Source organism: Neovison vison, chromosome 13 (assembly GCF_020171115.1).
Source record: "Neovison vison isolate M4711 chromosome 13, ASM_NN_V1, whole genome shotgun sequence".
NCBI classification, from domain to species: domain Eukaryota; kingdom Metazoa; phylum Chordata; class Mammalia; order Carnivora; family Mustelidae; genus Neogale; species Neogale vison.
In genome coordinates this window covers 27,993,447-28,570,162 of record NC_058103.1, presented here as the reverse complement: position 1 = coordinate 28,570,162, position 576,716 = coordinate 27,993,447, and the positions used below count along the sequence as shown (strand labels likewise).

The 576,716-nt window shown below is 45.3% G+C and overlaps 1 protein-coding gene and 1 pseudogene across 7 annotated transcripts; both read left to right on the top strand.

The window, feature by feature from the left end:
• Nucleotides 1-124,477: 124,477 nt before the first annotated feature.
• FOXN3 (forkhead box N3) lies at nt 124,478-517,516 on the top strand. Of its 7 annotated transcripts, XM_044232282.1 has the most exons (8): nt 124,478-124,587; nt 238,500-238,614; nt 299,577-300,133; nt 349,677-349,813; nt 405,972-406,036; nt 492,072-492,137; nt 501,368-501,473; nt 516,824-517,516. In XM_044232282.1, the coding sequence occupies exons 3-8, from the start codon at nt 299,591-299,593 to the stop codon at nt 517,362-517,364; spliced, it is 1,458 nt and encodes a 485-aa protein (XP_044088217.1). In that variant the 5' UTR covers nt 124,478-124,587; nt 238,500-238,614; nt 299,577-299,590; the 3' UTR covers nt 517,365-517,516. The 7 variants fall into 7 exon arrangements, with proteins under 7 accessions (XP_044088217.1, XP_044088216.1, XP_044088218.1 ...); XM_044232281.1 differs by lacking the exon at nt 124,478-124,587 and having other exon boundaries at nt 238,413-238,614; XM_044232283.1 differs by lacking the exons at nt 124,478-124,587; nt 238,500-238,614 and adding an exon at nt 280,931-281,021.
• On the top strand, nt 194,443-194,850 carry LOC122894449 (annotated as a pseudogene).
• Nucleotides 517,517-576,716: the final 59,200 nt, after the last annotated feature.

Here is a 576,716-nt window from a genome sequence, read left to right as displayed (position 1 = left end):
AAGTAATGCTGCCCTAAACACGAGAGTACAGATATTCTTTTAGGTGCTGATTTCATTTCCTTTTGTTGGATACCCGGAAGTGGGATTGCTGAACCCTCTGGTGGTTCTCTTTTTCATTTTTTTGAGGAGCCTCCATTCTGCTTTCCATGATGGCTGTAGCAGTTTGCATTCCCACCAGTGTACAAGGCTTCCCCTTTTCTTCAGCTCCTCACCGGCACTCGCCTTTGTCTTTTTGATGCTGCCCATCCTGACGGGAGTGAGGTGAACTCTCACTGTGGTTTTGATTTGTATTGCCCTGATGAGGAGTGATGTTGAGCATCTTTTCAGGTACCTGTTGACCATTTGTATGTCTTCTTTGGAAAAATGTCTATTTGGGTCCTTTGCCTTCTTTTAAATCAGGGTGTTTCTTGGCTATCAGGTTGTCTCTGTACTTAAAAAAAAAATCTGGCTACTAGTAAAACTTAAAATGTCATATATGGCTCACATTTATTTTAGGCTTTGTGAGCGACATGGTCTCCATAATGACTGTCCAACTACTATTGTAAACACCATTGTGGATGTGGTGTGCTGGCAGGGAAACTGAGTCAGAAGTCCAGTTCTCTGGCCCAGAAATGCCAGGCAGCAGCCCTGTGCAGTGACTGCAGATACAGTTCCACTGACTGCTATGTCTGGGTGTTGGTTGGTACCACTCTGGGGCTGGAGGGCAGAGAGAGCAGGAGTGATGCACATGTCAGGAATGGGGGAAGGCAGGTATGGCAGAGGCTGTGGAGGACCCCTAATGCCGTTCTTCTCTTCTGCCCAGGCACTAGAGCTCCCAAGCTTTCACTGGACACATGGTCACTAGACTCCCTTGAAAATCAATGTGGCCGTGTCCTTCCTCTCCTGCTCTCAATCCTATGGTGCAAATGCAAAGGCTGGAGCTCAAGCAGCCATCTAAGTCCATGGGGTGGACCCATTTCTTGAGATTGATGAGGAAGAATATAGATAAGAGATGATGTCCCTGATAACTGAAAAACTCTGATCTGCTCACTTCCAGACTTGGTTTATCTTAGACATTTCAACACATACATGGAATATCAATACATATATGCGCTATCTCAATACATTTCTGTCTTGGCTAATTTATTATTATTTGGGGTTTGCTATCATCCTGAATTAAGCTGAAGTTAATTTTAACTAATTTAACAAGGACTGATGTATCAATAATGCAGGCCACAGAGTGCCAGCTTCTCCTCCTATCCCCCCTCTATAGCATAGGTTCTGTATAGACCCAATTCTAGTTTAATTAATAGGTACTTAATTAAATCTATTTAAGCGAATGGCAGCAAACCCACCCCAGTGTGATCACTCTGTACCTGCTGTGATTCCTGCTCTGCCTTCAGTTCAGAGCCACGCCCCCATCCTCCCGACCCCCAACCCCTGCCAGTGTCTCTAGTATCAACACAATAGAAGGAAAAACTGGATTTAGAAATAGAGTGCTCTTGATCTGCAAGCAGATTCACAGGTGCAACCATCCCCACCACTTTCTCAGCCTCCCCAACCACATTCCAGTTCCCCCTGGGGTCATCAATTGCCCCTCACTGTTCTTTCTTCCTCTTTCTGATCAAGCTCAATTCCTGCTTCTGTCCCTTGAAGTCCTGGATCCCAGCCCCGCCTGCCCAGGAAACAACCACCTTCCACAATAATCCACTCTGCCCTGTAAAAAACTAACCTTTTCATTTGTTTGCTTGCTCATATTACAGTTCTAGGTATGAGAGAAAGGTAGGGCTGTAGGTACAGTTCCTCAGGAAACAGACTTTGAGACAGATATTTATTCGGGAGTGTGAATAATACCTGTCAGACAGTGAAGGTAACGCAGGACAGAGGACAAAGTGAAAATTCAAAGCAGTTGCAAAAGAAGCCTCACCCATCCCACAGGGCACTCTGAAGATGAGATGGCCCTTCAGAGACATTTCCAGTTGAGGCAAGGGTGAGTGCTTTGGTCCTTCCGGGGTCTTGGCAACATGTTACCGCATCCACTCCAGGTGCACTGAAGGATTCTAGCTGACCATGGTGAGACTCTTGGGATGGTTGACTGAGACCCAGACCCTGAATGTTCTTTATATGTCCACAGATAATTAGTCTCTCCATGACGATGTCACACCAACTAAATTCAGACAAGACTAATGAAAACATGAGAACTGGTTTGTTTACACTGAGACCGTCCTTTTGCTATGATTAAAGTGTTTGTATTGTTACCGCTCATACGCCTTTCTCTGGGTCCAAGTTAAAACAGGAAATGAGTGGGCTCCAAGAAATCTGTAAGAAGAAAATACGAAGGCATTTTGCATTAGTTGGAATGAATAAGAAGCTGGGCATGTTTGGTGAAGATAAAATATGTTTCTTCTCTCAACAACAAAAAAGAGACGTCTTAGGAGAAACTCAAGAAGGTGCAAGAAAATTGTGGTCCAAATAGAGGCAAACTAAAATGACCCATGATTTTGAATAATTGGTAGAGTGTAATAAAGGAAAATCAGTCTGACCATGCCACAGATTATTATACATTGTGGGGAAGCCCTGTGAAATTCCCCTCCCTAACAATGGAGAACACATCTTTGGTGTTCCCCCAGTTTCCGGGCCTATCACCACCAAAAAGAATTGGCTCCACATAGACACATCTTGATTCGTGGGACTCCATTTTTTCTACTTACCACTCTTTTGTGTTCTGATGACATGGACCAATGTGAGAGTTGTTGGACTTCTCCTAGAAGTGACACGTTTCAATCCCGTGTTGCTCAAAATAGGGAATAACGTAACTGGAACAGTGGTTTCCAACGGTGGCCACACATGATACTTTCTCATGGAGCTTTAAAAATACACCCCTGCCCAGGCTCAGGCTTTGAAATTAATGACAGCACAGCCAAAATTCCCTGGGTGTTTCTATCCTGCAGTTAAAGTTGAGAATCTCTGGCCCAGGCTCCCGTGTTTTGTTCATCAGAGTATAGAAGCTTGTTCACCTCAAGGTAGTACATGCTTCCTTCATCATCAGTGGTCCTTGCAAGCAGTCAGACAAGTCTTCCAAGCACAGCATCCGAACCTCTTGGAAGCCCCTCCTAACCTGGAGTTCTCTCCCTCACTTTCTCTCTCTGATCACTTTCTCTGATGCTCTTCCTCTGTCTGTTCATGGGGTACCCCTCCCCTGCCTTCTTGGGACTCTTCTCTCCTTCCTGGTCACATCCGCTCAGGATTTCAACTACCTTTTTGACCACCACTGTCACCACACTGAGGGTGGCTTCCAGATCTTCATCTCCACCCCTCTCTCTGGAGGTCGAATGGTCTACCGGATATTTCCACTTCGATATCTCACATGTTCCTCATCCAAAACTTGCCCCCAAATGGCACTCCTCTAGTACCCAAAATCCTTTCTCCCATCTTCCCTGCTGGGTTGAATGGCACCAGTTATCCAGTTCCTTCAGTCAATCAAACCCAGACTCCAGGAATTCCTTGGACACTTCCTTTCCCTCCTCCAACCAGCATTCAATTCATTCTGTCTCAGTTAACCCCCTTCTGCTTCATCTCTGTGGCCTAACTATGGTCAGTCTATTATCATCTCTTTCTTGGATGTCTCCAACAATCTCCTATCCTGTCTCCCTGCCTCAATCGTGTCCCCTTCAGATGCACACTTTGGCCAGAGTGATTGTTCCAAAGCACAAATATGACTGTGTCAATCTCCTGCTTAAAATCCTTCCATCACTTTTTCGTGGTCTTCCAAGTCCAAACTTAGAAAGGTCCAGAGGCACACGGTAATTCACTCCTCCCTGCCTCTCCAATTTCAGCACCTGCTATTGCTAACAGATGCCACATGCATCTTAGCACACTGAGCACCTCCAACCCACCCGCAGGCCCCCTAATCTGCCAGCCGGCTTCCTTCATGTTTTCCCCTGTGGATCCTGGGCCTGGACTGGCCTTCTTGACTTTCAGCTGTCTCCTACTTGTGCTTAAAACTTTTGCTCAGATCTCACCATCTCTCAGCCATCTCCTCCTCCCTTGGTACCTATCCCAGGGCCTGGAAAACATTCAAGAAATGTTTATAGAATGAGTGAATACATATGTTCTTAATTTTGGAGAGGGGATGGAATTACTACATGAAGAAAGTGAAAAAGATGATTATAATTTATCGTTACCTCTCAAATGCATTGACTTTTAAAAGAAAGTTATCAATGTATTCTAAAGGGTCCTTGGGGTCCCACAGAACCCCCTCAAAGGCTCCCACCTCTTCATTTTAAATAAAACTACTTTCATTTCATCTATTTTATATGTTGGTCTTCCAAGAAAGGTCTAATTTGAACAGTGTTTTGTGGCCAAGAAATATTTGAAAACCAATGGTCTAAATTATTCAAATAATTAAAATTAGAAGTGCAATTTCTGTTTGAATTACTCTTCCCCCAAAGTTCTTGTCTCTCTGTTTCTTCTTAAAGCAGCATACCACAAGGATGTTTTCTCCTGGTTTAATTTAGTGTCCTAGTGACGTACTGCCTTTTTATTAGCTTTAAAAAGAAATTGTTATTTTGAATTGATAGTATAATGCATATGTCACAAAAAAGGAATTCAGTGAAAAAAAGGAATTCAGATTCCCGCTAATACTCATCCTCCATCTTTGAGAGACAAACTGTAGCCAACTTCAGCACATCATTCCAGGGACTTCCATGCATGGATCACTGCTTTGGGGGACAGGGGCCCCATTCCCTTGCTAGGGACAATGGAAGAACAACACTTCTATACACCACTGATGGTTTAATCATTAAGAACTTGGAGTGGCCTTGGAAAGACACCTGGACCCACTATCCAATGACTGTCAGGAAGAAGGGCTTAACACCAGCTCTCCCAATATCAAAACCATTTTTTGACAGACAGCCTCTAGCATTTGCTTGGCTCATATCCAAATACCCATTTCAGTCAGCTTATTAACTTACCTAGGGGTACATCTGCCTCCTAATATATTTTGGAAGTGTTTCAGGAAATTACACTCTTAAATTGAGATGGTCTGTGGGTGCTTTACTGAGTTTTTTTTTTTTTTTAGCTGATTAGAGTATTTGACATTTCAGTAGATAGTGTTGGGACATTTGACTCTCAAATGGGAAAGAAAAGAAAAAAATTCCTACTTCATGCCCATCACAGAAATGAATTAAAGATCTGCAGATCATGGCACCTGGCTGGCTCAGCTGGCGGAGCATGCAACTCTAGACTTTGGGTTATGAGTTTGAGCCCCATGTTGGGTATAGAGATGACTGAAAAGTAAAATGTTTTAAAACGATGTACTGAAGATCTAAGCACTGAGAAAAAAAAATACTCTAAAACAATTAGAAGAAAATAGAACACCTCTCACAATTTTGGAGAAGGAAAGTTATGTGTTTGGTTTTTTTTAAGATGATGTAGAAAAAAAAAAAAGGCAAACTCTGAGTAGAGGAATATCTGATTATACCTAACTAAAAACCTTTTGTCAAAATAACACCATGAACCAAATTAAAAGACAAGTGGTAACAGCTAGCAAACAGATATGTTATTCTCTGCAATGTATATGATTCCCACCAGTAAGGCAGAACAAGACATACATTGAATGGAAAAGCAGGCAAAGGATATGAACTGAGAATGTAGAGATGAGGAAGTAAGAATGTATGATGCATGGGGATGCCTGGGTGGCTGAGTCAGTTAAGGATCCGGCTCTTGGTTTTGGCTTGTTTTGTGATCTCGGGGTTGTAAGATTGAGCCCTGTGCCAGGCTCTACACTCAGCAGGGGGATCTGCTTGAGAATTCTCCCTCTCTGTCTCCTTATGCCCCTCTTTCTGCTCACGTTCTGCCTTTCTCTCAAATAAGTAAATAAATCTTAAAAAAAAGAAAGAATGGAAGATGCACGTATGAAAAGATACCCAACTTCATATATAATGAGGGAAGTGCAATTGAAACAACAATAAGATATTTTTCTGCCAATCATATTGGCATACATTTTGAAGTTGGAGAATATGAAATATTGGCTGGGATGTGGGGACACTGGTGCTCTCATTCACTATTGTCAAGATTGTAGACAGATACAGACGCGTTAGAAGGCAATTTGGCAGCATCTTGCAAATTTGAAAATGTGCCTCCCCTGTAACACAGCAATTCCATTTCTAGGTATTGCCCTAGAGAGACTCCCACACATGTGCACGAGGGGCCACATGCTGAGTTTCCATCTAAATGGTCACCGGTAGGGGAACGGCTGAGAATACTGTGGCATTTTGTGTTCCAGGCTGCCTGTATCCATCTGCCAGGACTGCCAGGGACCAGGTGGCTTAAATAACAGAGATTTGTTATCTCACAAATCTGGAGTCTAGGAGTCCGAGATCAGGCTGTCTGCAGAGTTGGTTTCTTCTGAGGCCTCTCTCCTTGGCTTGTAGACAACCACCTTTTCTCTGTCTTCTCATGGTCTTCCCTCTGTTATCTGCCTGTGTCCTGATCTCTTCTGATAAAGACAGCAGTCATATTGGAGTCAGACCCATACTAATGACCTTACTTCACCTAATTATCTGTTCAAATAGATAGTCTCCAACTCTAGTCCTATCCTGAGGCCCTGAGGCTGAGGACATAGATGTACAGATTTTAGGGGGACAAGATTCATCCCATAATATTATCCCTAAAAGGAACTAGCAAGAGCCACGTATGACAGTGCAACTTCATCTCAGAAAACAACATTGAGGGGCACCTGGGTGGCTCAGTGGGTTAAGCCTCTGCCTTCAGCTCAGGTCACGATCTCGGGGTCCTGGGATCGAGCCCTGCATCAGACTCACTGCTCAGCAGGGAGCCTCCTTCTCCCTCTATCTCTCTGCCTGCCTCTCCGTCTACTTGTGATCTTTGTCAAATAAATAAATAAAATCTTAAAAAAAAAAAAAAAACAACATTGAGTTGAAAGAGCGTGATGCATAATGGTACCTACTGTATGATACCACTCCCCACTTACAAAACATGCACATGAACCTACACAACTATCTTATGCATGTATATCAGCATCTAATGTCCTGGAAGGATCATTCAGATGCATTGCCTCTCTGTTGGTTAGTCAAACATGACTTTAGTCATAGTATTTTATTTCCTTAAAAAATATTGCAAAGCAATACAGTGAAATGTAAATGGTTTCTAATTCTGAGTAGCAGAATATGAGAGCTTGGTTACAATATTCTTGGTAATTTTCTGTATCTCTTATATATATATTTTTAAGATCTCCTTATTTGAGAGTTGAGGGAGGGGCAGAGGGAGAGAGAGAATCCCAAGCAGACTCCCAGCTGAGCTTGGAGCCCAACGTGGGGCTCAGTCTCACAACCTTGAGATCAGAACCCGAGCCAAAACCAAGAGTCACACACTTAACCAACTGCCACCCAGGCACCCCTGTATCTCTTACATTTTTAAAGAAGTTTAAAAAATCAAAAAGGATGACCAACTCTCCATTCCTCAAGACACTTTAAATGTATTTTTTCTTGAAGTCAAAAACCATGAAGGAACTGCATGCTAGGACTTCATTTCATCTCTGCCCTACTAGAAAAACTCTTGCCACATTTCGAGGACATGCAGTGCAGAATGCTTTAGGGATCAGGGCTGGGAGCTTCCTTTTGAATTTGTTATAGGAAGATGGTTGATGATCTTGTCCACTACCTCCCACTATTTATCCCTTATGAGGACTGATTTATTCTGGAGATATTTTTATGAGCTGACTAACATCCTTTTAGATTGAAGAGGGGCATAAATAAATAAATGAGTATAACAGCAAATGCCATAAACATTTCTCTGCTGGTGAATAATAGGCTCGTGCCTTCAGGAGGATGAAAGCAACCTTTCCTGAACTCCTACCATGTGCCAAGCACTCAACCAGAGGCTTTAAATAATTGTCATTTAAATATTAATTTTTAGGACCTTAGAAAGTAGGTTATGAGGAGCAGTTAGTTTAAGTTACTTTTCCAAAATCACAGGGAGTGACTAAACCAGACTAACTTTAAACCATAATAGAGGGTGCCTGGGTGGCTCAGTGGGTTAAGCCTCTGTCTTCAGCTCAGGTCATGATCTCAGGGTCCTGGGATCAAGCCCTGCATCGGGCTCTCTGCTCAGCAGGGAGCCTGCTTCCTCCTCTCTCTCTGCCTGCCTCTCTGCCTACTTGTGATCTCTGTGTGTCAAATAAATAAATAAAATCTTTTAAAAAAAATAATAGAATATAATATTTGGGAAGTCATAGCGTTTCCTGATTATGGAAGGGATGGAAGAGGTAAAGGAGACAAATTTGTGTTAACTTGTTCAGAATCTATATCCAGTGCAACAGTCCTGTGAACCAGAGTTTTCATCCTAATTTTGAAATGAGGAGACTAAAATTTGGAGAAGTTTTATATATATATTAAGATGCTCAAGATGAGGGCGCCTGGGTGGCTTTGTCAGTTAAGCATCTGCCTTGAGCTCAGGTCATAATCCCAGGGTCCCAGGATCAAGCCCCACATTGGGCTTTTTGCTCAGCAGGGAGCCTGCTTCTCCTTTGTCCCTCTTCCCACTCTTGTGCTCTCTCTCTCTCAAATAAATGGAATCTTTAAAAAAAAAAATGCTCAAGATGACATAAATCCATCTGTGAGGTAGGTCTGTTTCTAGAATAACAGGGAAGGTTCAAGGTGAGGATCTTCCATGGAGAATGTACACGCTGGCCCTACTTCCTTTGTCCCATTGATCTAGTCAGCTGGGGCGGCCATAATGAAGTATCACGGGCTGTGGGGTGGGGAGCGGTCAAGCAGTTCATTGTCTCCCAGATGTGGAGAGTAGAAATCTGAAGTCAGAACATTGGTGGGGGGACGCCTGGGTGGCGCAGTTGGTTGAACAACTGCCTCCGGCTCAGGGCGTGATCCTGGAGTCCCGGGATCGAGTCCCACATCAGGCTCCCAGCTCCATGGGGAGTCTGCTTTGCTCTCTGACCTTCTCCTCGCTCATTCTCTCTCTCACTGTCTCTCTCTCTCAAATAAATAAAATAAAATCTTTAAAAAAAAAAAAAAAAAGAACATTGGTGGGATTGGTTTCTTCTGAGACCTTACTCCTTAGCTTGCAGATGGCCAGGCTCTTCCTGTGTCTTCACATGCTCTTCCCTCTGTGTGTGTGCCTATGTCCTAATCTCTTCTTATAAGGGCACCGATCCCATAGGAGGAGGGCCGGTATTAATGACCCCTTTCTAACTTAATTACTTCTTTAAAGACCCTGTCTCCCTTATGTGAAGGCAATGTGGCTATGACAACTGTTACCCCACTGATCGCCAGACTTTATTTGGAGGATCTGGCTGGCTATACAGTTGTCCCCTTCCTTCCTCGGTGATCCATGTGCCTCCCTCCTGAAGCTAATCACTCGGTTGAAGGGGACGACCTTCCCTGATAGAGTTGGACCATTCTTTGGTCAAGGGTATATGAGTAGCTGCACACCCATGCTAGGACTTCCAAACAAGCTCTCAAGGTCAACTTGTAGGTGAATGTAGGATAGTCAAGCTTCCAAGATTCTAGACACATCCAAACGAGTAGCTGCACGTGGCAATCTGCCTTTCTAAACAAACAAACAAAAAACCAGACCCTATCTCCAAGGTACGGTCATGGTCTTAGGCACTGGGGCTTGGGACTTCAGTATATGGATGCAAGGGGGACGCATTTCAGCTCTTGACACCCACCATTCATCATGGTTAGGCTCACTTTGTGTTACTAAAAAACACGATATTTTTAGGAAGCTTCTATGGTCTGGGGAGCTGGTAGTCAAAAAAAAAAAAAGAAAAGAAAAAGAAAAAGAAAAAAAAAGGAAAGAAAAAAAAAAGCCCTAAGTTTAGATCTCCAGAGGGATGATTAGGGCAAAAGCTGCCCTTTTCGTGATGAATAATTCCTTATGAACCAGTCTAATTTCATTTGATTCACGGTGCCTCTTGCTTTAGTTATGGTGCTGTTGAAGTGTTCAAACACAGCAACGAAGAGAGAAGCTATTTCTTCTCTGCATGAACAAAGTCCTCGGATGCCCAGATGAAAGCACCTTCTATTTCCCGCCCAAATTTACCACCAGACTTGAAAAGGACAACAAATGTCAGCTTGGATGGGTGATTCTCTTTGTTGTGATTCCTAAATGGTCCATTTGGGGGTGGGGGAGTGGTCTTCCCAGATCCCACAAACTGACTTACTTTCCTTGGAATAGAAATTTTCCAGGAAATCTCTTCTGCTTCGCCCAACCGTCAGGCGATTCAGTGATCATCTGCAGAGGGTAATGGTTTTTCTGAAGAGTGCTCTGTATCTGTTTTGAGATGATTCGGGAGGAAAAGAAATCTTGCCCCCACCATTTTATTTTTAAAAATCTCCATTTCGGAGGTGTCACGTGGCTCAGGACACTGTTGTTCCTCATTTTTATTGACTTTCTCTCTTGGTGCGTATTGAGCCTCACAGCTTTAATTATCACCTATATACAGATGATATTCAAATTTACACTTCATTTCCAGCCCTTTCAGATGATGTCACCCTTCGCCTCGCCCCAGACTTGGCTCACATCTTGTCTTGGATGAGCCACAATTTTCTCTGATTGAATATGGATGAGACAGAGGCTTTGCAGTTTAGTTGTAAATAAACTCTACATGCATTGAAGTTAATTTACCTCATTGATATCCCGGTCTTCATGTTAAGAGCAAGGGTGTTCAGTGCCTGACTCTGATTATCCACCTTCGCTGATCGGAGAACTGGCCGGCCAAGGGATAATCTCCACCAGATAGCCCAAAGACTTGTGACAATTTCCATCGCTCCTCATTTTGGCCAGATTTTTGGTTATCTCACAGCTGAAATCCTGCCATGATCTTTGGAAAGGCCTCCAATAAACCTCCTGTTTACGGTCTACTTGGAATATGGCTGCCCTTTGGCCTTGCTCTGTGTACACAATCCCAGGATACATTTTCCTTCAGGCAGCTGCTCTGGTTTCTTGTGCACTGAATAAAATGTAGTTTGTCAAGATCTTGGCCAGATTGTCTGCCTTCACATAAACTAGCTTTTGAAATGACTTAAAATTACGGGCCCGTTTTCTCCAGAGTTGCTTGCTGTTGTGTTTCATCGTGTGGTTGGAGATGTACCGTGCATCGCTCCTCAACATTCTATAGAACATGTGTCTTGAACAAAAATGTGTATTGAAAACACCAGGAGTGAACACTCGCCTGTGGGAGCTTGGCACATAATAAGCGATAAGCACTCAATTCATACTTGGTAGAATAAAGCCTGGGTAGATGAATTTGTAATCCTTTGCCCCATTTGTGATATTTGGTGCCATAGTTATTGATAATATATTTTTATCTACCTCTTAGATTATTATGTAACTGCGACTGTAATTATTATTTCAACTAGAACGTATTAGAAATCTCCATTAATGTAACTGAAGGGTATAAAATAGAATGTTTGGAGTTGTCAATTAGCTGATTTGTCTTGTGTTGCTTTTCTTCGTTATTTCAGTGCAGCTAACGGTTCGTTCAGCACATTTTAATTAAAAACAAGCATATGTGGGTCTGCTAAGAACTTGAGGGTCTAGTAGTGCAGTTAGACAGGGATGGCAAATATTTCTAGCAGTGACCGTATGATATCTTCCATTCATCTCGGCAGTAATCCTCCAAATCTAATTATTGGGAGGATGGCAGCTGTACTCGGTTAGGCTTTTCTTTATTTTTACAGAGATGCGTTTTTTTCAGCCTGTTGTGTTGTAGAAAATCAGCTGCTGCGTGAGTCCCTTCCAAGGCTGAAATCCCCGCATCCATGAGATTTTCTTCCAGTTTCTTCCATTGAGATGCTATCCATTTGTTCCTGTCCATGTGCCTCTGGCCTGAAGGTGTTCCAAGGAAGCTTACAGCCTTCTGACAAGATCAGTTTCTCCATTTGTACAAATACGTTGGGTGTGTTGTTGTGACCTGAAGGTATAACTGTGGAGCATGTGTCCCCAGGGGAGCCTCAGTAACAGATGGGGCATCACTCACGTGAAGGTGCCATGTTCCATGGTCCAGTCTTCAGCTTTGCAGACTCAAGCAGGGTTCTATCGGCTTTGTCTCTTACAGAGGATGCAGAGGAGAATGTGCTCATTTAAAAGGAGAATTAAAACAATCTAAAAAAGGGACGCCTGGGTGGCTCAGTTGGTTAAGCAGCTGCCTTCGGCTCAGGTCATGATCCCAGCGTCCTGGGATCGAGTCCCACATCGGGCTCCTTGCTCGGCAGGGAGCCTGCTTCTCCCTCTGCCTCTGCCTGCCATTCTGTCTGCCTGTGCTCGCTCTCTCCCTCTCGCTCTCTGATAAATAAAATCTTAAAAAAAAAAAAAATCTAAAAAATTTACACTCATACGGAGCGTCCCTCTGGTGTAATCGTTGAGGATGGGGACTCCAGAGTCTGACTGCGTGGGGTACAGTCCTGTCTGTGCTGCTCACTAGCTGTGTGACCTGGAGCATGTTGCTTACGTCCAGTGCATGTGGCAGACAGACTGTAGGGTGGCCCCCGTGAACTCTGCTCCTTGGAGTCACAGCCCTGTGTCACTCCCCACACCACACGTTTGGGTAGGACCTATGATAGCCTTCTAACCAGTGGAAGCTGGCAAAGGTAATGGGATGTACATGATTCTGAATGCACAATTATGTAAGAGCACAGCACCCATCCTGCTAGAGTTTCTCTCTCTCTCTCTCTCTCTCTCTCTCTCTCCTTGGTCTTGGGCTATTAGAGTGCTGAGCTGCCTTGTAAAGAGTCCATCTACACTGAAGCCATCATACTGTAATGACCATATAGAGAGACCAAACAGAAATAGAGAGATGCCCAGGAGCTCTCTGTCTTCCAGCCCTAGCTTCCAGCTGTTTGGGTGTTTCTAGGCCCTAAACGAGTATGTGAAGAGGACTTCTGTTAGTTCAGAGGAGAAGACCAAGAACTTGAGATCTCTAGTAGGATAAACTCTGAAGTCCTTGGCCTGGCCTTCAAGGCCTTCCATAATCTCACCCCAAACTTATCTCCAAACTTCTTTCTTAATATCCACCATATAAAACAGCCCTTCCAGTCAACTTGGCAGATTCATTAAGAAATACACCTGCCTCTGATTTACACCCTCCTAATTTAAAGCGTTTGAAATAAAATGAAAGAGCAGCACACACATACACATAAAATAATTTCAGAATAGTACAATTTATGTTGCTTGTCAATTTTTTTTTAAAAAACAGAAAACTCCTTAGCAATAGTGAGTGAGAAACCTCTCATGCATGACCCTGCCCCATCCCCTTCTGGCTGGCTGGCTGGAGCCAAGGCAGCCCCAAAGTCACCTTGGAAGCTACACGTTGATGATGGCAGGGCCCCTAGCAGCTGGGACCTGAACGAGTGTGTGGAGGAAGGTCCCCTAGCACCCAGCAAGGCCCCTGTCAACTCACACTAAGGAACAAGTGCGTCTGTTGTGGTTGGCCTTCAAAACGTTGGGTTTGTTTGTTACAGCAGCTAGCTTCTTGGTCAGTTTGCATCATCTTTACTAATACAGTCAGATAATATGAAGAAGTGGGAAAAAGCTATCACTACTAGCAACAAAATAGAGGTTACCCACCGTGCTGATAAAGGCTCACAGGACAGTTCCCATCAAGAGGGTGGATTCTGGCACCAGACTGCAGGACGGAAAGCTGTTTCTACCATTTACTGGGTATATAACCTTAGGCAAGTGCATCAGGTGGGGACGTGGGGTTCTCCAGAGAAACACAACCAACAGGATGTGATAGAGAGAGAGAATGAGATTTATTCTAAGCAATTGGCTTATGTGATTGTGGAGGTTTGGTAAGTCCAAAATCTGATGGGGGACGCTGGCAGACTGCAGACACAGGCAAGAATTGCAGTTCAAGTTCAAAGGGAGTGTGTTAGTGAATTAGGACGAGCTGATGCTGCAGATAGAGTCCAAAGGCAGGCCTGCTGGCAGAATTTCTTTTTGCTCATGGAGAGGTCAGCCTTTTGTTCTCTTCAGCCTTTCCACTGATTGGATAAGGCCTCCCCAACATTATGGAGGGCAATCTACTTTACTCAAAGTCCACTGATCTAAATATGAATCTCATCCAGAAGCACCCTCACAGAAACATCCAGAATAATATTTGACTGAATATCTGGGCCCTGTGGCCCAGCCAAGGTGACACACCAAGGTAACTATCATAGGAAGCTACTCTGTCTCTCAGTGCCTCAGTTAACCTCATCTGTGAAATGGATATAATGAAAGAACCTATCCTATTGAAGAATCTGAAGACTGAAAGAATAAGTGCATGTGTTTAGAATAGTGCCTGCCCATAGAACTCTTGACTATTACTACTACAAATAATGATGATGATGATTAATTACTATTTTCACGGGCTTCAGCTGAATGCTTCACTCTGATGAAAGAGCTAAAAAAAAAATGGTCCATTAGTAAGGGGCTATCTTTTTTTCTTGTTGTTATTCCATGAATAAATTTTAATATATTCAATTTTCCCCATAAACTGTTTATTTACTGTTCATATTAATGCAATCTGGTGAAAATATTTACATGACTAGAATCTTTTGCAATCTACTGGAGCATCTCTCCTGCTTTGCTTTTCCTTCCTTTCCGGTGAGAAACTTCATTTTTGCTTACATGTTTTTGAATTAACTGTCACTTCTCAGGAATGCAGCATCAGCATAAATCAAAGGCTGATACAGTGTAGAATGATTAAGAATCTGACTCGGGGTTAGCCAGAATTGGGTGTAAAGAAGCCGCAGCTTCTTCACAAAGAATTATTGGGGGGAGCAAATGGGGAGTCCCAACACTGTGCCTGGCACACGATACACTCCGTGAGTGGGAACTTGGAGGATTCCTTCCATTAGTAATTCTTTACATTGTTACTGTGTTCCTCCTTGTGCTGGGAGACCTAGCATCCCGGAGCCCTGCATGACTGTGGAAGAAGTCACCTAGCAACCAGGATTAGCTCTATCAATCTATTACGAATGCAAAGTAAACTCCTGTTTTCATGAATCTTTACATGTGGGGTTTCCTCATCATTGCACCTAGCTTATTAGGTGCTCAGCATCAACCTAACCACTAGGCTCAGTTAATATTGCAAGAAGGCTACCAACCATTCATGATGTTCTCTTCACCTCTGCTGGCTGCAGAGGCCTTGAACTTCTGTAGAAAGTGTCTGCTCTACAACACTTTATTTACTCCCCATAGCTACCACCCAGGGACGATACCTCCCTTTTCATGGAAATGTCCTGTTCCCCAGTTGGACAATATTGTAGATATTGATTTCAAGGTACAATAAATGTGACTTTTAAAATTTAATACTAGAGCGCCTGGATGGTTCAGTGGGTTAAGCGTCTGGCTCTTGATTTCAGCTCAGGTCATGGTCTCAGGTGCAGGGAATTGAGCCCCAAGTCAGGCTCCCTGCTGGGCGTGGAACCTGCTTGAGATTTCCTCTGTCTATCTCTGTCCTTCCCCCGGTTTGTGCTCTGTCTCTCTCTGTCAAGTAAATAAATACATCTTTTAAAAAAGCAAGATAAAATAAAATTTTATTTCTTTCTTGAGTTTCTGTTCTACTGGCACAGCCCAATCTAGTTAATTTGAGGTTTTCCTGATTTCTTTTGGAAATGCATCTAAGTTCTGGACTGTGGAGCTGGGCCTCTGGTCTTCAGTGTCATCATCTGGTGTAGCCATCCTCCTTTCTGCTGGATATTTCATTGTCAGTGTGTAGTTTTCTCTCATTCTTGACTGTAAGGCTGCCCACCATTGGTCCTAGTCTCAGCATTTTCATGTTGCTTATACGTATGTGAAAGTAAAGAGGCTTAAGTGAATGTCCAAGGCATTTAGAAGTCTCTCTGTGGGACAGTAGGCAGAAGAAGGGACTATGGACCAAAAGAAATCAGTTAATATTTTAAATTTTTATTTATTTATTTGAGAGACAGAGAGAGAGTGTGTGTGTGTGCACAGAGGGGGAGTGGCGGAGGGAATAGGTGAGAGAGAATCTCTAGCAGACTCCCCCTTGAGCACAGAGCCCATCAAAGGGCTCGATCTCATGACCCTGAGATCATGACCTGAGCCAAAACTAAAAATCAGATGTTTAGCTGACTCAGCCCCCAGGTGCCCCAGTTAATATTTTAATATCAAGAATATAATTCCACCACAAAAAGAAAAGACCTTGAGGTTAGGAACTGTATCTTGACCATATCCTGGTACACTATCCTGTAAATCAAATTTACCTCATTACATTTTTTGCTGCTGCCATTCAGTGATAAAGAATAGCCAATGGCCCGTTAAAACAGAGAGAGAAAAGATTCCCAACCTTTTTTGAAACAGTAACTTCAGTAGGGAAAAGCACTGTTATGAGCTGAATTCTGTGTCTCTATCCACTCCCCATGTCTAGTCATGGTGGAATAACCAACACTACTTGTTTCTTCCTGCCATAAACAACTATACAACCTCATGAAATATCTGATACAATTATTTCAGACATTGGACAGCAGGACTATAATCCCTGAGAGAAGGGGAACAAAGCAAGGTAAAAGAACTACTAGGGAACTATAAACTGAAAGCTTCTCAGCATTCACAGTTCTCTGGGAGACAACTGATTTCCACCTAGTCAATGTGGAAAAATCCCACTGACCACTGTATTTGTTTTCTATGGCTACTGTAACAAATTGTTATATGTTTAGTGACTTAAAACAAGGTGTTTATTAATCTTACAATTCTGTGAGTCAGAAGTCTGATATAGATCTCACTGGCATAAAATCAAAGTGTTGGTGTGGTGCATTCCTCTCTGGAAGCCCTAGGAAAGAACTCACAACTTTATGTCTTTCACCTTCATGAGACCACCCACTTTCCTTGATTTATGGCCCCTTTTTTCCATCTCCAAAGTCAGCAACACTTAGCTGAATCCTCATACTCTATCTCTCTTGTTTCTTCTTCTAACAGTCTTTTTAAAACTGTTGGAAATGCCAATATAATCTTCCTATGTTAAAGGCAGCTATTAGTAAATTTAATTCAACTGCTACCTTCATTTCCCTTTATCATGTATCCTAACATATTCCCAGGTTCCAGGGATTAAGATATAGGCATTTCAGGAGGCCTTTATTCTGCATACTACAACCACCGAGGCATTTATTAGAGACCTCAGAAGTTGTGTCATAGTAGTGGAGATAAACTAGCTCTATGGTAATAGATACTCTAGACCCAATTGAACAAAGCTATAAAATAAGCTCAAAAGAATCCACAAGTCCATTAATACTTGCCAAAACAAATTTCAAAACTCTTTAAAGAAAGACAACACAATTCAGACACAAAACAATGTGATGTTTATAATTGCAACCTAAAGTTACTAGACATTCAAAGAAGCAGGAAGACATGATTCACAACCAGAAGAAAAATTAATCAATAGGAGCAGACCCAGAAATGACAGCAATAATAGAATTACCAAACAAGGACTTTAAAATAGTTCTTATAAATAAATAAATAAATAAATATGCTCAAGAGGAAATGACATGAGGAAAGAAATACAAACTATAGAAAAGAAATGAATAGAATTTCAATGGAACCAAATGAAATGTAAGAGTAAATGGATAGGTGTAACAACAGATTGGACACTGCTGAAGAAAAGATCAGTGAACTTGAAGAAATTACAAAAGAAACACAGAGAAAAAGCAGTTTAAAAAAAATGAAAAGAACTTTAGTGACATGCAGGACAAGACTAAGGAGTCAAATAGATATGAAACAGGAGTCCTTTAGAAAAGGGGGAATAGAAGATCTATTAGAAGAAATAATGGCCAAATGTCCCCAAATTTAATAACTAAAAACATGGGTCCAAGACGCTCAATGAATATCAAGCAGAAAAACTACAAATAAAAGCATATCACAGGGTGCCTGGGTGGCTCAGGTTAAGCCTCTGCCTTCAGCTCAGTCATCATCTCAGTGTCCTGGGATCAAGCCCCACATAGGGCTCTCTGCACAGCAAGGAGTCTGCTTCTCTCTCCCTCTCTGCTGCTCTGCCTACTTGTGATCTCTCTCTCTCTGTCAAATAAATAAATAAAATCTTAAAAAAAAAAAGTACATCACAATACATATAATCAAAATTGCTGAAAACCAGTGATGAAAAGTCCTTAGGAGAAGCCAGAGAAAGAAAGACATATTATAAACAGGGGACACAGACAAGGATATTCACAGATTTCTTCTCAGAGACCATGCAAGCCAGTAGACAAGGAGAATGCATTGTCACAGTGCTGGAAGGGAAAAAAAAATGTCAACGTAGAATTCTATATCTAGAAAAAATATCCTTCGAAAATGAAAGCAAAGGCTTTTCATCTAGGAGACCCATACCATAAGAAATGTCTAAGTAAGCTTTTTAGGTGGAGGCAAATGATACCAATTGGAAACCTGGATCTACATAAAGGGAAGAAGAACACTGATGTGGTGAATGTGTGTGTAAAGATAAAATATATGTTTCCCTAGCTTAAAATTTTCTTTTAAAGAGAATGGAATGCTTAAGGCAAAAATAATAACAATGTATTATGGGGTTTATTATGCATGTAGAAGTAATATGTGTGGCAGCAAGTGCATTAAGGACCCAAAGGGAAAAGTGGATGCGTACTATTATAAGATTCTTAGGTTATACATTACAAGGTATACCATAATTTGAAAGTAGACTGTGATATTAGAGATGCATATTATGAACTCTATACCCAACTCAGCCCAAAAATAAAGCAGGTAGCTATGAATAATAAGCGATAATAAGCCAATAGAGAGAAAATAGAATGAAAAAAAAATACTCAATCCAAAAGAAAGCCATGGGGGGGCAGGTAACCAAGTAAAAAACAAAATAGTTAAGATAGTAGACTTAAATCCAACCATATCAGTAACTACATTAAATAAAAACACTTTAATTAAAAGTCAGAGATTGTCAGACAGGATAAGAAAGCAAGACCCAGTTAACCATTGCCTCCAAGAGATCTAATTTAAATATAAAAAAGGAAAAAATAAAGGAATGGACAAAGATATACTATGCAAATATTAATAATAATAAATCTGAAGGGCGGGGCGCCTGGGTGGCTCAGTGGGTTAAGCTGCTGCCTTCGGCTCAGGTCATGATCTCAGAGTCCTGGGATCGAGTCCCGCATCGGGCTCTCTGCTCAGCAGGGAGCCTGCTTCCCCCTCTCTCTCTGCCTGCCTCTCTGCCTACTTGTGATTTCTCTCTGTCAAATAAATAAATAAAATCTTTAAAAAAAAAAAAAAAAGACCCATTTAAAAAAAAATAAAAAATAAAAAAATAAATCTGAAGGGCTATATTAATATCAGACAAGGGGAACTTCAGGATAAAGAATATAACCAAAGAAAAAGTGGGACAGTTCACAGTGATACAAAGATCAATTTATTAAGACAACGTAACAGTTGGGTATTCAACTAAGTGCGTATTCACAGAGCTTCAAAATACACAGTGTTTGCTGAGAACTGAGAAAGATTTCGAAGTCTACAGTTATGTGTTATTTTGAAACTAAATATGGTGGGTTTTTTTTCTTTCAACAAGTGGCAATGGGAAAACTGGATAACCACATGCAAAAGAATGGAGTTGGACCTGACATGACATACAAAAATTAACTCAGAATGGATCAAAGACTTAAATATGAGTTAAAGCTATAGAGTTTTGAAGGACAGAGAAAAAACTTCATGACACTGGATTTTCATTGGTTTTATGGATATGACACCTAGAGCATCAGGTGACCAAAGAAAATGAGATTAAGTGGTCTACATCAAAATTTTAAATTTCTCTACATTAAAGGATACTCTCAACAGAGCAAGAGACAACCTACAAAATGGGAGAAAGTACTTGTAAATTATATATCTGATCAGGGACTGATACCAGAATATGTAAATAAGTCTTACAACTCAACAGTAAAAAAACAACCGGATTAAAAATGAGCCAAGAACTTAAATAAACATTCCTCCAAAGAACATATACAAATGGTCAATAATCCAGGAAAAGGTGCTCAACAGCACTAATGATCAGGGAAACCCAAGTCGAAACCACGAGGAGATACCACTTCACACGTGTTAACATGGCCACTTAAGCAACAATAACAACAACGAAACCCAGAGAATAACAGATATTGGTGAAGATGTGAAGAAACTGAAATCCCTCTGCACTGTCGGAGGGAACATAAAATAATATATCTGCTGTGGAAAACGTATGATGGTTCCTCCAGTAATTAAACACAGAATTACCCTGTGATCCAGCAATTCCACCAGAGAATGGAAACCAGGGACTTGCACAGATATTTGTACAACCGTGTTCATAGGAGCGTTATTCATGAAAGCCGAAAGGTGGAAGCAACCTCAGTGTCCATCGCTTGATATGAGTAAACAAAATGTGGTACATGTGGTACATACAGCAGAATAGTACAGACTCTTTTTTTATTTTTATTTTTTTTAAGATTTTATTTATTTATATGACAGAGAGAGATCACAGGTAGGTAGAGAGACAGGCAGAGAGAGAGAGAGAGAGAGAGAGGGAAGTAGGCTCCCTGCTGAGCAGAGAGCCCGATGTGGGACTCGATCCCAGGACCCTGAGATCATGACCTGAGCCGAAGGCAGCGGCTTAACCCACTGAGCCACCCAGGCGCCCCCAGGCTCTTTTTTTAAAAAGGGAAATTCTGACATAGGCTGCAATGTAAACAAACCTTGAAAACATGCTGAGTGACATAAGCCAGTGAGAAAGGTACATAGCCTCTGATCCCTCTAATGGGAGGTCCCTAGACTAACCATGTTCATGGAAACAGGAAGTGGAATGGTGGTTTTCAGAGACAGGGAGGAAGGGCAGGGTGTAGGGAGTTAGTGTTTCATGGGGGTGGAGTTTCAGATGCGGAAGATGAAAAGTCTGGAGACGGTGCTGTAGAGTTGCACAACTGCGTGACTCTACAGTGCCCCCTAATGGGTATGCTCTCAAATGTTTAAGATGGGAAATTCTATAGAGTGTGTGTGTGTGTGTGTGTGTGCGTGTGTGTGTGTGTGTGCGTGTTACTGCAATAAACAGAGAAGGGGGAGGAGAAGGGGAGAGCATTTGAGAAGAAAGCCTCCATATGTTTTTGACTGAGATGATTAAATTTCTTTTTTTTTTCCCCCTGTTTTTCCACATCAGGGGAATATTGCAGTCTGGCCCAGTTCCCCCGCTCTGCTCTAGGAAAACTCCTGTGTGCTAGAAAGCTCTGGCCAAGTGGGCCTGTGGGTCTATATGCTGGCATGGGAATGCGTTTTTCCTTACTTCCCAGTTTAATTTAGGGGATGGCACTTCACAAAGTGCTTAAACAGGAAGGAGAAATTACCGACACTGTTATTTTCTTTTACAACAGCTTCAAGATTCAAGCTAAAGCTCCCATTATCCTTTTCCCTCTGTTCCTCTAAAAATACTCATTTCCCTATTGGATTCCACAGAAAAGGGAACTTGGACTGGTCCTGCAGGTGCAGAGGGAGCCGGACCTCCTCGTCCTCATGGGCTCGTAAAGTGATAAGCCACCCTGACCTCCAGGGACCTCTTGTTCAGCCATGGGTGCTCCTAGTGGATTCAAGTGTTAGGCAAACCTGAGACATGAATATGGTCTTCCTTTCTGAATGATAGGATAAAGGGTTATTTTATTCAGTAGCCAATAGACCCTGTGGATAGTTAACTCAGCTTGGTAACAGTTCAAATCTGATGTCAAAGTGGTGTGTTTACATAGAGCAACAGAACATGGGCACTGGGATAGTAATTTTTAAAATGAAAATAACATGGAGCACCTGGGTGGCTCAGTCGGTTAAGTGTCTGACTTCAGCTCCGCTCATGATCTCAGAGTCCTGGGACCCAGCCCCCTGTGGGGCTCCCTGCTCAACCGGGAGTCTGCTTCTCCCTCTCCCTTTACCCCTCCCCCACATGCACATATGCTCTCTCACAAATAAATAAAATCTTTTTAAAAAATAGGAATAACATTTAAATAAAAATTTAACAATGGGAGTAATACTAATAACAATATTGGCTAGCATTTGGGGTATTTTTCATGCACTGATTTACTTAATCCTCAAAATAAGGCAGGTTTTATGACTTGTCCCCATTTCACAGATGAGGAAATTCAGCCAGCGAGCAGCGAGGTAACTTTCCCCATCCCCAAATTTGAATTCCTATCTCTTGATGTCTCACTGAAAGGCAGACTTGTTTGAACCTTGCTCTGTGTTGCTTATTATTCAAGCTATTTTTCTAGCAAGCCATGGGAAACCAGCTCAAATTTGCTGGAGTAAGTATGAGAATTTGTTGATGACATAACCAAGACCATTGGATAGTTTGTGCCAGTTTCAGGCACAGCTGTGTCCAAGTGACCGAATGGTGGTTATCTGTCTGTCTCTCACACACACACATGCACACACATACTTTTTCTATCTCTAGAGTCTGCTTACCCCTCTATTAACAAAATTAAAATGACTAGCATCAAGCCTACACCCAAAAGTTTAAATTCTAGTATAAAGACAGAGTTTTTTCCCCACTCCGGAGTCCCAGCATGAATTCTGGGATTGCATCTTAGATACCTGTCTGGAGTCATCTAATATCCCTAAACCAACCACTCTGAACAAGTGGAAGGAAACCTTGCACTGGCCTGACCTGATCCAACTGCCCATCTTCATGTCTAGGGGTTAGAGAGGGGATTGGCTCCACCACCTAAACTGTGTGAACCAAGAAAAGAAAGGCCAGTTGAGATACTATTATCCGAAGAAAGAGGGTGTGCACGCAGGCAACCAAAAGGAACCTTCATGATTGCCACCAGGAGGGCAGTCAACAGTAGACCCTGGCTCATATCTGATTTCAGGCTGGAGTGTAGGGACTCCCATTTCATTGGATTAGATGCCCGGTAGCCTTTTTTTCCCTACAAAGCTTGCTGACCCAAGTTCTTTTAAAGATGCTAACAGGGCGCCTGGGTGGCTCAGTGGGTTAAAGCCTCTGCTTTTGGCTCAGGTCATGATCCCGGGTCCTGGGATGGAGCTCCACATCAGGCTCTCTGCTCAGCCCCCCTCTATCTTTGCCTGCCTTTATGCCTACTTGTGATCGCTCTCTCTCTCTGTGTCAAGTAAATAAGTAAAATCTTAAAAAAAAAAAAAAATCCTAACAGCTTTGAATGCCTGACTCATGGATCACTTAAGAAATGGAACCACTGCCGTATTTCTGCTTCCATTTTGACATTCATTCAACAGATATTGATGCGGCCATCAAAAAAAAAAAAAATCTTGCCATTTGCAACGAAGTGGATAGAACTAGAGGGTATTATGCTAATCACCATAAGTCAATCAGAGAAAGACAATTATCATATGATCTCAATGATATGAGGAATTTGAGAAACAAGACATAGGATCGTAGGGGTAGGGAAGGAAAAATGAAACAAGACGAAACCAGAGAGGAAGATAAACTATAAAAGACTCTTAATCTCGAAACAAACTGAGGGCTGCTAGAGGAGAGGGGGTTTGGAGGAATGGGGTGGCTGGGTGATGGACATTGGGGAGGGTGTGTGCTATGGTGAGTGCTGTGAATTGTGTAAGACTGATGAATCACAGACCTGTACCCTTGAAACAAATAATACATTATATGTTAATTTTTTAAAAAAGTTATTGATGAGCTCTAGCTGTAGGTAAGGATCAGGGCCCTCCCTTCCATCCCAGCCAGAGCTTATGTCCATAGCCATTTGCTGTGGGTTTGCTTGACTTTGTAAATCACATGAAGCTTTTGCATTTACTGTTGGATTTTCCTATAACACCATGGATAGAATTTAAAGTAGTAGCGGGTAGTCAATACGTGTTTACTGATTGATTATATGACAGTGAAGATCCATCCTTCTGTATTTATTATTTTTTCTCTATTGTTTATCTGCTCCTAGACCGATCAGATCACTAGTGTTGGAAACCTCCCGCCATTTTTTCCAAGAACAGCGATGTAATGCCATTCCGTACAGGTGGTAGAAATGGAAATTATTTGCCATGGGAACCTCATGTTTATTAATCATTTGCTGGTGATCAGTGTGTTTGGGAATGGGAAGTCTTACAACTGCCTTTCTTCCCTTTCTGTATTTTTGCTAATGTTGATCTGGAATTTTAATCTTATAGGGTTAAGTTATTTCTGATGAGGTGTTCAAAGGCTTTCGGGTATCTCTGTGTTTTTGAGTATTAACTTCTTTCTGGTGTGTTTTTTCTTAATTATTCCACATATAGGACAATGACCATGAGAGCAGAAAAAAAAAATTTTCTATTCTTGAATTTGATTGAATATTCACAGCTGCCACTTAGTACCTCTCTAGTTATTAGGTTCATTTCAATGTCATTTTCAAGGTGCCTGCCAAAATTATAGTCATTTCAGTCCAAGTTAATATACATTTAGGGAACAAGTTCGTTCATTTGATTTAAACACAGGACTTCAATATCTATGTTTACACATGGTTCAAAGCTCCTAGTATAGTTATCGTAGAGCTAGGCTACTGCATATTATTTAACATATTTATTAATTCATTCATCAAATATTTGCTGAACACCTACCCTATGTGAAGGTGGTCAAAGGCACAGACCTCCAGGTATAAAAGAAACAAGTCCTGGGGATGTAATGTACTACATGATGACTATAACTAATAATATATGCCATCTATTTGAAAGTTTCTAAGAGAGTAGGTCTTCAAGGTTCTCGCCACAAGGAAAAAAAATTGTTATGATGTATGGTACGGATGTTAACTAGACTTCTCGTGGTGCTTATTTCACAATACACACACATATCAAATCATGATGTTGTACACCTGAAGCTAGCATCATGTTAGATGGCAATTATATCTCCATTTTAAAATAGATACAAATAAATAGGTTCATACTTCACATGCTAGGAAGAGATACAAAGTAAGCTGTGGGGAAAGCCAGGGAAGGGCTTTAGATGGGGAAATGTAGTAGTCAGGTTGGGCCGTCATAGCAAAATACCACCGCCTGGGGGACATCGACCTCAGAAATGTACTTTCTCATAGCTCTGGAGGCTAGAAGTCCAAGATCAAGGTGTAGGCAGGTTTGGCTCCTCTTGAAGTCTCTCTTTGGCTGATGGGTGGCCATCTTCTCACTGTGCACATGCATGCCTGGTGTCTTTCTCTGTGCTCAGTCTCCTGTTCTTATAAAGACATCAGTCACATTGGATGAGTGTTACCCTTACAAACCCACGTTAACTTAAGCACATTTTTAAAGGCCTTGTCATCAGATGAAGTCACATTCTGAGATATTGGGCTTCCACATATGAATTTGAGGAGGAGACCACTCAGCCCATAGCAGGGGAGTTCAGGAAGACTTCTCCATGAAGATGAGACATCTGAACAGAGACCTGAAGAAGGAAGAAGTCATGGCTGTAGGGGGATTCAACCAGAAGTGGGCTACCTTGGGCAAGGGGAGACAATGAGGGCACAGGTCCAAGTCTGGAACATCAAGGGGGGACAGTGACCAGAGCCAGTGAGGGAGGCCAAGTTCGTTGCAGGTTCAGGGGGAGACTGGCTCATGAGGAACCTTGGAGGCAGGGTGGGGACTTAATGTTTTTTCTTCTGAATGTCATCGGAGGTCATAGGATTGTTTTGAGCAAGTCAGAGACATAATCTCACATATGTTTTTAAAGGATTATTTTAAAATTTACAACAGATTTTCTGCAGGCTCCCAAGAATTCAGTGGGAAAGATCATACTGATCATGAAGCCCAGAAGAGTTTCTTAGAATAGTTAAGATGCAGACCCCAGGAGTTACTCTCCACAGATATTTTAGCAATGTCTTCCTTCAAGGATTAAGGTATCAGCTATGATGTATTTGGAATACTGGACTGCTGCCAAGGCTTCTCCTGCCACATTCACTGACGCTGAGTTTATAACAAGGGAGATATCTGGCTCCATGTGTATGTACCCTTTTCTTGAAGGAAACCTTGGGTTACAGTGATCTGGTCTGCGTAATTTATAAGAAGCAATGTTAAATGGGCATCACTTGGAACAACTCGAGTCAGGACAAGCTCTGAGGTGTCTTTTCCCTCCTTGACAGATGTCATCTCTAGACATACATGGAGGAACAAGAGAGTGAATAACGGTTACTTTGGAAGTTTTGAGGAACTTGTTGCCAAAAAAGGAGGGATCTCCACAAAGCCATTCCCACACATCACACCTAGACCCTATCCTGAGTTAACCAGACTGGGCACATGGAAGCCCCATATACAGGAAGCCCGACACTGGGTTACATATACCACAAACCATCAAGGTATTTCTTAAGGTGCTTTAAATGACCATAACCATTTTTACAGCACATTTATGTCATACTCCACAAGCACAACACTCAATAGAAAATATATTCATTGGAATACATTAAGAGTCATTTTCATGGGAACTTATAAACACTAACCATCAATTTTCCCTCTTATGCCTCCATTAAACTTTGTTACTGAGGGCTGCCTTCTAGGATCTGTAGAAAGTTTCTTCACATAAGAGTATAAAGATATTACACACACACACACACACACACGCACGCACAGAAACTTCCTACCAAACGATCCCGATGAGAGTTAGTAAAATTTTAGCTGAGATCAGTTTCATGTCAAAAATAACACTTTCCTTCTTCTTCTTCTTCTTCTTTTTTTTTTTTAAGGATTTTTCTTCATTTATTCGACAAACAGAGATCACAAGTAGGCAGAGAGGCAGGCAGGCTCTCTCTGCACAGCAGAGAGCCTGATGCAGGGCTCGATCCCAGGACCCTGAGACCATGACCTGAGCCGAAGGCAGAGGCTTTAACCCACTGACCCACCCAGGCGCCCCCCTTCTTCTCCTTTTTAAGATTTATTTGTTTATGTTGAGAGAAAGAGTGAGAGGCAGGGGCAGAGGGAGAAAGAATCCTAAGTGACGCTACACTAGGCTCAATGCGATGCTTGATCTCATGACCCTGAGAACATCCCCTGAACCAAAACCAAGAGTCCGACACTCAACTGACTGTGCCACCTCGTCTTTCTTCTTTTTGAAACACGGTATCTGTTTTACGAAGGAGGACATGGTGAGCAGAAACCAATTTAACATGTCTATGCCCTGAAAATCATTCAGACCTCATTGGAAACAACTTTAATATGACTATGAAAGCTTCCCTCACCCCCATGGAGAGAGAAAATGGACTAACCTATTCTGTCCAAATAATTAGAATGATACATGTGTGAATAAAGTCCTTAGTAAAACAAATCATCTGTTTTGGAGTTTGGATTTCCGAATCAAAAGCGTGTTTGAACATTCCCCTAAGGACTGTCTTTGGACACCCGAAGAAACCTAAGGCACAACTCAAACCAGAGCTCAACAGCACATTTTCCTGTCTTGGTACCTAAGGATACGATGCATAGCAGAAGCCAACACGCTCCAACCAGGTTCTCAGTGAAGTATCAGGAGGCACTCCTCGACGGCTGAATTAAAAGACCAGTGCAGCAATAAAGTAATATTGTTTCATTGGCTTTAATAAGCCAAGTTAGAGATAGTTAGAGGTTATTTATGATAACCCCACCATCAGCGGCATGTGCTCTGTGCATTCCAAAAACAGGAAGCTTTGCTTGGAGTCTTACTATTAAGTCCTGGCTGTGCAGGGTGGCAAGTGTTATTAAGTTGTTAGATTAGCAAGGTTCTACTGCATTTTCGCTTTAAGCCCAAGTGCTTTCACAGCTGAGCTGTAATGCTCTGAAAATGCCTACATAACAAGATCCAGACGTGGAGCTGAATCCCAAACGGTAAGCGGCTAACGGCATTTATACACTATTACCTTGCTGCAGCCATAAAAAGTTAGCACATCTGAAAAGACACGATGCCTAAATCCAAAAACACAGAGGAAGCCAACACAGAAAATGGGCGGCTCTTTCCATAATAACATGCCTTTACAGGGCGGGAAGGTAGTTCCGTTTTCTTAGAGAATACCAGCGTGAACTCCAATCCCTTCTTAAGAAGGCAAGTAGAAAGAATGAACCTAAATTATCCTTTTGATGACTAAACGTTATAGTTAGCTCCCGGGAGTCCATGGAACAGAATTTCAAGGAATCACATTTAGCCTCCTGGCCAAGTGGGACTTGTCGCATACTTGAGTAAACACGAGGTTTCCTAATAAACTGCCTTTCTCAGAAATCTGAAGTACCGAATCCCTAAGTTCACACAAACCTGAATTTCTCAGGCAGGAAAAGGAATCAAATTGCAGAACGGCAGAGCTAGAAAGAAAACTCAGGTGCATCTGACGGGGGATAGCTAACAGGGGTTGAGAAATCACATTTCAGAAAAGTACATTTCAGTTGCCAGTTGAGGCATTAGCTGGCTGAGGTGCCTGGATCCACAAATCGGTTGAATCTTGTACAAACTCGAATTGCCTTGGTTTGATTCAAAGTAGCCTGTGACTTTTGTTCCTCGAGGGATCAATGCGGTTGACAGGTGTGCCCCTGGCCCCACACTAGGAAACAAAGAACAAGACTTGGCTTTCTGCTTGGGAGGTTGGACGTGAACACACACACCTGCAGCAAAGCTGGGAAATGGTGGTGGGATTTTAGGGTTGTGTTTAAATAAAGTTAGGAAGAGTTCAGTGACTTGTGACCTGGGACAAAAAGGTAATTTGTTTCTTTGCTTCATTGCCTGAGGCAGCTTCTCAGAAGAGTTTAAGGCACGGCCAGCGAGGCAGAAGCATTCCTGAGTCAGGATATCAGGAAGGTAGGATCCTGGGGCGCCTGGGTGGCTCAGTGGGTTAAGCCTCTGCCTTTGGCTCAGGTCACAATCCTGGGATCGAGCCCCACATCAGGCTGTCTGCTCAGCAGGGAGCCTGCTTCCCCCTCTCTCTGCCTGCCTCTGCCTACTTGTGATTTCTGTCAAATACATAAATAAAATCTTAAAAAAAAAAAAAAGAAGAAGAAGAATGTAGGATCCAAAAAGATGCGTGGAATCTATCAGTGACTACCTTGGCGGCATCCAAAGTTATTTGGGGGGGAAGCTACTACTGTTTCCTAGGAGGATGAATGATGACATTTCACTGGCTAACTTTGCAAACTTTGGGATTTTAAAATGAAATGAAACCTTTGCACAAGACCCGGAGTCACAGTCATTGTTTTAATAATACAGACAAGCTCTGAGAATCCTTTTTGGTGCTAATGGTTCCACTCTGTCACAAACCAACATTTTAGTACATTGATGTCCTTAAATGTATTACATAGAAATTTTTTTAAATGAAGAAATTCTGGAAAAATAAGATAAATGTTATCTTCTAAAGGGAATAAATAAATATAAGTTTCTGACTGTGTATCTGTTATCCCATTACCAGGGACTGACTAGGTAGATTTTCACTATATTAGAGGACATGTGTGGAATGATCTAACTTGAAATATGGGCTCCCCTGACTTGTACAAAATTTACTTGGAGTTAGGTCCTGGAGGGCTACCTCAAAGAGCATGTCAAGCGTCACTTTAAAAAAGTGGAAACTAGAAGAGTATGTGGTCGGAGTGGGGCGGGGGAGGTGACTGCCAATGATCAATGAAGAGATGCCACGTATGTATTATCTTAGGTTCTTTCAGAAATGAACTTGGAAATGAATATTCATGGACAAAGATTTTCTAAGGAACTATTCCCCAGGGCAAATCAGTGGGAGAGGGGTGGGGAAGACAGGCAAGACAAAGAACCAACAGAAGCCAACCCAGGAGTCATTTTGAGCCAAGTCCCAGCCTTGACCTGGCCCTGGGAGAGCTGTGGTATAGAAGTTATGCCTCAGACTCTGCCCCAACTCTGAGCAAAGATCTGGGCTTTCATACTGGGCACCAGTCAGTCATCAACCAAGGCCCCCCCCTCAAGGAGCATAGAAATTTCTAGGTACTTCTGATTTGAATCTTCTCAAGAAGACTTCTGAAGAAGTCTGAAGAAGACTGCTGTTGGAAGCAAACCTACAAACCTACAAGCTGACTATCTAAGAATGGAAAAAGGATTTTGAGGGGATCAGGCAGAGCCCCAATAGTGATCACTGCATGTATTAAAACCTGTGGACAGGACAAGAAATAGATATTTCAAATATGAGCCCAAGATTTCAAAGGCCCAAGACACCAAGTTGGAGAAGCTATTTGCAGCTGAGCTGCTTTTCACACTGGCAACTCTGTGGAGCTTGTCCCTCTTCTCATGCTGCCCTTTGGGGGGCCCAGGATGTGAGAGTGCTCTGAAGGCCAAGACTCACATCTGACCCAAAGCAGCTAACAAGCCTCTTTCTTACTCCACCAGTGTCTGGCTGAACCTCTTTTCTCTTTGATGACCGGACACGCTGAGACAATGCTCATCAAGAAGACCACATCATCACGGGGGAGACTCAGATGCAAACAGAGTAAGGGTGACATGAAAATGGCAGTTAATTAGGACCAGAGGAGCCATGGAAGGCTTTAGGGGTTGAGGGTGGAGATTAACTTTCCTTTTGGCCTGGAAAGTCAGATAGGCAAACAGAGCAGGAAGGACATCCAGGAGGAGGGAGACAAATTGGGCAAAGGCACAGAGGTGAGACCCGGAGTGCACTGTGATGGCACAAGCGGAAGACAGGCTGAGCTGCAGGGAGGACTCACAGCCCAGAAGGCTGCCCGTCCACCACCGTGGGTCTGAAAATTGGGTCATGGTCTTAAGCTGTCTCCCTGACTCCCGCTCGCTTCAGCTTCTTTCTGATTCTCTGCCCAATTCCCCACTCAGACTGGCTTTCCATCAAGCTGTGTCGTGCACTAGACCATCCTCCTAATTAATACGTGCCAGGTTCCAGGAGCTGACAAGCTTTCAATACAAAGAAACAAATGATACAAGCCAGGACAAAAAGCAGAACAAAATAAAGACAGCAGGGGGTGTTTTGGGTGAGCGGCATCACAGAAGAGGCAAATTTCAGAGACTTTTTGGAACAGGGGAAACCTGATGTGTTAATTAGGAGTCTATTTCAGTAATAAGACCGTTCAGAGGAAGGGCGATGAAAGAACTAGAAGGGGCAGCAGAAGGAACCGCTCAGGCAGAATGGGGCCACGGTTTTTGAGGGGGGATGTTGATTCTTCTCTGTTGTCTTATGTATGTCTGTGGTCTGTGGGCTCCTAAGACGGAGGGCTTAGCCTTTTGTGTTTTGTAAAGCGCCAGGAATAAAGAGCTTCGGATATAAATAACAATGCGGTTCCTGCCCCCAGGACCCAACTCAACAGGAAGTATTGCAGCCCAACCCGCTCCAGCTGGTGGTAGATTTGGGCTTTTCAGAGCAGCGTCTACTCAGGGGAACTGTCTGCCGCTGGGATGGGCCAATATAAGGGTTCAGAACAACAGGAAGTGCAGCAAAGGAGGGAGGTGCCAAGACAGCCACCATGGGGAGAGGGGGCTTGCGGAGCCCAAAGTCTTCATCCAGTTTATTGAAAAGAATCCCCAGAGTTGCTCTGGGGGTCAAGGTGGGGAAAGGGGGACTGGGCTCTCTCCACCCTTCTCTCCACAGAGACTTTTGACAAACCCCTGGGTGCCTGGGACATTTATGACCAGGGAAGGAGAGAGAGAAAGAGAGGTTGATTTTAAGGCATTGGCTCACACGAATATAAAGGCTGGAGAGTCCAAAATCTGCAGAGTAGATTTGGGAGACCAGGCTGGAGACCCAGAGAACAGTTTCGGTTCAAGCCCAAAGACCAGATCTACTACTGGCCACATTCCCTCCTCCTCTGGAGCAGTCTTTTTTTCTATTAAGGCCTTCAACTGAATGGGTGAGGCCCGCTCACAATGTTGAGGGTAAATGCCTTTCTTCAAAGTCTACCCATGTGTTAATCTTATCTTTAAAATGTCTTCAAATATGTTTGACAGAATATCTGGGTACTAAGACCTAGGCAAATTGACACATAAAATTGAAGATCACACTTCCTGAAAAAATGGTTTTAGACCATCAACCAAGTGGGCCTGAGGGGGAACATGAGCAGAGCTGCTGCTGAGTGACTGTGAGACCCCACCCAGCAAAAACCACACTCTCAGGTCCTGTTGCATTGAAACTTCCTAAAATAACCAGCATGAGGACGTGGAAGTCTCAGGATAGCAGCTGGGAACTGCCATCATGGAGAGTTGGGCCTTTTTAGGAAAATGACCCCATCTGCAGGCCTGGGTAGGCCTGGGGACATTTAGATTACAGTTTCTTCTTAACTGAGTAAATCCTGAAGACCTGTCCATCCATTTCTGTTCCCAGTGGCCAGCATATGCTAGGACAGGGTGCCAGTATTCAGTAATTGTTCAATGAATAAGTCTTTACAAATGCCTATTAGTCCATAGATAAGTGGATTATTTATTCATTAGAAGTTGAACCGAAAATAGACAGAATGACTCATGTTAGTGCAATGGTCCATCCACAAGACCTTGACAGCAATTGGAGCCCAATGTGGTCTCAGCTCCACCTCTGACCATGGGACCTTGGGAGAACCTGCCACCCTCTCTGGGCTCTCTTTCATCATTTGTAAAATTAGGATGTTAGACCAGATGGTCTTTGAGGTTTTTCCAGCTCTCACATCTACAGTTCAGTAAGATCACCCACATGGGGACCAAACACCAGGATATTGTACGTGGAATTTGTAGTAATAAAAAGAGAATCGGGGAAAGATACCAATGGACTCTGTTCTACCAGCTCTACTCGATTTCAGAACAATGGTGTCTTGGAAAAACCAGGGCAGGTGGGTGATTCTTTGCCATCTTGAGATCTTATTATCTTTTAATAAACCATTAGTTCTAATGTATAAAGAGGTATTTTTAAAATTCCATAAGTTTTTAAAATGTAAATACACACGAAGAAGAAATTTAAGGTCCTATAATCTCCGAGCCCTCACATAACCTCCTCTGCTATGGTATACATCCTTCCAGAAGTTTTCTATGAATATATATGCAATTTGCTTCATCAAAAAAATAAAAAGTGGGACCATGTTATATATTGGTTGTTCTCTATTTTGATCTTTTAGGATTTTTAGGACCAGCCTTCCTTCCTGGTTTGTTTCTTGGTGATTTTTCTCTTTATCTGGGTCTAAAATCTCTTCACCACAGTCTCTCAGATTCTGGTCTTACTGTAAACAGTATGAATAAGAAGCAGAGGTTTGCCTCAGTGGCTGGAGGAGAAAGTCCAGAGGTCAAATACGGAGAGCTCTTGGGAAGGTCAAAGCAGGAAGGAGTTTTCACAGGTGAAATCTCCCTCAGTTCTGGGTTAAATCATGCCCCTCCAAAATGTCTCAAGCCCGAGTTTTGAATGGACTCGTTGGAGGTTGGACGTTGGAGGATGGAGCCTGAGGTCCATGGAATGTGACTTTATTTGGAAGTAGGGACCTTGAAGCTAGAACTGTGTTAAGGATCTTAAGGTCACCTGGATAAGACATTTGCATGTTGGCAGAAAGATGGGCCTTAACTCCAATGACTGATGTTCTTCTAAGAGAAAGGAGAGGGAGTCTGAGACCTAGACACAGGAGCACACACAGGGAAAGGCCACGTCTTCAGACGGCACAAAGATTGCAGTGATGGGTCTGTAAGTGAAAAAGCACCAAGGATTGCTGACCACCAGCAGAAGCGAGGAGACAGGTATGGAACGATTCTTCCTCAGAAACACTGAAAGGAAGCAATCCTGCTGACACCTTGATGTGGAGCTCCTGGCCTCCAGAATGGTGAGAGAATAGGTTTCTGTTGTTGGAAGCCACCAAGCCCATGATAATGTTGATGACAGCCATCGGAAGCCAATACACCCTCGGTATCTCATACCCTTCTCTTGCGTTTTGTTCTTGTTTCCCTTCTTGACTGGTAAGCCATTGAATGCCTTTCCAGCAGACCTTTGTAGTCAGTCCTGGTAAGACGGGTCAGGCTGACATCAATTTCCTGAATAAAAATATCATTGGAGTTTGCCCCACAATAAGAACTACGTGATAGGGTGCCTGGGCAGCCAGTTGGTTAAGCGACTGCTTTGGCTCAGGTCATGATCCTGGAGTCCCAGGATCGAGTCTCAAATGAGGCTCCCTGCTCAGTGGGGAGTCTGCTTCTCCCTCTGTCCTTCCCTTCTCGTGCTTTCTCTCTCTCTCTTTCTATCTCTCTCTCTCATTCCCTCCCTCTCAAATAAATAAGTAAAAATCTTAAAACAAACAAACAAAAAAACTACGTGATAGACCAATAGGGCCCTGGCTCTAAACACTGACATTGATAAAAGACATTGTAAGACTGTAAGCAAAACTCCAATAGTGATTTAAAGTTTACCAAGTATTTATATCAAAGCCCATAAAAATCCTCAAAATAAAAACAAAGCCACGACTTCATCAATTCGCAGTGCCAATTTTAAATTCACCTCCATCCAGGAGAGCACTGGGAGCCGATTAGGAACACACCCAAATGATTAAACCTCATCTTTTTGGTCAGACTGTTACTACTGCTGATAACAGATGAGGAGGGACACTATGCCATGTGCATTGCAGAGAGAGAATTCTGTGCTGAATAAAAATCATTTTAGCTCATAAATACTGTACATTAGGAGAGTTCTCTAGATCTTAGCTATTTGTCTGTCCTGTACTGACAAGAAGCCAGTCTCAATCTATTTATCCTGCCTTTTATTATGACACCAGCAGAAAAAAAATGCACATCACACTTTCCAAGCAAAGTTGCAAGAGAGAGTGAGACACAACATCATTGGGTAGGGCATTCCCATATAATGACAAGGGTCTGTAAGAACTGAAAATCGATTGACTTGGAATGATACTAACAGTCTAAAATCCGAGAAACTGGCTTTCAGATTTTTGCTTTGAATCATGAGGTTCATGTGGTATCCATTTCAAAGTTAATTTAATTTATTTTGAGGAAATTTTCTTTTGTGCCAACAGCTTTTATTTTACTTAAACTGTCATTCATCTTGAATGAAATTTACAAACTGTACTAATTGCAATTTAGATCCACCCAAAGTAGAGAAACGAAGGTTAATAGGAGAGTAATGAGCACATTCACTCAATGGATTTTTTTATTTTATGTGTTTCTCATTTGTTCTGTGAACCAGGCCCCTGTGCTGGGTGCCGAGATGCCAGATAGGACCTGGGGAGGCCCCGCCCTCTCAGAGCTGAGAGTCCAGCAGGCGTGGGCCAACGTTCCTCCAGTGGGACCACCTTGAGTTGTGCATGGGGAACAGAGCAGCCCCAAGTAGGGCACCAACCTTAGCTCAGAGAATGCTTGAGATGCAGCCAACAACTTCTTAGTGGGTCAGGCTTGAAGAGCTGGGTTGGGGCTGGGGGGGTGGGAAAGGAAGGCAAACAATACAGTTGAAACGACATGTGCAAAGGCCAATGGCTTTGGGGATCAGAGAAAATTTGAGAAAGAAAAAAGTGCAGGAGAGTAGGAATATGGAGGCTGGGGGCTGGGAGCAGGTAGGGAAAACCACTGAGTTGAAGTCGTTCAGAGGAGTAGAAACTGGATGAGAGAAGCTATTCTGGCTATCGGGGAAGAAGTGTGTCCTTTTTCTTGAGGGCCCTGAAAGAAACAGTGAAACGTTGTAAGCAGGTCTGAAGCAACCAGATTTATGTGGTGCAGCAGGGATCACAGCAAAGCAGAGGGGAAAGGCTCCGGAAATACAGCTCAGTTGTACCAGTCTTATCAGGAAATGAAACACACCACCTAAAACGGCGGAGTCCACTTTTCTGGAGTAAAGGATGGCCATGTAGTTAATGGAACTCCCCCACCCGCATTTTGTCTGTAGTATAAGAAACCAAAGGAACTTAATCATAGAAATTGTTATTAAACTATTATTCTGACTCTCGTACCCGAAAACAATGAAAAAACAAGACAAGACTTTAGCTGTTTTCCCTACTCTGAAGTCACTGTGTCACTAAGGAACTTGGCGTTGATAGAAGCCATCTTTCATTTCCTACGCTTATAGCAGGCAGGCCCAAAGACGATGTCTGAACATTTCAAACCAAATTCCCTCAGTTGAGGGTGTTATGCAACTTGTTATTTTAAGCAATTTAGCCATATTTGCATATACAAGTAAGCAGAGTCTTCAGAGCAACCCATTCTATAACCTCACTTATCCCTGCAGGTAATAAACTGCTACAGGTGTGGAATGAGATATAACCCAAGGATCTCTGTGCATGCGTGAGTAGTCAGACCAGTAAGAAACAGTCGCACTTATTAGGGACAATAGCTGCCTCCCTCTCCACTTACATCTTGGGAATTATTTCTTCTCTCAATTCCAAGGCAAGAAAAACACATATTTCCTAACTCGTGCTAGCAAATAAGCACCAGAAGAGCTAATATTGACAGCAACTGTACAGAAATGTGTTGGTGGGACACACGTAAGTCTGCCGGTATGATATCTAGAAATAGAGCATTCTATATATTTCCTTTTTTTTTTTTTTGTCTCCACATGCTTTTCAAAGGCAGCTCATCCATTCATTCATTCACTTACTCCTTGAAGCAAAATTTTTAAGACCCCTATTGTAGTTATGTTTTAAGTATGCAGGGTGGGATTTCATGTCAAATGAGATACATGCCTGCCCTCCACCAGTTGATAAGTGGCTGAGGAGGTAGACTGCTTTATGGTACTTCAGAAAAGGGCCATGTTTGCGGGGCACTGAGCTCCATCTCTTCTCGGTTCTAAGAGGCAGTGTGGGCTCTGGAGCTGGACCATCCAGGGCATAAATCCCAACTCTGCCACTCACACGTGTCACTGCCTTGGCAAATGATTTATCCTGTATGAGGACAGGACATTTTTCTCATCTGCGATGGAAATCCTATTAGAACCTAACCGATATGATTGTTGTGAGGATTAAATAAATTAAGATTTGTAAAATACCTCGAACAAGGCCTGGCACACACTAAGAACCCAGTCAGTTTTTGTTATTATCATAAATGCCTGGAGCTCCTGCCAAAGAATCATTGACTGTGAGCCTACTATGTGCAGGGCAAATCTTAGCTGCTGGAGGTAGCCCCAAAAGTGGGCCTCCTACTCCAGCAGGTCGATAAAACCTATACACAGATAACCATCCTCAGGGCAGACATGCTACAGCCTACAGGCCAGCTGCAAAGTGTTAACATCACTCACCTATTGCTGTGTAACAAATTGCCACAAACTTAGTGGCATAAACCAACATACATTTGTTTATCTCACAGCTCCCATGGGTCAAGGATCTATATGTGACTGAGCTGGGTCCTCTCTCCAGGCTCTTATCCCAGCTGCACTCAAGGTGTCAGCCAGGGCTGTGTTATCATGTGAAGGCTCAAGTGGGAAACAATCCTCTTTTAAATGCATGCTGGCAAAATTCAGTTCCTTGAGGGTTATTGGACTAAGGGCCTCAGTTCCTTGCTGGCCCTTGGCTGGAGACTCCCTCAGTTCTTTGCCGTGAAAGCATGCAATCCAAAGACATGATAGAGAGAGAGTCTGCTGGCAAGATGGAAGTCACAATCTTTTTTTTTTTTTTAAGATTTTATTTATTTATTTGACAGACAGGGATCACAAGTAGCAGAGAGGCAGGCAGAGGGAGAGAGAGGAGGAAGCAGGCCCTCTGCGGAGCAGAGTCTGATGCGGGGCTCGATCCCAGGACCCTGGGATCATGACCTGAGCCGAAGGCAGAGGCTTTAACCCACTGAACCACCCAGGTGCCCCCTGAAGTCACAATCTTAACCTGATCACAGACATACACAGACACAATCACAAACATAACCTGATCACAGGAGGTAATGGTCTGCTCAGGGCAGTGAGGGAAAAAAACTCTCCACAGCGCCCATCTCTCTGATGCTCTGAGTCATGCACTACGCCCTCCATCAACACGCAAATGGAAATCCAACCTCTCTATATCTCTCCAGTGGTTTCTTCAGAGTTCTTGTCTGGGAGGAGGCAGAAAGAAGCTTGGTTCACTTTCTCATCTTGTCAGCGACCAGAAGCCTTAAGTCAATTGTTGATATATTAATCTTTGTTTCTTTAGAAGTTTTGGGACTCTGTCTAGTTCTTCTCAAATCCTCCCTGTTGGTTCAGTGTTGCCATTCCCTAGTTTCTACAAGCCTTGCTCCAAAATTTCCTATCCGTAGCTTTCTTTGGAGAGCTAAGCTATGGTCCCTTGAAACCACTTCACTCAGATGCCCCTAGAACCAAAAGAATCTGGGAAGTTAAAATACCCATGGTGGCATGACTGACTGGTACAGAAGCATAAAAACCTGGATCCCTTACTTTTAGATAGGATAAACTCCACTGGGTAATTTACTCTCAAAAGCTCCTCAAGGGTTCATACTGAATCTAGAACTTTACTTGAAATCACAACCTTGCCTGGCTAATTTTTGTTCCCTATTCTGTTTTTCCTACTCCCTTACTATTTCTCTGGGGGTAAATTGCTTAATCACTTGCACACAAATTCTCTCCTCGGGGTCTGCATCTGGGGGACCTGCTAAAGACAACTATTACCTCAAGTAGTCCCAGGAAGCTAACTTTAAGAATAAGATTCTGGATGCAGCTCATTCACCAGCAAGATGAAAATGGGGATTCCCATCCCTCATGGGAGGAGGCATTCTGTACTTTTAAAAATTCATTAGAGGGTGCCTGGGTGGCTCAGTAGTTAAGCCTCTGCCTTCGGCTTGGGTCATGATCACAGGGTCCTGGGATCGAGCCCCGAATCAGGCTCTCTGCTCAGCGGGGAGCCTGCTTCCCACTCTCTCTCTACCTGCCTCTCTGCCTACTTGTGATCTTTCTCTCTGTCAAATAAATAAATAATATCTTTTAAAAAATTCATTAGAAACTCAATATATTTTATTTTATATTAGATTGCGTACAGTATCTCATTTTGCTGAATTAAGGACATATATACAAACAAAACTTTGATTAGTACTAGATGATAAAGCATCAAGAAAGCAAAACAAAACAAAACCTCTTTTCATACCTAATATTAACTGTGGCCTCCTGTATCTTTGTACTGTTGCAGTTACTAAGACTTTCACTCTTGGTGAATTGTAATGGGAGACAGATGGAAGAGGATACACTGGCTAGCTTTTGAGAAAGACATAGGAAATACTTAGAAGCACTATGAAATTGGGTGGGACTGGGCTTGGACAGGTCCAGAACATATGAGTAAACCACACAAAATGGAGACCTACACCTCCATGTTAGCTACTGATGAACGTGTCTCTATTGGCTCACACCCATGGGTATCCCCCACGGCCAGCTGCTAGAAGAAGGATCCCCGGATTGGTTCACAGATAATCTGACTCAGTACCTTGGGACAAACTGCAACTGGACAGTTGCTGATCTATCCCCCCAACCAGAGAGGAGGCTCTGAAGAGACCAGTGAAGACAAACTGTAACAGGCAGAGCTTAGGGCATCACACCTGGTGATCCAATGTGTATGATGGGAGAGGTGGCCCCAGATAAGGAGATAGACAGAATAAAAATGTTGGTGTGGAAACTGAGTGCCCCCCCAGGGAGCTTTCCTTGCAGAAGAGGCTTTAAGAAACCAGGTGGGCAGGATGACTCGTCCTGTAAATGTCAGCCAGCAGTTGTCTGTCGTTCCTGTGGTTCCTGTGCAACAGGCACAGGCCCATGAATGTGCTAGCTTCGTGCAGAGATGGAGGCTGTGCATGAGCCTGGAAGCACGCGTTCCTTCTCACCAAAACCGATCGAGTGCTGCTACTGTGAATGTCTGACCTATGAGCAACAGAGACTGACTTTATGTCCCCAGGACGGTGCCTTTCCTTTAGAACACCAATCAGAGACTTGGTGGCAAGTTAATTATGTAGGATGCCTCTCACCCTGGAAGTGCAGCATTTTGTTCTGACTGGCATTGATTAGTGTATGAATTCATCTTTCTAGCCTGCAGTGCCTTCCTCTACCTGAAGACTCAGAATGTCTGATACACTGATACAGGATCCCACAAAACATTTTCTGTCCGTTTTTTGGCAAAGGAGGTATGAAAACAGGCATATGACTATGAAATCTACTGATCACACTAAATGTCATTCAGAAACTTCTTGCATGATATGTTGTAACCACATTCTGAAGGCAGAGGTGGGTACTAACTTAGAAATGCTACTCTGTGAGGTTGGGCACCGGCCTTCAGAATGCAGTATGTGCCTTAAACCGATAGTCATTACTTTGCTTTGCGTCTCCAGTGAGTTGAATATGTGGGTCTGGAAACCCAGGGTGGAAGGAGTAGTCTGGTTCACTATTGCTCTCAGTGACCTTTTGGGTCATGCATCCTTCCTATCCTCATAACTCTAAGACATTGGGTCTAGAGGTTCTAGCTTCTGGAGGAAAATACCTCAGCTGATCCACTGGCGTCTCCCTGCACTTTTGTCCCCAGCTGCTCCCATGCCCAGTGTTAACTGAAAGCAGGCAATTGCAACAGCTACCTGATAAATACAGAGCAGTAAGGAGCTCAGACCCCCTCGAGGATGAAGATGTGGGTCACCCTACCAAGCAAGCCCCCCTAGTCTGGCAAAGGATTTGTTGAGAATGAGGGGAATCTAGAATGGACAGCAGAGAAATGGCATGATGGATATTGATTATAATCTTGGCACCAGCTACAGGGGCACAGGCTGTGATTTATCCTATTAGATCCATGATCAGTTAGAATCTTGAATAAGCTGTGACAAAATGAACTGGACTTAACGTGACAAGCACACGGATCTGAGTGGTGCAAAGGGTGAACTTCGGTGAATGCCTTTGATATACTGCCCAGGTCCCCTTCACTGGGTCACTGGATCTATGCCCAGTGATTCTTCTTTGGGATGTATAGGCAAAGAAGCCTTTGGGTACTTCTCTCCTGATGGCTCACACCTCCGTCCTTCAGAAAACTACCTTCCCTTAATTTACAGGAACCACTTCACCCAGAGTCATTCAGAACAGGAAGCCCTGGGTGTCAGGTCCCCCATCCCTCCAAGAAGGCCTGTAGCCAGGGACTGACTGGTGTGTGGATTTTAAAAAAAACCCAGTTCCCTTCCAGAGGAGCTTGATCAAGCTGAGGCCGGTTCTTGATTTGACTGCTCCCTTGCTTGCCGCCTTCTCTTGCCCTATTCTGCTTCCCTTTCTCCCTTACTAGTTTCTCCTGGAAACACTTCCCTAATAGCCTTGCCCACAATCCTTGGCAACCCAAAACACTTCCGTAACGGAATATAAACTCTTTGTGGACAGACACGGACTGGGGGGGGGGGGGGTCTTTTAATCTCCCCCATACCTAGCCCAGCATGGGATACCTGCTGGGAGTCAATACTCATTTTGGCAAATCTCCGTCTTCGACCTTCTCCCTTGAAGAAGGATCTGAATTCCTAAGTGGTGATCACGGTTGTAGGTTACAGACCAGGACACCTGCAAATTATCAATGATATATGAAGGCATACCGTATGTCCCAGATTTGGGGGGCAATCTTGGTTTTATTCTTTCAATCTTCTTGCCAGACCACTTCCGGACACTGGACCCGGTTGGTGTGGTGTGTGTGTGGCTAGCAAAGGTGGTGACGTGCTAGCCAAGAAGCAGCCGAGGGAGGACACTTGAGCGTTGTAACAACCCAGTGACCTTGAAGCAAGACTGGGCTTCAAATCCTGGCTGCACCCCCAACCAGCCGTATGACCTTGGCCACATTTTCTTCATTTCGTTGAAAGCAAGTTACTAGCCCTGACTTCACAGGATTGAAAATGAGTCCGTGTGGGCAACGGGCTCAGCACGGCTCCTCCACACAGCAAAGCTCCAGAATTGGTTCCTTTTGGAGCGGGGAGAAGAGCCAGTCAACAGCCCTCAGGGCGGCCTGGGGACGTTACTGTCTCGCAGAGCCAGTGCGGGGAGAGGCCATGCCCAAGTGTTTTGGCTCATTTTTCCTCCCAGGGCGCAGGACACAGTACTTGTAAGCCAACGGTAAAGGGGACGTCACGTCGGCTGGAAGAGCCTGCCGTGGGGGAGAGAGCCCTCGTCCCCCGGCCAGCACGTGGCGTCCATCCCGCCGCCCCCCGGCCCTCCCCCTCCTCCACCTCCTCCGCGCTGGCGTCGGTGAAGGATGGAAGCCCGGCGAGAGCGCCGCGGAGGCGGACTTCCACCGCCCGTTTCCTAGCAACGCCCGCCCCGCCCCATTCCGCCCGGCGTGGCGCGACGGCGCCCGGAAGCGGGGAAGGGCCGCCGTTGCCATGGCAACACGGTCGCCGCGCCTAACGCTGGCTGTGCCTGCGGGAAGCGCGGGCTCCGGGCCCCGCGTGGGCGGCGGGGAGGCGTCCCGGCTTCGCTCGCGTTCCCTCCCGGCGCGAATGTCGGGCTCGCAGGGAGCCGCGGAGTCCCCGAGCCGCCTCCGAGAGTGGCGGGGCCGCAAGGTCGGTTGGCTCTGTCTCGCGTCCGGGCCGACTGCGCGGTTCGGCGGCCCGGAGACTTTCCAGCTTGTCTCCTGCGGACTGAGTTGATCACCCCGGTGGGGTCTAGGCTGAGTGAACTCTTTTGGGTTTGGAATCTCCTACCTTATTTTTTACCTACGCAAGAGAAGAGCGCTCACACACACACACACACACACCCTAAAGTCCCCACCTTTCTCGTACCTACACACACACACACACACACACCCCTCAAGTCCCCACCTTATCCCTCTAGTCTTTCACCTGAAGGATCTTTAATCTTGGAAACAAGATGCGCAAACAAGATGCACAAAAAGGAGCGGCCTCGAAAGTCAGCCTTTGAAAACACCACTGGAAAGAAGTACCCTAATTCTCAAGGGCCATGTTAAACTCTAAACGTCCATGCCTGGAAGGGTGTTCTGGATTCTGGTCTTGAATTTGCATTCTTCTAAGTCCCTCTCTGCTATGAGCTGCGTTTGGACAGTTCAGTTGTGGGGTATTGAATTTAAACCTATATACCCCTCTAGCTAGTGTTATGATTGCTCAGCTAAAGGACCCACTCACAAAGACAAAGCTACGCTGCTCTCAGTCATTCTCTGGCTTGAGAGTATTTTTAACAGAGGCGGAGTCGGTCACGTGTCTGTGAGTTTAATCAAATTGACAAGGGCTCTGAGCGAGAAACGCTTGCTGTCTAATGGGAAGACAGCGTTAGGAACACGGAGATGCATTCATTCTCTTTGGACTTGAATCAGAGCTTTTCAAAGGGAATCTTCACTTGCATATATTTTTCTGGATCTGCTGCAACTGGAAAATTTAAATCAAAATCCCGTTTCTTATCTTCATTTCTATGGTAAATGTGTCTAGGTTGAGATTATGCATTTTCTTGATCAACAAGGAAATGCGCAGCAATCACTATGAATTGAGCACCTTGCTGATTGAGCAACACTTGAACCTGGAGGCAAGAACGACCATAATCTTAAAATGAGAATCCTCCACAGTATATTTCACAAGCATTTTCACAGCTAACCTTTTTCCACTCCAAAGGATCATTCACTTGGAACTTATTCTTTGTCAGAGTACTAAATCTCTTAGAAAATCACTTTCACATACTTTTTAGTTTGAAAATGTGATTGTGGTTGAGCAAAGTGCTCCTATAATTTATCTCTCTCTCTAGTCTCTTATCCGTAGATCATTTTTTTCCCAGTATCAAAACAGAACCTTTAATTTGCATGTTGGAGAGTAAAGGATAAATTCTGAAAGATAAATGAAGGATCTGTAAAATAATAGTTTCATGGTTAGCACTCTTGGGGGAAAAGAAAGAACCCATAAAGCCGTGTGTATCTAATGACTTTCTTGTGCATCAGGCAAATCACTAAGATTATCTGCCTCCGATTTGATAGTTTCGATGTTACAATAGCAGAAACAGTAACCATGAATTTTATAAGGAAACCGTAGCATTTGCAAAACTTCGTGGTTTTCATAGCATCTGATTATTCATTCATTATCCTAAAGTTTTTTTACACAGAGGCTATTCATCTCTATGAGCCCAAACCAGCTTGATTACAAGATGCTGGTAAGGGTCCACATCAGTGTGGCAAATGGAACTGACCAGATTAGCCATTTAACTGGCTGGTTGTTCTCTAGATCGAGATTTAGTTACACACGAGTTAGCCCAGCCTTCGGTCTTTAGACTTCATGAACACTTTGGAGGGTTAAATAGATAGCAGTGGAACCCATGGAATTTTTTGCTACCCTACTCTCTTTTTTTTTTTTTTCCCAATTTATTTATTTTCAGAAAAACAGTATTCATTATTTTTTCACCACACCCAGTGCTCCATGCAAGCTGTGCCCTCTATAATACCCACCACCTGGTACCCCAACCTCCCACCCCCCCGCTACCCTACTCTCTTAATAACATTGGAATGTTAAGAACCTCACTAAATTTTTCCCATTATTTGTTAATGTGGAAATGATCGCCATACAACCATTCCAGTTAGTTTCCAGTTCCCCTAGTTTCCCTTCTCTTTTATGGTTATTGTTTCCTCAGCAACCAAATACAGGTTTCCCCCAAGTAGGTGTTTGTATGAAATGTTTTGTAAGCTGAAATGGCATACCCAAAAAAGCAATTAGCGCCTATTTATATGGAGAAATTTTTGAGTGTTCCCAGACCCCAAAAATAACCTCTCATAGGCTTTTCTGATGCCTTAGGACACATCTTGCTAGCGGATGCATAAAATAAATGGAGATAAAGCACAAATGCTCAGACACAGGTCCAGACTATGAGGGCTCGATGCGTGGATGCTCAATGTGATCACCGTGGAAAGAGCTTGCTTGTCGGGGCCCCTCTCACTGCTGGGGGTGCCCACTGCCCGTGTAACAGTTTGCAGCAAAACACTGAAAGGTATTTTCATTTTTTTCCCTGCCTTTGGTAAAAGTGAAAATCCTCTTCTGATTTCTTTCAGTTAGCAAAAACAGGTACTAATGTAGATCTTTTGCAAAAGAGAAATGGCATGATGCGAACTTTTGAAAAGCGAGGGTATCCATATTTATCAAACACCAGCTCCATTCTGCATGTCCATCTTTTCCTCTTTTCCAAATAATCAGTGACCTTACGCGTTGCACATCTCATCGTTATTACCGACTACCAGCCTCTTATCTAACCCTGCATTAAACTCAATTTACTGTTTTATCTATACTACCTTAATCTTTTAGAAGCTTATCATAATATGGATTCCTTAATGAAATATTTTATCATACGAATAAACTAACCTTTCTCCATTTTCCAGATTCCTCTACTTTTGCTCATTTACCTATATACCTTTATCCTTCTTTAAATATTCATGTTTTCCAGTTTCATTTCTTATGCAACGAAATAAACCAAAATGCTTATCTTGTTACTACAGAAATGACTGTGTTACCACAAAATGTGGAATGTTCTTATTTAGTGCCTAATGTCTTATGTTTAGCTCTCCTGATCTCACTAAAATATTCATGCTTCTGTTGCTAGAAGATTCCTCCATCCGGACATTTTAAAATATTTCCTCCCATCATGCTGCAAAGGCCACCTAATATTCTCAAAGTGTTCCTTTGGATTTAAACAGACCATACAGCATAGGAGTTAGTAGACAATACCTGGATCTCAGGCCGGAACTAATGTTCAGAAGCTGTGTGACTTTAATCAAGTGGTTTTTTTTAACCTCTCTGGGCTCAGTTTCCTCATCTGTAAAATGGAGATAACAGCAGTTAGCTCCTTAGGTTTGGGAATTTTGAAGGACTAAAGGCATAATTTTCGTAACATCCTTGGCATGTAGTCAGTGCTCGTGCATGTCTGCAGTGGGTATCGCCATCATTCTTATTATCAATATTAAAATATTAAAATATCATTTTAAATATTTATTCCTATTTCATATTATTTAATATTAAAACTAAATATTGTTTTATTATTTTATATTATAAATATATAATATATGTTATTTAATATTTAATATTATAAATACAATATAAATATTGTATTTAATATTAAAATATTATTTCCACTGTGGTCAATTAACATAGCCTAAATTAGTTTATTAAACTATCCATTGATAGTATTCTGACAGGACATAAAACAGACATTTCAATGAAGGAGGGGAAAGGTACAAGGAGAAGGGAAAAGTCCAGAGCACGAGCTAGTGGCTGGTAGGGGGCACACGTCAGTAGCTGGAAAGCTAAGGCACAGCATTGGCTCACTGGGCTCCTAAGGTGATAAAGGAGAATGAAAAATAGAGCTGGGGCAGCTGGGTGGCTCAGTAGTTAAGTGTCTGCCTTTGGCTCAGGTTATGATCTCAGAGTCCTGGGATCAAGCCCCACATCAGGCTCCCTGCTCAGCCGGAAACCTGTTTCTCCCTCTCCCACTCCCTGTGCTTGTGTTCCCTCTCTTGCTGTCTCTCTCTCTCTCAGTCATATAAATAAATAAAATCTTTAAAAAAAATAATAGAGCTAACAGAATGATATTCATAAAATTAGTCATAACAAAGACACCACCATGAGAGAGGTGATTTTTAAATATCTATAAGATTGTGAGACCTGCCCTATTGAAAAAATATGAAAAAGTGGGGAATTCTAACACATGCTACAGACTTAAGACCTAGATGGGAAGGTGTTTTTTTTGTTGTTGTTGTTTGTTTGTTTTTAAATCACTCATGTTTCCCTGGCAGACATCGGAATCCACTCTAGAGAGTCTAGGCCAAAACAAATTTATTCTAAGGTGATAAGCGGCTTTCAGAGTTGGTTTTAGGGTTGAGGAAAACACTTGAGGCTGAGTTTCAGGAACAACTCTCCCCATAGAACTGGGCCACGGCAGAAGGTGCTGTCTCTTGTGCCACAGGGAACGCCTGCCCAGTTGGGAAACTGCCCCTGTGGCTGCCAGTTTGGGAGCCACCTGCCTTGGCCACCATCGGGAAGCCTGCCTTCCTGATGTCTTCCTGATGAGACTCCTAGGAAGTCTCAGTGGCCACTGCCAGCCCCAGAGCCATGGTGCCCTCATGGAACGTGCACCAGCAAGACAGGTGCCCTTCTTTGACACCTACAAGGCTAGTGACCATCCACTGACACCTGTGTATCCCTGGGGAAGAAGCTCTCAACGGCTCCTGGGCCATGCTTGCCAGTAGGAATAGCAGAACCCAGAGGCGAACCTGGAATCATGCAAGCACATCGTGAGAAGCTAAGTGAGATCCTGAGTTTTGCTTCAAGGATGTCTGAAAAATGAGTCTGTGGCATTCCCACATCTGTAGTAGAGGAAGGCATACGAAAAGGAGGATGGAATGGCTACAGAGCTCTAATCCATCTTGTCCATGATGGGCCACCCGTTTGGGGGTTACATGTCTGTATGGTCTGGTCTTCCCAAATGTAAGTTACCAAATGAGAGCAGTAACACCAGGCCTTCCCTAACATTCAGATGCACTTGCCCTCTCCGCAAAGGGAGAGCAGTACTTATCCGCATCCATCTCTGGGCAACGTTCATTTTCCCTTCAGCTCAGTCACCATCCGGTCTTGATGTCCCACTACCTATGGGCTGACTTGTAAAATTAATCATGGCCCACAAAACCCTTCATTAAACATGGAAGGCAATGGGGAGGGAATACAAAGGAAAGTGGTTAATATATAATATATAAATGATACGTAAATGGATAAATGACAAACTACTACAGTCATCACTTTGGCTATTGTCACAAGTTCATAGTTGGTTATAACGTCTTCCTCAACAACTCATTTAAGGCAGTCATTGCTCCCAGATAGTTTCCTAATTGGCCCAACTTCTTTGCCTGGTGACAGGACCTAAACCTTCGTGCTTGAGCCATCTGAGGGTCTAGATTTGCTGAAATCATCTCTAACTTTTGCCACAGGTTATGGCAGTACTAGGAGGTACCCCAGAGACTCTACGGGTCCTTATGGAGCAGCAGCAACCTGAATTTTCCCTGATTGTCAGAAATCCAGTGATCATGAGGAACCCAGGGACCAGGGGAAAGTCTTGACTTACAGTCCAGTGGAACCGTATGTTCCCCACGTGGAAGAGTCCATAAATCTCTAAACAACAGCTCAAAGACATAGAGATGCAAATAAAAATGTTTATGTTATGATCAGACTTAATAATGAGAGCTGCCTTTCCCATTTTGATCACCTGGTTTCCAGATCTATGAGATCGGCTGAGGGGAGAAGCAAGACCATACACGAGCAGCTGGCTTGGAGCATACTCCCCACCCTGAAGGAAAGTGCCTTGCAAGATATAGCTTGGCTGTCTTCAGCAGGCCATTTCTCTCTCTGTATGGCAGCCTTCTGAGAGATGGGTGCAGAGTAAGATCACTGAGTCTCCTGGAAGTCAGCCACCTGCTTTTTAAAAATCTGGCTATGAAATTAGTTTCTTGGCCAGAAATAACATTGTGCAGAACATTGTAAGAATGAAGAACACGTTTGGTGGATTCATCCATGGTATTGCTGGTCAACACATGGCAGGCAGAGAAGGTAAACCCAGACCTAAATACGACAGTGAGGACAAATGGTTGCCCTTCCCATGTTGGAAGAGTTCAGTTACACGAAGCCTGTTAATGGATGGTGTGATGTGCCGCCGGCGGCTCAGTGTTAGTGCGCCATTAGTAACATGGCGCTTGGCAACACAAAGTACCTGAGCTATCTAACCATGGCTGCTTTAGCACAGTGTGGGGTGATCGAGAAAAGCCGCCAGCTCACATCCATTGAACAAAGTGTCTTGTCCCCCTTGTTATTTCAATTCCCCAGTGCAGTGCTTCTCTTCTGTGAGCAAACCTACAGGATGCATTACACCCCGGTCCACTGCAGGAGGTCTAGACACACACCCGTTCCCATGAACCAGGTTCAATTGCTTTTTTTAGTCTCTTTACCTTAAAAAAAAAAAAAAATCCCCCTGAGGGTATACGTGTGTGTTGAAGGAGACTCACGGGACTAGGTGCTTTGGGAGTGTGAATCGCCTACTCGTGCATCCTGGGCTATCACAACCTTCTCGGGCTCAATTAGCTCTATGGTCTACCACTTCCACTTAGGCCAACTTGGTGGATGAGTGCATCCAAACAACACCCAGTTCCTGATGGGAAGACTGGTCACAGGATCACTTGGTTTTCCATTTTAAAAAAGTTTCTTGCCAAAGGATGTGACTTTATCTCAAAATATTAAATCCTCTGCTATGAATTTCCTACCACAGGCTTCGTAAGTGCCCTTACCCAAGTCACAAATGCTTTGCATGCCGTTAGATATCCTGGATCATAAGAGCCAAATTGCAAAACTGCTTGCATTGGGTCAGCTCAGGAGCTTTCTCTTGCTCTCATTTCCACTCAAACCTGATAATCCTACAGCTTACTTGGTAAATGGATCAGACACCCAAACACAGTGAAGTTTGCTTCCTTCAGAACCATCTGCTACGACCAGAGTCTGGAAAGCTAGTCAGTCAGAAGGCTAGTCAGTCAGTAAGAGAGCTACCACAGTCAAGAATCCTCCACTGGGGGATGCCTGGGTGGCTCAGTTGGTTGAGCGACTGCCTTCGGCTCAGGTCATGATCCCAGCGTCCTGGGATCGAGTCCCACATCGGGCTCCTTGCTTGGCGGGGAGCCTGCTTCTCCCTCTGCCTCTGCTTGCCACTCTGTCTGCCTGTGCTTGCTCTCGCTTCTCTCTCTATGACAAATAAATAAATAAAATCTTTAAAAAAAAAAAAAAAAAGAATCCTCCACTGGAACCACCAGCCCCAAACCATAGCAGTCCTCTGAAAATCCTCATAGAAAAATCAAATGACCATGACTAGAAAAACAGCAAAAGGGCCTCCAATTCATTTTTGCCTTCCAAATTCTGCCTGAATGCTGGACCTACATTATATCCATCATCCCAGCTTCAAGAGAGTTCAAGAAAGATAGTGTTAAGCTTTCCAGTCTCTGCTATGGGTTGAACTGGGTCTCCCACCCCCAGTTCATATGTTGAAGTCCTAACCCCTCGTACCTCAGAATATGACCTTACTTGGAAATAGGGTCATTGCCAATGCAATTAGTTAACTTTAGATGCAGTCATTAGAATGGCCACTAATCCAATATAACCATTATCCTTATAAAAAAGGGTAAATTTGGACCCAGACATGTGAGACAATTCATTTCTGGAATTTGAGTTTTCCAGCTTGTGGAATTTTGGTATGGCAGCCCTAGGAAGTAATATAGACTGTGTGGCCACCCCTTCCTGTAATTTATGGTGTCCTTCTTGTGGCTTCCAAATGGGGCTTAGCAAGTCTCATCACTGTTCTCGAGAAAAGTCCAGTCAGTGTCTGCAGTGTGATTATTGATCGTTCTGCAGCATCCATCACTGGGGAGTGAGCCCCCAGAAATATTTGGGGTGCTGTAATTTTTTCATGAATATTGTATTTTTTAAAAGATTTTTAGTTTTATTTATTTGACAGACAGAAATCACAAGTAGGCAGAGAAGCAGGCAGAGAGAGGAGGAAGCAGGCTCCCCCCTGAGCAGAGAGCCTGATGCAGGGCTCGATCCCAGGAACCTGGGATCATGACCTGAGCTGAAGGCGAAGGCTTTAACCCACTGAGCCACCCAGGCACCCTGAATATTGTATTTTTTTAAAGACTTTTCTTTTTTTTAATTTGACAGAGAGAGCACAAGTAGGTGAAGCAGCAGGCAGAGAGAGAGGGAGACGCAGGGTCTCTGCTAAGCAGAGAGCCCGAAGTGGGTCTTGATCCTGGGACCCTGGGATCATGTCCTGAGCCGAACACAGACGCTTAACCGACTGAGCCATCCAGGTGCCCCACAAGTAGCCATATTTTAACTCTGAGATGATTTAGCGTACATTTAAGAGACTCCAGCCTGCAACATTTCTATTTTATGTCAAGAAGGAATCTGTTCCAGTTTGTTCATTTTTGTTTAAGAGAATTTAGACTTGTGGTTAAAGAAGTCAGTCTTGTTACCCTAAATAAAAATTCTAATTGCTTTAAGTTTCAGATTTCTAAATTGAAATCTTTCTACATTTAACATTAGGACATTTAACAATGTTAAGACTCAACATAGTTATAAGGTTATAGTAATAGTTGCAAGTTATCGAAATATAGCTAGAGTTACAAGGTTCTACATAGTTTATTAGGTTTTTAAGAATTGTACAAACACTTGGGAAGTTTTTTGTTTGTTAAGATAAACACCTGAGTGACATTAAAAGGAAATCTAATACAAATACATACATGCAGTTAAAAATGCTTAAAGTCGTTTTAACTGAATTTATTAAAGCCTCCTGAAGAGTGTTAAATATAGAATAATAAGATTTGTAAGTTAAATCCAAGAGGGGGATTGTCAAACTTTCTGTAAAGGGTCAGGGGTGAATATCTCAGGCTTTGTGGGCCCTGTGGTCTCCGCTGCAGATCTGTGACTCTGCCAAGCATCCTAGCATGGAAACAACCGAAGACAATATGTAAATGAATAGATATGGCCGTGTTCCCATAAAACTTGACTTACCAAACCAGGCAGTCAGCCAGACTTGGCTCACAGGCTGCAGTTTGCCAACCTCTTTAAAAGATTAAGGATTTTTAAATTTATAAGTTTTTAAATTTATGACTTCAGTAAGTCAAAGATTAATTATAAAAACAATATAAACACTGAATAATCTTCACTGTGCATAAAAGCCACCTTCAAGTTATTGTAAAAAATCACATTGAAATGAGCTAGGTGGCATTGGAAACAGTGTCATGTAGCAGAAAAAAGATGAATTTTGGAGTTTGACACATAGTTTCCAATCCTAGCTGTTACTTCAGTAGCTATGCTATTTGGAGAAAATCGTTTAGCGTAGCCGGATCTTTGTAAAGAGAGTAAAATCATCATTGGACCTATACTCATTAAGTTGTGATACTCAAAAGAGACCTTACATCAAAGTATACATTGAAACTAGAAAGTGTCTTTCAAAAATAGAGTATCATCACAACCAAAGGATAAATGCATTGTACACATTGTTTGTCCGCAAAGTATATCAAGAATTTTGAGTAATTTCTTACCCACATTTACTACTTGAAAAATGTTCATCTCAATTGTAACTAATCTATGCTGTTCTGCTCATCAGAATTTGAATTAATATAATACTCCGAAATTTGTCTCTCTAACATGAAAAATATTAACATAGGCATTTTATAATTTCAACAGATTCACCAGGGCTTCTTTCTAAGGCCAACTTCTTTCCCAGGAAAAGCCCAATTTTTAAATTTAGTTCATGCTTATGTGCATAGTTTGGTGTATAATTTTAGAGCTAGCAGGAATCTTCGAAATCATTCCATTCAGTCCTACAACTGTTTACAGATGAGGATACTGCAAATTTGATGGGCTTGCCAAAAAGCACACTATTAGGAGAACATTTATAACTTAATTATGTTGTAAATGAAAGCTCTGAACCAGTCATGATGGACCCTTTGTATTTGTAGGACTTGTTTGGTGCGTATGTTCCAAACCTTACACAAATAATAGATGACTAGAAGGGATGCCTAAGTGATTTACAGCTAAGGGTGCATAGTAACAGACCTTTCGACATCTATTAAAGTGAACTATTTGGAATCAGATGCGCAGGAAAAATGATCACTCATTCCTCTGGGTTCTTTTTTTTTTTTTTTTTTTTTTTCTCGTTTATACTGTAATTCCTCAGTAGGTTTCTTCGGATATATTGATAGAAGAAACTAGTAAACAAATCAACTCTAACCTTCCTTTTCAGTGTTTGTCCACAGATTAGTTTACTCCTTTATTTTATTTAATCTAATCAGCTCTCTGTAAGAAATACCACTGAGGAAGATCGTCTAAGGTAGATGTTTTCATGCTGGCAATGAAAAGCATTAATAGAAGTTAAATGTAGAAATCCCAGCACGCTGAGATAAGTTTACAACTGTAAAATATAATTTCCTTCCAAGTCTTTTCAGATCTGGAAGGTTGAGGATGGTTCGTTAAACTCAAATATTTATGTAGTTTTGATAGTCTCAGAAAAAGGAACTTACTTTCATCTTTCTTTTATCATAATCTTGTTACAGAGTTTACTACACAATCTGCTAAACGAGGTTGTCCTCAATGCAGGGGACAGAGGTCTCACACAGACATGTGCTAGCAGGATAAGCCTGGATATATAGTGGGAGCAAATTCTTTCCCACCAAGGCGCCATCCAGTATTTTCTACTTGTATAGAATACATATATGTAACCCTGGTTTGTGGTAAAATTGGCATTATGGTTATATATTGTTGTGTAATCTGTTTTTGTCACTTAATATGGATGTTTCTCTGATGATTAAGTGTTCTTTTTCGGCATGATATTTAATGGCCACATGGTATTCCATCAACCAGATGAACCATCATTAATTTACCCACTCTATTGTTGGACATTTGTGTTTCCAATTTTTCACTGTTATAAATAACGTGGTGATGAATATCCATGTACATAAATCTTTGTGCCCCATTCTGATAATTTTTGTAAGGTAAATTCTTTGACATGAAATTGCTAGTCCAAGGAAAATGAATATTTGTAAAACTCTTTGTACATAATGATCATGATCATACCATTTATTAGACTTTCTATATGCCGGGCACTGTGCTGTAATCTCATTTAATCCTCACAGTAAATTTATGAGATAAGTAGTATTAATATCCACATTTTTCTCAGGGAAACTGAGGCTTGTGCCCAGAAAATGGTTAATGCCTGACAGCAGTGGGCAGACCCAACATCTGAGTCCAGGTCTGTCTGTCCAACTTCATAGCTCATGGTCTTAATCCCTGTGTTATATTGCCACTTCCTTATTGCCAAGACATCTTCCAAAAAAGATTATTACAATTTAGATCTCTACCAGCAATACATGAGTGTGCCTATTTCCCTGTGCTACTGAGGAGTCTTCGATTACGAGGGAGGCTGAACACATTTCTTCATGTTTGTTGGCCATTTGTGGATTGTCTGTTCACGTCCTTTGCACAGAATCTATGTCTGAAATCTTTCCTTTTGAGATTCAGATGATCTGAATTCTAATCACAGCTCTACCCCTAATTAGCTATGCCATGTCAGGAAAAAATCGCTGCAGAGTTCTGAGTCTCCATGTCCTCTTGTGGAAAATGAGGTGGTTAAATTAAATAATCTCATGGGCCATCTCTCAAGTTTTGTGATTCCATCTGTTGGTCCCCCCATCACCTGTCCTTGTCACTGGACCATGTAGGAGAAGATAGGTGATCACCTGTAACAGATGTCTTCATTTATGTATTTAAGGAAACCTCTACTCCAAGACATCTCTCCCAGCCCTTGGGATTATGTGCCTGAAATCCCACCTTTCATTCCTGGGGTTCCCGTGGTCTTCATTTGGCCGGGTCTCTCCTTCCTGGTTCAAGCTGTTATATTCTTTGGCTTCACTGGCATTCCTTTCTGATAGCTTGCTTCTGCTCAGATTCCTTCTCAGGTCCTAGAACATGCCATGACTCTCTTGCATCCAAACCTCTGAACATGTTATTCTCTCCCACCTCTCTTTCTTCCTTTCTTTACTAAACGGAGTCCAAGTGCTGGAAAGCAGCCTAGCTAAAACTTGATACATGGGCTTGGAGTCAGTCATGGCCAGGTTCTACCATGTATTGACTGCATGACCTTGGATAATTTATATATTCTTCCTAACCTTCATTTCCTCATCTGTATAATGGGGGGAATGATAGCATCTCTCACTTAGGCTGCTGTGAGAAGGACGTGACAGAACACATGCCAAACTTGGCCCATGATGCTAGATTTTTTGAGCTCTCAGGCACTTAATGTGTATGTCTATCATAGCATTTAACATACTGCATTCTGAATATTCATTGTTTTATCTCCATTCGTTAGCACCGTGTCTAGCACACTGTAGGCACTTAGCAGCTGTTTGTTGGGGGAATAAATGAAACACATTGCAAATACCTTTAGGAAACTGGTTTAGTGATGGTTGTTTCATTTCCTATTGTTTTGCTGGTTTATTTATTTGTTTGTTGTACTAACACCATGTCAAAAATTGCTTTCCAACCTGACATGTAAGGAAACAAGATTAATGCCCTGAAATAATTAGAAGGTTAGGAACTAGGATGCCCAACCCAGACAGAGAGAAGAGCTCCAAATAGGGAGGTAAGAACATGTTGAAGACAAACTTTGCATCTTTTGAGCTTTTGCTGTGTTTACTCTGTGAAGATCCCCCCTGCTTTTCTCCCTCACTCTGGCAGAACCTTCGGCCATGTGAGTTTTTTATGGGCAGGTTCTAATCCATCCATACCTAGAGATACTTCGTGTTACCTGCTTACCCCTGAATGTCTCAACCCAGCTTCACAGAGGAAATGAGCAATAAAATATCTCAAACCAGAGATTGTCATTAAAATAAAAAAAGCAATAAAAAAAAGAAAAAGAAAACATGTTTGGGAAATGTACTGGCTGGGAAGGTGGCCAGGGGCTAGAGATAGCAGAGAAACCAAGGAGAAGTATATACGAAAAGAGAGAGGTCTACAGGCTTATTGAAAATTGAGATGTCTTTGGGGGAAGAAAAATCGATACGGGCTATGAATCTTTTAGTATGGACTGGCGGTGAAAAAGCATTGCAGCAGTTTGTGTGTATGTGTGTGTTTTAAAGGATTTAAAAATAATTATCTATGCACATTAGCTGGTGTTTCTTTAAAGGGGGGTGGAAAAACCCTCACAAGTACAGCATTTCAAAAAGATTTGAAAATAGCAAAATTGCCTTCCACGTGTAAATGGGTGCCTGATCCTTCCCTAAAGTGCCCCACAGGTTTATCATCAGTTCTGAGAGCCTCAGACATGGGGTCCTCATTAATCAGTTCTGGGACTCACAGTAAATGCCTAGTCGGTTTTAGGAAAACAGCATCTACCTTCCCTCACACCCCTCCAATTCCCCAAACCCAACCAATCTTTCTAATGCCTTTGGAGAGCGGTGTGTATTTTGTTGAGTTATGCCCTAGAAACATAATGCCCTTTACTTATCTGTTGCCTCCCCATCTCCCTTGTGGTTTTCATTAGGTCTTCACTGTCCATGACCTTTCAAGACGCACATTACCAATACCTCGAGTGCAAACTCGAGGCATTCAGGCAAGATGAAGAACAAAGAGAGTATGTTGGTGGAGGCAGGTCATCTACTGAACACACCGGACTAAATTTCTGACTTGAGAAATCAAACCTCATGGCCAGTCAAAGAATTACTCACGATATAGAAAGATACAGCCCAGGCTTCTGGATGTTTCCATTCTTCCTGAGTGTACATGGAATGACTTATTCTTTTGACATTTGATACAAGCATTTTCAAAAATATTTTTCTTTTGCTAGTTTCTAGTGTTTCCCCCTCCATCTTGATCCACTTTGGATGATTACTCTTTAAAATGTTTAAGAAAATAGATGTCAGGATAAGAGTTTGAAAGGGACTAGAGGAAACGCACCCCTTTGACTCTGTCTAGAATTCTCTCTTCTTCTTGATGTCACTAGCATCTACTCATCTTGAAGACAAAGCTCAAGTACCAGTTCCTGGGAGAATTGCTCCCTGACTCTGCGGTCTCTGTTAGACATGGCTCCTCTGAGCTTCTAGAACCTTCTCCGGCCTCTCTGGTATCATCTTCCCTTGTAGACCTCACAGTTCTAGATGGCAAGTAGCGGACTTTTCCTATCTCCATCCCCAGTGCAGTACCTCACCTGATATTTATTAAATGAACAATTAAAGGAGTGAATGGATGGTCGGGTGGATGACTATTCAGAGAAGGAAAGGTTAAAAAAAAAAAAAAAAGTGGCAGGTGGTAAGCAGGTTTCAGAAAGTGAGAAATAAGAGAGCCAACACTCATTCAAACAATTTATACACGACGTCCTGAAGTGAAATCCATTTTTCAGACTCCACTGAGAGATCTGTTATACAGATTTTTGCCCAAAGTATATGTCAGTTCTGAGTAAACCACAGTCCCAGTTAAAACTGTGAAAGGAGGAAGAGCTGTGAGCTACATCCAAGCACATAGTTATAGCAGCTTGCTTTAAATACAGCGATAGCTGCGTTTTTCAGAAATTTATCCTGGAAAAAAAAGTCCAAGAAAAAAAATCTATTTCTGTTATTTTTAAGTGTAAATATTCAAATGCGTGCATTATCCTACAGCAAAGCCGAAGCATCTGAGGGATCTGTGGCCGTGAAAAAAGCTTGCGTGGCGGGAGCAAAGACTGACTTGCTTGGTGGTGGTTTGAGCACCAAATGTTTCCCCCCCTCCCCCACCCAACGGTTTCCTCTACTTTCCCTTCTCCTAGAACTTGTAAATTCCCTTTGAAAGAACGCCATTGTTATTACGTTCCTCGCAACTATTCAATTTCAGTTGAAGATCAATTAAATGAACTTTAATTAGCTACTGAGGAACAAGGCACTAAAAGACCCGCTATCACACACATCCCCTTTGTACTGGTCCAAGGGGAACAGCTAAGTGTTGACAAAAGAAGGTGCTTGAAAGGCCTCGTGCACGCCTTGCATCGCTGTTGGGATAGTCGTCCTCCAACACAGAGCTGGTTATCTCCCTCCCTACCCTTTCAAATGCTTCCCACGACTCTATCTCCTACAGAATAAATACCACATTCCATAATGTAAAATCTAGCTCACCCAAACAAGAATGCCCACTGCCCCACCCCCACCTCATCCCAACACCCCCACTCAGGGAGTAAATTCTCTCAAGCATTTTTACCAGGGCGAGAGCATAGAGACCATACTGGTCGATTAGAGATAGCTCTTCTTTAAAAATCTGTAAGAGTTTATAAAATCAGAGTGACAGTCAGAAGGGATTATTGCACAATTTCCCAAGAAACTATGGCTGATCTCTATACACAATTACTGAAGAGCATGTTAACAAGCTTCCACTGAAACAAAGCATGTAACTGACACGATCCACCGTGTTCTGTAGCGCAACCGTGGTGTTGACCGTTCTATCCTCAGTCAACATCCTCTGTTTCTGTGGTCATTGTTCTTGGCTCCCACCACTGCTCTTCACTTCCGGAAACCTAAGCATGTCCACCTGATACCTGTCACCTTCTTAGGTTGTCAAACTCTCTCACCTGTAGTGCCTCAGACCTTAAAGCTCAGTCTTCCTGCCTCATCTCCAGAGGTCCATCAACCACCATGAATACATCTTGATCATTCACTCCTATTTCTTATTGTTCTTGGTTCTGAACAAATCCTACGAGGCACTGAAACAGCAGGTCCAGCCTTACGGGATCTGGGGACAATGGATTCGGTGTTTGGCCATTTCATGCCTGCTCCTCCTGGGCCACGTTACCAGGCCTTCAGAACCTGTCAATACTGGATTCTTCCTGCCATTCCCTCCCATCTGCTGTTACCTCCCTCTCCGTGCACCTGCCCTTGGGGTCATCAGCCTGATCATTTCTGTTGTTCCACATTTATATCTGTAATGAAAGCCCCTTCCTGAGGGCTTGTTATGTGTCATGTGCTTTTAGGAAGGAAACGGGTAGATTTAGACTGGGGGTTAAATTTGGGCTCTGTCACCCAATACCCCGGTGACCTTGGGCAAGTCTTTCAAAGCTTTTAATTCCAAAAGTAGGAATTAATAGCTACTCATGGTATTGGGATATATACGTGTATATGCATATGTTTTATAAAATTGTGTATGTGTGTATGTATATATATGTGTGTGTGTGTATGTGTGTATATGTACATATGTGTGTGTGTATATATATATATGTATATATGTGTGTGTGTATGTATGTATAATTGCTCACCTCTTGCCTTCATGTTTAGTGTCTTTCCTTTTACCATTTCTTCCTTACTCTGGAATGCTATTTGCCTCTGTCCTCCACCAGTCAAAACCCTACTCATATTTCAAAGTGTAGTTAAAACGCCACATTTTCTAAGAAGCTTCCTGAAACCTTGCATATTGATTTCCCATGGTTCCCACCTATTTATAGACTTTGTAAGCTGGGTTTTCCAGGGTCCAGAGACCTGGTCCAATAACAGAGCCACAGCAGTTTTTCTCCAGCCACAACCAGGTTTTCTCCAGTCCTGTCCCCGAAGCTGCAGGAACATCTCCACCCAATTTCCTTTGCCCAACTACTTCTTGCCTCAAGGAAACATTTTATAACTTCTCAGACGACCTTGACCCTAACCTCTTTGTATTTTCCCAATTCTGTACTTTTCCTTTGCAGCACTTACCCAATGAAATAATCCCTTATACAAGTATGAGTTAACATCTGTTTGCCCCAAGCAGATCAGAAGCCATCTGGGGCAGGAACCAGTATCTGACTGGTTGGTCTAGTTCAGTGCCTGGCACGTAGGGGATGCCCAGCCAAGACTGGGTTATAAACTGAACACAGCCTCCATGGGTGCCTTAGGCTCATTCATCCCACAGTTAGCCCTGCTCTCCAGGCTCGTTCATTTCCCTCCTATCCTGTTCTGCCAGCCATGATGCTGCCAGTTGCTGTGAGGGCAAAATTGCCGACATCCGCCAAAACCTCTCAAAGGGCCCTTGGCCTTTGGCAACCTGAGGCCACCAGGATGCCACTGAGAATCACAATGGCAGATGCACATGTTCCTCTTCTTTGATCCAACTCTGGCTGGACTGTCCAGTTGCTCGAAATCGTGGGTCTGTGCCTTGTCCATAGGCGTTCCAACCACAACCCAAGTGGGAGACGAAATTGTTGCCCCAGCAAGGAAACAACGTGAACTTGAGCGCTGGACATGAGACTGATGGAAAGACTGTGTCCCCTCGGGCCTCACTCCTTAAAACTCAGGATGTGACTAAAGGCCATGTTGTGCTTAGCCTGTCTCTTCTTCTCTGACCTGGAAGCACTGAATTTGCAGCCATGTTCTACATCACCCTGCCCTCTCCTCTTAGAGCGACTCCTTCCCCAAAAGCCTCTCGGTTCACTGAGCATATAGCCTTCTGCATGTGGCCCTCGCAGGCACACTGAGATTGTCTGGTTTCCTGCCACACATTCACAGCACTTAATATGCTCCCTGTTTAATTCTAGTCTCCGTATCTATCTCCCCTAGACTTTAAATTCCTTTAAGAAAGTGAGTGGGTCTTCTTTGTCTTTGCATCTCTCTCTCTCTCTCTCTTCCTCCCCACCATCTCCTGCTCAGCATCTAGCCCAGGTTTTGCACCTACTGTTGCATGGATGACAGAATCGGCAGATGAGTAATTATCAAGGGAGGGCTGGCTGTGCAGAGATCCGTAGAGTCTGCATGAAACCTCAGGAGGTCACACAGGGAAAGGGAAGGGCTGCAAGCAAAGGTGATGCCTCTTCTGTCTGACAGCTGAGTCTGTGTCTGAACGTTCTCCTCATTCCTCTTGTTCCCGGTGATGAAAAGGAAGGAAGGAAGCAGTAGATCTCTGCCTTACGAGGCTTTTGCAAAAATCGATACCTTCTGTTTACAAATTTTTTCCTTTCCACTTATGTAGAGGTCTTTCAAAGAGAAAAAGAAGTAGAGAAGAGAGGGAGAACCTGAGACTTACGGTTAGGGAGAGGTCCACACAGACTGCCCAGATTGGTTGGCCATATGTTTTAGACTAGCTACTGTCACTCCAGTGTCCCCAAGATCAGGTCGCAAGGCTTTTTACTCCCCTGATGGAGGCACACATTTTTTTCCTGAGGCTGAAGCTTTTCGAAAATACATTTGTCTAGGAGGGTAGCTATTTTTTGAGTCCCGTGTTTGCATGCACAGTCGTTCCGTTCTACTAGACACAGTTTACCGCCATTATGCAATAAGTCTTTCACTTCTTCAGAAACATATCGTCTATTTTTACAGTTCCCACTCTCTGTGGCAAATGTTAAAGCCCCAGAAGGAGCGTGCTTAGAAAGTAAGGATTTATGTACCAGCCACGCTGGTGCTCAGGCCTCCAGAGTGTGTCTCCTTCATGGTTTTGTGGGTGATGTGGATGATGGGAACTTACTTAACTTATACTTGACCTGAGTTTCCTAATTGGAACATGATCTTTGTCTCATTATAAGTGGGCATTCTTTATAGCTGAAGGCTTGAAGGTTTGGATTTCTATACAGCAGAAAAAATAAATGTCTCCTCCCTATCATTCCTTTTTTTTTTTTTCAACATTGAAATTAAACTCTTGTTTTCCACTGGCTGCTGCACTAACCCCCAGTGAGAGGCCCTGATTCAGAAGCTAAGCCTCCTTCTGAAAAATGGACACAAAAATAACATCTTCAACATCGAGTGTATTTGAATAAATGTGTTGTGTTTCTTAAACCTTTAGAGAAATGGAAGCTCTGAAATTAAAATAGTGAAATATGAGTCCTATCTGGCCTCAGCCATCCTCCTGATTTACTGGGTGCTTACACCTTAGTCTATGCCTTATGGTTCCCCATCTGAGAAAAGAGGTGCCAGATTTCAAGGTAGGTAACAATCTGACATAAATTCTCAAGCACAATAATGTTCTTTCTCTGTTGGGGTAAAAACAGGACATATATATGGGAAGCAGGACAGAAAATGTGACCCTAATTTCTCATAGAATTCCACAGAACCTTTTCAAACAGTGTCATAATCCTATCCACTGAAGGAAGAAGGTTTAGGGGAAGTACAAATTATCCTTGACTTTCAGATTTACTGCTCATGGTTTCAAATATTTGAGTGTGTCACTTTCTCCATCAATGCCATGTGCTTGGTGATCCCCTGACATTTCTAACACTCTAACACTCAGTTTGGGAGAGGAGTTTACATTACAAAATTTGCCTCATGAGGTAAGCAAAATTTAGCTGTCTGTAAATCATTGCCCTTCCCTGTTGGTTCCCTCCATTCTTTTCCCTCTCCAGGATGGATTCAGAACTTCCTGATCCAGCCTCGATGTGCCTAATAAAAATGTGTGTGCAATGCTGGGGTGAAAGGCACAGCACAGGGGACATCGTCACTGGCATTATAATAGTGTCATATGGTGACATATGGAGGCTATAGTGAGCATAGCATCGTGTATAAACTTGTCAAATCACTGTGTCATACCCTGGAAATTCATGTGAACACTGTGTGTCAACTACACTCACATAAAAAGGTTTTTTAAAAATTTGTGTGACACAGAGGTAATTAAAAATTTCATAGTAGCCACATTAAAAAATAGTAAAACCAGACTAACTTCAAACCATAATAGAGGGTGCCTGGGTGGCTCAGTGGGTTAAGCCTCTGCCTTCAGCTCAGGTCATGATCTCAGGGTCTTGGGATCAAGCCCTGCATCTGGCTTTCCGTTCATTGGGCAGTCTGCTTCTTCCTCTCCCTCTGCCTCTCTCCCCATGCTCCTGCTCTCTCTCTTAAATAAATAAAATATTTAAAAAGAAAAAAAAACAGTAAAAAGAAAGAGGTGGAATTCATTTTAATACTACATGTAATGTTTAAAACTATATGCAAACAAGGATCATTTCAACATATAATCAATATAAACATTTTAATGTGATTTTTACGTTCTTCTTTTAATACCGCGCCTCGGAAATCCAGCGTGCATTTTTTACCCTAATGGCGCATCACAGCTCAGATGAGTCTTGATTTCAAACGCGGAACAGCAGCCTGTGGCTCGTGGCTGCCTTACTGGGCAGCACAGATGTGGCTTGTGACTGCAGGAAGTTCTGTTGGACAGCACGTACCCAGTCCATTCATGAGGATTTTTATCTGGACACGTGTCTTTCTGCAGAAGGCATCACCTGTCATCTTTACTTTCCAAAGAGCCTCAGGCGGTGTCTTTCTAGTCAGCATAACAAGAAAGCCCATTTCTGACTATTTGGACCTGTTTTTCCTCGGCTCCAATTACACCGCGGGTCCCTGAAAGTGAAGAAAACCCAGTCAGACGCTCTTCCGGAAAACACCTGTGCTGCCTGCCTCGCGAAACTTCTCAGCTGGAATGAATTAGCGTCTCATTCCTTTAAGCTCCCAAGTCTCGTTCTAAAGGGGCCTGCCTTCCACCCACCGCCAAAACTGCTCCCCCAAGGTCTCTGGAAGCGGAGGCCCTGGTTGCAGCATTTGCCAGCTGGTTGGGGGTGAAGACCCCCCCCTCCCCGACAGCCATCACAAGCCACCAGTGTGACCCATCTGATCATTGAGGTGGGGAGAGATGCTCGCTACCAGCAGGAAAGGATCACCCTCCCGGTCACCAGAGCACAGTGGAGAGTTTCTGGAATTCCCCCCATTTTCAGGAATCTCTAGCATGTATCACAGAATATGCTTTCCATGCAAAGCGAAAAATGTCCCAAGGCTTCCGTGTGTTGGGTAAAAGTGAGATCATAAGCATGGTTGAGTTTAGTAAGAAGGCTCACGGCTTAAAACAATATCTAAAAGATTATCAGTGTGTCATTCTTCTATGTCACATCTGTACTCATAATTAACAATACAGATCTCATCACGCCTAGATCTGTTGAAATGTAGCTGAAAGTGACAAGCGAGGTAAGTCAGACCGGGAAAGGCAGGACTGTTCGCCATTGTTCCCATGCATGATCTAAAACAGAGGACACGGTGGTGGTTACCAGGGGAGGGGGGTAAGGGGGTGGGGGCTGGGGGGTTGGGCAGGGGTCAGAGGGATGGCTTTTACGGGAAGACTTGAAATCAGTAGTATAGAAGCCCCAGGGCTCTCAGGCACAGAATAATAACTATAGACAATAAAGTTGTACTATAATTATGTGCTGTGATAAATATCACTGCTTGGGCAGTCATGTAACAATATATAAATGGATGGACAAAACTTGCTGTAGACCTTAAACTTCCACAATGTTACGTGTCAAATGTATCCAATAATTAAAAAAAAAAAAAAAAGTGCTGCAAGTGAAATCAGCTTTCATTAGCACCTTTTCCTTCTGGTCAGGTGACAACTGGACTATCCATTGTTCCATAGAAAGAAACAATATCAAATACATACAGAGCTTGATGATTTATCTGAATTTCTCATTGACCCATTCTTCCAGAAAAAAAAAAAAAAAGAGTGTCCTTTGCAAGGCTGAAATAAATGGTATTAAGGCAACATAGTCCATCTTAAATGGGACACATAGAGTGTGGGATGCTAAGTTACAGTCTGAAGTACCTATGAGAAGCCATAGGGTCTGGGGCAAACCCTTTGAAACTAGGAAGGGCCTCATCTTCCTCAACTGTAAAACTAGGGGCTGGACTAGCTCGGTGTTGCCCAGATCTTACTCATTCTCATATATGACCATCACTATTTTCGTCATTTCTGTATGTCACCTGCACTCTTATTTTCTCTGTATTTTTCTTAAAACAGCTCACACATTTTACCTAACTACCAAGCCTTTTCCTAAGTAGTAACATCTATAAAATCATAGCCTTGATTCACCGGTTATTTTTTCTCTAATACACATTGATAGACAAATATAAGTCTCAACTTAACCATGGCGTGTGTAGCTCCTAAAATTGTCCAATGTGCTGCATGTGGTTAGCATCCTGTGGATAACGGGATCTCTGTGGGGCCCACAGCCTTGTTGGTTTGCAAGCCAAATCATAATTTCAGTGCCTTCAGCGCTCGCTGTGGAAATTTCAGGATTGATTCATACTGCGGTGACACTTGTCAATCAAAATGAGTGAAACTAATGGTACCGTTGTCCAGGCCTCTCATTAGAGATAAAAGGTGGTTTGAGACTTCTATTCTGAAATGCGTTTGCTGCTACACCAATATAACTTTCTTGTTCCATCAAACAGCAGAAAGATCTGATCAAAAATTTAAATGAACGCATTTTGCATATAATATTTTGTCTCTCACTATTAAGCTCAGTAAATAGGTTGAAATCTGCATATAAATCACTTATATTTGCCTGCTTGTCTCTATGGGGGTTGAGGCGATGGTGTTTTAAATATCATGTGAAATCTTTAAGAGCTTGCTGGGCACGGGAGAGACTATAGAATTATTTTTATTTAAAAAATTAGGAACTAGAAAGCAGGACTTTCTTTAGAGTTGATGTGGCTTCAATAATTTCAACCAGATGAACCGTTGTCAACAATTTGCATTTAAAATATAATTAATTATGTTAGTCTGCCTGTTATTATACTAGGAAATTGAGATACCATACATGTTTATAATAGGAAATTTCTCAATTGTCTTTTTTAATCCACTATGAAGCTACACATTTATTTCCACAGGAGGAGAGAGAAACAAATCATGCGGCTAAAGTAATACCAGTCTTTTCTAGGATTATGAATCAGTGGATGCTTTGTGGGATTAGTGATTTCTCTCCTCAAATGAAAACCAGATGGGCAAAGCCAAAAACGTAAACAGTTAAGGAAAAAAATTGGCAGAAGTAGTCACATTTGATAATTACATTTGTTTTCCTACCTTCTCTTATGTAACGAGATAGTCAGGAACTCGATTTATAAGATAATGTAACTCCTGAGCTCTGATTTGACCCCATAAAAGTTCAGATTCTATTTTGTTTGGCATGATTAGGTAACAATATGATAATTGGGTAACTGTTTTTATTAGAAACAGAAAATTCTTGTCCACAAAAAACTTTCAGGACATGCTCGTCCTGTTGTTCGTTTAAATGTATAATAATAAATTTCTGTTTATGGTTCTATATAAAATATAGAATAAGCAAATTTAGCATCTGCCCTGCATGATGAAGTATTTGGAACATCTACATAATTACTGAACCATACATTTTAGTAATATTCAATGTTTTACCCCCCAATGCAAGGATCTAATTTATATCTACTTTTGAACTAGAGAGTAGAAAGTTATGTTAATCACTCGGTGTTTTAGAGAACGTGAAACTGAAGAAATAAGACACAGTTTGCTATTAATCTAGGCAATTTGTCTGGAATCCCAGATGCATTGGCTCACCTGTTCACCTACATTCTGTGACAATTTTCATGAGTCGAGGTCTGTGCTGAGCTCTTTGCAAGCATTAGCCCATCGTTCTCCCCACTTTTCGAAGGAGGGGACTGAGGCTCTGTGGGGCTAAGGCGATTGTCCGACTGCCTGGCCAGGTTGTGGACCAGTTGGGTTTGAACAGAGACACAGCCACAGGGCTGTGTTCTCGACTTCCTCCTCCTGGGTGCTGGGAACTCAGTAAGCTGTGGATGCTGGGTTTCTGGAGATAACGCAGCCCTTCACTTAGAACTGGGGAAATCTAGAATTGGAAGATGCCATGGAAATCTTCTGGCCAAACTCCATTTTATCCCAGATAAGAAAACAGTGGTTTAGAAGGGTGTGTTACTCTCCGTGTATATGGTAGATAAGTGTATAGATATACATGTAAAGATAAAAATTATGAATCAGTTACTTAAAATGCTGATACTGTCCTTTACTAAATACTGCAATATCTTTGTAACTTGAATATGTATAAGCTAGTACTTTGGTCTATTCTTTGCTCAAACATATGGTAAGAATACGGGTGTCAGTGAGTATTATAACTATGGCTAAAATAGAGATTAAAAAATGAAATAACAACTCTGGTTTATTTAGTTCAACAAATATAAAGTGAGTGTCTCTGTGCTGACTACAGACATAAGGCTGGGTATATAATGATGGACTCGACATACTGGGCGCTTGTCCTCATGGCCGTTACCATGCAGTAGGAGGAACAAGATAATTAATGTGGTTACTGTGCAGTGCTAAGGGAAGGTTCAGGGTGTCATTGGCGCATAGCAGGGACACCTATCCCGGTGAAGGGGCACTAGGGTTGGAGGGAGCGTTGGGGAGAGGGCAGGAAAGAGAAAGGCGATCCAGATGGAAGGATGTTCGTATGCCAAGATCTTTTGAGAGCTATCCAGAGCTGTTTCGGATAACCGTGGCAGATTCGTTCCATTTGCTTCTCTACTTTTCCACTTTTGCCCCTGACCCTCTAACAGGAGACTCATCCGCAGAGCCCACATTCGTTGAGTACCAGTGTGCTTTCTGGCTGTTGGCTGGATTTGGCCAACGGGGAGCCCCAGGAGATCTGGGTGGAGGAAGGTGACGGTGTTCAGGTCCTTGTAGGGTGGTTTCTGGCTCATGGGTGGTGTGCTAGAACACTTCTCCACCTAACCCCCTCTTCCAGCATCCTGGAACTGCTCCCTCCTAGAGGCGGTAACAGCTCTCCGGCACTGTGCTCTCCCCGAGCTTCCCTATACCCCCACCCATCACTTTGTACAGTCCCTTTGTTAAGTCTTCCTTGAAGTTCCCAATTCTATGTACAAGGACTCCTGAAGGGAAGAAGCAAGAGTGAGGAATGGTGTGGATCGGTGAGGTAGGTGGGGGTAGAGTCACGAGTTAGTTTATAATCCAGATTAACAAAGTTGGGAATGTAGCCCAAGGGTAGCTTCGGCCCAGATCAGGGAGAACGTCAGAGGCCCGAGGTAAGATTTTGGATTTTATTCTTAGAAGGCCGGCAAGGCATTGGAGAATCTTCCCTAGAAAAGTCACAAGATCAAACTGATCTTTTCCAAAGATCTCTTTGGCTGCTGAGCGAAGAACAGGCTGTTGTGGCAAAGGGTGGGGACCACAAGACCATGTGGGAGGGGAGTGTCCCCGCCCCAGTGAGATACTGGCTGATAGCTGGCAAGGTCATGAGAAATGGTTAGATTCTGGATCTGTTTCAAAGCTTCTGCTGACAAGGCATACTTCTAGTATGTGGTAATGGGTTCTGGGAATATAATGAACTAAAGTAAACATGATTGGGGATGCCTTGGTAGCTCAGTCAGGTAAGCATTTGACTCCCTGTCTCAGCTCAGATCTTGGATCTCCAGGTTGTGAGTTCAAGCCCTGTGTGGGCTCCACTCTGGGGATGGAGCCTACATTTAAAAAAAAAAAGAATTAGAGGCGCCTGTGTGGCTCAGTCAGTTAAGCATCAGCCTTCAGCTCACGTCATGATCCCAGAGTCCTGGAATCAGGCCCCACATTGGGCTCCTAGCTTGGCAGGGAGACTGCTTCTCCCTCTCCCCTGGCCCTTCCCCACTATTTATGCTCTCTTTCATGTGCTCTCTCAAATAAATAAATAAAATCTTTTATAAATAAATAAATAAAAATAACAAAGTTTGAAAAATAAAATTAAGTAAACATGAGTGTTGCCCTTCTGGAACTTCTATTGTAGTTGAGATGTCAGACATTCATCAAACAATGACTCATATAAATGTAAAGTTCTAACTGCTTAAGTGCTCTGGACTCCCTGTGTATATAGGGAAGCTGACTGGGTCAGGGGATGGGATGTTATCAAGGAAAACTTCCTCTTGGATCCAAAAGATCCATGTGCTCTGACAAGGTGGGCATGGGATGGGCAGAGCCTCTAGAGGCAGCATGTGCAAATGTCCTGGGGATGGGAGAGACTGTCTTCAAGGATGAAATAGAGGGTGGGGTGGGGGGGCAGTTAGAGGGAATCTGTGGAGATAAGTCTGTGGGAGAGAAATAGAGGTTAAACTTCAGATCGCATGCCTAAGAAATAATTGAAATATGGAAATCAAAAGGGAAGTTGAGATGATGTATTGACATCATCTTACTGTTAGTTTAATTCAGGGACCAAAAGTGGGAGATGCGTGTGCTTTTCCCATTGATAAGCCATTGATAGTATTTTATCAACTCTGTATTGATATTTCCTTCACTGAGCACACTTTCCTTGGGTAAAAAACATTTAAAGAAAAAAAATGATGTAAAAATGAAGATGTTTTGAAAAGGGATTTGGTTTCTTTGTTACTTTATGGAGTCATCCCAAGAAGAGGCAGACCAGAGGGAGGGGTCACACGGGGTTCACGTTTAGATCCATTTCCTGCCTTGGGTTTACACTGTGGACTGGCTTGATTTCTTGATCTGGGGCTGTCTCTGCCCTCGAGCTCTGTTTTTCTTTGATTAAAAAAAAAAAAAAAAAAAACTAAAGTTTTTTTCACATAACATAAAATTAGCCATTTAAAACTGGACAACTCAGCGGCACTGGTACATTCACAGTGTTGTGCAACCACCGCCTTGATCTTTGGTTCCAGATCATTTCCGTCACTCCAGAATAAAACCCTGGACCTGTTAAGCAGCTCCTCTCCATCCCCCACCTCCTCCCAGTCCCACTAGCCATTTATCTCTTCTGGATGCTTCTTATAAATGAAATCATACAGTTTGTAACTCTTGTATCTGACTTCTTCTTTTTTTTTTTTTTTTTTAAAGATTTTATTTATTTATTTGACAGAGATCACAAGCAGGCGGAGAGGCAGGCAGAGAGAGAGGAAGGGAAGCAGGCTCCCCAATGAGCAGAGAGCTCGATGTGGGACTCGATCCCAGGACCCTGAGATCATGACCTGAGCCGAAGGCAGCGGCTTAACCCACTGAGCCACCCAGGCACCCTGCATCTGACTTCTTTCACATAATGTTGTTGACGCCCATCCATATCATGGCCCATATCACGGCAGGATCAGTACTTCCTTCCCTGCTGTGATTGAATACCATCGTGTGAATGTTTGAACTTTGGTTTATCCACTCATCTGCTGATGGCCCCTTGGGCTGTTTCCACCTTGTGACCATTGGGAATGATGCTGCAGTGAAGTGTGAACACTGGAGTACAAGTATGTTTGAGTCCCACTTTCCAGTTCTTTTGGGGAGATACCCAGGAGTACCTTCCTGGGTCCTATGGTGATTCTACATGGAACTTTTTGAGGAACCTGTCTTTGGGCTTTTTTGATTATTTCTTTGTTTGGGTCAGGTTGAGGTTCTGTGGGCCTCACCTAGTAGACCACTGACCCTGCAACTGCATCTGATTGATTGGAACCCCAGCCATGTTCCTGAAGTTTCACACCACCTGTCCAACAGTTGGTTGAGCTGTTGCTGTCATCTTTGTTCCCACATGGTTTATATCACAAAATTACATATTGAAAATGAAACTTCGCCTTCCAAGGGTCCTACTGTACATCAGAGTATGGAAGGTGGGAAGAGGCCTTGACACTAGGGAGATGTTGAAGTCCCTCCCCATGAAGAGGTCACTGAGTACAGTGTACATTGTTGGTGTCCAGTCATGTCTTCCAGGCCCATCCCCAGCTCCAGGTGCTACACTCCCTTGTCCAAAGGCTATCTTTGGCCAACAGAGCCAATGCTTCCTCTGGAGGCAGGCTGGAAACACAGGAAGAATTCATGCTCTCCCCTCTCCTCCATGGCTCCCCTCCACGGCTCCCCTCCCTCAATGACTGGTTGGCAATCTAGAGGCCTCCAGAGTTCCGCAGCTTGGCAATGCACCTTTCATTGGCTTCCTTCCCTCCCCTGTGCCTCTTCCCCAGACCCTTGCACACACCTGCTCTGCCATGTAAACTGCTTGTCCCAGAATCTTTGTCTCAACTTCTGCTTTGGGGGGGGGTCCACACTAAGACAGTTAAGATGGTTAATTTTATGTGTCAACTTGGCTGTGTCACAATGTCCAGTTATTTGGTCAAACACTCTTCTCAGTGTTTCTGTGAAGGTGTTTTTTTTGGATGAGATTAACATTTAAATAGTGGACTTTGAATTAAGCTGATCACCTTGGTGATAATGTGGATGGGTCTCATCCATTCAGTTGAAGCTCTTAATAGAACAAAGACTCACCAGGCCCGAGAAGAAGGAATTCTGCCAATAGACTGTCTCTAAACTTGAGCGGCAACCTAAACTCCTTCCTGGGTCTTTAGCCTGCCGGCTTTATCCTGTAGATGTGGATTTACCAAGCTTCCATAATCAGGTAAGCCAAGTCCTTAAGATCTTTCTCTCCCTGTCCATCTCTCTAACTCACTCTATATATACTAGCACTATTCACAATACAGATACATATTCTGTGTCTCTGGAGAACACGGGCCAATAGAGTCAATGCATGACCTTGTTTTGCAAGCAGTGATTTGCATATGACCTTTGCTGCCCTGATTAGTGTCCAATGAGCTGCTGGCACGGGGGTGAGGGGAGTGGGGGGAGGAGAAGAGCAGAGCGGAGAAGAGCAGGGGTCCTGGAATCACTAGAGGGGCATCTCCATTCACGCATCCCAAATCAGGCAACCCCAGCAGGTCTTTGAGGTCCCTTTGGGGCTCAACTTCATGTTTAAAATAGGAAAAGTAATAGCTTCCTTGTCCAACTCACATGGCTGCTGTGCAAATCAAATAAGACAGTGTATTTAAGTACCCGGGAAATGACAAGGGGCAAACACAAAGTATTAGGTATTATTTTTGATTGGCTTGTAATTCTGCCACACACATTCTTGAAAGAGCGTATTGGCAGCAGTTTTGAAATAAACGTGGGACATCCATTCACCCATTCAGCACCTGTGCAAGCTGTCCTTTCTGTCTGGAATGGCTTTTCTCCTGCTACCTCAATTCTTTTTTTTTTTTAAGATTTAATTTATTTAGTCGACAGAGAGCGAGCTAGAGAACACAAGCAGGGGGAGTGGCAGAGGGAGAGGAAGAAGCAGGCGCCCCACTGTGCAGGGAGCCTGATCCAGGCTGGAGCCTGATCCAGGGCTGGATCCCAGGACCCTGAGATCATGACCTGAGCTGAAGGCAGTTGCTTAACCAACTGAGCCACCCAGGCATCCTATTACCTTAGTTCTTAATTTTGAGGCAGGGGAGGATGCTGGGGGCAGAGGGAGAAAGAGGGGTCAAGAATCATGCTGTGGTCTCTGACTTGAACACGTGTGAGGATAGTGTTGGCATTAAACAAAAGAATAGAGTAACTTAGCAAAATTAAGTATTGAAGATGACTTCTCCATTTCAAGGATGCTATCTGACATTAGAGTACATTACCAAAGGAAGAATATACTTAGGTGTATGTGTGTGTGGGGTGGGCAAGTGGGATGGTGAGTTTTAAATGGGGCCAGTTCCGTTTGCAGTGTTTGTGGGAAATCTAAATGATGATTCACAAGATCACCACTCCAAATTGAGAAATAGGCTGGAAATAGAGACACTAAGATGGGCGGCTGACAGTTTGTGTGCTACCCCATGTGTCAGACACTTTACTAGGCGTGTTATATGTATGATCTCAGTTAACCATGAAACAGTCAGTCCTGTGAGATCAGTCCTTTTATCGCAACCATTTCCAAGATTCCCTAGCTAGAATGTGGCTAATTCGGGGTTTAAAGCAAACCATGTGCCTACGTCCATAGGGATATGTGAGTTTCTTAGGCAGAGGGCAGACAGCGGAACTCTAGGGAATGGGGACATTTCCTGGTCGATCATGAGCAGAGGGTTTCCTAGAAAAGATGGAAGGGCAGAGCTTGGTGAGAAGAAGAAAGCTGTGTAGAAGCTGCCTTAATGATTTTGAGAGAGGAGCACGTTTCCAAAAATTGTTCACCTTTTGTAGGGAGACCAAGCGAAGCAGGAATGATACCCTAATGTTGGATTTAGCAACTGGGAAGGGTGTTGGTGTTGGTATCGGTGTTGAGGGCACAGGGATCTTCAGTGGGTGGGTAGATGTGGGAAGGGCTTCGGGCTCTGTCATGGGCTTTCAAGCCAGGCAGGGTCACCTGGACTTTCCCAGGCTGAGAGCCACATCACTGACTTCCCTGATAAAGGAGGACCACTGATATTGTCACATCATTGATCTCTCTGATAAGGTAGTGTTGCCTCAGGCATGTTCTCCCCCCAACCCCCCTCAGCAATTTGTCATTTGCTTTATTTGGTCTTACCAGGTTCCCCGCTTCTCCGTAATAGTGTGACTTAGATCTATCTTTGCTACAAGTGTGCAGCTTTGAATGATGAGTCTGTCTTTTCTTTTTCTTACCTTTAGTAAGTTTCATCTGACACTGGAGAGAAGACGAGATAAAGATAAATGGAAGCATGGAGATTGGGAAGTTAGGGCAGCTCTCAGTTTGTTTATCTTGGGAAACAGTTATGCAGAGGGGACGTTTTTCATTCAGTTCCTGGTTGCTGCATAGACCCAGATATAAATCAAGGTTTCCTCCCTCCCCAGTATACTCCCTCGGAGAGGAAGTTGTTGCCTTAAGTTAGAATCTTTACCCAGTCCCTCACGTTCCGTGGTGTCCTCCGAGTTGCTTCATCTCGAATCATAAATGCCATCGGGAGAAGATGTTGGTGGTTTCATATCCCAAGAGTGGTGAAGTTATGGCATCAGTGAAAAAGAAAAGGAACGCTTTAACCCAGATCTAGTAATTACGAATAGTAAGATGACCTCCTGACTACCTGTGTTGGAAACCTTTGAGAATAAGCCTTTTTAAAAACCACTTCAGGAAGCACAGTCAGTCAGATAAGAATAAATACTCTATGCCATCACTTACATGTGGAATTTTTAAAAGCCAGACTCATAAAAACAGAGGGGAATGGTGGTCACCAGGGGCTGAGAGGTGGGAGAATTGGGGAGATGTTGCCTAAGGATACAAACTTGCAACTAGGAGATAAGTAAGTTCTGGAGACCTAATGCACAGCAGAGTGATTATCGTCAATAGTACGTATTATAGGCTTCAAAGTTGCGAAGGGACTAGATCTTAATTGTTCTCACCGTAAAAAGCAATGATAATTATGTGACATGATAGAAGTGATAGCTAACGGCGCAGAGGTAATCATACTGGGATGTATAAATTTATCAAATCGACATGTTGTACACCTTCAACACACACAATGTTATGTGTCACTTATATCTCAGAAAAGGAAAAAAAAAAACAAACAACTTTAAGAAGCAATTAATTAAAAGATTGCATTGTGGAGGTCCCAAGTAGTAAATGGCTACTTGTGGCTTAGGATACAATTTCCAAGGTCATTATTACACAGAGATTCCGAAATGTTGTATCTTAAACAATTTAGATGGAAACAAAGGTGATGGTTTCTGGGAAACTCTAAAAAACTCCAAAAGTGACTCCCATGAGGACGGAAATGGTTAAGTATATGAAGAGAAGACAATTTTAGAGAAGATTGTTGCATGAGAGTTTGTAACACGAGATTTTAAATACACATAATGAAAGTACGTATTGTAAGTAGACAGCCATTTCATCTACATTTCCTAAAAGTTTATATTATATTTAAATTGCCAAAAGCCTTCTGTTTTATATTTTTCTCATGGAATATTGCCTTATACACACTTGCCTTATATTGGGGCATATAAATTATTCCATAAGCCATGAACTCAACTGGGCTAAGTATTTGGGGCCCAAGATTCAAAGATCAGCACCTCTAAGTACAGCAAAGAAAGATCTGGGCTACCCGAGTAAAAGACATTGCCTCTAAAGGCTGGCAAGACACAAGCCTGTGTCTCCAGATAGCATAATGGATGGTCCATAACATGCCTCCTGAATTGATATGGTGTTGGCCCTGGTTGCTGGGCCGCACTGCCCTGATTGTACAGCAGAGGCTGAAGAGAACTGTCTCATCCGAGGTCATGCTCCTTTTCCAGGGTAGTCCGCAACCAACGGCTGGGCATCCTGGTACAAAGGTCCAACCCCAGTACCCCAACTCAGAACAACTCTGGAGGGCCATGCCGGCTCCAGTGCCGCTGACTGACACTTAGTTGTGGCTACACTGTAGCTCCGCTTTGCCTCTTCCCAGCCTTCTAGGCTTCCCTTCTCCCACAGGTGTTCATCTCAAGAGCACTCCCCAAGTCAGTCTCCTGCATGCTAACTTCTACCTCAAAGAGGGGAGCCCAACTGTGGAAGGGGTGAAGAACGTAGTGAAAATTATGAATATGAGTCACTTGAGCCCACTGAATATAGACTTCTTTTTTGTCAGGCTACAGGAAAAATAGACAGGGAGTAAGCACCTTGCTTTTCCACACTAAAGTATGTTGGCCCTTGGGGGTGCGGGGGAAGTGCCCGTAATATTTTTAAATGAGGGATGAGATGAAATGATCTCTTTATGAATCTAATAGTGCCCGTGAAGACATTTTTATGTTAGCAAGTGACTTGCTTAACTGGTTTTCCTCCCTCATCATTTCAGGTCCCCATACCACAGTTGGTTTTGTTTTTGTTTTGTTTTTAATTGAAGTAGCGTTGACATAAATATTATATTACTTTCAGGTTTACAACATAGTGATTCAGCAATTACCTGCTTTATGAAATGCTTACCGTGGTAAGTGTAGGTAGCGTCTATCATCACACGAAGTTATTAATATATTATCGACTGTATTCCCTATGCTGTACTTTTCATCCTTGTGACTTCCTTATTTTATAACTAGAAATCTGTACCTCTTCATCCCCTTCACCTTCCCACCCAGCCCTCCACCTCACTTCAGCTCCCCTCTGGCAACCACCATTTTCTCTCTATCTTTATGAGTCTGTTCCTGTTTTGTTAGTCTGTTCATTTGTCTTGCTTTCTAGATTCCACATATAAGTGACTTATCTCACTTAGCGTACTACCCTCTAGTCCATCCGTGTTGTTGCAAATGGCAAGATCTCATTCTTTTTATGGCTGAATAATATTCCATTGTATATATACATACCACATCTTCTCCTTTTCTTTTTTAATATTTTATTTATTTATTTGTCAGAGAGCGAGCACAAGCAGGCAGAGAGGCAGGCAGAGGCAGAGGGAGAAGCAGGCTCCCTGCTGGACAAGGAGCCCAATGTGGGACTCGATCCCAGGACTCCGGGATCATGACCTGAGCCAAAGGCAGCGGCCCAACCAACAGAGCCACCCAGGCATCCCATGGCACGTCTTCTTTATCCATACGTCTACTGGTGGACACAGGATGCTATTGAAAATGAAGCTGCAATAAACATATAGGCGCATATATTTTTTTTTCAAATTAGTGTGTTCATTTTCTTCTGGTAAGTACCCAGAAGTGGAATTACTAGATGGTACAGTACTTTCTTTTTTCTTTTCTTTCTTTCTTTTTTTTTTTTTTTTTTTGAGGAAATAGGAAATGCCATACTCCAACACCACTGCTCTTAAAGTGAAGGACTAGATTTTCCTAGGAACCCAAACGCAACTCTAAAGGACTTCATCAAAGTGTTTGAAGATTCCTCAGTTTGGCAATTGATTTTTAAAAATTATATTGAAGAAAGAAGAAAAAGATGTAGGGTTGGATGTATTTAAAAGTCTCATCTAAACGCTGCAGCAGAACATGAACAAATATTTCCTGGAGAACAAAACAAAAAACTAATGCATGGGTTACAGATCTGTTCATGCTCTCTGCTAAGTTGGAAAATCCAACCTCTGGCTTTGGTTATGCCTGCTGATTAACCTAGATGCTGCCACTGTGAAGAGTGTCTAGTGAGAACGTCTCCCTACCTTCTTCCTGTTCTCCTTCTTTCTTTCTTTCTTTCTTTTTTTTTTTTAAGTAATTTCTAGTAAACTCAGGACCCCCAGATCAAGAGTTGCATGGTCTATCAACTGAGCCAGCCCTACCCACCCACCTTCTTCTTTTGTGTTTAACCCAAACACCCAGAACTACCCGACAAAACCATAAAATACTTGATAACTAATGAGATGAACTATAATGGTGATTCATTCCTTTCTAATTTTGTAGAAAGAAAAGAATAATAATAATAATAAGAAGAAGAATAAAGGAAACTGAATGTGAACAGTAACAGGGACACTAGCATGACTTTGATTCGGTTTTTGGGTCTCAGGTTTTCTGTATGTTTAAATTTAGTAGGGTGCTGGGTAGCTCCATTGGTTAAGTGTCTGCCTTTGGCTCAGGTCGTGATCCCAGGGTCGTGGGATGGAGCCCTGCATCAGGTTCCTTGCTGGGTGGGGAGTCTGCTTCTCCCTCTGCCCCTCCCCTTGCCCCTGCTCTTATTCTCTTTCTCTCTCTCTCTCAAATGAATAAATAAAAAATCTTAAAAAAAATAAATTTAGTAAATGATGCCAAACTGTTTTCCTAAGTAGTTATACCAATTCATACCCTCTATCTGTATTTTTTCTCAGAGGATCCATTGGGCTAAATCATTACCAAACTTGGTATAATCTTTTTTTTTTTTTAATTTAAGGCGTTTTGAGGACAATTCTACTAATAAACATAGACACAAAAATACTAGTAATCTGACTCCAGGAATGTGTAAAATGTGATACATGTAATGAATAAGTTGAATTCATTTAGAAATGCAATCTGGTTCAGCATTTGCCATTCATGTAATTTCCACATTAACAGAATAAGGATTAAAGTCACAGAATAGTTTCAATTGATAGAGCAAAAGCATTTCACAAAATTCAGTATCCATTTATTCTGATATAGTGGTACCTTATTGAGGTTTTAGTTTATTATTATTGTATAAGTATAATTAACATACAGTGTTATATTGGCTTCGGGTATACAATATAATGAGTCAACAATTCTATACATTTCTCAGTGTTCATCAGGGTTAGTGTACTCTTAATCCCCTTTATCTATCTGTGGTTTTAATTTTAATTTTTTTAATGGGTTATATAGTTGATCTCATTTTTACATGCTTATTTACAATTTGAATGTCTTCTTGTGCTCTGTTACTTCAAGTCTTTACTCATTTTTAATTGCTTTGCCTGACTTTTGCCTATTGATTTGGATACAAGTACTGTATCTGTTACATATATTGGAAATATCTTTGCTCATTTTATTACTTGATCATTTAGTCTTTTCCTGGTATTTCTCTCTCTCTCTTTCTTTTTTTGTGTCTCTAGATTGTAATTTTTTATGCGATGCAATTTATCAATGTTTTTAAATACATCTCTCCTCACTTAAGGTCATGAAGATATTTTTCTATGTTGTATTTTAGAAGCTTTGTTATTATTATAGATTATTATTATTATTATTATTATTTAGTTTTTATATTTAGGTCTATAACCCACCTCAAATTATTTTGATCATATGAGGTCAAGTTGTGTTCATACAAAGTCAGGTGCCTTTTTTTTTTTACCATCAGTTTCTAATTGCTTATTGCTGTTTTATACAAATATAAATGATTTTTAAATATTAAACTTACATCCAGAGATTTTGCTAAAATTGCATATGAATTATAATTAACAATGAAGAATTCTTTTGAAGTTTATACATATAAAATCATGTTTTCTGGGAATAATGACACATACTTATCTTCCTTTCCAATCTTTATACCATTTATCTCTTTTTCCAGTATTTTTGAACTAGCTAAGCCTTTCAGTATAATGTTGACTGGAAATGGGGATAGTATGGAATATCATCATGTTCCCAATCTCGAATGAAAATTTGGAGCATGCCATTATTGAATATGTCTGCCTTGGGGCTATTTATTTATTTGTTTTTAATAAATACATAAGACTGAAGGAAGTTTCTTTTTATTCCTAGTTTGCTAAATATTTCAAGAAGTGTAAATGGATATTGAATTTTATGAAATGCATTTGTTTTATCTATTAAAACTATCCTATCAGGGGAAGGGCACCTGGGTGGCTCCATTGGTTAAGTATCTGCCTTAGGCTCTGGTAATGAACCCAGGTCCTGGGATCAAGCCCCTTATTAGGCTCCCTGATCCTCAGTGGGGAGCTTGCTTCTCCCTCTCCCTCTGCTGTTCCCCCTGCTCGTGTTCTTTCTCTTTCTGTCAAATAAATTAATTAAACAAAAATAAAATCTTTAAAAAAAAAAAAACTATCCTATGGGGATGCCTGGGTGGCTCAGTTGGTTAAACATCTGCCTCTTGATTTCAGCTCAAGTCATGCTCTTAGGGTCATGAGATGGAGCCCCATCTCACCAAGTTTGTGCTTGGTGAAGAGGCTGCTTGAGATTGTCTCTCTCCCTCTGCACTTCCCCCCTGCTTGAACTCTGCCCCCCGCCAACTCCCAGCAAAAAAAAAGAAAAAGAAAAGAAACTATCCTATGACTTTAATCTTTTATTCTGTTGATGCGAAGAGTTATATTAATCGATTTTCCAATGCTGTAATACTCTTGATTCCTAAATAACTCAACTTGTTCATTACATGCATCACATTTTTCCATATCACTGAGTCAGTTTATTAGTATATTGCTTAGTATTTTTCTTTCAATGTTCATGAGTAAGATTTTCCTCATATTTTGTTTTCTCATAATGTACTTTTTAGGTTGTGGTATTAAGGTTATATTGCCTTTTTAAAGTATTGTTGGGAAGTATTTTTTCTGTTTTCTGGAAGCTGTTGACTAAGAGTGACATTAAAACATCCTTAATTATTTGGTAGATGTCACCATGGAAACCAGCTGCATCTGGAATTTTCTTTGTGGGAAAATATAAATAACAAATTCTATTTCTATAGCAGATATAGGACTGTTCAGATTTTCTATTTTTTCTTGTGTTAGTTTTGGTTAAGTTTTGTTTTTTGACAAATCTGTGTATTTCATTCTAAGTTTTAAATCTATTGGTATAATCTCTTTTTATTATCTCCTTAATGTTTATAAGCCTTGTAGAGATGTTACCTCTTCATAACTCGTATTTGCCATTTGTGCCTCTTCTCTTTTTGTTTCTTGCTCATTATTTCTAGGGCATTATCAAAATTTTTGGACTTTTCAAAGATCCATGTTGGTTCTTTTTTTAAACTGTGTGTTCTATTATATGCTTGTTTTCTATTTCATTGATTTCTGCTTCTGTTTATGTTTTTTTCCCCTCCTTCTCCTTTTTGGGAGTTTATTATGCTATGATTCCCTTACTACTATTACTACTACTACTTCTTTTTAGAGAGAAAGCAAGAGTGCGTACATGTAAAGTGGGGAAGGGCAAGGGGAAGAGAATCCTAACCAGTATCCGTGCCCAGTGCGAAGCCCAGCTTGGAGCCCCAAGGGGGTTAAATCTAACATTGGTCAGGCTCCATCACATCACACTAAGATCATAACCTGAACCAAAATCGAGAGCTGGATGCTTAACTAATAAGCACCCAGTTAGGTGATTCTCCCTAACTTATTGAGATAATTGCTTAGCTAATTGATTTCTAGTTTTTTTTTTATTTTTTTCAAATCTATGCATTTAAGGATGAAATTTCCCTCTAAACACTGCTTTAGACATGTCCTACAAGTTCTGATAGGTTATATTTTCATTATTATTAATTTCAAAATACTTTCTCTTTTGCACTGTGCTTTCTTTTTAATCTGTATAGTCAGAAGCTATACTGTTTAATTTCTAAATATTTTAGGTGTTTCTATTTTTTTATTATTAACTTCTATTTAATATGAATCTATTTAATGGCAGCCTAAGAATGTGGTATGATTTAATTATTTTAAATTTGTGATACAACATATAAACAATTTTGGTAAATTCTCTGTATGTGTTTGATAAGAATGTGTATTCTGCAAGTGTTAGGTAAAGTATTCTTTATATATTCTTTAGGTTTCTTAACCCATACTATTCAATTACTTTGTAGTTTTACCTTTTTTTTTTTTTTTTGTCTATTGCTCTCTCAGTTATTGAGTGGAGTACATTAAAATTTTCCATTATCTTTATGGATTTGTCTGTTTCTCATTTTAATTCTGTCATACAGAGATCTATAACTAACTATCCCTCCTCTCCGTAATGCTTTTTGCTTTAAAAAGTCTACAGAGAAGGAGGCAAACCAGAAGAGACTCTTAACTATAAAAAACAAACTGAGGATTGCTAGGGGTGCCTGGGTGGCTCAGTGAGTTAAGGCCTCTGCCTTTGGCTCAGGTCATGATCTCAGGGTCCTGGATTGAGCCCCACATCAGGCTCCCTGCTTAGCAGGAAGCCTGCTTCTCCCTCTCCCACTCCCCGTGCTTGTGTTCCCTCTCTCGCTGTCTCTCTCTCTGTCAAATAAATAAAATCTTTAAACAAACAAACAAACAAACTGAGGATTGCTGGAGGGGACGTGGGTGGGGGGATGGGGTAACTGGGTGGTGGGCATTAAGGAGGGCACTTGTAATGAGCACTGGGTGTTGTATGCAACTGATGAATCACCAAATTCTATTTAGTGAAAATACTGAAACTAGTAATATACTATATGTTAACTGAGTTGAATTTAAATAAGATGTTTTTAGGGGCACCTGGGTAACTCAGTTGGTTAAGAGTCTGCCTTTGGCTCAGGTTATGATCCTGGAGTCCCAAAATCGAGTCCTGCATTGCGCTCTGCACTCAGCAGGGAGTCTGTTCTCTCTCTGAGCCCTCCCATGCTTTCTCTCTTACTCACTCTATCAAATAAATAGGTAAAATCTTTTAAAAAAAAGTTTAATGAAAAAAAATAAAGTCCACTATGACTGATATTAATATAGACTGATATTAATATTAATTAATTAATATTAATTAATTATTATTAATATAATTAATAATAATATAGTTTCTTTTCATTGTGTTTGCAGGGTGTATATTTTTCCATCTTTTGCTTTCTTTCTTTTTTTTTTTTTTTAAGATTTTATTTATTTATTTGTCAGAGAGATGCAGAGTGACAGGCAGAGGCAGAGGGAGAAGCAGGCTCCCCGTGGAGCAAGGAGCCCGATGTGGTATTCAATCCCAGGATGCTGTGATCATGACCTGAGCGGAAGGCAGCTGCTTAACTGGCTGGGCCACCCAGGCATCCCTTCCATCTTTTTACTTTAGACCTTTCTATACCTTTATACTTCAGATGTGACTAGTGTAAGCCATGTGTTCTAATTTAGATGAAATTTTTTGTCTCTTAATTAGAAAATGTAATCAGTTTATTTTTTTTAAAGATTTTGTTTATTTATTTGACAGAGAGAGAGCACAAGTAGGCAGAGCAACAGGCAGAGAGAGAGAAGCAGGTTCCCCGCTGAGCACAGAGCCTAATGTGGGGCTGAATCTTAGGACTCTGGGATCAGAACTTAAGCTAAAGGCAGAGGCTTAGCCAACTGAGCCACCGAGGCACCTCCAATCAATTTACTTTTAATGTCATTACTGACCAATGTAGATTTAAATCTATCAACTTACCACCTATTTTCTTTTCTTTTTTTTTTTTTTTAAGATTTTATTTATTTATTTGTCAGAGACGGAGGGAGAGAAAGCGAGCACAGGCAGACAAAGAGGCAGGCAGAGGCAGAGGGAGAAGCAGGCTCCCATCGAGCAAGGAGCCCGATGTGGGACTCGATCCCAGGACCCCGGGATCATGACCTGAGCCGAAGGCAGCTGCTTAACCAACTGAGCCACCCAGGCGTCCCTTACCACCTATTTTCTATTTATCCTACATGTTCTTTGTTTTATTTTCTCTCCTCTTTTGTCATATTTTAAATTAATTCCATTTTATTATTACATTTTTACATTTTCTTTTTTTTTTTTAAGATTTTATTTATTTATTTGACAGAAATCACAGTAGGCAGAGAAGCAGGCAGAGAGGGAAGAGGAAGCAGGCTCCCTGCTGAGCAGAGAGCCCAGTGCAGGGCTTAATCCCAGGACCCTGGGATCATGACTTGAGCCAAAGTCAAAGGCTTTAACCCACGGAGCCACTCAGGTGCCCCAACATTTTTACATTTTCCAGCTCTCTTTGCTTATTATTTATGAATATTGAACATATAAATAATCACTTCTTTTTAGTGGTTGTCCTGTATTTTGCAACGTGCATTTTTAATTTATTCAAAGTATGATATAAATGACTGTTTTTACTTCTTCTCTGATAGTGCTTTAAACTTAAAACACATTAATACCATTTATTCCTCACATTTTGGACTGTTTTTCCAGGTATATGTATATATTTACATTGTGTGTGTGTATGTATATATATATATATAGTATATAATGAATTATATATAATGATTATTAAATATATAATATATATAATATATATATATATAGGGGGCTCTCAAGCACCAAAGACATTGTTATTATTACTCCATACCGTAAATATATATTTAAATTTATCCATGTGTTTATTTTTCATTCTTTCTTGCAGATACCATTTAGGGTCTTATTCCTTCTTAAAAAAATCTTCCTTTCATATTTGCATTAGAGTAGATCCACTGCTAAAAAAAATGGTATCCATTTTTGTTTGTCTGAAATGTACTTTAGGCTCATTTTTGAGGAATATTTTTGCTGGGCATAGAATTCTAGGTTGGCATTTATTTTATTTCAGCACTTGGAATGTATGATTCCAGTGCCTTCTGGATTCCATTGCTTTGATGAAAAGTCAGCTGTAAGTCTTATAGTATTGCTTCTGAAGCTATTATTTTTCCTTGGATACTTTTAAAAATATCTCTATGTCTTCAGTTTTTAGCATCTTTATTATATCTGTTTATAGTAATATATAACTATATGTATGTTATACATATATATTTCTTGGGTGTTCGTAACACTTCTTGAATTTATGAAACTACTAATATCTCTGCTACTAATATCTAATATCATTTTTTCACTTCAAATCTTTTTATCTTATCTTATCATTTCACTCACTTCAAATACCAGGTTTACCTCCCATAGGTTTTCCCTTATTCAAATTCTGATCCTAAAAATTATCTCTGCTTTGATACTTCTATGATATCTTCAGATGTTAGGGGTGTGTGTGTGTGTGTGTTTTAATATGCTATCTAGCTCTTCTAATTTTTCTCAGAAGCAGCATTGGTATAAAACATCTCCTTAGCCACTGTTAGAAGTTTTGATTAATGTTTTTAAGAACAACTTAACTACAATTGAATATCTGTCTGTGTCCTGTGTGGCCGTAAAGTTGTTTGCAGATATCAAAATTGAGAGAGACACTGAAGTAAATGGTTTTGCAGGGAGCAAAGTAAAGACAGCCAGGGACTGATTGAGAATGAACTCAAAGACTTTTTGATAAAGTTGATATCGTGCTCTAGATGATAATAAACATGACACACTCATGAATGTGGGAATAAAAGTCACTGGAGGTGAGGTGTAAATGAAAAGTGAGGGAAAGATTAAAAAAGAGAAACCACTTGGAAATTGAGGATCCCTGAAATGACTCTGCAACCTGTGACAGAGAGGGAGGCTGAACTGTCTTTGATGAATATGGGGATCAAAGAAGAATTAGGCTGATTATTACACGAATCTTTTCTCTCTGTTATGCCTCCAAACATGGTGGCCTCTGTACCAGTAGATGACAGACATGAAGAATAGTAAGAAGCTATACAATTAGATGGCATGAGGTTCAAAAAGGAAGAGAAGTCCACATGCAGATATAGGAATGGTGATTTGGCTGCCACAATGGGAAGCTAAAAAATTCAAGCATATCTCATTTTATTACAGTTCACTTTATTGCAGATATACTATTCACAGATACTACATTTTTTTACAAACAGAAGGTTTGTTGAAATCCTGCACCAATCAATTCTGTCACCACTGTTTTTCCAATAGCATGTGCTTACTTCATTTCTCTGTGTCACATTTTTGGCAGTTCTTGTAATATTTTACACTTTTAAACTATTATATTTATTATGGTAATTTACAATTAGTGATTACCACTCACTGAAAGCTCAGATGATGGTAAGTATTTTTTAACAAAAAAATATTTTTAATTAAGGTATGTACATTGCTTTTTCAGACATAATGCTATTGTGCATTTAATAGACTATAGTATAGTGTAAACATAACTTTTATATGCACTAGGAAACTAAAAAATTGATTTGACTTGCTTTATTGCAATATTCGCTTTATTGCTGTGGTCTGGAACCAAACTTGCAATGTCTTCGGGGTATGCCTGTACCAAGCCCTCTTGCCTTCATCCACTTCCAGCTTCCTTCCCTGTCACATGTCAGTCCTGTGAGAACGGACAAGTTCTCTTGAGGATCCTATGAAAATCATCTGTATCCTTAAGAAAGAGCAGGTTTCAGATATAATTAGGAAGTGGAGGGAATATTTTGTGCAGTAATGGAATACGTTAGGAAATCTGCTTGGCACTTAACAGGGCTTCCAGAGGATGAAATGGATGGTTTGGAAAAGAGAAGAGTGCCCATAAAAACACTTCCATGTCATTGGAAGAGTGTGATGATGAAGTTAGGGTTGAGATATTCTAGCAATCAATATTGAGACCACTAATGTTTATTCATGACAGTGTGAGAGTAAATTGAAAAATGGTTGCTGACAACACAGCATCCTTCAGATAACTTAGAGCCAAAGAGATCTACAGATGGCTTTAACCGAATTAGGAAATGAGTAACACAATAACAGGCATAGTTTTTATAAATTATGTACATGGATAGGAATAACTTAGAGTACAATGATTTACTTATTCAACTTAAATTGCTAAAAGAAAAACCCCTTAAAGACCAAGTTGGCATTATAGCATCTGCTGTGCACAATACTATGGTTACGTGGCATAGATATTGACAGCAAGTAACAGACCAAGTTCAAAAGAAAGGCCACAGTATTACAATCATCCTGAATTCCATTAGACAAATAGATAACATTTCCATCTCCAGGAAGTTACAAATAGGAGAAACAAGAAAAGACAAGACAACAAAGAAACAATGGTGGCATTAGTAGAGGAAAGTTCTTGAAACACTACTGTTAGAGGAAAATGTAGCCTAGAAGCAGAGGCATGTTTGGAAAGAGTAACCGCTTCTCAGAAAGTTGTTAGTGGATGGGATCCTGTTTAAGCAGACATTCTCAAACCCGAGACCGCCACTTTGCCTTTGAGATGCCAAGGGCTAAAATGGCATTTCTGGAACAAATGTGGTACATGCAGAATCAGTGCAGATACAATTCAGAAAAACATAAAGTGGAAGGTATTGTTACGTTTCCCCCCCACCATCTTTGTATTCTGTCAAATTGGTCATTTTCATGATAATACATTCATAGTTGAGAGTGGGTACAGAGAGGTCATATAAAGGTTTTTGCAATAACATTTTACAACTAGCATATTCTTTGATTTTTTTTTTTTCCTTTTAGATCATGCTTTAACTTTTCTTCCCAGGATTTTTTTCCCCCTGTGTAAGTTATCTTTAAATAATAAAATCCTCTTTCTTGCTCGTGTGCGTCTCTTGTAATGACTTCAATGAAACATATAGGTCATTTGGAGCACAGAACTGTTTTGTGATTCACATCATTACAAAATATGTCCCATTAAGTTGATGCACAAGCTGAACCAGAGTTAATGAACCTGCCTTCTTGCAAGATAATTCAAACTTTAAGAGTGATATTAACTTAAATAAAATAAGAAAGGGAAGAAAAATCAGGTTCATTGTACACCAGAGATCATGATCTTTATCCCCTCAGTTTGTGAAAGCATATGTGTTGCTCAGTAACCCTCAGACCATTATTAGCGTGGTTGTAGAGCACATATACATATATAATTAAGTACCCCTCTGTGGCCATAAAAGGATGGCATGTGTTTCCACTGGGAGTGTGCAAGGAACTTGATTCCTAAGCCTTTAAGAGAGTGTGGGTACCATTAGCCTTTCTGGAATGCTGCGTGGAAACGCATGGTAGAGCTTCACTTCCTATTCAAACCAAGGGTGAGAATGCTATAGCTCCTGGCCATGTTAGGCCCACTACTTGTTTTGTAAATAAAGTTTTATTGAAACACGCCCACACCTACTCATTTGCATATTATCTGTGGATGCTTTAGGCCTGTAAGAGCAGCATTCAGTAGTTGCAACAGAGACTGTATCGCCTAGAAAGCCAACAATATTTACTCTTTGGCTCTTTAACGAAAACTTTACCAATTCTTGATCTAAAGAAAAACCTTTGCTCCATAATTGAGGACCATATCCATAACTGCAAAATGAATAAAGCCTATATTCAATTAATGAAATATCATTTCAGAGCACAATATTTATAATATATATAGTGTCAAAGTTCTAGGATCCACTTGACCTATTTAAGAGTTGATGCCTTTTTTCTTTTTTAAGATTTTGTTTATTTTTTGACAGAGAGACAGCGAGAGAGGGAACATAAGCAGGGAGAGTGGGAGAGGGAGAAGCAGGCTTCCCGCTGAGCAGCAGCCCAATGTAGGGCTCGATCCCACGACCCTGGAACTGTGACCTGAGCTTAAAAGCAGACACTTAACGACTGAGCCACCCAGGTGCCCCAGGAATCAATGTCTTTTTAAAAAGCCAACACTCGGTATTTGAAATCCTTCCTCCATTGTCAAGGAATAAAATAAATAAATAAATAAAAACAATAGCCACTAGTTTTGTAAACCCTCCTGAAACACAATGTCTCGTGTTCCCCTTCTGGCTCTGTGGCAGCTGTTAACCATCAAATACTATTTCTAGAACTGTGCTGACATCAGTCGACGATCATACACAAAGCTGTTTGGCAAGGCATGCACTGTGCGAGTCTGTTAAAATGAAACGGCTCTGTTAAAATTAACTCTATTCACATCACAGGGAAAATCTCTACATTGGCCAAATCAAACCCTTCCTCTATCAGTGGGAAGAGCCATTTTCCAACCTCTAAAAAAGGTAATTCAGACACAGGAGAGAGAGACGGGGGGAAAAAAACCCTCCAAAATTAAAATGATAAAACAAAAATTTGCTTGACAGCAAAAGTACTTCCAAATGTATGAAATTGAATCCAAAACTGAGCCTGCAACAAATTTAACTGACAAGAAAGTCTGCATAATGGACTTGGTTTTATTATTAATGCTAATATGGGTACATTTTTGTCCTATTGTGCTGATGGCAAGAAGATAAATGCCCACCGAAGGCATTAAAATATCTCCACTCCGCTGAAACCCTGATTGTAGTTAGAATGCAAACACTTATTCTTCACTTATAAGGAAAAAAGAAAAAAAAAATTTTAAAGGAAGTGCTACTATGCAGGCCATTGTAGAATAAGGTAGAGCTCTGAAATAGAATTGCTTAAAAATAACTAAATGCAAACCTTAAAAACCAGTCCTTTGTGAAATTTAAAATTATATAGATACCACTCTGTCGAATGATAAAGATATTCCTCATAACTTTTCTTTTCTTTTTTTTTAAGATTTTGTTTATTTATTTGACAGACAGATCACATGTAGGCAGAGAGGCAGGCAGAGAGAGAGGAGGAAGCAGGCTCCCTGCTGGGCAGAGAGCCCCATGCGGGGCTCGATTCCAGGACCCCGAGATCATGACCCGAGCCGAAGGCAGAGGCCCAACCCACTGAGCCACCCAGGCGCCCCTCCTCATAACTTTTCATTAGCGCTTGAAAAATGAGGAATTAGCCTTACAGAGTCCTTATAAGTAGTGATGGAAATCTACATTCAGGGCAAACAAGTCAAAAGGGGGTGGTGTTTTTTCTGTCCCCTCCCCCTTCTCTGCTCCCTGAGAATTGATCAATCCTCACCTCCCACCACCCACCCACCACATCACCCAGGGGGACAGGCAGCTGCCAGACAGAGATTGTGAGCGGTGGGGACTGTGCCCAAGAATATCTGGCCGTTTTCAGGTCTGTGAGCCAGGGATGGAAGCTCCGTGGTTGTTGCTAGTCAGCCGGGCCAAGCGTCTGGAAGCCAGGGAGCTCAGGCCAAGCCAGGCTGTGTCAAGCCAGTAAATGAGTTCATTCGAGAAGCAGCCATCAGGTTTTGCAGACCAAGACTCGCAGAAGGTCAAAAATTCTGGGCGGTTAGTAACCGCAGGAAAATAGAATAGAGGAGTGTCAGCGGTTAAGGTGAGTGGACTCATGTTTGCTTTTAGGGGGCATGTGTATACTCCTCCCTGGATGCTTGCAGCTGAGTAGTTACAGATGCTCTGTGTGAAACTGCTCAGGCTAAACCCTGATCCCAGCTGCTGCCAGCCGCTAATTACAAGCAGACTGTTACAGACCTCCACGATGTAGAAATTATTTAAATAGCTATTACACCTGTGCTCTAAGCCTGTGCTAATGGGTCCAAATGCTCCCCCGCCCATTTGTCTTCTCTGTTCATTTATTCAACCTTGTTCTGCTTTCTAGATTGCTTCTATTGGTGGTGGATAGAAATTTAAGATGGTCCCCAAGAGACTACCCCTCGGCAGTGGGCACACCCTACAGAACCTCCTCTTCTTGAGTGTGGATGGACCAGTGGGTTTAATGGGCTATCACCCCTTTGATTAGGTTACTCATCAATTGATTTGGAGTTTCTCAAAAGGGAAAATATCCTGAGTGGGCCTGGCCCAATCAGGAAACTCTTTAGAAGAAGATGAAGGGCCAGAGAGATAAGATCTTATTGGCCTAAGGAAAAAAACAAACTGTCATGTCCTGAAAAGAGGGAAATGCGTGGTAAGCACCCGGGGGAGCCTCTAGGAGCTGCAAGCAGTAAGTGGGTGGTACAGATACAACAAGATGAATTCTGCTGACAACTGGTGAATGGGAAAGAAGACCCCCAAACCTCAGGGGAGACCCCAGCCCACACCTTGATTTCAGCCTGGTGAGACCTGAGCAGAGACCCCAGCGAAGTGCACATGGACCTCTGACCTCTGGAAACTGTGAGAGAATAAATTTGTCTTGTTTTAAGCCCCTAAGTGTGGTACTTTGTTACACAGTAATAAATGAATACACTATCTGATAGAACATCCCCCCAATGGAAATGTCTTCTGTTTGTGCTGCTAATATGGTAGCCCTTGACTATCAAGCATTTGAAAGGAGGCTAGTGAAACTGAGGAACTGCATTTTCAAATTTTCTATTATTTTAATAAAACTCAAGTAGCCTTATGTGACAGTTGGCTGCCCTATGGGGCAGTGCGGTTCTGGAGCAATAATAAGGAAGACAATGATCCTTCGATTTTAACGTTCTTGATTACAAATAGCTCTTCTCTGAATTCAGTTTTCAAGAGCTGAATCTCAAACAAACTCTCTAGGAAGACCATCTCATATGGTTTTTCATAAGCCCTGGCCAGGCATGACTGGCCTCTGTCTTCAGCCCATTCCCCTTGCCCAACCATAAGGCTTCCTCCACTCACCTGAGGGCGGCCAGCTTGTTCTCAGCTGAAGTCTTCAGGACCCTCTTTCCACCTTTGTCTATACCTACTTAATACCTGAGTCCTTCTTCCTTGGAGAATTCCCGGATGCCCTGCATTAGTTAGCTGTTACTGTGTAACAAACAATGCCAAAACCCAGTGGCTGAAAAAAATAATCATTTTTTAATTGCACCTGTGGGTCATGCACCTGTGGGTCCCCTGAGTCATCTGATAAAAGCTGGGCTCACACATGTGCCTGTGGGATGGTGAAAGGCTCTGCTTTAAACTGGAAGTGACTGGAACACATGAGCAGGGTCTGGTCCCTCTGGGTAACTCTCCTCCTCCTGGGACCAGTGGGCTAGCCTGGGCATGCTCTTCTCTGGGTAAGGGGAGAAGTACAACAGGCAAGTATAAACACTTGGGTGCTCAGGCTTAGGATCAAGACTGACCCAGCATTTGCCTCCTCTTGGTCAAATCAAGTCAGAGAGCCAAAGCCAGAGATGAAGGGTGAGAAGTGAGAGGCACAGCAACCGTCCTATGACAGAGGGCTTGAAGACAGAGAGGTATAAAGAATCGGGCCCTGATGGAATCTTCCATATTTCCTTCATTTAAATTAGACCCCTTGTTCTTAATATCCCATAGGAGAGACTTTTCTTTCAAGACAGTAGTGTTTGGTAATTCTGTATTTATTTGTGATGTGATTTGTTCATTGGCGGCCTCCCCACAACATGGGGAGCTCAGGGGGCCAAGAATCATATTTATTTTATCTACTTCTGGGTCACCAGAACCTATGACATTCTGTTATTTATTGAGTAAATGAGTCTGAGGACCCTTTTGAAAGCTGAGTGCATTCTGATGGGCAGGGTCTGATAACAGCTAGTTAAAGGTTAAGCCGAATTTGGCAGCTGTTCCCAGAGCGTGAGGAGATATTTAACAAATTAATTTATGAAAGTCAAGAGAATTAAAAAAAAATGAGAATGCGTGTGTGTATAAAATTTGTATGTGTATGCACGACTATTACAGGCAAGAGAGTTGGAAGGAAGGAAGGACAGAGGGAAGGAAGAAAAGAAAAAAGAATTGACAAGTTGTAACAATCACAGACCAGGTGTATCTGTCTGAGGAACTATAATCCAGAATCCTCTAATAACCAATGAGTAATCAACCAGACTCTACTTCCTGTAGGAGCCAATAATAGAATGATAGGCTCTGTGTATATAATACGGTTTATGTTTGAAGAAGCGCCTTTTCAGTTGGGCAGATGTCTCTAATAATACAATAATCCTAAGACCCAGCACACAGAAAGTCCACTTCTGATTTGCAGCCATATCAGATGTTTTCAGAGACTCTCTCTCTCTCTCTCTTTTTCTCATTACCTCATGGCCAGTCAGAGTCTCAAAAATTTAAAAAGCTCCTCTGTCTCCTATTGCTATGCTCCCAATTGTTCTGTCATTTGAGAACTCTCTGCGATGTTTCTCAGCTTTGTTATCGGGGAATTCATAAAAAGCATATGGAAAGGATCACTGAAATACAGTTGCCCTTGCTTAGCTGCTGTGTTGCTGGGATGAATGTGGAGGTATCTTTGATGGTCACTGAACCATACAGAATTTCAGAGGCAAGCACCGGTTTTTGGTTTGGTGTTGGTCTAATCAATCTTAGATTCCAGGAAAGTCTTCATGTGTTTTTTCATTTTATTTGCATGCACGATATACTTATGCGTATATATGTCCCTTTTAATCAGGGTCCCAAAGAGCTGCAGGGTGTTTACGATGTATTTCTTTCCTACAAGCAGCGTCTTGAACTCTGAGTCACTGACAACAGTCTAATCATAGCAATGTGAGCCAGCAGGGTGCAGGGTTTTTAACTGCCTGAGACACAATGTCTCCTAAAACGTGTGCGTTTGCTGTATATACTGATGTAAAAGCATGCAGAAATATTTATTGAGCACCTACTATCTCCTAGGGCTGTAAACACCAGTTCCTTGTCTTCACGGGGCACACCGTCTCCTAGGGGAGGCGGACAGGCAAAAGTAATTGATTCCAGAGAAGTGTGATGCAGAGATGTGTACATCGTCAGGGAGGACTTGAAAGATGAATTGATTAATTTTGCCCAGAGGATGTCTGAGAAGAAGGTGGTACTTAAGCTTTGGACAAGAAGGAATTTGACACGTGGATAAGGAGGAAAGGCAGACCAGGCAGGAGGTGAATTTGAGAGATATCAGGGTCCAGATCGTGAAGAGCCTACTTGTTATTCTAGGAAGTCTGGGTCTTACTTACCCTCTAGGGCAGTGTTTCTCCAAGTGCTGTGCTCAGACCAGTACCATCACCAACACTGGGAAACTTATCAGAAATGCAAATTGTTAGTCCCCACCTCACACTAACTGAGTCAGAAACTCTGGGAATGGAGCCCCACGATCTGTGTTTTAACAAGTCCCGCAAACGAGTCTGACAAGAACTCAAGTTTGAGAACCACTGCTCTTGGTCACGAGGAGCCATAAATATGTTTGAGTGGGGAAGTGGCTGGACCAGATCGAGATTTTGAGAAAGATGTCTCTGGCCACGATGTGGAGCATGGATTTGAACTGGGAGAGAGGATGGGTGTGAGCCGAGGCAGTGAGACCTCTGGGAAACTGGAGAGAGTGTCCGCGCGAGCCAGGATAGCGACTGGGATCCACGGCAAGGAGCTCTCTTTGCTAGGAGTCAGACACAGAGACCTTAAAGGAGCAAGAGTTATCAAGAGGTTTCACACCTCATTCCCTAATCAGTGGCGGAGGAGTCCTGAGGCTGTTGAAGAATTACTACAATGGGCTTATGAATCCATGTACTCACCTAGACTCAATAAATCCTGGCACTCACACACGTGGGAACTACTGCTCCCATTGTATGCAGATGTTTTTTTGGTAATAATATACATCATCATTTAAAATAACTTCCAAATTCTTAGCAACCTTTTGTCCTTCTGTGTTTATATCAGAAACTAAAATGTGACTACCATTCTCTAGGGGATCCCGGAAATTCTGGAAATATTATAGGGAGTCTTCATGCTTGAAAAAGCTCCCAATCCTAGATAGGGTGTCTGGAGCGCTACTGGGTTATAATGGAGACCCAGTGCAGCATCTGAAGTGCACAGACACAGAAACTTTGTGATGCTTTCAGTGCTCTGCTATTTCTTTCTCTTTATAGGATTGAGTTTGTAAGTACTCAAAAGATCATTTCGTTTCTATTAGTACTTTGCATGTGATTAGGGTACTGGCCGCCACGTAAGTGACGATTCTTACATTAGTGCTTTACAGTCTAAAAACCCCAGATCTCCCGAAGGTATGATTAGCCAAAAGATTAATTTATTTTACAACCTAATTATAACTTCTTTTTACAAAGAAGAGATCTCTTTATTAAAACAGATAGCAAACATTAAAAAGCAAAGAAGATACCCCCACAGGGCAAATTACAAAAGAAAATATATACCTAAGTACATTTGCTACATTTCTCACTCATCCTTGAGCCTTATCAATCATTGCTCATCTTTGTTTTAGCTTTAGCTTTTAGCTTTGTTAAAGCTTTGTAGACAATTTCTTTTTTGGTTGGTGGAGTCTATTTTTTTTTTCCACAGAGATCACAAGTAGGCAGAGAGGCAGACAGAGAAAGAGGGAGGAAGAAGCAGGCTCCCTGCTGAGCGGAGAGGCTGATTGCGGGGCTCAATCCCAGGACCCTGAGATCATGACCTCAGCCGAAAGCAGAGGCTTTAACCCACTGAGCCACCCAGGTGCATCTGGTGGAGTCTTTATACCTCCGATCAAAGCTTCTGGCTCCCCTTGACTAGTATGAGAGCTTTCCCCAGTCTCCTGATTCTCAGAGTTGCTAGCATGGGGATCTGTGTGTGTGTCTGGCAGGACTAATGAAAGAGATGGGCTTTCTAGTGCATGGGGCTCCTTTGCTCTCACCTACCTGCTGCAAGGTTGTGAATGGTGGGTTCATCCTTCATTTTATTAAAAATCTAAGACTTGGGGGCTCCTGGGTGGCTCAGTTGTTAAGCGTCTGACTTCAGCTCAGGTTGTGATCTCGGAATCCTGGGATCGAGCCCCACATTGGGCTCCCTGCTTGACAGGAAGCCTGCTTATCCTTCTGCCACTCCCCCTGCTTGTGTTCCCTCTCTCACTGTGTCTCTCTCTGTCAAATAAATCAATAATTCTTAAAAAAAAAAAAAATCTAAGACTCATCCTGAACTTCGGTCAGTGGAAGCTGGGATGCCTCTTGGCAGGAGAGCCTTACCTCTGACCACTTGCTGTTACCCCTGGTTTTTCCTCAGCTCTCCATTGCCCGGTTTTCCTCTCCATGTAACAGCAACCATGAAAGGAAGCACATATAGACATGTAGAGTGTAGTTATATCAGCATGATAGGATTTTATATCCTGTTTGTATCAGGCAGGGTTCTCCAGAGAAACAGAAGTGGTTGGATGTGTATAGATATGTGTGTGTTGACCCATAAAATGAACCATCCCATATCCACCTCTCATATACTTGGCACCCACACACATCCCTTAAATCGTACTTCATCTCCAAATAAAAACAATGACAAGGTCGTAGCCACACCTGACATGCCACAACTATCCTGCATACAACCGAAATCACATTAACTCTTACCCCAGAAAAGTATGCAAAGTCCTTAGGTGGTATTTACTCTTCTCTTTGATAGCCTGTCATTTAAATACTATGGTGTAAAATTAACAATATTTAAATATTGTGATATAGGGGCGCCTGGGTGGCTCAGTCATTAATCTTCTGCCATCAGCTCAGGTCATGATCCCTGGGTTGTGAGATGGAGCCCCGTATCAGGCTCTCTGATCAATGGGAAGCCTGCTTCTCCCTCTCCCACTCCCTCTGCTTGTGTTCCTGTTCTTACTGTATCTCTCTCTATCAAATAAATAAATAAAATCTTAAATAAGTAAATAAATAAATACTATGATATAAAGTCAATATATTTTATGTTAAGTTATAAGGTGAGAAGGGAGAAGGAAACAAAGATATTTGATATTTATATATCTCTCTATAACTGTATACATATAAACACAACAATGAGTCTTTTGTGTCTGTAGCTGATCATGCAGTCATAGCTGGTATTTATAAATACCTTTTCCCAGGTATTTACCTACCAGGAAATACCTATTTCTGTTCTATATTCCTTTTATCTTCAGAAACACGGATTGTGGTTCTTCACGTGGTGGGTGACTCAAACCTTCATTCCTGAAGGGTCTGGGCCATTAATAGTTCTGCCACAGTTGGCTTGCTGTTGTTTCTACCCACCTTTATCACAGCGTATGGTAAGACTACAGAGACCTGTGGGATCTTCTGTGGGATCTTCTATCCTCCAGGCATAGACTTCTTTACATACACTGTGGGGCAGCAGTCCAATTTCCCCTTCGTAACCAGGATTAATTACCCCATTCAGCACAGAACTTCCTTCTTTGTGTGTTGATCCAAAACTTGAGGAGCCCCCAGCACCTGAGAGGCTGTCTTAACTTCCAGGTTAGAGGAGTCATTGTTGCAGACAGAACATTGCCCTTCCATGATGGAAGCCAGCCAATGTCATCAACTGGATAGCTAGTGGATCACCCTGGGGAAGGATGCTGTATCAAGGATGTGGTGTTGGTCTCAGCAGCAGTGGTGGTCACCTGGCTAACCTTGGCAAGTGAAAGTCCTTGTTGCTGAACCCATGCATAACGTCCATCCCTGCCATCCTGGCCATTTTGTTCATGAACCCATTGGTCCATGACAAGACTGGCTGCAGGGGAAGAGACAGACTGGTATCCATAGAATCACTCATCCTATCATTTATTCATTAAAATCCTTCTTTGTTGGGGTCACATTTTTTACCGATTCAGAGTGGTCTGCCCACATAGCTCTTCTCTAGACCAATTTTCACCAAATTTCCAATTATAACCCCTTCCACATCAAACCTCATATAGCCATAGACCATGAATCTGTATCTAATTGTATGTCTGGACATTTCTCCTTCCCAAGTCAAATGGGCAACCAAGTGCACTGCTCCAAGGTCTGCCCCCTGAGGGTATTTCACCTCCCACTGCCCTTCACAGATGTCCCAGAAAAGGGCTGAAGTGCTGCAGCTGTCCACTTTTGGGGAGTGGCTACATATCACACAGAACTATTGTGAACAAGGCCCATATGTTCTCTTCTTCCAAGTGATCACATGGAACTCTCCATGAGGCCATTACTGCAGGCTGGGAAGAGAAGGCCATACAGCAAGAGTGGGGACCCAGGGAAGAGTTGATGCTGCAGTTTGATTCCAAAGGCAGTCTTCAGACAGAATTCTCTCTTCCTAGATGGTGGTTGGTCCTTTTCAATTAAGATCTTCAACTGATTTGATAAGGCCCACCCACATTGTGGCAGGTAATCTGCTTTACTTACTCACAGTCTACTGATTTTAAATATTAATCCTATCTTTTAAAATGCCTTCATAGAAATATCTAGAGTAATGATTGACCAAACATATGAATACCAAGGCCTAACTGAGTTGACATGAAATTAACCATCATAATGTTCTTTTCTAATAGAAAAAAGCTCATTTTCCCACCCTCTACTATTCCTCCCTTTTTTTCCTTCTTTCCTTCTCTCCTTCTTTTTCTCTCTATAAGCATTTCCTGAGAGCCCACTAGATTCCTGATCCTATAGGCCTACTGATGATGCTGAGCTGTCTCCTTGGTAACCATCTCTAACCCAGAATGGAATACAGACTGCCTCCTGAAGCAGACGATCTTCTTTAAAGAGATCATATATCCCTTTCCAAATTTAAACCCTAACTTAGAAAAAACACAATTTTACTATTTCTTTTAAACAGAAAAATAGCCGTTTTACAAGGAGATTAATGACTGATGCTGGCATGAGCGCTAATGTAGATGCTGCTGATTTAAAATTTGCCGGGATTCGGTCAGAGATCAGTTCAGAAATTACTTTTGTATTACAGGGTCTGTCATGGAAATGAATGGCTTAAAAATATTTCAGAGGAAAATATTAAACCCGCTTTAGAAAACAAACTGTGTTCAAACCATTTAGGTGGTAGACTATATAATTAATGGAACATGTAAGTTACACTACATTTTAAAATACATTTATTAAAGCAGGTCCAAAGATGTCCTATATGTCAAAACAAACTGGAAAAGCTTTATAAGTATACTTTCAATGATCATATTACTCACAGACTTATTTATCATAGAGGCTGCTTTTCTAGACATGGCACTGCTACCCAACCCGTATGGAAAGAGACTGCAGCCCAGTTCCTATGGAGCTATGTGCCCAGCATCACACATCACCGTGCTGCAAACCTCACGTCTGTTCTTTCCAAATCCCCAGAATGAGCACAAACCACCCACCATGGTTTGTCTCCATCCTGGGCTGCAGCGATGTTCATGATGCCATTCGCGGCGTCAGACGCCTTCCGCCAGTCCCAATGGTCTGCTGATCTGCACTCCGTTTCCCTGACTGTTTCCATGACGGTGCCTCTAAGCCTTGTAAAACTGACATTTAAAACCCCTAGTGATACTCTTCCCTTGAAATTGGGTCCAGCCTTACCACACCTACCCTTTGGCTAGTCCTTCATGGTTCCAAGCGTTTAACCAGAACACAGAGTAAATATGGAAAAGAGAGTCCATCACCTGTGAAACTGGGCATGACGAAACCCATCTAAGTGGCACAGCAGAGAGTGAGGGTTTACTTTGCTGACTTAGAGTTACATAGTTCTTTTGAACTTTTCTGGGTATCAAAAAATGCAATGACGGTGGTCGCTAAGAAAAGTCTGTTAGATTTTTCGGGAAGAAATTTCCACTTACCAGAGCATGACAAGATCAGGAACAAGGCTATCAAAGAAGAAGATAGGATATTTCGGTCTTGAAATATCTGTATACACTTGTCTTTTTTTTTTTTTTTTGACCTCCATGCATGGCCCGGGTACACATCTGTACTAACCTAAACTAGACTATAAACTCCTCAAGGGCAGGAAGCCAACATTCCCTGAAATACTGAATATCTGAACGTTTCTTCTTCCTTCTCTTTCTTTCCTCCTTCGATTTCTTCAGAAGAGCTGTCTCCCTTTCATGTAGGTTTCAGTCAAATGTACCTTCAGTATTATGGAATTCTATGGCTAACTTGTTACTATGATATGAATCATAATATTTCCTTTTGATCAATGTTGTTAGTATTTCTCTGTCATAATCTAGTTGAAAGCTTGCTTTCTATGATTTGGTCAAAAATATTCGGAGGAGGGAGATTGGTTTTCTGTGTGTGTGTGTGTGTATTGGTCATACAAAAGAATATTTGTGTTATGGGGCGCCTGGGTGGCTCAGTGGGTTAAGGCCGCTGCCTTCGGCTCAGGTCATGGTCCCAGAGTCCTGGGATTGAGCCCCGCATGGGGCTCTCTGCTCAGCAGGGAGCCTGCTTCCCCCTCTCTCTGACTGCTCTGCCTACTTGTGATCTCTGTCTGTCAAATAAATAAATAAAATCTTAAAAAAAAAAAAAGAATATTTGTGTTAAATATTCTTCAGTTACCTAAAAATATGTCCATATTTTATGTAATGTGGTCACCAAGTGATCAAGAAACACTTCAACACTTCATCCTATTCAAATGCAAAAACAAGGGGCACCTGGGTGGCACAGTCCTTAAGCCTCTGCCTACCGCTCAGGTCATGATCCCAAGGGATCCTGGGATGGAGCCCCGCATTGGGCTTCTCCCTCTCACGCTCTTCAGGCTTGTGTTCCCTCTTGCTGCGTCTCTCTCTGTCAAATAAATAAATACAATCTTAAAAAAAAGAAAGACCAAAAAAAAAAAAAATGCAGAAACAAAGTGCTGGTTTATTCCATGAGCAAGTTTTGGATAGAGGTAGCTGATCTGTCTACTTAACAGAGAGTTCAGTGCCAAAGAGAGAAGGTTAGCATGAACCAGGCCTCTCTTGGTTCCCAGTAGGTAGGACTCAGGAGCCGGGTGTTGAGTTTTTGGCAGGCATATCTCCATCATCTCTTCTTGCCCATGGCACACATCATTAATCAACCATGGGATTCCTTCCTGCCGAGCACAAGAGTGAGCTCAGAAGCTTTCCAAATGTAAGTGCTCTCAGGAAGGCACACTCAAGTGATGGGAGTTGGCATACGAGATAAGACCTACTTAACATCTCTGGTATGCAAAGTGGGGTTTAGAATCCAAGAGGGTGGTTAAAAGATAAGAGGCTGCCTGTAATCTAAAATGAAATGTCCTTATGGTCACCTGAAGATCTTCATAAGAAATCCTGCAGGATGGAGGTAAAGGAGATGTAATTGTCACGGGGCAGGTGAAGAATGAGCGGCAGTAAAAGCACAAAAAGGCCAGTAAGTCTTTATTGAACAATAAATTACCAATAAATAATAAATAATAAGTACCAACAAATCATATGTTGATACCATGTTGATAATATAATAAATAATAAGTTACCAAAAATAAATAATAAATTACCAACAAATAATAAATTACGAAGAATATAAGTATCTGAGCTTTTAGGCGTTTTCTTCCCATTTTGGTGTTCTGCATATTTTACCGTAGGTTTCTGTTTTCTGAATTCCTTTACTGTACTTTAAATGACAGAATTCTAAAATAATGGAACCTCCCCTGAATAAAGGAACCTCTTCTTCATCTTCTCCATTAATGAGCTATTGATGTCTCGGAAATAAGTTTTACAGATCTGTTAGTACACCAATTTGTTCCCCAGCCTAAGTAACCCTTCTAGGCGTCAGTGCTTACCATTAGTGCTTTGTTTCGTTTGGGTGTTGTTTTTTAATTACAAAGGACGTCTCAATGAATATTGGCCCTCCTGCTGAAGTTCATTTACTGCTTATTGACTTCTCAGTGTTATGAGCAAAACAACATTTATTTTCCTATCAACTTAGCTGTTCACATAATGTGACTCACATTAGTAGGTCTTCTTTCCTATAGTATATTGTTCCACCTTTATTTATGGTTGGATTTTTTTCCTTCACTTATTTTTAAACAAAGAATCCATTCTAAGAAGAAAATAGGATTTAGTATTAGCTGCTATTCTTATCCATTTTAAAGGAGCAGTGCCTTTTTTGCAGCAATAACTCACCTGCCCAGAGGTCATTTTTTCAATCATGTCAGTCATAGAGAACACGGCTCAAAGAAAAAGGCCTCTGAGAAGTTAAAATGAACACTGTAGATCTCAGTCTCTAAGCTCATGCATTTTATTTGCAACTTCCTTCTCTGTCATTCAGCAACTGGCTTTTTCCATTTTAGACATAATCTTTTTTTTCTTTTCTTTTCTTTTTTTTTTTAGATTTTATTTATTTATTTGACAGACAGAGATCACAAGTAGACAGAGAGGCAGGCAGAGAGAGAGGAGGAAGCAGGCTCCCTGCTGAGCAGAGAGCCCCATGCGGGGCTCGATCCCAGGATCCTGGGACCCTGACCTGAGCCGAAGGCAGTGGCTTTAACCCACTGAGCCACCCAGGTGCCCCAGACATAATCTTAATAAACATGGTTACCAAGTTTCTTAGCCCACAGAAAGCAGAACCAACTAATTTGAAGGAGATTGAGAGGCCTCTGGAAATCGACATGATGGCGGGTGACAAAAGACAGAAAAAGTACCAAGCTCAAGGATGCAAAAATTGTAGCAAATAGAGGCCATTTGAAATTCGGTCAGATAGTCCTACATATAGCAGTAATCTCCATTACCCTGGAAATCGTGTTCCTAACTATGTCTCTGAATTACCGAGTTTATTTCATGTTCAATATTTTCCATTTTAGAAGAAGTGAATGTATAACATATTTTGGGAGACTCCTAGATAATGGAAGTAATACAGTAAAATGAGACTAGGACTGGCTTTGGAGTAAAACAGATATTTTTGCTTCCCGCAGTTTAATTAAGGTCTATAGACTCAGATATAGACCTTAAGTGGGGACACTGGGTGCCTGCATTGGTCTCTGCATTTAATTTGGGGAAAAAGGAATATAGGAAGCATATCACCTCCTTCCCCTTTTCTGGGTATTATTTAAAATTCTTTTTAAAATTTCTAAAATAGACTTTTTTAGAGCAGTTTAAGGTTTATAGCGAAACCGAGGAAAAGAGGGGCTCCTGGGTGGCTCCGTTGGTTAAGTATCTGCTTTCAGCTCAGGTCATGATCCCAGGGTCTTGGAATCGAGTCTGGCCATCGGGCTCCTTACCCAGCAAGGAGGCTGCTTCTCCCTCTGCCTGCTGCTCCCCCCGCTTGTGCTCGCTCTCTGTTTCTCTCTGGCAAATAAATAAATAAAATCTTTTTTTAAAAAAATTGAGGAAAAGGTGCAGAGATCTCCCACGTACTCCCTGCCCCCACTCATACGAAGCCTCCCCCACGGTCAACATCCCCTTGTAGAACGGGCCATTTGTTACAGTTGATAAACGTCTACTGACAGACACATCATTATCACCCAAGATCCGTATTTTACATTAGCGTTCATTCTATGGATTTGGACAAATGTATAATGACATGTGCCCATCACTATGGTATCATACAGAGAAGCTTCGCTGCCCTAAAAATTCCTCTGTGCTCTGCCTATTCATCCCTCCTCTGACCCTCCACCCCTGGCAACCACTGATCTTTTGACTGTCTCCACCGTTTTGCCTTTTCCAGAATGTCTCATAGTCGGTAGCCTTTTCAGACTGGCTTCTTTCACTTCAGCATTTGCACTTAAGCCTCCTCCATGTCTTTTCCTGGCTTGATATTGTTTCTCTTTCGTGCTGAGTATCGTCTGTTGTCTGAATGCACCACAGTTTCTGTATCCAGTCACCTACTGGAGGATATCTGGGTTACTCCCGAGATTTGGCAGTTACAAACAGTGGCTATAAACGTGCGTGTGCAGGGTGCTGTGTACATATAAGTTCTCAGCCCCTTTGGATAAATATTGAGGAGCACGGTTGTTGGATCCTATGGTAAGAACATATTAAGTTTTGTGAGAAACTGCCAAACTGTCTTCCAAGGTGACTGTACCATTTTGCATTCCCTGTAGCGGTGAATGAGAGAGCATTCCTGGTCTTGCACAAGCTCACCGGCATGTGGTGGTGTCGGTGTTCCAGATTCTGTCCATTCTATGAGGCATGTGGTGGTTGTCCACTGCTGTCCTTACCTGCATGTCCCAGATGACGTATGACGTGGAGCCGGTTTGGGGGATTTTCGAGTGAACTGTAAATGCAGTCCAGCTCTCCGCTTCAGATCACAGAAAGTTCCTCACCATACTCTAAGGATTTCTACTCATTCATTCATTCATTCATTCACGACTGACTCTCTCAGCCGTCCACAAATGTGTGTGCTTACTACATACCAGGCACAGCATTAGCTGTTGGGGATAAAATAATGACGTAATTGTGGTTGTTCAAAAAATAGTATCATGAATGTTTCCTGTTCAACCACCACCCAAATCCTGGGACATATGGAAGCTCCCCACTCTAACACTTGACATGCATCCGATTTGAGTTGACATTAAATTGGGTCAGCATTCATTGGTGACAGGGAATTGGGATTAATGTTTTGTTTTCTGTTTTGTCAAGATTTATTTATTTAGGGTGCTTGAGGGGCTCAGTGGGGGCTCTGTCTTCGGCTCAGGTTATGATCTGGTCCTGGGATAGAGAGCCCCACATCGGGATCTCTGCTCAGCAGGGAGCCTGCTCCCCTACCCCACCGGCCCCCACCTGCCTCTCTGCCTACTTGTGATCTCTGTCTGTCAAAATAAATAAATAAAATCTTTTTTTTTTTTTAAGATTTTTTATTTATTTATTTGACAGAGAGAAATCACAAGTAGATGAAGAGGCAGGCAGAGAGAGAGAGAGAGAGAGGGAAGCAGACTCCCTGCTGAGCAGAGAGCCCGACGCGGGACTCGATCCCAGGACCCTGAGATCATGACCTGAGCCGAAGGCAGCGGCTTAACCCACTGAGCCACCCAGGCGCCCCTAAATAAAATCTTTTTTAAAGAAGATTTTATTTATTTATTTTAGAGAGACAGAGAGAGAGTGTGTATACATGTGTGTGATAGCTCATATGCATGAGTGGAGGGGAGGGACAGAGGAAGAGGGAGGGAGAGAAACAGCCTCCCCAATGAGCATGGAGCCCCATGCAGGGCTTGATCCCATGACCTTGAGACCATGAGAGCCTAAATGAAGAGCTGGATGCTCCACCAACTGAGCCACATAGGCACTTCTCAAATTCGTGTTGAGTTTAATTTCCTCCCAAATACAGAGAATTAGCTGAACTAAGGAAGATATGGGATGAGAGGCCTTGGTCTTGAGTTGGCAATCAACACACAGAAGACTTCTGTCTTACTCTACTGTCAGGCATTAGCATGACATCAGTCCCTGCAAAGACTACACAGATTGGTTTTTGGTCAACAAGAGAGAAGGTCCTTCTTACTAAAAGGGTACAACCCCTGGCTTTGACAAGTGGTATTTTGCTTAACAATAAGAGCAGGTCTTCTACCATATCTTAATAACACTTTAATAACACCTTGAAAAAATACTCATTATTTATATTTATATTTGCATTGAAGAGTTTATCTGAGATCAGTTTTGAAAGATGGATTTGTATGTTGTAGTTACATAAAACAGTGTTTACTACTTTAAGGACTCAATAACATACCAAAGAAAAGTTACTTTAATTTGAGGTATAAAGAAAAGGGTCAAAGTTATATGACATTTCAAGGGGCTTGTCACAGCTTTGCCCAAGCGTAGAAGAAGGAAACAAAAAAGTTAGTCTCACATTATCTTAGGCTTTATTTTCTTCTCTTTATTGATTTTGGCCTTGGCAAGTCTTGGAGTTATGGTCTCAGAGACCCTGGGGATTCTCAAGTGATCACCTGCTTCATTTTACTGATCAGGAAATTGAAGTTCAAAAAGGTTAAGTGATGCTTATGGTTGTCTATTGTATTGGTAACAGAGAATTTACTGGACACAGACATAGGGGGAAAGGCACAGCTGTTGTTTTTTTCTTAGAAAAGGCTCTCAGGCAGCACAACATCTGGAACACGCTATTTGGAATATCTTCTATGGCTGTCGAGAGTTTCATAAACAAGTCAGAGGTACTTTCATAAAAGGAATTATTGATCAGTTGTTGCCACATTGTTTTATCTGCAGTGCCTAGGTTAGCTCTTTTCTGCTCGATTTGATAGCAGTTAACATCACTTTCAACTTTTGCCTCTTTTACTTTGCTCTAAGTGTGCCAACACAAAATGTCCAAGGTTGTTCCTTTGAATTTCACAGCTTCCTTCTGTACCACTTCGCTTTAGCAGTGGGACACACACTCGCTGTTTATCTAATAAAATTGCAAATGTGTGTGTGCATGCATGTGTGTGTGTAAAACCTAGCGGTCCAGGGAATTTTACTACCTAGCTTAACAACTCAGTAAATGGGATTTTACATTACAAGCTTTTTTTCCTTCTCTATGATGAAGAAACGATTGGTCTTTTAATTTAAAGTCTTCTCCTTAAAAAGAAGGTTGCATCAACTACAATAAATTCTAGATAAAAATGTTTCTGCTAATTAATTTTTCACTGAGCCAACCAGTCTGCCAACCAAGCTGCTTCTTTACTTGAATTCCAATTGATAGGGAAATATTTTAAAGCAATAGATTTGTGGTTTCTTTTCTTCTTTAACTTTTTTTTTGATTATTTAAAATCCAATACTGCAGGGCGTAATTATCTTTTTCAACGAATATTTGCCGTGACTTTGGAATTAAATTGTACTATTTTAGGAGCACAAGGTAAATAGAAATGCACTCAACCAGGTATGGAAATTCTAGATTCCAATCGACTATATGGCCATGAAGAAAGCTCTTAACCTCACTGGGCCTCATTGTTCATGTTTATAAAGTAATAGAGTTGGGCTAGAGGATCTTTAATGTGTCTTCCAGTCTGAGATGTCATGTCTCTAATGTCTCTTTATATTTGAATTGTCCAAGCAGGATAGGAGACTTATCCAGTCCCAAGACCTCAAATGGCATCTAGATGTGAATGATTTCCCAACCTCTTATCTGTAGCCTAATTTGTCTCTGGAATGCCAGATGCATGTACCAATGTAGTTATTTGCTATCTCCATTTGTATGATGAGTAGGCATCTCTAATTTAACATGGCCATAGAGGAATTCCCAATCCACCCCACTGATCTCCAGATGAGCTTTCCCTTCGTTTCCCCAAATCTGGGGGATGGCTTTACCAACCACAGGTTGCTTAGGATGGAAATCTAGGAGTTATCTTTAGTTCTCTCTCCCTCTCCACCAACGTCCAGCTATTGGCAAAGCCCACTGACTCTGCCTTCAACAGCTATCCTGAGTCTTTCCATTCATGTTCCTCTCCACTCCCCTTAGCCTCAACCAAGCCCTCACATCCCTCTCATAGACCATTGCAAACACAGCCCAGTTTTTTGGTCTTCCTCTCTGTAGACTACTTTCTGCACAAAAGGTAAAGTGAGCTTTTAAAAATATAAATCAGACATTGTTCCTCTCCTGCTTAACACTGTTCTGTGGCTTCTTATCACAGCTAGGATAAACTGGAACTCCTTACTTTGACTTACAGATCTCCAAATGATATGGCTCCCGTCTCTATCTACTGCTGCATCTTTCCCTTTCAACTTCCCCCAGTTCCCTCCAGTAACTCTGACCTTTCCTTTCCTTTCCCATGCCTTGCTGAGTCAGGGTTCTCCAGAGAAGACCAGCAGTGCATTGATATTTGTGTTTATATTTACATTTGCATTTATATTTATAAAGAGATTGGTTATAAGGAATTGGCTCATGGGATTACAGAGGCGGAGAAGTCCCAGGAGTGGAGACCCAGGAGGGCCAGTGGTGGGTTCTATCCTAAATCCAAAAACCTAAGAACCAAGAATGCTGATAGTCTAATCTCAGTCTGAGAGCAAGTGAAGACCAGTGGTTCACCTTGTGGTGAACTTGAAGTAGTCAAGCAGAGAGAGCAGATCTCCCTTTCTCTGCCCTGTTGTTCTCTTCAAGCCCTCAGTAGACTGATTAAATGTCCACCCAAATTGGGGAGGGCAATTTCCTTTAGTGAGTTTACCAGGTCAAATGTTAACCTTACCTCACAGATATACCTGGAAATAATGCTTAACCAAATATCTGGGCAACCAAATGTACTGTGACCCAGTCAAGTTGACCCAGAAAATTAACCATCACACATTCCAACCCCGCTTCTCTCTTAGGGTCCTTGTGATAATTCTCTCATCCACCTCAAGTTCTTTTCCCATTATCTCATAGCTGGTTCCTTCTTGTTGTTCAATTATCACTTTGAGAGTCGCTGACTCCAAAAGAATCCTTCCCTAACCATCCAACATAAAGTAGCCACCCAAGTTACTATTTATCGTGCCCTTCTGATTATCAGCAGAACATTTATGACTATCTGATAGCTTTCTTGCTATTTGTTTATTTCTTCTTTGCTCTCTTTTTCCATAAAATGTAAGTTCCATAAGGACAGATAAATTATCTTGACCACCAAAATATCCCTAGCACCAGAATGGTACTGGCATCTGATAGGATCTCAAATACTTGTTGAATTAATGTTGAATAAAGGAAATCTCTCAGAAGCTTAAGAAACCCATATAGTGTTAACCAGATAATATTGTTTGTACCCTTAAATATTTGCTTACAAGTGAATAGTGATTTTGGAAGGAAGTTTCTGCATTATGGACACATTAAAATATCTTGAGATCTCTTAAGGATTTATCTAATAGAGGTGGTTGCATAAGGTAATACAGTTGTTATAAGCTCCATATGAAGCACCATATGATTGAAAATCAAGAGGAAAAATAGTCAATAAAAACAGGCCCATAGGTAATCCAGACACTGGAAAGAGCAGACAAAGTTAGTTAAAATAACTGTGATTACTACGTTCAATAAAATAGAAAAGATGACTTAGAATCTATTTAAAAGGAATAACATGAGAATTCTAGAATTCTAGAATTGAAAAACCTGCTGTCTAATATTAAGAACCTATTGAATGGGTTTATTTATTTTATTTTTTTATTTTTTTTAAAGATTTATTTATTTATTTATTTGACAGAGAGAAATCACAAGTAGGCAGAGAGGCAGGCAGAGAGAGAGGGGGAAGCAGGCTCCCCACTGAGCAGAGAGCCCGATGCGGGACTCGATCCCAGGACTCTGAGATCATGACCTGAGCCGAAGGCAGCGGCTTAACCCACTGAGCCACCCAGGCGCCCCTGAATGGGTTTAATAGTAGATTAGACACAGAAGAACACAAGAAAGACAAATTAATAGAAAACATTTAACTGAAGCACAGAAAAAAGAATGGAAAGAAAACAGAAGAGAAGATAAAAGAGATATGAGACATGGTGAAAAGTTCTAACATGTAGGTAATCAGAGACTTGGAGAGGAGAGAGAGAAAGTACAGGACAGAAGCTATATTTGAAATGTACTAGCTGGGTATTTTCCAAAACTGGTAAATAACATCAATTTACAGATTCAAGAAGTTTAGTGAATGCCAAGTAGGATAAATACAAAGAAATCACACCTTGGAGCATCATTTTAAACTGCTGAAAACTGAAAAACAAAAACAAAGGAAAAAAATATTAAAATCAGTCAGAGTTGTGAAGTTAGATGAAGCTGTAAAGGACCTAGACAACCCAGAAACTGGGAGGTTTGCCTTGAATAATCTAGAACACAATGTGAATTCATTTTAGTTATAGCTATAGCTTTATTTGTAACAATAGGTTTGAAAAAATAAATTACATATCATCACATATTGGATTCATCATTGTTACTTACTAATCAACATAGTTTTCATTCATTGATTCACTCACTCATTCACTCATCAATTCAACCATTCTTGCAGATATTCATCTAAGCACCTTGTATGTGTCAGTCCAGGGTTATCCTCTTGGGATATGGGATAGAGATACAGTTTTTGCCTTCTTGGCACGGCCCCACATACTTAAAAAAAAAAGAAAGTCTTCCTTATTACTCCTATCCATTCTACAAAAATACACATTTTACAGATGAAGAAACTTAAATGAGGAGACATTAAGTAAATTTAGCATGGTTACAGAGCCTGTAAATAGCAGAGTGGTAATTCAAACCCAGATGTGTCAGATGTCAAAGTTCATATTCCCTCTCCTGGACCACCTTGTCTTTATGGAAAGTCATCACATTTCCCTTTTGTTAATCCCAACCCTGCAGATCCTTCCAAGTGCAACTGAAATACTTCATTCTCTCTGAGCTCTTCTTTGACTAAACCATGAAGGTTTAGGTTTCTTCTCCTGAAGGCCGATAGCATTCCCCAACTGTTCCACATGAGTTAGCACCACTTTTTATTCTATCTTGTTGAAAGATACGCCAAGGAATTTGTGTGGTCTTCCTCAAAGCCCTCAAGGATGAGGTCTGGACATTCTTCTGCGTTCTCTTGTACTTAGCACAATGCTGAGTGTCATTATATATTTGCAGCTTAATTAGAATCTAAGCATCATCTCTTTATCCTAACTTCTGCAGTCAAATGCTCTACCCCTGAGCTATACCCCCTCCTAACTTCTGGATTAAGATTGAACCCGAAGGAGCCCATAATTCCCCTGAAATGGTTGCCATATTTTATATGTCTTTATAGATGTATGTGATTGTCTCAAATTCTCAAGGAAGTGTGAGATCCACAAAAGGTTAAGAAACATTCAAAGTCATCCCGGTGGCCAGTTTATTGATGCCCCATCTCACTTTTCTCTGCATCTTCCTTTTTTACCTAGAAAATTAGAATTTATATTTTGTGAGGCGTCATCCTTGTGGCCTGGCACAGAAAAAGTGCCTGTTTTCACTCTGGAACAACAAAAACAACAACAACGAAGTTCAATCCTAATCATTCTGGGGGAATTATGAGAAGTAAGACATGCATCACTACATTTTTGATAGACTTGCACAATCCAGTTTTACTATTCTACTCTTACTAAAATGCTACTCCCCTGGGAGGGGGGAAAAATCTCTGTATGAGTTCTTTAGTGCAAACAAACATCTTAAAGGAAATAGAAAGTAAAAATCACATTGACATAATTTCAAAGATGCAGTAAGGAGAAGAAATGACCAGAAACCCTCTATTGGCACTGAGAATGAGAAGGATGGTGGAATAAGTAGATTATATAAAGCAGGGTGAGCTGAATTGGGAAGTGGGGAGGTAAGGAGGCACAATTTCCTAAATCCATGAGCTGTAAGAATAAGTCACTGAGGAGAGTTGAGGCTGAGACTTTGTGGTGACATACACCCTAGTACGATGACCTAGGAATAATTTTTAGAGCAATGTGAAAACACATCCACCCAAATAAACTAGCCTTTCTATTTTGACATCACCAAAATCAAATTCCACCACATGACCTAGCCTACACAGTCTCCTGCTAATAACAAATGTAAGCACATCATGGTGTTTCATGCTCATGACTACCGAGAAAGGATGAACTTTCCATTTAAAAATTTTCCTAGCCCACACCTGTGGATCTGCCCTTGGAAGTCCATTCTAGAAATTAAGATACAGTCTATATGGAGCCCTAGCTTACATAGTGGGATGGACTACATTGAGAGGTGAGTACCTCTACAGGTACTCACTTCTGCCAAATTCCTATGAAAAGGAAACACTGCCCAAGGGAATGAGTTTAGGGCTCTTGTTTGCATTACTCACTTTGTCTCTAATCCAAGTTCCCCTTTTACTTGGCAGATATTCTGAAGAGACACACATAGTGGTCAATCCCACTTATCAGATAGCATGAACCGGGGCACGTGAGGATAAGGAGGGTGCCATTTTCACAGCAAGGGAAAGCTTACATGTTTGAGACAGTGGCTGGTCTTTGAACACAGCCAAGTATTCAAAGCTTCTTGGTTTTCCCTCTCTGTGTTCTACCTTAGCCCTCTAATGGGGCATTCCTTCCCTGCTCTGAATCCTTTAAAAAGGATCGTAGACCAGGATGATCTCTGAAGCCAATCTCCAAACCTCAGCCCTTTGCATATGTCTCTATTCCTCTGAATTTTGTTCAAATATCAAAACTAGCTTTGCTTCAAAGCCATGGTATGTGCCTTGACCAGCACCCCCCTCCCTGAAATTGATAACTGGATTCTTGTGTTGCTTTCCTGTCCTGCTAAATTATCTAGTAGCATAGGCTGTCTAAAGAAAGCCCGTCAATCTCAGCCTGGATGCTAGGGACTCTTTATTCACCAATGAAGTACCTTAAATCGGACTATTGGTCTAATCTCTGGGTCCCTGTTGCTTTGCCAATTCCGTACCTGAGTATGTGAGCGTGCCCTGTGATGGCGACCACAGCGGAGTTGGGTGCCAGCTGCAGTGGATATCATCACAGCTCCTGTGAATGACTTGGTGCCAGCCTGGTTCACTTCTGGGTGCAATGTTGAGTCTTGCTCTGGGTCCTGATGCCTCCCAGTCTATCCATCCTGTTATAGCCACGAGGCTGCATCCAGCTGGGTTCTGAGGTACAAAATAGGTCTTGCTCAAGAACATATCCTTAAAACTCCCCTGCCCAAGATCTGGAATTGTTCTAGTCTCTAGAATTTTCTAGACTCTAAATAGGTGTAGGGCTAAGGCTGCACAGGTAGGATTAATGTTTTCAGCTGTAAGGGGAGGAGAGCTGGAAGCTGGGGAAGCGGGGGCTGTCGGAGAGTAGTAACTAAGCTTCTCTGGAGAACAGGAAGAGAATGAAGGAAAAAACAATGAAGAGGATATTAATCCCAGCTTCATCTTCCTCTTTTGTCTCTCTTCTGGTAGTTCCCAGGCCCACGTGGGGCTCAGACGCACAATGTGAGATGAGTGATGTGGGTGGTCCAGGGACCACATCCCAAGAAACACTGTGGAGATAACATGACCACAACCAGTGGCCCAGCGCATGTGGCTTCATTGGGGCAAGTCATGTTCACATCTAGAAAAGGACCCATTCAGACCCTAGAGAGGACTCAGTCAGATCCAGTGTTTGGGACAGTCTCGGCACAGCATCCCAGGGTGTTCTGTGGTCCTGTAGGAATGGTCCAGCATGGTGCCCTGAGGGGGGCTGCAAGCAAAGGAAGGCAGACTTCTCCAGCCAGCCCAGGGAATCATGGACTTCTTGGCTCTCCCTCCATGATCCCATGAGAGGCCACTGAAAAACCTGTTTGAAAGAACGGTGTGTTATTTGTGCTAGAGGAGATCGGATTCAGCTCTGAAGAACAGCCTCCTCCAAGACCCAACAGCATCTTCTGGAAACATTTACTTCACACCATGCTTGTGCAGCATTGGCTGGCCCCGAGTGGTGTATGCAGCAGGCGCCCTGCCTTCAGTGAGCGGCTTGAACCTCAGGGATATGGCTGCAACCCCCATCCCCACCCTGCCTCATCACTAATAACCCTGAGCCTCTCAGCAGCAATGCATCCTCAGATCAATCTTCTTAAAAATTTTTTTCTTAGTTTATGAAAACAATATATAGTTATTATGAAAATTCAAACACAAATAAAGGACTTTACTAAAATTGTTAAGGATTTATGAAAGTGCAAAGATAGGCAGTTACTCATGCTCTGATCTTGGACTATGGAGGAATATAAAGATGTAAGGAAAGGACCCTGTTTTTTTTCTTAAGGATTTTATTTATTTATTTGAAAGATGGAGAGAGAGCCGAGTCAGGGGTGGAGGGGGAAGGACAGAGGGACAAGCAGACTCCCTGCTGGGCAGGGTCCCTGACACAGGGCTTGATGCCAAGACCGTGAGGTCATGACCTGAGCCCAAGGCAGACCTTTGATCGACTAAGCCACCCAGGTGCCCCAGGACCCTGCTTTTAAAGAGCAATCACTTAGCGAACAACAGAAGCCATGCATGTAAGCATATGGATCGCAGGACAGTATCTGGTAGCTTTTGTGAATTGCAAAAACAATAAACACATTTGTAATGTTATCCCTAGTATGACCCGTGCTGTCATCTGTATTAGAATCATTGAGAGTTTATTAAATACGCTCATTTCCAAACCCAACCCCAGTCCTATTGAAACAGAAGCTCTGGAAGGGAGACTTTGGAACTTGTGTTACTGAAAAGCACACCAGGTGAATCCTTGCACCACAAAGCTAAGAACCCGTGCCTCAGAGCTCCGAAGACAGAAGATGTTTCCTCCTTCAGGTGACCAAACGCCAATGTGACAGTGACATAGGGGCGTCCTGGAAGGACTTCCTTTTCCTTGTCTGCCCATCTTTCCAGTGGATTAGGAGCTCCCCAAGGGGAGAGATTTGTCTTCTTCTCTGGAATCGAGTCAGCCCACAGACGGCTCTCAATAAATGTTAACTGAACAAATGAGTAACTGTGTGTGATCTAAACAGGTTTGAGGAGGTCTAAGACTGGGTTCTGGGAGGAGAAGGGACAGAGGCAAAATTTTAGTGATGGGAAAATCAAGGTCAATAGTCAAGTGTATTGGAGAGAAAGGATAATTTAGGCAAGTGAGCAGGGTTCTCAAGGGCTCAGAGAGGGCTATAAACTATATGCTGTGTATTCTGTGATTGGTGGGGAGTCACTAAAGATGGGAGGCCAGAAAGTGATGGAATCAGAACGGATTTTAGGACAACCAATTATTTGGCCATGGGCAGCTTTCCCAGGAGGAGGAAGTGAGTGGACACAGGCAGCTGTGCCGAACCCTGGGAAGAGTTAGGGACTGGCTTGGTCAGTTGGGGCAGGACTTGGGGAGATTTTCCACTCAAGCATCAGAATCATCCAGAGTCCTGCCCCCCTCTGCCAAGAAAGGTTTATTCTTTTTCTGGCACCCATCTGTTTGGACTCCCAAGTCTGATGGGCTTTTCTCCTTTGGCTACCCAAGGAGCACATTTCATCTGATGCAAGGGTAACTGGGAAGCTTTGCTCAGGATGTTAGGGACAGAAGCAGTGGTGAAGAGATGAAAAGGGCTGAACCAAGGCAGAGGCTGTGGGGACCGTCAGGAAAGGCCAGGTATAAGAACAACTTAAGAGACAGAACCTATAGAATTTGGTGAATGAAAGTGGAGCAGAAAAAAGAGCATGTTAAGGATAGTTTTGAGGTTTCTGGATGCTAATTATAGAGCTATAGAAAGAGGGTGCTTTGGGCTACCTGGGTGGCTCAGTCAGTTAAGCGTCTGCCTTTGGCTCAGGTCATGACCCTGGTGTCCCGGGATCGATCTGCATCAGGCTCCCTGCTCAGCAGGAAACCTGTTTCTTCCTCTCCCACTCCCCCTGCCTGTGTTCCCACTCTTGCTTTCTGTCTCTCTTTCTGTCAAATAAATAAATAAAATCTTAAAAAAATAGGGTGCTTAGAGAAGAAGGACAAATAATTCACTTTGGGACATAATGAGTTTGAATTTGCAGTAATAGCAAAATTTCCATCCATCCAGCTGGAGGGGTCTTGGAACTTACTGGAGACAGAGACTTGAAGTTCAGGAGGAAGGTGGGTGCTGGTTATTGAATATTCGTGATCATTCGAAGGCAAGGCAATGGATGTGATCTCCCAGAAAGAGCAGGTGGAAGGAAAAGAGAAAAGGGTCAATGACAAACACCAGGGTTAAGAGATGGACAGAGGAGGAGGAGCCAGCAAGAGAAACCAAGAAGGACTGGCTGGAAAGTTAGATGGAAAACCAGGAGAAAGTTGAGTTCAAGAAAGGCAAGAGTTTCCAGAAATGGCAGTAACAGCGTCACACAGCTCAAGTAGGTAGAGTAAGCCATAGGGTACTTGTTAATGCATTGGTGGAAGCCATCAATGGGAACCAGACTGAGGAAGGCAGCGGGGAGGGGAGGTGATTGAAACTATGGCCCCCACTCTTTGCAGTAGTGTCCACAGATGATCACTTCCTCGCCAAGTAACAGTCTCGGGACTACTGAACTCAAAGGAATTTAACACAATAGAGGGTGATGCCTTTCATTGAGACATCTATTCCAATTCTCTTTAATCCACCCTGCTTTCCTTTAAGACCCTGACCATTTGTTCCTGCAATTGTCCAGGGCTGTTGATGGTAGTATAAGTGAAAGCCTTAATGATATCTTTGCCTTCTTGTTTTGTAAGAAATTATTACTTCCACATTTAACTTGTTTGGAGAATATTCTGAAAAACTTGCCATCCTGGTTCTTGTCAATGGAAGTTCGTTATTTTCTCACTCTTTTAAGGAATCAGTTCTTAGCTCTTTGAAGCAAAATGATCCATCTCACGTTGGAAGTTTCTTTTTTAAGGAATCAGTTCTTAGCTCTTTGAAGCAAAATGATCCATCTCACGTTGGAAGTTTCTTTTCGTCAAGTTCATTGTCATCAAGAAGAGTCAATGGATGAATTACAAGTATTTACCGCGCTGTGATTTCTACAAGATAAAGAGAAAAGGTTGAATAAAGAGGATGAACTGAATATTGAAACACTTTCTTCTCTATTTTTTTTAAAAAAAAAAAAACAGCAAAAATGATGTGTTTCCTGTCACTGTGGAGGTTTTGTTTTGCTTTGTTTTATTTTATTTTTATTTTGACCCAACCTTGAATGTATTACATTCTTTGGAGTCAAAGACTCTACCCTGACTGTGTTATTAGAAACATGTGTATAAAACCCACCCTATTTTACCCACGCAGAAAGGTATCATGTATTACCAACAGCCAAGGTGTCAAATTCACCATAGGAGCAACTGGCTTATTTCATGGCCACAGGTGGCCCCACACCCAAGTGTTAGGGCAAGAGGAATCTGGTAGGAGAGAGAGAGAGTAGAGGATCAGCACAATCCCAGTGCTACTGCTTGAAAAACAATGCCTAGGTTGGTACAACTGGGAACCAAGAGAGAGACCATGGGACAAGGCCCTGGTGTCAGTAGATAGAAGTGACTCTGGATGATCTAAGCAGAAAATGCACTCATGTACAGCATGGTGGGTGGCCCACAGGCATCTTCAGGAGGGTTGGAAACCAGCTCTAAGGTGATACAGCTTGCATCAAGGCTCAAAGTCATGCTGTAGACTGGTCTGTTGATGGCCCTGCCATAGACCCCAAGGATGCTGCCGTCTGTGCTAAAGCTGCTGCCACTGCCATGGCCACTGTTCGGTAGCTCCCACTTCTTCCTATCACCAGCCACAGGGGGCACCTAGATTACGACCCTCCCCTCCACCATAAGGAAGGCTATGGAGGTGGTTTCTGGCATTTCCAGTTTCTGGTGGGGAGGCGGCTCTGCCTCCCAATGTTGGGGGTTCCCCAGACACAGGAAGGGGGTCTCATCCTGGGCAACCAGAAAGACAAATGTCATTCTTGCACTTGAGACTACGGACTATGTCTTCACCTTCATCATGGGCCTAGACTTGTGCCCTGAACGGCGTAGGTGCCAACAAAATTTTGGTTATGAATGCTCTGCCAACATCCATTCAGGAGTGAGTTACACCTCGCAGGCTACCGTTCACCTACAGCGCTGAGCAACTTGACAGTACAGGCAGTCTTTGCTTTTTAAAGCTATGGCTCCATTGTTGAACCCATGGTAATGTGGCCATATTATATTCACATTTTTTTGAGGATGTGGGAAGGGGCAGAGGGAGAGAGAATCTTAAGTAGGCTCCATGCCCAGTATGGAGCCAGTGTGCGGCTCATCTCACTAACCTGAGATCATGACCGGAGGCGAAATCAAGAGTCAGATGCTTAACCAACTGAGCCACCCAGGCACCCATAGATCCACATTTTTTTTTTTTTTTTGATGGGATCTATATCAAAGTCATTAACAAAACTCACCATCCACTTGATGAAAATCTCCTTCTGACCTGCATGAGTACATTACAGTTTACGTGGTATAAAAACTAAGGGAATAAAAGTGTTTAAACCCTCTGGTCTCTGTTAAGTTAGAGAGAGAAAAGATATCCTCAGCATTTTAAGATGAACATCTCCAAAGTGTACTCAGGGTGGCAAGCGATATAATCTGTAGTGTTATTTGACAAGATTGTTCTTCCTCATCACTGTCCACCGAAAGAGAAAGCATGGAGCTGATTGACTGGCAAGCCATCCATTTTCTGTGAAATAAGGAAAGCACGGGGGACTGAAATGGTAAAGTTATCAAATATCTTACATCCAAACAGCTACCTTAAAATGACTTCCACAGAGGCAACGTTTTCTTCCTGACAGTAATGTTTGCCATTTTAACGTACAATATGGTGCCTTGCAGACACTAGAAACTCAATGAGTTTCTTGCTGGTGATAACTGCTAGAGATAACATAAATTGCCTCTTATTTTGGTAACAAAAAACTTGGTGGGTTTTTTTTTGGGGGGGGCATCCCTAAGGAGGAATTTTCATGTCATATGCCAGAAGTATAAGTGAAGCATTAGACCTACTGTGTAGGCATTACTGATTTTGATGTATTTTAAAAAGATTATTATTACTGAGAGATGAGCCTTTGTTGCAGAGAAAGAAGCGTTCCCATATACCACTCACCCAACTTCCTGTAATATTAATATCACAAATAACCAGGACCTGTGTATCAAAACTAAGAAATTGACATTGATACAAGCTGTCAATTAAACTACACACTTCTTTGGAATTCCCTACCATTTCTTGTCAACGCAAAACTTTAGTACTTATTTGAACTTGAGGGTCCCACCCAGCTATGCAACTACATTAATTCAGATGGACTGGAGTTAGATACAGAAGGGGCTCAGAAAGACTATAAACTCTACCATTTTTTGTGCCAAACGTAAATGTATTTTAAATTTTGGCCCCAAATATCTTGCATGCCTGCTCTGATTTCATCCTCCCCAGAAAACCGAGAGGGTCGATACTACCATACCCACTTTGTAGCTAAGACAGTGGGATTTGGGATTCCAAGCAATGTCTGCCAGATAGCTTAGCTGGGAAATGTCACAGTCAGGATGTGGACTAAGGCCTCAGATTCCAAAGTCCATGGCCTTGACCATCACCGCTACAGTACCGACTGAAGGGCATTTGTCACAGGTGTGATACTACTGCTACCTTTCCATCTGCAGTCTTGCTCAGGACCCACCTCTCAAAGGTCATCTGAATCAGCTGTAGCAGGTGATCCCAATGTGGGGTGGAGGGTAGGGGGGGAGGGGGTTGTCCTGTAATGAGGACATGTGACTCTAAGGGAAGGGGGCGTTGCCTGTGATGTGTGGAATCCTTCCAATCCTCAACATCCTGACCCTGCACAGGCACACAAGACACTCTCCCCAGCAGCAGCATGGCGCTTCCCAGAGCCGCTGTGGGGGAGCACAGGGCAAACATCCCCACGTGCCTTTTGCTTGTGTTTCAGGGCTCCATTAACGCATGTAAAGTGATCTGAAATGCAGGAATAAAAAGAGCTGGGGAGCTGCAGAGTGTTGGTCATTACTTGAGGTGAGACAGCTGAAAGAGGGAGGCCCAGGGAGACAAAGGGGGTCTGGGGAGAGGCGAGGCCTTCAGCTCGGCAGCCAGCTGGTTGGCATAGAGCCAGATGGGGCTGTTTCTGGCAGTGCTCTGCCCCAAGCTCTGTCTCAAGGCCTCCACGGCAGTCCTGCTCAGAATTCCTACAGGACGGAGCCAAAGCTGGGGAAAACGGGTCGGAGGACCCAAAGTGCAGCCAGTCCTGTGACCAGTCCTACAGACAATGAGATGCCCCCCCATCCTCTACTGTTGCCAACGCAGGACCGTCTGCAGATTCCTGGATTTGCTCAGTGAAGGAGCGAATGTGGGCAGTATCGAAGCTACGAATGACGTAAAGTGAGCTTTGTTCATTCCTTTCGATGAGCATGGTTTCATAGTAGTGATTTAGTATTGCCACCTGTGCGAGGCAATAAATCCTTACGAAGGGATAGGCAAAAATAATGAAGTCTAAGTCATGTGCTACTTCACCATCCCCCGAGTGTGTGTTAGCGACAGGGTGAGGCTACTGGTTTTACAGAGAACATTCAGCCTCATGACATCATAGGGTGAAGGCTGGTGGTATTTTATTACAATGTAAAGCACACAAAGAAGCAAGTGAAACAACTTTCTTTCACTATAACTTGGTACCACCTGTATCTACAAAATCAGAGAGCGTTACGTGGTTCGCTCCAGCAGGGCGAAGAAGTCTGCATCTGTGTGTATATCAACGGTGGCTATGTATACAGCCTCTTCTAAACTGTTTACGGTGATGGAGGAGAAAAAGATTTGTTTGGATAACTCAAAGTTTATATTAGGCTTTCATCATGTTTTTATGTCCTGCTTAGGCTAATAGTTGGGTGGTTCTCCATCTCTTGAGCCCACAAAGCGAGGTCATGGCTGCTGGCAGTCCCGTACAGCTTGGCAACCAGAACAGGAAGCCTGCTGCCCCTGACTTCCGTTTGAGAATTCCAGAGGACTCCAGGAGGTGGCGTGGGGTCAGGGGTCCACTCTAGGGCCAATCCTATGGTCACAGAGGGAGGGTCACCCTCAAAACTGCCTTCTCTCACTCAACACCAGGACCGTCGAGTGAAATGGAAAACGCCCCAAGGAGAGCCAGGTAGCCGTCCTATCTCCGTCTCTTCCAGCTGATCAGGGAGAGGCCTGAAAATGTTGTTGTCCCCAGCCTGCAGCAGAGGACTTCTCCATGGCCAGGATCCATGATGGACATCAAGTTTGTTCTCTTCTGGGTGTTGCATTTGTGATGGATTCCCCCTGGAGTTGTGTCTGCTCAAGGCTTCATCACACGTAGCATCCCGTGTTGCCCATGGATCACTGAGGGGTCATTTGAAGCCACCAATGATGGTGTCCTTCAGGTGTGCATCGATTCTTGCCTGATCCAGCATAATAATGACCTCCTAAGTCTCTCGTCGCCACCTTGTTCCCTTCTAAATCATTCTCCCTACAAGTCATACAAAATATAGTCCCCTACAAAACATAGTCCCTTTTAATACTGCGATGGCACATTTTATGCCAATTGGATTGGGGCATGGGGTGCCTAGAGAGTTGGTCAGATACTAGTTATGTCTGTGATGGTGTTTTGGATGAGATTAACGTTTGAGTTAGTAGACTGAATAAAGGGGATTATGCTCCTTAATGTGGGTGGCCTCATCTAATCAGTTGATGGCCTGAATAGGGCAAATGAGCTGATTAAGAAGAGACTCCTCCTGCCCAAATGCCTTGAGCTGGGACATGAGTTATTTGCTGCCTTTGGAGTGGAACTGAAACATCTGCTCTTCCTAGCTCTCGAGCCCCCCAGCTTTCAAGATGAAACCTCACCATTGGCCTTCTGGGGTCTCCAACGTGCTGGCTACAGATCTCAGGACTTGGCAGCCTCCATAATCCTGTGATCCTATGCCTTATAATAAATCTCTTTCTCTATATATTATATCCTACTAGCTCTGTTTGTCTGGAGAATCCCGACCTATACAAATACCTTCCTATTTACTAACTTCATTCATCCATTAATTTAAAAAAAATTATTGAGCACCTACTATTGACTGGACACATTTCATGTTATTGGAAATTAGCACTGAACACAACAAGGAATCCTGGCCCATGGAATTTTTCTTCGTGTGTGGAGGGTGGAGGCCGTGATGGAGGGAGACAGATAATGAGTAATAGGAATAAGAGGATTAGGAACGTGTTGGAAGGTGGTTAGTGTAAGGGGCAGAAGAAAAAGCAGACAGGACGTGGAGGACCAGGACACATCAAAACGGGGACATTTGAACAAAGGCTTATGGGAAATAAAGCGACTTGTCATGTGGACATTATGATAAAGTTCATAGTGGAGGACACTGGCCCTCGCTACATCTCCAGTAGGATCTGCGGGAGCTTCCTCTTTAGAAACCTTTGTTTTAGCCACACATATCCCAGGCAGCCCTCTGACCTACCTACCTTGACCTTTGCCCAGGCCTACACAGTCTTCTGTGTACTTTTTCTCCTACTCATGTACATCTTAACCCCTTCTTGTCTGGGAAGATCCGTTTCATGGCTTCTACCAAGGATACCTACCCCAGTGATTTCTTGACCCTTTCTTGGTGTCCCACAGATTTGGATTTGAGCTGCAATTGTCCCCCTAGGTATCATGCAACTTGGGGCAAGTTTGTCCGTCTCTAAAATGAGAATAAAACCATTCCCTGCTTAGAAGGTTAAGAGGCTAGAAATGAGGAAAAAAGTACCTAACAGGACTCCGTGACTCTTCGCAGCTGTAATTATTGTTCCCATGTCCCTCCTCCCCCGTTCCTCTTCTCCCTGTGCTCCCAGACACCCCAAGGCCTGCCCCTCATGGCCGGTCTCTTTCAAGAAGAGCCTGCCTTCCCAGCCCCGCTCCACACCCTGGCCGGATGTCCTGGTTCTCGCTCACAGCTCCCACTTTCCTTTCATCAACCTCACCCCAGACCACATTCTCGCTTAAGACTCAGGTGTTCTCCTGGCTTCCCAGAGCCTCTCATCCCTTGGTGGGTTGGGTATTTCTTGATGTTTGGACTATTCAACTCTGTGCTTTACCTCCCTGTAAGCAAGCCCCAGACCTGCTGGACCAGACGTATGGCTCTTCTTGGGAAGGGAGGCAATGGGGTTTCTGTAGCGGGGGAACAAAGCCACTTCTGTGTTGACCACAGAAGGATGTGTGAAGACCTTATTTTTTATAACTGTTTTAAATGTGCAAATTGAGAGAACAGTATAGGGAGCTCCCACATACCTCATCCCCAGTTTACCTTGTTATTAGCATCTTACATGTTAGTGCGTTTTTAAAATTTTTATTTTATTTATTATTATTTTATTTTTTTAGAGAGAGGGAGAGAGAGAGAGCATGCATGCAGGTGGGGGGTGGGGGTGTAGGGTGTGGTATGAGGGAAAGACGGAATCCCAAGCAGGCTCCATGCTCAGAGTGGAGCCCGACACAGGGCTCGATCTTACGATTTTGAGATCATGACCTGAGCCAAAATCAAGAGGTAGATGCTTAACTGACTGAGCCACCCAAGCATCCCCTTACATGTTAATGTGCGGTACATGTGTTACATTAATGCACCAACACTGATAAATTATTGCCACCTAAAGTTCATACTTCATGCAGATTTCTTTAGTTTTTTTGGCCCGAGGAACCATCCAGCAAACCACAATACACTTAAGATTTTGTTTTTTGGGTGCTCGCTTCGGCAGCGCATATACTAACATTGGAAGATTTTGTTTTTTGGTTCCAGGGTCCTGGGATGGAGCCCTGCTTCTCGTTCTTCCTCTGCCCCTCCCCACCGTGCTCTCTCTTTATCTTTCTCTCATTCTCTCTCAGATAAAGAAAATCTTTAAAAAAAAAAAAATATTTCTAGGGGCCTTTGGGTGGCTCAGTCGTTGGGTGTCTGCCTTCAGCTCAGGTCATGAATCTGGGATCAGGCCCCACATCGGGCTCCCTGCTTGGCGGGGAGCCTGTGTCTCCCTCTCCCTCTGCCCCTGCTTGTGTTCCTCTCTCGCTGAGTCTCTCTCTGTCAAATAAATGAATAAACTCTTAAAAAAAGAAAAAAAAAGATTTTTTTTTCAAGTCATCTCTATACCCAGTGCGGGGGGCTTGAACTCATGACCCCAAGATCAAGGGTCACATGCTCTGCCAACTGAGCAAGCCAGGCGCTCCTTATCACACTACGTTTAATTGTCATGTCTCCTTAAGCTCCTCTTTGCTGTGATATTTCTCAGTTTCTCAGCATATCCTGGTTTTGCTGACTTTGATTGCCTTGAGGAAGTGCTGCTCAGGTATTTGGTGAGATGCTTTTCCATTGGCATTCGCTGATGTGGATAGAAGGACTTTAATGCACGGATTGCCCACGGGTGGTAGAGGAGGGAGACAGGGGAAGGTTAATTTACCCAAAGACTCATTGCCGCTGAAAGCCATTAACATTCCTAAACTGGGGTGTTAACAGAATGTGACAGAGTCACCCAGGCCAGGAGTTGGGGTCCCCTGGCAGAAACCTCAGCCTGTTGCCACCCCTGTGGCAGATGTCATCAGAGGCAAGAAGGAGGTGAAGAAACTCTTTGTTTTCTTCTTCTTCTTCTTCTTCAGATTTTTTTTGAGAGAGAGAGTGAGCACGAGAGGGGGAGGGGAAGCAGCAGTGGGAGGGGGAGAAGCAGATTCTCCACGGACCCTGAGATCATGACCTGAGCCGAAACCAAGAATCAGATGCTTAACTGACTGAGCCACCCAGGTGCCCCGGTTCTTCATCTTCTTTGCTCCCACCCTCCACTCTTTTCATTGACCAAACCTCGCCTTAACTAGCCAGCCCAGGGCGTTGTGGACTCAGCCTGCAGATCTTCTGCTAGCAGCACGGAGCAGAGGGCGCCACTGAGAATTGGCTTTAAACACAAAGTGGCCGGTGATGGGGACAGTTGGCCTTGGAACCCATAGTGCCCGTGACACTAGCATCACGGTCGTGCACCTGTTTGCCTGAGCTTGGGCTCCGTACGAGGAGGGCTTTGAGGATATTGTTTGGTTTGTATACCCAGAGCCTAGAACAGTACCTTGATCATCTTAGGTTTTCAGTATTTGAGGTATACACACTTGAATGAATGAATGAATGAATGAATGCATGACAGTTTCTTTGGACCAGCTCCTCTTCTGGTATGCTCCAGCTTTGAGGACTTGCTCCCCACCAGCATGACTTTCCAGCTTTTCATAACCTCCTATTGCTGTGAGATTAGTCTGAGCCTCCCATGTGCAGCCTTTGGAGGCCATGCACTGTGTGACTACAGCCTAATTATACCAGTTTTCAACAAAGGGATCCAATTCATTCATCAAGGAAGTAAGTAGGCAAGTTTTACATTCATCCTGCTGAGTTGTTGCTCAGGAAGGTCATCGTATCTTCCCACGATGCCACCATGCTCAGCCTCTTCCTTGTGAGCTGCCCAAGGAAAGGAATGAATAATTTTTAAGAATAAAATGTCTCTGTCTTTTCAGCTAAATGTCACCCAGCCCTCACCTGCTGGTATTCAAGTGGGTGGGACACATCATCAGAGAAGTTGCATTTCCTTGCAGCGGAGGGGAGGAGACAGTGGACCGCCACAAACGGAACTGACTGTTGCTTTCCCATGGGTGCTGGAGGGCAGGGGAGTCACACCCGGCTGTCACCAGGTCTGGACCAGGACGCCCTAGAGCTCACTAATAGGACACCTGGTCTCTGAGACACCTGAGGTTCAAGGACTATCAGTGCCAAAAAAAAAAAAAAAAAAAAAGGACTATCAGTGCCAAGACTGCACGTAGAAAACCAAGTTCCGCTTGCCTCGTGTCTCCGTGTGCCCCGCAGATCTCGTCTCTGATAAGAAACAAAGGTGCTTAGGGCACAGGGGCATTCCTCAACCCCAAAGTTTTCCTGTTTTCTGCCTGCCCTGGGTAGAGTACCCTGGACAACCACAGGACAGAAATCTCACCAGCCAGTATTCTCATTTAGCAGAGACTACAGTATGCTCAACTTTCCTCTGGTTCCCATCCTGGTTAGTTGCTCTTCTAATGCAGGTAAGAAATGGTGGCTGCAGAAACCTCCTTGCATTTTGGTTTCCAACACTTCCTTTTCCACTTGCTTGATGGGGGAATCATTGGGAGGGCAGATGGCACACTTGAGAAAGCAGAGGTTGTTAGAAATCTTGGGGACTGAGGTTTAGATCCCCCAGCACCTCCGTATATCAGCTGTGTGTTTTCGGACAAGTTGCTTTATCCTTCCGGACTTCCACTCTCTGATTTGAAAATTGGGGATTCAAATGTCTATTTTATCACAGAGGTGTGGTAAAGATCACCTGAGATGTACGTGCAAGTACTTTGAAGATCGACAAGTGTAACGTATTACAACTAGTTTTTTTTGTGTGGACGTAAGGCAGCAGAAAAGGTGTCTTTGATGTTTAATTAATACTAAAAATCTTCCATTACTTTTATTTAGCTATAATCGGGAAGGAGGTGGGCACGAGTAATTTTCAAAGGGACTTTTTCCGCTCCCGAAATAGAACTCAGAAAACACACATTTGATTTTCCTTTTGGTGTCAAACCACAGCACCATTGTTATTAGCAGTTTTACAGAATTGTGACCTTCAAACTTGGTGATATCAAAGACTGAAAGCGAGCTCCCAGTCCTGAAGCCTTTCAAACAGGGCCTGCAAACGAAAGCACTTTTATTTTGAATTATGGGCTAATAGAATTGTCCTCTTAAATGAGCACTTGCAAGTTTAAATGTTGCCTTCCAGGTGGGCTGCAGTAAATGAACGTGCTGAGAGGTGGCTGAAAGCCCTTTTGGGGACAGTGAGGGGAATCTGTTGTAGGGGTTCATGTAACACCCTTCCTGCAGTTAAAAGAGAAACCTAGAACTTAGATTTTCCTAATTGTTCATAAGCTGATTTGTGTATACATCTAGGACGATAATTTACTTTCAGTTTACTGAATTTGTAAATTTTCACATTTGTTTTAATTTGTAATTAAGTTTTCTCTATGAGGCACACCATATGCCACCATTAATTCATTCACATTGATTTCTTAGGAGATAGAGGAGTGCATATTTTGATGCAATTTTTGAGGTCTTTTGGAAATCAAACGACTACGTGTTGAGCCATATGGGCCTTTGTTATTTAAAATAGCATACGATAAAGTAACAGAAAGCAAAATGCAAGAGGGACCTGTTAGAACACAAAAAATTGGAAGACTGCGAAAAATACTGTTATAAACACACCCATTTTCAATCCTTTTTTTTTTTTTTTTCCCCCTTTGCCTTATATTTTTGAAATCTGTCTCTGTGGATCCCCACACTGTCTCTTAACCATCTGTGAAGGTAACGAATCCCAAGTGCACCAGGCAAACGTGCGGAAACCAGTCACTGCCCTGTGCTTTCCACGGGGGCTGCAGATAGACACCAACATCCGCCTCCCCTCACTTGTAGCCAGCGTGTTTCTTTTAACATCTTATGCTAGGATTTGACACCGAGCGCCCGTTCATCCGCGCACACGGTGTCCGGTTTTGGAAGGGACCGACGGGTTGTTGTGTTTCGCCGGGGACTGCCGGCGCTCCCGGTGCTGCCTGCCGGACGTGCGGGCTGCAGACCGGGCCGCGAGCGGGCGGGCGCGCGGCGCGCACTAGGACCCAGCGGGGCTCCGGGCCCGGGTGGGAGCCGCGCCGCCGACCCCGGGCGGGCGCCGGGGCTGGAGCCGGGGTTCCGGCCGCGATCGGCTGCAGCTCGGCCGGGAGACGGCGCGACCCGGCGGCGGGGCCACCGGCGAGTCCAGCGCCGCCGCAGCCCCCCAATGCGGCCGCGAGAAGCAGCGGTGGGGGGGCCGGCGATCGAAGGTAACGAAAATGGGGCTCATTTCCTGCCTCCTGAGCTTCTGCTCTGGCTCAGCATTGTCACGAGAAGCCCTCACTGTTCTGGCTGCTGCATTTTGGGGCACCCTTTGATTTTTTTAAGGTGTCCGCCCCCGTATTTCCACCTGGTTTCAGATTGATTTATAGCCTGCAGCCCGAATGGGAAAGATCCAGGGATAGCAAGTTGAATATTTTCATTAGTTTTGGCTCGAAAGTAAGTTCATTAAAAAAAAAAAAAAGTTTCTTAGGAATTTGTGATTAGCCGTTTAAAAAATGTTTCTTTTAAAATAGCAGACAAATGAATAATTTCAAAAATTGTCAAATAATGGATGTAATTCTGTTAATTACTTCCCAGGGCTTTACTTTTGTGGGCTCCCCAGGCGTTACTTTTATTTTCAAGGAACTAACGTGTTAAATGTGGAGTTTGGCTCGGGCAGAGTTTACAGCATTGCTGTCGCAACTGTTTTGCTATCAATTATAAGCAGTGTCAGATCTGTGGGCAGTTTTCAGCCTCTTTTCCAACACTGTAGCCGGTTATCCTAATATGACATCTAGAGATGAGAGTTTCCTTTGAGGGCAGCGAGAATATTTCTCTTTTTGGAGAAGCGTTGTTTTGAGGAGAAAAACCATGATTACTGGCTGGGAAGCTGAGGAGACTATTTTTCATGCTTTGTTTATACTCCTGGGATGACGTTTGGGGAAGGGAAAGGCAGGCTTTCTGGGCAGCTTTTAATTGTGGATTATTAATTGACTTAATTTATTAGTTTCAGTCGGTGGGGCTTGGGGAGCCCTCTGTCACATGATGTGCTTAAGGTGACACATTTGGTAGCAGTTGGGACACACTGCAAATGTAAAAATGTGCGTCCTGTGGACTGGTCGGCTGGGAGCTCCCATGTGGCGCTGGTGTAGGTAGGATGCTCCTGGCTCATTGAGGAAAAAGGGAATCATTTTCCTTCGCTAAGGAAGACGTCCTGTTCTATTCCTTTTGTTCCCTGTTTTTCATTGATCGCCAGCTCTGCCTTAGAGAGGGGAGAGCAGCTCTGAGTGCAGAGCCGAAGACTGCACAGATGCCTACAAACCGCTTAAACTCTCACACTGATTGGTCAGCTAGATTGAGACTTAGGAAAACAGCCACCCCAAACCTTCTTTTAAAATCCTGCTGTAATTTTCAGATTTGCCTTCTCGTGCGCAGATTCCTGCAAGACGGCCTTTTAGTTTCGGGTGCAGTTTGCTCGCGAGAATCTTTATGTTTAATTTTTCGTTGTTGTTTCTATCTGCATAAAGTAGGCCATTTTGGTGACAAATTTCTTTGCAGACGTCAGCTACTAGCTTACATTTATAGACATATCACTTTACAATACATTCTCCATGATTTCTCCTTGGGAGCTGTACAATGCAAAGTTGTTCAAGTTAGAATAATTTTTCATAGGCGGTTTTTGACCTGAATATTTAAACAGCACCATCAGCAGACGGGTGTCTTGCTGGATCTTTACTTTGATCATTTAAGTGCCCTGTGCATTAACATGTTCCACGCACTGAATTTAAGTCTGCACCAGTGAAAGAAAAAGGCACTGAAGAGCCAACAATCACAATCAGCTTGCACACTGTGATAGGAAGTTGTGGCATTTGTTTGGGGAGAATGCATTTTGCATCCAAGAATAGGGCCATTCTTCACCGCTTAAGAACAGAAATTAATAAATATTGTGGAATTCTGTGTCTGTAAGACCAAAAAATATATAAAACCCGTGGACATCTTCATGTGAGCCTTAAAGCACTTCAGTTAAAGAAGAAGTATCTCAGAAGTTGTTAAATGTATAAACACTTTTCTGATTGGCTTAAAAATTTAGACACAGGAAGTGGATGGTATCTAATAACCGATGAGTGGAGACATGGTTGTCATGGAAACCGAGAATAGTAACCCCCCCCCAACGCACACATACGCTACCATAACCACCACTTAAAAAAAAAAAAAAAACCTGCATGTCATCACAGATGCCTGGAGAACATGTTGGCTTCTGTACGCTTTCCCACAGCATCTGCTGAAACCCGAGACCGTGCCTGTCAAATCAAGGTCATTTTACAACAACAACCAAAAATGCAGTGTCCTGGATTTCATAACTGTATTTTATTAAAAATACGTGAGGGGTAAAACAATGTTAAAGCAAGGATGAGCACACGTGCTTACTTAGCAGTTGGCTGCCTCTGAGTTGTATAAGGAAGGGCGAAGAAGGTTTTTGAGCCCTTATTTGAGCCCTTAATTGTGGAATCAAACTTAATTTGTAGGTCCTACGGTTAGGACAAAGCTCTTTTTAGGGTAGTAAAGACTGGAGTGTTGCCCATAGATGAAGAGTCACTTGGGGAAGGTGTAATGAAGAGACTGTTTGCAAGACGGTTCGAAGTTGAACCGTAGCAATTGAATTCAAAGACTGGCATTTTGGAGCCCTGGACTAAGGCTGCGTGAGTGGGGATAAATCCACTGACTGTCTGGGGCTTTGCAAAGTACAGGGGACGGTGTTCTCAACAGCCCAGCGGGGAGAGGAAAACTCCCACTAAACAGAGCTAAACTGTTTCAAAACTGCGGTTTAGGATCTGGTTAACTTAGAAAAGTTTCCTCTCCGTTTGTGGATGAGGAGCGTGTGTGTAGTTTTAAGTTTTCAAAATCAGAGTTGCGACTATTTTCAATATCTTGGTAATGGTTTCAGTGAGGAGGGGCGGAAAAGGGAGAAAAGCCTGGAGACCCTCCTCCTTTTCACTTTGCTGAGTGAAAAATAACCAAGGAGGCCTTCTCCTTGATTTTTTACTTGGACAGTCAACGTGGACGCTTGTAAATATCACGGCCAATGTGTTTCTTAACGTTTCTCTAATCTGGGCAGTGGTAGTCTTTACATTCTAAAATTCTTGATATTCATTTAGTGATATCTTCCTTCCAGTCATGATTCATAGCATTGTCTTGCTTTATCTTAATTGAAACTGGTCAGTTTTAAATCTTACTTAATTAACACTTTGATCTTTTTAAAAAGGAGCAAATTTTCTTTGTTTTTATGAACTGATTGCATGGGGGAAGAGAGAAAGTGGAAAGAATCCTGACTGTGTTTTAATGTTTATGAAATATCCTTCCCCACGTCAGAGGAGTATGGGCTTTAGAAGAAATACAGCAATACAACAATCACCTGTTGGGTTGATTCAGCATATACATTTCATGATCCCATTGTCAGATATTTAACTGATTGGGATTTGGTGAAAAAGATTGTGTTTAATGACAACAAGGGTTCTTTTTTAGCAAAGAATTTCCTGCGGGGAGCTTTCTTATCTATAAGTATGGTCATTGGCAGGAAGCAAGTCAGTTGCTTGTTTTTACAAACCAAAGGAAATGAATGGGATTTGTTGGTTTCTAGAATCTGCCTGCCTTCTCCATTGTCTATCAAATAGTTTGCTCAGAATTTCTAAAGCTACTCCAAATCTTTGGCATTTCTGTTTATTTATTTTTGACTCTGGGATTAGAAAAATTGGTCATTATTCTACTGTGTACAACTTATTTTACCAATACAAATGAACAAGACGTTCAATAATATTCTAATTCGTTTTCAGTTGTCAGATACACACATACTCACTGAAGCTGGCATTTTTGGATAGCTATGCCAAATTTCTAATAATCCCGAATACCAACTAAATGCCAGTTTCATGGAGAGGTAAAGGGAGAGAGATAGCTTCCTTCTTTTCTTTGCTTATCAGAAGAAAATTCAAAAAGACTGAATGTCAGGTCTATGCCTACTCTGCTGATGGCAAAAGATTGGTGTAGGGGGGGAGAGTCAGAAATGGGTGTGTGTGTGTGCTAAATCCAGTGTACAATCCATGTGAGAAAAACAGATCTTAACGTTGAAGAGATTTTTTGGTGCAAAACTCTGGATTACTTTTTGGATATTGAAAATAAACGCATTCGGTTGTTTTAATTTGCGCATGTTTCCGATTCTGGAAGAGAAACCAAGGGTGCTTTAAAGGAAAATAAGTACTGAAACCTACATTTGACGGAAACAGCCCTGGGAGGATGCGTAAGAGTGTCGGAGGGAGGGAATGGTTCGTTGCAATGGTTTTCACACATTTTTGAAGACATCATTTTTGTTTTATATTTAGCACCGAATGGAATCTTATGCAAGACCCTAATACATGAGCTGAATAGGAACAGAGCTACTTGGGAGGATCCAAGAGCCAGGAGCCCAGAGCCTGATGTCTTCCCCTGGGCTGTGCCTGGGGCTCACCCTAGAACCCTACTACCTCTGTGAAACAGTTTGAAAATCACTGCTTTTAAAGTGTCCAAAATATTCTCCAAAGAAGGCACAAGGGAATGGCTTGCAGAGCTGTGGAACCTCTTAGCTGGCGAGGAGAACTTTTGCCTTGACAATTTAAGAGGCGCTTGTGTTCAGAGTGAGTAGGAAAAAGGCACGTACTACAAGGTACTTCAATAAGCCAGCCTGTGTCTAGCAAATGATTCGGCTGGCCATAAATATGGCAAAGCCCTGGACCAGTCTCTGATAAGGGAAGGGAAAGGATGTCTTTAAGGGTTATTTACAAACCAGGACCCCCTTTCCCTGTCAGTTCCGGCAACATCGCACAGAGGTATTTGAGAGACCTTGGCTATGATTATTCCAGAATACGTGGGTTTATTCTTTTGTCACCCCGGGATCTGTTATATCACTGGTATTCTATTTGTCACTGAAAATTATTTCATATTAAGTGTCGCTCATGAAATGAAGGTTTGCCAAGCTATATCATCCGCTTGGCAGAATCAGTCGTGTTTTGAGTGTTGAGTGAAATGATAACACGCAGATGATATTTGAATATCATCAAATATATTTGCGTTATCTCCTTTCTTGTACAATTGACTGAGATGACAACGTTGGGGTTGGGCTCAGTTCTCCTCGCTTACATCCTGGAACTATGCATATGAAGATTTCTAGGGGTGGTGGACAGAGAAAGCCCCCTTCAGTTCCACTCTGGATTTTCATGACCCCTTGATACACATGCACATGGTTATGGACATGAGGAGAAATCAGGGCACCCTTCAGGCAGACAGTAGTGCATCCTGCTTCTTGTGGCCACAACCATCCTCCCTGCATCGTTTCCTGGGGGATGGGCAGTGTGGGTGTTTGTAGAAGTAGAAAGGACAGACGACTCCTCTCTATGTTCCCATTACTGCCGCCAGGCGGGTCCTGTTACCTGCATGGGGTTGGAAATGGCAATTAGAATAATCGGTGTTCTGATTAGAGAAGTTGCAGGTTTCCCAGCAACTTGGGCCAGAATTCTTTCTTTATCTTTCTTTGTTTCTTTCTTTCTTTTCTTTTTTTTTTTTAAAGTAGGCTCCACAGTCATGGTAGGGTTTGAACTCACACCCCTGAGAGCAAGCGTCCCAGGCTCTACCCACTGAACCAGCCAGGCACTCCAGGGAACCCTTTTTTTTTTTTTTTTTTTTAAAGAAAATATTTCCACTACAAAGATGAAACTAGTACAAGCACAAAATAGTTGGTTGTGGTAGTGGATGGAGAGAAAATGATTGTGGGTAACTTTTATTTGTTGAATTGTGTGGAAGAAAGCTTTTCATGCGTAGGCTGTTTAAAGCTATCTTATTCCTCCTCTCACTGCATTTCAAAGAAGAATGAGTGTGTACGCAGAAAACCAGTGGAACTGTCCCAAGGCATATTCATGAAAATAGACCAGTGATTTCTCTTGAGTGAGCATTTAAACTTTTATGTTCTTGGGGATTTCTGGTTTTGAGATCAAGGATGCGGTCCAGTTACTGGGACCTGGCAGAAATGCTAACGTAGGACATCAGAGGTTATGCGGAGTGTGGGCTAGGTACCTTTCTTAGGATTTGGATCATAGCAAGTTCTCCTTGAAGAGGGGATGTTAGTATATTATAGAAGGTTAGATTTCAGATAATCTCAGGTATCTCTTCACACCCTGACATTTTCTGATTTGGCAAACTGAACATTTTCGGAGCCTTTAAAACAGTCGCTGTTTAATGACGAGTTAATACAGATCTCTAAATTAAGGTAGTCATTTTGTTTTGTGGGACTCGATTTAGCATTTATAGTGGTCTCTTGAAAAAGAAATAACTTGCTCTTGGGTAAATTTGGCTGTATTGGGTAATAGAAAAAATAAAATCACACTAGTAAGGAGGTGTCCTTTAAAAGGTACCTCTCCAGGGCGCCTGGGTGGCTCAGTGGGGTGGGTGTCTGACTTCTGCACAGGTCTTCATCTCAGTGTCCTGGGATGGAGCCTGCCCCTTTCCTTCTCCCTCTGCCCCTCCCCAACTCATGCACAGGCTCTCTACCTGCTCTCTTCTCTCCCTTTCTCAAATAAATAAATAATTTTTTAAAAAGTTGCCTCCCCTATATGATTTTAATTGATTCTTGTAATAACCTAGTATTCATACACCACTACCACTGTTACTACTAAGTAACGATAAGTATGCATTAATGTCCCATTTTACAGATGAAGAAACTGAGCCCTGTGTTCCTAGGGCCACATACTCCTTGGTAGCCAGCCAGTTCTCGTGACTCCCAAATTCCAGGCGTTTTTTCCACCCCATGGCTACCTCTGAACTGTTCACCTGTTTCTGTTCCAGGGTTGATGACTTCCCCTTCCATGCTCAAAATGGAATCTCCTCTTGGGAGGAGGGTAGGGGTAGGGGATATTTGATGGAACTTTGGCAAGAAGTAGGGTTTTGCTTCTTGACATTCTGTGTTCCCACATCTGACCAGTAGGGATGCAAGGAACTTTTTTTTTTTTTTTTTTTTTTTAAAGATTTTATTTGTTTATTTGACAGAGAGAGATCACAAGCAGGCAGAGAGGCAGGCAGAGAGAGACAGGGGGAAGCAGGCTCCCTGTTGAGCAGAGAGCCCCATGTGGGGCTCGATCCCAGGACACTGGGATCATGACCTGAGCCGAAGGCAAAGGCTTTAACCCACTGAGCCACCCAGGCACCCTGCAAGGAACTTTTTAGTTCCTTTGTCAGAGACTATCTTTCTCAATTCCTCTTCATCTTTTGAATTTTCCTTCATCTATCTCTGAGCGCATTCACCTACTTGGTAAAAGAAAGGGATATGACTTTCCTGAGTTACCCCTATATTACACTGCATCTTTCCATTGTGACCTCTGCAGAAATGGATTTCCTATTCAGTGTTCGCTTTTGTAATTCACAGGGCTGCCCAACAGACTCAGAGGTGCAAATACAATGACATCTCCTTTATTTTTGGAATAAAAAACGGGGCTTAACTTGTCCCATCAGTGGGCTGTCTGGTATCTCCTTCTTGGGACTCTGCTACCCCCAAGTCATACAAACCCCACATGGGTTGATACAGACCGAGTGGAATGGAGTCACTTTGACTTCCTCATCTAAGCCCAGAGCTCTGCTCCTTGCAGGCTGGCCGAACAGTCTCCAGCCACAGAAAGTTCATGGGCACTTGTTTGAGCAGGTGGCAGCCGTGGAAGGTTGGGCTGGCGAGCACTAGGACGTCAGGCCCAAAAGGGAAGTGGCCAGAGCATCAGCAGCTCCTGCGACCACTGTACTCTCTAGATCTTTCCACAGGGTCAGAAATGTAGACGTTTTAGGAGAAGAATCATTTTTAATAATCCTCTGAACTTGAAAATGAATGAAGACTCCGGGAGAGTGGTTTTTAGTCCAAACAAATGGGAACAAGAGAAGGCAAGCCAGTTCGGAGTCTCAGCATTCAGGCAGAAATGTTCAACCAGGGCATTCGTTTTTTGCTGTTTTTCTCTCTTGCCACCATTATCCTGTTTCCCAGGTTGGAAAACTTGGACACCTCCTTGTTTTCCATCCATGTAGCTCATTTATCACCAGAGCTGCTTGCTGCTTTCTTGGAAATCTACCTTTTATTCATCTCCTTGTCCTGAGGGCCAGTGCCTAACACCAGGGAGACTGCGGGTCACCTCGAAGGGGCTCTGTCCCCGTCCTGGTCCCTTTCCTCCCTCTGTAGTCCTTAAGACTTGTCTCCCCCCCCCCCCAAACACTCTGGAAGGGCCTCTCCCACTGAGAGCTTGACCTAAGACCCAGTCATATGCAAAGAAGACCCAGTAACATGGAAATCCTGAATGGATTATTGTGAAGGTTAATCATAGAATCCCTGAGAAGCGCTTGGCCCAGAGCCTGGCATGTAGCTGCAACTTACCCTAGCGATTTGTATTGTGTTGTTATTGTAGTGTTGTGTCCCTCAGCTCCTGAGAACCTGTGGTGACTTGCTGTGGCTCACCTTACCCAGCCTGTCTTCCTCTGTCCGGCAAGAGCTTCTATGATCTGGCGTTACCCATTAGGGCTCAGGGAATGTTCCTAGACCTGGTCTCCAGACTTGCCCTGACCTTTCCAGCTCCACTGCCTTTGTTTACATCGGTCCTAGTCCCTGTGATCCCCTGACCATAGCCGCCTTCTTCCTCTGCTCACATGTTGGGAAGACGGCAGTTTCAGCCATCCTGCAATTCCAGTGTATAGAGAAAGTGCAATTTATTCATTTTTTTCCTACAGCAAACCTTCTTCCCTGGTGTGCACCTGCTGATGAGCAGGAAAAAGAATGGTAACTTCTGATCCCATGTATTTTAAAACAGTGTGGTCAGATAATCCAAACAGTCCCTTATAGTAATTCTTCGTCTTCCTAGAAGAATAATGCCCATTTGCTCATGCTGTCCCCGATCCTTTGCCTGTGAGGGTGTGTGTGTGGGGGAAGAAGTGTCAAGCATGCTTCTTACTTGTATTTCTTCCCGAAGATGAGCAGATTCAGGCTCCTTAGGTGGGGTGACCTCTGTTCCTGGACACTGGGCCTCTTGCCCACTGGTGCTGCTTATTTTATACTAGCAGTTGAAGCCTGTGACTCTGACTACATGTAATCTAATCCAGCGGTTTTCAAAGACCCACAGAAAGATACAGACATTGTCAGAGCACCTGAGTGGCTAATCTGTTAAGCATCCAACTCTTGGTTTGGGCTCAGGTCATGATCTCAGGGTTGTAGGATCAAGTCCCACATCAGGCTCTACACTCTATAGGGAGTCTGCTTGAGGTTCTCTCTTTCTGTATGTTCTACCCCTCCCTCACCTCCCTCCCCCTCAAATAAATAAATCTATTTTTTTTTTATGTATTTATTTGACAGAGAGAAATCACAAGTAGATGGAGAGGCAGGCAGAGAGAGAGAGAGGGAAGCAGGCTCCCTGCTGAGCAGAGAGCCCGATGCGGGACTCGATCCCAGGACCCTGAGATTATGACCTGAGCCGAAGGCAGCGGCTTAACCCACTGAGCCACCCAGGCGCCCCTAAATAAATCTTTTTTTCAAAAAAGATACAGATACATTGTCAGGAGACCCTAGTAAGCACATATGGACATTGTATACATGGATGGACCATACAAAAGATAGTATTTTTCTTGCTACACCCCAAGCACTCTGATCTCCTCCATTCTCTTTTATTTTATTCTTTTTAAAAACTTATTTATTTATTTTTTTAAAAGGTTTTATTTATTCATTTGACAGAGAGAGAACACAAATAGGCAGAGAAAGAGAGAGGGAAGCAGGCTCCCCACCGAACAGAGAGCCCGACACGGGGCTCCATCCCAGGACCCCAAGATCACGACCCGAGCTGAAGGCAGAGGCTCAATCCACTGAGCCACCCAGGTGCCCCTCTTTTATTTTATTCTTTAATTTAATTTAAAAAACCTCACTGTGATACTCCCTGCTGACCCAGGCCCACCTCAGCTCCCAAGAGCAGCAAACTCTGAGTTTTAGCCATATCCTCCATCAGCCTACTGGTCTGATGGTCTCGGCAAGGGGTCCCTTCCTGTGGCCACAGCCAGCTCAAGACGAGTGTGTGGTTCTTAGCTCAACCTCCTCCTCCTCCCACCCCAACCCCTCACCTCCCTGCTCCCTCTGCCTGAGCACACGGTGGCACTGGGCTGATGAAGCTGTGTCCCACACTGGTGCAGGCTGTCTCTTCTCAGGGCTCCACATGGTGCAGGAAGATGGGCGCAAGGACATCCTTCTCCACCCAGTGGACTTTCTCCAGTCAGGAGGCCGAGTCACCCAGGAGTAGGCCACTCCGCTGTCCTCTTTTCTTCTCTCCTATTTCTTTCCCATAATTATTGGGACCCAGAAAGGGGTAGATTCTTCTTGAGCTTCCCCTTCACTGCCTCGTCCTTGCACCATCAAGGCATGGAGATTAGAGACTTCCGGGTCCGTGCTGGGTGAAAGTAGGGTCTTCCACTGTCTTCCAGTAGATTCTTTGAGTTGGGTCCTCCAGATTCCTGGTAAATGGTGGAAAATCCTGTCCCAGGACAAAGCGTGACTTTCAAGGCTGTGGAATTTCTGCCTGTGGCAGAATCTACCAATTTCCCACCTGTGTTCCCCGCTCCCACTTGTAGCTAAGTATGGCAAAATTCTAGCTTCTGGGATGTGAGTAGACATGTGAGGTTTCTGTCTGGTTTGTGTCCTTGTTTTTCTTTATAGTTTTGTTATATACTTTTTATCTTTTTTAGCCCCAAACTACATATAGTTTTGTTTTGCCTTCTTTCATATAAATGGAAACATCATAGGTGTGTGTGTGTGTGTGTGTGTGTGTACTATCTCATGGTTTAAAATATGTTTCTTATAAATGGGAACAAAAAAATGGAAAGCCTCCGCATTATGGTAACTGTCTAGATAAGGAATTTCTGGTCATAGGGTATAAGCATCTTAATGCAAATTGGTTTCAGAAGTGCCTGTGTCAATTTACATTCCCACTAGTAGTGAATGTGTTTTTCTGTTGTTTCATGTTCTCAAGACATTTATTATTGTTAGACTTTAAAAGTTTTGCCAGTATAATAAGTGTGAAATAATCTCATTATTATTTAAATTGTTTGGTTATGGATAAGTTTGAGTACCTTTTCATAAGTTTATTGGTCATGTATTTTTCTTTGTGAAGTTCCTATTTGCCTTTTATCTAGAGTTTTCCTAAAAATTTTTAGTTTCTGAGGTCTTCTCTCTTTCTCTTTACTTTCTGCTTGTATCTTTATTGCTTTTACACTTTTGTGTTTATTATTTTATTTTTTTAACTTCCTGAGATGACAGCTTTTGAAGTTTTCTATTTTTTAATTTTAAAGATTTTATTTTAAGGTAATCTCTACACCAAACGTGGGGCTCGAACTCATGACCCTGAGATCAAGAGATAAAACCTCTTCCAACTGAGCCAGTCAGGTACCCCTGAGTTTTCTTTTCTAATACAAAAATATACTATAAATGACCTTCTAAGTACTGAGTTTGTACTATCTCAGGAGTGATAGTATGTAAAATTTTCACTGTTCAGTTTTAATTAACTTCTAAATTTATTATGGCTTTTTTTTATTCTATGGGTTATTTAAAAGTGTTTTATATCTTTCAAGTTATTTTTTCATTATTGATTTCTAACAAGTGCACTTTTGTCATAGAACACAGTCTTATGATGTCAATTATGGAACATTAAGTCAAGCTTGTTAACCTAGTTTTTAAATCTTTACTATTTTTATCAATACTTTGCTGATCTATTTTTAATTGAAAGAAGTATATTAATTTCTCACTGTTACCACTTTTCTTGATATATTTTTATGTTACATTATTTGGTGTATATATTTAGACTTCTTCTGTCATCTGGGAGAATTGAATCTTTTATTATCATGAAGGAATGCACTTTAATGCTTACCTTTTTTGTTTTTTGTCTTCAAGCATATTTTGTCTGCTGTTCATACGTCAACACTAGACAACCATGGGACATAGCAGCTTCTTCTTTATTAATTTTTGCTACTTGATTTTCTATCCTTTGTTTTTTTCAAATTCTTTGTATCATAGTATTTTGGATGTATGTTTTATATGTGACATATAGGTAGATAACCGTTTTTAGGCAGTCTGTAAATATCGTTAAACTGAAATATGTTATGTTTATATTTATTGTAATTATGGATATATTTCAACTTATTTTTTCATGTTATTTTATCCTCTCCATTTGTCCTGCCTCTTCTATGTTTCTTTTTCTTTCGTTCCTTGCCACCTTTTGAATTGATGAGCATTCCTTTCTTATTTTATATATTTTTCTATAGTAGTTTAGAAGTTTTATACTATTATTCTTTTAGTGGTTCTCTGGAAGTTTTGGCATGTAAACTCATCAAGGTCTAAAACTAATTCATATCTTTCCTTTCCTCTCAAGCAGTGAAAGAATCTTAGGCAACCTATGCTCCAGTCACTGCTCCTCGCTTCCCCAAATTAGGTCCCACTTTTGCTCAGTGTTTTAGGTGTGTCTTATGTTTTTTTTTTTTAACGTCACATGTTAGACATTGCTGTTATCATTTTAAAAATAGTAATTCTTGTTCAGATTTACCCACATATTTACTACTTTCTTTGCTTATAATTTCTTCCTCTGCCCCCAGTTGTACCTTACTAGAGTAATTCTCTTCTTAGATTTCATTTAGTCAGAATCATTTAAGGGAAAACTATTCAGTTATTGTTTGTTGCAAAGTTGTATTTTTTTCCTGCTTTCTAAAAATACAGTTTTGCTAGGTATAAAACCTGTGTTTGCTATGTGTAGAATTCTAGTTATTTTTCTGTCAACACATTAGAGATATTCTGTTGTTTTTTGGTTTCTTCCACTGAGAAGTCAATACTAAATCTAATTGTCATTTGTCATTGAAGGGTGTTCTTTATTCAATAGTACTTTATGGCTGCTCTTAGATATTTTTTTGTCTTTGGTATTATGCAATTTTATTATAAAGTATCTATATGTGCATTTCTCTTTTATGTATTTATTTTGTATGGGCTTTTTGGGGTTTTGTGAATTTATGGGTTAGATTTTTTCATCAGTTCTGGAAAATTCTCAGAATATTGTCCCTGCTCTGTACTCTTCTTTTCTACTTCTGGATTTCAGATTAAGTATATATTAGACTTTTGTTCTTTGTCTTCTCTGTGTGTGTGTGTGTGTGTGTGTTTTAATTTATTTGACAGACAGAGATCACAAGTAGGCAGAGAGGCAGGCAGAGAGAGAGAGGAGGAAGCAGGCTCGAGAGAGAGGAGGAACCAGGCTCCCTGCCAAGCAGAGATCCTGATGTGGGGCTCGATCCCAGGACCCTGAGATCATGACCTGAGCCGAAGGCAGAGGCCCTAATCCACTGAGCCACCCAGGCGCCCCTGTCTTCTCTGTATTTTAACTTCTTTTTCATGTTTTCAGTCTCTGTATTATCTTTATGTACTACAGTCTAGATATTTTCAGTGTTCTCTAGTCAATCTTTCTGATCTTGCTTGTAGCTTATATACTTGTTTCCTTCTATTATTTAAACATTTATTTTATATTGTGTGTCTCATGATTTTAAAATTTGAAATCTTTGTCGGTTCAATTCTACTATCTCTTGTTTCTGCTAGTTGTTCATGATCTTTGTTTCCTTATGCATGCTTGTTTGTGGGTTTTGTTTTATTTTGCTGTGACCTAATTATTTTTGAGACTTTATCAATGGTAATTCTTTGAGGTTTGTATTGAGGTAAATTCTCTAGCTTTTGCCAGGTGCATGGTATCATAAACAATCTGTAAAGCAAGGACTTAAAATTCTCAACTTGAGTTTTGGGCTGTCAATCACATAATCCGTTCATATTCAAAACTCATATGAGGGCTCTCTTGTGATAACAGATTTTCAGTAAGGACTTTCTCTCCTCTATGCAACACTAATTTTGGAGACAGGAAATTCTGGTAGCCTTTTGGAGTCCTGTCTATAGCAGAGCACCTCCTAGTATACTTTCTTTGTACCTTGGTGAGTTCTGGCTCTGTTAGTGCTACCAAATTTATTTGGTGTCCCCTATGTTCCACTATATTGTAAAATCAGAAGCTCAAGTTCTCCCAGTTTGTTAAATGCCTTCAAGATGAAAGCTGATGTAAGTGTTATGCTCTGAGTAAGCCTCATTTTCTTGTTGGCTCATACATATATTTCAAACTATTTTGAAGAAGTATTTTGTCCAGAATCTTTAGTTGTTTCAAGGATTGGACAGGTATCTTTTTTGCCATAGTGCTAGAAAAAGAACTTCATCCTTCTTTTTCTTTGTATTCCTTCTTCAGTAGTTCCTGAACATATGACTGCCTCTGGGTAATTTGGGTGAAGATCTTGTGTGCATAAGGCAGTAGAAAAAAAGCACAGTCATTTTCAAAATATGACCTCCTTCTACACCTATTTTAAGCTCTAACTTGTATTTGTTGAGATAATACTAGCTGCTTCAATAAAACCAACAGTGCAATGAAGCAAAACAATAAAAGTTTATTCCTTACATATCCAAAGTGGATGTCCTGACAGGAGGCTGGCACTGATTCAGGTGGTGATTGAGGGAGCCAGACAGTTTTCATTCTGGGGCTCTGCCATTTTCAACCAATGGCTCCTAAGGTCATTGTGCTTATTTGGATCACACCAGCAAAAAAGGGAAAGAACATAGAAACTCAGGAGTGACAGATTATTTTTTCCTCTGGCCATCCTAGATGTGGCACATTCCACTTCCTTTCCCAGTTATTAGCTAATACTTGGTTGAGTTGCCGTATCTGCCTGCAAGGAGGGTTGCTGGGAAAGGTATTCTGGATGTGAGCCTCAGAGGAAGAAGAACAGGTGTAATAAACAGCCAGCCTGTCTCTGCCATGCATTTCCTCTCTGAAACTGTGGACCCACCTGTTTCTCACTTCTCTGAGCTCCCTTTTCACTTAGAATCAGTGCCACCAACGTTTAGGATTTAATTATCCTGAATTATTTCATGTTCATCCAGTGTAAACCCCCAACTATATCATAACTTCCTTGAGGGTGTGAATTTTGTGCTGAACATTTGAAAATGTCCCCTATCATGCAATTTTGAACACACAGGGTGCTATACAGAAATTAAACCTCTGAATGAAAGGAGAATGTTCTTGTTCTAAGGAAATGACTGTTAGCATATTTAGGGATGTGGTGTTGTGATTTGCAGCTTACTCATTACGTTATTCCTTCATGTTTTCTCCTTAGACTTGAAATTTATCAAAATAAAAATTTGGAGGAAAAAACCCCCAAACCCCTGAAGTATGGAAGGCACTACACACAATAGTGGCCTTTCCATGGGGTGACCATTCTAAACTATCTCAGTTGTTTCTTCTGAAATGTCTTGATATCAGCCTTCTTGTCACCTTCTGGGTTGTTCTGATAGTTCATTCCTTCATTCTGGAAATATCTTTGAGGTCTGCAGGGTGCTAGAGACTGGGGCGTAGCTGGGTATAGGTATGTGAGATAAGACCCTGCCCCAGGGCTGGCCAGGTGAAGTGGTGTAAACTGCTTTGAGTGGAGAAAGACTTCTGCAATTGATTTTGTGATTGATACAGCGGTGGTTCTAGTTTATTTGTAGGATGGGAAGGATAAAGTCTTGGCGTAATCTCAAGTCCTTTAGCAGGGACTTTTCACTTCTTTTTCCTTTGCTTTTAGGTCTTGCCTAAGGAGGCCAGCCTTTTTCCAGGCAAATAGTTAGCAAATCAACAAACAGAGTGTAGCTCTTAAATATTCTCTAGGGCCATAGATAATCTCAGCTGAACTGGACCCTGGTTTATTGGTCTCGGTGTCACTCTCTGCTTGAGTTGAACTCATTACTTTGTTGCTAGGCTCAATGTTTTCAATTCTCTATTTTTATTTTCTGTTGCTACTGGTCTTAGTAAATGAGAATGACATATGGACTTGAGTTAAACTGTTGGAATCATCATTTGTTTTCTTTTCATTGCATAGTTTTCTTTCTCTACTGCACTGCACTGTGGATGGGAAAATACACTGACATCTTAGTAACTCTAACTAATCTATTATCCACCTGCTCAGATGGAGCACAATGCATGTGGCAAATTACTTTATATGCCAATAAAGCCTGTGTTTTGGAAAAATGTTGAGCTGTTTATATTCAAAACATTGTTTTGAATCAAGCCATCTAAAATATGCAGATGAGGAATAGGAAATGGTATCCTGAATAGCATCCTTAAAATTCCAGGAAGGGTCAGGCTACAAAATACAAGATGTGGTGAGTCTATAATTAGGTGTTGGCCATGTTTAATTTGCCTGAGCACCTCCTTGGGCTTAGCTCTGGCACTGGGCAGAGAATAGCTCAAACTCAGAGGAGTTCACTTTAGAAGATGACCCAGCAGGTAAATGTGGCTCCACCAATAGCCAAGACAGCATGGCCTTCATGTCTTATGTTGTTTCATTTGGGGAACAGGGCACAGAATTTCTGGCAGGTGAGAGCAGAGTATAGCGTTTTTAATAAAATTGATGAAGTGTAGATGGGTGGGTGCACAGGGCTCTTAAAATTGTGTCCATTTTCTTCCCAATTCTAAACCTTCTCCAGTAAATGAGAATTTCAGAATTTTTTTTTCTTGTGTTTGGAAAGGTTTCTAAAACTCCTCTTTTGGACATGCCGAGTCTCAGCCGAAGACATTAATGAGATATACAGCCCAGGACCTAGCAGATGGGGTAGGATAGCTAACCTCCTCTGTTGATGCAGTGAGCTACTCAGCGGTCTCTTCCCACTTTGAGCAAAGGCTCCTTTTTATCCTTAATACCAAGTATTCAGTCACAAAAGGAAAAGGCAAGACTTCTATATTTTTGATATGGCTGATGTGATTTTAAAATTAATTTACCTATATATATTTATCTTTATCTTTATTTATCTTTAGAGAGAGAAAGCACATGAGCAGGGGAGGGAGAGAGGGAGGGGGGAGAGGGAGAGGGAGAGAGAATCCTCAAGCAGACACCCCACTGAGCTCAGAGCTCAGTGTGGGACTCCATCTCATGACCTTGAGATGATGACCTGACCAGAAATCAAGAGTTAATCGCTTAACTGACTGAGCCATCCAGGCACCCCATTAAATTAAATTAAATATGGGGCGCCTGGGTGGCTCAGTGGGTTAAAGCCTCTGCCTTCGGCTCAGGTCATGATCCCAGGGTCCTGGGATCGAGCCCCGCATCGTGCTCTCTGCTCAGCGGGGAGCCTGCTTCCTCCTCTCTCTCTCTCTCTGCCTGCCTGTGATCTCTATCAAATAAATAAAATCTTTAAAAAAAAAAAAAATTAAATTAAATATATATATATTAAATATATATTTTAAATATATATATAAAATATATATATATATTTAATATATATTATATATAAAAGCTTTTAAATATATATATTTAAATTTTAATTTTAAATATATTTTAAATATATATATTTAAAAGCTTTTATTTGGGCGCCTGGGTGGCTCAGTGGGTTAAGCCGCTGCCTTCGGCTCAGGTCATGATCTCAGGGTCCTGGGATCGAGTCCCGCATCAGGCTCTCTGCTCGGCGGGGAGCCTGCTTCCCTTCCCCTCTCTCTGCCTGCCTCTCTGCCTACTGTGATCTCTCTCTGTCAAATAAATAAATAAAATCTTAAAAAAAAAAAATAAAAGCTTTTATTTATATGTTAGACAGAGATCACAAGTAGGCAGAGAGAGGGGAAGGGAAGCAGACTCCCCGCCGAGCAGAGAGCCCAATGTGAGGCTCAATCCCAGGAGCCTTGGATCATGACCCGAGCTGAAGGCAGAGGCTTTTTTTTTTTTTTAAAGATTTTATTTATTTATTTGAAAGACAGAAATCTCAAGTGGGCAGAACAGACAGGCAGAAAGAGAGAGAGAGAGGGATTGAGAGAGAGAGTGGGAAGCAGGCTCCCTGCTTAGCAGAGAGCCCAGTGCAGGGCTTGATCCCAGCCAGGACCTTGAGTTCGTGACCTGAGCCAAAGACAGAGGCTTTAACCCACTGAGCCACCCAAGTGCCCCTAAATTAATTTATATTTTTAAAGCAGAGTACTTCATGCAGTATTATTGGGGATGACCATATATCCCGATTTGTTTGTAATAGTTTTAGTTTATGTGTACTGCCTCAGTATAATGACTCCTTTTATTTTCAAAGGCTTCCTGGTTTATGCGATAAATTATAGTCAGTCACCTTACTTACAGTGATAGTCAGTGTAGGTAGCAATAGTAGGTCAGATTTATTCGTACTGGCTTATCTGCTGAGAAAACCTGCTTAAAATTAAAAAGAAAAAAAAAGTCAGTTTGGAAGCATTGGAGAGGCATCAAGGCAATGTGGAATGATAAAACCAAGATTCAGGGAAGGGAAAGCCCTAAGAGATGAGCACAGCTTTGGATCTTTTTCTTGAGACATTTGTCACTTCCAAAATTAGTGGCCAAGAGACTAAAAAACTTGGCAGAGCTTTCAACAGACTCATGGGATTGGGGGCATTATAACTGTATTTAAGTCCTGCCAAGGAGCAGAAGCCCTAGTAAACAACCTGGGCTTTCATTTGGAACCCTGAGTCAAGATCAACCAGAAATAGAAAAACTCACACAGGGACTGAAGCCAAAAATCAAATATTTTCAGATTAGTGTCCCTAGCTTAGTTGCTTGCCAGGAACAAAAGTTAAAATCCTCTCTGGAGGAAGATACATCTTTCAGAGCCTCGTGTTGTTACTAGAGTTTTTCATATACTGTATCTGTCACCTGGTAAAAAATAACTAGACATATGAGCAGATAAGACATGATTTAGAAAATCAACAAGAGCTACCTGAAGGGTATTTGTCTTTCTCTGGCTGACTTATTTCATTTAATACCATACCCTGTAGGTCCACCCGCATTGCCACAACTGGCAAGATCTTGTTCTTTTTTATGGCCATTTAATATTCCATTTGTATCTCCATCTCTATCTTTATCTATATTACCCCTTCTTTATCATTCTCATGTGGAATTTAAGAAGCAAAGCAAATGAACAAACAAAAAGAGACCAAAAAACCCAGGCTTGAATACAGAGAACAAACTGGTGGTTGCCAGAGGGGAGGTGGGTGGGGAGATGGGTGAAATACATAAAGGGGATCAAGACTACCCTTACATTGATGAGCGCCGAGAAATGTACAGAATTGTTGAATCAGTATGTTGTGCGCCTGAAACTAATATATAACTATGTATGTTAATTATTCTTGAATACATTTATATATATGTATTTAAAAAGAAAATACAAAGGAGATGGAAAAAATTTATAGACGTATTCTAGATGACTGAAGTTCTTTAAAGCAAGTAATAAAGATGACGAAGAAGAAGAAAAAAAGATATAGCTAAAAGAAATCCAGATAGTAGATTAATCAGAGATGGTCTCTAAGACAACTGATGAAAATATTCAGAAAATTAAAAGATAAGATGTAAAAATTTGCCAGACAACTGAAAATTATAAATAAGAACCTGGTACTGAAAAATATAGTTACTGAAGTTTAATAGATAACTTATGAATCAATGAACTTTTTGAGGCGATTTAAGTCCTCTAAGACTGCATTGTAGTGTTGGTGATGGTTGCACAACTGAATTAATATGCTGAAACCACTAAGTATACATTTACAATTATATATTTCATGGTATGTAAATTGTACTTTAATACATGTGTTGAAAATGGATGGGTTCAATGGAGTAGATGCAGTTGAAGAGAGAGTTAATTAACTGAAATATCAAGAAGAAGAAAATACCCGAAATAAAGCATGGAGAGACAAAATGATAGAAAGTAAATACAGGATTTTGTAAGACATATGAAATATGGGAGAAAGGTCTAATATACACATAATTGGAGTTTCAGTAGGAGAGGAGAGAGAAAATGGAACAGAAGAAATAATTGGAAAAAATGGCAAAAAAATTTCCAAACCTAACAAATGACACAAAGCTGCAGAATTAAGAAGACCTAAGATAGCAATCAGGTTCAGTACAAAAAATAAAGAAAGAAAGAAGTCAAATAAAAAAATCTGAAAAGCAGTCAAGACTGGAGGAATAGTTAACTCTTGTTTTCAAACGAGCAACAATAATATCGTCAACCACCTGTTCAATGAAACAACACAAGTTAAAAAGAAAAGCATGAGATCTTTAAACTGCTGAAAGAAAACTATTGTTAACTGTGTATTCTATATCTACCTAAAGGATTCCTCAAAAATGAAGACAAACTAAAAGTATTTCAAAAAAATTGTCATGAGCCCATCTGTACTAAAGGAGATCCTAAAAGGCATCCCCTGCCTTTTTTTTTTTTTTAAAGTAGGCTCCATTCCTAGAGTGGAGCCCAGTGTGGGGCTTGAACGCACAGTCCTGAGATCAACACCCGAGTTGAGATCAAAAGTTAGATGTCCAACTAACTGAGAGCTATCTAGGTGCCCCTAAAAGGCATCCTTTGGACAGAAGGAAAATTATTTCAGATGAAAGCTCAGAGATGTCGGAAAGAATGAAGAGCAGTAGAAATAATAATTAAGTAACTAAGTATAAATAAATATTCACTCTAAATATAATTATTATTCCTGTTGTAAATATTTGGTGAATAAAATATATGATCAAAGGAGAACTTAAGTCTGAAGAGATTAAGGAAGTTATATTATATGATCCATCTATTATGTAGGACATGATAAAACTAATTTGTATTAGCCATTAATAAGTCAAGGATGCATGTTTTAAACTCTGGATAATCTTTAAATGAATGGTAAAGGAATATAGAAATAATAAAAGAAGGGAGCTAGAATAATAAAATATACTCAGATAATTTAAAAAAGGTAGAAAGTGGAGAAAAAGGATCCTATAGTAGATAAAACTAAATGAATAAAAAATAGGTTTAAGCCCAAGTATATCAGCAATTATATGAAATATAAGTGGAGTATATTTTATATGTAAATATAAGTTTTTTTTTAAAAAAGATTTTATTTATTTACTTGACAGAGATCACAAGTAGGTAAAGAGGCAAGCAGAGAGAGAGGGGAAAGCAGGCTCCCTGCCGAGCAGAGAGTCCGATGTGGGGCTCAGTCCCAAGACCCTGAGATCGTGACCTGAGCCGAAGGCAGAGGATTAATGCACTGAGCCACCCAGGTACCCCTAAATATAAGTTTATATATAAGCTTTGTATTATATTAATACTATATTATATATTATAATAAACTATATATTATATTGACTGTTAAAAAGTCAAAGATAATAAGGTTGAATTTTTAAAAACCTATATGCTTCTCTAAAGAGATACACATTTTTAAAAAAAATACAGAAAGGCCAAATACAAAGGGGTGTAAAAAGATATAACATGCAAACACTAGCCAAAAGAAAGATTGCATAGCCATGTATGTATGTATATGTATATGTGTGTGTGTGTATATATATATATATATAAAATTTCTTTTAAGCTTTGTTTATTTCTTTGAGAGAGAGAGAGAGACAACACATGCATGCATAAGCAGAGGGAGGGGCAGAGAGTGAGGGAGAGAATCTCAAGCAGACTTCATGCTGAGCATGGAGCCCAAAGGGGGGCCCAATCCCACAACCCCCAGATTATGCGTTGAGCTGAAATTCAGAGTTGGGTGCTCAACTCACTGAGCCGCCCAGTTGCCCTGCATAGCTATATTAATATCAGATAAAGTATACCCTTTATAAACAAGAAGGACTGTTAGAGTTGAAAAGATATTTCATAATAAAAAAAAAGATTCAATTTACCAGAAAAATATATTTCTAAGTGTGTATGCGCTTATTAAACACACACACACACACACACACACACACACACACACACATAGTAAGACCTGCAAAGCTGAAGGAGCTACCCTACAACCCAGCAATTGTACTATTGGATATTTTTACCCCAAGAGACAAATGAAGTGATCCAAAAGGGCATCTGCCCCCCTGTGTTTATAGCAGCAATGTCCACAATAGCCAAGCTATGGAAAGAGCCCAGGTGTCCATCGACAGATGAATGGATAAAGAAGATGTGGTCTCTATATACAATGGAATATTACTCAGCCATCAAAAAATGAAATATTCCCATTTACAACAACGTGAATGGAACTAGAGGGTATTATGCTAAGTGAAATAAGTCAATCAGAGAAAGACAGTTATATGCTTTCATTCAATGTGGAATCCAAGAAACAAAATAGAGAATCTTAGAGGAAGAGAAGAAAAAATAAAACAAGATGAAACCAGAGGGAGACAAACCATAAGAGACTCTTAATCATAGGAAACGAACTGAGGGTTGCTGGAGGGGAGAGGGGTTGGGGTATTGGGTAACTGGGTGATAGATATGAAGAAAGGCATATGATGTGATGAGCACTGGGTACTATATATGACTGATGAATTACTGACCTTCACCTCTGAAATAAATGATACATTATATGTTAAATAATTGAATTTAAATTAAAAAATATAATTTTAGCTATTTGCATTTAACCATCCTAGTATTTCTGAAATAATAAAAAAATTCTAATATTAAAAAAAAAAAGAAGACCTGCAAGGAGAAATAAAGATACTGATATAATTAGAAATTTTAATGTATCCTAGTAACTGATATACCCAGTAGCCAATAAAAATCAGGATGGGGAGGATGCCTGGGTGGCTCAGTTGGTTAAGCAGCTGCCTTTGGCTCAGGTCATGATCTCAGCGTCCTGGGATCGAGTCCCACATCGGGCTCATTGCTCCGCAGGGAGCCTGCTTCTCCCTCTGACTCTGCCTGCCACTCTGTCTGCCTGTGCTCGCTCTCGCTCTCTCTCTCTCTGACAAATGAATAAATAAAATATATAAAAAAAATCAGGATGGGGTGTTTGGCTGACTCAGTCAGTAGAGCATGCAACTCTTGATCTCAGGGTTATAATTTTGAGCCCACTATTGGCTATAGAATTTGCTTAAAAATAAAGTCTTTTTTTTTTTTTTTAAAGATTTTATTTATTTATCAGAGAGAGAGAGGGAGAGAGCGAGCACAGGCAGACAGAATGGCAGGCAGAGGCAGAGGGAGAAGCAGGCTCACTGCCGAGCAAGGAGCCCGATGTGGGACTCGATCCCAGGATGCTGGGATCATGACCTGAGCTGAGGCAGCTGCTTAACCAACTGAGCCACCCAGGCATCCCAACTTAAAAATAAAGTCTTAAAAAATCCATTAAAATATAGACAATTTGAACAAAGTTAATTAACAAGCCTGATCTAATTATGAAACAGTGCACTCAACAGATATAGAATATACACTCCTTTCAAGTGTACATAGAGTATTTACCAGCATTGCCCATGTTCAGTCATGAAGCAGTCCAGCAAATTTTAAAGGACTGAAATCATGCAGAGTATATTTTCAGATCTCAGTGACATTAAGCTAGAATTCAGTGTCAGAAAAAGACAACTGAAAAATCCCCATATGTTTAAATATTAAGCAATTATGATGAGTCAAAAAAGAAATAACAATGAAAATTAGCTAGTATTTATTTATTTATTTTTAAAGATTTACTTAGTTATTTTAAAGATTTATTTATGGGGCGCCTGGGTGGCTCAGTGGGTTGAAGCCTCTACCTTCAGCATGAGTCATGATCTCGGGGTCCTGGGATTGAGCCCTGTGTTGGGCTCTCTGCTCAGCAGGGAGCCTGCTTCCCTTCCTCTCTCTTTGCTTGCCTCTCTGCCTACTTGTGATCTGTCCGTCAAATAAGTAAATAAAATCTCTTTAAAAAAAAAAAAAGATTTATTTATTTATTTTTTAAAAAGATTTTATTTATTTATTTGACAGAAATCACAAGTAGGCAGAGAGAGGGAGAAGCAGGCTCCCTGCCAAGAAGAGAGCCTGATGCAGGGCTCGATCCCAGGACCCTGAGATCATGACCTGAGCCGAAGGCAGAGGCTTAACCCTCTGAGCCACCCAGGCGCCCCAAGATTTATTTATATTTGATAGTGTGTACGTGGTGGGGGAGGGGCAGAGAATCCTCAGGCAGATTCTCTGCTGAACACAGAGCCCATCATGGGGCTTTATCCCAGGATCCTGAGATCATGACCTGAGCTGAAACCAAGAGTCAGATGCTTAACCTACCGAGTCACCCAGTGAAAATATGACAAGCCAAATGTGGAATGCAGCTAATGCCATGCTTAAAGGGACATTTGTAGCTTCAAAAGTATGTATTAGAAAAAAAGGCTTGAAAACAAGTAACTTAAATATTAATTTTGAGACTTAAAAAAGGACAATTAATTTTTTCTAAAAACAGTAGGAGGAAGAAAAGAACAAAAATAAGAGAGGAAAGTAATGACATTGAAAACAGACATCCCATAGAATCATTACTGCCAAAAGACTATAAAAATCAATAAATCCTGGTGAAAGTATTAAAGAAAAAGAAGTACAAATAACCAGTATCAGGAATGACACAAGGGATGTCACTACATTTAAATGATAATAAAGGAAGGACTCTGCGGTGGCTCAGTGGGTTAAGCTGCTGTCTTCGGCTCATTTTGTGGCTCAGGTCATGATTGCAGGGTCTTGGGATTGAGCTCTACATCAGGCTCCTTTCTCAGTGGGAGCCTGCTTCTTCCTCTGCCTGCTGCTCCCTCTGCTTGTGCTCTCTCTCTCTTACTATCTCTCTCTTTGTCAAATAAATAAGTAAAATCTTGTAAAAAAAAAAAAGTGAACGATAATAAAGGAATGTGATGAATAACCCAGTGGCAATCTTACGGAGTGAAATTTTAGAAGAAATGAACAGATTTTCTAAAAATGCTACTTACCCAAACTGACATAAGAAAAATAAGAATCTGAGTAGCCCTGTATCTTCTCATATGAATATGTAATTAAAAACCTTACCACAAGGACAACTTCAGACTCAAATGATTTTTCTGTTGAATTCATTAAATATTTAAGGAAGAAATAACACATATTTTCTACAAACTCTTCAAGATAATAGAAAAAGAAGGCACATTCCCAACTTGTTCTAAGAAGTCAGCAGAATTCTGATGCTAAAACCTGACGTGATAAGAAAGAAAAATTCCAGGCCAATTATATTCATGAATATAGATTCAAAACTCCTAAACAAAACACTAACAAAGTGAATCCAGCAATAAATTACTACATCATGATCAAGTTGATTAGTTCCACATATACCAGGTTAAAAATCAGGCAGTGTATCCCAGTATATAAAGAACGAAGAATAAAATAAAGAATAATTCAGAATAAAGACAAAAACCGTATTATCATCTCAAAAATGCAGAAAATGTATGTCATGCAATCCAACATTTATTCATGATTTAAAAAAAAAAAGACCCTAATAAACAAGAAAAATTTTCTTACTCTAGGAAGGTATCTACAGAGAATACTCTATTATTAAAAAGTAGGAACCACCATGCATAATGGGGGATATATTAAAACTTTCCCTTTGCTGATAGGAAAGGACAAATAGACCAGTTATCATCACCTCTGTTCATCATTGCGTAGCGGATCCCTGCTGTTGCAGGGAGGCACAAAAGAAATAAAAATATTAGGATTAAAAAGGAATAGGTAAGGTGGTAATTATTTGGAGTGTCAATTACTGTACATCTAGAAAATTCAAAAGAAACTTCAGATAAATTGTTGCCACTAGAAGGTGAATTTAGCAAGTTTGCTGAACACAAGTAAATATAAAAAATGTATTTCTGTTTATCACTAATAAACAGAAATTGAATTAATGTTAGAATAAAATGATCAAATACCTCGGGATAAATCTAACAAAAGTGATGAAGGCCTCTATATGGAAAAGCATTTAACCTTATGGAGAAATTAAAGAAGATCTAAATAAATGGAGGCATAGAGCATGTATGTGGAATATGAAATTTTCTAAAGATGTCAATTAATGTCAAGCTAAGGTACAGCATGTACCTGTACATGTACAGTTGTACATGTACAGCATGAGAATCCACATAACTGTGCATTCTCAGTCAAAATCCCAAGGGGGCTTTGGTAAAATTTGATAAGCTCGTCCTAAAATTTGTGTAAAAACACAGAGGACTGAAAATAGCTAAGATACTCTTGAGAAAGGTAAGAGAAGAGGCATTGCTCCACCAGATACGAAAGTTTATTATTAGGCTAGAAGAATTGACGCAGTTGGCATGGGTGCAGCAGACCAGTGGAAAGAGTAGAGTCCAAAAAATAGACTGCCATATATATAGACATACTATCAGTGACAAAAATGACATTGTTAAGATATTAGGGATAGAATCTTTTTTTTTATTAACAAAAATTTTTTTATGACTAAGTTTTACGTGGGGCTTGAACTCCTGACCCTGAGATCAAGTGTTGCATGCTCTACCAATTGAGCTATCCAGGTGGCCCAGAATTGTCTTTTTTAAATAAATGGCTGTGGGACAATTGGATGTTAATATTAAAAAGTAATAGAACTTGACCCTAAACTTACACCATATGCCAAAACCCTTTCCAAGTGAATTTGAGGTCCAATGTGAAAGACAAAATAATAAAATATGCAGAAGATAATGTAGGAGAGTGTAGTCATGATTTTGACTAGGCAAAGAATTCCTGCATAAGACCTAAAAGAACCAGTCATAAAGAAGAAGACAGATAAAACTGGACGATATTAAAATGAAGAACTTATGTTCATCAACAGAACCTAGTCAAAGATGCAGTTAAAGAGAGTGAGAGGCAAGTTAGAGATATTTGCAACATCATGAGAATAGACAAAGAATTCTTACAAATCAATAAAAGAAAGACAAAATTGAAAAATGGGTAATAGGGTTAAACAGGGACTTCCCAAAAGGTGGTATCCAATGTCCAAGAAACACATGAAAAGTGCTCAACTTCCCTATGTCTTCAGGGAAGTATAAATGAGAAACTACCTAAAACATGACCACATTTCCACCACAGTGCCTAGAATTAAAAATGACTTTGGATACCAAGAGGTGGAGAGGATTAGGAGAAATGGGAGTTCTCCTCTACTGGTGATAAGGATGCAGATTGGTCCAACCACTTGGAAGACTTTTTGGAAGCGTTAGCTGATGAAATTGAACAGAAGCATATTCCTTGAACCTGAAGTTCCACCCTGATGCACAGATTCAATGAGAAGTAGATAGGTGTATACCAAAAATCATGGCCAGGAATGTTCTCGCAGCAGTATTCAGAGTGGCCTCAGACTGGAAACGATTCAGTGGCCATCAAGAGTGTAATATAGGGGCGCCTGGGTGGCTCAGTGGGTTAAAGCCTCTGCTTTTGGCTCAGGTCATGATCTCAGGATCCTGGGATCAAGCCTCGCATCAGGCTCTCTGCTCAGCAAGGAGACTGCTTCCCCTATTCTCTCTGCCTGCCTCTCTGCCTACTTGTGATCTCTGTCTGTCAAACAAATAAATAAAGTCTTAAAGAAAAAAAGAGTGTAATAAAATGTGTGCACCTGCACATGTGTGCGCACACACACACACACACACACACATTTTATGATCTGTTTATACAAACGAACGGTATACTAGTAAAAAAGGAGCTGTACAAGTTGGGATGAGTCCCATCCACATTCTTATGTGAAGGAAGCCACGTACGTACGTACGTACGTGTACACACACACACACACACACACCCATGTATTTCATTTCTATAAAGTTTAACAAACAAGCATAATGAAACTATAGGCTTTAGGGATGGATGCTTAGATGCAAAACGATAAAATGGCGTAGGCGTTAAGGTAGTAGCCATAGGGGAGGGCTGGGGCGCTCATTAGGAGGGAGAATGATCAGAGACTCAGGGATGCTGGCAAAATTGTATTTTGTGACTTGGGTGATGATTACATGGATGTCTGCTTTGGGATAAATCGTTGAGCTGTAGATTTTGTTTTGTGCACTTTTCTCTGTATATTTCACGATGTAACATTTTGAAAATCAATAAAGAATGTACCTTTTTCATTGTTTTCTTGATTTTCAATCAATTTAAAGTATCACTCATTGACTTACTTGTAATTTAGACCTCCTTCCCTTCTTTTGAATTGACAGTTTATAACATAAACACCATTCATCAATGAGACCAGTGATATACTATATGACAGATCCTTTCTTGTGCAACTTTTAGGTGTTTTTTCCTGTTGAAAAACATCACCTCTTTTTGATTCATGTATATATTTGTATATTTACAAACATACGCTTTCCTCCATCGGTCCTTCTTTCCTTCTTTCTAATTCTTCGCATGCCTTCCACCAGCATCTCAGTCTAATTTTGCTCTTGGCCAAACATACCAAATAATGGACTACTTCCATTTTGTTTCTCCTGCTCTAATTTTGCCCTCATTGCTCGATGAGCCTGTTTCTGGAATGGGGTTTTGTGTGAGGATTTCTTTTTTGCCTGACTCCTGCATTGTTTGTTTCTTGGATCCCACATTCTCTTTCTTTTTTTCTTTCTTTCTTTCTTTTTTTTTTGGTTTGCTGCTCTAGTTGGAGCACATCTGCTAACAATTTACTAAGCTAGCATAGGAGATAAATTTTCCAAGAACTTAATCTCTGAAAATATCTTTAATGTACCCTCCTCCCCTTAGTCAGTAGTTTGGCTAGGCATATAATTCTAGATTGAAAATCATCTTTCTTCCGTATTTTGAAACAATACGCGATTGACTTTAGTTCTTGTTGTTGCTGTTGAGAAGTCCTGGGCCATTTTGATGTTCCTCTTTTCTATGTGAATAGATTTTTTTTCTTCATGGAGGCTTCTGGAATTTTAATTTTATTCCTGGAGTGGAATTTCATGATACTATACTTTTGTGTGTCTTTATAGATCACTTCACTGGGGATTTAATCAAGACTTCTCCGTTGGAAGAATTATGCTCCTGTTTCTGTGAAGTGGTTCTTAAAGATTTTGTGTTTGTTTATTTTATTTTTAAAAAACTATTTATTTTATTTTAGAGAGAGAGGGTAAAGCACAAGGGGGAGGGACAGAGGGAGAACTCACCTCAAGCAGACTTTCCACTGAGTATGGAGTCCTATGTGAGCCTGCATCCGACGACCTTGAGATCATGACCTGAGCGGAAACCGAGAGTCAGACGCTTAACTGACTGTGCCACCGATGTAAACCTGTGTTTGCTTGTTTTAAATCATTTTTTCTTCCCATTTTCTCGAACACTTAGAAACTCTGGCAGTCAAACTTTGGACTGATCCTTTTCTTGTTTTTTTCCCCTCTTTCCTTGATAATCTCTTTGTCTTATTGCCTTACGTTCTGGAAGGTTGCTGTTATTTCCAAATCATTGGTTGAATTTTGAATTTTGACCATTGTATTTTTAACATCCAAGAACTTAAAATTTTTCCCTGAGTGTTTCTTTTCACAGCATCCTGTCCTTCTCTTTTAACAGAAACAATGGCTTTTCTCATGGAATATATCAGTTACGGTTTTTGATATTTTCTTCTGTTTCCTGCATTATCTCTGTTCTTTCACACCTTCTTATTTTGCTTGATTGTTTAGGTGACTGACTTTCAGTCTAAGTGTAAGGATTGGAAGAGCTTATTGGAAGGTTTGTGCTTGAACTGGGCTCATTAGCTGAGGGGCTGCCCTGTGGAGTGGCTGGGTAGTAAGCCAGTTTCTTCAAATTTCAGTATGTGTCAGGACTACTCCTTTAGGGCTATTCCATTTTTTCAGAGAGGGATCTTCTAGTCCCATGTGGTGTTTTGATAGCCAGACTATCAGACTCAGTCTTCCATTCACCCTCTGTGTTCAGCCTGGTGTCCCCTCCTGCTCCCTTCTCTTCCATCTCCCCAGCATTAAGCCTGACTCATATTGGGAAAGGGAGAAGGGAATTGTGTGGTTAATGCCCAGGAGGGTGAGAACTTGAGGGTCTAACTTCTCACTGTAGAGTCTAACTAACTTCCACATCTCATCTCATTCCCACCTTCCGCTGTGTCTATGGCCTCCAGTTCCTGAGCCTTTCTGGGATTCTGTGAGGCCAGTCCACTCACATTGATCAGTTTTCCTCTCCACTGGAATTCTAGTTTCTTCATTATGCCTAAAATCAGCTAGCACTCCTCCATATACCCATAGTATTCAAGACATTGGTTGACCACTCTCATCTGCTGTTGTCCCCTCTTTCATTCTGTTTGTCCTCATGGGTTTATGTTAACTCTCTGAGGGCAGAAACCATGACTTGCACATCTTTAGTTTGCTTTCAGAGCCAAATGCAAAAGTTTAGGAAACACTCATTGATTGACTGATTGATTGATTGACTGATACCCCCCTCACGAATCACTGAAGTACTCTGCCCTTCTTGCCTTCTTGAACCTTCCCTCCATGTTCTGTCTCTTACTTGCAGGTGGGTAGATCCAGATGATAGTGTCTCCTTTGGTGCTACATCCAATAGTTGGTGGGTTCCTTCTCCTTTCTGTTGCCTGGGTGCCAGCAATTTTGGACCCTGCCAGGCATCAGCCGATCACCTGTGCCAAACACTTCTGCCAAGCCACCTTGTTTCCAAAGCCATCTGGAAAGGAGGAGTAGGGAGGGGAAGGAGGGACAGCTCTCAGATGCCTGAAGGGCTGTTTCCCTTCCCCTCCTAAGTACAAACAGGGTCTCTTAAAATAGCTTTTGGAGCTTTGTGATGTGAATGTAGCCCCACAGCCCTTCTCAGGATTGGCTTATTGTTGAAAAGAAAAATCTCTGGGAACATTATACGCTCATGGCCAATTTTGAGAAGGGATATCTTGACTGCTGTTTGCTGAGTGGTTTCACCGTAGAGAGCAGCCAGCTTCCAGGCCCGGGCTGGTGTTCACAGTGTGTCTAATTTATGCTGCCTGGCACTGTGGCATCTGTAGACCTCAGCTGGGTGGGATTTTTCTCCCTCTGCCCCTCATGCATTTGAGGAAGCTGGGAATATGAACTATTTCCAAGGCTGCGTGGATCCTGGGATCCTAGAATCTTGCGGAGCGCTGAGACTATGCTCAGTGATCAGCAGGGCCCTTCTCCCTCTCTTTTCCTTCTTAGTGACTGGGAAAGTTTAAGTGTGGTTGGTTTCTTTGGCTTTCTTGAGGTTTTTTTGTTGTTGTTGTTTTAAATTAGGCTTACTTGATTTTTCACCAGTAAATCTGATTTGGTAGAAATTATTAAAGATTCTGACAAGAGTGTTGTGTTTTGCTGTTCCCATAACATCTCATGCCATCAGGGTAGTCTTGATTTGCTTTCCAAAGACTAGGACCTGGAACGTTAAAAAGAAAAAAAAAGTATTGTGTTTTAAATGGCCCACACCTAGAGGTAAACTTGAAATGCTTCAGTAAGCCTGGTTTCCCAGTGATCTGGACGGAAGAGTGTCCCTTATCTAGAGATTAGAAGAACACATTGTTTTACACAAAGACAATATGGTTTTAAGTCACCTAGTCTGGAAGGGCACGTTGTAAACATTGAGCTCTGCTGTTTAGTTCTTGCCAGGAAAAAAGATGGCCGTAGTTCAAATATTCTTAAACAATTAATTTTTTTTTTTTTTAACTTTTGGTAGGTATTTCCCAACCTTAAATTGGTTTTTATTTAATGATACCATCTAGCAGGTCACTTAATTTGTGGCATATGTTTTGCAACTAGTTCATCTTTGAGGGAACTCCAAAAAGCAGCATGGTTAGAAGGCAGACACAGTACACTCTTTAAAAGATGTGTGTTTGATTATGTCCCACAAAATTTCAGGCTGGCTGTATTTCAGTCATGGAAACTTGATTGCCCATTTATCTTTATATTAAAGTGGCTTGAAATCATTTTTGCAAGGGGATTGTTGGGCTCTGCCCACGGGTATGGAGGGCCTTTTATTTAGGCTTGTGTCTTTGCCAAGTCCTTCTTGAGGAAGACGGCAGCTCTACCCCACAGGCCTGCGATGTCTTAAATCACACATCCCCATACTTAGCTAACAACACAGGAGAGCTGCATTCCGGATGCTGGCTAGAAGTTTTGCTCAAAAATACTGCTACTCAGCCCTGATCGGACCTTTAGTGGAACAAGGTGATGTTTATGAATGTCTGTGATGTTCCTGAACTTGGCCTGACCCCTAGGAAGCTCCATAAGTGACGTGATATGAACCTTGAGTTTTCACTGAATTGTGCTTTGTCGTGGTACTGTTGTGCAGTGTTGATGTGCAGCTAAAACAGAAAGACCCCAGGCACCCCCTCCGTGTGTTTGTTGCTGTATCCAAACCATGGTTCCTGGGCTTTATTTAACTTGTAGGTAATTGTTGCGTGTCCCACTCAGTGGGGTCAAAGATTTTGAACTTGATCGCCTATGGATGAGGCACATACCTTCCAGATGTCTCCAGTCCACACCTTTCCCTATCACTTGACACTTTTTTCATTTGGTTACTTTATCTGTCTGGCTCTTGTGGCCATTTGAGTTTGCAAATCCTGTTTTCCACAGTGTGGTGGAATTTTATGTGCCAACTCAGTGAGGCTATGGTACCCAGATATTTGGTCAAATGCCAGTTTAGATGTCTCTGTGGAAGTATTTTTAGATGAGATGAAAATTGATCGACTTTGAGTAAAGTAGATTTCCCTCCATTATGTGGGTGGGCCTCATCCAATCAGTTGAAGACCTTAAGAGAAAAAGACTGAGGTTCCTTGAGGAAGAGGGAATTCTGCCTCTAGACTGATTTAGGACTTGATCTGCAGCATCAGTTCTTCCCTGGTTCTCCAGACTTCTGAACTACACTGTAGACTTTGGACTCTCCAGTCCCCATACTCTTCTGAGCCAATTTTTTCAACTAAATCTCTCTACGCATCTACACATTCATTGGTTTTGTTTCTTTAGAGATGCTTAATGCACACAATGAGCTTTTTCTGGAGACCTGTAGGAGGAAACAGTAGGTTTCATTGTATCTTATAATACTGAGTCATGTTATTAAAAAGATTTCCTTCTTTGGGTTGATTTTAAAAGCTTACAACCAAATCTGCGTCTTCTCTGTTGCAGCTTTAGCAAATACATACTGATAGATACAGACTACACCCCATGGGCAGCAGAGACTCACCAAGAGAATGATGGTAGGGACACCAGATTCAGATTGTATTGGGAGGGCATTTGGTTAGTACATTTTATTTGAATCCACCTCCTCTACCTCCTCCTGTGTTTGTTAAGTGTCTCAGTCCTTTTGGAATGCTAAAGCAAAACACCCATAGGCTAGGTGGTTTAGAAAACATCAGAAATGTATTGCTCACAATTCTGGAGGCTCGGAAATCCATGATCATGGCACGGGCAGATTTGATGTCTGATGAAGTCCCACTTCATGGTTCTCAGATGACTGACTTGGCTCTGTGTCCTCACATGGCACATGGGACTAGGGACTGCTTTGGGGTCTCATTTATAAGGATGCTGATCATAGGGGGTCTTTTTCATGAGAGTCCCATCTTCAGAACCAAATCCCTTCCGAAGACCCCACCTCCTAATACTACCACATTGAGATTCAACAGATGAATCTGGAGGGGAAGCACGCATTGCATCTGTCACAATAAACCGTCTTACATATTTTCTAGAACAAGATAGAGGCGTAAAGAACCAAAAAGATAGTGTACCTTTTCATCCATTTATTTCAAGAGAGCATGCACTTTGGAGTCATGATCACAGAGAGCAATTTCAATTTTGAGCAGTTTACTAGCTTTGTTCTCGAGGCAGGATAAAGACTTTGCTAATGCATTACAAAGACCAGGTCATCTTCGGACATGGGTTTTATGAGTCCATAGTAAGGTTCCCACTGTGCAGGGCTCTTTGGTAACATTTTCTTTATTTTTGTTGTTTAGCTCAGCTCTTTGCATGCCGTTTCTCCTACTGACCTTTCTCATCTCTTCTCTCGCTTCCTGCTTTTGCCTTCTTTGTCATGTTTGGGTATATTCCCAGCTGATTTGAAGCCTGGTCATTCATTTTTTTCATCTGTGCACCATAAAATACTCTTAGCCCCCTTCTCTATGCTGGGTGATTTGAGGGTAGAAATAAAAAGCAGATTAATAAAGATTATGGAAAGATTATAGACATGAGAAACAGATAGCCTTGTGGCTACCCTCTCATTTCACTCAAGCTTTCCTACAAGGGTCCTTCTCATTGAAAGCTGCCTTGACCAGTCAATTTAAAATTACAACCGGCCCCAACCCTGCCATCCCTGGCATTCCCAATCCCTTTTGCCCTGCTCTACTTTTTCTTTATGCCAAGCACTCTTCATCTTTTAGCATAATACATAGTATATTTATTTGTTGCTTATGTATTTACTTATTGCCATTATCTGTCTCCCTCTGCTAGAATGTAAACCCTACAAACACAGTCTTTTTTTTTTTTTTAATTGTTTTTGCTCATTGATTATATACCAAGGGTCTCCAGTAGTACCTGACCCATAGTAGATGTTCAGTAAGTATTTGTTTATTGAATGAATTTCAGTGCAGTAAACTTCAAAGATTTAGGGGAATAAATTTCTCTAATATGTCTATCATGAGATAAACATTATTTTAAAACACATATTTTCTTATGTAAATATAACAGCAGCAACAAAATAAGTAGAATTCAAAGTAGAAAGTTAGAAATGACAAAAGAAAGAGGATTTTGTGGAAGTTCAGATGAAGAAGCCATGGCTGTCAAACTAGGCCCAAGGAAGTCTTGAGGAAGGACCAGAACACCTCATCTGGGTGAACAGGAGTTGGTGGGCAGAAATGTAGGTGAAGAAGGCATTGAATCACTTAAAGCAAAGGCAACAATAGAAGCAAAAATTTATGGTTGCTTAGTTGGGAGATCATGTGACTTGTTCTCAGGCTCATGAGCTCAAACCCCACATTGGATATAAAAATTACTTAAAAACAAAGAAACATTTAAAGGGAAGTGTGAAGTGTGAGCGTAGGGGCTTATGAATTGAGATTGATTGGAGCAAATGGTATGAAAAGAATACTAGAAAAATAAGGAGAAAAAGTGAGATTGGTGGATCAAAAAATGGACAAAAGGTTTGAACAGACACTTCACCAAAGAAATAACGTGGATGGCAGATAAGTATATGAAAATCTGATAACCATCATTAGTTATTTAGGGAAATACAAAATAAATCCACAATACTGCACCATCTATTGGAATGGATAAAATTTTAAAAACTGACCATACTAAGTGTTGACAAGGAAGCAGAGAAATGGTAACTCTCATACCTTGCTGGTGGGAATGAAAATTGTGTAACTCCTTTGAAAACAGTTCGGTAGTTTCTTAAAAAGTTAAAAAGAAGCTTACCATAGGTTCTGGCCATTCCAGTCCTAAGTATTTACGTAAGAGAAATAAAAGCATACATTCATACAAAGATCTGTATATAAATCTTCATAGCAGCTTTATTTAGAATAACCCCAAATTAGATTAGAATTACCCCAACCCAGGGGCGCCTGGGTGGCACAGTCAGTTAAGGTTTCAGCTTGGTTTCAGCTCAGGTCGTGATCTCAGGGTTGTGGGTTTGAGCCCCACGTCAGGCACCCTGCTGAGCATGGAGTGTGCTTTAGACTCCCTCTCCCTTTGCCCCCCCTCTTTTAAACAGAGTGTATTCTCTGTTTAAAGTAAATAAATCTTTAAAAAAGGGGGGGCACCTGGGTGGCTCAGTGAGTTAAAACCTCTGCCTTCAGCTCAGGTCACGATCCCAGGGTCCTGGGATCGAGCCCCGCATGGGGCTTTGTGCTCAGCGGGGAGCCTGCTTCCTCCAGTCTCTCTCTCTGCCTGCCTCTCTACCTACTCATGATCTCTGTCAAAAAAAAAAAAAAAAAAAAAATCTTAAAGAAAAAGAGAGAGAGAGAAATGACCCCAACCCAAATGTTTATCAGCAGGTGAATGGAAAACAAATTATGGCACATCCATCTAATGGAAATACTTTTGAGCACTAAAAATAAATGAACCCCTGATATGCAGAACAACGCGAATGAATCTTAACGTAATGTTGTTGAGTGAAAGAAAAAGAGTGTATATTGTCTAGTTCCATATATATACAAGTATATTTCTAGAAAATGCAAACTACTCTCTAAGGACAGAAAGCAGATGAGTGATTGCCTGGAGATGGAGGAAGGAGGGGTTTTGGAGGGACATGAGGGAACTTTGGGAAGCAATGAGTATGATGGTTGGCATGGCTGTCATGATGGTATCACAGGTGTAGACATATGTTAAAATGCATCAAACTGTAATTTCTAAATATATCTTGTATCCCAGTAAAGCTATTGAAAAAGGTGAGGCTGTGAGTGCATATACCTAAGGTCTTCATAGTTAAGCCAAGGTGTTAACATCTTCTCTGGACTGTTCATTTATTCAGGTGAATTAAAAAAAAGTTTATTGCATGCCGATTGTATGCCAAACACTAGATATGGCCATTCATAGGCAAGGGAGAAGGAAGTGGGAAGTGAATGAGGAGTTTCGTTCTGGAAACGCCGAGTTCAGGGTGTCTGAGGAATGGTCTAGGCGAGCTGTGAAGCAGGCAGTGAGAAACGCTGAGTCCTGCTTGGAGGAGAGCGGGGCCGGGATAATGATTCAGGTACGTTCCACGGGGAGAGGACTGCCGCAGCCTGGAGGCTTAAGGCTTATTAAAGTAGAACGTGTAGAACATGCGGCATGAAACCCGATGGACGTATTAGTGTGTATCTTATTCTCCCTGAAGCAGAAGACCTGAAAGAATTCTTTTTCTTCTGCCCTTCCCAAGAAAGCAGTGAAATGTTTGTATTCTGCGTCTAGACTCCCTTACCTCAGAGGGCTGTGGCAATGTCTTTGTGTCCTGGGGCTGAATGTTGGGTGTCCAGATACTTGGAAGTAACCTGCTCGCAGACTTCGTGAGGAAAGTGGATGGGAGCCACAGGTGTGAGGAAGGCAGGTGCTGGAAACTGAAGATACAGTATTAAAGATGGGGGTTCTGCGGGGCTGCTGGATTTCTGGGACTTTAGGAGAGGGTCAGGGGGTGAGGGAGAATGCCTGGAATTGAGAGGCCCATGTCTGCTGTCCTTGAGCATCCGAGAATGTGCCAAGTTCTGTGATGGGGTGGCATCTGGCTGCTAGAGGAACTTAACACCAAGCACCCTGACCCTGGGAGCCACAACCAAGGTCCCACTTGGTTTGAGGGAAAGAGCAGGTACTGGGAGAGGGTGGCTGATGGGCATCGTGGAGGTAGTTCTGGGAACTGACTCCCACAGAGCCATTTCCCTATTCTTTGGGCCCCATGTAATCCCCTAAGATGTTTCTCTAACCCTGGGGAAGGGGTAGGGTCCCTAAAAACACTTTTGAAATAAATTCCATTGAGAGATTCTTGAGATCCGGATTTAACTGGATTTGGAAGAAGTAGAAGTAACTTCATATCACTTCTACTCAGCATGCACTGATTATGGAGCATGGGTATGCCTTTTGCAAGTAAAACCAGGTCAAGATCTTCAGGGAACACACACTGGGGGGAGAGCAGCCTCTCTTCTGGAGGGTTGATTAGGCAGTCAGGTATCGGCAGAAGGAATCCTACAGATGAGGACCGGGCGGGGGTAGGACCCTCTAGAAATCCCTTCTTCCCTTCCCTTGCCTAAATCTTGCAGTAGGACAAAATCACGTCATCTTTAAAAGGTTTGGGGGAAGTGGGTCCACGTCTGACAGTATTCTGTGGTTCTTTCTTGTCTGTATGATACCCACTTTGAGAACCCCACGTGGTGGTGTCTGTGCACAAAACAGATTTTAGTTAAAACTGCACAGCATGGCAGTCCTGACAGACAATCCTCTGAGAGTTTATAAAACTCTTTATAATCTGGAAGGAAAAGATTTCTCCATTAGAAACTCATGTTGGTCACTCATTTTTAGACAAAGTAATGGAGGAAGAAATTCTGATCCTCCTACAAGTTCCCAGGTGATGTGTTTCTGGAAAACCTTAGGAGCAGGTGTCTACTCTTGGCTGGTTTTCTAGATTCCAGTAGAAATACTAATCTGGTTTCGGGAAAGATGGGCCATGGAGCTTCTGGCTTTGCCTCCAGTTACTTGGATGACCTACCTTGGCCATATCCCTGGAAACCTCAATTTTCTCTTCAAAGTAGGAATAATCTATCTCATAGAACTAGGAAAATATAGGGAATACCTTTACTTATTTCTGTACTTATTGAGCAAATGTTACTGGATATCTCTTCAGTGTGCCTGGAGGTTGGTGAGTTGAGTGAAAAGGGAATGAAATGGCAGGACTCCATCATGTTAGGTCTTACAGGAGAGAGAAGCAATGGTTTTATAGCAGGTGTAATGGGAAACTGCTAGAGAATTTGAAAGGAGTCACAGAGTCTGCTGCATTTTCCTAAGAGAACATTCTGGCTACTGTGGGGGGATGGAAGCAGAGAGACCAGTTTAAGAGGTATAACAGTATCTGGGAGAGGAAAGGAGCTTCAGCTTGGAGTGGCAAGTGGACTGGCAAGAAGGTGGAGGCGTCAGGATGTATTTTGGAAGTACAGTTAATGGATTGGAAGTGGAGAGTGGGGGAAAAGGGGATCAACAGAGGATTATGTTAGGATTTCTTAAGTGGTGTCATTTCCTGAGATTGGAAAGACTTAGGGCAGGGAAGGGGTTCTGTTTTGGACAGCCTACATCTGAGATGCTTGGTTGGGGACATCAGGAAGGCAGCTGAGTACTGACACATAGACTCCAGGGGGAGTCATGGGCACGTGGGTGGTGTCTACAGTTCTAAGACTTGGTGAGATCATCCAGAGAGAAAAGGGCCCAAGACAGAACCTGAGGACTACAGTGTTTGGACCAAGAAAAGATGAGCTGGCCAAAATCACCGAGAAGGCACTCTCGCCGGAGTTGAAGGAGAATTGGATGTGTAGAGCCATGGAAGCCAAGAGAGAAGGATCCCTTGGCCAGCCAGCCCTGGTCACACGGTAGACACTCCAGGAGAGTTCATTTCCCCTTTCATAGAATTGGTATCCTTCATTTATTTTAGATCTCTTAAAAGATAGAACATTACCTTTCATCCCAGCATAATTCAATTTGCAATGGCATTTTTTTTCCTCTTTCATATGTCTTTCAAGGTTGAAATAGAGAGCCCCGAAGAGTCATGGGTTGGTCACCCCTCTTCAGAAGCATACATTTACCAGCCTGCAAATCTACCAAGTGAAGATTTCTCTTTTTCTGCCTTAAGTTCACATGATTTAATTTGCCCGAGTAACCTGCTGTCATAGGTTTTCATGGAGTCCTGATATCTAACAGAGTAATTAATGCTTTAGGCTTTTAGGAACTGTTTCAGGTTTTTATTAATCACTGTTGTGATTGCACATATGAATTATGAAGGAGTTATTTTGGTAGTTGGATTTCCCCTTCAGATAAATTTCCATATTTGTTCATTATGAACCGATAGCCTGGAGAAGAAGAATGAAAATGGAGACTATTCCTTGGATCCTCTGCAGATATTTCAAATTAGCCAGAGTAAGGATTACTTTATAGTAAACAGAAAGAGTGTGAGCTGTTTGAAGTTGGTAGTTAAACGTTTTCTTCCCTCCCTGCATAAATTAATTAGTGATTCTTTGGGACTGCTCCGAATATACGGATTTTGTTTTAAAGATGTATGAACATTGGAAGGAATTTGTGGGTTTTGTGTGATTTGTCTACGATTCCCATGTTCGGAGGAATCACTCCTAGGACCTTGATGACTCGTGTGCTGTTCTTGTGGGAATTTTCCAGGAGACAGAGGTGTCCAGGTAACAGGAAAGAAATAGCAACCTATCCCTCTTTTTCCTTCTAATTTAATTTAGGGGAAACATCGTGGATTTTCAAAATTCGATGATGGGATTTGAGATCAGTGTATGAAAAAGGAATGCGATGGTTGGTATCAAGTGCTTAGAATTCAGTTCTAAAGTGTAAAAAACAAGACTCAATAACGGTTTTCTTGGAGGCTCCTCCCCGTAAGGCATTCACCCCAGACATTTGCACGCGCTGTGCATAAATGCTAGTGTGCCTGCTTGGGAGTCCTGCTTGCCACTTTCCTTGGCATGGGGGAAATGTAGATTTCCCCTGTGTTTATAGGAAATTTTACTCCCTGCCTTTTACTCTGACAAGACTGGCTGCTTTACTGGGAACAGAGCTCTTTTCAGTGATTAGAGTGATTTTCCATGATTCTACCATCCTTGGAGCAGATTTTCAAGACTACAAATAAAAGACAAAGTAGTTCTATCACTCTGTCGACGGAGGCAGCCACTCTGCTGGTATCCAGTGCCTTGACTATTAAGTGAAAATACCTGTTATTGCTCTAACTGCCATTTTTACTCTTCCAAAGTGGCCAGTTGGGATGAGGAGTGGGGGAAGGACCTGGGTTGGGCAGGAGGAAGTCCATTTGCAAAGTCAACAGCGGAAGCGTTCAGGCAGAGCCTGGGACATCCGATCTGAATTCCGTATAGATAAGTGGAGGGTTCTCTGCGGCACAGATGGGCCACTCTGCTAATTCTGCACTAACTCGCTGTGACAGACTATGCACTTCTAATCTGATGGTATTTTCATCTTAATTTACTTGCAACCTGCTTTTTGTAGGTAACAGCATTTCTGACAAAGGTGATAAATTTGCTAAAGCTTCACATTCAGATTCTTTCCGCATATGAATGTTATATAATTATATATACATTTGGGCTCAAAGGTCCCAGTCGGACAAATTCCCTGCACGGGAATACCATTTGAGTGCCCATTCGCTCATTAATTTTATTTGACATTTATGTCAACATTACATTCCTAGCCTAAAAGGAGAAATCACATGCATGCGCAGGGGTGTATTTTAAAGTGGAGTATTTAGTTTGGCAGTGAAAAGCAGCCAGCCAAGTCTGCTAAAGCAAAATTTTCTAAATCAGTTACTATGAAGTGGTCTAAGTGCACTAAGTTTAAATTGTTCTAACAAAGCCCCAAATGCCGGCGCATGTGGCTGTTTTGATATTTCTAACGTTTTTTCCTCCGGGCCTTCCAGCGTTGACTAAGATGGTGTTTCTGGAAAATCAACTTGGGAGCCATCAGAGGTGAAAGAAAGGGACTGAAATAAGGTGAAATAAGTCGCTCTGGTGTCAGGAGTGGAACTTGCTTGTGTGGGACCCGGCGCCAAAGTCAGAGCCCTGATGCTTCACCTACGCTAATTCGGGAGCGAGGAAGTTTCTCGGTTAAACACGTCAGTGTCTAGTTCCCGGTTCTGCTGAATGAAGAGTTTCACAAACACTGCTGCTGGGCGGGCATTGGGAGCCCCATCGGAGCAGCTTGAGCGCCACTGTGTCTCCGACCCGTTGATCACATGGCCACGGCGTTGCTGAGCACTAACAAAAGTAGACAAAAGCGTGAGTTGGGGTCATTAGCCCTAAACCAGGAACGACTGTTGGTTATCACTGATATCCTCCGACTTGGGGTCTAGCCTGGGTTTTGAATCGGTGGCTGCCCCCAGAGAGGAAAGGAGCTTATCCCTTAGCAGCATCCAAGGGACCAAACGTGGCAGTTTCTTTTGGTTCCAAAATGCTGACTTTTACATACTTTGTGGTTTGTGTGTTCTTGAGCTGCGCTTTGTGCTTGGCCATAACCATGAATTGCAGACTGGGCTTTTGTTTTGCAGAGAATTCACCCCATTGGAGAAGACCAGGCTTTGGCGTCTGTAAGTGGGGAGTGGGCAGCTTGTCAAGCGCCCCTCCCCCACTTGTCTTCATTCCAGCATTCACCCCTACTCCCCATGGACCCCCCAGCCCTGCCAGGGTTTACTGATGCCCCGAACACTTCTGCTCCCTCCAGGCTGTCTCCAGCATGATTCTGAAGTGTCAAGTGGTAGTGACTGGCAGACCTGCGAACCTGTTCAGAGGGCAAGGTCCCTCGAGGTCATTACTAGAGTGATTTCAGCTGTAATCTTCTGGAATCATTTTCTCTTGGGGGTCCCTTTGGTGGGCCGGCCCTTTAATGTTATCTCTGAAAGGTAGGAATTTATCAGGGACAAGGAGGAGGAGGATGGTTGCAGTTGATGAAGGAGAAACTTGGAGTCTCTCTTGGCCTTGGTCCTTGTCAGCTCAGATGGCTTTGTTCTCAGCACTTTTCTTTGACTCAGAGGATTTTGTATTCTTACCTGATCTCATCTGCTTTAGCTTGTGATTAGCCCTGGTAGGGATATTTGCGTTCAGGGATATGCTCTGGTGGTGAGGACATGGGGTTTTGTTTGAGTTCTGGTACATCCTTCCAACCCCCTTAAGGGTACTACATGTAAAACCAAGAGATTCAGAGTTTCCTGGCTGTCAGGGCAATTCTGGATCTGCTAGGACGCTGGATGGGCCCCACACATCTGGGTCACCTTTGCATGTGTAGATAAGCCCAGAGAAGTGAGGAACCAGGTCCCCAGACACTGGCTCAATCTTCCTTTCGCCTTCTAGCCATTCTCTGTAGGATGACCAGAGAAGCTTCTCACTGTGTCACCTGTGTAGCGGGAGGCAGGGTGGTTGACATCCCTCTGCCGAGAGCTGATAACAGCTATGTTCTAACACCCTGCAATGGAAGGGCCCTTCGAGACTGTGGAGTTGAACCCCAAGGCTATGGGCTCCGAGTTGGGGGGGCTGGGACTAGCACTCCAGATCCCTCAAGCCCTCAATGCAGTAATTCCCGTCCACGTGTTCTGGGTGAAAGATGATGAGAGGCACCCATTGGCACGTTCTCTCTCTGCTCTCTTCTTGCCAGCTACGAAGTGTATCCCTGCCAAGCCTTTATCACCCCCAAAGAAGACCTAAAATCTTATTAGGGAAGTATTTACCACAGAACTAATCTGTCCTTATTGAGGCCATGCCGGCGTTTTTAACTCAGTTACATGAACTACTGTTCCCTTAGAAAATATCCATTTCCCTGGAGCTCTTGCTACTGGTACCAGCGGCCCACGGGTGTCTTCGTCTCTAACAAAATACCACAGACCTGTGCCTTGTAAATAACAAGCATTTGTTTCTCACAGCCTGGAACTGGAAGTCTGAGATCGGGGTGCGAGCACAGTTGGAGGAGGTCACAGGCTTCTTGTTGAATTCTTTCCTTGTGGAAGGGGCCCCGGGGGTTCTCTGGGGTCTCCTGTGTTTATAAGAGTGCTAAAGACCTAATCACCTCCCAAAAGGCCCTGCCACGCCTCACGCCCTCACGTTGGGCATTAGGATTCTAACATGTGAATTTGGAGGGGACACAAACATTCAGACCACAGCCGGTGGTCGCACTTTTCAGCCAGGAAGTGGTGAGGGTCTGCTCTCTAGCAGACGGAAGGATTGGCCTTGAAGATCATTCCCTCTGCCTCCAATCCCCTTAAAAATGACTCCTCTTTGCTGCTGAAGACCTTGCTTTATACAGAAGCCCCCTCCACCTTTAACCTTCCGGCCTGGGATGGAGAACTTTGTGTCAGGGGCTGCTCGCTCTTGCCCTCCAGCACTTAACAGTACCCCGCTCGTTGCTTGGCCTGGTTGTGGGTGCTCGGGGAAGATCGTACTGTGTGAAGGGGAGCTCATGCCAAGCTTTCTTCTCTTGCACGATTTAGCATTTGCTAGCAAACTAGCTCTGTGGGTGGAGGGCCCAGTCCCTTCTTTAGCAAAATATCCAGAAAGCAACAAGTGTGGCTGGTCTTCTCCAAGTGCAGCTTTATTGGCATCTGGCTTCTTGTAATATATTTTTAATATACGATGTATGCTGTATCTGAGTAAATCAGTAGGTATGTTTCGAAATTAAATATTTGCTAAGGGCTAGGTTCTTCTGGTGTTAAATTATTGATAACAAACTTCACAGACACTGTATGAGACTTGATGATATATGCTTTTTGAGTGACCTGCCATTTATTAGACTTTATCTGCCCATGAAATCCATTTCCAATTCAGACCATATCTACTTTGGGATTGCTTGCCAGAAATCTATTCCCAGGTTTCTCCTTATTTCAGTGAAATATCTCTGTCTCAGCACCTTTCCCAAGGTGGCTGATCTAATCGGGGGCCAATCAGTTATCGCTTCTCATTTCCTTTGGCAGGTCTGTCAAACTGGGAAATGCATCTCAGGGACACTCAGAAGTACCAAGAGACCCACCCCCTTCACCCTTTTCCTCTACAGCAGAAGGTTGGAAGGAGTGAACGCCCCCAACCAGAGTCCCACTCAGGGTGTATGAACAGAAACAGGACCACCTTCGTGGCGGGCTGGGAAAGGGAACCGTCTCTCTGTTTTCCCCGCGGTCAGGAGCTGTTGGGAACTTCTCTGTGCTAAATGGTGCTCGCTGACTCTCAAGCAATGAGAACTCATTTGCAGCGCCCTTAAATCTTTTTCAGCTCCCCGTTCTTATCTGACTTCTCTGTAGACAGGTGCACGCTTCTGGCCACTGCAGGGTCCAGCTGGCAGGAGGACTCTAACTTGTCATCACAGAAATAAAATGTATCACCTCTGTGTTCCCAGCCTCTGTTCTTTCATGTTTAACCAGCACTTTGAATCTTTATAAACATGTCAGGGTTTCTATTTTTATTTCCTAATTAATTCAGAAAAGGAGCAGAAGATGTTGCTAATGATGGAAAAGAGAAAGGGGCAGGTAGAGCCGAGGATGGCTTTTGTTTTTCAGTTTGATAAGACAATTGAATGAATATGGGCACCTAGCAATGCGAGCAATTACCTGCCAGTGCTTTGGTGATTCTTGGGCATTCCTGGAACTGGCCAAATTTATGAACAGGTCTAAACTGATGGAATACCTTGGCAAGCTTTTCTTCCAAAACTAATGGACAATGAGATTTCATTTTCCTGTGCACTAGGGAGAAGAAGAATTTTCACATATATTAATCTTCAGATTATTTGAAATGTGTTCTTTTTAGCGCTACTTCTGAAAGTACATTCTGTGAGTACATTAAACCCAATTTACACTTTGTCTTGATGATTCGAAATCATCTTTCTAAATATCTAGAACTGTGTACTTTAGTAATTCCAGAATCTTAACAGTCTCAAGGGTGTAGTGTTTTAATTAAATGAGCATTTCCTCTATTCCATTGTTACCAAAAAGGCTAAAATAGCAGACATGAAATAATGGAAAGAGTTCTAAACTTAGAACCCAAACTCTGGTTCCAATTTAAGTTTAATCATTAATTGGCTGTTTGACCTTTAGCAAGTCTCTTAACCTCCCTGAGAATTGATTTCTTCATCTATAAAAATGGGAAATTGGACTACAGTATTCTCAAGATTGTTTAGATTTCTGAGATTTTATAATTTTATGGTGAAAGACCATACTATGCTGTAATGCAGTTGTCCTAAGGGCTTTTGAGGCTAGGTTTTTTTGTTTCTTTATGCTATGGTCCCACATCGCTAAGATTTTTTTAGATATTGTGTTGGCTTTGAAGCTTTTCTCCATTCCCTGGGTTGTAAACTACGGCCTCCAGGCCAAATTCGACCCACCACCTGTTTTTGTAAATAAAATTTATTGGGAGAGAGCCACACTCATTCACTTACATCTACAGCTTCTTTGGAGCTACAGGGGTAGAACTGAGTGATCACAGCCAAGAAAGTACCACTGCCTAAAATATTTGTTATCTGATCTTTATAGGAAAAGCTTGCCAACCTCTGCTTTCTTCTTTGAAAAAATTACCCCCCCCAAAAATTCCCCCCTCCCAACAATCTATTACTTTTCATTGCAATCACTGTCTCCCTCCAGGATTTAGTTTTCATTTACCGTTCAGCCTGGCTAGAGGTTAAGAAAGCAGTCGACACAACTAATCAGAATTAAGTTCAAAGAAAGAGTCATCAGGTTCTGAGCAGAACTTCAAGGGGACAGACAGGGCAGGTGCTGAGTGCTCGGGCTTAGAGGTCCTGTCCTTTCTCATTTGCATTTCTGGATCATTCTAGCTATTCTATGTAGATGAAGTCTTGCTAGCACTGGCGGTTTCTCGAAATGGTTGCTTTTATTGTGCTGAGGCTTCTGGGTTTGTGAATGAAATCAGCTGAACCCGAGACCCACTCAGCTGGGTGTCCGTCCTGCTCAGGTGCTCCCTGGCTCCATGACCAACCGGAGGCAGCAGCCCCTCCACGGCCCCAGGCCCATTGGGTCATCTAGGAAATGGGAAGGAAACTGAAGACCACCTAGGCTTTGCTCTAGGGGATAGCGCAGGCTTGACCACCAAAGTATAGAAAATGAGATGAGCCCCAGGCAGTCGTGGGAGGGACACTGTGCCTTAAGGTTTACCTGCGGCCAGGTGAGGCAGCCCTACCAGAGCACCGTGTGGGCTCAGCTTGTGATGGAGGGACTCTCATTCCCGTTAGGCCCTTGTTCTTGTCCGTAGCCCCCAGCTGGTGAGGGGAAGGAGTTCGGTGAGAGGTGGGTTTGCAGACGTTTCTGGGTCCCTGGCCGTAACAGCAACAACCTCAGTTTCTGTTAGTTTACCGATGAGCGCGCTATTTTGTGGGAATGGATGTGAGACTGTGTACGCAGAGACAACTGCCCCCCTCTGTGGCCTGTCAATTCCTTAAATGCAGGAACTGGTTTTTTTGTTTGTTTGTTTGTTTGTTTGTTTAATCTTAGCTCTAGATCTCTGTTGAAGAGAACAGTGTCCAGCTTCAACAAATCCGTGTTGAGTTGATTTGTAACCACCAAGGTTTTCTGGCAGCACATCTACGTTGACCTTGTGTCTAGATAGACCTCTGTAGTGGCCATACCTCTAAAGCTGGCTCCCTGTACAGTGCTCAGTGTCAGAGCACAGCCTCCTCTAGGAGGAACTAGCCCCTCCTTTTGGAGATAGCACTAGAAGGCGGGCAACAGCTGCAGGGGCGACTGAGCCGGGCTGAGGTCTGGGTCGGAAGCCTTGTCCTGGCCTGCTAACCTCGGATCACTGTAGCCTTCTGCCACTTCCATCCTGTTGGGCCGCTGAGACTGATGTCCATTCCTTTCCTCCATCCCTTTGCCCCTCTGCTGTCAAGGGGTGATCAGGCTGAAGGAAATGGGGGGGAAAAAAAAAAGACTAATATATGACTTAACTTGAAGGTTATCTAAGAAAGGGCTAAAAACATGTATTGCACATTTGAAAGTTCCTAATAGGGGCGCATGGGTGGCTAAGTCGTTAGGCATCTGCCTAGGGTCATGATCCCCACGTCCTGGGATCAAGCCCCATATCGGGCTCCCTGCTAAGCAGAAGGCCTGCTTCTCCCTCTCCCACTTCCCCTGCTTGTGTTCCCTCTCTCACTGTCTCTCTCTCTTTCTCTCTCTGTCAAATAAATAAATAAATAAATAAAATCTTAAAAAAAAAAAAAAAAGTTGCTGAGAGAGGTGCCTGGATAGCTCAGTCAGTTGAGCGTAGGACCCCATTGGGCTCAGGTCATGATCTCGTGGGTCTTGAGATTGAGTCCTGCATGGGACTCCGTGCTCAGTGGGGAGTCTACTTGGGGATTCTTTCCCTCTGCCCCACCTCCATGGATAAATAAATCTTTTTTAAAGAAAAAGTTGCTAAAAGAGTAGATTTTAAAAGTTCTCATCAGAAGAAAAAAATTTGTAACTGTGTGATGATGGATTTTGTTTTTTAAGATTTTATTTATTTGATCGCTTCTTGGCCTTTTGGCTAAGATCAAGTGTAAAGATTTTATTTATTTGACACACTGAGAAAGAAATCACAGGTAGGCAGAGAGGCAGGAGAGAAAGAGGGGGAAACAGGCTCTCTGCTGAGCAGAGAGCCCGATGTGGGGCTCAATCCCAGGACCCTGAGATCATGACCTGAGCCGAAGGCAGAGGCTTAACCCACTGAACCACCCAGGTATCCCATGTGTGATGATAGATGTTAACTAGACTTTTGTGGTGATCATTTCACAATATATACAAATATCAAAAAATCATTTTGTTGTACACTGAAAGTAATATGTTAAAAACAATGTGAATTTATACTTCAATTTGAAAAAAAAAATTGGGGGCCAACCCATCCTTGATCTGTATGTAACTTCATAGGAGTTTCTGGGGCACCTGGCAGGCTCAGTTGGTAGAGCATGTGACTCTTGAGCTTGGAGTTGTGAATTCTAGCCCCACTTTGGGTGTAGAGCTTACTTAAGAAAAGATATATTAGAGTTTCTTTCTGTTACATATACTGTATTGGGAAATGAATAGGAAATACTTGATTCATTCATTAAAAAAAATACTGGATCTTTGATGTGTGCCAGGCTTATGCTAGTTGTTGGTGTTACAGCAGTAACAAGGATAGGAGGCCTGGCCAGACAGGAATTCATTTGTAATTAACAAGTAAGCAAGTGAAGCAGTTAGTTGCAAATTGTGATAAGAAACATTGAGGGATACAAATGTTAGAGGCCAGCTCTGAGGAGGTGACCTTTGCAAAGAGTCTTAAAAATCCAGAAGGAGCGGGCGCCTGGGTGGCTCAGTGGGTTAAGCCTCTGCCTTTGGCTCAGGTCATGATCTCAGGGTCCTGGGATCGAGGCCCCCATCAGGCTCTCTGCTACGCGGGGAGCCTGCTCTCTCCTCTTTACCTGCCTCTGCCTCTCTGCATATTTGTGATCTTTCTCTCTCTCTCTCTGTTTCAAATAAATAAAAATAAAATCTTAAAAAAAAAAAATCCAGAAGGAGCTTCATTATGCAGAGGAGGGAGGAAAGAGCTTCTAGGCTGTGGACGCAGCATGTGCAAAGACGCTGAGGCTGATGGAGGGAGCCTTGGCTCCTCTGTGGGATCTGAACAGAATGTGTGGGAATGTCTGACCTGGGTGGAGGTCCAGGAGGTAGTCAGGGGCAGGTTGCTCTCGGAGGAGGCTGGGCTTACTGTTGCTGCCATGGTTTCATGCATTCAGGTTTCTGTTGAGAATGTCACTTTTGCTGTTGTGTGCCGTGCAGTCCTCAACACCAGGCAATTGATGTCCCTGGACCAGAAAAGCTCTGAAGTAGAGAAGATGAAGAGAACTTTCTGGTGGGTTGGAATAGAAGTCAGAAGGGACAGGGAGATGCTGGGATGCTGACATCTAGGAGGTGGCATTTATTTAGATGAGGGAAATTGAGGGGAGTAGAAAGACAGATCTGGGGGCAAAGTCTAAAGTTCTGCTTTGCAATCAGTGGTGTTGGTGGCACAAGACAGGTTGTAGAGCTGGTAAATGGAATCAGTGTAACCTTTCTTATCCCTGCCACTCATGAGTTGTTCTATGCTCGGATGAATGACTAGCCTTCTTCCTGCACATGACTCTGCCTCAGGGACCCCTCTGAACCCAGATTTATTCCATATTGTACCTTCATAGTCAGCACAATTGCTCGCTTGCAGTAGATGCCCAGGAAATCGTTGATGCCCCAAGCACCCCCAGCTCTTTGAGAGAACCCATTTCCAAAGCAAGTAAAAGAAACTGGTTAAAGGGGAAGTGATGCCCGTGAAGAGGGGCTTTTGTGGGGTGTGTGACGAAATGGCTATTTTTCTAAGAAGGGACTTGAGACAAACATGATGTGGAAGAAATGAGGACCCACCCAGATATCTGCCCCTTGCAGCACCGGACTTGGCTTTTGTACCTGTAGCCTTGGGTCAGCTGTGTTGGGAGCCGGATCTCACATGCACACCTGTCTTCTCTCTCCCTTCCATTTCTCCTCCTTTCCTCCTCTTTGCTCTCCTGTTGCTCCCTTAGAGGAGAAAAAAGGCAAAGTGGCAAGGAGGAGGGGGAATAAGGGGGAAGACAAAGCCACGGGCTTCACTCAGGTATCATGGGGCAGGGGATGTCATTTGGAATGCATAGCTGCTGTCACACACACACACACACACACACACACGTCACGAGTAGTTTCCTCTCCCAAAACCAGTACGGTGGACATTATTTTCCCTCCATGGTTTCAGTGTTCTGGAAGAGTGAAGCTAGTGATAGCTAGTGATAGCTTAATAACTTAAAAGTGCATTTCTTTGATAGGTCCAGTGTCCTGAACTAGTGATTTTTGACAATGCAAAATAATGAGGGCAGTGTCTTGCGATTTTAGAAGCTAAGCATTTGTTGCATTAAAAAAAAATTTAAGTTATTTCTTCCCTGTAGGAAAGTAAAGAAATCCGCGATAAAATAATAATTAAATGCTGACAGTGCTAAATTTCTACCCAGCATGAGCTGGCAGCAGTTTCATACCAAAACATTAGGTCATTTGAAGAAAAAAATCTGATTAAATACCTCTGTAGGCTTTTCTGATTAGCCGTTCTTAAAAAGAGTCTGTGACAGTAATGAAAGGGTGCAATTTGGCAACCATAATTTCCTCTTGAAAGAAAGGTAACACAGAATAGAGGGTACGCGTGAGGTTTTTACGGGAATTTGTTGTTGGTCTTTACTAGCGGGTTTGTTTTACTAATCATTAGTTTCTCGCCGTTCCGAAGAGCCCACCAAGCAGGAATTATGTGAGATGAAAAGTACGTTGTCTTCCAGGGGTGAAGCCTGGGGGACAATTTCAACGCCAGCCTTTCTTTTCTTTCTTTTCCACGCAGTGGGTTTCGCATTTCTGGGGTGAAATGACCTTGACACGGGCAGGTTTGGGAAATGAAGTGTAGGTTGCAGAGATCCTCCGTGCGTCCCATGGATTAATTTTCTGCGTCTGGCAGCTCCCAGCGTCTCTTTGTATTAACTCGCTATGGCATGAGGGCTGGAGGCCAGATTTGACGGAAGATGGAATGATTATGTGGCATATGGTAAATGCAGCCACCACCACTAATTATTCTTTCTTTTCATTTTCTCCTTGGCTTCCATGGGTGATCAGGGGTTTCTTGAATTTGGAAGTGTTTACCTGGTGTCCGCCCCATGATACTCTCTCACTCTCAGTGGATATTGGAGTAGCTGATTTTTCTGGGCAATAAACGTAGTAGGATTGGCATTTCAAACCTAAGAGCAGACCAACGGCTCATCCAGCCCCAATACTTCCTTTGAAAGATGAAGGTCTTTGAAGGGGAGGTTCGCCTGGGAGGCTTTTGCAGAACGGAGCCTAGAAGTCAAGTCTCCCAAGCCCCGGATATAACTGGTTTTCGCTTGGCTGTCCTACCTGTCAAGGACTGAAGAAGAACCAGTGTTTTCGTGTCCTACAACTAGATGGCTCAAAGCAACAGAAATGTATTCTCTTACATGTTCAGGAGGTTAGAAATCCCAAATCCAGGTGTTGGCAGGTCCATGCAGACTGAAGGCTCTGGGGCAGATTGTTTTTTTTTTTTTTTAAATTTTATTTATTTATTTATTTTGACAGCGACAAGAGATCACAAGTAGGCAGAGAGGCAGGCAGAGAGGAGGAAGCAGGCTCTCCGCTGAACAGAGAGCCCAATGCAGGCTCGATCCCAGGATGCTGGCATCATGACCTGAGCCGAAGACAGAGGCTTTAACCCACTAAGCCACCCAGGCGCCCCATCTGGGGCAGATTCTGTTCTGTGCTTTTCTCCTTATTCTGGTGTGGCCAGCAGTCCTTGGCAGCCCTCTGCCATGCCAGCAGAGCCCCAATGTCTGCCTCCAACACCATGTGCTTTCCCCTGTGTGCGTCCCTATCTGCGTCTCTAGGTGCATCTCTCATCTTCTTAAAAGGACCCCAGTCATACTGGATTTAGGACCCACCTTATCCCGGGATAACCTCATCTTAACTAATTGCTTCTGCGAGATCCTCCTTTTCTGAATCGGGTCACATTGTGAGGGTCCAGGAGTTAGGACTTGGGACGCAGTTCAGTGCGCAATAGGCGGGGTTGGGGAAGGTTTTCCAGGGAGGGATTTTGGGGACATTTAACTGCGATGAATCATTATCACCTTCAACTGTACTTCCAGAGCTTGTTCTTTCTTTATGCTTTTCCTGTCAAGTGCAGGAACCTGAGTCCTTTCCATTTATTATTAATGATGATGATATGTAGCTTTCACTTTTTAGCAAGGAGTGAGGGCATGTGAGTCAACCCAAGGATTAGCCATAAAAAAGGGATGAAGTTAAAAATGATCCAGAGATAAGATTTGAATTGTAGATATTTTTGTAGAGATCCTCTGAGTTCTTTTTCAGTCTGCATTAAAGCCCTTCAATTTGGAGAGTCGAGTCTATTTATTTTTATATTTGTCCTATATTTATTTGTAATTTACAACAATTATAATTCAGAATATACAATAATTTGTTCTATAATACATGCAATCACAATCATCCTGCCTTTCTCCTTAATGGTTATTTTTTTCCACTGTCCCTCACTCTCAATTCACCTTCTGGAAAGACTGACCATTTTTAATTTCTTTAGTCCTGTCATACTGAATCCATGGTGGCATTCCGTTTCCTGCCGTTGTTACCAAACTGTCGTGGCCATTGTGCCAAGCAGGTCTGCATCCTGATCTCCAAATGCTCCTTCTCCCTCCCCACTCTCCATACTCTGCTCTGGCTCCTCTTGCCCTCTGACATGGTGTTCCCCTTCCCCTGCCGCCCCTTAGAACACAGCCTGCCTACCCTCCCCGGCTTCCTGGATGCTACTCAGATAGGAAGTGATCCCTTCCTGAGTGAACTCAGTAAAATTCCTTGTCAACTCCTCATTTGGGTCCCACATGACTGCCCTTTAGTGTCTTCTCTTTATAAAAGTAGCAGATTAGTAGCCACAAAAGTCACCTACTCATGCTGCCATTCCCACTCTCTGTGGCTGTGAGATGCTTAAGATACTGCCTGCCTCTCTGTGGTTCTGAGAATCCAATGAGATAGACCATTAAAATAATCTGAAACTCGTCTATGAGAAGTACTATTCATATATTTATCACTTGATGTGCCTCAATATACTTACCTGTAAAATGGACCAATTAATAATAGTACCTGGGGAAGATTAATTTAGTAAGGCACGTAGGTTAGTAAATGGTGTATAGTAATTCACCCGTGATAGCTGTCATCCTCCTCCTCATTGTCGGTGTCTTTGCAGATAAGATGTATGCCCCTGTAGGACGGAGGTTGTGTTTTGGAATTTCCTCCATGCACGGGATGGAACCTTACCCTGGATGGTCAGTAAACTTACTTGCCAGCTATGAGCATTCTCCTATGTCTCCGTTTTCCTATGACATTAAAATTCTCCCGATCACTCTTTAGCCTGGAAGTTTTTAAATGAATAGAAATCAGCTCTCTGACAGCAGTGTTGATTTTGGCTCTAAACCTAAATTAGTTTGATAGGTGAATCTCTGTGGTAATGCAGATGTCATCATTGAAAAGTGGTCCAAATTCATTTTCTTTTGATACTGCCTCGCCAGGATGTAACATGGGCATGTTTGAAATGGAACATCATCTATTAGTTTAATTGAATGTGGTTTTGACAGCATCAAGGTTTGTGTAATGTCCTCGTGGTAACCCTTTGAAGGCATATGTGAGGGCAGAAGTGTTCTATAAAATGGTAAGGCAGAAAATTTCTGGGACAGCATGGTGTTCCTTGTGTCTATAGGGTAGCCGGGTAAATCATAGTGGGTCAGTGAGAAGAGACAGAAAAACCTTGCAGATGACTACTTGGAGGTAAACTTTCATATGTTGCCTAAAAATACATGGCATGCTTTGCTGTACCCTTACAAAATTTGCCCATTATATACTTCTTGGTGTTAGTGTACTTTCTGAATTCCCCTTGACTCTCCTCCTTTGGGGTAAATCTTACCAGAACACTTTCGCACCATGTCCAAGTCTGTCCATGCCTATTTTCTGTATGGATCCAAGAATAGACGTGCCTTTGGGGGCAAATATGAGCAAATCTGTTTTCTTTCCGTGTACCAACAGGATGCCCTGAACGGTGCTGATGCTCAAAGTCTGTTGATAACGGACTCTTTCTAGGAATATGACTTGGGTAATTTTATCAAGAATTGATGGTGTGGCAGCAAGATTAGTGATCTTTATTTAGGAGGAGTTCTCCTGAAATAGCTGATTGGGAAAATGTTCAATTCCTACTCATAGGTACAGGTCAAGGAAGGCAAGTGGAGTCTCTACAGAGAGGGGTCCAGGAGACCAAAGAAATCTTGTCCTTTAGCTGTGATTGTGAATGAATATCACAATCACACGGGAACCTCTACACAAACTTACACACACACACACACACACACACACACACATTCCTCCCTTCCAATCCTTGTGATAGGATCACACCAAACCAACCAGAGCCACAGTAATAGTAATTGCCAGCCTTTCTTGTTAATGCCACTGTCCACAATCTCAGACAGCTCTCCTGCAAGTATTTTTGGGACGATCCCCTCCTCTGCTGTTTGCTTCTAAATTCATGTTTCGGAAAGCCTGACCATTTTCATTTCCTCCATCTGTAACGGTATCCCATTTTCTGCCCTTGCTGCCCCTTGCACTTGCCCCTCTGAGCCTCCCGGCCACCGGATGGCTCCACTTCCTGATCTCGGAATGTATCTCGTACCTGCACACCACCATACTCTGCTCTGGCCCCTCTTGCCCTCTGACGTGGTGTTCTTCTTCCCCTGCTGACTGTCTGAACATAGCCTACCCTCAGGGGTTTGCATCCACCACCCCTCCTTCCTGGATGCTCCCCCAAACAGGAAGTGATCTCCTCCAGAGGGAAGTCCAATGGAATTCCTCGTCAGTACCTACGTGGGTCTCACAGGACTGCCCCAGGGATACCTCATGCATCCGCGAGAGCTGTGAAAGTCGCCATGACCCCGAAGGAGCTCCAAAGCTGTCAAGGTTCCTTGAGGCCTCTGGGAAGCGTCACCCCGTCATTGTGGAAGCCAGTTCTCAGTGACGCATACCAGCCACGACATCTCATCTTCCTTCTTCTCCCAAGCCTTGAGCCACTCTTCCGCTTGAGCCACTCTGCATTCCCAGACATCTCCGCTGAGGCCCTATGTACCTCCTGTCCCGCTGGCTGGTCCACCAAGTTCTGGTTTTTGGTCAGAAAACTAGACCCCTTCTCTGTCATTCACCGCTCTTGAGAACGTTGGTGGTGTCCCCTGAGAGCCAAGCCGGTGTGTATGAAGCGTTTGTCTCAGTCACTGGCTCCCAGCACACATTCAGTGAGTGACGTAGCTAGTTTTATTTTGAATAAATAATTTTTTTGAATAAATAATTTTTTGAATACATAAATATTTTGAAAAAGATATTCTTTTGCATATCCTCGGAGATCGCAAAAAGTAAATCACTTGAAAGCAGGTAATACTTGCTGGGTAATGTAATTTTGGGTCCATAACTCTAGGTCATTCTAAAGCAGTGAGACTCAGACTTGTAAACTGGCTCTGGTGTCACTTTTAAACCTAGGGACAGCCTGTGCCAATGTTTACAAAGCAAGTAATCCAGGGCTGGATTTCTGCTGTCCAGAAAGTCTGTACCAGGATTGAGTTGTATAGGTAACTTGGGGCTCACCTTCTTGCCTCTAGTCAAGACTGGCTATGGGAGGGGGTCCCCATGACCCTTCCCCATGACCCTTCCCCAGTGGTCCAGGGGCTGTGTGAGGCCACCACCTCCCAGCCCCAGGCCTACGCTCATTATTGGTTAGTGCGAGGAGGACCAGCCTGGCAGACCATCCCTGTTTTTTGAAAGACTCGTTTGAGCCCATACAACTTCCTCTGTGTCCCCAGCTGTTGCCGCCCCATCCCAGAGCTAAAGAGAGTCACTTTTCCCAGTCCCGGCCCCCTCCCCTCAGCGTTCAGAGGACCTTTGTGCCCAGATGCCGGGTTCGCAGACCTTCTGATACATTGCATCACAAAACACAGTCCTGTGAGCTTGTAGTTGCATTTTTCTTACTCCTTTTGGTAGCACTGAGCCTTCCAGAGAAGGCAAGAGCGAATATGAAGCATTAAATAGGGAGAAGCTCTGTGTTACGAGAGGCCTCAGTCTGCTCCAGTGGGGATAGGAGGTACCAGATGTATTAAGCATCTCAGGCAGATCATGAAATCAGGTAGCGGCCCGTCTTGCCCCCTTGTCACCCCGACTTCCCATCATAAGGGTGCCACCTCTCCTGCTTCTTCCCTCACCTGTGACCTGTCTGGCTCTGCTGTAGCCCTGGGCTCCAGAGGTAACCGTCCCTCCTCACTGCACCCCTCGGGCCGGCTCGTCCGTCCCTGAGGTTGGGGCTTGCCACGGGACCTGGGAAGAATCTTGACCAGAAGCAGTGTTTGAGGAGCACAAGCCCGAATCCTTATTGCCTTGTCTAATTTTGACCTTGACTCCTGTTTTTTTGTTTGTGTGTGTGTGTGTGTGTGTTTAAATTGATTCTCCAGTTTGGTCCCCAGATCCCTACCCTGTGTCTGAGCCCAAGCCTCCTATGTTATTTGCCTGGCTGAGAACCCAGGAACTGGGGCTTGTGCTGACCCTTGACCTGTCTGCAGAGCAGAGCCTGACTGTCCCCAGCCACCCAGCAGATGGGCTCTGCCCGTCCCTGCAGCCGGGTCCACCTGTCAGCTTTGAGTGATCACTGCTCCTGTCCTGCGTCCCTTGCTGGGTGAGGGCATCCTGTTTGCGGATGTCACACTACATTTTTCCTGCAAAATCACTTGTTGTTTACTTGTCCTGCCCTTGGTATACAGTGGAGAGACTTCATGCAGCTTTTAACCATATGCTCCCGGCCTAGATGGTTCATCGATAGATATTACCTGGAGAAGCAGAAGCCAAGTCTTCACTGTCCCATCAGTAACTATGTACTGTGAATTTTTGCACCCATGAGGTTACTCTATTTTAATGCAGTTCTTAATTTTTTTTTTTTTAAGATTTTATTTATTTATTTATTTGACAGAGAGAGATTACAAGTAGGCAGAGAGGCAGGTAGAGAGAGAAGGAGGAGGAAGCAGGCTCCCTGCTGAGCAGAGAGCCTGATGCGGGACTCGATCCCAGGACCCCGAGATCATGACCTGAGCCGAAGGCAGCGGCTTAACCCACTGAGCCACCCAGGCGCCCTGCAGTTCTTAATTTTTAAAGCAATTTTGTCTACACTTGTGTTTTGCCTTGTTTTGGCTTTAGTGCCTGACTCCTGCACAACGTGGGGCCACATTTTGCGTGATGGCAGAGACATCCTTCCGGGGCTCGTGGTGGGGGGATCTCTGCCTTCTGCACCTGCCCCACCACAGTGTGGGGAGCCCTGTCTCAGTGAAGCAGGCAAAGTGGGGCTGTTGCCCAGCAGAGGAGCTGGTAGAAGCCAGTAGCTGCACCCCCCAAAGCTAAGTTAGAGTCCTTTGGAATGGGCCACCTTTCGGGTGTCTTGCTGAGTCACACCATCACTCCCTTATGTCTGGGGCAGGAGCTCCATGAGACTACTGTGGAATTTCCAGACCACCTTCACATGCGTAACTCTTTTAGGAGCTTTCGGCGGGGTGAATACTAGCCCTCCAGGAGGAACAGGAATGGAGAGATGAGTTTTTTTCATCTTCTTATGGAAAGGACTACTCTTGAAGGAAACGAACAGGTTGAGGTAACGAAATTACAAGATGAAATCGGTGCCTTGTGCGCCTGGTGTAAGCTCAGATTTATGAACACCACTCATCCAATGCTCTGGCCCTGTGGACAGTCAAGACCTTTGGTGACAGTGGCAAGGTTCTGGATCTAAGCCCCACCCGGTGCAGCTTGGCCGACGATTGCCGGACTACAGCTTCGATGACTGAACCCTTGTCCACCGAGCCCTCTTTCTGCCCTCCAGGTTCCGGTGGCTGCCTGCCAGGCCCTCAGAGGCAGCTCTAATTGGGTTGGCATCTTTCTCCTTTTGCCCCATCGCTCACAGCTCTGGATCCCCTGCCTGGTTGCTCCCCAACATAGCCCAGAATGCAGGTCTTCCGGTTTTCTAGCTCCTTTCTGTCTCTTTTCCCAAATCAATGGATACTTTCCACCCCACACCCCTTTCTGGAAAACTAGAGACCGCATCCCCAGGATGGACCAGATACCACTTGTGAATCAAAATCCTAGGTTGAATCCAGAAGCATTCCTTGTCAATAGCTGAAAATTGACCCGTCCTTGTGGCTTGCAACACTCTTCTCTTCCTCCCCAACTCCCAGGGGGGATCCTCCCCTGCCCCATCCTGAGAGTTGGTGCATTCATTCTCCCTCTGCATGTTTCAGTAGGGAGGCCTGTGCAAGGGTGCCAGGCTTCCCGGGGAAGCCTGTCCATCCTCCTCTAACCCCCTCCACCCGAACATCCTGCCCACCCACAGATTCCAGGCTTATACGTGGGTGATGTCTGCAGAGAGCCAAAGCTTCTCTAGGCTTTGCCCCAAACAGCAGCGGAGAATAATACAGTTGCAGCATTCCTTGTTTGCTTGTTATACAGTGAAAACTGGCCAGGTCAAGAGAAAATGAAAAATTCATCACTAAAAAAAGAGGATATTTCTAGTCTTTTCTATAATCTAAGAAGGCATTTTGATGCGGAATCATGGGAATCGTTAGACTAGAATTATTAAATTAGGCAAAATTCTACGAAGAGGCTTAAGGCACTGTAAAACACTAAGAGACCAGTCTGGCTATTATTTACTAGGGAGATTGCCTTTAATAAAGATAAAGAAAGTGGGGGGGGTGGGGCGCCTGGGTGGCTCAGTGGGTTAAGCCGCTGCCTTCGGCTCAGGTCATGATCTCAGGGTCCTGGGATCGAGTCCCGCATCGGGCTCTCTGCTCAGCAGGGAGCCTGCTTCCTCCTCTCTCTCTCTCTGCCTGCCTCTCTGCCTACTTGTAATCTCTCTCTGTCAAATAAATAAATAAAATCTTTAAAAAAAAAATTAAAAAAAAAAAAAAAAGAAAGTGGGGGCACTTGGGTGGCTCAGTGGGTTAAGTCTCTGCCTTCCGCTTAGGTCATGATCTCAGGGTCCTGGGATCGAGTCCCGCATCGGGCTCTGCTCAGCAGGAAGCCTGCCTATACCTCTCTGTCTACTTGTGACCTCTCTCTCTCTCTCTGTCAAATAAATAAATAAAATCTTAAAAAAAAAAAAAAGATAAAGAAAGTAGTAGAATATCACCCAAGAGAGGAAGGTGCAGTTGACAGAAAAGGAAATGAATGGCTTTTAAACAAATCAAAAGATGCTTATATCCTCAGGGCTAGTAAGAGAAATATAAACTAAAACTTTTAAAGATCATTTTTAACTGTTGGATTGGTGATGTTCAAAATATAGTTGGCCCTTGACAAACGTGGGTTTAAACAGTGTGTGTGGGTTGATGTACGTGTGGGTTTTTCTCGATGAATATAGTACTGAAAATGTATTTTCTCTTCCTTATGATTTGGTTCATACAATTTTCTTTTCTCTAGCTTCCTTTGTTGTAAGAGTATAGTCTAAGGTACGTAGAACGTACAAAGTTTGTGTTAACTGACTTACTGCTAAGGCTTCTGGTCAACAGTAGGCGAGTAGTAGGTAAGGTTTAGGGAGTCCGAAGTTCTGTGCGGATTTTCAGTAGTGTGGGGTGAGGCGTGTCATGTCTGTACCCCTAGCCCCCTCCTTGTTCAAGTGCCAGCTGTGGTCGATGGTCCTCTGTTAGCCAGGGTGAGGAGAAGCAGAGCTACATTGCCAGTAGGAGTATAAATTGATACAGCCTCTAGGAAAAGCACACTGGTCATATTAATTGAAGCAGAAAATGCATATATCAGCGGACAAGCAAATCCATTTCTTGAAATTTATCCTACAGATGTACTTTCACTTGTACAGATTAAGGCAGCTCTGAATGTACCACCAATAGGGAATGTCAATAGGGAAAGGAAGTAGGTTGAGTGAAAAACGCCAAGTGGGGAGTTTACAAAAAACATTTGATTACCTCCCCCCTCCCTGCCTTGGTAGTATTTGCTGTTTTTCATTTGTTTTTGTTTTCATTTTGCTGCTGAGGGGTGGAATTGGGTGGCTGGTGACAGGGGTGATAAGATTAAGTTTTGATGTTTTTTGAACATTTTGAATTTTATACTGTATGCAGAAATAACCCAATTTTTTTAAAGGATTTTTAAAAAAATCCTTAAAAAAAAAAGATTTTATTTATTTATTTGACAGAGTGAGAGAGATCACAAGTAGGCAGAGAGGCAGGCAGAGAGAGAGGATGGGAAGCAGGCTCCCCACTGAGCAGAGAGCCCGATGCAGGGCTTGATCCCAGGACCCCGAGATCATGACCTGAGCCAAAGGCAGAGGCCCAACCCACTGAGCCACCCAGGTGCCCCTGACCCAAGTTTTTTTTTAAAGTCAAAATAAGATAAACGTAAACAAAGAAAATGAACAACAACAACAAAAATATGGACAAAGCCCTAACTTTTTTTGTTTTTTTTACTTTCCTCTTGCTACATTAAAATTTTAAATTAAAGGAAAGGAAGAAAGTCACTTAAGGGGAATTACTGGGATTTTTTTTGGTTTGTATTTTGTTTATCTGTATTATGCTTGACTTTCATATGCCTTTTTGTTGGTTAAAGTGAAGAGTATTTTCCTTTTACTTTTTGGGCGCTGGAGAACTGACTTGAGTTGATTCCTTACAACTGCAAAAAGTGACTTTATTTGCATGATTCTGATGAACCAAACCGTTATGTCTGTACTTTTCCCTTGATCTGCCAATCTTTATTTCTGAGATTTGAGTAACCCTTGAAAAGTTGTGAGCAGCAAACCTATCCTAGACAGTCATTTTCCTTGACTTCCCAGTGAGTGGTAGAGCTTGCTAGAAAGGAGCCTTGGGGCCTGCTGCCCAGAGATTAATCCCCTGGAAAATCAGAGAGAGCTATTCAGGGCCGCGGATCCTAATTCGGTATTGAACATTTTGTTAAATGACTCAAGTTCGGCCTTCCCGCTTTATTAGAAATTACAAGTTGTGTATTTGGGGATTACACTTCCAGAGTTTTGATTTCTTTCTTATTCTTTTCTCACTTGCAAATTGTTTAGGCAATTTAACTCGATTAACCCACAAGGACTCCTTTACAGTTCTTCCTTAGCAAATTGTCCCCTCTGTGTAAAATGGGGCACTGTGTGGCCTCTTTGCTGTGAGGGCCACATGGAACCCCCCGGACCAGGCACGGTCGTCTTTTGGAAATTTTCAGATGAAGAGGCCGTCTGTGAATGTGTGCCAAGTGGGGTGTTTGAGAGAGCCCCTTCATGTTGACTTACTGTCTGTCGCCTTCAGTTAGGAGAATTCACTACAGCCCACGTCGAGACGCCCTCCAGGCTCCCGTAAAGAGCTTGTTTTATTGTGTACATAGACAGCTTGGCATTAAAGGCTAACTTCCACTGAGGGCTGTGTTTACTTTCCTATTGTGAACTAAAGTCACTTGTTTGTGTGAATGGGGTTCAGCTTCTCTATCCGTTATACATACCTGTGAGTCAGACACGATCTGCATGGTTGTGACATATGTGTGAACTGTGTGCCTGTATTTGGTGGTAGGGACTGGAGTTCGGCTAATATTTTTCCAGAACGTTTCCAGCAGTCCTTACAGCCTACTTAAGCAAACAAATAGTGATATCCGTCACGGAACAACTAGATACACAGTTCTGAGTGCTTTTTCAGATGCTCTTTACAATGATTGGCCCAAGGCCTATCCTAACATCGTGTTCTATAGAAGCAACTCTCAGTTCTTTGAAGAAGAAAGATAAATCTCAGGGCAACAGATTTCCTTCTGTTTTCCTTCAAGTGCTTGGCTCTAATTCAGTAATTAGTTATACAGAGATCATCAAATCATGAAAATGATGGCATTTAGGAGTATTACCTTTTTTTAAGTGGGGATTACGAGACTCTCAGAATCTCTAGGCTCCCGGCTTTTTGGGGTCTTGTGTAAGAACTTTTGCCATAGTATGAGATTAAAACAAAAACAAATAAACCAAACAGCTCCAGCAAGAGAAGGTTTTGATGTCTGAGACTGAGTCATAGGTGAGGCCCTAAAAATAGCGTATAGCTGTCTTGCAGAAAGGAAAGAAAGAATACTGGAGGTGGCAGTAGGCAGATTCTTGTTCTGTGAGCACGTCACAAGAGTTTACTATATGCTCAATGCCATGCTGGCTGGGAACACAGTCTGTAGGGATAAAGTGGTTGACCAGATAGAAATGACCCACCATAAGGAATAAACTTGAGTCTAGGTGCACTGGAGAGCTATGTGGGGGAAGCAGTGGATACAAGGGTGCCCCTCATGCCTCTGTGGAAGCTGATGGTACACTTTGGATTCCCACTTGAATGGGACATTGGTGACATTGGAGAGAGCTGGGGGCACCCATTTTTGTCAGGGGTGAGAAGGGTTGCAGAGGCACTGTGGTGTCGGTAGGAAGGGCAGGTCGGACCCGGGACGGGTTTGAGGGAGGGAAGAAGCATCAGATCCTATTTCTGCTTCTGTGACTTTAACTGGAATCCCACAAAACTGATCTGAATAGCACAGAAAACTAAAAATAGAGGAGATGAACCCCTGAAAGTTAGACTTACAGCCCTTGGAGCCCTTAGCACAGCGGGGTGCCTCATGGAAAGGATGTTTTCCCCTACCTCACCATCCTGTCATTTGCTGTTTTTAAAAAAATGGGCTGTTTTGCCTTGTGCTGTGGTAAAAATATTGCTTTAATTCTTGGTAAGTAAATGGAGTCTTAAAGCTTAAACCTCTGCCCCGGGCAAGGAACCAGAGGATGTCATTGTGCATAACTTCAAAGGCTGATAAGATGTTTAAGGTCGCCACTCTCTGAAAGAGTTCCTTTCTTTTAAGGCCAGCCAGAAACATCCGTGTGCTCCAGGTCCCACCGTGATTCTGACAAGAAGTAGAAGACCGTTTTCTTCACTGCGTGTCTGTTGAGATTCTCGCTTGCATTCCTCTACCCCACAGAATGTATTTTCTTTCTCTATGCCCTACAATGATCGCACTGTGCTTGGGATGATGGATGTCCAGTAAACATGATATTAAAAGCAGCACCTTTTCCATCTGGAGGAGTCAAAGGAACAGTGGTCTGCGTTGTACCATTTCCATGTTTCCGTGTTGGTATGAAGCAGTCACCCAAGGACTTGGGGGCTCTCGATGTCAGGGGGATTAGGACCGGTGTGATCTATAAGCTGGTGAAGAATTAAGCAAGCCACTTTCTCACTGTCTCTAGTCATCCGCCATTTAAAGCCAGTTGCCGACAGGTTAGATGGGTTTAGCTCCGTGTCTACCGTTTGTCAAGGACATTTCCCTCTCTTTTTTCTCATTTTATCCCTGGTCCAGGCAGAATATGCTGATTTCTCTCTCTCAGCAGCAGACAGTTTGGCACAGCAGATGCCCACAACCTGTGAAAGCAGGGGTGGAAGATTTTCAGTAAATTGTCCAGGAAATAAGGAAATACTGACTCTGCTGCTGGAAACGTTTGCCATTCACTGCGCATTCTCTCGTGCAGAGTATCTTGCAGCCATAATACGTTTTTTCCCCCTACAGTCTGACTTTGCAAACGGAGGCCTGCCTGCACAGTCAAGTTTAGGAGGATAAGGCCTCGGAATAGAAGGGATGGGGTCCTGGAAATGATTCATTCATTTCATTTCCTCATTCATTTCATCCACCCCCCCCGGGGGCTGGATGGCGGAACACGGATGCCTTGATGGCCAAAGGTGGTGGTCATTCTTCTGCGTCCCTGTAGCACAGCCCTTGGAGCTCCTCGGTGCTTCTCAGTGCCTGTGGGTTGCTTCATGCAGCTGTGATTTAGGTTTCTGGTGGCTGCGTGTAGTTCCCCAACTTCTTGGCCCTGAGGGTGGAGACAGAATTCTCTAGTCCTGCCTGATGTAGCCCTTGTGCGTTACTTGGTCGAGGGGCATCACGCTGTTGTCGCCTTCCATAGAAGGAGCTTCAGCCAGCCTGCCAGAAAAAAATGTGACGTAAACGAGGACTTGGGAACCTCACAGTTTGAAGCTCCCATTTTCGCATTCCAGACTGATGCCCTCAGGCAGACTGGAGATAGCTTAATACAAGCATATTTGTAACACTCCCGTTCCAACCAGATCAAAGGGCAGAGAGCCCGCCTGGCTTGCAGCCTCCAAGATGAACACTGGACTCTGGAACGGAGTGTGTGTGACTTGGCCATGCCTTGAATCCGGGAAGAAATACCAATTCTGTTATGGATATTTGAGCCATCAGATGGAGACTTTGAAGTCTCTTTGCCTATAATAAATTGGACTCGATGTCTTCCTCGCCCTGCCCCCACCTTGGACTCGTTGAAGATTGGGGGTTTCTTCTAAAGTGGTGCTTCTAGTTGGGGCTGTAGGGGAAAAAGATGAGGTGAGTGCACATGAGCCTGGGTAGGTGCTGGAGTGCCGGTAGCCGGGGTGGGCTCCGCTCGGAGCCCAGATCTCCAGGGATGTTCCAGATGCTGCCATGACTAGGGTGATGCGAGGAACTGAAGGTAGCGTTCGCTCCTCACACAGAATATGGAAATGTCGTCAGCTTTTTTTTTTTTTTTTAAAGATTTATTTAATTTATTTGACAGAGATCACTAGTAGGCAGACAGGCAGGCAGAGAGAGGGAGGAAGCGGGCTTCCTGCTGAGCAGAGAGCCGGATGCGGGACTCTATCCCAAGACCCTGAGATCATGACCTGAGCCGAAGGCAGAGGCTTAACCCACTGAGCCACCCAGGTGCCCCAATGTCATCAGCTTTTTTCAGACTCTTAGATTCCATGAACTAGTAACATCTCAAAAGAAAATTTCTATTTTTTTTTTTTTTTGGTAAAGAAAGACTTTAAAATACACCATTCTTTATCACTATAATTTCATCAAACAACCGACCTTTGAACCAACCAAAAAAAAAAAAAAAAAGAATCAGTGAGAATTTGATTTGGGGACAAAATCTTTCTTTAAATATTATGCATTTAGCATGATTTAAAAAAAAATCCTAATACATTGTTACGATTTTCTTCATTTTGCCTCTGGCCAGTGCAGACTTTCTCACTAACCACTACTGGTCTGTGAACAGATATTTGGAAACTGAGTTAGGTATTTGAAAATTGTGTCAGATTACGTAGATTACTTAATATATAGATATATATACATATGTACTTATGTAGATATAACCTAAAAGAAAAATCATAATTATTATGGTAATAACATGTTTACATTATTGGGCTTTTAATTATAGAGTATTTTTACATATATTATCCCATATGATCAGTTAGTGTATGCCCTTAAAACATTAATTAGTCTTAATAGCCTGAGCTAAATAGAATTAATACTAGAAGGGAAATCTAGTGTTTAAATTGCTAGTGTCCTAGAGTCAAATATGAATAATTTTAAAAATTATCTACTGCTTTGATTTTTCTGTATCTCTTTTAGCCTGCTATATTAGCAAGAGTAAATAAGCAGCTAATACTATGATGGTGTGAACACATCTTTATAACTGTATGTTTAGCCTACCTGATACAGGCATGTATTTATGTTATTTGCTTATTTGTTTGTTTTAAAGACTTTATTTATTTATTTGTTAGAGAGAGAGTGAGAGAGCACAAGCAGGGCAGAGAGGCAGAAGGAAAAGGGAGAAGCAGGCTCCCTACTGAGAGGGAGCCCAACATGGGGCTCAACCCCAGGACCCTGGGATCACAACCTGAGCCAAATGCAGATGCTTAACTCACTGAGCCACCTTTATGATTTTCTTTTTTTTAAAGATTCTTTTATTTATTTACTTCACAGAGGGAGACACAGCGAGAGAGGGAACACAAGCAGGGGGAGTGGGAGAGAGAGAAGCAGGCTCCCTGCCTAGCAGGGACCCCTATGTAGGGCTCTATCCCAGGACCCTGGGAACATAACCCCAGCTGAAGGCAGACGCTTAACCACTGAGCCGCCCAGGTGCCCCTATGATGTTTTCTTCTAATAAAAAATCAGAACATATATTCTGGGAAACAGAAATATACATGTGGGGAATAATAAAATGGTCTAAAATACAGTGTGAGAAAATCTGAGGGATGCATGGGGAGGCATTAAGGGGGAAGTGAGAGGAGGAGGAGGGAGGAAGAGAAGGCAGGCGAGTGAAAGAGAATTTTTATTCAGAATAGGGGTGTTTCTAGTCTCAAATGTGTGTTTATTTTTTATTTTTTAAAAAGATTTTAAGAGACAGTGTGTGCACATCGGGGTGGGGTGACGCGCCCCAACAGGACTCGATTGCAGGACTCTGAGATCATGACCTGAGCTGAAACCAAGAGTCAGATGCTTAGACTGAGCCCCCCAGGTGCCCCTCAAACTTGTATTTAATAACAAATATATATTTTGACTTCTACTCAGGTGTCTGTCTGAGAACATCTGAATCTAGGTGTTTCTGATTTTTAATGTTCTCTTTGAACAAGATAATACAGCATTTTCCCTTTGCCAGCTTGTCCTTCTTGCTCTCCTAGGATTACAGGCTCCCTCGGGTTCCCTAAAGGAGGATGCTAGCTTTAGCGTGTTTAGGTGTTTCTCTGAAGCAAAACCTAGTGCAAGTCCTGTAGCCTAGTTGTTAAGCCGGCAGTCTTTCTTTTGAAGACCCTCTACCGAGCTAGCACTTCAATTAGGCATTAATTAATCAGTCAGCCAAAGGCTTCAGACAACAGATCCTTCCACAAACATCTACTGGGCACTTTCTCCATGACAGCTTTGGTGTCAGGCAGGGGAGACACTAACAGAGCTCAGGATAAAATAGCATCTGCCTTTGGAGAGCTCATAGTCTACTGGGGAGAAAGACTAGGATACAACAAATAATTAGTTACAAATAGTGATTAATTCTGAATAGGAAACAAATGGGATGCTATTATTGATAAACTTGAAAGAAGCGATGTTGCAAACTAATCAGATCAAGAGAAAATTCAGCAACAACTGACAAAGATTTTGTGGTATATGGATATGATGTATTTATAACACAAAACATTATTTTAAGAAAGGAAACCATTAGGGGAAAACATCGTTAACTCTTAATTTTCTCATGGCGTCTATTTATTGAGTAATTCCTATGCAAAGATGCAATTTGCTAGATGACTTACAGGGAGCAAAAGGCGCTCCAGTTGGAAGGGTAGATCCAGCTGGTCAACTTAACCAATCCAGTGGATGCAGCATGACCCAGCACTAGTGCTTTGACCAGATATTCCAGCGTATCCATAAACTAAAAAAAAATTTTTTTTAAATCTTTTTAAAGATTTACATGTCATTTTGCTCTCTCAGTAAAAAACAAAGTGGGTTAAAGCTTCTGCCTTCGGCTCAGGTCGTGATCCCAGGATGCTGGGATCGAGCCCTCAATTGGGCTCTCTGCTTAGCGGTGGGGACTGCTTCCCCCTGCACTCTGCCTGCCTCTCTGCCTACTGGTGATCTCTGTCTGTCGTATAAATAAAAATCTTAAAAACAAAACAAACAAACAAACAAACAAAAAAGAAACCCCAAATCATCTAACATTTCATGAACATCTATTCTGAATCAGTCCCCGAGCTTGCACGCAAAGAACATACACCCGATGAGAGAGTGGGTAATTATACGCGAAGGTTGAATATAAAGTAGGAAGGGTTTGGTACAGGGGCAAAGCTGCAGGCAACAGAGGGAGAGCTTGGTTGGGGAGGGGGAGGCTGGCAAAAGATTTCTGGGATGGCATTTGCCACCACACCTTAGAGAGTGGGCAAGCATCAGACTTGTAGAGAGTGGCCGTGCCATGCACCTGTTCAGCTACCTTTATAAGCTCTTGGGAATACCCATTAAGCCTCCTTTTCATATTAAAACTAGCAACTCTTTGTTTCCGGAGGGCATATGTCTTGTTAGGGAGCAATAATAATATATCAGTTTCCATCAAGTTGCGTTTTATCATCATAATGGTTACGGAGGATGCTGCTTTTAGCTCCTGCAGTGCATTTTAATGTGTTGCAAGAAACATGGAAACTGACTAAAGGCGTAATGGATCCATAATGGATGGGGAGCTGACGAGGCCACAAATGGGACACGCCATGGCTGGAGCACGAAAGTGCTTCACTTGAAGTCAGAGGCAGCTTCTGCATTAGAAGGAGCTGATGAGCGCCATCTGGTTTCACCCAACACTCCTAGGTGACGTGTGGGCAGACTCGCTGGTCTGCGTCTTCTGGTTGCTTTTGCCCTCAGAGTCTGTGATGACGGCCCTGGCCCCGCGAACCACCAGAGGCTGGGAACGCGGGAGGAGGAAGCCCTGGGTCAGTGCGCATGCGTGCAGCTTTCTGAAGCGCCTGTTAGCAGTGGAGGTGATCTGTTATGAGTGCTGTAAAGGGTACTTTTCTAAGAGAGAAAGAAAAGTTTGGGATTAAGGGTGAGCATATTTTTGGGGCCAGGCAGGAAGGCCTGCTTTGCACCTGACCTTGGGAAGGGACAGGCATGGCCTTTGAGCTGTCAGTCCTGACCGTTTCTGGAGCCAAGTCAGCTAAGTTGGTGTATCTTGGAGGTGGTTTTCATAACTGAACACAATAAATGCCAAACTAACCTTTTGCAGAACTTCTTTGGTGAGAAGAACCCATTTTTACTTTATGTCCTTACAGTGAACGTGTTCTAAATAAGGCCTGGCCCAATGTCTTACGTTTTTTGGTCACCTTGCAGCCCTGGGGATTGGGGGGCCCTCAGAGCCCTTAGTGAGTCCTTGTTGATCATGGACTAATGTGCTAAGGTATTTGCCAGAGAAAGTATTGCTAGAGAACTGCAGGCAGAAAGAGGCACCTGAATCCTTGAATCCAGAACTCCTCATTATATCAAGGTTCTGCATTTAGAACACTAGTATTTCCCCCAAATACTGTTTGGTGCTATTTTTTTTTCCATTGCATTTGGAAATGGTTGCCTTAAAACAAAATCATCTGTCTACTAGAACTGATCACCCAGTAGAATGAACTTTACCCAATCCTGGTGTTTCTGATAAATTAGTCTTTCACTGGGTGTTGAGATTTTTTTTTTTTTTTTTCGGTCTTTCCCCGATTCTTGAGTTTGGGGGCGAGTGAGTTACAGTACATTTTGATTCGGTTTTAATCCATCAAAATCAAGTTAGTTATAAGTGATGGAAGAGCTCACTTTGTGGAGTCCAGGCTGCCTGGAGACGTCAGCCATATGCCAAAAGCTTGCTTGTTGCCCGGCAACCTTGCCGGAGGAATAGATTTTCTGCCACCGGCTCCCTTTTTAGTCGAGGTGCAATCTATTAGCATTACTGTTCGAGTCCAGAGAACCGGAGCTGGAGTTTAACCGGAAAGAATGGTCAGAGTTTTTGTTCTTGTTTTCGAATAACCAGACATCGTGTTTCTGGCTTCTAAGCACCGCTGCTAATTTCACTGACTTCTAAATAAAGACTTAGAGTTTATTAATATCACTGAATGTGGCTGAAACTGAAGAGGTCAGCCCGCTCGGCCCACAAGGAAGCTCAGTGCTTCATTTCGGTAGAAACTATCACGCAAGGAGGGGTGGGCACTCTGGGCACCCAAGTGGAATGTGGACCGGATAAGACGACTGCGTTGGCCCCCAAACTTTTTTCTCACGAGGTGGTCTGGAGGCTCCCGCTTTCTGAAACTTACTGTCCGCCTGCGGAAGCTGTATTTTCTTCAGGTATTTGCCGTCTTGCTCTGATTGAAAAGTGGCTGTGTATTCCTTCCTTTTATCCTTCAATCAAAGAGTGTCTTTTCTCCTTTTGTAGCTAAATACTTCACCCGCAGGATTGACGGTTTCCATCTACCAGGGGAGTGTGCCTTACTGTCAGCTCTATTGTTTTGCTTACCCTCTTAATGTAATAGCTTTGGGTTGTAGCAAGGGAAGATGATGGCTGAGCCCAGTGTCTGGTGGCTGGAGTTATTTGCCTCTGCTGAAATGCAATTTTAATAATGGACTGTATCAGCTCAATGTGTTTTCTTGCCCCTTTGTAAAAGAAAGGACACTCTCAGAGCATTAACCCATTGGAGGCTGGAAAAATCAAAGTCGCCAGGAACCACTTAATTAAATGACACTTGCATCTCAAATGAGAAAGCTTGCAAACAGGCTGCAGAAATTCTCCGGACAGGAGAGGAAGGGGTTGTTCCTTTTTCAGGGAGTGGGCATTAGCTACCTCATCGATCCCACTCTTTTTAAGAGCCAAATGTAGGAAAGTACAGTTCGTGATTTGCCAGAGAAATGAGTGAACCTGATAAAACCATGACTAACTCAATAAAACAGTCTCGGAATGCATTGCATTATTTGTTCCAGTCATTCTAAACTTTATTCATTATGATAACTCAGGTATTTGGATTTATATTTTCCAAGTAATCTTAGAATATACCCGACACAAGGGACCTTTGAACCTTCAGAAGCATAAACTGAATGCCCAGTTTTACAAAGGGAACCAGGGAGTCTCTTTCCTGGAACTGCCTGTGGAAGTGGCAGCCGTTTCTTACTGGGCATCATGACTGTCTTCAGACCTCTAGTGAAGTCCAAGATCAGTAAAAAGAGGATCAAGAAGTTCATCCGGGACCAGTCAGAGTGATGTGTCAAAAGGAAGCGCAACTGGGGGAAACCCAGAGGCACTGACAATAGGGTACGCAGAGGATTCAAGGACCAGATCTTGACACCCAGTGTTAGTTTCGGGAGCAACAAGGAAACAAAGCACATGCTTCCCAGTGGCTTCTGGAAGTTCCTTGTCCACAACGTCAAGGAGCTTGAGGTGTGGTCGATGTGCAACAAATCTCACCATGGAGAGATTGCTCACGGCGTCTCCTCTAAGAACCCCATAGCCATTGTGGAGAGAGCAGCTCAGCTGGCCATGGGAGTCACCAATCCCAATGCTGGTTTGCACGGGGAGGAGGATGAATAGACAGCTTATGTGCAGGTTGTATGTGTTAATAAAACCTTAAAACTACAAGAAGAAAAAACCCACCCAGAACAAAACAAAGGAAACCAGTGAGGTATAGAAGTTTGCTCTGGGATGCATAGCTTTGTTGAGAATGAAGAACAGGGACCAAAAACCCTGACCAGTGGACTCCTAACAGCAACACCACCCAAACGATGTATTTGTAATCATATGAAGAAGGAAAAACACCTACTTCTCTAGTTCGCATTTCATTACTATATCCAACAAATATCAAGGCACACTGACTGTGTATATGCATGCATTAGGCTAGGTGCTGGGGAAAGACAAGATCTTTACTTTCTCGCAATTACACGTAGAGGTGGGGGAACCCCCTCATTGACACTGAAATAGGTAAGGAAAGTACAGTTTGAGAAAAGTACCTCGCTGAGACCCAAGGGGAACACAGGAATGCTGGTGACAGATAACAAAGTCTCAAGTACTTGAGTTTTCACTGTATCTGTTACCGTACTTAACTCTTTGGGAACCCCTGTATTCTTAACCACTAACAGAAACTAGGTTGGATAAAACTTGAAACCTCTAGAAGTGTTCATTGTCATCATTAACATTCTATCGTAGTGGAGGGATCTGTCTGGCTTAGGTGGTGAGCTTCCCACGACACAGTGGGCGTACAAAATCTACACTGAGGGGCGCGTGGGTGGCTCAGTGGGTTAAAGCCTCTGCCTTTGGCTCAGGTCATGATTCCAGGGTCCTGGGATCGAACCCCGAGTCGGGCTCTCTGCTCAGCGGGAAGCTTGCTTCCTCTCTCTCTGCCTACTTGTGATCTCTGTCAAGTAAATAAATAAAATCTTAAAAAAAAAAACAAAAAAAACTACACTGATAGCCGTCTTAGAGCTCTTCCAATCATAGATACTGTGACTCTGCCACGTCATTCATCCATCCATCCATCCAGTTCCTTCATGTTGCAAATGCTTGTTAGACATTTCCAAACTAGCTGTTGAAAATTTATGCCCAGCAAAAATATTTTCAAGACCCAGGTGGACATACTTCTCCAGAGAACTATGCCATACAAACTTCTTTTAGCAGCTGTCTTGGGACATTTTATCCTAACAAATTTGATTTTTAAAGTCCTAAAGCTCATTCTTTTTCTTCCTAACTGGTTGCATTAGTGTCCCAGGCAACTTTATGTGCAAGATTTTTGTCTTTTTTTGCATGCAGTACTATGAAAGTCCAGTGTGAGGCTTTGCCTTGGGTTTGCGTCTGTATTAAGCGGGTCTCTTAGAGGGCAGTGGTAAAAACTAATTGACTTGGCCAAGGGCGGCATCTGTTTTTAGAGTCTTGATCTTACCACATACCACACGGTTATTTGTTGCTGGCTTTGCCACTCTCTCTGTTTCCTTAGAAACATCCCAGATCCCGAAATCTGCTATAAATTTACTGTGGATGGATTTTGCATTTCCCTCCACTCCCATGCTGCACACACCACTTGGAAGAAATGAAGTGAGAACACAACTAAAAGTGTTTATCCTGCTGTTCTTTGCATTTTCTTTGTTCTCCAGATACATTGTGATATCTGGAGATCAGATTTCATAGACAAGTAGAAACAGCTGGGGGCACTTGTTTTTGTAATTTCATGTTAAATTCATTTCCTTAAAAATCTGTCTTGAGAGGAGTTTTCTTCAGACTGTTCTCCCATTTTGGTGTGTTTCTCTCTCTTTTTTTTTTTTCCCATAGGGTTTATTTTGTTTTTAGCCTAAGAAGACACAGCCATGGTGGACTGTCCCTAATGTGCCTCTCTCTGTCACCCCTTGAGTGTCCCTTGGGATGCTTTCTGAACATGGAAGGTTTGCTCTGTGCTAAGCACTCTGGGGATGATTTAACTCAGTAAATAACTCCACTCACTCCCAGGGGCAAGTAATGCCATTATTCCCATTTGGCTGGAAACAGGCTCAGAAAGTTTAATCCATTTTTAAAAAAGATTTTGTTTATTCATTTGAGGGAAAGAGAGAGAGAGAGAGAGAGAGCACTTGTGAGTAGAGGGAGGGGCCAAGGGGGAGGGAGAGGGAGAGAATCTTAAGTAGACACCTGCCCACTATGGAGCCCAACACAGGGCTTGGTCTCATGACCCTGAGATCATGACCTGAGCTGAAACCAAGAGTTGGATGCTTAACTGACTGAACCACCTAGGCACCTCAAAAGTTTTATCAGTGTTTAAGCCGAAGTCCCACAATGTAGATGGAGAGCAAAACTGAAGTTGTATTTATATAATTTAAAAATCTTTCTCTTGCTGTTGGTCTGAGCTGTAATTCCCCCCTTTATTTCTCCATTCTAGGCACCTGCCTCTTTTTCTTTTAACCTGTGACAGAATTCTTTTTTTTTTTTTTTTTTAAGATTATTTATTTATTTGACAGAGAGATCACAAGTAGGCAGAGGCAGGCAGAGAGAGAAGGAGAATCAGGCTCCCCTCTGAGCAGGGAGCCAGATAAGGGGCTCAATCCCAGGACCCTGGGACCATGACCCAAGCCAAAGGCAGAGGCTTAACCCTCTGAGCCACCCAGGCGCCCTCTGTGACAGAATTCTTAAAATAAAAAGGGGGAAGTGATTTGCGTATTATTTTCATTAGACCAAGTATTTTCTATGTTCGTTTTGCAGAATATTAGCCTGCAAGATGTTTAAGAAGAGTCTTGCATCAAATTAATTTGGTCAAAACTGCACATTACATCCCCTTCTGGGAAATTCTGAATTCAGCTTTGCATATTAAGAAGTCTGAGATGTACTTCAGCAAAAAGTATTTTTATTTTAAAAATTTTAAAATTTTATTGTTATTTAATTTTCCTAAATTTCCATTTGTACCCTCTTCTTTTTTATTTTTCTCCTAATGCCTTTAAAAGCATAATTTGGAAAAGTCTTCAGCAAAAAGACAAATAATGAACTTGGTGCATTCCACTATGCAACTGAAGTTTTTGAAAAAGAAGTGGAAGAAAACAGAATGCTCTCAGGCCCCATAAAGATCACAGCCTTGTGCTTCAACCTGTTCCACTTTAAAACTTATTTTTACGCAGATTCTTCCAAGGCAAGAAATGTGAATTTCCTGCTCTTTATCTCCTACCCTGAGACTTGGGGTGTTTTTTGTTGTTTTTTTTTTTTTTTGCCCAAGACATGACTAGGGTTTTTTTTTGCCATCTGTCCCCCTCTGCACCCACCAATGTGTGGTAAGCTCTTTGAGGAGAGAAGCTGGGCTGTGGCATCTTTATGGTCTGGCAGTGGCTTAGTAACTACACAGAAAGTAGAGAAATGACCTGCATTTGGAATAAAGGAACAAATGCAGTCTGTAGATCTGTTTTTCTGAGTTGACTCTAGCCAAGTGAATAACCCCCCTCTTTGAGTGACAGAGAGAAATTTGAGAAGCTGCAGTAACTCATTTATATCACTAGGGTTCCATTTGGAAAATGATACCTCCTGTTGTCTAATTTAATTAGTAATTGTGTTTTCAGTTCCAATTGAAAGCCTCAGAAGAAAGGATGGTAATAAACTGTTTTTGATATTATTATTATTATCTAATTATATTTACTATTGTGACGGTTTTAGATTAAGACACTTTTCAAGAAGGTGCTTGTCAGTGTTATCTAATTGGTATTTCTCTTGTTTTTCCCCACCTCCTGGGTGTTCTGATGTCCGGTATTAAGAATGAGCCCTCTTTCACAGATCTGTAAATTGATGCACAGTTTTGTTGTTATTGATTGTTCGTTTTTGAACACATGGCCTGAGGTTTTCTGGCAAGTCCATTCTGAATACAGAGTTTGAGCCTCAGGTCTTCTCTGAGATGTCACCTGTGCATTGACAAAGGCAATGTGGACCTGGGGATGATGGCCCAACAGGAAGTTGGAAGATGGGGCAATCTGCTTTGGCTCTGCCATTACTGGTTGGATGGCTTTGGACAGTTCACTCATTTATTCATCAAGCATTTTACAGACCACCTACTAGGTGGTTGGTGCTCGGCTAAGTGCTAGGACGACACAGATGAGTAGGACAGTGCCTTGTTCTTAAGGAACTTCCTGTTTGGCCTGCAGACTCAGACCTAGAAAGTGACGAGCTCAGGAAAATGCTGTGGTGCATTGTGGGAAGTCTGTGCGGGGGTTGGGGGGTGGGGGGGGAGCAGGAGCCCAGAGCAGGGAGGGACAGCATGGTCTTTGATGCCACTGGAAGGCTTCATGGCAGGAGTGATTTGAGGTTGAGTTTTGGGGGAAAAAAAAGTATATTATTGAGGGATTACGGCATAATAAAGAGTTTGGACTTTATGCCCCTATTAATTTTCTGGTCATGGGAGCCAGTGAAGTGTTTTAAATAGGATACAACACAGTCATTTTTGCATTTTAGATAAGTGTGGAGGTTGAGTTGACTTATCTCTGGGAGCCTCACTCTTCTCATCTGTAAGATGGACCCACTTCTCTTGCCTTATAAGTTCGTTTGGGTCACGTTTCTGTCTTTGAAATACATTGAGAATAGGTGACATGCAGTCATGGCTTTCTGAGCCCTTACTCCCCAGGGCAGCCCTGAGATGGTCACATTGCTATGACGTGCATTTTAGAGGGGGACTGACGCAGGGCCACAGCTAGCGCTTGTGGTGCAGTCAGGATCGGAACTCAAGTCTGCCAGATTCTGGAACCCCGATGCCCTGAGCTACCCGCCCAGTGCTGGCTAGTCTTTCGTCCTCATCTCCTGCCCGAAACATCTTATCTGGTGGCTGTATGTTGCTTGCAGTGACCTTAGCAAAGCATTGATGTAGCGGAAAGATTCAAGATCATCACCAAACAAATGTGCCATTATTTACAGCTCTTTAATCTTTGTCTCTGATAATGTGGTCTTTTATCATTAAATAGATCCAAATTTATGGAGTGGGATATGTGACTTTAATTCTTCTGTACTAACTGGATGTTATAAACAGTATATGTTTCTGTGGGCACAGACATAAATCTTCCTTCCAGTGGTAACAGAAAATCAATCATGACTCCGACCCCATCCTTTTGGGGAGTTCTTTAGAAGATCCATATTATGAATAGGTAAAAATAAAATTGAAGAGGATATAATGAGACAGTTTAGAGCAAGGGAAAGACCTTGGACAGTGTAGGCTTGTCAAGAGGAGTTGCCAAAGAACGGAAGAGACAAAGGTAAGGAAGTAGGCTTGGCGAAGTCAGCAAGCTCTGCTTCTTTTAAAGACAGTCTGGAAAATATCCTACAAGTTAACACACAGGCAGTCGCAATCCAAGAACACGGGAACAGCACCCATTAGGTAAAAAGTTGATTCACTATATTTGCTCTGTGTAGGTCACTGCAAGGTGGAAAAAGGCCACATTATCTGCTGACTGTGAATGAATGCCTTCAGCTGTTGCCACTTGAAGATTCAGGAGGTTCAAGAAGAATAATTAAAATAAAACGTCGTTCCATGTTTCAACCTGTGTTCAGTGTGCCAAAAATAGCCCTGAAAAATGCCAGGGTTACACATTTCGTGGTCTGGGAGGAATGTTGTGATCAGCCTTCAGCTGCTCATAAAAAATAAATACTGCTGTGTTCTTATTTGAACCATTTCTTTTTTTTTAAATTTTTTTAAAATTTTTTTTAAAGATTTTATTTATTTATTTGACAGAGAGAGAGATCACAAGTAGGCAGAGAGGCAGGCAGAGAGAGAGAGAGAGAGAGAGAGAGAGAGAGGAGGAAGCAGGCTCCCTGCTAAGCAGAGAGCCCGAGGCGGGACTCGATCCCAGGACCCTGAGATCATGACCCGAGCCGAAGGCAGCGGCCCAACCCACTGAGCCACCCAGGCGCCCCTGAACCATTTCTTGAAGATCTCTTAGAATAGATTTGTAGCTGAAATTTCACCTCATCTTGAAGAACACGAAGAAGAGGAAGAAGAAGAAAAGGAAGGAAGGAGGAAAGGAAGGAAGGAAAGAAAGAAAAGCCTGTGCCTTACTTAAAACATGAGGCGTGTCATGCCAGAGTAAAATAATGGAATCAGAAGGAGAAAATGCTCCATTGAGATAAAACAGCTGTCTTTTATACTCACCACTTAAGTATAATTCACCTGCTGTTTGTAGGTTATGCTTTAATGGGAAGGAATATTAAGGGAATGAGAAAGAATTCCTTATTAAAGAAAGCTCATTGCAAAAAATATATATACCCCCAGTCGAAGCAGCTGTTTGAGAAGAGCAGGTTCTGGAATGTGAGTGAAAGTATATCCCCCAAGATCCTGCCACCTGGCGTGTGGGAAGAATGGAGTAAATACAAGATGTGCTGAGCCATCCCCGGAACGGGCCTTCCGTGTGCGGTTTTGGGGGTGTGACCGCCCAGCTCACTGGTTCTCAAATGTGGATATATCTTGGAATCACCTGGGGAGTTTGGTGGGGGGTAAGGGAGGGAGGAAAAGTGGGCTGCCAGGTTCCACACCCAAAGATTCTGATTTAATTGCTCTGGGCTGTGCCCTGGGCATGGGGATTTTTAAAAGGTCCCCCAAAGTCTCATGTGAGCAAAATTTGAGGACCGCTGGCCTAAATGATGACTAATTTCTTTCTCCCCTTGTGTTCTTTGCTGCTAGGGCCATTTACTACGGGAACTTAAGTTTAGAAGCCTCGGTCCTTCAAAGCCAAACTCATAGAGCATGTAACTAGGTCTTCAGGTTAATAAATTCCTCTCTTTAAGGGCTAAAGAGTAACATTCCAATGTTCTTTTGAAAATGAGCCCTGAGATTTTTTTTTTTTTTCCATCACAGAGAAAGTGTAAGTATCTCCTCTCTGAACTTCATAGTAGGAAAAAAGAAAATAAGTGTACCCAGATGCAGGCAGAGTTCCCAGTTTTGTAGGTGGGGAGATGGGTGAGCTTTTGTTGACCAAGTTATCTTGGGGGATTGAGTCTTGACCCTGATTTCATGCTGTTAAGAAAAGAAGAAAGGAAGGAAGAAAAAGAAAAGAAATAGAGCGACATTCTTGATTAGGTCAGGCAATCAGAACCACATATCCCAACTCAAGTGGGAGCTTTTCTTTCCTTTTTGGGATTTCCAGGGAAAGCCAGACAGTATGGTACAACATAAATAAGAAATGTGGTTTTCAAAGTTAGTACTTTGCTGATGATAAGCTTAGACCTTCAATAATTCACTTAAATTTTATGAGATGGATTTTCTAAAGTATGAGTAATACTATCCCTCTGTTTTCTACTCCAAAATAAGATACACTTCGGTGAAGGACGTTTAATTAACCCTAGAAGCGCTTGCCTCCCAAACCAGTACATTCTCATGGGAGAACGGGAGTCTTGACTTCAACACCAGCCAGAGAGGAAGTTGGCAAGTCACGGGAGTGGGGAGTGGGGTCCAGGTGGAACCAAGGCAAAAAGCAGGCTTGGTGCTCCTCAGATGGAATGTGCCCACAAAGCTAGAGATGCTGTGAAAATATAGATTCTGATTCATTAGGTTGAGGGAGGGGCCCGAGAGAGTCTGTGTTCCCCACAAATACCTTTCCAGGGGATGCTGACGACGCTGATCCCCGGGTCACGCTCTGAGAGGCATGGTGATGCAGAACAGCTCTGTGCTCGGGAGAGTGCTTTTCTTAGGGCATCTGGAAGAGAGTACACCACGGCCCATGAAGACGGCGTTGTATTGCTATTGTGTAAGCAGCAGGTGAATGAAGCACAGACATGAGGATCATCTTGTGTCTTTGAGTTCATGTGGCTCCCAGCCCCTTGCTGTGACCAATGCCTATTTATGTTCTGGACTACGCTTTTTATAGATACTAATTTTTATATACTTTCCATTTTCTGTATGACCTCAGGGGAGCCTAAGTATAAAAATTTAGTTTTTTTCCATTAATTTTTCCCCCATTTTTATTGAGTTGGTGTGTTGGCCTCTCATCTTTCTCTGTGGTTCCTCCTAACATATCTCTTGAATTTTTGTTACCGACATATATAACAAGGTCTCTTTTATCTGGTGCCTATGACAGTGATGTTTTTTTAAAAATTCAGTAGATAAGTGCTAGAATTATTCAAAATAATCATCTAGTTGACCACATCCTCATTGGGTTATCAGTGGAAGTGGTCGTATAAAAATCAGCCAGCCAACATTGTTAGAAATAAGATGCTCTAATTATATATATATTTTTCCCAACTGATGGACCTTTGTTTTGCTGCTATAAATCAGTGGCTGTGTTGTGTTTCCCTGATCGCTTCATAATGTTCTTACACATTATTTAGGTTTGTAAAGTTTAAGAATAGATGTAATTTCATGTGTTCTAATTTGAACATGGAGTTTGGAAAGGGAAGAGGGTTTTAAAAAAATATGACTGTGACATGTTTATTATAAACATGTGACAATGGAACCAGTGATTATGCTGGTGGTATGTATATTATTGTACCTTGTCAACAGAGAGCTTTTATGTTTGGGTATTTCTGTGGTATTTTCTTTCTTTTAAAAAAAAATAGAACTGATGATGTCTCTGGGAAGACTTTAAACACATTCTAGTTTAAAATAGACCACTATAGGGGCACCTGGGTGGCTCAGTTGGTTAAGCATCTGGCTTCGGCTCAGGTCATGATCCCAGTGTCCTGGGATCGAGTCCTGCATTGGGCTCCCTGCTCAGTGGGGAGCCTGCTTCTCCCTCTGCCTCTCCCCCACCTCCCCCTGCCATGCATGCCCTTTCTTGAATAAATAGATAACTTCTTAAACAGGCATAAAATAAAACAGTCCTCTATAACTAGGCTTCTTCTTGAAGTTTCTATGGTTTTCTCTCAAAACTGCAGACCTTTTGAAGTATCAGCTGATTTTCACCCGCCACAGTCCGTTGCTCCTCATTCTCTGAGCCAGTGATTTCCTGAACATCAGAGTCGCCTGAAAGTCGAATGACTACAGGACTGCTGGCTCCATTGCCAGGGTTTCTGATTGAGGAGGTGTGCGGTGACGCCTGAGATCCTGGATTTCTCCTGTATGGCCAGGTGATTAATGCTCAAACTGCTGGTCCGTCCACCCCACTTGGAGAACCCTACAGGTGAATTGTGAAGTGTGGTCTAGAACCAGCAGTGTGTATCATTGTTCCTGGGGTCTTGTCAGAAATGCAGGAGCTTAGGCTCCAGTCCGGACTGACTGACTGAATCAGAGTCTGTGTTCTTACCAACGTCCTATGTGATTTGCGCGCACATTGGAGTTTGAGAAGCCCTGCACTGAGTTACTTGTAACGCCGTAAACACTCTGATGATAGTATTAGGAGTTTACGGGCACGGAGGCAACAGCAAAGAGAAAATCCTAAAGAAATCGGAACTCTTTGGTACTTAGTAAATCTCTCTCATAGTATCTTCTCTGGCAAGCTGAGGTCAACCCTACCGTGGTTGAACTAACCAAGAGGAGTGCAATTCTATAGCATTCCGGAAGGTAATTTCTAATTATTCCTTTAATTCTAAAGAAAAATGACGTGTACCTGGGCGCCTGGGTGGCTTTGTTGGTTGAGTGTCTGCCTTTGGCTGGGGTCAGGATCCTGGAGTCCCGGGATCAGGTCCTGCATCAGGCACCCTGCTCAGCGGGGGTGACCTCTGACCTTCCCCCTCGCATGCTCGCTCACTCTCATTCTCTCAAATAAATAAATGGAATCTTGAAAAAAATAATAATAAAACCACTTACCTAAAAAGCATCATAGTATTTACAAATTGCTTCTCATAACAAAGCTTGCACAAATAATCAGATTCATTCATTGTGTGTTCCGCCAACAAATTTTGGAAATACTCAAGAGAGCTTAGTGGGCAGATGGGCCTAGAGATCTGGGAGTTGTTAGGGGCCAGACCACTGCAGGTTCTTATCCATCTATTTCTCTCTCTCTCTTTTTTTTTTTTTTTTAATTTTTAAATTTTTGAGTAATTTCTACACCCAATGTGGGGCTCCAACTTATAACCCTGAGATCAAGGGTTGCATGTTGTACCAACTGAGCCAGCCAGGCGCTTCTCTTCTCCACCTTTCTCCACAGCCACCAGACTATCTAGTCAAACCTAAATGTTTGTACTTATAATCCAGAGACATTGTCTAATCTAGCAGAAAGTAAACAATAACAAGAAAAGATTTTCTGGAATAGTCTGTTATTCAGAACCAAAAGAGCTCCCTTCCTGAACAAATGAAGAGTCTCATGTATTTTTTCTTTCAATTCGATTACATGACAAACCTTTGGAACTCTGAGGTGTTACTTTCTTAAAAGAGGAAAGTAGTATCTGACATTGGCAAATATATATTTTTTGCCCCAGGTTTCCAGGAGTTATAAGTAGAAAAAAGAGGAGTAGAGGGAGAGAGAAGCAGTATGGAAAGACAATAAAAGGATGGAGATTTTGCAAAAATTTTTTGTATTTTTAGTTTTGTATCTTTAGTTGTAAACAATGCCCCAAAGAAAGCAGGCTACATCTTCCTGAGATTATCTATTTAACATGAAGATTTGTGGCAGGAATTGTTATATAATCTAATTAGTAATACTAGTAATCTAATACTAACTAGTATTAAACATCATATTTATATTAAACACACACCATTTATGAACTAGGAAGTAACAGGAGTTAAGATACAATGTAAGAGGGGCGTCTGGGTGGCTTGGTCTTTTAAGGGTCGGACTCTTGGTTTTGGCTCAGGTCATGATCTCAAGGTCATGAGATGGAGCCCCTTGTCAGGCTCTATGCTAGGCTTGGCGCCTGCTTAAGATTCTCTCTCTCCCTCTACCTTTGTGCATTCCTCCCTCCTTCTCAAAAAGGAAGTTTGGTTTAGGTGACTGGCTGCTTTGGGAGTTGTATCCTTAGACCCCTGGAGTTTTATTCATTTTCTCCTATACGGATTCATGGGTGGGAAACTTTAAGAAGCATGTCTTAAGATACCAGGTCATCTTTTTAAAAAATGCCTTTATTGAGCTCTACTTGGTACATAACACGCTACACATATTTACAGGGTGCATTGGTAAGTTTTGACGTACACCTGTGAATCCATCCTAACAATCAAGATAATGAAGATACCTGTCACCTGCAAAAGCGTCTTCCTTCTCCTTTGTAATCTCCCCTTTCATCCCTCCCTACCCTGCATCAAGTAGGCAAGCGACCTCTAATCTGCCATCTGTCACTACAGATTACTTTGCACTGTCTGGAATTTTTATATAAGTGCAATCATACAGTATGTACTTTTGGAGGGAGCGTGTCTGGCTTCTTTCATTCAGTAAAATGATTTTAAGATTCATCCATGTATGCAAGATGTAGACGTGCATAGAGTTGTATTAACCCCTCAGTCCCCTTTATTGCTGGGTGGCATTCTATTAAAGGGATATATTGCACTATGTTTTCCCATTCACCTTTTGATGGATATTTGGTTTTGTTTCTCTTTTTAAAGATTTATTTATTTGAGACAGAGAGTACACACGAGCAGGGGGAGGGGCAGAGGGAGAGGAAGAAGCAGATTCCCCGCTGATTAAGGATCCCGATGTGGGGCTCGATCCCTGGACCCTGGGATCATGACCTGAGCTGAAGGTAGAGGCTTAATCTACTGAGCCACCCAGGTGCCCCTTGATGGACAATTGAGTTGTTTCCAGTCTATGGCTGTCAGAAACAAAGCTGCTTTGAACATTTGTGTACAAATGTATGTATGGTCCTGTGCTTTCATTTCTCTTGGGTCAATGCCTAAGTTTGGAATGTTTAATTATTAAGAAGCTGCCAAAATGTTTCCCAAATTATTCGTACTGTTTTACATTCTCCCCAACAACATGGGAACTCCAGGGGCTTCACCTCTTTGCTAAAACTTGGTATGATCTTCATAAATTTTAGCCACCCTACTAGGTGTGTACTGGCAGTATCTCTTCAGAGATTTCATTTCCCTACTGACTCATGTTGTTGAGCGTCTTCTTGTGTTCTTCTTCGCCATTAACACATCTTCTTTAGTGAAATGTCTGTTGAAGTCTTTGCCCATTTTATTGTTGGTTTGGTTATATACTCATTATTGAGTTTGGAGGGTTTCTAAAAAATATGTTTAAGATATAAGCTCATTGTCAAGTATGTGATATGCAAATATTTTATCACAGTCTCTGACTTGTATTTTCCATTTTTTTACCAAGTCTTTGGAAGAATAGATATTTTTTCATTTTAGAATACGCTTTATCCATTATTCCTTTTATGGATTGCACTTTTGGTGTTATATATGAGAGGTACTGGCCTGATAGGATTGTCTCATTGGTTTGTCTCGAAAAGCTGTAGTTCTACATTTAGAGCTGTGGTGTCTTTTGAATTAATTTTTGTATATGAGGCAAGGTATGTATAGGGGTTCATTTTTTAAATATATGGATTTCAGTTTATTCCAGAACCATTTGTTGAAACAAACTTCTTTCTCTACCAAATTACTTTTATACCTTTATTTAAAATTAGTTGACCAAATATGTGTGAGTCTGTTTCTGGACTGTGTATTTTGTTGTATTGATCTGTCTTTTTAAAAAATATATTTATTTAATTAATTAATCTACCCCAACATGGGGCTTGAACTCATGACCCTGAGATCAAGAGTTGCATGCTCTTCTGACTGAGCCAGGCAGGCGTCCCTATTTGTCTGTCTTTATGCTAATACCCTCTGTATTGATTATTGTAGTTTTAGAAGAAGTCCTAGGGTCGTGTAGTGAAATTCCTCTAGATTTGTTCTGCCTATTGTTTTGGGCATTCTGGCTCCTTTGTGCTTACACAGGAATTGGTAATCAGCTTGGCAACTGCTACAGAAAAGCCTGATGTTGAATCTAGATCAATTTAAAGAGAATTAACATCTTAATGGTACTGAGTCTTCAATCCATGAACATGGTCTATGTGTCCATTTATTTAGGTCTTTAATTTCTCTCAGCAATGTTTTGTAGTTCTTAGAATACAGGTTTTGCATACATTTTGTCAGATTTATCCCTCAGTATTTCAGTGTGTTTATGATATTGTAAATTCTGTCTTTTAAATTTTAATTTCTGATGGTTTGCCAAGATAAAGAAATGCAACTGATTTTTATTTATTCATGTTGTATCATGCTATCTTGCTGAATTCACTTATTCTAGAGTTGGTTTGTTTTTTTTTTTTTTTTTGTAGATTGGCATTTTCTATGAAGATACTCATGTTGTGCAAATACAGTTTTACTTCTTCCTTTCCAGTCTGATTACATTTTACTTTTTCTTGTCTTGCTTTCTGACTAGACCTCCAATACAATGTTAAATAGAAGTAGTGAGATGGGGCACCTGGGTGGCTTAGTTGGTTAAGTATCTGACTCTTGATTTCCGCTCAGGTCATGATCTCAGTGTTGAGATGGAGCCTCATGTTGGGCTCCGTGTTGGGTATAGAGCCTGCTTAAGATTCTCTCTTGCCCTCTCCCCACCCCGTTCTTTAAAGAAAAAAAGAAAAAAAAAAAGTGGTGAGAGAACAATCTTGCCTTGTTCCTGATCTTAGAAGAAAAGCATTCAGTCTTTTAGGTATGATAGTAACTATGGAGTTAGGGTTTATTTTTTCCTATTTTTTATAGATATTCTTTATTAAGCTGAGGCGGTTCCTTTCTATTCATAGTTTGCTGATAGATTTTACCAAGAAGCGATACTAGATTTTGTCAAATGCTTTTTCAGTGTTTACTGAGATGATCATATGACTTTTTTTTAGTTGTGAATGGTGAATTATATTGATTTTGCTAATGTAAAATCAACCCTGCACTCCTAGAATAAACTCCACTTGGGCCTGTCTTATCTTTTACATTTGTTATTAGATTTGATGGGTTCAACTTTTTTTTGTTAAGAATTTTTGCATGTATAGTCCTGACAGATACTGGTCTTTAGTTTTCTTTCCTAGTATATCTTTTTCTAGTTTTGATACTGGAGTGATCATAAAATAAATTGGAAAACATTCTCCTTTCTTCAATTTCGTAGAAATTTTGTGTATAGTATTATTTTTATTTTAAATGTTTGCTAAAATTCACCACTGAAATTATCCAGGCTTGGCGTCTTTGAAGGGTAATTTTTAGTTACAAGTTCAGGTTTACTAATAGATGTAAGATTATTCAGATTATTTTTTTCTTTTTCATTGGCCTTTGTTAATTTGTGTCTTTCAGGTAATTTGCAACTAAATTATTGAATTTATTGGCATAAAATTATTCCTTCTGTCCATTTATTATACTTCTAATATTTACAGACTGTAGTAACATCACCTTTCTTATTCCTGATATTGGTAGTATGTTTTCTTCGCTCCTTTTTTCCTGATAATGCTGATTAGAGATTTGGCAGTTCTGTTGACCTTCTGAAAGAACTAGCTTTTGGTTTCATTGAAATTTCCCTATTTTTTTTCTATTTAATTGATATTTTTCTCTATTATTTCCTTTCTTCTAATTGCTTTGGGTTTCATGTGCTGTTCTTTTTCTAGTTTCTTAAGGTGGAAGACACTGAAGTTATTAATTTGGGACCTTTCTTCTTGTTTAATATAAGCACTTAGTATTATAAATATTCCTCTTCCTTAGCTTTAGCAGTGCCCTACAAATTGTAATATGTTATTTTCATTTTCATTCAGTTCAAAATACCTTCTCATTTTCCTTTTGATTTCTTCTTTGACTCATGGTTTATTTATAGGTGTTTTATTTATTTTTCAGTTATTTGGGAATTTCTCAAATATCATTCTGTTATTGATTTCTAATTTAATTCCATTATGGTCAGAGAACACATTTGTATAACTTGAATCCTTTTACATTTATTGATATGTTTTATGGCCCCGAATGCAATCTAGCTTGGTAAATGTTTCCTGTGCACTTGAATGGGTAGTGCTCTGTTGTTGGGTGTAGGGTTCTTGACATTATGTAAATTTTGTTGACAGTGTTGTTCAAGGGGTCCTATCTTTACTAATTTTTTTTAAAGTTTTTTTTTTTTTTAATTCATTTGAGAGAGATACAGAGACAAAGACAGAGAGATCACAAGCATGGGGAGAAGCAGAGGGAGAGGGAGAAGCAGACTCCCTGCTGAGCTGGGAGCCTGATGTGGAGCTCAATCCCAGGACCTGAGATCACGACCTGAGCCGAAGGCAGATGCTTGACCATCTGAGCCACCCAGTCGCCCTCTTTACTGATTTTTCTGTCTACTTATTCTATCCGTTATTGAGAGAAGGTTTCTAAGATCTCTAATTGTGGATTGTCTGTTTTTCCTTACAGTTCTATCGCTTTTCTTCATGTATTTTTTTAAAGATTTTTTTTAAAAAGATTTATTTATTTATTTATTTGGCAGAGAGGGGGAGAAGAGAGAGAGAGAGATCACAAGTAGGTGGAGAGGCAGACAGTGGGAGAGGAGGAAGCAGGCTCCCTGCTGAGCAGAAAGCACGATGTAGGGCTCGATCCCAAGACCCTGAGATCATGACCTGAGCCGAAGACAGAGGCTTAACCCATTGAGCCACCCAGGTGCCCCTTCTTCATGTATTTTAAAGTTCTTTTACTAGGTGTCTAAATAGTTAGGGTTGTTACATTCTCTGATTAATTAACCTCTTTATATGAAATTATTCCCTTTACCTTGATAATATTCTGTAATTTAAAATCTACTTTGTTTGCTATTAATACAACCTTTAAATAAATGTCTTTAGATTAATGCTTGTATAGTATATTTCCTTATATTTGTGACTTCATAGTTAAAGTGGTTTCCTTATAAGAAACATGTGGTTTGATCTTATGTGTTTTCACATTTAGTAATCTCTTTTAATTGGGATATTTAGACTATTTACATATAATATAATTATTGATTTCGTTGCATTTAAACCAATCACTCAACTATTTGTTTTATGTTTCTCTAACCTGTTCTTCATTACTCTTTTCTTTTTTTCTGCCTCCCTTTGAGTGATCATTCTTTTTTGATTCTGTTTTATCATTTTTATTTACTTGATAGCTATATCTCTTTGTATTTATTTTAATAGTTACTTTAGCATTTGTTGTATACATCATTGTGATGGTCAACCTTCAAGTTATATTATACTACTTACTGTATTGTGTAAGAATCTTTAAAAGAGTACGTTGCTATTTCTTTACTCCTGGCCTTTGTGCTGTTGTTGTCATATGCTTTGTTATAAACCCCACCATTCATTGGCAGTGTTTTTGTTTTAAACAGTCAGTTGCCTTTTGAAGAGATTTAAATAATAAGAAAAAGGTCGTATATATTCATCTACAGAATTAGTGTATCTGGTGCTTTTTATTCTTTAGTGTATATCCAGAGTTCCATCTTGTTTCACTTTCCCCCTGCCTGAATGGCTTCGTTTAACATTTCTTATAGTACTGGTCTGCTGGCAGTGAATTCTTTTAGTTTTTGTATGTCAGAAAAAGAATTTCACTTAGTTTATAAAAGTTATTTTCACTGGATATAAAATTCTAATTTGATAGGTTTTTTATTTTCCTTTTAGCACTTTGAAGATGTGGTTCCACTGTCTTGCGAATGTTTCCGATGAGAAATCTACTGTCATCTTTATCTTTGGTCTTCTGTCCCTAATGGGATTTCCACCCCTTCTGGGTGCATCCACAGTGTTTTGTTTTGTTTTTTAATCACTTCCCCCCCACCAAAGTTTGACTATGATGTGCCCAGGCATGGCTTTCTTTTTATGTCCCTTGCTTGATGTTTACAGATCTTCTTAAATATGACAATATTTGTCTCTTTTAATTGAGTTTTTAATTTTAACTCCAGTATTGTTAACATACAGTGTTATGTTAGTTTCATGTGTACGATATGGTGATACAACAGTTCTGTACATTACTCAGCGCTCATTGTGATGAACATGCTCCTTAATCCCCTTCACCTATTTCACCCAACCCCCTCCCACCTAAAAATTTATGTCTCTAACCAAATTTGGGAAATTGTATCTTCAAATAATCTCTGTGCCTTGTTCTTTATCTCTCCTGTTCTCTCTTCTCCTTCTTAGACTTTAATTGCTAAGCATGGATAGACAGTCTCTTTCATAGGTCTCCAAGGTTCTCATTTTTTCCAGTCTTTATTTTTCTCTGTTTTTTAGAATGAATAAGTCTATTTTGTCTTTGAGTTTATAGATTATCTTCTGTTCTTTTTGTTCTGCTCTTAAACCCATTCAGGAGATGCTTACATATCAGATTTTAATTTTTCATTTGGTTCTTATCATTAGTGTATTTTGTTTGTCATGTGTATTGATTTTTGTGCTGAGATATCATGTGCATAGTTATAACAGGCTTTTAAAATCCTTGTTGGTTAATTCTAATGTGTGTCATCTTGGAGTCAGTCTTTTTGATTGCTTTTGACTTTTCTCTTGAGTACCGGCTGTATTTTCTTGTTTCTCCATGTGTCTAAACATTTTAGATTATAACCCAGATGTTGTGAATGATATAGTATAGAGACTCTGGACTATTATTCTTTTTTAAAGATTTATTTATTGAGAGAGAGAGAGAGCATGCACACACATACTTGTCTGAGTTGTAGAGAGGGGTAGAGAGAGAGAGAGAGAGAGAGAAAATCTCAAGCAGACTCCATGCTGAGAATGGAGCCTGATGCGGGGCTGTCTCATGACCCTGAGATCGTGATCTGAGCCAAAACCTAGAGTCAGGTGCTTAACTGACTGAGCCACCCAGGAGCCCCTGGATTCTGCTATTCTTGAAGAATATTGATTTGTCATGTTGTATGTCATCAGGCAATTATCTTGAGCTCACTGTAATTCCAGCCCTTGTCATTTTTGTGGTGGGCAGTAACTAAATCTCTTTACACTTTGTTTAGCCTTAGCTTATCTTCTTGTAATCTTCCCCACACACAGTAAGTTACAGATTGAGGCAGAGTTTTTACACAAAACTTGGGGCTTCCTTCTCCCAGACTCTCTCCTCCCTTGGATGTTACCCCTTACTTTATAGCTGCTCTGTTTGCCCTGGACTCCGCCTTCTGGTTGTTCAAGCCCATAATAGCTTGGGTTTCTAGTCACGTTTTTAAGAGCCCCACATAGCATTGATCAGTTGGTTTTCTTTTTTAAAGAAGAGAAAGTCTACCCATCACCTCCCCTTCTTTCAAGTATAGACTTCCCTATAGTTTTTGCTTCTGACTGCCTTCAGGTAGCATTTTTGTTTGTTTCTTTGCTCATTTGTTTGGCTTGTAAATGTAAGGTCAGTAGTTGTTATTTTCAAGAGGATTAGTCTGTTAGAAACTACTTTATTATTACAAAAAGCAAACCCTTACTCTTTCCTGAGTTTTTAAAGTTGTCTCCCTGGCTCTAGGTTCTTAAATCTCCCTTGGCTTCACCCCTTCAGTGAGGACATTGCTGCCTCCCTCCTATCTGGGAAGTTCCAGTCTTGACTCCTGCTCTTCCTGGAGGGATTGTGTGCTCTAGCTTCACCATTCCGATTGGTCTCATCATCTCACGGCAGCCTTCATCCCTTTACACCTGACTTTCTGGCTCCAGGCTCTCCCCCTCCAAACCGTCTTCAGCACCTTTAGCCAAAACTTCCCAAATACTATCTTCACAGTTTCTGCCTCGCTCAGCCCACTTTAACCCATCTTCGATGCCCAAGATGGCGGTCTCTTCCCTCATAGATGGTGATAAGTTAGTACTTCCGGAAGCTGGTTGTCCTTGCATTCTTTTTCATTTCCCTTTCTTCATAGTTTTCTAGCTTTCCTGAAGGCCAGGGATGCAAAGTGAGTGCCGGCACATCACCTCAGCTACACTTCTAGGACTGCATCCTCAGCATTAGCACAAACACCTCTGAACTTGAGGGAACAGAAGAATGTGGTTTTCCTTCAGGTGTCTAGGCATCCTGTGGCTTGCACTTGAGCACCCGCAGGCATCCCCAGTTGGGCTCAGTCTGCCTGTCTGGCTTCGGTTACCTCCTCCCTCTTTGCCATCTCCTCTAACTTGGCCCAGCTTGCCCAGCTTCCCTTTGAGCAGGCCGGCCATGCTCGCTCACATCTCTGTGGATGACTGCTTGCGATGAACTCCTTCCAGTTCTTGTTTCTTTTTGTATGCAAGCTATTCCCCAATTGCCAGAAACTAAAAGTCATCTCTCCCCATGCTGAGCCTTTCCATTTATGTTTTTGAATTATTTAACAAGGTTTTATTACAAGTAGCAGAGACTCCTTCGAACAAACTTAGTTTTTCTTGGATTGGGGAAACATCTATTATAAGGAGACCTGGGTGTCCACCTTGTCATTTTCCATTTTCTGAATCCAATTGTCTCATTCTGAGCAGATAATCTGATTGGCTGGGCTTGGGTCTGGTCTCTGCCCCTTCTCTAATCAGTCTGGGCCAGGGAGCAAGGGGACGCAATTATAAACATGGCAGCCTGGTGTAGAGCCTTTGAGGCATCTGAGGGGTGATCAAGGGAAAAGGTACACCCACAAGGGGGCAGTAGTGTACACAAGCTTTGTTGGGCAGTTCTTGGGCAGGTTTGCCAGGGGTTACAGGTGGGGAATGCCCCTGAGAGCAAGAGTCTTTGTACAGAGACTTTAGCAGGGGGATTGAGGAGGGGAGGGTCATTCCAGGGAGAGGATAATTGGAGAGGGTCTCACCTGTGTCATGGTGATGTTCACCAGCTTGTTCAGGAAGCTCTGAAGGGCAGTAGTGGCCTACGGGGCTTATAACTACAAGGTTCTATCTTATCAATGGCTAGCAGACACTGGGTGTGGTTTTGTAAGGAATGTGAAACACGTAAGCTTTAAATAGCTAAAAAATCTGCTTGTCTGGGCTATTAAAAAATTAATTGGATGTGCAAAAATTTGACTTTGGCACACAGCAGCCTTTTGAGCTGACAGGTCTCAGTTCAGTGAAGAAATAGATAACCTAGGGGCCAGTGCATAGGGGTCGTCTTTGGCTCATTTGTATAACACCCAGACTTATCTCATCTTGGTTGATCCTGATATTTGAGAGGATAGAAAGGAGAAGGAGACAGTTTCCATAGTAGAGGCTCCTACAATTGTTCCAGTTGTTTTTTCGGCTGCTGTCACATTTTTCTCTTCCTTATAGATGCTGGGGTACATACCAGCTCCTGTAAGCTCCTTGATGTATTCCCAGATATTAGTTAAAATGCCTACACCTTATTATACATGGTAAATGTGAAATTCAGTTTGTTGCATGAATGAATAAATGAATGAATGATTTTCTTCTTTCTGAAGTACCCCCAGTTTGGCTGAAATCTACCTGTATGAGGTCATATTCCTTGTGGCGCTTTCCCTGACTGGTCTTTGTTTTTTCTTTTTTTTTTTTCTCTTCTAGGCTCCTCTGTATCTATCACTCCTTTGATACATGCCATCTTATGTGGTTGTGTGTGCACTCCTACTGAGATCATAAATGTCTCAAAGGCGTGAAACTGACATGCATGTCTTTAATCTTTCACCTTGTTAGAGTAGTGCCCTGCCCAGGGAGTGTGGAACACTAACCCATTTGGTTGGGGTGTGTACTAGGTAGAGGACCTAGTCCTCACGTGAGTGAAAGAGCAGAGTGTGGAACTGTAGTCCTGTTTCAGGAAAGCCTTGGTGGTGGCCTTACGTGACTCATCCTGGAGAACCAGACCAAACTGGCGGTCAAGTGATAAAATCATTGCTGGGGAGAGTGTAGAGAGTCCGCCAGGGTCTGTGGATGGGTGAGCAGTTGAGGGCGGAGACTAGGAACAGGAAATGCTGGCCAGAGTGCCTTTTCTGCAGAGTGACTGCTTTGCAGAGCTACTGGGAAACCTGATACTTGGTGCCTAGCGCCGAGCTTTGCATGCTTGAGACCACTAAATATTGTCTTGCGTTCTGGAACCCTCAGTGGTGTTTTAATCACGGAAGTCAGAGCGTATGTCACAGCACAAAGACGAGTTATTGCACGTAGAATACTGAGCGTGTGTTCATCCCTGAAATTTCGTTTCCTTATTTACTTCACCTTAGAAGAGTGGAAACTTGCCTTTCCATCCCTCTGTAAGGATATAAAAGATGAAAGCAACAGAGAGAGCAGGGAGAGAAGAAACTGTAGCCAGATTCCATTTCCCTAAAGCTCGGAGTCCCTGAAGCATTGATCTGCACAGATAGCCATCGCTGTACGCACAATATCTGCACACAAGTACAATGCCTTTCTGGGTGTGTAGGTGCTCCCCAGACAGTAATGCTGTGTACCCCGCTTCCCCCAAGATGCACAGCGTGCGGACAATAGAAACTATTAATCTATAACAAGTGGTTGCTTCATTTGGACCATTTGGATGCTGTGTGTATGTTCACACCCACTGGTATTTTGAAAACCCTGCAGCCGTGGCCAGTGGTGTAGGCTTGTGACCAGCACCCAGGCAGAGATGAGCACACCTGCTCCTGGGTCCTGGAGGCATGGGGAATGGCCCCTTATGTGCTCCTCGGGTACCGCGGGCTGCAGCCTGGTTTCTGGGGCACTTGGGCACCCTTGGCATTCGTGACCAGGCCGTCTCAAAACCAAACCTTTAACCTGTCGCTACATGTGCTCTTGGAGCAGTGAGGTATAGGTGAATCCGTTCTGACTGGTTGGTTTCAACCTAAACGGTCTGCAGTGTATCTGAAGCACTTTGGGAAAGTAAAACCTAATTCCTCTCTAAATGACAGCATGTGCTGCCGTATGTTGACAATGGTGACCTTCTTCTTAGTGGCTGTGCCTCCTGGAAGAACTCTTTTTCTGCCCTTGTCCAAAGTGGATTGTCGATCTGGAACTGGCCTTTTCAGAGTAACACGGAGTAGCGCTCCGTTGGGAATGTCCTGGCATCTCCGTGCTGTCGGCACAACAAACAGATGATGACTGATTCCACTCGTGGACCTCTCTTCTTTTATGGAGAGCGCAACAGATAGATACACGGGAAGCATGGAGTAAAGGGAAGCTACTAGAATGGCAAAATGCACAGATGGAGTGGGGACTATAAAATTCCTCGAAAGCGCAAGCTGAATGTGTGACGAACTAAAATTAAATGTAGTTGTTCTAGGCGGTGTGAGTAGTGGAAAGAGGGCTATCCCGACACTCAGTGCAAACTCTGTTCCTAGCAACTTACATGACCTTGACCAATCCCTTTGGGTGCCGGTTTCGTATCCGTAAAGTCTAGTCACAGCAGATGCCGTCCGTGTCCAAGGCTTAAGGGTCTTGCTCTAAGACTGTGGTCAGGAGCATTCTTTGGCTGTTTAATTGCACTTAACGGAGGTAACACTGCTATTGTCCCAGAATGTGATTTACACAGAGGTTTGCCCCAGGAAGGAGGTGAGGACAGCCGTGAGCTTATACTGGCAGATGTTAAGGTCTCCAGTCTGATTGATGCCGAGGCCAAGGGCAAATCCATTTACAATAGGCAGCTCCCTTTGAGACCTGCCGCAGAAAAGCACAGCGAGGTGCAGAATGTTGCTGCATTGTTCCCCAAGCCGAGGCTCCAGCCCCGTGGGATGGGAGAGCAGTGCTTGGTCACCCGGCTGGTCGGACAGCTTCTCTCCATTCGTCACTCTTCTTCCTTTCCTTGCTGCTTTTCTCTTTTTCACATCTTCTCCTCTGTTCTGGCTTGGCTCGTTACTGTCTTGTCTCCCATGGTCAGCGTCCTCACCTGGTTCTCCTGGCTGGAGGAAACAAGGACAAAGCCATGTCCCCTCCCTTCTGGTTCATCTGGAAATGCTAGCGACTTTTCTCTAAGTGGAGGGGAGGGTGTGTGTGTGTGTGTGAGAGAGAGAGAGAGAGAGAGAGGGAGGATGGGAGGGAGGGAGGGAGAGAGAGAGGAGGGAATGAAGGAGTAGGAGATTGTTTTAGTTGTGATAATAGTGCATAGGGTTTTGAGATAAAAAAATCAAACTCAAAATGCTAGTATTGGAGCCCACATTAGACAGCATGGAAGCTGCATTTGGGAAGTAGGGTTTGGGGAAGCAGTTAGTTTCTTTCTTCTATTTCATTTGTATTACTTTTGACATGTGAGGGTCTGTCCTTATGCCACCCAACAGCCCTTGCTTCACAGCCCTGAAGGGGCTCCCCCAACCTGCCCCTTTGGCATGTTGATTATTCTGAGCTGAAGGCACGTGAGAAACAGCCGAGACAGGATGGGCTCTCCCCCCGCCCCCTCCTACCTAAAAGAAGGGCCTACATTTCCTGTGAGGAAGGCGGCCTCCCCGGACCCCGAAGAGAACGCGGTACCGCTGGTGGCGGGAGCTGAAGCTCAGACGAGTCTGTACAAAGAAACCTCACTGCAATAGCACTTTTCTATCCCCCGACGTTTCCTAGTCCCTTCCCACAAATCCCACATTCCTTTGCTTTGTCACATCTCCACAGTGTAGCCCTCTTGGTTAAAATGGCATATATACCCCTGGGTCTAACCACCTGGGGCTTAGACTTCTTTCTGTGAAACCCCCTGTGATACGTAATAATGTTAGTATCACATAAAATGTGTTTGCTTTCCCCCCTTTTAATCTGTCTTTTGTCAGTTTAATGTACAGGCCCCAGACACAGAACCTAAGAGGGTAGAGGAAAAGTCTTTCCTCTCCTAGAGTTCTGGGCAGCTGATCCTCCTACTACCCTCAGTGTGGCTTCCTGGCTTGCTCTGGAGGGAGACACACATAATTTTTGGTTCTTTGCTGTCAGCAGATGATTCTAGGCAAACGGGTGTGCTGTTCTGAGAAAGCAATACACTCTCCCTTTTGCCTCTGTAGAGTCTGCACTGTTAGGACCGCAAAACATCCTTGAGCCTAGGTTAGTTTAGGTCCAGGATCTTCAGGCGGTGACCTCTAGGCTTCTGGGCAAACCAGGCAGTGAGTGAATGTGAGTTATAATGTGAACTGTAAACCAAGCAGGTCTTCTGAGAACCCCAACCCCTGAGACGATCTGAATGTGTCAAGTCAAGTGAGTCTGGACACTCATGAATGCCCCCAGGCCCGCTCTGGCCAGGTGTGCACATCTGGAATGGAACAGGGGTGAATGTGGCCTTTGGGAAAAGACAAGTGCTGGTGAGCTTGGTCACTCGGTTCAATCTCTGACTTCAAAATCACAACCTTCGAGCTCCAACAACGACTTGTGATTCTGAATATGACCATGAATGACCATGACCAGGGATTCTCTGGGCATTTTGGGGGAGCTGCCCACCCTAACCCCAACACTGATTGGAGATATGTGCTGGTGAAGTGCACAGCCACGTGGCTCCGGGGCTTACACTGGACACACAGCCCTCTCGGCGTGGTTAGAGCCCTCGGGGGATCTGCAGGATGGGTCCCCGGGAGAAGCTGACTTTCCCTGGTTCTCTGGATGTCACGAGACTTCTCCAGGACCCTTGGGCTGGGTCTGGGAACTGCAGCCATTCCCAGACCAGATCCCAGATTCTGTGTATACAGAGGAGCGGAGGGCAGAGAGTATTGGGGGTGAGGCAGCCTGGGTTCTCTCTCATGCCAGCTCCGCCCCCGAATGGCAGTGAGACCTTGCACAAGTCACTTACCTTCCTGAGCCTTTCCGTTACCTTGTGTGCAAGGAGGAATCCCCACCCAGCTTTCTGGCTTTTCTCAAAGCCTCTGTGTGTGCGTGTCGGAGTGGGAGGCCCCTCTCGTGGGGAGGTCTGCTTGCCAATTTTGATCTGCCTCTTGTCTGTGTGGGTCCCAAGAGGAAGAAGGAGGAGGAATCCAGGCTGAATGGTGAATGAGAGCTGGAAAACCTGGGGGCTGCCTTTCTCCACAAAGCCCATACTTGCGTGACAAGATAAAAATATCTCTCACAGTCTAACAATGGATCTTTTTGAAATACTAAAGAAGTAGTTTCCAGATTGGAAAAGAGCATATTAGATGTAAGCAGGTGATCACTGAAGTCTGGGGGGGGGGGACGGTGAGGGTTGGTACTTTCAACATTTTTACTAAAAATTAAATTTTTTCTTCATTCTACAAATATTTAAGTGCCTATTACATGTCATACACTGGAATAGATATGGTACTGAACAAAGCAGACAAAATCCCCGCCTTCTTGGGGCCGATTGGCTAGTGGAGAGATGGACAAGGGACAGTATAAATGGGCCATGTGATCCGCACAGAGTACGACATGCAGTGAGAAGGATGAAGCACGTTGGGGTTGGGACGCTAAGCCTGATGGCCGGAGCATGCTGCCCTCCCGGAAGGGGGGGAGGTACATAGGGAGAGCACAGGACAAGTTCCTCAGGTGGGGGCACAGCAACTGGGACACCCTGAAGGGGGCCTGGCTTGATCTAGGAATAGCAAGGGGGCCTGGGTGGGTGGAGCAGAGCAAGGGGAGGGAAGGGGATGCAGTAGAGGAGCTCAGAATCCATGTTGTTGCTGGTGGGAGTGGATGTCCCATGACATAAAGACGAGTGGGAGGGGTTTCAGGGACGTGGTATGACCTATACTTTAAAAGGGCCACTTGAGGGCCACCTGGGTGGCTCTGTTGGTTAAGCGCCTGACTTGATTTTGGCTCAGGTCATGATCTCAAGGTCCTGGGATCGAGCCCAGTGTCGGGCTCCTAGCTCAGTGCGGAGTCTGCTTGTGTCTCTCCCTCTTCCTCTACCCCCTACCCCGCTTGTGCGTGTGCTTTCTCTCTTTGACAAATAAATAAATCTTTAAAAAAAATAATAAAAGGGCCAGTTGAGGGGCACCTGGGTGGGTCAGTTGGTTGAGCGTCAGGCTCTTGGCTTCTCCTCGGGTGGTGATTGGGGGTTGTGGGATGGAATCATGTGTTGGGGCCTGCAATGGGCATGCAGTGCGCTTGTCCCCCTTCCTCTGCTCCCCCCCCCGCCGCTCTCTCCCTTTTCTCTCTCACTCTATTTCAAATAAATACATAAATAAATAAAATCTAAAAAAAAAAAAAAGTAAGGGCCAGTTGATAGTGATTATTTGATTTTTTTTTTTTTCTGCCATGTACAGAGCCTATCATGTGGAGCGGGAGAAAGACCTAGAATCATAAGGTCCCAGAGTATGTGATGTTCTAGATCCTGCTACTCAGCGTGTGGTCCATAGGCGGGCAGCACGGGCGACCCCTGAGCCCTGGTTAGACACAGAGGGTCTCAGGCCCCGTCTTCCTCCCCATCCCCGGACCACTGCCCGCCCTCTTCCGCAGGCTGCTCCGCAGACCCAGTTGCCATCATCTTCTCCCAGGTCTCTTCTGGGTCCAGTGGCTCCAGGTGCAGGAAGGCTGGTCCCCCTAGAGGGTCTGTGAAGGTGTGGCTTCTTACGGGAGCAGCGGTTTGTCACTGCGCCGGCCGGTCGGTCGGTCCTCTGTGGCCTGGGTACCACTCCTGGAGTCTCAGCCGTCTAATTTTGGCTCTGCTTTTATTAACTTCTGAGGAGCTTGGGGCTCACCGCTTCCCGTGCCTGGATATCAGGCTGCTTATTGATAAAATGGGGTTCTAATCATTTCTCTTCACAGGCAGGTTATTGAGGCTTCATTATATAAACGCTTTTGAGAGCTGTTCTTAAATGTGTGATTTCCGGGCTTCAGTCACTAGGTACACTAGCGTATTTTTTTTTTTTATTTTAATGAGTGTGAAATCCTCTCCCTACTTCTATTCATTTAATGACTGCAGCATTGACGAGCAGATAGTGGCAAATGCCTATTAATGTTACTCACGGATTAGTGCGGGTTAAGAAACAAACCAGACATTGACCTTTCTTGGCTGTTTCTGAATTAGTCACACACTTCCCATTATTTGTGTATGTCAGCAGAATGACCTAAATAAAGTTAGGGTTGATCTCTCTGAGAATATGTTTTGGGTTTCTCCTTACAATAAAGTTAAAGGCAAGCTGATGTATGACTCGCGATCAAATAGAAAGACCTTTTCAACATAGCGCTTGCTCAACTGGGGAGTTATTATTGAACGTTGGTTTCTGGATGTGGTCAAATTCTCAGGTTTCTCAAGTGTTTCCTGGCCCGCTAAGGGCTGTCGTAGAAAGCAGTCTGCATTTGTCCCTGCCGTTTTCCATTGGTGGGGCAACTCGATCGCTTCAGTGGCCCTGTGTCTTATCTTACCACCTTAGAATTCCAGATGAGCCCAGGGCTTACTGGGGTTGGGTGTTTTCAGATCTTCGCCATTGTGCTGTGAGATGGCCTTCTGGGCTCTGCCTCACTGATGATTTAATCAGCTGCTGTCCATGCTGCATAAAGCAGGTGGGTTCAGGGGCGCTCTTTCATGAGCTGTGTAATTTTAGGCAACCTGCAGATTAAAGCAAGTGAGTGAACAACACAGCATTCACAGCAACCACCAAACTCCCTTGGTCACACTGAGTCTCTGATCAAGTTTAGGCTGCAGAGATAAAATCAGACCACCACAATTTAGCCCGGCAGAACCCACAGAGGGAGCTAAGTCCTGGATCATGCTTTTTTTTCCCAGACCTTCACTCTTCCACCTTAGATTCTGTTTCACTGCCCAGGATGGAGATCATCCTTGCCTTCTAGGATACATGAAGGCTTATTGAAGAAGAAAGTGCTTCATGACAAGTTCATGTCTGTTTGGAAGCTTCTGGGCTGAGTGGGGATTGGATCTAAGAGCTCAGGGTGCCAGGTCTCTAGATGGGCTCATTGGGATTGTGGAAATGGTAACTGTTGGTCCTATGGGCCATGATGGCTGCGTGAGGGAATTTGGGCTGGTAATATTGTAAAGTGTCATCTTACAAAAAGTTCATACCAAGAAGAGCATGTCTCTGAAGCATTATGAAGCCACTCCTCAGAGATTTCCCCCAGACCTGGGGTTTTGAATTGGGGTGGGGAGTGGGGAGCATGGGTGGAGTGGAGACATGGCAGCTGGACCAAGTTGTCATGGACACTCCCAACACTGGCCTCACACTGAACTGTGGGTCTTTGCCCTGCTCTCTAATGTCCCTGAGAAGAGCACCAGTCTTCATCAACTGGTCCAGATCGAAGGACCAGTCCCTTGTGAATTATTACCAGGACAGATCTTGGCAATAAATGTTGTCATTTTGTTCTTGCAACTTCGCACCAAGTTGGTAAAAGATGGCTCACTTCTGTCCCAAGTGTTGCCATTTACTTCCCATCTTCAGGTGCACAGGAATCGTAGCGTTTGGTGTTTGGACCTCTCCGTGGCATTGTAGCCATCCTGCAGACACCTGGGATCAGTTCTTGACATGTGGCTTGGAAAGTAAGGGAGCATAATGCCATAGATTTTAGTCTCCTGCGGGTTCGTGTCTCCTCAATGCACGTGAGTGGATTAGCAATAAACACAACCACTTGGCTGGTGTACTCCCTGATGGAGTGACCCAGTTAGAGGCTTAGCCCGGGGACAGGAGAAGCAAGGCTAGTTGGGGACTGTCAGGGAAGCTTCCCAGCTGGGGCTGGGGGCTCCTGTTATTCTAGTCAAGGGTACAAACAAGTGTCAGAGCTAGGGGGAAGGTCCCTGCCATTGCTTTAACCCCTAGGTCATTCCATGTAGATAAACAGAGTGGAGTAAGATGAAAATCCTATGAGCCTCGTATTGGAGCTTGTTCCCTCCATGGTGTCGCCGTGTCTTTGGGAAGCAGCCATTGTAAGTGGTCTTCCGGGTTTTCATTCGATTGTTCACCAAACTTGAGAAACGTCCAAACTCCGTAATGTATTAATATACCCAGCGTGACAGGAGTCATTACAGCACCCTCAGCAATGACCACGCAGACTTTCAGAGTGGTCATGACCTAGTGAAAGTCACACGCTTGTAACTAGCCAGGCTGGGACAGACGCCCAGCCCCGACTCCGTCTGTCCCACTATTGTCTCTCAGATGGTGAAGTGGCTCCATCTATAAAACGTGTGGTTGCTATGAATTACTGTTGTTGGTAAGGAGAATTGGAAACATTTTCATTTCTAGATTACCTTTCAAATATTCAAATTCATGCACCAGTAGCATATGGCCAGAACTTTTATTTTTTCACTCAGATGTCTTCCAATGTGCTTCATTGAATTCCAAATCCACATCAGGTTTGAATTTTGAAAATGCCAACTGTATACTAACTGAATGTGAGAAATGAAGAAAACTTTCATAAATGTTTTTTTTTAAATAAATGGTGATTTATTTTTCTGCATTCAGATAAACCAGCTGTATGGATTTTTTCCCCATTTTGTTTCATTTGCATCTTGATAGTATCAAGGGAACAATATTGCTGATGTATTCTTAGCTAATTTTCTACAAGACCATTCCACAACGGCACGTCTCAAACATCCCAGGAAAATGGACCATGGCATTCTTTTCCTGTCACCTCCGCTGGCCGGGAACGTGGACTTAGCTTTGGGTAGATGGAGAAGGCTTGGTTGTCCTCAGACGGCTGTGTCTGCTGTGTCTCCTGGGTCTGTCCAAAATTTTGGTCCAGTAATTATCTGACTCTGTTTTCTTCCCATTTGGAGTTGAGTTTCATTCGCAGGAGCTGTTCATGTTTGTGTCACTTACCAGATAAGAGATTCTCAAGCACTTTAGAACTAATAAAGGAGGGCTTTTATCTGCTATCTTTTCCTCAGTTGCAGAGAAAATTAGTCTGAATGTGTGTGTTTTGCATGACCTCAGTCAGAGGCCCCTCACTGGAGAGAACATTAGTGTGGAAGCCAGAAAACCGCCCGACAGAATCCAGGGATGGGGTCTTTCTTTTTTTTTCTTTTAAAGATTTTATTTATTTATTTGAGGGAGAGAGAGGGAATGACGAGTGGGGCACAGGGAGAGGGAGAAGCAGGCTTCCTACTGAGCAGAGAGTCCAGTGGGGGGAGGGGGCTTGATCCCAGGACCCCGGGATCATGACCTGAGCTGAAGACAGACACTTAACCGACTGAGCCACCCGGGGGGCCCCAGGGATGGGGTTCTAATAGTTTCATAAGGTTTGAGATGCTCACTTGTGGAAACTTCCCCCAGCCCTACCATCAAACATAGGAAGATGTACCACAATGTGTGATTTAGGCATTGTATGTCTTCAAATCTAAGTCAACATTTACTTTAAAGGAAAACCTTATTTTGCGTACCGCTAAGAAAAAATGCTGCCTAATATAATTAGATGCGCTCATTTCAGAGAGTTCAAATGTAGAAAAATGTGCATTTTAGAATTGTTGAAATGTAATTTAATTATGAGTCGAGTTGCAGTTGGGTTGTTGAGATAATGCTAAATTTTATAATTTTGTAGATGTAGATTTATTTCTAACATACAAAAAATCTAAAACACCCATGTGCCCATTACCCAACTTTGGCAGATCTGAACATTTCACCACATTTGCTTTAAATATTAAAAAAAATAAAGAAAACATCATCGGGACACCTGGGTGGCTCAGTGGATTAAGCCTCTGACTCTTGGTTTTGGTTCAGGTCACAATCTCAGGGTCATGAGATCGAGTCCTGCCTTGGGCTTTGTGATAAGGGTGGAGGAGAGTCTCTCCCCCGCTGCCCCTCCCCTTGCTCATGCAAGCTCTCTTCCTCAAATAAATAAATAAATAAATAAAATCTTGGGGTGCTTGTGTTCTCTCTCTCTCTCAGATAAATAAAATCTTTTAAAAAAGAAATAAAATCTCTTAAAAGATAAACAAGTAAAACATTGACAATACTGTCGCAGACCCCTGTGTGCCTCATGCTCTCATCTCAGGATGCCTCTCTGCCTTGTGACCCATATAATCCCCATCTTGATTTGGTGCTTATCATTCCCATGCATCCACAAATACATTTAACATTTTAAAAACACAGTTTGGGATACCTGGGTGGCTCAGTTAAGCATTTGTCTGCCCTTGGTTCAGGGGACCCCGCCCTGCATCAGGCTCCCTGCTCAGCGGGGAGTCTTCTTCTCCCTCTGCCCCTCTTGCTGCTTGTGCTCTTTCTCTCTCAAATAAATAAATAAATCTGTTTTAAAAAAAAGTTTTAAAAACTTCATTTTTCTTAAGTAGGGAGGATTAGGATAAAGCACATTGATGTAATTCATTGCATCCTTAGATTAAAAAAGGAAAACAATAGATTTTATAGCTTTCCCAGTGACTCCCTTTGTATTAGTGGCTCATCCTGGCGTGGGCATAACCCTGTTGAGGGCACATGAGTCGGGCTCCGTGATTATCTTCCATATAGAGATAGAGCGAGTTCATGCACACTGAGGACGGCTAGCTGCTCTGTTCCCCACTGGAGAGGCCTCCCTGGTCCGTTTCTCCAGGACCTGACCCCTGTAACTCCCCAGCACCCGCACGAGGAATACACCAGTCTGGCTGGCGTTCCCGCAGCTCCATGGCAGGGTTCCTTGCTGCTTGGAATGCTTGCTTTCTGCAGAGTGGTGAAGTGGCTTAGGGGATCCACCTGGAGAAGCAATGTCTGTTTCAGAGCCACAGATAGATATTAGGGGGGCACAGGGACCATTCCTTCCCGTGCCGCTTTGCAGCTCTGATTATGCCTAATGGGTGCACACCCACGAGCTTGTCCCTGATCTCTCAGGTCACTGTGAATTCCATCCTTTAAGGTAAGTCTCGACTTTGGTTTCCTCCCCAAAGGCCCATGCAACAGGGTACTGCAAAGCAGTGGCCTCTCCTTTTGAATGGTGGTGGTTCTATCATTGCCAGTCATACTGGATGCACCTTGACCCTGGGTCTTTTGAGCGCTTGCATTAAGAACTGGGTTGTCAGGTGAGTGATTCTCAGACACCTGCAGTCCACATGTGGATTTGATGCAAATATCACGGGGGTCCCTTATGCTCTTGTGTCGAATGTTTCCAAACACACGTCAGATTCCCCCAGAGTAAGCGGAAAGGTGAGCCCTGCTCTGCATGAGATTCAGGCCATAAGTTAAATTCATGGTGGTAAAAGCAAAGCTAAATGATACAAAATTCCTTCCTTCCACAAGAGGCTGGGAACTCAGCTGTGTGGAGCCCGGGAGCCCGGTGCAATAAAGAAAAAAGGCCAAGGTACCCGCAAAAGTCTGTTTATGCGTTCTGCCTGGTTGAACTGCACATTTCCTCGGATGGGTTTTGCATTCTAAAAAAAAAAAATAAAAAAAAATTTAGAAGTAAAAATTCCCCTAAAACAAATTCTCGTATCGATTTGCCTAATAATCGGTTCACCAGAAATTCAATTCCATTTTGGGTGTTTTTGCATTCATCGCTAGTATCTCAAAAAAAATTATTGAATTTAAAATAATTTAAAATTTATTTTAATTAATGTTAAATTCATTAAAATACATTAATAAATTTTATTTTAAAATATGTCTATAAATTTAAAATTTAAAAATGAAAATGAAGCATAAACCAAAATTTAAAAACAAGCTGGGTGTGCCCCCGAAAAGGCTCTATTTATAAACCTCATCATACCCAAGAGACGCCAAAGAAGGAAAGGACATTCCCATGTCAAAGCACTCAAAAAGGTTTCAAATTATAGGCAAACTGCTCATTAGGTGACTGGCTTTAGGCTAATTGACCTGGAGTCAATGGCATCCAAAAGTTGACACTTTTGCGCTCAGGGACACTCTCTCAGGCCTGTATTCATCTTATTTCAGACCAAATTCTAATCAGCTCTCTTATTTGGTTTCCCAGCCCCTGGCATATTTGATGTGAATCAAGCAGGGAGAGAATGGCGAGAGCCAGGCCACTTTGCATGGTGAGAAGGCCAGCTGATACCCTGACAGCCAGGAGCAGCGAGCAGAGGCCAAAGAGAATTAAAATGTAAATATAGGGATTAGCAAATCACAGGAGTGTGGGGCCTTTTCCAGTGCGGGTGACGTCCTCCTCCCCCTCCTGCCCTGGCATCTCTGGCTTCTGTGAGTACCCCTGTATCATGTGTGTGATGTCCGTCACGTCACGACAGATATTCGTAACAGGCTAAACCACATGCTGTGTACTTTGCCCATTGTTTTGTTGTACAATCCAATTTAGAAATGGTTTCATGCAAAGGAACCAAATCGTACCCTTGAATCGGAGCATCTGCTGGAAGGGAGCTGGTTTCCACCTGCCCTCCACAAGAGGACTCCCCAGAAACTGCCCACAGGATGCCTTCTGTTTCAGGATACCCCCTCCCTCCCTTACCCCCCCCACCCGCTTCACCCCCAGCCAAACTAGAACAATTCAGTGGTTGGGAAGAATTTCACTTCTAAGAAGTCCTCTTTCCCCAAAATACGTAGCGTGACCGAATCCAGTTAATTCTTGATCGCCAGGGTAATGTGGGTAGGAGGTTGTGATAGCCCAAATCCCGATGAAATCCACCTTCAGTCACCACGTGCCTCTAAGTCTGGAACAGCTTATTTCCTTAGGGTGGTGTATTCGTCTGGAGAAAGAGAACCAATGGTTCGTTTCTGTCTGTCTGTCCATCTGCCCTTCTATTTGTAAGTATTGTTACTCCAGTTACTTTAAGTCGTTTCCAACCAACTGCATTCATGAGTGCACCCAGAGGTAGTGTGGCACGTGGAGAAACCATTAGATCAGGTAATAGAAGATGGGATTCTGCCATTTTATGTGGGACCTTGGGCCAGTCACTGACTTTGGGAACCTCTGTGCTCTCTAATGAGAGGTGAGGTGGGTGACACTTGCCCCACTAATTCATCGTATAATCTCATCATAGTCAAATAGGGTGACCTATGTGAAAATGCTTGTCCATTCTCGACAAATGTAGATAACAGAAGTCCGAAGTATATGTAAGGAACACCTGTGTTTTCTTGCTGTGGCTCTGCTCCTTAAGTCTGTAAGCACTGCTCCTGGTAAGGTCCAAAGTAATCTCTATCTACCTTGCTAATACTCAAAAACTAGCTAGCCTTGACCCTATTGTCATCTTGAAATGCTTTCTTTCTTTCTTTTTTTTTTTTTAAAAGATTTTATTTATTTGACAGATCGCAAGTAGGCAGAGAGGCAGGCAGAGAGAGAAGGGGAAGCAGGCTCCCTGCTGAGCAGAGAGCCCGATGGGGGGCTCCATCTGGGGTTCCATCCCAGGACCCTGGGATCATGACCTGAGCCGAAGGCAGAGGCTTTAACCCACTGACCCACCCAGGCGCCCCTTGAGATGCTTTTAAGAAGTGACATCGCTGTCACTACTAAGGTGTATCTGTTTTCTGTTTTGCTTTGTCCTGGGGATGGGTTGATTATTATTATCATAGTATGGAGCCAAGAATGATTCAGTTTGGAAAAATGATAGGAAAATTTTGCTTATGTTTTGTAGGGTGATTTTGCCATAATCCCCACAAATAAAATAGTGGTTTCTTTAAAACATGCCAGTTCAGAGTCACGGATCTGCCCTTTTAAAGCCTACAATTGATTGTTTAGTGCGAAAATTGTATTCAAGTGAAGCGCATCAGCATGCAAATCTAAAGTGTGGCCATTTTCATCTAGATTGAATATTATTAACTAGCCCAAGGGATGGGATGTAATTAAGATTTTGAACAGCTTACTTTTGTCTACTGCCATGAGTAACCTCAACATTTAGAGTGGCGTCCTGAATTGAATAATGGGAATGTGGCCCAATGTGCCAACATCTATACATTTTGCCTCTTAGGTATAATAAAAGAATATTTGACTTTTCGCCACGGGTCTAAACATTTGATGAAGGCAGCGATTTGAACTTGAAGCAAAGAAGAGAATGTTCAGATTCCAGGAAAATCGCATTTCTTTCTGAATGATGGCAGATTTCCATCTTGTTAGTCATTCCCTCATTCTAATACCTTCTTCCATGGGCTTAGGAACAAAGACCAAGTGGGGACAGATGAAGCCCTTGTTGAGGGTTTATGCTTTTGCCTAATTAAAGCTGTTGGATTTACAACCTGCTAATGCAGCCTAGTTAGAAGGAAGGACAACTCTTAGCTTGGATCCACTTCAGAAACTTTGCAAGACCTCCCTCTGCCTTTCATGGGACTGCTAAGGCACATTTCTGGTAGCATCTTTATTCTGGTGCCATTCCGTGATAACTTCTTCTTGGGAGAGATAAGATGTTCACTTTTATTTTTTTATTTTATTTTATTTTTTTTTAATTGCCCTACCCACAGCATTTGTAAAGAAAGAAACAAAGTTGTCTATTTCTCCCAGGAGAAGTTAGTGAGAGGATCCATTGCATCCCTGTACTACCTTAAGCAGCTACCCAGCAGGCTAGGTTGGCACACAGCTCATTTCAGCCATCCGTATTTTCAGGTGTACCATATGTATTTAGTACATCATTTGATAATGCTAAAAAATATTAAAGCAGTGTGAGACGAAAGGAGAAAGAAGATGAATGTTAGCATTCCCCTGGGGTTCATGGGTGAAGGAATTAACACAGCGTGGCACTCTACCCTAGCTGTGTTTGTTTCCATGGCAACAGCTACGTACATGTTTCAGACTATCTACAGTGACACAGTTGCAGAAATAGTAGCTTGCAGGTTTCTGATATCGCATCAGTGGACAGGCAGCACGCACTATATTAAGTAAGTGTAAAAGAATTTAAAATATAGCTCTGATTCAGATGTATATTAGCTTGGCTGAGCCATGTGTCGGGGTTTTTGACATTCCCCTGCCTCACGACAGCAAAATCTGGGCAAAGTTGAAAGTTGCAAGATTCCAGTCAAACAATTGTCCTTGCTTGGGTAAATATCAAATGAAACAAATGTGAGTGAGTTACAAAGGTAAGAAAATGGCCTTGGCAGATGACATATTTAAGGTTATTGTCAGTGAAGCTAATTTTTTGGAGGGGGGCCGGTAGTGGTGGGTAAGGAATGAAAGCTTTGGTTGAAAATAGCTGAGTCTTAAAGCAGATCTGATGTGCAACAGAATCTGTAACTGATGCTGAGTTTATGGTAACTAAGGTCTTTGAATGTATCGTTGTAGAAATTGGTTTTATATAAAAATAATCAGGTGAGGAGCAGAGAGGTTGATTAGGTGTGCAGTTAAAGGGAATTTGGGGCTCCATTGTCTTTGCCGTATGCTTATGTAAATATCTCTCTTCTCGCGGGGATGACCCTGGTTTGTCTTTGACATTTGCTGCTACTTTTTGGTACCATTTGCCGGTCTCTGTGTTTATATCCTGCTGCCACCTTGTAGCCTGATAAGACTTGAGTGTTGGTTAGAGAGCAACCCAGTAAAGATGATAGACTTTGTAAGTGTGTGACTTTGCAATCGGATCGTACGGTAATTTAGGAGAAGTGTTCAAATATGTATTTATTTATGTGTTAGACCTCTGCTTTTGAATACAGCCTAAGTATTAGGTTAATGGATTTCAATGTGCATGTTATGATTGCGGGAGCTTTCAAGTATGTTGTAGTTCAATTTATACTGAGTTTTTAATGTCAAAATATTTTTATTTATGCCCATTATTCAGTTTAAGCCACATTTACCTTATAGTTTTATTATTCATGTATCAGTGAAGAGACTGAAAAATGGAATGGTAATTTAAGCTAATCTATTCGTTTGAGGAGGATTCATTTTCTGACCATAGGTGGACTTTTACAAAGAGTGGCATGAGATATGCAACTCTTTTGGTATGTACGAGACTGTGTTTTACGTGCACAGGAAACTACGGCGCCTACTGCATGTTGCTCTTCGCAGTAATTATTTGATTAGATGTTAAGAGAACACCTATCGAAGGGGGGAGGGGCTCGGGCACTCTGCAGCTTCCGGAACACCTGGGTGTGTGGAGGGCTGGGACAGATTCTGAATTATAAATCAGGGACTTGAACCCTGGAATATTCAGCAGCCTGGTGGATAGATACTATTTGCCTTTCTAAATAGGGTGATCCAAAATGAAACTGATGTTGAAGCCTCCCGTTTATTGCCTGTCTGTAGTCTGAGCCACCCAGGGGTGGGAAGGGACGTTTGTGTTTTCTCCCGAGAAATAACGTTTTGGTGGCTCATGCCCAGGGCAGCTCCCTCCTCAGAGGATGAGCCCCTCTTCCTAATGCCACACTTGTTTCTGGCCTGTTTTAGGGGCTGAGGGGAGGGCAGGTATGCAGACCCCTTCCCCATGCCCTCTGAATCCTGGTGGGCAGCTTCTCCAGTGACAGCTGCAGAAAGCCACCTGCCCCTGCCCCTCCTCCCCACCCCCAGGCGGAGGAAGCAGATATGGTCGGTGTGAGGGTTTACATGATTTTCTGCTCTTACACTGGAGGGGCCCTGGAAACTTTGGGTTTATTACCCTTGGGCTCTGAAACTAGAAATCAAAAAAGTGTCTATGCACTCCTTGGGATGCCCAACTCAACTTTTGTCTCTTTGGGAGCACTAGAGCAAGGCCTTCCAGCAGTTGAGATGTTTGGGTTTCCTTCTTTTTTATCATCTAGAAATATTATCCAGTGTAAAGCAAAAAAAAAAAATCCCCCCCAAAACCTACACACACACACACACACACACACAAAACAAAAAATATATACAACAACAACAAACCCATCAGTCTATACCATGTTGTTTTAACTCTTTTTTTTCTTAAGATTTTACTTATTTATTTGACAGACAGAGATCACAAATAAGCAAAGAGGCAGGCCTGAGGTGGGGGAGCAGGCTCCCTGCTGAGCAGAGAGCCTGAAGCTGGGCTCAATCCCAGGACCCTGGGATCATGACCTGAGCCAAAGGCAGAGGCTTAACCCACTGAGCCACCCAGGCACCCCTTAACTCTTTTTTAAGACTAGAAGAACACATGAACCTAGATGTAGAGCTCTAGGCGGAACCCGTCATTTGAATGTAAAATCCTGGCAGGGCTTGTAGGAAACTCAATTCCTTCCATTTGAAGGGCCAGGAAATTGATTTGGAAAAAAGAAATGTGAGGGATTCCCAAATAGTGGCAGCACGGAACGAATAAGAGAAAGATGAAGGTACAGACTGATCTTATTACCAATCTTCAATGGTCACAGAATTGCCAGGATACACTTCCTGCGGCGTAGCCCATTTGGAGTGTCCACGGCCCAGAACTTCTGAAGGTCCTTGGTGATCATGGGGTAAGAGCCAGTCCGTGGGCTGGTGTCCAGGGCTTTTCCCATCAGTCCATCTTCAGCCGCCTCGCTGTCCAGATCTTCTCTTCCTGAAGCATCTTATGGTGCTGCCCTAGGGTGCTAAATACCATGTGCTGGCCGTGTCAGGAAGTTTCTGGGCTTTTGCTCTGGCCACTGCCTCTGCCCGGATGCCTTTACTCCCATTTTTCCAGGTTTGATTCCAGTTCTTCCATAAAACCTTAAAGAACTCTCCCTCTCGCCCTCAGTGGGATGACTTCTCCGTCCTTCACCTTCCCGTAACAGTTTCTTTGTCTGCAATTACAGCACTTACTCCACAATATTAAGATGAGTCGTGTCTGTCCTTACCTGAGCAGTAAGCGTTTTAACGACAAGACCGTGACTCGTAGACTTTTGTTGCTTTTACACAGTACTTCAGGCTGTAGCATCTTGAAAATCTCATAAAGGTATATATTGTTGAATCCTCTCTGGGGCTCGTGTTCTCTGCTCAGAGACAGTCTGTGGGATACTGAGGCTCCTAGGGCTGTGTCTGTCACTGCAGTAGGCATCTGGACCAGTTCAGTCTCTTTTGCATGCTTCCAAACTTCTGGCTATTTGGCGTCATCTAAACACAGAAACCCACTGAATGGCTGATTTCTTTCTTTCTTTTTTTTTTTTCTTTCATATTTAGAGAATCATAAGATTTTACAGTAGAAGGAATCTTAGGGAGATGAACTCCTGTTACAGAGGAGAGAATTGAGAATCTGAACTGTAAGGGACTTTTCCAAAGCCATATGGTTAGTTAGTGACCCAGGCATGTGGATCCAGCTGACAATCTCTCTACATGGTCCTGTCTACTGAACCTTTCTGGCTGTGGCCTTGGGTTTCACTTAAGACATCACCCAGCAGCTCATACTTTCTGCCCTGAGTTGGGATTGGCCGGCTTTGTCTATTTAAACACCATCATGGAACAACAATCCTGTTACCCAGCTTTTGCAAAAGGTGATATCATTGGGATAGAATTAAAAACAAAAGTGGACTCGAGTTTGGCTCTGGGGCCCTGGGAGCAGTGCTAACAATTCATGAGCCATTGCCTTGCTGAGGACACAACAGCTGCTGAACTCGGTCAAGTTCAGACCCTTAAAAAGAGTGGAAAAAAGAAAGCACATACTTTCCAGTGTCTGGGCACCACAGAGCCGGGCCAGCTGGGCACAGCACCGTGGCAAAAAGATCTCTTCAGTTTCAGAAATACGAGCCCCAAGCTTGCACACGGGGCCCGGGGGTGGGGGTGAGGGGTGGGGGGGGTGGGGGGGTGGGCAGGGAACGTGGCTGAAACTAGAGCTGATTGGCATTACACTCTGAGCTCCCTTCAGCCTGCAGTCCTGTCAGACCCCGCCCCTCCGGGAAGCCCAGGAGCAGCTAGAGAAAGAGCCAGCCCTCCAAGTTGACAGAAGGAGCAAGCTGTGTGTGTGTGTGTGTGTGTGTGTGTTTAAAGACCTGTGTCTGAGGTCGACAGGCTTTTTCAGAGGAACCCTAGGCTTTCTGTGTAAACGTGTACTTCTCTTGTCCAGAGTTAGCCTGTTAAGGGAGTAAAGTACAATTCAGGTTTCCAAGTTGGAAACCTGATTAATTTCTCTGCCAGTTACATATGGAAATAAATTAGTAAATGGTCCATCTGGGACTAAACTCCTGCAGAGATGATAAATTATCGCCATCGTATATGTCCGTGTTGCTGAAGACTGAGTTGTGCTTCCCAGGAGCTGCTGAAAGATAACAGGATGGTCTATCGTGGTCAGAGGAATAAAATTAAAAAAAAAAAAAAATTACGAGTGAAAAATTTACCTTGAAGTGTTTCTGGGGAGAATGGTTTGGTGGATGCCAAGTTTGCTGCTCTGGATGATTGTATCTGCAGAGATTTAAAAGGTGAGCCTCAAGGGCATAGGAAACATTCTGCTTTTCTACTTTCAAAGGCCAATACAATAAGTATTAATTAGTACCCACATGTCTCAATGGGCAGGATAATTCTGTACCTTACAGTAACATTGCACTTTGTAATTGTCATAGCAACTTCTGGTCTTTAATTTAAATTTCACTGAAGGTGGGGGGCAAGGCAGTGCCTCTAATTCTCCATCACAGAAGCACTGGGGTCTTGAGTGCTGGGGTCTCCCTGCAATAACTTCGATGGCAAAATGGCAGAGCTGGGGTGAGCAACTAGATACCACGGATTCTGAACCCTCCTTCGTTTCTGCCAGCATCTCCTATGACGTCAGAACATTTCAATATCCCAGTGTTCACCCAGCAGCATCGGGAGCTAAAGGGTTGTATTTATGCCAGTTTTCTAGAGGCAAACGCCATACCTTCTACTTTTCTTTTTCATGAAAAGTTTTTCTTTTCCTCTAATTAGAGATGTTGAGTGATGGTTTAAATTTCTTTTAATATGCCTTAATTTGTTTAAATTGAGGTGTCATTGACATGTAACATGGTGCTAGTTTCGGATGTACAACAGTGTTTGTGTTCCGTGTTTGTGTACATTTTTCAGTGATCCCCACGCTATGAGTCTACTTAGTATCCGTCGCCTTCCATAGTTACAAACTTTTTTTTCTTCTGATGAGAACTTTTAAGGTCGGTTCTCTTAGCAACTTGCAAATGGGCAATAGGGTATTATAAACTATAATCACCATGCTGCGTACTACCTCCCCATGATTTGGTTATTTTATAACTGGAAGTCTGTACCTTTTGACCCTTTCTTTCCCTTTTTCTTTACACCTTTCTTCCCTCTCCCCACACCTGGCTTAACTTTTTCCCTGTGATTAGGACACATACCACTATCCACATAAATTATTTTATAAAACTGAAACCACAAATGTCTTCAGGGGCTTCTGAGGTACGGTAACATTTTGCCCCCTTTGCAGAATGGCCTGAGGCTACTGTGACATCTAGATTCTTGTGCCTGCTTTAAAATTTTCTTTTGTTTCCTCCTCCTGGGCAGAGCTCGAGTGGTTAATTCTTGAAGCAGCAGAGGCGCACCCCTCTGGTTTAAAAAAAAAAAAAAAAAAGTGCAGAGAAGCAAACTGGCTTTAGAAATCTTTGAGTCACCTGGTGTATCAGACACCAATTTCTAGGGGCACCTGGGTGGCTCAGTGGGTTAAGCCGCTGCCTTCGGCTCAGGTCATGATCTCAGGGTCCCGGGATCGAGTCCCGCATCGGGCTCTCTGCTCAGCAGGGAGCCTGCTTCCTCCTCTCTCTCTGCCTGCCTCTCTGCCTATTTCTGTCTGTGAAATAAATAAATAAAATCTTAAAAAAAAAAAAAAAAAGACACCGATTTCTAAACATAAGCGGCAGATGCTGCGGGTGGTCTTCACACGAGCAAGAGAAGCCACAGGCCCTTACCGTCTACCTGTCTGAACTTGGAAGTCACCTTGTCTCACCCAGACCGCCTTCACGTTTCTCACGTCTCAGCCAGACCTGGTTGCTCCCTGCATCGGAACGGCCCCTCACGCTTCCTCGCCTCGGGGCCTTTCCTTCCGTTTTTGGCCTGTTTCCACCTGTCAAAATCCTGTCGGGATCTCAAGGCCCATTATTGCTGTGGTGGTCTTGATGCTTTCCCTTCCCTGCTCTCGCCGCCCCAGCCAGAAACAGATGTCTCCTCAGAAACCCTCTAGCTGTTGATTAAAGGAAATCACACTGTCTGTATTTGAGTTGCCTGCATATGTATCTTGTCTCCCATAGTGGATGATATGCTTCTTTTTCTTTGTTTAAAAGGTTTGCTTGTTTATTTAATTATTTATGTTAACATCTTAATTTTATTTTTCCCCAAGATTCATTGTTTATGCACCACACCCAGTGCTCCATGCGGTACATGCCCTCCATAATACCCACCACCAGGCTCACCCATCCCCCACCCCATTCCCTCCAAAAGCCTCAGCTTGTTTCTCAGAGTCCACAGTCTCTCATGGTGTGTCTCCCCCTCCGATTTCCCCCAACTTACTTTTCCTTTCCTTCTCCTAATGTCCTCCATGTTATTCCTTATGCTCCACAAGTAAGTGAAATCGTATGATAATTGACTCTCTCTGCTTGCCTTATTTCACTCAGCAGAATCTCCTCCAGTCCTGTCCATGTTGATACAAAAGTTGGGTATTCATCCTTTCTGATGGAGGCATCATACTCCATTGTATATATGGACCCCATCTTCTTTATCCATTCGTCTTTTCAAGGGCATCTTGGCTCTTTCCATGGTTTGGCGATTGTGGCCATTGCCGCTGTGAACATTGGGGTACAGATGGCCCTTTTGTTCACTACATCTGTATCTTTGGGGTAAATACCCAGTAGTGCAATTGCAGGGTCATAGGGAAGCTCTATTTTTGATTTCTTAAGGAATCTCCACACTGCTTTCCAAAGTGGCTACACAAATTTGCATTCCCACCAACAGTGTAAGAGGGTTCCCGTTTGTCCACATCCTCTCCAACACTCGTTGTTTACTGTCTTGTTGATTTTGGCCAGTCTAACTGGTGTAAGGTGGTATCTTAATGTGGTTTTGATTTGAATCTCCCTGATGGTTAGTGATGATGAACGTTTTTTCATGTGTCTATTAGCCATTTGTATGTCTTCTTTAAAGGTTTATTCATTTATTTGCGAGCGCATGCACACGCAGGCTTAAGAGCAGGGGGAGGGGTAAAGGAAGAGGGAGAAGCAGACCCCCTGCTGAGCGCAGAGCCCTGTATGGGGCTCGATTTCATGACTCTGAGATCATGACCTGAGCCAATATCAAGAGTCTTAATCTACCAGAGCACCCAGGTGCCCCAAGGACAATCCATTTCTTAAAGGCATGGATTTTTGTCATCCATTGTCTCTCTCTGACTCCTTCTCCCTCCCCAATCCTTAGTTGAATGCTTTGCCTGTATTTAAAGCTTAACACACAGTAGAGTAGGGTAGTTTTATTTGACAACGACAGAATAAATGTCTTTGAGTGGGTGGATAAATTAATAATCAAAGGCATATCAGAATTACTTGGAGGGCTTGTTAAAACAAATTGCGGGGCCCCACCTCCAAACATTCAGATTCAGTAGATCTTGGGTGGGAGCCAAGAATTTGTATTTCGAACAAACTCTCAGGTACATGTCTGCTGCTGTTCCAGGGACCATAGTTGGAGAATCACCAATCTAAGGAATTTATTTCCTGATGTTCTCTACACTGAAGTTCATAAGATAACATCATTCTTTTCATGAGAAAGTCTATTAATTTGGCTTCCTTGAGGCATAGGCTAAAAAAAAAAAAAATCTTCTATCAGAAATTATTATGCAATCTATCTCCTGTACCAACTTTTCTATTTTGTAAGATTATTGGTTAAATGTGGGCCAGTAATCTGTAGCTTAAGCATTTAATGAGCTTGAGTTTGATGGGATCTTTCCCCTCAGGAGCAGAGCCCGAGTAATTTTATTTGGTAGCGACAGAAGAGAGCATCATTGACGTTGGAGCCTGTGAACCTGGTCAACCCAGCGGATCAAGCCTGGTCCACGTGCTGGATCGCTGGCCTTGAATGTGGCCGGTGCTCGATGGTTTTCCTTTGTGTAGACAAGTGTTTCAGTGGCAGCTGGAGAGAAGTGAGAAGATCTCACCAGTGTCACAATGACCATTGTAGTAAAGTAAGCCAATCTCATGATATCTGTGGTGTGTATTTTCAAATTTCTGGGTCCTTTTATGCCCTGTGAGGCGGTTTCAAGAACGCTCTATCCGGAAAGACCCAGTGGTTCAATAGCTTCCCAAGAAATAAGAGATAACTGTTGCAATTGATTTTTTTTTTTCCCCTGAAGTGTTGCATCTTTTAGAGTCAGGCCAGAGATGACATCCATTGTATTTGAGAGGGTCCTTTCTCCTCCTCTGCTCTAATCCTGACTTCCTTCTGCTCCTCTCCACCAGTCACTAGAAAGCATCATCTCCTAAGACCGGCGTTCGTGTGATGATGGAGGCCTGTCTGTCCTTTCCGTGACTGGAGCAATGCTGACCTCCGTTTCCTGGACCCATTCCGACTCAGGTAATCAGGCTCTGCCTTCCCCTGCTCACCTACAGATTGCACTGAATAAATGAAATACCAAAGTTATATTTAAATGCAAATGCCAAATTGATTGTTTCTTCATCAATTGGTATCCTCTCCCAATCTCCTAATGATTAATTTATGCAGCTGATCAGACTGACAATGTGGTCAATCCAATTTAGGCATTAAGATAATGAAAACATTCAATCACATCTTTATTTAAAATTTTGGTGTGCGTCCTAGACACACAAAGCAACAGGAACACTGCTGGGAATTTTCACCTAGAAACTGCCTTCTACCCGTAGTTCCTCTAAATCAGTTTCTTTCCCATAATATCCTGTTTTACTTGAATTTTATTAATTTTTCTAATCTTTACCTTTTAGTGGAATTCGTAATTACTACTGAGTATCTGTTATGTGTTCTTGGGGCACATGGGAGTAAAAAGAATATAAGACGTGGCTTTGTCCTTATAGAGTCACGGCTTAGCCAAAGATCCATGACTCAAGGAAATGGCAGATGGTGGTGTTCAGCGTAGGGCCAGGGCTGCGTACTAATTAATGGTAGCTCTCTGGATCAGGGAATTGAGAGGCTTTGAGGACTGGGAAGAACTCATGGAAGGGGGGGGCTCCAGGGGGCTTTTCTCTTTTTTTCCTGTGGATCTTTTGGCCAGGCCAAGGGAAGAGGAGCAAGACGGTGCCTGGATAGGTAGGTGCGAATGAGCCCACCGTGAGCCTGGACAGTCGGGGCCCTGGGTGGGTGGAGCAGACAGGGGTCAGAGGACCCTGATCCTCTGTTCTGGCCAGAGCCAGCTTCCCCCTCAGAGCCAGGGTCCCTGAGGGTTCCCTTGGGGGAGATTCTACCTGCCCTGTTACAGAGGGCCTTGGCTAGAAGCTTCCTCCAGGGACAGTGGTCATCGTTGCCACGCCCCTGGCTTGGCTGCTACCGGCCTGGCCTTTTCTGTTTCTTCTGTTCCTTCTTTTCTGTCTACCTGATTATTTACTCTTCTCTTACACACCTGCCGACTGCCTGCCACGCTCGGCCTGGCAGGTGTGGCTTGACAAGGCCTCAGGGATAAACCAGAAGCTGTGTGAGGTCAGTACCTTGGTGATTCACAAAGCACCATTCAGAGTCAAGAGGTTGAAGGGGAGGAAGCAGAAGCCAAAGACATGAGTCTGTGAGTTGATGCCGAGAGTTCTGAAAGCCAGATTCAGTGAGGGTCCCAAGGCTGAAACGGGGGCCACGGTCAGGGATGGGGAGCCAAGAGCCCTGCTTAATTCTGGGAGAGCCCCGCAAATCCAGCCCTCACCTAGCTCTCTTCCAGTGCTGCTTTTGGATAAAGCGGTGGTGGCTTTCGCTGCCCTGGGTCTTAAAGGTGCTGCTGAGAGTGGCCTGCCAAGACTCCTGCCCATCCTGTCAGGCCTGTCCTGACTCTGGTCCGCCTGCCTCAGCCTGCCCCAGTGCTAACCTTGCCGACTCAGGACCAAGGTCTTCTTGGAATCGGAGCCCTGGATGGCCAGCCACCAGGAAGCAGAACTAGACTAAGTCTTTGTGTTCTCTTCCCCCTAAAGCGATGCCTAAGTGATGGTGGGCGTTTGTCTTCAGAGCCTAGTGCAGGGACTGATCTCTGCCCATTGGCCGGGTGGGGCCTGCTGCATGTTCATGGGCAGCAGACAGGCTGCGAAGGGTTTCTACATTGTCCAATGGTTGGGCAATGGTTGGGCAAAATTTAAAGAAGGGTAATATTTTGTGTCATGTGAAAATGAAATGGAATTCAGATTTCAGTGTCCCCTAAATAAAGTTGTACTGGAACACAGCCCTGTCCATTTGCGGATTGTCTAGGGAGTCTTGGCACCCTGGCAGAAGCGAGTAAGTGCAGCAGAAATAAAAAAATATTTACTTTTCGACCCTCTGCGGCAAAAAAAATTGTCATCCTAGCAGATTGCCTAGGCAATTGTGTGGCATGAGTGTTTGCAAAGTTTGAGGTGTGGAATATTTTGGCCCCCAAAGGAAATGTGACTGAATGAAGGACAAGTAGGATTTGCATAGGAGAGGAGAGAATCCTGGAGAATCCTCCGGCAGACTCTCCTTTGGGCAGAGGAGCCCAGCAGGGCTCCATCTCACGACCCATAAGATCCTGACCTGGGCTGAAACCGAAGAGTTGGATGCTTTGAACTAACTGAGCTGCCCAGGCGCCCCTAAGCTGTCTTATTTTAACCAAATAAATATTTTGTTTTAAATCAAGTAAGCACTGAAGACTTAGCACAAGTAAGTCATGCCATTTGACCTTGGCAGTATTTTCCCAGTCTGGTGGGACTTTATGATATTGTGGAGTGGAAACTATGGTCAGAGTTGGAGATATGGGTTCCTACTCCTACCAGCTAGCTGAGCCGGGGCTCTGTGGTATGCCAGCATGAAGAGGACTCCCCAAATCTCAGGGTCAGTACAACGGAAGTTTATTTCTCACTCACCCAGAATTGGATTTGTCAGTGTGTCTGTCCTACAGCCGGATTCCAGGTTCCAAGCCTTGTCCCTTCTGTGGCAGCTACGTTTCAACATGGGACTTCCTGGTTACCCTAAGATGTGTAAAGAAGAATTGAAAACACCCACCCTTTCCCAAGCACCTTAGACCAGAAGTGACTCAGATCAATTTCACGTCTGCAGTCCATTGACCAGAATTAGTCACATGACCCTCTAGTTGCCAGGAGACTGGGAAGTAGGGAGGAGCATGAGGGATGCTTGGGGTATCCCCTGCCCTGACAACATTGGGTCATTGTGGGAAAGCCCATATTTTTTCTGTGCTGTTCTTTATTCATCATTAAAAGGTAATTAACCCATGGGGCGCCTGGGTGGCTCAGTGGGTTAAGCCGCTGCCTTCGGCTCAGGTCATGATCTCAGGGTCCTGGGATCGAGTCCCACATCGGGCTCTCTGCTCAGCAAGGAGCCTGCTTCCCTCTCTCTCTCTCTCTCTGCCTGCCTCTCCATCTACTTGTGATCTCTCTCTGTCAAATAAATAAATAAAATCTTTAAAAAAAATAAAATAAAAAAAAAAAAGGTAATTAACCCAGCCGTACCTTTTTTTGCATCCCTTATGAAAGGTCAGATACCTTATGTGGTGGAATGAGTTGTAAAATAGGTAAGAGATGGCCGGTACCTGATTTCTTTTCTTTTCTTTCTTTCTTTTTTTTTTAACCTGATTTCTTTATAAGCTGTTGAATGGTGATGAACTGGGGTCAGGGTAGTCGCACACGCCCCAGTATGCCTGGGACCATCCTAGCATTTGCCAGTTGACCTAACATAATTATCGGACACTCCTCCCTTGCACACCCAGAAATATCCTAGTAGGGACAACAAATTATGACCACCCCAGCTTGACCCCCTTGGTCATCCTTCAGGATTAAGGTTAGCTACTGCTTAGGAGCCTTTTCTGAGTCACACTGTTCTAAGTTAGATTTTGTCTGCATTGTTTCATTTAATCTTCAAAGCCAACTTGTGAAGTAGGTACACGTAATCTCATTTAAACTAAGGTAGCAGAAGCAGAAAGGTTTGCCTTGAATCCAGGTCTATCTTGCTTTTAAGCACTCCATGGGACTGCCTCATTTATCCTTCTTGAGGATTGTCCCCTTGACTACAAGGGGCCCCACTCCCCTGACACCGGCTTGGGAATAGTGCCCAGACCACACGCTGGTAGAGGGCTAAAGCCCAGAGGGGTGAGACTCGCCCTTTAGGACCTTGATGAGAAGATGAGACAAGGACTCCCTCCATGATTCTCCAGAGCTAGCAAGTAGCAGAACCCGTGAGTCCCTTCCCCCGCACTTCCCTGGCATCGACCAATGCAGCTTTTGTTAACACTGGGCGCTACATCTGACGCAGGGAGAAAGATTTTTATTTTGAAATCTAGGGTGGAGGAGAATTCTAGCCAGTGAAGACTTGCCATGTGCAATGCAGTTGACTCAAGCAGGCTCCTTCCCAACACAAATAGCTAGGAGGAACTGAGTTCTGTTTTCAGGGAGCTTATTTACAAATTTGTTTATTTAAAAAAAAAAAAAAAAAGCTGAACCACAAGCAAGGACCAGTTTGCTTGCAGAATAATATCAAACAAAAACCCATTATTCACGAGATGGTATTAATTTCCCTGGTTTCTGGCCTTGCTAATCAGTGTTCAGAACTGAACCCATGGAATCAAAGGGAAGAGTTTCTGAAAAATGAGCCAAATGTGCATTGCTTGCTTCAAGAAACCCCCCAGAAAATGATACATGTGGTTTCAAAACGTACAAAGAAAACTAAAGGAATTCCATTATGAAAGAAAAATTAGATGGAAATTTCTAATCCTGTCTCATTAACAATATAGGAATAACTTTAAAATATTCTGCTTTAAGCATGCATTTAATTTGTGCTCTGGGAACCAAATAATGTTGCTAAGATAAAACATTCTAATAATGATTTATGTAAATTTATTTGTACCAAGTAATGGTGTACTTGCCTATAGCACATTGCTTGGAATATGAAATGACATTTATGAGGTCTTTCTTTCCTCTGAATGAAGACAATGGAGAAAATGAGAGACTCCAGAAAGGGAGGAAGAAAGTCAAGTTCAAAATGGAGTGTGGTGCCTTGACCTCAGAGCTGTCCAGAGACAGCGGGATGGTTTGGAGGGTGTGTGACAAGTCAGCAGACCCAGTTCCACATGTTTTCCTGTGATGCTCCCATTATTTAGCCCATTTTTAAAGCCACACCGAGAGTGTATGCGCGTTAGATTCTTAGAAGGCTGGAACCCTTTATTTTGGTGATCGTACACCTTGCAGATGCCGGAGCTCTTTCAGAATACACGATGATAGATTGCTTGTTTTGATGGTGCCCTCGTAAGGCAGGGCGCTTACAACATGGGGTACAGAGAGGCCAAATGTAATTAAAAATTGGGCAATTAATCTCCACTCCCAGTTACTTTAATACCAAGGAGAGTTATGCTTATGTCATCAATGGGGCCCAAGTGTTAATAAACAAGACACAAACCCTCCCAAGGACTGATTCACGGACCTACCGGGAGTCTTCCCATTGGCTGCCCAGTTGGCAACTTTGATAATGGCTCTAGGTGTTTCCTGGAAAACTTTAATTAAATTCAAATCCCCATATATGTAACAGAGTGAGAGAGTTTCTGGAGCAATGGTTTGGCCTTGTAAGTAACCAGTGTAATTTGTCGTAACCTGTACGATTTGGAAGAGGTATGATATTAACAACACCTTTAGTTTTAGAAGGCATTTATTTATTTTTTTCCCCCTCAAAGTGTTTTTACCGTCTCCCTTGGTTATTGCAATCATTTCGGTGAGAATAGGTAATTATAGTTTGTTTTCTTTCCACACGGAAGCTTAGAGCCACAGAAGTCACAAAGCAGGGACGCCTGGGTGGCTCAGTGGGTTAAAGCCTCTGCCTTTGGCTCAGGTGATGATCCCAGGGTCCTGGGATTGAGCCCTCTGTCGGGCTCTCTGCTCAGTGGGGAGCCTGCTTTCCCCTCTCTCTGCCTGTCTCTTTGCCTACTTGTGATCTCTCTCTCTCTGTCAAATAAATAAAAAAATTTTTAAAAATCTTAAAAAAAAAAAAAAAAAGTCCCAAAACAAGACACCATAGGTTGGGGCCGGGGGGTGGGGGACAGCTTCCTCACTAATTTTGTTGGTCCTGTTGTCATCACAAACTAAAGCAATTGAAAGAGATTTGCGGAATCTGGAGAGCTTGATTTTTTAAAAACCAGTTCCGAGCCTTGGTCCCTTATAGGCTGCTGTTGAATTGCACCAATTGTCCTGAGAGAGCTGGGTTTGTCTGAATGGACAGACCAATTTTGCAATCCGGCCGTTAGCTGTAGTGTGGCCCAGGCCTGGGGGGCCGACGGTAGAGCTCCTGGGAGAGGAGGCATGAAGCCTGCACAGGACTTTCAAACAGTAAAAATCACCCCTGGCTTCAGGAAAGAGGGGAAGGCCATGGTTTTTTAGTAGGACCACTTCAAGTGCATGTACCAGAAAAGCCGTGGCTTATGGCAGGATTGGTGTTAGTTTTGTGGCCCAAGCTTCCCAGAGCTAGCCAGTGGATTTCAGGGCCACGGCTCCAGATTCCAGTCTTTCCTCTTTCTAGCTGAAGGACTTTGAGTGTGATTTCTGAGCTGTGGATTCCTGGAAAATCATGTAAGGTACCCGAGTCTTCATTTCCCCATCTGTAAAATGGGAACACTGATCTCTACTTGGTAGAGAGGGCACGAGAATGAAATAAAATCATTCTCATAAAATACGGAGCACAGTGCTCGGCAGCTAGCGAAATACTCCTTTTATGGCAGCTCTTAAGATGTTGATTAATTGTTACTGCTTGAGAATGTATGTTCCTGACTGGTCACTGGAAATGTGATTAAAATCTGTCTTTTGGGGCATCTGGGTGGCACAGTCATTAAGCGTCTGCCTTCAGCTTGGGTCTTGATCCCAGAATCCTGGGATCGAGCCCTGCGTCAGGCTCCCTGCTCGGCGGGAAGCCTGCTTCTCCCTCTCCCATTCCCCCTGCTTGTGTTCCTTCTCTTGCTGTCTCTTGTTCTCCCTCTCTCTCTCTGTCAAATAAATAAATAAATCTTTTTTAAAAAGCCATAGTCTTTTAAAAAATAAGTAAATAAAAATAAAATCCATATTTTATTTAAATGAGAACTAATCTAAAAGGTTTTGGAGCACCTGGGTGGCTCACTGGGTTAAAGCCTCTGCCTTCAGCTCAGGTCATGATCCCAGGGTCCTGGGATCGAGCCCCACAGCGGGCTCTCTTCTGTGCTCAGCTGGGGAGCCTGTTTCCCCTCTTTCTCTCTGCCTGCCTCTCTGCCTACTTATGATCTCTGTCAAATAAATAAAATCTTTAAAAATATATGTACATCAAAGATTTCTAAGTCAGTTTTTTCTGGGTACGGGAAGGTAACTCGGTAAATACAGGAGTCCATTGGTTTGCTCATTCAACAAACAGCTCTCGAAGTCAAAGGCCCTTTGCAAACTGTTTTCGAGGGATGGAGAGACCAGAGACAGAGACAGAGTTCTGGTCTCGAGGGATAAAGGAGATTTCTTTTTCTCTTTCTTTCTTTCTTTCTTTTTTTTTTTTTTTTTAAAACGTAGACACTGTGCAGGCCACGTTAGTATAGATGGTCTTTGTCTTCCAAGAATTCAGAAATTAAGCTGATTTAAGTCCTTAGCTGTTGCTCAAAGCCCTGGTTCTGGTCCAGACTCTGCAAGTTGGTTCTCTTCAGAGCGGTCATCCTGGCTGGCTGTGGAAGTAGGTTTGTGTCAAGATAAATGGATGGAAAGTCTTTGGTCATCTGCTCCCCTGGCAGCTTCTGCCTGCAAAGGAAGCGATTCACATTCTTCGCACATGTGTTCTTGGCCATGGTAGGTCAGGCCCCTAGGCTGAAAGTGTGAATACACCCTTTTGTTAGAATTCATTTCCATTAGAAGCATATAGACTACTTTCTTATCGAGGGTTGAAATGAATCCAATGTAAAATGTGTTGACTTTTTTTTCAGATGGCTACGTAGTTCTATCACCTTAGAAAAGGTGTTTCACAGAAATTCTCTGAAGGAAGATAAGGAAATGTGAAACATTCTCAGGTGAAATGAGAAAAGAAATAATAATTCCCAGATTCCGGATCCAGTCTGGTCTGTTTCAGGGACTCCTGGACACTGGGGGGCCTCCCGCGTGAAAGGCGGAGGGAGTGCTGAGGTGCTCTGCTGGAACGTGTAGTCTAACGGGGGCCCCGGGGAGGGGGGGTATGTGTGTGCAGAGGGCAGACAAACATGCATAAATAAGCATTCAAAGATGAACTTTTCCCCGGTCCAAGGCAAAGAGAAAAATAAGCTCAACATAGTGAGTTTAGTATCCTTACTTGGCAAAATAAAAGTTGGCAACCTACGCTCGTCCCCAAAACTATTTTTGAAATCTTATTGTGGTGCAAAATCACGATCTGGGAACCTCCCTGACTTGAGCTCTCTTGCTTCTCGTTGGTGCTGTTCTCACCTCCCTCTGTACCTTCCTTGCTGGCTCCCACCGCTGTTTACTGGGAGGTCCCAGCCTGTGGCTTATCCTTCTTATTAGAAAGGAGATTAGCAAGTGTTAGAGACCTACCAGCAATTAAGACTTTCTTCCTGGTTTAAGGAGGAGAAAAAAAGCATTTGAAAAGATGAGTAGGCATCTGCCCATAGCTAGATTAAGAATGCGCAGTCACACATGAATCTCTCGGTGGAGGTCTGGCTGACCCCATCTCAGCAAAGGCAGAGGGAGCGGTGACTCCCCAGGGCACATGCTAGATCGTGTTAGCTGTTTCCCTACACTGGTTATATGTATGTGTCCACACTTATTTACTCTCGCTCCGGTATGTGCATAGGAACTCCCGAAGTGGATATTTGGGTGCTAACAGGGGATTGAGTCTTTTGGGCCCAAACTTGTAACAGTGCTTAAAGCTTGGAGCTCCATCAATGGTGCTAACCATGGAGCACAAGATGGAGAATTTAATAAGATAGAATGCGCCTCAAAGGAACAATTGCAACTCAGAGCAGGGGCATGTCCCATGGAGTCAGAAGAGCTGTTTTGAAGTTGGTACCTCTTGAAAGAGAATGGCATCCAAATTGGCCTTGGTAATGTAACAGCTTACAAGGAAGGAGGGGAGGACACTCTTGTAAATAATCATTGCAGCCCAAGCAAATGGCCTCTGAGGAGGTAGACTTTTAACCGCTGACACTCGAAGCCTTGGAGAAAGCGTGCTGGTGGGTTGAACCTACCTGACTGCAGGTGGGGAAGCCCGCTCTCCAGCATGACTGCATTCTTGCTGGAAGCTGGGGAGGCGGCACTGCCACTGAGTATGAGAAGATAGCATTCCCTCACATCTAATACGTATTCTCCAGGGGAACAAAAGGAAGCAGGAGATCAGTTGTGGTACTTATTGGAAGGTCTTCATCACTCCCCACTTAGAGTTTCATAGACTTTCGCTGTGATTACTTTGATCTAGTCAGTGGACTCCCTCTCTCCCGAATCAGCCTTGGGTGCACTGGCAGACAGCTGGGTGATGCTAAGCTGTGTTCGAGGGCTTGATGATTTCTAGAATGTTCCATCAGGGGCCACAAAGGTAAATAAGGGAATGACCTGCTCTTATAAAAGGTGTGTGACTGTGTGCTAGGTCATCATGTGCTTGATAAATGCTTTGAAATAGTGATGGACCTATTTTTATCATGGCTTTTCACTTGATGCCTCTCGTGAATATAACTGAAATGTTAGCGTTACAAGAATCTATCGTTGTGTATATCGTGTATCCATGTACTACATATGTACATGGAAATATATGTGTCTGTGTGTGTTTGTATAAGTACATAAATTTTGTCATAGGGCACTTTATAGGATTCATCATTTTCTGAAGACGTTGGAATATCTAAATTACCATCCATTGTAACTGGTTTCACTTCTCTTTCATTCAGTCTCTACTTATTTCTTAGCTCTTCTATCTGGGACACATAAGTAGCCTCTGGATCTATGTGCGCTTAACTGAACAAAAATGTCAACAAGCTGCTATTTATTTTCTTAAACAGCTTGAGCAGAGATGTTTGGTTTGATTGCCGAAAATTGTTAGCTTATCACCGAGCTGTCCTGATGATTCTTATTATTCAATTTGCATTGCTTACAATAGTAATTATTACTACATAAGAGAGCATGATGCTTTTATTTGTATAGTTCTTTCATTAATAATTTAATTGACTATTACATCCAAGTGGTTCTGGGACACGTACATCAGTGTGCTTAGAGACTGGCCCTGGGCACCTGGGGAAATCAGGATTTAAGTGTTGTAAGGCTTGGGCTGGGGAGAGAGGTGGTAGGCAGGTCCTTTGGCCCTGACATCCAATTGGTTGGCTGTAGGTTTCCCTCATATTTATTTCCAAGCATTTTCCTGATTTACTAGCAGTGACTCTCACCTGATCATTTTAACCCAAGAAATAAGATCATGGTATAGTTATTTGGCTCTCGAAAATGACTGGATTGCTACTGATTTATGAGTGGAAAGATACCGATGGCTAAAACACTGTATTGACTCAAAATGATTGAATTGGTGGCTTCAGTTAAATAGAATCTGTGTCTATGGGGCCTGTTCTTTAGAAATGGTAAGATTTTATGGTCACAGCTTAGCTGGAGTTTCTGACTACTGCAGCTGTGTGAGACATATGTTTCGATATATCTTGCTATAGAAGAACTTAGTTTGTGGAATTTTTTAGTGTAGGAGAGTACTATAAATTCTGTCCATATTTATATTTTATATAAAAATAATAATTTGAAATATGCCTTTGGAGGCATGAGAACCTGACTTGGGTGGGTGTCAACCCGTAGCGATGTTCAAGGAATCGCATTTTAAAACTCTGAATTCAACAGGGAGAAGAAAGTCAACAAAGGAATTCCCATTTGGCCAGCCTCGCCTGACATCTGGGAAGATCATGGAGGAAATTTTTCATGTCAGAAACTGGAGTTTGTTAAAATGATTGTCAGGGCGCCTGGCCGGCCCAGTCGGTTGAGCATTCAGCTCTGGGTTTCGGCTCAGGTTGTGATCTCAGCGTCATGTCATCGAGCCCCACACCGGGCTCTGTGCTCAGTGGGGAGTCTGCTTGAGATACTCTCTCTGTCTTCCCCTGCTCCTACCCCTCCTCCCTGCACTCTCTCTTTCTCTAATAAATAAATAAATCTTTTAAAAAGTAAAATAAAATGATTGTCTTCTCCTTCACCAGCCTTAACAACATTCTTTACATCCTTCAGAAGAATGGACTCATCCCCGGAAGTAGCATTGGGTTCTTTCTTCAGTATGGTCCTTTCCAGGGACTGAACCAAGGGGTGGCTTGGGGCTCTAGTCCCCCCACACTCTGTCTCACACAGATACAAGCCACTCGGACAGACCTTCACTGTGTTCATTGTAATACAGTTGCAGCACCCCAAGAAGCTCCCCAGCCATCCCCTTCCTGGCCACTCCATGCTATCTCGAAGCCCCTCCTACACAGACATTCCAGAATGGCCACAATTCCTTAGTTTGCCCTTCTTGGCTCCTCCTTGTAGGCTGTCCTGGTGTTGACACCACTCTATAGATTTCATTTTCCTCAGTGGGCCTCTGAAGGTTTCTTCTTGCAAAGACAGAGCCCAGTGGGTGGGGGCCTCCGTCTGTCTGTGTGTTTGGCTGTCTAGAGGAAAGTTGTTTCTCACTCACCTGGCCCGGGGGCTCTGTTGTCTGTGCCTCTGTGCTTTCTACGCTTCTGTTCGTCTCCCCCAGGCTGCCGCAGGGCCCTTGCTGACAGCCTCCCAGCCTGGGACAGAGCACTGGAGTCTGGGCTTGTGTTGTCGACCTAACAAGTTCCTTCACGGCCTTGGTGATGTTGCCAAGGCCCCACAAGGAATTTACATGCACTCAAGAGAGACCCCTTTAGCCATCAGAATTCAGCTCTCTGGAATATAACCAGGAGTTAGGAAGAACTAAAAAAAAGTCTCAGAGGACAAAATAGCTCTCTCCAAAGCCAAGCATTAAACTTTAAGTAGATCTTTGCTAGGTTTGTGTTTTGAGTGTGACCACACTCCCAATTAACTTGGCTTTATGATTCTCTTTGCTTTTATAGATGAGAAAAACTGAAGCCCAAAGAGGCTAAATAATTTGCCTAAACTCTCCAAGCTATGAGTGGTAGTACAGGTTCTTACGATTCTAGACTTAGGAGGGTAATCAGGTGTTCTGAATGGTGGCAGCAAGATAAGGAAAAGGGTTGAACTATCTTTAACTCTTTCATTTAGAAAGTAGTAGAAAGGTACAGAGTAATTGCAGGATGGTTTCCTTCAGAACTTTTATTTTTTAATTCTAGTGTGTGACAAGTATCAGTTGGCTGAGAAATCCCAGCTTGCGGAACTGTGCTTCCTGATTCTGCCAAACGAATGTGAAGTTACTAGAGATCCCTTTGCTGAACAGCTAGTTCATAGGTGCTTATAAACTATTTTTTCTATCATCAAGAGGAAGGAAGCCTCGGCTTGTTCTGGGTCATGGTGATCAGCCTGGCTCTCGTGCGCACGGGCAGGAGATGGACAGCTTCTGGAATGTCCCAGTGTCGGGATAGACCCTTCCCCCATGACGGAGGATGGCTGCTACCTGCAAGAAAGTCCCTGCACGGGAGTGAATGGCCACCAGCTCGTTGACATTCACTGGCATCCTTTGTTGGTGTCAAGCTTCACTGTTTTCAAAGTACTGTCCTGCACATGATCTCCTTGGTTTACAACAGTCCTGTGTGTTAGGCAAAGCGGGCAATGGTATCCTTCCCATCGTCCAGGTGAGGACAGCCAAGCTTGGAGGGAGTTGCACGTGGACGCGCTGCTGGGGAGAAGCAGGAGCCGAGCCCTTGTCTAGATCACAGATTCAGATCCTCCCGCCACTTGGAGCACCTGTGCCGTTCGTGCCCAGCTGGGGAAGGCACCGGACAGTAATGGAAGGAGATTCTTGCCCTCTTCCGAGGAGCTTGCTTTCCCGGTTGGAAAAGGCCAGTTTCACAGAGGAGAAAAAGGAATGCAAACGTCCAGTCACGGCATAAACCACTTTGCTCTGAGATGGAAGAAACACTTGGGATGACATAAACTAGAGAAAAAATATCTTGGAACCTCAGGCAGTTTGTGAACAAGGCTTTCTTTATCTGCTAGCTTCAGTCAGCGACGATGCAGCTGGAAGGGTCTCACAGCCCTGCTTCGCGGGCTGCAGACCGGGCTGGGATGTCCCTGTCTGGCCGGGGAAACACATGCCTTGTGATTGCTGCTCCCTAGCGGGGCTCTGACCCTAATCCTGGCCGCAGAGAGCCCAACTGGCCTTCCCCACCTAGCTGCGCCCTGGACCGGGAAGAGGAAGGAGGGTGGCTGTAGGTCATTAGATGTTCTTCTGATGTGGGGGGGTCACGGCAGCCTCGGGTGGACCGTCCTGAGATTGGGTCCAGCTTGTCTCTGCAGCTAACTCAAGTTTGACTTTAAGCCAGTTAGTGGACCACTAGGTCTCTGCTCTTCTCATCTGTAAATTAAAGAGTTCTTAACTTCACTCATTATTCAAAGAGGCTCAAAACAAAACAACAAGAGACGCCTTTGGTCATTTGTCTGACCGGCAAATACTTCAACATTTCAGAATATCCAGTTCTGGAGAGGGGTTGGGGAAAAGGCACCTCAGTTTTCCCAGCAGGGAACCTAGGGGGTGCGTTTGGCAACATCTGTCAAAAGGTATATGCACACACCCTGCAGGTTCGTCCTTGCGAATGGATCCTGTGGATTTCCTCGTGGAAATACCAAAAACCAGGGGATTGTAATGTTGTTCATACTAGCAATAGCCCCAAATCAGATAAACCCTCAGTAGCCATCCCCAGAGGATTAGAAGAGCACATATCCTTGGTACGACGGTCAGCGTCCCACTTAGGAAACAAGTAGGTCATGGGGTTGTAACGTACAACATAGGGAACCATAGTCAGTACTACTGCCTAACTTATGTGGCGACAGGTGGAAACTGGACCTAATTGGCGGAGATTTACTAATAATGTAGAAATATTTCGAATCATTATGATGTGTACCTGAACCCAGTAGGACTCTGTGTATCAGTTAGACTGAGATAAGGAAACAGGCTGAGTTGGCGAGGGCACAGAGATATAATTGGGGAAAAAGTAAATAGTGATACCAGCACACAGTTTTTGAGCATCATCCACATTCTATGAAGTTTACACGTATTGACTCACCTGTTCCCCATGTTCCAGGTGGCAAAGCTAAGGCCTAGTGGGGTTAAAGAAACTCAAGATTATAATCTCGTTAGAAAGTAGCATGGAGGTAGGAGCACAGGGCAAGCATCCTGGGGTCAAAACTGTGTTCATTGCCTTCTTTATCAATGTGCTGGGCAGAACACAGTTCAACATGGTGTCCTGGCATGCTCCCATTATTGAAGCAGTAATACCAGAGCCTGGAAGGCTGATAAGCAACAGAAGCTTCTTTCTCACAGTTCTGGAAGGTAGAGGTCTGGAATCAGGATCTTGCCTGGTCTGCGAAGGCTTGGAGTTGGACTTCTCCCTGTGCCCTCACGGTAGAAGGAGGCAGGGAGCTCTGTTCCGTCTCTCTTTTTTATTCATAAGGATGGAGCCCTCCCCAAAGGCCCTGCCTTCTAACACTGTCACACTGGGGATTAGGATTTCAACAAAGGAATTCTGTTGGGGGCGGGGAGTCACAAGCATTCAGACTATAGCACCTTCTTAAGTGAAGAAAAGCAAGTTGCAGGAAAGCGGGGTCCTATTTATGGCAAAAAAATGAAGTCATATATATGTATGTATGTCTGTGCATGTATATATATACTCATATTTTTATTATTTTTTAAAGATTTTATCTATTTGATAGAGAGAGAGAGAGCTCGCACGGGTAGGCAGAGCAGAAGGCAGAGCCAGAGAGAGAAGCAGGCTTCCTGCTGAGCAGGGAGCCCTTGTGGGATTCTATCCCAGGACCCTGGGATCATGACCTGAGCCTCAGACAGATGCTTGACAGTCCTAGCCACCTAAGTTCCCCGAAAGCAGGGTACACAGGAAACAATAGGGAAATTGAGGATTCAGGTAGAAGAGAAGGCAACTTTTTATACATTCCTCTACTATTTTGTCTTAAAAAAAAAAAAAGTATATTTGTGATTTTTACTTTTTTAAAAATTTTAGATTTTTTAAATTAACATATAATGTATTATTAGCCCCAGGGGTACAGGTCTGTGAAGCGCCAGGTTCACACTTCACAGCACTCACCACAGCACACACCCACCCCAACATCCATAACCCAACCACCCTCTCCCTCCCTTCTACCCCCGGCAACCCTCAGCTTGTTCTCTGTGTGATTTTTACTTTTTAATGTTTACATAAGGTTAATCAGTTCAGGTGGTAGGACTAGGGGTTACTTACATTTTCTTTAAATTTTTCTATATTTAAAAATTATCTCATAAATAATTTTTTTTAAAAGAATTTATTTATTTGACAGAGAGAGTACAAGCAGGGGGAGCAGCTGTGGGATGGGGAGAAGCAGGCTCCCTGCTGAGCAGAGAGCCCAGTGTGGGGCTCAATCGAGGACCCTGGGATCACGACCCAAGTGGAAGGCAGACGCCCAACCGAGCCATCAAGTACCCCAGTACTTGTACTTTTAAATGAAAAGATTGGACATAACCTCTAAGAGTCCCTTCCAGATTAGAAATTTCCTGATTGTATTCATTGAGCATGAACCCAGCCCCGTTTCTTGTGTATCGTGTAATGAAACCATGATCCCTCCCCACAGGTCCAAGCTGAATCAGTAATGGGGGGCAGGGATAAACACACCTGGGACCCATAAACCACCATTCTCTGCTGGGAACTGGTTGGTCTTGCTGGGCCGATACTCATTTTCTTCCTCAGCAAAGAGCTGTGTCTGATTCCAGGTTGAGGAGAGCCAATGAGAGGTAGGGACCAGTGAAAGGTAGCTGTCTGTGCTTAGGGACTCTGGAAGGTTCCAGAAGGACTAGATCCTTCTGACTTCGTGACTCTCACCACCACGGACAACAAACGCTGACTAACACTCATTTTGTGCAGGCACTGTGATGGTCTCATTATACGCAAGCACTAGAGTTACCATTATTCTTTCCATTCTGTCCATGAAGACACAGATGTGCCCCCTGGCCTCTGCCTTAGTTTTTTGAGTAGTGGAAGGGATGTACCTCCCCCTCTTCCATGATCTCTGTGGCCCAGGGGATCAGCACAGTGACTGGAACAAGAATGGAACTGAGAAAACTCCCAAGGGCAGGGAAGAGCTCAAATAGGGTGGTCAGATTCTTGCGCAGTTGTCCCAAGCCCCCCATCATTTTCCATCCCATGGTAAAGAGTCTGCTTTAATTGGGAGCGGGGGACACTTGTGTCTCTTCATATCTGTTCATACCTGCCTTACAGCACTTAACATAGTGTGTAGTAACTGCTGGTGTGGGTTGTGCCCCTCCCTATGATGTGGGTTCCTGGGGGACAAGGTCCTGATTCATCTCGCTGGTCCACGTGCCTAGAACCGAGCCTTACTTAGGACTCCAGGAACATTTCCAGTGGGGTTAGAGGTTGTGTGTTTGGGCAAAACAGTTGTCTGAGCTGTCAAGAGGCATAGAAACCAGGTGGCACAAAAACATATCCCCTATAGTTGCTTTCATTTGGAAGAGAGATGAGAAAGAGAAGTGCGTGGAGTGCCCTTAGTTTGGCCAAGTCGTACTTGGTAGCAAAATGGCTGCTCCAAGGGGCGCTGAATACATTGGTTGCTCCCATGTCTGCTTGCTTTCAGCAGAGGCACTTGTATGCCTCAGTGAGCCGAGTCATGATTTAGGAGGGACAGGCACGGAAGGAAAAGAGATGAAAAGGAGGGGAAAAAATGAATGGAAGCGATGGGAGCAGAGACACTGGTTGCTGGTCGAGGTTGGAGCACCAGGGAGTCTCCTGGGGGGATGGGCCCTGCCTTTGCTTGCTGACTTCTCCCTGCCCACACCCTTGGTGGTGCTCAACGCTGTACTCATTTGGAGGCAGCTGGTAGAAACTTTCTTGTATGTGTGTGTGTGTAATTTACAGAAAAGAACGAAGCTAATGAGATGCAGACTACCCCGATATTCTACCTCAAGAATCAGTCTGTAAAAAACAAACAAAAAACCCCACTGTTCATCAAAACCTAAAAATGGGAACGAGCATTGCAAATTAATTTTTTTAAAAATTTTTATTTATTTATTTGACAGAGAGAGATCACAAGTAGGCAGATAGGCAGGCAGAGAGAGAGGAAGGGAAGCAGGCTCCCTGCTGAGCAGAGAGCCTGATGCGGGGCTCTATCCCAGGATCCTGAGACCATGACCTGAGCCGAAGGCAGAGGCTTTAACCCACTGAGCCACCCAAGTGCCCCGCAAATTAATTTTAAGATACAATCCGGAATGATGTCCCAAGCCTACCATATCTAGACAGCTCCAGAGTTGAGATTTAAGTGGAGAATTCCAAGAATGTCTTCTACTTCTGTCAATGGCACCAAAAAATCTTCATCTACTGGAGAGAATGGAACATAACCTCTTGGGACCTAGAATGATAAACAGCTCAGGTTGGAAGTGTCTGATCGCTCTTCCCCTTCTTTGCAATATTTAAATCTGTCAGTTTCAGGGAGACCCTTCTGCATGTGGCCAATGGCACAAAACACACCATGTTGTGTGGCCACCTTGAGAAGTTTCTGCCGGGTATTACTGAAGAGTTAAGCAAGCGCGTGGATCCCACTTCGTGAGCTCAGTCAAGAAGGATTCTCAGCCAAGGTGTCAGGGAAGGGGAAATCATGCAGTAGTTTTCCAGGTGTTGCTGGAATGCTGGAATGGTGGTAGATGCCATGGCCATGGCTATGTGACACCAGGATTGCTTTGTAGTGTGCGGAAGGATGCGAGCTCTTGGCTGTGATTCAGGGGAGGGCTGTGTGCAAGAAGAGCCAGGACCTGAGCTGCCTCTAAACTCCCAACTTGGCATAGGCTTTCCCCTGCTTTGGGAAAGGGGGCAGGCCTGGGAAACAGGAGTAAGCTCGAGAGGCATCTCCCAGCTTCTCCTACACGCAATACTTCCTTGTTCTTTGATGACCCATACCCATCAGCTGATGCGATCTAGAGAAGACAGGAGTCTGTTCGTCTGCATTACACAAAGCAGGGGACCATGGACTGATAGACCTCTCCACGGGCATTGGTTCACAGCCAGGCTATCGGGATCTCAGCTTCTTAGGCCCCTGGAGCTGGGCTGCCACCTAGGCCCCAGTGGCTGAGGCTGGAATGAAGGGACCCTAGGAGCCAGATGCCTTAACATCCTAGCCCAATGCCTTTGACCTTGAATGATTTATTTTCAATATCAGGGGTTTCCCTAAGGAAGAAGAGTTAGGATCTTGATTTCTGTCTCATGACTGGAAGAGCTCACCAGAGTTGCCCTTGGATTCGGCATCTCCCTGCTCAATTTCAAATAGCCTTCTGCCCTTTTCTCCAGCCAGCAAGAACTCAGGATACCGACATAGAGCCTCCATGCTCCCTGCTGTACTATCAGGAAATTCTCATTAATGAAAAATATCCAGTGTTTCTAAATCTTATTTTATTAGACCGAAAGCTGATTACCTAGAGAGGATGATGCTCCTGGGGGTAGGGCGTCTCTCTTATTCACTGCCATGACCCCAGCCCTGTTCCTGGCAGGTCACCAGCTTCCAGGGAGGACAGATGTGGGCCTGGATGCCACTAAGGTTTTCTTTGCATGCTGGCCTCCAGGTTCTAAACACCCTTTTCTCCCCATCCTAGCCTGACCTCTCTTTAAATCCTGTCCATCTTCCATGTCTGTGCAGATAGTTGTCCACTGAACACCTTCCTTTTCTTCTCACCCCAGTTCTACCGGCATCTGCTTCTTTCTGGCACCCGCCCCACACATCGCATTGTGTGTTTCAAGGAATTTCCTGCAAGCCTAGTTTAAGTGCTGCATGTGTCAAGGTCTTGCTCTGTAACATTGTCTTTTTAGATTAGAAATCCTTAAAGGCTAATAGCATCCCTCTCAGCTTTGGTTCCTGAGATATACTTTCTTCATTAATTCATCAACGTATTCATTATTCATTCAAGCAAATATTCCTTACGAGTTCTGGGCCAGGATCTGCCCTGGTTCAGGGGAAACGGTGAGAAATACACTGCTGAGGCCCCTGTTCCTGGGGCACCTATCTTCTGGGGAAGGAAGACAGACGCCAAACAGACAAGAGATTGCCGATCACGGTCCGTGCTCTGAAGGAAGTTAAATGAAGTGTGAGAAGGTGCCATGGTGCTGCTGGCTTGGGAAGACTTCTCGGAAGGGAGGACTTTCCAGCCGGGGCCCGAGGAGAAGGGAGGGGGAAAGCGAGGGTGGGGAATCGTTCCTATCCTGGGAGCCGTCAGGTGTGTGATCACGGAAAGCCTCTTGCTTCGTCTGCTTTCTTGGTGCCCGGAACATCCTGCCTTTTTTGGTTTGGTATGTTTTTTGCATTGTTATTTTAAAATAATCATAGACTTAGAAGTTGCACAAAAAAAGAAAAAAAGTGTAAAGAGGACCCGTGTATCCTTTCTCCAGCTTCCCTCATGATAACATCTTCCAAAACTGTACTGTCTCATTAAAACCAGGAAATTGATTGGTACCTTACCCTGAGGTGGACTACAAACCTTATTTGGAAGACTTCACCAGTTTTTATATGTATTTGTTGCTTACAAAGGACTTGCCTCTGTGTGTGCGTGTGTGTGTGTGTGCGCGTGTGTGTGTTTGCTTGTGTGTTATGTTTTAAAAGTCTACATTTTGGGGGGCGCTTGGGTGGCTCAGTCGTTAAGCGTCTGCCTTCAGCTCAGGTCATGATCCCAGGGTCCTGGGATGGAGCCCTGCATCAGGCTCTCTGCTTGGTGGGAAGCCTGCTTCTCCCTCTCCTGCTCCCCCCGCTTGTGTTCACTCTTTTGCTGTGTCTCTCTCTGTCAAAGAAATAAATACATAAATCTTAAAAAGAAAAAGTAAAGTCCACATTTCTTCATCTCTCTTTTTAAAAAAAGATATATTTCTTTATTTGAGAGAGGGAGAGAGAGAGAGACTGAGCACGAGCTGTTGGGAGAGGGAACCCCAAGCAAGCTCAACACCGAGCATGGAGCCAGACTCCTAACGTGCGATCTCACGACCCTGAGGTCATGGCCTGAGCAGAAACCACGAGTTGGATGCCCAACTGACTGAGCGATCCAGGCACCCCCTCTTCATCTCTTTTAAACCTACTTTGCTAAGTTTGTTTCAGGAATGTCTGACTTCTTTATCCAATAAGCATTACTCAAACACCTGCTACGCATCAGTCCTGTGTTGGGTATTGGGGATACGGGGATGATTGCTACCGTGGCAAGCAGGGGTATGGAGGCAGCAGCTCGGTGATGGTCAAGGAAAGCTGTCCAGAAAAAGGGCTGGAGTTAGCTCTGTGAGAAGGTCTGGATGTGAGAAAGGATGGCCCATCCCGGAAGTGCCAGAAGCAAGAAGGGAGTGAGGTCCACCCGGATCAGGCAGCAGGTTTAGAATATGAGGAGCCCGGAGTGCCGGTCTGGGGGTTTGGGGGCTTGAAGCCTCTTTAAGGATTGCCCGGTGGCTCACCAGGGAGGGGCTCAGAGAATGATTGGGATTGACTGACAACCCAACATAGGCGACTTTCTCTCTGCTCCATCCTTCTGAGCAATAAAGACTGTGTCTACTCTGTGCAGAACTGACCTGGGAGCCGCTCCTGGCCACATCCCCAGGCAGAGCCCAGGCAGAGCCGCGTCCCCAGGCAGAGCCCAGAGTAATGAGGCATCCCCTTCTCCAGCCACTCTGACCGAGCAGCGTTTGCCTGGGAAGCGCATGTGTTTGCATATCATTGACATTTGTTGCACACAAAGAAACTAGGTGTTGGGTGCTCTTTAGCTGTTTGCTGTAAGTTTTCTGAAGAGGGAGATGCCTGTTGACTACTGGGTCCGGGTTAAACAGCACCCATCCGCCGAAGAAGGGATGTTCGCGTCTAATCAGGGCACTTAGTATTTGGCTCTGACCTTTCGAACATGTCGTTTTGGGGCAGCAGCCCGCACAGCTCCGCTGGAACACTCTAGAAAGGTGTAACTAGGATGTCCTTGTCGTTTAGAACAAAATGCAAGAAAAAGAAGTCCACCCTCACCTCCCCATCAAGAAGGAGTTTGGCTCTCTAGAGGACAGAAAGAAGGAAAGTGAACGGAGGATTCCAGATTAACCGTGCTGTGGGATCCCAGGAGAATTCCAACCCTGGCTGGGCTGCTAGGGTCTCCTCCGTGTTCCTCAGCAGCTGCCTGGGAGGGTTTTTGGTACCCCTGCCTCCTGCTGCGGGGCTGACGGTCCTGAGCCTGAGGTCTGGCCGTGCGGATGGGTGCCTCGCTCACTTGCTCAGCACTTGGTCCACTTTGAGCTGCTGCTCTGGCCTCAGGTACGGGGCAGGGAATGTGACCCTCAGTGGGGACTCCTGATACTGTCCAGGCAGTTATCCTCCTAGCAGAGGTTCTGGGTTTTGTAAGGTGTGTGATGAACCTGTCCTCTAAATCTAGTGGGCTCTTGCCCAGACAGGAGAAGCAGGCAAAGCTCTGGTGGGAGAGACGGGGCACGCATCTCTCTGCCTGCAGCCGTCTCATGGAGGGGCCTTCCTTGGCCCTGCGAGGGTACAGGAGGCAGAAGTGGGACTTACTCTGGGTAGCTGCCTGGACAGCACTGTGTGACCCACTGAGTGTGTAGCCCGTGCCAGAGGCATATGGAGGGAGAGCCCAACCAGGCAGCAGGAGTCCCCTCTCAGGGCTCCCCCAGCCCTGCAGATCCTGGAGCAAGTCTCTGCATCTCCCTGGACCTCGTTTTCCTGCCTGTAAAGTAACAGGTGTAAACTCGATGATCCAAAGGTTTCTCCCGAAACCAACATATTATCATTGTACGCTAAAGGCTGATGGTTGGGGTGCAGGCTGAAACTCACTCAGATGACAAGGGCATTTTGGAGGAGGGGGCAGCTCCTCAGTGGGTTGTCAGGGAATGGTATTACCTTTTAGGAATTCCTGTTCTAGGCTTTCCCAAGCTTTTACTGGTCTACGGGAGCAACAGTGTCATTGTCACCTTGTCACTATAAAGTTATTCAAAACAGCCCCGTTGCTTTTTTGAAGGACGTGTCCTGCATGCACGACTCTTTCCTGAACCCCCTATTCAGAGGCCCAATTGATGGTTTGTGATTCAGAAACCAAGAAGTTGAGATTTCCTCAAAGTCCGGCCAGATTTGCTTTGCCTTCTCACGGCAGGAGCCGGTTGGGGCGAGTGGTGGAGAATTACCTTTTCTGGCCTCTTTGGAGTGCTTGCAAATGAAATTTGTTTCCTTTTGTCCTTTTCCACTCAGCAAATACAGACTTTGACTCTTGGCTGTGAGTGGGGCTGGAATGAGCGTGGCTAATCTCTGTTTAAGGGCTTTATCTTCTCTGGGCCAGATTAGCCAAAATTCTGTGCTGCCGTTCTTGACTGGGACCTAGAGGTGCCTTGATGTTTCTGTTCGCTGAGGCTCACAGCGAGCCGAGAGCTCCACACCCCAGACACAGTAGCTGGCAGATTGGGACGGCAGCTGGATAACTTTTTGGTCATTATTTGTTTTCAGGCGTGCCAAGGCTGCGCTTGAAACTCAAATTATTCACGAGCATAATAGCCAAGCTCCCAGTTCACGTTCTGTCTCCCTGCTGAGTACAGAAGGAACGGGGCAATTTTCTGAGAAGTGCCTTATAAAACACTTGTTAAAAGTGCATCAAAGAGGAAATTGGTGTCCACGGTGGACCCACATGCTGAGTTTGGGGAGAGGACAATGTGCTCATCCCAGGAGGGAAGGAAGCCCCTCACTAGAGAGAGAGCCTGAGGGGCTGCCTCCACAAAGGGATTTTGTACATTTCTAGCATGGGGACAAGCAGAGCGGAGCTTTCGAGGCCCAGAGAACCAGCCCAGAGGAAGGCAAAGAGAAGAGCTTCAGATGAAAGGAGATGGAGGAAAACAATGGACAGTTCTAGAAAGGGAAAGCCTGGAGAGCCTGAGGAGTGGAAGCAGTGGGGGCTATAGTTGTCTGATCTGGTGTTTCACAGCTCCCCGCCCTTCCTCCAGATGTCCCGGTCACTCTGACTTGGAGAGAAGTGCCCGTGCAGGCAAGACAGATGTCCTGACCGAGCCTCCCATCCCCGTATAAACTCACCCACGTCCGTTCCTCGTTTTTCCCAGATCTCCCTCGCCCCTGTTTCTCTGTGTCTGCATCTCCCACCTCTGCTAAAGGCTGTTTGGAGAAGTAGCCAAGGCTATAGAACAGGGCTTAGTTCTGGCTGAGACTCTCAGTAACTGTCTGCCCCTTTTGATCATTCTTTCTGTGTCTTCCTTCGTTGGTCTGTTCAGGTCATCTTTTTGCTCCATGTGCATTTATTGAGCAGTTACTGTCTGCTGCATGTGGGCCCTCCAGATCTGGCAGTGGACATGACAGATGAGGGGTAGCCTCTGGGGGAGCTCACATGGACTTGTTCATTTTTATGGCACAAATTCTTCTGCCTGAGGGGCCATCACGGTGGAGGTGCTGGCTGGATGAACGTCTCAGACCTTCTCCTGATCACCTGTCCACAGTTAAATGCCCATATTCTTCAGTTGGGGCATGTCGTCCTCAAAAACAAACGAAAAGTAATCATAACAGAGATTTCGGTTACTACAGATTCCAGGCCTCGGTTCTAAAAATGCCAAGATCGTCACTCACCTTAGTCTGTACGTAGTTTTTTGGGTCAAACAGATGCAATGGACTGTCAGTCTTTCAACTTCTAAACCAGCCATTTGGTTAGTTGTTCAACACGTAATTATTGAAGACCTACTGTGTGTCACGTGCTCTGCTTATGTTCTGCTTATGCTATCACCAGCAAATCCTTTCCTCCGTGCCTTAGCGAGAATTCAAGCTGATCGTATGAGTAATAAAAAGGAATGAATATAGGACATGTAGACTCTGTGCGAAGGATGTCTCCTCATAGGGTTTCTGCTAATGGGCTGGTTGATTTCCATGATTTTCCACAAGCCAATAGAAGTACAGTCTTCGGCTTCCCCCTTCCTTTCCCCAGTAATAGGTACTATTATTTGTCCCCATTTTCCAGATGAGAACACTGAGGTTTCAAGTGGTTAAGTAACTTCCCCAAGGTCATATAGTTAAGGGCATGGAAGCAGGATTTGAACCTCAGCCTTCGGCTCCAAGGTCCATCCTTGCACCCGCTGTGCGGTGTTGGACGTGCCTCTGTGAGCAGGCTCAGGTGTCTGGAGGCGAATTCAGAATCAAATGTTGACTCTCGGGGCTAGGGCTGAACCGGAATTGCCCTCAGACTTTATTGCTGGTTTTCTGGGGCTGGTCTTCCTGTTTTTCCAGGGCACACATCTTTATAGGGGTTTTGTGGGTGTCTGGAAACAGTGGGCTAGCTGATAATGTGCTGAGTAGTGTTGCTTTGAAGGAGAAAGGAGAAACATTGTGTTTAAAGAAGAAGCTATTGCTGATGTCCGTTATTAACTAACTAGTGGCTCCGGAAAGGCCAAGATGAACTCAATTGTGTGACTTTCCTGATAATTATGATTGTAACAGATGCATGGGTCGTGGTGTGAGTTGGAGTTATTAATAATGGTGATACAATTCGTTCCCATTTTCTGAGAACCTACTGGGAACCAGACATGCTGGATGTCTGCCATACATTATTCCCATCTTCCCCAAAGCCCTGGAAGGTGGTTGTTGCTATTCTGCTTCGCAGAAGAACCAAAGGCTTACAAAGGTTAAGTGACTTGCCCAGGACCACGCAGCTTATAAATCACTAACCCAGCCCTCACTCCCTCCTAAAACTGAAGCTTTCCACTACCTTATTTATTCAATTATTCATTAAAAATTTTTTTTTTTTTTGCTGAGCACTTACTATGTGCCAGCCACTGTTCTTGGGGCTGGGGATGCCATGGGAAATATGGTAGATGAGGTTTTTGTTTCTTGGAGCTTAAACCACACAGTGGTGACCTTCTAGAGCCCAGGACCCTGCTTAAACTAGGCAAGGGGGAGAATGGGATCCAAGTCATAATATGAAGGCTTTGAACCTACGAGGCCCAAAGCCTCTTTGTGGGCGGGATTTAATCAGGGAAAGAGAAAAGTACAATTTAAAGGGAAAGTACAATTATAGTAGAAAATCCAAAATGGGCACTTTGGGGTTGGCAAACTTGTAGTTTTTAGACTCGGGCAACTTGAGAATAACCTGCAGAGGGTGGGCCATCTGTCTGCCATCTTGGTAGTCTTGCCACCTTGCTTTCCCATCCCCCCCACCCCCCCACCCCAGCCCCTAGCACTGGCCCCAGGCCTTTGGACACATGAGGAAGCTGATGGTTACTCGTCCAGCAGGCACCCCTCAGCGTTACTCCACAGGCTGCGTAGCTGGAACTGGTTTGGAGCTGTCCTGGTTCTTGTGGCAGGTTTAGCATCTCTGGCCCATCCGTTAAATGCTGGAAGCACCTACCTTCTCCCCATTGTTGTGACAAACCATCCCTACGAATGAATTTCCAGATACTCAGTTCTCCAGCTGAGAACTTCAAAAATGTGCTTGTTTTTCCCACTACACCGAAACCCTTTTGCTTTTCTCTGTTGGTTGACTCTACACTAACTCCAAATGGTGCCAGTAAGACTTTTCTCAATTGTCCCTTTTCCCACGGTGTCCTGATTTCAGGCTCTGGTTCTGTCCGGTATTTCAACAAATGCCCATTGAGTACTCCTTTCACGGAGGCTTTGGTCAGGGAGGGGTCAAGGTCTTTATATGAGAGAATATCAGAGAGGATTCCCTTCAAGCCCTTAATCTCATTGATGACAAACTTGGAACATGGGAAAAAATGTGTGCAAGTTGACACTCCCAACTCATAGCCCCACATCTAGTCCATCACACTGACCACTTCTCAAGCACAGAGTAGCTTTGGAAGAGTTGGGATTTTGAACTATTTATTCTGGAATTGCAGAGATGAAATACCATAGCCCATAGCCACTATTCTCTAGAACCTATAAGAAACACAGTCCTTAGTCCCACTCTAGCACAAGATAAGGGACAAAGACAGTGTCATAGACCATTAAATAATGTGAAGATGGAGGTATTCACTGTTAAAATTCTGATTACATGTTATTGTTTAATGTTAAAGAAATAAAAACATTAAAATCCTAGCAAATTTAGACATGCTTGTCGTGGGAAGTTTAAAGTTCCTAATGATCAAAGATTTTCTTGGTGCATATATTAACATATTGAATGCTATCATACAAAAAATAGGCTGGCTTTTCAGTTTGCAGTGTGCTGTTCTCTCTGAGCATCTGTTCCCATAAACACCTCAGTTTACCTGTTTCTTTTACAAGCTGCAAGTGTCTGTTCTATGAATGAGCCAGGATTTACTCACTGATCTGCTTTTGATGGGCATGGAGTTCTTTGCAGTTTTCCTCTATTGCAGATGATGCTGAAATAATTCTTGCGCATGCATATTTTTGCAGGATTGTGCATTTCTGGACCACACATCCTTACAAGGAGAATTGCTAAGTCAAAGCCAACGTGCATTTTAATTTTAATAAATATTGCTAAACAACCCTCCCCAAATGACAGGACTTAACTGATATTCCCATCAACATTGAACAGGCGTGCCTCTTTCTTTACATCATCATTCATACTGGGTTTTCAAGGAGTTTTTAAATTTTGAACCTAAGATTTTTTTTTTTTAAAGATTTTATTTATTTGACAGAGAGATCACAAGTAGGCAGAGAGGCAGGCAGAGAGAGGGGGGAAAGCAGGCTCCACGCCAAGGAGAGAGCCCGATGTGGGGCTCGATCCCAGGACCCTGAGCTGAAGGCAGAGGCTTAACCCACTGAGCCACCCAGGTGCCCCGGACCTAAGATTTTTTTTTTTTTTTTAAGATTTTATTTTATTTATTTGAGAGAGAGAGACAGTGAGAGAGAGCATGAGCGAGGAGAAGGTCAGAGGGAGAAGCAGACTCCCCATGGAGCTGGGAGCCTGATGTGGGACTCGATCCTGGGACTCCAGGATCACACCCTGAGCCGGAGGCAGTCGTTTAACCAACTGCGCCACCCAGGCGTCCCCCCCCCCAACCTAAGATTTTTAAAGAGACAGTGTTCTCATTTGGTACACCTTAAATTCATTTTTCATGTTTGTTATTTCTTTCATCTGGGTACAAAGAGTTGAAAGGTATGGTGGTTAATTACATTTTAAATGGGCATTTCTTCAAAGGGTTTCATTTTTGCTTTATACCGTTAGGTTTTTGGACACCTGAAGCCAAAAATCTAGTTTCTTCCCAATCTTTTCCCCTGTTTCTTGCCGGATCTGGCTTGTTCATTGGCCTCAGGCCCACAGGCTGTTGAATGTGGAAGCATTGATATTCTCAGGGCTATGCATATGGGGAAATAGCCCATTTCCAAGGCCCCACTCCTTGATGGGGGCCAGGGCTGTAGAGACTTCTGAAGCTGGCTGATTTTTTAAGCTAAGCTCCCCCTCAAAACGGGCTTCCCCCAGCAGGCTTTAGAGCACACATTTCCTAACCCAGATGGCCTCGCCAGCCTGGACACCTGGCTGGGGAGAATGAGCCGGCACCTCCTGTGTCCATATTAGTGCTGCTTCCGTGATGGCGCTGATGGTGTCAGCTGTGCTCGTTCCGCCCTCCCCCAGGAATGCTGGGGAGATGGAGATGGGCTTGGCCAAGGAGCCTTTCCACAGTGGCTCTGCTCAAGCACCAGTTAAACCGAGGGTAGATAAATTACCCTTCCTTGAAAGGTCACTGTTACGAGGTGTCCTTTTTTTTAAAGTCAAATTAAGAAGAAACAAGATCGTGGCGCCTGGGTGGCTCAGTGGGTTAAGCCTCTGCCTTCTGCTCAGGTCATGATGTCAGGGTCTTGGGATTGAGCCCCAAGTTGGGCTCTCTGCTCAGCGGGGAGCTTGCTTCCCTCTCTCTCTGCCTGCCTCTCTGCCTATTTGTGATCTCTGTCTGTCAAATAAATAAATAAAATCTTTAATAAAAAGAGAGACACGATCATCTCTAGAAAAAGTAGTGCAGTGGCTCTCTTGTTCTGGGTATTCTCAGTCTGTTCTTTCTGCCTTTCTCCCTGCCTTAGGACACACCCTGATAACACACCTATATACCTATTTGGGGGGCACACAGATCCCTGCTTCTCTCCAGCCTGTTCTAGGGGGTGACTCTGGTATCAGTCATTCACATGCTAGTATGAATGTAGGGCACCTGATTTTAGATGTGAGGCAACAACAGGTATGGAATGAGCTCAGGTAGGGGCTTTTAAGGTGTGGCTCCTTTCTCTCTGAAATCACTCCATCAAAACAATCCTCTCTTTTTTATCAAGTGGATTTAGAGTGCTGAGATTAAAGTTAGACAAGGCCAGAGGTGGAGTCATAGTGTCCTGGAATCCAAATGATTCTGGAAACCCTGCAGTCCCCAACCACCCATACCTGAGTGACGACTTCTGAAAATGTATTTTCTGCTTTTTAAAAGGTCTTTTAATTTAAAATGTACAATATACACACACAAGCCTTCATGATTTTTCACATGCGTAGTGAAAATAAAGGGGATCTGAAGTGTTAAGGCAGGCAGGGTTGATAACGATTTTACTTGTGGGACGGTCACCCTCAAGCTACAGTAATTCTCCAGGATGAACACAAAGACAGGCAGCATCCCATACATCCTGGCCTGTTCTCAGGCTGACATCTGCATGGCGACACATTACTGACAGGTAACACAATGAACTGAAAACATATCAATCCAAAGGCCAGCTCAAGGAAAGCCTTGTTAAATTATAACAGGGTCCAGAAGCTCCATTTCCAGAATTGTCTGCTGAAGGACAGGACGCGGGTGGCCAGTGGTCATTTTTAGGGTTAGGGTCCTGATTCGAGGAGCTACATTTCCTGACAACAGACGGGATATTCAGAACATCCCATTACCAGATGTGGTCTGGTCACTATAGGATACCTCCTGGGATTGGGTTGATGGGAGAGAACCTGCTGACTCACCCAGCAGCTCTATGGAGATGACATCAACATTCTGGCATTGGCAGCCATGTGAGAGCCACCCTTTGTAAAGTTTGTATCTGTTTTGGGATATTCAGTCAACAGTGGCTTTTCTTTCCTTCTGTCTTGGCCTTTGCTGGTCAGCTTGAGCTTTCTACTTGCAAAAGAATGGCCTTTTCATTCTGAATGAGACCTTTGGACTCATCCAGTCTACCGGATTGCAAATTGGAAAACTGAGACATCCCTCCTTAAACCAGTGTTGCCTCCAGGCCATGCAATGTCCCATAGATATGAAGGAAGGAAAGGCTAGCCCTGAGGGACTTTTCTGGCATGCTGCATGTTTCAAATTCCTTTAACAGGCAAGCCTGGGAAGTTATTTCTGTCAAAGACATAGGGCACAAAGTTTTAAGCAGATAAAATATAGAATATTCATTTTTTTAGCTGGAAAGAACTTTGGAGAAGAGCTCTGCCTGCCCCTCGCTGGCAATAAAAAAGATACTGAAGTCCAGAGTGGTTCCAAGTTTCATGCAAGGGGTTGGGATTTTAAGGTAGACTTATGGTGGGTTGCATTGGGCTCCAGGGTATTGATGAAGTTTCAGCCCGGAGTGTTAATCAAAGAGAAGGAGGAGGAAAGAGGGTGAGAGAAGGGAATCCTGCCAGTGGGGACAGGGACTCAAGGCTCCCGGGAGAGAAGGTGTAAATGTCAGCTGCGGGTCACAGGAGACGTTTACAGATCTGCGTCTCAGTGGGCAGATACTAAAGGCATCATTACTCATAATGCTTTCAGCCTGGCCTGTTCCTCCATGAAGCTGTGATATCAGGAGCTCAGTAAGATAATGCTTCCCACAGAATGCATTTCATTAAGTCCAGGTCTACAAACCTTTCTGTGGAGGTTGGGAGACTGTGAGGTTGCCATGAAATGGGCTAGAGCTTGGTCTTTCCAGGAGTTCTCAGATGTGGGAGTGGTCACTCCTCTCCTGCCAGCCCCTGGCTCAGTAATTCACCAGTGGGAGAGTGTCAGGAGCTGCAGAAGGGCTCTTCTGCTCAGCTTGAGTCCAGAGCAGTTGCCTCTACAGGGCAGAAAATGGAGCAGACCCAGTCTGTGGATCTGCCGCCAGGCAACAAGTACATCCTGCCGTCAAGGTGGCACTATCAGTGGGCTGAAAAACAAGGGACATGGCCAGTGTGCCTCTAGTGGCAAGGGCACCCCTATTTTAGTCCTCTGCTCTGTCCTCTTGCTGGACTGCCCGCCCCTAGCCCCTTTCCCCAGAATGTGTCACCCTTAACGCAAGAAATCTGACTTTGAGGCCAACTGGATTTCTTCAGAGGGCTGGCTTTCTGGCTCTCCCCATGATCCCATCTCCCCAAGAGGCCTCCTGATGGCAGATTCCCTTATAGTTGCTGAAGAAGGCAGAAGTCCATGGACAAAGCTATCAGATCCCCATGGTGAATTGGCTGAACCTCATATGCATATGGGGTTGTAGATCTGGCAAAGCCACAGCTCCAAAAGAGAATGCAAAAGGTCCTATAAGTTGGCCTCCTGCCCCCACAAACATGGTAATTCCAAATGTCACCTTGGCATTTTCTTCTCAAATAAATTCTGTCTTGTTCATATCACAAGGAAACTGGAAACATGGACTTGAGAACTTCTGTGTTTATTTCTCAGTCCCTCTGATTGACTTGCTGTGTGACATGTTGAACTATTACATTTCTTTCATGGATAAATGTGAACATGAGCTTTGAGATTTTTATCCGTTGAGTACTGGAGGAATGTGGTTTATTCTGAGTCAAAGAAAACTATTTGGACTTCTGTATTTTGTGTGTGTGTGTTTGTGTATGTTTATAAAAAAGGGTACAAGGCAAAGAGTAGCTTAATATTAATGGATGGTGAAGAGCCATATGGATTTTTTAGAAAATCACAGATGACTCAAAAGGTTAAGAGCTATCCTGATAACATTGCCATCAGGTGTGGGGAATATTTGGATAGAAGTGCTATGTCAGATTGTTGAGAAAACAGAAGTCATGGCATAGGAGGAGTGCACTGAATTTGGAGAGGTGCTTTGCCTCTCAGAACACATGAAAGATTTTTATGCTTCAGTTCTTTGTAATCTTCTTGTGACACACAGGAGAAATGCAGAAAAAAACCCCATTTTTAAGATGGAGAAACAAAGGCACAGAAGGTGGGGTTGATACAGTAATTCTGAGACAGAGGTGGGATTTGAATCCAGAGTTTCTTTTTCTTTTCTTTTCTTTCTTTCTTTTTTTTTTTTTTTTTTGTTTTCAGATTTTATTTATTTATTAGGGAGAGAGATAGAGAGCACACGTGTGCACACACACAAGTGGTGGAGGGGCAGAAGGAGGACAAGCAGACTTCCCACTGAGTGCGGAACCTAACTCAGGGCTTGATCCGAGGACCCTGAGATCATGACTTGAGCTGAAGGCAGACACTTAACTGACTGAGCCACCCGGGCGCCCCGAATCCGGAGTTTCTTATGTGTCCTGGGATACAGCACAGAGGGCTACAAGGAGGGAGAGTGCACTGAGATGCTCACTTCTGCTAATTCCAAGTGCATGCTGGCCACATGAGGTCGGAGCTTGGGGCTTCCTGGATCAGGATCTACACAGCTGTTTTTATTTTCACAAATGACCCCCTTGACTTACAGGGTGGGAAGGGAATAATGAATTAAAATACTCTGATAGACATACTCATTTGCAATGTATCTTGTTGATTTATTTATATTAGGAAGAGCAAACTGTTTTTCTAATAATGCATGAGTGTATGAAAAGAAGACATTTAGGAAACTGCTATGACGTTTACTTTTAACTGCAGATATTTATAGACAGGTCAAGGAAAACAGACTTGGTACCAGAGACGCAGATGTGTTGTGGGTCACTATATGAAAAGATTGGGTTTTATGCTGTGTTCTGGGGGATGGGAGATGTTTCCTAGTTTGGGGGATAGAAATGGTAGGGTTGATAGTTCTCTAGTATTTGGTACCACACTGTATTTTTCAACAGAGAAGAGGTCAGAGGGATACTGATCAAAGTTCGGGAACATACTTAATACTGTGTGGGGTTGCTAGATAATCAAATGAGCTTAAGTCCAGCCCTTAATTCCTCATTAAAAAACCTACTGAGGGATTCTGCAATTTCCCCCTCAACTCATGTACTCACCCCATGGAGAACACTCCTGCTTTTCCATCTCCTAGATCACTTGGTGGAGGACATAAATTAGGATTACTTTTCTGGAGAGCCATTTGGCAGTAGGGATCCAAGACTTTTTACAATGTGAGTACTCTGACCGAGCGATCACACGTTTAGGAATTTACCTTAGGGACAGAGAGCTACGTTTACCACACAGGAACGAGGCTGTGCATCCGACATTTTCACGGTAGCAGAACTGTGGAGATGACCTGAGTTTCCAGCAGAATGAGGGTGGGTACGTCACTGGTTATTCTATCTAAGGCCATGCTGGCATCCATGCACTGCACATTGTTTATTAAGCTCCTACTGTGTGCCCGGGAACAGAAGGGGCGATGTCAAGGCTGATGTGATTTCTGTCCACCTGCAGCTCAAAATTTTGTTGCAGAAACAGAGTTCATACACTGTAAAGTGGAAAAAGGAAAACAGCAACAACAATAACAACAACGGGGCACGAAGTGTATTTACAGTGTGTTCTCACTTTCATCGTATGACTAGAAAAACCTGGAAGGCAGCCTGAATTAACAGAGGTATAGAAGCTTTGGACAATGGGCTTATATCCATATATTTTTTTCCCTTTTAATTCCTCTCTAGTTTCCACGTTTTCCACAGTGACCATTATTATTTTTATAATTTTTTTTTTTTAAATGTGACTTTGAGGATGGACAAGAAGTGAGCAGACCTGGGTTGTAGATCCAACTCTTCCTTCAATTCAGGGTGAGCCCGTGAGCGAGTCAGAGACGCTTGTGAACACCCTGGGGGGAGAAGCCTCGGAAGCCTCCCCACCAGGGTTCCCAGATCCCAAGTCCTTGTCTCTTCAGAGGACAAGAGGACATGGGGGGCGGGGGGGATTGTGCTGTGGGGCTGGGAGCCTTCCTGGGAGGCTGGACTGCAGCCTGGCTGCTGAGGCCCATTCCCCGGGCAGTTTCCATCTCTGGAGCTCTGGTCCTCTAGGCATCTGGTGATGTACTCCATGGGGGGGGAAAGAGTTTGTGTATTGGGCATATGGTAATTAAATTAAGGAAGTGCCTCTCACCTAGCAAATAAAAATTGACTTGGGTTATCCAAGCCAAATGTCACAGCACCCCAAGAAAACAGATGATGGCAGCTCCATTGATTGAGCCCTATCTGGTGCCAGGTATGGGGTGCAAAGCATTCTGCAGACATTTTCCTAGCCGAGGCTCCTGGCACTCCCTGAAGTGGGTTACTCATCTCCCCCATCTTATAGGTGGGGACCTTCAACAGAAAGCAGCTAACCTGAGCAGGTCACTCAGGTAGAAAAGCCTGGACCCCAGCCCCCACTCTACCTTCTCTGAAGCAGCGTCTCAAACTTCTCTGTTCCGCCTCCTCCCTCCAAGAAGCTGACTCTCCTGTCACCATCCACACAGGTGTCTGAAGCCAGGGCCATGTGGGAGGGCAAGTGACAGAAGGCTGGCAGCCTGAGGAAGGCAGAGGCCTAGAACAGGCACAATCTTATTTCTGATGAAACCGGACGCAGAGCTGGCTATTCTTAGCCGCCTTTTCTGGGGGGCTGGGAATGAGGAAATTGGGTTTTCACACACACACACACACACACACACACACACACACACACACGGAGCAAATATAACCTCCCTCGTGATAACTATAATGAACTTTCTTCCTGCTTGTGATTTGAAATCAAAGGCCGACTATTATGCCTCATATACCTACATCTCACAAAAGAGTGAAACCCTTGTATCAAGACCTGACCTTTGTTGTCTGACTGTTCTTCCTGAACTCTTTTCCTTGCCTGTTCCAGTTTTGCTTATTTAGTAGGTATTTAGGTATTTAAAAATATTTTTGAGACATACAGGAGATTATCAGGGACACACTGATGGGAAACTACGTTAAAATGAGGATAAAGAATTGTTTCTCTTCCCCATTGAATCAGTATGATAGAGACTATTTCCTGTGTTTCAATTTCAGTTCCTCTGTAGTTCAGAGTCTTCTGATTCACTTTATATACCATGGCCAGATTAATGTTTCTAAAATACCACTTTCAGGTTATTGTCTCCTATGTTACCTAGAACGCTCAGTTGCTCCCCGTCATCTAGTGTAAAATACAAACTTGTGGGTTTTGAACTTACCTTCCTTCTTAATGTGTCTTCAACTTTACCTTTTCAGCCATCTTCCCAGTTGTTCCCGTGGGTGATCTTCTTGCTCAGATGAATCTGGCTCTTGCATAGTTCTCTGAATATGCCCTTGACCTTTCTCACTTGGAGTATGCGCTTTACTGCTCAGTGCGGGAAAGAACCAAGAAGAAAGTTCTCCCTTCCCTTTTCCTTTTTCTGAAGTCCTACGCTTTCTTTAGGGCACTACTCACATCTTCCTTTTTTAAAAAAATGAGTAAACCTTCCTTGACTCTCCCAGCCCGGGACTGACCTGGACTACCCTATCACTTAATCTGCCGTTTGAGCCACACGCCCTATGGGGTTAGACCAGCTCCATGCATTAATATCATGGGGTTCCAGAAGCACCCAACTGAACTGCTAACCACAGAATACTGCTGCACCAAGACAGGACCTCTCACCCTCAGAAAACAAACAGTAATTCTTCTGTTGTGTGTTCAAAATGCATATGTTGGGGGTATTACCTAATTATTTGTCATGCACTTGCCACCCATGACTAATCCTATTATATGAATGAAATGGAAGCCAGAGGTGAAAATACTTGTATGACCTCACAAAGCTGAGCCTGTTGGTAGAACCAGTACTTGAACCCACATTTCCTTCTGCTAACTTATTAGGGCCACTGTTCCATTTAAACCATGAGTCATAGGCCATCAGGAACTTCTGTAAATATTCTGGTGGCTTTTGTCATCCTCTCTTTTTTTTTCTAAAGGGCCGGATAGTAAATATTTTAGACTCTGCAGGCTATGTGGTTTCTGTTGCAACTGCTCAGCTCTGGTCCTGGGATGAGAAAGCAGCCACGAGAACTGCGTAATCTAAGGGGTGTGGCTGTGTGCCAATAATATTTTATTTACAAAAACAGGCAGTGGCCTGGATTTGGCCTGCAGGTGCTAGTTTGCTGACCCCCTACTATAGAAGATTCCCCTCTCTCTGTTTCTCATATCAAGCTGGAAAGTCAAGTTTAGGCATTAGAACTTTCCGGTTTGAATTCTGAGCAGGCCCCGCCATTGTGTAGAGGCTAATATGTGACTTACGGCCATGGCTGGGAAGGCTGGCTGCTTAGGATAATTTGGGAAGTTGTGGATGTTCAAGCAATAGACTATGTGCCTAATGAGCAGTAGACAACTTGTCATTCCTTGAACACGGGTGTTGGTCTCAAGGAGAATGTACTGGGGACACTCTCAGCATTTGGGGTACATAACCCCCTTAACTAACCAGCCAAGGGGCATCTCCCCATCCAAGTATTCCCTTATGCCCAAAGTTTACACCTGTAATCCACAGGCTGTCCCATTTCTCACATCTGAATGTGGACCCCAAGAAACGTAATAGTTATGACAAAGGTGTTACAGTGAGCTCCCCGGGCCTATTATCATCCAGTTTTTAATTGGTGGCAGGGTGGAGCGCTTCATGTGCGTGGAGGGAAAGAGCGTTGTAGGGAATTGTTCCTAGGAATGACTGATACCTTTCTCCTGAAATGAACAGGTAGGTTTTTTGGGGGAAAAGCCTATAAAATAACTGTGTGTTCAGCTTACCCCCGTGACTTCATCCTAAGAACACGCACACACTCCCAAGGCAGCCCCCGACTCCGACAAACAGTACTTATTTGGTTCTGCTGTTCTGTGGGGGAGGACTCTTTGCCCTTTTTTTCAACAGAGATAGCATGAGATCCAGAACCAAGAAAACACACACACACACAAGTTTTCACCAGAGACAGCATGAGATCGGGAACCAAGAACACACACACACACACACACACACACACACACACACGTTTTTCTGCGGTCTTCAAGGCATTATGCAAAATAGCAGAAAATCCTAATTAATTCCAGGAAAGAATTTCAATAGTTTCTTTAAAGAATTTTTTTCTGAAGTATAGTTAGCACACACCCTGTTACACAAGTTTCAAGTGCCTGGTGTAGTGAATCCGCACTTTGCCTTCCTCCCCCCCAAGTATAGAAGAATTTCAGTGGCCACTTGATCCTTAAACTACAAAGAAAGAAAAGGAGGAAATGTTTAAATCTTTATGCTTGGGAGAAAATACCCCGGTTTTAGGCAGTTAATGTAAATTATGAGGAAATCTTTCTTTAAGTTGGCTCTCACCTCTCCTTCTATTATAATTCTCTTTATTTTCTGCATAATAATAGTAAACCTTGCAGGGATTTAGCCGGTGCCCTGCGTGTCCGTGGGGTGCTTTACATATGCCAATTATTTGATCCTCAGTCAGCCCTGGGAGGTCGGCAGTGTTATATCCCCATTTCACAGGTGAGGGCAGGAAGGCACTCAAAGGTGAGATGACTCGCCCACATCCTTCCTGGTACTCCGCCTGCCTCTGTCTTTTATTTAGTTAGTTGGTTTGTTTTTATTTTAATTCCAGTTAGTTAACATACAAATACGGAATACTTCATCCTTGAAGTGGACGTTGCCACAGCCAGAAGTACTTGTATTGGATCTGTCCCTTCCCAGAGTGGACTGACTTGCCGTCCTTACTCGGCAAAGATTTCTCACACTTGCTCTCTGTTGGGTAAGACTCTGCCGGGGTGGCTTGTTCAGAAGATAGTCGTGTCCCAGGAGGGCCTGGTGGCTGCCAGGAGTATGGGGCCAAATGGAGGAGAGCCCTTGTGTGATGTCACTTTCGTGGACTGTCTTCAGCCCTGGGGAGCACATCTGTTTCCCCAGAGTGTACGGGTTAGCTGAGCTCGCAGGACAGGTGGAGCAAATCAGAAGGCTTTTGGATTTTTTTTTAAAAAATATTTTATTTATGGGTTCCTGGGTGGCTCAGATGGTTAAGCGTCTGCCTTCGCTCAGGTCGTGGTCTCGGGGTCCTGGGATCGATTCGTGCGCTGGGCTCCCTGCTCATCGGGGAGCCTGCTTCTCCCTCTGCCCCTCTCTCTTGTGAATAAATAAATAAAATCTTTTAAAAAACAACATAAAACATCTTATTGATTTATTTGAGAGCGAGTGAGAGAGCACAAGCAGTGGGAAGGCTGAGGGAGAGGGAGAAGCAGACTCCCAACCAGCTGGGAGCTGGTTGCCAGGCTTGATCCCAGGATTCTGGGATCATGACCTGAGCCGAAGGCATCACTTAGATCGACTGAGCCACCCAGGCACCCCAGGCTTGTGTATTAATCGACAGTGAGAGATACTACTGAAGGGGGTTGGTGAGCTTGGGAATCAGAAGGGAAGATGGGGTGATTTGATTATTGAGTGCTGTTGGGAATGTCAGCTGGCCACATCGGGGGACCTACCCCCACCAAGTAACTAGCTCCCATTGTTACTTTGAGGAACGCGCAGGCTCCTCCAGTGGTCTGCCCTTCTGCCCACTTCCACTGCTCCCTCCCTTTCAGCAGGACGCTTTAGTTCTTTCCATTCATTAGCACAGTTCACTCTGAGGCTGGGAAGTGGGTTTCTCTCACTGGGATTTTGTGTATGTCTACCCCAGTCTTGCAGAAGGATGGCCCTTTCTTTTCTAGCTGTTGGGGGGAGTAGGGCAGAGTGGAGACCCTGAGAGTTAAGCACCGATGATGATAATGACCAGTAACACTATTTTAAAGGTGAAGTCCAAGGTCTTGTGTTCCACTGGTCCCCTGGGCACCTCATTGCCCCAAGAAGGTAAAGTACACACCGCCTTATAGTTTCACCTTTTTTTTAAAAGTAATCTCTACACCCAACGCGGGGCTCGGATGCCTGACCCCAGGAACAAGAGTTGCACACTCCAACAACTGAGCAAGCCGGGCCCCCCCAGGGTCATCATTTTGAACAGAGAACGAGTGGGAAAGAAACATAGCGGGTCCTTCCTGTCCTGAGTCCAGGGAGGACTGACAGGGGTTCAGGTAGTTGGGGAGCAGGGCTTCACAGGAGGGATCAGGTTCTTTAGACGGAAAACTGAGTCAGTGAGGAGTTTGTCCCTCAGGAAGCATTATGCAAATGACGAGGTCCTTCTAAATTGATGGGGAGAGGAGGTTGGATGCTGGGATGGGACTCTGAGGATTAACGCCCTGGGGTTGGGGAGGAAGGGGAGCTGAGGCTGCAGATATGCCTTCCCACTCAGGTCTGGGCTTCCTTTTCTGTGGTCAGACGGCTCCCTCTCCTCCCCTTGGGTCCGTCCCTCCAGCCCGCAGCTTTCAGCTCTCACTGAGGTATAGACATGGACCCGGTGTCACCATACCTGTCTTGTTACAGCCTAATCAGCATCCCCTGAACCATAAATGCCATCAAAGGGGACGACTGGTCACTGACCAAGAGGTTTTGTCCCCAAGGTGACCCATTGTAGAGTTCCATTGTGGTCCACTGACAAAGATTAAACCCTCTGCTCTGCCAGGAACTGATATAGGGCTCCATCTGCTCCATGGGCGTGAGGTAGCCCCTCCTTCCCCAGCCCTGCCGGGAAGCTGTGCAGCAGCCAGAGGCCAGGAAGGCGCTCCTGGGTCACAGAAGGGTAGCCCTTTCCTTTCTTTCTTAGTGGGGGTGGGCAGGCCAAGAAGCAGGACTGGCAAGGACTGGCACCTGGCTAGATGCTCTGTGGATCAGATAACTGGGTTCAGTTTGCCGCTTCTCAGCTGGGTAACCTTCGGTAGGTCATTCTAACCTGCTCGAGGCCCAGATCCCTCATCTGTAAAATGGGATAACAGCACCTGCCTCACGGAGCCCCTAGCCAACTGCGAGTCCGCGGAAAGCGGTGACCTGACTCATAGCAGGCTCACGGAGAGTGGATGCAGGCCCGTCTGGCCAGAGGCCTATTCGATTTGGTAGCCATCGCCAAGAAAAAATGTAAAATAATGTAAAATTGCAAACATAAAACCAGGTTTACGAATGAACATTTATTTCACATGATGAAAGAAAATAATATATATGTATTTCAAAGCAGACATCCCAAACATCACAAAATCCAGAAAATAACACAAATATTATTATCAATTAGCTATTTCACATATGTTGCATTACTTTCTTTTCCTTCATTTTTTTGGGCTCTGTGCTCTTTGACCACTTCTTCTATGACAGCGATTTTAGAATACCATTTTCCCTCAAGAGAACAGCAAGATCATTCATTTGTTCCTCTAGCATGGTTGGTCGGGGCTTGTTTTCCATTCTTGATGGCTTAGGAGAAAAAGCTTGTTTGCTATACAAGCAGTTATTGGTAATGTCATGTAAATCTTTCGGATTATTGTCAGATGTCAGGGAACCTTTCTCAGGTTTTTTTCATATATGAGCCGTAGGGCTTCAGGACATTTAAGTGTTTCTATGTGACGACTAAGCTTAAATACTGAAGGTGCTCATTCCACACGTGGCTGGGGTCCTTCCCAGGCCCACGGAAGGGGCCACGTGAGCGAGGGGTGCGGATGCTTTAAGCCCCAGGATCTGGTGGCAAATTATCCTTCTTTATAAATGTTAACTGGATCCTGTCTGATTATTACGTTTATTGGTACTCATCTTTTTAAATTTTATAGTTTTAGGATTACTAAAGAATGTGTTCTCATTGACAATAAATTTAATCTTACAAGAGTTCCGTGTGCCTGATGGTCACTCCTTCCGTATCATTAACAAATGTTAATTGTCTACTCTGATCAGTCTACCTCACGTTGATCGCCGGGGAGCATTCAGTGACATAAAGCAGATAAGACACAGTATGGTGTCTTCAGCTAGTAACTACTCAATAGACTTAGCTGTCGAGACCTGCATCACCCCTCCATTGGCACCGATTTGGAGCTGGGCACTTGGAAATATAAAATTGGGACATTGTCCCTCCGGGAGGTAGGGATGAGCCCAGCTTTAGGACCAACTCTGAGACTGAAGTGGGAGTTAGGTTTTGTTCTCAAGTTATAAATAGAATAGTCTTCAGGGTGCCTGTGTCACTCAGTTGGTTAATTGACTCGTAATTTCGGTTCAGGTCATGATCTTGGGGTCCTGGGATCAAGCCCCATGTCAGGCTCTGCACTGGACATGGAGCCTGCTGGAGATTCTTTCTCTCTCCATCTTTGCCCTCCTACCTTCCTGGGCTTGTTCTTGCTCAAAAATACATACATATATACATACTGTATTTAAAAAATAGAATGGTCCTCTCTCATTAACCATGAATTCTCTACAGTTAATCTCCATTCATGGATTCTTCAGTCATCAGTAATACTCTATTAATATAGCCACAGTTACATATGAAGCCATATGTTTAAAGAGCACAATGACGGTCTTTACTTTCCTGTATTACCTCCAAATCTTTTGATTCTTACCAAGTTCAGCCCCTGAATTTGTCAAAATATGGTTTTCTATTCTGCTATGTTAAAGACTCTCCTGTGGCAGAAATATCTGTGTACGGGGAGTCAAGAAATTGGCATTGCCACTGACTCTGCACAGTTATCTGTTGGGAAGCTTTTGGTTGCAAATGACAGAAGAGCCATTTCGAGTGTCTACATGACAGAGGACATGTAGTGGCCTGTGCAGTGGGTCCTAGCTGGACCTGCCCGTTCTTTCTTTAATGCCCATCCTTCGCTGTAGAAGCCGACCCATGGGGTCAGTCCCACTCACACCACAGGACTGGAATTTTGGGATGCTGTTGAACAGTGGCAAGGAAGCTACCCGTTTGCCCTAAATCCCTTTGCTTCTTCGGGCTTCATTTGCCTCATTTAATTAGGGGCTCATCCGACACCATTAGTAAAGTCCTTCCCAAGAGTAACCTTTAAGATTTTATTTTCTGTTTACATTAATTGGTTTTGGTAATGAATAAACAAATCTTTTCTGGCCAGTGCTGTCAGGCCCAGAATGTAATTAGTAAATAAATAGCTCTGTGTAGATTAAATGATAAGTCAGGGCAGTCAGCCTTAAGTGACTTTCTTCCTACTCATGAGTTGTAGATTTTGATCTAGAAAAATGAGCCATGGAGGATGTGAGGGAGGAGCCCTGGAACATGGCTGATGAAACCTGCTCTGATTTAGGAAGCCCCTGACTTAGGAAGCATATCTGCATAGCAAATGCAAGTTGGTGGTTCATTCACAGGAGATCCAGGAAGGTCTGGGCAGGGCTTAGCATAAGCATTGGAGACTTTGCTATGATGCTCGCATCACAAGGAAGCTGAGAGGTTGAATTCAGATCTAGAGGGAGCTGCTGTTGGCAGAAGCCAGAGGGACTTTAAATGGCAGTGGTAACAGATCCTTGTGGAAAGCTGAAACCACAGACCTCACTTTCTCCTTCATCCACTTCTTCCAAAGTCTTTGGCTATAGCCTTGAGACGGGTGTCCAGTTGTGGCACCAGATGAGCTTTCAAGGAAGCATATGGAGGTGGTTCATGACAGAATGAACCCCTCAGCCTTGGTACCCAAACATGAAGATGCTGCAGGTGCTGGAGACTGGAGTGAGCTGCTGGAGCCTGTTTCCTCCACTTCGCCAGTGCCCGGGGCTGTGCAAAGACTCCAAGCACCTGTAGGGCACAGGGGTGCCTCTGTAGGGGGTCTGTAGGGGGTCTCATCCTTCTGTCCAGGATCTGGGGGAAAAGGTTAATCTGATTGGTAGTACAGTCAGTAGATTTTCATGGCGACTTGCTGATTTTGGAATGTATTTATAGAGTTGGCAAAGGATGGTCTGTGCCTCGATCTACTTCTCTGTACTTCAGCTTTTGGAAGATAGTTCTGGTGTGGTGGTCAGTCGTGTTTCTAAACTGGCAGGCAACTAGCTAGCTCAGTGTGCAAAGGGCAAAAGACACAGTTCGAAAATGGTTTCTGGTGAAATGGAGGCGTTAGCTGGAAGTGAAACTACCAGAGCTCCATCCCAGCGGTTGTAGCAATTGGAGAAAGGTTCATTTGTTGGCCTGGGGGAGGGTAGATTGTTCTTTGAGTCGTGTAACGGGCCCCTCCGTAGCAGCTTCTTCCTTCTGAGGGTCCACCCAAATGGAAGGTGGGGACAAACTTGGAGTTTCAGTCCTGGCCCCTGGAGCTGTCACTGCTGTGGGTTATTTGTTGTTGTTTTCATAATCGTTGTGCTTTCTGATTCAGATAGGAGCACAGTGCTGGTGTACGACCCTTGCCCTGGGTATTTTGGAATTCGTAGATATGCTTGTCTGTTCCATGAATAGTGTCCATGTTCTCTGCAAGCGTCAGGAGCTGCACCTGGGCATAGAGAGAAGGGGGCGTCATGGTTAGTGGCCCATTATGCAAAATGCTATGCAAAACCCAGATCAAACAATCCCCCAAAAATCTCTAACGGAGAAGCCCAGGAGGTAGATTGCAAACAGCAAGGTACATTTCTGTGATCTTGGAAATTAGGCACGGAGAGGATGAAGAGGTTAGAGAACGCAGCGGTGCAGGGAGTGTGCTCTGCGGGCCCCAACCGCGCGGGGACTCGCCTTTCCAGCTCACCTCAACAAGCACCGCTGGCAGATGCCTTAATTTCTTTCAGCTCAGTGTCCTCGTCTGTAAGAGGATGACCGCGCCTCCGTCCCTCCTAACGGTGAGTGGAAGGAAGAAATAAATAATGCTGGCAAAGCTCCAAGCGAGTAGGAAGCACGGGGGAGCTTTGGGCACTATGTATGTTTTATCACTCTTAGGGTTGCCGTAATTGGGTAGTTGGTGTTCATTGTTTTGGCTGTCGCTGGGCAGGTGCCTTGAACATCTGCAGGCAGAATTAACATTACCTTTGGTCCTCCCTCAGGGGAAAGATAGAGACTAGGGCCGTCCCTCCGTGTGTGTGTGTGTGTGTGTGTGTGTGTGTGTGTGTGTGTAGCAGCTGGGAACCAGCCATGTTTCCCACCCATGAAGGAGAGGCAAGCTCCGTCTGGCAGACACGTTACCAACATGTGGCTAGATTTCCAAGCAATACTTTGTCCACACCTTTGTACAGAGAGCTGACGGGAATTGAGTTCGTGGAGGGAAGTAGAACAGCCGAGCCTCCCCTAGGATGCCATTTTAGGTTTTTCCATGTCTTTGGTTGGAATTGGGGTTTTGCACGTTGTTTGATTAAGACAACAACAACAACAACAACAACAACAAAACAACCCCAGAGCAATACTGCAGGAACTCTTGCACCAAGGACCAAGAGAATGGCTTCTGAGTAGATACAGAAACGTGGATTAAAAAATCATGCCAAACACGTGAAGACCAACCAGATTGCGTCGGTAGGAGGCAAAGTACTTTGCTATAAATATTGCAGGACTCTTCTTTCTCTACTTAAAAGAAAAATTGCTTTGCATTTCAGACGACAGAAATGGCTGGACAAGCCTTTAGTTCATGTGCAAGAAACTGTGAAAACAGTGTGAAAGATTTTCCTAAAATGGAGACGGAGCTTGGCCCAGTCTGGGGTTGAAGTTAAAGCCCTTGTCTCGATTTGCCTTCTGTGCATTATTTCTCATACGTTATGCAAGATTCCCCAAGCCCCGGACCATTCATTTTTTTTTTTTTCCCCCCTGTAATCTCGAGGTGTGCACAGGGTACAACTCAGCCTCAGACCTCTGTGCTTTCACTTTTGGTTAGTCAGAGCCTCCATCTGGAGGGATTTGAATATGAGCGTTTTCTGTGGCTTTTCTGTGGCACCTTTTCAAAGTATTCAAAGCAGTTTAAAAATACAGAATGTTCAGCGATCTGACCAAGAGCTAATGTAAGTACTTATTTGGGGACTATTTTTAAAAGATCTACTAGGGCAGGTCGGAAACTCTTCACTCTGCCTCTGTCTTGGAAATAGCCACTGAGATGAAAAAAAAGGTTTGAAAAACAGGAGACTCCTTCTCTGCAGTCATAATGCTTTCCGGAGGGACAGGAGTAGCAAAGAGCGCGGTCTAGAAAAACAGAAGAGCTGCAATTCTATCTTTAATATTAAACAGGAAACGAGCAGAGGGGAGCCCTCAGCAGCATGGTGGGTTTTCGGCAAATCTGTCGCCGGGTTTGTCCATCACGACCAGGCTCCATGAGAACTTCGATTTTTTTAATTTTTAATTTTTTTTATTATTTTTATTTATTAATTATATTATATATATATATGTATTTTTTTTTTGAGAACTTTGGTTTTGTTAAGATGGCGAGTGTTCATGAAATTCTTCACCAAAACGTGACCCCTGGAAGCAGGTTCTGTGTTGTAGGGTTTTGAAGCAACCAACCCTTTTCCACAAGAGCCGAAGGAAATTTGGAAGCAAATTGAAAAACCTCTCAAAGAGTAGAAAATGCTCTGCACTTGTGTTTCGCCTTTGTGCGGAGCTGTCACTCACCCAAATGTGCATATGAATATTCTTTCCGAAGACCTGGGCTTCATTTTAAGGTCAGCCTTCAATTTCTAGAGAATATAATTTGCTGCTATTTTTAGAGCATCATGATTGCTCATAATAACTAATGGGAAAAAAAAAAAAAGACTCAACAGAGAAATAAATGTGTACCAGCTGTGTCTGCTTAAACTTGATTAAAGGCAGTAAAAAAAAGTAAACAGAAGAATGAATGTGACAATAGACAAGGGAGAGACGAGTAGCCCTCTCACTGGGAAAAGTTTTGCAGACCTAACTCGTTCGACTTCGGAGGCTGGCGATGTTTAAAGTTTACTTTACTGTTTGTCTTGAGTGGGATCAGTGTTGTAGTGAATAATTTATAGCCAGCATGAATGAGCTCATTAGTCACCTTTTCAGACTTTAAATGAGTTTTGTGGTTGTCATTACTCGAGCCTTCTGTTCAGCCGCCGAGCAGAATGACAGTTTGGCAGTTGGCTGCCTTGTCGTCGGGCAGCCTGCTCCCCTTCAGGTCTGCGTTGCTTTTGTATTTCATTGAAACCTTTCCTTTCTATCCCCGGGCTGGTCTGGGGACTCTCACATTTCAGATGCCTTTTGCACCCCCAGCTTAAATGAGAAGTTTTTCATGGATTTAAAAAAAAAAAATCTTTCAGTTGCGTCTGCCACAGAGAATGAAGTGGATGGAGAGAGCTTTTTCCAGCAACTGCTGTGTATTATTCTCTTTGTGCTCGGTTCGATATTCAAGTTATTCATCCAGCAAGCTGGGGAGTCCTTGTGGGGGCGCTGAGCCAGCGCTCACATGGTGGCAGGCATTTCGGGCCAGGGGACTGTCGCTGGAGTGGAGAGGGTGAAGGATGGTTCCACCTCTGCCCTCCAGGGTTTGCATTTTGACAGTCCTGAATGTCAGTATGATGGGGATGGGTGTGGATGAAGAGACTTACTTCAGAAAATCTGCCAGGCCAGATTTCCAGGGCCAAGGAAAGCCATGCTTTTCCTGCAGAGGGGTGGATAAGATGACCTTTCAGGATCACAGCCAACTGGGGGGGTCCAGATCATGGGGGTTGACCGTGCCTTCTTCCTCAACTCCGCGTCTTCCTGGTCCAAAGCATTGAGAGAAAGCAAACTGTTGCATGCAGCTGCCTGCGCACTGTGCTTTTGGAGACTTGCCTGGGAGGCTGGTATGTGAGGAAGGCGAGCCTGGGCATGCCAGTGGCAGGTGGGATTTCTTTGGAACGGATGTCGTGAGGTTCATCCCTCCCTTTGAACCTGGCCTGGGCAGCCTCCGGAGAGCTCTGACGTCCACTCCCTGGGACCGGACTCCGTCCGGAAGTCCAGGACGGTATGGCATGCCCACCTTGGTCCTTGGGTAGCCTCTGCTGGCACTCAAGGGGCATGGAAGCCTGCCTGGGTGTCTCAGCCAATGGCCTGGACCTCTGTCCTGCGGGCTCTTTGACGTTTGCTATGAGCAACAGGCACTAATGGCTGCCATCACCAACGTGGGCAGCACCCCCTTCCGGGATCCATATTGTTAGACAGCTGGCCTAGCACGGTGTGAGGCATGTAGGAAAGATGCTCAGTATTCCTCTCTGGAAGAAATGCCAACTTAAAAAGGATGCCTGGTTGTTTGGGGGCCAGATCTTTGAAGCCAGTGACAGTCACGTGTCTTCAGGCTTGAGGGAATTAGGTGTTACTGGTGCACCCCCAGAAAGACAGGGGTCCATTTGGCCTCCTCCTTCTCAGCCCCCACCCCTCGTGAAGCTGAGCGCTCAGCATGCACTCGTGCCTCACAATTTACGGGCACGTTTTGCTTGCCCCTGAATCAAAAATATTAAAGGCACATGAGAGGTTATTTGGGGAAGGAGTGGGGCTTTCAAAGCAGAGAGTGTCGGTGAACTGCACTATCTGATAGAGAATAACAGACTTCAGCTTTGGCAGTCATAGTAAATTGAAAAGTTGCTAATTCCCCAAAAGGAATTTTGTACAGCAGGGAAATAATATTGGCAATATCTTAATCTATGCAATGTTTCCCAGAGACACTGTTGAATTTGCAGTTTTTACTTTTGTTTCAAAAAGACAGTCTTCAAGAGAAGAATTGATTGTCCTCTTTCACATCCTTCTGCAAAAGTAAAACGAGAGAAGTTCCTTCTTGGCATGGTTCACACTTTGGCAGACTTAGCAACTGAAACCCACGAGACCGTGGTACTTGGTGTACTCGGTGAACGGAGGAAAACAATAAGAGCTCTTCAGAACTTTGGAGGAGGAGAAGGTTGATGATGCTACTTTTCTTTGACTAATCTGTGTAGTTATTAGATACCAGCTTGAGAGAGCAATAAAAAGAAGCATTTTTTTTTTCACTTAAGCGATCGATATTTTTGATTACCGCTGAGCCACATGCTATGAGCAGAAGAGAAGTAGAAGGCAGGGTCCTTGCCTCTCAAGGCACTTACAATTTGTTTGATGCTCAGTATCTAGTTGATTTATTTTTTATTACAAAGGTACACCATGCCATATTGATTATGACATAGAAGCTGAACTTTGGCTCTTTGCAAGTGGTACCTTTTCATTCAGGTTAAAAGTCCCTTTTTTCTTCCTTCTCCCTTATTTGCTGCTCATGGCTTTTCCTTTCTTGAACCCCACCACTCCTGTCCTTCATGTCCTTGACCTCCAGGGGTTCTCCAAGAAGAATTCAGATACTCTGGATTGATCTGAAGCTCCTCTTGGTTCCTACCTGGAACACGCCTCCAAACTCTGGAGCCAAGGTGTAGGGTTTCAAATCCCAGCCTTATCACTTATGAGCTGTGTGTCCTTAGGCAGGTGGCTAAACCTCTCTGTGCTTCAGGTTCCTCATGTATAATGGGGGCATAATAATAGTACCCTCCTCCCATGGTCACTGTGAGGCCGAAATGAGTGAATATTTGCCAAGTGTAAGGATGTGGTCTGGCACCGAGTAAGTACTGTGTAAGTGTTTGTTAAATCTGGTCGGCCATTATTCATGTATTCCATAGTTGCAGATTCATGTACTTGCTAAAAATTATTTGTAACCCCCCAATTAATAAATACTCGTGGTGCTTTTAGGGCCATTTGTTGACATGTGCAGAGTGGCCAAAATAATGCACACATTCCCAGCTTAGAGCTAACAGAGCGACGTTCTGGTGCAAACAAGTTTCAGTTCTCATACGATAAACAAGTGTCTGTCCTGTACTCTGCTTTTTGTGCTTTTTTCTTGGTGATTTTCCTGTTTAAAATGGCACCCATGGGGCACCTGGGTGGCTCTGTTCGTTAAGCATCTGCCTTCGGCTCAGGTCGTGATCCCAGGGTCCTGGGATTGAGCCCCGAGTCAGGCTCCCTGCTTAGCGGAGAGTCTGCTTCTCTCTACCCCTGCTCACGTATGCACGCTCTCTGTCTGTCTCTCTCGTCCTCTCCCTTTCAAATAAACAAAATCTTTAAAGTTTTTTTAAAAAAGATTTTATTTATTTGACAGAGAGAGATCACAAGTAGGCAGAGAGGCAGGCAGAGAGAGAGGAGGAGGCAGGCTCCCCGCTGAGCAGAGAGCCCGATGCTGGGCTTGATCCCAGGATCCTGGGATCATGACCTGAGCCAAAGGCAGAGGCTTTAGCCTACTGAGCTACCCAGGCGCGCCCCTCAAATAAACAAAATCTTAAAAAATAAAGGAAGGGCACCTGGGTGGCTCAGTGGGTTAAGCCTCTGCCTTCAGCTCAGCTTAGGTCATGATCTGAGGGTCCTGGGATCGAGCCCCACATCGGGCTCTCTGCTCAGCGGGGAGCCTGCCTCCTCCTCTCTCATTACCTGCCTCTCTGCCTACTTGTGATCTCTCTCTGTCAAATAAATAAAAATCTTTAAATAAATAAATAAATAAAGGAGCTCCTGGGTGGCTCAGCCATTAAGTGTCTGCCTTCGGCTCAAGTCGTGATCCCAGGGTCCTGAGATCGAGACCCGCATCAGACTCCCTGATCAGCAGGAAGCCTGCTTCTCCCTCTTCCACTCCCCCTTCTTGTGTTCCCTTTCTCGCTATGTCTCTCTCTTTCTGTCAAATAAATAAATAAATAAATAAAATCTTAATAAAATAAATGGCACCCAGTCCTAGTGTGAAGTGTTCCGTGTTGCTGAGCCCACGAAGGCTGACTGCCTTGTGGAGAATATGCAGAAGCCTTGTTAGAGAATCTTCATTCAGACATGAGTTACAGAGCTGCTGGCCGTGAGTTCAGTGTCAAGGAATCAACGGTATATATTAAATAAGGTGTCTTTAGGTGGAAATACAGTAAAACATGGTTATATATTCATCAGTTAACAAAAATGCTGTCACCAGCAGCTCGCAGGAACCTGACTCTGTGTTTCCCCTGGGAGCAGTAGTTCAATGTTTGCTAATTCCTTGTTTGTGGAGACTTCACAGAACATAACTTCCCCAAGGAATGACATTCCACTATAGATAAATGGGGTCCGGGAGCTCAGAGTGGGAGCTCAGAGCTTTGCCTTTTCTAGAGCAGGCTTCTGACTGCCCAGAGTACCCCTCAGAAGGCGGGAAAAGCAGAAGTAATTCTGGCCACATGGAGTGCCTCAGCTGGGCACAGATTTTTCTATCAGATTTGAAAAAAATATATAATAAGATATAACCACATCTGGTCTTTTATAAGCGCAGATTGTTAGAGATCAATCTGAAAGAGGGAGTAAATCTTCGCCCTCCCCCACAAATTCTTAATTCAAGAGTATTCCCTTATCTTTGGACCTGTGTAGGCGTTTGTAGAGAAAGTTTGATACTAAAAACCTATCAATTGAAAGCCTTCTTACAACCAGTCAGTAGACACCATAACACAAGGTACAATGTGTGTTATACTTGGCGATTCTCCTGTTTGCTCAGAGCACCAGCATTTTCAGAAAGGAATAATTTTGTTACTTCTGATTGAAAAGATCACAAGATACTTAAACTTGCTTCTCTAGTGCGTTTATTTCCCCCCCACACTCTTTCTTTATGAGATGTTTGCAAATTGATTCACACATCTAGGATAGGAGAACGTGAAAATGATTCTGAATAAGGAGGGCTTCACTGAAAATGACCAGAAAATCCAAATGGGAGGGAACAAAGGGAGCATGGGCCAGCGTGGGCCACAGCACATAATAATATGCCTGCAGCCTCTCATTGAAGCAATTTCCGAGTTTTTGTGATTTTATTTTATTATTTTTTAAAGATTTTATTTATTTATACAGAGAGAGACACAGTGAGAGAGGGAATACAAACAGGGGGAGTGGGAGAGGGAGAAGCAGGCCTCCCGCCGAGCAGAGAGCCCGATGAGGGGCTCGATCCCAGGACTCTGGGATCATGACCTGAGCGGAAGGCAGACGCTTAACAACTGAGCCACCCAGGCACCCACTGAGTTTTCCTGATTTTAAAGTGTCCCAGCAAACCCTCCTAGATACAATGTTGCATATTCTGGTGCACGTTTCCAGTAAGTACTGACTGAGTATCCTCTGTGTGTGTCAGGTGCTAGGTGACTGTGGGAAGCTCAGCGGGTCACAGGATCATATGGGTCGTCAGTCTGTTGGGCAAGTTAATAGTCTTGTGAGAGAACCTCCCTAGGATAAATTCCTAGAAGTTGGAAAATTAGGGTGTGTGACTGGGTTCACGAAGTTGTCCTTGAACAGCTGTACCAAGTCAACTTCTTCCCGAACCCTGGACAACAGTGATGTGGTTCGTCCTTTTCAGCCTGTGTCAATCTGGTAGATGAAATGAGGTATCATAATTGTTTGAATTTACATTTCTTGTTTTTTAATGAGGTGGGTATATGAGGTGGGTATAGTCATCATTTTTCTTTCTCTTTTGGTGAATTTACCCCTTTTCTCATTAGGGCGATACTTTTTTTTTTCCCCTCTCATTGAGTTGTTAGTGTTTTAAATGTAAAATATTAACCCCTTTTCCTACGTATGGCAAATCTTCATTTTTTAAAAAAGATTTTATTTATTTATTTGACAGAGAGAGAAAGATCACAAGTAGGGAGAGAGGCAGGCAGAGAGAGAGGGGGGGATGCAGGCTCCCTGCTGAGCAGAAAGCCCGATGTGGGGCCCGATTCCAGGACCCTGAGATCATGACCTGAGCCGAAGGCAGAGGCTTAACCCACTGAGCCACCCAGGTGCCCCACTTCCTCATTTTAAAATCTATCTTTCTGCTTGATTTATAGGACCTCGGCCCTACACACAAATTTTAAATTGGTATGCAGTCAACTATATCCATACTTTCCTTTTAATTTATTTACTTAACAAAAGTGGTGCTAAGTGCCAGGGCTATATGTGTTTTAATACTAATTCACTTGATCTTCATCAGAACCCTATGAGAGGGCCTTGCTAGCATTCTACCTCCTTACCCACGGTTTCTCAAGATGAGGAAACTAGGTGGAGAGAAAGAAGTTAAGCACGTTGACTAAGGTTACCCAGCTAGTAAGTGGTTAAGGGACACCAGGAACCTGGTCCCAGATGTTCGGCCAGCCATCAGGCTACACCTCCTCCAGCCATGGTGTTTTGTGGTGTGTGTGTGTGTGTGTGTGTGTGTGTGTGTTACCTGTAGTCACTTTGTAAATTCTCCCCAAGTCTCCTGGGTCTTTGAGGGCAAGAGCTGCCCCTTCTGTTTCTCCAGGTCCCCTCCATGCAGTCCTGGGCATGGAGCAGCTAGATGCTTCATAAATACTTGTCAGCTGAAGACATTGATTAAATCTGGATTCTGGATGATTCTCTCACACTTGTGTTTCTGCTCAAAGAGGAGCTGACAGGTTCTGGGTCTCCGTGTTGCCTCCAGCAGGAGATTTGAGAAGCTGGAGTTTGGTGAGAGCACCTGAGGGAGTGAGCTTCACCTCACCCATTTGACCGTCTTTTCCCTTAACACATATGCCTCCTTCCCTCTTCAAAGAAGCCTCCTGGCTCTGTTCCCTACTGGAGAAATTTGAAGAAGCCTTTTCCCAGGCTACACCCTTCAGAACCTGTCATGTAAACACCAAGAATGCACAAGGGGAAAACCAAGAGAGGATGGTAGGCAAGGGCCAAGATGCCGGAGCAAACCTTAAAAGTCTCCAAGAGTGGAGGGCCTTCCAGACGTGATGCTGGGTCTTTTCCTCCTTCTGCACTTGAGGGAAGGGAGCAGCTTTTCTACCATAACCAACAGCATTCTTATATATTATCTCAAAGACACTTAGTCCAACCGGTGATTCAGGGGTTTTCTTTGATCATAATCGTCCCTTCTTTTCTCATACTTGACAATCTCTGTTTTTCCTTTGAAGGCTTTCATACAGTCATTTTTTCCAGTCTCGCTGACTGTTCTGTAGTCCTTGGGTCTCAAAGTGTGGTCCCTCAACCAGCAGCAGCATCCCTGGGAGCTTGTTAGAGATGTAAATTATCAGGCCACAGCCCCAATCTATTGAATCACAAACTGGGGGTGGGGGCCAGCAATTTTAATACAGGTCATTTTGGTGCACAGTCAAGGCTGAGAACCACTGCTGTAATGCAGTGTAATGGTGCTTATAGTAAAAAATTTGGAATATAATAGACACATGTGAAAGAAGCAGGCCAAAAAATTTACCCCATAACTCTGCTGCTCAGAGGGCTAAGATATTTTGATGTCTTAGCATATTTTATAATTTTTTTAAACGCCATTCAAAAAAAGTCCTTGTTACCTTTTATATGGACAATGGCCTTGCTTTCTCAGTAGTTCTACTAACTTTGGGTTTTTTTCATTTTTTTTCTTTTCCTCCCCCAAAATTGAAACCACAATACCATTCTTTTATTTATTTTTTATTTTTAATTATTTATTTATTAGACAGAGAGAGAAAATGAGTGTGTGGGGGGGCAGGGAGGGGCAGAAGGAGGGACTCTGAAGCGGACTCCGTGCTCAGCAAAGAGCCCCACGTAGGGCTCAATCTTACCACCCTGTCCTGACCTGGGCCGAAACCAGCCGAAATCAGAAGTCAGATGCTTAACCAGCTGAGCCTCCCATGCACCTCCACAACCCTTCTTCTTTTTTAAAAAACTGAGATACATTTGATATACAATATTGTGAGTGAGTGTAAGGTATACAACATATATATTTGATATTAGACCACGATTGCCCCTGTCGCGTTCACTAACATCTCTCTGGTGTCACTTTATTATCATTTCTTCCAGTGTTGAGAACAATTAAAATCTAGTCACTCCGTTTAGATGTTTATAATACAGTTTTCTTGCTAATAATCACTGAACTGTGTATGAGGTTTCTGCGACTTATTTATCTACTAGTTCCAAGCCAGTCTTTTAAAGCCTATTTCTGGGGGCGCCTGGGTGGCTCAGTGGGTTAAAGCCTCTGCCTTCGGCTCAGGTCATGATTTCAGGGTCCTGGGATCGAGCCCCGCATCGGGCTCTCTGCTCAGCAGGGAGCCTGCTTCTTCCCTCTCTCTCTAACTGCCTCTCTGCTTACTTGTGATCTCTGTCAAATAAATAAATAAAATATTTAAAAAAAAAGCCTATTTCTGATAGTGTAACTTCTGCGCTCAGAAATACTCAATGAGTTCCTCTTGCCCTTTGCGTTAGTGACTATAAACTGCTCACCTTAGCATTAAAGAGTTTGGTCATATTATGTTTCCACTCTTACCCACTAACACACATGCTCCGTAAGAAACAAAACCCTTTTTATCTCTGGCACCTAACAAAATGCTGTATACTTGGTAGGTAGTCAATATTTGTTTGAGGAACCAGTGCATCTTCTAATACGATCAAGCCACATTTAATAAATTTTCTTATGCCATTCATTTCTCCTACCTGGAACATGAGCTCTTCCTGTAATGCCTTCTTAAAATGTGCATGCCTGGGACCCATTCTAGAAGATTCTGACCTATTAGGTATGGCTTCCTGGGTGTCCCTAATAGAAAAGCTCAGGTCTATAACATGACTTCCCCATTTCTAACAGGTCAGATACCAACTTGTCTTCATTAGATATCCTCCTTCTAAAGTCATCCCCCGTTTGATGTTCCTGATGGTTCCTTCATGCACCTAGCCTCAGTGGACAGGAGGGAAAGGGCAGAAAGGAAAAGGCATCTAAATCAGGCTAGGCCAATCGGGTTATTTCCCTGAGGATGTAGACCATGGCATGGAAGGCAGAGGCAGTCTGTAGGTGGTGGGTATGGAGAGTCAGAAGTTGTGGCCTTGGTGTTGGCAACCACAGGTGGTCCTAAGTGAGCAGAGAGTGTCAACCTGTAGGGAGGAGATGTGTAGAGGGAAGCGGGAAAGACATTGTGGTCTCAGAGGGAAGGGTAGGGAGGGACTGCCACCTGACTCCCCAGTTTTGAGAAGCCCAGCTGTGCTGCCTGCCCGGGGCTGACCTGGGTTCCCACTCCTTTGTCCTCTTCACTGGAGTCAGCCTGAAGGATCCAGGAGACAGTGCTTGCAGGCCGGCCTCAGGTTGCTTTTCCTACACGAAGGTCCCCAGCCCTCCCACCTGCAGTGGCCTCTTATTGCTCATCTCTTCAGGTGTTACTGTGTCACGGGGGCTCAGAGGCGCTACACTGAACTATTCTGTAAGTAATCATGTTAGCCAAAGAACCACGGATGGGGAGAGAGGCTTCCACGGTGCAGGGCAGGGAAGCATGTTGGAGAAGACGGCAGAAATCATCAAGGGGAGAGGCACTCCTCTGCACACAGGAGGAACCTGAGGTTCCACACCGACTGGGGACTGGCTGGGCGGGAGGCCAGGTCTTCTGGCCGCAGACATGCATGTGCCTCCAGCCCAGGCCTGGAAGGGGCTGTGGAATCGTCCCAGCCGCTCCCCAGCCAGGATGTAAGTGTTGCCCAAAGTGAGTTCCAGGGCACACGCAGGATTCTGCTGTTGAACATGTTTGTAAAAAATGGCTTTTTGGAGACTTCTCAGGGGCAAGGGAACTTCTGAATGTTCAGGAAGGGTATTGAACACGGAGTTGTCCCAAAGACTTTGGCCCCTGCGCTCTTTGGTCAGGGAGCATCTATTGCAGAGGTGTGGTTCTGTGGAATTTAAAGGTGGAAAGGAGCTGCACCAAACCTTGCTCTGGCTTTCAACAAATGTGCGAATGGATTCCCCCAGTTCAGACCGACAGGTAGCAGATGCGTGTAGGTCTCTCTCCATGTCAGGCAGTGCTGGCCCCCAACTGCCTCGTCAGGCTGATGCCTCCTGCCGCCTCACCCAGGATAAGTGGGAGAGAGGGGTTAAGGAATATCCCTGACGTATGATAGTTCGACATACGATTTTTTGACTTTATGACGGTGTGAAAAGCGATACACATTTGGTAGACACCAGACTTCACATTGGGAATTCGGATCTTTCCCTGAGTTAGTGATATCCTGTCCGATCCCCTCTCTGGAGGATGGGCAGCTGCAGCAAGCCTCAGCTCCCAGGCAGCCATGGGATCACCGGGCCAACAACCCGCTACGCTGCAGCCATTCTGTACCCATACAACTTCTGTTTTCCACTTGCAGGACAGTAGTCGGTAAGTTACCTCATGAGATATCCAACGTGTATGTTCGGTGATTTCGCAATTTGCAGTTGCAGGTTAATGTACGCGTTCTATGCATGTTCAAGGTGGGCTAGACTGAGTTGTGATACGCCATGGGTTAAGTGTATGAAATGTATGAAATGCATTTTTGACTCCTGGATATTTTCAGTTTAGGATGATGGGCTTCCTTGGATGTAACCCCGTCATAATTAGAGAAGGTCTGTATGTTTGAGAAGGGAAGAAACTGAAAACACGCAGAAGGAAAGAGAGGCAGGCTTGTAAAAGACAGCTGACCTCACCATACTCCACCCTCTACTCAGGGCTTCTCCTGGCCCAAGGCGTGCCTGTTTTAAAGATGTTGTTCACCCTACATGGCTGGTTTGGAGGCTAAACAGCTCACACGGAGAATTTCAAGAATGACCTATTCTGTGTGCTTGAACTCTGAGGACAAAGAAAGGACTGGAGTGAAAATTAACACACCACTTGTCTTACTGTAAAGAAATTTCTAGGTACCGTGTGAGTGTCGTTGGCCATGGGGAGAGTTGGGAGCTGGTGATGGGTGGGAAGGATGGCAGGGGAGTAGTTCTTCCTCTCTGGGTGGGCAAGGGGGCTTGGACAAAGGTCTCTGGCCTTGGTTGCTTTGACGGGAGATTCAGTCCCTCAACAGATAGGCGGAAGGAGGGTGCCACCTACACTTGACTGATGTCCAATCGCTGATGTCACCAGTACCTCTCTGACGCCTCAGAGCTGTCTCTCTCACCTTACACCTTTTGCTTAGTGAGTTTGGGTAGGTCACGTCAAGTGCTCAGTAATTAAGAAGGGTGGGGCTGGATGAACGCCAGCCACCCCTGGGCCTCCACCTTGGAGTTATCTCCTGGGTGGGATTTGCCAGACCACGGGTAAGTAATAACGCTTGGGGTGAGTGTTTTTAAAGACCGGCCACCCCCCCCACTTGGAAGCTTTGTTAAAAAGAATGACTCCCAAATCAGTTGGGGTTTATTTTTTGGATGAAGAAAAATTCAGGAGCCCTGTGGGTTTTTTCTCCCCTTTTGGCTCCATTACGAGGCGCTGCAAACTAGAGGGCTTTCTGAGGGGGTTCACCGCTGTTTCTTCAGTTCTCAACTCAAAATGGCCGGTCCACAGGCCCAGGTGGGTTAGGGTAGGGGTGATGGGTTGGGCTTATCTTCTGTGGAGGAACCTACAGATTTGGCTCTGTGCAAGCGGGGTGCAATCCTATTTTTATTTGTGTCACCACCAGGGTGTCCTGTTGGACTCTCCTCTCATCCTCTCCCAAGGCAGCTTTAGCAGTGGGTGGCCCTTCCTTGGAGGAGCCTAAAGACTTGGAGTGGTGGCTGCGCCGCCGGTCGCTGGGTGGCCCTGCTAATTGTCTGTCGGGTTCCCGAGAACTCAAAATGTGAAGGCGATAAGGCCGGGTTTCTCTCGAGGTTTCTAAGTCGGTCGCGGCGCTGAGCGTCCCCCACCCACCCAGAGGGCCTACCTACCGGCGTGGCCTCTAGGACGGGCCTCTTGCTCGGTTGTCTGTAATGGCCACCCTCCCTCCCTCCGCAGACACGCGCCGGCAGACGACAGGAGGAGCGGCCAGCGGGGCGGGGGGCTGCGGTGCCTTTGTGCCTTTCCTCCCGGGGCTCGAGGTGGGCGCTGGAGGAGGGCTGGGGACCGGCCTGGGAGCCCCGCCAGGACGCCGTAGTTGGGGAGAAGTGGAATCTCTTCTCCCCCTCGCAAGGCTCGCCCGCATCGTAATTCTTTTTATTTTTACTTTCGAGCCTTGTAAGGCATGCGGATGGGGTAGGAGCGTTCCGGCGACACGTTGCCAGCGGCACAGCGCCGGCCCGCCCGCGTGGCCGGAGGCTGGGGTAGGGGCAGGCCGCGCGCCGCCCGCCCGCCAGCCCCGCCGCCCACGGTCGCGGCCGCCCCGGGTCGCTGGGGCCCGCGCCGGTCACCCCCGCCCCGCGGCGCGGCGGGAGGCGAGTCCGCGCGGCCCAGGCCGGCCCCGGCCCTGCTGCGTCCCCCGGAAAGCGCTCGGGCACGGCGCGCGGGGTCGATCGCGGCGAGGGGCGCGCGGACATGGGCCGCCCCGGCGGGTCCGCACCCCGGGCAGCCGGCGGCCCGGCCCACGTTTTCCCTCTCTCCGGCTCCCTCCGCCCCCTGCGCTCCGTCCCTCCCCTCCGCGCCCCTCCCTCCCCGCGCTTCCCCTCCTCCTGCCTGGTCATGTGTCGCCTTTTTTTGTTTGCAGTGGAAACAATTTCTCGCCGCTCGGCGCGCCCCGGCCCGACGCGCCGCGGCGGAGGCGAGCGGGAGGCGGGACGGGGCGGGGAGAGCGGCGGGGCCGGCGGGAGGACGCGCGGCGCGCCCGGCGGACGCCGCAGGTCCCATGCCGCGCCGCGACCCCCGCGCCCCTGCCGCCCGCGCCCGCGGCCGCCCCCCGCCGCCCGCCGCCCCGGGCTCGCCGCGCCGCGCCCGCGCGTCCTTAGCCGGGCCACCAAGCGATGCCCGTGGGCGCCCGCGAAACTTTGTGGGCTCCCGCTGAAGGGCTGCGGCGTCCCCGCGCCTCCGCTCCGGCCAGGTGAGTTTGCTCCCCGCTCCCGCTGGCGCCCCGGTGGGATTGGGGTGACTTGGGGCGGGGGCACTCGTCCGAGGCCGTCTTGGAGGCGACCTCGCCGCTCACGGCAGACGAGGGACTCCGCAGTTACTGGGGGGAGGGTTCAGGCTCGGGGGCCCGGCCGGGCGGGGAGACTGCAGCCCCCGAGCGGGGAAGTTGCCCGGTCCGAAGAGTTTCCTGCCCCGACGTGAGGGCTGTTTCCCGATGCCTAGATTTCCAAAAGACGCCCGAAAGGAGCAGAGTTGGTATTGTCCGCGGAGGACGGGATCCCCGCCGTTCCGGGCCGGGGGAGCGGGTGCCGCTCTAGGGGAGACCCCAAGATGAGAAACAGGCTCCTAACAAAGATGCCCCCTCCCCCCAAACTGTGCGGGCTTGGCACCGGCAGTGAGCGTCTCCCGAGACCCCCGAGGCCCGACCCCTCCTTACCCCGGCTCTCTAGGAAACCTTCTTTGGGCCCTGGAGAAGTTGGGGGGACGGCGGGCTTTTATTGATGTGTTTTTAAGGCTCGCCGCGGTGCGGCCAATAAAAGGTTTATGACATCTGACCGGCAGTGAAGGTATGCGAGCTCCCAATTGCCCAGTATACGGGGAGCAGAGCGGTTTCCTCGTTGCCTGGCAACGTCGCTGATTGACGCGGGACGCAGCCAATCGCCGCTCCCGCAGGTCCCCTTGAAATGTTTTTGACAAGTACAGTAGACGGGAGTGGAGCGCGTGCGTGCGCGCGCGCGTGCGCGCGTGGAGGGGGGTTACCCGGCCCCTCCAAATCGCGACTGCCCTGCTCGGCTTGGAGAGGATTTCTTAACTTTTCAAAGTTCACTTCGAACATCTGTTCAAAGCTGGGTCAGTAATGTGTTTGTCAGTTATTTGGAAACCTTCTGATAGTGGGCAAGAAATGCAGCTTTCCTGCTGCATTTTCTCCCTTGGAAAGCAAATAAGATAACAAAACACAGCAAATCATATAAAAACAGAAAGAGGGTGTGTGGAGTTGTGTGTGTGGAATGTAACTAATAGCACACCGAAAAGTTGTAAGGAGGTCACTAGTGAGTAACTATTTGCGTATCTGGTGTAGCAACCCTATTGTGGTAGCAGATTAAAAATGTTTGCCTAACTGCAGACTCACATGATCCGGATTCTTGCTCGCTCGCTCTCTTTTTTTTCCCCCCTCTAAAATAGGAGGAAAAAAAGATTTGGCAAATTATGTAGTTAGAGTATAATAATGGAAAACTCCTCAGCGGTGGTTTCTGGGAACTGTTTTTTAAAATGGAACTGTAGTGATCAGCAGCTCTTGATACCGTTGCTGCGAAAATGCTGGATTTATAGGGTTGCAGTTTACAGTTGGACAGCACGAGGGGACAGAAACAAAAAGCAGACAGATGATTCCTAGGTAGCGGACCCCCGTCACTCTCTTTTCTCCACAGTGCCATTTTTCTAATAAGACCATACTGCTGGCAATGTTTGTTTAAAACAAAAGAAAACATGGAGTATCGTGTCTTAGTCCCTTTGGGAAGCTTCTGACAAATAAGCAAATTGAAAAGAAAGAGCAGCATGTTGTCATAGCAACAGTGCAATTAAATTACTTTACTGTCAGCCATGATATAATTTTCCTGTTTGGAAGCTCGGGAGACATAAAACTTTCATCTGGAGCTGAAGTTGACTTCAGTGCCTGGAGTATTTCGTTCCGCTTTGTATTCTACTGTGTGGATATTCCTGGTTTTCAGAAACTTAGGGTTTTGTGATGGGATCTGGGGAAACTGGGAGGGAGACAAGCCTAGCTTTGATTTGTTCATAAAAATGGTAAAAACATTACCAGGCGGGGCTTCTGTCATACCCCCAAACCTAAAGATGCGAGCTTATTCTTTAAATTGTGTCCTGTGCTACTCAGGTTAGGTTCCTTGTTGACGGAAAGAAGTCCCTGTGGCTGAAACTGGAAGTTTTCTGTCCTTGGAGCTGGGCATCTCTCAGTAGCTCCGGAAAGCTTCCTCCCGCCTTCTGCCCGCAGGTTCTGTGTGGGGACCTTGTGATGGAGGGAGGGTGCTGGAGTTTTCAGGCACCCTTGGCAGGCCATTGGGTGTCTCACATTACGCTTTCTAGAATCCCATTCCAGAGCTTCCCCAGCTGAAGCAGTTACTTTCAGCACACTGCCAATGCGCATTTGGAGCCTTAGAATGATCGTGTCTGCTTTTGTGTTCATTCTGTTTTTCTAGAGAGATGGCTTGATCTTCTTACTCAGGGGGAGAAAATAAAACAGACATGCTTCTTAAACCAAGCCCATCGTGTGAGCGCTGCGAGTGGACAGTGGGAGACCTCTTTCATTATCTTTACTGTTCTTTCTGTCTTACATTGAGTACTCGAGGGTTGAATATGCTTTGTATCTATCGGGGTCATTCTGTTTGTGGACTTGCCACGTCCTCATTTTCTTTTCTCATCAGAAGTTGTACTCCCTGTTCTAGGTCATTGATAAAAATGGGGGTGGCATGGGGGGTGCAGAATAGAATTCTGTAGCGATTTTTGTTGCATTTACCTTCCAGTTGAAGCTGCAGGTTGCTCCTCTAACTTTTTTCACCAATTCTAATTTCAGTTAGTGGCTTGTCTTCACAGTCCCATTGATTGGTGTGGTGCCTAAAGTTACTCAGTTTTTCATCTGGGGTGTAGTGTCCCAATAATTGAATGCACTTTTTCCTCTAGTTCCAACCCACAGACTTCCTTGTTTACCACTCTCTAGACTTGCCAGCTGTGATTAAAGTTGCAGAGTTTGGGGCCATTGCTTGTGGAGGAAAGATACAGTCAGATATAAAACACTACCAATCAGCGCATGCTGTGGTCAGAATGTTAATTCTGGGACGGTTGTCATGGTTTTCATGTGGAGACAGCTGAACTTAATCTGAAACACCTGGTCTTAAACTTGCAGGTATTTTGCAGTGGGGGAGGCGAGGGAAGGATAAACCCTGAGGCCTAGAACCCCAAGTGACCAGAGTGTGGGGCATGGCGTTTACTTCGTAGTGTTTATCGTGAGGCTTGAAAGAGTTCTTGCCTGTATTTTCGTATTCTTTTTTTTTTTTTAAGATTTTATTAAGATTTTTTTTTTTAAGATTTTATTTATTTGACAGAGAGAGATCACAAGTAGGCAGAGAGGCAGGCAGAGAGACAGGGGGAAGCAGGGTCCCTGCTGAGCAGAGAGCCCCATTGCGGGGCTCGATCCCAGAACCCTGAGATCATGACCCGAGCTGAAGGTAGAGGCTTAACCCACTGAGCCAGCCAGGTGCCCCTATGCATTCATATTCTGAGGAGAAACTGAGGCACCAAGAGAGAACTGATTATTCCCAGTGGGGCACAGTGATAATATAATGGTGATGTGAATCTGGGAAGAAAGCTTTGTAGAGTTCCCCATTCTTTTTGTGATATATTTGCGTTATTAAAGGTACTGTAAATAGTTTCAGTCTCCTTGTATTTTAAGAGGTGGCAGGGTCACAGGGCTACACTGGTGGACTGCTTTTACTTTATAGTGGTGGAGTGGTGGGGTGGTGGGTTTGTTGTCCTCAGCTTGGCAGCAGGAGATGCTGTTCCCAGGGGCATGGGGTCCATAGGAGTAGTGGGGGTTGGGGGGGTGGGCGCAAAAGAATGAGGAGGGCACAGCTGCCTCTGTTTTGGGTTTCCCAACTCATCTTTTCTTTGTCCTCTGTTCACCAGGAGCCTTCACATAAATGGGTCCCGTCATGCCTCCCAGTAAGAAGCCAGAAAGCTCAGGAATTCGCGTCTCCAGTGGGCTGAGTCAGTGTTACCGGGGTGGTGGTTTCTCCAAGGCCCTGCAGGAGGACGATGACCTCGACTTTTCTCTGCCTGACATCCGATTAGAAGAGGGGGCCATGGAAGATGAGGAGCTGACCAATTTGAACTGGCTTCACGAGAGCAAGAACTTGCTGAAGAGCTTCGGGGAGTCAGTCCTCAGGAGTGTCAGCCCTGTCCAGGACCTGGACGATGACACCCCTCCATCCCCTGCCCACTCTGACATGCCCTACGATGCCAGGCAGAACCCCAACTGCAAACCCCCCTACTCCTTCAGCTGCCTCATATTTATGGCCATCGAGGACTCTCCAACCAAGCGCCTGCCAGTAAAGGATATCTACAACTGGATCTTGGAACATTTTCCGTATTTTGCAAACGCACCTACTGGGTGGAAAAACTCAGTGAGACATAATTTGTCTTTGAATAAGTGTTTTAAGAAAGTGGACAAGGAGAGGAGTCAGGTAAGCTCTTTGGGTCTGGAACTCGAGTTTTTCTTTTTCAAAAATGTGCCCTTTCTCCCCATGAAAAAAACAATGTCGAGGGATGTAAATTCACCACACCAAAGGGCGCAGTTATAATTGAGTAATTTTATTTCATTCATTTGGTGGCAGAGAACGTCCTTTGCCTTCAACATGGTCATTGGACGGTGTTTCTGGTGTTCATGCTGGATTGAGGGTTTCCCACTGTGGTATCTGAACATAATCACAAAACGGTGGTCCAGAGTTGTCGCATTATTCCTGTATGTTTCAGCCTGGGTTTTCATGGTAGTGACATTTTGGTGTATAGCTGGAGATCTGCTTTTGCCCCTTCTTGAAGTTTGGCTGTGGGTCCACTGGCTGTGCAGTGTTGGGGCCTTTCCTTCTCCAGAAACATGGTCCTGTTTGCAGTAAAATCTAAGCTGGAGAAAACTCTGCTCGTCTTGGGCGTGGAAGAGTATGAATCAAGAAGGGGTGACGCCATATTTCTCCTTGCTGCAGCTGGGACACGTTTTTCTGCAAATGCTGTTCCCCTGGAGTTTATGTTCAAGATGGGGAGTGGGCATGCAGGGTTTGAGGAGGGGGCTTGCTTGGGAACACGGGCAAGAATGTGGACACTCAGGAGCTTTGCCTTTGACTGCTGGGCCAGGCGATGCCTGGGTCTGGTGTGCATATGCAAATAGACCGCACGTCCGTATTTTTCCCTAAGTGTGACATTTATGGGGCGCTGCCACTGTCCCTGGGTGTCCACTGCTCTCTGTCCTTCCCCTCCACCTTGCCGAAGGAGCACACGGAGACCGACCTCGTACTTGGTCTGTTGACTGCTTTACCATTCTTCTTTGAACTTAAAGAGGGTTCACCGCAACCCCGTCAAGATCCAAGTCCATGCTATTAAACATTTCTGTATAGCTGGGTCTTTATGGTTAGGAGGGGAAAGATCTTAGAAAGCAACTCCAGGATGAGAAGACAGTGAAGAAAATGCTGTCCAGGTCCCCCAGAGTCTCATGTCCCCGAGAAGGCGGCGAACAGCATATTCAGTTTGGCACGAACCTGTCCTGCGTGTCACTTCCCGCCTGGCTCCGTGTTTGCCCTAAGCCAGCACACAGAAAAGTAACGGAGCAAACGCTCACTCAGAACCATTCAACAAAGCAGCTCCGCAGTGTGCAATGAGACTCGGACGGAGCCCCCCCTCCCCCGAGTGACAGGTGTGTTGGGCGGGGTGTGTGTGTGAGTGAATGCACACCGGCCGGAGTGCCATCTCCCCCTTGTGTGCCCCCAGCCCCCGCTCTGGGAGTCCGCTTTTCCAGGGGTGACAGTTGTCCTGTGGAAGGGGAATGGCTTTATGGATTTGAGATTGTTAATCTTAGGAAATGTGGGGTTCTGGATTCCTAGCTGTGCCGACCTGTACTGACGTGTTTCTGATCGGATGCCAGTCAGTGTTGTCGTTGGGAGTTTGTTCCCATTGTTTGTGATTTTACGAGAACAGAGCCCAGTGTGTGAGTTTTCCCCCTTTTCTCCTCCTTTCTTGGGTTACTCCCACCGCTTTCCAGGGTGCCCGTGCTGGCCCCTCCATTTGGGGTTTCTCCCCTGGCTAGCTCAGTAAAGGGGAAGGCATTCTCCCTGATACTTTGCTCAGTGAAAGCCTCTTTGGCTGTACAGGTAAGCTTGTTTTTCTCTGCCCGCCCCCCCCCCGGGGATTTTACTTGCTGGTAGCTTCCACATTGAGGTTGGGCCACTGTGCAGCGACCAAGTACCCCCGAATGTCGGTGAGAAATATGTGTTCATTGAAGGGGGAGAACGGAAGGCTTGCACATTGTAGTCACATTTTTTTTTTTCTTCTGAAAGTGTAGAACACAGTTTTAAGCTCAGTATAACTGAGATTGCAGGATCCAGTGTGGTCCTTATCCTTGCGGGCTTGGAACACGTCCCCTGCTGGATACCTGTCTGCCTGGGATGTGGGAGAGGGATCTTCCAAGACTGCACCAGCAACCCCCAGGGCACCACCATGAGCATTTCTGGCTCCCGCCCTGGAGATGCTCATTTAGTCGGTTTGAGGTGGGTTGGGGACGATTGGTGGTTCTGATAAGCTCTATGGGTGTTTCTGACTTGCCGCCAGTTTTGAGACTCCCTGAACTACTTGCCCTCTTGGGTTCTTTCCAAAGCTGAGATTTCATCGGGAACATCTCATGAATGAGTAAGTCGGGGAGAATAGACAGTTTTGCTTCCATTTCTCTCTCTCTCTCTCTCTTTTTTTTTTTTTTTAAAGATTTTATTTATTTGATAGAGACACACAGCAAGAGAAGGAACACAAGCGGGGGTGGGGGGGGAGTGGGAGAAGGAGTGGGAGAGGGAGAAGCAGGCTTCCTGCCGAGCAGAGAGCCCGATGTGGGGCTTGATCCCAGAACCCTGGGATCATGACCTGAGTTGATGGCAGATGCTTAACAACTGAGCCACCCAGGTGCCTCTACATTTTATCTCTTATAAGACTTAGATACGGGACGCCTGGGTGGCTCAGTTGGTTGGACGACTGCCTTCGGCTCAGGGCGTGATCCTGGAGTCCCGGGATCGAGTCCCACATCAGGCTCCCAGCTCCATGGGGAGTCTGCTTCGCTCTCTGACCTTCTCCTCGCTCATGCTCTCTCTCACTGTCTCTCTCTCTCAAATAAATAAATAAAAAAAAAAATCTAAAAAAAAAAAAAAGACTTAGATACATAAAGACTTAAAAGGGATTGTGAAAGATAGAATTTTTTTAAATTTTGTAATCTAGAGAAATTCAGACACACATGGAGAGAGAGTAGCGTGATGACTCCCTCTCACCCCCGTTGCCCACAACCAGCTCAAGAGTTTGCAAGCTTCGAAGCAGATCCAGATCTCAAGTCCCCTTTTTTTTTTAACTTTTATTTTTTTTTCCCCATGTTCTTTTACCTCCCGTGTGCAGAAGAAAAATCGCCAGGTTTTACATCAGCTCAATTCCGGCATCTCCCTGAACCAAGCAAACATTTCCTTGGTCTCACCTAATATCAGATCCATATTTAGAGATCTCTGAGGATTTATAGAATGTTTCATTGAATTGGGATCCAAACGTGGTTTATGCTGTGCAGTTGGCTGTTAGGTGCCTGGCGTCTGTTTTCCAGGACAGCAGCCTTGGCCGCTCCCCTTTCCAGTGCCCTTCCTCATTAGAGACCCATCCGTTGTGCTCTGGAGTGGCCCAGGTTCCGGCGGCTTCATGGCAATTTCATTTAGCATGTTCTTCTATCCCCTTGTATTTCTGTGAAATGGAAGTAAGGCTGGATCAAGTTTGCCCCCCCCCCCAAATGCTTTATAGACCATTCTCCCTTGTTCTCGTGTGAGGAAGGCTGGTGACCCCTCCTGGGGATGCCGAGTGTCAGCTGTGGGCCCACGCGGGGTTGGCTGTTTGCACCTTGTGCCGAGTTCCCTACCAGCAGTGGCTGGACCTTTGCCTGAATCAATCACAGGAGAGTTTCAAAGTCTGAGAATAAGTTTTATACCCCATAAATACAGATCTTGGTTAAGACTGTAAGATGAGCCCCTGCTAACCTCTCTGAGTACTTGTAAAGGAGAAGTAAAGTGCCATTCCCTTTTACAGAGGGATTATAACCGCTTGGGTATGTGTGTTTCTATTTCTGTGCCTTCTCTTTACTTCTTACTAGTTGAATGAAAAATGTTGTTGCAAGAGGGTTTATCAAGGAAACACTGTACAAAAGTATATTTATTGGGGTGCCTGGGTGGGTCAGTCCTTAAGTGTCTACCTTCGGCTAGGGTCATGATCCCAGGATGCTGGGATTAAGCCCGGCATCTGGCTCCTGCTCAGCGGGAAGCCTGCTTCTCCCTCTCCCACTCCCCCCTACTTGTGTTCCCTCTCTTGCTATGTCTCTGTCTCTGTCTCTGTCTCTCTCTCTTTCTCTGTTAAATAAATAAATAAATAAATATTTTTAAACAAAGTATGTTGGGGCGCCTGGGTGGCTCAGTGCGTTAAAGCCTCTGCCTTTGGCTCAGGTCATGATCCCAGGGTCCTGGGATCCAGCCCCCCATCGAGCTCTCTGCTCAGCGGGGAGCCTGCTTCCCCCTGTCTCTCTGCCTGCCTCTCTGCCTACTTCTGATCTCTGTCTGTCAAATAAATAAATAAATAAAAGGTATGTTTATTATATCCAGAGCTGGTTTTTTTTTTTAAACTTTTTTTTAAATTTTTTTAATTTTTTTTTTTTTTTTAAGTATTCTCTGTTTGCAGCAGGAGGCTGGAACCCACAACCCAGAGAGTCAGAGTCGAGAGTCAGAGTCGAGAGTCAGAGTCACATGCTTTTCCTACTTAGCCAGCCAGATGCCCCCTGGGCTGAGTGCTTTAAATACAGTTTTAGCTTATTGTCTTGGTTGAAAGAGGAGTGGATTAGAAGCCAGGCTACCTGGTTCTAGCTTTGATGCTGGTGCTAAGCTGTCTCGGCTCTCACCAAGAAGCAGGAATTTGTAATGGCCAGGCTTCTTCACTGGGGTCTTTGGAGATCAGAGGCTCTGCAGACAGCCTGAAATTATTGACCGCGTGCCCTGTGACTCTGCATGTTGCGTATTCCTGGAGGATCCCAAGATTTTGTTCATTCGATAAAAAGCGGATGAACAAATGGAACCTCCGACTCAGGAGAAGGGAAAAGCCACCTGTATTTTGTAATAACAGTGACAGACACAATATGGAAACCCCTTCTTTGAACCCTCCATATACAATATCCCACTTCCTCACTACAGTCCTGTGAGGTAGGTCCTATTTTCCTCAGATAGGTGAGCAGTTAAGCTCAGAGTGGTTAAGGAACTCACCGGAGGTCACAAAGCTGGTAAGTAGGAGAATGGGAATTCACCTTCACTCCGTCCAGTTTTGGAGGGCCTTCCGCTTAAATTAACCTGGGTGCTCGAATACACCTCGGTAGACAGGCTGTTGCAGGTGATCTCTACATTCTTCCTCAAAATAGTCTATGAACATGACCTATAGGGAACTAAAATAACATCAGTAACCCAGAATTTACTTTGGGGGTGCAGGGTAGAGAAAGAAATACAGAGAATCTTTTTGTGCTGTTGAGATGGGGCCAGATTCTGTCTTGGTCAGCAAATGGGAAGAGAGGTGTGGCATCTGTACGAAGCCTACCACTGCCCTCTCGACTTTCTGCTTCCAGGATCCCTTCCAGGTCCCCTCCACTCATCTGGCCCAAGTCCAGGGTCCCTTCTCTGTGTACAGACACTGTTCACACAAGCTCTCCCTTCCAGTTGCCAGGTCCCTTATGTTTCGCTTCTCCATCCACGTAGATGAGATTCTTTCTCAAAGGCAGGTGGGAAAATGATCTCTTACATGGCGGGACACCCCCATATGCACTGTTGCCTCTAATCTGCCCCCCACTTTGGTAGTGTCAACGCCATATCAGGAGCCTTTCCCGTTCCCGTGATACTAGTCAGTGTACCCGTTCCAATGATGGTGCTTTTAGGAAGAAGAGATGGCTTCTTTTATTTTGGGTAAGGGATGCCCTTTGAAGGACTGCGTAGTCTGGTTTTGGTGGGGAAGGTCCTAAAAATCAGGGTAATTTGGAATCGGGGGACAGGCGGAAAATGTAAGTTTCTTCCTATGGGCTGCCTCTTGCTCACCAGTGCATACTGCCCAGCACGTGGCTTTTTCTTGTCCGTGCTAAACGTAGACTTTGTTGCCTTAGAAGGTTGAAACCTTTTCCTGGTGTCCCAGCGCCTGAAGTAAATACAACCCCTTGTCACCAGCCCTGGAATAGGGAGCGTTTCGTACCAGCATCCGGTCATTCCAAGAAGCCTGTACCACCCTTGGCCACGTTCTTCCACCGATCCCAGCACTCTGCTTCTTTCCGATTCTTCCAGATACTAGATGTGTTGGCGAGGGGTGGGGGGCATGCATTTCTGTTGTCCCAATCTTGCCGACTGTTCATTGTCTGCTCATTCGCTCGTTCAAAAGACTTCTTAAAATAGCCGTTATTGTCCGTTCCTACTCTACTCAGTACACCAAGTACTGGAAAGATGCAGAGTTGAATGTGCGGCTGGTGGTCCAGTGAGCCACCCCCCCACCCCCTTTCCTCCTGGCTCCTGGAACTTACCAACAGAAGTCCTTCCTTCCTCCCTGTCCCCTTCTTTTGCTTATGTTTCCTGTTTCTCTCATCATTCCTTTCTGGCCCTTCTGTTTCAAAAATACACTGCTTTCTCGGGTCCTCCCATAGTGACTGCTGTTACTGACCTCGCTAAGGAGCCCTACAAGTCTCCTGGAAAGAAAGCTTGGTTCTTCTGGACTCGAAGTGTCTAGTGTCTAGTGTCTACTGGACACCACCCCACTGGTGGCCAGTAGCTCTCCCCATGAATGGTTCAAAAAATGTCGTGTTTTCTTTGGTAGGCCTACCCGGTACCTGGTAGGTGTATGGGGTGCTTCTTCATTGAAGCACTGCCCGGATATCCAAGCAACAAGAAATTGCTCTCAGAACCTCCCCCCGTTGAGCTGAAGAGGCTTTGGGATTTCCCTTTGAAATCACTTTCGCTGCAGGATAATTTTCTGGAGTAAATAATATGGGAAGTTGGCACACTGACCTCCTATTTGAAAGTCATAGGTTTTGCTTCTTTCATAAATAATGATGGGTTGTTTAGATTAATCCATAGTCTCTCTCTTTCAGAGCCCTTGGTCATCTTAATGCTGTTAAGTTTTGGCAAAATGATGGCAGGTCTTAGATTTTATAGAAAATTCCCCATCTTCCCAGTGGACATTTTTGCACTTGAAACCGATGACTGTATTTTTAAAAGGCTAATGTAGTGTTTTGATGATACTGTGGTTTATTAGGCAGGTCTTTTGTTTATGAATTTTGGTTTTATGGTCACCTTAAAGTACCTTATTCCCATTCCCCACTCTTGTCACTTTTAATATTTGCCGCTTGTCTGAGTGAATACATCTGCGTAGCCCTGCGAGGGTTAATCTTTTGGCTGCATTTGGTTTAACATGGGCCTGAAGTTACTGTCAGAACTTCCCAGATGGTTCTGTGGAGGGCCTCCGTGTTCGTAGGTCGTCAGTGTCTCTTTACCTGTGATTTCAGAGTAACCAGCGTCCTCTCCTTATTAGTTTGTTCAGTAGAATTATTTGGTAACATGAAAGGTTAAGTTAAAAAGCGAGATCTGGGGCGCCTGGGTGGCTCAGAGGGTTAAAGCCTCTGCCTTCGGCTCAGGTCATGATCCCAGGGTCCTGGGATCGAGCCCCACATCGGGCTCTCTGCTCAGTGGGAAGCCTGCTTTCTCCTCTCTCTCTCTCTGCCTGCCTCTCTGCCTACTTGTGATCTCTGTCTGTCAAATAAATAAATAAAATGTTTAAAAAAAAAAAAAGCGAGATCTGGTTCTTGCCTTTTGGGAGCTTGATTGCAGGGAAATAGGAGCCATAATAAAAAATGAAGAAGAAGCAGCCAGCACAGGTATGGGAAGCGTGCCAGGTTAGTGAGGTGACAGGTGTCGTTTGAGGTCAGAAAGGTTCTCGTCCCCAAAATGGGTCATGTGGGTACTCTTCATGGGGGGGAAGCACTCGACTAAATATAGGAAGCATTATTCTGGTGTGGGAATGAGCACGGGACCTCCAAGGATGGATGAGGTAGGATGAGGTTTGACTATTTATTCTAGAAAATTCAAGCAACAGTGAATTAAGCACACTACAAGGGGATTAGTCTGCCACATAGAATAAGTCTTGAGGAGCTGGGCAGAGACGCACATCCCATCTCTCTTTCTGCTCTGCTGTTCTTGGTCAGTGCTGGTTTCCATTCTCAGAGGCTTCTCGTGGTTGGAGGTGGCATCAGCTAGCATGTTTCCATGTAGCAAGTAGGAAGGGGTGTGCAGGGAAGGACCCAAGGTGAGGATCCCAATGATGTAGCAGGTTGTTTTTTTTTTTTTTTTAAATTTTTATTTATTATTTGACAGAGAATACAAGCAGGCAGAGTAGCAGGCTCCCCACTGAGCAGGGAGCCAGATGTGGGGCTTAATTCCAGGATCCTGGGGTCATGACCTGAGCCAAAGGCACTCGCTTAACCAACTAGCCATCCAGGCACCTCTGAGTTAGTGGTTTTAAGGAGCTTTTTTGGAAACCCCACGCTCTGCTTTCATCTCATTGGCTGTCCTCTGGTCACATGACTGCAAAGCAGGCTAAGAAAGGTAGTTTTGTGTCTGGGCCCACTGCAGTCCCAAATAAAATGTTGCTTGTGTTGCTAAGCAAGCATGGGATTTTCTGTCACTGAGGTCTAGAGGAGATGAATGTTGCTGGACCCAAGGGATGTGTTGGAACAGTGTCAGGGAAGAGGAAGGAGCGAGACGGGTGGTCAGGGAGGTTATGTAAGTAAGAGTAAGGTGTTGGTGGGGAAGCTAGGACAGCAAGGGGAAACTTTAAATTGCTCTGGTAACTTAACTAAAGCAGAGACGCTGACCCATTTTTTTTTTTTTTTTTTTTAAACATGGCAGTTAACCAAGGTTTTGCTTCAAGATATTCTGGTTAAATTGCATTTAATACTTTCAAAAGCAATAGCTTGATAGAGGTGAAGATGTAGTCTGTGCCAAGTATGATAAGAAAAGCAAGGAAATGTATGGTTGAAGATAGCACTGTAAAGTTGTTTTTTCAATAATAACCTGCCAGTTTGCCGTGTGAGGTTACAGAGCGTTCCAAGAACGGGATGAAGTCTTTGATGTGTGTGTGTACACGTGTGCACGGGTGTGTGAACTCAGCAGGAGACTAGTCAATACAGGCGGAGAGACTGTGCTACTTCCCAGGGGAAAGGCTCTCCAGTGACCCCTTGGTCTCTTCCTCTTGTCCCCACAGGATAGGTGGGGTTCCGCTCTGCACCCGGTGGGTTCAAGTTCAGGCTTGTCTTCCATTTGCTGGGGCCCTGTGAAATGCCTCTCAGAGGCTATGTCTGTACTCCTCTAGGGACAGGACCGAGAAGTGATTTAACTAATGTCACTAGACAGAAAACCGTCAGCTAGCAGGACGTTTGTACACTTTGTTTTTAGGAGGAATAAAAAAAAAGGCCAAGTCACACGAGCGTTACTCTCATCATGGCTCTGGTGGGGGTGGGGGGAGCACCTGGGGTCTCCTGAAATCAGAGTACAGCAGTGTGGCCCAGAGCTGCGCCCTGCGCAGTATTCTGAGAATACCGCATGGGATGCCCAGTTCTTTCCAGTGTCTTCCACAGACGCCATCATGAAAAGGGAGAACCTGTGTTCGTAGCCTGGATTCCGAGACCCTGCAGAAGCCTTAGTTTGCAAAGTAAAAATAGACTCAGTGTTTGCCAAAAAAGTAGCTTAGTCCTTTTAGAAGCATTTTTAGCAGTGATCATTCATGCCACACGTACATGGGGAGTGCCAAGCACAGTTTGGGTGCCTAGGCTATAGTGGTAACCTGTTATAGTTAATTACCATCTGTTTTAGACTATCCATAGGGCGGGAAGAAGGGGAGGGCGATGTCCATGTTAAATAGTAGGTCCATACATGGACACCTAGGTAAGAGATCAGATAGTGATACACGCAATGAAGATACAACAGGGTAATTTGCTGGAGAGGGGTGGGGAGGAGAGCAGGAGGCTTCCTGGAGGTGCTGTCGGGCCATGCTTTAAATGGCAAGAGGGGTGCTGCAAAGATTGGAACAGAGAGCACAGCAGGTGCAGAGGCCCTGAGGTAGCAACAGCTTGAAATGTCCAAGGAAAAGAAAGAAGGCTAGTAGAAAGCACATTAAAGAGGGAGAATGAGCCGTTTTAAAGAGACATCAGGGAGAGAAGCATGTATCTGAGCTGGTTCCAGTGGTGGAGGTTAGAGATGACAAGAAATGGTGCTGGCTTAGACCAGAGTTGGGGTTTGCAGATGAGGGGTTGTGGGCAGATGAGCGTTGGGAAGTCAGATGGCGGACAGAGCAAAAATTCTGTTTTGACCATGTTAAATTTGAGGTGGCTTTTGAACATCTGAGCGGAGCTATCAGTTTGGAGGTTTGATATGTGAGTTTCAAGCTCAGCAGAGAAGTCAGAGCAGAGGTATAAATCTGGGACACATTAGCACTTAGTTGGTGGAAACTAAAGAGGATTTCTGGATTATCTCTCCATCAGAAAGGAGAAAACCTCTGTTTCAGTTCTTACTAAAAATTACATTTCCATTACCGTTTGACTAGAGAATTCATTTTAGGGTATCTTCAGCATGGGGAATAAAAACAAAAGAAGTTCATATTTAGAGGGAAAAATTCAGAATTACTTCAAAAACAATTTACCTGTAGTTATTGTAGTTCCTGCCTGTAGTTTTGCAGGCAGAAAACAAACCTTTGCTTTTTGTAACGAGATGGTAATTTCTAATTGTGCTCCGGGCTGGTGGTGCCTCGGAGATGGGGAGAGAAATGCACTCTAGTAAACACCCCATTTAGCAAAGCCCCCTAACCCATGACTTCCCTGAGTTCCCTGCCATCTGGTCCCTGGCTGGAGAGCGGAATTTTTCTTGTATATGTGTTTCCATAGCAACGAGTTTGCAGTTGATATGGAAAGTAAGCAGTTGCCTTAGCAACAGAGTTGCTGATGTGGTGGCTCCCCAGCTTCCAGGGAATGGAGAAGCTGACCAAACTAGTTTAGATGCATCGAGTCGGGCACTGTAATGTAGGGCTGCACACGCCGGCCCTGCCAGTGTAGGATCCCTTCTGCTTTAAAAGAGATCGCAGCCCCTCCCCTCCACCAGAAGGAAGGCTTACCGAGGTAATAAATCAGACAGAAGTAGCTGCTGTCAGTTGAAATAGATTATAAGAGGGATTTCCCGGTGGAATTTATTTAGTTTCTCTTAAAGGAGAATGTTGTAGTTTGGTTGCAAGGAAAGGAAAGCCACCCAGGCTGGCATCTGTAAAAGAGTGTTTGTCCCAAAGATAGAATAATCAGTCTCACCAGGCAGGTGGTGAGGCACAAAAAAACACGTCCTGGGTCTGCAGTCAGTGGAACCGCTCCCTACGTCGTCCCTCAGTGGTCCCTCGGGGATGCTCATCCCCGCCTTTCTGTGAGTTCCAGTTTCTTCTTTGCAGTCTAGCTTCCTCTGTATGGCTGTTGATTTCTGCTGCATAACACCATTGGCTTACTGCGATGGAAACTTGGGAGCCAGCCCCCTCGATGTGATGGTCGCCATGCCCAGAGACATCAGCCCCGTCATTTCTGTGCAGTGCCTTTCTCATAGTTCCAGACACACGGACTTGGTCATCCTGGGCTAGATGCTCAGGTCTGGTCAAAACAAGGGCAGGGTTTTCTGGATCCCGGCATCTGCTGGGACGCTCCTTCATGTGGGCCGGGGTCGGGGCTAGAAACCTGCCTGCTGCAAAAAAATTTTCTGGGAAGCCTTTGGTTTTTCAAAAATATTTCAGTAATGAAAATAAAAATAACAGGAGCTTTTGAGTGTTTGATATTCTCTTTCCCATTGTGTCTCCTCAGGACACCTGTCCCGGGTGTTGGAGACTAATATACCAGTGAATACTGGGACCATCCAAGGCTCCCTTCTGATTCTTTATCATTGCTGTGATGACTTCATCTTCCTTGCATTTTGTTTCCATAGATTTGGGGCTGGCATTTCCCAAACTAGCAAAGTTTTTCTTTGGTGGCCACTTCTTCCTGCCAGCTGCCCTCAAATTGCCTATAATCACAGGGTTGAGTGATTACCCAAAATTATGAACTCTAGCCCCCTGTTCTAGACAGGAATAAATGTCAGCTATCCAACACAAGTTGTCCAGATTTTCAAGATCAAGAGATTGGGTAATGGTTCTTGCTAACCGCCCCATGTCATCCCAACATGGGGAAAAAACGTAATTACTCTGTGCAGGGACTGCCAGAGACAATACAGAGAGATTACCAAACTTTGGTGTCGTGGACTGGGCAAAGATAAAAAGAGACCAGAAAGATTAAAAGTGGCATTTGCCATTTACCAAAGGATTGACCAATGGCCAAGATTCCATGGTTTGGAAATCCAAAGGAGGAAAAATGATGCCTAATGGGAAGTAGAACCATGGTGGGACTCCTGGGGACGGCACAGAATTTCATTAGCTGGACCCTTCAGGAAGACCAGGACAACAGGGGTAGTTGGCAAGGAGAGAGGAGGTCATGAGTCACCAGGGTTAGCTTGCCATGGTCAGGGGGGAGCGGGCAGCGTGGGGAATAGAATGGGAAGTCATATGTGGGAAGCCGAGTGTGCAAAATGGGAACTGATACTGTCACAGAGCTTATGGGGGGCTGTTTGGAATTGCGTGAGGCATTTGTATCTATGAACTTACAGCTTTCCAGCAGCTGCAAAGTCGATATTAGGTTCTTTTTACAGGTGGGGAAACTGAGGCTCGGAAAGATTCCATAGCTTGCTCAGATGACATGACCAGATATTGAAACCAAGATTCTTCTTGCCTTTCCTTTCCCTCTGTTGGCTGAAGCAGAGGTCTCCTGTAGGACAGAGAGGAACATAGACTTGGGAAGATAGTTTGGGCTGGACCGTGGGGTTCTTGGGAGCCACGGCCGGGAATCGAACCTCTGCTCTGAAGGCAGTAGGGAGCCTTCAGACATTTCTGAGCATGGGCACCACAGAAACACATGTATGAAGCAGGAGCCCAGAGGTTTGCACAACAGCCCTGTTCTCCATGCAGTAGGCCACAGCAGTCCCAGAATGATTTTCTATAGACTTAACTAACGTGGACCAGACTTTTTTACCAAAAAAAAAATCCCAATCTGCAACTTACTTTTCATTTTAACTGTTTCACTCTCATTTTTATTTAGTGGATCCTGTTTTTGCTGACCATTGCTTTTATTTGTTGGTTTTGACCATTGCTTTTATTTATCTGTCACTGCTTGGATTTATGTCTTGACCCTTCTGGAATTCACGCAGTTAGTAGAGGAAGACGAGTGACCCACCTCTTAGCAGGACCCTGTGGATCTGGTCATTTTCTGATGTTGGGATAGGTTGTTACCTCTTGCTGCTTGAGATGCTCATGTCTTTTCCCCTTTGGTGTTATAGGGAAGCACAGTAATGTTAATCTTTTAGTTCAGTAGGTGATTTTACTCATTCTTTTGTTTGTTTAACCACACTGAGTTCTTAGAATGTGGAGGACATTGCACTAGGTGCTTTGTACGTGCGGGGCACAGAGAAGCAGCGCTGGGTCCTTGGAGGACACCTTGGGGTCACCCCTGATGCTTCCCTCTTCTTGACTCTCAAACCCAACCGGTTACAAAGATCTCTTGATTAGGCCCTTGGCTCTCCTGTTCTCTCTGATCTCCACTGTCCCTCCTGAAGTCCATCTGCTAGAGTGCTGCCAGAGGCTTCAGTACCCAGACTCGAATTCTCTCCCAGCCCTTGGGTGGTTCCTGTTACCTCCAGTGGTTTGTCTCAAAGTGTGGCTCTGACCACCAGCTTTAGAATAATCTAGAATGTTTACTAGAAATGCAGATTTCTGGGCCTTAGCCCCATTGAGAATCTGTGGTACTGCTGCCTGGGGATTGGCATTTACACAAGCTCCCCAGATGATTCTATTTTACCCTGAAATTTGAAAGCAAGGTTTAGAGGACCTAGTTCAAACCCTTCAGCAGGGTTTATGAGGTCTGCCTTTCTAATACTTTTTTTTTTTTATTATGGGTGATTTCAGGACTGTATCATAATGGACTTCAAAGTCCAGCATGGTTCTTGTGGGAGTTGACACAACATATGTATTATTCACGGGGGGCCCATCTTGTTCCATCCTTTCTCCCCTTGGCCCTTCCCACCCTCTCTGCTCTAGCAGTTTATTTTAATTTAATTTAATTTAATTTTTTAAAGATTTATTTGAGAGGGAGAGCACACACGTGAGTCGGGTAAGGGGCACAGGGAAAGAATCCTGAAGCAGACTGAGTCGCCCAGGCACCCCCTTGCTGGCTGGATTATTTTAAAGCAAATCCCAGGCACCAAATTATATTGTGATGGCTTCAAATATTTCAGAATGTATCTCTAATACATGATCAGAACTCAAACACACACACACACACACACACACACACACACACACACACACACCCTACAAAACCATTATCACTCCTAAAAACAAGTTACTGTGATTCTTTACTGTCCCCTAAAATCCAGTCCATTTTAGAATTTACCTGATTGCTTAAAAAAAAAAAGATTCAGCAGTGGTTTACTCAAATTAGAATCCAAAGCAGGTCCACATGTGGCATTTCATTGATGTGTCTCTTAAATCTCTTTTTGATCTGTGCTCCTTCCTCTTCTTTCCCCCTCACCATTTAAAGGAAGCTGTTTTCCCTTTCATCCCCTTCTCCTTCATTATTCTGATGTTCCAGTCTTTTCACTATATCCCAGGACTCCCCGTTCCTCCAAAGGCCATGTGCTCTAATGCTGACCATCACTTGTGTATTCTGTTCTCTCTGCCCAAAATACTCTTCCTCCTTTTTTCTCCTCCGGACACCGCGTTCTCCACTTGGGTGACCCTGGTCAGCTCCATCTCTGCAAAACCTTCCCGACCACCCCTTCCCGTTGTGGTTTTTGTTCTTCACTTTGCCTCCTACTTGATGGTATGATTATCTCCTGAGTATCTGTCCCTGCCAGATACCGTCCCCTCTTCCTTCCTTCCCCACCCTGAGATGCAGAACAGGGATCACGTGTTACCCATTTTGACATTCCTGGGGGCCAGCATGTTGCCTGCCATGGGCTAAGTACCCTTGAAATCCCTGATGAGAGAATGGATGAACCGTCAGCCACCAGTTCAAGTGTTTATGATAAAAGTAGGGTCAGCTTTTTGGAAATACTTGAGTATTTACTGTTATAATAAGGTTTGTGTCCCCTGCGTGAGTAGCTTTCTCTTATTAGGAAGAGTACCGCTTTCTAATGGTTTCTCCATCCACTGTAAGAAATGGGTGTGCCCGATTAACTGCCTCTGGCTGCCTTCAGTGGCCAGTGTTGTGGACATCACTACCACCCTCTTGTCAAGAATTAATGAAAGGAAGAGAGCTTTGTGTCAAATGTACTGACCGAGGAGTGTTCTACAGGTGGGAAAGAAAGAGGTGGTTCAAGCCATACAACGGAATTGACCCTCACCCTAGGAAGTTCACGTAGTTGTATATAATATCCGATAGTGTGTCACTTCCGTGAGAGTGAATGCAAGCACGACAGATTTTCTTACCTGTTGGTATTCCTTGAGCCTTAGAGATCTCTTCCCTGGGATCCTAGAAGGCCACGTTGGTTTACAGAAGAGTCTGAGATCCAGACAGTGCAAGTGATGTGCCGAAAACCTGTCTCTCTGGGTGAAGAGCCCAGGGCCAAGCCTTTTCTTGTCTGATGCTCCCCTCTGCATTATCTCACTGCGTCCCTGAGGCCTTGAGATGCCCATTAATTGGAAATGGACGTGAACTTGTGCCCTTTACACGGGGTTTATTTTCCTTCATGTGTCTTACTTTGAGTCACTGAGTGTACTGAGTTTTTAAAATAAATGATGTATCATTTTCTGTTCATGACCTTTGAAAATAATGCTCAAAGCTATCACATATTTTGTTTCATTAACTACTCGGACTATCCTTGAATTTTAGTTTTTGAATGAGTCTGTGGACACTGTTTTGCGCTACCTGCTAATTCACATTCTGACCATCGATGAAATACACACAGATCCTTCCTGGTGAGCAAAGGACCTGGTCCTGTTTGTTGATCCGGGTGTTATGTGTAGGGAATGCAGATTATCAAGAAGCGCTGACCAGTGTAGTCAGAGGACTGTTGCAACATTTTTTACTTGAGGATATGTCCTGATTAACTCTATATTCATTATCTCTGGGTTGTTTGACTTTTTTTTTTTTTAAGATTTATTTATCTTAGCATGCCCCATGCACGAGTGGGGAAAGGGGCAGAGGGAAAGACTCTTAAACAGACTCCCCACTGAGCGGGGATCCCGATGAGAGGCTGGATCCCACGACCCTGAGATCATAAAGTGAGCCCAAACCGAGAGGTGGACACTTCAACCACTGAGCCACCCAGGCACCCCTTGACTATGTCAAAGGCTTTCCCCACTCCTTACAAATCAGTTTATATCTAGGGGTGTTGTTTCTCTTAAATAATATTAATAAGGAATGAGGTAATGATACCACTTCTGTATGGTGCCTTATAACTTCCTTACAAGTCATTCACTTAACACATGTTGATTTCATGCTTGTTGACAGGCATTGTGCTGGGCAGCAGGAGAATGAGGATGATTGCAGTTTAGTGGGAGAGAGGAGCGTAAAGGAGATACTCAGCACGGCCTATGATATCTGTACAAGGTGCTGTGGGAGGGAAGGCGAGGGTGCGACTGCCTCTTGGTTTTTGTAGGACTCGAAGAGCAGCGTTTCGGTCATGCAGAGAGGCTTTATAGAGAGCTTGGCAAGTGCACGGAGCACTGAAGTAGAGGCACAGGGCTCCTGGGTTCTAGAGCAGACTTGGTTGCTGGCCTGGACTGGGACCAGTACTTGCATCTCTCTGAATCTTCGATTTACCCACCCTGTTCAGTAGACCTTGTCATATGGACCCACGATGCTTATGCAGTGCGTTTCTCCAGTAATTCACGTGGGAGCTGAGTTGGCTTTGATCCTTGGCTCCCCAGCTCAACTCATGGCCAAGGAGGACTCGCCAGGGTCCCTGCGGTGGGCTGCGGAAGAACATTGCCGCCTGAAGCGCAGGGGCTGGGAGCGGCAGCTCACCCCACGGTGCAGAACAAGTGTACATGTGGGATTTCCCAAGCGCCAGGGGAGGTGCGTGCCTGGAGCCCCCCCAACACCGCTCATTCTGCAGGCGGCCTCTTCTGCGTGGGACAGTGGCGCTGGCACGTGTGTGATCTTGTGCCACAGTTAAGGTGTATGCAGTCAGCACGGACGGGGCTCGGTAGCTGGGCTTAAGTTGGATCTTATGCCTCCCTGAGGCCCCGCCGTGTCTCTTGCCCTCCCCTGCATGTCCCAGCCAACGGTTGGCCCCGACCTCTTGTCGCCATTCTCCCAGCGCTCCTGACACCCCAGGATTGGGGGACAGTAGCTCCAAGTATCCTATTCCTGTGGAAGTGGGATTCTGGACCGTGCACGGCCACCGGGTGCCCTTGGCACATGCAGCCATCTGGCCAGATCTTTTCCGCCACTGTGTCCACAGTGGGCTCTTGGTTTCTTTCTTTCTCTGTGTACATTTCTCTCTCTCTCTCTCTCTCTGGTGTGTCTGTACATTTCTTTTGATGATGATGTCCCCTTTATCAGAATGCATTTAGTGAAGTCAGAGGCTGTGAAGGGCACCTGTGACCAGGGTCATCTCTCCTCCTCACGTCCCTGCTCCAGATGAGTGGTACCTCTGAAACCGCCCCCCCCCCACCCATTGTAGTAACTGAGTCACTCCGGCCTCTCTCTGGACAGGCCTGCTGTCCGTGCAGGTGTCATTTATTGCCAGATGGTTATTTTCTGAACAGTGATTGATTCTCTTGAAACGCAATCCTAGTTGGTCTTTCTTTTCCCTCATGTGTAAAATGTCAGGTTTTCTCACTTTGAGCCATTTGTATAGCCTGGTGCTGAGGTTTACCCCAGGTTTGTGGGGGGAGCTGTGTTCGTGGCTGTCACCTGGCTGTGTCTGGTGGAGGGCCACACTCACCCTCTGGACTTGGGAGACGGCGCAAAGCTTTGCAGATCATCTGTTCAGAAACGGCAGCTCATGCACATGGTGTCGTTGTTGGATTTCTCACGGTACCCAGCATTTGCTGGTCTAAGCAAGCACTGGAGGCTGAGGAGTTCCAATCCATGGTACCTGTGAATGTGGCCTTTTTGGAAAATAAGATCTTGTACTCAAGTCAAGATGAGGGCATTACTGGGTTAGGATGGGCCTTAATTCAGTATAACTGATGTCCTTGTAAGAAAAGGAGAAGAGGCACAGACCTGCATTCAGGGGAGACGGAAGCGGAGGTCAGAGGGACGTGTCTACAAGCCAAGAAACTCGGGCATTGCTGGCACCCAGCAGAAGCTTGGAGAGAGGGATGGAACACATCCTCTTTCAGAACTTCCAGAAGGAACCGGCTCTGCTGGCCCCTGGATGGTGGTCTTCAGGCCCGAACGGGGAGAGAATAAAATTCTGTTGTTCTAAGCCACCAGTTAGTGGCGCTTTTTTCTAGCGGCTGTGGACACGAACGCAGAAGCAGTGATGAATTTCCACCTGCGCTGGGGACGAAGGGTAGCAGCCGGCGGCACGTGCTTAGAAATTACACAACAGGGCTGAGTCCTCCTACAGAGGAGGCCGACGAGCTCTGGGACGTGTGTGGCCACCCGCTGGGCGCTCCAGAAGCCGTGTCTCCAGGGCTTAGAACTTGTCTCAGCCATAACGGCCTTTTCAAGTACATGTGAAACCTTAACCTTGTTCACATTAAGGACGCAGCCACATTCGGGGGCAAGTGGCTTGTTTTCCTCTTCAGTTTTAGGTGGCCAGTGAGGAGAGCACAGATCTCGACAGAGTGGGGAGGCTCTGTAGGGTGTCGGTTGTGTTTGCTGCACACGCCGCAGGCGAAGGGCGCAGGGGCAGAGACCCCAGGTCCCAAAGGGGACCCATTATTCTGGGGCAGGAGCTTATTGGTTGTGCCCTTGAACTTGCTTTTCTTTATCAGAAGTGATTTGTAGTAAGGGTCAGCATACTCCTTTTCTTCTAAGTGAAAGCATTTTATTTAAAAAAATAAAAACAAAAAAACCACCGTTCTCACTGTCTCTCAGGTAGAGGTTCGTGTGGGGTGATGGAGCAGGAGGAAGATTTAGCTTTTCTAGCTGTTTTAAAAATTTAAGACTTTATTTATTTGGGGGAGAGCTCAGAGGGAGAGGGAGAGGGAGAGGGAGAAGCAGGCTTCCTGCTGAGCCGAGAGCCCGATGTGGGGTTCGGTCCCAGAACCTGAGTGAGCGTGAGGCAGATGTTTAAGTGACTGAGCCACCCAGGTGCCTGTTAGCTTTTCTAGGTTTATTTGAAAATCTTAAAGCACACCCTCCTATTTTATCTTATTTTTAAAGTTTTTATTTGTTTACCTAAGTAATTACTACACCCAGCGTGGGGCTCGAACTCCTAGCCCTTGAGATCAAGAGTCACATGCTCCTCCCTCCCAGCCAGCCGGGTGCCCTCATGTCCTCCTTTTTTTTTTTTTTTTTTTTTTTTAAAGATTTTATTTATTTATTTGACAGACAGAAATCACAAGTAGGCAGAGAGGCAGGCAGAGAGAGAGAGGAGGAAGCAGGCTCCCTGCTGAGCAGAGAGCCCGATGCGGGACTCGATCCCAGGACCCTGAGATCATGACCTGAGCCGAAGGCAGTGGCTTAACCCACTGAGCCACCCAGGCGCCCCCATGTCCTCCTATTTTAAACTCATGACTCTCCTCCCATCTTCTCACAACCTGACGTGTTGTCCGGAAGGCATTCTTCCTTATGGTATTGACTTTCTTGACTCACTCCTCTCTACTCTGAGTTTGAGGTGTTTACAGGCCTGGTTTGGTCCTGTCCTAGTCCTCAGGTGCTAAGCCCCCCACCCTGGGCTATGTCCTGCACCAGGCCTGTGTCTCAGGGACCCACCCCCTTGGCTTCCATGTCTGTAGCAGGGTCTTGGATGCGCTGATCCTGTAGGGTAATAAACTCGTTCTCGCTGCCTGGTGCTCAGCGTGCATCAGTACAACCAGGTACCATTCCTGCTCAGCCGTTCTTACTCAGGGCCTCTGTAAACCTTGAACTTGGAAGTTCAAGGCGATTCTTTTCTGGATGGAGTAACATGTTCTTCAGCAGCAAACCGTTTGCTTGAAACACAAAGTCACGTGACTCCGTTTGCACAACTGTGAATGCTCACATCAGTTGAGTTCTTGGTTCAGAGGCGGAGGGCCTGACTGAATAATTCTGCATCAGAATCCCTTTAGAATTATTAGTGTATTGGCTACTTTGTTCCGGATGACTCAGTGTTTGTGTGACCTCAGCTCTACCAAGCATCTGAAGGCGCTTTTGTCGAGTGTCTTCAATTTGCCCAGTGTCACAACATTTTAATTTCTGAGCCACAGTCATGCCCTTTAAATCTGGCTGCTTTTCAAGGAGGGGGACCTCGCCGCCCTTGAGAGTTGAGGTCAGTCCGGGGCTGCCGATGGGCGGTCAGGCTGCTTCTCAGGGTCAAGGTGATTCCCTCCTCCAGAGTTCTCACCCTTCGTAATTGGCCCCGGGAGACCAAATACAAATAAGTACATGCCGTTCCCTCACACCAGTCCACTTCATCTCTGGCGCGTGGCGGGCTGGACCGTGCCATCTGGCAGTTGGCAAGAGAACTTTCTGGAGATGCCGCCTCCTCAGAGCTTCATCAGCTTCTCTGTGCTGAAGCTTTGAGCTTTTCTTTTGTCAGTGACCTTCTTTCCTCAGTGACAAGGGCAGGGCCTCTTGAGGAACAGGACTAAGTATAAATATGGGCTCTGCCTCAGAGAACGTCCCCCTCACATAGGTGTGGCGTCTCCCACAGCATTGCCGGGGGTTGGCAGGGACTTCCGAAGGTTTTCCTGAGATTTGGGTCATAGAGTGAATTCAGTTACTTTCGAGCTTCCTTGCACCATTTTTATTTTCTGTAATACCTTGTATTTTATTTTCTGGGCTCCCCCCCAGTCGACACCCAGAGTAAAGGCACATTCAATAATAAGAATTCTCTAGTATCTAATACAAAAATGATACTGCTTGTCAGTTTGAAGAAAAAGCAAATTGTCTGCTCTGTGGGTTGGGATTTCCTCTTTTTTTAAAAAAAAAGCAGCTTAGAGAAAATCCCTGAACATAGTCTCCTGATTGAAAAATATATTAGTGGATTTCACAGCTTTATCATTTTCTTAAAGTAACAGTTTTCCTTACTTTTAAAACATATATATTGCTGTTGAGACATATGGCTGAAAACATCCCCAGTGCAGAATTTAGAATGGTTTACAAAACTGAAAAAAAGCCTTTGTTTCATAAGATTGTGTCGAGAAGAAGCTTATTATTCCTTAAGTCCAGCCCTCTGCCTTGGGACAAAGGACAGGTGTCCTTTCTATAGCCATGACCAGCCTGGGTCATTTCGGTGATACCTTTGCCGGGGGGGCTTGCTATACTGACAGCTTCAGCCCACCTTTGGGGTGCTAAATTTGGCTTTCTCCACATCATCATCAACAAGCAAATGCTTTTAACCATCCCACCGACCTGCCAGCTAATACATCAATTGCTACAGGTTTTCGTTTTTTGTCTTTATGGCATGGCTTTTCCTGCGATCCTTTGGATTGTTTCAGTACTTTGCCCTTGTTTTATAAAAATGAAAAGTCAAAGTTAAGAAGGTTAATAATAAGAATTATGAAGAGCATAATTCTCAACACACCCCCTGAAAAAGAGCAGGAAGTCATGTGCCGTGAACCTCTGGGTGTGCAGTGGGGGTGCGCGTGAGTAAGGAGAAGAAAGAAGAAAAGTGAGGGCACGTGCGCGGGGCTGCCACCGGACCAGTGCGTTGTGGATGCTTGAGTCCGAAAGGCGAGGTCTCCAGGAGCTTCTCTGCTCCCATGTGGTCTAAGCGCTCTGAGAACGAACGCTGCTGTATGCTAGTGAGGTGAACATTGTAACATGAGTTTTTAACTTTCTTACCTGTTACTTGCAAAGCCCATTTTTCTGGAAAGCCTCACAGGTGGGGGAGAAAGGATTGCCGTCAAAGCCCAGACAGATCTGGTGAGGCCCCCATTGGGCTGCGGTTCTGCGCCCCCCCCAGAGCCTTTCCAGATGCACGTTGCTCTGTGGGTTAGCTCTCCTGGTGTTGCCTGGGTCCCCTCCCCTGAGCCTCAGGTAGCCGGTGTCCCAGGGTTTTCTGTTTCAGGATCACCCGACTTTGTGCTCCCCTACTTCCCCAGGCTCCCTCAGAGGATGCTGCCTGGCATGGCCAAGCAGTGCCCAGCCCGTGCTTGGCTGGTACTGGTGGGCGGCCCTTAGAGCCGTGTCCCTCCTGTCTGGAAGGCATCCTGCTTTATCCCGTCTTGTTCCCCATCCTCACCGCCCCGGAGCTTTTGCGGACACCCTCTGAGGCATCTCATTTTTTATTTTTCTGCTTCTCATTCACCTGGCACCTTCTTATCCACCCGCTTCCAGCTTCCTCTTCCACGAGGTCTTCTGTAAGCTCTCCTGCCGAGCTCCTTCAGGACTTTCCCCCAGGAGCACTTAGCCCCAAGTGTGTTAATACATTCACCTGTTGCTTGTTTACCGTCTGTCTCCTCTTCAGAATGTCAGACAGCATGAGCAGTAGAGCACAGCTGTCCAGCTCTGTCGAGCAGTGCAGGGACCCGCCTGCCTCCGGGGTGGGCATGCACCCCGTACGGGGGCTCCTGAAGACCAGCTGAATGTGAGCGTGGCACCCTCATTCTCCTGGTCCCCGAGGTGCTGAACCTGGCACTTGCCTTTGATTCCTCATCTCCTTGGCCCCCCAGTTTACTGAGAGCAGGCTGAGCAGCAGGCCTTCTGGACCCTCCCCCCCAACACCTTGCTTGGGGCCCCGCCCCTTCCATCCCTGAGTTGCAGGTGCACCACCTTTTCCCATCTCCAGGCTCTGTATCCTGTACCCCAAGCACTGTACCTCTGTATCCTCTTCTCAGGTGGCCTTCCTGGTGGCTGCCCTCCATGGAAGTAAGTTCCATCTCCTCCCTGATTTCTAGACTTTTCGGAAGACTCCAAAGACTTCATCCTCTGGTAGCTTTGTCACGATGTTCTTTGCGCATGCCCACCCCAGAGGCAGGCGGGTCCCTGCCCTGCTCTACAGAGCTGGCCAGCTGTGCTCTACTGCTCATGCTGTCTTTACCTGGACCCCTCCCCGCCTCCCTCCTGTCTACCCTGATCCAGCTCTTTGCTGGGCACTCTGCTTAAATCCCGTCTCCTCAATGGCATCTCCTCATGACCTTATTCATTTCTTTGGCCCTTGGCATTTATTGTCTGTCCATGCAGTTTATAATAAACTTTATAACAGAGTCTGTCATCTAACGAAGTCAGAAGCAGTGCCGATGCTTTTTAGGAGCATGGAGGTTGGAATCCAAAGCTTGGGAATGAATCTTCGACCGTATGTTAGCTGCGTGTCCTTCGGCAAGTTCATTACTGTCAATGAGTTTCATGTCCTACTAAGTGATGGGAAAATAATAAGGCCTTGCTTGCATGGTTGTTTAAAGATGAAATGGGGGCACCTGGGTGGCTCAGCCGAAGCCTCTGCCTTCGGCTCAGGTCATGATCCCAGGGTCCTGGGATCGAGCCCCGCGTCGGTCTTTCTGCTCTGCGGGGAGCCTGCTTCCCTTCCTCTCTCTCTGCCAACTTGTGATCTTTGTCTGTCAAATAAATAAAATCTTAAAAAAAAAATAAAGATGAAACGATAGAATGATGGCACAACTCCTGGGATCTAGTAGACGTTCGGCGACTGTCACACTGGTGGTCATTTCCCCTGTATTGGTGCTATAGACTGAATTGGGTCCCCCTAAATTCAGATGTGGAAGCCCTAACCCGAGTGTGTATGTGGTTGATAGAGCTTTTAGAAAGTAGTGAAGGTTAAGTGAGGTCATAAGGGCGAGATCCTAGTCCTGGAGGATTGATGGCTTTGTAAGAAGAGGAAGAGAGAGAGTGAGATCTCCTGACACAGACACACCAGAGAAAGGCCACGTGAGGACACAACCAGAAGGCGGCTGTCTGTCTGTAAGCCAGGAGGAAAGGTGTCGCTAGGAGCTCAGTCAGGCCGCACTTGGCTCTTGGACGCAAGGCCCGTTGCTTCAGCCATCCATACTGTGGTGTTTTGTGAGAGCCACCGGAGCTAACACAGTTGGTTTTCGCTCTAATCAGATCACGATTTGTCGGGCTGTTGTGAATTGAGCACTTATTATGTGTCAGGCACTTTCTCATTTAACCTTACAGGTCTGGTCTCTCGCTTCTAGTAATGCCCTCAGGAGACGGGTTCAGGCACTTGCTCAGGCTGCCGTGGCCCAGTGGTACCAGCATTAGAACGGTGGCCTGGAGCCGTGGCCTTTGTGATGCTGCACCTCCGGAGTTGTGCGGCGTGCACCGCTGTGCCCCCTTGCGGGACCCTGGTGGCAGGCCATGTGTCTTCTCTCCAGATGATGCATTCCTTCACGTCCGAGGCGGCGCCTTGCGTTTTCTCTCCAGTGGCCCTTAGCCGGGTCTCCGTGCACAGGAAGCAATTAAAAAATAATTTCTGGTGGGCTCATTTCCCCCAGACAGTTGTATCACCTGCATTTGGGCAGAGTGAAAATTTCCACCCCCTCCCGTTCCCCAGTGGGAGTCCCCTGAGTGTTTGCTGTCAGTGGGGGCATTGGTGTGTCGGGGTGGGGAACCTGCCCAGCAAGCTCCGCTGAGTGAGGGGAAAATGACAGAGGATCAGGTCTTCTGTTGTTGGGTGTTAAACCTTTGAAAGTCAGAACCTTCAGTTCTTTTCTTCTCTCAGTGAGGGAAGTGAGCAGCGGTCCTTCGGGACGTGTCTGTACACATCAGTTGTACAAGAACTTCTTGTCTTGTTGTCTTTCTCCTTTGCTATCTTCTCACCATGTGTGAGCTCAGTTTAAGAGACCAGAGAGAACACCAACTAGTGTTTGTGTACTTGTTGTTGTGTTTTCACTTCACTCTCCTTTAGGACCGGCATGGCTTTGTTAGTAATTAATTAATCCCTTTTTCTGGGAAGTTGATGGGTTTGGGTTTCTGAAAAAGATTAGCCATGTGGAGTCTTGGAATCTTACTTAAGGTTTGGGGATGATGGAGCTACAGCTTTTAGATTTCCAGGACCCTATACGTCCACAATGGCATATATCCTTATCAGCATGTTCATGATTCGTATTCTACTTCCTTTTAATAAGGATTAACATAAGATACATAAGAGATGTTACAATAAGGCTATTTAAGTAAAAATAGAAAATAGACATACCCTGTGGAGAGAGGGGAAAGCGAGTACTCCAAATTCTTAAGCTGATGTATTTGTTGCATTTGAGTGCCCTGGAAGCCAAGGCAAAAATGGAAACTCAGCTGGTTTTAGCGTTCTGCTTCTAGTAAAGTCCAAGTCCAGGTGAGTCATCGTCCTTGGGTGCCAGGTTCAAAAAAGATTGCATGGTGGGGCCCTTTCTCCAACGGACATAAAACCACAAAACTTACAACATATATGGCAACGCTAGCTACAGTTTAAGAAGGTTAATCACGTTTGATCAAGGCTTTTTGCTCATGCTCTTAGTTATGGCCTTATCCTTCTCTATCCCTGGATAACTCCTGTCCATCCTTTAGCCTTTGACTGGGGTCTCCTTCTCCAAGAAGTCTCCTATGATGCTCTCGGCCCAGCCTGGGTTGAGACTCCTCACTAATTTTTTGGACCGCCATATTGCTTTATGTTGTCATTACAACCAGATGAGGAGTTCTTGGGACTCATTTCTGGTATTGTGATGGTTGCATACTGATGTTTGTTGAAGGAAGGAAGTTTATTGATCTAAGTTAGAGAAACACTTTTCCAGGTAGATGAAACCAGTTTCTGCCAATGAAGGTCATCAGCTGATTTTTAGTGTCTGCCCGTAACACATGGCTTGTCTGTAACGCGGGAAGGTTGTGCATCTCACTCTCGTTACTGGTTCTCCCACCAAGTAGAGATGCAACTCGCACATGCCATGGGCTCGGTTTCCGCATCTGCAAAGCAGGGGAGTTGAACCAGGTCAGTGAGCACAGAGATGTGGAATTCGTCTTCAGTCCCATGTTCCATTCCCATGGTGGGCCCTCCTGGGCCACAGCACTCCCCAGCCCCAGCAGATGCAAGGGTGGGGGCTCCTTCTCTGAATGTCCGTTCTAGAAACCACCACCAGAGCACCAGTCCTTTGGGGTTGCTATCCGAGAAGAAGCCTCTTTACCATCTGTGATTATCTTTATGTTCGTTTTCACTCTAATGAGTCTAGAAAATTCCCCGATTTTCCTCTGTCATCACAGCAGTGGGATGAATAGTATTCTCCCAGACTTCATGTGCGCCTCGAACTTCAGAATGAGACCTCCTTTGGAAACAAGTTCTTTGCAGATGAAAGTAGTTAAGATGATGTTATTCTGGGTTCGGGTGGGCCCTAAATGTAATGACTCGTGTCCCTCTGAGAAGAGAGGACCGGGCATACGAGGAGGCGTGCTGTGTCACAGTGGGGCAGGGATGGGCGTGGTGCAGCTCCAGGCCCAGAGCACCCCCCATCTCGTGCCAGCCACCGAACCTGGGAGGAGCCAAGGCTGTTCCCTGGAGCCTTCAAAGGGAACACGGCCCCGGCGGCCCCTTGATTTCAGAATTCTGGCCTGGGAAAATTAGTGTCCACCAAGTTTGTGTATGCGTCACGGCAGCTCTAAAAAAACCAATACACACACCTCTTTTTTACATATTGTATTTATTTATTTTAGAGTTAGAGAGTGAGCCGGGGGTGGGGGTGGGGGGTGGAGCAGAGAGAAAGAGGGATGAGCAGCCTCCCTGCTGAAGGCTGGGCTCAGTCCCACGATCCTGAGGATCCTGAGCTCGTGACCTGAGCTGAAATCAAGAGTCAGACGCTTAACCCACTGAGCCACCCAGGTGCCCCACCTCTTATTTTTATTTAAAAACCATCCACTGTGTTTACTCTCTCTGATGCTAGCATCGCCCTTTCTCACGTCTGTGTGAATAGACATCTTTTTGCCAGGTTGTGTGTGGTAGAAAGAAGCAGACATTTCTCTGCCTGTTCATAAAAATTGAGACATTGATAAAAAGCCCCTTTTCCCAATTAATAGATGAAAGCGTATGAATTACTTTATATTTTTGTGGGACATATGTTTAGTTCAGACTCCCTGAGGTCTTATTCAAATTATCGAAAACCTGGCCTCTGCAGTATAATTCACAGATGGTACTGATTCTAGCCAAAAAAGAAAAAGACAGCAAAAAAAAAAAAAAAAAAAGAAAAAAAGAAAACCGGGGGTTGAAAACACACAAAACTACTCCAGTGTTCTGAGCGACAGGAAACAGTGTTGGATTGGGCCTGCCCCCCACTTCTCCACTCTGGACTCGGTGGGAACCTGTCCCCTCTCGACAGGGGAGCCTGGCACTGTCCCTTTTGCGTATCTTGCTCAGTGCAGCCTCCAAACTGGCATCTGTGTTTTTCTTGCTTCAAACACTGGCTCCTCTTTGTCAAGTGCTTTCCTCTGTTCCTGAGTGATCTCAGCACTCTACAAAGTGGGTGATTGTCGTCCCATTGTACAGGCAAGGAAACAGAGACTCCTAAGCCCACGTCCTCCCAGCGCACCTCAGAGGGCGTGTGTGGGCCGGGTGGGAACCGGGGCCTGAGCAAACTTGGGGTGGACAGAGGCGGAATGGGAGAATCTGAGGGAACAGGGAAGGGGGGGAGGTTGGGGTGAGGCGGGGGAGCTGGGAAGTCCATACTGTGCAGGGCTTGTTTGTCCCAGGCCTGGAAGGGAGAGTGCTTTCTGTCTCCTCTGCGAGCCCTCAGAGCTGGGGGCATGGCCAGAGCAGAGCGTGGCAGGAGGGGATGCGGGGTTGCAGAGGCCTGGTGGCAGGAAGCAGGGTCTCGGGTCAGAGTCCAGGAGGGGCTGGGGACTGGGACAAGGTGAGCAGTTATACGAAAGGCATTGGTGATGGCAGACCTGCCCTCCCAGAGGTGGAATCCACAGGCCGTGAGGACAGCTGGGGGCTGTGAGGGAGGCAGGCAAGGAGGAGGAGTAAATCAAGGATTAAGGCTGCTAAGAGGAGAGAGGGGGCATTGTGCACTTTGATAAGCACCAAAGAAGAAAGGGTGGGTTTGGGCGGTAGAAGAAGATGAGGGGTTCTGGTCTGGCCTTTGTGCACTCCAGGCACTGTAGGTCATCGGGAGAGGATGAACAGTAGACAGCCCAATAGGTTGGCTGTGCACAGGCCAGGTGAAGTGTTGGAGGTAGGTGAGAGGACCGAGCAAAGGGCCTGGGGCCAGCTTTACCTTCTTTTAAGCAGACATGGCCACGCCCTTCCTGGGCTGGGGGTTCTAGAGCCCACTAGCTTTGGGAGCACGTTCTGCATGGCTGGGATGTCGGTGGGGGGGAGAGTTAGCTAGGGAGGGCTGTTGGGGTCACACTACCAGATGTTGTGGGAAGGCTTTACAAAAATGAAGAGCAAACCTGTAATCTGTGTGGTTTTGGAGGCCTGAGACATAATCCCTCCCTGAGTCGTTTCAGGAATACAGGGAGTCTGTTGGCCACAGTAGAGAATTACTGTGCTGTTTATCAGTAATATTTGCAGATGCAATCGCATTCCCTCACTGGTGTCTTTGTGATGATTCTCCGAGAAGAGGGCCTTTCTCCTGTGGTCTCAGAGCTTGATTTCGGAGTTATGTACGTTGTGGTTTAGGCCTCTCGGGGCTGGTGTGCCTTTAGTCCCCACGGGTGAGCATCTTCACAAGTAGTTCCGAAGCCGATGCCCAGGACCGTCCCTGCTCTCGCTGTCACCGATCTTTGTAGGAAGGGGCACCCGGGCACCTGGTGTGTGGCCTCAGCACTGTCTGAGGAACTCAGGAGCTCCCTGCTCACAGGCAGGGCTTTTAAGGCATGTGGTTGAAGCCCTTTGCGGGGCGAAATCAGAGATGTGGGAGGGAGCGTGCTTCTGCATGCACATTGAAATTGGATTGAGAGCGTCCACTGTCTGCCAGACTTTGTGGTTTATCATGCCCTCAAGCAGCAGTTTGTAACTGGGGGTGGTTTTGGTGCCCCCCTCCCCAGGGGACACTTGGCTGTGTTTGGAGATTTGGTTGTCACAACATGGGTGTGGGGTCCTACTGGGTCCCTAGGGGTCACCTAGCAGTAGAGTTTAGGGGATGGTGCTCATACTCTGCCACACCCAGGACGGCCCCCACCCCCACAGTCCCCCTGCCCAGGATGCCAGTAGGGCCAAGGTTAAGAAAGTGGATAATTTCCAGTCACATCTTTCCATTCTCCCTGATGTCTCCTGTGGAGAAGACTCGGGGTTCCAACCATGGTGTGGGTTTCAGCTTAGCTAGGGAAAGTCCCTGAGTGAAGGTCAGGGTGGAGAGAAGCCCGTGTGGCTGTGGTAGGGAGCCTGGGGTCGGGCTACCAGCTATGTGCTCACAGCGTGCCCTGCCCTTTTGAGCATAGGTCCCTTACATGCCAAGTGGGGAGAGCCGGCTGGGGGATCCAAGACCCTTCCCGGCTCCCACACCCTGAGATTCCAGCACTGGCCCTCTATCCTTCTAACCTGGGCATGATTCAAGCAATGTAGGCAGAAAGATTTGATGAGAGCTTCTTCTCTTTGCCTTTTCTTCCAGTTTTTATTTGCATTTTGGGGGAGTTCTGAAAAGGTAAAAATGGCACCCTATTAATTTCATGGTTAAAATGCCCCCTCTTTTTTTTTTTCTTTTAAGATTTTATTTATTTGACAGATCACAAGTAAGCAAAGAGGCAGGCAGAGAGAGAGGGTGAAGCAGGCTCCCTGCTGAGCAGAGCCTGATGCGGGGCTCGATCCCAGGACCCTGAGACCATGACCTGAGTCGAAGGCAGAGGGTTAACCCACTGAGCCACCCAGGCACCCCAAAATGCCTCCTCTTTTTAGTAAATAAGAACCCTGATGATAAGCATGGGAAAGCTTCTTCTGTTTCGAGGAGAAATGACTTTAATATCTTTGAAACATTTCATGATCAAAATTTGAGATCTGATCACTTGCAGCAGACAGACCGGGTGCATTTAAGTGTCTCTGCTGAAGTGAAAGCCGGGCTGCGGGGTGTCCCCAGACAGCACTGGCTCTGAGCAAAGTCCTGGGACTGTACAAGAACCTGAGAGTCAGGATGTCTGGGTATTCCCCAGCTGATGGAGCAGACGTTAAGTCATCCCGAATAGCTGTCTTCACTCCCACCCCCCAAGATGTGCAGACGCTCATGCATGCACGCATGCACACATGCACACACATGTGCACACACACACGCAGGCGTGGTATCCTGGGAGCTCTTGATTTTCTCCATCAGTTAATGGGTAATGTGCACAAGGAAACCATAGCTGTTCGTCTCTCTGGATTAGAGGAATAGTCTTTCTCCTTCTGGAATCTTCCCTATCATATGAGTTTGCTAGGGCTGCCCTGTCAAGCACCACAGACTGCAGGGGGCAGGGGATGGAAGGGAGGTTTAAAAAACAAATGCATTTTCTCACGGTTCTGGAGGCTGGGAGTGTGAGATAAAGGTTTTACCTGAGCTGGCTTCTTCAGAGGTAGCTCTCCTCGGCTGGTAGGTGGCCACCTTGTGTCTTCACGTGATCTTCCGTTTTTGTGAACCTGTGTCCTAACCTCCTCTCCTGTTAAGGACATCAGAGCCCACTGGTCATGGCCTCGTTTTAGTTTAATTACCTCTTTAAAGCCCCTGTCTCCAAATAGAGTCACGTTCTGAGGGTCCCGAGGCGCGGGCACGGTTCAGCTCAGCACAGCTGTGGGGGTGTGTGGGGAACGGGCTCTGTCCAGGCTAAGACTCTGCAGATGGCAGGAATGTCGCCACGGCTGCTCCCCTGCCTCCCCCCAACCCCAGCATATTTTCCTCGCGAAAAAACTCAAACATACAGAAAAAAAGCGCAAGAATAGTACAGCAGCCAACTGCACACCCTACTGCGGGAAACCCGTCTTTGTTAACATGTTACGTTTGCGTCATCTTTACATAAAAATGATATGAACTAATTGAACCCTTTAAAACATCAGCGTGAATCTCTTAGGAATAAAGATGTTCTCCTGCATATTACCGCACCCAAGAAAATGTAAAATGATTCCGTATAGCACCTCATATGTGGTCCATATTCAGATTTCTCTAATTGTACCTCATTGTTGTTGTTGTTGTTGCTTAAATAACTGTGGTTTTTTAAAAACCAGGTTCTTGTGAAGGTACAGGCATTGCCTCTGGATTTTTCTCTCTCTAGTCTCTGCAGTCTGGAAGGATCCTGCCACCCCCCATCCCACCCCTCCTTTTTTGAGAAGTTCAAGGCCTGTTGTTTTAAGGGATGCTCAATCCTGAATTTGGCCGAGTATTTCCTTGTGATGTTGTTCAGCTTGGCCCGGTATCCCTGGACGTGAGATCCAAAAGCTTGTTTAGGTTCAGGCTTGTTTAAACAGTTGCCAGGTGAGGCCGGGTGCTTCTGAAACCGTCAGATCCCGCCAGGTTGTCCCGTTGTTAGTGATGTTGTTAGAGATGCTCCGTTTGAACACTGGCCTGAGGTGGTGGCACCAGACCTTTCCACACCGCATGGTATGTTTCCCCTTTGCAATTAACCTGTAATCTAGGGGGAGATAATTTGGCTCCGTGTGCATATCTGTTGATGATTCTCGCCTGAATTATTGCACTGGGGGTGGGGGTTGCAAAATGGTGATTTTTCTAATTCTATCATGAGTGGGCATTACAGTTCTTAAAAAGGAGCTGTAATGGCCGATTTGTAGAGAAAAGGATTGGTGTATAATCGCCTCTGATGGTGGCAAATAAATCTCTGAGTATCATTGTGGACTCAGGTTTTTATTTAGCGTATTTTATAATCAATTACAGTCATTGTTTTGATGCTCCAGTTATCCCAGATTTGGCCAGTACGGTCCCCTTTCAGGCTGCCTTTCACGTTTTTTTGAACATGTCCCTTTTAGTCTCTGAGTACTTGCTTTCTTGCACAGAAACGTCCTAGGTTTAGTTCATATTTTCCATTTCCAGACACGGATTCACCCATTTCCCCAAAAAACTCGGATTCCTTTTAGAAGCAAATGGTATTTGGAAACCGAATCTGGGTGCTGGTGTGTTCATTGTGGCTGGGGTGTTGTTACTTTCTTTTTTTAAAGATTTTTATTTATTTTGAGAGAGAGAGAGACAGAGAGAGAGACAGAGTGAGAAAGAGCATGAGAGGGGAGGTCAGAGGGAGAAGCAGACTCCCCATGGAGCTGGGAGCCTGATGTGGGACTCGATCCCAGGACTCTGGGACCATGACCTGAGCCGAAGGCAGTTGCTTAACCAACTGAGCCATCCAGGTGCCCCCGGGGTGTTGTTATTTTCAAGGATTTCAGTGGACAGAACTAAGAAAGAATAGAATAACAAGCTTATTGATATTTCCAGATCACATCTAACAATATTGGAGTTCTCTTAAAATCTTTGATTTTGTATTCATAGCTTTTTGCTTGGCTTCTAATGCTGTGAATGCTGTTAATGCATTCATGTTTTGAGCTGTTCTACGAGATACATAAAATGGTTTCACAATTCTATTGTTACTCTTAATTAAGTCCAGGTGAAACATGGTATTTCTTCCTGTTTCATTTTGTCTTATCCATACATTCCACTAGAATGTACAGTATTGGGTTCAAAAGCCCTGTGAAAGAATCCTTTTCCCTGTAAAGTTAATGTTGCCAACTTGATCCTCTAGTTATTTTGCTTCCTTTTAAATTTTTAAAAAATTTTTTCTATTTTAAAAGATTTTATTTGAGAGAGAGAGAGAGAGGGAGGGAGTGAGCAGGAGTGGGGAGAGGGGTAGAGAGAGAAGTAGACTCCACACTGGGCAGGGAGCCCAACTCCAGCCAGCGATCATTACCTGAGCCCATTGAATCACCCAGCAGCTCCCCTTTTTTTGCTTTAAAAAAAAAATTATACTTCTAGTTTGCTCTTCTCTAAGAAATCAATTTTATTGAGACACAATTTATAGTATACTGCACCCATCAAAAGTATACATCTGTGTGACCAGCTGCGGAGTGACCCCAGGACATCATCATCACTACAGTTTCCTTGTGCCCCTTTGAGTCCGTCTTCTTTCCTCTCCACCTGAGTCCTCAGGCAACCACTGATGTACTTTCTCAGTTTCACCTTTTCCAGAATTTCCTAGTAATGAAATCATAGAAGAGTATACTTTTATTTCTGACTTATTTGGCTCAGCATAATGTTTTTGAGAATCCTAAATGTTGTGTGTATCAATAATTCACTCCTTTTTATTGCTGAGTACTGTCCCATTTTATGGAGATCTGATTTGTTTATCCAGTCAGTGGCTGGGTGGATTTTGGATACTTGGCAGTTTTTAGGTATTATGAATAAAGCCGCTTTGAACATTCTTGTACAGGTCTTTGCGTGGATATGTGCATTCATTTCTCTTGGGTAAATATCTAGGTGTGGGGTTGTAGGCTCCTGTGATAAGTGTATACGTGATTTTATACAAAAATAGTGGACTGTTTTCTGAAGTAGTGGTACGAGGTTATACCGGTCCCCACACTTACTATTGTCAGTGTTTCTCCTTCTAGCCATTCCAGTGGGCATATTGTAATACCTTGTGATTTTCATTTGTATTGTTCTCCTTTTGATTGAATAGTAAAACACGTCTTAGTTCCAAAGCCATCTTCCTATGAAAAATACATTTAGTGAAGCCTCAGACTTCTTAGTCTCCATTGTACCATCGCAGGTATGGTGTGAACGGGGAGGCGATTTGTTGAATACCTGTGTCTGTTAGCATGGGCTCGTGAGCAAAGGAGGGCATAGCCCCTGCCTCATAGAGTTGACATATTAGTGAGGGGAGGTAGATATAAATCAGACAACCTCACAAATAAATGTAAACTTGTACCTTTGCTGTGCGCTGCGTAGGAAAGCTACAAGGAGAAGCCTGAGGCTCTTGTACCTCGACCTCCTCCTGGTTTCCCAAGAAAAAGACATTGTTTATGTGCTCCCTCCCTTCATACCTGTTGCAAAATTTCTAAAGTGCTGTAACTCTGGGACCTGTAGCGACAGGCTGAGCCCTGGGAAAGCAAGCTCACACCCTGCTGTTGGAACCCAGATCTGTGGCAAAGCCATGATGAGCTTTCACATGATTATTTGGCTTGAGATGAAGTCATATAGACTGGTTCCCTGCAGAGCCCAGGGTGAAACACACTTCAATGTTTTTAAAAATATATATTGGTAACACATGGTTTACATTTAATTTGTTAAAATCCTTTTCCTATTTTGTTTTTAACATTGTGGATAATGATGATTCCTAAGCTATTAAAGAATGGCAGTGCTTGTTACGTTATCAGTGTTTTTTTTTCTTTCCTTGCATCTTGTAGGTTTGTTGGCAGTCCCCCCTCTACCCATCCCCCCAGTGAGACAACTCATAGGTTTTTTTTTCTTTTTAAGATTTTATTTATTTATTTGACAGACATAGATCACAAGCAGGCAGAGAGGCAGGTGGGGGGTGGGGTGGTGGGGAAGCAGGCCCTGCTGAGCAGAGAGCCCAATGCGGGACTCGATTCCAGAACCCTGGGATCATGACCCAAGCCGAAGGCAGAGGCTTTAACCCGCTGAGCCACCCAGGTGCCCCCGCTCATAGTTTATTAGATTTGAAACTTCAGTTTATGTTTTAATTTCCTGTAGGTCAACTTGACCTGGTATATAAAACTGATTGTCTTTAGGATGTTAGGTCTTAAGTTCTTAGAAATTTTGATCCTGTGTTACTACTCTAATAATTGAATTCATTCCATGTAGTTACTGTGTACTATTCTGAAGTGTCTTAGATAAGATGTAGTTTCACTCGACTGTTCTAAAACTGGAAACTTTACTGACGCTGTTGTCCTATTTGCAGTTTTGATGCACGGTTAAAGTGAAACATAATAGTCATCACTGACGGTGCGCTTTTAAAGGAAATCTACAGAGAATATTTTTAGTAACAACGTACTTTCTGAATGTCGTGATCGACTTCTCATGTTTGAAAGCTTACTCTACTTTTTAGGCAGAGGAATTCTGGTCTCTCAAGGTAAGCAGTATAGTAAACGATTTAGGGAAGTGTTGGTTGCATTTACCCCCCTTCGATCCTCTATATGATTTGGAGAAATTACAGGGGAATTGCTGTGCACATATTGTATGTAGAGTCCAAGAGTGAAATTGTAGGGTGATCGATTTGGTTTTCATTTTGCCAGTCATCGCCTTGGCAGGAGACGCTTGGCACACTCTGACTGAAGTAACTGAGGAGCATTTACTAAAGGGCTGGTTCGGTGGCACTGGACAGGGATGTAGGAAGAACCAGTGAGGAGGGCACATGCCCACCCCTCCCCCACCCCCGGGGGCGGGGCGATGGCTGGCTCCACTGGGGAGCTTTCCTCCCCTTGGTTCTGAAGGCGGGAAGGAGAGGGACCAGTGCCTTGACCTGGAGGAGAAAGGAGCTGGGGTTTGGACCCTCCATAGGGCCATGGCCTTGGGTGGCAGGATGCAGTGATCTCCCTGGAGTCAGGGGAGTATATCCTGCCCTCATCCACCCTTCACTTCTCTTACCGGTGCCCCCTCTTGGTGGAACCAGACCGGAGGTCAGTTGGGGGGAGCCTGTCCATGCTTCCGTCTACTCGGACCACTCTGACCAGGAGCAGCATGAGTGGCTCTGGGGCGGATGGAATACATCCACCACGCTGAGGGACAGAATGTAGGATGGGGAGGATCAGCAGCCACGGCAGTGGAACCCACGTGCCCTGAATACCGAGCACCTGCATGTGCTTAGTCCTGGCCGGTGCCGGAGAGCAGCAGGGCTCTTGGTGATCTGGTGGATCACTAGAGAAGGTATTCTAACATCTGAGCATCTCTAAGTTAAAACACCCAAACAGACAAAGAAACAGAAAATAGTTAAATGGAGTCCCAGACCTGTTTCAGCTAGGTTCTGATAGTCTTCATTTCCCAGCATTTGATAAACTGGAAGACGGTACAGAATCGGGGGAAATCTCTCTCAGAGAAGATTCTGCCTTCCTCGAGGGGCCACCTCTGAGTACGGAAAGCAGAGCTGGCCATCCTGAGCCCTCTGCGTCACCGCACACTCTCCTTGCCTGCTCTCCCAGCCTGCATGAAGCGTCTCTCCAGGCGGGTTGGGGGAAGGGGGGTTTCTAGGGGCTCCCCCAAGGGTGCAGCACGGTCCGAGTAAGCTTGCCGTCCAGGAGTGCCCCGAAGCGGTAAGCTGTCCTCGGGGCTGCTCCACGGGGGAAGAAATTGCCTCCGAAGCGGATGCACTCTTTTTGTCATTGTTGTTTTGGGGGACCGCTGCACAGTTGAAACACCCCAAGCACAACATTTCTTTCTGTTGTCTTAGGAGAACGATGACAGAGGTGCCTGGCTGGCTCAGTCAGAAGAGCGTCCGGGCAGCTCTTGATATCAGGGTTGTGAGTTTGAGCTCCATGGGGAAAGAGGTATAGAGATTACTTAAATAAATAAGTTAAAAATAAATAAATAAAAGGTTGAAGACCGTGTCTTCTCTATGCACTTCTAAGTATATATGATGTACTTAACAAGGATAGAACTCACCAGAAATGTAAACTGCGTCCTCAGTGCAGTGTGTAGATCCCACAGACCATGTGAACCCAACCCAGAAGTTGAATGTGATCTTGGGGCTCTGTTTGTTCTGCCAACGAACACGCTATTGCATGTGTGTGGATGATTCCAGGGACATGACATTGGGAAGCTTAGCTTTCTCTCACCCATTTTGGAATATATCTGCCAAAGCAAAAGCCCTTTCTCTCCAAAATGTTCCCTCCAAAATTTATCTGAAGTAGCACATGATTTTAAGAATCTTCTTCCTGGGCGCCTGGGTGGCTCAGTGGGTTAAGCCGCTGCCTTCAGCTCAGGTCGTGATCTCAGGGTCCTGGGATCGAGTCCCGCATCGGGCTCTCTGCTCGGCAGGGGCCTGCTTCCCTTCCCCTCTCTCTGCCTGCCTCTCTGCCTACTGTGATCTCTCTCTGTCAAATAAATAAATAAAATCTTTAAAAAAAAAAAATTTAAGAATCTTCTTCCTGCCCGGTGAATTCAGAGACCCTGGGTCCCACCTGGAGGAGGGAATGTTTAACATCTGTACAAACATACATAGGTGATCCCACTTTGTGGGATTCTGTGCAGGTGTTGGAACTCTGAACCACACGCATAGACTTGAAGACATGGCCAGCAAACTGGATTTTCTCCTGGGAGTGTCCTGGTTTGGTGGAAAGACAGAGGCAGCTCCAGAGACTGGGGTGTGAATCCTGGCTCTGCTTCTTGCTGATTATGATCTGGGGCAATCCCCTGTCTTTTTAGAGCCCATTTTCTTGGCTGTAAACGGATGTAATCTCAGATTTCTTCATGGAGTTGTTTAGGGCCATCTGAGTAAGTGATTGTTTTTGAAATTTCCTATACAGATGGAAAGGTGATGTTTTGTCTCCTGATGGTCATGTGCCAACAACACAAATACAAAGTCGTCATAATAGCAGTGGTAACTTTTGACTCTGTTTCTCATCTGATGTGAAGGATTAAAGTGTGTGTGTATCAGAAAGCATTTGTGTTAAAGGATGTAGATTACCTGTTGCAGTAGATGACCCCAAATCATTTGGTTTCACTTAAGAATGTGTGATTGGGTTGTTGCAGCTTCCTGCCTTCGTGGTCATATTTGTAGTAGATTTGCCTTTTGGTGGGGGAGGCTGGTAGGATCCTGAGTCAGACTGTGTTGCGTTTGGCCCGAGGCAAGTTAGTTAACCTGTCTGAACCTTAACTTCCTTATCTGTACCCCTCCCTCTGTTCTCGAGTTGTTGAGAGGATGAAATATGCATGAAAAATGCTTGGGATAGAGCTTGGCACCTGGTCAGTCGTCAGTTAACGTTAAAAGTTATTTCTCTTGGGGCACCTGGGTGGCTCAGTGGGTTAAAGCCTCGGCCCTTGGCTCAGGTCATGATCCCAGACTCCTGGGATTGAGCCCTGCATTGGGGCTCTCTGCTCAGCAGGGAGCCTGCTCCCCCGCCCCCCTCCTGCCTGCCTCTCTGCCCACCTGTGATCTGTCAAATAAATAAATAAAATCTTTTTAAAAAAGAGTTATTTCTCTTGCTCTTACTACTACCGTCACCACCACTACTTTGATGTTTGGGGGACCCTGATTCCAGGTTGGGCTGGTATTTAAGCCAAGTGACTTAGCAATGTACCGAGTGAATTAAATTTTTGTGTGCGTAAAATTTCCATAGATAATCAAGGGCTGGCTGTTTGGGGGCACCTTAACGGATCACTGTGGCAAGGTCTGAGACGGGTGTCAAGGCACCAGCTTTCAGCGCCCCACCCCCCACCTGTGGGAGGTCCTGAATACCGCCTGCAGGTGGCCTTACTGAGATAGATCCTTTTCAGGACTCGGGAGGCGGTCAGAGAGGACTCTGCCATGAAATGTGCCGGGCAAAGTGTTGGTTAAACCGGAGATTTCCCCCTTCTGCAGCGTAATCCGGTAACTCCTAACCCTTGGCCTACTTTCTCGTTGGCTGCCCTGTGGCCTCGTGTATTGTCAGTGATTAACCTGACGAGCTTCCAGTTCCATGTGTCTCGTGCCTCAGGTGGCAGTGAATTCTCAGGCGAGCTGACGAGTGTGTGGACGCAGGTGCCCTTATTGCTCTGTGCCAGTCGGGGGCCGGTAGCCCAGATGAATCCCCAGAAGGGGCAGGGCTCAGTCTGGACACTGGCCCCTCCGGGTGACACACATCGAGTATCACCGAAACTGCGCAGCTCTGTGGCTACAGAGGCTGGCGACTCCCACCTTCTGTAGAACCTCACGGGAGCACAGTTTGTCAGGCAGATACGGTGATGACGTGGAGGACCAATGGGACTTGCCCTGGCGGGACTGGCCAGGGAAACTGGCCTCAAGGACACTCCGTGTATGGCCGAGGAGGGGAGAGTTTAGACCCCCTCGTGTCCTGGCTGCAGGCAGCTGCGGGTCGGGTGGCCTAGCCTTGGCCACGGTTTTCCTGTGGTTTCACATGGTTTCCAGGGTCCAGGTGAGCTTGTCTTTTTGGGTAGATTCTGTTCCCTTAAATGTTTCCCTTAGTGCTAATCACATGGTTAGTGCGTTCTACCCCTCTGGCCTCTGTACCTCTCCAGCATCTCCCTGCCCTTTGCCTAGGGTGCCTGGGAGGCCTCAGTTCTTTCAGAATTCTGAATTTACCTCTTTTTACTGGTGGGTTTCTTGACACCCCTCCCCACCCCAAACCAATTTGGCCCAAGCCCTCTACTCCCACTGGGCTCTGCCCACCCCAACCCCATCTTGATTAGCACCTACAAGAACAGAAAAGGAATCCATAACACTTACGAGTCGTTTGCTCCTTGTCATTTCTCCCACCTGGGTTGGGGCTGCTTTCAGGTTTGTCCTTGCAGCCAATGTCAGCCCCTCAGCCGTTCTCAAACACCATTTGTTGAAAAGATCGCCTTTGCCACTGGTATACTTGTGCTGAAATTGAAAGGTGCTGGAAAGGCAGTTTCTCCCTCCAAGTGGGCTGAGTCAGTTAGAGCAAGATGCTGCAGCCAAAAGCTGGGTTCCTGGCCCCGGAACCCCAGCATAGGCCGCCTGTGTGGAACATGCTGGAGATTGGTGACCTGTTGGTTCTGTGGCCAGCGACCACCCCTTTGCAAAGCAAACATATCAAGAAACCAATAACCCAGTGTGCCTGTTTTCCAGGGTTGGGGTGGGGAGGGGTTATGATTTTTTTAAAGATAAAATGTCATCACTGTCAGGTTGAAACCCAGTACACACACACCCCATCACTGTAACTTTTACCTGGCCGGGTACATTTGACAACATTTAGTTATTGGAACTAAGGTGATCAAATTATATATGCCAGTTAGATAAGATCATATTGGAACATTTAAAAATAGATGAGTGACTACTGACAGCGAGCAGATAAAATGGCACTAGCTGGGCCAGGTGTAATCCAGCCGAGGGTGTCTCTGTTTGTCAGACCCACAGGTGCCTTTATTACCCTCCATAAAACATTACTGTGGTAATTATCCTTTGCAGCATCCAAGTCACTTTGAAGAAAGTAGAGGTGCTGGAGAGAATGCGAGCGCAGAGCTAGAGCTGGCTGTCCTCTTTTCCCTCTCCACGTCACACTGTCTGTTGATAAAAGTCCTTTACTGAGTCTTGCACTTTTTTTTTTTTGGTTAAGGTTTTATTTATTTATTAGAGAGAGAGAGAGCATGAGCGCACATGAGCGGGAGAGGGACCGAGTGCAGAGCTTGGAGCCCAGTGCGGGGCTCCATTCCACAACCTTGAGATCATGACCTGAGACAGGAGCCAAAATCAAGAGTGGGACACTCAACCGACTGAGCCACCCAGGTCCCCCTGGGTCTTGAACTTTTTAAAAAAAACTGAGTTTCTATTTCTGTCAGTGCAATGAATGGTAAGTTTACCTCCCTTCCTATCTATTGGCTTGAAGTGAGTTTGCCTTTTAAACTTAAAAAAAAAAAAAAGGCATGAAAATACAATCTAATATATGTCTTTTATTCTATCACGTGTCCTCTTTGTAATTTGCTTATGCAGTTTTTATTTTAAGATCGCGTCTCCGGTACAAACAACTGTTATTAAAAAATTATAAAAAGGAATATATCCACATCTTGGACCATTTTATCACACCACTGCACATTCTTATTTCATACCAGATGACAAATAAAACCTACATTTGCATATCTTTGTTTCTGTAATAAAGTTGTTAGCGGTCATGAAGAATTTACTTATCCATCTATTGGGGGGGGGCACACGATATCTGGAATTCATCTGAATTCACCTCTTTGAAGTGGTGGAGCCTGGCTATCATTGAAGCTATCCAGCAGCCAGCTTCTCATACCTCCTGTGTGTTTTGCAAGTGCTTGAAAGTTTTCTAAACCTCTCTGTGCCCATATCCTTTTCAGCCTGCCCAGGTAACACTGTGAGCCTGTAGATCTTGGAAAAGAGTTAACCCTTAGCTGCTAACCATCCCCAGAGGAGATGGGTGAAACGGATTTGGAAGATTGAGTTGGATAAAGCAGTGATTCTGCAGATGCTAATTGTTCGGCCTTCTGATTTAGAGCACGAGGTGGTGGCGGTGTTGTGGGCGCGCGCATTCCCCTTTCTTTATTAGAGATCGCCAGTGTAGAGTTTGACAGTATCCATAAATATATTTCAGGTGTTTGCTGATCATTTTATTATTGATTGATTTGAGTGCATAAGCTCCCACCTGCCTTTGGCAGTTAGGAAACGGCAGTCTGGAGAATAAGAGAACTCATTTCAACCCAGACACGTGGGGGCTCTGCCTGCCTTCGTGCATGGACCCTCGCCAGGTTTGCCCCCAGCCCCGCCCCAGGAAAGCCGGCCTGATGGCTGGTGGAGGTTATTGAATAGTAATGCCCAGGTCGTGAATGAACCAAAGATGGATTCTTACAAAGCGGACCCCTGGGAAACTGATGAACAGGGTTTCTTTTTCAGTGTTTACCCCCTTGACCGCACCTGGTTTTTCCTGGAGATTAATTTGGTTTTAAGGCAGATGTTGGGTTGATTTTGGTTTTATTTTGGTGTGAATGCAAGGACAGGATTGAGCTTCCTGCAGTGACTAACACACACAGAGCCTGCCCAGCGCCGCCACTGCAGACGAAGCATTGAACCTGTGCCCTGTGTCCTTGCCCACCTGTCCCTGCTGCATTCCCTGGCCCCCAGATCTGCAGATGCTCATGAAAGAACCCGGGAGGGCGGCGGGTTACGAGATAGCCGAGGTGTGCCCCTGACAGAGGTGTGGGGCGCCAAAACTGCCACATGGTTCACCTTTCTGAATATTGTGCAGGTGACGTCTTGATCATGCTTTCCATCTTTTGGAACAGGTCTGTAAAATTACAGCAAGACGGTTGCAAAATTGGGGGTGACTTCCGTATCTGATATTCAGAGGATGCCTTGTCCAGTGGCTGTGATCAGCGGGGGCTCCGTTTCCAGCTCCTGATCTCAACGGGCTGGCCTGGTCCTCCCTGCCTGCAGGGACCCCCCCACTCCCCCAGGATGGAGAGAAACCAAGGCACACGGGCTGGGGTCTTGAGTGAAACTTCTCTCTGGACCAGGAGTATAATTTCTTTTCTTTTTCTTTTTCTTTTTCTTTTTTTTTTTTTTTTTTTTTGTTTCGTTTCATTTCCCCTCCTTTTGGGGGAGAAAAAAAAGAAAGCTGAATGGGGAGAGCACAGAGGGACATTAAAAACAGGGCCGCACTGCAAAGTTGTTAGGGAAATTCAAGTGTCTGACGTGACTTCTTTTTTTAAAATCTTTCTTCTGGAGTAATTGTCTGTTTTGTTGTGGGAAATGAACAATGATCTGTCTAGATAAAAATTCGTTGTGATCAGTTTTGTTCTCTCTCCTCCTCTCTCTCTTTCATGTACTTGGCTAGTTCCTCAGATCATTTTCTTAATATTTAAAATTCAAAAATCCCCCTTGATGTCTTTACATTATAAATGACAGACCTTTAGAACAAAAAGGGCCTTTAGGAATCACTCACTTGCCAAGCATTTTGGTGGGGTATGAGGTCATGGTCATTTGTTAGCATAACTTTTCTCTGTTCCCTCTTTCTCTTTTTTCTTTTTTCTAGCATGTCCCAGCTTCTCCTGTGACTTCCTTTGACAGAGAGGAGCATTGAATTGATTAACTGCCTTTTATGTGCTCAGTACTGTGTTAGGGCCATTCTGTGCATGACCACATGTAAGCCCGACATGACTCAGAAAAGATAGTATGACGTCTAATACAGAGGTGAAGAAGCTGCCAGGCTGTTACTTCTAATAACAGCAGGGTAGCAGTCTACACTGCTACCCAGAACCACGTCACAGCAGGGTAGCAGTGTAGACCAGAACCACATAGCTCGATCCCTTTGTTGCTTGGGGGCCATGTGTGGGATGCATTCTGGAACGCTCCCCAAGAAAGCCCTGGCATTGCTTCTGGCCCCTCTCATGGGCACCTGGGCGTAGTTGCCTTTCATCGTCTTGACAGCCCCAGGAGGCATGAACGCAAGGGAGTGAGACCATGTTGGGGGGATTGGTGGGAAGGGGAGAGGGGGTGGTGAGACCGGTCTTTAAAAGCTTGCCCGTTCCAGCTGGGAGCTGCCCTGCACAGGGGATGTGGGCATTGAGTGGGTCCGAAAGATGGGTTGGCTGAGGACCTGTGTGTGTGTTTGTGTGTGTGAGAGTGTACAGTGTTCACACCTTCCTCCCCTGTATGGTTCATCTCTGCCCTCCTCTGCAGTTCCATAGCCCTTTGGTCAGCTTACAGAGTTTTTCGGAGTCATTTATTGTTTGCCTTCCTCTGGAGGTCCTGTGCCCGAAAAGGTGGACCCCGTCTCACTGTTGTGGTGTGTCATGGCAACAAGTGTTAAGTGACTTTCAGAATGAGACCCGAGGGGCATTCTTGGCATTTTTTTAAAGATTTTTATTGATTTATTTGACAGACAGAGATCACAAGTAGGCAGAGAGGCAGGCAGAGAGAGAGGGGAAGCGGGCCTCCCGCTGAGCAGAGAGCTTGATGCAGGACGGATCCCAGGACCCGGAGATCATGACCTGAGCTGAAGGCAGAGACTTAACACACTGAGCCACCCAGGTGTCCCGAGGTGTGTGTTCTTAATACTGATGGGCTTCCTCATCCCATCTGTACCTCCTCCTCTTTGTGCTCCACTCCTCCCCCTTTTGTGCCTTGAAGCACTTGACTTAGGTCATCATTCCCCCCCACCCCCCCAGTCCCACACGACCAGCCCAGCTCTCTTAGCTCCTGGAGACCCCGTGCCTGGTGTTGGGTTCCCAGAACTGCAGGAGCTTTGAGTCCAAACCCCGGGTTCAGGTATAGAGCTGTGGGGCAGGGGAGTGGTGAACGACGGGCTCTGTTTTTGTAAATCAGATACTCGGGAAGCACAGCATATCTGTCCTTCATGCCTGTGGCTGCTTTTCAGTAGAGACCGGATGGTCTCCAATGACTAAAATATTTACTCTGACCCTTTAAGAGGTTTATCAACCCCCCCCTAGTCGAACAATCAGTTAATGGTGAACCTCAACGCCAGCCCACCTCACATCTACCTTTCTGCATTCCCGAGCTTCTGCTAGAAAAGGTGGGGGTCAGCGAACCTACAGTGGAGGGAAGAGGGGGCGTATGTCCAGCAAGGTCGTTCAAGTCCCTTGATCAGCAGTTCTTAATTCAGAGACATCTCGAGGGTTATACGTTCAGATGAGCACTGAACCCCCCACCCCCAACCCCCCAACCCCCGCCGTCTTTGACCGAGTTAGTTGCTCAAACCAAGCCATCCTTCATCTTTCTTCTTTACCTGTTACTTCCAGTCCATTGCCAGGTCCATTTGGTTCAAAATACATCCGGAAGCTGCCCTTCCTCCTCCTCCTCCTCCTCCTCCTCCCTGCTGCCACCGGTCACCTCACGCCTGGACTGTGGCATCGGTCACAACGACCTCTGCAGTTCTTCTTGCCTCTTCCAACCCGTTTATTCCTATAGCGGCAGGTCCCTGCCTTCTGACTTGTTGCTCATTATTTCCTTCACGGCAGGCACTCCAGTCTGTACGATCCTGCTTATTTATTTCTTCGCTTACTTTCTTGCTGTCTTCTTCCCCCTGTAGAATCCAAGCTTCAAGAGAGCAGTGTCTTTTTGTGTTGTTCTGTATTCACTAGCGTCGCCCCCATGGTGCCTGGCATGTCGCAGGGACCATATGGAGGAGGGAAGGAACAAGGGTAGGTGGTGTTGGAAGCGCCCTCCCGAGATGGCAGATCAGAACCATCGAGAAGAATCATTTCCAATGATGCACCGAGAACACATACCCAGATCCCCACTCCATTTTGACCTGGGTCCTGCCTCATCCGCCTTGCCCACGGGGCTCCTCCTCTGCCAGGGGTATCCTGGTGACTCTTCTGTCACTGCTGGAAGAGGGCTTTACCCCTCAGAAGGGGTGAGAATGGGAGGAAGAAAAGAAAACCATTGTCCTAGAGCAGCGTGTACTACACGTCTTGGACCCAGAATCCACAGACAAAGTGTATGTTTCCTCATGATCCAGCGTGAGCCTGTGTACATGTGTCCACACGCACACGTTTCACGGAATGCCACTCTACCCTGGATGTTGTGTGTCCTAGTCTGTGGGATTCTGTTCTGTGCCGTGAAAACCAAGCCCGTTGTGCCCATGAGACTGACTCCATGACCCATGAACGTGAGAGCGCACAGTTTGAAAATCGTCTTTAGAATTTGGTACTCATCCTCAGAAATTCACAACCTAATGTAGAGTTCCCCTGCCCCGCCCCTGAAGACCCCTATGCACGGCTGGCTGACAGATGACATACTCTACATGAGGGGATGGGAGAGAGTCACGGGTCGCTAGAACCGTCTCAGGAAAAAATGTTATCAATACAAGTTAGATGTAAGACTTCATTTAGTTGTTTTATCTCCGTTTTTTTTTTTTTTTCCAACCTTTCCAACTAATCAGTTCTTTCTACAACATAGGCTTCCTTTTGTGTCCTGATGTTTTTTATTGCTAACGAGGAGCTGGCTGCTGTTCCCCAGGTGCTTTTTAATTAAAACACAAAACTTGGCCTCATCCTTATCTTTTTACTCAACTTATTTCAGCCCTCTCCTTTTCACATTGGTTTTTTTTTCAAGCTATATGTGTGTGTGTGTGAAAGATTTCCATTCAGAGACACATTTTTATCTTTATATACATGTGTATGTATAAATGTCATCTTAAAGAATATCTATACACAAAAATGTATCTCTGAATGAAGATCTTTCTTTCCTTATTATTTTGAATTCCTTAGCATTTAATGATGTGTGGCCCCCCCCACAGTTGTCACAGAAGGAAAAAAAACCCCTATTCTTCAGATGTGATGCAGAAATTTCTATAAAAGCTCTGACTCTAAACTTATTATACAACTATAATCAAATTACAGCTGCCTTTCCCCGGTTAAGGGCATTAAATGTAATTTTTCCTGTCCTAAGAAACTTGAGCATTCTCTCTGTACTTATTTCCATTAAAATTTTTTTCAAGTCGACCTTTTTACTCTTCTGTGGTGTTCCATGAGACCAAGGAGGACACTTGGAGGTGAGATGCCATGGCCAGGCTCTTCCTGTTCCTTTCAAGTTCTATATATATCGTCATTGGAGGGGGTACGCAGGTGACAGTGTCCCTGGAGGTGTGTCCTGAAGATGCTTTTTGTGTTTTTTTTTCCTCTCTTTGGAAATTTTAAGTATGAGATTTATTTTTTATTTTTATTTTTTAAGATTTTTTTTTTTTAAAGATTTTATTTATTTATTTGACAGACAGAGATCACAAGTAGGCAGAGAGGCAGGCAGAGAGAGAGAGGAGGAAGCAGGCTCCTCGCCAAGCAGAGAGCCCGATGCGGGGCTCGATCCCAGGACCCTGTGATCATGACCTGGGCAGAAGGCAGAGAATTTAACCCACTGAGCCACCCAGGCACCCCTATTTTTTAAGATTTTATTTGCAAGAGAGTGCAAGCAGGGTGATGGGCAGAGGGAGAGGGAGATATAGACTCCCCACTGAGCAGGGAGCCTAATGCAGGACTTGATCCCAGGACCCCAGGATCATGACCTGAGCCGAAGGCAGACACTTAACTGATGGAGCCACCCAGGTGGCCGTAAGTGTGAGATTTTGAAGTTCATGTCTGGTCTGCAAAAACCTATCAGCAGTGCCAGGTTCTCTCCCGGTGAAATGCAAAACTGATCAAGGGGGAATCGTTATGACCCAAAGCTGGGCACAGGTCTGCAGCAAATGACCATTGTACACATGTGCAGATCAGTTTGAAATTAAACCTCAGCTTGATGATCACCATGTGAAGACCTGGGCAAAAGAAAAGTTGGAGGAGCGAGGGGCAAGGCTGCTGTGAATCGGAAGTGGCTTCCTGAGCACGGGAGAAGTTACGGGAGCGAGCACACGGACTGAGCCGTGTGCGGAGGGCAGAGGGGACACTCACGGAAATCAAGCAGAAAGGCTCTCCACGCTGGATTTGCCAAGCCAGGACCGACAGTACCTGTGGGTTTGCTGGGAAACTCTTCCCACGGCCACGCTCGGAACTTGATGCTGCTTTTACGATGGACAGCTTTGGGAAAATCAGATTTGATTGATTGCTTTCTGAAGATTTTGTTTTATTTATTTTTGAAAGCGAAGCAGGGAGAGGGAGAGAGAATTCCAAGCAGATCCCACCCCAGCCCATGAGCCCTATGCTGAGCTCCATCCCACATCCCCAAGGTCATGACCTGAGCCGAAATCAAGAGTTTCAGACAACGGAAAGGCATTGGAAAGGCATTGGATGGCCAGCTTGGCTCCCTTTCTTCTGTCAGAAAGAATATGTTCGTGACGTCATCCAGCATCACTGAGTACTTGTAGGCATGGTGCCTGTTACAACTGTGTGACTTCATGCTGTTGCTGGGGCCCCACACCCATCCCTGAGGGGGTCTGTATTTTGCCAATGGGGAAGCCAAGACTTTGTGAGGACCATGATTTGCCCTAGGCCCTATAGGAAACGTCTCGATGGCTCCAGAATTCCTGGTCCTTCCTGTAACCCCCACACCTGCCTCTTGCACCTGTATCAGTTACGTTGCAACCCTTCCCTCCCCCTCCCACCCCCCTGCTGTGGTGTTTTCCCCACTTAGTTCATAAATAGTAATGCAGTATAATTTAAAAAAAAAAAGATACTTAGGCCGGGATTAAGAGAAACCACATTCCCTGCTTACTGTTATTTGCCTAAGAGGGTCAATTATCCTTCATGTCTTTGTCATATTTTTATTCCCTGTAAGATTAAACGGCCCCACCCTGAAAGCGGCCTTGAAAGCAAAGCTCTTAGGTTCCCAGAACTGAGATAATCTCCTTGCAGAAATGTTTGGGTGGCTTGTGGGCCCTGGCCCTCCAGGTAGCTGGTTAGAGGCCTTGTGTTCAAATAGATCCAGAAGGCTCCACAGGGAACCCTTGGTGGAGTCAGGCCAGGGATAACCACCCCCCCCTCCCCCGCCCTGAGTTACCAGCTTTTGTGGTTTGTTTTACATTGTCTGGATTTGGTCATTGCTGATCTGCACCATCCTCACTCATACCTCTTCTAGAAAGTGCGCTTTGCATCTATTTCCCAAAGGAAAGAAGAGGTGGGTCCCCGCAGCTCCTTCGATGGCCCTCCTGCTTTACTGGGAGAGCATCATCAGTGCCCCTCAACTATTCTGGGCTTGAAAATGTATGCATGAAAGGAAAGGCCACATAAGGACGTTGGATTTTTTCAAAGTGGACATTTTTCATGTCTTTACACACCCAGCTGGTTAAACTGGAACGCTGGTGTTCTGCTTATGCGGGTCAGCCTGACTGGTACCGGTGTTTGGGCTCAGGCCTCTGCGCCTGCCCCCCCCCCGCCCCCGCCCCAGGGGGTGGGGGTCGGGTGGGAGGTGGAGGCTGGGGTGCCTCAGACGTCCCAGCCACTGATCTTGGCTTTTGGAGCAATTCTTTCTTCTCAGCGCACCAGAAGGAGTTAATTCTGGTCCCTCACCCCCACCCCAGTCTGGTGTGATAGTGAAGAATTTTAATGGGTTCTGTGAATCAGTTTGTAAGTCAACTGCTGGGTGAACTCATGACTGAAATACAAATTTTTAAAATCCTCTTTAAAGATTTTAGGAATAACTTTTTTTTCCCCCCTTCTAAGGGATTTTCTTGGGACATTTTCCCCCCTCTAAGAGTTCAGCAGTACTATTGTTTCTGTCTTACAGTAGTTCTGAAAAGGAGAGTCAGTCCCTTGGCTGCCAGCATGGGGTGGGTGTGGGTTTATGTAATTTGACTTCTTTTCTCTCTAAATCAGTAAATATTTACAAACGACCTTATCAAACAGCTTGGGTACATTCAGTCACTTGAAAGCGTGCACTCAGAATAGTTACTGCCCATCGGCCTGCTGCCAGGTCAGTGGGCCTCACAGAAGGACTGACCTTTTTTTTTTCTTTTTTTTTTTTTAATAAAAATGTGGTCCACAGACCAAAAGTGGGCCTCAGAAGCAAGTCTTTCCACAGAACTAGTTTCAGAAAATTTGCTTTTTAAAGTTTGACTTACAAAGATCCAACTCCTTTAGGCTGGGGGCAGAATATGTGAACTTAGACATTCAGAAAATAAATATTGGCTTCTGGCTCCCTGTGCGCCGCCCCCCCCCCCCCCCCCCCGAGTTCTTTTGTTTCTTGGGGAAGGTAATTACAGAAATCCATTTGAAGCTTAAATGTCATTCTTTTGTGAGTAAGTAGGAAAAAACAAGCAGATTACTTTTCCGTTTCTTGCAAAGTGGTACGGAAAAAAGATGGTTTAAAAACACAACTCTTTTTTACAGCGGCGATGGGAGTTTGGGGTACCCTGCCCTTTTTTTCTTTCCCCATTTGAAATCTGACAAATTTAGAACACGTTTTTCAGAAGGGGGAATACGTACGTCCTTCAGAATTGACACTGAAAAATAATACAGGGATCTGAGTTTGGGGGCCGCTGGGATGTGAAAATTACACTATTATTGTACCAGCGTCCCCTGGGAAAAGCATGCTCATTTCGTGTGCCGCACTTAATCCAGGTAGGACCAAAGTGCATTTTTTGGTGCCGTCCGGTCAGTGTCCAATATTACATATTTCTGGCTGTCAGACGAGGACACATAAGTGAGAGGCTTTTCAAAATAAGTAACTGTGGTAATTGCTATTCATCTGCATACTGCGGAACACTGAATGTTGCTTTGTTAATCATTTTTATGTTTTCCTTTTCTTTGCAGAGCATTGGGAAAGGGTCATTGTGGTGCATAGACCCAGAGTATAGACAAAATCTAATTCAGGCTTTGAAAAAGACACCCTACCACCCATACTCACACGTGTTCAATACACCTCCTGCCTCTCCTCAGGCATATCAAAGGTAAGCAATTCAGACTTTTTTTTTTCTTTTGCTCTACTGAAGTTGCATTATTTTGGCAGAGACGGGCACTGAAACTAATTTAAGAGGCTGTATGATACAAAAAATAACTGCAGGTAAATGAGAAGGAAGTCAGGCACTATCGGCGGCGTACGCAAGTGTCGTGTTTCCCGCAAAGCTTACCGCTTCTTGCTGCTGCAGAGGAACGTGCTCAGAAGGCTTCCCAGTGGGCGAAATACTGTCTTCCTGGGTAGAAACATTTACCCAGAAAAGGTGACAGCTTTAACATCTCTGTGTGTCACGGTTTGTTGGGACAGAAGTACAGGGATGAGTCAGGTAAGCGCTTCCCTCGTCCCAGCCTCTGACTGCGGGCATCTTACAGGTGTTCACCCAAGGACTCACTCGGCTGTTGTTATTCCTGGTCTCCATGTGGACGCTGCTCCACAGCGATCATTTTGTTGTGGTTACTTGGTGTTTGCCTCCTCAAGGAGAACAGCAGAGGACAATGGAAGCTTTCATTCCCCCCCACATGCCCATTTGTGTCGAGACAGTGAGGTCACGGGTGCCATTTTTACAAAGATATAATTGGAGGAGAGAGTGGGAAGCTTGTCCATTAATAAATAAATAAATAAATAAAAAGGAGGTGTTAATGTTAGCGTCGAGAAAAAGTAGCCACGGTATTAACACAGATACAAATCTTAAAATTGATTTTATCGCCCATAGCGCTAGGGTTGGAAATATATTCCTCCCTCCTGGAAAACTATATATATATATATAATGTAAGAACGTGTTTCTATCATAAGCACCCAGTTGAGAGACCTTATCCTTGGGCTACGCGTTTCTGTGAGTGAGGGATGGCATGGGTTCGTAGGTTTCAGTAGTTTTATGGTCCACTTCGTTGCAGATTCTTTCCCTTGTCTGGCGTTTGCTGTGCAGAGGGGAGCACAAAGTGATCTTCTGCGAGCACATTAATGAAGTTCTTGTGCGTCTTGGTTGAGAAGCATTCCGTCACAGGCCCTAGACAATCAGTCTTCTGCAGGAGACGCGCAAGAACAGCTGGGCTCTCGGAGAAGACTGCTGTATGTCTGCCTTTGCTAGGCGATTAGCGTGATGGTAGCCATAGCAACTGGAGCATCTCCATAGCAACGCGTAGCCGAGACAGGTGCAGTTGCATCACAAGGCTGTTTGTTGCCTGGCAAAAGGACAGGCCATTAGTACTTAGATATACGCTGTTGCCTTAGAAACAAATAACCCTACATAGCAACTACAGTTGGTTTGAAAGATTTGGGGGAGGAAAAAAAAAGGTTGTAGCAGCTTTTGTCTGTGTTCATAAAAATCAGCGCAAGCATACTCTATTGGAAATGACAACTTGAGGTCATATAGCTGTAGGAGATGAAATGGGATTTTCCAGAGCAAGCCAGCCAACATTGTAGAAATGTCCAGAAGGACAGAGCCATATGCTTGGTTTTCTTCTTATGGCTGTAGCTCCTCCTGAGATGGAAGGGAACTGGGGTGGGAGAATTGCCGATCTCCAACATTGGTGGGGAAGGCGACACTCATTATTGGGATTTTCCCCAGATTCTCCGGTTTCTTAGTCATTCTCCATTCCCCCATCCTCCAGACCCCACAGAAAACCCTCACTCTCCTCCCCAGTTTGTATCTTGGAAGTATTTCTTAGCCTTTTTTTCCTAGGAAGTTAAGAACATAAGTGTTATTCACTGGGTCCTATCATTGGTTCATTTAGACAGTACTTTGTTGCCAAATGCGACCCCAAGGGAAACACAATAATTATTTAATAATTTGAAGGATTACGGCAGAGCTCTGGGGGTTGCATACTCAGGCAGAGGCTTTCCGAGCTGGCCTAAGCTTAATGACTTCATTTGATTTTTTAACATTGGCATAAAAATGCAAACCAGAGCTTTTGTGATGGAAGTAATTTCCAGTGGACGACTTCAGATCCTGCTCTGTCACCTCCAGTTCCTCTTCTCCCAGGTGACAGAAGAAAAAAAAAAGTTTCTGCATCTACCCCTGGGGGCACTCAGATTTCACCTCCGTAAAGGTCACTGGATGTGGGGTGAGACGACGGATCAGATTCTAGCTAGCCTGCTGCTTCCGTGTCTTCAGTCTGAGGACAAGTCATTTCTATGTCCTGGGGACGGCTATCCCTTCCTCTCGGAGCTCAGGTTTTGCTCAGGGTCGTCTGGATTGTGTGTTTAGGGTCCTAGTGAGTGGATGACCATACAGTATTTTGATAGCTTACAGTGACGTGGTATCTGGTTCAAGTCCAAGCCCCGGGCCCACTTGTTGATGGACTTGGGGAGGATGGATGTGGGACAAAGCACGTCATTAAACAGGCACCAGAAATGCCGACTTGACAGTATCTAGCAGGTCCTCTGTGAGGTGGGGAATCACTCGTCATCCGAGTGGGACACCTGGGAAGTGCTTGGCGTTGGCGGGGCTGGTGCTTACTTAGTGTGATGTGGATTGTTCCGGGTGGGTGGTTATTGCTCGTGCTTGCAGGTATGCCTGGCGAGTAGCTCCGCACCGAGCTGCGGGTGCCTGAGCACTGCAGGGACATTGAGGTATCCGACAACACTGCCCCAGACGTTGTTCAGGGCCAGATACAGTGCTGAACATCGTAGCTCGTGGACTCAGGCCTCCGTGATCCAGTGTACCCTTCTGGATGTATGTTAGGCTGTTCCTCTGTACCTGCCTCTTTTGACACCCCAACTGTGAATTGTTTTTGATGGAAATGCAGAGCTCAGTGACATTAGCTATAACAGAGTAAGAACCGAATGACTTTTTTTTTTTTATAATTAAAAAAGTTACTTTTTAAGATTTTTAAAAAATTTTTTATTAGAGAGAGAGAGCGCAGGAGGAGGAGCAGAGGGAGAGGGAGAAGCAGACTCCCCGCTGAGCAGGGAGCCTGGTGTGGGGGCTCGATCCCAAGACCCCGGGATCATGACCTGAGCTGAAGGCAGATGCTTTGCTGACTGAGCCACCCCAGCACCCCAGAACTGAGTGGCTTAGCAGAAGTTTATTTTCTCATACTTTTGGATGTCCGGAAGTCAGCAGGATTGCCTCCTTCTGAGGCTGAGGGAAAATCAGTGCCAGGCCTAGTGTCCGATGGTTGCTGGCATTCTTTGGCATTCCTTGGGTTGTAGAACCTCGGTCCCTGCCTTCATCTTCACCTGGTGCTTTCCTGGTGCCAGATTTCTCCTTTGTATAAGGACCCTGGTCTTAGCAGCAGAGGGGCCTGCCTTCCTCCAGTGGGATCTCATTTTAACGAATTACACTGCCAGTGACTTCACATTCTGAGATACTGGTGGCCAGGAGTTTTGGTGGGAGGGGACACAAAGAATTGCACCCATGATGGACGGCCCGTTTCTTAGTAAGGCATTTTGGTGGAAAAATAGGGAGCAGTGGAAGGTAAGGAGATACTCAAAAAACAAAACACTAGGGTGTGACAAAGAGACACAAGAGCTGACCTGAAATTGTTCCCAGTGGCCAAAACTGGAACAGTTTGAGGAGCAAAATAAATAACAGTGTTGAGTTATAACCCAAAACGTAAAGTATGATTCTGTGAGTCCACACCGGTGTAAATAAATGATGGAATTAGTAAATGGGCGTAGAGACTAATCTCCCATTGGAAAGAATTCCAGACAATTTAGAGAGATAATCATCCCCTCCAGGATTTGGAGCTTAACTCCCCACCCCGAGTGGCTGCACTGAATGACTTGATTCCACCGAGTGAGCATGGAAGGGAGCAGAAGAGGAGGTTCGTAGTGGGAAAACCTGGCACCCCTCACCTTGGCCAGGTGCTCAAAGCTAACTTCCATGATTAGAGGTTGCCAGCAAGCACCTTTGATAGGATGTCATGAACCTGACAGTTCACCTCTTTGGTTACCCCCCGACTGGCCCCCAAGTCCATAACCCATGCCGGATCACGGGAAAAACATCAGACGATAGTTCGGTCTCCCAGGCAGGGGTGGGGTGGGCACTCTCCAAAATCCCTGATTGGTGCTCTTCAAAGCTGTCAAGGTCATCGGGGGCAAAGAAAGTCTGGAAAACTGCCATAGACCTGAGGAGGCTAGGGAGACGCCGGGGACTGAATGGTAACACAATATCCTGGATGCGTTTCTGGAACCCAAAGGACACGAGGGAAAAACTAGTGGAATGTGAATAAACCGCGCACGTTGGTTGATGGTCATGTACCAGAGTTGGTTCCTTGGTTGTGATGAATGTCCCCAGATCACGTAAGCTCTTAACATCGGGGAAACTGAGTGAGGGGCGTCCGGGAACTCGGTGCTGTCTTTGTAATTTCGCCGTTGAAGAAAAAGCAGCCCCCAGCACACAGGCTAGTTGAGTTGATCAGTTTTAAATATCCAGGTCATTTTTGGTCTAATGAAAAGTCAGCTCACCGCGGTGCTGAGCGCTTGCCTGACCTACTTTAGGTCTCTGTCTTCATGATGCTACATCTGGAGGGAGCTCTAGCTTTTACCTCAGTTTTCTGTAGGGTCAGAGGAGCCACGCAAGTGGACATGCCTCTTAATCAGATATTACAGTTCTCAGAACTTTACTGTTATGAAATGGCACCCAACTTTGCTTTGTAAGGTCCCTAGGACCAAGCCCAGGGAACTCCGCTGATCACGCAAAATTGACCTCCTTGAAGACTCATCCGCATCATTCGGTGTGGCCTTCAGACTCCGGGCCTGGGAGGAGGAGGGAGGGATGGTAGTTTTGGGTTTCTTCCCCACAGGCTTTCAGAAAAGTCTTATTGTCTATTTTAATGGCTAGCTTGCATACACCCCTCCCTCCTGCACATGGAATTTCTTGTTAAAGGATATGCATATTTCATGCATATTTTAATGCTTTTGCTATAGATATTGCCAGATTGTCTTCCAATTTTACACTCTGTTCCAATCTATACTCCCACCAACTTTTTAGGAAATTCTCATTTTCGAACCTTCCTCCATGTCTGGTGGCTAAATAAACAGTTTCCCAGTGGGAGACCCCAGCTTTTATGATTTTGATATTTTATAGTGGGGACATTTAAACTTTGCAATTAGATTAGTGCCCTTGTAAACAGCGGCTGTCCACTACCAGTGTTTGTGACAAGAGATTCTTTTATAAAAGTATGTATGTGGCTGGGTCTTACGTAATATCTTCTCTTATATAGGAACCAATCCAAAATCGGTTTATGGAAGAAACATTTTAATTGTCTCTCACCGTAGGTGGGTACAGGTTTTATAATTAATAAGTATGGTTTATAGAGAGTTTCCTGGATGATCAGTTTTCAGAGAACAGAATTTTTTTTTTAAGATTCATTTATTTATTTTAGAGAACGAGGGCACACTGTGGGGAGGGGCCCTAAAGGGAGAGAGTCCTAGAGAGTTTCCTGGATGATCAGTTTTCAGAGAACAGAATTTTTTTTTTAAGATTTATTTATTTATTTTAGAGAACGAGGGCACACTGTGGGGAGGGGCCCTAAAGGGAGAGAGTCCCAAGCAGACGCCATACTGAGCATGGAACCTGACGCAGGGCTCAGTCTCACAACCGTGAAATCATGACCTGAGTTGAAACCAAGAGTTGGAGGCTTAGCTGACTGCGCCACCCCGGCTTACCGAGAAGGGAAATTTAATAAAGTGAAATGCCTTTAGGAGACAGAGCCAGTGTAGTTTCTTGATTCCGTGGTATGTGCAAGGATATCTCAGCATCTTGTATGCCTCTGGTCTGTGTGATAGGCTGGCCCATGGTGGGGAGCTAATGAGTCCTGAGCAAGGGGGACTTCTGTTCCGTACCCTACCTTCCATTTGTCTTTTAAATATCTCCACTCTAGGCCGCCTAGTAGCTCAGTGGGTTAAGCTTCTGCCTTTGACGCAGGTCATGATCCCAGGGTCCTGGGATCGAGCCCCACATCAGGCTTTCTGCTCAGTGGGGAGCCTGCTTCCTCCTCTCTCTCTCTCTGCCTGCCTCTCTGCCTACTTGTGATCTCTTTCTCTCTGTTAAATAAAGAAAAAATCTTTTAAAAAAAATCTCCACTCTAAGAATAATAACAGTGTATTTCGTATTTTGTATATTGTGGCCAAACATGTATAACGTTAGAAAAATCCACAAGATTTTGATGCTCTAAGTTTAAAGAATTATTTTTTGGATGACTTTATCTAAAGTTTGCAGATTCAAAACATTATAGTGTCTATTGCTCTCACCTTTTTTTTTTCTTTAAAAAAAAAAAATGTCCTGGGCAGGGTCGGGGGGCAGAAGGCAGATGGGGAGTTACTGGTTGACTTAGTCTGTTAAGCATCTGACTCTTGATTTCAGCTCTGGTCTTGATTTGTTGAGTTCAAGCCCCATGCTGGGCTCCACTCTGGGCCCAAATAAAATTAAAATCCTGGACATTCAGACTTGTCATTTAGCTCTTTATGTTTCTTTTTGCCTCTTCACAGCCACTTAATGAACCACGAAAAATACATTAATGGCCTCTCCAAAGATTTTGGCCTTTTGATATTGAGGGCCTTAATGAAAATGGCTGATTTTCATGCTGACTCAGCAGTCCTGCCCTCTTCATGTGCTTTAAGGTTGTTCTTTATGATTTTTTTTAAAGTGCCTACGTGGCAGAGAAATTGTACAGAGTGGTCAGTATATATTCAGATTAATGAAATTATCAGAGATTCCTCACCAGGTGGGAACGCTTTGGCTTAGGAGTGAACTGGTAATGGCGGATGGGGGATTGCGTTGGGAGGAGGTGGGAAGGGGAGGTGTTTGGAGAGCTCATCCTTTTAGACAATTAGAAGATTAGAAAATCCTTAGAATCTTAAGCTTGTTAACATAACTGTGTTAATTCCCTCACCAAAATGCTGAATTTGCACACAGCAAGGAAGAGCTTATTCATTGCTTGGATAGCATCCAGTAATTTTTTGACTTATAAGACATCTTTCTTTCCAGTCGTTCAGAGTGGCGTGCATTTAATCGTTGGCAGAAGAACTGTAAAACCACAATAAGATCAGTTTTAACTTGCACTAAAGGAGTTTAATTGTTAGACTGTCATGTCATTGCAAGTTTTAATTCGGCCAAGCATGAAAAATGAATGTGAGGATTTAGATGAGTTGCATCATAATTGCATTTCTAATATTTACTTGTAAGCAGTATAGTTGACGGAAACCATAAATAGTTTTTTAAATTCTCATATTCGGTACGTTTATCTGTGTATGTTTAAAAGGGTGAGTGGGGTGTGATGTATTTTGAGAGAATATGCCTAAATTTCAACTTTCTGTTTAGAGTAATCTCTTAAAAAATACTCAGTTACAAAAAATCGATATGAAGGTTTGTTATGCTTCATATGTAGAAGGATATGCTGAATTAATGTGGTAGCATAGCTATTGGATTGAATGACAAGGTTTTCTAATGGTGGTACTTCCAAATATAAAGTTTATTTTGTTAAAAAATTGGCAAGACAGGGAGTAGAAAAGGCTTAAGATTGTAGGGTTTCACTCTTGCATGTTAAAAAAAAAGTGCTTATTTACAGTGTGAACTTTAAAAATCCATTAGTTGGTTGTAATTTTATTTGCATATCAAATCATGCTATCTTTTGACTTCCATTATATTTTCTGAGTTGGTCACAGGGTATTTTTATTTTATTTATTTATTTATTTATTTAAAGATTTTATTTATTTATCTGACAGACAGAGATCACAAGTAGGCAGAGATAGAGGAGGAAGCAGGCTCCCCGCTGAGTAGAGAGCCCGATGTGGGACTCGATCCCAGGACCCTGGGGTCATGACCTGCGCCAAAGGCAGAGGCTTTAACCGACTGAGCCACCCAGGCGCCCCGTACAGGGTATTTTTAATCTCAGCCTTTTGCCTTCATTATGCTGTTCTTTGTACACTTCTTGTTCGGTCTTACATTATTTTATTTTGATGGAAAACAGCCCCTGGTATCTTTGAGCACTTAGGGACTATGCGTATCATGTGAGTATTGTGCCCAGTCACCCAACGTCACTCTGTTTTCAACGCGCTTTGAAAGTTGAATGTTGAGTCGTCAGGGCCGATGACCTCCATTTTACTCAGGTGTTGAGTAAAGCTCACGGCCCGGAGAGCCACACAGACTCACTGGTCCTCAGATCTCTTGGGTGCCTTCAGTCCCTGGTTTGCATTCCAGTAGCAGAAGTGTTAGGAGCTCTTAAGATCTGCTGATACATTTCCGTCCACCTGACCCCCGAGATGATGGAAAACGAAGAGGTTCTCTGTCCCTCATTCCCCTTTAGAAGGTCAGGGTGTCGTTGGACCCACCAGGAGTCTGGGGTCTTTGCTCGATTCTCTTCCTGTTCATTTGCCGTACCGAAGAGCCAGCGGAGGACGGGCGGACCGGAGGGTGGAGCGGATTCCTGACCAGAGCATCTTCGCCGTCGCCAGGCCGTGTCCATAAAGTGGGGCTGACCTGCTTTCTGCATGTTTGTCAAACTCCTCACCTTCCCAGAGGGGGAGAAATTGATCTCTGTGTTCGAAATATGAAAGAACTGTCAAAAATGCCTGAAATCAATGATGAACAGTGTGGAACAACAGGCAGCCCATTCTTTGTTCTGCAGCCGTGGAAAATTGGCAAATTCTTCATCACAATAGAAAAGGAAAACCCACCAGTGCTCTGTGTGTAAACTTTTTCGTCTTCCCATTACCGCTAGAAACTTCTGGATTTTATAGATTAAAAAAGGAGGGGGGTTAAACAGAGAGGTGTAATATAATTAGGCTTAGCAATAGTGGAACCCATCACTCATAAAAGATTTGAGGAAGCGGGAATGGGGGAAGGAGTAGTTTACTGTTGGTATGTCAGCAGTGAGTCGGGTTGGTCACAAGGGTTCTGTAGGTAGTCTTAGGTAGTGTTAATAATAAAGGATGAGTGTTTGAACAAATGATGTGATGGCCAGTAATTCCCATCTGCAGTGTGGATCAGACCTCACTGGAGAGTTTCTGTCCAGTTGGGAAGGCACTTTGAGATGAGGTGGAAAGCAGTGAGGCTGGCTGGGGGGCAGGAAGAGCTGGGGGTGTATCATCTGGAGGCGAGCACCTGCAGAAGGTCAGCATGCCTGCCGTCTTCAGCTTCCCCTTGCGGGGATTGGATCTGCCGGGTCGAAGTTGTAGAAAGAAAGATTGGGGCTCAGTCAAAGAAGCTCTCCCTAATAGAATAGCCTCTAACTCCGTGCTGGGCACAGAGCAGGAGCTGGATGAATGTTTGGGTTGGTGAGCTGATGTTTAGATCAATGGGTGAACGAGCTGCTCAGGGGATACTAGTCTAGACTAGAGGGCTGGTTGCCGAGATCCTTTGGAAAGATTGAGTTACTGCTTAGAGAGTTGTAAGGTTCTCCCGTCCAGCTCCTGAGATGTTCCTTCTCTGACTCTGTCGAGCTGCTCTGGCCGTCCACGGATGGAGCCCCATTCTGTGGCATGGGGTTTGTTATGTTGGAAACAAGACATTAGGGGAAACGTGCCTGGCCTTCTTACTCAGAAAGGAGAGGTCAGATTCTTCGCCTGAAATTGTTAAGTCCGGATTTCAAGCCCGTGATGGGACTAATTTAGTTATTCTTTATTCTGTGTCATCCAGCTTTTTGATTCGTGCCCTATAATTACCTCCCTTGTTTTAGTGACACTTCTTTGCATTTCCTTCCGTGTGAATAAAATTATCACTGCAGTGTTTTGCCAAGCAGAAGATCATTTCCAAAAGCTGTCCATCAAATTGTCCGGACCTTCCCCCTATTGTTTATCCACTGAATTAATGAGAGCGACACCCACCCTTTGTATAAATCTCCACGCGGGAGCCAAAGTGCTGTCCTTGTTCTGTGGGATCACATGTTTGTGGCCAGAGCCTCGGATCACATTCTTAACCTTTTGTCTTTCTTACGTAAGGCCCATGTCACATTGTTTGTCAATCCATCCTTGAGACCCTGCCATTTTACATGAAAGGTGCGGAAGGAGTGTGAGAAACATCAGAAATGTCGTTAATTGCCAACTCCTGCTGATTTTTAAGTCATGTGGAAAAAACATCCATAAACCGTTTAGACACATTTCTTAATCCTTATCTTTCTAGATTGAGTTGCTTAATCACAGTAGTCCCAAGTTGAGACATGCTCGCTGTGCATTTATCTGCTTTTGAATGGAAAGTTTTGGTCAGAATCTGCTAAGCAGCTGCTCATTCCACCCATAGGTCTATGACAAACTCGCGTTCTCCCCCAGCACACATTCCCCATCCAGTCTGGCAGGAATAAAAGTGAATGGGGGGGGGGGGAGGAACCCATTCAGAAGAAAAACAACAAGAAACTTGTAGCAGTTTCCTCTACCTCCTTCCTTCTCCTCCCTCTCTCCTGCAGCCTCTTCCTTCTGCCTTTGTGGAGCCTGGGGTGACAGGCTTCTTTTGCAACTATACAGAAAACAGAGTTTTTTTGAATCAGGATTCATTTGGGCTAGAAATTGACACATACATCCCTTTTTCAGCTTCTAGAGAAACCGAGGCACATAGAAGGACTTACCCTGTTTAAACTTTCCAGCAGAGTCACTCACTGAAAGGAAGGGTGTTCTGGCCGGCTTGGTGAGTTCCTCAGGCCCACAGCCTCCTGGCCAGCCCTCTGCCTCCCTGCACCTGCAGAGGACGGGGCCCCTGCTGGTCCTGCAGGCAGATTCTCGGATGCAGCAGCTGTGACATCCTCAGGAGGAAAAGAGAAGTCTGGGAAGCAGAAAAGTGAGAAAGATCCGAAGATCCCAAGCTTCTCAAGTGTGGTGCTGGCTTCCCCAGCTCTCCCCCACCTCCCCGCACCCCTTTGGTAGGCGAGAAGTCAGGCAGGGTGCCCTGTCAGGGCCTGTGCCTGATGAGCCTTGGTGCCTCGGGCAGGTCCTTCTGCCATGCACGAGTGGACACATGATGGAGCCAGACTCCAGAGCCCCACGTGTGCTGACACAGACCAGGACTGGAACCTACCCCCCGCCCACCACCAGCTCTTGACCATCCACCATGGAAGCGGGCTCCCAGCAAATCCCAGCAAGTCTCAGAAACACATGCATCTTCGAGCCTCGCCTGGGCACCCCACCAGCTGTGCCATCTTGGACAAGTTCCCTGGCTGGCCTCTCCAAAGATGTACCTTGTCATTCCTTTTGTGGCATCATAGTACCTACCTTAAAGGAGTGCTTGCTTGGGGCATTAAATGAAGTAAAAGGATGTATCCAATGCCTGTCACTTGTGTCTGGTCCCCAGAAAAGCAGTGCATTGTAGTTTCTCCTTCCTCACCATCGCCAGACTTTCCTTTTGATAATTGTATAGTCTTGTTTTTGCCCAGCGGCATACCAGTGCAGCCCTTGTATAGATGGGTTTACAATGTAAAATACCTTTTTATATTTTGTATTCTGTAGTTTTTCAAGATTGAGGATCTGTGAAAACCAGGTCTCTCTTTGAGTTCTCCCTTCCAGTGCTCTAAACAGAACCCTGCGTGCAGGTGTTACTCAGAAGATATTTATTAATGATTTCTCTGAGAGAGCGGAGCGCAAATAAAATAGTGCAAAATATTTCTTCTGACTGCTCAGGGATGCCAGCATAATTGGCCACCTTCCTCGTCTTTACCGGCACAAGATGAGGGACCTACTAGAGATGGGGAAGGAGAAGCTCGGTTCCATAGCCCTTCCCTCCTAAGATACCTCAGGGATTTTGCAGTGTTGATGCTCCTGCCTTTCTCTTTTCTTCCCCATCTGTCTGCTGAGGCCCTGGTGTACCCCTGGGCATCACAAAGCCTGCGGATTTGGACCAGGTCATTCCTGAAGCCTAAGAGAGCCATCACGCTACTCTGGGATAGAAAGGTGGTAAATTCCAGGCTGTTGACTCTAAGGCACTAAATATTGTCAGAGGACTAAATATTTTGCAGCTGCCATAGAAAATGCAAATGTGCTTAAGGTGGGTGCTGGCCAGGAACTGCTCCAGCTTTGTCCCATTCATGATCCCCTCCCCCCGCCCCCGAAAAGACGCCTCCCCTGTACGCTTCCTGCGGAACGGAGCCCTTGAAAGGGGAGGCGCTTGGGCTCCACCTTCCCCCATCCTAATGGGAAAAGTTTTCACCACAGGCGGGCCCCAACAGTCCGTTGTGCTCATTCTCTCCCACATACATAATCCGTGTTTAAATCTCTTGGCAGTAACTCATTAGTTTCCCCCCTACATTCTTTTCCTCTTTGATGAGAACAAAGCCCGGGTCCTCCCTGAGACAGATCTTCGCGCCCAGGACACCTCACTGTTCTACGTACACCCCTCACCCAAATGGTAGCCTTGCCCACCTGCGAAAAGATGAAGATCTTGTTCTTTGTACTTGCAGATCTGTTCAGAACTCACAAATCCATGGCACCGCAGACCCTTGCTTCTGCGGGGGCTGTGCCGGCGATGCACCCTGTGGCCGGACCAGCTCAGGACCCCTTGCTCGAGCAGGGCCTCCTTCCGGATCTTTAATGGACCGTTCGTTCTAGAGAAAGGAAGGCTTGGACCTGCGGTAACTCCAGTGGAATTTTTTTCTTATTGAATCCCTTTGAAGTTGCCTCCTTCCAACGCTGCCCCCTCTTGCCCTCCCCTCTTAGATGTGGCTGTTCTGTCATCAGAGTTGTTGAAGTCAGAGTTAGAGGAAAACCAGCCTGGATTTCTGTAAAACAGCTCTTTGATGCAGAGTAAAGCAAAAAAAAAAAAAAAAAATCTATTTCCATCGAATAGTCTAGACTTACAAGAAACAGGCCAGGGATATCGGCTTTTTAGCGGTATGGGATTATAAAGAATTTTCAATTCAGTTAGTCCCTCCTGTTTTGAACCCTGAGCTGTGGTTTGATTTCAGACTGGAGTTGAAAGGCAGAACACCAAGCATTCATTAAACACCTGCCCTGTGCCAGGCCTGGTCTCACAGCCACCATGTTTGCAGTCTGTCTAAATCCTTGCAGGGTCCAGTGAGGTTGATTTTTCACTGTCCTACATTCAAGAGATCTAGTGCTAAGTGAGGTGTCCTGTGCCTGATGCTGGCTGAGCGGGGACCCAAGCCAGCCTCTTGTCCTTATTCCGACAGCAGACTGAGCTCTTCCCGCCTTAATTCGGCATCTTGTGGTCACTGTCTTCTATGGAGATGTTGTCCGGTGTCTAATTTTTGAAGAGGTGCGCCTGGGAAAGGAGAAATGGCATATCACCTTCTGAACGGCATTTTAGGTTTTTATAAAGAGGGTGGGAAAGATGGGGGCAAGGATAGGAGGGGGCCGCTGCAGTAGATCAAGCCAATGGAAATGAAGGTCGGAAATGGAGGCCAGAGATGAGGGAGCAGAGGCATGCGGAAGGAGGTCAGTGGGCTGGGTGGGTGAAGGGTAGGGAGGACACCTAGAGGGTTCTGACCTGTGTGGATGGAGGAAGGCATGTTGAGGGAGATGGGGAGAGAGGTGCCCAAGAGGGCCATGGGACATCGTTTGCACACGCATGTGTGCAAGGATCGCTTCTGTTTTAGACCAAAATAGGTAAATGTAGGACAGGGAGAATTACCCAGCATTTCTCCACAACTTAGGATTTAGAGATCACTTCATGATTTTGGAGATTATTTATGCTGTTTAATAAGAAAAAAGAAATTCCAAGTTCACGTTATTAGCACTTGCCTGGTCCATGAGGTCTGCTCTTAGAGGTAATTGGGATTTTGTTTTGCTTTTTCCTCCAGGCCTGCGTAAACTGTCATCCTTGGGAATAAATGGCCAAACAACTATCTTTTTTTTTTAATTAACTTTTTAATTTTAATTCCAGTATAATTAGCATACAGTGTTAGAACAGTTTTGGGTGTCCAATATGGAGACTGAGCACTAACTTACGTCACTCAGGGCCCCTCACAGCAAGTGTGCGCTTTAGGCTGTGTCACCTGTTTCCCCAATCCCTCACCCACTCCCCTCTGGGAACCATCAGTTCTCTAGAGTTAAGAATCTGTTTCTTGGTCATACAACTATCTTTCTAATCATTTTTTATGTGTAATTTAAAAAAATAGGAGTGTGAGGAGATGTGACAGGAGCTAACCACCTTTTGGGTTTGAGGGTTTGGGTTTTTTTGTTTGTTTGTTTTGTTTTGTTTTTTGGTCATTGTATTTAAAGCAGTATATTTTGTTCATGTTCTTTAAAAAAAAAAAAAAAATGAACAGCCACTGGCCTGAACCTTTAATATGTATGGGCTCGGTAAATATTTGTCAAATAAGATGAATGCATGTAATTATCATCCTTGATTTGACATTGAAGTCATCAGATGGGTTAAGGACACGGGATTAATTTTATTTTGTTAAAGAATAAGCAATGAAGATTCTTCCTGAAAGACCTGACCAGTTCGGGGGTACAAGTACATCAAACTAAGCTGTAAATAGCATCTGAATAGGCCTCTGAAAGTGCGTATTTGCTAAGGCAAGACTTCGGTTGTAGGGGGACACTGCCGGTCATTTTGGTGTGTGTGTGCCAGGTCGGAGGGACAACTTGGTGGCAAAATGCCACTGGGAAGGAGGTTTTCAATAATCTAAAAAGGTGTAGGAATGATGCTCAACTTGAGAGAATCAGCTGAAATTAAAGTGCTATGCCACTGAGCTGTTTTGCAATTAATCTTGGAAAATTTGCTTTTAACAACATCTCCAGATCAGCATTAAGGGAATAAGGGGTAGGGTATCAGCATTCAGAATCGCTAGAGGAGCTTTTAAAAAATTATACAGGATGTTGATGGTGGTGGGAGGCTGGATGTGTTGGGGGCATTTTCCACGCAACTTACTGTGCACATTAAAGTTCTCTGAAAAATTAAGTTGATTATTTTCTTTTAAATTTGTGGAGTGTCAGGTGTAGTATTTAAAATCACTGCCTTGGGAGCTGTAGTTGGTGTGGGGGATATTCACCTCCCGCAGTAGCGTGAATAGGAAAATCATGTTGAGAATTACTGTCCTATATCATAAAATGTTGGAGCAGAAAATAACCCAAAATCCCCAGGTTAGTGTCCCCCAGTTGGGTACTACAGCGGACGGTTTCCAGAGATGCTAGGAGTTCACTTTTGAGTTATACGTGAAGTTTTCCATGGTCATTAAGTCTGGGAAATGGAACTTTGGGAAATTGTAACTTCTGGTAAGCTAATTCAGATGTTTCCCATGCTTTATTAAACAGATGCTTTGGGGGGGTGGGGCATACACTTATCAAACTAGTCCAAGGAACACCAATTTGGGAACAAGTAACTCAAATTAAGGGTGTTAGAAAAGTAGGGGGGTCACCACTCAGAAATGGGTTGTGAAATCAGTTGAGGGGTTGCAACTACCCTGCCCTTTTTTTTCCAACAAAAAATAATAGAATAGCATAGAAAATACCAGAGGGCTTTGCACATAGGAGGTAAATGTCATTTTGTGAACCTTTGTTTCAGTGATATACATGGGTTTGTGTGTTCTCAGTCATATCGAGAACTCTATTTCTTACTGTAGATGATGACTAAAAATTTTTTTGGAAAACACCAGTGTTACAGTTCCTCAATTTTATAAGTGAAAGCACTGAAATGGCTGTCAGGATCATGGGGGGAGTCAGGGACAGAATCTAAGTCTACTCTTATCCTCTCCCGCCGATGCCAGGGCACTGCCAAATCCACACATCATCCCTTTTAAGAAGGAAGCATTGATGGAAACAGTGCAAATTTCATGAGCAGATGAAGTGATAAACCAAATCTAGTTTGTATGTACCATGGGATACTATTCAGCTTTAACAAGAAATGGAATTCTGAAACCTGCTCCAACATGGCTGGACCTCGACGTTGCGCTCAGTGGCGTAAGTCAGACACAAAAGGACAGGTGTTGTGTGTGTCCACTTGGATGAGGTTTCCTTTGAATAGGCAAACTCACTGAGACAGGAAGTAGATTAGAGGTTGCCAGGGGTGGAGGAGAAGGGAGCACCAGAACTCAGTCTCATGGGGGGCAGAGTTTTGTTTTGGAATGATGATATGTTCGGGAGCCGGACCATGCCGATGGCTTCACAACACTGTGAACCTACTCAAGGCCGCTGAATTGCACACTCCAAAAATGGTTAAAATGGCAACTTTTATCTTCTGGCTGTTTTCTCACAACAATGTTTAAAAGAACTGAGCCCCAAGAGAATAATATAATTGATGATAAAAGCAACACAGCGTTTCTTGACCTTGTTTTATGTTCTAACCACTGTTGGTTCCTCTGGATCTTCCTGTGTGTAGGTCTGGGTTCAGGTGCCGAGGATTCTGGGGCAAACAGTGAGGGCTCCCACTCTTAGGACTCCCTGGCAGAGAGTGTGGCCGCATGGGACCCCGATTCTAGAATGCCTGCCCAGTGACGACGGCTTGTATTTCCATAGGTGATGTGTTCCACAGCAGCGAGTCACGCTTAGCACGTGACCTTTCCTGTGCTAAAGGCTCTGATGTTCCACCTGCAACATTTGGGTCAACCAATAATTTACTTTTTGGAAGGTCGAGCAGAAGCATATTTCATGGTTTTCCTCGTGGTTTCACCCTTTCATCGGTTGGTCATTAGCCCTGACCCAGAGGCAAATAGCCTTATTCTTGCTTTGCTTTTACCTCTTTCTTCACAAGACCTCCAGGCTCACAGTACATAGCAATTTAAGTGCCGTGCTACTGCCCACAAGTCGGTTGTAGTGATTCCTGCTGTCTCTGTTCTCTGCTCTTGATTCACGTGTTTGGGTGTGAGAATCTCAAGGGTCCGGGTGAACCAGAAATGCGTGCGGCAGCTGGATGGTGGAGAATGTTTGTGTGTGTTTCTTCCTTGGAGCCGACAGGTTTTTGAAACTTTTTTTTTTTTTTTAAGATTTTATTTATTTATTTGGCAGAGATCACAAGTAGGCAGAGAGGCAGGCAGAGAGAGAGAGAGAGAGAGAGAGAGGAGGAAGCAGGCTCCCTGCAGAGCAGAGAGTCCGACATGGGGCTTGATCCCAGGACCCCGAGATCGTGACCCAAGCCGAAGGCAGAGGCCCCAACCCACTGAGCCACCCACGTGCCCCAGGTTTTTGAAACTCTTAACACAAGGCAGTTACTGCCCATAAAACTGGCAACAGATGGAGTCTCCCTTCGGCTCTGTTCAAGGACTTTGGAGGCTTCCTTCCTGTCAGGCAGGCCCCCTTTTGCGTCCGGTCCCCACACAGGTAGTGACAAACAGCCGGTCTGTGCGGGCCTCAAGCTGGCATCTACAATAAAGGAAACTGGGAGAAAATGCGTCTCACTTGACCAGTGAAGATGTTTAACTTGGTTTACTGGAAGCTAAGACAGAGCTTCAGAAACGGGGCTAGTGGAGTCTCTGTGAACTGGGGCAACACATCATGATAATGACCTCAAAACTCTTACCGTGATCCTGTGAGTTGGACGTATAACTCCGGTGTCTCTACCTCGGTGCTCTTGGCATTTGGGGCTGGGTAATTCTTTGTTATGGGGGCTGCCCTGTGCGTTGGAGGATGTTCAGCAACATCCCTGGCCTTTACCCACCAGATGCCAGTCGCAGCCCCCAGCTTGTTATGATCAAAAATGTCCCCTCGGTTTGCAGAGTCACCCCTGGCTGAGAGCCAGCGGCAGGCTCCAAGCGCCTTTCACTGCGTTCTGAGTTTTAGCTCTTGAGGACTTTGTCAGGTGTTACTCTGGAAATAATGGAAAAGGGCTTGGAGTTGATTTTCGTTGGAGTCCTGCTCTGTTAGTACAGAAATCCCATTTCTGAAGTATGTGTAAGGAGTCGTCACCTGGAAGAAAGGAATCCCTGGCACTGGTGTCAGAACCAATCTGTTACCTGTGTAATGGGGTTGTTCTGTGATGGGTGTTGCAATTTCACATGGAGTGTCTACTGGAGATTTGCGTTACGGGGAGAGTCTGGGACCTCTCTTGTAGTGGGGTCCTGCCTGGTTATGGACTGAACAGGAACCAACAAGCTGGAACTGATGAACTCGGCATCAGGAGCACCTGGGTGTGCCTGTTCTCTTTTGCTGCCTCTGCCAGGCATGTGGCCGGATGATGTAAGCAATTAATTTCGTTGCTGTGTCTCTCTCTCCCACATCTAAGTGGAGGGTGATAACCTGCTCTTCATCTTGTTAAGTGGCCATGATATGGTCACTTCATCTGTGGAGCTCCCCTCCTACAGTAGAAAGAGTTGTTTGAGAGAGACCATGGGTTCTTTGTGGTTTCCTTACTTGTCGCAGAACCCTAAATGGATTCCCAAATTCCATCTTCCAGAATGCAAAGTGTTCATTTTCATCCCCCACGCTGGAGTAACTGGATGTTTCTTTATTCATTCACCCAGTGTTGCCGGAGCTCCCGTGGGCCATGCTTTGGGCAAGTCACTTGGGACACTTGGATGACGAGGCCAGGTTTCCTGTCACACTCTAGTTAGACAGACTTAAAAATAAATCTAGTGTAACATGAGGACTGTGTTCTGTTACCTGTACAAAGTGCAGTGGTTTAACCTTCCTGCATATTTTGAAGCTCTTCCTATGTCTATAAAGAAACAAGCACCGTTAATGTCTGTTTGAGTAGGTATGAGCATACCATCTGGGGAACACTGCTCTGGGAATCTGAAAACTTGGGTTTTTTTTGTTTTTTGCTTTTTTAATGTTGATCCTGGCCCTGAGTAGCTGTGTGGACTTACCCACGTCCCTTCATCTTTCTGGTTTGTAAAGTGATGGATGGGTTACATCATGTCTGAGGCCCCTTCTGACTCCAGCAGTCTATGCTTATTATCATAACAATCGTAATTATTAAATACCATTATGATACATTTTAGTGCTAGGAACCTCATGATTAGCCAGTCTTTGAAGGAGGATTTATTGTAAAAGTTTTTAAATGGGTTCCTGCTCATTTGTGGTGGTAGGGAGACTTGGACAACTCTGGTAAGGTCAGAAGCCTTGCAGCACTTCAAGGCCCCATTTAAGGGGTAGACCAGCAGTCTGAAAGATGGAACCAGATGTTTTGCCCCAAAGCTTCATAAGAAAGCTACTATTTCTAAACAGACCCATTATCTTTGGAGGGCTTTTTCCCCAGAGTTTTTTTGGGAAGTAAGGTGCCTTTCACCTGTATGTTTCTGTTGATCTTCACAGTTACATAAACTCGTTAGGTAGTGTTTATTCATTCCTTCTGCGCCTGAAGCTATAGATAAGTTTGCTGTCCGGTTTAAACCTTGTCTTCACATCTGTTACTTCTGGATCCTGTAAGCTCCATCCCTAGGTTACCAGGGCTAATAACCTCAGGGATGGCTGTAGGCAAGCTCGTGGCAAGGGATGCCCAGTCGGGGATAAGGTCTGTAGTCCTATGCGTGTTATGTGATAATGGGAGAGAAATACGGAGCATTCCTTGCTTTCTTCAAGACACTTAGCCTACTTATTAACATTTTGGTAATGGTCTTGCAGATAAATCTCACCTTCATCAAAAAACCATCACGTGATCTCTCACTGCCTATCCGAAAATAAATTTCCTCAATCACCTGGATGATACTTGGCAGATCTTGCCTTATACTATGGTCCTGTGTGTTCATGTGCCATTTCTGTTACAAGATTGTAATCATCTCCTAGAGCTGTGATTGTATTTAACCACCTGGAAAGACCCTGTGACCTGGTCCGGCGGTGTGTGCACGCATGTGTATTGGATATCTGGTTAACGTCGGGGGAATGAGTTCATGGATCACGGTGTCAGGTGCTGGGAAGTGCTCAATAAATGGCTGTAGAATTGGACTGAATTGTATGTGGTTAAATATTTCACAGTTCTCTAGTCTTCTTACTTTATGCCACTTACTGCGGGGTAGGAGGAAGATGAAGCTGTGTGTAGGCACATCAAGAGTGAAAAGTGGTCGCTGGTTATCTGAAGAGCTTATGGAGCTTTTAGCTGTTGTATAGTTCTGAGTCCTTTTTATTTTTAGCAGTGTTTACTGTTTCTGGCTATTATGCACACTAATATAAAAATTTAATTAGACCCTTTCTTTTCAATTAATTGTTACGGCCCTGTGTGTTTGCTCTCTTGACAGAGCCTGCGTCGCGGGAACAAGAGAGATCAGTCGGCTTTCACAAATTTCCTGACTTTTGACTAAAGTCTAGTGTGCCCGTGAGGGTCTGTCCCACTCGTGGTGACTTCTCAGCCAGTTGGAGGCTTGTAGATTGTGAAATGGGCAAGTGTTCAAGTAACTTAAGAGAAAGGATCTTTTTGAGCCAAAAGAAGTTGTGATTTGGTCATTGGCCTTCTCAGAGCAGTGCAGGAAGCAAAATGAAAATTCTGGACAGCTCATGAGATTGAAAATATACATGCCCCTTATTCATGTCTCATTGTCGAGTGTTTAAGTATTTGAAGAGCTGGCTTGGGGCGCCTGGGTGGCTCAGTGGATTGAGCCGCTGCTTTCGGCTCGGGTCGTGATCTCAGTGTCCCGGGATCGAGCCCGGCGTCGGGCTCTCTGCTCAGCGGGGAGCCTGCTTCCCTCTCTGTCTCTGTCTGCCTCTCTGCCTACTTGTGATCTCTCTCTCTGTCAAATAAAATAAATAAAATCTTTAAAAAAAAAAGAAAAAATAGCTGGCTTAGAAAAGGTGTTTGCTTCGGTCGTTTCTGTAAGCAAAGGTGTATGACAGGAAGGCAGGACTCTTGTTCTTTCTTTACCTCCAGGGCCCACACAGTGCCTGACACAGGTGTTCAGTAAATACTCGTTGAATGAGAATCCATGAGATAAATAGCTTGTTTCGCTTTTGATCATTGATTCAAGTGTTTTCTGGATTAAAGCTTCTCTGGCTGTCCATGCATAGTGTCTTGGATGGGGCTCTTTGTCAGTCTCGGGCGATGCTTCCGCACCTGTCTTCAGGAGCTGTAGCTACCGTATCTCACTTGGCAGGGCAGGGGCGAGGCCTGGGCCTCGAGAATCACAAGTGATGCCCAGCGTGGTCTCCGTAGCCCCCAAGGACAGAGCATGAGCTTGGCACTCACACATACCTAGCCCAAAGCAGTCTGCCACCATTGCCAGCTCTGCGACACTGGGGGACATAGCAAAACCTCCGCTGTCGTCTGGTCGCTCATCGGTGAAGCTGAGTCAGAAGACCTGCTGTCCAGAATGGTTGGCGGGTCTTCAGGAACATGGTAGGTAATGTCCTTCCTGGAAAGATACTCAATAACTGGGTCCATTTGCGGTTCCTTTACCTTCCAGCAGCACGTTCCTTCTATGGATATAGTGACTTTCCACTTGGCTCTGTGTGGAATGGTTTACCTCGTACTGTTGTGCAAAATGAGGAATATGAGAGAAAGGACCCAGCAGCCTGAGTTCCTTGGTGCCTCAGGGAACCTTTGATATGGTGCAGAGTTGGAAGTCAAAGCCTGTGTGCAGAAAGGACTCATCCTGTGGGGTGTGGTGATTGCGTGTGGGTGTGCGTGGGTGTGGTGTGGTGCCTATGTGTGCGTGCATGTGTGTGGTGTGGCGCTCGTGTGTGTGTGCATGTGTGCGTGTGTGTGCAGTGTGCTCTTATTTGGGAGTGTGTGTGGTGTGGTGCTTGTGTGTGTCCATGTGTGCGTGTGTGTGTGTTGGGGTGATTGAGGGAACAGCTCAGGGAGCAGCAGCGTCTTATAGAACGTCTTGTGATGGTGGAAAATGTTCTCTGCTCTGTCTGACACACAGCCACTGGCCACATGTGGCCACCAAGCACTTGAGATGTGGCCAGTTTGACGGAGGAGCTGAATTCTTAATTTTGTTTAATTTTCATTTGAATGAACTGATCACATTGGCCAAATGACAAGTGTACCGAATAGCAGGGCTCCAGGGCCAGCCTGTGGCTCAACAGCTGGTGGTCTGCTCTGCCCAGGAACTTGTGAGAAATGCAAAATCTCAGACATTGCCTCACATCCACTGGGTCAGAACCTGCTTTTGGGGGCACCTGGCTGGCTGCATCAGAGCACATGATTCTTGATCTTGGGATTGTGAGGTTGAGTCCCATGTTGGGTATAGAGATTACATAAAATAAAATCTTAAAAAAAAAAAAAAGGTACCTGCTTTTAAAAAAAAAGATTTTTAGAGAGAGAAAGTGCATTAGCAGGGAGAGGGGAGTCAGGGAGAGGGAGAGACTCTGAAGCAGACTCCCCGCTGAGCATGTGGCGTGAGGGCTCCATCTCACTACCCGAAAATCACTCAGAGCTGCGGGTTCTTAACTGTCCTCTGTGGTTTTCAGGGGACCCATGCTTGTGGGTCTCGGTGCCTTCCTGGGGTTCAGGGTTCAGACATGAACCAAGAAAGTTATGTAAGCTTTTAGCTCAGGATTAAAGGCTGTTTTCCTAAGTCCTCCTCTGAACATTGTTAATTTCTGTATTCCCATGCTTTCTCCCCAAGAGATCGCTCCCCTTTTCCCTTCCCACTCATGACTCTTGAACTTTCTTTTTTCCTACTACCATGCCTTAAACTGGTAAAGGTGTGGGTATGAGTGTACACACACACACACACACACACATACACCTTTTAGATGTTTCAAACCAAATCGGTACGTTCAGATTGTGGTTATCTTAATGATTCCAGCACCTTGGCTAATGGGAAGTATTTCAGAAGGATGAGTAGCATTTCCTCTTTAAGCGAAGTTAGAGATATACCCCCCACCTGTCTGGAGGTATTAATAATTTTTATTCTGTAATGACTGATTGGCTAAAGCAATTTAACCAACGACTGATTGGCTAAGACAATTGAAACCATAACAAAGCTTCAAGAATTTCTCTGCCATCATCAGATCGCTTTGGCTAATGTGGGTTTTGCTTGGGTACTGAAGCCAGCCAAAGCTGAAAATCTGTGTGTTCATTTTGCCCCTTTAAAGTCTCGAGTGGCTCGCAGATGCCCGCACGTCTACACCGTGTTGACAGCAGGTTGGAAAACATTGAGAGTCTCCGTCTGGGGAGCTGTCAGGGGCAGCATGAGGAAACTGAGGCATAAAGGCAGCGTGCTAAAAGGGGTCCACACGCAGTTCTGTGTCCCTGTGATGTGTCTCTTAAACAGACCCAAGGTCACAGTGCTACTAAGTGGCAGAGCCAGTTGGACCCCTTCTAGTTCGCTTCCCAAGTGCACATGCCTCACCATCCCCCCAGGCCAGTATCGCTGGCTGCCAGGGACGGTCTCCCTCTAGTTTCCATTGTGTTTGCCCCTTCTGGTCCTTGCTGTCACGGTCACTGCTTCTGCTCCTCTCCTTCTTCATGCCTTTTCTCAGATGTCCCCTTCTCGAGGACACCTTCCCTAGCTGCTCCATCGAAAACAGCGTGTGCACGCACACACCCCCCACACACACCCACCATCGTTCTCTATTCCCATTGCTCTCTTTATTTCCCTCCTCAGTCCTCATTATCGCCTGCGAGTTACGGACTTATTTGTATGTGTGTCCCTTGAGAGCAGGGACTTGGTTTTGTTCATTGCTGTATCCTCCGGTTCTAGAACAGTGCCCAGCCCGTAATAACACAGATTAATATTTTTGAACAAACCAATGAATGCATGAATCAGTGAATGAATCAGTGACTCTCTGACGTGAGAAGCTGCTGTTGTCTTGCACGTGGTCTTTTTCTTGCTTCTTTCTTGGTGTGCGCCCTTTGCTGGCCTGAGTGATCCTTCTTGAACTTTGTAGACTCTACGTTTTATGAGGGCAGGCACCCTCGCCGTCTTGTTCCCGTTCATTCACCCCACCTTCAGGCTGAGCAGCCTGCTCTAAGGAAGCACCTAATAACTGTACGGGACGGTGAGCAAGGCCATTTAATTCTACGGGCAGATCCGCGCAGAATGTTGGAACCAAGTCTTACTTCTCTAGATTTAAGTGTTTCTTTGGCACTCCGTGGTCTTACTGTTCAAGCTGTGAGATTTAAAGACAAAATGCTTCCTGCTAATTATTAACAGTTGCCCTGTAAGAACAGAGCCATTACGGGGCCCTGAACCCTGGCACGCTGCCCCCCTTCCAGCAGCGAATAGCGTTGTGGAACGGGGCGGCTACACCCTGGCACCCGTTAGCCCTCAGATTACCCAAAGAGGATTGTAGTCTTGGGGCCAAAAGAGTAGGGAGTGGGTAAAAGGATTTGAAATGAGATTATAGATCCTAAAAGCTCCTTGCTTTCTTGTTCAGGATGTAATTTACCAGTTTTCTTCAAGGCAGCGAGACAATCCAGTTTAGGGGCTGGAGTGGTAGATCAGTGTCCTGGGCTCTTGAGATGCTTAAACAGAAGTTGCTATCTGTAGTTGTGCTCTTGGGCTTCTTGTTAAAAATAAAGGAAGAAGAAAAAAAACCAGGAATGAAAAGAGGAAAGCTCATCAAAGTACTGTGAACAAGCAAGATTGAACACCTAAGAGCATACAAAGACAGCCTCCACTTAAAGAGCATCTTCCCTTGGTCAGCTTGTCTGCGGAGCCACAGTCACGCCGATGGGTAATGTGAGCGGAAGGCTGCCACTTCATTTGGAACTCCGAGAAGGAAGGTCGTTTCCCTTGACCCCAGCTCCCTATCTCGAAGATCCTTCATTGAAACCCTGCGGGTCTGGCTGGAGCAGAGTGAGAATCAAGCCAGCGTTGTTGCCCTGTGCTGTCTGGTTGAGTTTTGCAGCCGTCGTAACCCTTGTTTCCATGCTTTCCCGTCTTTTTCACGCCGATGCTTCCTGGAGGTGTATCGTGTTTGGCTCTGGGCGCAGGTGTCCGTTGTCTGTAATTCTTTGTTCGCATCCTTCCTCTTCCTCACGCGGTTGGCCTCCCTGCCTTCTCTTCCATTGACGTGAAGTGGCTTTTGGCTGAGGGGAGCAGGCTTTCCTGTTCTTCCGAGTTTGAGGGAGACCCACAAGGGATTTGTCTCCTTGCTGCTGATACCTGGCTCCCATTGGGTCGAGACAGCAGGGGATGAACTCCCTTTCTGAGGTATGAAGGAGGATGCCGGGTCGTCCGAGACCCCACTCATACAGGGTGGTAGATGTAGTCCGTCTTCGCCAAGGGGCGTAGTCTGTGCGTGGGTGATCCTACAGAAAACATCGAGCGATCCTTCGTACTACGGAACCCTGCCTTCCCATGGAGTTTGGAAACCCCAGTTAAAAAACATACCACCAAACCTGGTGTTTGGCGTCCTTTTGTTAAACATTGATTCTGAACCCACCGAGGGGTTTGCTGCCAAAAGGAAGAACGTGCTGAGCCAACGCTTGCGTGTCGGGGACGTTGCATTTTGCTCTTCACGGTCTTCCGTTTCTCTTTCTGTCCATGTAAAGTATGTGCCCACTTCTGAGGGGTCACAGGAAGTGATTGTTTTGAATAAATCTGCCATAGAAGCTTCTTGCCCCTTTCTCTTAAAAAAGTGACATCGTCAGGGTGCCTGTGTGGCTCAGTGTGGTTAAAGCCTCTGCCTTCAGCTCAGGTCGTGATCCCAGGGTTTTGGGATCGAGCCCCACGTCGGGCTGTCTGCTCAACAGAGGTCCTGCTTCCCTCTCTCTCTCTGCCTGCCTCTCTGCCTACTTGTGATCTCTGTCTGTCAAATAAATAAATAAAATCTTAAAAAAAAAAAAAAAAGTGACATCGTCTCTAGCCTCCCCTTCCCCACCGCCCGCAGATGTTTTTTATTTGAAGATGGGGGCTAGCTGGGTTTCAGTGAATTAAAGTTTTAATTGTGTTTGATTCTACAGCAGACCTAATGTTTACCTAACTTAGTAATGAAATGCAAAGTGTCATCATGTCGAAGTTCACTCTCTTATTGTACAGCAAGGGGAGTAGAAGCAGCCCGGAATCCTGCTAGCCCTACCTGGTAATTTGTGTTTGCTGTTTGTTTTTGGTGTCGTATTCAGATCTGAGAAAAGGGCTGGCCAAAGCTTGATAATCTGAATATTACTCAGGAATTGCTCTGATGTCTACAATTTGAACATTTGCACGTTGGGTAAAAAAAACATCACCGCTGTTAAGAACTGAGGCACTCCAGAATCCTTCTGTGCAGGGGGGAGCTAAGAGCCTGCTTAGCAGGTCCTGCTTGCATCGTTGGCCCTGAGCAGGTGTCTGGATATCTGGGTTTGGAGCGGTTTCTCACCATTCCCAGAACTGGTAGTTCACTGCACCTGAGCTGTGTGAACAATGAAACTGGTGGAAGAATCTGGAATTTTAGAAGGTGCCAGGCAGAGGGCAGTCCCCACTGGAAATCCTGGGCCTGAGTCTCCAATGAGCCTCCCTTGTACGCAGCGCTGCCCGTGTAATGTCATGACCCGTTGCCAGAGGAATGATGCACGTTCCATGTGACTCTCCTCGGGGAGGACTCTTGGAAACTTGTGCCTGGTGTCCTCTGGACGTCATCTCTTGTGCCTTTTCCCTCTGCTGATTGCTCTGGGTGTCCTTTTGCTGAAATCAGTCCTAACTATGAACATAATGTGCTCTGTGCTGAGCCCAGGGTTCTCGCAGGGGATCACCCTACCTGGAGGTGATCTTGGTGGGGGAGGTCCTGACACACCTTCTAAACCTGCTCTCCTCTTGAATTTTTCTGTCTTGGCAGCTTTTTCCCTTCAACCCAGTAACTAAAGCCAGAAACCTCAGATTCATCTTTGATTTTTCTCTTCATCCAGGTACCAAATCTGGTTGATTTTGCCTTCGAAGTGTCTCTTGAGTCCATCCTTCCCGTATCCCTTGCCGCTGTCATGGTCTTTGCTCTCCCCGCCTCTCCCTGGACTGTCCCCCAGCTGCTTCCCTATCTGGTTTTCCTGCCCCTGTTCTCTGGCCACCCTGTCACGTGACCTTCCTTTAAAACCCTGGCAGAAGGAGCTGCCGTTAGACAAATGCCTCAGCTGGGCCATCCAGGACCCTTGTACAGCTTCATGGGGGTGGGGGTGGCCCAGGGGTTAGGGCTCAGATTTGGGTTGTCCGCTCCGCCACTCAGTAGCCACTACCACAGGCGAGTTACAACTTCTCTTTACCTCAGCATCCTTCCCTGCTCCTGAGGTGTGAAACAGTACCGTCCTCAGCGGCTCGGTACAAGAATGAGATGAGGACATGCCGAAAATCCTCAGGACAGAGTCTAGGATCTAAAAACTGTCCAATTACTGTTAGCTGTGCTTCTTTTTATAATTATCTCTCAGCATTCTCCTCTCTGGGCTGTGTGCTGCTTTCTGGTGTTGTGTGGCTATGGCTCCCTAAGAATGAATGAATGAGTGAATGAATGAATTAGTGGATGAATGGGAAGGAGAGAAAGGGAAGGAGGGGGAATGAGGGAAGAAGAGTTGGTTAAAACATGGCTGGACTCAGGACGCCTGGGTGGCTTGTTGGTTAAGCAGCTGCTTTCGCCTCGGGTCATGATCCTGGTGTCCTGGGATCGAGTCCCACATTGGGCTCCTTGTCAGCAGGGAGCCTGTTTCTCCCTCTGCCTGTGCGCGCTCTCTCTCCCTCTCTCTCTCTCTGATAAATAAATAAAAAATCTTAAAAAAAAAAATAACATGGCTGGACTCTTCAGGAATGTACTGGGTGGGGATATAAGATGCTATAATAGATTAAACTAAGCGTGAGAAAAGTACAGGTCAACTTGGGGAGCGCTGTGAAGGGATAAAGAGAAGGGAGGGGTCTCTGTGGGGCGGGAAGGAAGCACCCTGAAAAATTTCAACAAAGTTACCAAACTCATGCTTTGCCCTCATTTCAGATCCCACAGAGAGAAGCAGAGAAGTGTCAGGACTTGGTGTGCTTCTAAGAAACAATCATAAAAGTGAAGTCTTCCTTCCTGCGGGACCCTTTGACTCTACCCCTGCTGAAACTTGTCTTTCTCTGGGGTGACATTTTGAGCTACTTAACAGGGTGTGTGTGCTTCCGAGAGATAGTTACCGGAGGATGACTTCTGAGTGGTTCTCCCCAGAGCGTCTACATTTCCACCTGGCTCTCTGGGGTAGAAGGGACTCTCGGATAGAGAGGGAAATATATGTCAGCTCCAGAATTAACTCCCAGGAGGGACCCCTCCATGCCTCCAAAAGCATGTCTGAGGTTGTGGGCTGGCTGTCACCAAGTCTTGTGTCCCTGAGTTGCTAGGAAGGGTTGATGAGTAAGTTGCTGTTCGAAATGCACCTAGGCCATGTGGAGATAGTTTTGACCCGTGAGCTTCCTCAGAATGGCTAGAGGCCAGATTCGGAAAGCGTTTCCAGGATTGCTAGGGCACCTGGTGGGCTACGTCAGTGGAGCCGGTGACTCTGGATCTCAAGGTTGTAAGTTTGAGCTCTGCATTGGATGTAGGGATTACTTAAAAAGGGACACCTGGGTGGCTCAGTGGGTTAAGTGTCTGCCTTTGGCTCAGGTCGTGATCTCAGGGTCCTGGGATCGAGCCCCGCACCAGGCTCCCTGCTCAGTGGGGAGCCTGCTTCTCCCTCTGCCTCTGCCGCTCCCCCTGCTCTTGCATGCACATGTGCACACTGTCTTAGATACATAAAACCTTTAAGTAAATAAATGGATAAAATAAAAATTGTGGTTGTTGCTTTACTGTTCTGCTTTGGGCAGCCACGGAAGCCACCATCTTGCAGCTCCATTGCGGTCCTGCGATCATGGCTCCTTATGCAGGTTCTGTTATATAAACTGTGTTTCGTTCGTCTTCTGCTACATAATAATCTAAGTGCTTTAGGAGAATGAACGTCTCTTTGCCCATTGTTCCCTGTGCGGGCAGCCTGGGCTGGGCTCAGTCCGGGTGGCTCATCTCTGTTCTGGTGGTGACGCTTGGGCTCACTGGCGTGTTTGGTCCTCAGCTGGGATGGCTGAGAGAGTGGGCGTCTCTCTCCGTGGGGGTCTCACGTCCTTTTGGAAGCTGTTCCGAGCTTATTCACACGGTGGCAGGAGGAGTCCCAGCAACGAGAGAAAACAAGCGCCGGTACCGCAGCACTTTTCCAGTTTCTGCCCGTGTCCTACTTCCTAATGCTCTGTCGGCCACAGCGAGCCACGAGGCCAAGCCACAGTCACTGTTGGCGGCGCCCAGCTCGGGGGTCGGGCTGTTTCTGCCGTCGTTTATGTCACGGAGTCGAGGGTCCTGCCAGACATAAAAATGGCGGTGTCGTTGCCAGCTCTTTGCCGTTCCCCTCCAGACGGTCTTCCAGGCTGGGCACAGTCCGTGGATTAGCCCCTCTGCTCGCTGGTCCACGTGGGCCCCCTTGGCACTCCTTCTCTGTATGACCCGTGCCTGCACGGAGGCTTTAAGCCATCTGGCTCACAGATTGATGGGCACTCCTAGTCCCAGAGGGCCCACCAGGAGAACGTGGCTGGATCAGCACAAATCTGACGTTAATGCTAGAAAAGGAACTCCGAGCTGACAGAAAACAAAGCCCACGCAGATAGTTGTGGCAGAATGACATTGGAAGTCCGCCTGCAGCGTCTTCAGCCTGCACTGAGCTCGGGCCCCGTCTCTGAGGAAATGCGCGAGGTCGTCCTCCGCCTCCACCAGGCCCTGGACACAGTCTGAGGACCGCGGAGCGATGGAGGAGAGTCTGGGGCATGAGAACGAGGGAGACTCCTTCTCCCCAGGTTCCTCAGCAGGGTTGACACCAGGTGACTGGCCTCTTTGTGAGGGAAGGAAGGACTTGAGGATTCATCCTAGTTCAAATCGTCTGAGTTTAAGTTGTTTGTCTTTAGAGGATTATGCTCTTGAAGATTATGCTTACAAAATATCATGGAAACATTGCCTTGTGATGGACCAAGACACAAGAATTGAGACAAGAATGATTTTGGGATCAGAGAGGTGTTTTGAGGCAGAGTCTGGAATGAGGAGGGAAGGGGTCAAAGGGTGGGTGGTCTTCAGGTCCTAGGGACCCCACACATCAAAGGCACCCAGTCCCCTGCTCCTGGTGAGCTGAGCCGGGGGAGGCGCACAGGACTGCTCGGGGTCAGAGAACTTCTATGAAGGCTTCTGAGGCATGGTGCTGGGGGAGAAGTCGTCTCGCCCTGGCCCCACCGCCCTGCGCTGCAAGCCAGGAAGAATGAAATTTGAGCAAACATGAATTTTCCATTCTTTTAGTCTGAGATTATGACAGTGTCATTGCCACTTTGAGGTTGGGACAGTTCAGCTGGCACAGTCCCTGGAAGTCACCTGCCCGCACGGGTGGGAACCGTGAAGGTTCTAGGTTGGTTCTGACGTCAGCATTGTTGCTTATGAAAGAAAGATGGTGTGAGTGACTGCGCGTGTGTATGAGAGTGTGTACCCGGGGGCAGGAGCCCATGTGGAGCTCCGAACCAGCCTGCCATGTTGTAGTCAATCTTCCCCCCTCATGGCCTGGGAGTCAGGAACTGAGCTCACCCTGGCCTCCATTGTGTCCCCAAGGTTTTGAGTGTTGCCAGACACCTATTAAACACTTAAGAAATATTTACTGAATACATGAGTCAAGAAAGGCTGGAAGGGAATTTTTTTCTGAGAGCATTTAGATGGCAGTTTTTAAAGAATGAACCTGGACATTTTAATCAGTCACAGAACAATGACTGTTGATATCTCTAAGCTCTTTCGGTGGCAGTACGATAAGAACTGAAAGGAAGCTGACAAAACAAGGGGCCAAAGTTAAACGTACGGTGCTATTAAATAGAAACACGCACTAACTGCTAAAAACCCAGAAACCTAGATTACCAGCCTAGTGTAGTAGAAATATACTATCCTTTTGTAGTGTGCTTGTGTTTTGCCCAGAATTAAAATAGCTTTATTGTATTTTCTAATTAATAAGGACCTGCACATGTAGAGTGGACAAACAGTAACAGTGTAAAGAATTCAATAAAATGCCCTTGTTTTCGTGTTGTTAACATTCATGGAAAACATTCTTTTAATTGTGGTGAAATCCATAGAACCTAAAATGTACTATCTTAACCATTTGGAAGTGTTGAGTTCGGTGGCGGTAAGTGGGCCCACATTGCTGTGTGTCCAGTACTTTCTCACTGTGCAAAACTTGACACTCCGTACCCACTCACTCAGCCCCTGGCAGCACCAGTCTCTGGATGTGAGTATTCTAGGGAGCTCAGAATTACACAGTGTTTGTCCTTTGTGTTAGGCTTATTTCACTCCGCGTAATGTCTTCAGGGTTCGTTCTTGGAGGAGCGTGGGTCAGCATTCCCTCCTGTAGGATATCCCATTGTAGGTATATGTACACTTTGTTCATCCCTTCATCCGTCAGTGGACAGTTGAGTTGAATTGAGCGGCCATGCACGTGGGTGTTGAACATGTTTTCACATGTTCCTTGACTCCCACAGACCACAAATGAGATCATACCTTATGCGTTGCTTCGTAATGTGCAGTTTTACTCTACACTATGCAGGATTCATCTTCCCTTGTCAGTTAATAATGATAAGCGTTACCGTTGTACGACGGTACGTAATGTGTGTGCCCTTGTATGGATTTATCTAGTTGTGGTTGCATGTTTCGGTGGTTTTTAATTTGTTGATCTTATAACCAGGCCTCCATAAACATGCAGAACATGTACCTTTGCCCCTTTGCCTAGTAATAAAAATCGTAATGCTTGGGTGTTGGACTGGATCTTATAGAAGCAGAGCCCAAGGATTTGGGTGTGAATGATTTACTAAATGGTGGGGGGCTGTTCTTTGGAGAAGAGGTGCATGAGGGAGGCTGTATGGGAAAGGGAATGAGCACAGTAGTCCTAAAGTGTAAGTCTGATTGGAACACAATCACTCTGGCAGGGTTGTCCCCTTTCAGTCAGGGGAACTGTCAACCACTTATTGTGTGACTCAGAGGCCTCTTGGGGCCCTTAGGCAAAAGCAGTTCAGAGGAGGTACTGGGTAAGTCGTCGGTGCAGCTATCACAGCTGCTGGGGGGTGCGTGCGGTCCATGTTGGTGTGGGTCAGTGGGACGGACATCACCACCAGTGCTAATAACATTTCTGTGTGCCGGCAGTGGTGCTGAGTACATCAATGCATCTTTCCTAGTCTTGTGGTCTGGGTGCTCATTTTATCTCCAATTTACAGACGGAGAGCTGATACAGAGAGAAGATAAGTAAGCAAGTGCCCCACGGCTGGGAAGGGCTGGCCAGCGTTGGAAGGCGCACTCAGGTCTGTCCTCTGTGGGAACCTGAGCTCTTTATCCGTAGGCTGTAGAACTTAATCATTAGCTCCTAGAAGCAGAATTACAGTACCAAAGAGGTAGACCTTTCAGATACACATATGGATCCAACCTTCTCTCCCCACCTACTTCCAAATTGTCTCGATTATATATTCCTTCCAACACTTTTTCTCTAGCCATCCCCGAGGCTTGTCGGTCTTTTAAATATCTATTGGTCCAATTCGTAGAGAGTTTTGCCTTGATTTTTCTTTCTCTTATTATTGCTGAGATTCCCGTGTTTATTAGCTAGCTGGATTTTTTTTTTCCCCCCTCAAGGCCCAGTTTTTGGTTAAGGCTTTTTAGCTCATTTTTGATGGTCCTTTACCCGAGTGTTGGAATCTTCCAGATCCCCCGCAGGGATTTGAAATGCTGCATTTATAGTGCACTTGTTTCGAGCCAGTACTTCTTTCTATTTTTAGACTTTCCCTGAGTTCTTGGTCTGTCTTTTGCTAGGATCATACTCTTTTAATTATTGTACAGTTTATTTTAAAAGATAAAAACTGGTAGGATTTTTGCTGTCAGCTCAATGTGAACCGAAGGTTGCCAAGTCTAGGACATTTATAGGCCCTCCAGCCCCAAATAAGAATAGATTAAACTCTTGTTAGCAGTTAATAACAGTGTATGCCAGTAGCTACTTTTCTTTAGCGAAGGCACCATTTGTCTCTCCAGTTCTGTCTGTAATTCTTCCATTTGCCCTTTTCTTAAAGGGAGTGGGAGAAGTGACCTTGAACTTAGTCATCATTTGAATTATCAGTGTAGCAGCTGGTACTGAATTTGCAATTGAGAGAAAATTTGACTCAGAGGGGGCTTGAGTATGAATGAGTATCTGTTAGCTTTATCCAACTAGGAGGTCCAAGAGCGGGTCTAACCTCAGGCTCCATGGTTCAGTCATCAGCGTCTTGCTTCCATCTGCCGGCATTCCTTCTTTGTTGGCTCCTTCCTCAGGCAAGCTTTTGCTTCATGAAGGCAATATGGCTGCCCAGTCCAACTGAGCCTTTGAAGGTCAAGTCCAGTGGGAAAAGACTGGATCTCTCACCCCCCAAATTTGGGCCTGACTGCCATTGATTGGCCTAACACCAATGGCTGTAACAGAGGACAGTGTGTGCTTTTGGACTTAGGCCTGGTACGCAAGTGAATTTGGGGAGCTATTACTAGAAGAAGAGAGAATGGATACTGGCTGGCCGGGAACATCAGCAAATGCCCTCTGTACTCACATTAGTAGAATGGGCCCTAATGGTGTTTTATTTTCACTATGAGAAAAATTCATAATGTCAAGCTCAGAGAGAATCGTTTTTTGAGAATGGGGCTTGCCATTAAGGACTTAAGGACAAGGGAATCCCCCTTTCAAGTGATTCTGTGACCATGGACCATCTGGGGATCCTAGGGATGCTGAGGCCATCAGTGATTCTTGGCAGAGTCTAGTGGGGTTCTCATTTTAATGAGTGACACAAGATTCAAGCCATTTCATTTCATTATTAAACCAGAAAATGACTCTTCGCCAGCACAGGACTCACTCTTAAGAGACACGACATCAACCAGCTGTGAAGGAGTTAATAACACTGCACACTCAGGTGGTAGTAAGTCAGGGACTTGCCCTTGGCCAAAGTGCGTCTCCTCCCCAGCCTCTTATCTGGGTTGCTGTTACTTAAATGGTTAGCTACGTGCCAGTAAAGAAGGTTTGACTTAAATTTCTTTTTCTTTGCTTAAAATGGAGATTCTTCTTGAAATCCATTCAGTCCCTTTTTAAATAAACTTTAAAGTCTAATACCAGAAGCAGCCTGCACACTGGAAACCGCGGGGCTGGTTTCTGGGTCTCTCTGTGCTCTTGATTATGTGTGGCTGTGACTGAGTCACAGAACCTCTCCCAGTCTCTGTTTTCCAATTTGTGAAATGAAGTGGTAGCATTAGCTGCCCTCTGGAAGTAGAGAAGTGGAGTCCTAGAGTAGTAGTACGAAGTGTCTGTAGAGGGTGCCAAGTCCGACCCTCACACTTAGCCAGAGTGTAAGCCCTAGGGACGCTCGAGGGCTTCTAAGGGATGGTGCTGCAGAGAGAGCCTCAGAGCTTGTGTTTCAGTTTGGCCTGTTGAATATAAAAAGCAAGGACAACCATTTTTTAAAAAGTAAAAAAGACGTATAATTGATATATGCTAAGAGAGGAAAGGAAATGGCGTCATATGAAATGCCCAGTTAAAGCCTCAAAATGCAGAAAAAGAGTGGAAGACCAAAGAAAGAAAGAAAAAGGAACAAAGAATAAGAACAATGAATGGAAAACAGTAACACCTGTAGTAGATACTAATCCAGCTGTATCAGTCATCACTTTGAATAGCGGTGGCCCAAATGAACCAATTAAAAGGTAGAGTTTGTCAGAGTGGGTCGAGAAACAAGACCCACTATATTGTCTACAAGAAACCCATCTAAAATATAAAGACTCATATAAATTAAAAGTGGATGGATGGAGGGAAAAAGAGCATGCTAAAACTAACCAAAAGAAAGCATTAGTAGCTATATTAATTGCAAATAGAGCAGACTTCAGATAAAGAGGGAAGTTACGTAATGATCAAGGAGCCAATTCTAAAAGAAGATTTAACAATTCTTTACACATATGTGCCTAACAGTAGAATGTCCAACTAGATGAGTCTGCTACTGTAGTTGGAGGGTTCATCATGCCTATATCAGTAATGGACAGATCCAGGAGGCAGAGAGTTGGTAGGGATATCATTGAACTCAGCAACACCATCAACCAACTGGACATAAGGGACATCTATAGATGACTTCATCCAACAACAGCAGATTACACATTCTTCTTCCATTACATGGGGCATTCACCAAGATTGACCACATTCCAAGCCATAAAACACCTTGACAAATTTAAAAGAAGAAAAATTCCACAATGTCTGCTCCCAGAAAACAGTGGAATTAAATAAGAAATCAATTAATGGAAAGATAATTAGAAAATGCCAGCATACATGGAGATTAAACAGTGTACGAATAACACATGGGTCAAAGAAGATCCTCAGGAGAAATTTAAAAGTATTTTGAGCTCAATGAAAATGAAAATATGCCTTATCAAAATGTGCAGGGTGCAGTAAAAGCAATGCTTAGAGGGAAATTTATAGCATTGAATGGATATGTTAGAAAAGGAGAAAGATCTAAAATCCATAGTCTAAGTTTCTCTAGGAAGCTAGAATAAAAGAAGGGCACATTAAATCTAAAGTAAGCAGAAGAAAAGAAATGTAATAATAAGAGCAAAAATCGATGATTTTGAAAACAAAATCAGTAGAGAAATTCAATGAAACCAAAAGCTGGTTCCTTGAAAAGGTCAATAAAAGCAATAAGCCTCTAGCCTGGCTAATTAAGATAAAAAGAGAGAGGATATAAATTACTAATATTAGAAATGGAAGAGAGGACATCACTGCACATACCGTGGACATTAAAAGGATCATAAAGGAATACTGTGAACAATTCTGTGCCCACGCATTTGATAACTTAGATGAAATAGATCAATTCTTTGAGAGACAGTCTGCCAAAACTCACACAAGAAGAAATAGGCAATCTGAATAGGCTTATATCTCATAAAGAAATTGAGTCAATAATTAATAACTTTCCAAAACAGCAAGCACCAAGCCCACATGGGCTCACTGGTAAATTCCACCCAACATTTAAGGAAGAAATTATACCGATCCACTACAGTCTCTCTCTCAAGCAGAGAGAATACTTCCTAATTCATTTTGTGGCCAGCGTTATTTGAATACCAAAACCAGACAAAGACATTACAAGAAACTAAGAGCTGAATCACTCATGAACATAGTTGCAGAAGTCTTGGATAACATATTAGCAAATTGAATCTAATGATGTATAAAAAAGACTAATACACTATAACTAAGTAGAATTTCTCCCAGGTATCCAAGGCTGGTTTGACAGTTTTTTTTCTTTATGGTTTTATTTATTTATTTTAGAGAGAGAGCACAAATGTAGGGGAGGTGCAGAGGGAGAAGAACAAGCAGACTCTTCACTGAGTGTGGAGCCCAAGGCAGGGCTCCATCTCACGACCCTGAGATCATGACTTGAGCTGAAATCAAGAGTCAGATGCGTTACGACTGAGCCACCCAGGCGTCCCTGGTTCAGTATTTAAAAATCAATGTCAGGGACGCCTGGGTGGCTCAGTTGCTTAACCAACTGCCTTCGGCTCAGGTCATGATCCTGGAGTCCTGGGATCGAGTCCCACATCGGGCTCCCTGCTCAGCGGGGAGTCTTGCCCCTCTGATCCTCCCCACTCTCGTACTCTCTCATTCTCTCTCAAATAAATAAATAACATCTTAAAAAAAAATCAATGTCACTGACAGGCTTATAAATATACATATCTTTTAAACTACTACAAGAGGGGGAAAAAGGGATTTTTTAGCGCTCAGGGAAATCCCATACACATGAAAGGCCCACAGTGCATAGGCCTCCAGGAAACACTGCAAGCTCCCATGAGCTCTCTCGGGTTTCAGGTACCCACTTCTCAGTCCCCTCTGCCGTTCTTCTGTGGCTCCACCTGCCTCCCCACAAGCCAGGCTGCTCTGCTCTCCCCACTTTCTTTGCAGCCCCTTCATCAAGCCTATGAAATCCTGTCTGGCTGCAGCTGCCTGCTAGTCTCTCAGTGGCTTCTGCTTCTGCTTCTATATGTCTTCCTTGAGTTTTTTCTTACGTGTCCAGCTCTGAGGACAGGAATGGCTCAGCTCCTGCTTTCAAGGTAAGCCAAGAAGGTTAAAGGTAGCCTGAAGCTGGTGTCCCGTCATGGCTCTGGCCTGGCTCTGTGGTCAGCTGCGGCCATTGCTGTGGGCTTGTGGGCTCCAAAACGTGGCCACGTGCCTCAGTGTGCTGTGGAGGGCCGTTTTCCTGAAGCAGGCCTGCGCCAGCAGCACCAGAACCAGCGAGTTTTCAGGTACTGAGCTCCCCAGGTATTCCCCGGTCACCAAAAAGTATTTTCCCACTTCAGCCTGAAAAGACTAGGATTCCTTTTAGAGCCGACGGGGCCTCTGGTGGCCCTCGCGCCTGAGTTCATCTGCAGAGAACCGGGCAGGACATCCTGGGGGTAATTCCAGAAGATTCAGAGTCACTTTTAGGAGAGCTCATTTCTACGAAGCGGGGGTAAATACAGTTTTGAAATTTTGATGTCAGTTCCTCTTCTGCTCTTCTTCCAGGATCGCCACCATCTTAGATACTGACTAAACCTGATGATCTGGAGGCTCTTTCTCTTTCTCATGTCAGGTGCAGAGCGTCCCAAAGTTACTTATCGTGGACACATCCTGGGGTTTTGGTTAACGAGATTCCTGGAGGATTTATTGTCAGTGATTCTGGAAGGCTTGAAAAATGGCACTTTTTCTCCGCTTTAGCTGGCCGTGGACTTGGGAGTGATGGTCAGATGATGAGGGCCGCGGTTCTGCACAAACCGTGGACTGTGATACAATGCAAAACGCGTGTCTCTAATGTATACGCAGCAGTGCAGCCTGTGCAGGGGCTCTAAGGAGATACTGAGGCTTGGGAAATGGGAAGCCCCCGGGGCAGGGTGGTAAGAGCGGAGACCTCGACCTGTTTCAGATTTCAGCAAGAGCACATCCAAATTTCAGTTGTCAATCGGTGCTTTTCCGGGAGAGTTTATGGACGTACAGCGTTATCTGGTGGGTGGGCTGATATACACACAAGATGTAATTGATTCCATATTCCTCTCAGACCTTAAAACAGTGCTCACATTTGTTTTTAATAACAAAATGACTCAAGTTTAGAAAATGGTGTAGATTTACATAGAGCATCTGATGAGTTCCTCTGATGGTTCTATCAATAGCAAGATAGAGGAGAAACAATCTAAGGAAAATATTTTGAAGATTCTTAAATTTAATACTAATTTAATTAGCATTCCATAGGGACTGTTTTCTGGAAATTTTGATGTAGTGAATTCACTAAGCAGCCCAGACCCAAGGCCTTTTCAGTGGGAAATGGCTTATTTGCATTTTTTTCATCATGCTTAAAGTTAATCCGAAATCAATTTCTTTTTCAAGAACTAAAATGTCACTATTCTTTATTCCTCTAAAGAAGTCTGCAGACTTTGGTTGTAAAAGGACCAAATACTGCATAGAATCAACATATATATAAATGAAGGGGTGTATTGTATCTCAATAAAATATGATTTACGGACACTGGAATTTGGGTTTCATGTAATTGTCACTTACCATGAAATACTATTCCTCTTTTGGTTTGTGGGTTTTGTTTTTTTTTTTTTTAATTTCAACTACTTAAAAATGCAAATGCCATTCTTAGCTCCAGGGTAGTACAATTTGGTCAACCTCTGGTTTCTGTTCTACCTTCACAGCTGGTATCTTGTCTTTTGTAGTGATTATTTATGCTTTGTATGTGACAGGGGCCCACACTGTGTGTGTGTTTGTGTCTGTCTGTCTGTCTGTCTGTCCTCTACTCCTGCAGCCTCCCCTCTAGGTGGTGAAGTAGGTTCTCTAGACCTGAGAACTTTGATTGCTCAAGACTTAGCCCCCAGCAGCCCGCCCCTGATGGCAGGGAGGCCAACTCTGTGGACTCTGATAAAACTCTGGACTTGTTCTCCACCCAGAGAATTCTGAGCGACTCCAGGAATAGAAGGAATTGAGAATGCAGACAAAGGTAGTAACTCTGAGAGTCACAGGCTGTTGCGTTTTTTTGTCCAGAGAGCTCTACAAGAAGACTACAAATGGTGGGGTATCCTCCAAATTTGTTTTCAAGTCTATCTATTTTAAAAGACTTAGGTGTCTGTGGTGTTTCTGTTCATCCTTATTCTTAGAGAAGTAGGCAAAAGACATGCTTCTACAAAATGTAAGCATATGGTTTTGCTTTAGTACAATATTTAGGGAAATTAGGAAAGTTGCAAAAACATCCAGTTTCCCTGAAGTGATCTGCAGAGCATGGGACAGTGAAACAAAGGCAAATATGCGTGGTATTTAGCTGAATCTGTTTAATAGGAATCATTCATATTAGGATGCTCTCCCAAAATCCTTAATAAATATAAAGCTTTTAAATATTTGTCCCATTTTGTAATTAGTCTAGATTTAGCAATGGCTCTTCCTGATTTGGGAGAAAGCATGCTTGACTGTTGCCAGGCAACAGCTAATCGTGGTATTAGCTGCCAGCAAGCTGTTGGCCCCAACAGTAAATTCTTTTGTCTTGTTAACAAAAAAATGAGTGTTAAAGATACAGCCGTATGTAAAAGTCTGTTCTGCTGTTCCAATTTATAACTTAGGCGATAAATTCCTGTGCTAATATAACCTCGATGTGCTGCTAAAATTTCCAGTGGATTGAGAAGAGGACCCATTCATTCTTGTGCTTGAGTCACGTGTAGCTTCTCATGGTGTTAAAACTCATAGAAGGGGACAGTGACGTAACAGAGGTATTGTTTTCTTAATGGACTTCTCGAATAAACGTCCCAACAGGGTCCATGAGCAGGTGTCACCAATTCTCCATCACTGACCTCTGTCTCCTTTGCCCCCCACCGTGAGCTCCCGGCACAGGTGGCCAAATCCGGTGGCAGCCAGGGCCTGGTCCCCTCTCCACCTCAGCTCAGACAGACTCTGTGCAGGTTTTCTAGGACAAAACCTCATCAAAATAATTCTCACTTTCTGAGCAAACGTGATGTGACTCATCCTTTGGACAAACAGCGTTATGTGTGAAAAATGGGAAAAGAAAAAAAAAAAGAGGCACTGTTTCCTTGGCGCTTCTGTAAAAAGATGAAACTGCATTATTTCCCCGGAGTAGACCCCAGACCACTGTCAGCACTTCTGTCTTCTGGCTACATGTTTCTGGAGGACGTTGTGGAAGGTCTCTCAGGGGTCCCACATTCCATCAGGCTCCTGGGCGTACATTTTCTCACGTTACACTCATACCCAGAGTGGCAGGTGGGGGGAGACACGGCAGGTCTGACGGGCCTCAAGAAGAGGAGCTGGAATGAAAATTCACGTTTCCTCTGGCCCCCAAGCCTGCACTCCGCTGTTCCCTCAACTTGGGTCTAGTATCCGGAACAGCCAAGATGTTGAAAGTACTTCCTTCTATATTTTCATGATTTCTTAAAAACAACAACAACAAACAAACAAAAAACCAGCTTAGGTGTTTGTAGCAAGATTTTTTAAAAGTACCCACATTGCCAAGTTCTCTTCTCTACGCCGCCTCCCCTGGCCCCCCCCCCCCCCAAGGAGAGGCAAGAAGTGTCCCTGCCCTGTCTTCACCCTGGTTATGCTGACCAAGTTTCCCTTAAACCTGGCCACTTTGGATTTTCCCTGCCAACCTCACTGTTCCTCCCAGGCTCCAGCTCGGCGGAAAGAAGGATCGTCACCAGAGCTGCAAACCCATTTCTGTCCCTTTTCAATGTTTTTGTTGTTGGTGTGTGTGTGTGTGTTTTACTATGCGCTGAACTACTTTGCCATCATGTAAACACGTTAGAGTATGTTAACAGCTGCCTCTCTTTTAAAGTTGAACTGGCTCAGAACTAAAAGGGGAACTGCTTTCAGGTTCTGCTCAAGTTTGCATGTGACAGCATCAAAGCTATTTTTAGTGGAGTGATCACTGGCGAGCCGCGGAAACCGGCTGCTTTCAACTATAAACAGTGCAAAGGCTCGTTTCTGCGCTGAGTCCATTTGTATAGGAGACGAAGCGGTGTGGAAATCTCTTCTTCCAAGTTATGCAGGCATCTTGTGCCTGTTCAGAGACCCCTCACCTCTGCAGAGAAAAGTGATGTTAATTTAGCGCTTGGCTGCCCGGGCTCCAAGTTCAACTAGATGCGCCGATAATGGTGAATTATAGGAGTGTTCTAGGTGTCCATTCTGAAAGGCAATGTCTAGATGCTCTGAAACATTCAGTAAACTTTTATTTCCTGTAGATCACAGAACTCAAGAAACAACAGGAAACGAGAGGTGGGTTGTATAAACATCATACTCTAGTGGAAAGAATATGCATCATTTACGAGTGGCAGCACCCTTGCGATTTCACCTTTCAGAATGAAGTTTTCTTAGCTGCACAGCACAGATCATGATCCCAGCTCTGTATATACTTTCTAAGGCTGATTTCTTTGGCAGACATTTGTTGAATACCTACTCCACGCCAGCCACGAGGAGCCTCAGACTAATAGAACAATTGGTATTCTCCAGAGACTTTGCAGTCCAGCCATATAAACCAGTAGATGACCGGCCACATGATCCGGTGTGCTACGCGTCGGAGGAACAGCACGAGAGGGGCTGGATCTATACTGGGCGGAGGGGGAGGTGGAAGGAAGACAAGAAGCAGAATTTTCAAGAATGCCTGAGAGTTTGCAGTGAGGATCCTGGAAGGAGGGATGTTTCAAGCAGGAGCAGTTGAGTCGAGCAGAGACAAAAATGAGAAGCTCTCCGGTGTGTCTGGGCACCCGTGAGTGAACAACTTGGTATTGCCAGAGCAACAACACGGAGGGGGGAAAAAAAAAGACAAGGGGTGGCAGGGGATGAAGCTGGAACAAGCTGAGCCAGTCGCTCAGAGCTAAGGAACTTGGAAGTGACACCAAGCCACGGCGAGCCAGGGACTGGTTTTGAAAGTGCAAGTGTTGGGATTGTGCAGGTGTGAACGAGGCGCCCCCACAAGTGAAGGCTGGTGTTGCCCCCACCGGTGAAAGCTGGGGTGTCTGCAGATGGGACGCGGTAACAGGTCCCATTGTAAGTATGCTCTGAGCAGGAATTGTCACCCAGGACATCGGGGACTGCCTTCAGAAACTGGATGCCACCTGACTGTTAGGTGTGGCCTTTGAAGAGGAGAGGCAGGTAAAAGGCCCAGAAGAAGCTTGCTGGGAGGACCTTTTAAAGCCTGATTGAGTGCTGAGCTCTACAGGCAAGTTGGGGTGCTGGCGCGTGTCCTTCTGGAGCTCTTGGGCAGACTGGCCCCAGTGAAGAGCAGGTGTGCCCCAGGCATGAAGTGTGTGCTGCCCGTGGGCCGTGGACACTCAAAGGTGAGTGTAAGGACCAGGCACCAGGAAGCATCCTCTGCACTCGGGAGTTGAGTTCCCCCAAAGGTTTCAGGAAGCTAAGGTTTTCCTGAATATGCTTAAAGCTGCAATGATGTGGAAACTTCTGAATGCCATGGAAGTTCAAAGAAGAGGGAAGTATAGGCCAAAACAAAGCAAAACAAAAAAACCTCATGCAAAGCTACCCATCATGTTTGTGCCAGGAGGGAATGTTCTGAAAAGTCACCATATACTGCGAAGGTTTGTAAAACACAGCCTTCCCTATCTATCTATAACCACGGCCAAGATGTAACATTACTTTTTTGAAACTGTTCTCTTTGAATGTAATACACTGTAAAGGAAACTTAGCAACATAATTTGCTTCATTTTCCTTCAAGGGAAGGAACGAATGTTTCTTTAAGTTTTCAACAAGGATCCAGTGGGCATTGATAGAAGTCTGTTAAATAGGCTCTGGCCCCCATGATAAGGAAAAAGGACTAGTGCAGTTAGATTTCCAACCACTTACTTGGTTTCCCAGAACAAGGCTCTGGGTACACATGGGGACCCCGTGTTGGAGAACTGGAGAAGGACACAAGTAAGCAGCTGTGGCAGGTGCAGGTGGTGGGCGAGGTGGGCAGGGAGTGCAGGTGAGGAAGGGGTGGGAAGAACATCTTTGAGGGGGCGGCCAGCTCTTCATGCTCGGTTGGAAGTGTCAGGACAAAGCCAATGTTGGGGCTGATACCTCGTCACAGTATTGTGGCCTTGGCAGACAGAAGAGATGACTTTTTGGAAATAGAGATTCACTTTTTTGTCACTTCAAAGTCAACCACAAATAGATCCAAGAACCTGTAGGGAAAATGTTTCATAAAATATAAACTTCTGCGCTGTTACATGTAACTTCAGACTTGACTTGAGTGGCTGGATTTGGTACCCTTGCTGGAACATTCAGACGGAAGTGTCCAGCTCGCTCTCATCAGCTTTCCGAAATCCACACTCATGTCTCTCATTTTTCTGGTGGGGCGTGGGATGGGACTGGCTCTCATGGGGAGGAGATGAGGAATCATCAAGGTAAATCACAGTTTTCCTAAAAATAGGTCATTTTCCCGTCTGCAGTGGGAAGCACGGCCGGAAGTACCAGAATCAGACTGTGTCAAAAATTGGATTCAGCCTTGGATCTATATCTCTGTCTCTACAAGCCTGAATGATGAGTAGATGACAGTGACTTTAGACTCTGTGAGGGAGGTTTTTTCTCTGAAAGTTGTAGTAGTTCAGTGGAATAATGACAGATGACGTTAGCATTATCTGCATTTGGGCAAAGTATGATTGTGTGTCGTGGCCTTAGAATGATGCTGCCGTCCTGGGACAGGAGGTACACACGTGGGCCACCCTTCCTGCTTCTAGGTTATGGGACACTTGCCACTGAGTTCACAACAAAATGATGTTTTTCACTTAAGAGGCATTTCCTCTTAAAAGGTAGTCAGTTTTTAGATTTTTGGATGAAGGTTTCCCCACTGTCACTCATCCCCAGCTATACCCATTCAGTCTGAAGTCCCCAGTTGGTTCCGCACATTCCACCGAGTTCCTGATGCTGTCAAGACCCTCCCAGAGCCAGTGCCAGGGGAGGGAAGAAGAGCTGGAGGTCGTCAGTCATGGAGCCCCTCCATACCCGCACAGCCAGAGGGCAAGGCTAAGAGCTGTCCCTGTGCCACCATCAGCCACTCCATCTTAGAGAACTGCCATCATCAGACAGGCTGCTCCTTGAGGGGGCTGAGTGTCTGTATTCGTGGGGCAGCGATGCTGAGATGGGGAAACTCCATGGGAATGCCTCCGGATTTCAACTCCCTGGGTATGCACCCAAGAGTAGACCAAGCGACTGTTCTGGGGCTCTGAAGGTAGTCGGTATTTATGGAGCGCTTAGTACCTGGTGGATGCCACCTGTGGAGGACCGGCAGTGTCCCCAGGGAGGCAGCTGGAGGAGAACCGGTGAGACAGTTGGTCCTGAAGTCTGTGTGTTGAGGCCAGTGCCGTCAGACCTCAAAGAAGAGACAGAGGCGCGTCAAGTCTGAGTAGTCCTTGTGGAAGAGAGAAGATTGTTGATGGTTTCTGTCTACCAAGAAGTCCTGGTGTCCAGTTTCATTCATGATTATTGAGGGATCCAAGGGCAGTGGTCTCCCAGCTGTGTGTCCAGAGCTGTGTATCCTTCTCTGTAGAGCCCCGAATCCTTGTCTGTTTACCCATCTATGTCCCTGCCTCTTGGAGGACAGGATGGTTTCTTCACTGCTATGTCCCCATAGCACGTGTAAAGCACGTTCACTCAGTGAGTGGACAAGTGAGTAAAGGTGGGCAAACCCACTCCCATTATCAGAGCTTCGGGGCAGAGGAGTGGGACTGTCTGGCCAGTCTTTAGGGAATGTCTGCTTGTTTTATTATCTATCTTTCCACCTATCTTATCTATTTAGTTATCATTTATTTATTTTGAAGTTGTAGTAAAATGCCTATAACATAAATTTATCATATTCATGATCTCTAAGTACACAGTTCGCTGCCATTAGGTACATTTGTTGTATAACCAGCACCAGTGTCTGCTTCTAGAACTTTTCCATCTTCCCAGACTGAAACTCTGTACCCATGCAACAGCAACTCCCCAATCCTCCCCCCACCCTGTGGCCGCCACCGTTCTACCTTCTGTCCTTTATGACTTTGACTACCCTGGGTACCTCACATAGCACCTTCACATAGGTGGTATGTGTCTTTGGCTGATCGTGACTGGTGTATTTCACAGGGGCCCGTCCTCCCCGTTCAGCCGTGTTACAGCCTGTGTCAGAATGTCCTTGGCTGAAGACCACTGTGTGCACGTACAGAGTCTGGGTCTGTTCATCCTTGCGTAGACACTCGGGTTGCTTGCCCATTGTGAATAGTACCGTGATAAACAACGGTGTATAGTTATCCGAGTTCTTGCTTTCGGTTCCTTTTTGGGTCTCTGGTGAAGGGGAACTACCGGATCATATGGTAATTCCACGTGTGATATTTTTGGGGAACCACCATACTGTTTTCCATGGTGAATGCACCACTTGAAGGGGGGTGTGGTTTCCGTCATTTAACTCTTCCTCTGTGTGGCTTGCCTTTCCTCCATGAGTTTTGCGAATGCAACCCTCCTCCCTTTCTGCTCAGCTCATGTCCTTTGAATGGGACTGGTTAAAATCTGGTCCTGTGGACGGGTGTGGGTTAATACCACCAGTTGCCCGGATGGACCACATCTGCTTAGTCAACCAAGACTGGGGGCTGTTGGTTCCCTCCCATCCATACTTAGAAAGTTAAGTTTATCCCATTGTGCACCCCCTACCCCCCAACCGGGGCAGATGTCATGTGTCATTATCCCACCCCCCCAACCCCTCCAGTCCCAGGCAGCTCCAAAGATTAAGCTAGAACCAAACTGGCCCTAGACTTGTAGCTCTTAGAACAGCTGCTCAGCTTCCCTCAACTCCACCATTTTAATTGTGATTAGTAGGTTCATTTGCATCTAAAAGGAGTCGTTTTCTTATCAGCACCATTGAGTTGGGAACCAGTGCTCCATTTATATAGAGTGGCCCATTTTAACCAGGCCCATTAAGCAGTAAAAGTAAATGTGGGTGTTTTACAAATGCAAATATATCATGCAAATAATGCACTTTATGCTGAATGATGCCTTGGTTTTCATATGTAAAATTAGAAACTGTGTAGCACCGAGATAATGATAAACACCTTTGCATCTGTTCATAAAATGTATCATGAGCCCTATGCATCTAAAATCATAGCTGGGGTTTCAAGCAGCATTTCTCCAGTGGACCCGAACGTGCATTCCATATTATCAGAAATATACGTGTACTTATCTAGTTATTTATATATTCCTAAGTAATCAAGAAATCACAGAAAAGAGTAATCTAAATTACCTAACTCTTACTTACCATCAGTGATGAGAGTTATCATTTCGTTTCCATTTTTAAGGTTTTATCTGAGATGATGATAGAGAAGAAATGTTACTGTACAGGCTAGTTTCTTGGTAAAAGACTTAATTATGTCTCTAAGAGATTTTTAAAAAATCCTTAGTGTTTGAGGTAATTCTGTTTATAATATGCAGGTAGCGTTTCTGCTGCTTTATAACATCACTTAGTAGACTTACGACACCCACTTTCTGTGTGTGACAGACTTGAAGGAAAGTCACTCTTAGTCCCTGCCCATGTGGGGTTTCAGGCCTTTGGGAGTCAAGGCACAGACCTACGGAAAGTGAATTGAAGGTGTAAGAAAACATCAGATCAGAGAACATCACAGAGTATAATCAATTACCAACTGGCTGTACAGGTAGAAATTACTAAACCAACTCAGAGCAGGTTCCACGGTGTGGGGTGTGGGAGTGACCAGGAACATTCTCCCTGGGATCCGGGACTTGAGTTGAGCAATAAAGGCTGGATGGGACCTGAACAGGCCAGGAGAATGCCAGAAAAGGGCATTTCAGGCAGAGGGGAACAGAATTGGATTGAATGGGCCTCGGAAGTACGCGGGGTCCACATGTATTCTGGAGACCTGGCCAGGTGGCATATTGGGGAGCAGGGAGCACACTGGGGAAGAATATAGACTTCTGAGGGGCAGAGAACCTATTGGCTTTGATTCTTCCCCATTAGCTACTGGTTTTCCCACACTTTTGTAATCACTAGACTCTTCAAATTAGAAATAATGTGAAAACTCAGTACATAAGGTGCAAGAAAAATCTCGTCCCTTACTGACATAGGGCCAGGACCTCACCTAGATACCCATCCCCCACTGCCACTGTTGGCAGGTCACCTCCTGGGGTTTCCTGAGGAGCAGTTTGCAAAGCAATGGCAGAGCAAATGAAGATGCTGTGCTGTGCTCAGAGAAGGCTGCTAAGGTGTTAGGTAGGGCTGCCTGGGGTGGGGTGGGGGGGTTTGTTAGGGCACTGGTAGGAACATCTGCATATCAGTTGACCCAGTAGAGTGAAATGCAAGAGACCTTAGAAAGAAAGGCTTGGCAGCAGTGGGTGACCCCAGACTGGAGTATGGGAGAGGAAGGTATTGGACACTTGCAAATTTCGAACTTAAGAATTTTACAGGTGATCACCAAAGGATGAGTGATTTTTTTTTCCTCTTTGTTGTTTTTGGGAGGAATGCTGAGTTACAGTGTGAAGTTGTATTCCCTCAGCAAATATTTGACAGGTGCTGCCAGGTTCCCAGCAGTGTGCTGGGTGATGGAGATTTAGGGAAAGAAAAGACACAGGTGTCTCTGTGTTGCGGAGAGTGAGTGCACCCTGTGGAAGAAGACACAGCCACAGACACTGTGATGGGTTGAGTTGTTCCCTACCAGATTCCTAGGTTGATGTCCTAACACCTAGTACCTCAGACTATGACCTGATTTGGAAATAAGGCCATTGTAGGTGCGATTCGGTTAAGATCGGGTCGTACTGCGGTCGGCTGGACCTCCTAAGCCAGTACGAAAAGGGGAAATGTGGACGCAGGCAAGCACACGCTGGGAGAAGGCCAGGTAAATACGTTGGTAGAGATGGCGTGGTGCATGCAAAGATTGTCATCACACCCAGAAACTCAGAGCGAGGCACGGAACAGATTCTCCCTTAGAGCCCTTAGAAGAAGCGACATTGACCTTGGACTTCTAGCCTCCAGAACTGGGAGACAAGAGATTTGTGTGAAAGCCACTCATCTGTGACGCTTGTTGTGGCAGCCCTAGAGAGCTCAGGGAGACAGGGAAACTGAGGGCAGTGTGGAAGTGCCCATGGGGACCACCAGGGAGGCAGAGGCAGAAAACCCGCCCCTCTTTTTACAGGATGGGCTGGGTGACAGCCCAGGATCGTGTCACGTCACAGCCAGAGGTACGTTCCAGAGTCTCCCGACAACGTCAGCTGGAGATGCGGGATTGGAAAGCTGGATTTTCCGCCGTTCCATAACTCTTCTAGGAAAGGAATAGGAGGAGAGAAGAGAGAGGACTAATGTTTTAGGAATGCCCATACTTACGGGGCCAAGGCTGGACAGAGAGCTCACAGGATATATAGAAAGGAGAGTGGGACAAAGAAAACCAGGCTAGAGGCGTGTTTTGAGGTTAAAATAAGAAAGGATTTTAAAGGGGTAACATCAAAAGTCATGGAGTTTATGTGGTTAGGAAAGTACAGGCAGGCTTCTCTTGCAAGCACGTGGAGGAGGGGAGGTTAGGCTGTCGTGCCACCATGGGCCCTCTGCCTTGAACGGCCGGTGACTGGCAGGCCTCGGGTGACATCGATGTGAGAGGACTGTGTCCAGTCCTTGGAGACAGTCATGTGATGGGGTCAAGGCCCTGCGTGCTGTGCCAGCTTGGGGACTTGCCAGTACACGGCAGAGCTCCGGGATCCAAGGAGGGTCTGAACACTAGTTGGTGTTTGATCGTGAACGAGAGAAGAATAGTTTATTGCCCTCAGAAAGGAGGGGCAAGTGGAGTCAAAGGTTACAAGGGGTAATGGAGGGAGGGTAGGTTCCAGAAGGAAAGAGGGCAGTAGGGTACCATTTTGTGAGGAAGGAGGTACAGACACAGGTGGAAGTAACAGAGGGAGAGTGAACTTAGGCAGAATGGCTTTGGTTTCAGAAAAGAGGAGGCGACACTGCCGGGCGGAGGTGTGAGAGGGAGGTCTGGGATTTGGCGAGTGGGAGGAGATGGGGGCCAGCTTAGTGGGGTAGCTGACCACCAGGCCAGTGGTCCTGGGGACTTCTGTAGCTATTACCACAGGGGAGGACTGGCATCTAGGGGTCAGAGGCCAGGGATGCCACCCACCATCTGACGATGCACAGGATAAGCCCCCGTAACAAGGAATTCTCCAGCCCCAGATGCCCGTAGTGCTAAGGTCAACCTATGACCTTGCCTATGACCTGCCATAGGTCAGCAGTGGTTCACATGTGTTCAAGGAGGGAATCCTAACCTTCATTGTGTGCTTGGTAGCCCATTTGGAAACATTGACATAGTTAAAATAACACAGTGGTTCTTAACCCCAGGACAGCCTGCCTCTGTAGGGTTCTCCCAGTAGGTTCTCAGTGGTTCTTAACCCCAGGACAGCCTGCCTCTGTGGGGTTCTCCCAGTAGCTTCTCACAGCCCTTTCAGCCCCCAGCACCTCAGGGCCTTGGCAGTGACAGGCACCCAAGAACTCTTCGTAGGGTGATCCATTTGGATGAGTCTCTCATTTTCACACTTGGCCAAGGTAGGTAGGAAAATGACTCCATTTCTTACCGGGGTCCATGTTTTGCCCCCAGGGTGATCTTGCCATGCTCTCTGCTGTGGCTTTTGTGGTCCTGGGTCATTTTTGTCGAAATGTTCCAGTGATGCTGTCTCAAGAATTGGCCAGTCCTAGTATGTTTCCACCAGACCCTGGAAGATCACTGTGGGCTGCCATACTTGCCGCTTTGGATCTGTGCAGGATTCTCTGCAGAGTGTTCTCTCTCTCTCTCTTTCTCTTTCTCTCTCTCTCTTTTTTTTAAGATTTGATTTATTAGAGAGGACGCACACAGGCATGCGAGCAAGAGGAGGAGAGAGGGAGAGGGAGCAGGAGAGAATCCCAAGAAGACTCCACTAAGCACGGAGCCCAACATGGGGCTCCGTCCCATGACCCCGAGATCATGACCTGAGCGGAAACCAGGAGTCAGACGTTAAACCCACTGAACCACCTGGGTGCCCTGAGTTCTCTCTGTTTATTTTAGCTTTCTTTAAAGTGGTTGATATCTGTAAAGCTGCTCCTTGCAGCCTGTTGATTTTTATAAACTGTTCATTGCTACTTGGGACTGGGGAACCTTCACCACGAGACCATCTCAGAGCATCTGGAAAGAAAAGAGGAAGAGGAAGGCACGGCCTCCTCGTCCATTACAGGAACAGGAGCCAAACTGGGAGAGTGCGCAGGCTGTTAGGGGAAGTGTTGGCACCAAGCACGTCTCTTCAGTTCCCCGAAATGCAGTGTCCCTGTCCTCAGGATCACCACCCGGATTCTTGCAGTTCCCCTACGCCCTTCTTTTGTGTGTTGTCTCGTGTCATTGTTCCCACTTGACGGCATGGAGTTGAGACTTGGCCAAGTTAAAAGATGTCCAGGCTGTTGTCTTTTGCACAAACTCCCATGTCCAGATCTTGTGCCGCCCCCCACCACATCTCAGTAGGGACCAAGTGGCCGCTGAGATCCCTTTGTTATGTCGTCATGTTCTGTTTTTGTTTTGTTTTGTTTTGTTTGTTTGGAAGGTTATAAAAGTACCAGGAATGTCCCCAAGAAGCTGAACGCTCAGCTGAGCTCTCTAGTCATGCTTCTCAAATGGTGAGCGGTATTTTGTGAGACATGATACCTTCCAACTTGGTCTCTATGTCCAGCCTGCTCTGATTTCTTCTTTTCAAACTTCAGTGACTGGCACCGTTCACCCAAGGGGTCTCTGTTATTGTATGAGCTGGGTCACATTTGTTTTTCTGTTACTTCCTGGTGATGAATACACAGAGTTAAAACAATAAAATTTCAGGTATTTTTTTCAGGAATTTCCCCGCTCTTACAAGTGCTTTGAGTGTTTTATTTCTAGGTAAATACAGTCTGGTGGTAGATGTCACATGTTCCAAGTGAATGCCCTCACACTCTCGTTTCAAGGGCTAGGAATATGACAGGAGGCTATTCCATTGCCTACAACGTATTAGGCAAGACCTGTAAATACTAGATTAGGATAGACTGGTCTCATGATACCCCTTTCCTTTTCCTCAGTCGGTTTGGGCTTTCTGCTTTGTAGTGTGTCGTGGACCATTCTGACAGAGATGCTCACTGTCCCTTCACATATAGTACGTAGGTTGGTCCTTCACTGCTCAAAACTCTTTATTTAGACTTTGATTTATTTCTTCAAACTCGTTGTTATACACGTTCCTTCACTCATTCACTCTCTCCTGTCTCTCTGTCTCCCTCATTGTACATTTAAAAAAATTTAATTGTGGTTAAATAGATACAACATTAAATATTCCCATCTTTCTTTAAAAGATTTTGTTTATGGGGGGGGAGGGGGAAGGGGGAAAAGGAGAGAATCTCAAGCAGACTCCATGCTGAGTGTAGAGCCCAACACAGGGCTCAATCCATGGCCCTGAAATCAGGAACCAAGCCAAAATCAAGACGCTCAACCAACTGAGCCACCCAGGCACCCCTAAATATTACTCTCTTAACTGGTTTTCTTAGATGCACAGTCCAGTAGAGTTCACTGAGTGCATTCACACTGTTGTGTAAGCAGTCTAGAACTCTCTTCATCTTACCGAACGGCAGTACCCATTAAACAGCTCTCTCCACTCCCCGCCCCTCAGCCCCTGGCAACCTCCATTCTTCTTCCTGTCTTTATGAATTTGGCCACTCGAGTGTAGTCCCATATTTGTCCCTTTGTGTCTGGCTCATTTCACTTAATATAGTGTCGTGAAGGTTGACTTGTGTTGGAGTACTCTGTATTCTTTCTTTAGATACACCCGTTCACGTTTAGTAGCTGAGTTCTTAGGAAAAAGTTCTTTTCTTAATTTGCTTTTCATTAGATTCACAGAAAGTCCAGGCCAGTGTATGGGTCTTGGCAGAACCCCCCAGGGTCTTGGTTACAGTCTGCCTGGTTCTCATAATGATGAAAGCTCACGAGCGGAAGAGCGTCCCTTGATCGAATGCATTGTTGTGCCAAGAGCCACCTTAGGGCTGTACGACCTGTTGGCGCATGGTGTCCCGTCGGGAGTTGGAAGTCATGCAGCTTTGAGGGTACAGCCCAAGAAGTGGCTGAGGGCTGAGACCCAGCAGACGCTGGGGATGCTGTTAAAATGGCATCATTCCTCTCTTGGGATTTTTGCAGGCTTAGCTCTGGTCTTAACAATCAGCCTGGGTCAGTGTGCTCAAATGCCTGTTCACAAACTGCTTTTCTGGCAGGCAGAGCCCTCTTAACCTTTGGTCGGCTGCCTTTGTTGCAGGTGGGTTTGGCATATAGGGTGAAGGTCATGGCCTTCTGTTAGAGCGTTACTGAAATAAGACATTTGTGACACCCGCGTTGTGTTTCTGCTAACAATGAGCCCACCTGCCTGTATTACACCAATGGTGAGCCTCATTGCTTTTTTGTAGCCTAGGATTTTGCCTTGGGATTCTTTGCGTTTGTTTATTTCAAGTTTTTATTTAAATTCTAGTTAGTTAACATATAGTGTAATACTGGTTTAGTGAGTCTCACTTATGTATAACACCCCGAGCTCATCCCAACAAGAGCCCTCCTTAATGCCCATCCCCCATCGAGCCCCTCCCCCTGCCCACCTCCCCGCCCACAACCTTTGGTGTGCTCTCTATAGTTAAGAGTCTGTTTTACAGTTTGCCTCTCACTGCCTTTTCCCCCCTTACATTCATCTGTTTTGTTTCTTAAATTCCACATAGGAGTGAATTCATTTGATATTTGTCTTTCTCCAACTGACTGATTTCTCTTAGCATAATGCAGTTGTTCCATCCACGTCGTTGCAAATGACAAGATTTCATTCTTTTTTATGGCTGAGAAATATTCCTTTGTGTTTATCTGTCTATTATCTACACACACACACGCACACACACACCCTGCATCTTCATCTGTTCACCGGTTGATGGACATTCACGCCGTTTCCGTAATTTAAGCTGTTGTTGATAATGCTGCTGTAAATATCAGAGTGCATATGTCCCTTCGAGTCAGTATTTTTGTATCTTTTAGGTATATACCTAGTAGTGCAGTTGCTGGACCATAGTTCTTTTTAACATTTTGAGGAACCTCCATACTGTTTTCCAGAGTGCCTGCACCAGCTTGCATTCCCACCAGCAGTGCAAGAGGGTTCCTCTTTCTCCACATCCTTGCCAACATCTGTTGTTTCCTGTGTTGTGATTTTAGCCGTTGGCCTTGAGATTCTTGGTGACATACCATCCACAGCCTTCTTCCATGGACGATAGATGCGAGTTTAGTGCCAGAATGCCATATGTGTGGCTAGACAGCGGCTGGTGCCGGAAGACCCGGTCTGGTCTTGGGCTCTTCACTGACCAGTTGTGATGCCTGGGCACATTCTGGCACCTTTCAGGGCCTCTGGCTCCTCAGCGCCTCTTTTGCTCTGCCCACCCGCAACATGGGGGATCCCATTGGAAAAACACTGATAGCTCTACTCTGTGAATGGTAATTTGCTATCCCAGCATCCTACCCTGTGAGCACCATTGTAAGGTGATTAAAACCCACTCCAGTAGGTGTAAGGGGGCCCTAGTGGCCACTTCTCATGGCAGTGGCCATCTACAAGTCACCAGTGCTCAAGTGACTGAGTGTCAAGAGCCCCTGGCCCCTCTCCCCCTTGCATGTGTCACATCCATACTCCCCTCCTCTTGATTTGCCTCGTAAACTAGTGGTTTCCAGGGTCCTTAAGCAATTCCTATGAAGACCTCAGTTAGCTGCTTCTCTGAATTCCTAGGGTTAATAAACACTTTCAGGTGATTTCATTAAATTTTTAAAAACCAACTTTGAGCCTTAAAGGCCAGTGATCTGTGAGCATCACCAGATGGAGAGGGGGAAAAAAAATCCATTTGCTGCCTCCCCAGCTTGCAGCCACTGGAGCCATATCCATTGGTCTTTCCATAGTCATATATGTCACTTAAGACACAGTCGTAGGAGGTCGGAGCTAGGTAAGTTCCTAGAGGCCGTAAAATATGGTTTTTAATTTTTCCCCTGTGTCCTTCTCCACCCCAAAGACAGTTCTCAATAGGTACTTAATGAATCCTTGAGTCCCCTGACAGCAGTGTTGAGGAACCATCCAAAAGAGGCATGTAGACTGTCTGGCCAGGGAGCTCCAAAGCTTTGTAATTAGCCTGATGGGAACCAGCTTTACTGAGCTAGAAAGAGACCGGAGGTGAATTCATCATTGACAGTGGGGGACGGGTGAGAGCTGGCGGGTGGGCCCGTCCGAATCTCTCTCCATGGCTGGAGTATCCATTATGTGGGCAGCGTGGCAGAACGACTAGAATAGTGATCAGTGACTTAGGTACATTAAAAGGATGTTGTAGAAATCGCCGAGTAGATTTCTATCATGCAGAGAATTTTCCTTATCTTAAACCACTGGATTTACCTGACCTCAGTTCCCCACATTTACTCCATGCCTGGTGTCTCCTCAGTGTTCAGCCAAATCAAGGTCAGGATAAAGAGGAGATTTGGATGGAAGTAAGCTGGATATTCAGGCTCCTGCAGTAATACTCAATTATTGAATTCTCTCGAAGCACCAACTCCTCTATAATGAAGTCCTCAGTTTTTAAATATCTTTAGAAATCAGGTGACTCAGGATTGGCAACAGCCAGCGTGCTGTTTCCTGCTTTCTTATAAAAATAAGATGGTAAAAATCCCAGGGAGTTGGCTGGAGTTGCTAAAAGATAATCTTGAGCATTTTGATGCACATTATTTTTCCTGCATCTTTGAGCCTTAAAAGCCCCCATGGAATAGGACAGGAATCAGATAGGAGAGAAATCAGCTTGCTGTCGCCCTGCAGCCCTGAGACCCCAGCCAGATCTGGTGTCCCTCTGCAGCCTAGCAGCTCAGAAGCCACACCTGCCTGAGCCCAGAGGACTGCAGGAAAAGCTGTAGCTCTGATGCATTCTTCTCGATTAGCCTGAGTATAGTCAGCCCCAAACAAAATAAAACAAAAAGGTTCATTTACATCAAAGTTCGTACTGTTTTCTAGCACATTCGGCATTTTTGGGGAACGGTATTTCTATGCACTGGAGCTCTTTTCCCACTCCCTCTCCGCCCCTCACCCATCACGGAACGTGTCCCCGTACTGCTATGTTGTTTGTACCTCTCTGGTAACGAAATTTGGGTCAGCAGAATGTGTCGCCGGTGTTTCTCCTTGTTAACCGTATGGATTGCTGTCCTGTCCAACCAGAGACCCTGGTTGACCGGGAAAGTGTTCATTACATAGCCCTTCTGATTTCCTGTACTGTGTGGGCATGCCCACTGGATTTACAACTCTGTCAGACCAGCTTTTTATTTTTCTACTATGTCTCTTGCCACGGACTTTTAAAAAAAAAAAAAAACTTTATTGATACTGGGCATTTAGAGAATTTATTTATTTATTTGTCACAGAGAGAATGAGAGAGAGAGAGAGAGAGAGAGAATGAGCATACAAGCAGACAGAGTGGCAGAGAGAGAAGCGGGCTCCCTGCCGAGCAAGAAGCTCGATGGCAGGACTTGATCCCAGGATCCTGGGATCATGATCCGAGCTGAAGGCAGCGGCTCAACCGACTGAGCCACCCAGGCATCCTGCCACAGACTGTCTTAACGAAGGTAGCTTGTACTGCCTCGTGGGTTGGTTGTAGTAACCTATTTGACTAAGTGCTGTCTAACATGAATTAAACCAATCCTTGGTTTAGAAGAACCGACTTCCCACTCCCAGGATATTTTCCTGAGATTGGCTTGGTTATAAAGTTCTTCACTGGGCATCTCAAGGCAGTTTGAAATGCTCATCTGTAACTGAAGCAAAGTGTCTGTGTGTGTGGATCCTTCCTTGTGTCCTTGCCTCTGTCTCCTACTACCGGACCATGGGCAGTAGCCACGTCTGTGAAATGTTCTATAGGGTTTGGAGACAACATTTTAATAAGCAAAGAAATGGAAAACAGGATACCAAATGAGACAGAGGGCCAGGGAGGGAGTCCATCCAAGCTGTTTCTGTATATGAAGGATCTGGTGAGGAGAACGGCCGAGAAAAGTGGGCTTGCGTTCATCATAGGCAGGTGTCACTAGGAGGTGACGGAAAACGCACTTGGTCCCGGAAGCCGCGGAGAGAAGTTCTCTGCCACATAAGTTTGTAAAATAGGAGTCGATTAGCAGCTCTTCTTAAGTGCTACATTGTGATGTTGAACCACGTGAACGTGAACGTGCTCTTTCGTTTACCGGCAAATGATTTCAGCGCCCAGGAGGCAGAAGGCACAGGACTGTGGGCAGAACACCCACACAGACAAAGCCCATTCAACTGAAAACAAACCTGGTGGTTTTTAAAGATGTGTTTTTGGTGGGGGGGGGTAGATAACCCTTGGGAAAGTGGGTTGAGGCCTTCTGCTAGCTCTGCTAGGGGAGCGAGTGTCCACGAGCCCACGCTTATCCCGGTGTCTCTTCTCTTCCAGCACATCAGGTCCACCCATCTGGCCGGGCAGCACCTTCTTCAAGAGAAATGGAGCCCTTCTGCAAGGTAGGTCTCTAGGTGCGCCCCCTTCCCCGCCACCCGGCCCTGTGCCCTTGGGCTGCTGGCAGCGGGGGGAGCTCTGTCCTCTTTAGCAGCAGGCACTGTCTGGAGAAGTGTGACTGCTGTGGGCTGGGACTCTTTGTCCAGTTCTCTTTATTTCCTCCTACTCACGTCTCCTGGTTGCTCTGAACTGTTAGCCCGAAACCGGTACCGGTTCTTTGGTCTGTCCCCGCGGGTCCTGTTTCGGAAGTCCGGCTTGCTTTGGTGAGACTGGAATGACGTGGCAGTTAGGATTTGAGAGGAGCATGAACTGAGCTGGGCAGCTGGTGAAGACAACCCCCGCTCCCCAGTTGTGTATTCCCAGTGCTCGGGCAGATGAGGTATTTTGGGGTTGTGCCGGCACTTTGGTGCATGGGGTAGGTAGGTCCCCTACTCCTTGTTGGTCTGTGCGCCTGGACGGTTGGCTGTGGCTTACTCCCAGGCTCAGACTTCAGTCACCCCTCTCCTGTCCCCACGAGCGTCCTCGGCAGGGGGACGTTCTTCCTGTTGTCTGGCCCACCCTTGGCAGCTTTGCTGTCAATCCTCTCCAGTGTGCTCAAGGAATTCCAAATGCCTTTCATCTCTGCTTTGGCTCTTAAGTTTCTTTTGAAATGACTGAATAAAGTGAAAGAAGAATAAATGGTTAAAAGTAGCCGTAAGATGCGTTCTAGATACTTCTGGATTTTCACTCCTTTGAGGTCTGTCGTGCAGAGAAGCTGGAATCGGTGGGTTCCTGAGGTTTCCAGTTTCCCGTCCCCATTAGCCTCCGTCGATGGGCTGGGTGTCGGAGTGGCGACAGAGCAGTCGGGTCTCACGGTACTGAGAGGGTTAGAACGGCACCAGGCTTCACCAGGCTTCGAACGTGGAGTGGTGCCTGCCTTCGGGCTGGTTTAGAGCAGGTAAGCCTCTTTTCCTGAAAAGTTCATGCCGAGGGCCAGCCAGGTGTGTGAAGGAATGGAATATAAATGGGGCTGAGAAAAGGGGCATTTATCTTCGGTTTTCCTGAGTAGCTCAAAGAGATGGCATCACATGTCAGTTGTTGTTTTATAGGCCATGTGATCACACATTGTCCTTTTAATAGCCTGTGAAATCAGCGGCTGAAGAATTTCCTTGCCTGTTTGCTTGGTACAGGTGAAATTTAGGCAGGTGGATCTAACTAATCCTCATTTTAATGACTGTTATAGATAGACTAAATATTTAAGGAAAAGGAGGAACTCCCTCCACTCTCAAAGATTAATACATAATTTAAAAAAATCTGTTCCCCCTTCAGATGGTATAAACGGAAACCAATTACGATGAGCCTTTGGGAGTGTTTTCAAGTGAATTTCAAAGTTATGTGCATATTTACTTTTCATGTACGTCTATAACAATGATATGAATATCATTCGTGTTTGGATTATTTTCAGAAGAGGGATTTTATTTAGCGAGTACATTTTCTTACAGGATTTTTATTCATTAAGTTTCACATTAAGTCAGATTTGCTCTTAGGATTAGTTTCTGGTTGTTTCTGCCAGGTGAAAGCATGAAGAAAACATCAGTAAGGTTCTGAAGTTGAGTGATTTCACTCTGAAATTCTATCTCATGGGTGTGGACCTTTTTTTCTTTCCCTGATAGGGTTTAAAATTCTAATTATTCTGAGCGTTGAGAATCTCATTATTACCAATTTCAGATGCTTATTCAATCCACATCCACTTAAGTACAGCTCTCCTATTTTTTTTTTTTTTAATTTTTTTGGTGTATGGAAAATGAGAAGACTCTTGGTTGGAGTTTGAGAGGGTGGGCAAGGATTTGTTCATTTTTTCCTGCAATAGTTCTTTGCTGTATATTTGCTATATCTGTATATAGAGTTCTCAAGACACTTTTGTGGTGCTGAGATTTTCCAGACTTTGCCTGTTCTCCCTAACCAATATTTTTGTGCCCCTTGGTGGGTGGTACTGGTTCATCAAGAAGTCACTAACTACCATGAGCCAAAGTTTTACAGTGAAAACATGAGTGTATAAAGATGGGAGCTGCCTATTCATGCCAACAGACAATTGAGGTTAGACTCAAGTGGAAGAAAACGTGCCTGATATATACTTTATACTTTACATTTAAAAAATATGCACACATTTCTTCTTTTCCCCCTGTGGCAAGCAGGAGGGCATTTGTTCTAGGTAATTCAACTAGGAAAGAACTCTTTGAGTAGGTCCTGGCCTCAGGGACTGGGACTGAAGGCAAGCAGGATACCCTGAAGAACCTGCCGCCTAGAACGTGGTAGAAGGTGACATAGAGGCCCGGGGACTGGCCGGCAAAGCCTGGCTGACTATGGGTTCCCCTCCCATGCAGAACAGGCTACACGGGGGTGATCAGGGAGAAGCCCACTGTATGGAGTGTCCCTGGGACTTGAGACTAAAAGAGGTCAGGCATGGCTGAAGCAGCAGGTGTGTCGCACCATTTGAAGGAGGGAGGCTGATGATGGTCAGGAGGGAGGGAGTGTAGGGGGAGCGTTGACCTTGAACGAGCCCTTGAAAAATAGCTTGCGGATTTGTGGAAAGAGAGCAAAGGGCACTGCGAGAAGGGGAAACAAGAATCTGTAGGCAACAGGGCACACAGCGAAGGGGACTTGTATGGTGGGTGTGAAGAAGGAATGCTTCGTGGGCACTCTGGGATGGCGACAGCCCCTGTTCTCAGCAGGATATGCTTCGGAGCACTGTTTTGTCCAGAGAGGATACGGCGGAAGTTAGACCCTAAAATCCATGGAACAATAGGCATATATGGTAATGTAATGGGAACCCATGTGTGTTGGCTAAGAGTTGTTTGGTTTATTAGCTGTTGAGCAGAAACATAGGAGTTATTTATATTTTTTCCAGCATAAAACCAGTTGCAAGAAATAATGGGAAGGAAGCTCTCGGTCCTACTTGAGTGTGGTCTCTGTACTTGGTTCTTGCAGAGTCACTGGCGAGAGGGACCTGCTGACTCATCTAGCAGTTTTGAGGATAATGGGGTAAGATTTGGTTTAGATTACACCAGGCATGGGTACTTAACATAATTGGTCATTTCATCAATTCACAGTATTTATTTTAAATGCCATTTAAGCTGCTGGAGACAATTTCAGGATGTTAGCAGTTCCAAGGACCAGAGAGTACATCGGTTCTTGTACAACGGAAACCTCGCCGTGTGCCAGAAAGGGACAAGCCCTGTGTTTAAAGCGGGCCCAGGACGGGTCCAAACAGACGAGTGTGGCTTATCCGAAGCCCTGCAGCAGTGGCTAGCTAACAGGTGTCTCCAGCTGTCCCCTCCTCATCTCTGTGTGTCCCTGTTTTGGTCTCTATGTGTTTGAAATACATTTTTTATTTTATTAATATCACACACACATACAGACACACATTCCATTCACCCACAAACTTCAAATTAGGTTACTTTATTTAAACATCACCCTTGGATGGGTTATTTTAATGAGTCAGTGATTCCTAATTAAAAACATTGTTCACCTTTGGGCTGACCCTTCATCTGGTCCCCGGAGGTGTCAGCCCAGCACTCTGGGGGGCCTTGCTGTGCTTTTTGCTTCCTGCCTTCGACTCAGAGTTCCTACCGGCTGCAGTCATCTTGGCTTCCACTTCTGCCCTTTCAGCCTTTGTGGGGCCTGTCGGCCTCAAGCGCTCCCCGTGCAGTTGCTTTCAGAGAGAAATCTCTGACTCCGGCGCTCTGTGCCAGCTGCCCGTTTGGGACCCCTGTCTCTTACCTCCAGCCCTTCCTCTGAGCAGGTGCTCCCCGGGCCCACCCCTACTACCCCACCTGCAGGCGCATCTTTCTTACCCATCTCTAGGTATTGGCCACCAGATGGGCTGGAGTCACCTGAGGGGTTGGGGGGGATGCCAGGGCCCCTCCCCTCGACCCCTGACAGCCCATTCTGGGGTCAGACCGGACATCCCAGCCTTTGGGGCAGAGACGCTCCAGCACAGATGCCACCACCAGCCGGGCCCCCTTGCAAACAACCCCCCAGCCTTCTGGATCCTCCCTCCGCCTCCCTTCTCTCTCTCACTCCAGGACCAGGCCACTAATTATTTATTAAGTCTGTTTACTTAGGGAGCAGTGGCAGACTTAAAATAAATTTCCGTAACACACATAACAGATTTTTGTTTCCATTCACTTCTGACAACCCACTGGATGAGCTAATGAAATGGAAAGAAGACCTCGGAGGCCCTTTCAGTGCACAGAGCAGGATCGTGCTGCTGCAGGCCCATAAGCAGGCAGGGAGAAGGGAGACCAGCTCTTTTGCTGTTGGACGCAGGCGGTTCTTAGGAGTGCACAGGTGCGCACTTGCCATTGATCAGACACGTAGGAAGTTGACCGTGACCATTGGGTGCCTTGCTTCGTGGAATGCCAGTTTCCCCAGTTCCAGGTGCCCCATTTCCTGGGAGTTCATGTCCTGCACCCCCTGCCACAGCCCTGACCCTCGGCCACGGCTCTTCTGTATTTCCTGCTCTAAAAGGCTCAAGAGCAAGTAGTCCGTGTATCAGAAACAAGTGTTAGTGGGAGAAGCCCCACGAGGAGCGAGGGGGGCCTAGTTGTGGTCTCAGTGCTGCCATTGGGTAAATGTGTTGACCTTGCGCAGGCCACAGGGCACCCCGAGCTTTTCCTGTTCTCATGTATGAAATAAGGAGTGGACCTCCACTCCATTCTGGCAACTTGTTTCCGAAAAGCGGGTCAAAATGGTTTTGAGGCTTAGCTTGAGCTCAGTGGCAAGCGCGGGTCCTCAAGTCAGCTGCGGCTGCAGGGGGGGTCCAAGGAGGGGATACAGGGTGCGGGCCGCCTGACTGAAGATTCCAGTCCTTGAGCAAGACCGCTCTGGAAGGTCCCCGTGGATCTTCGGGCGGCAGTGCGTTACCAGTTTGGAGAGCCTGGAAGTGAGCCAGTGAATCCTGTATTGGCTTCTTGGGGAACTGGCTTAAATCTCTCTGTGAGGATGATGATGGTAATAACAACATCAACAACAACAAAAATAATAATAATGTTTTCTCATTTGAGGATTCAAGAAATTCCCATCAGTAAGACATTTAGAAGATGCTAAATTCCTAGAAAGAGTTAGTTTTTGGAACATCTTACAAAACTCTGGGAAAATGGGAAAATAGAGCTGGACTGCTCTGACTGTGGTTGATTTCCCTGTGCTCTTCAGCTTCCCTGGGAAAATTTCCCTTGTCCCTTTGCTGGGGTTAGTGATTTTCAGGACAGGGCCTAAGACGGGAGGCCCCAGATCCTGTCGGATGTATACATAGATGGGAAAGATTTGTTCATCCCCTTTTCTCCGATTCCTTGCAAATAGGACTGTCTCGTTGCGAGGTCACCCAGGTCACCAACACGGAGCTATCCCCCTCGCTCTCAAATCACATGTATACAGCAGGTGCATGGGCAGCCACGCGAGGGGGCCCGGGTTTGAATCCCTCCCTCCCTGGGTCTGTATAGTGGGGCTACCAGATGTGCTCCCTACAATCTCCGTGGAGGGTCAGGAAGAACGAGAACGTTCAAGCGTAAGTCCAGTCCAGTGCCTGGCACCTCACACATGCTTGATCATTAACTTTCAACTGTTTCATTCCCGGGGTTTCTGATCATCAATCCTGGCAGATAAGAGTCAGGGTGAAAAGTTCCGCCAACGCCTCAAAGGAGTGGACTCCTGGTCTCCTCTCCTTTGTGTGAGTTCCCTTCTCGCTGCCAGAGCGCCATCGTTTCCTTCTCTGTGGAACCAGGATGGTGGCTCTGGACCCCCTCCCTGACCCGGCCACCGGCCCCCGGGCCCTGGCACTTGGGCACTTCTCTCCAGAAGGACTGCGGCTTGTTTGGCTTTGCCTTGCCCCTCCCCCACTCATTTCTTTCCCATTTGATTGCAGCCCCTGGGCTCTTTGGCTCCTTTCATCTAATCTGCTCCACAAGCTGACTCTTTTGTCCATTTTGCAAACGAGGGCATCTACCTAATGCATAAACCTCCGGATTCTTGTCCCCAGGCACACCCATTTCAAAAAAATATAGTAATAACAGAAAGTGGAGGGAAGTGGGGGAGGGAAACCTCCCTACATTTCCCCCCCAAGTCTTAATTGCCTTCTGTCCTCTTTTGGCTTGTGGAGCCTTTTGCATTTTAGGAGGGGCCCCTTTCTCTTGGCATCATTTGTCTTATTGTCCTGCACTGAGTTATCTGTAAAGATATTTACGGAACCACAGTCATAAAGTCAGGAGGCTGTTTTTGTTCCCAATCAGGTGAACTGAAAGGCATGCCGGTCACCTTTCTAATCCCTCATGGTCTATGTGGTCACTGGGAACATCCTCTTAAAGCTAAATACAAGGAAATATAAAAAATACAGGTAGATAGATAGATGTGTTTATATGGACGTGCAGTTTTAAAAGAAGGTTCGGGTCAATTTTGACTGTCACTATCTCTTGAGAATCCAGATTTACCCCATCTTCAGTTACCCCCACTTCCCTAGAATTTCCAGCCTGTCGTGGAATCTGAGGAAACATCAGTCCTGTAGCCTGGATTGTTCCTCCTGGCTCGCACGTCAGCTGGTCTCTCTTCTACCGTCTCTAGGAACCATCTTCATGAAAATCTGGTGTTGCACCCTGAGAAAATGGTACCTTGTGGACAGAAATAAGGAAGTTGGAAGGAGTTGCCGGTCTGATGGGGGACATGGCATTGAGAGCTTCCTCTGGGTCAGGCACCTGCTGGGCAGGGTCTGTGGGTTGTCCCTCCTGTTTCTGGGTAATATTGCTAGGAGGGGAGACAGGCTGGAGTTTAGGAGAAAGGAGGTCAAGGCTGGAAGGGGAGTGTTGGAAGATGTCAATCCAGAAATGGCCACTGCAAATAATGGAGCAGATGAGATTTTCATGGGGGCATAGAATGAAAAAGAGGGAAAGGGTTCATGTTGGAAAAAAACGTAAATTTCTGATAGAAAGTGGTGGGAGCTGACAGCAGTAACAGTAACAGCAGAGAAGAGCTTAGAAACTGAGGGAAATCCCTGAAATGAAGGGCCAAGAGTTTCAGAAAGAGGGGAGGGGCAGGAGCACCCACTGGTACAGAGAAGCCAGAGAGGACAGATCAAGGCAAAGCCACCTGTGGGCGTTGATGGTCACAGGGGCACGAGGGCCTTCAGCACACAGCCACTAGTTGACTTCCTGTCTTTATGGAACTCCCTGTACAGGACATTTTTTATAGGTAGAATCATGTAATAACCTTTTCTGTATGGTGCATGCGTGTTCTCTCTCTCTCTCTCTCTCTCTATATATATATATATATATATTTTTTTTTTTTTTAAGATTACTTATTATTTGAGGTGGGGGAGAGGCAGAGGGAGAGAGAATCTCAAGGCAACTCCACGGTGAGGGCAGAGCCCCACGCAGGTCTCAATCCCACCACCCCCATGACCTGAACCGAAACCAAGAGTTGGACACTCAACTGACTGAGCCACTGAGGCACCCCAATGTTTTACATAATTTCTGTCTCAGCCTTCTACATTAGGTATGATTACTCCCATTTCATAGATGGGAAAAATAAGGTCCAGACAAATGCCCTGCTCAAGGTCACAAATCCAGCATCATAAGCCTTAAAAACCTTCCACTACCTGATCGTCGGTTTGGAATGGCTCAAGTATTTTTTTGAGTTGTTCCCCTGGAGACGTGTGCCTGTTCTGCAGTGTCTTGCAGACTGGAGTTGGGGAGAATCCTGTTGTAATGGTCAAAAGCAGTTTATAATGACAAGACAAAAAGACGGAAATGAGTCCTTACGTTGTCTGTTTTCGTTCAGGTAATCCAGGTGCTTTATTCCTCTTTTGCTCCCCACACAGCGCTATTGTAAACAGCTAAGTATTAAGATACTTCAAAGACTGTGGATAGAGAAAAAGAGAAATCCTCAAATCAGTCATTCAAAGGTGAATGCAATGAGAGGAACCGCTCCTCTGCAGGACGAGTATTTTGAGTGTATCTGGATTTTACAGTCATAGATAGATGGAGCTATTTTTACACCAATTATAATTCTTCAATAGCAAGATATCCCTACAGTTTAATTTTTGAACATTAAAAATGTTTGCTTATCTATTAAATTGTATCAGATTATAAAATATATAAAGGTGATACAATTTTGGATCACATTGTACTGCAGAGCCTGCTTTTTATCAAGGTACTCAGTCTCAAAATACAATTGGAAAAGTCATTCCCTTGAAGTCCTATTTAACTGTGCTCAGATAGAAGTCTAGAAATATTTTTATGCAATTGCCAAGAGGCTTACCATGGAGAATTTTTGGGATATGCTCATGGAGCTGTTCACATTACAGTTTCAGAAGTGCACTTACAAGCGTCTGTCTACCTGTAAACTGCAAGAGGTCAAGTTTGTGTTTTTGTTTGGTTCCCCGGACAACCAGAAGGTGTGGCTGAGAACTCCTGGGTGTAGCGCTCACCACAGAGCACATGATAGGTTGGGAGAGAGAGAGAGTGAGTGTGTGTGTGTGTGTGTGTGTGTGGTGTGTGTACGTGTACCTGCACCAGTGAATGTGGCCTGGACACTCAGGCTTGTTCCCTCGCCATGTTGTGAGTCTGCAAGAACAAATGTCTCCTGCCCCATCGTCCCCCTGCCCCTTTTTTCTCAGGGGATTCCACCCCACCCACTTCTCCTGTTGGCCTTGGTAAATGATGGTATTCGGATAAAAGACCTCCGTTTTCAAATCAGGTGTACCTGGATCCATCCCCTGCCCAGCGGCCTAATTGCCGTCTGACCTTGGAAAAGCTACATGAACGACTTTGGGCTATTGCAAAATGCGAAAACACCAGTCCTACCTAGGAGATTGTATCACTGTGGGGATTAGCCCATGGCTGTGTAGCGTCCCTGCTATTTTGTGGGAGCTCCATGTGCAAATCCCATCATTGCTGCTTTCCCTCCAGGGGAGGTAGTGTGCTGCGAAGGGAGAGCAGAGACCTTGGAGCTGGCCAGTCTTCGGTGCAGAGGCCAACCTCTGTCGTCCCTCGGCCATGTGACCCCAAGCAATTCCTCTGATGCCTCTCAGCCTTCCCTTCCCAGCCAAAGAGATGGCAGTAGTTCATGGGATTTTGTAAGGATTACAAGACTGTGTACGTACAGCAGTTGGCAATTATTGCGGGTTTAATAAATAGAAGTCATTATGCTTATGATACCGTTTCTGCCATTTCCTAAGAGTTTCAGTACCTTCCACCCTCCAAATAACAATAACGTAAAAAAATCCTTCCCCAGTTGAACGGAAGTTATACCTTCAGGAGTATTTAAGACTGTTTCCAGTCTCTTTGAAGCTCCTGCTACATGAAAGCAAATGCCCACGAGACACCTGACACCCGCCGGAGGAGGAGAACTGGAGTTCTTACCAGCTGTTCTCACAGACACTTTGGAGTGACTAAGATCTTGCAGAAATGTGACACAGAGAAAGAAGGTTCCTAAGGGATGGGTTAGAATGGCTTGTGATCTGTACTCCTGTTTCTTCGTCTCAGGGTCTGTGCCAGAATACGAATTATTTGCAAAGATGCATTTCAGAGGTGGGAGGGAGAAAAAGAAAGGAGAGAGATGCAGTGATCAAGAACTTCAGAAAATCATTTAAGGGATCATATTGAACTTGTCCCCCACTTCATGGTCACCCTAAAACACAGGGGTAGGCCCTTTTCGGGCTGTGATTTTTTTTTTTTTAAATGGGGCATATTTAGGGTGATCTCATGCTGCTAATTTGATACCGATTGCGTTGAGGTCTTAGAACTACATGTCTGTGCATAGAGCTGCTCTAACGCAGCGTCTTGGCTGTGCGCTCGTTCCCCCCACTGTGAGCGAGATTGTGAGGATACAAGGACACCGTGACAAAAGATGAGCAGCCTTGTGGCATGCAGAAGGATTACTTCTGTTTATCATTCACGTGGACTCTATTCCTCAGACTCTAAGAGGCTTCATTCGTTGAGTTTTGCCATGGTCGCGAAATAAAACAATTACAAATGAAGTTTTCACTTCTAAACGTTGCAGCTCTCGTTAGCCTAAATTGGGGTGCTTTTGTGGGACCCACTGCTTTCTCCTACCCCAGCTTCTAATACATATTGCAAATGGGGAAGTGCCAACTTCTTACAGGAGCTCCCTGGCCTCGGCAGTTGGTTGAGAGATGGGCGTGACTTCTTACCTTGGATCTGGGGGCTCTGAAGGATGTGCTGGATCCAACAGGGGGGTCCACGAGAAGTCAACCACTGTTGCCAAGAAATGGCACCAAGGCAAAGAAACGGAGATGAGCGGCCACTCTACCACTGTCCTTCCCATGGTTGGATTACATGAACTCTAAATTCCCCATTTTACTTGGCCTAGCTTGATTTGGGGGGTTGGGAGGTATACACCCAAGAGTCCTGACTTCTAAAGAATCTGTACGTGAATAGCCTCAGTTAAACTAAATGTATGTCACTGATGACTTCTGAGTGGCAGTAGACCTCCCACTCGCCTTCGGTCTAGGAGGCCCACTTAGTGGTTTGGCTGTCAAATGAACATCAGATGAGCATAGAGAGCTTTCCTGAGATGGTGACTTAACAAAGTAGGGTTGTGGTAGTAATAATACCTGTTCTCTCTATTCCCCAACTCAGCTTAGTCTCTGGTGGAAATATGCTTGGAGAAGCTCACACTGAGTTCCCAAGATGGCTGCCACCGCCCCTTGTGCTGTAGACATCACCTTGGAGTCTAGCATTTCCTCGGTGTTCTCAGGCCAAGTTCTGAGCAGCATTGTCATTAGACCAGCCTGGCTCACATGACTCCTGGGAACCATCCCTGTGACCAGAGGAATTGGTGGGGAGGGGCACAGACTGTTTTATGCTGGGGTTGGAAACATCACTTCTAAGCACAGGGATGGCTTGGGAAATGAAAGGTTCTCCAGATGCAAGTCTGGATCAGTTCCCAAAGAAGGGAAGAACTGCTCATTACAAAAGCATAGCCATTTTATTTAAAGAGTGAAGCACTGGAGGGACGCGTGACTGGCTTAGTTGGTAGAAAGTATGACTTTTGATCTCAGGGTTGTAAGTTTGAACCCCGCTTTGGGCGTAGAGATTACTTAAAAATAAAATCTGTTTTTAAAAAAAAGGGAAAAAAGCACTGGGCACAAAAATGTGAGGTTACATATGCTGGTACATGTAGCCACTAAGTGGAAGATCTAAGGCCAGTATGCAGATCTTCCCATTTGAGACTCGTCCAGCCTTCCTTTCATGATAATGGCCATGATCCATGGGCATACAGGATTATCAAGGTCTTGGGGCATAAGGTGGTGTCAGTCAAGTTAAAGTAATTTCCCAGGGGCCCAGAATCTTAGTTAATGATGACATTCACTTTTCCTGGCAGAATGGGGATTGCTAGAATGTATTGCCTTAACTAGACTTGCCGCCTTGTTGATAAGGGAAAGACAGAAAATGGGAGACACTTGCCCTTTACTGGGGATTAACCTTGAGTAACAAACCTCTGTATCTTCATGAACTTCCCTTCGCAGCCAGAGTTGGTCCCCAGAGCCTTATCTCTATAGAGAGTACAAGACGCTTGGACAGTTGGTAAATGTATTCATCAGCTAGAGCTGCCGTAACAAAATAACCACAGACTGGGTGACTTAAACAACAGAAATGTATTTCCTCACAGTTCAGGAGACTAGAAATCCAAGATCAAGGGGGCCGCAGGCTTGATCTCTGCGTGTTGTCCCTTTGTGGCTTACGGGTGACCGCCTGTCGGCTGTGTCTTCACGTGGCCTTTTCTGTGTGCATGTGCTTCCCTTGGTCTCTTTCTCTTATAAGGACACCAGCCTTTTAGATGAAGGACCTGTTCAGTCTAATTCAGTTCAGTGAATTACATGCATACATTTCATAAACATCCCTTCATTTCCCACAGCCTGCTAGGTACCCCTTGAGGCTGGGGTTGGAGATAAGGAGATCTCCAGTCTTAAGGAATTTACAGTCTAGCTGGGAGGCAGAATCACCCAGAAGCCTTGGTGGTTTGTGCCATCTCAGAAGAGCCCAGACTCTGGGGGATGGATGTCAGGAGTTCAGGGAAGTCTTCTACGGGCGTTGCTAGTGCCGTGTGAGACCGCTGTCCCCCGCGTTTCCTAAATCGGCTTGACATGGTCAGCCGAGCACTTCTCAGTCAGTGTCCCTCCAGACCCCAATACAAAAGAGGCGCCTTGATTTGCAGCCGTGGCAAAAACACTCAGACAAGCTCACAAAATAGTGAAGCCCAAACCAAAGGCACGGGTCGTAAGGAAGTGCACGGATAGTATGTTGGTGTGTGACATCCGTGGGTTCACAAAGGAGAAATGGGATGAGCCACGATGGAGGTGGGAATTCACTGTGTCCTTTTCCTTTACAGGAAAGAGGAGGGGAAGGGAAAGAAAAATTTTCCGGGCAGAATGGTGGGGAGATGCTCATAAAGGCAGTGGGGAGTGGCTTTGACTTTGAGGACTTGGGGTAGATGGTAGCGTTTCAGTCTTGCACTGAACTTAGACAAGCAGGCAAGGGGAAAGAACTAAGAGCTGGTCTTCACAACATGGGTGTGAAGACGGCTGCTGGGTGGCCAGTTTGGCATCACATGGCCCTATCATGTGACCACTGCAGACCATGGTCCGCGCCATGTGAGTTCTTGTGGGCACAGCTGGACCGGAAGGTGGGAGGTCGTGAGAGCAGCTGTACTGACCCGGCGAGAGGAGAGCCTAGTCCAGGACATTTGGGGTAGAGGGGAGAGATGGGGAGTGAGGGGTGGGGCAGCTGGACAAGCCAAAAGGTAACCAAAGTCTAGGGCGCTCTTGCTTTCTTCTCATTACCCAGGGCACTTAGGAAAAGCAGTAGTAATCACATCATAAATCAGTATAATTTGAAGAGCAGTCGAGTAATGAAAATCCAGCTCAGGACCAGAGATGGAGCCTCTTCAGGCTTACTTGCTAGTTCCCAACTTAATTTTTAAAATTAAGCTAGCGCTAACACAGAGACTCAAAAATTGTTCACAGTCCAAAATATTGTGAGGGGGAAAGATAAGACACTCAGTGAAAAAATGAGCTCTGTTTCAGGAATTGTCACACGGCGTGAGTGTGCAAGAGGGTTGGGGGCCGGGGTCAGGGGTGATAGGGTTCTTTTCTGTATCAGGCCATTTTCGAACATGTTAGTCAATGAATTGAGAGGAAAATAAGATTGCCTAAAATAGCAGTTGTTCAACATACAGAACTGAGTTTGGCTGATCTCACTCTCAAAATCCCCCATACCACCCCTCTCCCGCCCACACCCAGAGCGACATGCTTATTTACACGTACACACATACGCCTCTTGGCTTGGTCAAATACTCGACTTTGACCTTGTGTTTTTTCATCTGTAGAATTGGGAGGATACCCACCTACCTTACACAAAGGAAAGGAAATAATGTGCAAACCCATGGGTGCCTAGTTACTCTAACGGGGATCCCCTTGGTTCAGGATTGCCCCCTGCCAGAGTTTGCAGGAATGTGCAAGGAAAAGTCAAGGTTGTGGTTACCTCTGGGGTAGAAGGCAGTGACTGGAGAGGGGAGAGGGCGGGCCCCTGAGGTTGCTGGTTTGTTCATCTGGGTGCTGGTTACATGGGCAAATGGTTTGTGAAAATTCATCGAACTGGACATGTATGTGGGCTTTGCTAGGTATGTTACCTTGGTCAAAAGTTGCAAAAATGATTGGGCAACAAAAATTTCATTACACCTACTTGATTTCAGATATTCATTATGCACTTGTAGTGAACTTCAGATTTCTTAGTGATTAAAGTTGAGATTGTGATAGATTTTTATTAAATCAATGCAGTAAATTAAAGCTGGTGAAACACAAAATAACAAGAATTTCTCTCACAATTCAAGCGTGTTTTATTAAGGCCCGCAGAACCTGCTTGTTATTGATATTGTTAATACAATATTTAGATTCCATTTGGAACATGCCAGCTGGCGGAGATTACTGAAATGTCAATCTTTCCCAAGAGTGGGGTTTTTTTTCTTTTTAAACATTCAGAACCCAAGAGTTAGGTTCTTAAATGTAGGTTAAGATGAATTTATGTGACTATAAGTAAAATTAGGGAAAAAAGGAAAACTCTAGCAAAAACTTTGGGGGAAGTTTTTTGCCAGAACACGTAGGAGACTTGTACAAACCTGAAATTTTTATCTAAATAAAAGTGGTTTTCCTTTGCATCGTGGTGAAGTAATCGGTTTAGAAGTCATTATTAAAAGTTTGAAACTTTGTAGCAAGCATTTCAGCTAGTGAAGAAAACACTGTATTTGAAAACTTGATTTAAAAAGCTGGCCAGGATGGGGGAATGGGTGAAATGGGTAAAGGTCGTCAAAAGGTATAAATTTCTAGGTAGAAAATAAATTAAGTCCAAGGATGTAATAGACAGCATGGTGACTAGAATTAACACTACAGTATTGTATATTTGAAAGCTGATAGGAGAGAGATCTTAAAAGTTCTCACCAAAAGAAAAAACCGTCTCTAACCACGTGTTCTGATAGGTGTTAACTAGACTTACTGTGGTGGTCCTTTTGCAGCGCATAAAAATATCAAATCATTATGTTGTACCCCTGGAAGTAATAAAACGTTACGTCAGTTATATCTCAGTAAAAGTAAAAATAAAAAATAAGATGAGAATAAGCAGGCCAGCTACACTGAGATTTGTAACTTCCAGGAAGATGTGGAATAACCAGGATTTTTTTTCAACAGAAAGCACATACAGTCATGCTTGTATCTTGAAGGCTGACCAGAAGGGTATCTATCCTTCCTCTGCAGCTTTTATGGAAGTGATGGAAGTGTGGTTCAGGAAAGCCTGTCACATCTCTGAATCATTTGTTATACCTTTAGTTAAACCGTAGGGCCCCATATATCATTCTCTTGTAAATACTGTCTGCGTGGCTAATGCTGCCTCTTAAATTTTCAGATCTCTTGAGAATATGTTGTAATTAAAAAATAAATAATAACACCATTTTTTTTTACATTAATACTCAGACATGGATTTTGCCTGTAGAATGTACCCAAGCCTAAGGCTGTGCGTGACACTGCCATAGTTCAGGGACAGAGAGGGTCTCAGGTATGTCTGTCTTTGCTTTCCCAAAGGAGTGAAGACAATATTGTAATACGTTTTCTTTTTATAGTTAAGGATAGGTGCCCACCTGTTCTGATTTTGACTAGTTACACTGGTGGATACACACTGGAGTCCACACACTCAACGTTGCTGAAGGCCTTTGTTTACGGTCTGTCCAGATGGGGCTGGGGCTGTCAGTAGCTGGCCTGTATTCACCCCCTCCATCCCTTCCAGTATTTTCATCTCCGAGATGGGACAAGAAAGTACACGCCCTGGTTTGGGGTGTCATATCGTGGTACAAAATCAAATTGTGGGAGTTCTTCCTACATGTGTCTTTTACATGCCTTAGCATGATTTCTAATTTGCCCACACCCTCCCTTCCCATCTCCTAAAAAAGTATTTGCTCCATGTTTTTCTTAGAACAGGGTAATTTAAATAGTCTTTCCTGTATATTCAGGATCATTATTTTGGTGAGAGCAGCAGAGTACCACAAATCCCATCCTGGCCTCCAGTTTGTACATGGTGTGTACAGAGACACAGGGAGCAGCTCGAGTCGCGGGATGTCAGAGCTGGGAGCTCTTCTAGACACTTACCTGGGTAGAGCCACCATGAACAGACAGGCGAACCTGGCCCAGAGAGTCAGGGCTGGCTCTGGGCCACGGGGCAGATTGGCGGCTAAGCCAGCCCCTCTGCAGACCGGTCCAGCTCTCCTTTTCTGCCGTCCTTTCAAATTAGAGTCAACTCCCCTTCTCTTCTCGGTCCGCCAAAGATACAGAAAGGGAGAAGAGAAACCTGAAACTGTGTATATCGTCATCAAAATCAGCAAGGTAAGACTGGCTACTTCTTTCTCATGTTGCTGGTATCAGTCCTGGCCTGGAATCCCAGTTTCCTTCTCACTGGCAGCAGTGTGTCTCAGGTCTCAGTTTCTCCATCTGCAAAATGGGAAGGTAGGACCCCCACTCTGTGCTGGGTCAGGGAAGAGTCACATGGGATGGCCTCATACCTGGCATACAGTAAGCGCTCCATAATTAGAAACTACCATGCAGCCACATGGTAGCTCTGGCTCTTCTTAGGCTCCTTCTGAGAAATCGCACGCCCCGGCCAGGCCTGGGTTTGAATGGAGCACACTGCTTATATGAATGGTCCAGGGTCTGACTGGGGCCCACCCCAGCCCACGTACATAAGTGAGAGAACAGAAGGGTAATCGCAGTTATTTGGAGCTGTGGAATTAGGCATCATTTTTTATTCACGGCGTGCCGGCTACAGTAAGGTAGTATTGGTTACACAAATCAAAATATATAAAGCAATAAAAAGAATTTTACAGCTACTAGTTTATGTTCATTAGGTTATTGTTCACAGTTAGTTTCGATCTTCAAAGATCAGGCAACGTTTGCAAAAATGTAAAATGGCAGTGTTTAAAGCGTTCTGCACTACTTAAGTATTAGATGGTAGGGAAACTTTAGATCGCGCCCTTCTTTGTGCCCAACGTGCACACCTGAAGAGTTCTTACCTTTTAAATAAATACAATCCGTATCTTTAGATTGTTTTGTGGGAGAAGTAACAACTGACAGCAACAGCAGAAGTGCTTAGCCTTCAGGCCCCATTGGCCACACACCTGAGGCCCAGGTCCCAGGTAATGCCAGCCCGGCCGGGAGCCTTTTGGCCAGGCCCCACCCACCTGATGCAGAGGGACTGAGCTGTGGCTAACAAGGGAAGGGAGCCGCTCTGTGTGTTACCAGTACGGGGCAGTCCCTACAAGCACAAGTGTTCTTCCTGTGCCCCAGAGCTCCAGTCCAGGCTGTCGAGCCCCTCCCCCACCCCGCCCCCGGATGCCTGGCCTCCTCAGGAGTGTGCCTGGCTCTGTGCCCAAGAAAACAGATCCTCTCACAGATACAGAAAAGCATTTCAGCTGGCAGATAACAATCTTTTTGATCACATTAGGGAACGGGTAGTGTTTGGGTAGTTAGTTTGGTTCAAAGTAAAAGGTTATATAGGGACATAGCATACAGGCTGTTTGGAGTCCCCAGAACTTTAAAAAATTATCACATGTTCTTTTTTTTTTTAAGATTTTATTTATTTATTAGAGAGAGATCACAAGTAGGCAGAGAGAGAGAGAGAGAGAGGGAAGAAGGCTTCCTGCTGAGCAGAGCCCGATGCGGAACTTGATCCCAGGACCCTGAGATCATGACCTGAGCTGAAGGCAGCGGCTTAATCCACTGAGCCACCCAGGTGCCCAAAAAATGATCACATGTTCTTAAACAACCAGAAAAGTGTTCCAATATTCTAAATGATCCATTCATTTTGTCTGATGTACGAGGCCACAGACTTCCACCATCTACTAACCACCTGGTTTGTTAGACCAACCTGCTGCTTTTCCGTAAGGACCAGAATTTTAGTTCTGTGCGTGGAGCTGCTGCAGGAAGTTGGGAGACTGCAGATTCAGAATTAAATGTCGGAATTCTAGATTTTGAATTTGTGTAGCTGTTTTTTATTTTCCTTAAGTTTTTTTTTTTTTTTAACTTTAAAACATACTTAATGTGGAGTTCAGGTATTTTTCCAGATGTCCTTTATGAACCAGAGTCAGTGGGGAGGTTTATGTTCGGGGAGTTGACCCAAAGCCAAAAACTTTGCTCTGAGCTGCCATCTTTACTTTGGTGCCCATTACCATTTGCTTTAGAGCTCCTGGGCTGCAGAGGGCTGCTTGTGAATGTCTATATTTAATTAATTACTCTAACATACCCCATCTTGTTCTGGAAAGAATTTGCGGTAGATTACAAAAATGCAGCATAACTAGAATTTTTTTTAAATGCACATGCAGAAATCAAGACACAGGAAAAATTAAAGTAGGGACCCCAACATTAATATATAAAATTAATATCATAACATCCATGTATTGGTTTAAGGGGTAGAGTCGTCTGTCAGGAATTTGGCATTGAGCTTCCTAGTAGCTAAGGCAAAGAGAGAAACATGATCGCCTGTATTTTCTTCTTTTGATCACTTGTTTGGCTTAAGTGGTCAGAAGATTAAAACTGACTTTTAACTGAGGGAAAATACAGAGCTCCCTGGTACAGATTTGTCCTTTAGATCCTCACAGAGAGAGATGGAGAGAGAAATCCTGAGTTACTTAAGAAGATACAGGGGAGTTGGTCTATAATGTCTCCGCAGGCAGGCCAAGAGCAACAAGACATTTAGAGCCCATTCTCCAGTGAAAGCCTGGGGATGCTGCCTTCTTTGGCCTGAATGAAGGTCTGGGGTAGGGCCCTGGGATCTGTTGTTTTAAGAGTTCCCAGATGATTCTGATGTACAGGTTTGATAACCTCTGTTTTTAGGTAGTGAGAAATGTGTAATGAACTCAGTGAGTGGCCAGAGTTAGGAACACTGAGTCAGCAAGTTGTTGGTGAGCAAGTGTGTGAGAGGCAAAGCTCACTGAGGGGGTGGTTGGCCTAGAGAGAGACAAAGGTAGGGATGGCGGAGCTGAGCAGACATCTGAAAAGAGACCCTTGGAAGGAGAGGACAGTGAAAATACTTTTAAGTTGGATTACTTTAATATTAGTTATATTTGTCATCATTGTGAATTCTTTAAGTTAAAAAGATAATGAAGTTTAGAAAATGTTTACCAGTGAACAGGGCTCCAGGGAGGCTGGCTTTATTCCCGGGGCCACTATTCATTACCCTGGCCTCTTGCGTGTCAGGCACTGAGCTCGGCACATGCCTGCACGCCCTCACTGGAGCCTCACCACCGCACCGGGCGGCTGAGGCGGCACCGTTGTCCCTGACACAGGCAGGCCACCGAGGAAGGGAACAAAAGCCCTGGGATTGACTCCACCTCTGCGCGCTGCAGGAGAACCCCCAAAGCTGGAGCTCCATTTGTGCTCGCTAAGATTTCCTCTCACTTCCCTCTCTCCTTTTCCTTTTGTATGTTTGGGCTTTCTTTTTTTTTTTTTTTTTTTCTTTAACTAAAACCTTCTGTGAAGTGAAAATAAGGCAAAACATGAAATCGAAACGGTTCCAGTTGAACTAAACAGTGTTAGGGGCCAAGAGGCCCCTGGCCCAGTGTCCCCCCTTGACACCAGTGTCACTCCTGCAGAAAGGCCGTGGAAACAACCACTGCGCCAGCATCTTGTTGCCGCCTCATGCGGTGGCCCATAGCGCTTGTGTGATGTGACTCAGAGCCCCATGTGTCGTGGCGTGTGTGTGTGTGTGTGTGTGTGTGTGTGTGTGTGTTTTCACAGACTCCAATCTCCAGTCAGGAGACAGATGGTTATTTCCTGTTCGATTCTTTATGATGTCTCATTTGCTTTTATACAGTAGGGGAACCGATAGGAAGCCTCTCCTCTGGTATTTAGGAGCTCACGTGCGAGGTTTGGTAGACGTACATATGCCATTATCTTTGCATTCGTGTGTCCTGAGGAAGTGCCCTCGCCCCTCGGAAAGCGCCCGACAGTGCCTGAACTCCACACTTGGCGTGATGCTGAGGTTAAAATCGGCTGTAGAACTATGATCAGCCATCGCCTCCCACCAGGACCTCCACCAGAGATCAGCCAAAGTGTTTCAAACTTTTCATGGTGAAAATTCAACCTAGTGGGGAAGCCCGGAGGGGATTTTGAGAGATTTTTCTCATCTAGCCTCCTCCCCCAGGATCGGATTATGCACAAATTGGTGCTTACAGGTGGTAATTAGTTCTGTTCTTACGAGATTTCTCTAGAGGATAATTTTACTACTTTCTCCAATAGTATGTTTTAGCCTGAATTTCTGGAAGGAACTTCTTCCCACTCTTTAATTTGAACCTCTCTTCTTACGGTTTAAATACACCTTCCTTTACTTCTGTGCTCTGTGAAGAAGAAAACAAACAATAAAACAACAAAATGAGTTTGTCCCCCACATCTTACTGCAACACCTTGAAAATGTCAGCCTCCCCATCAAACACACAGGGGCCGCGTGGGAAGGTGGTGGGACTCAGCCGCTAGCAGTAAATGGCTGTGTGTCCTTGTGTGTCCCTCTGAGTCAGCAGAAGAGCTGGTGATCATGAGTAATGGGGGCCCCCACCACGTACCTCCAGGGTGGAGGGCTAAGGTGGGTTCATTTGCCACCTGACGAGATTTTCCCTTTTCAGAGATAACTCGTTTATGAACTAGTCAAATCTGTGACCTCCGAATCATTAACTCCCATGTTTTTTTCCTCCGACGCTCACCTGCCACTCACACAGAAAATAATGTTTTGCAGAGTGACCAGGTCTTACATGAATAACTTGAGAAATCTAAATCAAACGCCTCGTTCGTTGGGGTTGTGATTCTTCGAAAAGAAGGCTCACAGAGGGGTCCCCCCCACCCCCCGCCCGGCTCAGGCTCCTGTTGGCAGGAGATCAGACTGTGGTCTCATAGCCAGATTTTCCCTGAATAATGAATGAGCCAGTGCCGAGCAGGTCAGAAATAGAAATCAATAAAGCCAAACACCAAGAAGAGGCGGCCGGCTGTACAATGATAGAGCACGGAGGCCAGTGGATGCCAGACACAATAACAGTACGCTTCAACTCTCACGAGTTCGGGGAAGAAGAAAAGAAAACTTGTAACTTGGGACCAGAGTCCTAAGGGGTCAGAACTTGAGGACACAACAGGCTCCGCAGGAAATGGGAAGGATGGACGGTTGGTCGAGCAGTGGCTTGGTGCACAAATCTCTTGGGAGCCAGGCACCAGACGTCTTCATAAATCCTATGCGTGCAGCTGTGTGACAGAAATAGATCCACACACAGCCTGTTTGTCTTGGCCTCGTGGAACGTGGTAAGATCACGAGGTCCAAGAAGTAGCCGTGACCCCCTGGCCTTGCTCCCCTCCGTGCTGAGCCATGCACCAGGCATCTGCTCACATCTGACTTCAGCCGCCTCCGCCCCTCCAGGTGGAGGCCACACAGACCGGCTTTGATCACCGGAGACGCAGTCTTACTGATGCATTGATTCTCGTTTGAGGGGACCAGAGACACATTGTGTGAAAGGCCTTTTTTATGCCGGTGGTTCCATGAGGGACCACTCCTTCTCCCCTTTGAAAATGACAACAGTCACCCCTAGGAGACGGGCCAGTGTGGGGGTGGGTGGCAGAAGGGCCAGGGCTGTGCCAGCACACTAATTCTACCTGCTGGCCAGCAGGCAGCTGCACTTGGGCCTTTTGTTAAGGACACATAGGTGCACGCCTTGGGTGAATGTTCAGACCCCCTCTGACTCTGTCCTCCAGCCTCTTTGTGAACCTCTGTCACTCATGACATGTCACTCAAGTCTTGTCCCTTAAGTGCACTGGGACATTAAAACAAACCACCAAAAAGCACGAGAACCACTTGAGAATGGTTCTGGAAGGGTGCAGAAAGCACTAATGGATGATCACGGCTGAGTGCCATGCCAAGTGGTCTCCTTGGGCAGGGTTTGGGGGGAGGTCACAGCTGGGGGACGTCTGAGCCTGGGTGCTGGGCCTCATTAGCAGTCCAGTTAGAATCCTGTTGAGAATGGTTTATACACAAAAAAGGACATGGGACGAGGAGCGGGGGCTTCTGGTTCAATCTCTGCACCGCTCCCCAGGAGCCAGACCGGCCTGTGCTGCCGGGGTCCGCCTCTCGGTTCCGGCTCTGTCAGGATGGAATCCTTTGTTGCCATCCCACCCAGCCCCTGGCTTGCTTCGCCTGTTGGAACAGACTTTCCTCCTAGGACTTTCTGCACATCACTTTTCTCTCCATTTCCCGCACGCCGTTCCGTATCTGACACCAGGTGAACCAGTGCTCGGCGAACGAAGGAAGGAGCGCGAGAGGATGAGTGCGGACCCGCCGTGACTCCCCTTTCGCAGCCTGTATGTGCTGGAAACGTGGACGGCCTGATCTCCCTTGGGCTGGACTTGAGTCTACACAGGTGGGAATTTGGGCTCCACTTGACGGGTCCACAAAGGGGCAGCACAGGCTCATGGCCAGTGGAAGCAGAAGTGTTGGCAGGACTGTGAATTTCTCCAAAAAGACCTGTAACACTGCCCTGTGCCCTCAGCAGTCTGTGCCTTCGTCGGCAGAGGGGTTTTGCTGCAGTCGAGTCACGCCCTCCCAGCGTGCCCGGGAGAACTCCGAGGAGCAGGCCCTGGCCTCTGGGAACTTAGCCTCTGAGACATTTGCACTGCCACAGATGCCCCGTGTTCGGGAAATCCAAGCCGAGGAATAGAAAAGCTCTCAATCAATACAGGAGTGTCATTAAAGCACTTAGCTCTCCTTCAGATGCCTGCTAAGTGCCTCTAATGCATTGTTGGGGGGAGTGGACCAGCAGAAGGTCCGTGTTGGGCTGAACAGGGAGGGGGTGGTCTGAGAAGGTGGCCTTGAGGGCTCTGGGCCTGAGGAGAGGAGAAGGACGCGCCGCTCTTCTGGTGCCATCAGGGAAGGCCTCGTAGAGGAAAGGAGGATTCAGAAGCATAGTTTTATAATGACCCCACTCTGCTGAGCTAATGGTGACTGATGACCCCCTCCCCGGGGTGGGGCGGGAGAGGCGAATCTGGCACACAGTTTTATTCCCCGGACAGAGTGATTTTGAACATTTGAATTCATTGCCAGTGCTCAGAAATCAGGAAATTTCATGTAATATCTAGATTTCTGGCTTCTCATGATAATTGGGAGATGGGGCAGTGTTGGGACTGCCTTGCTGGGGGCAGCAGTGGGCTGGGCCTGCACAGCCGCCCTCTCTGCTGGCCCGGGTGCCAGTTCCCACTGCTCCCCCGTTGACATCTTCTCACCCCTGCATCCCGTCACCGAGTGCTGATACGGCTCCGTGTGGCCCATCGCCTTGGCTTCTCGCACCCCCCCCCCCAGCCCCCCGGAGAAGTACTGTGTACAGACGAGGACATGGAGAGGTGGAGGGATTTCCTGAGGGACGCAGCTGGAGTTCTGGGTGATGGCAGCAGAATCAGGAAATCCTGGGAAGTTTCAAGAAGGAAACTTGGGGGCTCAAGAGACAGGATAATGCTGGCCAGTGAGAGGGGCCCAGAGAGCCTGAAAGTGGGAGGAGGCCAGAGACTGAAGGAACCCAGATGAACGTGTCTGTACGCTCCTTTCTTTGCGAAGCAGTGTTGCGTCCTGGTTCTCTTGAGGTAACTTGACATATGTTTCTTGGTGCTCCAGCCCAAAAGGAATTAGCTCCCACTGGCCAGGCTTTTACCTGAGGAAATGACTCCGGGAATGAAACAAGATCTGGTCTCTTCTGTGCCCTCCACTGAGATTCCTGCAACCCAGTCTGTTTCGTGGGAGGGAGCCATTTGATCTCCCGCGTGGGCGGCATTTCAGGGCAAACAGGAGAGACCGGGCCTCATCGAGTGATGAAAACTTGAAGTGAATCTCTGCCTTGAAGCAGCGTAGAGACACACCGGCCCTGAGCAGCTCTCCTTGGGGAGCCCCTTGGGTTCGCTCTTCCAGAAACTTCATGCCCTAAAGCGAATGCCAGGTTCCTGCTGGAGGCCCTTATCCACAATGCCCGTGAACCCTTCCGTGAATAAGGCAAGAGGACGCCTCCAAACGCACGCTCGCTCCATTTTTGGTCCCCCCAGGCCCAGACAGTCTCACATGATGCCTTGATGAGCCCTGACAACCTGGGGCAGCAGGGGAGCCATTTATAGCTGAATCGTGGTAGCCACAGGCTGAGCAACGCAAGGCAGTGCCCTCCTCCCTGGCCCAGTCCTCCAGGATCAGCACAGAGACAAAACACCAGACACTCAGTGCCTTTGACAACCCCCTCCCAAGCTCTGTCTGACCTTGTCGCCCGTCCCTGCAAGGTGACTGCCCTCTCCAGGTAGATGGGACAGTTTCCGCAGCCCTAAACTTGCCCATACTTTGCATCAGTGCCTTCGTTGCTGTTTTCCATGCTCTTAGTGGAAACCCTCTGTTAGTTTTAGATTCCAATTTCATACCGTATCTGTGTATCTGTTCATCTGTTTTCCCTTTTAACTATCCCTGCATGTTCTTGTAAAATTGAGTCTCAGATCAAACGTCTGACATTCGGCCTGGCAGCCTGACCCTCACACACCATGGGTGGGGCAGCATATGCCCACTTGGAGAAGCTCACATAGTAAATGTAATCCTAAATTCGATGGCCTGCCTGTGGCTTGTGGGTCGCCAAGTTATTAGCTGAGTAACCTTTGTCAGGTTACTGAACCTGTTTTCTCCTCTGTTAAACCTGGATAAGAATCACTACGTTGTAGGTTGTTACAAGGATTAAAGGTGATCATTTAAATGACTAAGTGTGTTAAATGACACCCAGTAGACTCTCAATACATGGTGGTTTTTCGAGACACAGTTCTTCCAAAGAACTTTGCCCGACTGTTTCAGCCAAGCCTTACTGTCTGAATTTTTAGCTAGTCTCTCGCAGATCTACTTGGCATCTTTGGATCATTTAACTTCAGAGTTATGACCTTTGTCCTATTGTTGCTTAATGCTTCGAGGTCAGGGACGTGTATTAGGACTGCTTTGCATTTTTCATCATATATCATTGGTATTGTGTAGGTACATTATTTGTGTATAGAAATGATTTTATTGATCTAAAACAGCATGTTCTAGTAGAGTACAAATAAATATGAAGAAATACTGACCCACCTGTGTGGTTCAGTCAGTTAAGTGTCTGACTTCTGCTCTGGGGTCAAGCTCCGAATCTGGCTTCCCAGTTGGTGGGGGTCTGCTTCTCCCTCTGCACCTCCCCCAACTCTTTTGCTCTGTCTCTCTCTTTCAAATAAATAATCTTGAAGAAATACTTCATAGAAGACTGGGCAGTTGAGGAGCACCTGGGTAGCTCAGTTGGTTAAGTGTCTGCCTTTGGCTCAGGTCGCGATCCTGGAGTCCCGGGATGGAGCCACACACCGAGCTCCCTGGTCAGCAGGGAGTCTGCTTCTCCCAATGGCCTTTATCCTGCTTGTGCTCTCTCTCAAATAAATAAAATCTTAAAAAGAAAGTTAGTTCTTGTCAGCTCCAAGCACTCAGTATTTGGAGGCGCCATTCCCCATATCATAATAAACTAACCAAAGTACAACCACCTCCCACTTGGAATATCATTATATGTAAGAGTCGAGTTGATTTGCTCTTGACTAGTTGACGTTATCATAAACATTTAAGCGAGGCTTTATGCCAAATTTCGATGTGCTTTTGGCATGAATTTCAGTTTTCAGGTGTCCTGTTCTCTCATAGGTCTTGGAAGGCTTGGAGGCCAGAGGCACTTGAGTGAGGAACCTGGGATCAGACTCCAGAGAGGGTCACGGGTGGAGGGATGGTTTTGTGAGGGAGAGCTGGTAGCCAGGGATGCACTCCATGGTGTGGGCTCCCCCCGGGGGCCGCGGGGCTCTAGGAGGCCTCTGGGAAGTGCGTGGTGTGGTGGGAAAGGGACTGGAAGCCGGATGAGGAGGGAGCATCGAGTTCTCTGGTGAGGCTGTTTTGGTGAAGCATCTTTCTAGCACTGGCAAATCCTAATCCTTTTTCCCTTCTGGTACTCTTCAGTAAAGATATTTGCTTTTTGTCCTGGTCAGCGGGATGGAACCTGTATTGGTCTGGGGACTTTTCTTCTCGACCGTGCCGTTCCGTGTGGCCCCGGCCGAGTCACATGGTGTCGTAAGGTCCAGTCCTCCTCTGGAAAATGCAGGAGTTGGTCTGGGAGGTACCCAAAGGGCTGTTTTCTGGGATGACTGAGAGAAGTTTCTGTGGCTGCTCTCAAAATTGTTCCATCAATGTCACTTGGCAAACTCGAGTGAGAGCTTTTTTGTTTATGGACACTAAAATTTGAATTTCATGTAATACACATGGGTCACAAGACATTAAATTTTTTTTCCAGTAATTAAAAAAAAAAGTAACACAAACCGTTGTTGGCTTATAGGCCTCCCCAGCGGAAACAAGTTTAGCCTGTGGGCTCTTGTTTGCTGCCTTCTGAGTTTGCTCCTTCTCCGGGGCCAGGGGATTTTCTCCAAGTTCCCGTGGCGGTCCCGGATGCCACAGGGTCGCGTGTAGTGTCCCTTCGGTCACTGCGTTTGTGTCTGTCTCTCCTAGACATCTGACGAGCGGGGCAGCCACCGTCCCTGGTGGATAGTAGGTACTTGCTGTGAATGCTTTCCGATGAATGGTGTAGCAATTATCCCCCTCGCAGACGACTGTATCTGCATGAAACACTGGGACATTATTGTTTCAACATCTGTTTGGGTAGTTCCACCGTGCAGGGGAATTGGGAGGATGGCAGAGTCGGCCTGCCTTGTTGAGTCATCCTCCCAGCATTTCCAAGGCTGTGATGCTTGTAAATAAATTGCCCTTACCTGGCAGCCACGCTTCCAGGAGCCACTCAGCGGAGGAGCTCGGTGGCGGCGTGAACAAGATGAAAGGGGAAAGGGGCTTGGCAGAGGAGGGCGGAGAAGAGCTAGGACAGCCCCGGGGCCTTGGCGGCTCCAGGTGTCCTATTAAACAGACCATGTGGGTCCACAGGAATGTTTAGAACATTCCTCTCCATTGTTGGCAGGCTTTTGAGAGTACAGCCCTATCTGTGGAGTCCAGGCTCTCCAGAGGCTCGTTTGAATGAGCCCCTGAAATATTTATTTTATCCCTTGTTTGTAATTTTAAGGCAAGAGCTTTATAATTCCCACTGAGGAATGATGTTCAGGATTCAAGTACGGCGGTGTTTGTACTTGCTCCCGCTTTCCCGTGAGAGCGGTCCAGGCCGGTCCAGGCCACTCCCGGAAGGTAACTGTGCCCAAGAGCCTCAGAGCGGGAGCGTATGATGCCAGGATGCACAAAGAAGAAATTATGACCATTTACTTGTGTATTATTTTCTCAATTTGAAGCACTTGAATTCCAGAGCTCTTAAATCAAGAGGTTGAATTCCTGGCATTTTAAAGTAGACCACTTGAATAAGCTGTTAAACCATTAGAATGGCTTTTTAAAAAATTCACCCGTTTCCTGGATCATTGGCTCTTGAGATTTACTTAATTGAAGTTTTTGCCTTTTCATTTGACTTCAAATCAAAGTGATTTCTATAGTTAAGGAAGTTTTAATTTTATTCCTAGGGGTGGAGTAGATTTCATACTTCAGTCTGTTCCTCAACAGGTGAAAGCAGTCGGTTTTCCAGGAGCCTCGCATGGCGCTCCAGGAGCATCTTGTGGGCTTCCAGCCAGCGGGGTGTGTGGGGTCGGGCAGGTGGGGTTCTGGGCCCCTCCTGCTTGCCGTGTGTCTTGTGGGGCCCACCTTTCCCTGCTGATGTCCTCAGGAGTTTGTTATTTGACAAGAGCACACACAGGGAAAAGCTCCAATGTTTTGGAGAAATAAAGAGAGATGGGAATTTTGAAGCATACTTTTGTGTCTCTTTTATCTGGAAATGTCTTTCACGCTGAACCGTTTTTCCAACGGAGGGTCCTGGTGAATGGTCTAGCCTTCTTTATTGCACAGGTGGGGCAGGGCATATAGCAAGAAACGTCCAGTTAGGGGCACCTGGGTGGCTCAATGGGTTAAGCCTCTGCCTTCAGCTCAGGTCATGATCCCAGGGTCCTGGGATCGAGCCCTACATCGGGCTCTCTGCTCAGCAGGGAGCCTGCTTCCCCTCTCTCTCTCTGCCTGCCTCTCTGCCTACTTGTGATCTCTCCATCAAATAAATAAATAAAATCTTTAAAAAAAAAAAAAAGTCCAGTTAAAGAGAAAGAGACAGGAGAAACTAAGTACCTGTTTCTTTCCATCTATTCCTTCCAGTGCCTTTTTGAAGGACTAAAAGGCCAAGAAATTTTGAAATGAGAAACCAAGAGTAAATGTTTTTTGCTGTCAAACAAAGAAAACATTTCTTGCCCTTGAGTATTTTTGTGCCCAGACACACTTTCTGTATATTTCAAGTTTTGGGGTGAGAGAGGATGGTCAGCTCTTGGTCAGGAGGGTCAACATGGCTTCATAAGGATGGAAAGCAGGAGGAGCTCTGCTTGGTGCCCACCGATGGGTCTTCTGCAGATGCTTCTGGAAAATTGGATGTGTTCGTTACACTTGATTTTTTTTCTTTGCCTTTATTAGTGTTTTTTAGTATTCCTTTACTGCATGAAAACAGAGAAGGCCCAAAACTTAGGTGATCCATCTTTGCTCTGCTCCTGAAGCTAGCTTGTGACATGAAGCTTCTGTTCGCTCTTCTGTAAGAACCATTTCAGCGATGCCTGCTGTGGATTCCATAGCATGTCCACTACCTGATACTATACGTTTTTGTTATTTTCTGTCTTTTTATCACACCCCGGGAGTGTCAGCAGTGAAAGGCAGGGCCTTCCCCTTTCCCATTCTTTGCTATAAGCCCAGCATTTAGAACAGTCCATGGCATGTGCAGTAGTAGGTGCTTGGTTTATAGGAGATGAAGGAAATGAACACATAAGGTACCAAATGAAGTCAGGAAGTCGGATGTAGATGATTCGGCTCCACGCCTCTCTGCCTCCAACCTTTGACCATCTACGCTGAAAGCCTTCTCCAGAAACCATTCAGGTACATTTTTGTATATGTATGAAGGATAAAGGAGATACCATATACCCTGATCTCCGCTCCCTGTGTGCTTCCCCACTCTCTGATCGTAAGAAGAAAGCGGAGGCTGGGAAATCTTCATTCTTGCTGCCATAAGAAGACGAGGTAAGTAGGTTTTCTTTACAGTCTGCTTTGAAGTAAAATTCTTATACATGTCTTATCCTGAAGGGCAAATTTCCTTTTGTCTGTTTATGTCAGCTTACGTATTAGCACATGCCCAGAGCCTGTGGGAAATCAGAGAGCGGACCTAAAAAAAGAGTCTAATAGCTTTGCCTTTTCATACCCTTCACACTTCGTAAGGTTTGCATGACAGTTGGCAGGTGACCTCTGAACATACTTGGCCATAGGCAGATTCCTGTGTTGTCTCTCTGCCTACCTATAGATGACATCTCTAGGTATGGATTAGAAAAGGGGAAGTAATCAGAGGACTCCTGGATTACCTAGGGAACTCACCTTGGGTTGCATTTGTATCGTAATGTCAAGTTTAAGGTCCAGAAAGGACACTAGTAGTGCAATATATATATATATATAATTTTTTTTAAGATTATTTATTTATTTATTTGAGAGAGAGACAGTGAGAGAGAGCATGAGCGAGGAGAAGGTCAGAGAGAGAAACAGGCTCCCCGTGGAGCTGGGAGCCCGATGTGGGACTCGATCCCCGGACTCCGGGATCATGACCTGTCCAACCAACTGAGCCACGCAGGCGCCCCAGTGTAATGTATTTTTATGTCTAAGAAAACATCTCGTCTTTTGCAGAGGCTCGATTTCATCTCGCTTGGTTTCTCAGGCTGATTGTTGCCTCGATTCTGTATAAAAAGCATTTCTGGATACCTCGCGTTAAGATTAACTGCATGTCTCTACTAGTTGACTCCGAGTTGGGTTTGGGAGGAGTAGTTGTAACTCTTTCTTCTGAGCATCTCTGTTAGCATCAGTGCAGAGATTTTCTTGTGCAGCCAGGACCAAATATAGCTTTTTATTGTTTTCATTCTCCTGCGAGCTGGAGCTTCGGGAGCCCTTATGTGAACTGGTGCGTCCCGGAGAGGGCGCTCACGTGACGCCGCTGGCTCAGGCCACGCGGGCTGGGCTGTGTTTAGAACCTTCCCTCCCAGTTACCAGGTGCCTATTTGTGATGCTCCCTTACCTCCGCGGGTCATGGAAAATGGCAAAAATAGGGCTGTTGAGGTAATTTTTTGAAGCACTGTTATTGTGGTTGACATTGATCATTTGCTCGTTCAGTCGTATTTCATGATATCAGATTTTCTGTATTTACCTGGCAAAGAAGGAAAATAAACCTTCCCTTGGAAAAGAAAAGGGCAGCATTACTGTGTGTTCATGAAGTCCTCACATGGCCCCATCGTCTCCGGCTGCAGCCATCGAGGAGGTGTCCTCATAACACGACGGGGCTGGCACGGAGAGGTTGTGGAAGAACATACACAGGTTGTCAGAAGTGTATCTGGGTTAAAAAATGTTGCTGTACTCCCAGCCCTCCTTAAAGGAGGCTATTTATAATACAGTGTGGGTATTTGTGCTGCCTGCATTGTATGTGTCCTGAATGAAGAATCAGCGCTTTAAAAAGAACATTCAGAAGAAAACCCGCATTGTAGAATCTGACTTAGACCTTCGGGAGATCACGGGCATTGTCAATGGCCACTCATCTCCCAGGGCTACTCAGATGCTTCCTCTGGGGCATGACATATTTTGACCTGGCATCTCTGCTTTGCTTTTTTCTTGAAAGTTCTAGATAAGAAAGTGCATATGCACCCCCTCACGGTCACTTAGCAGCCTCCTCGGGATGTGAGCCCCTAACGTGCCAAGAGGGAGGATTTGTCTCCTCCCCGGAGCTGATGTCACCCGGCCCTGTGGCCCCACCGGGTCCTTTTCCGCTGGGGCCCCTTTGCTTCCTTCTCCCACCAAGGGGGCGAGACTGGTTAGAGAAACCCTTCAGGTACAGAAAGTGTAAATTCCATCTTTTTTTTTTTTTTTTTTAAGATTTTATTTATTTATTTGACAGAGAGAAATCACAAGTAGGCAGAGAGGCAGGCAGAGAGAGAGAGAGGGAAGCAGGCTCCCCGCTGAGCAGAGAGCCCGATGCCGGACTCGATCCCAGGACTCTGAGATCATGACCTGAGCCGAAGGCAGCAGCTTAACCCACTGAGGCACCCAGGCGCCCCTGTAAATTCCATCTTTACACAAGCACCCTGATTAATGGACCGGGCCACCGTTGTATAAAGACTTGAGATGGTTTTTTAAAATAGCTCCTTTGCTTGAGTGTTTTGGTGCAGGGTATGCGTTCTTGGATTGTTTTTGTTCTTTTTTATGTGTAGCATTGATGGGAAAATGTAGAACTCATGCAAGTACTTAGGCTGGATACAGTCCTCTCTCCCCTGGCATTGATTTCCGGACTTTCTCCTTTGCTTTTTCCTGGTCCTTAAGCCCCTGTTCGTGGGCATTTCCCTGGTGTAATTGTTGATTAAGTGCTGCACATCCCGAGATGATTACAAGGAGATTGTTGTATTCAGCTTTTAATCTTGTGAGTGTCAAATATTTTACTGTAATGGTGTCTTTATTATTATTATTATTATTCATAGCTCTTTCTGTTTGAGTAATGCAATCAGGCAAAATAAAGGTGATGCCACAAATTCAGCATTTTTTAAATAGGTCTTTGTCTCAGAATGGAAAGTGCCACCTGCAGGCCATCCACCAGTGCTGATTGAAATTTAGGAAGTTGGGATTAGGAATATTTTAGGCTTCTTTTGGTTGCAGCTAACAGAAAGCTACGAGTTTAAGAAAAAATTGCGATAAGGAGAAACCTCCTAGAGGTAGAACTGAGGGTCTCCAAGGACCCCTGGGGCTGGGCATGTTGGCGGGAGTCAGCAGGACTGGGAGGCAGAAGGCTGCCTAAGAGCATGGGCAGCACCTGGGCCTTCTCTCTGCTTCTTGCTCTGTCCTGTCTCCCGGTGTCCACTCTGAGGGCAAGAGCCTGGCATTCTGAAGAAAGTGACTTACAGTCAGCGGAATGAAAGGAGTCCGTGGTATGAATGATTAACTCTAGTTGCTGTATCCACAGAACCAGCCAGACTTATTGGTTCTTTCCTTCGGTACTGATGTCTCTGCTTTACAGATAAGGAAGCCAAGGTTGGAAGGCAGAGCGTATCCCCTGACATCCTACAGCGGGAAAGCAGGAAGCCGTGTTGCTTGTTCCATCTGATTCCAGAATGCAGAGCCCAAGGCTGTCTGCTCCAGCCACTGTGGTGGGCTGGGCTTGCATTTCTGTGAGCTCACAGTGGCTGCTTCTTGGGAGAGTGGGAGGTAGTGAACAGGGAGGTGGCTAGGGAGATGTTGGCCCCGGGTGGAACATGTCCTGGGAATAACCCACATAGTGATATTTGTGCACATGATGAGGTCTTCATCTTGATGAGAACTTTCTCCACAGAAACCTAGAATCCGTCTAAATGTTTGGGTTGGACGTCAAGCCATAAGGCACCGAAGAGTTATGTGATGGTTTCACCATAGGCAGATTGTCACAGGGAAAGTTCTGTGTGGCCTAGCCACGTGTCTTCCCCTCCTTGTCACTCCAAAGATGGCAGTGTCCAGGACAGGGGGGATGACACTAATCGGAACACTGGGGTTCAGTCCGAGGTAGTGCTAAGTAACAAAATCACAGAGCCAGGGAGATGGGTGCAGTTCCTCTGAGAGTGATCGTTGGTGGCAAATCCTGAGTGAGGCGCAGAAAGTCCAACAGTCCGTGGTCCGTAAGACGCTGCTCAGCGGAAAGAGTTCAGGGCTGAGAGTCAGGACCCGGGGAGCCAGGGTCCCACCTGCAGTGACCCAAGCAAGGGCCTGCCCACCACACCATTCAGGCTTCTTTTTCCCTTTCTTTTCAGTATGTTGTTTGTTTGTGTGTTTGTTTGTTTAAATCATAAAGTACATAAAGATCTACAGTAGTCCCCTCTTAGCTGCTGAGGGTCTGTTCTAAGACGCCCAAGAGATGCCTGAAACTACAGATGACGCCACACCCTGTAGACACTGGTTTGTCTTCTGCATACATGCCCATGATAAAGCCTAACTTACAGATTAGGCACAGTAAGATTAACCACAACAGTAATAAAGTAGGACAATTATAACACTGTGCTGTCACAAAAGTTACGTGACTGTGGTCTCCCTTTCTCGAAATATCTTACCGCGCTCACCCTCGTGAAGTGAGGTGTGAGGGTAAAATGCTTACGTGATGAGAGGAACTGACACGGCGTGAGGCTTCTCTTGACCTTCGGGTTGTACGTCAGAGAGGTCACCTGCTCTGGGACCACAGTTGACTCGTGTGAGGAACTGAAACCATAGGTAAATCAGAGGGAGGGACTACTGTATAATGAAAAGTAAGTAAATCATTCTCCCGTTGAGGAAATACAGCTCCCCAGCACCCCGTCCTCAAAGGTACCCAACAGGAGTGGGGTCTTGAGCGTTTGATGACTGGTGCCTTTACACACCCGCGTGTGTGCGCATGCCTCTGTAGATGGGGGTGTGCCATCGCTGTTATGCTGTAAAAAGGACAGAGCTGTATTTTTTATGGGCTCCAGAGTATTTTACTGTCTGGATGCACCCTTGGAAGTATACATTCTGCAGTGTTGCAAAGTGACTTTTTTGTTGTTACTCATTTCCTCTGTTGGGTGAGGTCGAAAGCCACTTGCATTTCTTTTTGTGTCTATCTCCTGCTTGTGCCCTCAGCTCATTTGTTTTCCTGTTGAATTTTTTTCTTATTTCACCCCATTTTTCCAAACAGATAATGATCCAGGGGCCAGCCAGTCAGTTCTGTGAATAGGGCTAGTTTAGTTTGGAGAGAGATGGATGTTTGTCAAGAATCCAGGGTACCCAGGAAAAGGCTTGGCACCTACTCTGGGGGCCAGCGTGGTTTCCCTGGTCCCTCTTTCCTCCCCAGTGTTACTAAGGTGGGCTCATGCCAGGTTCCACAGGAAGCCTCAGACTTGGCCTTGACTTAGGAAAGCATCGTGTCTGCACCACGCAGAGTCCGGCTTGACCAGATGTTCCTAGATGAACAGAAGAGAGAACATAGTTTCATGGACAGGATTATTTTGGAGGTCAGCTGGTCCTCTGGACATGGGTTCAGATTGTCTTGGCTCCAGAATTTATGAGCCACATGAACCTCTCTGGACCTCAGTTTCCTCCTCTGTAAAATGGGAATAGGAATACCAATGTTGAAGGCTGTCGAGCAACAGAAATAACATATATAAAGTGCTTAGGACATGATGGGTTTTCAGTAATTGACAGTTTCTAGTTAGTATCATTGTCATGATCATCACTGTTGCCATGACCATAAATCAAATGAATGACGACCGGGGGCACGAGGCGTCCATGTTACCACTGGACTTGGACTTCATGAACCTGCTCCAGAGGACGCAGTGTGGTCTGCAAAGCATCCACATCTTTGCAGTAAGCACTTACTTGTACCTGTGTCCATTTCACGTATGACTCCAGCTTTTTCCCCTCGGGTCTCATGCCTGTGTTGTAGGCATGGTAGAAAATGGCCACCCGGTTTTCTGGCCTGGAAAAGAGGAGTGTGACTCCAAAGTATTCTTCTTGAATTCTAAGTGAGAAAGATGTAAAAAACTCTCCTCCCCATCCTTCCTCTACCCTCAAGAAGTCTGAGGGACAAAGGAAGATGGATGGACTGAAATAATCCCAGAGAAGAGATGGGAGCCTCCTGAGTGATTCCCACAAAGCTGCTGGTTATTTACAACTAGGAAGCTTGCCTGCTTGGAGATACCAATTGAACTTTCTGGTTCCGCTGGCTTGACAGGAAACATTCACAGGGCCCGGCTGGAAACATTCTCGGGGAAGGGGAAACCGGAGGGAGTTACGTCTGACGGTTTAACACCATCTCATTCATAGATTTCTGCCTCTTTCCCCAGCTGATCACTTGCAGTCTCTTTTTTAGTATATAAGTGTTCATTTTAAATTTTCGTTTTTGCTATAGCTGAGTGTATATTAATTACAGACAGTCTGTAATTATGTTGTCTTTTTGTCATTCCCGTGGCAGCAAGGGTAGTAAGCTAGAATTCTTCCAATAGCAAGAGTTTTAATTTATAACTGCCCCTCCAAACCATTTAAGAAATTGATATATTTCCTGCACACTCTGAAGACAGTTGAGTAAATGCTGTGGTCCTGATCTCCATTATCAGATTTTAAGCTCAGGCATCCCTCTTTAATCTAACCTAAAAGACCCAAAATTTTGGTTTATTTACTCACTCTACAGCCACTTACTGGAACATCCACTGTGCGTGAGGTCATGGGGCTGTATCTGAATAAAACAAACAAAAATAAAACGGGCTGCGGTTCTGCGTGTAACTGAGGGAGCTGCCCAGCTGACCACTAAAGCCACTGTAGGGCTGGTGACGATGAGTGTGTGTCCCCCAGGCTGCTGAACACTTGACCTTTCCCAGCACTGTAATAATGAGGACTATGGTAAGAAGTTAGAAGCCACTGACAATCAAAGTTATTATTTCACATTAAAGTCCCCCCTATATGATATTGGCAGCTGAGACATACTTGGAAAACATAATAATTTAAAGATTATCAGATTAGTTCCATACATCCCCAGGGTCTGCGTGCAAATTAAATTAGAGATGGATCAAATTGACCCAATCAAGAAACAGGGCTGGGATTAAGGGACAGGGTCTCGCTATAAGGACCAGGTAAACAGAGCGACTGTCGATACGGCCTGAAGCCACATCCCTCAAAGGGAAGTTCCGGCCCCCTACCTTGAAAGTGACCCCTGGGAATGATTGTCAAGGTTGAGTTCTGTGGTGCTAGGAAGGTGGAAGGATGGGGCTTGGTTGTCAAGGGTCTGTAGAACAGAGCTGGAGACTAGAGGTTCATCAGCACTGGAGTCAGAATCCCTACTGCTGGATACTGCTGAAGGGCACCTCCTTAGAGGGGAAAGGATTCGGGGGAAGGCACATGATTGAGTTCCCCCATGTTAATTCGGTATTTCTTTCTAGAACTTCTGATGTGTTAGGGTGAGACCAAGATGGAAACGCTGCTTGTGTGGAACTTCCATTTCGGTGGAAGAAGCAAGGCGGACTGACAGGACAGACAAATAGACAGCCGGATGTGAGGTGATGTGAAGTGATGTCAGACAGTTACAGGTGCTACAAAGAGTTACAAAGCAGGGTAAAGGAATCGAGTTGTCAAGGTCCTGCTTTACTAACTCTTTCTAGGGCTTTGGCAGTTCTGCCCAATATGAGAAGAAAACACTGCTTGGAGGAGGGGTCAGGATTGGGGTTTTATTTGTTTTGGGGGGGAGTATTCCCGAATCAATACAGGGCTTTTACTGCTTTTTTTTTTCCTTTTTTCTTTTTTTTTTTTTTTTTTTTAAGGGTGAGGGGTGGGAAGAGGCAGAGGGAGGAGAGAAAGAACCTTAAGCAGGCTCCATGCTCAGTGCAGATCCCGGCGTGGACCTCCATCTCAGGACCCTGAGATCACAACCTGAGCCGAAATCAAGAGTCGGATGCTTAACTGACTGGGCCACCCAGGCACCCCTTATCACATCTTTAAAATATCACAAAGAGGCCTGAAGAATCCTCTGGCATCTTACTCTTCGGCGGTACAACTGGGGTCTTACTTATTAGCCGGCTAAACTGTTCATCTTTCTGAGACTTAGATACCATTCCCAAATTTTCTGAAAACCCTGTTTTAACTAGTATGGCTTGCTGAATCCAAGCAGGCAAATTTCATGCAAGTTCAGTGTCATTTCCTTCAAGAATTGACTCATCTTTCCAGGCTTGAGATATTGAACAAGCAGCACCTGGCCTCATCCAAACCCTAGGCATGTATTTTTTGCCCAAGCAATTTTGGATTTCAACAAGAGACCCATTCTCCTGAGTAATGACATTGCTGGGGAAGGGAGTATATTGAAACGTCATCTTGTAACAGAGGCACAGTGTAACGCTCTTGATCGTGGTCTGTACACAACACAAATAATATGCACGGTAGCCAGTTTCTTTCCATTTCCCCACTTGTCAATGGGAGCCTCTTCTTTTTCTTTGCAAGGAGACTGAGTTCTACACTGGTATGACTTCTCAGCAGGGTTCCTCTGGGGGGCCTTCAAAATAATTGTGTGTCGCTTGGAGTGATGTCAACATTTTCTGGAATGTCAACAGTCTGATTGCTGAGAATGATGCCACAAAGAGCACTTTTTGTTTTTTAATTAACCTTTCGAGATAATTGTAGATTAACATGCAGCTGTAAGAAATAATACAGGGATCCTGTTGTACCTTTACTCAGTTTCTCCCAGTGGTAACATCTTGCAAAACTGTAGTGCCGTGTACGTATACTCTCATTTGTAGCCACTAAAAAGTCTTGCTGGGATTTTGATAGAAATTGCATTTAACTTGTGCATTAATCTGGGGACAAATGATATCTTTATTTAGTCTTCTAATCTGTGAATATGATAAGCCTCTCCATTAATTACTTAGATCTCCTTTGATTTCTTTCTTTGGGATGTTGTTGTTTTCAGCATACAGGTCCTATTTGTGTATGCATTTTTCTTGAGCAATTGTAAATGGCATTTAAATTTTTTATTTACTCGTTCATTGTTAGCATATAGTAATAAAGTAGATTTTGTATTACCTTGTACCCTGAGCCCTTGCTGAATGCATTTATTAATTCTAGGAGGGTTTAGAGTTTTTTGGGTAGTTTTCTTGGGGTTTTCTATGTAGACAGTCTGCAAATAGAGCGAGCTTTATTTCTTCCCTTTGATCTCTTTGTCTTTTATTTCATTTTCTTGCCTTATCGCACCAGCTAGGATTTCCAGCACTATTAAATAGTGTTGAGAGGAGACAGCCTTAATTGTTCCCAGCCCTAGGGAGAAAGCATTCAGTCTTTTCTCCATTAAGCATAATGTTCGCTGTAGGATTTTTTGTTGATGCTCTTTGATAAGTTGAGTAATTATTTTCCTAGTTTGGCGAGCATTTTTATCATTAAGATTAGGTGTTGGCTTTTTCGTAGGCTTTTTCTGCATCAGTTGATAACGATCTTCCGTAGCCTGTTGATAATGGTGGATTATGCTGATTTTCAAATATTGAACCAGCCTTGCATCCCTGAAATAAACCCCCGTTACTCGTGGTATATAATTCCATTTACATATTCCTGAATTATATTTGCTAATATTTTATTAAGGATTTTTATGCCTGTATTCATAAAGGGATATTGGTCTATAGTTTGCCCTTTCTGTACTGCCCTTAGTGAGTCAGTTTTCTTCTCTCCACCTTTCAGAATCCTCTTGTGTTTGCCTTGTATTTAATGTTAAGTGTTTTTCCTCGCATCGGCGGGAAGAATAGGCAAAAGTACATGTAACCATTTTCCCGGAAGTAGAACTCCCTTCGGGTGGGTGGGTTTTAGGTATACTGCTTAAGCAGATGCATAATTTGCTCCCAGCGAAATAGAAAATCCTGAGATCAGAGCCTGGTGAATTAAAAAAAAAAATGCTACCAAGCGACCATGGTTTGACTTGCCCGATTCTAAAAGAAGCTGAGAAAAGAGATTTGGGCTACGCAGAAAGGCACAACCACATCACCTCCTTACCGTCACTTCCTGAACTTCCCAGCAGAGGAGAGACTCTGCTAAGGTCATCAGAGCCTTAGGGACCGATAGACATCGGAGCCATGAGCGTACCCTGCACAGACCTTTGGGCGGAACTTCTGTCTCCTGCTGTGCCCACAGCATTAATTTCACTTGTGTCACCTGAAAGCTCTTGGTAAAACTGGATATTTACAGGAAGGTGCTCTGGGCACGGCTGCAGGCTCTCTGGTGCCTTGCGGGGTTTTGTGTCAGAAGAGGTCTGAAACTTCGGCCAGGGGCAGTCCGTCTTCTGCTGCAGACAGATAATGATAACTGCTAGAGAGAGAGGTTCTCAGTGTCAGGGAGAATTTCTGTCCGCACCAAGAGAGCTGATGAATGCTGCGGTCTCCCTGGCGAGAATAGCCCTAGGCCAGCTCCAGGAGCCAGGGCGCCGTGTCTGGCAGGCAGAAGGTGTAATTTTTCAGAAAGCAGAACTTTGCAAAGGCTTGGAACTCAGGCCTGCCTGGTAAGCCCCCAGACCAGAAGACCGGTGGCTGCCGGTGTCCGCAGGGCCAGGGCATGTTCAGTCTTAGGGGGTAGGGGCACTGATGGCTCAGCTTCTAACCAGCACGTGCAAACTGAGGGCAGATTCCGAGGAGCCACCGCTTCTTAAGCTTTCTGTTACCGCATGTGACCCCTTGGAAAGAGGCTGGCCCTCTCCAAGGCACCAGAATCCTTACTTGGAAAGGAGTCAGCCCCTGTACTCTCAAAGGCTCCTTCCAGCCCACGAGTTTCAGTCGGCCTTTGACTGGGGCCAGCCTTGAAGTAAGGACAGTTCACAGATGAGCCGCTGGGGATGTGTCTTCCCTTTCCACCGAGAGCCAGGGGCCTCGTGTCTACACCCGAGAAGGGGATGTGTTGTAGGGCAAAGCCTGCTCACCCCACAGCCATGTCCCCAGCCATGGGTTAATTCTGTTGCTCCTCAGCTGTGTACCCTTAGACAAATGACTTGAGCTTCAGGTAGGGGGGCCGGGGCAGCTTTAGCTGCCCCCCAGCTGAAGGAGTAACTGATCCCTGTAGGGGTTTCCCATGGCTAGTACAATGAAGTTTTGCAAACTTAGTGGCCTAAAACAATGCAGATTTATTATCTTGTAGTTGTGAGGATCAGAAGTCCAAAATGGGCCTAATGGGGCTAAAATCAAGGGATTTTAGGGTATGCCTCGGTGAAGGCTCTGGGGAGAATCCATTTCCTTACCTTTTCCAGCTTCTAGAGGCCACCCACATTCCTTGGTTCAGAGCCCTTTCTTCCAACTTCAAAGGCAAAAGAATAGATCACGGAAATCACTCTTTTCACTCATAAGGACCTTTGTGACTACACTAGGCCCACCCAGATAATCCAGAAGTTCTCCACCTCCATCTGGGACCTGGGTTCTCCCATGCCCTATAACCTAACATCTTCACACATTCTAGAGTCTGGGATGTCAACATCTTTGGGGAGGGAGGTATTTTTCTACCTTCCGTGATCTCTAAGACCCCTTCCAGCCAAACATGCTGCAGTTCCAGATGCTTGAGTGCTGGGGAGGGTCAGCCCTTGATGGAAAGCGCCAAGGTCATGGCGGCTGATGGGGCCCATGAGCGGCGGATGCCGGTGGTGTCAGCCCAGGCCCCTCACGCAGGTGTACTCCTGTTCTTTACTTGGAGTGATTAGCTATCTTTTGGCCTTATGATTTCCAAGAAATAGGGCCCAAGAGTAGAGATTACAGAAATTCAATGAGGTAATCAATAGGCCACAGGTTCTAAGGGCCCCTTGGTTCCAAAGGTCTCTTCTCCATGGTGAAGTTTTCAAAACAGGAGATAGTTATTTCCAGTCTCCTCTTATCTTCTTGATGGTTTACTTGAGCAAATATTTGCAAGTACCTGCTGTGGGTACAGTGATTGAGTAAGAAATAACCCCGGCTCCCCAGGAGTGGTAGGCAGAGAGGATAGAAAGGACCATAGTCCAGGTGTCACCAAGAAACAGACAAAACAGCCTTATAGGCGGGATGCATGTGACTTGGCTTCTCCCTGGTGAAACTGGAACTTGAGCTTTAAGAGTTCAGAGGATTGGGGGCGCCTGGGTGGCTCAGTGGGTTAGAGCCTCTGCTTTTGGCTCAGGTCATGATCTCAGGGTCCTGGGATCCAGCCCCGCATTGGGCTCTCTGCTCGGCGGCCTCCTCTCTCTCCCGGCCTCTCTGCCTACTTGTGATCTCTGTCTTTCAAACAAATAAATAAATAACCTTTAAAAAAAAAAAAAAAAAGTTCAGAGGATTGGATGCCCAGTGGCTCTGTCAGTTAAGCCACTGCCTTCAGCTCAGGTCATGATCCCCTGGGATCGAGTCCCACATCGGGCTCCTTGCTCAGCGGGGAGCCTGCTTCCCTCTTTGCCTCTGCCTGCTTTTGTGTTCTCTCTCTCTCTCTGACAAATAAATAAATAAGCCTTTAAAAAAAAAATAGTTTGGAGGATTTCAGCAGTGAGGGAAGTCGTGGGTACTCTGTGGGCCCAGAGGGGAAACATGGGCATGTTCTGGGAGCGTGGTGTGTAGGGCACTGTTGGGCTGAGAACGCTGCTTTCCTCCCCTGCTCTCCCCTGTCCAGACATTGAAAAGCAGTATCTTTTCCCCGTGTGACCACTAGAACTATAATGCCTTTCTACTTACATTTTTCCTTCCGCTGTACCTAAAGTGGACTTCGGCCATCCCCTTACACATTTGTGCTCTTTGGTTAATTTGCAGTACGTGGTTAGCCAGTACTGTGGGTTGAATTGTGCCTCCTCTGAAAAAAAGATATGCTGAAGTCCTCTCCCAGCCCACTCCTCCCCACTCCTAGTACTGGGGAATGGGACCTAAGTTTAGAAATAGGGTCTTTGCAGTCATAATCAGTTTGCATCTTACAACCAAGATGCGGCCATCCATGGGCCCTGATCCAATGGGACTGGTGTCCTTATTAGGAATAGGACATTGAGACACAGACACACATGGGAAAAGCTTCCATGGGACAATGGGAGCAGTGTAGCTGCAAGCCAAGAGTGGCCCGGGATTGATGACTGCCACCGGAGGAGGTGAGGAAGGATCCCAAGTACAGGTTTCAGAGGGAAGAATATGGTCCTGCCAACATCTGGCTTTTAGACCGCTAGCCTCCAGAGCCCTAAGATAGCAGTCCCTGTTGTTGGAAGTCCCCCTGGTTCGAGCTTCCTTGTTCTGGCAGCCCCAGGAACTAACCGTTTGTACTCGAGCCCTGTACCATGCTAATTGGGCTAGGATTCTACTAGGTGACCATGGCGTGTCGGGGAAGTTCAGTTGTGCCTGTTGAAGTCACACTGGTGGCTAATAGGTGGTCTTTGCGGGGGAATCTGGTGATCAGAGGGGCATCTTGGTTGTCCACCTGGTAATCTCAGGTCTCTGGGATCTGTTGGGGAGGAGGGCGAGCAGTTCCGACTCCATTCCTCCCGACTCTCCAGGCCCGGCTGACGGTGATGTGGTTCCTCCCAGAAAACTGGAGCTGGCCTGGAATCACAGGCTGTACAGACAAAGGACTTCAGGGTTCATTTATTCCAGCTCCTCGTGACAGGTGATGAGCTGTCCTGGGAAGCATCCTGTGACCCATCCAAGGTCATTCTGCTAAAAGCCAAGTCAGGACTGGAGTTTGCGTCTTAAACCTCACAGCCCCTTTAAGATTTAGAGGGACTCCACAGCCTGTGGTGCTGGCTTCGGAAAATTTTCTTTGGGGCACAGAATTTTAACTTAGGTCTTCAGACTATTCTGTATTTACTAAGAGAGAGAAAAAAAAAAAAGAAGAAGGAAAAGAAAAACAGGGGAACATGTTGACCTTCAGGAAGGGGATTTGAAAGAATAAGTTTATATGACTTTTTAAAAAGTCCCATGGATATTTAGTTTCATGGTGTATCATGGAAAGGGAAATCCATTCCGCACCCTCAGGTGAATGGGGGATTGTGTCTGGTTCCCAGCCTCTTTGGTTGACCACCCCACCCCCCACCCCGGGTGTTGCAGATTATTGAATTTATTAAATCAGCAGCTATTACAGGACCTCAGACACTGCCAGATAGCACTTTTAGCCTCGCTGTGACTTTCCTGTCCTTCTGCAGGGGGAAGTAGAGCCACTAATGTCTCCATAGACTGCAGCTTTCTGGAGTTGCTTTAAATCACAAGCATGGAACGCCGGGTAGATCCATTACGGCGGTGGCAGTGCCTACCCGGCATCTTGGTGGCTTTAAATCAATCTCTCTCCTGAAGGTTCGGAGGAATGTCCTACACGAGGCACATTGCTGCGCGAGCATCCTTTGTGTTGGGTGCCCTGGAATGTAATTTCTATTAGTAAGACAGAAAGGAGACAAGAAGAGAGATCATTTTGCTTGGCAGCACACAATGAAAGGAATGGGGGGCGTGGGGGTTTGTGGTGTTTTTTTTGCTGTTACTATTATTGTTTCTTGGCGTCCTCCAGCAAAGCAATGCCGTGGGGCTTTCAGCAGTCTCTCCGTGCAAAATGCATCCCGTCACGAGTGACCAGTGTCCTGCCATTTTGAAATGGCACAGGTGGCATTTGTAGCCCTTACGAAGTGACCGTGGTCGTGCCAGGCGTCGGAGACCAGCTTCCCAGAGACATTGACACTGGTTTCTTTCCTCCTGTCTCTTGTGCGGCCAGTACGCTGTCACTTTAACAAACCATCGTCCTGCAGGGGGATTGCTTCATGCAGGGCTGTAGGAGAACAAGGTTAGAAGAGCAGAGACTTTTGTCAATGGTGAGTAGGTGGGATTAGTTTAAACCAATATTGAAAAATGGTTTGCACAACTCTCGGCAGCTCGGGTTACTTCTGAAAGGACGTGCTCTTCCGGTCGGTGCTGGCATGGATACGGTTAAAGTGGCATCAGGACCTCTGTTATATAATGCTTCCCGGTTATATAACCAAGGGTCCTGTTTTTTCTTGTCCTGGTTTATATCGATTGGAACGAGGCTAGAAGATCGCAACAGTTCGTAGTCCCCTGGAATGGCGTCATTTTCTTGATGAAAGCACGTGGGGTCTCTTGGTTGTCCGGAACACGGTATGCGGGATGAGGTGTGCATAGGTGACCGGTTTGAGTTTAAAGAGTAGACGGTGAGTTTCAGGCACTTGTGCCATCCCGCAGATAAGCCCTTTGAAAGAACTGACCTTCAGATTCCGGCTTCTGGGAACCTTCTGGTTTCGGCCCAGGTCTCTAGCCGGTCAGAAACCTCCAACAGGCCTCGGTGTGGAAAAGTCCAACCTCATCGTGACCCTCAAAGCTGCCGTGAGGCGGCTCCCGTGGCTTATGCCCGACCTGCTGCAGGTACAGTTAGGAAACAGGACCAGCTAAGGGCAGGTAGGATTCTTGAGGGTTGGGTCTGCACTTTACCCTTGAGCAACCGCAGGCCCTGACCCCGTCTGGGCTTGAGCCCAGCTTTTTCAAAGGTAAACTCCGGAGCCGTACGTGGCTGCCCCTCCAGCCAGTTGACCTGAGCAGACCTAGACTCGGTTTCCGCCATCCTGCCAACTGCCCTCCAGCCTGACCTGGAAGGATTGCGTCAGGGGCGTGTCAACCCCGTGCCCCAGCAGGAAAAGTAATATCCCATGGGGCAGCTGTTCTGTTCCTGGACTGCCTCTGTCCCCGGATGTGAGGATCCTGGGGCCCTGGTGTCCCCAGCCATGTGGCTGGGACCTTATGAAGAGCTGCTAGTCCTCAGGGTTGGGGGGATCCCTGCTTTGTTCCTTTCTGATCGACTTGAACCTGGACCCACACGCACTCATCTTCATCCTCAGCTGCCCTCCCTCAGAAGCCCCTGGCTCCTTAGCCCCCACCAGTGCCCTCCTCTCCTCGGGCCTGGGATGCTCTTTTTTTTTTTTTTTTTTTTAAGATTTTATTTGATTGTTTGTTTGTTTGCGAGAGGGCACACACACACAGCTGGAGAAGGAGAAGCAGACTCCCCGCTGAGCACAGAACCTGCTGCAGGGCTCCATCCTGGGACCCTGAGGTCATGACCTGAGCCAAAGGCAGACGCTTAACTGACTGAGCCCCCCAGAGACTCCTGGACTGTGGGCTGCTCTTGACTCCCAGAATTCAGTGTGGCCAGTACACCCAAGAAATCATGCTAACTACACTTCTTTCTGCAAAACAGTAATACTGTGCTGTCCGTGCTTCCTAAAAAGCCAAGTACCAGGATAATTTTGATTTTTCTTCTTTATATTCTTGTTTTTTATCAAAATTTTTAATCAAGTTTTCTACACTGGAAATTAAAAAAAGATATTTTAAAACAGTCATTTGGGAGACCAAAAATAAGAAACAAGTATCTTTTTTTTTTTTTTTTTTTTTTTTGCAGTAGAATAACAGCATCAAGGTAAATCAATGCAAAAATATTAGGCAGGCTTGCTTCTCTTCATAAAGTAATAAATGGCCTTGCACAGGTGAGATGGTGTGGGACGTCACCATCATTATCATCGACCTCAAGTCCTGTTACTTTGCAGAGCTGCTGGGTATGTGCTGCTCCGGTAGACACTGTGGGGATTTATTACAAGGTTGTTGGGATGCTCAAATGAGAAAATAGATGTGAAAGTACTTTATAAATGGAAGCCATTATTTCCAACAAAAAGTAAAAAACTTTCTTCTACATTGAGACAAGGCAGAATGTCGTCAGGATGTGTGTATAGTTGAACATAGGGAAAGGCATGGCCTCTGTGATCTAAGAACTTAAGTTCATCTGTTCCTTAGAGAAATATTTTCGGGGGATCAACCATGTGCCTAGAACAGGTTATGGTGCTTGGGATTTCTCAATAAAAAAACAGATACAAATCCTTTCCCATGTGGAGCCTTGCAAGGGAGACAGAGGGAAATAATACATCTACTAACAAATTAAAAAGTGGTCTTAAAAATAATAAGAACTTGAGACTAACACTTCATGGAGTGCTTGCTGTATGCCAAGTTTAGTTTGAGCCTTTACCTGTAGTCCCAAACACACCCAGTAAGGTAGGTGCTATTATAAATGATCCGCTCAGAGGTCTATTGACTTGCCCAAGGTCCCGCAGCTAGTAATGCCGGAGCTTGAATTCAGTCTCAGCCAGCCTGGCCTTCATCATGGAAGGTGTTGGTGAATGTGAGACCATGGAGGAAGTAGGGGAGTCTCCCATTCAGCAGACGTCCTCTCAGTGCTCTGTGCCTGGCATCATGTTGGCTCCCTGGGGTCTAGCATGCAGGGGGCAGTATCCCTGGAAGGAGGAGGTCACTGGTCTCCTGAGGAGGGTAGAGGGGTACGCAGACATATTCACAAACCACGCGATAACCTTGGTTTCCTAGGACAACAGAGACACCATATTGGAAAAGCATTGATTTCCTTGACCCTTTCTTCTTGGGCAGGCGCTAGCGAATTCCTGGCGTGAGCATCTTTCCCTTTTTCCAAAGGCCACTGCTCAGTGCTGTTGTACGCACTCTTTCTGCAGAGGCAGATGAAGCCAGTAGCTGCTTTGGTTAGACTCCAGGCCACAAAGCCAACAGCCTGGGCCATCCTGACTCCTCTTCTCCTGTCTACACCGGTAGGGCATGTCCGGTTCCCCAGGATGCCCTTCTGTTCGGCTGGTGCCTGTGCTGCCATCACTGTTTGCTTTTTTGGATGTCATTCCTGCTGCCTCTGTCCATCCTCCGCGTCACACGCAGAGACGTACCAGCCTTGCCCATGGCCCACTGTCCCAAGACTGGCAGGGAGAACACAAGCCCATAGGCAGTTTATTTCCTGCTATTGAGGGTTCCATTCCATGTCGTTCCTGCCCATTTTGTGCCCACAACGCGTCTTCCTTCTGTAACAATGCTGTCCCAACATGGTGTCCTTTTTTTCTCCCACGGATGTGATCCCCCAGCCACCAGACAGAAGGATGTTCTGTCTGGCGAGCTATTATAACCGCCTGGTCAGCACTGGGAGTCACAACAGAGAACAGATACTCTTGTGCTCTAGGGGGTTTTGTGCGTTGGCTAGGGGTTATGTTGGCTTCCCTATTTCTTTTGTCTGACAAAGTCCATGACTAAGTCTGCATTGTCAAGCTTGCTCAGGCTTGGGAAGATGAGTCCTGTCCCCGGGGAAGCTCCACCTTACCTGCTTTCGTCACTGGGACAGTCCTGCTTACCTCTTTTCCCAGAGACCTGAGGGCAGGAGAGTGACTGTCCTCATGAACCTGTCGCAGGCCAGGACTCCTACCCTTCTTTGGGGCAGTTGAACCAATTCCCTTCATGAGGCCCATGGGGGGTGTTTTTGTTTCTTATTAAAGCCTGACACTAGGCAAGGTTCTTTCATGACTGTTTTTTCAGTTCTCAAAACAACTCGTTTTTTGGTTGGGAAAACCCAGGCTCAGAGAAATACAGTAGCCTCTCCCCAGGCACACAGCTAGCGGGTACTAGAACAGGACTTCAGTCCCGGTTTTGAAAATTTCACTTCAGTTTCCTTTCTAGTGTACCTCTCCAAAGGTGTTTGGATTAGAAAGTCAATGTCTTTCAGGGTTATTGTATTAGTTCTGAATAAATTCTCTTGTGTGGGGAAATGAACTAGCCTGTCTTCCTAAAGTGTCCTCTTAAAACACTTCCAGGCTCATATCAGCTGTGCCTTTTAAAAAAAAAAAGAGAGAGAGAGAGAGAGAGATTGAGAGAGACTTGTTTATTTTTACTTACTTTTTTGGTTCCTATGATAGCTAGAAGAGGCAGATTGAAGACTTTCTCCTAAAAAAATAAGAAATCGCGTTTTCTTCAAAGCTGTGCTTTTCTGTCTCTAAGCAAGTTGAAGATGATACGATATTAAAACGACGACTCTATCTTACAGGTTAAGCATGAAGCGACAATTATTTAGAGTCACATTTTAAACTGCAGAAACGGGCCGGCAAGTGATGCTTACGTCCTGTGACCTTGTGAGTTTCCCACGCATTAGCAAGTTTTGCAGTGAGTTTTACTGAGTAGACAAAAAGAAAGGTTCATAACGCGGTATCCGAGAACATCTTGAGGGTTCATTGATGAGTTTTAAGGGTTTAGACAAATCCCAGAAATTATATTCAAAACATGTGCCTTACTGAGCTTTTCTAATTAGAGATTCCTTCTTTCTCGTCAGTCCCTCAAAGGACATCTTCCCTGTCTCCTTGTTCACTGTTGCGTAACAAATTACCATGAAAAGTGGCTTAAAACAGCTCGCCTTGGTATCTCCCCGTCACTTTGGGTCAGGAGTCTGGGCACAGCTTAGCTGGGTCCCCTGCCTGGGGTCTCTCCAGGTAGCGTGCGGTGTTGGCAGGTGGCAGCTCTTTCTGGAGCTCGGGTTCTCTCACCATCCCTCAGACGGGGTCCACTCGCAGCCGCAGACTCCCGTGGTCCCAACCATGGGGGCCCCTCAGACACGAGGTTGATTTCTTCAGGACCAGCAAGAACCCCTCGTTTTGGTCTACTGTGAGACAGTATTATCTAATGAAGGTACAAGTATCTCCCACTTGTCAGAAGTTCGCATGACATCACTTTGCGTTTAGCAAAAAATGGGCTTGAATACCTGTGTTTTCTCAGCCAAAGATCTTAGGAGAATTTACAATTTTATACATTCTCGTTCTCTCTCTCTCTCTCTAAAGAGTGTTTTGCCTTTTTCGAGGCAGCAGGCACCCCAGGCAGTGAAAGCGGTCCCACCCAGCCCCTGCCCGTGACCTCCACACTGCCCCTCCTGCATCTGGGCCTCAAGCCTCCAGGGCTCTGACCCGCGGGAGCACCTGTGCTCACCTCCGTTTATTTTGTGCATCCCTTAGCAAGATGTGTCCTGAAGTGTCAGGAAGCCTAAAGAGGTTATTTTTTTCGGTGTAGGAATGCTCAGATATTTTCTCATGTAAATTAAGAGTAATTGCTTCTGCACTAATAAAAGGTTTCGTATATTCAGATGCTGGGGAAACACACAACCCCAAGAGCGACTACCCCTTGCCTTTGCCATACATTGTTAGAAGCACGTAACAGATTCCATCTTCCCTGAAAGGGGGCTGGGGGCGATTACATAAGGCCGTGACCCACTGGGGAGCGGGATCACCATGGTCTTTGTCTGCCAGTCACCTCCTGAAAGCTCAGAAGAATCACGGCTCTGGCACCTTTGAAAAACTACATGTCTGACATCTTAAGAACATTTCATTAGTTCACTGAGTAGTTAGTTACATTACATCCATAGGAAGAAAAACAACATAACTGAGTGGGAAAAGATTCGTCAGCCTTATTTTATATAGGTGGAGTAGGCACCATGGAGAGAGTCCAATGGTGAAGTATTAAGTGAGAGAAAAGAGCTTATTCTAGGCTGTGTGGAAGATGATCCACAGCAAACAGCGTATTAGTTTATGTCATTGTTGTGGCTGTAATTGCTCTAATTTTTGAGGTTAAAAAAAAAAAAGAGAGAGAGAGAATCATGGTTTGGACCAATGGGAGGCAGCCAGACCCCAGAGCAGCTTAAAACTCTTCATTGGTGGGTGCCAAGGGTAGCAGCCTGTTGACTGGCATCCTTCTTGGGGTTTTTTGTTGTTTTCATTTATTTTATTTACTTGTCAAGATAAAGAGAGAGCTTAAGCAGGGGGATAGCAGGCAGAGGGAGAAGCAGGCTCCTTGCTGAGCAGGGAGCCCGATGTTTGACTCGATTCCAGGACCCTGAGATCATGACCTGAGCCGAAGGCAGCCACTTAAGCAACTGAGCCACCCAGGCATCCCTATTCTTGTTTCACTTGGAGTCTAATTCCAGGTTAATAAAAAGTTGGAAGTGAAATGTGAGTTGGTCTGTGGTAGAATTTGATGGGATATTCCCAACCTTGCTTTTTCTCCTGCTCTCTTGACTGAACGTGTTATTTTGGTGGGGCTGTGGTAACGAAGTAATGCAGTCAGGTAGGCCTCGCAACCGAAATTCACTGACTCGCAGCTCGGGAGGCTGGAAGAGGGAGATCAAGGCATTGGCAGGCCCAGACTCCCCGCCAAGGCTCTAGGCAAGGATCTGTTCCAGGCCTCTGTCCTAACTTTGGGTGGTTCCTTGGCTTGTGGCAACATCACACCCATCTTCACGTGGCATTTTCCTCTGTGTCTATCCCCCTTTTCCCTTTTAATAAAGACACCAGTCCTGTTGTTGGATGAGGGGCCCACCCTGCTCTAGTGTGAATTCATCTTAACTAATTATGTCTGCAACAGCCCTCTTTCCAAATAAAGTCAAGAGGTACTGGGTAGGACTTTAGTGTAAGAATTTGGGAGGCAGGGGATAGACACAATTCAACCCATAAAACATAACAATAATATATTTTCTCATGAGAATGGCAACCTTGCCATTTGGACTTAATTGTAGAAATGAAGCTCCTTTCCGAAATAAGTCAATCAGAGAAAGAAAGTTACCATGTGATCTACCTGATATGAGGAAGTTGAAAGGCAATGTGGGGGTTTTGGGGGGTAGGGAAGGAAAAAATGAAACAAGATGGGATCAGGAGGGAGACCAACTGTAACAGGCTCTTAATCTCACAAAACAAACTGAGGGTTGCTGGAGGGAGAGAGTGGTTGGGTTATGGACATTGGGGAGGGTATGTGCTATGGTGAGTGCTGTGAAGTGTGTAAACCTGGCAATTCACAGACCTGTACCCCTGGGGCTAATAATACATTATATGTTAATAAAAATTTTTTTTTAAAAAGAAAGAAATGAAGCTCCTTTCATTCTGCATTGAAATTGGTCAGTCATGGGCGCCTGGGTGGCTCAGTGGGTTAAGCCGCTGCCTTCGGCTCAGGTCATGATCTCAGGGTCCTGGGATCGAGTCCCGCATCGGGCTCTCTGCTCAGCAGGGAGCCTGCTTCCCTCTCTCTCTCTCTCTGCCTGCCTCTCCGTCTACTTGTGATTTCTCTCTGTCAAATAAATAAATAAAAATCTTTTAAAAAAGAAAAAAAAGAAATTGGTCAGTCAGAAACCTATTTCTGGTAGTAGGATGCTTGTCCAGAGGTCTGTCTGGTAACCTCACTGTAATGGGGTAGGGAATGGAGAACCCAGCTCACAAAGAAAACAGAATTCTGAGCAGCAGAGATGCCACAGCATTCATAGAATAAATCCTTTAAAGAGGGCTCTGTGGCGATGCCAGCCTGGCTCAGTCAGTAGCGCATGAGACTCTTGATCTGAGGGTCATGAGTTCGAGCCCCCCTGTTGGGCATAGAGCTTACTTTAAAAGGGGGGGGCACCAGGGTGGCTCAGTCAGTGAAGCGTCTGCCTTTGGCTCAGGTCGTGATCCCAAGGATAGAGCACCATGATCAGGGGGAGCCTGCTTCTCCCTCTCCCTCTGCTCTCTCTCTCTCTGGGTCAAATAAATAAAAACCTTAAAAAATAAATAAATAAAAAAGATTTTTAATAAAAATGCAAGCCCTGCATTTCACATGAGTGAATGCAAGTTCACTCGTATCTTAGTAGCTTCTACTTTACACATGATTCTAACAGATTTTTAAAGTTGAGTTTCCGGTTCACAGGGTTGTAGAAGCACAAATATGTGTGTAGGGCAAACTCAGAGCAGCGGGTGACGCCCGGAGGGGAATCTCACAAAGCTTGAAGAGCAGATTCCAAATTAGATCTAGTTCAAATAGTACTTCTGTTACGATGCCTTCCTGTGAATTTCAGTATCACCTTCATCAGTCGGTTGTCACCTGTTTTCTTCTTTGTCGGCATATTTTTCTCTCCTTGACCAGATGACCACAAGAGCCAGAATGTACCACTTGTACCTAGTACAATACCTGACACATGGAGCATCAGTGAATTCTTACTGAAGACTGAATTTTAAAAAAAAAATGATAATGTGTTATAGGCAGGATGGATTTCAAAGCATTTTGAGCAAAAAGGGTTATTTACTTTTTAAAGTATTAAAGATAGAAAATCTATAACCTTACCTTTCCTTAGACTTCTAAGAGCTGTTCAGAGAGCCCACTCTTTTATTTATAAGCCTAGCCATTTTTAACAATCACTTTTAAGGGGCCCTTTTATTAATGTTTGGTCTGATTTGCAAACTTAGTTAATTAAACTCCTTTAAACATTTTAAACTGCATTTGTAAAGGAAATCGAACGTATAAGGACTCAATTGCCTGACTCAACAAACAAGCCTCCCAAAGCACTTAAGCAATTCTTATAAATCTAATTAAGCTGAAAGTATGTTACACCTTATGGTCTTTTAACTTTTCTTATACTAGATATGACTTTAGTGAGATTTCAACTTAAAATTAAAATGTACGGATCTAATTTTCTTTTACATTTCTGTGCATTATTCTAAATCTTCTTGGATTGAAAGGTACTCGTGTTGTCGAAGGGAAGAAGGACACCTCTCCCCTCTGCCCTCTAGAACCTTAGAAGTATCAGGGATCTTTGGACACTCCGATTCACCAGCACCCACTGATGCCCTCCTTCTGCCCTTGACTGTCCATTGGGAGAATTGGCACAAATCCCCATCAGGTGCTCCTTGAAGGGAGCTATTATCAGTTGCTTTTGGCAGCTTTGAGAGAGAAAGTCTGAGGAACTTGAGGTGTCCAGAGGCTGCCTGGAGGCACAAGTTAGCCCTCAAACTCTCTAATAAATCTTCCTTACCCCAAAGAAGTTCACAGAGGTGGACAGATAAGCCCTACGTAAAGTGCGCGGGAGCCATCAACTACTTGTGCCCAGATACCCTTGGTCTTTGTGACTGCCTTCCCGGTGGACTCCAGGAGACAGAAGACAGTGGGGGTTCAGTCATGGCGTCACTGTCGAAGGTCTGTATGCCGCCTCCACCCAGTGCTTTCTCCACTGGAGACCTGACGTCAGGACCACCCACCACAGGCTCCCCAGCTTCTTGGTGATCAGAGTCCCCCATCTTTCTCCCTCTCAGATAATCTAGTACGCAGTGGGCAGAGGTTGAATTCAGAATGCCGACCTGGGTCAGAACCATTACAGTCACTCAAATTACTGGAAAAGTCAGACCAAATCTGGCTCTCTGATTCACATTTTTTTAAAAAATTTGAGCCTAAGTATTTTCTTACCCTGCAGAAACACGAAGGGTGCATCACATTGTTCAAATATTTTCATCAGAACTTCTGCCCCCAAATAACAAGTTAAAAAAATAAACAGTTTGCCTACATTTTCTTATAAAGAAAAAAGGAAGGAAGGGATGCTTATTTTTGACTGAACAACAATTAATTGTCTTTTGAGGCCACCTTAGATAATTTGGGGTATTATCTAAGTGAGTTTTGGGGGGTGGAGGAGAGGTAGCCTTCTCAGCTTGCTGGGATTTCATCGTGACCAGTGGGTATTGGCCTGCAGTCCATTGAGTATCTCTTGCCCTCAACTGCCGGGGCGAGCCTGCCACCTTTGAGTCACTTTGTAAATGTGGCTACAACCCAGAGAAGTGGGTGTCACTTGGCCCGCATGGCCTGGATTCACGGCAAACATAACCAGATTCTTCTGTCCAGTCACAGAGGTCTGTATCCACTAACCTGGCTGTTGCTAGAATGGATTTTACACTTTCTCAATCTTCTATACTGGAGATGTCTGTCCATGAGAGCTGGAAGACCTTGTAAATCTATCCGATTCTACATGATCTTCATATGATGCCACATCTTAACATGGGCCTGTAGATCCCCACCTTTGACTAGCTGCAGCCCCCATCCCCGCAGCCGGCCATTCCATAAGGGACATTAGCCCTGGCAACCATCATATGTTCCAGCAATGCCCGGTGATGGGTTTCCATGGTGACCACTAAGTCCTGAAGCAAGGATTATATAGACAGGGAAGTATATGATACGATTTTTAAACGTTGCAAAAATACTTAAAATGGAAAGAAAATAAGTATTTCAAGAGGCACTGCTTCACGGACTGGAAGATGGTCTTAAAGGGAATGCTGTATTTCCCGACAAGGTGGCTAAGAGAGTTCTCTCGCTGCATGAGACAAACATTTGTAAAAGGCTGACAGGGGCTCTTGATCCAATGAAGAAGTTGGTAAAAGCGAGTTCTTTATAACTGCAGTGAAGAAAAGCCAGAATAATGCAATTCTGTTATCATTTATTTGTTCGAAGATGCTAAGGGATTTGCAAGGCTTCCTGGCTTTCACTACATATATCACGAGTCTGACTGTAACCAAAGGTTATATATAATATGGTGTGGTGAATAATGCATGGGTAGTGATAACAGACTTTAAAAGAGAACGAGAGAGAAAAGAAGGTGACTTGTAAGTACAGTATGGCATTTCCTCTCCTGCCTTGGTGATACATGATACAGTGCTCTGTGCTGTGCAGAATGTTTCCAGTTGTCATAGCAATAGAACACCATCCCCGAGAAAGGAAGAAAGCTGGCAGAAGACACTTCGCTAGACTAGAACTACGGTTGCAACAAAATGATCTTTGTTAGCACCCTATTTGTTGTCAAATAGTAAAATGTGTGCTCCGGTTTTTTGTTTGTTTTCTTGGTGATAATTCTGAGCGGCCCTGATGGGCATTCCGGGGCTTCTATTACACACAGAAGCTTCTGCCTTCATTGAGAGTTTTGTACCTTTTGCATGTGCTCCTCGTTGGTGAAAAAACAAGGTTATGGGGGCGCCTGGGTGGCTCAGTGGGTTAAAGCCTCTGCCTTTGGCTCAGGTCATGATCCTAGGGTCCTGGGATCGAGCCCCACATCGGGCTCTCTGCTCAGCAGGAAGCCTGCTTCCTCCTCTCTCTGCCTGCCTCTCTGCCTACTTGTGATCTCTGTCTGTCAAATAAGTAAATTAATTAAATCTTTAAAAAAAGTAAAACCCAAGATTATTAACTTAAAAAACAAACAAACAAGGTTACGTTTTTAATGCCTCCCTGAGCTCACTTTCAGCCACCAGCACAGCTCAGGGTTTAAACACTTCCATAGAGCCCATGATTGATTTCCCTGTGGATCTTTGCCCTCAGGGTTACCTCCCCTTGGTTGTTTTTCAGTCCTTGTCCTGGTTAGCTTGTGAGTGAACAGCTCTTCCAAAGAACCATCGACCCTGAAGCTAAGCTTTGCTTGCCGGCAGTTCTCGAGGCTGTCCTCGTGTGGGGGAGCTTCTGGTGGGTCAGGGCCTGTCTTTCAGAGCATGCGCTCTGATACAGCTGATGAAGTTCTTCTTGTGTTCATTTGCCAGGGCATGTTAGCTCAGAGGGTTCTTAGAGGGCCAGCCAAGGTCAGGGGTACCATTGGAGTCCAGATTGGTCATCTTTGGCACGGCCACAGCTGCATCCCTCCTGATCGTCCAACCCCTGAACACACATTCGTGGTCCGGCGAAGCATGGGGTAGGTCGTGTGCCCAGGGCCAGGTGTGGACACAGCCCAGAGGAATCTATCAGACCCCCTGAGAACAGTGCTTGAATCGCAGGTCCTTAAGGTCATGGGCTGTAGTGGCATCGTTTTGGTCTGATGACAATGATACAGCACTTAGTGACCACCAGGTTCCCTCCCTCTTGCTTGACACCTGTCAGCTCAGTTAATCCCGACTACAGCCATTCGTGGGGCAGGAAGTTGACGCAAGGAGGGGTGAAGCATCTAGACAGAGAGCACGCTGACGGCAGGTGCAGGAGGGGCCCAGAGCCTCTTGCACCCCTCTTGGCTGCTCCCCGGAATCTGAATTGGAACCAAGGAGACCCCAAATGCATGCAGGGCACTTGCGTCCTCCGGGGAGAATCTCTGGGATCGGGGCGCACCAAGGAGGAGAAAAATGGGGCGATGGCAAAGGAGAAAGATGCGACTTTGAAACTCCAGGAGAAAGCATGACTTGCACAAACACAGGTGAACAAACAGAAATTCACTCAGAGCTGGTTTTCCGTAAATAATAAGACATGAGTGCAAGAGAGAGGATAGTTGGCTACAAGCCAATAGTTCGTACGTGAACGGAGAGGACCCCGCCTCGGACTGCCTACAGTGGCTGACGTACCCATCTCCGGGATAGCTCAGCGCTGCACCCCAGCAGTGTCGGGCACCCCTGCGTACACCGCTGTGTTGAGTCAGTGGGACAGCGCACGTACACGGGTTATGAAGATGATTGTAGGAGCAGCTAACATTCACGGACCGTTTGGATGCACCAGTCATGACTCCGAGGGCTTTACGTGTATCAGCTCGTTTGATCTGCATGGCAACTCCTTAAGGGAGGGAGGTACCCTATCACATTTTCCATTTGAGGAAACTGAGGCACAGAGCGATCAAGTCCACTCACCCAGACTATGCTCCTAGTCTGTGGCCAGGCTGCCTAGTTGTCTGTTCCCTGGGTGTGTGAGGAGAGCCCATTGTGTATGCCACACTGCCCTCTGCTCCTGGGGTCTGCTGATGAGCAAACAGACCAGGCCTTTCCCTCCTGGGGCTGCCATTCGCATCTGTGCACACACATTCACAAGCTACAAGCTCTGAGCATCTTTGAGGATTCCTGGCAAGTATTAGGGAAGAGGGGGGCAGGAATTTCTTAGGAGAAAGGAGTTCACAAAAATGGAGGATCAGGGATAACTAGATGTCTTAGACAAAAACGGGAGGGGGGGATAAATGAGCTCAGATCCTGGAAGGCCTTGGAAGAGTCTGTGTGTAGAGACAGAACCTTCTCACGATGGCCCCTGATGACACAAACGTTGAATGGAGCTGCAGTCGCAGGGGGTTGTTCAGAACCCCTTGTTTTGCAGACAAGGAAAGCAAGGTCCAGAGAGATTCTCTGAGGTGCATTCCTGGGAGAGCAGTACCACACACGCTTGCTGCCTTGCTGCTGCTTTCTTTGTAAAAGCCCCACAGTGAAAACTAAATAAATGTCCAGGGATGAGCCCCACGCATCTCTCCCCCAAATGAACAGAGGCGAAGATTTAATGCTGAATGAAGGAAACAAGTTGCAAAGTAATGTATACATCTGTCTCTATTTATGTAAGGCAGCAACACTATAAATAGTTTCCAAAGATACAGGTTCTTGTCTGCACCTCTGAGAGGAAAAGCTCTGGGCAGATACCACTCTTGTAGGGAAGTTTCCCTCTGGAGAAGGGCAGGGCGATAAGATTGGGCAGCCTTTTTTGTCAATGGCTAATTTTTAAAATAAGCAACTGTATTCTTAAATTGGTCCTGTGACTAAAAATCAAGGTTTTCTTTTTTAGGTTTTATTTACTTGACACAGAGAGAGAGAGCACAAGCAGGGGGAGGGGGAGAGGGAGAAACGGGCTCCCCGCTGATCAGGGAGCCCAGTACAGGGCTGCATCCCAGGACCCTGGGAGCACAACCCGAGCCAAAGGCAGATGCTTAACAACCTGAGCCACCCAGGCACCCCAAATTAAGTTTTTAAGGAAAGGGACAATTGTCTGATGATCCACACTGAGGTAGTAGAAAAGGCAAGGCAAGTCTGGCCCCCCCAGTCCCGACTCAAGCACCTAAAGATACCCCCATGGAGGGGTGGTCCAGCACTTCTCAACCAGCCATGTATTGTCAAGGGATCCCGGGAGCCATACAAATGCCAATGAGTTAAACAGGGTTTTGCTAAATGAATGTGTGTTTTTCAAAAAGGACTCCAGTTTCTAATGGCATTAGTATTCCAAGCAGCTGAATCCCAGGCTGGAGAAAGGTACAAATGATGATTGCTCATTAGCAAATAGAATACAGATGTTAGGTTCATTTTGCCTGAGTGCCTCGGCACCTTGGGGAGCCACCAGCAGAGTGATCCAGGCCCAGCGGCAATGCTGCAGGCTCAGCACACGGGAGGGTTCTGCAAAGGGGGGTGGTGGGAGGTACAGGCCACTTCAAAGTTTATTGGGCTGGCCTTGGTACATTTCCATTGGTAGTTTTTTGGGACTGATTGGTCAGAGCGGGAAGCTAATGTTTCTAAAGCAACTAAACAAAAATAATTTTTTTAATATGTTTTTATTTTACTCTTCGTTTGTTAATAACCATTTTATGAACTAGATTGCCTGGCTTTGGAAAGGAAACTGAGGCTCAGAGAGGTGAAGCAACTTTCCCAAAGTCACACAGCCCCTGAATGGTGAATTAGAACCCAGATGCGTCTGGCTCCAGAACTCTTGACTTTTCAGTGCCCTTCTCGCCAGCCACTGAGGGGTACAGGAGGCAGACCGCACGAAAACATTGTGGGATCTCACACTCCTGCCCTTTTCTTAAGACACCCACTCCTCTCTTGAGCAGTTTCCAGGAAATGGATGCCATTTCTTGGGAGCCTTTTAAAGCTAAATTTAGGTATTCTTTTAAAATCAGGGCACTGCAGGTCCGAGCTGGAGAAGGGTAGATACAAAGAACACCAAGATGTGAGTGCAACATTCCTTGCCTGCAGGAAGTATCTGGCCTGGTTGTTGGGTAAAGATTAAAAAGCAAATCGTCACGTAAGCTGTAGTGACAGTTGGGGAGTTGGGTTTTCACTAACGGGTGGGGAATGGTTTCCTTAGGAAGAAAGGGTGGGGAAGGGACTCCAAGTTGGTAATGATGAATTAAAATGCCCACGAGGGGAGCCAGAGCTGGCTGGATGGCTGCAAGGAGTGTGACCAACCATTTAGATTTGAATGCCAGGCGGGAAGGTTGGATCAGGGCTTCTAGGATGGAAAAGAAGTGGTAGAGGCTTAGGAGGCACAGGGCCCAAGAGGCTGGTGCCTTGTGGACAAGGATTTAGCAGGGGGAGAGCTCGCGCCAGAGGTCGAGGGTGTGAGTTCGTGGCCTGGGTACACTCCAAATGCGTTTACAATCTGATTATGTTGGAAACTCCTTACTGCCAACATGTTTCCCACCTTGACCTGTGTTTTGCTGGTTATTCTGTTTGGGGTAAAATTTGTGTTTTAAAAAATACATTTTTTTAAAACACATTCATAATTTTATTTTCGGGTTTTATCCAGCAGGGATGATGGAAACTTTATACCTAATCCGGGCATAATGTCTTATTACTCTATATTAATGCCCCCTACCCTATCACACACATACAGAGCCACACCCTGCTTACAGACTCTGCTTGTTGTCTGTCCACAAGGAACTTCCACACAAGCCTGTTAAGGAACTTCCCTGTCATTGGAGGCGCCCCCCGTGATCTGAGCCACACCTGCCAGTGGTCTGGCCCAGTAAGGGATGTGGGGCTGCTCCCCTGACTGACCTCTGCTCACTGGCAAAAATGTCCTATTTCTGGCTTTTGATCAGAGCAGGGGAGCACGCCTCGAGCGATTCCCAGCAAGTTCGTAAACTTATCCTGAGGGACTAAGGTGACCTTATTAAGTACCTGGTCCATGTTCAAGGTGAAATAAAGAGTTTTAGAGACGAGGAACCATTTTAAGATTCTATCCGCATCTGTCCAGCTGTTAAAAATTTAACCCAGCCAGGCGTCAGATTTTTCAGCCGTCTGGCCACCAACCACCAGACACACGTATCGAATGTCAGTGGCTGTGGGTCTCTCGGTCTAGCAAATTCTCCCGACTCCCGCACAACAGCAACTGCACAGAGAAGCCACTTTCCCTCTGTGTTTGGGCAGGCAGGGATAAACCAGCCATGTGCCCTCGAAGAAAACAAAACCAAGCTTCCAGGGACAACTGCCCTTCCCTTACAGACTGATAGTGTTTAATGTTTTTTTCCACTAAGTTCCTGTCCTCGAACTGTTCTCACCTTATTTGAATGGCTAGAATTCAGTCTGGTCAGATGCATTCTGCCTTGGGGGTATGAAATTAATTTAGAAACGACATTTTAAATAGTGGAAGCCTTTTATATAATGATGTGAAAATTGTTCTGCTTTTGAAAATCAAAATCAAACATGAAACAGTATGTGTCTCTGTAAAGAAGTCAGATATCTTGCTGGGATATTACTTTGGCTTTCAGCCAAAAAAAAAAAAAAAAAATCCTCTATTTATTCTCCTAACTCTGAAGAAATGAAGCAAAAAGGTATTTGAGGAAGGAGGAGGGGTTGTGATTGTTTTATCTTCAAGACTAGAAGCTAGATTTGCAAAGCAGCACTTTTTTTTTTTTTTGAACTCTAATCCAGACAAGAAAAATTGGGCGCCTTCCCCAAATAGAATCTCTAAACAGTACCCAGTGAAAGCTCGAATAACTAGTTTGGATTTTGAAAGATGGAAGACCCTTCCCGTTTCTGACTGCAGTTTAATTACATAATTAACCGACCAATCCTGTTTTTATCTGGTTTAGACGCCTTGCAAAATAATTTTCCATAGAATTATACTGCTGTTCTCCTGTACGTCCCCTTGTTAACCATCTGAAGGCAAATTCTTCTAATTCTCTTGCCTTTTTAAAGGGCTCGGCTTTGCCTCACCTTACCTGATAAACAATTTACAGTCAGAAGCGGAGTCTGGCCCTCTGATACGGATCAGAAAATGGAATTGTGTTACTCCAAGGAGCCTGTGTGTTTTCTTTAAAGAAAATACTCTGCTTAGATAGAAGGCGTTCACATTACCTGGTCCCCACTAGGCTAGAGGAGAAAAATCTAACAAAATACAGAAAATACGTTTCTTTCCCATCAAAGTTGAAGCACCTTCCAGGGGGCAGATGCAGTGAAAGGGAACTTCTGAGAGGCGGGTCAGCATGAAGTGTTTGCTCTGGGAAGGGTCCTTTGCATCCCTCCATCTTTTCAGGGCCCTAATTGAGTGAAGAATATAACCAACTTGACTTACAAAAGCTGCTGTTTGCTCCCTCCTTCTGCCCCAGAGCAAACAAAGTAGGCAGGTTCCCAATTTGGAGCCGCTGGCATGGGCGGCGGGAGGCCCAGGCCTTTGTTTGCTGTGGAGTTGTCGGGGCAGCAGAGCAAACAGATGTGAGGAGATTAAACCAAACACAAGGCCCAGCACGGGCGGAGGAGCCCTTTCTCTTCTGCACGGAGCGTGTAGCCTGTGGGGGGGTGCGGGCAGCTGCTGGGTGGACAAGGGCCCGGGGCCTGGGTCTCTCCGGTAGAGCCTTCCACGGTCACCTTCCTCGCTCCACGCTGGTTGAAGCAAGTGGAACCTGAGGAGTAGAACCCGAGCGTGCTTCGTGCTTCCTGGGTTTTAGAGTTTCAGTCCGACCCTATTTGACAGATAAGGAAACTCCCTCATTTGACAGATAAGGACACACAAGCCATTTGTGCTAAGTAACCTGCCGGAGTCCAGTTGGTAGAGAGTAAAAAGGAGATACATCATCAAAGTTGAGAGCACACACTGATTTATTTATTAGTCTGTAGGGGGGGTTCTGACTTCTTTGAGAACATTCGGATACTTTTTTGCTTGTGCGTTGCCCCAGGAGACAGCGTTTTCAATCTTGAAGGCCCCGTGAGAAAGCTCACAGAGGAGAGACCCATAATTAACAAGGCACAGTGATCGTCTCATCATTCTTGATACCGTCAAAGCAAGTGTAACATTTGGAAGAAGCGGTAACTTACTAAATTATTACATGCCTATGAGCAATTATACCACAGTTTTTAGAATTGCAGCTCTAGAAACACAGAAACACAGTTGTCCAGTTTCCTCTGGGTGGCAGTCTTCCTGTCTCCTCTACAGCAAAAAGAAAGGGCCTTCCTCCTTCTCCTCCTCCTCTTTCTTTTCCCTCCTCCTCTTCCTCCCCGCCTCCCCTCCGTATCCTAGTCCTCCTCCTCTGGTGAGCTGGAATTGTCAGACCAGTGGCTTGCCCAAAACGTAGGTTTTATTTTATTTATCTGTATATCCCTCACCTATTTCCAAAAAAAGAAGTGCCCCAAAATGATAAAGGCCCAAGAAACACCAGTGCCATCAGTGCTTAATATAGGATTTTTTTTTTTAATGCCTCTGTGGGAGGAAAAGGGGGAGAAGGGCGCTCTGCAGGAACTATCCTTCAGGGGTCCAGGCTGTGAGAATAACAGCAATGGATTCAAAACCCACCTCCGAGTTTCCTAGTGGCGAAGGCAAAGAGAGAAATGTGGTGCACAGCCCGTGTCTAATATAAGTGTACATACCATTGAGGTGCCTCGCTCTGAGAACAAGGGCAATCTCAAGACTTTTTTTTTTTTTTTTAATTTATTTGATAGAGAGGTCACAAGTAGGCAGAGAGGCAGGCAGAGAGGGGGAAGCAGGCTCTCCACCGAGCAGAGAGCCCGATGCGGGGCTCGATCCCAGGACCCTGAGATCACAACCGGAGCTAAAGGCAGAAGTTTAACCTGCTGAGCCACCCAGACGCCCCTCAAGGCTTTATTTGAGGATAAGAAATAGTGCCTTTAACAGATTTTAACAACAGATGCGAAAGTGTCACGCATACCCTTTTCTTGTAAAGCCCTTGGTGAAAAGGAAGGACTCAGTGCTGACTAAAGCTGCTGTGTGGAAGGGACGCTCCCAGAACTCAGAGAGGAGAGCTGGACAAAAAGAATTATCTGGTGCCTTCTGATCTCGCAGTTGGTCAGATCTTCTTCTTGATCCGGAAGCAGTTTGTCTCCGAGCTGAGGATGCTGTGTTTTTCTTTGTCAACAATGACCTTCCACCGCCGAGTGCCACAGTGGGTCAGCTACTCCGTGACAAATACTTCCTCTGGCTCGTCTACAAGGATGAAAGTATCTTCAGTCTGTGAAGCTGCTGCCGCTGAGGCTGGGGGGTGGGGGGGGTCCCATTCTACAAAGAGAGGTGGCCCCCGCCTTCCTTGACCTGTGCTTCCTAACATTTGAGGCTCTCCTCCAGCCCCTCTTAGCAGGAGGGTTAATGGGGAAGGTGGCCCTAGTACCTCTCCTTTCTCCTCTTTCCCTTACCACCTTTCCCACTCTGCTTTAGACTTTTTTTTTTTTTTTTTTTTTTTTTAAGCTGGGGAGAGGCAGAAGGAGAGAGAGGATCCCAACCAGGCTCCACGCCCAACATGGGGCTCAATCTCATGACCCTGAGGTCATACCGAGACAAAATCAAGAGTCAGACACTTACCCAACTGAGCCACCTAGGTGCCCCTCTGCTTTAGACTTTGTTATAAGTCTCTGTCTCATCTGTGGTTATTTTCTTTCTGTTCCCTTTCTCATTGCCCCGGGAGCTCAGAACCCCAACATTCCTTTCTTTTGGGGGGAGTAGATGGAAGGGACTGAAAATGTGGGGGGAAGGTAAGAGGCACATACAGTACAGAGGAAACCACCAAAAGAGGAAGAAGGGAGAAAAGAAGAGAAAAAGAAAGCAAAAAGGTTGTTGATAGGCCATGCTGTGTGGACAAAGGGGGAGCGATGGAGTCGCAGGCGGCTGGTCACATCCCCGGGACCTGCCCTGACCCGTCCTGACTCTTCCTGGGCACAGCTGCACCTCAGAGATCCTGCAGGTTCCGCTCCATCTGAATTTAAAAATACTTGGTTGCTAAAAATGCTAACCATCCTCTGAGCTTTTAGCGAGTCATCATCACTGATCAGAGCTAAGAGAATAACGGTGAAAAAGTTGGAAATATTGACAGAATTACCAAAAGGTCTCTCTCACACACACACACACACACACACACACGTGCGTGCGAAGTGACTGAACGCTATTGGGAAAATGGCTCTGATAAATTGCTTAACTCACGGTTGCAACAGACCTTCAATTTGTTGAAACAACAACAACAACAACAAAAAGCTGTGTCTGCAAAACGCCTTAAAAGGAGACAGGAGACGCAGAGCCTCCTAGCTGGGTACGGGCCATCGAGGCCCAGCACACACACGTACGCTCAGGCCGAAAAGGGAGTGAAGAGATTCCCCCTCCTCCCGCCAGCCTAGTGAGACACAGAAGCCCGGTCCCTCTTTGTATATCTTTCTGAAACTGTGTCAGTTAAAGGTGTTATTTTTTTTTTAATTTTTTTTAAGATTTTATTTATTTATTTGACAGACAGAGATCACAAGTAGGCAGAGAAAGAGAGAGGAGGAAGCAGGCTCCCTGCCGAGCAGAGAGCCCGATGTGGGACTCGATCCCAGGACCCTGAGATCATGACCTGAGCCGAAGGCAGCGGCTTAACCCACTGAGCCACCCAGGCGCCCAAAGGCAGCGGCTTAACCCACTGAGCCACCCAGGCGCCCAGAGGTGTTATTTTTTGAAGTAATCTCCACACCCACCTTGGGGCTCGAACTCTCAACCCTGAGATCAGTAGTCACACGCTGTACCAACTGAGCCAGCCGGGTGCCCAGAGAGATGCCATCAGTTAAATGGATCTGCGCTCCCTGGTTTCTGTCTTTAAAAACGGAGAGCTGCAGAATGTAACAGCTTCAGGCTGGTTCTCATTTAACCAGCTGTCCTCTCCTTGCCCCCACGGGAGGCAGGCAGTGCTCCCTTGGTCCTCTTCAGTGATGTCCTGGTTCTGTGGTCTGGGATATAGGGCAGGAGCTGGCAAGCGTTCTAAGTGGTTAAAGCGGAAAGGGAGGCCATACGGGGAGTTAAGGACTTAAAAAATTGTTGGAAGAGCCGAAACCAGGCTGGCCTGTCAGAAATGATTTCCAGAATCCTCTAGAAACTAACCATGAGAGAGATTGCTGTCACTACGACTCTGCCATCCAGGGGGGTGTTTTTAGATTTTATTTATTTATTTGATGGAGGGCAGCATGGGTGGGCACAAGTAGGCAGAGGGAGAGGAGAAGCAGACTCCCCACTGAGCAGGGCCCCCCCCCCCCCATGTGGGACTTGATCCCATTATCCTGGGATCATGACCTGAGCCAAAGGCAGATACTTAACCAACTGAAACACCAAGGTGCACCAGGGGGGTTGGTTTCCAGTAAGAGCTCACAGAGCTCACTTTCTGGTCTGCAAGATTGCTGCCTCTCCCTGAATTCTGCCCACCCCACCATGGCCTTTTGTCTATGCTCACAGGCAGAGGGGTTTAGAGTTTCAACATAGACATCTTGGGGGCATACATACATTAAGTCCTTAACAAAATGCATTTTTCTTAGCATTGCAAAAACTTCAAAATTATTTCAAACCAAAGAATCATAATTCTTCCTTTGAGCAAGGGGACAGCTTTTAGTCCTGTCCTAATGATGCACTCTGGCTTGAGACTTTGTCTCTGATGAGGGGAGTGCAGAGCCAGTGATTCTTACCCTGTTCTGTATAATCCACCCAAGAGGGAGCTGGATAAAAGCTGCGGACCTTTCTAGAAATGTCACAAAATACCAGTGTTTGCTTGCACTTTCTGCATTCAGTCTTTCTAGGGACTGCCCACGTACCCCTGCCCCTCCTTCTGGATGGTTCTTGCGCAGGGTTCAGTGTGAGCCGCTCTTTCCTTCCTAACAAACTGCTGGGTTCCGGGTGGTTATCAAGAAGCCAGGGTATGGCTGATCCCGTCCCAGGATGGCTCAGTGAGACTTCGTGGCTGAAGCTCAGAACCGTCTGTCCGCATTCACAGAGAGAGAATTGATTTGTGTGGTTCTATACACCAAAGCTCTGATTGGGATCTTTCCCATTACCTTTAGTTAATAAACATGACCAAGATGACTTGGCCACTTGGGAACATTGAAGATGGTGATAAAAATGAATTTACTCGAGAAGCTTTATCTCCAGACTTGCTTTGAGTTTGGGTTCTGGTCCTTCCAGCACGGACAACTGCAGAGAGAGAAACGTGCAGAACGATACCAGCTGACTGGGTGGGACATGGGCTATTCCAGTTGAAAGGTAATGAAATAAAGGAAAGAATCAGATGAATTAACAATTTTATGTGAAATGGAATCGGTAAAATGAAGTCCGCTTTGGATTCATTAGCTGTTCTTTTTGGGTTTCGGCTTTTTGCAAAGTACTTAGATGGAGAAAGTAGGCAGCTAAGACAGTGTGAAGATACATAAAACTTAATTGTGTTCTGGGGTCCAAACTGTGTGGTTTCTTTGGAGAATATAATGCAACACGGCAGAGTAAGCCAAATTGGCCACTCAGCAGATGCCCAGGGTTTTGTGATGTGGAAGGAATGTTTTGCTTTTAAACACGCTCAGTCTGATGAACCACTGCCGGGAAGGGCTGACCTCACAGCACCCCTCTTTTTAACCCTTTCCATCAGCAGGTACTGGGGCCATGGCTGATGCCACTGCTAAATGAAGTGTGTGGTTCAGAACCAAAATCTAGGAACTGATGGGATTTCATTTATGGCTTGTTATATAAATTACTGTAGCAAATAACACTTGGGGATAATATGGTGGCGGCTGATTTACTGAGGGGGAAAGCAGAGCTCTAGGGACCGAGCCTTTTCATGTGAATAGGATGTTTGAGTGACAACGCTCTGCTGGGTGCTGGGTCAAGCCACAGTTCTGGAACTGTGACATACATGGGTAGGTATTTTGCAAAATCCCTGTGAAGCATGGGCTTGGAGTTTGTGGGCCGAGTAGCTGCATGCAGTGTTTCAAGAAATAATGTAAACTTGAAGAAATTTACCCCTGAAACCTGAACTTTTATCAATGCTTTCGCACTGGTATCTCACGCCGTGACTTTACATTGAGATGCAAATGAACTGGTCGCAATTAAGTACCTTTGTTGTGATGTATTTAGACTCCTTCCTTTGACTTCTCTTACTGAACCAAAAGAAAATAAAGTAGTAAAGTAGTATTTCTTCCTACTGACATGCCTATAAAAGCAGTAAGGCAATTATTCTTTTATTTAAACTCTAGTTTTGGACATCTCTGAATAGTCGTTAAGTTTTTCTTTTCTGAATAGAGGAGCTTTTACAAATATAGAGAACCATAATTCACTCCCAGGCTGTTCAATTCAAGAAAACTACACTGGTTTAAAAAACAAAACAAAACAAAAAAAACAAAAAATACCCCACAACCCTGTTTCTCAGGGCCGTTTTGTGAAGCTTCTGCCTCCAAGCGAGGATTGTCACTCGACTGTGTAAATGTTGTGACTTGACACTGTCTTATCCACTTGAAACTACTTGTATCAAACTTCGGAATTTTCGATTCTTTTTTTACTGCCAGGAAAAGATTACTGGTGCCGTACCATCCCTCTTTCCAATTTTTTCAAGCGTTGACTGGGGATTTAAAATATTGTTGGAAGGAACTTGGCTGCCGTTTGTCAGGGTTATTTAATGAGTCCTGGTGAAAAGTGAAAAGGCTGTGCTCCTGAGGGGCAGGAGAGACACAGAGGAGCTGCCGGGGTTTTCTCTTGGAAGCGGGAACTGGAATTATCGTGGCCACCAAGTGAGGCACAAACCACGAGTGGGTCCTTACGTGTTTCCGGGAGTTCCTCACCCCGTGCGTGATTTTCTGCCCTGGCTCTGGCTTCCCCTCTCTCTGGACCTGCCTCGGGCATTTCATCTGTAGGATGGCTTCCGAGGGTCTCTGGTAGCTCAGGAATGCTATTACTCGGCGCTGCAAACGGAAAGCAGTCCGGCTGGGTTTTATTTGCCCACAAAACGATTTGTTCTGTATAATGATTCGGGCCGTATAAGCTAGAAATACTGCTAGGTGAGGCCACTTACGAGGGGGTCATAAAATAACAATAAACCCAAATTTTTAGTAAAGTTGAGTCTCTGCAGCAACTTCACAAAACACCCAAGTGAGAAAATGATCGGGGACTGATCTTTGCAACGTTGGCATTATTGCGTGGCGAATCAGACAGTCGATACGCAGTCATTCCTAGCCTATTAATTTGAGTGGTTCCTTTTGCCTCTCTACCATGGTCAAAGAGACAGTGCTGAAGCTTTGGCTAGTCCGTGTCTATTTAAAGAAATGAAACGTTTCTCCGTGAAAAATGATAATTAGTAAACCCCCAAACAGACCGGAGTTCCACGGGGAGTAAGCATAGATGCCTGACCTCGCAAACTGCCTGGGGACTCGGGCTGCCCATCACTGTGACGCCCAGTAGGGCCTGTGCCCGCCTTTTATGTACTCCCAGCGTGTAGGCAGCGCTGCCGCAAGAGGTCAATTTGGATACTATGGTCACATTTTAAAAAGAGAGCCGTAATTATGACCTCTAATTATGTACAGTTCTGCCTGCTGAGTTAAAGAGAATGGTACCTCCTGCTTGGAAGTATAAGTTAATTGCCTTCAGGGGTCAGGAGGGTGCTGACCCCGTTCCCCACCCCGCGCACACACCCCCAACCTCAACCAGGCATGCACCGTAAGACAAAGTAAATTGGGCCTGCTGTGCTTTATCACGCTGGTTAAGCATCACGTTTAAGCACTGTTTAACTCTTATTCCAGCGGAAGGTCAAATTTAACTCGTGTTCCAGAGGGAAGTGAAACTTCCGTGAGTCTAGACCTAGCCAGGATTCCCCAGTGGCCTTCTGGGAGCCCAGAGTCACCGGAGCTCCATGTCGTGGGCCGTATTTTTGTTCATGAAGAGCACATTCCACACCTGCTGCGGTTGGACTGGTATTATTTTGCCTTCATTTTGCTTTTTTTTCTGTTAAAATTTTTTATTGGAACATTTCAATATATGTTGCGAAAAACAGAACAGGCCTCTGTCACCTGTCGCCTGATGATCAGTAAATCCCGACCAGGTGTGTTGCTGCATCTGTACCTCTCCCACTCCCCACCACCTTCCACCCCCAAGGAACAGGGATTCGGGATATCCCCAGGACTGTGGAATTTCTTCTGTATATATTTCGGTATGTAGCTCAAAAAGACAGAAAATATATATTTTAAAAAAAAAAAAAAAAGTCACGGGGCGCCTGGGTGGCTCATTTGGTTAACCATCTGCCATCTGCTCAGGTTGTAATCCTAGGGTGTTGGGATCAAGGCTTGAGTCGAGCTCTGCCTCTCCTGCTCCCTTGCCCCCCTCCATAATACCCCCCTCACCCCGCTCGTGCACATGCGTGCTCTCTCAAATAAATAAATAAAATATTTTTTTTAAAAAAACACAGTTACATTGCTTCTCGGCCTTTTGGCTAAGATCAAGTGTAAAAAAGCACAGTCACAGTATCAATAATACACCTTAAAGTTTTTAATAAATTGCTTAGATCTTAAAAGTTCTCCTCACAAGGGGAAAACATTGTAACTGTGTGAGGTGATGGATGTTAACTTACTGTAGGGAGTTTATTTTTCATTATTATTTTGCAGCATATATCAAATTATGTTGTATACTTTAAACTTATGTAATGTTATATGTCCTTACATCTCAGAAATAATTCCTTAGGAATTCATCAATGTTTACTTTTCCCCAATTGCTTGGAGGGTTTTTGTTTTGTTTTGTTTTGTTTGTTTGCTTTTTGTTTTTTTTTTTGGTTTTGGGGTTTGTTTTTAAGATTGATTTATTTACTTGAGAGAAAGCGCGGTCACCCACAAGTGGAAGGGGCAGAGGAATAGGGAGGAAAAATCTCAAGCAGACTCCATTCTGAGCGCAGATCCCAACATGGGGCTCAATTCCATGCTCCTGAGATCAGGCCCTGAGCCAAAATCAAGAACAGTACACTCAACCTCCTGCACAACCCAGCCCCCCTTGCTTGTAGTTTTTCTAACCACTAGTTTTTCAAATCCGGAACCAAATAAGGTTCATACATTGTAATCCATTGGTCTGTCCCTTACATCTCTCAGTCTCTTGGCTCCCTTCCATAATCATTTGTCCAGTCTGTCATTTTTTCTTGCTGCTGCTGCTGGTTAAGAATTTGAGTTGTTCTGTAGAGTTTGCTACAGTCTGAATTCTGCTGATTCAACTTGTGTTGCCATTTAACTTGTTCCTTTGTCCTCTGGATTTTCTATAAATTGGGTATTAAATCCAGAACAGGATTTTTTCAACCTTGGCAACTGATGTTTGGGGCCAGATAATTCTTGGCTGTGGGAGGCTGTCCTCTACAGTGTACAATAGTCTGCAGCATTTCTGGGCTCTACACACTAGATGCCAATAGTGTACAAACACACACACACACACCAGTCACAACAACCGAAGTATCTCCATAAACAGTGCCAAGTGTCTCCAAATGAACCCTTTTTGGGGGGTAAGATTACTTAGTTCTAAGAGGGGTTCATACCTCTATTGGGTAATACATTGTATCTGTTTCTTTTTTGTGTGATGTTAACAGCTATTGGTTATCACTGCTTAGATAAATTAATTCATTAGGGGCTTGCAAGATTTTATCATTCCTTTTTCATGTATTATCTAGGATACTTTTTTAAAAAAAGATTTATCTATTTACCTATTTATTTATTTATTTATCTATTTTAGAGAGGGGGAGGGAGAGAGAGCGTGCTCTGAGCCTGATTTAAGGCTTGGTCTTATGACCCTGAGAACATGATCTGAGCCAAAACCAAGAGCCAGACGCTCACCCATCTGAGCCACCCAGGCTATATAGAGGAACATCTCAATCACTTCGCTAGGTCAGGTATATTTCGTATACAAAAGGCAGAGTCATTGCCTGCTTCTTGCTTTCATCAGGTTTCAAACCATGAGTCAGTTCCCTAGCACTTCCCACAGATGGCCAATGAGCTCCAATATTTTCTTTTTAAATATCATTACAAACTATTGGATGTACGCATTTTTGATGTATTTCAATTTAATGCAGTTATCATCCTCATAGGAATTCAAACTGTCCCATCTTTGTCCAATGGGAGGGCCCTCAAGTAGGTTCCTGAGTCCTTTAGACTTGAAGTCCATAGACTTCGATAGTGTCCTCATTTTCTAGTGCAACAAGGTGCTCTGGGCTTATTGTGTATGTTTCCTGCTCTAGACCAGTTGGCTTTAAGTGGGAGTGCTGGAGACTCCAGTCTGTTGCCACAAATGAAGTTAACCATGCAGTTCTTCGTTTGCTGTAGATCTCAGACTCCACCCAAATGTTTTAGCACCTTGATAGTATGTATAGCTTCTTTGATGAGTTTACAGACTACTCAGAAGCACATCCTGTTTGCCTATAACCCTAAGCCCCTCTGGAGACTAAGATTAATGTTTCTTTGGCTTTTGAAGTCAGCATTGCAGGCTATATCACAGAATATAGAAATATTAAGCCTGAACTAAGCACAAGGAGGCTTTTGTGGTTGATCATGTGGTAGGTTCTGGAAGTAGCAGAGCCTGGAAACTCATCAGTTACCTAGGAATGAATGAGACATCCTTGAAAGTCCATTTCTTGTGGAACAGAACGCCCTTGATGGAGGCAAGCTCTCGGTCAGGTCTTGACAACCTGGTAGAGTCACTGTCTTTATACTTTGCCAACCATCTGTGGCAGTTCAACAAGCGAGAAGAGGTTCTACTCAGGTACCTGAAGTTGTGACTCAGTCTGTAGAATGTATGGCCACCTGCGGCCCTCAGTGTATCTTCTGCTCTTGAAGCCAGCATCCTTTCTAAATGAAGAATTCGATGACAAGAATTCCTCCTTTTTCCCAGAGTGCAAATAAGGCAGGCTTGTGAGAAGAGAGGTATTGTTCCAGAAGGTGAATGATCACTAGCCTCCCACAGGGACTACTGAGAGGGGGAAGAGTGTCCCCACTGACAAGGGAGGTCATCTCTTTGAGAAGATGCTACATATGCCCGAAAAGTGACTAGGAGCTACCCCGAGGCAGGTTACTGGTCACCTTGAGAAGAGCCCTGGGTGTCTGGCAGGGAGAGACCACTGTGGAGGTTTGCAGAGGAGGCTTCATGGTGGGGCTGCGTGTGGCAGGGCCATATACGGCTTGTCCCCACACACTCAAGGCAGCCATCCCTCTGCTCCAGGACCCCATGAGCCCCCCACCAGGTGACTCCGGCACCGGCACCGGATGCTAGTTCTAAAAGGGATTTGGAGCCTTCTTTGGCAGGAGGCGCCAAAGGGGAGGGGGTTCCTGGGGAAAGTTGCTTAAAGGGGGGGGGGGTGTACCAGGTTTTAGTTCATTCATCCCGTTTTGCCATAATCCTGTCATCCACGTGCAAAATACAGCAGACCGCCTGAAAAATAGCTTTCAAAGAAGACTGTTGAGTATGTGGATTCAGTCTCAGGTGAGATTGGCTCTGTCAAGAGCATTTCTGTTTAAAAAGCAAAAACCTTTAAAAAAAAACAGCTCTTTTTCTTTTAAGATTTTATTTATTTATTTGACAGAGCAAGACACAGCAAGAGAGGGAACGCAAGCAGGGGGAGTGGGAGAGGGAGAAGCAGGCTTCCCGCTGAGCAGGGAGTTGGATGCGGGGCTCGATCCCAGGACCCTGGGATCATAACCTGAGCTGCAGGTGGACACTTAATGACTGGGCCACCCAGGTACCCCAAAAACCTGTTCTTTTTCTTAACCAGGATGAAGGCCTCCCAGCATTTTTCCCTCCATCATAATTCAAGCCAAAGCCCAGATTTCTGGGGTGTCTCTCGTCCTTAAGTCTGTCTCCTGCATCCTGTCTTGCCTCACTGCACACGCACATTGTCTAGGGCGGAATCATCTCAGGGGACAGCGGTCAGCTGGGCCTCTCCGGCCTCCAAGGGTGGGCCGAGTTCCCATCTCCAGGAGTCTCCCTTGGTGGCAAAGCCTGGATATGCTTAAAAACAGATCGTCAGTTTCATTTCCCCTCTCTTCCACTCCTCAGCCCCCCACCAAAGCCCTTACTTTGAAAGGACAGTGGCTACTCTGCTCTCCCGCTCAGCCAGAGCCTGAAGACTCCCAGGCGGGACTTGGGCTTGGTGAGAATCCGCTGAACCCCTCCTAGAAGAGTCTTGCAAGGGAGAGAGAGCCACAGCGGCTGGCTCAGTGGCAGTTGACAGACCTTCCCTTCCCCTTTTCTGGCTTGCGCTAGTCTTTGTGCAGTTTTGCCCGCATCATCCTTGCTGGAACGTTTTTCCTATGGAAAGGTGAAATACGCGTCTCGTGGTAAGGGAATGAACTCCGTTCTCACGAAGTAACCTGATCACCAGCTTGCTGGGGCGGCCTGCGGAGCTGTCTCCGGATGGTTCTGTCCCTGCGGCAGCCCCAGTGGGAGCAGACGGTCCCCGACCACACCGTCGCCTTTTGTCACTTTCACCTTCAGAGCCTGCCCGCGTCTGTTCATTATAGTGTCTGGTGATGGTCGTCTCTCTTGATTATTTTTCAAAAACAGGTATGCCCCAGACACAAACTGAAAACCTTTATTTGGCTTAGCATTGATAGTTCTGGAATAAGTAAGAGGACATCAGGTTTGGCCTGAACTCACTTCTTCTAAAAGCATGCTCCCTGACGGAGCTCTTGCCCTCAGCACTTGGGTTTACTTTATTCCACGTTACACTCCCTTAGTATTTTTATGTACGAGGTATTTTTAACCACTTATTCTGTGGGGCTGGCAAGTAAGGAGCTCAGGTTTGGTTTGGTTTGGTTTGGTTTTTATGGAACACATCCCCTCCCCGACCCCCCAGAAAGGGGGATCCTCCAGGTAGACTCCTTACAACCACAATCCTTGTTTCAGGATTGCATCCATTCCCAGAAACAAAACCATTCTGGAAACTTCTGTGAGGATTGTCTTCAGAACAGATTTCCCATTCACCCACCAGAAGATCAGCCTTCTGCTTTATGGTCAGACTAAATTTTAAGCCCAGGCCAGTCATTCCCAACCTCCTTGCTTGTGGACTCTTGCAGTTCTGGGCTCTTCCTTAGAGAAGGTTGGAATCTCCTTCAGGGTTGGGGCGGGCTCAACTCCCCCTCATTTCTCTCCCAGTAGCACCGTGTTGGGCTTCGATTTTGTGGAGTGGGAAGCTTAATCCTTTTATGCTCATGATACGAACAGTGTTCGTCTTGAGTCTTTATGTCGGTTTTGCACTGGATCTGAAAGGAATTGCTGATTATCAGTGTGGTGGTATTTTTCATTCTCAGCAATGGGTGGGTGGTGCCCGTGGGTCTTCATGTGCAACTGAGGACACACTCAGCAGAGTGTGGAAACGGAGTCAGTACCCGGTATATTATCACAGGCTCCTCAGTGTACCCACCGACTGTGCACCCCTAAAAGGTTCAGGACATCCCAGGAGCCAGTTTGAGACAGACATTAGGGAACGACCCTGTACGATGAAGGAAAAGAAGTGCTTTGCTGGTACCTTTATTTTTATTTCTCAACTGATAATATTTCATAATGTAGGTTGTTTCTGAACAAATGTGTTTCAAAGAACTACACAAAGGTTAAAAAAAATACCAAGCAAATAAAGATGTGCTTTAGTCTTTTTTTTTTTCCCTTTTAATGCATTGGGGGGCAGGGTGGAGAGGATTAGACCAGAAAGCGTTAAAGACTAGGCATTAAGGGGCACCTGAGTGGCTCAGTGGGTTAAGCCTCTGCCTTTGGCTCAGGTCATGATCCCAGAGTCCTGGGATCGAGCCCCGCATCGGGCTCTCTGCTCATCGGGGAGCCTGCTTCCCCCCTCTCTCTGCCTGCCTCTCTGTCTACTTGTGATCTCTCTCTCTCTGTCAAATAATGAATAAAATCTTGAAAAAAAAAAAAAAAAGACTTTTAAAAAAAAAAAAAAACTGAGGCCCAGACAGGCTCAGTGACCAGTAGTCCTAAGACTCAGCAGCCATAGTTCGCGTTGAAAGAACAGCCGAGGGGATGGACTGGCAGCTTTGAGCATCATTGCCTAGCAAGGAAGGCCAGGCTCCCGCTGCCCAAAAGCAGCGCTGGGGTCCTCCCTGAGGGATGTACCGACTGAAGCAGGAGTTCGGACCTCCCAAGTCTGTCATGGGAAACGTGCTTCCGCCTCCTTTCTTTCCTCTCTGTATCTGAAGCTTGGGTCTCTAAGGGAGAAAGAGATGACTTTCAAGGACCCACTTGCCAGCAGGTGTCCGTGGGTGATGTGTGTGTGTGTCTGTCTGTCTGGCTGTTTATCTGTAAGGAAGGGGACCTGCTTGTATCTGTATTTCCTTCTGATCTCTTGATAAGATGCCCCAGGCAGGATTTAAGTAACTGTGTTTTAATAGTAAATTCTTCCGATTTTCATTTGGGAAGCCGGTGACCAGAGAGCCATTTGCTTTCTGAGGGCTAAAGGCATGCAGAAGTCCCCTTCCTCCATGGTCCATTCTTTTTTTTTCTTTAAGATTTTATTTATTGACAGAGATCACAAGTAAGCAGAAAGGCAGGCAGAGAGAGAGAGAGAGGAGGAAGCAGGCTTCCTGCTGAGCAGAGAGCCCGATGAGGGGCTCGATCCCAGCACCCTGGGATCATGACTTGAGCCGAAAGCAGAGGCTTTAACCCACTGAGCCACCCAGGCCCCCCTCCCTGGTTCATTCTTGATCGCCTTCCTGCCTTGGGGCCCTTAGGGCGTTCAGAGACCTCCTGACTAGGTAGCGAAAAACCTAAAGACAGTGATGTGAGCTTTCGGCCATCCTGCCCTGCCCTTCACCTCCCTGTCACACTCGGCCTCCCCAGAGGGTGACTTCCTGTGGGCTGGCTTCATTGTCCATCTTCTCACACAACCCTGTGGGCTAGGCACTGGTTTTGCTGCCCTTCGTCTCCCTCTATGTGCAGACCTGGGGGTCTGGTCTTCCTCTTTTGCCACAGGCACATGGCGTGGTGGTGGGGAGAGCCATTCTGGGCCGTGAGTAGACTGGCCACTCCCCAGAGAACATACTACACTTTCATTTGAAAAATCAATTACAGCAAAGTGGGAGAATTCTGCCATAGGTCCTTGAACTCCCATCCCCACGATACAGGTGTACAGAGGGTCAAGGTGGGGAATGACACATGCCTCTGAACTCCCTTCCCCTTATGCTGCCTCCAGCTGTGAATCTCTCCTTCCTGCATGATTCTCCGGTTCCAGCCTCTGGGGCGTCCTCTCTGGGGATACCGTAACTGATTACTCATTGGGTCGTAAACAGATGAATTATTTTCTTATTTGTTCTCCCCACACCCATCCATGTCCTCTGACTGCAAATGGGTTCCTAGAAGACCCTGGGACTGGTCTGGGTGTAGTAAATGGAAGTGCTGGGCATCTCCCCAGGCGGAGAGCCTAACATGACCCACGCCATGGCATCTCACTGCTCTGGGGTCAACTCTGGTGTCGCAGTGGTCTCCCCTTCCAGGTGTTTGAGAAGGAGCTCTCAAGGAAGGAAGTTGATTTCAGCATAGGAAAAACTTGCCACAAAGATCGTTTCAGCTGCATAACTGTGTGCGGCATGGGCACCTACAGATGCTGGGCATTACATGGGACAGTGCGTCAGATTCAATATGGTAGACGTTTGCGCAAAAGGCACGGGGTAAGCTTCAGGTTGCTAATGCGTCTGTCTGATGGCAGTCTACTGTCAGAGCTGGGAGAAATCAATGCTTCCGTGGTCCCTTTTGAAATTCTTGTGAGTCAGCGTAATACACACGTTCCCGGACAAAGTGAGCCTGGCGTTCAGAGTTCCCCCTACGGTCCCTGTTGCTTTCATCTTAGGGAGGAAAGCAATGCAAAGGGGCAAGCAGCTGATTTGTGCCTTGGAATTCTGATGTCAGGGTTGTGAGTGACGGTTCCTCTTGCTAACACACCTGCCAGTGTCACTCCAAGACGAGATCTCTGCTTCTGGAAAAAGAGGCTTTGCACATCTCCCAGTTGAAGACCGACCTCACGGACGCTGCCGTGCAAATGGAAATACTCAGTTGTCAGCAGCAGCAAGGCGGCGCTGCCGGGTGGGGGCCGGGCTGCCAGGCGAGCAGCTGGAGCCGCGGGATAGCGCGCCGGGCTTGCTTGCAGCCCCGTGACCTTCACGAGCAGAGGAGGCGGCTTTCTGGCTGGGCACTGGGCAGGAATGGATCTTCTGTTGGTGGGGAGAAGCGGCAGTTGAGAAAGAAGAGCTAACAGTGGAGAGGGAGAAGAGGACTCGAGACGCACGCCCCGGTGCTCCCCAGGACTTCTGGCCGGGGGCGTGCCCTGTCTGTCCTCGGGTGCTCTCACTGTGCTGCTGCCTTTCGGTTCCTGTGCTGGGGATCTCTGGGCCTGGTTCTCTCACTGGGTTTGCCTCTGACAGCTGACAGTCTTCTTAACTGAGACATGAGTGTGGCCAGGACCTTCGGTTCTCAGGGCTCTCAGGAAAACCCCCCCCATTCCAAGTCCCAGCTCAGTGGTGGACTTTGGCTCCATCCCTGCTTGAAGAAGCCAGGACCAAGCAGGAGGTTCTCGAAACAAATACAGTTCCAGAGTCTAGAGGCCTTCAGCATTAATTCCCTGTATTCCTCCCTCCCTGTGTCGGAATCCCCTTTTCCAAAATCCCTGATGTCTCCGCTGCTCCCTGGCTTTGAGTTAACCACATCTCCAGGGAGGGAAACGTCAAGAGAACCAGAGAACCCATTAAGTGGATTTACCGCTGAATGAGGTGCAAAGGGAAAGGCACCTGCAAGGAAGATACAGTTTCTCATTCACCTGCAAGAAGTTAAAAAATATGTTTTTACCCCATTACAGACAAGCAGCTGCAACACAGATGAATGAGCCAAACAGAACCAAACCAGAATTCCCTCCTTGCCTCCTACAAAATGGTTACGACTCCTAGGATAGAGGTCATACCCTGTTCGGGTTCTCCTGTCACCTTTACCCTGGTCTTCAGGTTCTAGAATTTTAGACCTTTGTACTGTCACCCAGGGTCCATGTGGCTCCTCTGTTTGCTCCCAGGTAGGGGCTAGAAAAACTTCCACAACTGGTCAGGGACATTAAAGAGGTAAACATGCATCAGTAGGGAAGTTCAGAGATTGGATAAAAGAGGTACAGGAGTGGCAGTGCCAGAGAGACGGGGTGGGCCCTCCCGTGCCCCCAGAAAAGGGCTTAGAAGCACAGATTTGGAAAGACAGAAAATGAGACGCAGACCTCTCAGAAGTGCGAAAGCAAGGGAGACATTTGAATGAAGAGACCCAGCAGATACCCAGGTAAAGCGTTTCTTGTTGCCCGGAGAAAACAAGCTGGAAGCATCTGCTGTGAGGCGTGTCCATGAGCTTTTTTTTTTTTTTTTTTTTTTTTTTGCTTTTCAAGCAGAGAAGCAGCAGGGACAGCGACTGACTCAGGGAGTCATCCGTCTCCCAGCCCAGGGTGCACCCTGAGCTCTGTACTTTTCATCCAGAACCTTTTCCTCAAATCCGCTTGTGCATGAAATGGAATTTGGGGCAATAAATGGGCAATTTACACAAGTTCGAAAGGGATCTGACGGATAAATGTGTTCCTAGTTTGCAGAGGGGATGGTGACGTTGCTTCTCAGAGCTGAGTTCACCAGGCACTGCTTTTAAGCTGAGAAAAAAAATCAGAAGATGTGTGAATGGGAGCCTAATAATGCTTAAAATGCATTTGCTGATCATTCATCCCCTACCCTCTCAGCTTAATTTAGATTCTCTTTTGTTGCAAAAACAACTCTTAGGTTCAGCTTGCTTAGGAATTTCAACTTGCCTCATTTCTTCAGAGTAGCATGAGTTCGGGCTTTTCTTGGACTCTGTGTTTTGGAGAAGGGACCGTTGGTGTTCTCTAGCTCAAAGTTCTATCATAAAGATGATTTTTAAATCACCACTTGGAGTCAATCTTTGCTTAAGGTTTTTATTCCCTAGACTCCCATCCATTGTGAAGATTGTCCACTGGACTTTGTGGTGACAGCGCCCTCCCCTTCCCCCCTGCCCCCAGTCTGGCTGTGCGAACCCCTCAGATGTTTGCATCTCCTACCCATAGTGAATACCGCATCTTAAGAACCTTCAGCCAACAGGGAAGTGAAAGAAATATTCGCGGTAAATGATCTCAGTACATCTGACAGCACTCCCCTGTGCTGCTGCCTTTGAGATCAGAGGCTGCCGTAAGAGAGGTCTTGATTGATTGCTGCAGTGGCCAAAGAGTGCCACTCCCTACTTCAGTGGTTTCAAAGCCACAAACATAGATATCCTTTCTCATAACCCAGGCCTAGGGACTTTGCAAAAAGGAAAAGTTTAAAAAGACAGCAGCAACAAGTAAATTTCATATCAATTTATATTTGATGTATACTATTTGCAGTCATTTGATTCAAAAAAACCTGCTTTTTTGACCACAGCACATGTACACATAAGCTTAGTACAGGGTTTGTCAGGCTCAGCACTGCTCACATTCTGTGGATCGTTCGTCATGGGGGGCGGGGGGCGGGGACTGTCCTATAATCCGTTCAGGACGTTGAGCAACAGCCTGCCTGGATTCTACCCACGAGATACCTGGGTACCCTCCCCTCCGGCCCAGTCATGACGATCACAAATGTCTCCAGGCACTGACGTGTGCCCTTGGAGGGAAGAGGGAAGGGATCCAAAATTGTCCCTGATGGAGAACCACTTACTTGGTATATGGAGTGTGCATGAATGAAATCAGGCGGATCCAGGATCCCCGCTGGAAATGTATACCTTATTGGGATTTTTTTTTTTCCTTGCTTGCTTGTTTGTTTATTTTCAGCTAATCTCCTTGGCCCTAAAAGTTATCCCAGGTACTTTTTTTCTCCATTTGCATGGATTAACCACATATTTTCAGATGTGTCACTCATACAGAGTTGCAGCAAGTGGATAAAGATATTTCAAAGCAGGGGCGCCTGGGTGGCTCAGTGGGTTAAAGCCTCTATCTTCAGCTCAGACCATGATCTCAGCATCCTGGGATCGAGCCCCGCATTGGGCTCTCTGCTCAGCGGGGAGCCTGCTTCCCCCTCCCCTCTCTGCCTGCCTCTCTGCCTACTTGTGATCTCTCTCTCTGTCAAATAAATAAATATCTTAAAAAAAAAAAAAAAGATATTTCAAAGCAAAAAGATCTAGTGAGGGTGCCTGGGTGGCTCAGTGGGTTAAGCTGCTGCCTTCGGCTCAGGTCATGATCTCAGGGTCCTGGGATCGAGGCCCGCATCGGGCTCTCTGCTCAGCAGGAAACCTGCTTCCTCCTCTCTCTCTCTGCCAGCCTCTCTGCCTGCTTGTGATCTCTCTCTGTCAAATAAATAAATAAAATCTTTTTTAAAAAAATAAATAAATAAAGCAAATACCTTTAAAAAAAAAGATCTAGTGATGTTACAGATGATAACAAATTTCTGGGGAGCACTTGTCTTACTCAGTGGACTTCTTTGGATGGCATGCATATGCTCTTGATTTGCTACTACTAAGGGTGGTTCTTCACCTTTCCTACATAGCAGTCTCCTCTGGTGAATTTTTGCAAAGCTCAGTGTTGTCTGGGTTGGGGCCTGACATTAGTTTTCTGTAGTTTCCAGGGGATTCCACTGCATATCATGAGGCTTATGCCCTGGGGTACCTGGCTGGCTCAGTAGGTAGAACATGTGACTCGATCTCAGTCAGGGTCAGGAGTTCAAGCCCCACGTTGGGCCTAGAGCTCACTTAAAAATAAACAGATTTTTACGAAAGTGTTAACTTTCTTTTAAAATAAAGAGAGAAAGAGAGAGAGGGGCTTATGCCCTGGAATCATCATCCTCAGCCTCAGACAGCTGTTGGGTAAGCCATGCTTTGGTCTGTTCAGCAGCTCTTTATCTATGTTCCAGGCGCTGCTGCAGGTGCTGGGAACACAGGCCGCAGAGGGCGAGCCCTGCATCAGGGCTCACGTTCTGGTGGAGAATTTGAGAGAATATGTGCACTTTGATGTGTGCACTTGACTGAATGAGTATGGGGTCCTGTCTCATAATTTCTGTCCGTGTGTGTCATCTGTTGTTTGATGGTTTCTTCCTGCTTCTTGAATCCTTTTTACTCAGTTATATAAAGATTTTTCACCTTCCTATAAAACGTTTCAGGTGTGATGGGGAGTAGACGGAAATAAACACATGGGATCTGTGCACCATTTAAACCATTGCTAAGAGAATCATTGCTTATAATTCTCAGGCTTCCCATATGGGAATTTGTTATCATTTTGTTAGATCGGTCAGCTCAGCGATGCAAAGGATGGTACTCACACTTTGTAGCCGTCTAGGGCCATGAGGATTGAACCAAGGGCTTCCAGCTGTCGCTTGTGTTCTGGTTTGTCAGAGTAAGATGGTCTCCCCTGTAACCCCCCCAGAGGAAGGAGAATGAGTGCAGACAGCAGCCACACTAGGAATCACAAGTTGCACAAGATGTCAGCTGGATGGGTGCTCAAAGCAGACCCCGCAGATGCCCAGAATGACAGGTCATGGCTGTCCAGAAACGGTAGGGTACTCCACTAGCTTTAGTAAGAGTGTTCGCTCTCTCCAAAGATGTTGGAACAAAAAACACCATTTGGTAGGCGCCCCATGGAGTCCCATAGTTCTGGCAGCCACTAGCTGGAAAGGGAAGAGGAAGTTGGAGGACTTTCGAGACAAAGCGAGGAACTATGTGGAATGCAGTTAAAAAAAAAAAAAAACAATCTGTCCCCTGCCAAGTCTGCAGCCACCCCCCACCATTTTAAAAGAAATGAATTCCATCCCAGCAAAATTGAAGTCACACGTTAATTAGCCACGAGTACCCAAGATTCTTGACTCCAAGGATCCTCGTGCCTTGACCAGTTCTTTTCCCATCACACCCACAGACGAAAGGTCTCTTCCCACCTCACCCCGGCCTCATCTCCATGCCCCAAAGAAACCCATCTCTACATTTTGGAGAAATGAAGTGCAATCTATATTTTTTTCATCTAAAAAGCTGAGCCATTGGTTCTAGAAACTTTGCTACTTATTTATCTTGCTGTAGCGTAATTTAATTGTGTATGTACCTTCACGAGAAGAGGATTTGAAAGCCTTTTTGAGATGTGTGGCCGTTTTTTCAGTCTCGTACTGCAGAGAGGAGGCAGTGTGATAAGACAACCACATTAAAGAGGAAAATTGAAATGGGATGCTGGGAGCTGGTCCAGAGGAGAAGTAACATTTGTTACCGAAGCATGAGCAGAGGAAGACATTTTTTAAATCCCGGTTTGAGATAGGCTCCATTTTAAAGATGGTCATAACTTTACTAGGCGTCCATGATGGCACACTTGATGTTCTACTGAATTAAGCAGTGGTAAATGACTTGGGGTTTCTGTATGAGGATGCTGAATTACGTACTTTGGGAAGACTCTCCTCTCCAAAAATAAAGAGGGTAATGCTTCTTTAATGCTCCTGTACCCCTCACCCCCGTCCCCCAGAGAGGCAACACGTGAAGGCTTTTCCTGCCAAGTGGATCTTCATTCCTAGAAAGTATTCCTGACCAAAATATCTTCCTCTTCTGCTCATAAGCTGGATTGAACCATTTGGGGGGAAGAAAACCTCTCTTTTTAGCCCCGGGAGAATCCCATTCAGTCATCCCACCGCTCCTTCCCCTGCATCGGGTTCAGGACCTTTTATCCTTCAGAATCAGCCATGCCCTCGGAGCAGAAGCATCCCCCAGCCCCAGACCAGTTGCCTCATCACCCCAAATCTCTCCAGTCAAAAAACTCAAGACCAGCATCCTTGATCAAAAGCATCCTATTCCAAAGCTTCCATCAGAAAGCTGCTCTTGTCTAAAGAAGTGAGCCACCTCTGGCCTCTCTTGACCACAGAGAATGGAATCTTCCAGGGAAACCCAGAGTGGGCTCACAAAAGTACCACGTCACCCACGGTAGCAAGTGGGCCAGAGAGACGTTGAGGAAGTAAGAGCTGTTAGCAGGCAGAGAAGGGAGGGTATGGGCCATGCCACATCCTCTGAGGAATGGGGACTTGGGGAAGGAGAGGAGGTTGCTTTGCTGAGGCCGAGTCTTCAGGGGCTCAGGATTTGTTGGCAGAGGCAGTGTGCTGGGCACTGGTTCCGGGTGTTTTGTGTTTAGCCCTCCCAGTAATCTGCAGCCTAAAGTAAAGAAAATGTCAGCCCAAACAGTGTGGCTTGTTTTTATGCATGAAAAAATCACCACAGAAGAACTTCAGATAACGTACATGAATATGAAAGGTGGCCAAGATCTGTTACCTAGTGAAAACTTGAAGGAAAAAAATGGCAGAAAAGTATTTCCCGTATAAACCTCTTTTTAAAGAGTCAGTATATGTGCATGAGTATAAATGCCTCTCATCAGTGAGCTCACCCAAGTGTCTGTATCTGTGTAGCCCACTTCTGGACATCTGTAGGAGAAAACGTGAATCTGGGAATGGGTCTATGGGGAAGCCATGTATTTCTCACATTATATCCCGATTGTGTTTATTTTTTCTTAACATACTACCTTCATATTTTCTTAAAAAGGGAAGAAAACTGAGAAATAGTAGGTAGATGATTGAGCATCGTGGCATCTCTTTGGGGAGAAGGGATGGCAGGGTGTGAGCTCTGAGGCACACACAGGATGTCGGGGTGTGACAAACGTCAGGGCATGGCGATGTCTAGCCGCAGGTCCGAGAGACCTTTTTCCATAGAAACATGGTGGACCATATCGTCTCTCAGGCTGCCTGGTGTTCCCCCAACCCACCTGGAGCCCAAGCGGGTCTTTCTGGTGTTGATCTGTACCGTTCTCGGTGTGCGGATGAAGAGAGTTCTGGTTGACGATGTTCATGTTCATTACCCTGTAAATCTGAGTACGGAGCCCAGATAATGTTACACTGACGTGTGAGACTCAAAAAGAAGCTGCTCAAAAGACACTATTAAGAAACTGGATGGGGAAGCCATGGACTGAGGAAAAAATATATGTAACAAAGGACTCTATCCAGAATGTTTAAGGAACTTTACAACTTTACAGTTGGGTTAAGCAACCCAATTAAGCGGGGGGCACAAACTTGAACAGAATGTTCATCAAAGAAGATGCCCCAGTGGCCATTAAGCACATCAAGAGATGCTCAACCTCATTTGTCATTAAGGAAATAAAGATTAGAACCGCAGTGAATGACCACTACACAGCTATGAGGATGGGGAGAAAATGTGAAAGCTTGACAGTTTCACGTATTTTCACACAACTGGAATCTCATTCATGGTCCAGCCTCCTTGGAAGAGAGTTTTTCAGTCCCCTGTAAAGTTAACCATGCTCTTCCCAGCAGTTACCCGAGGGAAGCGGATGTATGTTCACCAAAGACAGATGCAGAAGTTCATGGGGGCTTCTGTAAGATCCCGAGCTGGAAACAGCCAAAATGTCCTTCTCTAGGTGCGCTGGTAACCAGAGCGTAGTTCTGCCCACACAGCAGATACTGCTCAGTGATGGAGTAAGGAGTGAGCTGCTGGCGCCCCGTCGGGAAGAGAGAGAGAGCCAACCAGGAGTTGCCCGGGGCAAGGGTGGGTAGGCAAGGGGCACAAGGAAACTTTGGTGTAATGAAGTCTGTATCTTGGTTGTGCCCTCTGTCTTCCTTCTGGTGATGGTTACCCTGGTATAAAATTCATCAAACTGTACACCCGGGAGGGCACTCCCTGTGTCTCCCTGGGGACTGGGTAGCCCCCCGCCCCCATGATGCCTGTGTGCACACGATGAACATGGAAGGGCATTTTCTCAGACCATTGTGCTTTGCGTGTTTGCTAATTCCAAGGGCAAGACGTCAAGAGGAGGGCGTCCCATGCCTACTCTCCCCCATTCTACCCGCGGGGCTGCATGTCTGGGCTTATACGGCATAGGAACTGGTCCATTCAGAATGAAGAGTGAGGCCATAGGGATTGATCATGAACGAGATCTCAGCAAGACTGGGTGTAGCACCTTCTGTGAATGCCTGGAGGCGAGCGGGAGGGCCAAGGTGCCAGGGGAATCTTTCTGGAGGCCTCGGGCATGCACAGCTCTTGGGTGGAAGGAAGGATTGGGGGACTTGTCCTAAAATATCCTATTTTCAGTTGGTTGATGTGTTGATTTGGCTCAGCTGGGATGGGGTTGGTGGTCGTGGTGATGTTTTGTGGGTCTGAAGCACTTTCCACCTTGCCCCTTAGGTTCTGCGAAATTCATGTGGGTGTTGATGGTACTCTTTTCCTTCAAAGGTTCTCTTTCTCTTCCTTCTTGTTTCTTTCCTTGTGTCTAGCTGTGGCCCTTTGCACCTTCCTCCTGTGGTCCCATGTGTCTTTGAAGAATAAAGAACTCCTTTCTTTAATTTTTCTGGGGAAACAAATAGGAAAAGTCTCCTGAATTTTTTTTTAACCTGTATTTCTTCTTGTTCTGTCCCCCTCAAACCTCCTGGTTGTTGAGGAAAAGTCTGGGTAAAAGTTACCTGGGGAGGGGCGCCTGGTGGCTCAGTGGCTGAAGCCTCTGCCTTCAACTCAGGTCATGATCTCGGGGCCCTGGGATCAAGTCCTGCATCGGGCTCTCTGCTTGGCAGGGAGCCTGCTTCCTCCTCTCTCTCTCTCTCTCTCTCTCTCTCTCTCTCTGCTTGCCTCTCTGCCTACTTGTGATCTCTCTCTGTCAAATAATAAAATCTTTAAAAAAAGAAAGAAAGAAAAAGAAAGAGTTACCTGGGGAGGCAGGGGCCCTGCAGCCCAGCCAGCCCTGGTTGCTGGCAACATTTGTATTGTCGAATAGTAAGGAACCTTTGCTCTGCTCTGCTGAGAAGCAGGTGTGTGTTTTCTCAGCTCTGAGAGAGGAAGGGGCCTTTTCCAAAATGAGGGGTGGGAAAAGGCCTCAGCAGTGTCTTACAGAAGCTGAGCCTTGCCTCTTGGCAACAGGCCCTGTGGGGAGGCGAGGGCATAGGGACAGCAAGAACCCTAGGAGCCGTGATTGGGACTTTAAGTCTTGCAGTTCAACTAAAATATATATATAGTTATATATATATCTTAATATCAGTGGGGAGTGATGACTGTTTTAGGAGTTTCACCCCGGGAGTTGCCAAATAAGTTAATTTACCTGTTTCTCATACACCATACTATTAAAATAAACCTTCACTCCATTATTGAGTGTAAGTAACAGGCCTCCTGCAGGCAAAATCGAAAAAGGCCTGCAGAGTAAAGTTCCTTTCCTCCGCACTACCCCCACCCCCAGCCATCACCTTTTTTGGAGACATTGTCTTCTAGAACCAGCGTCGTCCTCGTTATTAATCGCTTGTGGGACTTTATGCTGCATCACATTACTCCCTCGGAATTAAACTGCACATATAGAGTATGAAAAATGCACTTTTTTAAACAGTGAAAAAGTCATTTCCTAGCATAATACCCCAAATAAAGTGCTGCGGAGCCATTAGTAGTAAATTGAATTTTTTGGTATGTAATTTGTACAAAAACTGACAAGTGAGAGCCCCCCTGGCCCCCCATCATTAGTCACTGGGTTTAGCGGACACCGAGGTAGTAATCTGCAGAGGCAGGCATTTTTGATGTCGACTTCAATTGCACACTTCATTTATTTGGACAGGGCACGGGTGGGCGCGGCCACGCAGCAGCACCGCACCATTAGCGAGTCTCGCCCCAGGGCAGCTGGGACGCTGCGCTGGGGCAGATGTTCTTTTCAGCCTATTCAGTGACCATTCTTGGGGGTTGTTTACTGTTGCCATGGCAACTTTCATTTCCATAGCAGCGGCGCCGCTGTTTCTCAGAGGAAAATGAATTTAGTTATAAAAGGATAATATTTTTCTCTGTCTCTATATAACCTGCCATCTGTCAACTGGGGGATCAGGAAGGATTCAGAAACCTATTAAGAATTAGAGCAGCGGAGTGAGGAGTGTTTTTTTTGTCCCGTATTAAAAGCAATAATGGATGTGGAAGCCAACATTGTGCCCTCGACATCATAACTTTAATTTTTTTCTTTATATTTTAAGAAGTGCAGTTTTCTTTTCTGTCTTTGTTGTTGTTGTTGTTGTTGTTTAAATGCCTCCACCACCAACACCACCACTGTATGCACACACACAGTCTCTGAAAACACAATTTGCATTCTACTGACAGACGGAAATGCCCTGACGTCTTGTGTGTAGCTTTCTAGATGCAGGTATATTTAGGGCTTTCTCTTCTTGGTGCTGTGAGCTTCCCCAGTTCCTCCAAAGATTCCTCGAGCTAAACCTGTTGTCACCCCACTCCCTTCCTCCCCTGTGCCAGGGGAACAAGCTTTGGGGATGCACAGGTCAGCAGCCTACCAATTATGAAATCAGCAAAATGAGGGGGGACCATGCTTTGTCTGAAAAACTTACCAACCTTCCCTTTAAATCTCATTCTAGAATCCCTTTCTTCCTCTCAAATCCACATGGGAAGAAAGTCACCTTGGGGATAGCTCATCTAGTTCCTGCATTTTTTTTTCCTCTGTTGCTTTCATGAACTGTAGCTTGCAGGGGGAAGAACACGTGCACACACCGGCCCCGTTGTAAATAATGTTATTTATTGGTTGATTTTTCCAGATCCTGACATTGATGCTGCCAGTGCCATGATGCTTTTGAATACTCCCCCTGAGATACAAGCAGGTTGTGAGTAGATATTTCTATAGCCTACAGCGCCATAGTTTGTGAACTTAACCTTCTCCTCTATATCCCAGGCCATAGGAAGAACTAATACTCAAGCAGAACTCCTTGTAGAATCACTCCAAAACTGCCGCAGTGCACGATCACATACGCATGCGCGTGCGAGCCTGCTGCCGTGCATACATGTGAACGAGTGCATCGGTGTGTTTCTGAGATGACAGAGTTTTTATATAATCTCAGGGATTGAGGCTTGCGGGAAGGGAAGTGGACCCAGTAACGAGTCCCCGTGGAGAGAACTTCCGTTCTCCTGCGGGAGTAGTGCCTGTGATTTGGTAGGTTCTGCTAGACAAGGCTATGTGGGGCCAGCATAACAGGGAACCGAGCAGTGTGTATTTCTAGAAATTTCTTTCCCTTCGGGGACCTCATTGATAGCAGGTTACCATTTTACAGCTAGAGAAGAGAGGAGGCAAGGTGGGTTTGCAGGAGCTCGGGGTGGCCTTGAAATGGACCGTGGGTGCCCCCATGTGTCAAGCCCACCAGTCCTCCCCGCTGTCGTGGAGAGGGGTAGGCCTCCTGTCTTCACCTTCTGTCGGCCGTGAAGCAATGTCCAGCTTCAGACCATTCTTTTCCTCCCTTGAACTTCTCTCCTATCCACCGCCTCCTGTTTTTTCCCACCTCTAGAGCCTAGAGTAGTGCGGTTTTAGAAAGGTCTTCTTCCCAAGTGATGACTTTAAATGGAGAGGATTGTCTCCTCCTCCTGCTGACGGGAATCTGGTCCCTCTGCCCGCACTTTCCCCCCAGCTGGAAGCCCGCTGAGCAGATGGCCAGCTCACTTGCCAGGGTCTGCTCAGGACTTTGCTGCATTGCAGACTCCCACTGACAGAACACACAGGTCGGAGTTGGTAACAGGACATAGCAGACCCCGCGCCACAGCACCCTCCAGGGGCCTGGGCCTCAAGCTGGTTGGACCCTCTGACTCCTGAAGGGTGCCTGGCCTCCTGAGTCAGGGAATCCCCCCTACATCAGAGAACATCCATTCTTGGGGGCTTCTTTGAGTAGGGGACTGATGTGGAATTCCAGAACATCCTTCATAGCCCTCCCTGAGCCACAGCCTTCCCCAGAGCTTGAGGGAATTTGGCTCTATCCTTTCTCTTTCCTTCTTTTAAAAGACCCGAGGGATGCGGCCACGCATTCTCGGGAGAGACTTGTCCCTCTGGCAGGGGCTACTGTTACGTGCCCTGAAAGGTGCCGAGTTCCCATTGTCTCTTTGCTAAACTTGGATCGCCGGCAACGGAAGGGTCAGCCAGCCCACCCCACCGAAAAGCAGGCACCACTGCCAAGCCCTGGTAGAACTAGTACAGTCCAGTAACTAGCGGTTCCCCTGTGATGTGGTTTTTCAGTGATGTTTGACGTGACAGAGAAATTAAAAAACAAAACAAAAAACTCCATTCTCAGAGGACATGGCAGGAAGCGTACAGACCAGATTGTAACCAAGTTACCATCTGAAAGGGTTTCCAAAACCAGGTTGCATAACTTGTCATGAGAAAAATACACTTTTCTTGTCCGAGCTGTGCAAGTTCTGCAGCATCTTCCTTGGGTCCCGGCCATGGTGCACAGTGATAACGGGCTTCGAGAGATGCTTTTGATGAGCCAGAATAATGGAGTTAAGAGGGAAAGAGGCAGAGGGATTGGACAGAGCATCCGTGAAAGCCCATTGTTACTGAATTCTTGAGCCCAGGTAGAAGAGGAACAGAACTGATTTTGATTAGTTGACAAATTAATGGTTTGTATAATGCTCTCGTGGCTGAATGAACTCCTTCCCACTCCCTCACTAGAACACTCAAACTCTCAATAATTATTTTTTCAAGGTATCCATAGTCTGTCTTACGTGAAAATACTGAAGTTGAGCTTTGAATGCTCAGTGTTTATGTGTTGAAAGCTGTAGGGTCCTTTTTAGAAGGCTCTTTTCCCATGTTGGTCTTCACCACTGTGAGAAGTCCAGCCTCTGCCATCATGAAGGCCCCATGCCAAGAAGGGGGCTCCAGGGTCCTTCCTTGAGAGCCCATTGGCAGGAGCTGCCAGGAAATCGATGTGAAGGTAGGGGAGAGGGTAGAAGACTGTCTGTGTATTCACCTTTCCATCTGGCCGCAGTCTCTAGTAAAATCCCCTAGTGGTCCAGCTAGACGCTGGTCAACAGGCCAGAATCCGGCCCCTGAAGATGAGAGGAGGACTGGAGGGAGGGAAGTGAGCTGGCAGTGAGTGTCTGCTGGGTGCACTTGGGTGCACTTGGGAAGCCAGACAGCCGCTGGTCAGCCTCCTGGTAAACCGGCCCAAGGTGTGTGTTTCTGTCCTGGGACCTTGGTCTTCTCTTAGCATGTCGTGGCTTCGCTCTTCCCCTCTCTCCCCCTTGTTTTCATTTTACTTGTGTCACGTTGCTTTTCCTGAGATTCGGTGGATGCCTTGTGCCGCGCCGTCCCCCCTGCCTTGCCAGCATGCCCGAGGCCTGGAATAAGTGGGAGGTGATTCCTCACCAAAAAGTTTCCAAGGCAGCACCCTCCCTCCTCTGCCCCCAGCCACCGTGCTAGAGGATGGGCAGCCCGCCTGGTGGTGTTTGTGTGCACGAGACCCGGTGGGGACATGTGCATGGCAGCCGGGCTCCCGCAGCCCCTCTGCCCACACGTGGTGAGCACGGACTGGCATCTGCATGGAGCACGCTGTGTTCAGCTCCCGGCCTGGGCTGTGGCCGAGCCCTGCTTACAGAGCCTCCTCGTGTGCTGCTATTTATAGCCCCTTGTTTTCCCCTCCTGGGCTGTGTGATGCCCTGGTTGAACAGAGGCCTCCAGTCTGGTCTGTCTGCCATCGTCACTTCAGCCGTAAGAGGGTGCCCCGGGTGGCTTGAAAGGCTCTTCCTTTGCCATCGACCTTCGTAGCCACTGCACTTAAGGTCACCAGATGGCAGCCGCTTGGATGGGTTCCTCATCGTCCCAGGGCCCAGGCTCTGCAAAGCTAGCTCGGGGCTGGCAGACCAGCTACCATCCAGTCTGAGCTGAGTAGGTCATACAAAGGAGGCTTCTCAAGAAGCTGGGGAGAATTCCAGTCAGCCACGCCCCTTTATCTTTGAGCTGTGCCATTCTGTCTTGCATGCGCTCTAGAACACTCCTTCCAGAAAATTCAGCACAGGGCATTGCTGCCTCGTTCGTTCTGAATTTTAGATTATGCTCCTCATCAGATCCGTCCACTTACCCCCGCCTCTGAAACCACTGATAAAAGTGGCTGAAAGAGACTAATTCCAGCTTTTAGAGTCCACCGAAGTACCTGCTTTGCAGTTCCCTTTTGACAAGCCCTGGGAGTCATCTTTAACCCCCATGGAGGGATTGTTATGAAGTCCGATCACCATTACTCATCTTCAAAGGCTTATATAAGCCCTAGTTGGAATGTTCCCAGAGAGGAACTCTGGATCATAAACAGAACAACAAACGGGACAGCAGAGGGGAGGGATGGAGGCGGCGTTCCGCTCCCTGCCTCGAAGTAGGGTATGTATCCAACACGCCAGGCCCTGGAGAAGAAAGGCGACCAGCACGTAGGCTCCCCCATTCCAGCCCCCTTCCCAGCATCCTTCCAAGTAAGCAGGTGGAAAGACCGACTTCGGGAAGGGGAAGGATTATCAGTATCACTTGCTGCTCAACTTATGGCCTCTGGTAGCGTTAGCCAGGGCTGCCCTCCAAAGGCAGCAGTAGGAGCTCCGAGGTTAATTTTAGAAGCTGTGAAAATCAAGGAAGCGGAGCCTCAGGAGGGAAGCTGAGGAAGCCGGGATGGAGAAGTGCCGGGCTGGCAGAGCCTGGAGGGAAGTCTGTCTTGTGCCATCGGCGTTTTTTTAGGTTCCAAGGTGATCACGGTTAGATCACGGTGCGCAGTGCTGCTGGGCTCAGCTCTCTGTGTGTGGGTTCCCATCTTCTGGTTAAAAATAAAGAAGTTTCAAGTCACTCTGTAGCATGGGAGAAAGCGGTCAGTCGGCAAGAACTGGGAGCTCTGGGGGTCCTGTCCTTGGCGCCTCCTCTCAGCAGCTTGAGGATCTCGGGCTTCTGTCTGCTTGCGAGTCAAAGCTGAATACTGAGTTGCTCTCACAGCGCAGAATGGTGCTGGAGGCCTGCGCCGGACATGGGCAGTTTCTCACCACATCCCTTCCCAGCCGGAGCTGAAGGACCCATTTCAGGGCATTGGGTGGGCTGGGCTGGTTGTAAAGGGCTTCGTCTTGAGGTGTCCTGATTTACCCTGAGGGCAATACAGAGGAGCAGGAGGGGGCGCTTGCCGACAGGAAAGGGGCTGAGGAATGCATTCGCGCTCCTTCCGAGTCCCCCAGACCCAAGACTAGTTAAATACGGACCTCAGAATGCCTTTCCTCAGATGTTTTAGTCTGGCTGTGATTCGTTTTTCAGAAGCCTCCTTCCTGACGCTCGGGGATGGGGCCTGGAAGGAGGGAAGATGGGAGAATAGTTAAGTGCCACAGCTGGCTTCTGGCAGCCCGTGAGCAAATACGAACACATCGTCATCCCAACAGGGAGAGCGTTGCCAGTGATAAGGACTGAGAAGTGCCAGGGTTGGCAGAAGCCGCATTCGGTTGCAGCTCATTTGAGACCAAACTCCAGGAGTCAGGAGAAGAGCCTAGTTTATGTGCCAGAAGTCTTGCGAGGCTCAGGAAATAGCTCGGGGAAAGCCTTTTAATGCAGCGGGATAGCTCTGTCCATGAGATTCTCTCTGAAGTGAGCACACTTCATTAATCAGGAAGATGTTTTAGTGGGTGAGTGCAGATTTGGGGATAACTGCAAAAAGCATAAAAGGCTAGAAGAATGTCCCCCTGTCTTGACACACCCTCCCTTAGCTTCTGTTTCCTTCTAGATCGTCGGGAAGAAGATGCTAGAGGGTTGGGATGGGATGGTGGAGGGATGGACAAGATGGCGATAATGAGCTTGCACAACAGGCCTGTTTCACTTCAGTCTTCCTATTTAATACTCAGAACCATCCTAGGAGCTGTGTTTATGCCAAGTTTAGAGGTGAGGAAACAGCGGCTCAGGAAGGTTAGGGCACTTGTCCAAAACTACGGAGCTAGTGGTAGGACAAGACTTCAGTGGAGACAAAAAGCCATGTTGCCCCGAGCTTGTACTCTGATCCACTGCACAACACTTCCTCCATGGAGGCTTCAATGAGGTGAGACACATCAGTGGACCCGGGGCTTCAGTCTGTGTGCGCTGAGGACTGCCTTCCTTTCTTTGTTCCCCTCCCTGTTGGGCATGACCTTGGGGCTTAAAGGTTCTAGGCACTTGGGCAGAGGACTCTGGTCTTGGGGCAGTGTCCTTGGGGTTGCTTTTCTTTTTTGACTGGCGAATGACTCACTGGCCATATCGAAGTCCGGAGAGCCTGTGCTCTGTGACTCCCATCTGCTGTCTTCACTTCCCAGGGCACCCCAGTCGTTGTCCCAGGATTTGGGGTGTCTCAGAGGCATTTTTCTCCCAGGGGTGACCCTGACATGATTTCCACCATGGGAGCAGAAGCACTGGTGAGAGCAGTCACTGCCGCTCCAGCTGTGCTCTGACCAGGAAGGTGGCTAAATTCTGGCACCTTCTGGTTTGTCTCCCTCTGTTCTTACGGACTTCGGCTCACGGGGAGTGGAGACAGCACAGGCTGCCTCGGGGTGCTCTGAGGACCGTGGTGGTCGTGATGACGGCCGAGATGTATTTTCTTAACATTAGTGCCTTTTTTAACTCTGTGAAATCTCCGCTCCGTGGGATAAATCCCATTTCTGTCCCCGTCCTCTTACTGAAGCAGCTCGCTCAGCAGACACAGGCAGTGAATGACAGAGAAGGGACACAGACCTAGGGCCTTCCAACACCAGAGTCTGGCTCTCAGCCACTACACTCTGGACCACGTCTCTGCTCAGAACCTTTTAATGGTTTCTCCAGTCCCCATGGGGCAAAGCCCAAAGGACCTCATTCTTGCAGAGGATCACATACTTTCACAAAATTACTTTTTGTTCTTGTGCATGCTGCCATTGTTAATTCCAGGCCTTGTGTGTGCCATTCTTCTGCCTTGGAATGCTACCTTCGATGGCCCTTTCTACAGGAAGTCTTCCCAGGAACCCTTTACTATGGGTCAAGTGTCTCCATCCTTCTGTGCCTACAGACCCCCGGCCCCAGCACCTACCGTGGTGTGTTTCCCTTGCCTCTTTAAAGATTTTTTATTTATTTATTTGAGAGAGAGACAGTGAGAGAGAGCATGAGCGAGGAGAAGGTCAGAGAGCGAAGCAGACTCCCCATGGAGCTGGGAGCCTGATGTGGGACTCGATCCCGGGACTCCAGGATCACGCCCTGAGCCGAAGGCAGTCGTCCAACCAACTGAGCCACCCAGGCGTCCCTCCCTTGCCTCTTTAATTCTCCGTCTGTCCCGCTTAACTGTGGCAACCCTGTGTCCCCTTCACCGAATACCTAAGCAGGCACTTGGTATGCCAGTCCATTAATCGATACAGTCCGTATATGGGACTGTCATGGTTTGCTGGCGAGAATTACAACTGTGGTTATCAATTTTAAACTTTTAAGTTATTTTAACAAGTAGTCCTTTCTGTCAGATTGTCTTGCTGTTCTGAATCAGATCATTAGTAACTGTTGTCTTCAACAGTATTATCAAAGTTGAATTCAGCCTGTGGCAGTTGGGCCATTTTGAAGAGACTGTTACACGGAAAAATAACCAAAAAAACCCTTTGCCAAGGTCTCTAAAACAGACAAACTAAAAGCCTCTCTTTTCAACCTATCCGTAGCACATGTCTGTAAACCCCAGAGCGCTCCTGATTTTTGTGTGTCTGTCCTTGGGAATTATGGGTATTTTTCCTCCTGGGTTTTCTTTTAAAAGCTTTAATAATCTTAGTTCCTGTTTTTATGTCTATGATCCATTTCTAAGTAACTTTCATGTATAGCCTGAAGTAAGGACTAAGGTTCATTTTTTCCCAAATGGATCTCCAGTTGTTCTGTCTTCCCCCATTGTGTTGTCTTGATAACTCCGCCAAAAATCAACTTGCCCGTGTATGTGTAGATATATTTCTGAATTCTGTGTTCTTCCTTGATCGATAGATCTCTACTGACACTAATCCCACTCTGTCTCATAGCTCTATAGGACGTCTTGAAATCAGTAATATAAGTCAGTTAATATAAATTTTAGACCCTCTTCCTTAGAACTTATCAGCTAAGCAAAATAGGATACTTACTAAGAATATCACATTATACAGGTTTCATGCTTCTAAGATAATTGGTAAGTCTCCTGTCTCAGATGATCTCCTGTCTGAAATCAGGGTAAGGGACATGCGTAAGAGTTCCTGATCTAGTTCAGCCTACTGTCACAGTTAAATATGGTAGGAGAATGGGAAGATTCTGGACCACTGGACTAGACTGGGACTATTGACTTTGGGCACTCGTTTTTTTTTGTTTGTTTGTTTTTAAGATTTTATTTATTTATTTGACAGACAGAGATCACAAGCAGGCAGAGAGGCAGGCAGAGAGAGAGGGGAGGAGGCAGGCTCCCTGCGGAGCAGAGAGCCCGATGCGGGGCTCGATCCCAGGACCCTGGGATCATGACCCGAGCCAAAGGCAGAGGCTTTAACCCACTGAGCCACCCAGGCGCCCCGGGCACTAGTTTTAATTCTGTCTCCCATCTACCTTTTAGAAAACCCAATGGCAAGGGCTTTACACAGACCTATTTTTTTAAAAGTAGCAAAAATATTAGCAAGAGCCACAGAATTCTCGAGGAATCAGTCTATATACCCCATATTTAGGAGTAGACATTCATCCTGTATGAGGGACCTCTTGTTGAAGGTGTGGCATATTAATGTAAACATTCCCTTAGAAGCCTAAAATTTATAGGAGTAGAAAGTAGTGTTTGCGTTTTGTAAGGCATATTCTACTCAATATAGGCATTAGGAAGTTAATATCCAGAAGGGTTTTCATTTTTGAATGTATAATTTTCTAGATCCTTTTTGGTGTGGCCTCTGTTTGGGAAAGCCTGGTTTATCGACCTTGCCTGTGGATGACTGTGCCCGCGGCTGTATGAGCACAGCCAGAGCTCGGGGGACTCAGGACGCTGTTCAGAGAAGGAAGAAGAGATTTCGGTCACTTGCACAAAGTCACACAAGAGGAACTAAGATGAAAGCTAAGACTCCAAGCCCCACACCAGGGCTCTCACTTCCTGAGGCACGCCTGGCCCCGTGGACACAGGGAGGAGAATTGGTAGTACAGTGAGAGTATTAGCTTGAACCAAATGGAACTGCTGTTGGGGAGCTTGAAAAAGATGGACTGTCGGACTTCCTGTGGTTCCGCTGTTGCATGACTTCTCAGACAGGTGTGAGGCCGCTGTAGGATTGTATGGAAACAGACGGGATCCGATGGTCACTGGCAAAAAGGTTCACTTAGGGTTACCAGGGACGAGGGTATTTAGGAGAAGACGGGATGATGAGAGAACTCTCGGGAGATTTGCTCAGGAGAAGCTTCGAGAAAGGAGGAAGTGGGCCCTCCCAAGTGGGCTCTGCATGATTCTGAGGCAGGAGCCAGAGCTTCCCTTAACAACCCTCTGAAGAGGGGTCTTTCCTCAGCAGCAGAAATCATGGAGCATGAACTGTGTGGTGAGCATGCCAAGTAGCTTTTGTAAAATCAGCTTTGCCGTTATTTTGGCTCTTTTTTCCCTTGCTGGATTAAGGACAAATAGAAAGGTGTTCTCAGCTTCTGACCATGATCGGGGAAGCATGAGGAAATGGCTTTTGTTTGGTCATTGCTATCAGACTTCTGTCAGTGTTCTTGAGATCCTGTTAGGGTCTGACTGGAGATGAGAGCTTGTATTTAAATGCAAGAAAATAATGTTTGAGGCGCGTTTTTTTAATACTCACCCTTTTCTAAACCAGCGCATCAGTAATTTGATTGTAAGGTATTTTTCTGACACGGCTGACTGAATTTCTTTCTTGAGGTATGGTAGCTTTCTTTCCTTGTGTGCATGTGTGTGTGTGTGTGTGTGCGTGCGCGGGGACACACGCACATGTATTTCTCTCTGTCTCTGCTCACTCTCTATGCCAATAATAATCACTTTCTCTCTCTTTCAGTTTCCCTTTCCCTCTCTTTCTCTCTGGTGTGTCCAAAGTTTCTGACTCAAAACACAAATCACAGTTGAACTCACGTGTGGTGCCTTTCTCCTTTTTGTCTTTCCAGTTCCTCCAGGAGTGATACAAAATGGAACACGGGTTCTGAGCCGTGGGCTGTTTCCTGGAGTTCGGCCTTTGCCAATCACTCCCATTGGAATGACGGCAGCTGTGAGGTAAGGGAGACACTCGCTAGGCAAAGCCTGCCTAAAGGGTGGGTAGGGCATCGTCTTGTTTCCCCCCAGAGTCACTTGGGATGAAGCGGCTGGGCCTCTAAATAGTGAAGACGGGTAACCTGGTTTGGGTGTTCAGAAAAGTCAGAGTAACTCCCAGGGACCCCAGTCTAGGCGCCAGCTTCTCTTCCTGGGCTCAAATGGTCTTGGTCTCTTGGCAGATAAGGAGATGAAGACAAATTAAGCATGTTTGTTCTAAGAAGGTGGGGCAAGGTGGGGAAAAGGAAGTGGTGAGCAAGTTGTTCATTAGATTCTAGGCCAACCGGTCTACCTCTAGAATGCAACGCAAAACCTGTGTGAAAAGTGCTTTAGTAAGTGGGATATAAATAACAGGAGGCATCACTCCCCTTCTTCCAAGAATCAGGTCAGCTGCCAAGCCACATGGACTCTTCCTTGGGAAGTTGCTTTGCTCCGTCCTTCCTACTCCATTGCCAGCCCTGGGTTAGGGTCTCTCGCTAGCTTTGACCCCTCACAGGTGCCACTGTGGATGCCACCTTCTGTTTTCCTGCTGCTTCTCTGCCTACTGCTGCCCACCCATCAGCCACTGCCAGACTGATTTTCTAAAATGTGCCTCTGGCTGTCTGCAGAAGCACCTTCCATGACTCCCACACATCAGTCTGACATCACCCTGGTCCTTCCATCTCCTTGAGTCAGATTTGTTCCCCAAAGGTGTCCAGTGTTGGCCCATCTTACCCACACAGAGGCAACTGGATAAGGCAACTGAGTCTGCCTCAGACACCTCCTTCAAGGTCCATCACAAAAACGATTGCTTCACAAAGCTTTTCTGAACGTGGCCTCTGAGCCACCCTTGTTGGATTTCTCTTTACTTTGAAAGTCCCATACTTTGCTTGCGGTCCTTTGATGGGTGACCCTGTGTGGTAAAATTCCTCTGTGTGTCCTCCTCTCCTCTCAGTGGTTCGCTTGCCATAGACAGAGGCTGGTTTTCACTCACTGACCACTGACAGAGGCTGATGGCTGATGACTCCTCACATTTGCACAGTGTTGGGCCCAGACTCTCACTCGGAAGGCCCGTCGCCCTGAGCTGTGCCCCCCACAGCCTCCTCTCCTTGCTCACTCTCTGCACTTTTGGATCAAGTTTGCATCTGAATGCCATTTCCCTTTCGTAGTGTCTCATGTCCCATAGGAAACCAGCCCAGAAAGTCTGTTAGGGGGCCTGAGGGAGATGCAAGGTCGAGCTCCCTCATGTGAAGCAACCACGTGAAGTTTTCCGCTCTTGTGGCAAACGAGCCTGCTCTTGCCAGGATGGAGGTCCTCCGATCTTAAGGGCAGACACTGGTGTCTAGGACCTGATGAAGAGGGAATTTGGCTGGAATTGGTTTACTACATACCATTTCTACTAATCCAACATGGTGATACTTTCCAAAAATAGATGGGAAGGGTCTCTATCTCATACTTTCCCAGTATCTTCCATGGCTATCTGTAAATCAGTAATTCCTGAGTTCGGAAATGAAAAGCCTCTTCCATGAAGCCAAAGTACCAATGCCTTTGCCTCCCATTATGAAGAGAGACATATTCCATTTTCTGTTCTTGCTTAAAATCTTTTCAGCCTCACCTGCTGCTTTACGTTTTTGGCTGACAGGACTTTGAGACTGTAGACTGGTTTCTCATGGAACAGCAGCCCCGGTTCGCAGATTCCAGGCATAGATATCAGTTCGTCGTCCTGAGCATTCATTCTTTCAGCCCTTCCCAGGATGGAGCTGGAGGTGCTTCGGCCATTTCTTAGAGCAGAGCACGGGAGAGCCAGGCACACAGGGAGACGGGCGTAAGACCAGTTTGGCCTTCAGCAGGAGCCAGCCCCTAATTTTAATTATTACCCTCATAGCATATATATTAGCATAAACTACACTGATTCGTACTCCCTAGAGGATTATTTAAAATATTGATTTCCTTTTTTTTCCACCCCTGGTTATGTTTTGGGCGGGCGATAACAAAGCACCACCGTAGAACAGTGACATCTTGTCTCTCATTAGAGTCGCCGCTTCTCCAGTCCAGGAAGCACCTCACTTTGGCTCTGCCACAGTGAGAGACCATAGAACAGGTTTCTGGTGCATTCAGGAGACTAAAACCACACTAAGTGGTTTTGGGGAGACTTTCATGTAAAGAACCATTAGCCAGGTAGGAAGTTATTAACCAAGTAACTGGAAGGGTAAAAAGAGAACTCCAGGTGTCCTGGGGAGAGCAGTTGCTGGAAGCAGCCGTATCCCCTGGGGCTAAGAGAGGAAAGGGAAGAGGTTATGATGGTTGCCCAGTGGAGGTGGGTCTTGGACCTCAGCGGAGGAGCTGGTGGCGGGGATGTAGACCTCTGGCCGGTAGCCCTTACTGGGGTTGCTGGAGTCTCTGAGCTGGGAGGAGCGACCTGTGGAAGGACCAGAAGGATCTCAGGAGATCCCAGGATCTCCTGCTGGTGCAAGCCCTATAAGGGAATGTGAAGAAGCGTGTTCTGTAAGCGTCAGAGGGAGTGCAAGCTGGATTCAGCAGCTTCTACAGGAATGAGCTGCTGCCTCCAGTGAAGAGGAGACACATGGGAAGAGGCGTGTCCTTTCTTCCTCCGCCCCCTTCCCAGCCTTTCTGGGACACCTCCTGTGGTCTGAGCCTAACGTTGAGCCTGATGGTGCGGCAGCCCCAGCCCCAGCCCCAGCCTGCAAAGCACTGTGGAAGGGTAGGTTTGGGGCTGAGTGACAGTAGCCTCAGAACGGCACCATTTGCTTGACGTCTGTCCACTGGGAAAGCATGCCTAGCCCAAGAGTGACCTTCCTGAGCGTGCTAAGAAGTATTCAGTGAAATGCGCAACTGCTGGTTTACAAAACTAGACAGGTTACTGTCTGCATAAAGAAGAGAGAATCAGTCAAGAAAACCATGGTGCTTTTGCAGTGCATTATCCAAATACGAGTTCCGCACCTTCCAGCTCCGTTTTTAAGAGGAATTAGGGACAGGAGTGTTGCAAGCTCTGTAAGGTAAATTGCCCTTGCTCAGAATACTTGGCCTTCTTTGTGCCCCACATGCCTGGCAAATAATGGGCCCTGAGATGCTTTCAGAAAGAGTACATATAAACATAGCCACGGGGCTATTTGCAAAACCAATGTCTTTGTAAAACCCATTAATAAGTCTTTGGGCAGGCGCATTTGTTTTGCTCTTTCACATTCATTGTAATTTAAAATTTTTTTAAAATTTCACCATGTGTCTGAGGTTAAAAGGAAAACAGTCCACAGGAGAACAGAACAACAGCAGATGGCGGCCAGACCCCGTGGCGGTGACCAAGGGTTCTAGGGATGTTCATCATTTCCGCCACTGCCCCATCGTTGCAGGGGTGGGGGGAGTGTGGAGGGAGGGCTGGAGCGTCATTAGCACCCACTAAAGACCGATTTCCTACTCTGCTTCGTGTGACAGGTTTTCTGTGTGAGTCTAAGCGACTTCTCCTTAAGTGAAAATATTTGTCTTTCAGGGATTTTTTTTTCCACCACTGAGTGGCAAAGGCCATGTTTGTTTGTCTTAACTCTGAAACTGTTATTGACATAGATGAAGTGTTACTTTTATTAGCTGATCATTACACAGCTTGTATTTGCTGGGTTCCTTTGCATATAATTATGATGTGAAATCTCCTTGTAAGAGTATCTGTCAATAGTGTAATTGACTTTACAGTGTTGACTTTTTACTCAATAACCTCAGAGATTGGCCCATCCTTAGTCATTGGAAACCTGCTTATTTTTACATTTGCCTGGGCATGGAGTCCTCAAAACATTATCCTCAAAATGACTCTCACACATCTTAAAGTTTTATGCCTGTGTCTTAGGTTTTCCCAGAGACATTTCTTGCAGAGAATACACTGGATGGAACAAACGATTAGAGCCATAGGAGAACTGGTTTTGGCCCTCTTGGGAAACAGGAACCCAAATTTCTTACATTTATAGCATTATGGGCTGCCTCCCAGGTAGGGGCCATAGAAACTCTCTGGGATCTGGGCCCCCTTGCTTTCAACTCGGAGGGCTCTCTTTGACTCCAAGTGATCATTCAGGTGGTAGAGAGGAATTAAATGTCCTTAAAAAGTTTTGCCAAAGAGGACTGGGAGGAAATTGCTGGGGGTGGAGGTCCTTTATAAGGCACCGGAGCCAGATGTTACACACAAGAACTCAGGAACCAAGTTTCCCCAGTCCTTAACCCTGTGGTTGTGTGTGTTTGTGTCCCTGGGCTTCTCACGAGAAAAGCGGCCTTACAGAATATTAGGGTAATGCAGAGTTCCATGCCTGGCGCATGGTATGCGTTAAGTAGGTGTTTGATAAAACAAATAACGTGGAAAAAAAGACAACCTAGGTTAAAGGACTTCAATAGACATCTCTCCCAAGAAGAAAATACAAATGGCCAAAGCACATAAAAAGATGCTCAGCATCACGGGGCGCCTGGGTGGCTCAGTGGGTTAAGCCGCTGCCTTTGGCTCAGTCATGATCTCGGGGTCCTGGGATCGAGTCCCGCATCGGGCTCTCTGCTCGGCGGGGAGCCTGCTTCCTCCTCTCTCTCTGCCTGCCTCTCTGCCTACTTGTAATCTCTCTCTGTCAAATAAATAAATCTTAAAAAAAAAAAAAAAAGATGCTCAGCATCACTAATCATTAGGGAAGTGCAAATGAAAACTATGACATACCACCTCACACCTATTAGGATGACCTGCGGCGACAGCAGAAACTAACAAGTGTTGACAAGGATGTGGAAGACTTGAACCCCTTGTACGCTGTTGGTAGGGATGTAACATGGTGGAGCTGTTGTAGAAAACAGTATGGCGGTTCCTTAAAAAATAAAAAATCAAATTACCATATGATCCAGCAAGTCCGCTTCTGGGTTTGTACCCAAAAGAACCAAAAGTAGAATCTTGAAGGGATATTTGTTCATCCATGTTCATAGCAGCGCTATTCACAATACCTAAAATGTTTAAGCAACCCAAGGGCCCATCAACAGATGAATGAATAAGCAGTGTGTCGTGTATACACACAATGGAGTCTCATTCAGCCTTGAAAAGGAAAGACATTCTGATACCCTGCTATGGTATGAGTAAGCCTTGAGGACATTAAGTGAAATAATCCAGTCACAAAAAGACAAATGCTATGTTCCTCTTATTTGCGGTATTTAGGGTAGTCACAGTCCTACAGACAGGAAGTAGAAGGGTGGTTGCCAATGGCTGAGGGAAGGTAGGAGTGGAGAGTTAGTGTTCATTGGGGACAGGGTTGCAGTTCTATAAAATGGAGAGTTCTAGAGTTGGCTGGGGGTGGTGGTTGCACAGTATTCTGAATACATTCTGAATACATTCGATACCATTGAAAATGGTTAAGACGGTCAGTTTTTCGTGTGTTTTACCACAGTAAAACCAGTTGGGGAAAAAAATAAAGTTAATAATGTGGGGAGCCTTGGATTCATCCAGCCTGCCCTCCACACACCTTCCCGGGTCCCCTTTCCCAGCACCTGAAGCTTAGCCGAAAACCCCAGGAAAAGGCTTAGATTGAGCGTCTTACGCCCCCTTCAGGACAGTGTACATCTGTGCCCAACCCATTGTCTTGAGTGGGGGCCGTCTTCTGAACCACAGCAGTTTATAAAATAACAAGAAAGTTCCATCCAGTCACCTTCTAAAGCTTCTCAATATTATTTGGACCTCAGATGGAAACTACAGTTCCCATGGAACAGGAAGCGAGTCAGGAATGAATGGTCTTACTCTAATACAAAGCATCAGTGCCTGAGGTGCTGTCAGAATGGAACATCAGGAAAACTCCTCTCAGACTAAGATCTGCTCCTGGTCACCTAACTGTCTTTCTCCTTGAGAAGGTGTTTGTCACAGGAGTTCAGTAAGCTGACAACGTTCAGTTTTAAGATAGGGTATAGTCTAACAACAGAACTTGAAGGAAGATTTGCCCCTGGTCTGTCTGTCTTTCTTTCTTTCTTTCTTTCTTTCTTTCTTTCTTTTTTTTTAAGGAGACAAAGCTGTGCCCTTCTTTATTTTTTAAGTAATCCCTACACCAACATGGGGCTCAGATTTACAACCCCAGGATCAAGAGGAGCATCTTCTGCTGACTGAGCCAGCTGGGTGCCCCTGGGCTTTCTTTTTTATTAATTGAAGTATAGTTGACACACAATTTTCCATTAGTTTCAGGTGTACAACATAGTGATTGGACAAGTCTGTACATTGTCCTGTGCTCACAAGAGGCAAAGTTAACCATCTGTCACCGTTCAACGCTGTCACAATATCATTGACTATTCCTGGTGCTGTACCTGCTACTGGTCTTTTTGTATTGTATTTTGGTTTATTTTAAAAACTGGGGGCCTGGGTGGCTCAGTGGGTTAAAGCCTCTGCCTTCGGCTCAGGTCATGATCCCAGGGTCCTGGGATCGAGCCCCACATCGGGCTCTCTGCTCCGCAGGGAGCCTGCTTCCTCCTCTCTCTCTGCCTGCCTCTCTGCCTGCTTGTGATCTCTGTCAAATAAATAAATAAAAATCTTAAAAAAAAAAAAAAAAAACCGAGCACCTGTTGCTTCTGTCTTCTGAAATCATGGTCTTTGAAGGCAGTTCTGAAACTCAGAACTGAAACTCAGGAACTCAGGTTATGCTTTATGGTAGGAAGGAGAGGAGGAAATACTTCAGGAAGAGTATGGCTTATTTTTAATTTCTTTCTGAATTCATTATGAAACTGTAGGAATTTGTTCACTTCACCAGAGTTTTCAGATTTATTGGCATAAAGCTATCATCTTTTAAAATACCTTTGTAATTATGTTCCTTTTTCAGTCCTTATTTCATTTTAACATCACCTTTTTTGCTTAATCTTGCCCTAGTTTTTTGGTTTTCCTCTCAAAGTCAATTTTCAGATTGGTTTTTGGTTTTTGGTTGTTGTTGGGGTTTTTTTTTTTTTTTTTTTTGGTTTTTTGGGTTTGGTTTGTTTTTTGTTTTACTTTGTTTTGTTTTGTTTTTTTCATTTATAATTTGCTTTCTCTTTATAGGTTTACTCTTTTTCTCTTTGCCTGGATTGGTTACTTTCATTTTAAACTTTTCTTCTTTTTCTATAAAAATGTAAGGTTTTAATATCCTTGAAACTACTGACTAGTGCTGTCCCATAAGTTTTGATACCTGTTATTTTCATCATTCACAATGCAAAGTATTTTCTAATTTCTATTTTGATTTCTTTGACCCAGAGGTATTTTTAGGAGCGTGTCTTTAAATTTCCAAACTGAGGAGAAGGTGATTGTTTCTTATTTTTGTTTTTAGTTACCTCTTCAGCACTGATTTCTTAACTACCAGGCATTTGTGGTCAGGGAGTTGATCTGTAAGATACTGCTGCTTCGCAATTTGGGAAACTTGCCGTATGGTCTAGTATGTGTCGGATTTTATGAATATTCTATGTGTGCTTGAAAATAATACACCTTCGTCACTAACATATGTTTTGTCTATGTCCATTAGATCAAGTCTGCATACTAACTCTGTGTGTGTGAGAGAGAGGAGGGGGCGCGCACTTGATTAATTGGATACTGAGAATGATGTATTAAAATCTCCCATTACAATGTGGATTTGACCGTTTCTCCTTGTAGCTCTTTCAGTTTGGTCTGTATATATTCTGAAGCTATCTTAGTGGTGGTATCCATGTTTAGAACTGTTTTATCTTCCTGGTGAATTGAGCCTTTATGAATGTTTAATGACTCTCTTTATCTGTAGTAATGATTTTTTGCCTTAAAAATCTGTCTTCTCTGGTTTTAATATAGCTACACCGGCATGGCATGAGACAACATTTTCCATACTTTTACTTTTAACCTTTTTTTTGTCTTTGTGTTTTAGGTTTTTTCCTTGGAAATAAATGGCTTTTAAAATTTTTTCTGTGTTAATGATCTTTACCGTTTAGTGAAGATTTTTAGCCTCTTTTTAAATAACATATTTGGATTTATTTCTACCATTTTATTTTGCATTTGTTTGCTCCGCTATTTCCAGATTCTTTTTCCTTTCTTGCATTATTTTAAATTGATCAAGAGTCTCCCATCCCTCATTTTCTTCCTTCTAATGGTTTAGAAGTTAATACATTTTGTTTCTCTTCTTTTAGTGTTGATCCCAGAACTTGTAGCATGAATATTTTAAAATGTTTAAAGTTAATCAATACTTTTAACCTCTTGATCGATACAAGGCCCTTAGAATGCTTTAACTGCTATTCTCTCTGCCTCCCAAATGATGTGTTACATTTGTCCAGTACTTTGGTTCTATTTCAGGTTTTTTTTCCTTAAAGTCATTCAGTTATTATCATCATTGTGCTGTTCAGTCAATACTTGATTACAGGAGCACTGGGTGTGGTACATAGAAAATGAATTTTGGAACACTGAAAAAAATTAAATTTAAAAAATACTTGATTACATTTTCTTTGCTTATCCTTTCTTCTCGCATCTCAGACCTTTCTTTTTGGATCATTTTCCTTTTTTCCTGAAATATATTCTTAAGAAGTTCGTTATAGTGCGTATCTGCTTTTAGCTAAAGCCCTAACGACTTTTTGCCTGAAAACATACTTATTTTGCCTTCATTCTTAGAAGATAATGTTACTGCGCATATAGTTCTAGTTTGACCGATCTTTCCTCCCTCTCTAACTTCAAGAGTGGTTTTTCCACTTTCATCTATTTTGCTTGTTTTATCTTAACTGATACTCCTCTTTATTTTTTTAAAAGGATTTATTTATTTTTATTATTTTAGAGAGCGTGCGTGTGGGGGGGGCCAAGGGAGAGAGAAAATCCTGAGCAGACTCCCCGCTGAGCACAAAGCCCACCTCCAGGGCCCAGCCCCATGTCAGCGCTCTGTCCCAGGACCCTGCTGTCACAGCCTGAGTCGAAATCAAAAGTCAGATGCTTAACCAACTGAGCCTCCCAGGCTCCCTGCTGATACTCTTTAGATGAAATGTTTTCTTTCTGCTATTTTATCTCTTGTCTTGTCTCTCTTTTCTTTTATTTATTTATTTTTAAGATTTTATTTTTATTTATTTGAGAGCGAGACCATGAGAGAGAGCATGAGCAAGGAGAAGGTCAGAGGGAGAAGCAGACTCCCCATGGAGCTGGGAGCCCGATGCGGGACTTGATTCCAGGACTCCGGGATCATGACCTGAGCCACCCAGGCATCCCTCTCTTTTCTTTTAAATGTCTTCAGTTGGAGGAGCACCTGGGTGGCTCAGTCGTTGGGCGTCTGCCTTCGGCTCAGGTCATGATCCCGGTGTCCTGGGATCAAGCCCTGCAACGGGCTCGCTTCTCGGCGGAGAGCCTGCTTCTTTCTCTCCCACTCCTTCTCTTGCTGTGTCTCTCTGTCAAATAAATAAACAATCTTTCTTAAAAAGTGTCTACAGGGGGCACCTGGGTGGCTCAGTGGGTTAAGCCGCTGCCTTCAGCTCAGGTCATGATCTCAGGGTCCTGGGATCGAGTCCCGCATCGGGCTCTCTGCTCAGCAGGGAGCCTGCTTCCCTCTCTCTCTCTCTTCCTGCCTCTCCATCTACTTGTGATTTCTCTCTGTCAAATAAATACATAAAATCTTAAAAAAAAAAAAAAGTCTACAGTTCAACTATTATGTGTCCATATGCACATTACTTCTTATTTATCTTCTGTGGTATTTGTCAGTTAAGTCTGAAGATTGGTACCTAGCATCAAAGGAGAAAATTCTCTGCCCGTTTTCTCTTCAGGCACTGGGTCCTCACCCACATTCTCTTTCATTCTGGAACTCCAGTTGGATTTACATTGGCTCTTACTGTGTTCCATGTTGCCGGGTCTTCTTCTGTATTCCTCCTTATCTCTGCTGTGTGGTATATAGTCTCTTCAGATTCATCTTCCAATTCACTGCTTTGCTTTGCTTTTTTTTTCCTTTTTCTTTTTTCTTTCTTTCTTTCTTTCTTTACTGATTTTTCTCCTTTGGTTTCATGGAGGTTAATTTCGGGGATTGTAGTTTTTTCATCTCAGGCAACTCTGATGCTTTCCAAACTCTGTCTAGGTTTCATGATCTAATCTTCCTTTCTGATGCTTTTCAGTTCCCTCTTATTTCTGTGCACATGCTTGACATCATGTATCTACTTCACTGTCCGCCAGCTTGACAGTTGAGATACAACAGTTGGTTTTTCTGTTGCCTCTGCCTTATGGTGGCCTATTTCTTTTGTGGTTCTGTTTGTTTGTTTGTTTATAAACCCATGTTCCTTAAGGTCTTATCTGTGGGACCTTTTTATGCCTGAGATTAAAGAATGTTCTTCCAGAAAGTGTTGGTAATTTCTTCTAGTAGGCACCATTGGGCACTTTAAATTAAATTCAGTTTGAGGTCTTTGGGTCCCCATAGTGGAATTCTGGCCTCGACCCCACGAGACTCAAGGCTTGTGGTTAAAAAATATCAGGGGAGGCCTTTCTTACTTTGCATCCCATCTGGAGTGGATGTTAAGACTGGCTTTTATCCCCATTGTCTGCCTGTGGTGGGCAAGTGACTTTTCCCTGGGACCTCACTGAGAGTATCCTCTTTCAGATGCCTTAGCTTTTTCATTTATATGACATTTTCACATTTATTCATTCCTAGTGGCCTGTTTGCTGGTATGTTTGGTGATTTTTAGGTGATGAGCTTTCTACTTGAATATTTGATTAACCTTAGTATGGGGGAATCCTGATGGCTGAAATTCAGATTGTGCACTTCAAGAGAGGATTTGCTTTCAAAACTTATGTTGGGTGCCCAGGGACCACCTCCATCCCCTTTTAGGAGCCGTAGGAGCTGCCAGAATCAGTCTTCTGCCACTCGATTCCCATCACCGTAAGTTTCGGCTCTTGTTCTACTCATGTTCTAGAGTAGGCTCATCTGCTCTGGGGAAACCCTGGCTTTCTTGGTTGTCTGCTGCTCCCATTTCAGCTTTTGTCCCTTTATTTTTAAGTTTTGTGTGTATGTGACATTCTCTTGGTACACATGTGTTTGCATGGGTTCCCAAGTCCCCTTATTTTCCAGCGACACCAGCAGTGAATTAAAACTGTTGCTGTATTTTGCCCAAGATCTTTTGTGTGATAGTCGGAAGAGTGCCTTCCAGATGTTTTTTCTGCCTCCTGGCTAGAAGTGAAAGCTCCCAGCCATCTCTTGTCTTCCGTGTCTTTCTACCTGTGTTTGGTTTTAGACAGAAGCACTGAACTAGCTCCAGCGCTGGCCCTGATTCATGATCCCATTAATTGCATGCCAAAGTCCAGAGCTCTCAGGTCAGTCCCTTACTTAAGAGGACAACTTCACCCTAAATGATGTTCTCTAGGTTTAAAACTATTGGTTCCAGAGAAGACCCTTGGGCCCAGGTGCAAGGTAGAGGTGATAACGTATGGTTAGACAAATAATGAACCAACAGAGAAGACTGCAGAATGGCCATGTCTCATTAGAAACCATACTTTGACTTCTTGGTTGCAAGCATTGCTCATTTTCAGCCTGAACTAATGTGATTTCTCACCTTTTATGTTTGCTGTTGCCCATCAGTTTGATGAGAAAATGCATACCAGGTTTTTGAAATTAACATGAATGCTTTGAGTGGTGTACATGTAAGCCCAGCTACATATGAAAAATGGCAGGCATTTCTCATGTATCGCATGTGCATTTCAGTGAAGGATTTTTGAAGAGGTGCTTAGATACTTACCTTCCAATGTGTTCAGGATGACCAGTTCCTGCTTCTAAGTACGTGGCGTCCCGTAGTGACGACCCCTGGCAGCCAGAGGTGTTTGATACCAAGTCAGTGGAGCTGGCTTGTGCCGCCACCAACAACATCACATCAAGTTATTCATAATTGAAGGAGCTTGTCACTCCCCTGCCGAGCGTGTGTGTAATTTATGGATTATGTACCCAGGCTGCAATCTCAGGGGAAGTTCATTTTATCCACTGAGAGAGATACATTTATATTTTAATTCCTGCTCCCTGAACTTAACATCTGCCTACCTGTTTTATCCAGAAGTACGGTCAGTGGGTGTGTTGGTCTCCTTACCCGAGAGAGACAGAAAGATACTTCAAATTCCTGCTTGAGCTGTCTTTGAGAACTAGCTGGGGCACCCTGCACCAGTCACAGGAGTTCCTGAGTTTCTGTTTGTTTCATCTGCAAAGTGGTTGGTTGAGTTAGGCCAGTGTCCCAGCATGTGGATTTTGGAATCACTGTTGGCGTGATTCCAGGTGGGACTAGAGACCTTGCCCTACGTGTTCATGGGCTATCCAAGTGACTTTCTCGTCTGTTCTCCATTTGACTATAGTGTGTCTTAGTACTTCTCTCGGGCTTGTTTATCTCCTTTAAGAAAGAAGTTCTAGAAGTTTCTTTCATTGCTGTCATTCTAGCATATATCTCCCACCCCCTACTCCAAACTTTTTACTCAAAAAAAATGTCTTAACCAGTGGGAAAGAAGAAAGAAAAGCACAATGAACACCATATGCCTTTCACCTAGATTCCCTAAGAATTAACTTTTGGCAGTGCTTGCCTTACTCCATACTCTCGCTTCCACGATTCTCTTTCCCTCTCTCTTTCTGTGTTCCAAAGTATCCTGTTCTGCTCAACTGTTGTAGTGAAGTGAATTATAAGCCCCATGTTGTTAATAAATGAGGATTCAGAACTAAATTGATTTTCTGAAAGCCAGCCGTAGCTCGATTTACTCATCCAAGTGTCGTGGGTTTCACTCTGAGACTCTTTTATGCTAGTTCAGTAGACCAATTCTTCTGGATTTTACAGCAGTTACCTGAAACAACAAAGATCAAGAGACCCATTCTCTGAGACTTGCAATTTCATTTGTTTAATAACTATTAATAGCTACCAGTGCAATTAGTTACATTTATTGAGTTTCATATTTGGAACCACCTCAAAGTCATCTTTTCCTAGCCACTTCTGTGCACCCGAGACGGAGCCAAGGAACAGGAAGTCTGCAGAAAACAGATATTGCAAGGGCCATTCCCCAAAGCTCAGGGGCTGTTTACCCTCCAAACCTGTGAGGAATTCCTCTCTTGGGTCCTCTTTTCCTCTTCCTTTATGCCATGTCCCCATAAGCCGCCCGACCCAGAGTAGAGAAAAAAACAAGAGTGCTCAGATAAGCCCGTCACAGCACAGGAAGCTGCGGTGAGCCGTCCGATGACAGCAGAGGAAACCAAGGCAGAATTTTCAAGCAGCACTGAAGAGCCATCCTCTGTGCTCGGAACTTTCCATTTCATCATCGCTCTGCCCTGTAAGGGAGTTGAGCCCACTAATAAGCAAGGCTGTGCTGCGAACAGAAGCCTGTCTGTCTGGAGAACCAGGCTCTTTCTAGAAGGGCCGGGCAGAGGTGCTGCGGAACCTGGGATTGCGGAGTGCAGGACACAGTCCGGGACCTCTCTGGAGACTGCTAGGACTCCATTGTGCAAATAAATTGTCATTGTGCAGCCTTGTCATTGCTGGGGTTGAGCTTGATCTCTAGGCATGTAGCACAGGTTGACTTTGGATAATGGCCCTCCTGCCTTTTGCTGGTGCATATTACGGTGGGATTTCTCACCACCCGCTTTCATTTTGCTGACCGCCCACCGCAGGCCCTGGGACACCAGGAGGGTGACTCGTTGCCTTCACTCCGTGCTGTACCATGTACATCAAGGACTCTCCTCCCCCTTTCACTTTCTCCCTGGGCTGTAACCAGGGTCTCATTGAGCCTCAGGGCCCACAGGGATGGCAGGAAAGAGAGGGTAACAGCTCGTGACCAAATCTTCTTGTTGGGCCCAACCCCTTAGGCTTTCCACAGGTGCCTTATGTTCAGGGACTGTCCAGTAAGGCATGTTGGGGGAGACCCACAGTATCTTCCCAAACTTCATGCTCTCTGCCACACAATCTCATCTGCTCCTACACTTGCTCAGTATATCTTCTGTGTCCACTCTGTGCCTGGCTCTGGGGGACATACCATGACTGGGCCCTGTCTTCTGGAGCTAACACTCTAATGGGAAGCACCCAGCTCGCAAAGATGGTGGGACATGCCCTCTGCGGAGGGAACCTAGTAGGAGTGCGTATGGCTGGGAGTTTGTAGGAAGGAAGGAAAATTGTGCTCCTGTACCCCAGGTCTCCTAGAAGGACATCATTGGGTGAATAGGCTTATAGGCCACAGGGCCAGCGTGGTGCAGTAGAACCCCTCTCCTTTCTGCCCCAGACCTTCAGCCCTCGTGTCTGAGGTCAGATGACATGTCTTCCACGGGCCTTGCCCTTGCCCTCCAGCTGGAAGTAACCCTTTTTACTCTTGTGTATTCATCTCTCATCACCACCTCTTCTGAGCACCCACTGTGTCCTGTCAGTGGCCAGGCCCTGGTCCCCATGGACGGGTGTTCCCTCCCATCCTCAGCCCCACAATGAAGTGGGTGCAGTTCCCTGTCCCTTTGCCAGGACGGAAGCACGGGGGGGTTAGTTCATCACTCAGATGTAGAGACACGGGACGGCAATCCGTGGGGTGGGGTCCTGATGAGAGTGTGTGGAGGGGACCTGGTCATAGCGAAATCAGAAAAACAGCCTTGGTCGGTCGGATTGCACCAAGAGCCCATCTTGAGACTCAGACCTTGGTCTCAATCCCATCCCTGCTACATACTAGCTGTGTGGCTTTCCAGGAGTCAGTGGAGTGGGGATGCTCACACCCATGTCGCAGAGCTGGACACAGCTGTCCTTGTGGACGGCACGTGGCGTCTGGTAGGTGGTCAGAGTAGCAGGTGGTAACTTAGCACTCTCGCACCTGTGAGTAACCGCGACTTGCTTCTCTGTTGCACTGGAAGCATCTTCGTGACAGCATGTCTCATCCCACCGCGGATGGCTCCTCGGGACCCCCCCGAGGCCGTGCAGTTGTATGAGGTCTTCTGTGAATGTTTGCAGGATGAACAAGGGAGGGAGGCAGCCCTTTCGGCTGAGCCCTGGGTTTGGTGTCCTGACAATAGGCTCCTGATGTCACAGCTCTGGGAGATAACGGACTTGTTCCCCTGAGGAACCCAGCCAGCATCCCCTGGCGATGCCTGCTGCACAGCATTGGCGGGCATGCGAAACCAAGCACGGCTTGATCTTTCTGGGTTCACGTAAGGTGGTGGCCTCCCATGGCTGTCGCTACACAAGAGTGAGGTTTGCTCATCTCTGCGGCCAAGGAGGGATGAGCAGGGAGGCCACGGGTCCGGATTTGGGACGCCGTCTGCAGAGTAGGGCCGCCTGCAGGTCCCAGGCGGGCAGAGCACCAGGCTGCAGGTCGGGGGGCCACAGGCGTGAACGCGGGGGGCTAACCTGTGTGCTCTCTGTGTCGTCCTCCCCACGCCCCACCCCCGCCGCCCCGTCCACAGGAACGGCCTCGGAGGCTGCCGGCTGCGGACTGAGAGCGAGCCGTCGTGCGGCTCCCCGGTGGTCAGCGGCGACCCCAAGGAGGATCACAACTACAGCAGTGCCAAGTCGTCCAACGCCCGGAGCACCTCGCCGGCCAGCGACTCAGTCTCCTCCTCCTCGGCCGACGACCACTACGAGTTCGCCACCAAGGGGAGCCAGGAGGGCAGCGAGGGCAGCGAGGGCAGCTTCCAGAGCCACAGCGAGACGGAGGAGGACGACCGCAAACACAGCCCCAAGGAAGCCAAGGACGCCCTGGGGGACAGCGGCTACGCGGCCCAGCACAAGAAGCGCCAGCACTTCGCCAAGGCCCGGAAGGTGCCCAGCGACACGCTGCCCCTCAAAAAGAGACGCACGGAGAAGCCCCCCGAGAGCGACGACGAGGAGATGAAAGAGGCGGCGGGCTCACTCCTGCACTTGGCAGGGATTCGGTCCTGTTTGAATAACATCACCAATCGGACGGCAAAGGGGCAGAAGGAGCAAAAGGAAACCACAAAAAATTAAAAACAAGTCACTGATTTGTTTTGAACTTTCGGCCATTTGGTTTTAGCATGTCAGGAGATTTCTAATGATTTGTGGCAATATCAGCAACTTATTATTGTTTTTTTCCTTTTTTGTTCTTTTCTTTTTGTTTTCTTTTTCTTTCTCTTTTTTTTTTTTTTTTTTTTTTTGGTTTGGTATTCTTTCTTTCCTTCTTTCTTTTTTTTTAATTTGCCCCTCCTTTGTTTTGAACCCTTAAGAATTTTATTTTTAAAGGAGATTGAAGCCATAGAACTCATATTGACACTCAGCTGTTTTACAAAAGCTTCTCATTATCTGAAGACAAAACCGAAAAAGCCAAAATTACCATTGCTTCCTCCAGCTTTGTCAGAAACACGTGGCTGACTCCACAGGGACGCCAGCGATTGTGCCACAGGGACACACATTCGGCACCTAGAAGGCACGTGTGCAGAGTCATCGTCGATCAGGCCCAACCCTTAGGTTTAAAAGGTCAGCATGGCCACCCAGTTGGGGTTGCTCGGTGAATGCGTATAAATGGACTGGGGACAAGGAAGGACCTGGTCCCCTGGGAGCAGACCCAGGCCTGTAGCGGGGGGCACCCAGCTGTGCTAGGAGAACCCTTGGCCTTGCTGTGGGTTTCATTGCCATCAAGTGTGCAGGGGTGGGTGGGCAGGGTCGGGGGAGGTCTCCAGTCCTTTGTGCTTCTTTGCTGTGAAGCCTAGTAGCATCTGAGGAGGTAGGCACACTGGACCACTCCTTTTATACCAGTTGTCAATGACTAAGGAGAGGAAACTGGGTCAGTTTTTAGTGATGTTACTCATCATTGAATTTTGTTCGGTATTAAATTATGAAAATGTTCCACAAGCCATAAGCCTGAAGGTTGGTCCTGCGCGCGTGCACGCGCGGACACACACACACACACACACACACACGAGAAAGAACTGATGCAGAGAACAAGCTATGTCTTCTTAACTGCCCAAGTGAAAATCAAGTCTAGGAAAGTACAATAGCTGTTAAGGAAGAAAATAATGGTACAGATCTTTTCCTGTCTGTCAAAACTATTTGATCCAAGTGAAAAAAAAAAGCTACAGAACCTGCCATTAGTATTGTGGTGTATTTTTAAAAGATTAAAGGCACATTGATGGACAAACAGAAGTAAAAACATGGCAAAAAAAAAAAAAAAGAAAAAACTCCTATACTGCCCTCAAAATGGAGTTTGCAATTAATGTCAGTCAGGATTCATCTTTGCAAAAATCAGTGATTTCCACATTCAGCCAGTGTAGCCAGCAGAAATTTCTGATCCACAATGCATGGATTCCTTTGAAAAAAGAAAAAAAAGAAAAAAGAAAAAAAAATGAAAAAAAATCACAAAACACAAACTTTTTTTTATTCAAAAATAACAAAGTTCTTGTAAGGTAAATAATGTATTTAGCATGAAGCATGAATTATTTTCATATAAATATAGAAAATAGAGAAAAGGCTATGCCTCTAATTTTTAAGCCCTTAGGCTTAGAGTTTCTTTTGGTTTTTCTCTTTTTTTTTTTTCTTTCTTTCTTTAATTTTTTTTTCTGGTTTTTTTTTGTTTTTTTTGGTTTTTTTTTTCCCAATTATTTTGTTTTGGTTTTTTGAAGCAGGTGTTTAAGGTTTAACCTTCTTCAGGGACAAATTCTGACTGTTGGGGAATCTTACTCTGCAATATAAAATATCTTCATGTTCTGGTAGGGCCTGGATGGTGGAGCTCTGTACTGCCTTGTCTGCACTTCAGCCCCTGACCCCCTGATTCTCTGTTGAAAAGTGTGTCCTTTCTCTTTGTCTGTACATGTTTACCATGACGCAATAATTTGAGGGCAAACTTAGTAGTGAGCGTGTATGATAGAATTAAGAGAATTATGGGACGCTGACTTGAGAAAACCATTACGGTGATTTGGTTCTAGCAAAAAGGCAGTGAATAATTATGCAAATTAGCCAGAAGAAGGGGAAACACGCTAATGGGCCTTATTGGATGAGGGTGTGAGTTAGGGTACGCGTGAAGGAGGAAGTGACACGGGGGTCGGAAGGACCAGCCCCAGACGGTTTTCCTGTATCACTGTCTCACAGTGGGAAGGAGGGACCGGCCACCTCTGTCACCTGAGCACATGAACCAACTTGGAATTAAGCCCACCTAGATTGTGAGAGCTGAATTTAGACAACGGGATGATGTCACGCAGACCAGGAACGCCTATTATCTTTGCCTAAAAGAAATTATCTTGGGAGATCCAGAGAGAGAGACCTCCCAAAGAATATGATCTTCCACCCACATGGAGGGGAATTGTAAAACACAGGAAAACCCACTGCGGGGGCTCAGGGCGTGGTGGTGAGGGAGAGCAAGGGCTCTGGGGAGACAGAGTCATGGCCCGTCAGGAGCCCAGAGGCCAGCCGAGCCAGCACAGAGGGAACGAACTGGTGCGGACCCCGTGCTTTGCTTCCTCTGGGTCGCTGGTAAGAGAACCTGAAAAAAAAAAAAGGTCTACGCCCAAATGACAGGTCAAGTTCAGGACCTAAACCTGAATGCTTCCAGCCTATTTGTTCCAGGTGCAGATGGGGAAAGGATGTATTACCGAAGTGCTCTGTTCCCTCCATCTCCCCAAATAGCTGACACCCCAAAATCTGTGTCTGGGGTGTCTGAGCGACACTGATACATGTTGTCGCCTGATGAAGCCCGGGAGACACCCCGTTCGGCCCCCACCCATACCCCTCCCTTCCCTGGGGTCAAGTTCAAACTTCCCTCCCGAAAGGCAGAGGTGGACATCCAGGACTGTTTCTGGCGGGGACTTCTTCCAATCAAAACCCCCACAGTGGGCTGTCTCCCCTCATTTCATTTTTCTAAAGGAGCCAAGGCCTCTTTTAGAAAATAATAAAATGCAATGTGTGTGATTTACTTTTCTGATCTCTTTGAGAAATAGATAAATATCTTATAAAAGTGTGTTCTTAACTCCAGAACCACTCTTTTTGCATAAATACCTCATCGGGCAGCTTTCTAAGTGTTATTTTCCTGGGTCTCCCTCAGCACCTGTATAGGAGCCGCAGGGTGACTTCTAGGGGAAACTTTAGTGAGGGTACTTTTTTCTATTTTTCTTCTGTTTTTGGAGGCATACACATTATGCATAACCAAAACAATGGCTCAATTGTGTTTAACTTTGTATTTTGATTGTTGAGAAAAAAAAAAAAAGTATTGATGTGTATGTGGCCGTTTGTAGTGAATTCATTGCAGAATGAGGTTGTCCATGTCCTTGCCAAGCCAAGGGGCAGGAGGCACCCTCTCTCACTCCCTCCTCCAAGAGCAGTAGAGGATTTAAGCACAAGCCTATTTGTGAAAGAATATTTTGCTCAAATGTAATCCACTTTAGTCTTGGAATTCCTTCCCAAACGTCAGGTGTTCTTTTAGCTTCCAAACTACCATGTGTATTCATGAGTCTGACAGCCCGCCTGAGCACCCTCCAAGGGGTGTGGTGTTTTTGCTTTCATTTCTCCTGCTGGGAGAAGTGGTGTTTTCATGTGTCATTCCAGTATCTCACATACTCACATGGGGCAGGGGGGAGGGGGAGATGGGGAACTATAGCAATATTTAAAGATGCTTTGGAAAACAACCATGAACACATCAGCACCGTGACATCTACAATTACTTCCTGTTGGCCCTCGGACACATTTAAGAGAAAGAGACTGCACCTCTTTTTTCTTAAATGATCTACACATAGACAGTTATTTTTATGCTACTCTAATTGTCTTTATCTTTAGTACTACGCGGAAAGGGTCTGCATCATAGATTTTTCCCAGCCTTATTATATACCATAAGCTCCTACTTTCCTTCCCTCTCTAATCAATATACTTCTAAGAGTTCTTTGGTAAATAAAGCTGTCTCTCTGAAACTCCAATGAACCAAACCCACATTTAGGGGGTGGTTTGAGATGGCCAAGACAACTGCGGCCGGTTTCAGTCTTGGTACTGAGCCTTTAAGAAGGGATGTGTCGGAGGCTTTTCCCAAGAGCTGATTTTTCTTGGAGAGGCATTTCAGCATGTCTGGTCCTTGCTGGGTGCGGCCATAGCTACCACAGGGCATTCTAGAAGCTGCCCTTGCACTGAAGGGCGTTCCTACCCCGGGGACAACTTCAGGCTGCGGGCTCTGTAGAGTGCAAACCGTCCAGATGGCTTTCGTGCCCAGCTCAGTCCTGGGACACACTGGGCCTGCCCAGCCCCAAGTACTACCAACTCACGTTTCAGTGACCCCCGCACTATGCAGGGGGGCTCTTAGCCTCTCGTTCAAAGGGCTTTTGGAGAAGGAATCAGAGTTCTGTACAAGTGACCTACATGGGAGGGTTTTCCATATGGGATTGGGTTAAATTCAATGTGACTTCTCTTTTCCCTTTAAACTTGATTCAGGTTGGGACTCGGTTTCTTTCTGGTGGATCACAGCTGCCCAGATGTTGCAATTTACTTTTATGTTTCTGTGGAGAAGTATTTTTCTTTCATCTTCAGGATTTTTGCCACCAAAAGAACACATTTGAACTCTGTGTCCCCTCTTGATTGTGACTTACCAGTGTTGACAGTTAAATCCTTAGTGTCGTAGGTCCCAGCCCTCCAATACTATATCAAACACTGTTATGCACATATGCAGCACTGTGATCTAATTTAAATAATACTTTTTTATTATTTATACTACTATATATAATATACATCAACACTTTTGCTATATAACCTAAGTGATGACCCTCTTTTAGTTACCTGCCAAACTCGGGACTTTGGTTTATATCGCAGTTAACACAGTTACAAAGTTGTAATGGTGTCTTTTCTTTGTAACAGAATGTGTAAATCAAAGTATATACATTGTGTGGTGTTCCTGTTTCTGGAGTTTCATGAGGATTTACACATGGCATTCAGTGTTCTGTATAGACCTGCCTACCTTCGTGAATTCATCCGTTAACCCCTCTACCTTTGAGAGAGCACCAGAGGTGGTTAACTCCTTGTTTTCTCTCTCTTCTACTGGTTATTCTTGAATTAAGCACAGACTCGTCAGCTCGGTTGCTTTTATCATGAATAATGCGTGTGTGACCTTGACATTCTTCCACAGTTCAGCAAACAAGTGCTAGCTTCACTGACCAAAAATTAAGGAAGGAAAATACGATTTTCAAAATGATCCATCTTTTAACAGCCGAAACCGATGTGTCTATGGTGCTGCGTTTTGCTGTCTGTCCTACTTTTGAAATCAGACCTAGGTGAAAGATCACTTCTGACTTGACTGTGATACGCTCACAAGTACCCTTCCTGTTCGTTTCGTTAGCGTTGAAATCAAGACTATTTATTTGGAATACGTTCAACAGTGTTTTTCCACTGTTATTTCATTTGCAAAAGTTGAGAACAGCCTTCCCTACCTTTTGCAAATAACTGATATTCCATATTGGATTCGCACCGACTTCGATATGGTGAGCCTGTCAAACCCACAAATTGTATTTCATCCTTTCATTACTGTGGCCTGAGTTCCCAACCCCCACCCCACCCTTTTTTTTAGATGAAACTTAGCACAATTTCAGTTATTTAAACATGAAGCATTTCTTGAGTCTGTATGTTGAGGCCATTACAGCTCCTAGCTGATTCAGTAGCCAATTTCATGCTGTGTTACTCACACTCACTACTTATTACTGCCATGGTGAAAATGTGGGGTGGGGGGGGAGTATCCGGGTGTGTCTGGGAAGCATTACACACTTGTACATTTTTTTTTATACTCTGATTCTGTAACATTTCTGAGTTGCGTTTTTGTTTTACAGAAGAAAAAATAATAATAATGGTGATAAAGCAATCAGAAGACCAAGAGGTTACTATCGACGCTTAGGGGCGTCTGACCTTTGCTGGCCAATAGTCCTACATGGCCAAATGATAATTTACTAGAGTAATAATTTTTCAAAAGCCAATTTTTTTTTCTGTATTTTCTGTATGAAACTGCCAATATCATGAATAGAAAGGGAGAACCATAAAGGAGAAAGGAAGTGACGTTCAGCTGTGTTTGTGTTACTGAAGGAGCGACGCGGAGGCAGGCACGATCAGCCCAGCTCTGGGGACCTGATGGTGTTGCTTTGGAGGGATCCATATTTGCATTTCGCATTCTTCATATGTAATCATATTGCCAAAGACAAACTATTTCATCATTTATTGTAAATAACACTTTTCCCCAGACCTACCATAAAGTTTCTGTGATGTATTGTCTTCCAGTTGCAATAAAAATTACTGAGTTGCATCGATTGAAGAACAACGCCATGTCGTCTTGTGTGCACTGCGGTCCGTATGCAAATGCTGAGCAGTAAAGTCATTTTCTGTGTCTCACCAGCACTAGGGTGTGTGTGCCATTCTTTACAGTTCGATTTTTTTTTTTTTTTTTTTTTTAGGGTCTCAGCCACACTTTCTGGACCCACCCATCCCTGTGCATGCTTCCCTTGTGGGGAAAACACAGACAGACAGACAGACACACACCCCTTTGCAAATACACAAACTCCCCACCAGAGGCTGTTCTCCCTTGTGGCTCTCAGCTCTGGTCCAGAGAGTCATTAGACCGCAAGCTTCCCAACACAGAACTTAGAGCTTGTTGTTAAGACAGATTCTGCCTTTCATCTGGAAGCTGGCAAACAATACATTAAAATTCTGCTTTGGGGCTAGAGCCTGCCAGCCTCTCCCGGGTCTTCAGGGTTTCTTGTGATAACTTTTCTAACCCTTAGACTTTTCTTCTCCTGTAGATTTAAGCTATCACCAAACATGACTCCCACAATACACCCCCGAGCCAGCAAGGAGATGGACGGCCGGAAGGAGTGGTCAGACAATTAGTAGATCTTGGGGCCCCAGTCACCGTGCTGGAGGAGCAGAAAGGGTATTCTCTCTTGTGCTGGTTTCGTTTCACTGTCCCAGCGAGCCCACTAGAAGCCCCCTCCCCCCAAGACCTCTCAATGTGGTCACCCAGGACCCCACATGTTGGCATTGCTGCCATTTCCGTTCCCACTGCTAAAATCATCTAAGAAGCTATGCTGTTTCCTCCCAGATGACCGGCCTTCAGTATTTAAGGAAGAGTGGTTGGGAAGAAAAGCGGAAAGTCCTTTGGGTCAAATCTGATGAATCAGGTAGTTGACCAAGTTGAGTATGCTCAAGGTCAAGTGTAACAGGTGGGGGCTTCAATAAAAAGCCCAATTGAATGTGTTTCCTAATTTATCCTCAAGGTGGCTAAAAAAGAGACTCCCAGTTAGACTGAATGTCCTAATACCTGAGGAAGCTCTGTCCAAATGAGAACACCTCCAAATGCTCATAGGACCTCCAGAGGCCAACAGATCATGCCACGGAAGAGAGGAAGGGTGGAAATCTGGTACTCAGTTGTGACCTGCAGTGAAGACCAAAATGCAAGTCCTCTGGGGTACACTCCGGTGTAAGGGAAAAAGGAGACAAGTAGCAAAGACTTGAAATAAGACCACGGCGGTAAGAAAAAAATAAACTGCACCAAAGTCAAACTCATCGAATTAGGTATTGCATATTATTTCTGGCAATGATGCTTATGCTATCCTCACGAGGCACTTCTCTTTTTTAATTCAAGAAGCATCATTTGGCGCCAATCCTATCCCAGTGACAAGTGGGTGACAGTAACAGGTGGAGCCAGCCTTGAAGGGACTTGCAAGCTAGTGGAGTCCTGAGCTGATGTGGAAGGCAGATGCTCAGGCTTAAATGGCCCCCAAAGGGGTTGAGGTCATTCTTTCTGGAGCAGAGCATCCTGAGGGTTAAGCAGGGGCAATGTTATTGGAACAAGTTCAAAGTATTGCCAGGTGACTGGTTTGAAAGGACAGCACTCGGGTGTGTCTCTAAGCTGCTTCTATGTGTGTTCACTTCCTTACTCTCTATTCACGTGCCTCCCCATCTGGGTTCTCTGCCCTCAAGATGGCAAGCAGCCACTGCCTCCTCCCTCTTCAATTCACACCCCAATTCCCAAAAAGAGGTCAACGAAGGATGACTACTTTCTTTATTTTATTAAAAGCAGCCTGGCATAAATGCAGAGAAAGAAGAAATCAGGGGTACTAATAAAACTCACATTTGTAAGGGACTTTCTGTCCTTCCTGCCTTGGTTTTACCTGCAGCGTTGGCCAGGCTGTGCTGTGCATTTGGTTGGAGAGCTCTATGTCAAAGTGTTCTTGGAGCCAAACTAGACTCTGCCTTGAAAAGGTAATGATTTGCTGGATAGATGCGTTATTTGATATCTCAATAATACGTAAGCTCTCCTTCTAATTTTTAGGTAATCTAGTTATGGGCTGTCCCTGTAGTTTAAAAATTCATCCTGGATCATTGAAAATGGGTTCTTTTCTGAAAAGATCAAACACTGTCTGTAAAGTTTACTCCTCAGAGTAGTGAAATTCTCCCCATACTTCAGTGACCCCGAGGACCCTTTTGTGTGTTGATCCTGTGCTAGTGGAGTTTCTTCTCTAGTCCCTCCTCCCCTCTTGACTGCTCTGCCTGATGAAAAGGAAGTGTCTGAACTCAGAAATCATCACCCTTCCAGAAAGTCCTGAACAGATGAAGGCAATTTCAGAGGAAGTCTGGGCATGACGAGGAGGCTTTTGGTTATGTGTTGAAAGCTCATGTCTGTTACCTTGCTTCTCGAACCCCTAAGAATGAAAAGGGCCTGAGTTATGCACAAACATAGTGACCATTTTTCCACTGATTGGAGTACAAAACTAAGGAACTGGGGAAAGACAATTAAAAAAAAAAAAAGGCTGAAATGCAAGTGAATAAACTGGTTTATTAAAAGTCCACCCCTTCCCTTTGTTTTGTGCAAATAAACCTCCCCAGGACAGTGCATTTCAGTAATGTCTTAGCAGCAGCATCTGGATTTGAAATCATTCTTGGGCATTGTTGAATAAAGTATCCTAATGACTCGAGAACTGTGTTATGCTTCTTCATACTAAAGTACTTGGGGGAGCATATGGCTAAATTTCCTTCAAAGTGTGGCAATTTATTTGAAAAAAAAATCAAGGAATTCTATTTTTTCTCATCTACTCTTCATTGCAAAACTGATTTCTAAAAATATGGAATATGGAAGAAGTGGAGTATGATGGGGTAAGTCCGAAAGCAAGACCGTGGCTGATTTCTTTTTTTTTTTTTTTTAAGATTTTATTTTTTTTTTTTATTTATTTGAGAGAGAGAGACAGTGAGAGAGAGCATGAGAGAGGAGAAGGTCAGAGGGAGAAGCAGACTCCCCATGGAGCTGGGAGCCTGATGTGGGACTCGATCCCGGGACTCCAGGATCACGCCCTGAGCCGGAGGCAGTCGTTTAACCAACTGCGCCACCCAGGCGTCCCCCGTGGCTGATTTCTTAAACCCTCTGGGATACAGTTTCTTCACGACCTAGGTCCATTCTATTCACTTCTTAAAACTGGAAAGGACCTTAGACACCAGTGAGTCCCAACTCCCTGTCTTACCCAGTTGGCCGCTGTGGCACAGAAAAAGACAGGGATTTGCCCGAAATGCCACAGCTCGCTTGTGGCAAAGCTGGACCCAAAGGAGGAAATTGTCCTTCTTATCTTGTGTCATACCCATCTGTCTGGCATGCAATTAGAATCATCACATCGCCCACAGGTGCACACACCATGTTCTGTCCAATGCATTTTCCCCACAGGTACCATGAGCATGACTTTTTTTTTTTTTAGATTTTTTTTAAATTTATTTGACGGATCACAAGTAGGCAGAGAGGCAGAGGCAGGCAGAGAGAGAGGAGGAAGCAGGCTCCCTACTGAGCAGAGATCCTGATGCGGGGCTCGATCCCAGGACTCTGGGATCATGACCTGAGCTGAAGGCAGAGGCTTTAACCCACTGAGCCACCCAGGCGCCCCATGAGCATGACTTTTTAAATGAGACATAATATTCTAGCGAGACAATGCCTGTCATCTTCAACTGTTCCTTCTTCATTATTTATAAAGCTTGGACTTTTCTCTCCCTGATAAGTAATACCACAGTGATTATCTTCAGGCATGTGTCCATTTGCATGTTTTCAACTTGTCTTTTGTTAGCTAGCCTGTTGGACTGTTGGAACAGGAGTGTTAGCAATGTCACAGGTCTTTCTCTACAGGCTTTCCAAAAGGAGTCAGTGTGGATAGCAGCGAATGAAAACACCAGAGTCACCGCACCCTCATCAGTATTGGAATTTACTTTTCTCCTTGCTTCTTGCTAACAGGTAAAATCTCCGTTATTACTGTTTGAATTGTCATTTCGTTACTACCAAAGTAATTTTTAAAACTGTTTCTCGTAATTTTCTTGTCCTTGATTTTCTCTTTTCTCAATCATCTGGAAGCAACTCCCTAGGAGTTTGAGAAAAAGGGAAATGAGATACACAGACTCTTTTGTACCATGTTCCTGATTAGCCATTAGGTGGTGCCAAGATGACCAAACCCATCACCTGAACTCAGGGGACCCTTTCATCTTCAAACCCTGTAACTGTCCTCTTATTGAAACAAAAATTTCACTCCATTAAACTTTCATGGGAAGGTTCTTGGACTAGCCTGGAAGTCCACAAAAATGCAAGCTAACTCTTCTTGCACACAGCAACCATTTCTCCGTGTGGAAACGATAATTTCCTAAGTCTTTTCCAGAACAGACATTTCAAGTTCCATCTACTCTTTCTCTCTTCTGGACGTGTTCCCATCTGTGATCAAAACTGAGAGCTGAGAACAGAACTCCAGGTAAGTTTGAGGAGGGGGACTGTCACCTCCTCCCTTCTAGGTCTCCCATTTCTATTCCTGAAACCAAAGACTGAATTTTAGTGTCAGAAGACTCATCATGCCACTGATTCAGACTGACCTTGCAATTAACTAAAACAAGTAAGTCCCAGCCATTGGTGTCCTTCTCCAGATATTAATTTGGGATCAGAGTGCAGGGCTTTGGGGCGCCTCAGTCGGGTGGTCATCTGCCTTCGGCTCCGGTCATGATCAAGTCTGTTCTGGGATCAAGTCCTGCATCAGTCTCCTTGCTCGGCAGGGAGTCTGCTTTCTCTCTCTTAAATGCCACCTCCTTAGATTTGGTCCACTGTTCAAGGCTAGTTGAGATTACCACTGGGGAATGCTGTGAGGGTCCTGATTTTGCTGTCCCTCCCGATGTTGTTGGATCACAGATGTCTTTTGTATGTTGACTTGGACAAAGCTGACACCCTGTGGCATGGTTCTGGAAAACTGGTAGGTCAGTTTCCTTCTGATCAGCACGCTCTGAGGGCAGATGCACTTGGCTTTATGAAAATAAAACCTACATTTCTCCATCCAATCAAAACTGGAGATCCTTGATCTCCAGGTCCAAAGTCCAGAGTCTTCCTTTATAAAAGAGGAAATAGAGTCATACTCTATGCTAATATGAATTATGCAAATCTGAAAGAAGGCAATGAGAAAGAATAAAGTTTCACTGAATGAACGAAACTTGAAATGATGTAAATCCTGCTTTATTCCTATGGGGGAATTAGTCGTGATTTATGCATGTACTAAATTATATGAGGTCTTAGGGAACATATCCCTCATAAAAGCAACCACGCTTTATTCATCCATTCCTTCCTCCCTTCATTCACATATTGTATCTTAGCGAGTCCAAACTGGCTTCCTCGCCAAGAACTTACGAACCATACTCACTATAATCCGTCCAAGAATATTGCCATGAGACTATAGAGCTATGGTTTGCAGACAGGCTTCTCCTGTTTACAATCAGGACATTCCAGTATAATGTTTAGTGGTAGTTCTTCAGTCGATGGAAGCCTTTTTAGAGGACTGCCGTATCTTGCAGGTTAAATATAGTCAAATGCATTTAAAATAATTGGGCTTCCTTTAAAACAACAACAACAATAACAGCAACAACTCAGACGATAAGTTTGGGTACTTCTGGCACTTACTTATTTTTAAATACATGACTCCTTTTCCAGCGTGGCATATACAGTTAAGCCTGTCCAAAAACATGAAAAGATTAGGAAGAAATAGATTCAGAAAGTTTTAAAATAGATTTTTTTCCTTCTCACTCACAGTCAACCCACACTTGTTTTTCAGCGACTGCTATGTGCCAATCCGGATAGGTGCCAGGATGCCGACGAGAAATGTGATTCCTACCTTCCGGCGTGCTCACCTCCCCAAATCTAGCTGTGGCGATTCATGGATGTCTCACTGGCAGCTGGTGGATTGTTCCCCAAACTTCTCAGTGGTGGGTGGTCTTTTTCAGGCCTAAAAATACTGGTTGCAAAGAACAGTCCGGCCTTTGTCTCCCCCTCCCTCCCGTCTCTCCACTCCTCACCGCTGTTGGCTGGTGTGAAGGCAGGGAACGGAGCCCGGGGTTCACTCCAGCTACGGCAGGCTGAGCTCAGCTGGGGAAGGTCAAGGAATGAAACTGGACACCACAGGCCCAAGACCAGCACTACGGTCTGCGTCCCGTCCACAGCACACAGGGTGTCTGTCCCGCACAGCCATCTGAGACTTCACTCTGGCTAAAATGTCACAGATTGAAGGACAAACAGGACCAGAGGAGAGACAATCCCTACCCCAGGCTCCCCCCCAATCCCCCAATCTCCCACCTCTCAGGCCAGCCCGGACTCGTCTCCTGCTGCTTGTGGCTGGTAGGGGTGGAGGTGGAGGTGGGGCATGGGGTGGCGTGGGCATGACCTCGGCAGCCCCCGCCTCTGGCCAGGCCTCGGTCTCCAGCTTCTGTCGCCTGACTGGCCACACTGGAGCCTGTTTCTGGGCGGGAAGTCACATCACAGTGTGTCTGCCCCAACACGCTCAGCATGGATAAGTCAGAATCTTCAAATCATCACTGGGGGGGACAATCGATGCTCGTGTCCGGATTTAATGACAATCAATTCTCTCCCTGGCTCTTTGCTAAGTAAGTGTCATTGAGAACAATTGCATTTTGTTAACCTGGTCGCTGGCCTTGAATTTGCAGCTTCCTCCAGGTGATGGGAGTCCGAGCGTCTTGTTACTGCCCTGTCCTCAGTCAGTCACACAGGATGCTCAGCTGTACAATTAATGTTCTTTCCGGGCTGTTTTTTTAAGTCAACATGACAGCTCCACTAATCAGGAAAGAAAGTCCCTCCTTGGCACCTGAACTCCCAGGACGGGGCTGGGGAGAGCTGGGGCGGTGCCGGCCTCTTTGCTGACCTGGAGGAAATGAAGCCAAATGCTCGTGTCGGGTGAAATGTTTCCAGTCCCAACTCTGCCCTTTACCCGCTGTGTGACCTTGGGCAAACCACTCACCCTCTCTGATGCTGTTTCAGTATCAAACAGAATGAGATAATAATAGTACCTACCATGTAAGGTTAAGAGGATTAAGTGTAATGGTGCATGAAAAAGAGAGTTAATGTGACATGTGTCACATCTAAGAGGCTCCATAAATGACCATTATTATTAATTACTACTACTACTATTATTATCACTTTATCCTTAAGCATCCCAAAACTACCTTGTCCAGCCACTATCTGTGCTGGCACACAGATAATGGCCCCTGCAGATGAAACTGAGAAGTGCTCTAAATATACTGGATTTTATAGACTCAATATGGAAATGACAATGTAAAACATTCCATTAATACTTTTGAAAATATTGATTACATATTGCAATAATATTTGGATGATATTGAGTTAAACAAAATAGATTATTAAAATTAATTGCACCTGTTTCTTTTTATTTTTCTAAAGTGGCTACTACTTTAGCCACTTTTTTTTTTCTTTAGCCACTTTTTGATTTGAAACAACATATGCAGCCCAGATACTGTCTCTCTGGGGCAGCGCTGCTGTTTCTACATAGAGTTGCTTTCAAAGAAGTCCCATCAAATAGCCAAAATAATCAACAGCGACAACAAGAAAAAGCAGACGACAAACAAAACACCCAGGAATTTTCCATCTTTAGTTTTCGTCTCTTTGAAAAACAACATATAAGCACCATTCATGCTTCTCGCAGTTCCTTTCCCCTTGTCCCAATTTCCTTGCACTCAATACTATTTTGAGGCCTTTCCTTTGCCACTTCCCCGCCCCCACTGCCAAGCACTCCTAAACCATCTCCCCACTTCAGCCCACAGGACATTTGTCTGCTCTCCACTGTTCCTCCAGCTCCTCAAGTACACCCTTTCTCTCTAGGATCTTTCCTTTCCTCCTCCCACCTCTCACGCTGGGCCTTTTCTTATCTACTTCCTGAATTAGCATCTCGGAGGAACTGCTCTCTGGCTTTGACAACCGCTCCCAAAGAACTTGGTTGGAGCAGAGCAGACTACCATTAACCAAGATCACAAAAGACTGATGAATAAACCAGAGAGCCCCTGGGTTAATTGACAAGAGAGAAAGCGTCTTTTTCAGGGACTGTACACTCCCTCCACAATGGAGGAGCATTAACCTCAGGTTTATACTATACGAGGGTGGGGTATCCCTTGCACAAAGCAAGGAGATGACATTTATACTGAATGTCCTATGATGTTAAATGTACCTGGTGATTACCAGTAGCAGGGCTCCTGAGAAGATGAATTGGTCAGTTTGGTGAGCTCGGTATTAGAACCAAGAAAATCTGAAGAGAAGAGATTTTATCAAAACCATGGAAAAACCTGGTGGAGGCTTCCAGACTGGCCACCCAATGTATCTACATGGAGGCCAGAGTGCCCAGATCCCCAGATTTGCTACCTCTCCCTCTTGGCCAGGGCCAGGTAAACACGGACAAATTCTTACTCTTCTGCTCTTCTCCCAGGCTCCTGGAAGAACCGTGCTGTTGTGATTATAAGGTTCTCCTCCAGCCTGGACAGGAGGCATTTGATTGGGTTTCTGCTCAGTGACATGTCAGTTTTCCCTCCCACAAGTGCACACGCTGGTCCCCAAGACTTATCTCGGGCTTCATTCCTGTCCTTGGCTCTGTTCTGGGTTGAATTGTGCCTCCCCCCTTTCCACAATCATCTATCGAGATATTGACCCCCCCTCCCCAGTCCTTCAGAATGTGACCTTATTTAGAAATAGGGTCGGGGCGCCTGTGTGGCTCAGTGGATTAAATCCTCTGCCTTCAGCTCAGGTCATGTCCCAGGGTCCTGGGATCGAGCCCCACATCGGGCTCTCTGCTCAGCAGGGAGCCTGCTTCCCTCTCTCTCTCTCTGCCTGCCTCTCTGCCTACTTGTGATCTCTGTCTGATAAATAAATAAAATCTTTAAAAAAAAAAAGAAATAGGGTCATTGCAAATCAGATTGGTTAAGGTGAGGGTCATACTGGAATAGAGTGGACCTGTATTCTAAGAGGACTGGTGTCTTTATCAAAAGGGGACATTCAGACACAGACATAGAGGGAGAAGACCATGTGAGGACTGCGGGTAGGCTATCACCGGGAGAGAAAGTACTTGGAACAGATACTTCTCTGGCTTTCAGACGGAGGTTGGCCCTGTGGACCCCTTGATCTGGGACTTCCAGTCTCCAGACCTGTGAGACCAGACATTTCTGTGCTCCAGGCCCCCAGTTTGCTGTGGTTGGTTAGGGAAGCCCTGGAAAACTAATTCCTCCACCAACAAATAGAGCTGCCTTTACAGGTGGCGAATCTCTCTGCCATTATGGGTAAACTCCTCCTGATCTCACTCTGGGAAGTACCCTGAATCTTCAGGGTTTGTTTGTTTGTTTGTTTGTTTGTTTTTTAAAGATTTTATTAATTTATTTGACAGACAGAGATCACAAGTAGGCAGAGAGGCAGGCAGAGAGAGAGGAGAAAGCAGGCTCCCTGCCAAGCAGAGAGCCAGATGCAGAGCTCGATCCCAGGACCCTGAGATCATGACCTGAGCCGAAGGCAGAGGCTTAACCCAATGAGCCACCAAGGCGCCCCCGGATCTTCAGGTTTTAAAAGATAATCTGCCATCACTCATAAATGCTAATCACATTATTAGTATTGTGAACAAAATCTTTTAAAATGAAACATTTAAATTCTTGGCTTGCTTTATTATAAGGTATCCTGGTGAACCCTTCAAAGGAAACACGCTCTATTATGCACTCATCTTGTTTTGAGAATGGATGGACGAAACCGTCAATGCGAGAAAGTCTTCTGCGTTTATGGCCACCATTTGGAGATACTGTTCATTAAGTTACTTGAGGACCCAGAGCCCGATATCTGACGACCCAGACAAAATCCTCTCAAAGCTCAGAGCCAAGAACCGGTGGGTTTCTGCTTATTCATTTTCCCCCATGATGAACTTGTTTGTATACAGTGAAAGATACAGGCTGTGTCTGCTTCCCTGTTTCTTCCTTCCTGCAACTGCCCTCGGCCAAGGGCTCTTGGTAAGTTGTTTTCTCCTTCCCCTCTTCTGCATGTTGTTCTGCTGTTGTCCCTCACGAATGCTGGTTTTACTGTTCCTTTACTTTGACAGTAGCCACCTCAGATGTCTTTGAAGAAAGCAGGATATGAATCAACAAATTGAGAAGAAGCTAACAAACACCAAGTGATGAAGTTTGGGGTGATGGGAGGGAGGGTGGGATGATGTGACCAGAAGCCTAGCCTTAAAAACAAAAACAAACAAATCAAAACCAAGCACAGTCGTCTTCCAGCTGACGGTAGGGCCGGCAGGCCTGTGGTGGAGGCTGCAGATGGATCGAGGGAGGACGGAGGGCCAGGGGTGTTCGCGTGCACCGAGGAAGGGCCGCGAGCTGACTCAGGAGCGTGGGGACCCTGTGTCTTCCCTCTGCTAGATGTGGACCCCAGCTGTTCTGCAGGGACCCAAATTCATCAACTTCATATTCTTTTCTGCATCTAGAGTAAACAGCAGGTCTGCTCCAGAAGCTTTACAAAAGGCCAGACGGAGCTCCCAGCATCCTGATGAACACCCCTGCTCTGCCCATCCGGGGCGAAGCATGGGCCCCTCTGTGCAGTGCAATCCCCAGGGCATCTCCCTCCCTCTTCTGTAGGACTCCACAGTGGGGCGAAGGGGAGGCAGTGGTCACTGAAGGACCCAACTCCATCCACGGGACCCTCCCTTGTTCCTGCCATTGGAGGGGCCCTCAGCGAACGAACATGGGCACAAGGGCCGTGCCTCGCCCCAGCAATCCACACGCAGGTCCTGGGGTGAAGGATGCGAAGCAACGACACTTCTTGTTTTCTGGACTCTCCCTCACCTGGGGGTATGGGGCCCTTTTTAGCAGACAAAGGATTCGAGACAGAAGAGCTAGCAGGGCACCTGGGTGACTCCACGGGTGAAGCCACCAACTCCTGGTCTTGGCTTAGGTCATGATCTTGGGGTCCTGGGATGGAGCCCCATGTGGGCTCTCTGCTCAGCAGGGAATCGGCTTCCCCTCACTCTGCCCCTTCTCCAGCTCCCATACTCTCTGTCTCTCAAATAAATAACTGAATCTTTAAAAGAAGAAGAGCTACTGACACGGGGTGTTGAAGCCTGTCAGCCTGAGCAGAGCGACCCTTTGAGTGCTGACTGTATACCAGGGCCCGTGGCTGGCACTTTGTGTGCACAAGTGTACGAGGCAGCGTCTTCTACTCTCCACACTTCATAGATAAGGAAACAGGGGCAGAACATGCCCCCAAGATGTTCTGCCAGCCTCCTCAGGAGCCCCCACCCGTGGGGGGAGCCACTGTGTCCCCCTGGCCAGGCTAAAGACAGAGGTAGGACCCAGCAAGACCTTGACCATGACCCTGCTAGACCCCTGCTCATCAGTGAAGGGTCTTTTGAAGCTATTCCCCAATTTTGGAGTTCAAGAGTGGCTGAGGAAATAGGGAGGAAGCTCCATTCAGGGATCTGGGGTCTGGATTGGATTTAGGATCAGCTCAGGGGTGTTCTCTGGACATCGCTTGGGGCCCCTGCTCGGGGGTTGGGGGGCTCTCTCTGGCTCGCTCGGATGCTCTTAGCACATAACGTGGGGGTAATGCAGGCTTCCATCGTGGGCAGGGAGGACAGTGGGATCAGGACAACCCTGTGCATAGTGAAGCTGTCAGAGCCCTACCAGGCCCCCTTAGCATGCATGTTCCAGCCCCCGCCAACAGGACTGAAGGGGGCGCAGCGCCCTGCCCGAGCATCTTCTCCAGGCCAGGGCAGCCCAGCGAGCTGGGGCCCTGGTGCCCCACCCCAGCAGGCCTCAGCCAATGCCGGAAGGCTGCTGGAGTTTAATATCGCAGCTTTCTCAGCCTTCTGCTCGGGTAATTGTAAGGTGTGTGCTCTACACACTCTTGCTGCTCGAAGCGCAGTCCCAGGGCCCGCAGTGTGGACCCCGATGGCAGCTGGTTAGTGGTACAGAATCTTGGGCCCCACCCCGACCTGGTGCATCAGAATCGGTCTTTTAAGAATGTCCCAGGAGTGAGTTAACGTTTGAGAAGCACTATCCTGTGCTGCTTCCCAGAGGTCCCCAGAGGGATAAAGTTCTGGTGGCCCGTAGTGGTGACCTGCTCTACACCGTACTTCTAAAGATTTCCTACACTTTGGTGTCTTACTCCCCCTGCCCTCTGCCACTGCTTTCTGGCCATGACAAATACACTATGCCGTCTCTAGATCTTCTTCCTGGGGATACCAACCTAGGACCCATGACCTCTTTGGGACAAAATAATGGATCTGCTACAAAGCACAGCCCAGCCCTTCTCAACTGTGCAATGCCAGGCAAGTGACATTCGAGAAAAGCAGTATTTAGTTCTTCGAATTAGTCTGAGGATTAAAATGAGTGGCTTCTGAGAAGAGTTGGCACAGTGCCTGGCACACGGTCACCCTTCCAGAAACGTTGGCTAGGGCTACTCTTCTGCTGCTGCTTCTGAAACCCTCCCAGACTCCTGTGTCCAGTGAGCGTACCAACATCCAGGCCACGCAGGAACAGGGACATGGAGCTCTAGAAAGGGCTCTGGACTTGAGGTGGGAGCAAATGGCTTGGATTCAGCTGTGCTGCCAACCAACTGAACCTCAGTTTCCTTATCTGTGAAATGGACATGTTAATACCAACTGTTAGTCCCACCAGGCTGCTGGGAAGAAGAAACGAGGCAGTGTGTAGAAACCATTTGGCAGTGAATCTGGTCTGCGGTGGATACTGGGCAAATGTCTGTGGGAACAAAAGTAGGAGGGAGAGCAACTCGGAATAAATCTGCTGGGGTTGGGCACCTCTCCCAACCCAGGGCATGACCCCAGGATGACTCATCATTCTTAAACCGCAAACTGGGGCCTGGCCTTCTGCCCACTGGTACAGCCTCCCTGCCTGGGTCACCCCAGGGCCACCTTCCCCTGAGCAAACAGGAAGAGTCAACAGGCAGAGAGGCTGGGCCTCTTGCCACTCCGAGTGTGGCTCAAGTTCTTGTTTCATGCCCAGACAGGAGATGGTATTGTTCCATGAACCTAACTCCTTCCCCGGGGAAAGCCAGCCAGAGCAACTGTGGCCCCGTTGTTCCTGGGAGTTGGATAGGCAGGCCTGCTGGGGGTGCGGGGGGAGGGCTTGACCAGAATGAGGGAGTGTATTGCAAGAGAAGGTGTGTTCTCAAGTGATCGCACCTAGACCAAAGGACGGAAGAGGGGTCTCCACTGCGGGAGAGAGGAGATGCGGGCCTACTGCTCCAGGTACAGCCTTCAGCCTTGTCATCTGCGGTAGACTCACCACGAGTAGATGCTTTCTTGGAAGGGGCTACGAAACTGAAATGAGACCAGGCATGTTGATAGGTTGCTTTAATTATACAAAAGGTTAGTTGTTTACCAGCTTATTTATCTTCACAACCACCCCATGAAGCAGGCTGTACACAGGATCTTATTTGACAAATGAGGGGAACGGAGGCCCGGAGAGGCAAATAATCAGCCTCAGTCACATGCTAGAGGCCAAAGTAGCAGGAGTTCCAGTCACATGAATTCTCCACCCCAGAAAATGGACAATTTAAATGGCAGGAAAAGGAGAGCCTCTGTTTTATTATTATTATTATTATTATTTTACAATTGTATTTATGTATTTAGAAAGAGAGCTTGTGAGCGGGGGTGGGCAGAGGGAGAGGGAAAATCTCAAGCAGACGCCCCACTGAGTGTGGAGCCTGACTTGGGGCTCGATCCCAGGACCCTGAGATCATGATCTGAGCTGAAATCCGGAGTCAGATGCTTAACGGATTGAGCCACCCAGGGCTCTCTCTGCTTTAGTTTTTAAAGTTATTTTAAAAGTAAGAAGAAAGCCTTTTATAGTCACTCTTACAGATACCATTTTCAGTGCTTGTCATTCTTTTCTATAAATGCGTATTTCCATCTAGTATCATTTTTCTTCTGCCCAAAGGACTTCCTTTGATGTTTCTTATTGTACCGGTCTGCTGGGAATGCATTCTTTCTGCTTTAGCATATCAGCTTTCATTTACTGAAAGATATTTCTGCTGGGTATAGAATACTAGGTATGTGGGGTTTTTCTTTCACTATTTTAAAGATGTGTCTCTACTGTCTCCCGGCTTACATTCTTTCTGGTGAGGAATCTGCTGCCACTCTTCTTTTTGCTGTTGGGTATACACTGTATCCTTTTTATCTCTGGCTACTTTCGGATGTTCTTTTTATCACACTGGCTTTAAGAAACTCAATTGTCCTTTGCCTTGGTGTTGTTTTCTTCATGTTTCTTGGGCTTGGACTTCACTGAGCTTCTTGGATCCATGAGTTTACAGTTTTCTTCAAATTTGCAAAAATCTCAGGCATCATCTCTCCACCTTTTTTCTGTTCCTCCCCACGCTCCTGGAGAGACTCCAGTTACACATATATTAGGCTGCTTGAAGGCGTTCCACAGCTCACTGGTGCTTTATTTTAAATTTTCCCAGTTATTTTTCTGTTTCATTTCAGATGGCTCCTCCTGCAATGCCTTCAAATTCATTGATATTTCACTCTGCAATGTTTAATCTGTTGTTGCCATCACACAGTATATTTTTATTGTAGATGTTGTATTTTCTTTTTTAAAATATTTATTTATTTTATTTTAGAGAGAGCACAGAGGGTAGGGGCAGAGGGAGAGGGAGAGAGAAACTTCAGCAGACTTTGCCCTGAACATGGAGTCTGTTGTGGTGGTCAGTCTCATGACCTTTAGATCACTAACTGTGCCAAAACCAAGAACTGGACAGTTAACCAACTGCACCACCCAGGCACCCCCAGACCTTGTATTTTTTTTTAATCTCTAGTAGTTCAGTTCTTTTGTGGTCTGTTTTTAGAGCTTCTATGTCTCTCCTTAACATGTTCATGTTTTTCCCTGTCTTGCACATACAGAATACAGTTTTTAAAAGTCTTAATGTCCTTGTCTACTAATTATATCATGATTGTCACATTGGGGTCTGTTTCTATTGACTGATTTTTCACCTCATTTTGGGTTATATTTTCCTGCTTCTTTGCATGCCTGGTAATTCTTAAGTTGGATGCCAGATGCTGTGATGGGTACTCTAGATGGGTGCTGGTATTTTTGTTTCCCTTTACATATTCTTGGACTTTGTTCTGGAATGTAGTTAAATTACTTTAATCTTTTTGAGGCTTGCTTTTAAGCTTTGTTGGGTTGTTCTAGAGCCTCCTTTAGCCTAGTGCTAATTTTTCCCCATTGCTGAAACAACACTTTCCAAGGACTCTTTCGATGCCCTGTGTATTATGACATTGCCCGCATCTTGGCTGGTAAGAACACAAACTACTCCCAGCCCTGGGTGAGCCCTCTGGGTTGGTCAGCCTGCTCATTTTGTTGGCTGTTTTTCCAGGTAACTTCTTTACATGTGCACACTCATCGGTGGTCAGCCAAGGTCAGATCTTCAGTGCTGTCTCCCTTTGTAACTTCCTCCTCGCTCTACAACTCTCTTCTCATAGGTACTCTGCCCCGTGATTTCTAGCTACCATGGCCTGCTTGAATTCTTGACTCTCTCTTCACAACTCAGGAAAACCATCAGGCTCTGTGAGGGTTTCCCTCCCTGTGCTCTACCTCGAAATTCTTGCCCCTTGTTTATTTCTCTTCCCTTGGGGATCACATCATGCACTACTGGCTGACACCTGAAAAGTGTTGTTTCATATGTTTTATTCAGGGTTTTAGTTAGGACAGGAGGGTAAGTTCAATCCCTGTCCCTCTGTCATAGCTGAAAGCATAAACGCTCATAAATTTTTTAATTTAAAAAATTTTATAATGGTAACATGTATCTAACATTAAAATTTAGCACTGAAGCCATTTTTAAGTATGTAGTTCAGTGGCCTTAAGTCTCTCTGTCTCAATTTTAACCAGAAAAAAAAAAAACTTATTTCTTCTAATAATTGCTCAACACTTACTCAGTGCCAGGTGTTGAAGTAGACATTATGGTTACACCCATTTTAAAGACACAGAATGTGAAGTTTAGAATAATAACTTGCCAAGGTATCAGGGTAGTTGGTGGTATGGTTTGGGTTTAGTCCCACAAAGCCAAGAGATGAGCTTCACTGAGAAACTGTTCCTCCATCTGCAGGCCTTCGCCTGTCTGGAAGGACTTCCCCTGGAAAGCTTTTTCTCGGCTGGGAGCAGGCATTCCAGAAATTAGCCTCTAGTCCATGGTGACAGGGGCCTGTTCACCTGAATAACAGAAGTCCTCTGGGCTCGGGGCCAGACTGATGTCTGAATGGTGGAGTGTCTGTCACCTGTGACCCGGGACAGGGCCAGGCTTGGCACACACATCTGAGAGAGGCTCTGTCCTCGAGGCACTGTGCAGGGCAGGGGTGCACCAGGAGTCAGCTGGCGTGTGGTGCTGGTGGAACCCCGAGACCACAATACACAGTCAGCCACTTAGAGTTAAATGTCAGCTTCATTTGCATCCCTGGATTATCTTAAATTATAATTACAAATCTTCTGAAATCCCTGTTTAACTTCCTACCAGCTCCAAATGGGCACGTTAGTGGCCATTGATCCAGCCCATCAGGGATTCTTGGCTTCAGGGAGTCAATCCCTTTATGTACATGAATGAAAACAAGACTCTTGTCTCAGAAATACTCTGGCGGCCTCTTTGCAAAGGCTGTGGGGCATTTACTCCTGCCTTTCACAAGAAAACCCTAGAAGCACAATTCCTTTGTACGGTTTCAGTTCGTGTCAAATGCACTTTAAGAATCACAAGTGGGTTCTTCTTAGTTATTTCCCACTAGCGACCCGTGAAGCTTGGAGTGTTTTATAGGTGCTCCTCTTACCAACAGGGTATGAAGGCCAAGGGACAGTCACCCTCACAGGCTCTCCACCCAGTGGGGGCAACGCAGAGGCCACACACCCCCGCCCACCCTATTCATCTGTTCTCCCTTGAGTCTCTCTTTGCCTGGAGGTGTGCTGCCCCTCATACTGGGTAAGCTGCCCTCTGAGCCCTGGAGGGCTGGACTGTGCTTTTTTTCCTCTGTTTCCCACCATGGGACATGGAGCCCAAAGTGCTCTTGGTTAAAAATTCCAGCCTTCACCACTATCACTTTATCTTCAATCAGTCATAAGTTCTGTGGTATCCAACCACCCTTGGTGCGTTCCTGTGGTGGTGCACTGGGAAACAAGTGGCCCACATTTGACCTCTCTTCACCCAGCACAGATTTGGTGTAAATCTCAGCCCCAAAGAGACCGCAGGTAAGGACACAACTACCCAACAGTCAGATTTTCCAGAGCTCCAACAGAGTAAGAACTATTCATTTGGTAAAGCAATGATTTGTTTCAAAAAGATCTGGGGGTGTGCAGTTCTGGGGAATCGACTTTTCTGGTGAACTGAGGTGTATAGTTATCTCAGCACTTGGGTTGCAGCTGGGTATGGTAGGTTGAAGCTGATGTCTTCTGTGGGGGATGATGGAGAATCTGAAGGGCATTGAAGCAGCTCTTCTCTGAAGGTTAGGGGAGAGGGTGAGCACATCTGGCAACCTCACCTATAATCAAGGAAGGGAACCAACCTGGAGAGGATGCTGTTCCCAGCATACTGGATACTCAGAACGAGGGCCAGCTTCATGCGTGTGCGACCTGTGCAGCCGCACCGGCCCTATGTTCAGAAGAACTCCAAGCTTGGTTTATTGCGCTACTGTTCGCCATCTTGAAATTCTCCATTATTTTTGAACAAGGGAGCCTGGGCTAGGCCCTTGATGGCCAGTAGCTGGGCCCATGTGGTCATTCCTCAACACTTCTCTTCCTCTACTGGACAAAATTATTTTCAGAAATAATCATGGAATAGAACAAATACTAACAATGGCCAGAAGAGAAATGCAAACGTTGAAAGTTTTCTTTTATTGAACATTATATGTATAATATGTATAATAAATACATTCGTTATTTTATTTTTAAATTTAAATTCAATTAATTAACATTTAATGTATTATTAGTTTCAGAGGTAGAGATCAACGATTCATCAGTCTTATGTAATACCCAGTGCTCATTACATCACGTGCCCTCCTTAATGCCCGTCACCCAGTTTCCCCAAACCCCATCCCTCTCCCCTCCACCTAATTACATTCATTTTTAATAAAATAAAAAATAAAATAACTGTTACAGCACAAAAAAGAAAATCAATTTTACTGTTTATCCAACAGTTTTTGTATATTAACACTTTGAACTTGGTCCTTTGGTTGCAGTCAGTTATCGTATTTTATGAAAATAATTGTCCAGTAATGAACAATTTTTCAGTCCCGTTTCATTCTCCTGGCTTGTTCTTTAGTTTCTAAACAATCCACAGTTTAACAAGAAGAACAAATTTTGATTTTACAGGTAGTATTTAAATTCAGTAAACTATCTCAGGCATGAATGAAAAATCTGTACTTTCAAAGCAAAACCACCACACATCACAGTTTGTACTTGGTTTTCTTTCGCATTTAGACACAAAATCAAAATTGCGAATGCCCACATGGAATGAGCTCACTCAAGGTCTGTGCAGTCATTATGTCCAATTTCTGTTCAAAGGCAAGTATTTGGGAAACACGGTGTTGGGAACAGAGCTGTGCCCCAAGAAAACTTGGATTACTTCAAGCCATCAGGAAGTGAACCTCAAAAGGAAACTGCCAGCCCCTCCACCTGTCCCTGAAGGTGACCCCAGTTCTTTAAATGAACTCCACGTAGAAAACTATTTTTTTTACATTTTTTAAAATAATTTTTTAAATTTTTATATAAACATATAATTTATTATTAGCCCCAGGGGTATAGGTCTGTGAATTACCAGGTTTACACACTTCACAGCACTCACCATAGCACATACCCTCCCCAATGTCCATAACCCCACCACCCTCTCCCTATCCCCTCCCCCTGGCTACCCTCAGTTTGTTTTGTGACATTAAGAGTCTCTTATGGTTTGTCTCCCTCCTGATTCCATCTTGTTTCATTTATTCTTTTCCTACCCCCCAACCTCCCCACGTTGCATCTCCACTTCCTCATATCAGGGAGATCATATGATAGTTGTCTTTCTCCGATTGACTTATTTCACCAAACATAATACCCTCTAGTTCCATCCACGTCGTCACAAATGGCAAGATTTCATTTCTTTTGATGGCTGCATAGTATTCCATTGTGTATATGTACCACATCTTCTTTATCCATTCATCTGTTGATGGACATCTAGGTTCTTTCCATAGTTTGGCTATTGTGGACATTGCTGCTATAAACATCTGGGTGCACGTGCCCCTTCGGATCACTACATTTGTATCTTTACGGTAAATAGCCAGTAGTGCAATTGCTGGGTCATAGGGTAGCTCTATTTTCAACTTTCTGAGGAACCTCCATGCTGTTTTCCAGAGTGGTTGCACCAGCTTGCATTCCCACCAACATCGTAGGAGGGTTCCCCTTTCTCCACATCATCGCCAGCATCTGTCATTTCCTGACATGTTAATTTTAGCAATTCTGACTGGTGTGAGTTGGTATCTCATTGTGGTTTTGATTTGTATTTCCCTGATGCCAGGTGATGTTGAGCACTTTTTCATGTGTCTCTTGGCCATCTGGATGTCTTCTTTGCAGAAATGTCTGCTCATGTCCTCTGCCCATTTCATGATTGGATTATTTATTATTACTTGTTATTTGTTCTTTGGGTGTTAAGTTTGCTGAGCCCTTTACAGATTTTGGATACTAGTCCTTTATCGGATATTTCGTTTGCAAATATCTTCTCCCATTCTGTCAGTTGTCTTTTGGTTTTGTTAACTGTTTCCTTTGCTGTGCAAAAGCTTTTGATCTTGATGAACTCCCAATAGTTCATTTTTGCCCTTGCTTCCCTTGCCTTTGACGATGTTTTTAGGAAGAAGTTGCTGCAGCTGAGGTCGAAGAGGTTGCTGCCTCAGGGATTTTGATGGATTCCTTTCTCACATTGAGGTCCTTCATCCATTTTGAGTCTACTTTCGTGTTTGGTGTAAGGAAATGGTTCAGTTTCATTTTTCTGCATGTGACTGTCCAATTTTCCCAACACTATTTGTTGAAGAGACTTTATTTTTAGAAAACTATTTATATTAAAGGATATGTAATAAAAATGCACTAATTTTAAGATAACATCAATCTTATTAAAACTTGACCAGAACTACAGTAGTTGTGTAGAATTAGACCAAAAAGCTGTCTCTGGGGGGAACTTACCATCAATAATGGTTAGTATTGTAGACTCATGGTGCCGATAAAAAGCAGACCAACTTTAGTACATATCACTATTGTTTTAAAACTTGCCACCAATGAAATGCCACCTGAATGCGGACATCTGAGTAGGGGTGCACCCCCAAGAGATGCCCTTTTAATTTTGCCATCAAAACGCACAAACTTTTTTGGTTTGAAGGGTGGTGGTAGCCAGTATTGCTAAGGATTCAGGGCTGCAAGTGGAAATACAACCATTGGGCAGGAAGACGTGGCAAAATATCAAAAGGCCATATCCCTTAATCTAGAAATTTTGCTTCAAGGATGTTAGTCTAAAAAGATAGTGTAGGGGCGCCTGGGTGGCTCAGTGGGTTAAAGCCTCTGCCTTCAGCTCAGGTCATGATCCCAGGGTCCTGGGATCGAGCCCCACATCAGGCTCTCTGCTCCACAGGGAGCCTGCATCCTCCTCTCTCTCTGCCTGCCTCTCTGCCTACTTGTGATCTCTGTCAGATAAATAAATAAAAAAAATCTTTAAAAAAAAATAAAAAAATAAAAAATAAAAAGATAGTGTATCTAGAGATCGAGCAGCAAAGATGCTCGACACAGTATTGCTGAGAATAAAGACGCTGGAAGCAAATTGGTTGAATAAATCTCAGTACACCCATGCATTTCCAGTATGTGGCAGCCAGGTTTAAAGCGTTGTGTAAGATATTTAATGGTATGGGAAACTTGTCAGAACCTATTCTTAAGTGAAGCAATCAGATGATAAAACACAATGTATTATATTTCCCTTCTTAAGGGAAATCAGAATATGCATATTATTAGTACATGCCACCCACTTCCCAGCTGGAACACAAAATAAGTTTATGTTTTCTTTTATATCCAAATTATGATTCCAAATCTCTGCCCCAAAGATCACGGGAAATCCATTCTTCCAGCTCCCATCCAAGGGCATTCTGGGAAGTGCGGGCCATGCTTGACGGTTTCACAAATCTGACCTGCTTGTTCTTCCCTCGGCATCCTTGCTTTGTGGTCGTGCTGCTCAAAAGCCCTGCGTGTCACCTTCAGCAGCTGTTTTGGGAAGTAGCTCTCTTTCCTGGCCACTGGTTCCAAGCAGGCTCCCTTCCTTACCTGTCCCAGCTGCCTAAACCCAAGCTCAAGTGTTTAGCAAACTTCTGCGGAATGCTTGGGGTGATATCCCAGGGTCAAATGCAGTAAATGCCTTGGTAGCTGAGGGCTCTACCTCCCTTCAAGGAAACCCCTGCCCCCCAATCACCCAACCACAGACGTACACCCCAGGTACATTCAGGCACACAGAGCTTGATCTGATCTCTCTGACCAAAAAAAAAGGCAAAAACAGTAGGTGTCAGCACAATTCCCAAAGCCAGTCACTGACATAACTAAATAATGCAACGTAAGGAAAACCAATGGTCCCGCCCAAACTGTCATTCAGATAAAAATCGTTTCTCCAACTCGTTAAAGGCACAGTCAGGCTGCATAATATCCCTGTCTCCATTAGAAACCATGCTATACCAGACAGCCACCGTCCTGCCTCCTGCCATTTCTCTTTCAGTTTGCCCGTTAAGTCCTTTACATGGGAGTCACTAAAGACCCCAGTCTGGGACTTTTTCGAAAAACATTAGAAATCTGCTCTAAGGGAGAAATGATATCTCCACTTCCAGAAATGAAAAATTGTCAACACGTTTCAAATGTTGTTCCTGCAGTTACAGGCTTCCACGAGGAAGGGGGCCACCCCAGCAGTCACCCTATTACCAGTGTGTGCGCACAAGTGTGTGTGTGTCCCTGTGCGTGCGTGTGTTTTGTGTTGCGTAGAAAACTGGTAGCATGTACAAAATCACAAATCACCCCCAAATTGAAGTGAAGGAGTTATGGGCAATGTTAATTTCCTCTTAATTGTCTTTGAGGTCTCTTTTGCTCAAATTTTAAGATTAGTTTGAAAAGGGGAGAAAGCACAAAGCGCACATTTAAAGCAGGGCTTTTTTTGGTTTTAAGCCCTTAATATTTTATTTTCTCTTCCCACCATCTTTCTTCTAAAAACCAAAGCCCTGCATGTCTGATTAATTAAGGTTTTCAGCTAATCAGATTTTATTAGGTGTTTTACAAATTTTCTAGATAATGTCCTATAAGCTGGTCTGATGCAAAAAGGGCACACGGGGCCTGTCTAATCACAGAAAGGAGCCTAATGAACAGAGCAGACTGAACAGGGAAGGTGTTTGTGTGAATCAGTGTGATTTGGAATCGGGAGAGTTTGTTTTAAAAAATGTCCATTTTAGCAAACAGTGAACTGAAATTAGTGATATTTATTTAAAACCCTACAGTGAGTTTTGAAACCACAGGGGCACCTTGATTATCTTGTCTGCAGCTCACTTTTTGGACTCAAATCTGATTTTTAAAAAGTATTCATTTTAATTTTAAAACTTTAAAGCAATTGTTTTTCTCAGTGCTTGAGCAGTTTCCCATCTGTCAGGTGGCAAATGGGCTGGTGCTTTTTAAAACAGTCTTTTATTTCAAATTACCAAAGTAATACATATTCATTGATGAAAATATGATAAATACAGAAGAGCTCGAAGAAAAACAATCATCCATAATCTCACCATGCTGTTCATGAAAAAGCTGCTCATTTGAGGCATTTACTTCTAGCCTAATACACACACACAAACACACACGTACCCAATATATGTATTCCAGGTGTACACGATAACCAGATCGTCCCGACACACGGCTTTGTAGAATGCCATACGTGTATCTTTAAAGATTCTTAGTTGTTTTTTGTTTTATTGGTTTTTTTTTTTTTTTGGCTGCATTTTTCTCTGTCGTATTGTTGGATATTGACGTGATTTCTAATTCCTTGCGAGCATAATGACTACATCAGCATACATTTTTGTTGTATATTCCCTATGAATAATCTCCTTAAAGTAGAATTGCTAAAGCAAAGAAAGTGTGCATTTTCGAGGTTTTTGAGCCATCTTGGTAAATATCCGTCTGGACAATTTGCACTCATGGGTGCTTCTTCAAGCCCAAGGGGAGAGCATTCGTTTCCCCACCGCTGGTGGGTATACCAGTATTTTAAAGACATCTTAATATCTTGGGCTAGCAGGCTAAACTTTTCCTTTTCAAAGATTTTATTTATTTGAAACTGGGGTGCAGCTTAAAAATGTGGACTTATTTATAAGTGTGCCTGTGATAAAGACAATACAATAAAATAATGAAAACACAACAAAAATGTAAAATACATTAGTATATTTATTTATATAATTTATTATACCTGATACAATATACGTTTATTTATTGTAGTCTCTAAAAATAGAATGTAATAAAAAGGGCTGCCCCACTGTAATCTTCCCACAGAACAGTTTATATTAGTAAACATCATTCTCACTGTAGGTGGAAACTTTGTAAGAGATGTGGGTAATGTAAGGGGGTATCTGAGAGTTGAGGGTCGGCCCGGAGCTCTTCCCCATCATCTCCGAATCAGGAATTGATAAAACCATTCCTAACCCCTGGGGCAAACAGCAATCAACCTCTGTTGCCCATGGGGTCACCTGGGGAGTTTTATTTATGTATTTTTTTAAAGATTTTATTTATTTATTTCACAGAGATAGGCAGAGAGGCAGGCAGAGAGAGAGAGAGGGAAGCAGGCTCCCCGCTGAGCAGAGAGCCCGATGCGGGGCTCAATCCCAGGACCCTGGGATCATGACCCAGAGGCTTTAACCCACTGAGCCACCCAGGTGCCCCACCTGGGGAGTTTTAAAAAATGCTCATGTCCCAGGTGATTTGAATGTGCTGTCAAGGTTGAGAAGTGCTGATCCAGGACAGGTGTCTGTCCTGATAAGAGAGGTGATGGTAAAAGAGGGAGGGGCCCCTCGTTGAAAGGGGCCAGTGGAGGCCTATCTGTGTGTGTTGTATGGGTTCTTAGGGTCCTTTGCAGAGAGGGCCTGGTCACAAGGTCTCGATCTGTTAGGCACATGGTGGCCACATCCCCTGCTTATAGGGTCTTCTACGGATGATGCAAAAGGGATGGAAGAAATGGAAACAGTTATTCTCGTAAAAGACTGAGGATATAGGGAGAGTTTTAAAACATGGAAGTGCTTCAAAGCCGATGCGAGTCAATCAACATTTAAAAATCCAGTTGCCGTTCTTTTTAGAGCGTTCTTGGAGAGACTCCAAAATTTTGATTCTGTGCTGTGATCTGGCTGGCCCTCCTCAGGGAGCTACATTTCTGAAATTACTGGAGGAGCCTGGACAGGAGTCTGGACTCTCCGAGCCAGTGCAGGGCACAGGGGATCTGTGTGGGAGGCCAGGGTCTTTGGACCATCTGCTTTGGTCATCAAGGACACCTGCTGAGGGAAGAAGGAGGGAAAGATAAACTCTGCCTACAGTCACTTATTAGGGGCCTGAAAAACAACGGGAGGCACGGAGATCACGGGTCCTGATGACAGCGTGGCGGAGGCCAGGAAGCGTGTGCTGGCGGCGGCTGTCCAGGGACAAGATGTCAGAAGACCTTGGGATATCACGGGACGTGCCCAGCTTTCATGTCCTCCTCGGAAAATTGGGGAAGGGGTCCGAAATAGCTGGCACCCAAGGCCTCCTCTAGCTCAGACATTCCAGGAGCTGGTAAGTTGGAAGCGTAGGTTACCGACCAGCTCTGAGAGGGAGAAGAAGGAAGACCTCTCTTGTGGGAAATGTGTTCAAGAGGGTTGGGAGCAGAACAGCAAAAGAAGAGTTGAGTGACTCTTCAGGAAACAAGGGGGTCTCGGGACAGAAGCGAGCCTGGGCCCTCCGTTTGTCCTCTGACCTGGATGCTGCCATTCAGATTATGAGGCAGAAAATGGCTGTGGTGCCAGCATCTTCCCATTTTCGTGGGGACTCGCCGTTACCATGGCGATGGCCAGGTGGTGTGATGTGTGGCTTTGTGCTGAGACCACCGCCTTTGTTCTCGTCCCAACTATAGGTACTACCTCCGGGGCTATAAGAAAGAGTCCAAGTAGGGGATTTCTGAGTTTGTTTGACTCACCTCAGGAGCAAATCTCTTTTCCCTCCTGCTGTTGCTTCTATCCTCCAGGAATTAAGTTTCCTGATTAGAAGTTCTGAGGCATTTGGGTCCTATTTTCTTGAAGGCAGCAGAGAACAAAATCTGAAATATAAAACCCACTAGATGAGAAGAGAATAAAGTTTGGTCTGTCCCTTTGTTCTGTCTCACTAGCAAGAGATACTTTACGGGAAAGACACAGCAGCTGCCTTCAGTGATGTCTGTCTCTAAAGGTTAGGGATATGTGCCTCTTTGACTTGCCCCTTCACAACTCTTTCTGGCTCCATCATTCATGTGAGCTCCTCTAAGTCCTTCTGGAACTTATTTACCCTTTCAGCCTTTCTTGGATTCCAAATGATAGAGGCAACCCCTGAGATGAGCCCTCATCCATCAGCTGTAGACTCCAATTGTGAAGTAATGTTCTCTGTAGAAAGTTCTCTGCTGGGGTTCTTTCCTTGGATCTGCCTCTAAAAAGCTATGACCCTGAGCAAAGTCCTTCAGTCTCTCTGAGTCTAGGTTTCCTATTCTAGAAAACAAAAGGAGGAACATCGGACAACCCCTACTTCATGGGGTAGTTGTATTTTGAGGGCAAGAATGGTGTTCTATTCGTCGTTGCGTCCCTGGAGCCCAGCACAGTCCCTGACACATCACAAGAATTCAGCGACTGTCGGTCAAATGGAAGAGGTAAAAGGAAATGACCCTAGTGGTGATACTTCTGTCCCAGTTGGGACTCTTGGTGGCAAATGACAGGAACCAACTTAAACTAGCTGAAGGAGACACAGGAGGTTTCCATCTCACATGCCTGGGAAGTCCAGGGGTACAATTGGTTTCAGTCACAACCAGATTCCAAAGACTCTAGGAAGCTAGGAGAGCACAGACCATTGGAGCAAAAACTAATCTTGCTTGTTGGGGCTCATACCTCTGCAGGGAAGGAGAGTGTCAAAAGATGTCTGGAGTTCTCATCCTGCCCTGCCCTTTCTGTGTTAACTGATCTTGGTTGAGTCACTTTTTTCGAAGTCCTGGCTTTCAACTCTCGAAGATGGGGATAAGAATATATGTTCTCCGTAAGGTGGTTGAAAAAAGCTCCAAAAAAGGTAAGAATGTGAATTTTTCTAGTAGCCTTAAAATGTAATTTAAATGCAAGATAGGGGGCATGAAGCCTAATTTGCTTTGCAAGAAATCATTTTAGAAGCATGTCCAGAGCCCTTCTTTATGTAAGCCTGCCTCTGAGCTGACTTAGACCTGCTAGTGAGTGCTTTACGTGGATTATCTCACTTAATCCTTACCTCATTCTATGCAGTAAGGCACTGCGGTTAGTTCCATTTTAAAGATGAGGACACCGAGGCTCTATGCATGCAGGGAACTCGCCAAGGAACACAGAAGTAGGTGGTAGAGGCGGGACACGGATCCTGGGGTCTGACTGAGGATGCTGCGTGTACCACCCCTGGGGATGTCCTATCCCTGTTCTCAAGGTTCTCTGTGCCCATCCTAGCACGTTGGTGCTGGAAGTGACTCAGAGAGGGCAGAAGCCCCTTCCGCCTCTTACTGAGGCCCAACAGAGCCAGGACCTCAGCCCAGCTTTCTGACCTCCGTTCTGCACCTGCCAGAGCTTCCAAGAGGAAGTCCCAGAAGTGCCAACCAAAGGCATCAACTGCATGAGAGTCCCAGAACTGCTACAGAAGCTGGAGAACCAGGCTGGGGTCCCTCCTCCGCTGCCCAGCACCAGACACGACAGTTGGCAGCACCTGACCCAACCCCAAACCCATCCCCCACCTCACCCACCCAGACCCTGTCACTCAGAGTACTGTTCCCACCTCCCGATCTGGCCCACCCTGGATTCAGCACCTCGCTAGGGACAAGGGACAAGTGGAACATATGTCACATGCCCATGTCCTGGCTGCAAGGAGGCCGCAAAGGCAAGCGCCTGGCAATTTTAGCTTCTGGAGTGAGAAGCAGCATTCCTTGCTCCCAGTACTCAAAAAAGGGTGGGGGAGGTTCCCAGACCATGAAAGGGGAGATAGATATCTGACGGGCAAAACCAACGTTCTTGGGATTTTGGATAAGAGTAAACGGGGTCTCAGGACAGGCCAGTTGGCTCCCTAACGCCCGCCCAAGTTGCTGAAGAGCAAATGGCATCTGCCCCTTTCCTGCCTCCCTGGGGCTCGGGGCGCGTGTTCTTCACAAACTGCTCTGAAGCTTGTTCTCAGCCCTCTGCTTCTCCGCCAAGGTGGTCTGCAGCCTCTGTCCTGGGTCGCACTTGCTGTGTCCTGTTGTACCATACATAAAAGTAGATGACGTGGACATTTAGGGAGCGGAGCCCCGCACTCTGTCAGGCGCCCCAAGCGGTGAAGGGGAGAATGAATCTGATGTCTGGACCCTCGGTCTGTGGGCAGCTGGCGGGGGGCGGGCTGCCTGTCTGCGACTTTCTCCTCAAGCCCTCCTCCGCCGCCCCCAGCCCTGACCCCCAATGCAGCCAGGCGTGGCTTGGGCAAGGAAAAGGCAGAGGCTCCCTGGGCTTGAGCAGTGACTTTTCCAGGGACCTTCGAGGATGGAGCAAACAGCAGCTGTTGCTGGGTCGAGAACTCTTCCTGCCGGACGAGCCAGTCTTGACTGTCAGGGCACAGGTCCTGGGTGACAACCTGGGACAGCAGAGAGTTTCCCGCTCCTTTAAAAGGGATGAGCTTTGGGCTTCTTTGATTTAAATATTTTAAATAGATTTGTTTGCAGGGGTATTTATGACATGTCAGAGGGCGTCTCCTTTGCTGCTATCACAATGTGACTACCCCATGCTGTAAATGAGCAAACTCAGCAGAGCGGGCAAACGACAACCCCATCCCTCCCCACCCCCGGTCACGAGGCTGGTTCCCAGTGGTGCAAGGATGGGGACCCAGGTTGTCGGACACCCGGGTCACAGTTATTCAAACCAAAGACTTTGAGTCAGAGGACCCTTAAGCTTTTTCTCTCTCTCTCATTTTTTTTTTTAAGATTTTATTTATTTGACAGATCGAGATCAAAAGTAGGCAGAGAGGCAGGCAAGGAAGGGGTTGGGGGGGGGGGAAGCAGGCTCCCCGTGGAGCAGAGAGCCTGATGTGGGGCTCAATCCCAGGACCCTGGGATCAAGACCTGAGGCGAAGGCAGAGGCTTTAACCCACTGAGCCACCCAGGCACCCTAAGTTCTCATTTTTTAAGCAAGGAAACTATGGCCTAGATTGGTGAAATGACTTGGCCATATTCACACAGGTAGTTCGTGGCTGAATGGGGGTCCAGAACAGGCACAGAGCATGACTTTGAGAATCGAATGAAACCAGGTTAAAGTTCTACCTTTGCCTCTGTCCCAACCAGCCCACCCCTGAGAATGGCCACAGTCAGTTCCATTTCTTAACACTGCTTACACAATTGAATGAAATAAAAACATTAAGCCACTAAAGCGGCAGCTAGCACAGAATAGGGATATAATCCATGTCCTCTCTTCCCATCCCGGCTGGACTCCTAGTCCAGTGCTCCAGCTGCCGCCTTGGCGTGACTGCCCCTGATAGAGATTCTGCTGGTCTTCTGTCCTGTGGGGGTCAGGCTGGCCAACCCCCTCATTAACCACAATGACTTTGATTAAGTGCCAGCCTATAATCCTAAAAGGGTCACATTATTAGGACCTCATAGAATTCCCCACAGCAATCTAGGACACCATCCTCCGGACAGCCAGATTATGGAGATTTCCCTCTCGTGTCTCATGCGCCACGATTTTATAAGCAGTGATTGTCATCTCGGTTTTTTCCAACTTCTCATTTCCAAGGATTATTTATGCAGACATCCTGCAAATCTGTGTCCCCTGCATTCCCAGGGTGGTGCCTGGAATGACTGTCCCTTCTCTCTCCCTCCCAGCCCCGAGTTTTGGCTCTGTGATATCTCATTATATTCTAAAGAGCTATCCACGAGGCAGGACACCACGGATGAATTAAATCGGCTTCTGTGGCAACACTGTTCTTAAGCAAAATATATTGATCGCTGAAGCTTTGGACCCACTTTAATCAAGTAATCTAAACAGGGCTTAAGCTTCAAAAGCCGAGCGATGTGCCCGGCTTCAAAGCGCTTACTTACACTGAATTAATTTATCCGGGTTGCACTAATGCTCCCCACAGCCCTGTGGATTAGAATGTTAGAGGTTGTAGTCAGGGCTCTGATCGTCTCCCCGAAGCCTGGCCTCTATTGATTGTCATGAAAAAGACACAAAGAGAAGTGGGGTACAGGGGAGGAGGGAACAAAGGGATTGGATCTGATTAAGACTGAGCCCTCCCTGTCTACTGGTGGCCCAAGGGTCCTGATGGCTCGCCCCGGGGGCTCCCAGGGCTGGTTTTGGGGATGGGATGGGGAGGAAGTAGGGTCTGCGTGTGAATAGGGTTACATTAGTGGGGGAATTGCTGCAGAACGTTCCAGCTGTGACTCTGAGTGGCAGCTAGAGGGATGGCTTGTGTGTGTGTGTGTGTGTGTGTGTGTGCACGTGTGGGGGAGAGAGAAGGAAACTAGACATCTGCTCTTCTGGAGACCAAGCTGCCAATTCCCACCCTGCTGGTAGTTACTTCTCCCCGCCAATCCCGTCAAGGAACTAATTCTCCTTGACCTCAATACTGGCTTTTGAGTGAGGCCCCAACCACATCCCCAATCTGGAGCCTGTGACCTTGTTACTCATTCATTCAACAGTTTTTTGAGAGCTTGCTAAGTGCCAGACATTATTCTAGGTCCTAAGGATACAATAGTGACCAGAATAGACAAGACTCCTTCTCCTCATGGAATTCATTTTCCAGTGGGGTGGATGGGACCAGACTAACATCCTGTGTTTTTCCTTGTGATGGCCTAATGGTGACATGTACTCTAGAGGAAGGGAGAAGGGACAGGGAGTGTGTCAGCAGATATATGTGTAGGTGGTGGTGTTGGTGTGAGTTCAGTTTTAAGTCCAGTGGTCCTCATCGGGAAGGGGACCTTTGAGTAAAGACCTGAAGGAGATGTGGGAAGGAGGCACCATAGACTTCTGTGGGAAAAGTGCTCAAGGCAGAAGAAAAAGCACGTACAAAGGCCCTGAGGTAGAGCTTGGCTACCATGTTTGAGGGGCAATGAGAGGGCCAATATGGCTGGGACAGCATAGGCAGAAGCAAGAGAAAGATGACATGATGTCAGAGACGATGGATACAAGGGCCAGATGGAGGCCAAGGACAGCCAGTGTATTTAGTTCCCTGGTTCAGTGATGGACCAGTGACAGAAACCATGAAGAGCGTGTCCTAATGAGACAGTAGCATCTTGTCACCACGTGAAGAACGAGGACAAAGACAGAATGGAGGACAGTGGAGCCCAGAGATGGGTGACGTTGTCCAAGTCTCTCCTCCTACTGAGCCTGAAAACTTCACAACACTTGGATTTTTTCAATTTATGGGAGCCAATAGATCTTCCTTTTTGCCTAAACCATTTTGAATTGTTTTTTTTTTTTTGCTTCTAAACTTTAAAGCCATGAGATTCCTACTTCTTGACACTATAACATCCATTTTCTTTCTGTATCATGCTGGGGGGCCCAGTCTGGCTCACCTTTCTCTTTAGAAGTAGGAAGGACCTTATGGCTCCTGGGTGGTTCAGTGGGTTAAGCCTCTGCCTTTGGCTCAGGTCATGATCTCAGGGTCCTGGGATAAGCCCTCATCGGGCTCTCTGCTCAGCAGGGAGCCTGCTTCCCCACGCCACCCCCTGCCTGCCTCTCTGCCTACTTGTGATCTCTGTCTGTCAAATAAATAAATAAAATCTTTAAAAAAAAGGAAGTAAGAAGGACCTTTGTGTCTCACTGCAGGGGACTATGAAAGGGTACCTCCTCCCCCCAGGGACTTGCCCTGCTCTCTTCCTTTTACTCTCTCTGCTGCTCAGGGCCCCTGGCTAGCAGGGGTGGGGGACGGCAGCACTCAGAACCCCTCACCAAATTCCACTTTCCTCCCTTCCACCCAACAGCACCCTCAGTTTGTGCTGCTGGCCTTCTCCCACCTGTATTAGCACTAACAAAGGACCTAATATGTGCCAGATTTTACATACGTTGAGTTTCTACATATGGGATTACATTTTTGCAAATTTTGCACCTTGAGGAGCTCACTCTGATATTCACCCAATGTGACTGTGATGGTGGACAGTCCAGCCTCCAGTTCTCACAGTTGGTGCCCAAGCCACACAGGCAGCTAAAGCTTTCAGATATGACTCTTGGAGGTTATTGTCTCCTTGTATCTCTGGGGTCGGTGGGGGCCCTCCTGTCCTTAGATATCCAGATTAAATGGATCCAAATGCTGCTCTGTGGGTGGTCACAGACAGTCAGGCTTTCTCCAATCTCTCGGGGGTTTTGTGGAGAGTAGAGGTGATGGCTTACATTTTCCTATTCTCCCCTGCCTCCAAGATCCTCTGAATTACCAATCACATTGCCCCGGTGTGGACCCCCCGCCCCCCATAATTAACACAAGGCATTAAGTGTGTAGAAGACTTTACTGAAAGGGTAGAGCAGTGGAGTAGGGCTACATCACAGTAGCAGGTAAAGAGAAATCAAATATTACACCTCACTCTGTATTTACTTATTTGGCTCTTTCCAACAAGAAGACCCTGCCTTTTGCCCTTTGCCATTGCAGCCATGTTGCTACGCCGTCTCTCTTCTTCTACACTGCTCACTCACTCCCCTCTCATTTTCAGGTTCACTCCCCTTTCTCATCCCCCTTTTCTCTCATTCTTTCCCTCCCCACCGTCCAACCTGATTCCCTTCTGCAAAGGGAAGGGAATCTAATCCAACCTGATTCCCTTCTGCAAAGGATTCACTTCTGCAAAGAAAATAAATTCATTCTTTACTTCTCAGCTCTGGCCTGAATGCGCTCACTTATCAAAGGGACCAGCCCCACGGGTCCCTCTTCTGAGCAGCACAGAGGAAACAGCTTGACTGCATGGTCCTCCCTCCCTCCCAGCTACCTCAATCTCTGCTGGGGGTGGGCTGGATCCGTGGTCTGTTCCCCAGGGCTGTTTCTGAATAATTCTATCACCTGCTAGAGGCAGAAGAAGCCACCGTGCCCAGCCTCGGTTTCAAGCCGTAAACTTCTCTTTATTAAACCACCCGTTTTACTGGCGACCAAAACGAATGCTCCATGAGGTGGGGTGAATCAGTCACTTGTCCAGTCCAGCACCGCTAGTCCCCAGGAGACAGCGGATTTGGATCCAGGTGTGATGATGACAGATTTATGCCGTTTTTACAACAGCATGATGAATTCCATCAAATTCACGTTGTTACATCTTCCGACAACCATCCCTTCACATTCCCTGAGCACTTCCTATACTGGGAAGGTGGTGGCGGGGGCGTCTGAGGATGGACAATAAAGGGTCCCTTCCCAGAATGAATTCTTTGTCTCACAGGGAGACAGGCCAGAGAACCCATGAATTAAGAGTGAAGATTCAGGAAGTTCAAGGAAAACGAAGAAAATGACTCCCCAAAACTCTTTACCAATCTATTAAGGAATCAGGATAACAGTGATTACCCACGGCAGGTTACTTACCTCCTCTGTACTTCGCATTTTTAACAGCTGCAATATGAAGATAATAACCGTACCTCTCTTACAGGCTTCCTGGGGGCTAAGGGAATTCACTGCACCTAGGACAGTGCCGGGCACATAGCAGACACTCCGTGAATGCTAGTATTGTTATTAAATAATGAATGCCATGCTTGGCCAACAATTCTTTTACTTGATAAATATCACTAGCCCTGGCTGACCGTGGAGGAAGTTGAAACTCAGGGGTGAGGGGACATCCTTCACATCATGGAGCCATTTTTGGCAGAGGAAGTCAGAAAACGCAGGTCTTGGGATATGGGGCTGTTCTCTTCCCAGTGGGTCCAACTGACAGTTGGGCATGCAGGACAGACAGCGAGTCAGGCTTATAGAAAAGTTGGGACTCATGGGGGGTGGAGCAGAGTGGATCTAGGAATGGATGATAAAGAAGGTTCATGTGACAAAAACCACTAGTGGTCCACCAAAATCTGTTCTCATCTTCCATGGTGACAGTGTTGAAGATGGACGCATGCTGCTCACTTAGGGACTACATTTCCCATCTTGCCTTGTGGCAGGGGTTGGTGGCCATGTTCCACTCACATTCCTTGGAGGAATGTGAGTGGAAGAAAGTGATCCCCTCCCAGGCTGGCACTGTAGGACCTGGGGTGTATCTTCCATGCTCTTTCCCCTTTTTGTGCTTCTCGGACTACTTGTGTTGAAGAACTGGATTTCTATACCACCACACCCTCAATCTATAGCCAACCAACATTTTGTTCTACAATCTGTTCAGTGAGAGGTTTACTAGTTGTGCATATACTAAGATGTCATGGAAATGTCAAACTGCAGTTAAGTTTCCGAAAGCTTATTCTCGATGTCATGACTCAATTCGTGGTTTGGCTACCAAGAAGTTTGCATGCTTGAACTTTCTGCAGACCACACTTTAAGGAGCACTGCTCTTGGGGAGGCAGAGACAAACCCTGGTACTTTCCATGATGGCTGCATGGAAAAGAGTGGCCTATTGGCCTGGAACATTCAAATGGGACAGTTAGATAAAAGAAGAAATTTATAAATCCATGTTCTTAAGCCACTGCACCTTAGGATTGCTTTCTTAGGGAGGTGTGTTTTACCCTAATATAGATGGGTCATGCCATCTATTAAAAGGAAGAGTGGGCTTTCACACCAGGAGAAGTGACCCCTTGATGCCCATGCTGTGAATAGACTGGGTCCCGCTGTGGGGACAGTACCATACCTCTGTGTGACATTCCTGACCAAAACTGCCTGTATACCAAAGGATGATCCAAGAGCCCCTGGTTACCTGCCAGCAGCCCCCTTGCTGGATGTCTTACAAATTATAGGCTCTTAGTATGCCTTGGAATGATTTGGATCCAAGTAAATCCATGTTCTAAGGCTCAAATGGAATCATAGGTATTGAAGTGCTTTGAAAGAAGCATGGTAAGCAAAGTTTAGCTGATAAAGCAGCTGGAGACCAGAAAGGATTGAGGTAAGGATTTAGGGACCCACAGGCAGATCTCCAAGAGCTCTGAGAGACCCTAAGGGGCACTGAGCAGGATCTAAACCTGGAAGTGAAGCCAAAATGCTTTTGATGCCAGGAGTCACCCTGTCTCCGGATGAGTGGCCTCTGGCAGGTCACCTAGCATCCTCTCTGTGAAGGAAGATTGTTATGACAACATTGCAGGATGGGTGTAAAGGTCTGGGAGAAGGTAGGTGTCAGAAGACCGGAGGGCACCTGTGTGCCAGCCAGGGCCTGGTAGGGGACAGATGGCGCGTTTGAGCTGAGTGATTTGAGAGAGTGTTATAAAGAGCAGATTTCAAAGGTGCGGCAGAGACTGGGGGGCCTTACGAGGGACGAGGGACCGTGAGTACCTGGCTAGCAACGGTGTGTACAGGGTGGGGAAGGAGGCGTTACTTCCCCCAGGCCTGAGGAGGAGTGGAGGGGGCAGTTATGAGACTCTAGAAGCCTTGTAACATCTGGGTGGCATGACAGAGACAACCATCCAATGGAAATGGCCACCAGCGCCAAGATGGATGCCGCCCCGCAGGGGGTTCTATAGGGGGTGAGCTGGGGAATCTATTCCCTGACCTTCCTCTTCCCACCCTCCTAAACCCTGCTGCTGCCTCCCACTGGCCAGGCTCTGATGGAAGGCAGGGGAAAGGGGGTCCCTGAAGCTGATCGGCCTGCAGGACTCAGAGGAAGATGGAGAAGCAGGAGAAAAGATCCGCGGGTCCAGGGACTCTATCCCCCCCCCCTCGCTCACACCGCCCCCCCCCCGCCCCCAGATGATGTTGCCCCACTTACAATGCCCCTTTAAAAGGCGGGGTTATTGTCTGCGGCTGTAACCATTAATGAGAAGGCCACAGGCATCTTCCAAGGCTCCACTTAGCTGAAGATGGGACCTCCTGGGTGCCAGGCCCGTGGGTCTGTCCTCACCTCGAGCAGCGTGTGAGCAAATGGTTCTTTCTGTGTTGGCTTCTCGCCAGATCTTTTTCTACCCCTTTATTCGCTCTTCTCTGTTGTCCTTGCCTAAGAAGCCACCATCTGGCCACAACCTGCCCGAGGAAGGGATTGGTGAGTCGAGGACCTGCAGTGGGCCCCCGCTGCCTCACGAGGTGATTAGGGGCTGCTCGTCAGCAGATGTAGCTCAGTGGCGTTTTAATATCCGAATGTACCCCCCACCCCACGCCGCGAGGAAGGCTGCGGCCTGTTGAAGGCATTTCACACAGAGAGCCGTGATTGCCCCGGCAATAATTTCCTTCAACAGCCATTAACACACTTCTGAATGTGTTTTAAAAAAGAAAAAGGAGAGGAAAAGAGGGCGGACAGGGGGCGGGGTGGCAGGAGTCCTTCCCATTTCCTGGCAAATATCGATGTTCCCAGAGCCAAGTTTGATTGGATGGGATGTTAATATCAGCATGTTTGTGGTTATTAACGCCTGCTCAGGGCCCGACGTTCGTCCTGGCCTCCGCCTGAGGGTCACGCCTGCCCCTGAGACCTCAAGCTGAAGTGTACGCGGAGCCCAGCCCTCCTTGGGGTGCTTCCTGCCTGGGCCGCCCCGCGGCACCCTCCCGACCAAAGGGATGTTGTCTCAAGTGTTCACGGGTCAGAGAACTTTCTCAGTTCAGCTCCCTCCCTTGGCAGAGCCACCAGCTCTTGGGCAGGGCCCGGGCTCTGCCTCCTGGTCCAGTTACCAAAAGGTAAGCAAAAGTGAGCTGTGGCTTCATTCATGCACTCAACAAATATCCACGGAGGGTCTACCAGGTGCCAAGAGCCCCAGATGGGGAGGTTGCTGCCGAGAGGGTTTGCAGAATGCGGGCGCAGCACTGAAAACGCCCCCCAGAGCCAGGATGTGGGTCAGGGGGCTGAGAGAGTGTCCCGGAGACTGGGCGGGCCTGACCCTCCCCCTTTGGCTGCTGGATTACAGAGACCAGGGCAAGTCTGAGGAGAGGTGGGGCAGCCTGGGCAGCAGGGGCCGGTGAGTGTTCATCAGTCTAGAAGTATTTCAACATCTTGCCGATTGTCCTCGTCCTATCGATATTTGGCAGTTGGGGAAAAATAAAGAAAGAAAGAAAACCCATCAATGTCTCCCACGTGGAGTTTGCCTCCTTCCAAGCACCAAGAAGCAGTCAGCTTGTCTTTTCTGCGCTTACAAGAGGGATATTGTTATAAAATCTTGCCCCAAGTGAAACCAGTAAGCAAAGGGTTAAGGGGGCTAATTCCCAGCAGCAGACTAATAAGAGCAGCTGCAACTTTTTACCTAGCCTTTTTTGTTTGCGTTAGATTTCCCTGACTCTCCTTGGGTGAGGTGGATGGCAGGCCCGCTCTCCTGTCTCCCCATGGGCTGCCCGTGGAAGTAAACCCCTTTCCTGGCTGCACGCTGGACGTCTCAGTGATTGGCTTTGCGGGCGCTGGGCAGATGGACTTGGGTTTGGTTGCAAAATTAGCCGCAGCTCCATTTTCTGTGCTAGGCCTGTGTGGACTCAGGGACAAATCAGGAGACATGTTTCAGGCCACCAAGGGGTTGTTCAGCAGAAGCCTTTGGTCTTCGTTTACTGCAAGACAGAGCGACATTCTGGCGTGTCTGGATGGTTGGGATTGGAGATGTGTCTGGACAGCCACCCCCCGCATCCAGTCACCCCACCCTCAAGGAGGTAAGTGAAGAGTTTGCCTACATTTCTGGGGTCATGAGACACGGCTTCAGAAGAAAGACATGTTCTGTCCCCTTTTGTTGCCTCTCTTGGTCCCAAATGTTGGGCTGTGCAGACATCCAACCGCCTCACTTGCTGACACCATCTGCTACCCCAAAGGGCTACCTTTCTCTGCTGGGTCTTTTTCTAGGCGGAAAGCTCTCATCCATGGACAGGAAACTCATTCTCAGAGCTACACACAGTGGCATGGCTCCTCAAGTCAGAATGAGGGTCACAGAGGATGAGTCTAGTTTTGTCCCCGGAAACTAAGAACCGTAACGCGGTTACTACTGACAGTCCATGTCCAGGAGAGAGGTTTTGCCAGCATTTGGTGGAACCATCCCTGACTAATCAGCCCTGGATTTCTGGGCACCCTATGTTCTGAGGATTACTAATGCTACCAAGGAGGCAGAAATGCCTAGAAACAATGAGGGGTTGGGGGATGAAGTCTGTGCTTTACAAAGCTAGAAGCTATGGCATTATTTTTCTTACAAATTACCGAAGGGGAGAATAGATGCCATCTCTCCTTTTCTGGGTTTCTCTGAGATCGAGTCTGCCAAAAGTTTCCTTAAAATCTGTCTGTTGATGTGCTTGTAAAAACCAAGTTACAGAACAGTGAATCTAGTAGGACTATATTTGCATGAAAAGGAAGATATATATACAAGGAATGTGGGCACTTCCACGGCTGTATAGAAAATGTTGGAAGAATAGACATGTTAGTGAATTCCTTCGGACTTCAAAGGCAGAAAAAGCTTATCTGTGAGACAATGTGTATTATGAAATGCATCAGTTTCCCTTTTCGCGTCAGCTGCTGGGAAGCTTAGATTTAAATTTGTCTTCTTGTTATACTACTGGTGGGTTCCCCTGGAGAACAGTGGTTCCTCAACCTTGACCGCAAGTTAAAATCACTTGGGCAGCTTTAATGAGGCCCAGTGCCCAGGCCACACCCCAGAACAATTAAGTCAGGATTTCTGGGGAATGGGACTCATAAACTTCCTTTATAAATATATATTTTGTTTATTTATTTGAGAGAGAGAGGACACAAGCAGAGGGAGCAGCAGAAGGAGAAGAAGCTTTCTCGCTGAGCAGGGAGCCCAATGTGGGGGCTCGATCCGAGGACCCCAGGATCATGACCTGAGCTGAAGGCAGATACTTAACTGACTGAGCCACCCAGGCGCCCCTAGAATCTTACTTTGAAAATCCCTGAGTGATTCCATTGAGTGGCTCTCAGTAAGCACCAACCAGTCTATTTAAACTCTTGCTTTCTCAAGTCAACAAGAAAGGAAAACGGCTCACCTGTATTTACATTTTCCTTGGATTTGATTTTTATTTACGTGTAATTTCTCAATTTGATTTTGTGCATTCTTGTAAATTGCCTCAAGCCCTCTATAGAACAAGATATAATATAGACAAAAATGATAAACTTGTGTTCAAGCATTATGACAAGTCCAGAGCTGTGTGATTTCAGTGAGGAGAATATTTTCTGCATGAGTGCATGTCCTGGTAAGAGGGAGGGGGCACTAACATCCCATCAGGCTCCTGGGTGTGGAGTGAGTCTGCCCTAAGGAAAAGTCCACATCTCTAATTCCAAGAAGGACGCCCTTGGGACTAGTAGCTGTCCTGACAGACACTTTATCTGTGGGTGGAAGCAGGGGGTGTGGAGAATTCAATTGGGGGGGGGTGGCAAAGCAATATTTATTTATTTATTTATTAAATTTTATTTGACAGAGAGAGAGACATCTCAGGTAGGCAGAGAGGCAGGCAGAGGGGGAGGGGGAGCAGGCTCCCCACTGAGCAGAGAGCCTGATGAAGGGTTCGATCTAGGACCCTGAGATCATGACCTTAGCTGAAGGCAGATGCTTAAACCACTGAGCCACCCAGGTACCCCCAAAGCAAGATTTATTAAGTGAGAATAAAATGATAGTATAAAGAGGGAGAAGATCCAAGAGGGTTGCTGAGAATTCAAATTTTTTAAGGAATAAGTTCCAGGAATGTTGCAGCATATTTTCTTCCTGATTATCTGAGGAAACGTTGACCTGCTAAATAAGGCTTGTGTGTAGGTCCAGAGAGATCTGACTCCCTCCTGAGGGGAATCTCCCCATCATAATTAGCTAAGACAGGGCTGATTGGGTTAATTGCCTCCCACTGGAATCATGGCCACTGTTCTGGGGTGGGAGCCAGGTGGGGCTGGTTCTGGCATAGGGGAGGAGGGGGTACCATTTTCTCCTCTGACCCAGATTGTTCCCTTTTGAATGTTCCCCTGTGAGTCAGCCCTTGGTACTCCTTAGCAAGCCCATTGTCTGTGTATAAGTGGAACTGGAACAGAGTGGCCGGAAGGCAGGCTGTTGCCTTGAACGCCAGTGGTAAATTTAATGTCCACAGGGCCAGAGAAGCAGAAAAATGTGAGCAAAGCCTAAGGGTGTGAGAGGAACGGGGAGGAGGGGGGACTGTCATGGAGCGGCTCAGAGAGCATTTGAGGGACATGAAACCTCAGATTGAAGTGGGGGTTGGGCAGAGGTGGTTGGAGAACAGCAAGAAGGGTAGGGTGCTGGGGACACAAGGGCCAGAGGAGAAAAGATCTCCCGAAGAGAGCTGATGCTACCAACTAATGGCATCCACATCAAAATGTTGTCCAAGGGCATTGGCGGCCACGTGGCTCAGGTGGAACCTGAAAGCTCAGAACCTCACACACATGTAGCTTTGGCCACACACAGGCAAGGGAAGGGAGTGTTGGTAAATTGCCCAGCAGCTACTCGGGAAAGTGAAGGACCTTGTTAGCCTTGAAACTCCCTCCACGCTGTCACAGATCCCTGAGTCCCACCTGGGGTGAGGGGTGCTCCCGTGCCCAGTTGGCATCCAGGTCTCGCTTAAGTCCTGGACGGAAGTGACGGGAGGTACCTGAAGGAAGTCAGAGCTCACGCTGGTGAAAGCAGAAGCTTCTGGAACCCATGGGACTGATGTTAGCCAGCTTATTGCCCAGGAGATGATACAAGAGGACTTAAAATAGCATTTTCTGTAATTGCTTGAGTCTCTGGGTGTTTAGTAACCATGTCTGGCAGTCTATACCCAAGACAGGCTGGCTGTGGGGAAAGCCATTGTTAAAATAAAATCATTAGCTTAATAGGCTTGATGAAAAGGTTGGCAAGATGGGAATTTCCTCTTGCAATATGTTTTCCATCGAAACAGTCCCTGAAACCAGTAAGCCGTGTTAATTATTGACTAAAATGCCCTATCTCCCAAGTTGTTTTTTTTTTTCTTCTTAAGAACCTCATAAACATTACCTCCGAAAAGTTTGGAGTCCCCAGAATTTGCAGCCTCATACAGGGCTCTATGTTATTCAACTGCTTTCCCTTCCTTATTATCATGCGTTTTGTTCCCTAGTGAGTATGTGCACACACTCCACACACACACACGTGTGCACACGCACACATGCCCATGTTATGCACATTTTCCAAGGAAAAGGGATGTCTGCTAATGAAGTGAAAGCACCTAGTAATGAAGACGGTTAGCAAGGCCAAGGGCCCAGTGATGTCAACATACTAAAGAAGACCAAGCCAAGAATAAGAAGGCAACCTGAGAGAATCATGCCCATCCAAGAAGGACCGACACTAGGTGAACTGCTACAGACAGTGTATTAAAAAACAAGGCCTTTCACAGCCTTGCTGCAGTGGGTGAGGATGGCCACAAATTCTTGGTCAGTCTCCTGCTCCCTGCACCCCGACTGAGAGATGGAGGTTATCTCCCTTCCCCTGACCTTGGGATCGCTGAGGCCAAGCGAAAGCACTATGCCGGTCCAGGGCCCGAGAATGGAGTTGGTCCAGCAGCTTTCCCTTTGTGCTTTTTGGGAGCCCTAAAATGCCAGGTGACAAGTCTGACTACCTGGCTGGAGACACTGGGTAGGAAGAAGAGGCCCTGAGACTCCACGGAGAGAAAGTGAGGCCGGGTTTTCCAGGGCCGAGCATCCGGATGACTCTAGCCTCAGCTGCCATCTGGCGGCAAGCACATGAGGGGGCGTACGCACCAGCCGCAGAAGAGCCACCTGGTCAACCCAGAACTGAGAGGGAGAAAAATGGTTGTTATTGTTTTAAGCTGCTAATTTGGAGGGTGGTTCATTAAGTAGGAAGAGATCATCAAAACACTGCTCAAGCAGAAACAGAGGGCACGTTTCCTGAGAGATGATTTCCCACCACTGTCAACCCATCACTGCTCTGATATTGACGATGCCCTTCCTGGGCTTTCTAGGTGTTGCCTTTTCTCAGTTGGCAGAATTAACAGCAGTGAGACAGGAGTCAAGGCCCAGGAGGAGAGGCCTTTCTTGTGGAATTGCCATCTTTTCAGATTAACTGGGTGGCACCTCTCAGGGAGGACTGCAGGCCACTGGCACTGGCAGCCATTCAATGAGGGGGCAGGCAGGCAGGGCAGAACCCATGGGTCCTGGTAAAGAAGGCAAGGGGCAGGGGGGGTCTTCGTCAAGCAGGAGGCAGAAAGGTGCCAGATTCTAACCAAACAGGCCCAGAGTATCTAGGAAGACAGGGAATTGTTTTCCTGTCTTTTTAACACCAGTTTGCTGGCCAATGTCTCAAAATAGAATTCGGTGACCCTAATCCAGTTCCTCCTTGGAGAAAAGGAGAATAGTTCAAACTCACAGTTAAGGGGCCAGGACTTACCCATTGGGCACTGGGCCAGGCACTGTCCTGCACACTATCTCCTACGCTTCTCTGGAGAGACTGGGTCACTAGGGCTGACTTTTGGTTGCTTGAAATCCGAAACTTCTAATTAGAGTTAACTCAAACCTTGAGTCTTGTGTTATATTTATTTTAATTTAACCCCCTTTCAACTCAAGATAGAAAGAATGTGACTTAAAATAATACAAAGGAAACAGGGTAAAAGAATCCATGTGTACTATTTGTTAGCTTTGATAGAAGTGGAAATGTAGCAACGTCAATGTTTGAACAAGTAACATTCCCACCACCCCACCCCCTCCCCTGCAAATATAAACGTGCCAAGAGGCATTTAAGATGTCCTTTGTCCTTGATTTTCTGTTTCACTTTTCACCCTGACATCTGAGCAGCTTCAACGTTAAGATCACAGTAAACCATTTCCTTCTTATTTAATAAGTCAGGATTTAAGGCCTCGGTTTTATTTGAATACACCAAAAGCTTAGAAAGAGAGAGAGAGTGACTTTTAAGTACTTGGTTATTGTTGATCCGTAGAAGAAATCAGCTCCTGTCACTTGCAAGGCATTTAAAGGGGATCTGAAGGAAGGGCTTGTGGTAGGGCTGACCTGTGGTTTTCTGTGTCTACTGCTGAGAGATCAAAGGACTTCTCATCACCGAGAACTGTTAAGCACCAGAATCAGCTTGAGTGGTGACGAAATGTTTGTGTGTGTGTTTCTTTCTAGAATGGTTCTGGGATGGCAGCATTTGAAGGCAGGAAGTCGCAGCTTTGTTATTCTTGCTACACTTATTAATGAGTCACAATTCATTTATTTTTAAAAGTAGCTATAAATAAAGCCAGGGCATGGTTTTAGCACTGTTTAGACTGAAAGATTATTTTGCAATTTTTTTTGGTGAATCACTAAAACAATTAATAAAATACTCCATATCCATTGGAGCCCATTTTTGGCAATGCCCCTCCCCTCAGGATCTCTCTAGTAGGAAATATTATACCGTTACAAGGCACTATGAAGTATTGAAATATTTATGTACACACACATAATATTTAAACATCTGTGGAGAAAAAAGTCAGCACGCAAATGGGGTAAATTGCCATTTTTTTTTTAAATAAGTCTCCCATTTCCCTCTATCCTTGCCAAGTTCACTGAGCTGAATCTTTTCCTATCTTACATGACCATATTGCTTTGCCCAGTAGAATGTGGATGGTCAAAACGTCTACCACCCCCAAGTAGAGGTTTTATTTTATTATTTTTTTAAAAGATTTTATTTATTTATTTGACAGAGGGAGATCACAAGTAGGCAGAGAGAGAGAGAGAGAGGAGGAACAGGCTCCCTGCTGAGCAGAGAGCCCAATGCGGGACTGGATCCCAGGACCCTGAGATCATGACCTGAGCCAAAGGCAGCGGCTAAACCCACTGAGCCACCCAGATGCCCCTGAATAGAGATTTTAAATGTGCTTATGTGGCTTGGCTTGACCACCTGCCCAGCTGTCTGGCACTGCGAGAGGAACCCACCCCAGGCAGGGGCTAATCTTTAAGCTTCAGTCTTGAGCAAAGACCTGTGAGGAGTAGACTTGGATTAACCCCAAGTCTGAAGCCAAGCCATGACAGCCAACTCACAAAACTCAGAAGGAAGCGTCTGTTGTCGTAAGACCCTGAGATTTTTGGATTTGGGACATGGCATTGGCTCAGCAATTGCTGACTGATATAGGAGCTTTCAGATGAGTTTTAAAATTCATTTTCTTTTTCTCTATCTGCATTTCCCATTTTTTGACAATGAACAAACGTTATTAAATCGACTCAGCCCTGTCGTTCAATAGTGAGCACCAACTGTATGCCTGCTCCCGGGCTAGAGACTGGGAATGAGGTGGTGGGAAAACCGTTGGAAAGACCTGCCCTCGTAGAACTTCGAGTCTGATGGGGGAGGCAGGCCTTCACCAAGCACCGCACATGCGAACGTGAGATGCCAACAAGGTTGTGCTGCAGACGCGAAGCGTGTGGGGGCTAGAAGCCCGCAGAGAACAGAGCTGTGACTCAGGCAGATCCACGAGGGATGGCTTTACAGCAGATGTGACAAGCGAGCTGACATCTGGAGACTGATTAGGAGCTAACCAGGTGGAGGGATGTCCTAAAACCCAGCTTTTAGGAAAATAAGCGTGCTTTTATTTACCAGGTTCTGCCTGAGGGCCACAACATTACAGGGAACATCTAGCCTGAGGACTAAATGACCATTGATCTTGACATAAACCTGCCAGAGGCTTGACAGCAGGAGCGCCTAGCTGTCCATCAAAATCCTCGCTCTCCCTCCTACAGTCCAGGGCTGTTCTTGGAAAGTGGCTGCCCAGCCACGAACTCCTCTCCCGGATGCCTTTATGTCTAGGTGCCGTGGTTCAAACCGGGAGGACTGAACCCCGGTGATGCGTACCATTTTGGGGCCAGGATGGTTCAGAAGGAAGTTGGCCTTCTCCACACCAGAGCTTTTCCCCCTCCTCCAGCAGATGACCCTGACCACGATGGAATTCCGAAGGACCATGTGGAAGAAAGCTGACCGTCAGCCAGAAACACCTACCTGGGAAACACCTTGCCCTCTCCCCCCTTCCCCCCACAACGTGAGCAAGAAACAAACTATTCTGTCAGACTCCTGGAATCCGAAGGCGCATTTATTACAGCCTCTGTGTGACACAGATTCGTACAAGACCTATTTTAAACACTGATTCAGTATTTTCCTGAGTCACACCTGTACCCGCACCACGCACAGCCAACCTTCTAACCAGGTGGAGTATTTCCTTTGTGTGAATTGAACTTTATGCCCAATTTTCCTTTTTTCCCACCTGGTAGGACCATCGTGGTGTGGGTCCTGCGTGTCACACCTGATTGGTGAGTTGGTTGGAAGTGCTTGCTTTTATAGAGTATTAATTTTGTTTGCTTCTCCACTTTCATGAATTCTTACAGGCGATGCTGACATTTCCAGCATGAGGGATGTTTTACACAAATCAGAGGTGCTCTGCTGGAACCTGAAACACATTACCTTGAAAGAAATACCATATTTGCTCACATAAATCTAAAAGGCCACATTCACGAGGGTGGATGTCAGACCGAGGAGCCTGATTTGGGAGGCGGTGGGGAGCCATTGTAAGTTCTCTAGTGAGGGAATGATATGAGGGAAGAGGTGGTTTAGGAAGATGAATCTGATAGCAGCACACAGAAGAAACGAGAAAGAAAATAGCTCAGAGGCGCAGGGACCCACTGTTGCAACAGTCCAGTTGTGAAATAAAGAGGTCTCGTCTGGGATGGTGCCAGTGGGGATGAAGAGAAGCAGGTGACAAGGCGGGCTTGCAGAAGGAAAGAAAACCACCCTCCCCACTGTTCCCAGCTCACCCCTACTTCTACCAAACCCCAGAGTTTCCGTAGACCCGTTCACCCATCGGGGTCCCTTATCACTAGCTTCCCCGTGAAAATACCACTGCAGACAGGATTATGAAAATTATGCTATTGTTTTTTAAAGAATGCTCATAAGAGAAAAAAGAGTAATTGTTCCACTAATTAGGAATGAGACAAATGAGCTATTTCCTAAAATTGTTTCTCATAGCTGACTAATCTCTAGAGAAGAAGAAAAGACTGTATGTCTTAGTTGGGGGGGCGGGAATTACTTACATATTTCTGCTGGATGAAGGAGAAAGTCAGCTAAAAGCTGGGAGACTAGCATGAGAGAAAAGCGAATGCCTCACCGTGTTTTTGTTTTTTAAAGATTTTATTTATTTATTTGACAGACAGAGATCACAAGTAGGCAGAGAGGCAGGCAGAAAGAGAGAGAAAGGGAAGCAGGCTCCCTGCAGAGCAGAGAACCCGATGTGGGGCTCGATCCCAGAACCCTGGGACCATGACCCGAGCCGAAAGCAGAGGCTTTAACCCACTGAGCCACCCAGGTGCCCCCTCACCGTGTTTTTTTGAAGGCACTGGCAAGTTACTTCTATGACGTGTGCTGTGCTGGAGCAAAAGTCAGATGGTCAGGCTTGACTCTGGCTCTACCTTCCTCCCTGACCTCACTGTCCCCAACTACCCTCTGCTCACAGGGCTGCAGAGACAGGCCTGCTTTCCGTTCCTCAAAGGCACACACTCGTCGGTACCTTGGGGGCCTTTAGTCAGCTCTTCGTTGGGCCTGGAATCATCTTCCCATTGGGTTCTTCTTGTCCCTTAAGTAGCCCCTTGGAGAGTTTTTCCCAACATCCCAATCTAATGCAGCCACCCCCCCCAACCCCAAACCCCCCAACCCCGTTATCCCCTACCGTGTCTTCTGGTTTTAATTCTCTCCAAGCATTTATTTCATTCATATCCCCCATATATCTGCGTGTTTGCTTCTTGTCAGTTTCTCTTGCTAGAATGGAAGCCCCATGAGAAAGCACCTAGCCAGCCTGATTCCCCACAGTATCTGTACCTTCTAGAACAATCCCTACAAAGAGTAGGAGCTCAATATTTGCACTTCATCGAATGACCAAATCAGGGACTAATGATGAGAGTGCCTGATGAATTAACCCCCCAGGAAATAGTCTCTTCTCAGAAAAGCTTATTCAATGAAAGTTTTTTTCCCCCTGTGGTTACATTTGATTAAGAAATATATTTTCGCAATTATGACTGAATTTTTCCAGTCTGTATTTTATATCAGACGAGACTCTAGGAAAACATAAGGTTCCTAATCAAGGGGAGAAAAAAAAAAATCAACATTTAAAAAATCATCTCTGGGGGAAGTACAACCTTAAACACATGTCATGAATTTTATGCGTGGTTTCTGTGGCTAATTAGCATCTTCCCTGTTCTTAAAGTTACAGTATCTTCTTGGTAGCGCCTATCACAGTGTTATGCACACATTCAAAATTCAAAAACTATCGATTCAAGGATGAGGAGATAGTGTTTGTGATCTGTGGGTTTGGGTATGGCTGAGAAGTCCAAAATATACTGTTTATCACCACCTCTGGGAAGTCTTTACTGATTTCCCCCAGGCAGGATTGAATTTTTCCTTCTCTGCTCTCCTAACACTATTTCTTTGACCCTACAACCACCCTGATGTCTAATCCAATGAGGTATTTAATAGGCACTCAGTTAAATGGATGCATAAATGAATAAAATTATATAAGAAAAAGCTGTATGGATTGGGACAAGCTTTAGAAATCACCTAGCCAGTGTTTCCCAAAATTTAGTGATTTGCATCTCCCATGACAATTTTGGGCATACTATTAATTCTTACATGTTTCTTTAAGTCCATCTTTCTACTTAAATGCATTTATATTTTAAGAAAACTATGCATCATAATCAGTAGAAAACTGGAATGGTTGCCATAAGTAGAAAGTGATCCCCACCCTTCCAAAAACCAGTGAAAACTAAATAAAAATCTAGCTTGGTCTTATTGGCTGAATTGTGCCCCCCCTCCCCCAATTCCTGTTGAAGTCTTAGACCGTAGTACCTCAGACTGTGATTTTGGGATAGGACCTGAGAGGTATTTAAGTTCAAGTCAGGTTGTTAAGGTGGCCCTGATCCAATATGACTAATGTCCTTATAAGAAGTGATTAGGAGGGGTGCCTGGGTGGCTCAGTGGGTTGGGCTTCTGCTTTCGGCTAGGGTCATGGTCTTGGGGTCCTGGGATTGAGCCCCTCGTCGGGCTCTCTGCTTGGCAGAGAGCTTGCTTTTCCCTCTTCCTCTGCCTGTCTCTCTGTCTACTTGTGATCTCTCTCTCTGTCAAATAAATAAATAAAATCTTAAAAAAAAAAAAGTGATTAGGATACAGAGACACCAGACATGTGTACCCTGGAGAGGTGAGCAATGAACACAAAATAAGAAGAGGAGCCAAGGAGTGAGGCCTCAGAAGAAATCAAGCCCACCCACACCTTGATCTTGGACTTCCAGCCTCCAGAATCTGGAGAAAATAAACATCTGCTGTCTAAGCCCGCCAACATGTGTACCTTGTCTCGGCAGCCAGAGCCGACTAACACACCGCCTATTACTGCCTGTGAGGGACACTGAGCCCAAAATCTGAGCTCATTTGGTGGAAAAATGAGATTATAAAAGGAAGAGAAGTGTTTTAAGACCTACTACCCCCAACAGAGACTTTCTCCTTGACAAAGAATTAAGTAGAAATTAAAAGGAAATGATTTTTATCCCTATAAGATGTGTATGGGTCAAGCTGGAATACAATGTATTAGAAATAATCTCAGTGTCTTAACACATCAACGGTTTCTGTCTCACACCTGCTCTGTGTCCTGCACAGGTTGGCAGGAGGGCCTCCCTCACCAGGTCCCTTGGGGCCCCGGGTTGATGAAGGCTCTGCCATCTGGAATACGTGGCACCTTCTGTCACCAGGTGTGAGGAGGAAAGTCTGGAGAATTGTGTATGGATTCCCCACCCTCTCAGACCGTAAGTGACGCCCATCGTGGCTGCTCGTGAGTCACTGGCCGGGACTTAACACGTGACTCCTACTAGAAAGAGGACCAGGAAATGTAAGCAAACAAATGGATTCTTCCATGTGTGTTTCTATCTCTTCCACAAGATGCTACTTAATATCACATTCTCGTCCTTAAAAATCATTTCAAGGATGCATCTATGTTTTGGAAGAAAAAAAAAAAAGATCTGGGACAGTCTCTTAATTGCATAGCTGAAATTCACAGGATACCTGCTTATTTGGTGTTATACAGCCTCTTCCTGGTAGGTTTGCCCCCAGAGCTCTCTGATCTCTTCAGGTCTACACTTAAGCTCTTTCTGCTCAGCCCTGGGAGCACAACATTGTAGCAGCTAGAACAATTTGGATGTCTATTTTTGGTACAAGAACTTTGCCATTGAAAGAAAGTGAAGGCAGCTTGTCCCATTTAACATTTCATCCGGAACACGCAGAGACCTTTCCCACTCATGTCTGAGGCGACTACATCTGCAGAATCAATGAGAACATATGATTGCTCAGTGTTGTCTGGTTAGCATCCAATTATGTACAGTGTATTTATTTTAAATTTAGAAGACGCACACAAGAGATTTCCAGGAACAAAATGAGAAGAAATTGGCAGTGCACTGAATGGAAAAAAATTAATGACTTGAATTATACAGCCTGTGCATCAAACCCGACAAGACGGGGAGCGAAGGGGAGACAGGAGGGTGCACTCGTTCACGCTCTAGTCCGCCGACGGTCCGGAGGGGTACCTGAGAAGTGTCACCCTCCACGCAGCGGTCACATACTTTATCTTCATGGTGAGGCTGGGCTTTTTGGGTCATGAATGTGCCACAGTTTCAGGGGCATCAGCGTGTTGCCCCTAAACAGACTTCCATGGCAAACTTCCTTTTAGAGAATAGATTAAGTGAAATCACATTGTTGGCTCCGTGGGGCAGGAGGGAGGTGGCAAGCAAGGAAAGCCTGAGTAAAGAAACACAGAGTAGGGCTTGGGACATTTATGCTGATGGAAGGGATCAGTATTTGTTGAGCTCCTACTCTGTACTGTGCCTGTTATGTGTCAAGGACCTTCACACACGTCCCACTTATCCCTCGGGATTATCGCTGATTTTATGCTGTGGGTTGAACCGTAACCCTTCAAAATTCAGACATTGAAATCCTGGCCCCTAATACCTCAGAATATGAGCTTTCTTGGGCATGGGGTCATTACAGAAGTCATTAGTTGAGATGAGGTCCTACTCGAGTCAGGTGGGCCCCATATACAATATGACTGATATTCTGATAAAAAGGAGAAATTTGGAGACAGACACACACACGCACAAGGAGGATTCCATTAGAATGAAGGCAGGTATGGGAGTGATGCTTCTAGAAGCCAAGGATGCCAGAGATTGCCAGGAAACCCCGCAGAAGTTAGGGGACACACATGGAACAGATTCTCTCTCACAACCCACTGAGGAGGAACCTACCCAGCCAACACCTTGATCTCAGATTTCTGGTCTCCGAAGCTGAAAGACAATAAAGGCTGTTGATTAAGCTCTCTGTCTATGGTCTGTTGTTCTGGAAGCCCCGGCAAATTACTACAACGGGCTGACAAGGCAGAGGGCCGTTGGGTCTGTCCAAATCTAAACGTTGTCTGCCAGGGCAGGGTCAGTACATATCTTGGCATGTCTCAGAGTTTCCCCTCCTTTTCTAAAGGAGGAAACTGAGGCCCCAAGGTTCGACTGGCTTGTCCAAGGCTTCAAGTCAGAGAGCTTTGGGCAGAGGCAGATTTTTCTGGGCTTTTTTCCTATCTTGGATCATGATTCTTTTCTTCGTTGTTCAGATTTCAGAAGGTTGAAGCCCAATTCTTGGATTTGTGGTAAACCAGGAGTTGAAAACAAAAAAAGAATGTCCCTGATCTTGAAGTGCCTGAAAGCTGTTCATGGGGCAGGGAGTTGGGATGCTGGCAGCTGTCACCTCAGAGCCCCCTTAGCCAGAGGAGACCAAGTAGGGGGAAGCCGAACCCCCGGGCTGGGGGCCCCCACTCTCATGGAGGGCTGGCTGCTGGCTTTGCACCACGTTACCTTCATGGATCGATCAGACTCACTGTGTCTTTTGTCATTTGCCCTGTGAGTTAGGTCTTATAGTTCCTGTATTATACATGAGAAAAGAGACTCAGACACTGTGCAGTTAGTTGCTGGGGAGGGGGGACCTGAACCTTGCAGATTCCGAGGCTGAGCTGCACACACAGACTGTGTTCCCCCACCCAGAGCCCTCAGGTGCACTCTCCTGCAGGGCCTCCCTTCCCACCCCCGAGGCTCATTCTGGGGCTTCCTGGCCTTCTTACTTCTTATCCATCCTTTCTGCAGTTCCCTCTGGACAGGTGTACGTGTGAATTGTATCAGAGACGGTCATGTTCTAATCATTGAGGACTTGTAAAAGGCAGATGGAAAAATCAGTCTGTGACCCTTTGATGACCGTCACCTCCAAAAGAGGGTTGGGTTTGGGGAAAGGGTTTTAGAAAGCACTACCCCATGGAGGTGATGGGGGAGGGGATTTCTATTCTTATCTCAGATCTGGTGAAAGAGACGCCGGTGTCCACTGGGAGGACTTGGGATGCGCCTCTGAGCTGGGGGGCATGGCGGACTACTGGTGTGTGACCTGCGCCAGAGAGCCGCGCTATCGAAAGGGGCTGTGTTCTCACCTGACCAAGGTGCCGGTGTCCCACAGACCACACGCAGGCCGAGTGAGCACGTCACGCTCTCTCCCTTCACTTCCGACCCTTCTGCGTTCTGTTGGCTAGAGCCAGTCACAGTTCGCTAAGTGTTTGGGGCTCTCTCTGACCTCGGGCTGCCGCACGTGCTGTTCCCCTCTCTTGCATCTCCTGCCTCACCCTTCTTCCTGGCCATCTCTGAAATTGAGAGAGTACTGGCCCCGGGACCCCAAAAGCCAGGTCAGCTTTCCTTCCCAGGCTCACTAGGATTCAAGCCTTCCCACTTCCAAAGGTTCCTGCACCAGACTGAGAACTCCTGAGGTGAGAAGAGTCTGGTTCACACCTTCCTCCCAGAGTCCACTGCAAGTCTCTCTCAATGTACAGTATCCACTCAGTGAGTGAATGAATGAATGAATGAACGGGAGCCCCAAGGTGCTCTTGGACAGGGTCATTTGGGGGTAGTGGCACCCTAAGTGGCCTGTGGGCTGGAGGTCCCTTCTCAGCCCAGTTGACCCCCAGCCATGTGATGCGTGAGCTTCTCCCAACAGCAGGGAGGGAGGAGGGCAGAGGGATGTCTTCCCCTGCTAAGCCTTGCCACAGATTGGGGGGCAGTCGTTTCATGAGTGTTTCAGTGATTGGCAAGTAACTTAGAAGTGTGATGTGGCCAGCAGAACGAAAACAGTTGTTCTATTTGCCCGCACTTACTAATGGTGTGTCTGGAAGAAGTTCCATCCCTTTCCTGAACCTTCATTTCCTCAGTGAGAAATGGGCATCACCACACACCTGGTTTATGACCAGGCACAGTTACACACACAGAAATATCGTGGCGCTGTCAAGTCACAAGCGGGAGCCAGGGCTAGCTGGTTCTTTCTGGGCCACTGTTGTGACAAGGTGCTACCTGCTTGAAGATATGTTCAAAGTGCGTAAAGTATTGTGTGTCAACCTGTCCTTCTCAGAGACTTCAGGAAATGGATTTATTCATGAGCACGCTCTGGGGTTCATGGGAGATGCCGAGATAAACTATTTCTGCCTTCAAGGGACTCATAATGAAGTAAGGGAGTTAAGACCTTTAATAGCTACTTAAATGTACTAATACTTGACCTTGATGTCCACTGTGATCTCCTAGCCCTTTAAAATCTAAATAAGATTGGCTGAAAGCTCTTAATCAGTTTTCCATGCAAGACCAAAACCGTTCCCAGGATTTGTGAGGAGTCCTAGCAGAATCACAGCCCCTCAGTCACAGGTCAGCTTTGAGTTCTGGCCACGATTTCAGGACTGGTGCCCTGTCCCTCCTTGTTGGCTACCTCAGTGAGCCTGACACGGGGCATCCTGGATTCCCTTCCTAAACCCCAACTCAGACAACGCTGTGTGTGTGTGTGTGTGTGTGTGTGTGTGTGTGTAGCTGACTTTATTGAAGCTTCAGGAGGAAGGGGACACAAAGGGGTTTCCGTTGCAAAATTGCACTACTTTAAGTTGAGTGTTGCAGGGTGCCTGGGTGGCTCAGTGGGTTAAAGCCTCTGCCTTCGGCTCTGGTTGTGATCCCAGGATCCTGGGATCAAGCCCCACATCAGGCTCTCTGCTCAGCGGGGAGCCGGCCTCTCTGCCTACTTGTGATCTCTGTCTGTCAAATAAATTAATAAAATCTTTAAAAAAAAAATAAAGTTGAGTGTTGCATCAAAAACTCCCAGCCACCCTTGACCCTAAGGATGTCATCACGTGGTGCCCAGGCCCCGTCCCATCTCACTCACTCTTGCTTCCCTTCTGCTTCTCACCACCCTTCCCCACCCCCTCCTCCAGATTCTCTCCTGTATCCAAAGCCTTCACCTGCCTCTTTGCAGAGCAACTCCTGTCTCTAATATGCCTTCTAGGCTCACTTCCAGAGGCCCCCTCCCGTGCAGATCCAAACTCTTGTGGCAGGGGGAGATCCGGGAGGGGCCGGGTCTTCAGGAAGCCAGCTCTTTACAGCAACCACGAGTCTCCATTCCCCAGAGTCTGGGCCTTTGGACGCAGGACAGAGACAGATTCCTGTCTGAGAGATCTGGGCAGGAGGGATATGAGCCTGGGGCCAAGACAGCAGGGACCAAAGCCTCTGGCCACCAGTACACAGCCTGCAAAGGGACAGACCCAGTCATACAGGAAGGACAGAGGGACAGAGAAGCTGGTTTCTCCCCAACATCAGACTGGCCCCTAGTTTGTTTGTTTACCTTTTAGTCAACTAGTTTATATATACACACACATACATACATTTATATACATAATGTTTATAGATATAATTTTATACATTTGTATTTT

Excerpts from the sequence above, each read along its gene's own strand:
- FOXN3 (XM_044232282.1), top strand. The coding sequence starts at position 299,591 with ATGGGTCCCGTCATGCCTCCCAGTAAGAAGCCAGAAAGCTCAGGAATT. Across the intron at positions 406,037-492,071 it reads AAATGGAGCCCTTCTGCAAG|ATCCTGACATTGATGCTGCC; the intron begins GTAGGTCTCTAG and ends TGATTTTTCCAG. Across the intron at positions 492,138-501,367 it reads CCCTGAGATACAAGCAGGTT|TTCCTCCAGGAGTGATACAA; the intron begins GTGAGTAGATAT and ends TTGTCTTTCCAG.